Raw genomic sequence first — 552,022 nt, forward strand, 5'->3', positions numbered from 1 at the left:
TCCTTCCCTGCTGCGCATTTTACAAAAGGAGATCCCGACTGAAGAAGGGAAGGAACAGGCCCAAGGTCACGGTGTAGTCAGGAGTCGAGCCAGGACCGAAACCAGGGTCCTGCCTTGCAGCTACGGGACTCTGGGTACTCTTCTCTTCTCCACCGCATCTCCCCTGTTCTGCCCGGCATCCCTCCTCACACTCCTGTGTCCTCCAGAAGGCTCCGGTCCCGCAGACTTGGAGAGTGCTCCCTCGGCTACTGCTGAGCCCTGGGGAAGAATGCTGGACTGCGGTCCGGCTGCGGGTCCAGCTGCCTTGAGCAGTAGCTGAGCCGGCAGTTGGCGGAGTACCGGACAGGTGGTAGGATTGGGGGAGAAGGAGGACCGAACAAAGTGGAGACGCCGCGAGGGCAGGCTGGGGTGGCAGTCCTGGATCGGCTAACTCAGGGAGTCCCCGAGCGCTCAAGCGCAAAGACAATGGGGCTTTGTCTGGGCGGTGCCGCCTCAGCCAATGGAAGCGCGGCTCAAGCCGAGCCTCCGCGGCTCGCGACTGGGCTGGCCCGGAAAGAAAGCGACCCCAAGAATGGCTGCGCTGTTGACTTGGGGCGCGCGCCTACGCGTCTCCCGCGTCCCCGGCTTCGCTTTGCTTTCGTGCTGGAGGAGAGGGCCTGAGGTGGCCAGGGCCGGTCATTCTGCGCGTCTAGATTGCGCGGCCGACCGGTGTCTCCTCACGGGCCTCCCCCTGCTGGGGTGAGGGGTGTTTGTCACTGAGCGAGATGTTGAGCTCCGCGCGTTTTTTTTCCATCCATTCAGCCAAAATCTGAACATAGCTGATGCAGAGTCACGGTCTAATCCTGCGAGGGGATGCAGAGGCACATATATCATTATGGAGGGCTGCCTGTAAGTTCGCTGCCGGGATCTTTTATGACAGCAAATGTCTTATTTTCAACTAGTGCTTTGGAGCCTGGCCCTGCTCAGGGCCTAGACCCTTGGTGGGAGAGGAAGCTCACTTTTGAAATGTGTGTGGCTTTCATATTCTCTCTCAATACACTTTTAAGGAGTGTCTGCTTCCTGTCGGGCACCAGAATAGATATTTTGGAGGAGCCAGAAGTCAATGACACACACGTGGTTCCTATCTGTGGGGCACTCACAGTCCAGGTGGGGATTGGTGGTTATATAGGGGCTATGAATGGCTGTAAACAGACATTTCTCTAATACTGCCTTCCCTAGGTTAGTGCTATTATAAAGGCACAGAAGGAAAGGAGTGAAATGCTAATATGAAGAGAGATTGATTTTTAAAATTAATTTTATTGTTAAAAAATTTTCAGTTGCAGCTGATATTCAATATTATTTTATTTTAGTTTCAGGTGTACAGCATAGTGATTAAACCTTTATAATTTACAAAGTGATCCCCCAAATTAGCCTAGCACCCAGCCGGCTCTACATATAGTTATTACAATATTATTGACTATATTATCAATGCGGTACTTTACATCCCTGTGACTATTTCGTAACTACCAATTTGTACTTCTTAATTCCTTCACCTTTTTTTGCATCAGCCCTCTAACCCCCTCCCATCTGACGACCATCTGTTTGTTTCTGTATCTATCTATGCATTTGTTTTGTTTATTCACTCTATTCTTTTGATTCCACATACAAGTAAGATCATATGACATTTGTCTTTGTCTGACTTATTTCACTTAGCATAATACCCTCTAGGTCCATCCATGGTAAGATTTCACTCTTTTTTATGGCTGAATGATATTCCATTTTATATATGTACCACCTCTTCTTTATCCAATTTTCTGTCAATGGACACTTAGGTTGCTTTCATATCTTGGCTATTGTAGATAATGCCGCAATGAACATAGGGGTGCATATATCTTTCTGAATTCATGTTTTGGATTCTTTGGATAAATAACCAGAAGTGTAATTGCAGAGTCATAAGGTAGTTCTATTTTTAATTTTTTGAGAAATCTCCAAACTGTTTTCCATAGTGACTGTACCAATTCGCAATCCCTTTTCTCTGCCTCCTTGCCAATACTTGTTATTTGTTGATTTATCGATGATAGTCATTCCGACAGGTATGAAGTAATATCTCATTGTAATTTTAATTTGCATTCCTCTGATGATTAGTGATGTTGAACATCTTTTCATATTTCTATTAGCCATCTGTATGTCCTCTTTGGAGCAATGTCTGTTCAGGTTTAATGCCCATTTCTTAATTGGAATGTTTATTTTTCTGGCATTGGGTTATATGAGTTCTTTATAATTTTAGATATTAACTCCTTATCAGATGTATCATTGGCAAATATTTTCTCCCATTCTCAAGACTGCTGTGGCTATTTGGGGTCTTTTGTGGTTCCACATAAATTTTAGGATTATTTGTTCTAGTTCTATGAAAAATGCCATTGGTATTTTGATAGAGATTGCATTGAATCTATAGATTGCTTTGGGCAGTATGACCATTTTAATGCTGTTAATTCTTCCTATCCATGAGCACTGTATAGATATCCATTTATTTGTATCTTTTTCAATTTCTTTCTTTAATGTCTTAAAACTTTCCAAGTACAGGTCTTTTACCTCCTTGGTTAAATTTATTCCTAGGTATTTTATTTTGTTTTGTTGATGCAATTGTAAATGGTATTGTTTTCCTAATTTCTTTTTCTGATAGTTCATTAGTGGTGTATAAAAATGCAACCAATTTCTAAATATTAATTTCGTATCCTGCTAGTAGTAGAATTACTGAATTCCTTTATCAGTTCTAGTAGGTTTTTTTTTTTCTTTTCCCAGTGGACTCTTTAGGATTCTTTATGTATAGTATTATTTCTTTGTTGATTTTATGTCTGGAAGATCTATCCATTGATGTCAATGGGGTGTTAAAGTCTCCTACTATGACTCTATTATTGTTGCTCTCTCCTTTTACGTTCGTGAGTTTTGCTTTATATATGTGGGTACTCCTATATGGGGTGCAAAAATGTTTATAAGGGTTATATCTTGTTGGATTGGTCACTCTATCATTATGAAATGTCTTTCTTTGTCTCTTATTACAGAGTCTATTTCATCTGATATAAGTATTGCTTCCCCAGCTTTTTTTTTTTTTATTTGCATTTGCATGAAGTATCTTTTTCTATCCCTTTACTTACAGTCTGTGTGTGTCATTCGATCTGAAGTGGGTCTAATGTATGGGTCTTGTTTTCTTATCCATTCAGCTTCCTTATCCTATCCTTTAATTGGAACATTTAATCCATTTACATTTAAAGTAATTGTTGTTAGGTATGTAGTTATCACCATTTTATTATTCATATCTATGCCCCCCTTTGCACACATACTTCTTAAAGAATTCTCTTTAACATTTCTTGTACTACTGGTTTGGTGGTGATGAACTACTTTACCTTCTTCTTGTCTAGGAGAAAAATTTAGGGGATCTGGAAAGGCATCGTGGAAGAGGTGTTTGTTATTGATCAGTTAGGACTTAGTCAGATGAAAAAGTCAAATTTAGTATAGGCTGAACAAGACACAGAAATTGAAAAGTATAAGGCTTGTTGAGAAATGTAGCAAATGGTATAATGAGTAGATGTGAAAAGAAAGTTGTAGATTGGATTTGGAGGAGCCAGATGAGGACCACGATGCCCAGCTTGTATGCTGTGATTTGAAATACAGGAAGTACTTATGAAGAGAATGACTCCTTAATCTGTCAGTTGGATTAATGTCATTTTTAAAATGCCTGCACCAAAATCTTGAAAATAGCTTTGTTTCTTTCTTCTTTCATTCACATACATCTAATTTGTTGGTAAATCATAGTGGGCTCTACCTTTAAAACATAGCTAGATTCTGACCACTCCTAATCACCTATGTGACTTCCACCAGGGCTGGTAGCCCTTTTACGTATCTCCAGGGAGCACATTTTCACAATTCACAAGAGTCGTGCAGGTCATAACCTGAATGGCTGTACATTACAGCCCTGGATTACTGCCGTAGCTTCTAAATGGTCTCCTTGCTTCCGCCCTTGTCCATCCTCAGTCTATTCTTAACCCATGAGAGTTATCGAAGTAAAACATAAGTCTGATCATAGTATTCCTCTGATGAAAACTCTCTTAGTTCATTCAAATGGTATGCACCTACTGAGTACAGGGCCCATAAGTATTGGGGATACAATAGTGAAGAAAAAACAAAAATCCCTGCACTTAGAGTTTACATTCTAATGGGACTGAAAGATGACAAATAAGATAAATAAGAACAATACGTATAATGCTATAATGAAAGTTGCCAAGGGGGGAAAAATAGAACTAGGGAAGGGGGATAGAAAACGTCAGGGTAAGATCGATGGGGTGGCCAGGGGAAGTCACACTAAGTAAACAGTTGAGTAAAACACTGAAGTGAGAGGAATAGCTCACACTGTGGATAGTGAGGGAAAGAACATTCTAGTTAGAGAAGAAAGTAAGAGCAAAGACCCTGAAGCAGGAGCTTGCCTGTCATGTTCCACAAACAGCAAGAAGGCCACTGTCATCGAGGTACCATGAACGAGGGGATGAGGTCAGAGAGGCCATGGGGACTCAGATAACGGAGGGCCTTATAGGCAATCTATAGTGATTTTGGATTTTACTCTGAGAGTTTGGTGCTGGAGTGACATAATCCAATTTGTATTTCAGAGGATTACACAGGCAGTACTGAGTAGTGTCCGAAGTGGGCTAGGGTGGGAAGCAGGGAGCCTAGTTGGGAGACTACTGCAATAATCCAGGTGAGGAGAAATGAAGACTCACGAAAATGGTAGCAGAAGATCCTAGAGACATTGTGAAGGTAGAGTCGGGGTTTTCTGACAACTTGGCTGTAGATTGCAAGAAAGAGAAGAGTTAAGAATGAGGAAGACTTAGATACACACACAGCACAAGTTCAGTTCGGGACAGGTTACATTCGAGAATGCTATTCAGCATTCAAGTGGAGATGTTGGATGGACAATTGGATGTGTAAGTCTGAAGTTCAGAGGAGAAGTCTGGTTGGAAATAAACATTTGGGAGTTACCAGCACATTAATCATATTAAACGCTATGAGAGCTCACCATGGTGATGAGAAGAGACCAAGAACAGAGCCCTAAGTCTCCATCATTTAGTGGTTTGACTTGAATTTGGTAGACAGGCCCTGTTCTCCCGGGCGTGGAATGCCTTCTTAATCCAGCAGCTGTAATTATGGTTATTTTGATAGCTCTGGTAACACTTTCTCTTGGGGAGGGACAGAGAGGGTCAGAGAGGGGGAGGCCCACATTCTTGTTGTCATTACAAGATCTACAGTGTGGCGTTCTCAGAATATGGGGCAAACTTAAGCATGAATGATAATCTGCAGAAAGAAGCTGCTTTCAGTATGTTTTAGCCAATATTGTTTTGGCTGCAAATAACAAACTTTAAGCTTGCTTAAACTGTATAGAAAATAAAGACATTTCATGCTGTACAGAGCTGGAGGGCAGGAGGGCAGCAGGGGCTCAAAAACGGATCTGCCCGAGAAGGCTCTGTGGTTGTATTTTTCTCTCCCTCCACCTCCATCTCTGCTTCTTTCTGTACGTGTGCCTGACTCTTTTTTCTCTCTCTGCAGATTGGTTTTTCCCCTCTCTTTCTTGCTTCAGGCACAATGCGATTTAGCACCTCACTCCCCACTCCAGCAGCCAGATCACGCCCTTACCCCCACAGAGGCTGATTTGCATTCTTTCTCAGCGACCAGTGTGATGGATCTAGTGTCTCTCCCTGACTCAGTCCTCTATGATGGGGAGAAGGGGGCAGGTCTCACTGTCTAACTTTAGCTGCAGGGGTCAAAATGTGTGGATGAGAGACAGGTCTGAGAGGATAGAGATTAGATGAGTAGGACAGACGCCTACCTGAAAGATGACCACTGCAGAGAGTGTGGCCATCAACTAAATCTAATCTAGTGACTAGAGTGTTTCTCAGAATAATACAAGTGTCTGACTTAGGTTTGCCTTTCTGAACTGGGTTTTTATTGAAGGTCTCTGTTAAATACAGCTACATGAGAGTCACCTCTGCATTTATGATCAAGTGGTAGTGAGAACATTGCCTATATATCATTTGATGTTCTTATATAATGCTTTCAGACTTTTTTGTTCCAGAAGTTATTTCTCTAAGGAACAACAGGCATGAATGAGAGCTTTAAAACTTGTCAGTTTACCCTTTTGCATGGCCTCAAGTAAGCCCCCATTAACTGTGCAGTTAGCATGCATAGGTGAGCTGAGCTAGACCTTTTAGGCAAAATTATACTTAAGCAATCCAAATGAAAATAGCCAAAGGATAATCTACATCTATCTGGTGAGGGATCTCAACTCAAATGCCAGTAGTGTCCAGGCAGTTAATCAAGGTGGTCTGGGTAGGCTAAAAATAGTAAGCATAAACTGCATTGAGTTCACACATAACTTAACTGCCTAATAACATTGCCATTTAAAACACTAGGCTGGCCAAACAAAATAGCCAAGTACAATCCAGGTTGCCCGTTGTCAGACCCTGGAGCCTTACTCGGCTCACTGGTCTTCAGCTCCTCAGTGTGGGGGTCCCTACTTAGGATGGTTTCCCACCTAAAACCAGCTTGTCCTCTCCAGCAGGACAGGGCCTTCCCCCCTCAGTTGGTAGGGCCAAGGCCCATCCCATCCAGGCTTCATGTCCAGAAACATATGACTTCTCTTTCCTGCCTAAGGCCTGCCTCCTGTGTTCCTGTTTCTTGCTGATGCCTTACGTCTTCTGAGGACTGTCTGCTCCTTGCAGGGGATACCTTGACCCTGACCCACAGGAATGCAACCAGCTATATCCTCTGCAAGAGAGTCCTGTCAGGATGCAACAAGGGAGCCCAGCATCAGGACAAGGATACACACAAACACAGTTGTTTTGGGAGGGGGTGCTTTCTATAGGTCACGCATGTGCTATGCATTGAAAATAGAAAGGAGGTGCCCTTGAGAGCAGACCCAAGCATTCTCATTGTTATCTCCAGATCATCTTGATTTTGCAACAGTAACATATAAATTTGGTTGCTGGGAGTGAAGCCCTCTGTGCCAAGTCCCTCTGGGGCAGCTAATTGAATTCAAGGCTAAGGAGACAATCCCCAACCCCCACAGGCACTGTGCCTTTCTCCTTCAGCACTCAGCTCCCACAACCATTTGTTTCTAAACCAAAAGGCAAGTGAGTGGCCTTTCAAGTTTGAGAACTTTGTATTTAAAGAGAATAAAATCCAGCACAAGGCACTAAGACGGCAAAAATCCTAAAGAGAGTGTGGAAATCTCACTGCTAATAGCATTGTATTTGAAGTGAAAATAGCAACATGTTTAAGAAAATTAAAAAAAGAGAAGAAAAAAAGATTTACAATTCTACCATTCCTCATAAGGGACTACTTTGTGAATAGTGCGTTAATCAAGGGGCAGAGTTTTTGTGCACTTTAAACTGTTTTGACTCCAGCACTTCTGGACATTGCTGATTCTAAGGAAAATAAAATCGAAAGCAGCCTTCTATTTGGAGATACTACTGAAGCATTCTTTGCCACAGGCATTGAGGAAAAGGGATAGTAAGGGCTTTAATTATAGACAACTGGATTTTAAATCACCCAGTGGTGGTGACCTTAGACTTCAGTCCTGGCGAGAGGAGGTGGAGGTGTGTGTCCTTAGCCAGCTGGCCAGTGCTTGGGTGGGGGGCACCAAGGTTGTGCTGGCTGGAGAATTACTGCTTGGCTATCGCCCATGGGAACATAGGTTATCACCCATGGGAACATAACATTCTAATGATAAGCTTTCTGCTTCTATACCCCTGCTTGCACAACCGACCTGTGGGTTGACAGTAAATAGAAGAAAAACAGACTTTTGTGTTCAGACAGAATGAAGAATGGGGTTTAGGGCTTAAAAACCCTGTACCTCTACATTTCAGGGCTGCTTGATTTGGGGTCTGCGTATCCCTCGCAGACCCAGCTGGCTGAAAAAAGAGTGTGTTTCCTATAACTCACTGATTTCTGGTGTTCTGTGTGTCTTTTGGGGGCTGGCAGCTACAGCAAGGTGAAGAATCTGAGTCTGGCATGGACCTGTGCCTTCCATGAAGGGCCATTGTGGGGTTGGGGGCTGTGAGCACACAGCTCATCCCCACTCAGCAGAGACGCACTGAGTGTCTCGTTTGTGTCAGATTTCTTCTAGGCACGAGGGATTCAGGGGTGAACAAGGCACCTGGCCTTACCAATCTTACCATCTAGAAGGGGAAGATAAAGTAATGAAACAAGATAATTTTGGATGGAGGAGTTATGGAGAGCAACCTCTGTGTGCTGCGTGGGGGCTTAGGGACAGCCTCTGTGATGTCTGGAGGGTCAGAAGGACTCGGCCATCTGGAGTGAGGAAGAGCAAGGGCCAGTACCCTGAGGCAGGATAGAGCATGAGAAACTTTCAAAAGGTCAGTGGTTATAGTGCAGTGAGTACAGGGGAGGACCATGCCAGACAAGCTTGGGGAGAGAGGCAGGGGCTACACCAACAGGCATGGAAAAGAAGCTTTTGGGCAATAGAATCACATAACCTGACTGGTGTTATAAAGATCTTTCTAGCTGTTGTGCTATGAATAGAGTATAGTGAGTAGGGGCAGGAGCCTGCTGCACAGTCCAGGAAAGATTAAGGGAGCCAAGAGATCCCTATTTGTTTTCTTTTTCTGAGGGTAAAACAGGTTAAACCTCTACCTGCTTACTGCAGTGAGCATTGCAGTGGTTGGCCAGTTAATGAACTTATTACTGACCTATTGGCCCTGGTTGGTGTCTGATTATCAGTTAGGTCTGGGCGATAACAAAAGGGCAGGGGAGGAGCTCCCTCCCAGGCAGAATCTCGTGCTAATAAGAGCAGTATAAGCAACCACAGCAGGTGTGCAAAGGAGAGGCTGGGACTGCTCACTAGGAAAAGAACAACATCTCCCCCACCTGTGGTTGCCTTGCTCAACTTCCCAGCCTCCCCTTCCTTCCCTTAGGAATCATTGCAGCAGAGTTAAGCAGAACAAGTAGGCAACAGATGCACACACTGATCGACAGTTAATAATCACAAGTAGTCAAGGTGCTGCGTAGCCTTGAGGTGAAACCAAGTGATACGTGGCCTGTTGCAATAAGATTGATTTAATCTCGAAAGGGGGTGGGAGGGTGGTAGGAGAGATTGTGTGTGTTTTCGTTTAGGTTGATTAAAGCTGGTCTGATTTTGTAGCTCCAGTCTCTATCCTATAATGAGTTACTGATGAATTCAGCCTTAGAGCCAGACCCTGTGCTTGGTGGGATGGGAGAAAGAGGTGTAGAGCTGAGTCAAATAATACCTAGTACAGGGCCGGAAAAGCTGCCCGCGGAAGCATATGGGCAAATTAAGAATGATGGCTGATGTCCTAGGTAACCGCAGATTGATGATTTTCTGAATATGAGGAACATAGACAAGAGAATGAGGCTCATGGAGTAGGAATCCCGGAGGATCACTCCTCTAGCCCAACCTCTTCATGCTACAGATGGGTGATAACTCATTCTGGATTACCCAATGAGTTGGCGGCACAGCCAGAACCAGAACCCAGGTTTCTAGATGTCCTAGCCTCCTGACTCTTTCCATCAGACTGCAGTTTGAGAGAAAGGTGCAAGAGGGGACTGCCTCCTGCCATGACTGGACCTGGGTTAAACAGACAGAGCCCAGTTCGACTTTCACAACCTGGAAGAGAAATGGCCACTCTTGCCTAAACCCCTGAAGACAATGAGGCAATGCTGAGGGTGCATTTTGTGTTTCAGGACCCGCCAGGAGGAGGCCTACTTTCTACCTCTTGTAGCCACGATCCTGACCACCCGCTTTTCCAGACCCCTGTAATAGCTCCTAGGGAAAACCCTGAGTTTCTCTGACAGAGAAAATGAAACAAGGTAAGAAGCTGAAGGGTGGAGGTGGCCTTGAGGGTCACGCCATCTGGGCGAAGCAGAGCTCCTTACACATGGATGATCATGAAAGTGGCAATAGGCCTGACTTTCAAAGATGTTTCTCAATACCTGCTGTCTACCAGCAAAGGAAACTCAAAGGTGTCCCCAGGCGACTGAGACCTCCCAGCGCACACAGGGCATGGAAGGATATCTTTCATCAGATAGTTTTTAAACTTTTTATTTTGAAATAACTACACTTGAATGAAAGTTGCAAAAATAGTACATAGGGTTCTTCTATCCTCTTCACCTAACTTCCCCGAATGTAACAAAACCACAGTGCAATCATGAAAGCCAGGAAATTATCACTGATGTATACTGTTAACTAACCTACATACCTGATTCAAATTTTGCCAAATAACCCATTAATGGACCTTTTCCTGGCCTAGGAGACAAACCAGGGTCCCACAGTGTGTTTAGTTGTCATGTCTCCTTACTCTCTTCCTGTTGGGGGCAGTTTCTGAATCTTTGTTGTTCTTGACCTTGACATTTGGGAGAACATCTCTCAATTTGGGTTTATGTGATATCTTCGTGTTTAGATTCAAGTATGATTGTTTGGAAGAATGCCAGAGTGAGGTGGTGCCTTCTTAGTGCATCACATCTGGAGGCACAAGATAGGATGTTAATGTCTCTCATTACTTTAATCACCTGGATAACTGCTCTTTTCAAATCTTACACATGAAGCCAGTTAACTAAAATGTCCGGAGACTTCAGTGAACTGCTTTGTGTGATTTAGAGAAAGCATTAAGCAAGTACAAATTAAACAAGCTCTCTCTCTTTGAGAGCTTCTAGGATTGCCTTTTTCAAGGAGATTCAGTGTGCTCTGCCACCTCATTTTCCTCTTTCACAGCCAGAGCAAGGAAAAATAATACCTTTGCCTTGTATATTTGAGAAGAGTGAAATTAACTGTCAGGTTAAATTCAAAGTCCCAGTAGCTAGAAAATAGGTGGGTATTTTCTATGCCAATAAATATGTTTAGAAGAACATGAATTTAGGCTTTTAGCAGCATTTGCATAAAAGCATTTCCACTGAATATAGCAGTTTGATAGGAGATGGGCCTTTAACTACCAGAGGACATCATATAAGAAGCATTAAAATAGCCCTTCCAGCAGAGGGGCCAATCTCATCGAAGAGGGAACAGAGCCTGGCTTTTGAGAAAGGTGATTTACAGCAATTTTTTTTTTCAGTGAGTGATTCATAGAAATGACAAAATCTGTCTGAAATGTGGTTTTTAGAGGTTTCTGGAGAATATTTTTTTATAGAAGAGAAAATAACCTCAAAGCAAGTTAAATATTTTTACAAAGATTTCATCCTCAAAGAGAAGTGGGGAGTTAGTCAAGCTTCTGGCTCATTCGAGGGGAAAGAAAGTCTGTCAAGGGGAGATTCTGAATCTTCTGGAAGGACTGTAGAAATAATCTGGTTAGGTGGAGGGCCTGGGGGCAGCGTGGTCAGCGGCACAGCTGCATCAGCATGCTTTAGCTGTCCTCAGGACAAGGGCGCCAGCAGAGGTCTGGGAGGGAGACCCAGACCTCTGAGAGGAGGATGGAAGGGGGTTGATCACTGTGCCTCGGTCAGACAGGAGGTCTTCAGGTAGGGAAAAACTTTGGCCTGATTATTTTCCTTGAATCTCAGTTGGAAAGAGCCTAATACTCCTGTCCCCATCTGTGGGCAGATCCTGTGATAGTGTCTGTAAAAGTGTCCTTACAGCCTTTACTTGACCATCTCCAGCCATGAGGCACTCAGTACCTTTGCAGTAGGCCTCCTGTCTTAGGACAGTGCTATTGGAAAGTCCTTCTTCATATAGAGCAGAAATCTTTTCTCCTGTAAATGCCACCCCCTTATTCCTGGGTCTACCCTTTGTATTCACACTGAAAAAGTTAATGTTATCCCCGGGGACTTCATGCTACCCCACCCAATACCCTCCACCCTGACTTCTCATTACATCTGCATGTTTTTCATTGCGCATCTCCTCTGGTTTCCCATTCAGCATTCAGGTCTCCCATCTGAATATTGTCCATTTGTTCTGTGCTCTGAACAGAGCACCACACTCCATATACACCCCCAGTCCCATGTGTACCCGCTCAGAGCAGTAGTCACCCAGTACACACTATCCAGATGAAAACCTCCCCCAAGAGCGGCTGGATGTGGTCCCCGCCCTGACACCTGACAACCTGCTCTGCTTACCAGCTCTGCACAGCCTCAACTTTTGGATAACTTAGCTATATAAAGGAACTAATTATTGCTACATGTAACATATCTGGATGAATCGCCAGAGAATGATGTTGCATGAAAAAAGCAATCTCAGAAGTTTGCGTACTGCAAAATTCTATTTATATATCATTCTGGAAATGTCAAAATTATAGAGATGGAGGACAGATTAGTAGATAAAGAGGATATGCGGTGGGAGTGAAGTAGATATGGCTATAAAAGGGTGACATTTGAGGGATCCTTGTGGTGATGGAAATTTATTTTCACTGTGTGGAGGTCAACATCTGGGTTGTTATATTGTCCTCTAGTTTTGCAAGATACTAACATTAGGGGAAATCGGGTAAAAGGTATGGGGCATCTCTCTGTATTCTTTCTTAACTGTACATGAATCAACGATTATTTCAAAATAAAAAGTTTAATTAAAATAACTGTCAGGAAGCAGCATAAAACCTAAGGGTTACTAAGACATGGAATTTGCAGAAGGCTTTGTAAACAAAGCTGTATCACTGAAAAGTCCTCCCTACACAGTGGCAGTAATGGTCACTGCAACTGCCGGCCCACTGTCTCCTAGTCTAGCAACCCTAAAGGAAGGAGAAGCTCTTCCTCAGTAGTGCCAGCAGGTTGTCCTTGGGAGCTGGGGCAGGGAGACAGCAAGTGCTGCTCGCTGGTGGCTATGGGTACTCTGAGTTGCTTCTGCCCCAGGAACAAGGTCTGGGTGTGACTGCAGCCAGTTCTCATGGCTTCCTTTTCTCTTGCAGGTGCACATGGCTGTTTTACTCTGCCTCCTTTGTCCCTGAGGGCTGTCGCACTTATGCCAACGCAGTGAACCCGGTGAGTGGCATCCTAGGTACTTAGGAACAAGCCAGGTGGTTAGAGCCTTTTCCTCTGCACCCCCAGGTCCTGAGCCACCCTCAGAGCAGGGCCTTGGAGCTTCCAAAACACTCAAGCCACTTTCTCACTTAACCCCTCACCCCCAAACCTCTCATCAGATGAGTTACAGGTTAAGAGTTTAGACTCTGGAGTCTCTCAGGCTTGGTTTCAATTTCAGTTGTTTCACTTCTATCACCAAGTTTCCTCATTTGTAATATGGGAGAGTAATCATAATTATTATAAGGAGTTATTAGAGTTAAATAAGAATAATGTATGCACAGTGCTTTGCACATGGTAAGTAATGATGAAGATGACACTGGACATAATGATGGTGATAATGGTGATAGCTGATAAGGAAACAGGTTCAGAAAGGAGAAATAACTTCCCAAGCAACATTAGTAGTTGATGGCAGAGTCTAGGTTAGAACCCAGTTTCCCAATTCAGAGTCTAAGCTTTGGTGCTATACTATGGTGCTTCTCCAGACAGAAAGAGCCAGGTGGGGAGGGTCAGGCCTGGCCCACTCAGTGAGTACTAGTTGTGCCTGACCAAAGGAGGCCTGATTACTCTGCTTTCAAGACCCTGGTTCCTAACGTGGGGTCTAACCTTCTAAAACAGGTTGGCAGCAAAGCTGTCCTGGTCACAGACTGTGACTCTGAATTTGGGTTCTCCTTGGCCAAGCATCTGCATTCAAAAGGCTTCCTTGTGTTCAATGGATGCTTGATGAAGGTAAGAGACAGGTCATCTTTGTTAGCATTTCCTTCACATATGGTCACTGTTTTGTAAGGTGTTTTTCTTTTTTATTGCAGTAAAATACACGTAATATAAAATTTACCATCTTAACCATTTTTAAGTGTAGTGTTCAGTGATATTAAATATATTCACATTGTCTAAGTACCTCATGTAAGTAGAACCACATAGTATTTATCTTTTTGTGACTGGCTTATTTCACTTAGCGTATGTCTATAAGGTTTGTCCATATTAAGTCTGAATTATATTATATCATATTATATTACATTTTACTTCTCCATTCATCGGTTAATAGACACTTGGATAGCTTCCATGTTTTAGCTACAGTGAGTAATGCTGCTGTAAACATGGGTATACAACTATTTCTTTGAGACCCTGCTTTTAATTCTTTTGGGTGTATACCCAGAAGTAAAATTGCTGGGTCATATGGTAATTCTATTTTGAATTTTTTGAGGTATAATCAAACTGTTTTCTACAGTAGTTGTACCATTTTACCTTCCCACCAACAGTGTACAAGGATTCCAGTTTCTCCACATTCTTGCCAATACTTTTTGTTTTCTCTTTTTGATAGTAGCCATCCCATGGATATGAAGTGGTATCTCACTGTAGTCTTGATTTGCATTTCTCTAGTGCTAGTGATGTTGAACATCTTTTCACGTGCTCATTGGTCATTAGTACGTCTTCTTTGGGAAAATGTTTAAGTCTTTTGGCCATTTTTGAATTGGGTAAGTTTTTTGTTGTTGTTGAGTTTTAGGAGTTCTCTATATATTCTGGATATTAATCCCTCATCAGATATATGATTTGCAAATATTTTGTCCCATTCTGGGGTTCTCTTTTTACTCTGTATCTTTTGATGTACAAAATTTCAAAATTTTTAAGAACTCCAATTTGCCTATTTTTCTTTTGTTACCTGTGCTTTTGGTGTCATGTCCAAGAAACCATTGCCAAATCCAGTGTTTTGAAGCTTTTGTCCTATGTTTTCTTCTAAGTTTTATTGTTTTAGATCTTACATTTAGATCCTTGATTAATTTTGACTTAATTTCCATATATAGTGTTAGGTAAGGGTTCAACTTCATTCTTTTGCATGTGGATATCCAGTTTTCCCAGCACCATTTTCTGAAACAACTGTTCTGTCCCCCATTAAACAGTAAAAAACCATCTGACTATATATGTGGGGGTTTATTTCTGGGCTCTTTTGGAACTCATCCAGTGGAATTCAGGGCATGTGAAGGGAAAGACTGGGACATGAGGCCACAAAAGTAATTAGGGGACAGTTTCCCCAACTTAGAGACTTGTGAAACCATCACCACAGTTCACTTTTATAACATGTCCATTTCTCCGAAGTTTCTCGCTTGACCATTTGCACACCTACCACACCTACCTCTAGTCCTAGACAGCCTCTTCTTTCTGATTTGTCTGTTCCGGACTATTTGTATGAATGCCATCATACTGTACACAGGCTTTTGTGTCAAGCTTCTTTCACTTAGCATAATGTTTTTGAGATTCATCTATGTTATAGAACTTATCAATAGTTCATTCCCTTTTATTATTTGATAGTACTCTATTGTATGAGTATACTACATTTAAAAATTCATTCACTTTTTAATGGATATTTGGGTTAAAAAGTTTGAATTTTAGTTATTATGAACAATGCTGCTATGAACATTCACATACATTTCTGTTTCTACCTTTTTTAAAAAATAGAATTTAGAAACCAATATCTGGCCATTAAGTGTGCTACATGCTAATGTGGCATTGCCGCTTTTTGTCCTTCTCAGTGGACAAAGCTAGAAGATGTATAAATAACTAACACACACACACATACATATGCACACACTATATCTGTATCTATTTATCTCTTATCTATATTTCCTATAAATATCACCCACACCATTTCAAAACAAGAGCATCCTTTCTTGTTTTCCTCATTTTGTTTTTGTTTCTTTCTTCTCCTGCAGTTAGAATTCTGATCCTTATTTGGTTAATCCTACAGTATACACACAATAGCTTCAGAATTGCTGCATTCACACCATTACAAACAGCAAAGCTACCAACTAGTTGTCTTAGCTTAGATCCTCCAAGAAGCAGAGACCACAATAGGATTAAATATCCAAGAGACTGATTTGGGACATGTCTGTAGTGGCTACTGAGGAACAGGGCAGGGAAGTGCAGGGAAATCCTTTAAATTGCAGTGCAGGTCTGTGGGAAAAAAAATTGGAAGGAAGGAGGATTAGGCAGGCAGAGCTTCTGACTGCAGTGCAGTCTAACTCTTGGCGAGGATAATGGGGAGTCTCCAAGCCAAGGTTACCTGTTACAGGAGGCCTGACTCAAGCAGGAATGATACAGTGTACCTACCATGCTTGGCCAGTGGCTGAGAGTAGCCTAGGCAAGCGTAGCTGTGGCCATGGCATTCATGCCACAGTGGATCATCTGAAAGCCTAGCAGCTGGAAACCTTCTGTTAACTGCTCCCAACGCAGGCTGTTCTTAAAAGAGGTCTGCTGTGGTCGCCACAGTGGAGCTTAAGATTTTTTAAAAGTGTTTTTTATCTATTAACCATAGGTATAAAAAGTACTGTATTTAAAAGCTACTTGAATTAACTATTTTTCTATCTTTATCATTATATTAGTGATTTGAAGCATAGTTTGATTCATTTATTTGTTTGTATTTTGTTCCCTTCATTCTTATTGATTTAATTTAATTTTAGAATATGTAAAACTTAACAAGGCTCTAGAGTCAAAATTATTTTAAAAGGTACACTCAAAGTAGTGTTACTCTCTCACCTCCTATCTTTCCATGCCATTCACCCCTTCCTACACAAATGTTTGTACACTACATACACCCTTTTATAATGATAAAAAAAAAAACCTCAATATATCTCGGATATCACCCCATACAAGTTCATAGAGATCTTCGCTTTTTTTTTTTAAACAACATCGAGGTGCCCCACTGTATGAGTGGGCCATGGTTTACTCCACCAGCCTTCTACATGTGAGCATTTAGGCAAGTTTTCAATATTTTGCAATTAGAAATAATGCCACAAGGAATAACCCTCTGTATATGTATTTTTGTATTATTGAGAGGTTTATCTTTAAGGTAAATTCCTAGCAGTGATATTCCTCTTAGGTCGGAGGGTTAAAAGAATATATCCTCATTTAAAAAGACATTCCCAAATTTCCTATCATAGGGATTGTGTAATTTTACATTCCCACAAGTAATGTATGAACATACCTGTTTGTGCACAATTTTACCAACAGAGTGTTCATCAAGCTTCTGATTTTTGCCAATCTGATAGGTGAAAAGTGTATCTCAGTGTAGCTTTAAATCGTATTTCTCTTATTGTGAGTGCATACCCGTGTTCTTTAAATCTGTGACCCAAAAGTAGCACATATATCACCTATGCTCTCACTTTATTGGCCAGAACTTAGTCACGTGGCATAGCCTTACCTGGCTGCTAGGGAGGCTGAGAATCGTAGTTGGGATTCTGAGACCATATGTACCCTGCTTAAAGTCAAGGGTTTAGTGCTATAGAAGAAGGAAAGAATGGGTATTTGGGACAACCTGCTGTCTCTGCTCAGTAGCAGAGACATTTTTCTTTATTTTGAAGTCAGTAGGAACCCAGGGAAGGAATTTATTAATACTAGATTTCATGTCTGTAAAAACAATATCTGTTTAATATAAAAAATTTTAATAATATAAACCAGTACAAATAATAAAGTAATTTGCATTGCCATGGTCTGAACATATTTCCAAATCAGAGAAGAATTTGTTCTTTTTAATTTTTACTTCTTTTGAAGTGTGAAAGTAATATATATTCATAATAGAGTGAAACAATACAGAAGTGAATGATGTTAAAAAGTGAAGTCTTTTCACTTGTCTCCTGCCCCAAAGTAACTAAAATTCCAGTATGCACATTATTTATGACTTTTGCTATTATAAACAAAGCCGCAGTAGATAGTCTTGCACATATCTTTGTATTCTTTCATTAGCAATTCTTAGGAAAAATTTCTAGTTGTGAAATGTGCCAGGTGAAAAGATGTGTAGACTTTAGATTTTATTACAATCTGCCAAATTGCTCCTCTAAAAGGCTGTATTCATGCCTACTCCCTCTGATAGTGCATGTGAGAACCTGTTTCAGGAGGGATTTGGGGGTGATGGGTGTGGCATGCTCGCAGTTCGGTTCTCTGTGTAACACGAACCTGCCAGCAAGCCTGGCAGGGGCTGTGATGCCACAAAACATTTTGTGCTTTTAAAGTCCCTTTTCAGGATGTTCAGCACCTGTACCATTGTGCTGGCTTGTCCAATGACACAGGGAGCCTCACCTGGCTCCAGAGTGCTAGGCAGAGCCCACTCAGTCTATAGAGGAACCTTTGAGAGGGAGCCAGGGCCTTGGGTTCTAGTTCTAGATCAGCCACTTAACCCAGTGACTGGCGAACACTTCTCTTCCTTGAGCCTCAGTCTGCCCTTATATAAGATGGCTGAATTGGGTGAACTTAGGTCCTTGCACTCATACAGTAGTGATTCTATGATTTAGTGACTGAAATTTTGAAGAAAATACCAGACAAGATCACTACCAGGTTATGTCTGTTAGTGTCTATATCTTGACTTTTTTGGTGTCATGATCTGTCTTTTCTGGTCAAAGCTAGAGAGGGCAGAAGTCTCTAGGGGTTTCAAAAAAATGTGTATTTACTTTTGCCTAGTATCTTGTATGAGTTATGCAAATCAGAAAGTCATCGGAACCACCAGAGACTATGGATAAAGTGCTGTAGCAATTGAAGAGGGAAGATTAGTCTACAGCCTGGTTCTGAGATGTTAAGCCACATGATGGATTCGGGTTACATCTGTACCCAGACACTCTGCTGGTCTGACTTAGAGTTACCCCTCTTCTTGTGCTTCAGACCTCAGTGCCTCTGGACCTGACTTCCAGCAGATGTCTCCACCCTCTTATATCACTAACTCCTCACTCACTACTCTCTGTGGGTCGGTAAAAGCTATGGAGAAAAGTAAAGCAGGAAAAGAAGATGGAGGGTGAATGTGGTAAAGGGGGTGTTCAGTTTTAAAGAGGAAAGAAAAGAGCTCGCTGTGAAGGTAACCTTGGTAGTAGGTGAAGGAGCAAGTCTTGCAGATATCTGGGGAACAGGGGACAGCCGAACCAAAGCCCCAAGGATGGTGTGTGGCTGGTGTGTTGGAGGAAAAGCAGGCCTCTGTGGCTGCAGCCCAGCTAGTGAGAGAGAAGTAGTGTGAGGTGAGGATGGCAAGGAGTGGGAGGGAGAATGATGTGTCTCTGAGAAGAAACAGATTGCCTGTCTCTGCTGCCATCTGGAAAGATGAACAGGAGTTCCCTGTGGTGGGTGGAGGTAACATATCCAGACACTGCCAAAGTCCGATGTAGCTGAAGCCCAGTGCCCCTGTGGAGGAGGAGAAGATGAGCTGGGAAAGGAAGGCAGGACGGGGCCAGGAGGGGCCCTGAATGCTTCTGACATGGCTTTTATCGAGGATGCCAACAGACCCCATTTTGCCAGATCCATTGGCCCCTTCTCAGACTGTGTTATGCTCAACTCATTGGCAGATCTGACCATACGATCCACTCTTGCTTGTAACACATTATTTCTTGACTTCATGAACACCCTGCTCTCTCATTTTCTCTCCATCTCCTCGGCTAGCGCTTCCTGCTCCTCCTTCTATTACAATGTTTCAGCCTCGCTTCTCTTGTCAGAGTGTTCCTAATACGTGTGACAAGATGCTCACATTTAACACGTGCCGAGTGTCCTCTCACCATGCCTTGAGGTGCTAGACCACCTAACAATAAATACTGAGAGACCGTAGAAACTTTCCGCAGGATTAGCCCATTACCTGCCTCACTATTGTACTAAATTGAGGTGGAGGGGGTTGAGAGTTTAGAAAGAGTTGTTGGTGTGCTATCATATTTTCCCTTTAATCTCAAGTTAAATAAAATGGCTTTCAAGAGAACTCCTTGGAGAGCTTACCATTTGTGCCCTAGACTGTCTGAGGCCAGAGAATGGAGCGATTAATATTTGCCAAAAGAAGTCTAAAGGCCCACGAATGAGGCTGCAGTGGCTTGTCTGGAGTGGCTTGTGTGGAAGGGCTGTCCTCTTACCTAGGCAGGACGCCATTGCCTGAACCTGATGTGGATAATGACAGAAGCTCCTGTAATCATTTTAATGGGACCTGCCCAGTGAAACTCCTAGGAGGGTCCATGTGACCCAGCCAGAGGGGTGCCCCACTGAAGCCTGAGCTGAGGGAGAAGATGCCCAGTTGCAGAAGGGGATGGCATGGGAGGTCTCCATTGGACGGATCTTTGCGGAACCCACAAAAGCACCACAGGGAGGGTGGGCCAGCCATCATGCATCTGCCATCCCAGGACACCAACAGCAGAAAACGGGTTCACCACCCTCAGAAGACTACAGTCTTGCCTGCTCATTTGCCAGCGCCTAGATCCACCTCGTGGAGTGTCAGAGATTAAGGAATCGGAGAGGAGGAGGAGATAGAAAATAGAAAGACAACTTCCACCCCTGCTACCTGGTGTCCCAAACTAGCTTCCCATGCTCCATCAGGCCTGGGTCAGGGCAGGCTCTAAATGAGATACAAGTTTGAAAGTTTAGGCATTCAAACCAGGCTGGGCTGGAGTTATTTCATTAGTAGACTGAACTGGACTCTTTATGCCAAAACAAGAGGCTCTCTATTATCTGAGAATGAGGGTGAAAGCTATAAGACTTGCCTGAAATTTCATTCAAGGATGGGAAAAATAGCTTACAGATGAAGTTTAAAGGGGCAGTGAAAGAAGTGTAAACTGGTTACACAGATGTAGCAGGACTGAAAGCTTGTCCCTGAGCAGCAAGACAGATGTGGACCAAGACAGAAACCCTGGAGCCACCGTGGCCCTGGCAATGCAGCCTTGGCCTGAGGACAGGTGGATCTGGAAGAGGACAGACCGCCATAGTCTGCAGCCTGTGGGCTGATGTCGGTTGGAAAAGGTTTCCTTTGAAAGCCTAGGGGCAAACTGACAGTATCTTTCCCTGTTGAGGTGGCTGTTAGGAGCAGGATGCGGAGGCTGCTCAGAGGTAGATGAGGACTCCTGGGGATGTCTGTCAGGTGAAGGTAGAGGGTACGGTTTCTTTCCTGGGGGCCTGAATGCTGAGACCGAAATTGTGGTCAATGAGATGAAGCCCCAGATGAAGCCTCCTCTGGGAGAAGGCTCCAAGCTGCCAAACGATGTTATGTGGACACTCTGACCTGGGGTGAGTGGCTTCCCCTGGGGACTTCAGGGGCATTGGCTTGATGCTGGCTAGAGGCACATGGAAAGGTCTGGTGTGGTGTCCAAGAGTTGCTGAGAAATGGCAGCAGGGTTAACAAAGTCTGAGAAGAGCAAAGGGCGCTCAGGTACCTCTCGTGCGTGTCAGCTGGAACTACGCTGTTGGAGGCAGATGTCAGCCCCTTGGAGACTTAGCTTACTTGGGCTCAGCTCTGAGGGGTGTTTGAGGAGCCATAATATGAAGACTGCATTGAAACAAAGCAGGTGTTTTCCTGGTGCCTGTGTGCTGTCTGTGGAAAAGAGAGGTGTCTGTGGCACCAGCCCCTCTGACCTTTGGACTTGAAGATGGCATCATGGGGAGTTCTTTTCTTGGGGAGTCCTCTGCAAGAATGGCAGGAGAAGCTCTACACTTGTCTGCTCCCCTGTAGCTGGAACACTGCCATGTCATTTGGGAAGGTTGGCACATCCAGGGCATTTCAGAGCCAAGCTTTGGATCAGTCAAGGCTTTGACCTGGCTGCTCTGTGCAAAGGTGATTGTGAGTGTAGCTGCCATTCTTGGTGCCAGGCTGGACAGAGGCTCAAGGGGCCACACATGTTGCTGCTTGAGCATGGCCACTGTGGCAGGAGAGAGGAGGGCTCCCAGGAAAGGATGATACTTTAGGGGTGAAAGAGATATTAGAGGAGGGGGATCAGCCTGACCTCCTGTCTGATGCCTGGGTGTTCTCTGCAACATGTTCCCTACCCGGTCCCAACCCCCACCTCCACCCTCATCTTTTGAACATCTCTCAAGCAGTCCATGTTATCTGCAGACAGTGAACATCACTTCTCAGTTTGAATTGAAGCTGACTTCCTGGCCCTGGTTCTGTTTTTTGGGCTGCATAAGACAGATTGGCTCCATTATCATCATGTTCTCCCTGAGTCTTCTCTCCAGAGTGACTGTCTCCAGTACCTTTGGCCCCATTTGACATGATTCCTTTACTGTTCTCTCCTGTCCATCTGACATTGCATGATGTGGGTCCCCCAGTCCTGGGGTTCGGGTCTTCCTGGTTAAAACTTCTGTGAGACCTGGCCTAACCTGTAGAGAACTTTCCACTGCTGACATATGCTGATTATTCTCAGACCTCCTGCTCTGGTCCTTGCTTCATTACTGGTCATAGGTGCCTCAGGCAAGCCCTGGGCTAAGAGTAGACATTCCTCTATTACTTCATCCTCCGACAGCTACTCCTGTCCTATTGTAAGATGCATCACTATTCCCAGTACCACTGAGAAAGTCATTACCAATTAAATTATGGCTGACAGTGTTTAATTTTCACATCACTTGTAGCTCATTCCTATTGTGAAAAACATGTGTGTCATAGAATAGGTAAAATATGATAACACAACGTGCCTCATGATGTGAGGGACTTGCGAGATAATGCACGTCAAGTGCTTAGTGTGAAGCGGGGTAAATACTCGATAAGTGACATCTACTTTTATTCAGATCTTCCAGCAGCTCGCTGCTGCCTCCACGCAGACGCCTGCCCACCTCTCCAGCCTCATTTTCCACAACTTCCTCAGGCCTCTGCTTTGCCTGCAGTGGTTTCTGGCAGGACCTCTTACCTCTGCCTGAAGTGCTCCTCCCCAGCCGTCCTTCTGGTCCACGTTCTCAGCTGTCACTGCTTTTGGAAAGCCTTCCCTATCTGCCCCACCTTCTGTGCAGCCCCCGGCCTCCCACCATCCTCCTGTATTGTTTGCTTACTCATCTGCCTCCTTCCCTAAAATGTGGAAAACTTTGAGAGCAGGGGCTGAGTTATTTATTTTCGTGTCTCCAGTTCTTAGCACAGTGCTAGAACATGATAGAGGCCCAAGAAATGTTTCCTGAGTGAGTGATACTTTTCTCGTGTGTAATAGTACCTGAATTTGCATAGTGTTTTATCATTTGACACGTTTTTAAAAAAACAATCTCCTCATTCCATTAACTTGAGGAGGTCAGGACAGGTGCACTGTCCTTATGTCCAACTATAGATAGAAAAACTGGACACCTGTTAAGGGGTGCACCTGAGTGCATGGAGCCTGGTTAGTGGCCAGACTGGATCCAGAGGCCAGCCCTGGGCTCTTACCAACTTGAGAGTGACAGGACCTTGGCTTAGAACAGAGGTGGCAAACTATAGCCTGCTGGTCACATGAGGCCTGTGGGTATGCTTTGGCTCACACATTGTTGTTGTTGTTGTTGTTGTTGTTTTAATGCAACTAGGTTACCAACACTTATAAAATTAGGTGATTTCATACAGAAATCCCAATTATAAGCTTAAAAATTTAGTTCCTGGCACCCCTGGTCTTGCATACCATGTGGGCAACAGCGGGCAGGGGGCGAGAGGCCAGGATGTGCTTCACTCCCGAGTGTCCCCCTCTCATGCTATACCCACATGTCAGGCCCCAGTAGGTACTGAGTTTGCAACCTCTGCTCAGGGAAAGGATCCTGCCGGTGAGGCCTTGGGGGCTCGAGGTCGTGTCTGTGGCTCTAAGTTTTGTGCTTGGTATGTCACCAGTGCTCAGGGGTTGAGCAGAACCCCCTGCTGGTGGAGCAGGTCTGGGTACTTCCAGAGACAACTGCCTGCAGTTGTTAGTAGCCCCAGGCTTAGGCAGGGACTTGGAGCCACCTCCCTGCTTGGTCCTGGTCCTCAGCCTGGAGGCAGGGTGGGAAGGAGGGGTGAAGTAATTCCTCTCTCCTCCCAGGACAAAGGGGATGATAGAGTCAAGGAACTGGACAGCTTGAAGAGTGATCAATTGAGAACCATCCAGCTCAATGTCTGCAAGAGTAAGGAGGTGGAGGAAGCGGTGGAGATCGTCCGCTCAAGCCTGGAGGACCCTGAGAAAGGTAAGAGATATCTGGGGGCAGGTGTGTAACGCACAAGCCTTCTTAAATGCTACCCTCTGTATTATTCAAGTGCTTTCTCTAGCACGGAAAGAGGAAGTGGGTTAAATTAAACACACCCATACAATAGGCAGTATGAAATAAAGCTGGAGGTATTTCAGAATCTGCAAGAGTGATGAATGGATGTGCTCCGGTTCAGGTCAGTTCAGCCAGTGCCCATTGAATGTCTATTCTAGGCCAGGTGCTGGGCCAAGTGCTGAGGATATAGAGATGGCCAAGACTCAGTCCCTGTGTCCGAAGACCTCTCAGTTCATCAAGGGGCTGACCCGGATGATTTCCACATCCCCTCTCAGGGAGTAGCACAGGACAGAGGAACATAGCCCAGTCTTGGGATGGGGAAGGGAATGGAACAGTTAGGGCAGATTATGGCAGAACAAGGGGATGGGCATTCAAGGAGGAAGGCAGGGCATGTATAATTGAGGGAAGCACACAGCGTGTGCTGGGAATGACGAGTCAGGGGTCAAGTCTAGTGGAGGTGGTAGCAGCAAACGAGGTTGGGAGGGAGCTTGTTCAGGGTCTGCGGTTCCAGACGAGGGAAGTGACCACTTTCTTGAGGGCAGTGGAAGCCACTGAAGGGGCTTTCCTGAGGGAAATGACCTGGTCAGATTTGTGAAAGCTTGCTCTAGAGATCACGGTGGCAGTGGGGAGTGGATTTAAAGGGGGAATGTAGGTATGAATGTCCCGAACCAGGGCAGTGAGCATTGGGAAAGAGGAAGATCCGATTCAAGGGGTATTGAGAAAATCCCAGTTGGCTGGACTTGGTGACTGATACATGTGGAGATGAGAGAGAGGTAAGAGGTTTCTATCCTGGACACCTGGTACTCGTCACTAGAAGAGCAGTTTGAAAGATGGGGAGATGCTGAAGTACCTAAGGGATGCCCTGGGGGAGTGTCTGGACTGGAGATCAAGTGTCCAAGACTGGAGGTGAGACTAGGAGTGGGAGAGTTGGCAAGGAGAGTCTACTGCGAAAGATGAGCAGTTAGGGGCCAGAGAAGAGGAAGAGACAGCTGTCAGAGAGGCTGGCTACAGAGCTTGGCCCCAGAATCTAAAGGGACAGAAAGTTTGGGGGACAGTAGCCAACAGGGTCACATGCTATAGATTCAAATGTTCTCCCAGTGCAGCCCTTGGAGGACCTTGGTGGGAGGGCTCTGTTGCACAATAGATGGGAGGGGATGCCGTCTGTGTAGAGCACAGTAATGACGGTCCCACCTGGCGAAGCCAGCTGGCTACTCACTTCATCGCTGACATTTACCTTGGAGCTTCCTGACAGCCCAGGCAGAAAGGGTATGCCTCCTTCAACCCTGCTTTTTCACAGAACAGGGTGGGTGCAGATCTTTGGAGTGGTGATTTCGCTTGCTAGTAGGGAAGAGGGAGGTGGGTGGGGTGACCGGAGCCTGTGCTGGGCACTCTGCTGAGCATATATCAGTCAGGCGGAGATGCTGTCATCCCCAGCAGCCACCTCAGAAGTGCTTATGCTGTGTGGCTATCAAAGAAGCTGTTGCTCCGGTTGCTGGCCTGTCACTGATGCGTCACTTTGTCAGCCCGGGGCCACCCCCATCCCCACAGCAGGCCATTCTCAAGCCCTTCTGCTCTCTGAGGAGAGGCTCGTGGGTTTCCGAACATCTGTTTAATAATTAACAGGCAGACCAGGGCTTCTGTTCTGCCAGGATGGGTCCCACCGGGATGACTACCAGCTCAGAGGTGCAGCCTGCTTCGCCCCCTCGCTGGCGGTAAATCGTCTTCCTCTTGGCCTTTCTTGGCAGCTGGGATGTTGCCTTCACAAACTACCAGGCAGGAAAACAGCTACAGTCAGCACCGTAAGGCCACTGCATTACCGCTTGTGGGTTTGTGGTGACTTCAATGCCCGTGGAAGGGAGTCATCACTATAGATATAGCACAGAATGGGGCTGCACCAAGGCTGGTGGCTGCTCAGGACCCTGGTCCTTGTACCCTGCCACCAGGGCAGAACCATTCCCTGGACTGGTCTGACCAGTTAGCATAACCGGCAAGGCAGAGCCACAGGCGGAGGTGCTCAACCGCCCTTCCTCTGGATGGTGTTCAAACCCCAGCACCAGCCCTGATGCATAAGCCTTTTCCTGATGCTTTTTCCTCATGCTGCATTCTGGCAAGGGTTAATAAACCACTTACCGTGAACTTACTCAACCAATACTTCATTTTTTTGGAAAAAATTTTTTGAAGATTTTTGCGTTGAAAAAGAAAATCTGTTAGATATGTGTTTGTACATGTCTCCCCTCCCCCATCCCTCGCCCTCGCCATCTCTCCCTTTGGTCCTCCACCCGCCATCATGGGCTGTCTTCCCGGTAAAGCCACTGGAATTCTCGCCGTCTTTGGCAATGCTGCCTTTGAACTCCAGGTGGCGCCCTCCCTGAGCTTTCAGACCAGTGTGCCATTTCTAAGCTGCGGGCAGGTTCTAACTCACTTCCCAGGCAGGGAGCTCCCAAGAGACAAGTGGAGGGCATATTTTGATGGCAAGATTGGTGGCCTTCACGCTGGCCCTGTGGAACAGTAGCTGCCAAAGCCAGGGGAGCCAGCCACAGGAGGTGAGATCAAGGGGATTTTCTGACTAGAGCAGGTGAGCCATCTGCCACAAGCCCCTTTGCTTTCCAGCAGGATTCTGAGGGACTGGACATCTGGAATCTGAGCAGCACTCCCTGCTTCCAACCCAGGGAAAGGCCATGTGAGTGGGCCAACTGACAGATAGTAGGGCTGGTCCGACCTTGAAACCACTTCCCTCACTGTCAGTAAACATTTGTTGAGTACTTGCTGGGTAGTTGGTAGTGTATTGAGCACCAGAAGGGATGTGCCCTGGCAGGAGAAGTTTGCTTTGGGACACCAGCCCAGTGGAAGTCGGTAGCTTCATGGCAGGACCTGTGAGGAATGGTTATAGTACTGTGGACATTATGCTGTGGTCAGGGAAGACTCTACTGTCTGGGACACCCTCAGTCTGGGAGTAAGAAGACTAGATTTACTCTGAGCTTCACCTCTTATTAGAAGTGTGACATTGGGACCCTACTTTTGCCTATGTGAAGCGGGGAAAGTGCTTTGAGAGCCACCTAGTGCTCAACTAGATCTGACTGCTGCAGGAGCATGGGTAGAATTTCAACAAAGAGCTGCTCTTGGGCTGAGGGGCTGGGGAGCTGAGTAGAGCGAGCAAGTAGGAGAGGCCATGATATTAGGGGGGCGGCAGGCTGTTTAGGCTTCAAGAAGGCAGAATACATGAAGGGAAGTGGGTCAGAAGCCTGGAAAAGGAGTCTTCACATACCCACTATGGAAAGGAACCGTCGAGCAGGAAGTGACTGAGGAGACTCTGGTTAAGGGGGCTGGGTCAGGATGGAGGTGGAGAAGAGAAACTGAGCCTGGGAGACCAGGGAGAAGCTTCTCCAGGAATCCAGGAGGGAGGTAACAAGGACCCAAACTAATGCTGTGGAAACAGGAAAGAAGACACCGATTCTACGATACCAGAAAGAAAGCCATCAACAGCACAGGGATAGGCATGAGGGCCATGTCCTCACACAGACGTGGGTCCAAATTCTGTCCTGTCTGCTTTTTAGCTGGGTGACATTGAGCAAGGCACTTAACCTCTCTGAGCCTCAGTTGCCTCATCCAGATGTGGGACAATTTAATATCTACTTTATAGGTTTGTTGTGAGGATCGGGTGAATTAATAGATGCAAAGTTTTTAGTTTAGGGCCTGGCAGCTGTTCTGTGGATCTTTATCAGTAATATTAGAAGTTCTCATTAGATAGGCGAGAAGTGAAAGAGCTGGAGGAGCCAAAAATGAAAAGTGAAAAACGAAAAATGAAAGTGACACTATGACCAAGGAGGAAGGACAGAGCTGGGCAGCTGGGCGCTCACTGGATGTGTTGGTGTGGTTGGGGAGACCTGTGGGACATGCAGGTAAAAGTGAGCATCAGGAAGGGGAGGCTGCGGCTAGGAGAGAGCCACGACTGCCGAGGGGTCCAAGGGAACCCTCGAAGCAGAGGTGGCAGTGGGGCTGCTTCAGGAACACAGCCGTCACCCAGACCAGCAGGAATGCTGCGCGTTTACTGAGAATCTTGGCCGAGGAATCCAGAAAGCTCCTGGGTCTGCAGACTTATCAAGTCAGCAGAGCTATCGCTCAGAATCATTGTGCTTTCATGGGCCAAGTTCGATTAATCTTTTTTGGATATCAGTGCCAGATGTAATTCATTTTTAGATGGAAAAAAAGATTATGTATTTTAGGTTATGTGATACTGCTCCATATGAATCAAACGCAAAGCAGCTGAAAAATTCCATGAACATAAAGAGAAACTGCCTAAACACTGAGTATAATTTGAGAGAAGGTGCCGAGTACAGGGCATTAGGGGACACCTGTGTCTGGTGGGGCAGGTAGAAAAAAGGGGCAGAAGGTTGGAGGAGATTGGGTATTCTTAATGCCAAGAGAGGAGTGAGCATCAAGAGCTATGAGTAGTGTGCATACTGTGGAGAAGCTGGGGAGAGTGAAGACAGGGCAGAGTCTTTAGCATGTGGCACCCTGGACAACCTGCAGCAGCAGTAGGGCTGGGACCCAGAATGGCAGGGGATTGGGGAAGTGGAGAGCTGTGTTCTCAGAAGCCTGACCACAGAGCGAAGGGGAGCCAACAGTAGCGTGAGAGGGTAGCATGGTTAAACGAACGTTTTTAGGATATGAAGACATGATATTCGTATTCACCCGACAAACTTTTATTAAGCACCTCATGTGTACAATGTCGAAGGGAAAGAGACAGGGCCAATGGAAGAATTGAAGTTGCATAAAAGAGAGAGGATTGATGGCTTCCGTTTAGAGGTGGAGGATGAAATGTCAGCCTTGGCAAGTGGTGAGAGGCCTCCAGGGGCGAAGATACGGGGAATGACTTTGGGAAGGCTTCAGGCTGGAGAAGGGGAGGACGTGGCGGCTGTGGGAGATTATAGTGGCTGCGTCACTCAAGGTCACCAGCGAGACCTAAGAGCAGAGGCTTCAGCTCTGCCACGGTGAGGAGTGGGAGTGAGAACTTCATGAGTACTTTGTTGCCAGCAAAGTACTCATGTTCTTAATTTTTCATAATTGAAGGAGAAGGCACTAGAGGTCAGTTGATGATGAAGCTTTAATTTGGGTAACAAGTCAGGGAAGCAACTAGAAACCAATTACTGTGTAATTTACACAAACTCCATGATTAACTCAGAAGACAAGCAGGGCTGGAGTTCCCACAGGCCGGGGACAGCTCCCAAAAGGGCAGCACTGCCCTGAGGCTGCTTCTTGGAAAGGAACACAGGGCTTTCATGGCCACAGGAGACTGAACCCCAAGGGTTTCTGCAATGAAGTGGCATGGCCCTGCTCTGTCCTGAGGCACCAGCCTGACCAGTCCTTGATCCCCAAAAAACAGAACTCAACGTGGGCCCTGCAAAACGTAGCTGCCTCCTCATTGCTGCTTCTCCCAAGCCAGCTTTGCCTGACTCCGGGCTCTCTGAAGATAGTTTTTACCCCTCAGGGCCTCTATATCTCCAAGTGTAAGATTAGTTAACAGACTAAGTGAACTTCAAGGAACCTTCCAACACCAATGTTCTGTGTCTATAAAAGCCAGCTATCCCTTCTCTGGTCTTGCTGGAAATGGTCAACCCAATATACTTGGAGAGTGTACATTTGCTTTGACCTTGCACTCAGCCCTGTGGAAACACACAAGGCTGTGGGGTGTTTGCTAGCTGTAGAGGCCAGGTGTATACACATGAGATATTGATGAACAGGTTACTGGGTCTTGGGGTTTTACAACAGTGCATGGTTCAGAGAAGGAAGTTGAAAGAGACTAGAGTCATTGTTAGGGGGTGGGTCTCAGGGTGGAGCAGGATGGGGGTCCCAACCCACGATCAAGGCTTGGCTGAACCTCTGACTTACTGTGTTGCTTTGGACACTGGGTCCCTGTCTCTGGTCCTCCAGAGAGGGCTGGGTTTGAAAGACTCCTGAGGTTCCCCTGGCTTCTGGTAAGACGGAAAATGCCAGTGAAGGTTCAGAGACAGGGATGAATACTCCGGCGCGTGGGTGCGGAGTATGGTGATGACACTGGCTGGAAAAGAGTGGAAGTGAGTGAGGTGAGGCGAGACTCCAGGCTGGAGGAACCAGCCCGGCTGGGTCATGATTGGCCCAGACACTTGATTGAGGCATAAGAAATATAAGGATTGGATAGTCTAGACTTACGGGAGGATCACCACCGGCACTTTAGGCCTCTCTATTGCCTGTTATTCTCGGTGACTCTAGAAAGTCTCCTGAGAGCCTTGTGTAAGAAGCCGGAAAATCATGGGGGAAAGAGATGAAAGTAGGGAGGAAAATGGGCTACAGGGCGATCGATGCGTGATAGAGCCATGTGGTGACCTCTGTTCTGTCTCCTCCCGTCCAGGCATGTGGGGCCTAGTGAATGATGCGGGTGTCTTCATGTTCAGGGATGTGGAGCTCGCCAGCATGGAGACCTACAAGGAGGTAGCAGATGTAAACCTCTAGGGCACAGTGCGGACAACAAAAGCCTTCCTCCCCTTATCCGAAGGGCCAAAGGTGAATTGGAAAGGGACCTTCCTCCCACCCCCTGTTCTGCCTTACCTTTTCATCTTTGCTCAGAATGGAAATAGGTCTCAGCAGATCCAGCATTCACAGCGAGGCTGAGCCATGCGGGGCCCGTGGGTGGTGGTGAGCCACGATGCTGTGGCCCGGTGAGCAAAGCAGAAAGGGATGTATGATTTTCAGAAGGTAAAGTAGTAGGTAAGAGGTCAGCCATCTATGCAGCAAAGGCCAAAAGATTACAGTATAATCTCAATCTGGGAACCTAATGTAGAGAAATAACCACCCTTGTGCCCAAAGCTGTGTGTACACATCATGGTATCAATAGGAATGTGGTTAAGTAAATTCGGCATATCCATTTTTCAGATTACTATGCCATAGTTTAAAAATAAGACAATTGTGGTAGTAAGTAAAAAAAATAAGAATGATTAAGATTAGAAATTTGGAAAACAGACAAAACATCTAAACCACTGTAGGTAGTCAAATGTAAGCCAAAGCAAACCACCTAAGAAGTCACTGACTCACATTTTCTCCTTGGAAGAGCAAACAATTATGACAAAATGGACAAGATCCATATGATCTATCCAAAGGTCCCAGCAATGACAGGATAAACCCAGGGAGTTCTCTAGGATTTTAGAAGAAAACCCCAACCCTTCAGTGACTTCCAACTTAGAGGTTTCCGAAAGGTGCCCACAGTGCCCGGGATGTGGCTGTGCCTTCACTCTGGGTGCACGACCAGCGTTAAGTGAATCTCTGGTCTGCCTGGGCTGTAAGATGGGCTCCACCTCCACTCCCGTCACTGCCCCGAGGGCTGGAAGAAGCTGTGGTCTGCTCCTAGCACCCCCAGGCTGGGCCTGTGGGAGAGTCTCTCAAGGTCACTACTCTCTCCCAGTGCCCGAGACTGCCCATGTGTCCTAGTCCTGAAGTCAGGTTCACAACCCTGCCCCTGCCCCTCCCCCTACCTACTTGGAGACAGAGCGATGCTAGGTGATAACAATTTAGGATAAAAATGAAATGGGAGAATGTGGGAGGCAAGACACAGCTTAGTTGCGTGTTGTGCATTATACTGTTCTCTCCTGGTACGAAGACCTGCTTCTCACTCATTTCTCCTCCCCTGTCCTGCCTGGCACACCTGGCTATCTAGGAAATATAGCGGGTGCTAAAGCTGGGCTTGACTACCAATGAGAAAGCCCCCTGACCCTGGGTGGTTCAGAAGGCCAGGCCTCACTCAGCCTGGCAGGCAGCAAAGCAGGTATCAGGGGCCAGGGTTCTTGTAGCCAGGCTTCTGGAAACATGCCCAGCCCTAGAACCTCTGCCCCACCAGGCAGTGCCTCCTGAGCAGGTGCTTGTTGTCTTCCTCTGTAGGCCGTATTGTCAACATCAGTAGCTTGCTGGGCCGTGTGGTCTACGCAGCCCACTCCTCATACTGCAGCTCCAAGTTTGGGGTGGAGGCTTTCTCTGATTGCCTGCGCTACGAGATACACCTTCTGGGTGTGAAGGTCAGTGTGGCAGAACCTAGCAATTACATCGCTGCCACCAGCATCTGCAGCCCCAAGCGCGCTCAGGTCATTGCCAATAAGATGTGGGATGAGCTGCCAGAGGTGGTGCGTAAGGACTACGGCAAGAAGTGCTTTGATGAGAAGATTGCTGTTGTGGAGACCAACCTCATCGCAGGCTCCACAGACACATCCCCCGTCATCAATGCTGTTATCCATGCCCTGACTGCTGCCAACCCCTCCATCCGCTACTACTCCATGGATTACTACTCGTGGCTGCAAATGCAGATCATACCCCACTTGCCTGGGGCAATCTCTGACAGGCTCTACAGACACTATAGTGTTTTGGGGACCTGACCTCTCTTGGGAGCCCTGGTGGGCAGGAAGGGGGAGAGGGAGAATGTAGGGGAGGGAGGGAGGGAAGAATTTGTATAGTTACCTCTTGATAATCCACTTGTGGATTATCCACCTTCCCACTGCCAGTTTTAGCATTAAGCAGAGGGGCTAACCCAGCCTAGCTTGTATGCACAGTGAGTGTTGGGGTGTGGCATGGTGGGCAGGGCCCCTAAACCTCAGGGCAAATATGATGTATCTGTCTTTCTGGAATTGATTTCCTATAAAGATTTGGAGGAAATATCTTTATATTAAAAACAGATTTATTATAAAATAGAATTCAAGTTCTTTATCTTTTTAAACTAAAACATCAGTTCAAAAAAATTTCTCATTTGATTCTTAAGCCAGCCTCATGAGGAAAAAACAAGTATTTTTTTTCTTTTGTTCACAAAGAATCTATAACCTAAAGAGGATACATAAATACTTCTTTTATTGCTTATAAATGGTCCAAGTCATGTGCTCCTACCACAGCTGTAAAAACACTTCACATCTTGTGTCCTAGGGCTGCCCTCCTCTGAGAGCTGTGACATCACCTGAGCCTGTATACCATGTGCCCACTGTACACCTCTTTGCATGTCCATTGTGCTGGTATGTGTGGCCTCAACCAGCAATTCAGAACTGTGTGGAGTGGGTGGGGACATTCTGGAGATTTCCATTTGAGATTTCCCAACTTCTCTTGAGACTGAGGACAAATCTTTGGAGTTGATGTCATACAAAGATGTTTTATATAAGAAACATCTCTTTGCTCTTTGGCTAAAAGGGCGATTTGCCTCTGGTTTGGGTCTGCTTGGTTTTTTCTGAGGCGGGACCCCTGTTAATGGGGCATCCTTGGCAAGATCTGTGGTGCAAAGGCCTGGCACCACGCCCAGGGCCTGGATGTTTGGATCAAAACCAGGCACCACCCTCCTCCAGGTGGCTGCAGGCCTAGGGCAGGATTCTGAGTGCCAGCCGGCACAAATCAAACTAGCTCTCCGTCTCTCCCAGAAAGGGCCAGGCTGCCCGCTAGAGGGCGCCCTGCCTCCGCAGCCGGAGCGGCCTGTGCTTCCGACTGGGAGCTTCCATCCAGGCCTGAGGTCTCTCACAGGGTACTGTGATCCTCACTTTGGAAACAGCCCGGGCACTAAGACGCAAGGCCGTTTAGAAACAGCGTTCCTGCTACTCTAGTAGCTGCCTGGCTTCCTTAAACGTGGATCCTGGCACTAGAAGGCCATGGAACCTGGGCAGCTGGAACTGACCGTGTGGTTCAGGCAGTGACAAGGAGAAGGGGGTCTCACAAGGAACAAATTCACCCTGCTGTTTGGGCCTTTGTCCCCTCTGTCTTAAGGAAGGAGTACCCTGTACCAGCTCGCTCCTGTAGGACGTGCTGAGAGGGCCTGCGTGGACAACTGGTAGGCAGGCAGGGCTGAAACCTTCTGGATCCCAGAGAGGGGCATCTGATGGCAATCATGTGTGCCTAAAATAAGATCCTTTTGTATCACAGAGTTTATCTTTCAAAGTTGCATTGGTACATGTTGGGAGATTTTTGTTTTCATGCTTAAATTTTATTAAAGGAAAATGACTGGAATACTGTTTACACTCGTGCGTGTATAGCTGGGAACTAGCAGGAAGGGGAGATGGTTACATACTCTGGGCCAGGACCAGTAGTAAATTAAACATTAGAGAAGCTGCAATCTGCTGGTGTCATTAGGAGTATGACAGGATTGCTAGCCTGGCCTGCAGGATGCCCTGATTTTTAATTTTTATCCCCATGATTAAGGAGCCCAGAGTATCTCCCCTCCAGATAATCTCAATGCTAACTAAATAAAACCTCACATTTACCATTTACTTTCTGGCACCTTAGAGCCTACTGGGAGTTTTGATCCTTACAAGAGCCAGCTGAAGTGGGCAGAACAGAGGTTGTTGTTCCCATTTTACAGATGACATAACTGAGACCCGAGAGGGAAAGTCACCCATCTAGCATCACAGTGGACCTGGGCAGATTCAGCACCAGCACAAAAGTCACTTGAGTGGTGCTGTTCACCATCATCTCACCTTGTGGCCCCAACAAGCCCCGGGAAATAGGTGGGTCAGGGTCAACAAGCACTATGCTTTGGGCAGAGAGCTGTCCCTTCTTGTGGGAGTTAGGGGAGAGAAGGGGCCTTCCAGAGGCTGCTACCCGGCTGTCACTGTCCAGGCATGCTGAGGGCAAATGGCATCCATGGGTACTGACTTGGATAGGAACACTGTCTCCAGCATCCGCCCCCTTGGAAGGATTTGCTGGATCATTGAGGCTCCTGTCGTCTCAGGCCTGCAGTGCTGGCCTGGGCCCCTTGAGTGTGCTCCTACCTCCCAAGCAGCAGGTACCAGTCAGCATGGCTCTGGGCCGGGAACCAAACTTTCATGATCTCACTTTATCTTCCCCAGGGCCTGTGAAGTGGGGAGAGAGTCCAGCACCTGCTGCCAATCCCGCTCTGTCATACCTGTGTGTGACCTTCGGCCCGTGGCTCTTAGTTCAGGGCCTCAGGTGGGGTGGCTCAGGTGAGAGTAGAGAAAGCATGCAGACCAAGCCTAGGACTGGGAGGGGCGTCAGGTGAGGCTCAGCTTGCACCTGGGACTTCCCCCGGTGGTAGTACTTTTGTCTATGGGATCTATGGTCTGCTGCCTTCAGCTAGCACAAACCCTCTCTTAATGGCTGGAGTCTCAGCAAGGGCTTTTTTGCAGGATGCTTCTGAGAGTACCTTGTTAGGGAGCACATGCTGTGTTTAACATTCCACCAGGGCCAAGAGGCACTGGGAGCAGGTGACGGGCCAGCCTGGCCCTGCCTGCTGCAAGCTGCTCAGGCTGCGCCTCTAATGCCCACAACAGGGGGTCTTCCAAAGACTCCCCACTTGCGAGGCCTGTTCATTTTCTATATTTCAAATAGGGCTGAGCTCTGCAAAGTTGTGCAGACCTGTTCTGGTGCAGGTGTAGATATGAGCAAGCAGAGGCTTCCCTGGCTTGGGTGGTGCCAGGCTCAGGCTGCTAGGTAACAACTGTACACTCTGGGCACATTAAACAGCCAGTTCACCCCCTTCCTCTCCCCTGATTCTCACAGTAGCCGCTTGATAGGCAGGATGGGGTTAGTATCTCATTTTACGCATAAGGAAACACTACCCCAAGACTCGCCAAGTGAGGGATTGAGCCAGGCAGCCAAGCCAGATCTAACCTTCAGCCTGGAGCTAGTGATGCATGAAAAGCAGGACAGATGGTACCAGGATCTAAAATAAGGAGGGAAAAAAAAACACCTCAATTACGTAACAGTAAGTAAAACCTGTAAGCACGTGCACAGTAACAACCACAAAGTGCTGCTGCATGAGGCAGCTCCTGCTTCCCTCAGGAAATCTGCCTTGACTGGGCTAACATGAACTCCTGTCAGGGGCATTTCTGAGGGCATGTTCTAGAACGGGGGTCCCCAACCCTCAGGCCGCAGATGAGTACTGGTCTGTGGCCTGTTAGGAACTGGGTCACGCAGCAGGAGGTGAGCGGTAAGCGAGGGAGTGAAGCTTCATCTGTATTTGCAGCCGCTCCCCAGCACTAGCATCACCACCTCAGCTCCACCTCAGATCATCGGGCATTAGGTTTTTATAGGGGCACTGGTCCCTGGTGCCAAAGAATTAAGGACCGCTGCTCTGGAACACCAAAACCCAAACCTTGGACAGAGATTCTGGAGCTGTCCTCAAAGGGCTTGAGGGATATATGAGCACAGGGCTTGAGAACCCTCAGGTGAAGAGACAGGACAAGGAGGGCTGTGGCACTCTGTGCTCTTGTGGGGCCAAACAAACCCAGAGCATCATAAGGCCTTCTTGGTTCGTGTAGGCTCTGAAGAAGGTGGCTTCAGAGGTATAGGATAAGTATCTGCTGGGCCAGGAACCAGGGACTAGGGCTGGAAGAGGATGCCAGAACCCCCAGAACCTCAGAGAAGGAAAGGAGACTCAGCTATCTTCGAGCCTGAGACTCAGCCTCTTGGGAGCTGATGAAGCCTTGAAGCCCTCTACTGACAGAGAACCCATTACTTTCTAAGAGAGCATTTCGTCAGTTAGGGAAAATTTATCCAAAGACTCAGCTGAAATCTGAAATCGACTACCTCTAACTTAACTCTTTTGGTGCTTGGTGTGACTCAGAACCACATAGAACAGTTTAGATCTTCTCAACTAGCCCACTGGGTTTTTGGAAATGGCCATGTCAGATTCAAGAGTCCAGGTCCCTCATTTGACAGGTTTCCATACTCCTCACATCTGAAAGAAAGTTTCAACTGTGGTTATTCCAGCCTTCATCTTTGATAATACGCACCAGGCTGAATGACCGCCTGAGTCCCCTCAAGCCGCCAAGAGCTTTGAGACAGGTTTTAATACTTTTGGGGAGATGCTCACCACTTCTCAAATGCATGTGCCCCCTCACAACTAAGTGTGCACACAACTTTCTTCTCATCTGATTCTCGTGAACAGCTTATGAGTTAGGCAGGCCCATAGTCCCGTTTTAGAGATAAGGCAACTGAGCCTCAGAGAGATGAAGCAATTTGCCTGAGGTCACAGAGCCAGAAAGTAGGATAGCCAAGACAGAAACCTAGGTCTGGCTTCCATATCTGGGGCTTCATCCTTTACCCCCATGCTGCCTCAGTCTTCCCATTAGGGACCTTAAGCTGGGCTGGACACACTGCTCAGTCAGAGGCTGACATGTAGCCTATGAAGGAGTGAATGATGGGTGAGGAACATTAAACTCCACTTTCTCCTAGCCCACAATTTTGCAGAGAAAAACACTGAAGGGAGGTTGAGCTTTTCCTGGGTCTCACTGCAGGTGTCTCTGAGGTGTCTGTGGGATCTCCTAGTGGCCTGGGCACTGTTGGAGAACCTGAGGTGGAGAGAGCGGGGCCAGGAAGTATTCCCAGGGCTGTGGCCAAGGACCAACCTGGCCTCAACATATGTTAGAGGGGAGTAAATGAGGACCAACCTCAGCAGATTCTGGGGCCCGGAAACACCTTGTACTGCTCTCTCAGTGAGACTTAATTGCTCTATAAAATGTGAAGCTGCTTCCACTTATCAAATTATAGATGAGCTTAATTACAGCTCCCTGAGTAACCACACTGGGCTCCTTCAGAAATAGCAGTGGGCTGGCTGCTCTTCTCAGCTTCAGCTGCAGCGTCCCCCCCCCCCCGCCTCCACCCCCCATTTCAGGAGGAGCTGGCCACTTTTCCACTCTCATCTGGAAGCTAAACTCTGCTTCCAGATGAGAGTGGACTTGCGGGCCCACACTGGGCACTCTCTACTGGCCACCGCCTGGCTGGGACAGCTCGCAGCCAGTGAGCGTCTGCTGGGCCATTGGCCTTGTGTTCTATCACTGGGCTGTTTACCCTGCTGGTGCCTCTCTCTCTCTCTCTCCTACTTACATTGTGTTCTGGCCAAAGGTTTTGACTCATACTGTCTGACCCAAGATGTACAAAGTGGTGCGTGACCTGCCTTAAGAAGCAAAGAGCATGGTGCTGGCTGAGAAAACACATGCTTTATGGTACTCGAGGGCACCTTTGAGGAAACAGGGTAAAAAGCAGCAGCCACAAGGACCGGTGAAAGTTCTGTGACATTATGAAGGGCATCGTAAACTGCTCTGCATGCCGGCAGGATGGACGGACTTGTTCCAGTGGAAGAAACTGGTGGAAGGTACGGTGTGATTTCAGGAAGCTTCGATAGGAACGGAGGAACAGCTGTGGATGGTAATCCAAGTGCCCTGAGTGTCCCCATGTTTAGGTGTGCGGTCCCTTGCTTTACACCATCTACTCCCTCTTTTTCTGCCCCCTTTATTATTTGAGTCTCTTCTTTGTACCATGCCCTGCACTGGGCACGGGGTGTCCAATGACAGGCAGCCCACTGTCCTCCAAGAGCTCACTATCTAGCCCAGGGCGACAGTGGGCTGCCACGATTTGGGGGAGGAAGTAAAAAGCCTTATTCTACCATAAATGACTAAAAGTACAGCCATTTTCAATCTACACACAACCTAATTTTCCTTTTTCCCTGTCCAGCCTTGGATCCCCAGGCTGTCCCCCCAGATGTGGGGGGACGTGAATGGGCAGGGATCTTGCCCTACTGGAGGAACCCCCTGACTTTCTCAGAGGAAAAACACAAAGCGGCTGCTCCTGGAAAAGCACTGCCAGGCCTTGCCCAGATGCCCACGCCATGTGGGCAGCACATGGTGCTAGGACCACTTGCAGAATGACCAGGCAGGGGGCTCTGTGACACGAGGGGCTGGGCACGTGGTCTGCAGGCTGAAGGCGGAATCTGACCAGGTGCTCGGGCTGAGCGCAGACCTGGAAAAGTAGACACCACCTTGAGGAATGTGACAAATTAGAATTTTCAGCTTTGGGGTTTATTTTCTGTGGGGTTAAGTGAACAACAAAAGAATATAATAGAACATGAAAGATGCTCTTGGGGAAGCTCTTGTTTTCCTGCAGCAGAGAAATAAGGGGCAAACCTGGGGAGTCCCTGAGTAGGCAATCCCCCCTGTCAGAAGGGAGCCCACTGGGGATGCCCTGTTAGAAATGGAGGGACCTGTGAGACCCTGTGCCTGAAGGGATGGCAAAGAAACAGCCCTTGCTGGAAATTTGTTTCTGGCTTGTGTAGAAAGAACACAAGTTTGTTTGGGAGGCAGAGAGACCTGACTTTGAATCTGATTGTATAGTGCTGTCAAGTAATCTAGTCTCTCCCAGCCTCAATTTCTTAATGTCTGAAAACAGGTAACAATGGGTACCTTGCAGCGTTATTATGTAGATTAGGTGAGTGTGTAAGCGCCCTAACATAGCACCTGGCACAGGGAGGGGGACTTAGGAGGCACCCTGGCCAGTCAGCATAACAGGGTCCTCCCCCATCCCCACCCCACCTGATCTTTCTGAGACATTTAAGTTGAAGGGTGTTCTAGAGCAGAGGCAGAGACATAAATCGAAAAACACTTAAGGTTCAACCACAGCAGCCATAGCCCGTCTTCCTACTCACGCTGCTCTTTCCAGGACTGAAGCGGAGGAGGTAATTTCCTCTTCCCATAGCCCCTTTCCGACTGTTAAATGCAGAGCAAACTCTACAGCCCTTCCTCACTTCCTTGCCGGGAATCCCTGAAGGGATGCTAGGTGGATTAAGGAGTTAATGACCAGAAGGGCTTAAGCCTGAAAGCCGAAATAAGAAGTGCATCTCGGACCATGAAGTCAAGGCCATGTATGGTATTACAAGATAGCGTCTGGATCCCAGACACTGGGGAACTACTTTCCACCCTTGACCACCCATCCAGATTTTATGTGAGAAGAAAGAAAGTTCTGTCTTTTCTGTATTACCACTACTTGGGGATTATTTCTTTTTAGGCAAACCAAATCCTAGCTAATGTGGGCCCCAGCTGGACAGAAGATGGGAAAGCACACACATGGGGGCAGGAAGCCACACTTGATAATAATAGTCATAAGCATTTATGGAGTACTTCCTACGTGCCAGTATGTACATTATTCCATTTGATCCTTCCAGTAATACTATGAGGCAAGATTCATAATCCCAATTTTATAGATGATTAAACTTAGGCTTTGGTTTAAATACCTTGCCCAGTCAGTCAGAAAGTGACAGGATTCAGAACCAGGCTCTTTTTAACTGCTGAGCGCAAGCACTGACTATTCCTCAGGCAATGAGGAAGGTCTCTGCCAAGCTGGCCACAGCCTCCCTGACTTTCCCTGGGCCATCAAGGCCGCGGCTCAGCTTAGATTGAGAGGAGAAATTTACTAAGCTGTGACTGCACTGAAATTGACTACAAATCAGGCTGAGACCCTAGGCAGCCCAAACTGTAGTCCTTATCCCTCAGACAAGATTCTTAGACTTAAAATATTTTCAAGGCCTATTTCCTCTACCTAATGAGGATGTCTTCTCAGAGGCATTCCCAATGAGATCATCTGCTATGGTCTGAATGTTTATGTTCCCCAAAATTCATAGGCTGAAATCCTAGGAGGTGGGACCTGTGGGAGGTGTTAGGTCGGTGGGGGAGGGCCAGCCAGGTGCCAACCTGGAGACTTCCGAGCTTGATATCAGAATCCAGACCTCCCAGCCTGACATCGAAATCCTGACACCCAACTGATAAGGGCCCACCCTAAAGCCCTGGCGCCACTACCCCAACCCAGATGCTCAACTGACACTCCCCATTCTATACCCTACCCCCACATAACCCTATAAAAACTACGCCCTCCCGTCCCAGGGCATGTCTTCCCTGGACCCTCTCTTCTCGGGACCAGTAAACCTCGCCCGGGAGCCCTCTCTCAATAAAGGCTTGCTTTTAAAACTTCTCTTGGTGCATCACGCGTTTACCTTACATGAGGTACTTAAGTCATGAGGGCGTAGTTGTCAGGAATGGGATCAGTGCTGCAGAGGGATTCCCTAGGCCCTCCCACCATGTGAAGATACAATGAAAGGCACCAGTTGAGAACCAGGAAGAGGGCCCCTACCTGACCACGCTGGCTCTTGATCTTGGACTTCCAGCTTTCAGAACTATGAGAAGCGGAACATTCTGAGAGTCTCTCACAGCCATGAGTCACTGGGCTTGAGAGGCCCTGAACAGAGAGGATGTGGTGCCTCGCCACATGACCACTGAGACTGGGATTAGGGCTTGATCAGAACCTATACAGCTGCAGGTTTCCCGCAACGATAATTAACCCTCCAAAATGGACTGTTTTCTAGGTGAGCAAATATCTACCTAGAGAGCTGGGGCCCCGGGGCCTTTTGCTTGACCTCAGCTACTTTCAGAAAGCAACTCTGCTTTAAACTAGTGGCAACACCTACTCCCTAGAACACAGGAATGGAGATGGCAACGGCTGTCCTTTGGGCAGGCCCACAGTAGCCACTTCGCTGTCCCGGGCAGGCGGTGCAGGTGTGCATAGCCAAAGGGCTCCCCGGCCCGCCCCGGGGGCGCCAGTGCTCCACCAGGTCTTCCGCTGGCTCAACTCCGTGTAGCTCCAGAATGGTCAGCATTGCTTGCCCCTCCCCACCTCTGCCCTGTGCCAGGGGGCAAGCGTCCTGATGGCCTGGGGAGCCCTGCCAGCTCCAAAGGTCAATTCATGACCTTTCCCAATCCCGCCTCTTCCCCGCCTCCTGGCTGAGCAACTGAAGTGCGTTCCCCTCTTCTTTGCGCCTTAGCTGAGGGGCTGGGATAGACAGATCAGAGTGTGACCCCTCCCCCAGCTCTGTACTAGCAAAGTGGGACCTTGGTCAAGTCTCTAAATCTTAGCTAGAGCTCCGTGTTTTGGGCCTTCAGTGACTGTCTGTCCTCTCCATTCAAGCACCTCTCCCATATTAACATGATGGTGACCACGAGCCATCTACCTACTCTCCACCATGGCAGGCTGTCAGTTTCCCATGGCAGGAAGCCAACCTAAGAAGCCCACTGAAAGTCACTCTGTGGCTCATGGCTCATACAGGTACCTTGTGACAGTTAATGGAAGACAGCTGGGGCCCTTCCGCAGTTACGTCAGTTTTATGCCGGCCGCCAGCAAAGCCTGGCCAGCAGCTCTCTGAGGAGCAACGGAGAAGGCAGGACCAAAGCAGCTGGGAATTTCCTTCCCTCCAGTTTTGCTGGGTTCGCTTCTATTTTATTTCAGGAAGGGACTCAGACCTCAGAAACATCCTGCCAAACATTCTTGTTTTCGAAGGAGACTAGGAGCCCCTGCTCTCCAGTAAGATTTGTTTATCACAACTGTGTCAAAACATTGTCCCCATTTACCACTCCATGCCTCCTTTCTGAGCTTTCTTCTTCAGGGTGTGTAAACAGCCTAGAAATGAAGGAAACTGCATTTTTCTTTGATGCCGTGCTATGCTGGAGACACCTGTGCTGAGGGTTAGAGACCTGCATTGTAGGTGGTTTTTAAAAATTTGTTTGTTTTAACCACTGGTTTATTGTGTGGCTTTGGTCACATTCCACTCCTTCTTCGAGCTTTATTTTCCCCATCTGCCCAGTAAATTAGTGGTGTTTCCTGAAGTCTCAGCAATTCTTTAGAAGTAGCTGATAAAGAGTTTGCTTTACGATCTCCTGAAGAAGTTCTACTAAAAAAAAAAAAAAAAAAAAAGATTAAAAACCACTGGCCTAGATGACCTCACACCTATGTCAAGGAATTGTCTGTTTAGGTCTCTGAAATTTTTTCTTTAGGCTTAATCACAAGTTCCCTGAGTCTGATATGTCTTCTCTCAGAGTTGCTGGAGTGAGACCAGTGCCAGGGATGGATGAGCAAAGTAAGGCAAAGGACCCGCTGTCCTGGGACATTCCCTAGTAGGGACAGGAATTAAATGATTCAGCAGAGCTTTTTTGCCTCCTGGGATTGAAGGTCTTTCTATGCTCACCCTTCTCCCTCCTGGTTCAGGTCTGTCTTCTTCTCTTACAAGGTAATGATCACAGCAAAGCCCTCCCTCGGCATGCCCTCATTAGACACAGCAAACCTATAATGGAGGGAAGAACGATTTCCTCAACTTTACAAATGAGAAAACAGGCTTAAAGAGCTAAAGGGATTAAGCAAGGTGACGAAACAAGTTTTTGGCAGAATGGTATAAGAATTCTGAAATCCCGATAACTTCAGGTAAACCAGACTCCTGCCAGGTAGGGGAATGGTTCTGACAGGTGTGATGCAATAAGAAGGAAAAATATACTCTTGAACCTGCTCTGACCACCAAAACAGGCTGAGGCAGAAAAACATGGGGTGTGACTTTTCTTGGTCCTCTGGGCTCCTCTGAACACTTTCCAAGGCTCCTGAGCCAGGACACTCTAAGAAAGGGGTCCCCAAACTCCAGGCTGTGGACCAGTACCTGTCAGTGGCCTGTTAGGAACTGGGCCGCATAGGAGGAGGTGGGCTGCACAGGAGGAGGTGAGCAGCAGGAGTGAGTAAAGCTTCATCTGTATTTGCAGCTGCTCCCCAGCGCTAGCATCACTGCCTCAGCTCCACCTCAGATTCTCAGGCATTAGATTCTTACAGGGGCACCAGTCCCTGGTGCAAAAAAGGTTGGGGACCATTGTTTTAAGAGATGGTCAGAGGGTCCTGGCAGGACTGGGCCAGAGGCAAGAGGCTCTGATACCATTACTCTCCAAACCCCCAACACACATGCACCTGGCAATGAGAGGAGTTCTCGTCCATGGCATATTCCTTGACACAGGAGTGCTTTGTGAGCAGAAGGTCTCTCCCTGCCAGCCAACACATAAGGTTCCGAGAATCTCCCCCAAACATCATTGGCAGATTCTAAGCTTCCTCAGCTTTTCCCAAGACAGGCCCAGCACATTCTCAAGGGGCCTTGAGTGGAAATCAGTATTCTAGTTACAGCTCTGGTGTCTGTAATCCCTCCCACTTGGGCAGCACTTGGGGTTTACAACACATATTCACACCAGAGGCCTGGAAAGTAGGCAAGGTAAATAGCAGATTTATCTCTGCTTTATAAACCAGACAATAGAGACTCAGGGAAGGGTGTGACTTGTGCAAAGTCATGCATAGCGTCGGAAGAGCCAGAACTGGAAATTAGGTTGCTGCTGTGTCAGGCTGAGGACTTGGCTCTATCAGCCCTAGCTTTGTTATGAGGTTTTCTACTCAGCTAAGGCTACAACAGATGAGGAGGCCTGTGAGATTCAGGTGGTAGATAACAGTATTTTGAGCTACTGAGTAGTGGCCATAGAATGGAAAAGAGGGTGGATTCAAGATATAATTAGTAAGCAAAATTGACAGGACTTGGTGATGAGCTGAAAGAGAATGGGTGGAGGGGATGAGGGAAATCACGTGTCTAAGATGACTCTGAGGTTTGTGACTTGTGCAACTAGATGGATGGTGTTAGGGTACACTTGTTGCTCACTCCTTATGTTTCCAAGTGGAGGGACTCATATGAGAGTAACACTCCTGAGCTCTATCCCACCTTGCTCCTTAAAAGATTGATGCATTAGGGAAGCAGAGTAGGGCTAGTGTGGCTCAGAGCCTTTGGGCTTTCTAGTCAGCTCTCCCTGCCGCAGTTAGGTATGATCTGGTTTGTTCTTTAGCCATGCAGTGAGCTTAGTGGGGCAGCTCTGCCCCCGTGGTAAAGCCTGCAGCCTGGGAGGCACGTTCAGTTCAGGGTGGTGTAACCAGTTTAGCCAGCCCCAAACCCTGGTTCTGACCTGGAAATAGAAGAGGGGTGTCATTTTCTTGACAGCCAGAACACTTAAAAGTATATTTATTCAGATAGGGAACATGGATAAAGGAGTAGATTTTGGGGGGAAAGATCATGTATTCAACTTTGGATCTCTTTCCTGGCCACTTTGATTTCTTGACTTTGGCTAAAATATCCCGCTAAATCAGTACCTTAGCCCATGTGCCTGCTTCTTTGTGTTATCTTGGGGGCATTAACTACACGAAGGTAAGTATTTCTAAATTTTTACTTTGCTTTGGTAGATGAGCCTGGACTTTAAGTCTGAACTAATTCTCAGAGAAGTGGTGACTTGCACTCCATCCTGTGGGGATAAGAATTATAACAGTAACAACCGCCACGACTGAGCACTTAACACACATGTTCTATACTGTGCCAAGAGTGTCATATTTCACCTTCACTGTACCCTCTGGGAAAAGCACTTTTAGTATTCCCACTTTACAGATGGAGAAACTGAGACTCAGAGAGGTTAAGTGGCCAGAGGCAAGATCATCCGACTAATGAGAGGTGAATCCAAGATTCCAAAATTTCTGCTTTTAAACACTATGCTGAACTGGAGGATGTGCCAGAAGATTTTTAACTACCACATGACAAGCAAGAACCACAGTTGTTTTTATGCTCTCAGCTGAGGGATTCCTATGACCTATTAGTCTCTGCTTTCCTCTCCCCTCCATGTTGGTCTTGCAAGCCTTTGAACTCAGAGGTTCTCTCCTTTCCTCTCCAGGCGTTTTCCGGATATCCCTCCCCTCTGCATTAGTAAAGCCTCGCAAATCCAGCCAGAATCATCTGGAAGAGTTTAGCAGCAGGCAAGAAGGCCAGCCTGAAACTGAGTTAGCTGGAATTCTGCCTGAGGCCCTCAAATCAACTATGCAACTTAACCACTGCCAGATGCAGAAAACAGGCCACTCTGGAGCTGGTAATGAAATCACCTCACTGTCTGCTGTCACTGGCTTGTCCTCATTTACATTGAGAAGAAATGCTGTTGTGAAATCCAGCCTCCTGTGGTAATGCAGTAAAAGGTGAGGGAGGATACAGGGACTTTGCCTCACCCCAGTGGGTGGTCTCAAACCCCCTGCACCACAGCCTCTAGCCAGGTGCTTTCACAGCTGCATGGGGAGCTGGGCTTCAGGGTCTGAGAATCTAGGTATAGTCCTCTACCCTGTGCCTTTCAGGGTCTCCCCAGGCCTCTGTGTGAAATGAGTATGATAACTGTACAGACCCTCTGGAGCTGTCATGAACATAAATGATTTAATATTTGTAAAGGCTTTGGCACATAGTGAGTGTTATAAAACAGGTTTCTGTCATCATCCTCATCACCACCAGTACTTGGTTTTTACTTCATGTTTCTTTTTAAATCAAAACCAAGTACCACACATAATATTATTTAATATTTTATTTAAACGAATGTTAAATAAACTCACTTTTGAAACATAGCCTCTTATGCGACTATTCTGAAATCACATGTTTGATGGTTTGGGTGGTATTTTTAAAGACTCACTGCAACAGATTTGTGCCTTTGAAGTAAATATGTTTACCCTATAGCACTAAGTTATCTTGTGCACCGACCAGTGGTCCCCCTTGGAGGAATGCCGCTATAGGCCAGTGTTAGCACACCTCTCAGTTTTCTCTTCTGTAAGGTCGGTGTGTTGTGATGATGACATATCTTCCCAAGGTTGCTGTCCTATTCTGCGGCACGTTGTTTGAGACCATGCTTTGTAAAGTGCAATTCATTAGCCAACTTGACATCATGTAGTCCTCCTCTCTCCATCCCATTCCAGGTTAGCAGCTCACCCCGAGTTTGCAAAACTGCTTAGCATAAGCTTCGCTGACTCCTATCCCACCTCTCCTTGGATTTGTTGGGCTGTCTCTCAGATGTATTTTTTTCAGCTCAGGCCCCTCCAGCTAGCCTGGAGCATGCCCCAGGGGGCCAGAAGAAGAACTTCCAGGTTATCTCCACTGGTTATGGGCTCTTCTCTTGCTTGCTGTCCACCTAACTCACGAATTTAGGAACACCTTCACTCTAGACCTGATCAGCAAAAGCAACTGCTCAAATTCTGCTTTTTCCTTCTGCATGATGACTCGTTAGGCATTCCCTCCAACCCAAGCCTCTTCTCCTCTCTCCACATGTGCCAGTAGAGTAAATTTCCACTAGTAATCTTGGGCTACCTCAGCTCCAAGTGGAAAAAGCTGAGGCCTGAGGGTGTGCGCTGTGAGCAGAGGAAGGCTGGGAGTAAATTCCCAGGCTGATGCCTGGGATGCTGGGCATTTCTCTGCCCCTGTCTGCCCAGCCAGAACCCAGGACTTCACAAAGATCCATTTAGAAAGTTCCACCCCGCCTATGTGGTGAGTCTCTAAAACTGGCTGGCCCCCATCAGACACAGGAAAACTGGAGAAAATTGGATGCCAACTTTAAAAAACTGATGGCAATATGATTCCTTTTATTTTAGGGGAGAAAGGAAAAAATTGCATATGAAACAAATCCAAAGCTTCTCCCTAAAGAGTGAAAAAAAAAACACACAGTTTTCAGTTTCTCATACAACTTCGTCCTTAGCCTATCTGTGTACCATGGAGTCCAGAAGAATGTACAAAGCAGCTGTTCTAGTATGAGTTGTATCTTCCAAACCAGTCAGAAGCTATGAGGTTGGGGGTTGGAAGTAGCTCCTGTACTCTAATGGCAGAGTCCCTGGGCCTTCCCCAGCCTTCGGTCCTTCAAACTAGGCTGGAGGGCCCCCTCAGATTTGGTCCTCTCTCCTTTCAGCACTTCCTATCCCAATTCCTGCCCCTTCAGATTTTCTCACCCCACTTTCCCACTCCCAGATTCTGCCTCACATCCTCAGCCTCCAAGACAGGATAGGCATTTGGCCATCTGGGGTTCTGCTCTGCCTGGGCTAAGAGAAACAGTCGTTAAGTTCTTTAGGGTGACCCGAGCTTGTTCCCAGCCAAGCTGTCCTTTTTAACCTGTTTCCTGAGTATTGATGTGCTTATGGAATCTCTGTTCTCCCTCCTCCTTGAGTTGGCCTAGCTTTGGTTTGTTAGGACCCAGGAAAAGGCAGGGGTAGGGGTCTGTTATGGTCCAAATGTTTGTTTCCCCCTTAAATTCATATATTGAAATCCTAACCCTCGAAAGTTATACATTAGTAGGTGGGGCCTTTGGGAGTGATTAGATCATGAGGGTGAAGCCATCACAAATGGATGAGTGCTCTTGTAAGAAAGATGGTGCAGCCCCCTAGCTCCTTCTGCTATGTGTGGGTCACCAGACCATGCTACCACCCTGATCTTGGACTTTCAGCCTCCAGAACTGTGAGCAATACGTTTCTGCAGTTTATAAGCTACCTAGGCTGTGGTTTTCTGTTTTAGCAACCCAAATGGACAAAGTGAGGGTTAAAGGGATATAAAATCCCATTCTGCCCTGTAATATATTTAATTATTTAATCAGAACTCTAAACTTCATTTTTCCATGGTATCTATTTCATTGTACTGGCAATCGTTATGTCTTAACAAATGGGGTTTGTAAATAGTTGTTCCAGCTTCTAGAATTCTGAGGAAAAGAGCTTCCAGAACAGTGATATGGCATATTTCCCATAAAATTAAGCAAGTTGAAGATGTCTGTGAGCATCACTTCTCATTACGACAGCCTCGTCTGGTGGGATGGTTAGTAGGTGACATAGGAACTTTCACAACAGAGACCATAATAACAATAAAATAATAGTTCTTATAATCAAACTGCAGGCTAAGCGCTGGGCCCTGTGTTGGACAGTAAGAATTCAAACATAGAGAAGACATGGTCTCTGTCCTCAAGAACTCTGAGTCTGGGTCATTTTGTCTCAGAAGAGTTTGAAATGACCCTTCAAATACACTCATCTTTTCCCACCATCCCAACCGACGGTCTGACTGAGAATTAGGCTCCCTCCCTTTTATTCCTTCATGGCCTAGCTCAGATTTTGTGGGCATGGTGCATGTCTGCATGTCTTTTTACATTTTCCGTTTACATTTCCACACCAGTTTTGTTTTCTGTTTGTCAGCTAACTTCGCAAAGATGAGAAGGGTGTTTATTCCTTTAAATTGCTTTGTGCAAGGATCTGCTCAGCTGAACACCTGGATCGTATTTTGATAATGATGATGTTGATGTTGACAAAAGCTTGATAATTTAATAACTATGTAATATGACCTATTTTTAAAAAGAAAGCTGGGCTACAGCCTAACAAGAACCACAGACAGAATTCAGAAGAGGTTTCTTTTAAAAAACGGCAAAAAAAAAAAAAAAAGGATTTATAAACCCACCAGATGAGAAAGCAGTGCTCCTCTTGACAGTTTTGTCTGCCTTTGTCACTGTCCGGGTCACCCACAGAATGACAAAACATCCCTGTGGACCTCATCCCATCTGCTTCTCTCTGTCATGGCCCAGGACCCATCAGTCTCTAAATGCTCTCCTTCCCGTGTCCCAGGTAGGCCTGGGCTGCTTCTGTGAGTCACTATCACAGCAGCTGTGCCCCATGAAACATCTCAGAAGTGTCTTGGCACAACACTTCATTAATAGCCTCGGTGTTCATTCAGAATTTTCAGGATGAAACTGCAAGATATTGTTCTATGCCTAATCAAAAGCTGTCCTGCAAAACAATAGGGAAGTTGAAGATGAGAGTAACTTCCAAAGCTAAAAGTAAAGCCAAACAAATACAATCCTGAAACCTTCCATTGGTCAAGCTGGATGCTTGGATATCATCAGGTGCAGCAGTGACAAGGAAGCCTCCTGGAGACTTCTTTGACTCCTCGTGACCAGGGCTGATGTTCAGCTGGTGTGCAGGATAGAGGCAACTCTGTTTCACCACCACCCATGTGCCCTCTCATCACTGGAAGCTCCTGCGAAGAAGCCAGTGTGGCTCTGTCTTAGACGGAATGGGCAGCAGCCACAGTGCACATTTAGTGATGAAAGTCTCTGGATCCATTTGTTATCACAAGACTTTCAATAGCTCCATAACTACCCCTGAAGTTTGCTTGATCATGTCCCTGTCTCTGGCCTAATACTCTGCGGAACAACACAATGTGAAGTGCTCTGGCAGCCCCTGCATATCTGTGTACCTGAAAGGTATGCCCTCCTTGGCCAGGGGACTAGAGCTGGCAGCTCATGGGAGCTGGTACTGGCTAGGACAAATTTCTCTGCAAATATTGCAAATGTAAGGCAAAGACTTTGAAAACCAAATTCTAGAAGATATCAAGAAGAGACAAGTGGGGAAAAAGAAAAGTGGCCAAGACTGATGCATAAATATAGAATTGGTTGAATGACACTTGCTCCCAAGAGGAACTCATTATTCCACTGGTGATCACCCCAGGCCGAAGTCTCTCTATTGGTTTGTGAAGATGTCTTGGGTGTGTCCAATAACCTGAGTATCTTTTTTGCCCTCCCTTAGTTTTCAACTTGAGAAACTAAGAAGAGGGAGGATGGTTGGTGTGGGGTCTGTGTATGAGAGAAAGCTGTGGATGTGAAAGTAAAGAATTCTCCAACTAACATCTGAGGTTTGCCACTAGCCAGAAAACCATTAGTTAAGCACAACCCTGGGCCTCCTAATGCATGGTCCTCAGAAATCTTGTGGAACAGTCTCAACCTTACAGTTTCTTTTTCACTCAGACACGTATTTCATATTCCTTAGTCCCTAGCCAAGGAAAGGAAGAATGTGGATCTGATAGGCTTGCAGCTAGCCTGGACCAACAATCAGAGGGAGCTCAAGTTCGATGCTGGCTCAGACACCAATAGTAATTTGTCTTTCATAGCATCTCCCTTGGACTCCCTGGACATGCTGAAAATAATCTTTGGCAGTTTTAAGGTGGTTTGTTGGCTGAAGTAGCTGAGAGAATGGAAATTTGGAGAGTAAGAGTCGGACCACAACAATCTGTTGGTTGCAGCAAGCCACACTGGGGACTGTGCCCTCAGTGCAATTTAAGTCACCATTTATTACTAACTCTTGCCTGTGGATTACCTGATGACTGTTGCCTACCACCTCACAAAACTGGTGGAAACAGATGGTCTAATGTGATGAGAGCATCACAGAGTAGCATTTAGATTGAGAGGATCACTGACTGTCAGGGCTGGGATGCCTTCATTTTACAGGAAACAGAGTTATTGGTTCACGTTTCTGCCTTGCAATTAGATTACAAGATTCTCGAGTGTCAGGACTATGTTTTTGAAACCTCAACGTCTATCAGCAGGCTTGGCCCATAAAAAAATTCTCAATAAATGTTTGTAACAGGGAGAAAGAGAGGGAGGAAGAGGGGACTTGAACGAAGTTACACAGGTAGCAGAGCTGGACCTCCTCCAACAGGCCCCTCTCTGGGAGGACTGCTGGCCACCTGGGAGCTGCTCATCAGCTTCTCAGCATTGTTAGCTTTAGGCAATTCCTTCAGCAGGTCAGACAGACTATCACTGTTGCCCAGAAAGTGTCGCTGATACCTTCAGACCCAAAGGCATCTGCTGTTCCGCAGCCCTGGTGGCGGGGGTGGGAGTCCCCTAGTCTGTTATGTGAACAACAAAAGAAGAGCCAAGACTGCCTTCATCCCAACTTCCCTGCTGGAGGCGCTAAGTCTTGGGTATCAAATTAGGCTATTACCTGTGGTTGGCAGGAGCCAGGGCTGGAGCTAAAGGAAAGTCTGGAGTGAGGTCCCCAGGGCACAGGTAGGACAGAACCTAGCAAGGCATCTGTGCAAAGGGGTGGCTACATTCTGGAAAAGTCAGTAAAGCAGGACCTAGGAAACTGAGATCCAGAAAGCAGAAAAGATCTGCTCAGGCTCACCCACTGTCAGGAGCAGACACGGATTAGAGGCAGGGTCGGTCTTTTATAGGAAGGAAAGATAGACTCAGAATGGAGAGGAGAGGGGCCTGAAGTAAGTCACTGAGGAAATGTAATGCAGCTGCAGAGTCTGTTTATGGAGCAGCAGCCTCACCCAAGGCATGTCGGGAGTACGGGTGGGGAGTAGGAAGCTATTAAAGGAGTGAGCCAGTCTTGATGGCTCTACACTGTTTCAGACTTGCTCCACTTTCTGCCAGCCCTGGGAATCCACCTTGTGGCCTCTGTCCTTTTCACTACCCCCACTTTAGGAGTAGGGAGGGACCCAGAATTGGGAGTGACTCTCTTCTAAGCAGCCTCCAACCTTGGGGCCCTGTCAGTGATGTCACTTTCTGCAACACCTGCAGATACTTGCTGCATGTCCCTTGTGTCCCAGGGTTGATACTGGACCAGGAGCTTGGTCCCTGTCCAGGAGTCTGAAGGTCTTCCTGGGGAAGTGAGGCACATTGAGACACCCAGCATGGCTCCACGTACACCTAGAAGACTGTTCAGAAGAAACAGAGAGGCTTGCAGGCAAGTTCGCTTCTTGGAGGAGGTGAGGCTGGAATCAGAGCCCAAGCATTCCACATTGGGATGGGGTTCTTGAGTAAAGTCACTGCAGCAAAAATACATAGGTTTTCTTGCAGGGGCAAAGGGAAGGAAAGTTGTTGGGACAGCCTGAGAGTCATGGGGGTAAGCCAGTGTTTTTCAAGCCTTTTTTTTTTTTTTTTTTTTTTTATAGCAGTAGAATCCTTCTCAAAGGAAGACTACTAGGTCATCCCAACTCTAGTTCTGCTAAAAGTAAAACCGCTCTTTCTTCTCAGTTTCCCTTTTACCCCAGTGTTAGCACCCTCTTCTGGAGAATTTATGGAGCTTCACACCTGGACTAGTTCAACCTTCTTCTTGGACCAGTGAGGAAACTGAGGCACAAAGATCAGAAGGGACATGCTTAAAGCTCATTTTCTATCAGAAGCAGAGGGAAACAAGAATTGAGGTCTGTCTCCTAGCCCCAGCTTTGGACTTTTGCCAGTAGACCTTACTACATCCAGAATGAGGCCAGACTAGAGAAACCTTCAGCCAGGCCAAGAAATGTAGGTTCCACAAGTTGGGGAGCCTTGGAATGTGTCTGGGTGAAGGCAATTTTTCTGGCCTTCCAGTTTAACAGCCCAGGTAGGACGGCAATCTTTTCATGTTTTGTTCCCTTAGTTGAGAAGACTAGCATATATTAATCATCTGAGAAATAACTCCAACAATTCAAGGTCAAAGAAACTTGTGGGGATGGTGGTTTGGGCTAAAGGGGGACAGATGTCATTGGCGAATTTTGGTAAACAGATGAATTGTCAGTGAAGAAGTTCATTGGAAGAATCAGTGCTTCCTTAAACTGACACAGAAATTGTGCCCATTCATTCATTTGCCTAATGATGTGACTTTAATTAGGAACTGAAAAATAACTTAAAAACCCCACCTTGACCTCAGAAATAATTCAAAGAACTGGTAAATATCTTGAAAGCCAGACAAGACCTTCTGCTTCTGTCTTCCTCAGGGTTTGTCTTGGCCAAGACTCCTTCCTCTGGGCCTCTACTAGTTTTCCTGACAAGTTTTGGTTTCAGTTACTTTGCAGCTGAGAAGCGTAGCTGGGACTTGGAGTGAGGATAAACAACTAAAATGGGCAGCACATGTATTTATTTTTTAAATTATTTTTATTTATTCTTTCATACAACCAAACTGAGAAAGGCTTGTCAGAGAAAATCAGTTACTTCCTGAGGGCCCAGAGTCAAACCACCCCTCCACAGTCACCCAGGAGAGCTGCTTTCTCAAGCCCTGACTCCCTCAGCACCATCTGGTACATTTTACTTGTGGAACACTTTACAGTTTGTAGAAAACTTTTCAGCGTATTCTTTCATCTGATCTTCATGAAAGTGCTCTGAGGCAGACCAGGCAAGCATTTAGGGATGGTAAAAGCAAGCATGAGAGAGGCAAGACTTGCTCAAGATGGTACTGCTAGTTAGCATTTATTCAACAAATATTCGTGCTTTTGCTTATACTTACTTATGAATGATATTTGTTATTACAGCACGGAGCCAGCCAGATCTGCTGACTTGCTTTCTAAGACTCTTTTAGCCTCACCAGGCTCTTTCTCCTAAGGATATAAATAAAAATGGATTTTACCCTAGAAACAGGTCAAATGACTTAATAAAGCTATAAACAATTCAGAGGGACCTGGTAAATACTAAATGAGTCAAGCTTCATTTGAATAACAAAACAGAGGAACTCTCAAGCCCGCAGCACAAAGAAATAAAATTATACAGTTGGACAGAACTCATTTACAGAGACTAGTGGCTTTTAAATGTGTATAAAGCAAAAAGCCATTCTTAAAGTCTCTCCAGGCAGCTCAATATAAAAGCCTATCAAAGCAGCATCTTTGTAGAATTTGAAGCCTTGCTCAGCATCTTTGGAAAACACTCTTATTTATAGAATAAGAAACAGGCCGACAGGCCCAGGAAGAGGTCCCTCAGGGAGTTGGTACCTGAGCTGAGGCCGAAACGTTAAGCCAGTGGTATTCCCATTGAAGGGTCCTTGTGAAGAATGAGCTGATTGTCCCAACTCACTTTTTGGCCATGTTGCCCACTTTTCCCTGTGTTACTAACATACTGTCCTTTCTAGTCTCCTTTGCTCAAGCTCTTCCCTCTTCTCAAAATGCATTTCTGCCTGTGAAACGTGAATTTTCTTTTTTTTTCCAGACCTAGGTCAAAAGGATCTCCCCTTCCCCATGAAACTTTCCTTAAGGGTCATATCTAGAGAGACTCCAAGTCTCACTTCTAGAAACTTTTGTGACACTCTTAGGACATTCTGCTTTGTCTTAGGGCCATTTGAGGCTTAATCCCACCTCCAAGATATTATCCTTCTTGAGGACAAGGGCTCTTTCCCAAACCTAATGCAGTTCTTCCACCTCTAAAATATTATGCAGCTCTGATCTAAAAAGATATCACTCAAAAATAGTCTTTTTTTTTTTTAATGGAATTGATGTACAGAATCAGTCTCATATCTGAATACCCAAGTCCTGAATAACAAAGTTCCTACCATCTTGTCCTCATCTTTATTCTCAAATGTTTATCATGCGGCTCCACATAAACATTGGGTCCGATGGATCTTGACCAGGACCTGTGAAACCAACACAGTTGCTGCCTTCAGGGGTACTGGCCAAGGAGTCACACTGGCCCGGGCCTCCATCCCGGCGCTGCCATTTCCTGGGCAAGTCACGTCCTTTCTTGGAGCTTCTGCCCATTCAGCCATTACCATGCCCACTCCTCTGTGAGGAGCCTAAGACAGGATATGTGTAGAGGCATTTATCAACTGCAAACTGCCTTCTTGGACAACTTGCTGAAATCAGTGGGAAAAAATTTTTTTAATCAGTTTAAAGATTTTTAAAAATTGTGTAATATCAAATAACTGCTTTATCTGAATGTTCTCTTTTCAACGAGTCGCTTTGGCCTAAGATAGTTACTGGCTTCCTTCTACTTGCAGGTTCAGGCCCGAGGGCCTTGATTTGCTGCTGTTAGTTGGCTCACTGCAGTCTACTGACTCCAGTTGAAAATCTTCATTCATTTCAAAATATTTTTTGAGCATCTCCTATGTCAGCATGTTTTAAGTTGAATTGTGCACCCCTCCCCCCCCAAATAAAAGGTATGCCAAAGTCTAACCCTCAGCATCTGTGAATGTGATCTTATTTGGAAATGAGTCTTTGCAAATATAATCAAGTTAAGATGAGATCATATTGGTGAGCACTGTGATACTCCATATTGGAGTAGGCTTGCCTTACTCCAACATGACTTGTGTCTTTATAAGAAAAGGAAATCCAGACACACATGTGGAGTGAAGACTACCCTGAGAAAATGGAGAGAGGTTGGAGTTATGCTGTCACAGCTGAGGAAGGCCTGGGGCTACTGAAAGCTGGAAGAGACAAGGAAGGATCATCCCCTAGATGCTTTGGAGAAAGCTTGGCCTTACGTAGACCTTGATTTTGGATGTCCAGCCTCCAGAACCGCAAGATAAATTTCTGTTGTTTTAAGCCATGTACTTTGTGGTATTTTGTTATGGCAGCCCCAGGAAACAAACACATTGGCATAATGGTGATCTAGCAGAGAGTAAGACAGTCTGCCCTCATGGAACTTATATTTTGATGAAGGAGGCATGACAACAAATATGGATGAAAAAATATGAAAATAAAAGATTTAGGTACTGAAGGGATTACACAGGGTCATGTGACATTTCAGGTCTTACTTGAAGGGAGGTGGGCTGGAACCTGATCATGTAGGGCCTTGGGATGGTGTATGGCAAAAGGGATTGATTCCCATGGAGCCAAGGTAGCTGTGGACAGGCCTAAATGGGTTGTTCAAATAATAGTGGTGTCTTGGAAGAGAATGGTGGCAACGGAAGCGAAACGAAATGGACAGGTTCAAAATATCTTGTGGTAATAGAACAGAAGTATTCTGCTGTGGATGTGAGAAAGAAAGGAATTGAAAATGAATCTAGATCTTTAGGACAAAACCATTTATTTTGGGGTAGATGGTAAAGTCTATTGAAATGGGAAAGATTAGGGGAGGCACATATTGAAGATGAGTTTGAGATGCCAGTTAAATATCTTTGTGGAGATGCAGGCAAGCCATTAGCTATGTGAATTCAGTGACAAGAGGGCTCCCAAATGCAGGGTTCTGCTTCCTATCCTGAGGCCTCCAATGAGATTGGAGGAATTTTTTTTCTTATTATTGGAAGCCTTCTCTTTCTTCAGGGTTACAGCTGGGATTACGTACCCCAGGTGGCCCTGAATAACTACTAATGCTAAGAAACTTGCTAAGTAGCACGGAAGTTTTCAAACTCTTTCACACAGCATTTAGTGCTTCAAAAGAGTCCTGCAGCATCTTCAGAGCTGTATCTAGCTTTATCGGCAGAATTGGGTCTCTTGGGGCTTCCGAGATAAACTGAGCAGAAGGATGGAGGAAAGCTGTAGGTGACCTTGGACAGTATTCCCAGGATGCCAGGCTCCAAGCCGCTTGGTTAATTAAGAAAGCAGAAGAAACCTTTTACTTTGCACAGAGAGCTTGTGGGAGCGGGGAAGGGGTGTGGGGGTTGCGTGTGGGAGGTGAGAGGCAGTCAGAAATGCCTATACTCTGGGCAGGCCAAGTCTTACCAGAGGATGCTGACTCAGAAATAGCAGCTGCTTGCCCTGGGAGCTGGCAGTTATTGGCACAATCAAAGATCAATTAAAACATGCCATTCTGGTTTGCTCTCCCCACACCAGTCCCCCCAGGGCACTTCCTCTCACTTTCAGCTTCCTCCAAAGACTTCTTTGGTGCCTAATTAACTTGGAGCCCAGTGGCCTGAGAAGGAGGCTGGGCCGCATAGGAGGGAGGAGCATTGCATCAGAAACCTAGGACTTATTTGGGCTCTCCTAGCACTGTTCCCAGGACTGTCAAAAAAGCCATCCAACTTCCTGGGCCTCAGGTTTCTCAACTATGAAACAGACAGTGATTGTCCGCTTCCTGTCCTATGCTTGGGTGGGAGTGGGGAGTATTTTATATTTAATCCAACAACTTTACAGGATGCCTAGACCACATCAAGCAGAGGATTCAGAAGGTCGAGAAAGCCACTTGGATCCCCAGTGCGCCTCACTCATGTCTCCTTATTTTTCAAGCAATTTGAATTAAGATAGCGGACCATCTTTACTAACTTAGTACATATGTTTGAGTGTTCCCTATCTGCAAAAGGGCATTGTCTAAACATACAAGAGAATAGATTTAGTTCCCCTGGACTTAAACCTCCGAGAGAGTTACAGGAAAGAGAGGAGACCAGACTCAGAGGGGACAACAAGGTAAAAAGTTAGGAGAGTGTTAGCTGGGGAGGACCAAAGAGAGAGGAAGGTTCAGGGTCTTCCCTTCCTCCAGCACAGCCTCTTTCCCCACCAACTGGGTGCTTGGGATCTAGTCAGAGCATCTGTCACGTCCTTATGCGACTCTTCTCTGCAAAATCCACATGCTGGGATCAGTAATGGGCTTTGGATACACACAGGCTTTTCAGCAAGGTGAAGGGAAGCAGGGAGAGAGAATTACCTCAGGCAACGCCTCACCTGAGAGCAGCAAATTTGAGATTCTCTCCTGCCACTCATCATTAGCAACACCAGAAGTGCACAAAAAAGAGAAAGCAAAAAAAAATTAGCTGCTGACCTTGCATAGCACAGACTTAGGAGACATAGAGGAGAATCAGCCAGAGTCCTGAAAATAGGATGCTTATAATCAGAGGTAAAAAAGTTAAGAAGGTAAATAATTGAAGACTGAGAGATCAAGTCCAACTGAGGAATCCAGGAAGACTTTCTGGAGGAGATAGTATTTTGTTCCGAGTACTGAAGAACACTTAGAATTTGAACATGTAGAGATGTGAAAGCAGAGGGAAAAGGGTGAGGCAAGGAACAGAGGTGAAGTGCAGAGAACATGGAGAAAGTGATGGTCAAGATGACTGCAGATCATGCTGAGGATTTCAGGATTCGAACCAGGGGCCCAAGGGAAAGTGAAGTTTGCATCATCCTGAGATGCTCAGAGGAACATTTTGATCCACTTGTTTACCTGTTTTTCTCTTTCCCCTTTTTTGAGCACATCTTTCTCTGTTGGAGGCTCATTTATAATTCAGGCAACCTCCTTCAGAGGGAGCAGGTGTTTCTCTGGGATGAAACATCTTGGGAAGCAGAATGTTCAAGTGGAAAAGAAAGCATGTCATGGCACAAGCAGGAAGCGGGAAGCTTGGGTCGAAGCAAGGGCAGAAGGAAGAGGAGACTAGTTGGCATGAGGTGACACAGCGGCAAAAGAGAGCATTTTTCCCTTTTGTGACATTGTGATTTATTATAAGAAATACATATTTGGTCTCAGTCCCTGTTTCTGGCACAGAGCTCCCCAAATCCTTGAAATTTCCTGAGTCGAGAATGATCAAAATGTCTTTGTTATGTAAATGAGGCAACTTTTGCCACCCACCCCCTACCCCTCAGGGTGGGGGCTGGTTGCCAGGAGAACTAACCATGTGATTGTAAGTTTGGAACCTTTGGTCTCACCCCCGACCTCCAGGGAGGGAAGAGGGGCTGGAGATTTCGTGAATGGCCAATGACCTAGTCAATCATGACTATGTGATGAAGCCTCCTTAAAATCCCAGGAGGATATCAAGATGGTCCTTTCTTTCAGAGAGCTTCCATGTTGCAGGACAAGAATGTTTCGTTCCCCAAGCTCCAAGAGGACAGAAGCCCCTTTGTTCAGGACCTTGCCCTATATAGCCCTTCATCTGGCTTTTGATTTGTATCTTTTAATATCCTTTGTTATAAACTGGTAATCTAGTGAGTGAACAGGTTTCCTGAATTCTGCGAACCATTTTAGCAAATTAATCAAACCGGTGATTGGGGGGGGGGGCGGGGGAAAGGTCATGGGAACCTCTGATTTATAGCTAGCTGGTCAGAAGCACAGATAACAACCTGGGCTTGAGACTGGCCTCTGGTAGTAGCAGGGGCAGTCTTGTAGGATTGAACCCTTGACCTGTGGAAGCTGATGCTATCTCTGTGCAGACAGTGTCAGAGTTGAGTTGAAGTCTCAGACACCTTGCTGGTGTTTGAGAATTGCTTGTGGGTGTGGGGGAGCTTCCACACACATGTTAGAATTGGGTCCGGGAACACTTTTCAACTTCCCACCCAACACATATTCTCTCTTTGAAAACCCGAATTGACATTATCCTCCCTAACCACACTGTGCATGAGTTCCTCATTAGAATGCCTTTCTTTGAGTCTTAATAGTTCTTCCTTTCAAGATAACCCTTTTAAAATGCTCACGTCCTTATGAAGGGCTATCTATCCTGGGTTCGTCGGGAAGCAAAGCCTGAGGTAAATGCTTCAGTATATCTGCTTTATTAGTAGTGTAATCCCAAAGAGCAGGAGTAAGGGAAAAGGAGAGGGTGGCCAAAGGAGAGCCAAGAGAAGGGCGTGTTTTCAAGCTGGCCACAACTTGTATATTTTATGAGGCCATCTTCTGAGAGGCTATATAACAACTGTATTCAACATTCCTTCTCAGTCTAGAGGAGGAAGAGAGAAGAATATATCTGCGGGCTCCCGTATCTCCTATTGGAGACATTGGGACCACAGGGTATTTATTACTTTCTCCGCTCCTCCATGTTGCACATGCATGAATGCCAGGCAGGCCACGAGGCAATTCTTGTGTCAAGGTCAACAGGGAAGCCCCATGACTAAAGGTAAACGCTGTGTACTAGAGGCGAGGCACTGTGCAGGGTCAGGCCTGGGTGAAGGTTGTTGGGGCTCCCACATAATTGGTCACTGCAGTGAAGACTGGGGCTGAAACAAGTGGCCTTTGGAGAGGTCAAATGTTTCTGGAGATGCCTAAGTGGTTCGGGGACGGTCCTTCATTTCTTTTTTTAAAAATTAAGATTAATGGGGTGACATTGGTTAGTAAAATCAAATAGATTTCAAGTGTACAATTCAATAATATGTCATGTGTGTATTGCATTGTGTGTTGGTCCTTTATTTTATTAGCAGGTCTCGCCCTAGTTACCAGTTAGCATTATAGCAGGTGCCTGCCTGCTGGCAAAGTGCTAAGAGCAGGAGCCTGACTCGGGGTGGAAATGCTGGGGGCAGGGTGGGCTTCAGCCAAGCTCACCTCCCCACCCTCTTAGCCAAGCTGGGGTATGGCTATGATGTGAATTACCCTGAAATCCCAATTTGGGCTACTCACCTTCATCTGGGAGGCAGGCTCCCACGGGGTCTCAGCAAGCGAATATAACCCCAAACAAAGACAGGCAATAAGGGGCTCCTGAGAACCCAGTGTTATTTATGGCCTATTCAAGCTTGGGAAAATCAATAGCTGTTTAGAGAGGGCTTTAGGGAAGAAACTAGTTTCCATTAAGAAAAAAAAAAATAACTTGCTCTCAGGGAGAATGAGAGATTGAGGCAGGATTTCCCCTAGGTTGACGGTGTTTCTATAAACTTTTGATTGACACCGCCAAGAAAGAGGGTCTGGGTATGAGTAGAAATTAATGACTAGATTGATCTCTTAATCTGATTTGCCCTCACCTATTGAAAGATTCCAAATTCAAAAGAGAAAACACATAGTTTTCTAAAACATATTAGTACCTCCTTTCTCAACTGTACTCAGGAAATAAGAAAGGCTTTTAAATCTCCACAGGACACATTTGAAATGCTGCATACTTTTAGTTTGGCAGGGAAAATAAAAACAAGCCTAGATTCCATTTGAAGGTACGGAGTGTTTATCTAATACTTTTCTCCAGGAGCTCCAAGCTCTGCTGGATGTAAACACTTTCTGTTTTCCCCTTCGGGGAAATAGGTGGTCAGCATTACTGGCCCAGTTTGGCGGCCAGAGAAGCAAAGCATGTGATGCGGGGAACGATTGGTCTAAGAGAACACCATGACTGTGTTAGGTATAACTGTTCTTCATTTTCTGTCTTCTTGATTAAATTGCTGTTTCAGGTACCAACACTGTAAAGGGGGAGGAAGAGGAGCACCATAGATCACAGTGGGTCATTCCTTCAGGGTCTGGATATCTACATTTTTTGTTTCCTTTGTCCCTCACCCTGCGAGACTAAAGTTTAGCACTTAATCTGTGACTGACAAGCCAACACTCCACTAACCCAGCAAAGGCTCTCTTAGGCCTTCCACTAAATTGTTCAGAATCAGTGTACTGGCATTCGTCCCAGTGACCTAGTGTGGCTTCTGTCCTGACCTAATGATACTTGGGTTCAATACCCCTTTGTTAAGGACCTTCTATGTACTTCCTAAGCAGAGGCCTGAGTGGCCACATGAGGCTACACTTGGCAAAGATGAAAAGGAGGACCATTCGGTGCTGACTCCAGGGACCATCCCCCTGGGGTGTGGCAGGCCTTCAGGGCCTGTGGCATTCTGTTACCAGCAGCCTGTGCAGAGGGGAAAGCAGCATAGTACTGTGAATAGCTGTTCCCACTTTGGTTCAAACCCCAGCGCTCTTGAAGAAGTAAATTGTTTAACCTTGCTGGACTCGGGCCTCTTCCTCTATAAAATGAAGGTAAAGATCTCTACCTCAGAGTGAGGGGATTAAATTATATCATCTATGTATATGCCTGGCATACAGGAGACATTCAATAATTCTGGTCATTGTTCTGACTGGTTTAGTTCCAAGTGTCTCTAGGTGAACTTATTTCATCAGATTGGAAGCTGTACTTCCCTGATTCCCTTTGTCACTCCTGTTTAGGCTTGTATCTGTCCAGGAGGTCCACAGGTGGAAAATTACAGACATCCTGGAGCATGCCTTAAAGCACACTCACTGTTCCCACAGGGAAATCAGGAAGCTTCTGGACTGGGGGCCCAGGCTCCCTGTCTGCAGGGTGGGGTGGAATGGTGTTTGAACACACTTGTTTTTCTTTGCGGATTTCTTTGGAAATCTGAAAGGGCAGAGCCTGTCACTAATGAGACAGTGTTTTCCATTTCTGTCTTCCCCATCAGATGGTGGTATTTGTCTATTAGGCTTGTGGGTAAGGGAAGAGGATCAGATCTCCAGGGACTCAGGATTTGCTCCCTGATTTCCTAACTGGCTAGGAAAAATTCCTTTATGAAAAAAAAAAAATTGTCAGGAGAAGGAGAACCAACATGGTTCCTGGAAAAGTTGCATGGCTTCCCTCCCTCCGGTTTCCATTCCTTCCCACTGCTCCTGCAGCTGCTGTTCGGATGCTAGCACAGCTGACCTTAACACTGACAGACAAGCTCCACCTCCTCTCCCACAGCTGATTCCCATGGGGTTGCTATAACTGAAAGGTACTGCATTATGCCACTTGTGTCCTTGCATGGGTCACACTTAGCTCTATGGGTGGGCAAAACACATACTATAAATGCATGTAATTTGTGCAGGAGAAGGTGTCTTCCACTGGCATTATGGAGGTTATCTATGGGCTTTTTGTTTCTTCAGAGGCTATGTGATATACTGAGTGCCTTCTTCTTATAAGATAGATCATGTCCCCGCCCTCAAATTCATATTTTGAAGTCCTAACCCCCAGTACTTCTAAATGTGACTATATTTGGAGATAAGATCTTTAAAGAGGTTATTAAGGTAAAAAAGGTCATATGGATGGGTCCTAATCCAATATGACTGATATCTTTATAAGAAGATGAAATTTGGACACAGAATGACCACGTGAAGATACAGGGAGAAGATGGCCATCTACAAGCCAAGAAGAGAGGTCTCGGCATTAAACCAAACTTGCTGACACTTTCATCTTGGATTTCTAGCTTCCAGAACTGTGAGAAAATAAATTTCTGTTGTTCAAGCCCCCACCTCTCATCCCCCCGACCCCCCAGTCTGTGGGACTTTGTTATAATAGCACTAGCAAACTAAAGTACTTCCTATTTATGTACTGTCAAGTTTTGTGATCTGTCGTTTTTAATTTGGAATCTCTCTTTTTTTCTTCATTTTGAGATATATATTCACAGGATGCTTGTTTTGTTGATGAGTGAAGTTTACAAGAAGCCATATCATGAAGTTCTTGACAGGTTTAGAAAAAGACAAAATGCAAGCCCATGCTCCCCAGTGTTGGTACATTTGCACTGCAGATCCTAAACTGTAGAGATGATCGGAGAAGATGAATCTATTTGTTTCAACATGATAGTTGTGAGTTTGAGATTTGTCCTGCCAAGCAGTGCCAGGAAAAATGAGCTATTATGATAGAAAGTTCTTTATTTTAAAAATTGATTTATAAACATCATTTGAAGACTTGATATTTGCCTCACAGAAAAGTCTTTCTTTTTATTCAATAAGAAATATGTTTCTGCCAGTTATAATTCTAGTTAACCTAATACAGTATGTTCTGGGCTTCAATTTTCCTTCAGTTGTTAATAATTCAATAAACCTTTATTACATCAGCAGTTTTTTCTGGAGCCAGGAGATTCTAGATTTTTTTTTAATAATAACTTTCTTTTGAATAGCATCTTCAAAGAAGTCTCATAACAACCCCATAAGGCCTTACATGTATCATTTCTAATAACCAACACTTGTGTAGTATTTTATTTTCTACAAAACACTTCATATACAATGTCTTATTTAATTGCCAGTGAAGTTAAATGAAGAGAAGGTGAATGAATTAGTCGAAGTTACATAGCAATTTTTAACACCAAGCTAGGATTAAAACCCAAGTCAAAGCTTTTTTTTATGACATCATCTTTTTTCTTCACAAATAGGCTTAGAGTTTTGGCCTCTGATGATCTAAAAGTCCTGTAACTAATTTCTCCCATTCTTTCAAGCTCGGTTCAGATGCCACTTTTGCGTAGACTCCCTCAGATACCACACGGAACTAATTGCTCCTTCATTTGTAGCTCCAAGCTTGGGCCCTTCCTCAGAGCTCTCACCTCCTCTCACCTATATTTTGGCTATCCACGTACCCATCTTATCCCAATAGATTGAGCTCTGTGAAGCTGAGAGGAGGATTTAGTCCACCCATCCCAATGCTCAAACAACAGTGCTAGATGTATGTTTAGGGTGTGAAGCTGAATTGAATTCAAGTGACCCAAATGTCAGGTTCAGAGTTATTCCTTGGCCAAATGGGAGTTCGTTGCTTCTGGGAGTTAATGGGAACATAGGAGCCTCATTGACAGAATTGGGTTCAATTTTCCTGATATTAGGGTGCCTAATTTAAACCACCCCACACCTAAACTAATGCTATCTTTCTGCTGCTCCCCAGCTGCATCTTTACTTTGGTTTCTCAGTTCTTTTGTTTTTTCCTTGTGTAGATTTCAATGGTTCTAACTACCCATCCATGAACCTGGCGTGTACTCCCGAATCAAAATGCCCTTCAAGCTGTAGACCCATTGACATTCAAATTCCAACCTGGGGCCATTGAGGAGCCAGAGGCAGCGAATGTTTGACTGGGCTGGGGCCTGTCAGTGAAGCTTACTACTCTATTACTATCTCAGAAGTGTTACTACTGATAGGATGCTCTGTAGAAAATTTTCAGTGCATAATTTTTCAGTATGGTGGAAACTCACAATTATCAATTTCAGCTGCTAAATATTGTTCATCCATATGAGTGTTTTCCATTACTGGGTTTTCTGTAGTCTCTGGGTTCTCTAAAGGTGTTAGATAAACAGTGATAACAGAACATGCTCTAAAATCCAGAATATTGCCTCTCCCAGGATCCAGTCCCCAACCCAGAACTGACTCTCTGAATCCCTCTCCTCACCCACACTCCAGACTCTCAATAGCTTCTTTGTTTGAGGGAAGGTTTTCTTTAAAATTGCAAGTTGAGCTGCTAGTTCCTAACACACAGGCAGATATAAGGCTGCACACAATTCTTCCTGGGCAATTCGCTCAGAGCAAAGAGTGATCTTTTTTGAGGCTCAAGAATATCAATATGCAGCTGCTTTGCTAAAATGCTTCCCGTCTCTCACAGTCAGAGAAATCTGCTTGCCTTGAGCTAGCCTCCAGTTTCTTGTTAAGAGCTAATTTTAGAGCTAATTTGGGTTCTATTAGTATATGGTTCTGTTGCAAATCTGACATTAACATTGGCAGCTTGATGAGAAAAAAAGGGAGGAAAAGCCTTTTACCCTAACTGCAGCAATGCAGGCACATATGGTGTCACTTTTTAAGGAACAGATTTTTGTCTTTCATGCCATTTCAGAGCTGTTTCCCTCTGAAATTTCCAGCTTTAATTTAATGCAGAACATGCCTGGATGTCACTGCAGAGAGCTGGCAGATCTCACAAATTTGCAAAAACAGTGTTCGTTTGCACAGTATAATGCCCCCAAGTCCACGTTCATGGCCAGGGACTCAGTCATCAGCAAGTGCGGGGCTCTTTGCGCGAGGGTCACAGAGCCTCCTACTCTGTGAGTCGGTGCTACCCGGAGTCCCAGACTGGGGTGGCTAAGGAGGGAGAGTTCCAAAATCTTCCTATCGCTCTGCCTCTGCCCTTAGAATGAGAGCCACTTAATGATTCTGTTTCTAAGGTTGGAGCTCTGCTTCCACAAACCTTAGTGAGAGGAGATGAAAGCATTGCCATTTCATCCCATGGCCAGTTGACACTTCCTCTGCTACCCAAGTGTTTGGACCTATATGGCTTTAACTGAGATCCCTGAGTCCAACTGCGGCAGTGGCAGAGAGGACATGAGACCTGCTCGCTAATATGAACAATGCTCATAGGTGGCTGGATGACCTTGTTCTCTGAGCCTCTATTGTCTCATTTGTAAAATGAGGGAAATCTAAGATTCTCTGATATTGAAGCTCAATAACCTGTAATAGTGACTTGCGTTCATCTAAATTTTTACATTTTTCTGAGAACTTTTGTGTGTGTTATTCCCATGATTATCACAACATCCTGTGGGGCAGGTGTTCCTGTCTTATACTTGGGAAATTGTGACTCAGAGAGGTGAGGATATTTTCCCAAGGTCACACAGCTGGAAGAGGGAGAGCTGGGACTTGATCCCAGTTGGCCTCACTCCCAGATCAGGACTCTCAGAAGTCAACAGACTGAATCGTAAACTAAGGTTTGAACACTGCATCACATCACCAAGGGCCATCTTAGAAATAGTCATGCCCAACGGACCTACACTGTTCAAATTTTCCAATGTGAGCATAGGAGTTTATATTCTTGCTTTGGGACATGCAGTATCATAAATGAGCACCCAGAAGGGGTTGAAATGTAGTGGGAAAAGAACTGGAACTGGTTCTAGTTTTGGCTCTGTCTTAAGTTTCTGTGTGACCTTGAATGAGTACCATGGGCCTCTCTGAGCCTCAGTTCCTAAATAAGGCAGGAGGATAAACTGCTTTCCAAAATTACTTCCCTTTGGATGGGTCTATGGTTCTATGGCAATAGGTCCAATGCCAAAACCAAAGAACCTTTGGTCAGGGGGCACCCTTCATGTTCAAGACATTTAAACTGAAAAAACAAAATGCTCCAGGAAGTTAAAAAGTGCAGCTGAGATAAAGACCAACGAAAGCAGTTTACTTCTGTAAGTGACTAGGCAAATGCTAAAACAGGGGTCACACTTATACCCTACAGGAGCCAGGCAAGTTAATAACTAGAGAGACAGGCACAATATGGGACAATAGGGAGTGGTGGGGACTACAGTAATTTGGCAAGCACTGCCTGACTGTAGGAGAGAGTGACCACTACTTCAGTTAAATGTTGCCAGGCAAAAGTGCACAATTTTCCAACTTTTGAAAAGGATTGGAAATCTGAATATTCATGTGAAATATCCTAATTTTTACACATTAGAAACAAATCAAAAGACTTAAAAGCCCTTTCATGCTAAATAAAATGTGTCTGTTAGCCATCGGCTGCCCAAGAGCCCCAGTTTGCAAATTCCATGCTAAGTTAATGCTGAATTGGCTTGTGTCTGTCTTCACCTAGAACAATTCCAGAGGGCCTGTTTCCTGGCCTTACTTGGGAGCATGCTGCAGTAGTGACCTCCCTGTATCATTTCAAGTCAACAATGCTTTGCATGACACAAATCCCATTTTCCTGTCCATGGCCTTTGACATGGGACCTCTGACAGGCATCGGCCTACACACCTGGTTCCCACTCTGCCTGCCTGAAAATAACATTCTCCAGAGAGACAAACAGTGGGAGGGGAAAAAGTGATTTAGCCTTGCTAGTAGGGTAAAACAGAGGAGATTATTTTTTATCTTTATTACTACTTTATTAGATCATGTAATCATTTTTATTGTTAATTTAGGTACAAATTAATTGCCATACAAATGAACGAAAACACAGATGAATGCTCTCACCATTACTTGAAACTTAAATGGCAATTACTCGGTTTGTAATCCAATATAGCAAATATTACCGCAGCTGTACTGCGTTTTCTGGCCCAATTCACTGCTAATGGGAAAAGTGGATGTCCCTGGAGATTCCTTAACACCTGCGCGAACCTGGGAGGAAGGTGTTGTCGACCACAGTCTCCGAGTCTGCCTGTCTCCTCTTTCCAAGTGTAACTAAGTAAAGATTTTAGAGGATTTGACAGTATTTTCATGTCCTGTATTTTTCTTCTAAAGGATTTCTTATCACATCTTGTGATTCTTTGCTTATTTTTCTTTTCAGAGCCACATGTAAAATGGCAGTCCTGGAAAGCACGTTAGAAAGACTCCTGTCTGGGCAGCACCCACAATCTCTACCCTGGGTGTGAGAGTCCTGCGACACACACTCGCAGTCCCAGTACTGGCCCCATGAAGGTCCTGATCACACTGGGCTAGAACTGTGCAGTTATTTGGCCGAGTCTCCCCCGAATGGACTTAAAGTATCTTGAAAGCAGGGACAGCATTTTATCCATTGTAGTGCCTCTGCCAGGGCATGGCACCGAGTGTTGGCATGGGCAGCGATGCTCAGAAACAAACAAAAAGGCTCACTGAACCTCTCACTTTATCTGTCTGTAGCACCTCCTCAGCGTACTCAGTGTATCCTCTCTACACGGATACCACACAAATAATTTCCTCCTTTGCGACATAGACTTTTATAATTTCCTGCCTAATTTTGTCATCTTCCATGTAACAGTGAAAGTAAAAATATCCATCTAGATATATCTCCATGATTTCCATTTGCCAAATCAATCCCATCTCCCCCAAAACGTAGTTACTTTTTGATCAACTAAAAAGATATTATATAAATAATGGAATTTCACTGTATAAAACAATTTTTTTTTTAATGACAGAAAGTCCCTTAGTGGATAGCAGACAATATCAGACTCTAGATTAAATATAACAAATATTCTTTCTTGCCCTTGAGATAGTTACACTGGAAACTGCTTTGAAGTTCTTATGATTTTAGATTTTCATCATAAAGAACTGAAGGTAAAGAGTTCCATTACTAGTTTTCTCTAAACACTAGCCATTTGAGTGCCTGTAAAGAATTCAGAGAATTTTTGAGTCGCTTGCAGGAAAGTTTCTTGGTCTGCATATTTTACATTCCAATAGAAGAGCTCTTAACTTTTCCTCAAAAGTGGTTTAAAGCATCAATTGTAAGCCAATTATAATGACTTTTTGTACTTGTTCTTGATTTTCTTATAGAGGTTAGTTGCATGAGTTTGTATTCAATGGATTTTTTTCTGTTTTCAAGTCTATACTCTGTACAGAGCCTAGTACAGTGCCTTACAGTTGATCGATGTTTGTTGAATAACTACATGAATGGATGAATAAATAGATGGATGTCTCTTGAACAAAAATAACAAAACAGTCATTTCTCCTAGAGAGTTCTTTGAGTGATGCTGACAGAACTCATAGATTTAGACTAATAGAATGTCAAAGATAAAATTACATAGAAATATCTAATCTGGTTCAGCTTTTTTTTTTTTTTTTTTTTTTTTACTTTTCAGATTTATAAGGTGTCAGAGATCCCCAAGATCACTTGGAATCCTCAAGGGGAATTTCAGGAAGTTGTACCAAATATGAACCCTATAAGCATGGATAACCATGGCAACAGAATGTGATTTTCTTCATTACTTTCTGTTTTCTTTACTTTTGTGCACCTTTGTGCAATCCTCATAAACTAACTAGAATTTAAAAGTATGTGAAATGACTAGTTTGTCGAAGTTCTTAAATGCTTTTTGGATCTCTTTCTCCACTAGTTATATGGAGTGAATTTGATATTTGATGGGTCAGAGACCTCCAGAAGGGTCAGCTACCAAAAGCAGGGAGAGTAGAAAGAGCTATGGGCCCCAAGTCAGAGGACAGCTAGGGCCTAGGCCTCAGCTCTGGGACTGTAGATCCTGAGATGAATCAGGTCCTCACACCCTGCCCTCCTTCATCAAATAGATGTGATTGCCTGTGTTCTACCTTCCTCACTGTGGTTGGAAGAACCAATGAGATAATGGATGTGAAAACATTTTAGAAATTGTAAAGCATGCAAATTCAATGAGTTAAGACTGTTCCCCACAGTCTGTTCCTAGAGACAGAGCAAGCAAGCAGATTTCATGGCACTGGGGAGAAGGGGGGGAGGTTAAAGGGCAACCTGGGGTTCTGTGTGTCTCCCTACTCAAGAACTAAGAAATATGGAAAATTAATCTTCTGAGAGTCAAACCATAGTTTCCAAATTTTTTTCAGTATAAGTCCTTCTTTCTATCATCAAAATATTTCCAGACTCACTCCCATATGATAATATTTATACTTTTAGTATTCATCGATTGCGAAAATGACTATTGACAAAGCTATTATGAATTATGATCACTTTTTAAATTGTACATATTTTATTAATTGCTACATCATAGGAATACTTTTGACAAATACTTATTCAACCTCCAGGCACTCACAGATTAGCTGGCTTCTCAAATAATTCCTTCTTTGTTCAGGGAGATCCTTCATTAAACTGTAAAACATAAACATAATAAATAGGTCACAGCCAAGTAATGCAATCATCTTAAGTGGACTCTGGCCCCAGGTTGAAGTCAGACTCTACTGATGTCATCAACACATCCAAAGAAACAAGGTACTGGTCACAAGAACACTTTGTTGCCAGTGGAAGCCAGAAGAGGTAGCCCTACCAGGTGAGCAATGGCAGCGCCTACCCAGTCCTGCTCAAGGAAGATGTGGACTGACCAACGGACTCAGTCTCTAGTCCTCATGGAACAACTAACCTTTTATGTTCCACTCTAGGCTAAACTGAGTATCCTTGTTGTCAGCAGAGAGTGGCCAGACATCCTGATCATTGTATTTCATTGCAGATGGATGTTCTGGCTTTAGATTATATTGTTGTAGTCGCCAGCCCCCAAAAGACACACGGACCACCAGAACTCAGTGAGTTATAGGAAACACACTCTTTATTCAGCCAGCTGGGTCTGCCAGGGGTACACAGACCCCAAATTAAGCAGCCCCAAAATGTAGAGGTACCAAGTTTTTAAGCCCAAAATCCCACTTCTCATTCTATCTAAACACAAAGGTCTATTTTTCTTTTGTTCACAACCCATAGGTCGGTTGTGCAAGTAAAAGTACAGAAGCAGAAAGCTTATTGTTAGAATGTTATGTTCCTATGGGTAACAGCCTATGTTCCCATGGCGATAGCCATGTCCCCATGGGCGATAGCCAAGCAGTAATTTCCTGTAAGTAATAAATTTCTAGCAGTCATTTTTCAGCCACCATAATATAACCATCCTAAGAGCCTGGGCAACACGAGACCAGCCCCAAGTGATAGCTGACAGTGCGGACCTCAGATCTTGTCCCTGAGGCCTGTGAGTAGCTTGGGGCAGCCACCCTAGTGTCCCTTACTAGGAGAATATCTTCTTTTTCTATCACCAGGAGCTGTGATTTCTCATCCTCAGTATTATTGACATTTTGGGTCTGATACTTTGTCACCGAGGGCTGTTTTGTGCTTGGCTTCTTCCTTCTAGATGTCATTAGTACCCAACCCCACCCTCACCCCCCAGTTATGACAACTAAAGATGTCTGCAGCTATTATCGAATATTCTCTGGGGAAATGTCCTCCTTTCCCCAATTGAGAACCAGTAGCATGAATCGTTTGAGTCAAATGTCTGCAGAATGCAACCATATGAGGTTCTCAAAGACCAACTCCTTCCTGAACGCACAAGACATTCAATTTATATACAGTGTTTACTTTTTCAAAGAGATGCTAGAACTCTTGAGAAATCAATTTCAAGGAGCTTGTAGTTAATTTAGAAATACAGTTGGCCTCTATTTCACTATAATGCAAAGGAAATAGGGATTCTGGCAGCTGAGTAAACCAAAACTTTCCTTTGATGACCTGGTGATTCAAGGGTCATCCTTCTGAACACCAACTGTTCCTACTGTAAAAAATGTAATAGGATGGGTTGCTCTGGCCGAGGGGAGTGTGTGTGTGTTGGGGGCGGGGGGTCCCCGGAAGCTCTTGATGTTTTGTTGTTTTAAAAAGTTAAGCCTCAATTTGTTTTTGATTATTATTTACCTCTTCTTCCTAAAATTAGTACAAAAAGATTTTCTAGTTACCTGAGAAATTCAATTAGTTTTGTGTTGATAAATTGAGGATTTTTGTTAAAATGGTCACTGCTTTTTGTAATTAATTCTTCCACTGGAAATCCCTTCATTTGAAGAGAACATTCCCAGCACAGTCAAAGCCCTCAGCAGTGTAGAGTTCATCAGAGCTCTTACTTCCAGGGAAATTTCCACTCCTGGTTCTGTTCAGGAGTGAGGTTTTCCCTCTTGGCCTCATCCCTGCTCCTGGTTCCCAAAGACACCATTCGCTGTTCCAGGCCTTTGGGGGTCCACACTGAGCCTCATACACAGTGCCCTCCCATCCGCTCCCTTCTTACTGCGCCTGCTCCCCTTCACTTCAAGGACTAAGGTGCTTTCACCCCTCTTGTCCGGGCCCAGCTGCCTCTGTCTGCTTCCCCAAGCCCAGTTTTTTCTCGTCTTTGGGAGGGGAAAATCTGGTTTTGCGAGCACACTCTGAGCCTGTGTGTCTGAGCCCTCTGCGGTTTCTGTGGATATGTGTTTCTGGTCAGTGTGGACTGGGGTGCCCTTGGGTACCAGTGAGATGGCAGAGTGAAGGGGAAACACATAGATTAACTCTTGCAGATGTTACTCTGTGTCTTACCAACTATATGAGACAGAAATGAAGACAGAAAGGGATATTAAAGAGAGCCTCTTTTGGGGCCAGCTAAGCAGAGAAGTGGTTGTCAGGCCCCAAAAGCAGGCAGGCTGGCCCCTACTCAAGGAGACCCCTCTGAAGAGAAAAGGGGAACTCAGTGTAATGGCAGCTCCTCTCTTCCTCACCAAGGCTTCCATGGAGAGGAGGGGGAACTGAGTCTTACTGTGGGGAAGAAGGCGATATAAAAGCCTGACTTTGAAGTGCCGTTCCTTTTTTTCCCAGCAGGGTGGGCTGGGTGCTGACACAGACACCCAGCAGCTGCCGCTTGCTCTTAGGGTGATGCAGGAGAGGCACGGCCTTTGTGCAGAATAGCCCCGTCCGGTCCGGAGCACCTGACACTGCAAGTGAAGCACCCATGGTATTCCAGTCTCCACCCAGCTGCTCTGCTGGGTGCCTTTGGAAGGGCACAGACTGCACAGCCTTTCCTGCTGCGGCCCTTCCTTCAACGGTACTGCTTTCTCTCAATGAGAGGTAAGGGGACCTAACTGATTAAGCCTACCGGGTACCAGATGCTTTAATACTTTATTAATCTCATTGAATCACCTCAACAGTCACGTGAAGTAGGTATTTTTATCTCCATGTTACAGATGAGGCAACCAAGGTTAAGCAACTTACCCAGAGTCAGCTACCCAGGAAAACTTTGTGAGCCTTTACAAGAGGGACTGATCTGGAGGCTTGGAATGGTTCCCCTCCTGGTTCACACTGATGCTGTCCCTGAAAAGTTGTGGATGAGCAGTGGCCCAAGCAATGAAAGAATTAGAATCACTGCTGAGGACAGGAGGGATTTCACCAGCCTCTTCAGGCAGGAATGAAGGAAAGGGCTTTGTCTGGGGAGGTCTGCTACAGTGATTATCAAAGTGAGAAAGGACAAGCCACATAGTGTCGCCTGAGTAAAATCACCATTCCCTTCAGAAATGCAATTTTTTTGAGATTAAAAAAATCATGTCTGCTTTCTCATCTATAATTTAATTACTTACTACCTTGTCTATTTCCCAGCTGGCATTTGCGGCAATAAAATAGCTTGACGGCCAGTCAGGGGCGTGGTCAGGGGTATGGTAGAGGTTGGAGAGAAACTGGAGAATTCAGTGTCCTCCTCTGAATCTAATCTGGGGTCGAAAGAAACCCCAAGGTGGCAGCAGCTGGAAAGAAAAGACTATGCTCCCTGGGGCCGTAGGAAGAAAGTGGTAGGGACCTACAGAGGGTCCGTGCAGGGAGCCAGTTAACTTCGAGAAGCCGTGTGCGCTCCTCCGGCCACAGGCCTGCAGTGCTGAGTGTGAAGAGCTGTGCTGAGCCCCACATCCGGTCGGAAGTACAAGTCTGGAGCTCCTGGCTGGGGATGCTGCAGCTGTTCTGGAGATCTGCACAATTAGAATTCTCCTAGCGCTCAGTGCCCACAGGAATCCAGTCACATGGTAGACGTGGTGCCTGGAGCTGAGGTCAATGAGAGCTCAGTCTGAGAGAAAAAGCGTTCCTTCCCTCTGAGGCATATCCTGCTTCAGTTTTGCGCTGCTGGGCTTTGTTCACAGTAAACCTAACCACTTGCAGGAGAAGGATCCTGCAAATGACCTAGGCTGTGGACAAAGGAAGCTCTATTGATACCTCCTCCTCCCTCGATTCATTTTCCTCTCTACCACAATGCTGATTTCTCTCCATGCGCGCTAGGGTCTGGTTCCTGGATTACTTCAGGGCGACAGCTTTAGAGAGATCATGTCTTTCCTATCCTGCTCCCCTTGCCAAAATATGTCAATAATTAAAAAGGCAAAACCTTTCATTAGAATTTCCTGAATCAAAACCAGGGCTTTATTATTTCTGAGTTTGGGAGGTTGAAGAATTACCAGATTTTCCTCTTTTCTACTTCCTCCGAGTTGCTTGATGGGAATGCATTTCCTTGTCACTTATGCTCACATCCGTGATATAAATCTAGATACTCTTCCTCCAACCCACTCAAGCTATTCTGCGGAATGAGGATCTTGCCCAACCGAGCCTCCCATCATCCACCTTGTCCTTATAACTGATAACCTCCCTCCACACCCAGGACTGACACCTCTTTCCAGAGGGAACCTGATTCTCCCCCTTTGTTTTCTAGTTTCTTCTGTGCTGCTGCTTTTTGTCCTTCCAAATAGAAACCCTTATTCCTGTCAAAAACCTCCTGTCAGAAGTTACTACTCTCCTATGTAACGGGTGCTAACGTTCTGACAGAAATCCATGCTCTTGTATCAGCAATTATTGTTCTCCTGTCAGAAATCACTGTTGTGTCAGAAATAACCACTCTTCTTTTAAAAATCTCTGTCTTGAGAAAAATCACCACTCTTTTCAGAAATTCTCATTCTCTTGTCAGAAATCCACTCATATGCTGTCAGAAGTCAACATTTTCTGCCAGAAATCCCTGTTTTCCTGTCATAAACCATCGCTCTCCTGTTGAAAATCCCTGTTCTCCTGTCAGAGATCCCTGTTTCTTGTCAGAATTCATTCTTTTCCTCTGGGAAATCACTGCTTCTGGCTCATCCTTCTCTCTACAGGTTCTTCAGAATTGTTTGTCACACGTTGACATCGGTAGCTTTCCTGTGACGTCCTTACTGCTGGCTGTTTGCGCCTGTTTGCTGCATCTCTTTAAGCTTAGCGCTGGGGTCAGAAGCAGCCTGGGGCAGTGGGCACAGCACTGGGGAACCCACAGTCTCATGTGCCTCCTGGGTGATTACAGACAAGCTGTTTCTTGCTTGCTGGACTTTTTCCTTATCTCTTTGTTAGGGATGATAATATCATCACTCTGCCGGCTTCACAAGATTATTTCATTTAGGTACATGACAGCTCAGACTTTCAAAAGCTGCTACCTTGTCTGAGCCAACATTTCTCTTCCTATAATTTTCACTCACAGTTGTTCCATAAAGCAAGTCTAATACTTCTATGCCACAGCATTTCAACCCTGTCCCTAAATCTTCTCTTACCCAGCAGAAATGCACCCCCCCCACTCCCCCACTCCCCCGTGCGCGCGCGCGCACACACACACACACACACACACACACTTCTCTAATGTCCGGATTAACCTGCTCGGTTAGTTCCTTGTATGACATGGTTTCCAGACCTGTTGCTAGCCTGGCCACAAACACTCAGAACAGGTGCCAACACCCTCTTCAGCAGGAGTCTTGTTGTCTATAACTAAAAGAGGACATCAGAGTACAAGAAAATGAGGATGACCTCATTCGAGGGGTAATCTTTAATTAATTCTGATTTCTATCTTTTAAAGCAAGTTGTTTAATAATTTTGGTAATTCAACCACTAACAGCAACAAATTGCTTACCACACACTTTGCAACTGGGCATCGATGACACCAATGCTGAAAACATCTAGACTGATGGTTAAAATAGGCTTTTCACTTTTAAAATGGTGAATTCTACACTTTTAAGATGGTAAATTTTAAGGTATGTGACTTATCTTCCCATCCCCCCCCCCCAAAAAAAAAACAAGAAAAATTAAAAAGCATAGATTTTGGAGGCAAATATTTTGAGTTTATGTCCCAGCTCTGCCTCTACTAGGCTTCATGGCCTTGGGCAATTACTTGATTTCTCTGTGGCTAGTATGGAATTAAGAATTGCCCCTTCTCCATTTCACTGATAGAAGAAGCTCTCTTCTCCCACCCTATGGAGATATAGAGCTGCCAAGTATCCCACTTTCCTAAACATAGTGATTGATGCAGACATATGACCCAAAGAGGATGAGTCAAAGTCTTGGGCAGGCTGATGTGGATGTTGAGTCAGAACAGGACTCTCTCCTTCTGGAATTATATGCTGTAAGGCTCCTGGGAACCAGGGATACTGGGAGGTCATCTTTTAAATCATAGGGAAAGAAATACTGGAAAATAAAGCTAACACAGAGGAGATGGAAGATTCTGACATCATTGTTTGACAACATTGTCTGAGGACATGGATCCAGCCTAAGCAGAAGCTAGACAACTGGTATTTTCATTTATGTATGCAAATAATTCTCCCCTACCTTTTTTTTTCTTTTAAAGCTTATTTGAGTTGGGTTCCTGTCATGAGCAATCCAAAAAAGCCTAACATTAACATCTATTTTATAAGACACTTGTGAGAATTATCTGTGGTAATACATGTAAAGCACCCAATGGTTGTACATAACAGGTACTCAAAAATTGAAGCTTATTATTACAATGATGATGATCATCATCATTGTGCACAAAAAAAAAATGGGTTCTACATAAGGTAACCCCACAGGGTGATCTGATCATAAACTTCTAACTGGGCAGGTCACAGTAGGTGGTCATGCCCTGGACCTATAACTTCTTTAGTAAAAGTTTATCTTTGCCTTAAACAAGCCCTGTCCATTGTTTCTGTGCATCTGGACGCCTTTGAAATGCCTCTTCAGAAGCAAACCACCCTCAGTAGAACACATGATCTTGTTAACTATCCTGTAATCCAATCTTTATTCTCTCCTACCTTCATGTAATCTTCCTTACTTTCCTTCCTTAATTCAAAATGCTGAAAATAGGCTGCAAATCACCATTCTGAGAAACATTTTCCTCAGTCTTTTGAGATCTTGTTCCCAGGTGTATCCTCTGTTTTGGGTCAATGAAACACTAATAAAATTTTATAAAAATTTTCTGCAGGTTTGGACAGTCTTATGTTAACATCACTGTGTACCATTCTGTGTTTGCTTTATACCTTGCAGTAGCTAAGTCAATACTAAGTAAATATAAAGTAAGACCTCAATAAACATCCTTATAGACAAATTGACATCTTTCCCTTAATATAGAATTTAAATATGAATTAATCGAAATTTTTTTCCTGCTTTCTACTCTTAGGAGATAGACAAATCTGGAAACAGTGTTGAACTGGGGGTCAAGAGATCAAGGTTCCAGTTCTGACGATGCTCTTCACATACTGAGTGCCCTCAGGAAGCTCCTTCCTCATTTTCAGCCTTGGTTTCTTCATTTGTCACATTACGCTATTGGGGCTTGATGATCTTAGTTCTTTGTAAGCCCTAACCCTGAGATTCAAGGGAAAAGACATCAGGGAATTCTTTCAACGTCCCATGATTTCTTGGGGTTGAAAAAATTCAATCTCATACCCTTTTTGCATCCCTCCCCACAGCCTCCTACAATGACATGAGTCAGAGAGAGAGGGGATACTTGCTCTTTATCATTTGCAAGATTCTCTATTCCCATAGGAAGATATGAGGAAGTTCTTTTCCTGCTAATGTAGAAATGTTCCTGAATAGATTTTAGAATGATTTTCAACCAGAAGGCCTGAAATATAATATAACATCTAGAAAAATCAATGGAAACAATACTTTATTTTTCATTCATCAAGTATTCATTTAGGACCTTCGAGGCATATACTATGCCAAGGATTGGAAAAACAAAGAGACTAAAGATCCTGTTCCTGAGGTCAAGGAATCTGTCAAGCACTATTCTCTGAATGTCTTGTTCATAAAGATTTCACTGAAGTTCAGATGCAAATAAAAAATTTTCTAACCTTATTGGGCACCCGCTGTGTGCCAAGACTAGACAGACAAGTTTGTACATTGTCTTGTCACTTGGTTATAACTGAACTTCCACCTCCCAGAAAATCTGATGTGGCTGAGACAGAGACTTAAGCCTTCATAAACTGATTTTTCCCTTTGCAAAGAGGTCCTGACCTTCACAGTCCCATCCTCTCATCTTGGCTGTCTGATCATAAGTGAAGCTCCACTCTGTGGTGGATCCTGGAGCTGTGGTTTGTGCAGGCATCTGATGCCCCAGCTCTGTGGAAGACATGAGACATCAATTTTTACTCAAGCATTTGAAATCATTTTTACATTAAAAATAAATATTTAGAGATTATAGAGTAAATTTTAAGATTTGAACAAATTTAAGATTTATTCATTCTTTAAATAAATATTTATTGAATAACTACTATGTGCCAGACATTGTCCTAGGCCCTGAGAATTGAGCAGTAAATAATACAGTAAAAAAAAATCCTTGCCTTCATGGAGTTCACATTCTAGCAGAAGGAAACACATAAAAACATAATATTTCATCTGCTGACATGTGCTATGCAGGAAAATAGAGTAGGGAAGGGAACTTCAAAGACATGTCCAGCTTACCAAGATTGCTTCAGGCTTCACTGTCAGATTCCTTGGGGTACCTCATTGCCTCTGCCACAAGGGTAGCTTGTGCTAGGAATGGGGGGTTGATGGGGGTGGGGTATAACCAGGAGATGAACTGGCTTAAGAGATGTATCTTGAGCATATTGACCCAAAGAGAAAAGATTCTGAGGGAAGGGAGGAGGTAAGCTCACCCATCCTGTGGTGCCTCATGGCCCAGAACCCACACGTTATATGGTCCCAGTCACGACTTGAAATCTCTCACACTTCTGTGTCTGTATTTCTACCTCCTCACTCAACACAATTCCTGCTTGAGTTTCTCGGATGCCCAGAAGGCTGCCCCAAGAACTTCCTTCAGTTGATCACTAACTTTCATTCATCAAACTTCATCAGCAGTTTTCCAGCTCCACCCCAAGTCCTTTGACCTTCTGGCCAAAGGCAGCCCTACTCTCTGTCACCATTCCACCTCTTATGTCTACGGAGCTTTAAAGCATGCCAAACCCTCTTCTAGCCACACACACGGTGGTGGTTTCTCATGCCCCATTCTTGCAGGGCAGAGGAGAAGAAGGCAAATCAGAAAAGGGAGCTTAATGAGCAGTAGGATGGGGGCTAATCTGGTCGCATAGGACAGAGACTGGTTGTCAAACTTGACAATACATCAGAGTCACATAAAGATTTGTTAAAACAGAGACTTCTGGGATCCGCCCCTAGAGTTTCTGATTTGGCAGGTCTGCGATGGAGCCCTAGAATCTGCTTGTTTGATTCTGGATCCAGGTGAAGCTGTTGCTGCTGCCGCTGGGCCCACACTGAGGTCCACAGCTCTAGGACGACTGTGCCCCAGCCTCCTCTTGGGCCCTTCCCTTCCTTCTAATTTGTGGGCCCTTTTCTCCCTCAACCTTCTTTTCTTCTTTAGCCATCTGGTTTCTTCTCTTGCTCTAAAAAATGCTTTTGGAGTGTGCTCTAAAAAATTATACTAAGTTGCATATGGCTAGTCATAGCTATCATCCCTTCCAGAAAAATATGAATTTCAACTATCCAGTAAACTCCAAAGCTAAGGGAATAAAAGTCTGATGGTGGACTTGAGGTGTCAGCTAGTGCATGGTGGTTGCATTTGGGGGTTCAGAGCCTCTGAAATTGTGTAGGTAGCCATTTATCTTACTTCCTGCTGTGCCTCTTTGTGGGAATGTTTCCTGCCCAGCCTGAATAAGAATTGGAATTCTATGTCCTTCTTCTCTAGAAGCAGTGAGGCAAAGGTGCCCTACTGAAGAGAGCAACTAATGGCAATAATTAAATCCCCTTAAGAGAAAGAATCTCAGTGTCTTTTGTGTTCTGGGAGTGTCTCTTGCTTTGGTGTAAAGAAAGAAAATGTGCTGTGACAGGCTCCAATTCTCCCGCTGAGGGAGGCCCCACTGTGGTTGCATCAGGGCCTGGGTCTTTCTCTGAAAAATAAACTAACCAGAATTTTGAAAAATTAAAGCCATGGCCCTTCACCCCAGTTTTAAAAAGAAAGAGTGGGTGAGTTTAGAAGGGTTGGGGAGGGATGCAAGGATGTAAGGAAGAGGCTGGAAAAGAAGGTATATGGAGAAAGGTCAGCTATGGCCAAACTGTTCATCTGTTCAGAATTTCACCCCTGACCACTTGCCCTCCAATTTCAAGAGGCATCCTTTGGCCTCCCTGCCTCTCACTCTTCCTGAGAAGCAGTCATCTCTCCAGAAAGAATGAAAATGCTTGTTGGAGAAGTTGCAGAGGGGAAGGAGCAGGGTCCATGGGTGGGCCAGAGGGAGCTGTCCCTCCAAGCTGACTTGAGAACGACAGAGATGTGGCACAGGTAGGCAAGCACTGACCAGGGAGCCAGAGGCCTAGATTCTCATCCTTGTGTGGTACAAGTCACTGTTGCTGTTCTCTCCAGCACCCACCGGACTGAGATGACCGCTAAATATCACTTCACACTGAAATTTTATCACCCCTTCCACCATCCTCATCTGCCATGAGAGGTGCCTCAGGTAAGATTAGGGCACCAAAACTGCTTAGATGACATTCATTTTTTTCCATCTCTTATCTCGGCATCAGATAAAATCGCACACAAGGACACGTCTGCTGCAATGCATTTCTCCAATTTGTCCTCAATGACTATTTCTGAAGCCACATTACACACTGGGAAAATTGGCCCATTTTCTCCGCACAAGTGCAAGAGGCACACTATGCTCTTATGTTAGTCATTCCTTCCCTTTTTCCTGCATACACCCTCCCATTCTCCTTATCTGTAGGCAATCACGGATTTAATGTGTATCTTTTTGTGTATTTCATGTGATGTGTTCTTATTTTATGTAGATGGTACTCTTTCATAGAGTGCATTCTGTTTCTCCCTTCTTCTTCCCGATACTCTGCCTTTAAGATCCATGGGTGTTGCTGTGTGCACTTCCAGCCTGCTTTCCCTCCTCATCTCCCCACAACATACTCTGGGTGACCCTCAACTTCCCTGCTACAATGCTATAGTGAGCTTCCTGACAGTTCATCCTCCCTCCCTTAACCTGATTCACCTGCTTTCAGATTTGTAGGCACAATCTTTGAGTTTAAAAATTCATAAATAACTCTCTCTCTCCCGGATCCTTCTTGGGTCTCAAAGACCCTGGCACAACACCCTGGTGGCAGAGAAAGGAGCATTGATGTTTGTGCCATCCTGTCTTATGGCCCTAAGGGATGGGGCTCTAGACCCATGGCCCTAGACAATAGGATCCTCATGTGAATTTTCGTAACAAGCCTAATTCTTTCTTTAATTGGTTGACTGATTAAAGAAAGCATATCTTCCAAAAGCAAACAATTTTCCCCCCTCAGAAACAGTGCAGTCTAAAAAATGAATGTATCCTTCATTAGCAACACATTTATCCTGCCCTTGGGGTCATGTTGAGGAGATTTTGGTGGCACTGGATTTTCATTGCTGCTCTGGGCTCCTTTGAAGAGGATTTGGCCTCAACTAAATTCTTACATCAGTAATTCCCTTCTAGTCAAGAAGAGTTAAGTGGCTTGCTGGTTCCTCCCAAAGCTTTAACAAGATTATATAGTGTTTACTAAATGCTATCTATTATTATTGGGCAATATTTCATGGAAGATTTTCTGACTTCTTTTATCCTCCTTGTCCTTCTTGTCCCTCTGGCTACTTTTTGAGTCAAACTACTTCTTCTTGGAGTACAGAAGTGCTGCACAAGACTCAAGGAGCACTACACAGGGAGCCAGTGGGCCTGGCCTGCTCTTACCCCACCCCTGCCACCATATCCCTGGGCTATTGGCTTAGGACCTGATCTACTAGCTTGATCTCTGAAGGCCTCGGGGTTTTTTTTTTTAAAAAAAGGTGGGAGGTATTGGAGAGTTGGGACCTCTGACTCTTGATGTCTATGATTTTAGTAAGGTTTCAGTATTCCATGAAATTTCCAAGATTTAGCACCTTCTGCCTGCTCCCTCCCCTCATCAGCTATGACTCCCAACCCTCAAACAGCTGATTGTTGTAGCCGCCAGCCCCCAAAAGACACACGGACCACTAGAACTCAATGAATTATAGGAAACACACTCTTTATTCAGCCAGCTGGGTCTGCCAGGGGTACGCAGACCCCAAATTAAGCAGCCCCAAAATGTAGAGGTACAGGGGTTTTAAGCCCAAAACTCTATTCTTTATTCTGCCTGAACACAAAGGGCTATCTTTCTTCTATTCACTACCTTCTATTCACTCACAGGTCAGGTGCGTAAGCAGCGTTACAAAGGCAGAAAGCTTGTTTAGAATGTTATGTTCCTATGATCAATGGCCTACGTTCCCATAGAAATAGTCAAACAGTAATTTCCAGTAAGAGTCATTTTTTTCAGCCACCACATGATCCCAACTCTCCACCATTCCCTCCTGCCTCTCCAGCCACCAGCCCTTTTTTAGGAACCTCTTCATTTCTCACCTCTTTCCCCTTGGTCTTCTCAGATATCTTTCTTCAAGGAAATTTCCATCCGCATCTAGTCTCCTTATTAAAATGATGATTTTAAATATGCAGGGTCTCTCTCTCTCCTCTCCCAACCCTCCCTACTGTCCCACAATCCTCCTGGGGCTCTTGTTAGGTAACTGGAAGCTGAGTATGCTTTGATGGTACTTACTTTGTTCTAGAATTACCCCAGATCCTCAAGGCTCCTCTTGATCAGGAGTAACTTGGGCCACCCTGCCATTTTTACTATCAAGCCAGAATCCCAGGCTACCCCAGGATCCTCTACAGCAGCAGTGCCCAACCTTTTTGGCACCAGGAACCAGTGCTTCTATGAGAACCCAATGCCTGATCATCAGAGGTGGAGCTGAGGCAGTGGCTGCAAATTCATATGAAGCTTTACTCACTTGCTCACTGTGCACCTCCTGTTGTACAGCCTGGACCAGTACCCATCCACAGCCCCAAAGGTTGGGGACGCTTGCTCTATAGCTTCCCCAAACCTGCTTCTTAAGTGAAGAGAAGACAAGGATCAACAAATCTCCTCTGTGGTAGACTAATATGCTTTTTGACCTTTTCCCAGTTAAATCAAGCCCACAGAGATTTAGTATCTTCTAAGTGCTTTGAGCTATCATTCAGCCTCAATTATGCATTCTTTCAGGCATCACTCATTCCTCAAACATAGGGGAAAATAGCTCAAGAATGCCAAGATGGATACACAGCAGAGCCCTGGCTTTCCAGAGGTCACAGTAAAAGGGGGCACACAGATAATAATGGATGGAGATCTGCAGACGGGTCCCATCTCCTTCTGCCACACTCAGTGCTCTCTCCTGAACGCTGGGGCCTGGAGGACAGGTTAGTGGAGGGAAGGGTGTGGCCAAAGCTCTTTACCTAAGCTATTATCACTCAGTTACAAGATTGCTCACAAGCACACTTGTTCCCCTGGACAGAGTGGCATACACAGCAGAGCACAAGCATCAAGAGGATGATAAAGACAGAGGATTGTACAGTGATAAATAGACATGTTTATCAACATGCCCTTCTGTCAGAGCTTTCTCCTTTTCTAATCCACCTTGCCTTCCTTTTCTCTCAAAAACCCATCTCAGTGCCACTCACAGGGGAGGGTGGGAGGCTGGAAGTCATCCCTGAGGGGACTTATCTTAGTACACACGAGGACCCTGTTATGGCTTTGGACAAGCCAAGCAAGGAGATGTCCTGTGTTCTTAACATAATGATACAGATGAAAGAACTCTTTCTAACTTGGAGTTATCTTAAATCCACATCCATTTGCTAGATATCAATTTTTAAAAGAGTTCTAAAGTTTTTGGTGTCACTGGTAGTCATAACACTAGATCATATTTTTAATGAAGCTTTAGTAAAGACAGAGCAAGTACTTAATAAAATGCATAATACACTCGCAAATCTATACACAACTATTCAGAAGCAAAGAGAAAATGTGGGCTTTTTTTCTCTGACTGACCTACCCTTTCTCATGCATCTTATCCCTGTTGTGTAATGGGAAGAAAGATAATGGTGACTTGCCAATGAACAGTAGCCCAGTCTATTTCAGTTTTGAGATGATCTTTGAGATGAATGCTTACACGTTCTATTTTTCCTCTCCCCGCATCCTACCCCATGGTAGCGGCAGGGTATATGGGGAGTGGCCTTGGAGCTCTTGTCTGTCCAGTGCTGGCCTTTGGGCCCTTGTGGGCTCCTACTGCCAGCAAGGTATCTGAATAATTTCTGGCTTCCACAGGGGACCATGTGCTTCATTCAGGGCCTGGCGTATCTCCCTCAATGGCTCAAACCCTCTGAATCTTAGCTACTACCTCCATCTAACCTAAGGCCTCTGATGTGGGCTCACTCTGCCCCTCACCACAGAGCCACCTGTCATGCCCACTGGCTTATACCTCATTTCTATTTCCCGAGGGACACATGGGGACTTACAGGCCCTGCCATGGCACATGACTTGAGTAAGGCCTGAGAGCCATGATGCAGGCAATTTTCTGAAGAGGCCATTTTTAGCTCTTACTGTAGCCACCTCCTGTTAGTAATGGGGTGCTGCAAGCCAATTTCCTTATAGAATGCCATCATAGAATGGAAGGCTCATAAAATACTTTTGCTTTTGGCATTCCCCCAAAACTATCTAGCATCCTCACCCTTCTGGATTTCAAACTTGGGGGTGGAGTAAACTACAAACTCTGACCTCGTTATTTCTTTCCCCAATTTTTATTTCTTTTACTTCTCCCAGTGCCATTTGGAGTGGATCCCCACTTCTCATATTATATTCTTTATCTTCTCCATCTTCCATAGGGTAGCCCTCACAGCCTCATCACCATGCGTAAAATAGGGCCCCTCTCTACAGTGTAGAAGGAATTACAAGTGACGCTCCCAGGCTTGGCTTTTGATATGGGAGTAGCCAGACAACCAGGAACTAACAACAAAGACACACTGCTTTATCATCCTTAAATATTGCCATTACATTTAATCTTTATGTATGAATCCCACTTCTTAGATTAGATTGTTATGTAGGAATACATGAAGGTTAGGCAGGTAATATATATTTTTTAATCACTACTACATGAAAGTCATCATGCTGAGAAAGGGGAAGACAAATGACCAGACACAGTCTCTGGCCACACGGAACTAATATTCTATGAATGGCGATGAACATAAATGATGAACAACTGACCTGCAACATAAAGTCGTCAGTGCTTGAGAGTTACAGAGCAATGGCTAAACCAGGAGGATTTTGCAGAGGACGTGGATGTGCTTTGGCTGAGATACAAGTAGGAAGGGAGTTGAAGTCACAGATGACTCATATTTCAAGATCGAATTCAGGAATATGGAGGTTTTTGAGGAGTCTAGTTCCATTTTGCTGCAAGAATTACAGTTTTAATCGCTCTTCACACATTTGGCCTAGTTTCTGGGTGTTTCCTGGAGTTCAAATTCACCTTGTGAGCTGCTGCATGGATTTGCATTCTACATACCTGACTGATATCTAATGAGAAACTAAATCTAGAGCAAAACTTGATTCTTTCAGACTTTGCGCAAAGGGGGAAAGAAAAGGCTTTTGAAAATAAAGTTAGCCTATGAAATGCCTCCAAATATTCTCTCTCCTTTTCTCCAGCAAACTGATCACTTAGCCACCCTCATCATTGCCAGCAAGAGCTATAGCTACAGTTATAGCTATATATTATGGAGAGCTGAGAAGGTTCCACAGCAATGAGGATCCGGGAAGGTAGACGATACACTCTTTAGAAGCTGGTTTAAGTCTGGGAAACCCTGGGCACTTGCAGATGCATTGATGTGACAAATATTTATTATGTGCCCACTATATATTAGGCTTTGTTCTAGGCATTGAGAATACAGTAGTGAGAAAGAGACAGAAAGGGCTCTGCCCTTCCTACCTTCTAGCAGAATGTGTAAACTATAAATAAGTAAAAAACAAATGAAACAAGGACTACAAACATATCAGAGAGTGGCAAGTGCTATACAAAATAGTTAAAATAAAGTGATGGGCTAAAGAGAAGCTGGTCAGGGAAGTTCAGCAAAAAACATAATACTTCCTGTAGGCTTCTGAATTGAGCATAAATGACTCTGTAATTGTTATTGGAGTAAATTGTGTTAATTGCCTCCTGCATTCTCTGGAGCATTTACATGTATATTTTTGACACCTATAGTTTATTAAGTATTTAGCAATAATTTAATAATAAGCACACTTACCTTGTTTCTAAGCTTCTATTAGATTGGACTAGAATAGTTCTGTCTACTCTTATTTAAAGTGGATGGAGTAAAAGAGATTGCTTTTGGGCTCAAACTGCAAATAAATCTGATAACCTTGCCTAGAGAGTAATTTCCATGAAGATAAAATGAGGAAAGCAATTCATTCATTAAATGATGACTCAGAGGAGAGGAAATGAGGGCATTGGATATAGGGAATATGGACCATGAGATGTGAGCAATCTTCTCATTTATAGTTGATGGGAACATTATATCTCCTTTTAAGTCGGTCATTTAACAGAACCAATAATCAACCATGGGTCATTTCCACCTACAATAACCTCTTGTTTTATCTGAAAGGATCCTCTTAAGGATGCACAATGCTCAGACACAAAGGAAGAAAGTCTTATTGTAACATCCTAAAACAATAGAATATCAGCCGTTGAAACCTCAGGTTTCTGAGACTTTACAGAAAAAATCACCCATAGGAAAACAAGCGCGCTCTGGGAAAAGGTCAGCTCTTGCCAGTTTGGAGGCTGGCTTGGCACCGAGTGGGCAGATGCAGCCGTCCCCTCTCCCAGGGAGGACAGCTAATGAGCTCTGCTTGAGGATTTAAAGTATTATCGATTTGTCCATGACATTCAAGTATTTCTGAAGATTAGAGTTTGAAATATGTATTTTCAGAACATTTTACCCCAAATGATCAAATCTAATGGAGATTAGAATGATATATAGAAATGAAAGGATACTTGAGCGGTTATTTCTTTAAATCTCATTATCCTTTTGATAAACCAATTAGCTTTCTGTCCAACATTGTTTAATTTTATTTTTCTTTATGGTGAGATCAAAAATTTTAAGTATCGTTTCTCAAAGTTTCCATTACTGGCAGGACTCTAAGCAAGCAGTCACCACATGCTGAATAGCTTAAAGTCACAATACCAGATGGGAAGGATCTAAAGTGATTCTTCCTTTTTGTCGTCTCTATGAGAAGGAAAATTTGCTATGACCTCAGAGGAAAACATCTAGGTGAGGTGAGAATTTATAAAAGCCATGAAGAGATACTTGTATTTCGGCATCACAGGAGACTAGAACCAAGCATAAGCAGAAGAGCTAGTTACGTGGGAGAAAGAGGAGTGCCTTCCGGCTGAGGGGAGCCACCTTCTCTATGCCCTTTGGCTTGTTCAATAATATGAACAGTCCCTGCTGAGCAGGGAAGTAGAGCTGACACTCAAAGTGCAAGAACTGCCATATTGGAAATGTAGGTGGTTACGTATACGGGAGTACTGGAATGCAAGCCCTCTTCTGAGAACCGGCCCATGTTCTCTTCTCAAAAAATCCACTCTCCCATCCCTGCAAAGATCTGCCATCACCCACACCTTCACCTTCTGCCCAGCTGCTCTGACCATGAGTAGACATGCACCCCCAGCTGAATTAATCAGACGCTCTCTCTTGAAAGTGTGCAACTGGGTCTCAGAAACATAATAGATTTCTGCTAGGCATACGAACTATGAATTGGATATGAAGTTGGGATTGGGGCACATGTTTGGATGTGGTTAAGTGAGCAGAGAAATGTAATAATGAAAGCAATCTTGCAAAGTGCAGGACACTGTTCAAAGAATTTTGCATATATTGATTCCCTCAATCTCCCAGAAATCCTATGAGGTAAATATCATTATTATCTTCATCTCCACTTTATAAATGAGAAAACTAAAGAACAGAAGCTGAAGGAACTTGCCCAAGATCACGAGCAACTAGGTGGTTGAACTAACATTCAAATCTAGGCATTTTGACTTCAGAGATTGCCCTTAAATGTATGCTAAACTGCTTTCTGGGGGGAGAGAGGAAGAGGAGAGGAGAGAAATAAATGAGGCATGTGCCTTAAAGAGTCAGAAATAAGAGACAATATAGCTCTAGAAAGAGAGAGAGAGAGAGAGATCTGAAGGGACAAGCCAGCCTGGCTCTCATCAGTTCTGTAGTTTCTGGCATTGGTTCCTATGAAGTCTGGCCTTGTTTCCTGCCTTTGTTTTCCACCAGGTTCCTCTGTTTCTCATGAATTTTCTTTTTTGCTTAAGCCAGCTTGAATGGGTTCTGTTCATTGCAGCCAAATGATCTCTGACTCAATAAATTGTAATGAGAGGGAACATTTTCCAGCAGGGGGTCTGAAACAAGATAGAATTGTGTTATGTTAATCAGCTACATGAGTATGTGAAAGATGTTTTAATTTTGCTCTTTCTTAAATCCACACAGGATGCTAAGTAGGGATGATCTAATTGTTTTAATAACCAAGATTAAATGTCATACAAAAGCATGGTTTAGAAAAGGGAGCAAAATCTATGCTCAGTTAGCTGGGGACTATATACCATCATAGCTTCACTTCCACCTGGTGGAGTTGAACCTAAATTACAGGGATAGCTTTCTAAGATAGGAGCAAACCAAGGACTGATCAGCTAGAAGAAGGGAATAGATAATGAATTCTTAATTAGTCTTCACTTCTGTTTCTTAATTAATGTATTTCTAATTATTACATGAGTTCTCCACTGCTGCATTACAAATTATCCCCCAAAACTCAGTGCCTTAAAACAATCATTATATTCTCTCTCATGGTTTCTGTGGATCAGAAATTCAGAGAGGACAAAACAGACATGAATTGTCTTTGCTCCGCAATGTCTGGGACCTCAATTAGGAAGAGGTGAAGTCTGAGGGGCTCTAATCTGATTTGGCAGGCATCATCACTCATTTGTCTGGCTATTGTTGCTGGTTATTGGCTGGGACCTCACTCAAGCTTGTCTTTCAGAATACCTACATGAAGCTTCTCTCTGTGGTTTCTCCACATGACCTAGTCCTCCTCACAGCATGGCAGCTGGGTCCCAAGAGTGAGCATCCCCAGAGAGAACCAAGTAGAAGTTGTATGACATTTTATGATCTAGACTCCAAAGTCACATAGCATCCCTTCTGCCACCATCACAAGCCTGCCCAATTTAAGAGATGGGGACACAATCCCACCTCTCAAGGGAAGAAATATCAAAGTCACAAATAGAAGATTAAATTGAATGGGATATATTACAAACATTTTAAAAAAAAAACTACCACAGAGACAAAATATAACAAATGTTAATGTTTTTAAACATTCACAGAAGTCTATTAGTGTCCCACTTTTTAAAAAAGCAGAGCATTTAGTGAATTCTTAAGTGGTCTGATTGAAAATTTCATCATTTGAAAATAACAGGTTACAGCAAGGGGAACTCATACTCCAGACTTGGTTCCGCCAAAAAGAACTGTTAGTGACGTGAAACTCATGAGAGCTTGGGAGAGAGTGTCCATCCCATTAAAGCAGGGCAAGTCAGAGGCATGTCTTCAGACTTACAGACTTAAGGAAAGCCAACTTCGGAAAATTCAAATAGGTGAGAACCTCTGAAAAGGAGTATAGCTCAAAAAGGATGGCTCTAAAAGTAAAATTCAGAACCTAAAATTGTGAATGACCTTGATGAGGAAAAAAAAAAAAAAGAGGAGTTATCCAATGAGCTGCTAATGAGCTCTGATTGTAAGAGGACACACACAAAGATAGAAGGAGAGGCACAAAAATCAAGGCGGTGTATAGAAGAATGTCACAAACTTTTACGAATGTCAGAGGAAAGCAAAGCACGTTCAGTGTTGAGGTTCCAAAGGTTGGGGGAAGCTAAAGATAAATGACCAAGAAGATCCTTCTGACTACGTGCAGAAAAACAAGGGAAGAATAGGCACAATCCATTTCCAACCCCGTGATATAGTCTGTTAAAACAACTAGTTAACAAAACACACGCTTAAGAAAATTTTCATAACAAATACAATTTTGCAAAATTTCTTACCATTGATATAAAGAAAGCAGAATGCTTTTATTCTTTTATTATTTTCTTCTTCATCATTATGGACTTTCAAAGTTAGGATGACCATATGTCCTAGGCTACTAGGATAGGCTCAGTTTATATCTGTGGACCAGGTGTAATTATTAATAGTGTTCCATGTCATTCTCAGTTTGTGTCCCAGTTTGAATACTGGACAAAATAGGACAGAAATGGCTGCAAAATAACCTGGAACCAGTGCAAAATTCAAATCAGAGGCCCTTGTTCAAAAAGTAGGAAAGCAATACTGTTAAAAGTACTAAAATATAAAACTTTTTCCTTTCTTCTGCAGTTTCTCTTGACCTGTCATGGTGGTTTTTATTTGCTATTGTGTGATATTCTAAGTAAGGAAAAAAAATTTAACTGTTAACATAAATTTTACCTTTCATCTTTATATTGTATAATGCCAGTTTTAAGTGCAATATGAGAGCACTTAACTTATATGTAGAAATACTAAAATTATATAATTCATATCTTATACTTTGTACATCTATATGTATTTTATTCTTATCAGAACAGTGAAAATGCTGCAGTTTAGACTTAACCTTTGGATATGTGCACATTCTACCAACACTCATTACCTTTGGCTTATTAATAGAAAGAAAGGACCAAAAAGAAAAGCAACTATGGGTTTGTGGGTCCCAGGCCTGGCTGGTCCCGGGTCTGACTGCGATGCAGGCTCGCAGCTAGGAATAGGACCCTGGATTTAGAATGTTACACTAGTATAGTAGAGCTCCTGCGCCTAAAATATGTAAGCATAATTCAGCTTATTGTATCACGCATGTGTGGCTGAATGCCACTATTGTACTCTGCTATGTGTGGAGCCATGTGGTCCCCTGGGGAGAAGAAGGGGAGCACAAGAAGGGGAGCAGAAGAAGAGCAGAGCAGAAGTGTGCTCCCCGCAATAGAACTGCATTCCCTGCAGCAGAAGCACACTTCCCACAAAAGCTGGAGCCTGCTGTTTTATTCTCATGTCGGGCCCCTCGTGCATTCTTCCAACTAAGTGTCTCACCACCTAAACCTTCCTTCTCGATCCGCTTGGTGCTGACAGGGTTGTCTTATCTTCCTCTTTTCTTCCATGTCATAACATTCAGCATAAGTGATTAGCTAATCCAGAGAAGTGACATGAGTAAGAAAGGGTATGACAGAGTTCCTTGGTCATTGGTGTTTCTTAAAATACCACTGCCTCCTGTATAGAGTAAGTTCTGGTTCTAAGGGAGAACGTGGCTTCTCAAATCTGTCCTCACCCACTCACTTAGTCATAGATATAACACACTTTCCTTGTACTCACTTCAAGTCTGGCCTAACTCCCTATAGGATCCCTCGGAATTTTGTACTAATGGGATTTGTGAAGGCTATATACAAATGGAGGGACAAGGAATGATGTGTACATGTTGTACACATCTCCTCTGTCCATATATGTGCTCCAGTGTCTCATCAGACTTCACTTGCAAAGCACAAGTTCAGAGGTAAAATCAAGAATTGCAAGATAGAGCAATAATAGTTATTAAACCATGGTCATATATATGGCTAGGAAGCCCTTGAGTAAGATAAAGATTATATACAGTTTCTTGAACTCGAGTGTGCATCAGAATCATGTGGAAGGCTTGTCAAAGCACAGATTATTGAGTACCACCCCCAGAGTTCTGATTCAGTAGGCCAGGGGTAGAGCTCAAGAATTTGCATTTCTAACAAATTCTCAGGTGATACTGATGATCTGGTCCTGGGACCACTCTTTGAGCTCTGCTGGGTAAGAGCAGTGCATCTTGCACTTGATTGTGCTTACAAATCCCCAGGGTATCTTACCAAAATGCAAAATCTGCTTAAGTAGTTTTGGGGTGGGGCTGATCTTTCTGGTTTGCAGCCACACTTTGAGTAAGGGGCTAGAGTAGATAATGAGTACTAGAGGAGGAAGAGGGAGTGGGATTTGAAACAAGCTTTAAAGCATGGCTAAGAATAGGATTGCTTTAAGTGAGGATGAAGGTAGAATGCCTCCCAGGTGGGGCAAAGGAGAATGTGCAAAGAGAGGAAGCAGCAAGAACAGTAAGTAGATGGATTTGATCAGAGCAGAGGCTGTTCTTGGGGAGTAGGGAACTGAGGGTGGAGAGACAGGCAGGGCCAGAATGCAGAATGACTGTCTCCCTAGAATTGACAACTTTGGGGAGTATGCCCGAGATGTAGATCTCCCAAAGAAATTATATCCATTGTCATTAAACCCTGATCATCCAGTCAAACTGGCAGTCCCTGACGGACCAAACAGTCCAGGAGTTTAACTTTCTTTGGAGGAGGGATCCTGTGTTGATTTCCAAGGCAGCACAGCAGGGTAGGAGAGGCCTGTCTGTGTTAGGAGATCTGGCTTTAGGACCTGGCTCGGATGGGTGACTCTAAGTGAACTAGGCTTGTCCTTCTTTTCTGTAGGATTCTTTTATATTATATTGAATAATGCCAGTTTTAAGTGCAGTATAAGAGCATTTAACAACTTGTATGTAGAATCACCAAAATTACATAATTCATATTTCGTAGTTTGTACAAGTATACGTATTTTATTCTTATCACAACAGTTAAAATACTACATGGTTTCTCAGATGATCTCCCAAGTCCCTTCAAACAAAAAGATTCCACAGTTTTGGGAACCTGCATGCTCCACCCATGTCAACACTGCTGCCATGAGTGTCAGCACTAACCAAACCCCCCGGTGTGCTGGGTCAGGACTGAACAGGAGCAGGCGAAACAGACCTGGTGGTTCCCAGAGCAAGAGGAACTTATGGCACTCCTGCTCCTGCTTCTTAGTGTCTCCTTACAGTGTTAGGGGCTGAGCCCCCAGGGACCAAAGCGGTGCCAACCCTCAACGAAACATTCCCAGGAAATTTACCTTGACCACTATGATCTATAGCATATCCAAGGGCACCCAGAAAGGGTAGAGGGTGGTACTGTAAACAAATTACTGAACAGCCTAAATTGCACACCTTGCATCTCTTCCTCCCTCTCTTCTTACTGAATGAAGCCACAGTCTCAGGTTTTAGGGGCAGCTTTCGGTGCCCTGGGTGGGGACTGTTGCTTGAGTTTATCCTGGGTGGGAGGGAAGGGAAGGTCATTCTAGCAAGTTGTAGATATTAACTAAAACTGTGTACAACAGATCAGAGAGTTTCTCTTTGAGGGCTGGAAGACAGAAAGTGTATCTACTCTGCGGTAAAAATAGAGAGAGCATCCTGAGTTTATCTGCTTTTGTTTGTCCAGCTCTTATCTTGGTTGAGAAAAGACTCCTGGCCTCACCCCTACTCCCCAGGGAGGTGGGTAAGCCCTGTTCATTGAGGTTTTTAATTCCTGGGATAATCCCTTCCTTCCGTGCCAGGTGGGAGGTGGGGAAACCCCCTGTATCCAAATCTTTGATCTGTGTTGAAGCAAAAGAGAAAGACTTCTATAAAACTGTCAGGGAGATTGGAAGGGGCCTTGAAAGAGGTTGTAAATGGACAGTTCACCTTTGATCATTTGCCCTAGATCCTTTTTATAGCCTAGGATTATGGGTTTAGAAGTGCCCTTAGTGTGTCCCCACTGGAGCCATGTGACTTAAGAACAATTAGATTATTCTAAAAGTTTAGAGAGATTGTGCACAAAGGACTTTCATTTTCACTAAAGAAAAAAGAAAAAAGAATAGAAAAGAAAAGAAAAAAAGAAAAAACATCAATCCAAACCATGAAGTTGATCCCTGAGTTAGTAATAAACTGGAAACCCAGTCCGTCTCTTTCCATGTAATAGGATACACTCTGGCCTGGCAATTCCACTAAAATCTATTAACCGGCAAGAGTATGTGATGTATTTTTATTCTCCACACTCCCACACCCCAGAAAAAGGAAACAAAGCATTTGCTGTCTCTCACTGTTGGATTTTTATTTTATGCTATTAAAATGTCAGAAAAACAGAAACTTTAACAGTCTGACTTTTTTCACTTGGGCATAAACAGATATTGGAAATGACTGCTGATTTCCAATTAATGTGTGTGGTCAAATACTTCATAGAAAGTAATTTATCTTGGCTCTGTGTGTGTTTCTCTAAATGTCTCTATTCCAATACCACTTGAAGAGAAAAAGTCTATATCTGTTCATCTTCAAATCTAGTCGGTGAAAGATTTCATCTTTTGCTAGGAAATACTACAGTTTCCTGTCAGTGTTTAGGGAACATTTGTGATTTAAGGAAAGGGAGAGACTTTTCAAATGTGACCTATGCTAACGCCATTAGCCACAGCCCTCCTGCTTGCTTTCTGAGCTCTCCTCTCCTAGGAAGCATGACCTTGAGTTCCCCTGCAACCATACTGGTAGCCACACCCCAGGAGCATCCCATTTCCTGTGGTAGCCCTGGCTTCCCATGCCTGCACATCAGTTGGGAGGCAGAAGTTAGAACCATGAGAAGCTAGCAGGTTGGCCTGGCACTCAGCACATCTCACTGCTTCCCAGACCTGTTCTGAGCCCATTGGAACAATTTCTTCCTTTGTTTTGGCTCTAGATGCCTCCCTCCTTCTCAGTACCTTTGGTCCCCCATTAAGACAGAAGTTGAATTAACTACTCCATTGGCCAATACTGAGCCCTGAGGCTCAGACAGGGCTTCCACCTTTTTCTGCAGCAGGTCTAGCCCCAATTATAAAATTACCTAGTACATCATTATCCCTAGGAGGGGACAGCAAGCACTTCGTGTACAGTTAGGACATTCTTCCTCGCAATGAGAGAGCCATGGAATTGAATGCAGTCATTGTTCCCGAATAAGAGCCTGACATCTGCATGGGAGGGCCCCAGAGCTGGGAAAGTGGACACCAACCTTTTGTAGCTGGACACCATCTACAAACTCAGAGCAGACTCCTAACGACTGATGAGTAATGTGAACAGCAAGGGTCGGGATCCTCTTCAAGGAGCTGATCAGGGGAGTCCTCATAAAGAAAAACATTTAAAATGTAAGATTTTCCATTTTTGAATAATTTTTCCTGTCTTCGGCTACTCCTCCCCGCCCCGCCCCCATCTCTCTTTCTCTCCCTCACACACGTGCACACACACACGCCCCACAATTTCACAATTTCCTCTTTCCTTCATGATTATCAACAAGTACTGGAGATTTTTTCCCCCTGCCTTTGCCCAATAGTGCATAGTTTCCTAGCGTGCAAATAACAAGAAAATTCGTGAACTCCAGATGCTTACATCTGTAATACAGATGTATTTAAATATTCGATGCTTGGGACTTTATGGTCCCCACATATCCAGTCAGAGTAGTCAAAACCTCAGGCAGTTTGAGAAAAATCAGTCTAAGTATTCACATATTCATTTGTTCATCCAACAAATAAATCCTGAATGTCTTTCATGTGCCAGGAACTATCCAGGGAACACAGAGGAGAACAAGACAGAGAATTGTTTGGTGATACAGATATGCCCTTGGTGGATTAGTCAGACTTCTCACATTTTTGCTGTTGCTTTGGCTCTTTAAAAAGCCTCTTTTAGTGTCCTCCATTCTGTCACAGCTATCTCAGGCTGTCGGCTCATATCTGGTATGCACGCAGTTTGGACTGCTTGCAAATGGGGCATCATTTCCACTCATTCTCATTGTGACAGGATCTATGTGCATATTGTAATTTAAAATTCTCTCTGTTAGAGGTTACTGGTTATCTTAAGTCTGTGCCTGGAACAGTGAGTTACAGAATGGTAGACTTTCAAGAGGCCCAGTAGTGATTGACAGACAGTGCAGAGGGGCCAATCTTCTGGGGGAAAGAATGGTAGGGTAAATTAGAAAAAGTGAGTGCTTTTTAGACCTTATTATTTCTGATGTGTCCAGACTCACCTAGGCTTAATAGAAGAAGAAGCTGGAGCCCTACTAGGTCTGCCATAGGAGAAGGTACTTTGCCAGAAACCTGGGAAGTGGTCACAACAGGATGGAGGGGTCAGGCCAGGGGGAGCAGACTTCCAAGTGCAGGAGACAAAGCTGAGTGTAAACAAAGGATGAGGCTGGACAAGGGAGACAGCAGCAGAGGTTTCTCATCCAAGAGGTCCCTCAGTGGCTCAATGGATCATTTTCTCAGCTACTTACCCCGGAATGTCTTAAAGGCCCTGAGCCACAATTGGCAGGTTCTCAGGACCCCTGGCTTGTAAACTTGGAATTCTCACCCAGTGATCTTTTCACAGCTTTCCACAGTTGATGATTCCTCACGTCTGTATGTTCTTCAGCAGCTGTCCAAAGACCAGCCCCTGGAGGAGTTGGGAACTCAAAAGGGTACTAGGCTCTCACATTTTTATCCGTGAAAAACCTAACAGGTAAATTCTGCCTTACTAGGTAAATCCAAGAGAAAACCTCTGTGACAAGATTTACAGGACAGATGAGCAAATCTTTGTGATGTATGCATTCCATTTTTATTGGGAGAAGGTCAAGAAATAGTTTCTGCAATCCTGCCTAATCAGCTCTTTCTCATTCTCCGTCTCCTTCTCTTGGTCCTTGACCTTTTCCTGGCCCTCCACTTCTTAGTGAAGTCTTCCTCGAGTCCTCTCTAACCCTTACACAGTCAGACTTTGTGCTTCCCCATCACACCCCTGATTGAATTGGGAACTTGGGAATGTGTTCCTCAGTTTGCTCCACCACATTTTCAGCCCCCTGGTGGTGAAGACCCTGACTTGTTTTTCTGTCATCTCTCGCATAATGCTCAGCACAGAGTAAAGGTGCTCCATTAAGTATTTGTTAGATAGGTGAATGATGAAGGGAATGAATAAAGGAGTATTAAGGGGCATCTGATATGGACGTCAGGTAACCGGGTAGACACCAATAACCAGTTTGTCATCAGTGTGCCAGGGGCCCACTTCGTGCCAGGCCCAGTGATAGAAGGACAACATTGCTGCCTGCTCATCTTCCTCCCAGCCAGAAAGCCTTCTCTACCCCTGGGGCTTGCCCTGATAGGAAATAAATCTGTCTGCATTTTCAGGACCAGAATGAATGCTCCTTCAGATGGTTTCCTCATTAGTTTCCATTCAAATTGCTTTCTCCTCCCAAAATGAAATTATTACCTCCAAAGGTATAATAATTTCTACAATAGATTGTTCTATAAAATGACTCCCTTCTGCTCACCACATCCCTGCCCACCCCCCGCCCCCAACCTTGCCATAGCATTACCTTCTTTCAGTGTTTTCTACAGCTCTCCGTTGGGCTCCTTTTTCCTTCTCAGATAAGCTTCATTGTCCCCAACCTGAGCACAGCTTCCCCAGCTGACCTTGGAACCCATTGCCAGGCATCTGGTAGGTCTCAGCCTCAACTCAGCATCCCTTGGCTTTGTAGATAGATGATAAAAGAACAAGATCGGCCCTGTCTTCTTAAGTGCAGTCCTCACCCTGCTGCCTTCCCAGGCCCTTAGCTCCAGGATTGTTTAGTCTGGGCAGTTTCTGTACCTGATGTCTCAGCAAACTTGGATTAGACAATTGAAGATTCATTTAGAGAGTGGGGAGTTCTGCATGTTGTCTCAGTGGGATTCACCTAGTTCTGAATATCTTAGCCTAGGAAGATTCCCCTCACCTTTCCCAGACTCCTCTCTTAGTGAACTACTGATATCTACGAGGGCACCAGCCACTTGTGGTGGACCAGCAAGGAGAAAGAGTACTTGAGTGGGGTGAGGTGGGTGGGAGGTATAGAGCAAGGTAAAAAAAAAAGAAGAGGCTGGGGTGAGTGGGAACCAGAGCAGGATTCAAAGGAACCAGGCCAGCGGCACTGTAGGTCACCTCTGGAAAATCAGAGGAACAGAGGTGCTGGGGGCTTATACCCAGGGCTGCTAGTGAAGAAAGCATGTTTTTGGAGGGACTGAGAGTATAACACACGCACACACACATACACACAGAGTATCAAACGGTACTCTCTCAATCTACCCCAGGCTAGAAATCCAGACAAGAAAGACGTATTGGGGTCAGGTATCCTGTAGGTGGTGCCCACTCAGTCGCTGCAAGGACTAATACTGGTTACATTAGGAAGGAAATAGCGTTATTTGGCTATGACTTAGGGCAAAGTTACATGAGAAAAATGCCAGACAGCTATTTGCCTCTCTAGATTCACTCTCCCCTTCTCCACTCTGCTTTCAGCACTGAGAGAGGACATGGGGTTCATGTCCTCTGGCTTGTGATTGGTTTCGGCCAATGAAGAGCCTCCGAATTATAGGGAAGGAAGAGAGCGATGTCAGGTATTTATTTCCCCGGCTCCACCCCTGTGACGTGGCTTTGGTCTGGTTGTTTCCTTTCATCAAGGCATCCCAACTCTGCACAGCTCTCTCTTTCCTGATTCTAAAAACCCATCCCTCCCCTGGGCCCATTGGACTCAGGGATAGTAACAGCTCTGCTGCTGCTGGCCTTGGGTTTCTGAACTCTCCTGCGTGGTTGTCCCCCACTGTAACCATGTCTTTGTTATTAATTGGCTTCTTCATAAATGAAACCTCCTTGAATTATTCTAATTTGACAGTGCTGTTTGTCCTGTGTTGGGACCCTGACTTACAAAGATAGAAAATTGTTTTTCAGTAAGATTCCCATTTCTTTTTGAAAAATCCTGTCATGATCTCAGCTAAGAGAGGGAGCTGATCTGTCAGGTGTCAGAATAGCTGCTTAAAGCAACAATGAGCCAAAATGAAAGTAATGAGGTCTTTAATCACTTACTGTGATGGTGTAAGCAAGAGGCTAAGGGCTGGGAATCAACTGTGAAGGACATGACCGGGCAAGGGGCTGGAGACCTAGGCAGCAACTCCCTCCAGAGACTGGAATGTACACACAGGCTGGGAGTCAGATCTGGTGGAACGGCAGCTTTCCCAGTGAGGCCTGCCAGGTGAAGCCTTTGTAATCACCTTGGGGCAGGCCTGAAAAGTCGCACATAGGTTCTTTTAACCAGGAGCCGGGCTCCTCAAATACATACACACACGAAATGGGGGTATGTACTAAAATGTTAACAGTGCTTTCTCCAGATCAGAGCTGTCAAATAGAAATGTAATATCAGTCACATATGTAATTTTATGGTTTTTAGTAGCTACATTAAACAAGAAACAGGTGAAATTAATTTTAATAATATTTAATCTAATGGGTCCACAATATAATTTCAAGCACATGTTTTTTAAAGTTATAAATGATATATTTTAGATTCCTTTTTTAGTACTAAATCTTCAAAATTCAGTGTGTATTTTTTACTTACAGCATGTCTCAATTCAGATTTTCACATTTCAAGTGCCTGAGGGCAATACATGGCTAGTGCTACCAGATTAGACAGTGCAGCACTAGATGAGGGGATTGTGGATTCTGAAAAGTATTTTTCAAGTTTTCCGCCACCAGCATGTGTTTAAAATTTTATTTTATAAGTCTGTAAATATGATCATATCTAAGTTTTGTTTATTTTGGTTTAGTAAAATTTTATTTTAGTAAAAACTTCCTCTTAGAAATTCTAGCGTTGTCTGTGATGGCCTAAGAAGGAAAGGGGCTATTTCCACCTTGAGTGAGTGAGCCAGCTTGGAAAATATTGACTGGTTAAAAGCTGCACTTGGTCTGGCCTTGGAACCTCAGCTAGAGGAGGCATGGCTGCGGTAGGCAGAGGGCTGCACTGGGGTGAGCACCTGGGCTGGCTAAGGGCCTCTTCTCTGCCTGGTGGTGCACCCTGCATGGTCTGAGCACCATCTGGACCAAAAAAACTGGGATACAGCCTAAAGGAAAATAGGCAGCTTTTCCCAAATAACTCGTTGTTTTTCAAGGAATAGTGGAACACTAAGTTTCAGTTCTAGAGGTCGAAGGAAGATTCGAAGATGCAGGCCAGCTCTGCTCTGCCCTAAAAGGTGTTTGCTGTTGCACTTTGCGACAGTAAAATCATAATAATTATTTGCAGCAGAGTACACAGTCCTAGCCTTGTAGGAAGCACTTGCAGGTTGGTTAGCTGGTTGGTTGATTTAGAAACAGGTGCAGCGAGAAGGTAGAAGAGATCTTACCCTGTGGCTAGAGGCAATGTGGAAATAGAAAGAACGCCAAAGGGGGCATAGGGCCCCCCTCCCTCTGACCTCTCTAGTGACCTTGAGCAAGGCACTTCCCTACCTGGGACATGTCTACTTCTCCACAGACAAGGAATTAAATTAGGATCACAAAATAATCTCTAAGACCCATTCTAATGGAAGCATTTTGTGATTTTTGCCTCTGCAGAAAGCATTTAAAAGTCAGGCAGCCTAACGATGAATTTGAAAATGACTTCCAAGTCTGACTCCTGGGACAGCTGGAGCCAGAAGACGAGAGAGCCTGCAGTTATCATTAGGACCAATATCGTGTGGGAAAGAACTGCCCCAGAGCCAAGGGCCTGAGCAGGCAGAATTTAGTGAGAACTGCCTGGGCAGACAGCATTAGCAGACACAATACTGCTGATTTTTTTTTTTTTTTTCCACTAGAAAAGTCCTTTTTGTCCGAGGAAATACTTTCCACAGCTCCAGGGGGCACTGGTCATTTCCTAACAAGATTTTTCCTATGTTGCACAGCTGTGGTCTGGCATTTGAGACACTAAATATTTTTAAGCTGAGCCTCACGTGGGTACTCCAGAGCTGAGGACTGGTGGGTAAATGTGCCCAGTGCATTTTGTGCTGTGTCCTCTGGCTCTCAAACCATGATTACTGCCTTTTTCCCCAGTACCTTAGAGTCAAAAGGTTAAAAAAAATTTAAATGAAATTTTAAAAAAGAAGTTATGATATGTTTGTATATCATGGAATATTATTTAGCCATAAAATTACCCTGGGATTATGGTGTTAAATGCATAGAGTTACAAAATGATAGAGGTATAAGGACCTTAAGAGGTCATCTAGTATAAGCTTGTCATTCCATAAGAGGGGAAACTGAGGCCCAGAAAAGGAAAGTGACTTTCCCAAGGCCACAAGTCATTAAACAGAAGACAGCTCTCCTAACTCTTGATCCAGGTTCCTAGGTGCTCAGCCAATACGAGGCCGCTGCAATTCCTCTTCTGCAGATGGGGGCAGTGAAGTGACATGGGGAAAGAGAGAGAATGATTGCTGTGAACAATTTATAATATCTTTCAAACCTGCACATACTTCTACTTTATTATCACCTGATACCTCATGCTCTGTTCCCTGTCCTTTGGCTTTTAATGTTTATTAGAGACATAGATGGAAGACATGGGCACACAGTTTCATTTAATAGATGCTTGCCAAGAGCCTTCTACAGCTGAGGATGCAGGATGAGTAAGACACTGGTCAATTGTATCCTGGGAACTTTGCTTTCTCAGCCAATTACAGTCCAAGGTAACAAGCTCAGTAACACCCATGCAAGGCTCTGCTGAGGGATCATGGAGGAGAGGTGGTTTGCCCTGTCTGGGGCAGGTCAGGGATTGCAGAAGGTAGCTTGCCAGACAGAGATCTACCCGTATATAACAGATACTGATGTTTTGCTTACTTGGTAAAGGAGTTAAATACAGCCCCCAGTGTGCATAGGTTTTTATATTTAATCCACAACCATCAAACAACAGCCATGAGAAATAAGACCTGTCCAGGATTCAGTCTCATAAAGTTCTGCCTCAGTCCACAATTACGCAGCCCCTTTCTCACTTTATCTTTTCAGTGTTCAGTTTACACTGTCAATTAGATGTTCTTGGCTTATTCTCAGCTTAAATGCCTCTGCCAAAGTCTTTGTCATCCCACTGATGACACAGACCTTGGAAAGGGAGAGCAGGCTAAGCCATGGGCCTGACTGAGTGTCATTCAGGAACAATAGCGGGTCTGGGGATTCCTTTTCCATTAAGAGGCTAGGTGAGAACTTGATGGGAATGAAAGTTAATCTGGGTCTCATTGAATAGAAAGTTACTTTGAAAATGTCAAGCACCTGGCTTGGTCCTTTCTCCAGATTGCCATTTACTTGTAAAAGAAACACTATTCAAGCCTTAAATGTAAGCTTCTTGCCTCTGAAAATGTGGGATCAGGTAATCCTCTGAGTACTACTTCAGCCTATACTCTTACACTGAGGCCTGAGCTCCCCAACATTTGTGGAAGGCACTCAGACACCTTGTTCTAGAATCAGCCCCAGGGAAATGGCCCTAGCTACTGAAGGTTTTGGGTTTTAGTCCCCTCTGAATTTAATGCATCTTTCTCCTGCAGGCAGTTCCTAACTTTTTCCTTTGTGTATTCAAAAGATGACAGCTCTTTAAAAACACAATTAGACCTAAACTTTAATTCCCAAGTTTGGGTTTCTTCCTGGCAGTTCTTCCTGTATCTAATCCAACTTCTCTTAACCACATTCTTTTCTATGAGCTAATCTTTCTCTGTGCTCTTGTCTGTTAATGGCCCTCCCCATCCCCCTGAGGCACCATATGCTTAATGATATCCTATAAAGAGGACGAATCTCCCTTAGTTGTCCTCTAACTTTTGGAATGTACTATCCCCTCCATAGTGTTGGGAGGGGAAAAAAAGCTCTAAGGCAGTAGAGCTAAGGGACCTGCCTTTCCCTGAGAAGGGAAAACAAAAGTTCTAACCATTTGCAGCTTCTGAAAATCCCACTGAGAGATGATTACTCCCAGACCGCCAACCAGCTCAAATTTGCTCAGATTCGCCTATTCTGTGGTTGTTCGTTGTTCATTTCTCCTCTGTTACCTAAACTGTCTTCCCTACTTTGAACCAGAAGTTCATCTCCAGGACAAGAGTTGCCGATCTGAGCCCCTAGTCATTTAAATCACTAGAGTGATTTCTAGAAATTTGAGGTCATATAAAAAGGTCATTTGGCTTATATTATGAGCTGATACTAACAAACATTTCCAGTGCAGATGATTTTAAATGTGAGAGTTCTTTTTTATTGTCTCCTGGCTCTTCAGATTATAGAGTGATTATTATTGAATACTAACGGGCTCTAATTATATTCACAAAATATGAGGTACCTCCCCAATATATCCAAAGTATTGCTCTAAAAGAAGTACACATACAGTAATGAGTCAGTTTTAGGAGATGTGGCTTACCCTCCAAACCTTACATAACTGCACAGTAATCTTGGCTTTGTTCCTATCCAGATACTGGCCTGAACACTGACTAAACAAGCCAGCCAATTCAAAAACTAAGATCTCATTTGACTGCTTCACCCCCACTAAATTAGCATATTTCTCAGGCATCATTCAGAACAATGGTTCTCAATCCTGGCTGCAATTAGAATCATCTGGGGAGCTTCAAAAAAATCAATGCCCAGGCCCCACTCCAAATTAATTAAAATAGATTTTCTGGGGGTAGACCTCAGGCATGGGAATTTTTATAAAGCTTCCCTGGTTATACTAATGTGCAGCCATGGATACGAATCACTGTTTTAAGCATGACCAAAATGAATAGGTTTTGCAAAACATAATTTGCATTATCAATCTTGCATAATAACTGTTAATCTAATATTTGTATAAAACGTAACATAGTCACACTTCGAGTCAAATAAAAGCAACAGGAATCTATATCTATATAGTGAAAAGTAGAGATACTGTTCAAATGCTACCCAGATTTGACAGATCTTTGGAGGTCATAAAACAATAATATAGACAAACAAATTTGGCCAGATAAGTTTTAGTAACTGGTTTCCTGTTTGGTGTGTTTCTAGTAGAGCCACGGCTGTATGACTGTGGGAGGTAGTCATGATTTACTCTTCATTCTTTCTATTGAGAGGTCTTGAATGAAAGGCAATGATTTAACTGTAGTACCAGGGGAGGTAACAACTGAGATTAGACCCAGGACACAACCTCCTCACACCGCCATTGAGACTACAGAAGACCATGGCATCTTCTTCTTGATAGTTCTATGACAACCTGACGCATCCACCTCAGGATGTTTTCCTACTACACCACTTCTTCCGCCCATCCCCAAACATATACCCTGAGCCAATCCTGAAGGAAACTCTGTTTATAGGGCACAACTACGTTCCAGAAAAGACATCCTGGCTGCTGCAGGCCTACAGCTCCCCTGCTGAGGCAGAGCCTGCTTTTCTGAATTTGTTTGCCAAATTCATATGTGCTCAAATGGGCCTTCTCACAGAGAGGTCTGATCTGCAAGCCTTACAACATCTTCATTGCTTTAAAAGAAAGGAAGAAATGTTTGCTTCTAATTACCATATTTACAGCTTTTTTTTCTCTCCTGTAGAAAACAGACCCAGCTCGGTTTTGAAAACTCACAATTATTTCACATTTGTTTGGAAACCAGATTTCCTTCTAGGTTTTTGGAAGCTGAAGTCACTGACACATGGCTGCTGGGTGATATAGTTGCTGAGAGCAAACATTACTTGCTTCTCACACAGCCAAACCTGCCTTTTAGGCTATGCTGAGGGCAGGGAGGGGTGAGCTTGTTGTGGAACAATCCCAGAGGCTGCTGGGAGTGATACTTCTCTGCCTGCAGAGCCCTAGAAAAGAAGAACTGAATGAAGTGTGTGATGGTCTGTCCCAAACCCTGTCCTTAACCCCCTAGACCCTGTCCCAATCACCAGTTCTAGTTCAGACTTCTATTTAGCATGGGACTGTAGGAACACCTGGAATCCATTTGGGGAATAAAAATGGAATTGCGTAGATCTTGGGATACCAGGCCTCTGGTCTGATTTGTGTCCATTCTGAGTCTGGTCCCAGTTATCATTGGGCTCCCATTATCTGTTAGATCCTATTTTATAAAGGGCACTGGTACACCAAGACCTAAATCTAGTCTGCTGTGACCAGGCTCTTTGGGATCCTGCTCATTATTGTGATCTCCTTGGTCCCCAGGTCAAGTCTTCCTCTGTGCATATTCATGATGATTAAGTGTCATGGGGATTGTAAGACTAATATAAACAAGAATGTTAGCACTAGGAGGAAACTCTTACATTACAGAGGAGACTGTAAGGCTCAGCCAAGAGAAGTGACCTTCTCAAGGTCGTACACTAGTTAATGCCAGAGGTAGGATGAGAACTAAGAAATCCCACCTCTCAAACAATGTTCTTTCTACCACATTTCATTTTCGAATTTTAATGAGAACTGAAATATGTGTATAAGTCAGTCAACACATTCTTTTCCCAGAAGAGAAGGTTACTTGGGGATATCATTATGACTAGAATGTTATTTGGAGTATACAGAGGGCCAGTCCAGGGTGTGTACTGGAGAGGAAGGGGTGAACCCAAGAGTCAGGGGTGCAAGAAGCTATGCTGAGAAATTCATACAGGGGGCAACTCATTCATCATGGTGGGTGCAGGGAAGACCAATCAGTACAGCTGAGAAACTTTCTATAGCTCTCTGGGCAGTCATTAAAGAACCAGAAAAGCAGCAGGGCTCCCAGAGGAACCTAAATCTCTAAATTTGAAATGGACTTATTCTGAGAAAGAGGAGAGAAGCCAACCGAGGGAAAAGTTAATCCCTTCTTAAATACTCTTTGTTCCTGCACACAAGCTGAAGCAAGTAGGAGGAATTTCCAGAACCCCCAGTGAGAAAAGTCTGGTCAGTTGATTCATTTAACCTATAGCCAGTCCAAGAGAGGGACTTAAAGGGACACTTCCATTTTATGGAGAAAATAACCTGGCTGCTGGAATGCAGCTGCAGTTGTGTCCATTCGCAGCTCGGTTGAGTGCCACAGCCAGGAGGTAAAAATGTCCCCTTGATGTTAAGCATGGGGCACAGAGTTCTAAGGGGCTGCTGGCGGGATATAAATGCTCCATCCCCAACTCTCTGGAAAAATACAAGCAAGGAAATTTGAGCTTGGCTCTTGAATAGGCTCATTTTGTTTATCAGTGTATCCTGAGCACCTAGCAATCTCCAGAGCTTGGTTTCTGGTGACTTGCCCCTTCTGAGGCTCTGAAGACTGCCAAAAAGGGCTGGCCCCTCATAGCCCAAGCCTGGTTGTCCTCAAATTCCAATCAAAGAAAAAATTGAAAATGATGAGAACATGTCCGATGGGCTAGAAGGCAGTCCTAGGGTATGCCCTTCGCTCCAAACCAGAACTAGAGTTATGTTTGATGGGGTTCCCTAAAGCCATCCTGGTTGCAAAGAAAATGAGCTAAGAAGTATTATTTCTAGGAAAATGGTGATGTTTACATCAAACCAAGAGTAAGCTAGAGGTCACTAAAGTGGAGCCCCAGGGTTCTGCTCAGAGACAAAACGGTGGATTCACACAGGCCCGCAGTCTGGGCAGACACTTGCTCCCACTCCACCCTCCACTGAGGTTCCTTCCTCCTCCTCATGGGGCAGGCATCAGGCCTGATAGCTGCATCCCAGAGGCTAAGAATGGAAAACCCAATCTCTATTCATGTCCTCAGTTCCGGCCACTGTGCTGTAGAAAGCTCTTCCCCCAACGCTCTCTGTTCATTTCCAGATTTGAAAAACAGAGCTGCAGAGTTAAGTGTTTATCATGAAAGGACATAGTTACCCACTCTAGTACTTTGTCTAATGCAGGACAGGTACAGTTCTAAAGACCTAAGAAAGGAGGAATACCGAGTGAAAGGATAGTTCTACCTCAGGGCGAACACCTCAGATAAGCACTGACACTGCCCTCCCCCCCCCCCACCACCCCTCTCGACCCCATTGCCTAGGAAGCAGCAGGAGGTACTAGTTGTACTCCAAGAAAATCCTGGATTGGAGAGCACTGGTTAGGGGCCTCAAAGCTATAAAGTTCCACCCAAGGATCTCCCAAGGCCTTTTGGTGAGCTCGTTAGTCAGCACAGTTGTGTCATGCAACCACTCTGTGTCTAGCTCTGGACTGGCACAGGGAAGCCTCCAGGAGGAAGACAGACAAAGCCCCACACTCATGGAATTGACATTCTAGACAGGAAAATAGACAAAAAGCCAAAAACTACAGGTATAACAAGGGTTGTAGCCTGGAGGGCCAAGAAAGGCCTCCTCCATGAGCGACATAAATCTGAGATCTGGGGACAAAAGGAGTAAGAAAAACAAAGGGAGTTATCCAGAACTGAGAATTATTGTCCCTCAATACATATCTCCTCTTCTTCCATAATTGTAGAATTTGAGTACAGGGCTTCCAGAAAACAAGGACATTTCCCAGTCTCTCCTACAGCTGGATGTGACTATGTGACCACATTCTAGCCAATGGGAAATGAGAAGTGGTGTATACATTTCTGGATTGTGGGGTAGGTCTTGGCCTCCCTTTGCCTCTGTTACCTCTTCTACTAGCTGCAATGCAGCAGTAGCCGGAGCCTTCTTGGAGCATGCAAAGGAAGGTGACACCCACGGCAATGAGCTAGAAGGAGCCTGGGCCTCCGATGACTTCTCAGACTAGAGCTGCCATGCCAGCTTGGGGCTTTATATGAGAAAGAAATAAACTTTATATGAGAGAGAAATAAATCTATCTTGTTTAAGGTATAGTTATTTTGGTCTCTGTTACAGCATCCAAAGTAATGTTCTAACACATGGTCTAAGGGGACGGCATAGGGCCTCTGCATATCTTAACTTCATTTGATCTTCCGAAGAACCTGGTAAGTAGGGAATTATTATCCACATTTTAGTGTCGAGACATAATGGTCTTGTCCAAGGTCACACAGTGGTGGAACCAGAGACTGAAAACGCAGATCTTCATCCTCCCAACTCTAGGGAGCATACACCGTGCCCACGCTGTCTCCCTCTCTTTGGAATGGGTTTTGGTGCTTCCTCCATTCGTGAAGTGAGTGTTCACCAAACCATCCACACTCCAACTTCACCCCTTCTGCCCCATTCCAGGCTAGCCATCGACTCAAGGTCTTGAGAGCTCATGCCCTGACCAGCCTCAACAATAGGTTCAAGTGCCTAATTTCAGGTCAGGGATATAAGACCATTGTCATTTTTCTCATGGAAGCTCTTATATTTTAGTCTAAAAGGGAGTAGTTGGGATAATATCCTCCTCCCCAGCTTAACCTGCCTTCCCTTGTGCAAAGGGCCCAAAAGCTCTTGAAGACCCCAGCACTTGAGAGCCCAGGGGACCCTCAGCTTTTTCATCAGGACAAGTAGCTTCTCTCATTATGACAGTCTTGGCTTCTTACCAGGAACTACACAGCTCCTCTGGGTTCCCCTCAGGACCCTGCATGAGAACAATTCTGTTATTTTATCTTTTGTCAGCCCTCTGACTGATTACAGGGGAGAATGTGGGCTGAGCCATGTTCACGCATATCCTCAGTCGCTGTCCTCTTACTGAGGCGCTCCTCAGGTTATGAATCACCTCCGGGTACTGCATCTGAGTAATTCAGATTTTATTCCTCACAGCCAGGAGACAGTGTTAAACATGCATTTACCTTGATCAGGCCATTCTGTGCCTCAGGTGTCTGTAACTTGCACAGATTTAATAGGGCCTCAGCCTGCAGAAGACTGAAGCAGCCAGGAAGGGAAGAATGCAGGCTCGAGTGGACACCCCTGGGAAGCCTATGACTTAGTGTGGAGCCTAGGGGTGTGGTGGGGGTACAGGTCATGCCACAGGCATGTCTCAAATAAGCAAGTAGCTCAAGCAGGCCTTATCTGGATGCTTTTCTCTTTTCTTTCATGAAGCTCCCTTTATGCTCCCTTTCTTGCTACCCACAAAGGGACACTTGAAAATCAGACTCCTCTCTCAGTACTGCTGTTTTTCTCTAATTGCTTTTCTCGTGAATTGCCATATTTGCTTTGGAAAGAGCTGCTCCTGACTGGTTGTAATTCTGAGGCACCCAAAGGATTTAAAAAAATATTTTGGAAATTTTCACAAAAGATTATTGAGAGTCTCAGATAACTCTTTCCTCTTCCTACCTCACCTACTCTCCGTGGGTGATTCGCATACTCTCACAATTTCACCCTCTGCCTATGTCCCCTGGAGGCTCCTGGAACTACCAAGGCCAGTTCCCTCCCTTGAGCTCCTGACCACATGCCCATCCTCCTGGTGAATCTGCCTTGATGTCCCCTAAGCTCCTCAAACTCTCCATGCCCCAGAAGGAACTCATTGTCTTCAATCCCAAACCAGCTCATCTTTCTTTCCCTGGATGATAGTATCTCTACACATCCAGCCACCCAAGTCTGAAGCCTGAGAGTCAGTACAGCCATCTGGTCACTAAATTCTGGCAGCTGGTCTTTAATGTCTTTTATGTCTATTCTTCTCTCCATCTCCTTTTCAAGTATGTTTCAAAGAGTCTCCTAACTGATCCTTCTTACAACGTTCTTGTTCCTCCAATCCATTTTCTACACTACTGTAAGAGTAATCTTCTACAATGAAAATCTAATCATTGTGGGATTTTAGGACTCTTTCAGTGGCTCCCTCATGCTCTAAAAGCAAAATTTAAATTTCTTTCCAGGGCCATATGAGGCCCTTCCTAATCTGGCCCTATCTACAGCTCTATTTCTCTCTCCCGCTCCCCAGACACAATACTCCCAAACCACTGTTTTGTCACACCTCTGGACTTCTGTATTGTCCCTATGTCTAGAATGGCCTTCTCCCAACTCTTTATCTGGACAGTTTTCTCAGCACTCAGTTCAGGCATCTTCTCTTTCAGGAATCCTTCCTCATCCCCCCAGCCTCTGCCCTCTGTCAGAGCACTCATCCATCACCAGCTAGTCTGGGAGCTCCTTTAAGGCAGCAACTGTGTCTTGGTTTATCTTGTCTGAGAGTATGTCAGTGTACCTAGCACAGAGTAGGTGCTCATTAAATGTTTGTTGCAACAGTGAAGCTACAGGGAACCCTAGGATGATGGGTCACTTTTTCCCAAGATTTCTGTCACTTCTACTTCTCCGATTTTATGTATTGAAGTTTACAATGTGCCTAACATAGTGCTTACATACACAATAGTCTCTGAAAGAATATTTGTTAAATGAATAAAAGGTAAACTTAGGGAATATGAGCATTGTCATCAGGCTCTGGAGAGCAGCCATGGGAAGAGAAACGCTCTTGTTCAAGGGTATTTCAAAGGGTGCGGCCAGGACCAATGCAGGTACATTGTGTGGGAGCTGGTTTGGGAAAATAAGGAAGGGTTTTGTTAGTAAAAGCTGTTCCATGGCATGGTATAATGATAGCAAATCAGTGACAATACAGAAGCTTGTAGAAAGAATTCTTCCAGTGGATTCAAGGAGATTAAGCCAAATGACCTTTAGGTCCTTTCCAAATCTGAAATCTCGTTATTGAAAACACTGAAGTTTGTCCAAAATATTCAGCCATCAACATATGTGGCCATTTTCTTCAGAAAGGGAAACAAGCAAACATGTCACTATGGCAGTTTCACAGCAACTTTACCCTGAATATTTGGGTATATGGGGACTTCTCTGTCTCACTTGGCACCCGAAACACAGCTCCTGGCCAACTCTGACCCTTGGGAGGAAATCAAGAAACGAAAGGCTGAGGTGCTGTTCACAAAAAGAGAGAAATCACAATCCTCCTGGACTCAGTTATAAGTTCGTTTGATGAAATAATATTTAGCTGTTGTAAAGAATAAAATAGATTAATATACATGTAAGATATATTAAGTTAAAAGAGAGCAAATTAGATAATGTCATCTATGGTATGATCATTTCTGTGTACTTTTTAGAAATAATATATGTGAGTAAATAGGCATAATTTTTCTGGACAGAATTGTAAGAAACTGTTAATAGCAACTATTTACTATGGGGGAGTAGTTATTAACTATGAACAGTGGAGATGAGAGAAGGTGACTTTTACTTTTCATTGTGCATGATTCTATATTGCTTTGTTTTCTAAGACCCTGTCTTTTTAATGCAACAGAATTTACTTGGACTGTGAAATTAGGCTACTTTTTACTTCTTCCTTATAGTTTCCTATTTAAAAAATTAAAATCCAATAATATTTTTTTTTATTTCTTAGATGTTAGAGAAAAGGTGGCAGAGTCTAACCAGGCTAGCACCAAGATCAGTTCTAAACATGAGAAATGAGAATCAGGGAAACAGAGGGCTGGGAGGAGGGAGAGCCTCTTGCTTGAGCTTATCCTGTAAAAAAGACGTCTGAGCTGGGAACAGAGGGCAGATCTCTGGGGTTCCAGCATAACTCTCAACTACACCAATGAGGGAGAAGGAAAAGGGTGGTGGGGGAACTTTTGCAGAAGGTGTTAACTTTTGCAGAAAGTTCACTGCGCACAGGCATTTTATACATTCACCAGCCAACTTCTGCCCTTAGAAAGTCTTTAAACAGCAAGATCCATCTCATCTTGAGCTTTCCAGAATTCAAAGTCTTCAAGCTGACACAGAAGTTTTTGGATCCAGGAGGAAACATGATAAAAAAGGTATTCATACAAACTCCCTTACCATGTACCCTGGAATTCTCATTTTTCCTAGGGTCCCATTTAATACAGAGATGTATTTGTGGAACACAATGCTGTTGTCTAGAAAAGACCTTTTATATAGTGATAACTAAGGAAGGTATGGTCTGGGCAAGTAAGAGTTAATCTGGAAGTCAGGGCCCGATGCCAGCCAGGAGGTTCAAGAGCAGTATTTAGGCCACTTTGGCATGCTGGCTTTACCTCGTAAGCCTGAAAGGAAGGGCTTCTCTCAGTCTTCCCAGCTCAGCTCTCCTCTGCATCTCTGGATCTTTGTGTTCCTCACTTTGAACTGGTAACCTGACCTTGGTTCTCAGTTGCTTATGGGACTTTGGGGACAGCAGTTAAGGTTTGGAATAGCCACCATGTGGACTGAGACCCAAGACCAACTGATAAGCCTCATTGTTCTTCTGGCTCTCTCAGGATCTCCAGTTTTTCTGCAGCTGATGTGTCATCCAAGATGGATTTCACAAGAGGAGCTACACCTCATCCATTCCCCAGGAACAGAAAGGGCTTGCCAGACCAGTGGGCCAAAGTATGCCCATTTCCCAGTGGGATGGCATCTCTCCCAGGTGAGCAAGATCTAAGACATTGCTCCGAGTTGGTTGTGTTTCCTCTATCTTTCATACCAGCCCTGATCTAAGGAAGGCATTGGCAGTTATGCCTATTGCATTTCAGTTAACATGATGACTTTGATTGAAATCAAAGATGGGAAAGTTCATGGGATAGTAAATGAAAAGGCATCCTGTGAGCAAAGTCATTCTGCCTGAGAGATGCATGAATTTTTATCCAGATGCCAACCTTTTCATCCCACTGAAGTTTGGAGGTGGATGTCATTTCATTCCCAGGTAAGAGCAGGGAGTGGTATGTAGCAGGGCCCTGAGGTTTTCCAGTGACATAGCCTGTGACCTTTGAGGAGAGATCTCAGAGATGGAGAAGGTGAATAATACGGGCTTGTTTACCCAGGACTCTAGTGGTGGTTGTCACTGCTGTTTTAGAAGTCATGTATAGGGAGTTGAGTTAATCCGACTCTTTGGTTCATGAATATGAGTATTATTGATCCCTGTGAGACCCCTCGCTTGGATTTATTTACTTCCTCACTCCTTTTCTCCCCATCCCAAACCTCCATTTTCCTCTCACCTACAATAATTTTTATGTGTTTAGTGTGTAGCCTTTTGTTTGCATATTTTCATACAAACAGTATTGTTTGATGTATGTAAATGTTTTATCCCATTAAGTTTCTTATGTTTTATCAGTGTTTTTTCCCTTGTTCTTTTCACCATCCTCAAGATCCATCCATTCTGCCATATGTACATCTGATCATTCGCTTCAATCCTGCTGCATGATACTCCCTGGTGTACACTCACTGTATGTTTTTTTTTTTTAATTTTTAATTAAGTTTATTGGGGTAACATTGGTTAATACAATTATGTAATTTTCAGGTGTACATTATCATTTGACATCTGTATATTCTATTACGTGTTTACCATCCAAAGTCCAGTTTCCCTCAGCTACCATATATTTGCTCCCCTTTTCTTACTTCACCCTCCCCCTAAACCCTATTGTTATCCATAGTGGCTGTACCAATTTTCAGTCCCACCACCAGTGTGTGAGGATTCCTTTTTCTCTGCATTCTCTCCAACTTTTGTTACTACTTATCCTGTTGATTATAGCTATTCTAAAAACTGTGAGATGGTATCTCATTGTGGTTTTGATTTGCATTTCCCTAACAGCTAATAGATGTTGAGCATCTTTTCATATATTTGTTGGCCATTAGTACGTCCTCTAGGGAGAAGTGTCTGTTCAGGTCCTCTGCCCATTTTGTTTTTTTGTTGTTATTGAGTTGTATGAGTTCTTTGTATATTTTGGATATTAGGCCCTTATTGGAGGTGTTGCTTGCAAATATATTTTCCTATTCGGATGGTTCTCTCTTTACCTTGTTGATGATTTCTTTTGCTGAGCAGAAGCTTTTTAGTTTGATGCAGTCCCATTCATTTATTTTAGCTTTTACTTCTCTTGCTTTTGAGGTCAAATTCATAAAATCCTCTTTAAGCCCAAGGTCCTTGAGTTCAGTTCCTATGTTTTCTTCTATGCATTTTATTGTTTCAGGTCTTATATTTAGGTCCTTAATCCATTTTGAGTTAATTTTATTTTTCAGTCTCGGTGATAGAAACTCAGGTAGCCTCCCACTCCCATCATAAGTGTGCAGGGAACACTTGTAAACATGTCTCCTTATGGAGTTATGTAAGGATTTCTTGGGGTGTACCTCTAGCAGAGGAATTGCTGTGTGCTACGCTGAATTTTACTCATAATGCCTGAATGTTCTCCAGAATGTTTGTTGATGCACTTTTCTGATCTCCATCTTCTCACTGGCAGAGTGTAAGAGTGGTCAGGTCCAATATTTGGCATCACCCTCTCTCTATATTTTGCTGCTATAAAAGTCATACAGTGATATATCTCCTTGTTGTTTTAATTTGCATTTTTCATATTACTAATCCATTTGAGTCTCCCTTCATATCTACCACGGTGGATGCATGGTGTACTTCTCAGATCCCTGCTCCAAGACCGGGACCCTTGTTATCCCAGCTGCCAGGAGTGCTGGCTGCTGATACAGTGCAACCCTCCTCAGCAATTTCCCTCAGTCAAAGGAAGCTGCTTCACCCAAGGTTATGAACCCTCCTTGGGGGCAGCAGCCATTCAATGATTAGTCAGCACAGGAAGATAAAGCTAACCAATCCCCTTGCCTAAATTCAGGACAGCTCTATAGAGACATCCCAGCTTTTTCACCCTCTCATGGGATCAGTCAAGGCTGCAAATGCATCAAAGTTCAGATTCCTTCTCTACCCAACCCTGTTTCCCTCAGTTCCTCAAGGCTTTGTTACCAAAACCATACCTCAGTAATCCTCCTGCTCATCACTCCCTATCTCAGGATCTGCTTCCCAGGAAAACTGACTCACACCATCTCGTTAGTTTTTTGGAGTTTTATCTTCTGTATAATGCTTATTTACATTCTTTCCCCATTTTTTCTATTGCAGTCATAAATGTTCAAGATTCTTGCATATTCTTCACATCAATCTCTCGTTGGTTTTATTTATTACTTTTTAAATGTATTTTTCAATTACAATTGACATAGAATGTTATATTAGTTTCAGGTGTATGACATAGTGATTAGACATTTAGATCACTTATGAGGTGATCACTTTGGGAGGTCTAGTACCCATATGACAGCATACACAGTTATGACACTATTATTGACTATATTCCTTATACTGTACTTTACATTCCCATGACTATTTTGTAGCTGCCCATCTGTATTTCTTAATCTCTCACCTTTTTCATTCATCCCTCCAACCTCCCTCCTATTTGGCAACCATCAAAATGTTCTCTGTATCTATGACTTTGATTCTGTTTTGTTTTTTCATTTATTTTTTAGACTCTACATATAACTGAAATCATATGGTATTTGTTTTTCTCTGTCTGATTTATTTCACTTACCATAATACCCTCTAAGGTCATCCATGTCATTGCAAATGGCAAGGTTTCATTCTTTTTTTATGATTGAGTAGTAGTCCATTGTTATAGATGTAATCCTTCATTGGTTTTAGATGTTACAGATGCCCTCTTCTATTTTTTCCCCTATTTTAATTCCCCACCCCCCACTTCCACCCCTGACCCATGGATGTTGCCATTTCCCCTTAAGAACTGGATCTCCGAAGGCAGGTTGTCCCCTCCCACATGCTCGCAGTGTGCACCTGGGGCCTGGTGCATCCAGGGTATGGTCCCTGGCTCTACCTGGGGTGCAAACCCAGGACCTTCATCACTACACTATGGAGCCACCCTTACCCTCTTCTATTTTGTAATCAGTCTGTTAACTTTGCCCATGAGGTCTTTTGTTGATTAAAAAATCTTTAATTTTGATGTAATCAAATTCATAAAATTTTGCCTTGGAATTTCATTTTAAAAGAGCTTCTCTGAATCACAAAGATATTTTCCTGAATGAATTCTATTAATTTTATTTCCACTATTGTTCTTTAACTTTTTACACTTAGGTCTTTAAACCACTTCTTTTGTGTGTGGTATTAAATAGGGATCCAGTTTTATTTTTGTCCATATAGTAAACCAGTTTCCCAAATGCTATTAGCTAAATAATCTATCCTTCCCTCATCAATTTATGGTATCACCTCCTTACTATATACTAAGCTCTGACATAAGCATGAGTCTATGTCTGAGCTCTCTATTCTGTTCTCTTGGTCTATTTGTATGTTTTTCAAATTACTGCTTTTATCATTATTACTTTGTAATACGTTTTAACATCACAGAAGGTAAGAGCCCCCCTTTACTCTCCTGTTTAAAAGTTGGCTTAGCTGTGGTTCTCTATATCTAATTTGATTGTCTTTCTCTGTCTTTTACCTCCATAGTTTTTAGAGTAAGTTTAGTTCAAGTGTTTTCGACTTTATCTGTTGGCTTTGTCAGAAGTCCTTGGGTCAGCTGGCAGCAGTGGGTCTGCTAGCTAGCATGCCTGAATGATGACTTGCGTCATCAGTAGTGCACACACACAAGCACAAGGGAAGAAATGTTAGGAAGCAGTCAAGCCAAGAGATGATATCTGTCCTGCATCGAACGCTAGAAAGCCCTAACAATTGTCTGCAGAGTGGAATTCAATTTGATTCAAGGGAAACAGTCAAAGACACTAGATCTTAATGAGTCTGGAAACTTAATCAGAGGCAGTAATGAATGATAACAGTACAGTTCTGCCAAGGAGAAAACCCTATCTGGATTCTTGGTTGATTGGCTTGTGGTCCTGAGGATTGCAAAGGCCTGTCAAAAGGTAGCTCATTGCCTCCTTTTCTCTCTGTTGCTTCTGCAGCTCTTCAAAACCAATGTTCACAAAGCTCAGCTTTCAAGCATCTAGCATTTTTGTTTTGTGATAATTAGGAGACTGTGAGAAGGCCATGGTTAGTCATCCGTGATGTCAAGATGATGGGTGTTCCAGCTCATAGCTTATGGGTTCAAACACATCAGGGTTACAGTTAAAAGCAGAAACTGGTGAGAGGGAATTGAAGTCACTCATTGCTGAAATCTTGAAAACTGAGTTCAGGGAGAGGGCCAAGGCTTTTAAGATGCAGAATCTGCTCTTTGATGGTGTTGAGGATCTGCCCAAGCACAGGTTATGCTGTTCACTTCCATTTTCTCATTACCAAAGACTATAAGTCACAGATATCAACTCTGTTTGGATCAGTCTTAACAGCTGTCCTAGTATCGGCCCAGTTCTGCTAATCCTCTTCTGTTTATGTCTTATTCTTCTCCCTCATGCTGTTCTTATCCTCTGCTGCTGTATGATGCTCATGCCCCTTCTTTTTTGCAGAGTTCTAAGTTCTAAGTTTATAGACTTTGAGAACAGACATTTTCATTAATTTGTGTAAATGGTGTTTTTTTCCCATAAGTGGCTCCACAGAATGCTATCGCTGGCTTCACATGTTTACCTTGAGGGTGGTCGACAAGTCTGATTTCTTGGCTCTGTGGCTCTCTCTGCCCAACCAAAATGTGTGTCCCTTTTTTGTGACCATGCTGTATCCCACATTCTGGTAGGGGGAGGCCTACATTATCTGTTCCCTTTGGAGAAGAGTCACATTCTGATTGGAGTATAAGAGGGCCTGGACAGTACTCTCATTTGACCTGTGTGGCTCTAGTGAACCCTTGAAGGCTGTGGAGTTCAACGGCCTTACTGCTTTGCCTCTTCATACCTGGGGAACAGGGCCACATAGGACCACTTCAATTTCTACTCTTCTTATCAAATTAAATCATCCATTCTCCACCTCTACCATCAATTCTAGACTTTCAAGAGGAAAGGAGGATTACAGTCCAGCTCTTGCTCAGGCCATTGGATAATATGCTGAGCTGAGAAAATGGCTCACACAGTCTTCTCTGGTGCCAGTCAGATCCAGATCTAGTGGGATGACAATGACCTTGTTTAGGGCTGTCAAGGATCTTGTTCTTTTACCTCTTAAAGCCCCTGCTTGTCCACATGTCTAATTGAGATTAGAGAACCCAAAGTCCAAGCCTAGGGGGCTGAGAGTTCACCAAACACTTAGGCAGAGATGCCTCTTACAAAAAAAAAAAAAAAAAAGCAGTTGCACCCCACAAATTGGCTTTCTTATATTTGGTTTCTTCCCAGGGAGATTAAATATAACTTTTCAGATGTTGTGGACTTTAGTGCAGACCAGGTAGCCAACAGACTTCTTGACGTGGGCTTTAAATTTGGCCTACCAATCCCTCAAGGGACCTCTGAAAGTTAGGCTGTACCTAAACCACTCTAGAAAAAAGTTGTATGTTGGTTGAAAAAAGCTAGGCAAAGGCAGAGATGAGTCCAAGAACCTGGATCTCAGGGTTCTTTTTCTGGTCCACCATATCTGCTCCCTGAGCCATCACTTTCTCCCTGGAGCTTTGGAGGAGCTCAGTTCAATTATCATCAACTCGACCAAACCAAACACAACCAGGAAGAGCTGTTCTTCTGAGAATGACACTTGGGAGCCACTCTGCTATGCCTTCTTGTGAGCCATGGGGACCCAGGCATGAGGAAAAGCTAGGAAGAAAGGTACTTGTGCTCTTTTATGCTTCAAGAGCTCTGATTATTGCTTGCAAAAGCAGGGAAAAGAGACCTCAGGACAAGAAATCAAAAGTAATGCACAAAAGTATTGCAGACAGTAAACTATCCACAGAAAGATGCACAGCCTGGCTAAAAAATAAAAAATAAAAATGCAAAGCTAGAGACCTGTCTCAGGTCCCACTACACATTTGTTAAAATAGTGTCCACTCTGACTAGGAATTTTCAACCCAGGCCACCACACCACCTACCCAGGGACAAATAGCCATAAAAAAAATGGACCTCATTCATTTTTTTCCCATTTGGAACATTTGCTTAGCTTCTGCTCAGTTCTACTTCTTGGCTTCATCCTTCAGATTCTCTCCCTCAATTCATATACTATATTCCTGACTGTTTCAGCTTCTCCAATTTTAAGTGGTAAAAATAAACATAAATGATAACACTCAATGATAGCACAGTTCTGTGCTGGAGGAAATGGCACAATTAAATGGAATGGAGATCTTATAAATTGGTTGCCTCTTTCTGGAGAGTAATATGGTAATAGCAAGAGCTGATTCTTAGCTGTGATTCATTCATTCCATTTAGATATCACATCCTGAACAAATAAACTCAAAAAGAACAAAATTAACCATATCGATGTTATTACTATTAATGAACTAGAAATGATACAGATATTCAACCTGAGGGAAATTGGAAAGCAAATTATGATGCACCCACATAATGGACACAGTATTACATTTCAAATGAACAAATATGAGAACTCTATTGACACACAAAAAAATCTGAATATGAATTTTAGAGAAAAAACACACTGAGAAGTATGTTCTCATATTGATTGCACAATGCGAAAACTTGATAAGCATCAGAAGAGAATTAACAGATACATAGACATTTAATATGCAATGGTTATTTTTCTCTAGAAAAGTTGTATAAGTCCATAAGAAAAGTGTTTCCTAAATAAAATAGAAATATGGAACCACATGGCATTTTTCTTCTAGTAGGTATTCCCATGCCAGTGTGGATAAAGGGCCTGGATCCTTTTCTTCCAAGTTTTATTTATGTTTTGATGTTCTCAGCTCAAGGAGAGGACAGGAAGCATCCTTCTAAGATCTCTTGGCTCTGCCCTCCACCTTCTACTTCTGCCACCCAACAACTGGGTCTGCAAGAAATTCTTAGCTTCTTTTCACTGCTCTTAACTCATTTCCAAAAATCAATCGAAGCCAATAGCCACTGGAAAATACCTGGAAGATACTTGTCAGCAGCAATACTTAGTTTAGACGGCACCAAACTAAGGGTCAGAGGGTCATGGTTCTAGCCCTGGCTTTGCCACCAAGTTTCTGGGTAGCCTAGGGCAAGTGTGGATCTCAGTTTTGTTACCTGTAAAATGGCAGTGTTGGACCAGTTGTTTTTTCTAAAGTCTGAAGTTCTGACATTCCTGTGGCTCTATCTTTACTGACCCAGGGCTAGGGAAAGGATCCTACAATCTCATCATTCTGAGGCTGAGAATCAACTCTGCCATCCAAAACCAGCTGCCTAGAAACCCTGGAGGCCAAGGTACCAGATCCTTTTTGCTGCAGATGCAAGGGATCATCAAGGATCAGACAGAAGGTGAAAAAACAACAACAAAAAAACCTTTCTTCATGTTTTGGGCCTTTATCCTCAGACCATAACAGTTCATTGTTTTTTGAAAGGGTTAAGAGCCAGGAATTTTCAGCAAGAAGCAGTTCTCCTTTATAAGAAGACAGGAGTCCTGCTTGACCTCAAGTTCCCAGGATGAGACATTCTGAACAGCTCTGAAACAGATATCAGGACCGCAATGATCAGAGTCTGGTGTCAAAACAATTCCTTTCATTGCCACTGCCCAGTAAACCAAACAAGCTAATCAGGAGTAGTCCACAGAAGCTTCAGCCAACTGGAGAAAGAGCACTTGAAGCAAGCCAGAATTCTTATAGGTATGCTGTCAAGAAGAAAAAGATTGGGGAGGAAAAATAGAAACTGTAAGAGAACGTGTCTGTTTGTGTTACACAGAGAGGGCCCTTGCAGCCACTTCAGTCTCTAAATCTAAGGCATACATCCCTCTCGGTACAGTGAAAAGTGATGATGAGGGAAAGACAAAGGGGTGGGAAGAGGCGAAATCTTTTGTCTGCTTTTGACTGAGAGAATGAATGGCCTCTTGCCTGTTTCAGTGGCTAGGCTGCAATAAAAGAGTAAGTAAAACTTTTCTTGCTAAGAATAGGGGCACTGGGGCACAGGAGTGTCCTGTCTGCAGCAAAGATCTTACAGGAATAATGGATATAGCATATTTTATGTGGCTTAAAACAACAACTGTTTATTTAGATCACAGTTCTGTGGGCTGGCTGGGTAGCTCTGGTCTTGGCTGAGCTCTGCTGAGCTCTCATGCTTCTGTGGTCAGCTGGCAAATCGGGTGGCAGTTGGTGATTGAGGATGGCTTCACTCACATGTCTGGCGGCTAGCAGGCTGTTAGCAAGAGTTATGAGGCAACAAGGCCACATGCCTCTCATCAACCAGCAGGCCAATGCTGTTTTGTTTATGTGGCAGCAAATTTCTAAGAGCAGCAAGACAGGAAGCTGCAAAGCCCCTCGAGGCCCAGGCTTGAAATCTGTATATTGTCATTTTCAAAGCATTCTAGTGATCAAAGCAAGACACAAGGCCAGTTGGAGTAACCAACTGCCCCAGGGTGCCCTAGACTGAAGGGTTTCCCAGGACACGAGACTTGCAATACAAAAACCTGGAAAATTCTAGACAAACTGGGACAGTTCATCACTCTAATGGCCAGCCTATATTCAAAGAATGGGAAATTTGACTAGCATTTCTCCAAAGAAAGGTATACAAGTGGCTAATAAACTCACAAAAAGATGTGCAACATCATTAGTCATCAGGGAACAGCAAATCAAAACCACAGAGATACCTCTTCACACCTGGTAGGATGCTGTTATCCAAAAACAGAGTAACAAGCATTGGCGAGGATGTGGACAAATTATAATCTTCGTGCATTCCTGGTGGGACTGTCAAATGGTGTAGCCACTGTGGAAAATTGTATGATGATTCCTCAAAAAAGTAAACATGAAATTACCACATGACCAGCAATTCCAGTCCTAGATGGAAGCCCCCAAAAATTGAAAGCAGAGACTCAAACAGATATTTGTAGATCTACGTAGATAAGCAGCATTATTCACAATAGACAGAAGGTGAAAGCCACCCACATGTCTAATTAGTAACCCAAGTACAAATGAATAGACAAAACGTAGTATATGCACACAATAGAATATCATTCAGCCATAAAAAAGATGGGAGATGGGGAGTTAGTGTTTAATGAGTATAGTGTTACAGTTGGGAAAAATAAAATACTTCTGGAAATAGATGGTGGTGATGGTTGCACAACAATGTGAATGTATTCAATGTTATAGAACTGTACATTTTGAAATAATTAAAACTATAAATTTTACATATGTATATCTTACCACAATACGAAAGTTGGGGAAATGGGCTTCCCTATTAATGAGAGGCGCTACACATGATTATGACCATTTTTCCATCTGCTGCACGGGTTTATAGGAATTTAATTAAATAAGGCCAAGCTGTTGCAGTAGAGCACAGTTTTTGAGGAAGTATTTTGGGAGACAGCACGCAGGGTCCAAATATTGACTATTTTTGTACTCTTTCCTTTGGGAGCCAGTTTGCAGCTGATGATTATTCATTTGAGTAGAGAAAAAGAGGGAATAAAAGAAGGTACATGTTGATGAATAAATGAGGTGGCAAGGATGTGTGGTAAGACTTTGGAACCAGCCGGAAAAGTAAAAGAAAACAAAACTAAGTCAGAGCCCTAGAGAAATTACTAACATGTATGGAGGAGTCCAAGCCACTATTTCCTGTTCCCTTCATAACCCTGGCTGCACACAGTGCAGGCAGTCGCTAAGTAAACTCATAGGGCCTGTTTCGTGCACTGCCTTCTCCTCCTAGTCCCTCTCTGTTCGGTGTTCATGGGAGTCTGTGTTTATGGGAAACTCTGATTGTACCTGACTGTCTAGACTAATGTTGGGAAGAACAGACAAGTTTAATGGCAGGGAGGAGTAAGGAAAGGTATCAGCGTTTCTGGGTGGCCAAGTGGGGTGGAGGCGAAGAGGAGGCAGAGAGGGGTTGAAGGAAGCTGTGAAGCAGATAACCATGAGAAACAGCCAGACTCCAAGAATGCTGTGTCTGGAAAGGACTTGGAGAGCATCTCATCCACTCTTTCAACCAGAGAAAGAGGAAAATGAGTCCAGAAAGATTTGGGAACCTGTCCAGGGACCACTGTCCCAGGGAAGCAAGAAATGGCAGAGCTGATGCTCAGGACACAATTTTCTCATTTCTAAGCCAGAGTTTCATCTTCCACATCCAATGGCTTTTAATTTCCCACCAAACCTTCTCTGCACTAGTTACTGGAAGGAGGTGTGGTAAAGTTTCACCATAATGTGCCTCTTTGCCCCCAGATTTGATCTATTATGCCCTCTAGTACATAGACACAAGTCTTTCAGCTCTCTCAGATCTATAAAATCTGGTACAGAGAGTATATCTGTCTTATCGGTTACTTAATTAAGGTGTTATACTGTATTTTCCATTTTCTCCACTCAGGTACAGGGAGAGAAGTTATTTTTAGGTGTTACAAGAAGTACAGTGCAGACCAACTCTTCCTTCTCAGCTCAGTGACTAAGATTTAGCCTGCTCTAGGTTTGTTGCTTAATACTTAAAGGTCAACAGTGGGTGGGCATATCTTGTCTCAGGAGGCTGAAGTGCTAGGGGATTGAGTACAGCTGAATGCCATAAGCCTCTCCTTTTTTTTCTTTCTTTCTTTCTTTTCCTTTCTTTTCTTTCTTTCTTTTTTTCTTTTTCTTTTTTTTTTTTTTTTTATGGAGAGGAAAAAGTCTTGGAAGAACCCCAATTGAGAAGCATCTGGTGTATTGATTTATTGATCCAATTGCCTTTTCCAGCTGAGAAGGCTTCAATAACTGGAAAAGGCTAGTACTTTTCCCATGGTACTCTGCACGGTCTAAGACTCATTGTGGTGCTCTAAAAATCCCAAATTCGAATCTACATATGTTGACTAAGGGCCAGCTATGGACAAGTTACTGGGAGAACTTTTAAGATACAATGCTCATCCTCAGAGACCTCACAGTCTGGTCACAAGGAAATAAAGCAAAGACTCAGCTCAAAGACAGGTAGACAAGAGAAGGGCTGAGGAGGCTCTACATGCTTGATGTCTGACATTCAAGTAGTGGAGATTGGAACCAGGTAGCAGACAGAATCTGGAAATGCCAGCTTGGCCACCACTACCCTTTTCCCTATGCTTCACTGTCAGGGCAGTGCCAGAGAAAGGATCCAAGGCTGCCTTGAGAGGTTAAGTTTGACCAAGTGGGGAGAGAAAAGCCAAGAAGCTGGGAATGAAGCAGTGGGCTGAAAGAGAGTCAGGGGGAGGGTAGAAGCAGAACAGGAAACCCAGAATTAAGTGCAGTGAGACACTATATTAGTTAGGACACAGGTTTAGCTATGCGAGACAGAGACCCAGAGTAGCTGGGGTGTCAACAAGATAGAAGTGTTTTTCTCAAGTAACATCTGAGCTGGTTAAAGGGTTCTGCTCGGTGAATCACCAGAGGCATAGGCTTCTTTCCTTTCTTGCTCCATTGGCTCTAGCTTGTTGTCTTCATTTGCATGGTTTAACATGGCTCACCACCACATCCACATTCCAACCAATGGAAAATGGGAAAAGGGTCACAGGAGGAAAGACTCTTTCTCTTTAAATGCGCAAACATTGCTCTCACTATTTCTACCCATATCCCATTGACCAGAACTTGGTCATATGGCAATGCCTAGCTACAAAGGAGAATGGAGATTGTCATGTTTATTCTGGGCAATCATGTGCTCTGCTAATATTTCTATTGCCATAAGGAAGAGATAGATAGGTACTGGGGGACACCAACGAGACTTTGCCACAGGCATTGACTAGATGGAAACAAGACAAAGCAGGGTCCACATAAGGCAAGTCCCAATACCAAGCACAGCAGCTCCTCTGTGAATTTTGCCAGGACTGTGTCCCCCTGGTCATTGAAAAGAGAGCAACACAGAGAAGAGTGAGATTACAATTATTGAAAGAACTAAGGAAGGCTTCCTATAAGCATGAATTTGAGCTGAGTCACAAAAGAATGGGTGGGGCTTTGACAATAAAGGGGGAAGAAGGCCACACCAAGAAGACGAGTCAGCCTGTGAAGAGAGTGGCAAGAGGGCAATCCATGAGAACGAGAGCCAATGATGGTGTTTAAACAGGGGGCGGAAAGGACTGTGCTTCCCCTGGCCTCTCATGGGCCAATGCAACAGTGCTTTGATGCCAAGAGAAGTAAAGGAAGAGAACACAGGATAAGATGAAGCTTTTGGACACTGGGCTCTAGACTGAGTTTATTCCTCCGTAAAGAGAATTGGACTGATTTTACATAAGCAGGTGCTCTGTGCCACTCTGCTCTAAATAGCCTGAAAGCCTTGCCTTCTCTTCTATTTTAGTTGGGAGTGAGACGGCTCTGCCCTCTAATGTCTCACAGAGGCATCCGCCCTGCCTCCCTGAGCCCCAGGCACAGATCTTTGGCACTGAGCCTTAACCTGATGCTCTGGTTCCCAGTCAGTGTCTCTTTGGGGATGGAGAATGAGGATGGCAGCCAGGCTGGCATCATTTCGCGTATGTAACCAAGCTGGAAGAGTTGTGAAACCCAGGAAGTTCTGCTGGGCTGTTCTGCAGTAAATGCTTATTATAAAAATAAACCTATCTTGCTATTAAACAACAATGAGCAATGCCCTAAGGTTGCCAGCACTGGAAGTACTCACACATCTCTGGGCACACTGCTGGGTATTGGCCAACACACAGCAGTGTGCATGAGGGCACAGCTCTCACTCATGGTCTTCTACATCTCACTACAGACTCAGACCTTCAAGTCGCCAACAGATGAAAGGTTGGGTCAGCAGCTGGGTATAGAGAACTGTAAAGTCCTGCTTGTGACTCAAAAACAAAACAAAACAATAATTGCCAATGTGGGGGGATGGGGAGCTTGCTTGCAGCTGGTGTTAACAAAAAGATCGAAGGGTTTTTGTAGACTCTGTATTTAAAATGAGCCAATGGTATGGAGTTAGCACAAAGGTACTAATGTGGTCTTTAACTGCATTTGAACCAGTGGAGAGTCCAGAACTAAGGAAGTCATTAATCCTTTTTCAGATCAGAGTAACATATGAGGTACATTCTAAGAAAAGTCTCTACAATGGTGTGAGAACACAAAGCTATGGAGATAAGTTAAGAGAACTGAAACTATGCATCCTGGAGGAGACCCAGATGGACATAATAACCATCTTCAAATACCTGGGTGGTTGTCATGGGGATGAGGGAACAACTTGTTCTGTGTGGGCTCCAAGGGGAAGTGATAGCCTGGCAATTTTCTTTCAGAATAGAATTTTAATTGTCTGAAAATGATGTGCTCTCTCTCATGAGATAGTGAATTCCCCACTGCTGGAGTTTGAAAAAAACTGGATAAATCTGTATGTGAGATGCTGTGGTAGAGATTTATACATTGGGTAAAGACAAGACTAGGGGACCTCTTGAATTTCTTTCTACTTTGAAGCCTTATGATCCATGTATTTTATTCTTTAATTTGACTTTTTATTTGGAGACAATTGTAGACATATTTACAGTCATGAGATGCCATACAGAGAGCTCTTGTGTATACTTTACCCAATTTCTTTCAATGGCAAGACTTAGAAAACTACAATATGATCTCATAACCAGATATTGGGCACCCCAATAAGTTTGTCCTTCCTGTTCCTCAATCATCCCTGCCCTTGAGAAGCTACCAGTCCCAAAGAGAATAAGGCACATACAGAGTCAAAAAGAGTGCAAGTTTGGACATAAAATAACCAATAGAGTGGGACCAACAAATGCCATGAGTGACCAGAAGACAAAGAGACTGTATCTGCCCAGGGATATCAGGAGAGGCTTCCCAGGGAGTGGCATGGAATTGGGCCTTCAAAACAGAATAGGAACTCAACAGACAGAGGGGGGCATGTTAAAGACCTGTGGCCATTCAGGTTCACAAGAAGATAAATCTCCTTGTGAGTTATTTTGTCTTTTTACAAATCTACAGAAAAAGTACCAAAGAAGTGAACATAGACACTCAGTTTCTTTGGCAGCCCTGAGCTATGCTTCATTCAGTTCCTACTTTCTCCTTAGGGGCCCATGTATTATAAATACTTAGCATCTGCTGAAAGAATGCCTAGGTGAAGAAATGAATGAATAGATCTTTGCCCCTGTGGCCCCAGTTCTGCTTTTTTCCTCCAGAGAAGAAGGGCATGCAATAGTGTGGAAGGCAATAGCATTGGTTAATGTGGGCGAGTGCCTAAAACCTGTGTGCTTTTCTAGTGTTATAGGAGAGCATGTGATACTGATTGAGACTGAGGTCACAGGTGCCCCACAAAATTCACAGAGGCCAGTTAAATTTTTTCTCCTCTGTGGCTATGGGTTCTACACTGCATCCACGGTGTGCCACTGTTCAAAGGAATCTCAAAATCCACAACTGGTCATCTTTTCCTTAAATATTTTGATAAGCCTGCAGATCAAGCAGATATTCCTAGTTACCTTTGTCCCTGCCTAACCTGCCTCACTTCTGGGTTTACAGCGTGGGAAAAGAATGTGTTTCCTAGAAGCAATAAGTGGCAGGGCTTGCAGAGGGGGAACCTTGAAATGCAGAAATCATCTGGCCCTACCTCCTTGTTTTAAATGGAGGTCAGGAGGGGACATGTCCTGTCCAGTGTCATCTCGTAACCCACTGGGGAGCAGGGACCAGAGCTCCAGCCTCTTGGCTTCTGTCTTGATGTTCACTCTAGGAGCATCCAGCTATTTCCTTCTGACAAAGCCAGCCCCTCTCAAACCTCCTAGCTGTGGCCATGTGCCAAGAGTTTCTAATGCTTATGACGACACAGTATAAGAATTAGGTGTACTTGGTTTTCTTTATGTACAAAAGCAAAAAAGATCAAAGCATTTACAATTTGATGATGTTCCCAAATGCAAGCTCAAATTGCTGAGTTAAAGAGCCAGTAAGTTTTTTAGAGGGCTTTCCAGAGTAATTACTCAAGATGGAATTAAACTGTGTTTGCTTTCTCATTCCCTCCCACTGCCTGGAAAAGGGTGGGGGTGGGGGCAACAAAGAAAATCATGAGAGACAATTGTTAATTACAGATTTTTGCCTGCTTGATGTTCTTTTGCTGCGCACATTAATTAAATCAAGACCAGGTGTCTTGCAGATGGGTTAGCTGCTGGCTATCGGAAGTGATTAATAGATCCCAGCAAATGGGTAAAGGAAACAGCTCTTGAGTTTTATGGATCATTGATGCCGTTTTTCTCAGCAGAAAGCAAGGCTGAGAGAGAAAGAACTTGAGCTGAAGTGGCTTACTTCATTAGAGAGCCTCAATAGCTGCTCACGTGTTAACTGTCTCCAGAGCTCCCAAGAGCAGGCAGATTCCCTCTGCCAGTAGATGTGGCCAAACCATTAGATCTGAAGGAAGTCAAACCTCAAATTCTTTTTCTAAAGGTAATTGGTTCAGAAACTGGAGGTTTGTGACCTGGGACCAGAGGCTGCTACAGGGCCCAGAGCATCTGCTGAAAGAATGCCTGAGTGTCAGTGATATGATTGGGAGCTAAGTCTCCTGCCTACCAACTCTTCTTCTACTGACCAAAAACTTTTCCCACTGCTGTCAAAGCTGAGGTGACAGGAAATTATAGAAACAGAACCAGACTTTAAAAGGTGCTCTGACACCATTCAAAACCTAGCTCTGCTGCTAAAGGGCAGGGCCCTTGTCCCTAACCCTGTTATAAAGACTTGGGGTTAAAACACAGAATGGCACCCCCATCCCAGATGTATTATGCCTGATTCCTTCGGCAGTGCCAGGTCAGGTTTCCTTCTGGAGGACTCAGGATATGTGCTAAGGCCAGGATGAAGCAGGGAGGGGGAGGAGGCCAGGCAGAGAGAAACAAAGGGCACTTATTATTGACAAAGAAAGCATTTGTCCTAGCGTGTGAAACCCTGTGCTTTTGCACAGTGTTGGGCCATTCACTGGAGCCCTGAGCTCACACTAACAATCTAATTGGTTCCAAATACTTCTCAAAAAACTGCCTTCTGTGGTGCTAATTTCTGATTCACTGAGACTGATTTCTAGATGAGACAAATGATGAGCAACCAAGAGCTGTGCAAGGCCCCCTGAGTCTCGCCCACATGCTATTAGGAGACAGGCACACACACACACACTCTTTGTCTTTGTGACTGTAACAGAACATGAATGCACATTGGTTTGTGTAACTTGAATCCCTTTCTGAAGAACCCTAGACCTCGTCCACCCTCCCCCATAGTGAGTTAAACTAAAATATCCTGACTTCAGAAGGCTGGTAGGAATGATTAAGCTGTATTTCGCAGCCAATAGTCATATCATGTCATTCTCATCCAGGAAACCTTAAAGCATTCTTTGGTTTTCTGCCTACTCCCTTTCCGAGCCCAATTCCCAACAGGTCTTTTAGCCCCATGACACTTTCATCTGCAAACTTCTGGGACTCATGGGCCAGGGGAGGTGTCTGTCTGGAGAGGAGGTGGACAGGGCTGGAGTGAGGCAAGGCTGGCACCTGGGACACACGTGGAAGGAGGCGTTCTCAGGCGCCCACCCTGTGCTTTTGTGACTTTGATAGTGAGTGCCTCCCTCCATTTCGCAGCCAAGGTGACTCACTTGCCTCACTATAGTCCTGGCCTTGGTGTGGAGAATAACTCTAATCCTAAAGGAAGCAATTAACTTCCCTGGTTCACAAGAAGAAGTTTTTCAAAAAGATACCAAATGCCACAGCTTCACCCCAGACCAATGATATCAGAATCTTTGAGTATGGAGCCTGGGCTCACTCATGCTAGGTGAATCTGTTGTGCAGGGATGATTGAGAGTGGCTAGTCCGAGGGCTCACATCAAGCCACAGGTAATGGATGGATTTTCTGCTGATGTCTGCTGCAATGTTGCTAAGGCTCAGTTGTCTTTCTGCTGACTTGGCCTATCCAGAATTTTCTGTGGGTTCCATGAGGCCTCAGGTCTGGCTGACCTTCTAGGCTGACTTACCCAGGAGGGCTGATCTTGACTACAGTGCCAGGCATCCCCCTTTCCCAGCTCCCCAGTCACTTTTAGTTAAGTTCCTTATCAGGCTCTAGGAGCCTGGAGATTCTCATGCTAGCTGTATTTCTTTTGATGTAGCCACTGACCCTCCACCCCCACCCCAAGCTGGTAAAGGGAGTGTGCGAGCTGGTCCTTGCAGACTTTGAGCACAGAATATTTTCCTTGACTTATTGAACACATCCTCCCTTCCCCTAGAATGGGGTGGGAAGATGGAGACACATGCCTATCTGACTGCTCAACTCTTCCTCTCTGCTTTCCTTTTCCCATGATCTGTAGGAAATATGGAGATGGGCTTCTCCCCTTCCTCTTCCTGCCAGGTAGGGACCTCCCACTGATAAAATCCTATGATTTGATACTCCAGCCCTTTAGAAAATCCTCTCTTTAGCATTTGACTTTCAAGTCTATTGTCATTTGGGAGACTCACAAAAATATAATTTGACAGTGAAATCTTAACAATGGCAGAGATGTGCTTTTCCCCGTGAAGCCCTGACACTCCCTGCTACAGTGAATGGGAAGCCCCAGAGCGAAAAGATTTATAGGTTATAGAAACACTTCTGAAAATACTTCAAAACAGCATTATCTCCACTCTATACATTTTGTTCCAAGATTCAGCATTTTACACAGAGCCTGGGGATGCACTAGCCTCTTTCTGGGTCTCCACTCATCATTCTCTCAGCATTTGAAGAGGAAGGTAAAGGGGGGTTATTTTTATTCCCATCTCATGTTTATACAATGAGGCAGAGTAGAGAATTAGGGAATACTGGGGTCCTCAGAGGGCAGGGGGTGGAGTAGAGGGGACAGAAAGAGAGAAACAAGAGTTCTTAACTGGGTTTCTGTTAATGTACTTAACTTATTCGGCTCTTTAAACCTCTGAGCAGATTGAGTATATTTATTGAGAAAATTGAAGTCTTTGATTCAGCTATGAAAACTAAAAAATGTATAATTCATCTCTTACTAAACCTGGGTGTACAGTCTAGACTGACTTCATGGGTGTAGGTTTCCATGACTCTCCCCCACTTCCACCCACCACCCCCACATTCTGTCTGTCAGTCCCTTCTGCAAACATTCCTGTCTCAGGTTGGTGCAGTCTCACTTCTCTGTCTCCAAGGACTCATTCTGTCTCTCACTGCTCTCTCTCACTGCGCCCTGCTCCCCTTGCCTCCTGTCCATAGCCAGGTAGGGCTCCACGCCAGCCCATAGGCCTCACTTCTGTAGCTGCGCAAACACCACTAAGCCCTCTAGGCTTCCAGGAGCTGGGCCTGTCCTCCACAGGAGATTAAGAGCCCACAATGAGTCAGCAGCCCTGCTGGGCCCAAAGCCCAAGACTCTTGGCTGGGCCTCTATAGCTGGGGCATTCCCTATCCCCTCCTTCTCCTCTCTTTCCTGTGGACCCCTTTTTCTCATTCCCGCAGTGCATAGGTAGATATCTGCTTTGCCCCCACACTGGAGTGTCAGAGTCTCAGTGTGTCCCCTTCCCTACCCTTTCCCAGCTTTGAAGCTGTCCTGTTGAATGCCCTTGTCCTTGATGGTTGGCCAGGTCTATAAGGCAGAGAGAAGCCTGGTGGTGACACTGGCATTCTGGAAGACTAGGGCTGTGAATTGTACTATGTACTGCCTCTCCTTGGTTGTGCCTCTCTGGGTTCTAGGAGGGTGAGCGGAACAGCTGCCAAGACTCACCCACAGGCCTTTGGAGCCTACCCACTCTGTGAATCACAGCTACTGTACAGTGTGCGGAGTCACTGTCAAGAATCTGGGGAGACAATGTAGGTCTATTTTTAAAAGATTTGCTCACGTACCCAGGCGCTTACAAATTCTTGATAATTATTGCCAAAAATAGATATTAGTTCAGGGTCACCAGTGCTGTAGCAGGCAGCTACTTTGATGAGGGCTCTGGACACCACATATGCAGTCTAAACCTCACCACTGGTGGGGACCTGGATTTTAGTGAGTAAGGCACCACTAGCCACCACAGGGGAAATGTCATAGACCCTCCTTTGCTTCTTGAGGGGAGGAAAGGGAACTGCAGGAGAAGCTCTTAGCACCAGCTTCAAAGAACAGAGATTGAGTCTTTGTGCCAACTGTTTTTGGACTCAATGTCATTCCCATTCATTGGAAGAGAGAAATCTGATTCATAAGATTTGAATTTTCAATTTCTTGGCCATCCACGGATGTTTAGGTTTCCATAAACAAGTTCCCCCAAACACTACATCTTCTGGTGGGGGACGTCCTCTTCATAACCTTCTAGTCATTCAATGAGCCTCTAATGGGCTATAGTCCATAGGCCTTTGGACTATACCATGCTCCTTAGAGATCATCTCATCTAACCCCTCACTGATGAGCAAACTGAGACTCAGAACTGAGATGGGACTTGTCCAAGTCTAAGAGCTAAATGCCAGGTGCCTAGACTGGAGTGAGCCCTTCAGAGAAGATGGATAGGATACAGCTGCTGCTCTCAACGAGTCCCTGATTATCAAGGGAAGCAATGATACAAGGTAGAATGTCATTAGATCCATAAAAAATGAAGTATTGTAGGAGGGTAAAGATGCAAGATCTCTCTTGCACAAGAGCTCAGAAAAGCTATCATGGGGGAAGATATTAGGGTTAACCTTCCAAAGATGGGTTGGATTAGTTACTCCGGGATAGGAGAAGGGGAGGAAACAGCTTGAGATAAGTCATGGAGATGGGATGCCCAAGGAATGTTGGCCACTTTGGCTGTTGTATAGAATACTGAAACTTGAAAGGAGACGTGGGGAGGGGAGAAGGTTCAGGGGTCAGATGACAGAAAGGCTAGAATGCCAGTCTAAGGAATTTGAATTTTATCATCATTGCTATTATCTAAAAGCTCCAGGTGGCAATGTGCCAGGCATTTTACTGAGCAATGTTAATCATGTAATTCAGAGTCTGTACTTTCAAGGAGCTTGGAAATCAAGACAGAATGGAATTACGGACAGATACCAAAGGCATGCGTTAAACATACACATAAATCAAAAAACTATTTAACATATAAGTCTTTCAGCGCAAGTAAAGGAATAAGTGCATTTCACTGACTAGTGAGGGAAGAAGGCATCTGGGAATTTGTTCCTGGAAGGTGTCCCTTTGTCCTCAGCCTCCCTTGTGCTCTGCAGCTCTGGGTAAGGTCCAGAAGAGCCAAGACATCAGTCTTAATATTAAACACTGGCGTAGGGTGGCTTTGTCTTCCAAGTGGCTGATTTCTGATATGGAACTATTCCTTGAGCCTCCTATTCATTCTCATTATTGATCCATTTCTCTTCTATGTCTAGTCCTGAGCTCACAGCACACATAAGACATAGCTGAGCAGGGCAGAGGGATCAGGGGCACTGAGTACCATGGTGTATGTTACCCACTGCACAAGAGGGAGAAAGTGAGAGCTAAAATCCAGACCTCTTCCTCTCACCAAGTCAGAAGACTATGGGGGCTGTGTCCCCCTGGTGCAGAGGGTGCCTTTTTCTAATCCACACAAATGCATTTTATGGATTTGTGGCTTTGACAGGGATATGGCCAAACAACTTCTCTAGATAGCATTTTAAATTCTTTCTAGCTTTATACTTCTTACCCTACCTTCCACCATGGGACATGGGAAACACTTCCAGCCTGATGCTCTGGGCCCGATGCCAGCATGCAGATGACTCTCAGCCACCCAGCTCTGCACACTGGACCCCTAGCTCATCATATGCTCTATTAGGCTGGAGATCTGAGAAAAGGCAGAAGAAAATTTTTGCTCAAATATTTCAGAGACCAAGAAGAATCTAAACACGTGCTCTAAGCACCTACAGGGGCAGGCTCTGTCCTCAAGCTATTAAACAGACCTCTGAGTATTCTGGTGTGTTATGGCAACACAGCACTCAACACTTCAACACGAAGTAAAAGTTGGAAGCACCTCAGAGCTCCTAGTCAGCAAAATCAGTCCCCACCCCCACCCTGGACCCCCACACACACCATCTCTGACAGCTCCCACCCAGCTCTCTCGGTCTGAGCATTTTAAATGACTTAGAGCTCACCAGCCCCCAGACACTCTCTTTCATTGTGAGTGAGTTCTGGCTGTGTTAGAGTCTCCTCCTTTTGCTTGGCTGCAAGTTGACCTCTGTATCTTTAACTGTCAATTCTGGTTCTCTCCCCTATTGCCATACAGATTTATAGGTAAAAGGAAAAGAAAAAAAAAATTATTCTCCTTCCCAACCAAATTATTTTTTTTATCCCTCACTCATTTGTCCCTGCACCAGGAAGTCAAACCTCATTAGAAGCAGTCCTACATACTCCCAGCCCAACCTTTGCCCATTGCCTTGCCATGTTCCTACTCTTGGCTCCTGTCTCCTGGGCTGGTTTCCTGATTATAGGCTGGCAAGATTCCCTTGGACCGGACCTCCCTTAAACATTGATTCCTGACTTTCCTTCTCAATGCCTCCTACCTCTTTGATTCTGCTCTTCCAGGAAGCTCATGGTAAATGCCTTACCTAGATCAGCACCGGAGCTTCCACGAACAGTTGTAGAGATTGTGTATTTCTTTGCTACACATCAGCCTCTAGACCATATCTTTATTCCTTCAAGTCCCTACTGTAGCAGTCAGTGTCCCTGCTGAGTTGATTAGGCCCCTTTTGAGGGGACAAGATATAGGCAGAAGAAAGTGAGGCATACTTCTTTGTGGTCCCCTGGTCCTCCAACTACCCACTTCCTTTTCCCAAGGGGATTGTGAGTTCTCAGAGTGTACAGTATACTTCTTATTTGTCTCTGGGTCCTGAACGGCAAAATCCAACTCAGGGCCCTAGGTAGGGTGGAGACTTAGGGAAGTTTTATTTGAATGAATGCATGAATAAATGAATGAATGAATGAATGAATAATGGAAGAGTAGGATTTGATTGCTAGGGTGAGCAGCAGGAAGGAATAAGAGGGTCACTGATGAATATGTGCATTGCCTCACTGCTCTGTGCTTTAAGAATCTTAGGGGCTTCACTTTCCCCCTGGCAGCTGCTCAGAGAACTTGCCATCAGAAGTGAACATTGTTTTGACTTATTTGTTCCCTGAATCACTCTTCTGTATCTGATTTCTTTCCAGATTCCCTATTTCTGCTCCTATATGACCAGTCTGCCCTCCTTTCCAAGCTCCATTCTTGCTTTTCCACTGGATCTTTAACACAACAAGACACCTGTCCGTCCACTCATGCAACAGTGATGTTGAGGGCCCAAAATAGGGTATCGGCAGTAGAAATGCAGAGAATGAAACAGGAACAGTTTGGATGGTGAATCAAGAGAACTTGTCCTGGGATGATGGTCAGTAGAGACCCAAGGCAGCCAAGTGTGAAGGGAATCAAAGAGGAGTTCTCCCAGGGAGGGCGGAAGTGCCATAGATGAAACGTGGACATCGAGAGGGCACTGACCAGAGCACATAATGAATGTGAGTTTGGTTTTCTGCATTTTTGAGGTGCCATCTGAACAAGTTGGAATTGTATAACTGGTTGTTGAGGATACAGGACTCAATCATTGATAAGACAATTGTATCAGAAACATAGAAATCTGAAATGATGGCAAGCAGTAATGGTGGGAAAACTCTTCCTAAGATCAGTTTCAGCATCTCTTAGCTGTTTATGTCAGGACAAATGTCTAGCTGTACCTGCCTCAGAGCTGTGAGGAGGCAGAAAGAAAGAAAAAATCATATATTCTAGGAATTGTGCTGACTACTCAATACCAGCCACATCTTCGTCTTTATTAGACACCTAAACCAGTGCTGTCCAATAGAACTTCCTGTGATGATGAAACTGTCCTCTCTATGCTAATATTGTGGGTATGAACTCCACAGTATTGGGCACTTGAAGTGTGGCTAGTACATCTAGGAAACAATATTTAATTTTATCGAAATTTAATTAATTTAAATATAAATGTAAATAGTTACATGTGGCCAGTACATTTTGGACAGAGCAGGTCCATTCCAATCCCCTCAATTCATATGTGAGGAAACCAACAATGTGACTTTCTTGGCAAGATTATTTTCTGTAAAATATAAATTAACTTACAAAATGCCATTTTCATGTAACTCTTCTTGTATAATTGAGGCCAGGTATGCTTAATAGAAATCCTGACATGGTTAGAATTTAGAGCCCAAATAACAAGAAAGATCTTTTGAAGAATAAAGTTTTGCCAAACTTTTACATTGATTTTCAATGTTAGGGTCAACTGGATTATTTTTTAGTTATGTAGATGCTTATTAATATTAATACTGATAAAATAGATAACTTTAATTGTGCACTTACTATATGCTAGGTACTTGCATTAGTTATGTACTGCTTTGTGACAAAATACCTCCAAACTCAGTAGCTTAAAACAATAAATATTTATTATGTCCCATAGTTTCAAAGGTCAGAAAGCAAGAAGTGACTTGGCCATGTGGTTCTGGCTCAGGCAGGGTCTCTGAGGTTGCAGTTTATGTGTTAGCTGGGACTGCAGTCTCTGATGACTTGACTGGGGCTAGGGGATCCACACACAGAGTTGGCAGCAAGCTTCAGTTCCTTAACAGGTGGACCTCTCCACGGGGCCACTAACAACATGGCAGCTGTTTTTCCCAAACAATCCAGAAAGAGTGAGCAAACAGGAAGCCTCAATGCCCTTTCATGACCCCACCCCACCTTAGAAATGACACACCATCACATCTGCTGTATACTATTGGGCACATAGGCCAATCCTTATGCCATATAAGAGGAGATTACATAAAGTGTAAGTATCAGGAGGCAGGGACCATCTTGGAGATGGGCTATCGCAGTCGCTCGCACATACCACCTCACTTCATCCTCATAAAACTAGTAGGTTGAGGCCATTATGATCCCCTTTTATGAATGAAGTGATTAAGGCTCAGAGAGGTTAAGTGACTTCCCAAGGTCCCAGGTGACAAGTAGCAGAGCTATATCGCGTGTCATCCCCCATTCTCTACCCCGTCTTTCCAGCAAAGGCTGCCAGACTTACTAGACCACTCCGATAGGCATTCTGCTTGATCCATTCCCTTGACTCAAGACATTTTGCAGCTACTAAATCTTTATCAGAAAATTTAACACTCATTCCTGACTTATTAAAAAAATATTTTAAAGACATTTCCTTAACATAATCAAATGCAATTCGTGACAATAGCAAACATACTAAATACTTAATTGCAAAACATTAGACATAATCTCATTAAAATAAGGAACAAAAATCTCTGCAATTACTACTTTTGTTAATACTGGGAAAAATCTGATTTGAGCAATAAAATATACATAAGAAGTAATATTATTGGAAAGGAGAGAAAATTATGACTAGAAAATTACAGAACATTGGCTGAAAACACTAGTAAGCAAAGAGCTAGATCTAAGATACACAGGCACGAGAGCAGTAGCTTTCCTGAAGATCAGCAATACCAGCGACAAGATACCATAAATTCCCCTAGTCATCTGACTCCATTGTGCCTCCCTGGAGCCTGTGACCTGTGCTCATTCTATAGCTAAGAATTTGTGCCTCTTTCTGGCTCACGTGCAGGACAGGGCGGCTTGAATGTATTCAAGGGAAAGACTGGGAGGCTTGACTGCTGCAAAGGAAAATTCTGGCCCCATCCTGAGCCAGAAGATTTCTGCATGATCCTAGGACTGTCTTGCTCCCTGAGGAATAACAGGCAAGGCCTGTCCTGCCACTTTGGCTTTTCATCTTGAATGGAAAATGAAGGACAGGAGATAAGATGCTGACAGGGGCTGGACAGTGTCTGAGTATAAAAGCGCCTGAACAGAGTGGAAAGGGCCTCTGGTTTTTGAATCCAGAGGTTGAGCTATGGCTCTGGCACTATGCATCTCTCCCACCCCTACTTTCTTTACTAAAAGGGAGGATTGCCTACCTCCTAAGGATCGTGTGAAGAATACAGTACGATAATGAGTGGGAAAGTGCTTAGGGAAGTAAAGTACAGTGGAAACAGAAAGCAAGACTGCTAGCATTGATGAGGGCTCTGAGCCAGCCTGCTGACAAAGCCACGTGCTGTGCCAACAATCTAACCATCCCCAGGGGGCATTTGACCCCACCGTAACACTACACCAAAATCCCATCCTGCACAGGACTTACCTTTGGTAAACTGACCATTCTGAGCGGCTTCGAACTCCGTGTTGACTCATGTGGGAAGTTGAAAGCAGGCACAGGAATGCAATTATCTTGCAATTCCACCCTCACGCCCCCAACCCCCATCCCCCATACTCAGTTTCCTAATCCATAGGTGGGCTTGGATCTCTCTGATGGGTTTGTTTATATTGCCAGGGTCAAAAGGGGAAGGTCCCAGGGTCAAAGGGGCAGCATTTTTTAGGTATCACCTGCCTTTCCAACAGGGAGATGGTAATACATCTCCTGGAGCCTCAGGGCAATACCTCTTGCCCTGAGTTTGGCCAGTAGGAGAGCTGACCACCAGCAGGAGGGTCCCAGGAACAGAGATAAGCTCCAGAAGAGTCTGAGCCAGTAAGAGTGGGCAAACACTGTGAGGGAAGGAGAGAAGGGCCGAAAAAGGGAAGCCTCGGCAGTCCTTGAAGCATGAAAGGGAACTAGCAGGAATTAGGGAAACACTGGACAAGTTAGGGAGTGAGGATGAAATAGGAGTGAGGGAGAGGCTTTGGGAACAGGGCCCCAGAATGAGCTCAGCGTCTTAGGTGTTTGAGGATACCATGCTGATACTAGCTAGGATTTCCTATATGAAGCATTTTTCCACTGCCCCACTGTGTTGGGAAACATGGAAATTCTGTGATGGCTGACTTTAAATACCTAGTTCTCTTTGCTTAAGAGAAGCCATCCCACCCCCCTACCCCGGCCAACTGGAAAGCACACGCATGCGCGCGCGCACGCACACACACACAGACACACACACACACATTAGCATGTGCATGCCTGAGGGGGAGGGGTTGGCTTAGGAAATAGGCTGGCTGTTCCCCACATTCAGGAGATGACAGCAGAGGTCTGCACCCACAGCCAGGGCCAGACCAGCAGCTGTGGGGTGCAGGCCCCAGTTCCCCTGCAGACTCCTGACTAAGCAATGCCTAAATGTACATGAGGACACTCCTGTTCCTCAGCTCAATCAGCCCACAGGGTCCTTGCCATGGTCCTGTGGGGAACTTTGGGGAGAGCCTGCTCTGAGTCCCCAGCCCTTGCCTGCAGCCCTAGCACATGCATTAAAGGATTGGCTGCTATTAACCACAGCCAAAGCCCAGCTGTCCCTGTAAGTCTGCCCAGTCCACTTTTTGAAGCATATCATCAGAACATGACATTCAGCTGGCTACTGAGAGCTAAGAAACCACTTCTGCGTGAAGGCTGCCGGGTGCAAACTATGCAAGTCCCCAGCAGAGCTACTGCTTGTCCCGTCTGCCCCTAAGTCTGGCTTCTCTCTTTAGCCTCACCTCCCTCTAAACTGTGTTTCTCTCCCTCTCTGATTGTCTCTTGTCTTTCTGTCTATAGCTCTCCCTCACTGTAGTTCTGTCTTTCAGTCTCTCTACAAGCCTCTCTCTGTGTCAGTCTGCCTATTTGTCCCCCCTCTACCATCTCTCCTATGTGTGTTTCTGTTTCTTTCTGTTTTACTATGTTTTTCTCTGTCCATCTCTTTCTCTACTTCTCAGTCTCTGTCTCTCGGTTTCCTGTTTCTATCTCTCTTAGTGTCTCCTCTAGGTCTGCTTGCTCTCCCCCACCCCAATATCTCTTTATCTCTCTGTCTCTCTATGTTACTCTTAATCTTTGTCTCTTTGATTCTCTGTCTCTCTCAGCCTCTCTCTGATTGGCTCTCATTGTCTCTGTTCCTCTCTTATCTTTGAATAAAGGTGCCCCGACAAAAAGTCCAGCAAGACCAAGGCCCTCCCAGGAGATCCTCGGAACAGAGGAAGGTGGGCTGCCGGGCTAGGTCCATGTGTTAGGTTGGCACAACAGGTTTTCTGGAAAACTACCCCATAACAGGTTTGCTGGAAAACTACCCCCACTGGCCACTTGGAGCCAGTGTCAAGGAGAGAGTGCATGGAGCGGTGGGCATTCTGGGCATGTGAGACAGGCTTCATTTGTGCTCACTTCCGGGCAACAGTAACGCCATCTCCTCTCACCGCAGGGAACAGCATAAAGGCCACCATATGCTGTGTCAGCAAATTCGTGAAGCCTTGCGTCTCCCTCTGAGGAATCAGCATTCTGGTTTCTTGTATTCTTTTGTTCTTCCAAGTGGCAGGAAAGGCTTTTAGAAACCAGTGTCTGAACAAAATGCCAGCAGGAAAACCACAGGTTTTTGCTTTCTCTAAGTAAGTGGGAGGGAGTGGAGCTGGGGCTGAGGGATGGATAAAGAATTAATGAGGATATATTAGGTAAAACAATGCAGGGCCCCATAACCTGAAAGCTTTTGAAAGGAATGCTGGATCCACTTTTTCTGACTGTACATACCTGTGGCCAAGTTATCCCATTCCCCCAAAATAGCACCCATAAACAATATATGAATCAGAGTAATAATAAGGGCCATTTCTCTTGGATCAGGAGTATTCATCAATCACTCTGTATATTATCTTAGTCAATCCTACCAAAAATCTAAGGTAAGCAGTTATCTCTCCATTTCACTGATGGAGAAACTGAGGCTCAGAGAGGTCAAATAACTTGCCCAAAATTGTACAACTAGTGAGTAGAAGAGCTAAGATTAGAACATAGGACGGTCCGACTTTAAGCCACATGCCTCCCCCATTGTCACACCAAAGAAAAATTTTCAGTCAGGTGGAAATGGTTCTTTTTCTACCTGTCCTTTCTGCGAGTAGATTAGAATGTAGAAACATCCGCACACAATTAAGCATCGGTCGAGCTGACCTCCCCTCCCTGCCTTCCGGGCAGCAGGCGGCTCCTGAGCAGCTCCGGGAGTAGTGCTGTTCCCATTAGGCCAGGTAGCAAATGCCCTCAGTGATGTCTGCAGAGTTTTGGGAAAATATTCTACCTGCTGCACCTTCACCTCATCAGTGGTCTAAACAAACACACACATACACAAAAACCAGACATTAAAAGCTAAGAAAAATTTATGATTGATAAAACCCCATTATTTTTTCTTTCCTTTAAATTGGGATAAAACTGACATTATTTTCATTATTGTAGCAGAAGACTTTTTTCCCACTAGATTTGACCTCAAGATCTATGAAGAGGAGGAAGAACCCTTTGGAGACCTCTTCCCAAATGTAGCTCCTCCTCTGGTCAGCAGTGAATAGCAGGTCTGCCTGTGTCTTACAGTTCTCAGGTTAGAGAGAACTTTAGAAACAAGAAGGTAAAAAAAAAGAAAAAGGAAAAAAAAAGGCATTTGGTCCACCTACCTGTAGCCTCAGATTACTTCCTTCAGTGGAGAGGAGAGTCCCATTCACAGTTATTGCTTCTGCAAATTCAAGGGGGGAAAGGGCTGCTTCAAAGCAAGCCAGGCTCTGTGCTGTGCTGTGCTGCACATACTCCAGGATATTTAAACCTGCCAAGGCTAATCTTTCCCTGTAGTGACCTCGTGGGGACAAGATGTGTACATTTGATGCCAGGGTGAGACTGGCTTCATGTAAAAAAGTTTATGAGGTTTAAAAGAATTCTTTACTCTCATTACACAACAATGACCCAGAGAAAACACATCTAACATGGATTTTGGCCCGATTGTCAATTTGGTACTTTTTATTGATGACATTATCTCAATTTCATTCCATTCGCAAATATTTCCTGAGTTCCTACTGTGTGCCAGTGCTGAGCTAGACACTGAAGATACAGCTATAAATCAGGCATGCCCTCTGACCTAAAATAGCTTACAGTTCTAGGAAGGGAGATCAACAAGTTACTCAAAAAGAGAGAGTCATTCAATGGTCAACACATGTTTTCTGAGAACCTGCATGAGACTTTAAGCATGTGGCTTAAAGTCTGACCGTCCTCTTTTTTGATCAAATAAGCCAAAATCAATTTAATTTCATGGACCAATTTCTATCGTTTAGGGATTATTAAAATTATTTTAAATGCCTTTTCATTTTAATTTTTAATGTTTTTCCTGCTAGACTGTAAGCCTCATGGAGTCTGGACTATAGATATATCTTGTGCACAGTGTATCTCGAATGCTGAGATAGTGTCTAGTCTAGTAAGCAGTCAAGAAAATCATGAACCCGGGGAAGCTCCTAAGCTGAAGGAGTGGGCATGAAATGGAGAAAAGATGAAGGGGAAAAGCTGTGCTCAAATTATCCCACATGACAGAGAGACAAAAGTTTCCTAAGAGAAATAGCAATCCCCACCCCCATACACACACATGTACACACAGTCAATTAAGGACATAGTATGAATTGTGGGCCTCTAACATCCATGGCTAACTGAACTTGCCATGGTTTTCAAACTTTGAACCATCAAATGGCAGATACCTTGGTTGGCTCTCTCAATACTCACTTCACCCTCCTTTCTCTTGTCATCTCTACCATAGAGTCTAGAAAGCTAAAAACTTAACTTCCCAGACTCCTCAGCAGCTAGGGATGGCCACATGAAATGGCCATTCTTAGCTGGACGAGATGGGGCCAATGAAATGTTGGTGGAAGTCCCTGGGGAGGACTTCTCTTTAAGAATACAAAAGCAAATATCACGAGGAGCGAGTTTTGGCATTTTTGTCCTTCAGGCTTTCCCTCCTTCCTGTCTAGAATGAGGTGCTGAAGGTGGGAAAGGGCTCTGCTGCTGGCTCTGCCGTTCACCACACCCCCATGAAATCTCCTCCTAATCTCTTCAATGAAATATTTTTCAAGGGATGAACCCTGGACCTTCACTATCAGCATCTCCTGGGAACTCGTTAGAAATACAAATTATCAATCACCACCCCAGACCTACTGAAGCAGAGACTCTAGGGGTGGGGCCAGAACTGTTTTAATAAGCCCTAAAGAGGATTCTGACGTGTGTTAAGGCCTGAGAATCACTGCTTCAAAATATGTGGTGAGTCTCCATTGTTCTTTTCTGTATGCTCCTCGTTGCAACTTCTGTCCAACTCCTCCTTGGGTTTTCAATCTTGGAGCCATTTCTTGATCCTGGGTTGCAGCTGCCTTTCTGCATGAAGAAAATGGAGTCTTTGCTATTGTGGCCCCAAGTCCATGTTGGGCCTCAGATTTGCAGCCATCTAAACTCAGTGGTGTCCCAAGATCCCATCCATGCAATGTCGGGAACAAGTCTTTCTAACTGAGGTAGCACAGCCCATCCCTAATCCAAGTGGAATTAGCTCATTTACTATTCCAGGCTCTCCAGTCTCTTTTCATATATGTCAAAGCACCTTCCAGATTCCACCTGGGAAGCCCCACCTGAAGTTCCCACTTCCCTCCTAACTCCATTCTTCGGCCCAGGTAGCCTCTAAGAGTCTCTGAATTAGGGCTTGGAGCCACACAGGTGCTTCTAATTTACAGGTTTTGTGACTTTTTTTTTTTCACGGACTTTGAACTGGAAGGAGTCTTCAGGACCATCTGGGTCAATCCCTCTGATTTTACTGGAAAACTGAGGCAAAAGAGTAGGAGTGCTAGGTGTATGTTCCTCAGAGACTTGGTGGAAGAATGGGGTAGAGCAGAGTCTTCAGAGCAGGACGCTGCCTCTCTGACTCCCAAGACAACATCATGTCACGAGCTCAAGACACATACCTACTGATTGTTCAGGGGCAGAGGGCAAACAGGCCACAGATGCTTCAACTTTTTTTGGACAATGTTCAAGATGAAATCCGAGACTCATCCATACTTACTGATGCTCTTCATGAGGGTGGAGAGAAATCTCAGACCAGCGAAATGGAAAAGAGAGATGACAGGGCTACTGGCTTGGTTGGAAAGAGACCAAGAGATTTTCTACAGCGACAAGCATTTCCTTTGGATGTAAACCAGCTCAGGTTTGAGCTGTCCATAAGGGAATGTTAAGTGGCTATTTATGATGTTGATGGGCTTAGAAAGAGAAAACTGGGGACCATAAGTAAAGGGAACTTTAAGGGAGAGCAAGAGTGATGGTTTTTTCCTAAGTCCATCGGGAGGACAAATGCAGGCCCTTTCAGAATGGCTACTGCCATGTTCCCTTAGTAAAAGGTCTCATTTTTCAAGGTAATAATGGCAAAGGGACAGCACTCCTCTAAAGTAAATCCCAGCAGAGAGCCTCTCTCTGCTCTAGAGGGTGGCTCAACAGAGGCCAAGTTAATTTACTTAAATTGTGTCATATCCAGATGCTCAGCATAATTTTTAAGTGATGTGAACCTCAGAACCCTTGTTTCTGGGTAGGTTATCTAGTGGCGCCTCCTGGCATTCAAAGACAGCCAATTTCTTCCTAAGGAATTTCCACTAATCTCTTCTCCGGGAATAGCCCTTGGCTCCCAAGGCAGTGTCAGCATGTTCAAGGCATAGCTTTACTCCAGCCCTAGCATTGCCAAAGCAAGACGCCCCAGCCGTAGGCAAGCGGACTAAGATTTGCAGTCCCTTTTCTGAGGTCCCCACACCAGATGGTTGCAGTGAGTGGTCTGTGAACTTTGGAGTCCTACTTACTTCAGGTACCTGGGGATAAGAGATTTGAGGGAGAAGGAGGTGACAGTAAAGAGAAAGCTCATGTACATGTGATAAGCCTCAGCCACTCTCTGACATACTTTTTCCTTATTCACTCATTCTGTGGCAGCTTTTTGTTGTTGTTGTTGTTACCTCATCTGCCCTTCATTTTTATGCCAAATAAATTTAAATTATTTGAAGTGAAATAGTTTTTATTTCTGATTTTCCCTGAGAATGGTCTTCAGCCAAATAAAAAATATAATTTGTGTCTACGGCCATGCTACTCTAAACGTGCCTGATCTTGTCTGATCTCAGAAGCTAAGCAGGGTTGGGCCTGGTTAGTACTTGGATGGGAGACCACTTAGGAATATTAGGTGCTGTAGATGTTTAAATACACACACACACACACACACACACACACACACACGTATATGTATATGTATATATGTATATGTATGTACGTATAAAATTTGTAAAATACTCCATTCAGAATTGCTTCAAAATAATATAGAAGGGAAAAATGTTAGGATTATAGATGACACAGGACTGCCTCTGAGTTGATAACTGTTAAAGCTGAGTGATGGTATTTTCACAATAGCCAAAATGTGGAAGCAATCCAGTGTCTATCAATAGTTGAATAGACAAACAAAATGTGGTCTATACATACAGTGAAATATTATTTAGCCTTAAAAAGGAAGAAAATCCTAACACGTGTTACAACATGGATGAAACTTGAGGAAATTAGGTGAAATAAGAATCACAAAAAGACACTGTGTGATTACACTAACAAGAACCACTTAGAGTAGTCAAATTCACCAAGACAGAAAGTAGAATGGTGGTTACTATGGGCTTGGAAGAGGGAGGAATGGGGAGTTTTTATTTAATGGGTAATGAGTTTCAGTTTTGCAAGATGGAAGAGTTCTTGAGATTGGTCATAGAACAATGGGAATGTACTTAACACTAACAAACTGTACACTTAAAATGGTTAATTTAATGTTATGTATATTTTGCCACAATTAAAAATTTTAATGAAAAAGTTTTTAAGCTCTGTAATGGTTACATGAGTGTTCATCATACTATTCTGTCTACTTTTGAATACATTTGGAATGTTCTATAATAAAAAGCTAAACATGTTCCAAATATAAAACTATAAAAATATTTAATAATAAAATTAGAAAAAAATGTCCACAGTCCAGATTAAAAATACCATAAAACTTTACTAAAAGATATAAAAGAGGTCTTGAATAAATGGTTATTTTGTTTCTGGATAGGAAGGTGCAATCTTGGAGTGATGGCCATCCTCTCTATATTTATTATAAATTCAGTTCAATCCTTTCCAAGAAGTCAATAAGGAGCTGTTCTGAGGAACAACAGGCTGATTCCAATATTAATCAGGAAGAGGAAATGCATAGGAAGAGCCAAGGTAAATTTGAAAAAGAGAAACAAAGAAGGAAGACATGCCTTACAAGGAAGCAAATTTCACTTTAATTTTACAGTAATTAAAACTCTGCGTTAGTGGCACAATAACACACAAAGAGATCAGAATAAATGAATGGAGAATGAAGAAATGGATTCTGGACAGCAGCAGCTTATAGCGTCTACTTTCCCTCCACATAAAACACCACCCACCAATTTTGAGCCACTCACCAATTCTGAGCCAAGGAGCTGCTAAGGCCAACAGGAGGCAGGGCCTTGGAAGAAATAGGCCGGACAGTTAAAGTGCGGTTTTCTCCCCCTAAGAGAGCTGGGGTGAGGTTCTGACTCACAACTCCTGCCACACATACACACTCAAGTCTCTCTGGTCCCTGAAAAGCTAAGGAGGAATTAACAGGTGAGCAGAGCGTGCTACACCTTTGGGGCCGTGAGACCCAGGATCATAGAGTTCCTCCTGCTGTTTCAAAAGGAGGTTGCCTACCTGTCTGCCTGCTCTGACTGAGCCTCTTCCCAATCAAGTCAGTTTCTTAGCCACAGGGATTAGGCAAAGGATGGAAACAACAAACCTAAGAGGCTGAAAGCAACAAAGGGAGGAACATATCTAATATCCACATCAGGCCGCTAAAGGGTTACCAGAGGAGACAAATGACAACAAGAGCCTAATGCAAATATCCTGAAACTAAAACACATGCTTTTTTAACCAAAAAAATGAAATGGATGATTTAAGGAAAAAGATAAGGATGAGACCTGAATTAGTGTCTTAGAAGATAAAGTACGAGAAATATCACAAACCACAGAGAAAAATACAAAGAGATTGAAATCATGAGAGAATATGTGAGATTTTGAAGGCAGATCTGGGAGACCTAATATGGGACTAGTTAAGTTTCAGAAAACAAAAACAGTCCCCCCACCCCAAAAAAGAGTAGAATAACATCTACAGATGTCTGGGGGCAAGACTTATACCAAGACTTGCATGTATGTAAAGTAAACTTATTACTTTACATATATGCAAGGATCCAAAATGTACAATCCTTACAAATATGCAAGAATTCAAAAATTATAGCACTATCTTAAGAAAATAGTTTTTAAAAGACTCCAACCAAAATCAAATGAATTATAACAAAGAAGAGAGGAAATAGGGATGAATAATAAATCATATTTATATATACATATACACACATATATCTATACATTTACCTATATATGCATGTATATATATGTATTATTGTGCATAAATTTATATACATTTTTGTTCAATAGAAATAATGATAGACTATCTAGAAATGTGTAATACTGAACAAGGATTCTTAAAATAAAGGTGAAATACTGCAAAGGAAATTCTAATAAGATCTAGAAATAAAAGTACTATGTAATTTTAGCAAAACCTAGGAGTTGGGGGGGTAGGGCATGAAGAGTGAAAACATCCCAAAGGTTCTTGGGGTAAGAAGAAGAAAACAGGGAAAGCAAAAGTATTCTACATATCTTACTGGCAGAGGAAAGTAGCACCCAAATTGGAGAAATAATAAGAGAATAGAGTATCCAAATGGGAGAGATAATATCTCATTTTTCTGTAATAGAAAAAAAAAAAAGAGTTTGATTGTGAGCACCAGAAAAGGAAAGGGGAGATAACTATCAATGGGATGGAAAAAGTTCAGGGGAATTCCCACATTAACAAGGGTGGGAATTAATAGCAATTTGAGCAAGCCGGCCAAATTAAGGACAAAGAAGAAAAAATTATAATGTAAGTCAAGCCAGAGGAATCAAAGCAAGTAGTTGTATGCTAAATGCGAATGAACTGAATTCTCTTTAAAAAACAGAATCTGTAAATTGGACTAAAAAGCCCCCAAAATCTTTCATAATGTTGTATAAATAAATATATCTTAAAGAAAGTATTAAGAAAAGTTAAAAGTCCAGGAACATACCTATGTAGGTAGGAAGTTTTACTATCTGGTAAAAATGACATTTCACATTAGGAAATGGATGGATATTTCATAAAGAGTATTGGGACAATTAGATATATATATTTGGAAAAATTCAAATTTGGATCAAAAAGAACATATCTATAGCAAACTAGGCACCCTCGATATAATTTTCTTTTAAAGACAGGCAACAAATTCAGAGAAAATATTTACAACATATATGTTATTCATAATAGACAAAGAATATCCAGAATTTGTAAAGATATCCTACAAATCAGTAGGAAAAAGGCAAACTACCTGGTGCAGCAACCATCAATGGATAAGTATGTTTCACAGAAGAAGAGAGCCAAATTGTCAATAAACCCATAAAATGATGTTAAATCTTACTTAAACAGGGAAATGCATATTAATACAACACGATGCCATTTTTCTCTCACCAGACTGACCAAAGTGTTAAAAATTTGTAACATCAAGCAATGGCAAGGGTTTGGGGGAGTATAAATATAGTCTCTTTGGAAGTCAATCTGATAATACCTAATACAATTTTTTCTTATGTGAGTCTAACAGAATTTAAAATATATATTTCTTTTGACTCAGAAATTCTACTTCATCATTATTTGAGAAGTCACATGTGTGCAAGGAGGCATGTACGTAGCAAATCATTGGGAATAATGCAAATGTCAATAAGTAAGGGAGTTTAAGCTGTAGCACATCAAACTGTGGTCTCTTGCAGCTGTTAGAAAAAATGAAGTACCATATATCCAATGTATAGAAAAATTAAAAGATATCTCGGACACATTGTAGAGCGAAAGAAGCAAGCTGCAGAATAATTTACATAGTATATCACATTTGTAAAAAAAAAAAAAAAATCACACAGAACTGTTATACCTTCATTGTATAGGTATGTAAGTGGGGAAGGGACTGAGATTGGGGATAAGCAATAGCAATTTTAGTTTTATCTGTATTCTTTGAGTGTTTTACAAAAAGAATATAATCACACATTATGTATGTGGAATTAAAATACATGTTTAACCCATGACAAGAGGACCCTTAATGCTTCACAGGGCAGATGTTTCTGTTAATACATTCATAAATGCCTACTGTAGGCCAGTTGCTCTTGGGAGAAAAAAATGAATCATACACAGAGTTCTGGAGGCATCCTTTCTCTGGTAGAGGAGATAAGACTTATAAACCTGTAAGTGAAATGTATCAGCAAAATGTGATCCAAGCTCTAGGAGGCATAGAAACAAATGCTGAGGGAGTTCTGAGAGGAGATTAGTTCTTGCGGAGAGCGGAGGGGATGAGAAAGAAGCAAGAAAGAATTCATGGAGAAAGCTGTGTGTGTGTGTGTGTGTGTGTGTGTGTGTGTGTGTGTGTGTGTGTCTGTCCATGCCCAAATATATGCATTTTGCTCTAGAAAGGAAGACCATCCCACATTGGGGAATCTATATGTAAAAGTGTAGATGAGAGGGGAATTAGGGTAGGAGGGAGAATTTGAGTTTAAGCGGCGGGGGGTGCAGTGTGAGTAGGGGAGAGTGGTGAGTGATGAATCTAGAAAAGGAAACCGAGGCAAAAGTGTTCATTTGTTAAATGTAAGTGCCAAAAAATTCTACTGTCCAGTGGGGGGGGGGGGAGGTTTCCAAGATAAACAACACTAAGTACATGATTATCTATTTTAAAAATAACTGTAATACCACATGCATGCTTGATTACAAAATAAAGGCTAAGAGAGAGATTTGGATTTAATTTATAAAGTGATGGGGAGCCACAGAAGGTTTTTGAGGAGAAGAGTGATACAATCGGCTTTTGGAATCTCACCATGACGCTGTGTGCATGTGGATTATAATAAGTGGTTACAATGGTCGGGGCCAGACGCAATTCAGGCCAACATAAGGGAGTGACAAGGAGAAAGAAGAACAGATTTGAGCAATAAATTGAAGGAAGAATTGTTAGGATTTAGTGAGTCTGTTTCTCAGTATATTGCCTAGGAAGTATTTGGTGGCGCTCAAGCAGAGGTGTATCAGATAAAAAAGAAAGTTGGATCACAGGAGCTCAGGAAAACCAGCTGGAATCCTTGTTTCTGGGTGGAGGACAAAGTGTGGGAGAGATCCTGCAAAGAGAGCAATTTAAATTTTAAAAAGCTTATAATACCACAAAATACAGAAAAACAAAAATATCTTAATTAATTGCTTGAAAATCTCTATAATACTTTTTTCCCTATATGTTTTAGCTGCATGCTCTGCCTCTTCATATAACAAGTTTATAAAGTAATTTTCTAAGAAAGAAGAGAAATACATAGAATCCAGTCTTTCCTCTAGTAGAGTTCATCGAAATCTTGTAATATAGAATTGGTAATGTAGAATTATTTCAGTTTCGCAACTCATTATTTGTATTATCATGTATAATTTTGAGATTGTTGTCCAATTTGAGAAGACTTGTATCTTTTTCTTCCATAAGTAACTAAGATTTAGGGTATATCAAATTTTCTTGGGCAAGAACTAATCTTAAATACTCTTTGAATTGCTAACACTGAGAAACCAACTTGTCTTTGATGTGCCCATATAGTGGCATTATCGTGAGTTTCTGTTATCTTCATAGAGGGTGCTATGAGGCTGCCTTGATCCCCTCTTGGGGCCAGCACAGCCATCCTTCAGCTAAGGGAATATCAGATCTGCTGAGCCACATGCAAGCCTGCTTCTCCTGTTCCTGCCAGCCTCATTTCCTTACAAATGAGTCTCTTGAGAACTCTCCACAGTAAGCCATCTGCATGCAACTTTCCATTTCACAGTCAGTTTCCAGGGAACCTGATCTAAGACATCTTCATAGATGTCATGATTTTGTATCAAAGCAGCAGCAAAAAATGTAAATTTTTTCCCCAATGAGCTCATATACTTTATTCCTCTTCATCAATAAGATTATCAAATAATCTAAGGTCCTTCTATTTGCATTTTCTTTCTTCCTCATAATAAATTACTAATTTTGGTATGACCTGATGTTTTTATGCTATCATGAACATAGGAATCTAAAAACCAACTTGTGAAATTCCATTTAAAAAGCAAATAGTATGGGGTGTTTATAGTCACATTTGCTGCATTTTATTTCTGACAACAAGAATGAATTCCCCTTTTACAAATTTACAAGTCTGATGATGGGCCACAGACCAGCGTCTGGTTTCACACATTACAAACCTCTGTTCTCCTTATTACACACATCCTTCAGCTGGGCACCAAAGGCCATATTCATAGCACAATATGACCTCTCTGTACCTTCCAGTCATGACATCAGTGAGTTGGAGGTAAAAATATTCCTGGCAAGCTGTTCCCATGACACGACAGCTACCGATGAATTAAACATGTGCAGAAGTGACTGTGAGTAACTTAAATATATCCCACCAAACCCAAACTCATCTCCTCCTTAACCAGATCCCTAAAATGCCCCCTAACAACTCTCTAAAGCCACTAACATGGTGTGTGTGTGTGTGGCAGAGGGAAACTAGGATCAAAAATATCTTACTTTCACAAAATTTACCAAAAAATTTACAAGAACATGTGACATATGAGTACATTGCGAGGGCTTTTCCCCAAGCCTGGGTAGGAGTCTCTGCATGTGTGGGGCCATACAGCCTAAACTTCACCAGCTATATTGTAAATCTACCTCCACCTGGCTCTCTCCTTGCAAGGTTGCCTTGACTTAGAGCTGCCTCTGTTTCCTCTAAGGCAGCCCCTCTACTTGACTCACTGTTCTGGTCATTGTCTCTGTGCTTAGGGGTGAAACCGCCTTGGCTCTTACTGCACTATTTTTGAGCCAGTTTACTGTACTATTCTTTGTTATTCCTCTATGTCCACACCTTTGCAAATATACTCTCCTCGAATTATCCCATGTGGGCTATGCCCTCTGTTTCCTATTGGGACCCTGACTAGCTATCACTCCCTTTTCCCCCAGCAAGCACTTCTGTTTCCCACCCCGAGGTCACCCATTCTCTGGGTCTCCGCTTACACCATCCCCCCCCCCACCGCCCCCTGCCCCCCGCCCCCCGCCTGATTTTCCTAAGCAAATACTACCCATTCTTCCAGGCCCAGCCCCATCCCACCCTCTCTACCTTAGTCAGAGTGGTGCTCCAGAAGCACCATGCGGTGAATGCATGCTGGAATAGTATTTGAGCAGTGTCTGCTCTGAGGAAGCTCCAGGGAAGGGGGAGGGTCTCCTAAAGATCTCAATTTCATAATCCACCCTCTGAGAAGGAGGCTCTTTACAGCATCTTCCCTGGAGAGTAAACTCACCATTCACCCTCCCACTTAGGGAGACCCTGTCAAACTGAAAGAGGTTCCTTCCATCCCCTAGGTGAATGGGGGCAGGATTCCCTGTGTCTGAGTATGTGAGTGATTAAAAGGGAGGCTGGCAAAGTTCCCTGCACAAATCATTTCCAGCCACGATGCCCAAAGGACTCTGCAGGAATGCAGTGCAAGAACATAAATGGACCCTCGCCGGGCCTATCTTAGAGGTGAAAGTCATGTCAGACCTAGAGAAAAGGGTTTCTGGGAGAACAGAGGGAAGAATAGCACTAATCCCACAGGCAGCAAACAAAGACTTGGTTTCCTTCTCTCAGTCCCCATGAAATACTTCATTGCAGGAAGTGATGGGAAATAGCCTCTGCCTGGGTAAATGGGAGCAAGTCATGGTCCCCTCCTAGAAAAAGGAGACTGGGAAAGAGATGGGCTACAGGCCTTTGTTCCAGAGAGCAAAACAGCCTGGGAGGCTTGCTGGCTGCCCATGCAGGAGATAGGGAGAGATGCATATGGGGTTATGCATTTTTCTGAGGTGAAAAAATGGGGCAGGATTTTGGCCTGAGAGGAGGTTCTTATTACTGAGAGTATAGGAAATCTGCTTAGCATTTGAAGAGCTTCATGAAAAAAATAAGATGGAGCATGGGAGCCAACTCTCTAATTTGACTTTCTGAGACTTATGCGGAAAATATGTAGGGGCTTTCAAACCAGAAAAGTACCAGATGTCTTGGGAATTGCTTTCACCACTTGATTTGAAATTTGGACACATTTTTATCTCCTTCATAAAACTCGAAAGGTATGTCTGTCTAAATGTAGGACATGATTGATTACCTCTTTACTCTCCATATGTAAGTGTGTGAGAAGGGGTCTGGGGGGCGGTAGTTAATAGTGAAACATAATGTTAAACATTAATGGAAAGAGCACTGACCACAGACAGTGGACTTATGACCTAGACCAAACTCCACCACTAAAATTGTTGCGACCTTAGGCAAGTCAATTTCCTATTCTGAGCTGCAGTATTCTCATTTAAAAAATAAGTTAATTGGAACAGATGATCTTTAATGCCTCCTCCAGTTGTAAAAATTCTGATTCTCAAAAACAAATCACAGGCCACTGAGTGTGTAAACCTCCAATTAGGTGAGTTTATTCTCTTTTGAGCAGTGCAGTAACGAAGCCAGGATCACAGTACTTGGCCTCTTATCTTGACTCTGCCTCTTCCCAGCTGTGTAAGCTTGGATAAGGCAGCATATCTCTCTGAGCCTCAGTCACTTTCCCAGGCCTCACAAGGTCAGATCTGGTCTCTCATTCCCCAGAGGGAAGCTTTGTGGTACAAAATCCAAAATGTCTTGGATCACATTGGGTCCGTTTCAGTTGAGAAGACAGGCTTTCTTTCCTGGACACCCTATCACAAATAAACATTAGTCTATCATACGTCTTGACTTAAGATCCTCCTCCAAATGTAATCCCATAGGATTTACATGGAGCATAAATGCACAGCAGATGGAATTATCTTGGGGTTTCCTACATTTAGGTTCCCATTACCTTCTAAAGATGGGTCTCAATCCCTGTCTTTGGTCTCCCTGGGTGGCTCGAGATTTCTAGAACACTCATGAGCCATTTGGAGGAAGAGAAGACCTATTTCCTTCTGGTGGTTTTCCGTAATTCTGAATCTTGGAACCAAAACTTTTCCCATTGGGTCTCAAGTCCTCAGACTGCTTCCAGCCTACCCATTCTGCTAATTTATTGGTAACAGAACTTCCTTAAACACAAGAGCTGAAAAAAGTAATGTTTTCACAAGGAAACAGGTAGAACAGGTAGGGCTTTTCTCATAGCACTAGTTTTGGATCAGGCAAACCCAGGCTTGATTCTTGGTGGATTACTTTCTAGCTGTGTGACCTTGTGTAAGTTACTTAACCTCTCTGAAACTCAGTTTCCTCCTCTGTAAATATCTACCTTCTAGAATGGCTGTAGGTTTAGAGATGCTATATGTAGAACAATGGTTTCAGTGCAGTGGCTTACATGTGTCTGGAGACAATTTAGTTCCTTCTTCTCTTTCCTTTCATGAAATGTTACGAGAAAGTAATATGTCATCATCATGTATCAACAGAACACGTTATTGATTAAATTAGGTGAACAGAGATATATTTATTTGAGATAGGATAAGATAAACAGTAGCTCTTCAGAAAAGGAAACAGAAGGGAAAGAAAAATAAACACTATTTGCATATATACCTATTATGTGATAGGGATGTTGAAATTCCCAATTTACGAAGGTAACAAAAAATGAAGCTGGTGAAAGTTACTAAGTGATAATGTTATATAACAATTAATGGGCATGGCTATATGCTGGGCACTGTTCCTAGTGCTTCTCATGCATCATTTCATCTAATGCTCACAATAACCCTTATGAAGCAGAATTATCCCCATTTCGTAGATGAGGAAACTGAGGCTCAAGAAGTTATGTAGATAACCCAAGCTCATCTGAGGGTGGGGACTGTAAATTTATACATTGTATCTCAAGTGTACATAATTGCTGCATCCTTTATTTTCAATAACTGCCCATTTTGTCCTCCGGAGCTGCAAATCTCCCTGAGGAGCAGGGGAAAAACAAAAACAAAAACTTGTCAAGTCAAAGATCTCGGAGGTTGTTTGTTTGTTTGTTTGTTTGTTTGTTTGTTTTTGAGGGAGGATGGCAGTGAAAGAGTTGTTTTGGGTTTTTTTTTTTCCCAATTATCTCAGTTTCCTTTGAACAAGTGTGTGAATAATCCAAGGCTTAAACTCCCTACCAGGTTGTTTCTCTCTCTCTAAGCTTTGCCTCTCCCCCACCTGACCTTGATGCCGGGCCTTGTTCTCCCCTCTAGGTTCTCACTGCCCTAAGTGGAGAAGTTCCTGTATGGGGGCCCTGTTCACCCCTGGACCTACAGTTCAAGACACAGAAGCTTGTGGTCTCTTCTCTTGGCCTAATTGGGCTCACCTGTGGTCCAGGTCGGACCTGGCGTCCCTTCCTTCTCTCCTTCGTGCTGCTGGCTCAGTAGCACCCCAGCTCTCGCTAGAACAGCAGACCTGGGTCTCAGCCTCTATCTCGTGGCGTGGTCAGTGTTCTTCACAGTCTCAGCTTTGAGGCACTTTTCCTTTGCCATAGAGGCTCATGGCGGTCTGCTGGTCTCAACTCAGTAATTTTCTGCATTCTCCATGGAGGGCCCTCAGGAGCTTCTGACTCAGGCTGGGGAACATCAAACTGAAAAGTAGTCCCACCTCAGGCCCACTCTCTGCTTCATGAGTCCACCTAGGTCACTGTGAACTTTCACAGGGCTGTCTCCTCCCAGAGTCTCTTAAGCAGGAAGAGGGGTGCAGACTACCACTCTGGGATCCCCTTCAACTTGACTTCTTCTAATCCTTCCCTTCTGGCCACTTGCCTCTCTCCTTCCCCTTTCTCTTCACCTGCCCCTCATTTCCCATGTTGAAAAGGCTTTCTTTCCCTCCCAATGTTTGACAGAAATATTCCCTCCATCCTGGGGAGCTGTTCATCTTTTCTTCTTTTTTTTTTTTTCCTTTCTTAGAGCCACAGTGGCAGAATAGCTGCAAGAAGAATATATAAGGAAAGTATTTTGAAAAATATTATCCTGGTTCCACTTGTGCTAAGAATTAAATCCAAATGTGTCCAACTAGGGGCGGTCTGGGACCTGAGCCCAAGTCTAATCCAACCTCAAAATCCAAGGTTTTCTATTAAACCACTTTTCTCCTTTTGTCCTTTTACTAACAGAAAGCATCCTCAGACCCTGATCCCTCCAGATATATCCGGGGGCCTCTATTCTATAGCCAAGGCGCTAACTTCAGCACAACTCCTCCTTCCTCCCTCCTGGTCAAGTGGAGTCTGCAGTACCTCCAGGGTTGACTCAGGAGTGCATTAGGAAACGAAAAGCAGAAGACTTGTCTTTGAAAGCACCTGCACATGTGCTTGCTGGCTTTGGATCACATAAGGCAGGCTTGAGTGGCCTTTTAATAGGTTTGTTTTGTGGTCGATTTATTCCTTGGGTGAGTGAATTTCACTTAGCTGTGTAAAGGAGGAAAGACAGTTTGTGAGCCAAGTGGAGCAGCAAACATCAGGTCAGCCTGGAGAATGCTGAAGTTTCCCACCAGCTTCAAAAACCCTCTTGAGCAACTTACTCTGCTTGTTTGGTGCAAGCTTTGTTTTATTGTTTCCCACTAAGCCAGATATTCAGAAGCTGTTTCACTCACCTGAAAAGTTGCATAGTTTTGGCAAGCACAAGGCAGTTAAGAGGATCCTAGCTACTGCTGCTGCTACATATGAACAAGGAGGAAAGAAAAGGTGTTTGACCTCTCAGATGTACCTTCACTGGAAAATAGAAATGGAGAGCTACGGCAATATTTCAGATCGTTCTGAAAAATATAAACTATTTTTGCCCAAAATATGTTGGGTCATTGTTTTCAGATAGAGGCAAAGGTAATGCATCTCCTTGTTTACCTCAGTTCTTTCCTACAGGCTTGGAGAAATCCAGTGAAAGAATTTAATTTAGCAACCATTTATTGAGTTCCTAATACACAAGAGAAAAAGTCTGGGAAGATCAGCATTTTGATTACAAAGACAAATAAGACATGGTCTTGAACCTCACGTGGTTTTCTGGCTGAGGGGGCATATGGAGTAGACGATATAGCATGTAGTACCTGTTCCCATCGATAAAACCCTCCTTGTTTTAACCTTGCCCCTACCCTATTACCTCACAGCCTGATTTCTAGCACTGTCTCCCAGTCCCCTCCTGTGTCTGCACCCCGTGGTCCTGTGATCCTGCTTTAACTACTATGTGCATCTACATGTGCATTTTAGTCATTACCTTACTAGAGTTATCATATTTAGCAAATGAAAATAGGGGACATACTTATACTAAAAAACATTCTGTCTGAAATGAAAGTTAACTAGGTATTCTATATTTTATCTGGCAATGCGATGTCTTAAGTGATTTGGCTGCCAGCTCTAATTTAGTGAGTGCTCCTGAATTCTTGAAATGATCTCCTCCTTTAGCAGATGTGACATGACTGACATCACTCTCTTCTCCCCGTTGCACCACTCCTCAGTCTCTTAAACATTGAGCTTCCTCAGAGCTCCAGCTTCTGTTCTCTCGTGCTCACTCTTCCCAGGACGCCTTCAGCACACTCATGGCCTCAGCCCTGGGGGCGTTCACATCATGAGTTTACTTCTAGCCTGGAAAGTGAACGTGCTATACTCACTCCAGATCACTACACCGTATGGTCTCTTGGACAGCTCCAAGATGCATCATGGTTTCCTCAAACTCAGCATATTACAAATTTACTTTTCTGTCCCTCTTCATTCCTGCTCTTCTCAATCTCAGTGAATTTACACCACTATCAAACCCACTGCCCAAATCAGAAACCCAGCAATCACCCTCTGCAATCTCTCTCCTCACCACATCCTATTTTTCTCCATGCAGAATGGATTCTATCCTCCAAAGAGCTCCAACCTCTCCCTCCTCCCTCTCTGCAATTGCCCTATTACAAGCTATCATCATCTCTAACCCAGATCATTGCCGTAGTCACCTAATTGGCCTTTCTGCCTTCCTCCATTCATCTTCTACACTGTCCGCTGAAGAATGTTGCCAACACAAATGTTACACTATGCCCTTCACTTCTTCTATTGCATACTCATCAACCATTGGGTAGCTTGTTGTATGGGACTCTTCACCCTGGTAAATGTCCACTTCTCTAAACTCATCTACTGACACAGAGCAATCCTAGCCATACTGAACACATACTCTTGTCTCCAAGCACATGGAATGGTCTTGGAGTCTGATTTCACATATGTTATGGCTTTTGCTGCAGTATACCTTTACTCACACTTGAAACCATGAAAAACTACTCCTCTTCTCAGCCTCAAGTCAAACTTTGCCTCCTTGCAGAAGCCTTCCTATATTCTTTAAGAAGGCATCATGGGGAAGGGATGGGGGGTACTCTTTGCTCTGTGTTACTCTAGCTGCTAGAGTCTAGCATCATGTGACAGAAGTTATTCTGTCAAATAGCTCTCTAGAGCAATAATCTGTCTGAAAGTCTTAAATGTACCATAATTGTTTATGTATTACACCAGACTCTGAGTCCTTGAAGACAAGGATGGTATCTTTTGTTTTGTTAATATTTAGAACTTTCAAAATATCTGTAAAAATAGAAATAAAAACTACCAACAAGTGTTCAAATTGCCCAGAGTTAACTACTATTAATATTTTGTTGTATTTACTTCTAATCTTATCCTTTGATCCTACTCTTACTCCTCAGAACAGCAAAACTGGAAGAAAAAGAACCAGATAAAGGGATCCCAGAGTAGGTGCTTAAGAAGAGCTGGGGTAGGCTAGCAATGAATGGGGAGGAACAGGAAATGGGTGAAATATAATCATTCAAGGCATTCCTGTAATGGTCATCGAAACAGCAGAAAATCCACCTTTTTCTTAAAAATGTTCATTTTTCCAAAGACCAATGGCCCATTTGAGCTATATACTGGTGGCTAACTAAAAACATTAAATGAAAGAAAATCTTACTTTATGTGGTTTGGCTTTAAAAATTTTTTTGACGTGCATGACAACACTTTAAAGCCCTGACGAAGCTCACTATTTTATTTTGGTGCTTGTTAAAAGAACTCTCTTAAATAGCTGAGAAGACTGCACCAAAATATTAATTGTGATCATTTTTGGATAGGAGAATTGGAGGCAGTTTTATTTTTTTTTCCTGTTTGCCAATGTACATTATTTTTAAAACAATAAAGAAGAGGGACGATGCTTTTCAAACTACACTTTAAATAACAATCAAGGAAAACTAAAAGAAAGTTTTTCATGAGAGACAGAAGATTTGAAGAGAGGGAGACTATATGTTAATAGCTTAGAATTTAAGGCTTGAATTTTACTGAGATTTCTCCCTGTCAGGATTATGGATTGATTGTACCACCCAGGGAACAAACAGCTGACCTCAAATCACATGCCAATATATTCACAATCAGACAATCACTCAAGAAGCTATAAAGTACATAAAATGCATAGTGGCTAAAAATAATAAACAAATGAAGCTTCTGTGTTTTCTTGACTGAGAACAAGGGGCCTGTTCTTTCAGTCTTTGTAGTGAAATAGTGAGACTCTATGGAAAAAAATACAGCACTTGGTAAATGTTCTAAGTGAAGCATTACAACCATGTCATAGAATCCGAGTGCTTCTGGCTTCACCTGTGATTAGCTAGGAACGAAGGACAGGTTATGAGTAGGTGGACAGTGGGCCACTGGATTATCAGTTCAACATAGAAAATGACTGTTCTAAAATCTCTATTTTTTTCTTTAAAAATTTTTTTTTCTGAACTTTAAAATGGGGATTTTACGAGAATGATTTTATTTAGAGTTTTTCATTACTAAAACAAGGTCATGCTTTTCCTCCTAAAGGTAACATCTTGTTCCAGGACAAGTTATAATTGATGAAACCATTTAGAAAGCTTGCAAAATTTTGAAGCATTTTGAAAGCGAAACACTTTTCTCCATTTATTTAGTTCTGTGCATTTGTCACAGAGAGAGCAACAAAGCAAAATGCCCAGTTTTGTTTCTTTTAAATAGATGCTCACTTGGGTTTAGTTGTTTTTAGTTCCCCTTGCTTCTCGGGGGAGGATTGTTGTGCTAATGCTGCTATTTGCACATCCAAATGATGGAGATAGTTTTGGGCAACATTTGCACTCACCAGTCCTGAAATACCTTTTTAACACTGGGGTCAGACATTCACATTTTCCTGAGAACACTTACCTAGACAGCTGCCAGGACTCCACAGGGTACAACCAAATTCTATAGTGTGAAGTGGAAGAATCAATGATAGCGCTGATGTTTGATAGGCAGTGAACTAAGGATGGCGATTTTGCCTGCTATGCTCTATTCCAACAAATCCCCTTTAGAGAATTGACCTTCTGTTTGCTGGGCCTCCCTCTTCTAGATACCACATGGAATTCTGGTGATAAGAGGAGATAATTGAAGGTACTTATTCAGTCAGTTAACAAATCTTTATTGGGCATCTATGATGTGTTAGGCACTAATAGATGCAGATAATTTTATAAGAATAGAAACTTAGACCTGTAAAGATATCTCATAGCTTACACTGAGCTTTCATCTGTTTTATTTCAAAGAAGATAAAACAGATATGGTTCTTGCACTTAAAAAGTTTACAATCCAGAAGGGGAAACGAAGCATGTAGGTAGATTACTGCATCACAGACTAAAATATGGGACATGTCATAAGAAAAAAGACAAATTCCTGACCTGGGAATGGACAGCTATCCTGGAGTTACATGCCAGTACTTTTACAGTTCGGAGAATTCGATAAGGGAAGAAACCACATCCAGCTTTGGATCAAGACTGTATCTGGGCAGCGCCTACATCGTGAAATTTGGACATGCAAATATAGAGGATAGAGTGACTGTACTTTTGTCACCTTCAAGTTATTTAATTAGAGCTCTGCTTTCTTGGTTTCGAGTCTCAATATCTTCTTTAGGAGGATATGCATACCAACAATTTGGTTGTACCTTGAAATTTGGGAACATTTCTTGAGCCTAAAAAAGATGATCAAATTGTGACCAATAATTTGTGTAGAATTAACCTACTGATAGCAGCTCTAAGTCTCACACTCGGGCATTTTCTAAAACCACACAATTTAAGGGCTAATGTACTTTTTTCCTCTTCAAAATGTGGGAGAATAACTTGCAGATCTCCATGGCTTAAATCATTAACTTAGTCCTAAAATTTATGTCTTTAATACAATCTCAATAAGATTCTTCATGTTGCCTGGGGAATGAGGCCTCTCCTGACTAAAGATAGTTATTCAGTAAATATTTTTTTTGTTTCAATTCTATATTCTGATAATTGTTCTAATATAGCATAGAAAGACTTTCTGCTTTGGTAATAAATTTTTTTTCTTTGGTTATTAAATATCTTGGTGTCCCAAATGTCTTATTCTGAATACCAATTGCCACTGAACAAGATTGTACATAAGAAAGATATAGATGAATGTGTACTGACACTAGAAAATTCCTTTAAAAAAGTTACTAAATCCCCTTTGATTTAAGTGTGTGTGCATGCGTGTTGATCTTCTTGCTTCTAAAAAGAGAATAAATTAAGGGAATTTTTTGAATAATAACTCATTAGTCTGATATTTTGGATTTCTGACTTTACTTGTAATATACAGCATTCATCTGGTTTTGATGACTTTAATGTCTTGATTGTCTTTGTCTAAGAAGCTAAAGACCTGCCCTAGAAAGTCTTCCATATTTCTACACCAAGAGAAATTAGGGAATATGCCAAGTTCTGAGCTCAACAGAGCCTTCTTTTCACAACTGATTGAAACAAACAAAAACATACTTCTTAAGAACACATAATGTGAAGTCTTTGTTTAAATAAAAAAACATAAACTAGTCATATTTATCTCCAGATAATTTTCTTAAGTGTTTACAGTGCCCAAATCAACCATTACCACATGAAGTCAAAAAGCCATACAGAGTGAATTCTGTTTCAATGGGCTGAAACATTTTTGTTAATCTCTAATACCACTCACTCTATGATGAGGCAGAAATGAAGATGAGAAGCAAACTTAGATCTACTGACAAATATAGAAAATGTTTTGCGTACCAAATGACTGTGTCCATGTTTTTCTGTTTCCATCTGGATCCTTTTCAGTGCGATTACTTATTTTTAGGTTGGCATTTTAGACGGAAGATGAAATGGCTTCAGGAAATAATGTGAAAGGTTGAGAAGATGGATGAGAAGTGTAGGTCAGGGCTGTCATGAAGAAAAGGGTAGCCTCACAGTTTTATGTTCAACGCATTTCTTATAAAAACTAGATATCCATATTTCTGCTAAATCTATATCCTTAAACTCTGTAGACTTAAGTGGTTATGCCATAGTGTAAAGGACTGTAAGAAAAAATGTGGAATTTGAAGTCACATAAGTATAGGAGGAGGCAGTATAATCAAATGAGGAAATGGGAAGAGGCCCCTAAAAAAGCTGACACTATTTAAAACACAAGTCTTGGAGTCCCAGGTGGGGGAAGGAGGTATGAACTAGGACAAGGGAAAATTTGGTCATGTTATTGACTTTGAACCAGACAACTTACCAAAGCGGAATTACACACTCTTCGAAATAGCGCTAAGAAAAGAAACCTTAAGTATCTGAGTAAATATCAACTATTTTCCTAAAATTTTGAGGAGCCCAAGCATATTTTAGAAAATTTCATATTCTTGTAACTTCTTTATGAAACAAGTAACAACGAAGTAGTCAGTTCTTACTGCATCCGTAAGCCATCCATCAGGTGGGTACCAAGACAGATGAGAGCAAGGAGCACTACCACCACTGTTTAGATGTTCCATATTTTCTTTGACCATGCCAGTTCTGTCCCCTTCCGACTCCTGATTCTAGGTTCCCCCTGGGTTCCACTCCAAATATTGAACTGTGGTTGGTATTTGTTCATCTTTGGCTGAATCTGGGCTCTCTGTCACGACATTGGCTCGTGTTCATCCTTTAAAATCTTCCACTGAAGACTGCTTCAGTGACTCTCTCAGTCCCTCCCACTCCCAGCCTGGCTCTAGCCTCTATAGATGCAGCCTCAGCTGACACCTTTGCCCCTGGAGAAAGAGAAGTCCAGGAGTTATGATTTTCATTTTCTAAGGATGCAGCGATTTACATAGTGGACCTTTTCCTTCTTTTCTCAAAATCTCCTCATCACATGGAATTGGTCCTGTACACTGGATCTATCATTAACTAAAGATAACCTTTCTGCACTGACATGGAAAGCTGTCTAAAGTCTATCGAAGTCTCTTTCTTTACCTTTTTTTCCCCCTCCCTTTCTATCTTCTTTACTACCAAAGTCTTTACTGAGCTCCTCCTATGAGCAAAGCCCTTTGTTAGGTGCTAGAATTATAAGGATACTGTCTCTGCTCTTTAAATTCACATTCTGGTGTCTTCTGCCTTGAAGAAATAAGACCAGTCAAAAAAAACTACATTTTCATAGATTCATTCAACACTTTCAGTTTTTGCCTTTGTTTAATATGGGGAGAAATATGAAGTTCATTTGTTTTTTATCTCACACTGGCACCTTAATTAAAGACATTTAGGAAGAGCTTGTAAGAAAAAGTATGTCTTAGAGAGTTTTAACTTCAGCAGCCCAACCAGAGGTCTCCAGAAATTTTTTTTTATCTTCATTATGCATGTTTGTAAACTTTTTATTTTGAAATTGTTACAGATTATAGGACATTGCGAAAATAGCTTGCAGAGTCCCTTGAACCCAGTTTCTCCCAATGGCGACATCTTATATGACTGTGGTAACATGTCAAAACCAGGAAATTGGTAGCTATTAGGTAGCATATAGACTCCATTCAGTTTTCACCAGTTTTTACATACACCCATGTGTGTGTGTGTGTGTGTGTGTGTATGTGTATATGTGTGTATGTGTGTGTGTGTGTATAGTTCTTTGCAATTTGATTCCTCATACATATTGTGTAACCACCACAACAATCAAGATATGGAACTGTTACATCATGACAAAGAAACTCTCTTCTTAGGGTCATACCTTCCTGACCTATCCCTGGCCCTTGGCAACTAATCTGCCCTGCATTGCTATAGTTTTGTCATTTGAGGATGATTACAAATGAAATCATATAGAATGTAACTCTTTCAGATTGTCCTTTATCACTAAACATAATACCCTCAAGATCTTCCAAGTCGTTGCATATATCAATAACTTGTTCCTTTTTATTGCTAAATAGTATGCCACTGTATGAATATACCAGTTTGTTCAATCATTCACCCATAAAGGGTGTTTGTGTTGTTTTCAGGGTTTTCATTTGTTTGTTTGTTTGTTTGTTTGTTGCTAATAGTAATAAAGCTGCTGTGAACAATTGTGTAGAGATTTTCGTGTAAACTTAAGTTTTCATTTTTCTGGGATAAATGTCCAAGAGTGCAATTGCTGAGTATGGTAAGCGCATGTTAAGTTGTAAAAAAAATTACCTGTTTATTCGCTTTTGAAAAAAACTTTTTCAAGGTATAATTGACATACAATAAATTGCATGTATTGAAAATGTACAATTTTATGTTTCAACAAAACATATATTCTGATACCGTCACCACAATAAAGATAATAAACACATCGTTTACCCTCAAATTTTCCTTATGGCTCTCTTGATAATCCCTTCCTCCTACCCCCACCTGTTCCCCAACCCATCCCAAGGTTATGCTTTCTGTTATAATAGATTAGTTTTCATTTTCTAGAATTTTATGTGTATGAAAGTATGCTCTTTTGGGGGGATGTTTGTCTTCTTTCACTCACCATAATTATTTTGATACTCATCCATGTTGTTGTGTATATGAATAATTAATTCCTTTTTATTGCCAAGCAGTATTTCATTCTATGGGTATACCTCAAAATTTTTAATCCATTCTTATGTTGATGAACATGAGTGGTTTGGAGTTTTGAGCTTTTACAACTAACTAAAGCGGTTATGAACATTGATGTGCGAAGTCTGCATATGGACATCTACTTTTATTTCTCTATGGTAAATGCCTAGGAATGGGATGGTTGGGTTTTGTGTAGATGTGTATTTAACTTTTTAAAAAACTGCCAAACTGTTTTCCAAAGTCATTTTATCATTTTTACTTGCCACCAGAAGCAGATGGATGAATGGATGTTTAAATTTTATTATACAGGTCAGCGTTTTCCCAACTGTTTTGGAGCTCCAGGTCCAATAGAAGGGCCTTGTGGGATCTAAGGGGTTTTCCAAGTAGGTGGGACCCTGGCAGTTCCACCTGTCCCATCCCCACCCCTCTTTAACCAGATTAGTTCCACTTTTATCTGTGTTCTGTAGTTGGACTCCACATAAAATTTTATTTTTTTAAAAAAAGATACTCTTCTGCTACAAATAAAAAATTTTAAAACTATTGATGTAGATACTGATTTGCTGGTAATTCCTTAAAAAGGGAAACAAAAACAATGAATAAGGTACAGTGATGCAAGGGCTAATTAATGACTGGAGATGAGGCAGATATCTCAGGATTATCATAAGACATCAGTGAACTCCCTGCTAATAAATGTCAGTATGTTTATGAGAAAAAGCACTACTGAATCCTCCCAGACAACTACACAATGTCTTTTATATTCTGGGAGAAACTAACAAGTTGGTAGTGGTAGCAAATATTCTTTAGTCTCCATAAAAAAATTAACAAAGGAATGGAGGCAGGTTAAAAAACTCTGAGTGTCTATCAGGTTAGTGTGTGCATCAACATTTCTTGAGGCAGAGAACCTAAACTTTTTTTCCAAACACCTGAATGAAAGAGGTTACAGTTAAATAAGAGTGTTAGCAAGGGCCTTTAGACTTCTGAGTATATATGACTCTGGCCAAGTCACATAAATATATCTGAGTGTTAGTTTTCTCATCAGTAAAACAGTGATGGTAATATCTGTCTCTGTTACCAGGAACAAGTGTTGTATGCGTTATAGCAGATGATGAAGGTGATAGTGCTTTGTGAACCTCAAGGTGCCATACAAATGAAAGGTGCTATTGCTGTCACTTCTGCTCTGGCAGGATCTTCTTGTTCTGGACCTTCCTCTGACTGAAACCAGTGTTGCTTCTCCTCATTTGCTCTCCTCCTTTCTCATTTTTCCTCAAATTCCAAGGAGTCAGTCTACTCTTGAGCAGATCCACCTGACAGGTGTAGAAGCAGGAAAATACAGCCTGTAACAAGGAGAAAAACCAGTAAATAAAAAGAGACCCATAAATAACAGAGGATGGAATTAGCAGACAAGACTTTAAAATAGCTAATATAAATATGCTCAAAGATTTCATGGAAAATTACTATCATGAAGAAAGAAATGAAAGATACAGTACAAAACCAAATGGAACTTTGTGGAGTTGAAAAATACAGTATCTGAAATGAAATTATTATTTCATGTGATTAATAGCATATTAGACATTGCAAAATAAAGGGTAAGTAAACTTAAATGCATAGTAATACAAACTTTCCAAACTGAAGAACAGAGAAAAAAAAATTGGGGGAAAAATTGAACCAAGTCTTAGTGATCTTTCAGACAATATCAAGCTGTTTAACATACTTGTAATTAAAGTCCCATAAGGGAAATCAGAAAAACACATTGAAAAATTTGATGAAAACCATAAACCCACAGATACAAGATCAACAAACCACAAGCTAGAATAAACACAAAGTAAACTACACTGGATCATATCTTAATCAAATTTCCAAAAACCAGTGATAGTCTACTAGAGAAGACTTTCAATTATCTTTTTAAACCAGTATCAGAGAAGGCTATTTTCACTCTTACCTTATTTTGACCAGCCCCTTTCACATACCTCTTTCCCAGGATGAAACAGAAGAACAGTATTATCTAGGTCCTCAATACTAGGAATAAGAGTTGTTATATACCAGGCAGTTAGCATTATCTCATTTATTCTTCACAGTAGTCCAGTGAGACAGGAGCTAATATTATCCATGTTATAGGTGAAAAAAAAAGAAACATAGAGAGGTTAATTTGTTCAAATTGTATAATTTGTGCTGTGGAGCCAAGGTTCAAATTCAAGGAAGTGACCCCAGAGCCCATCATGCTTGAAACTACACTGGATCAGCTCTATGAAGGGTAACCCACAATTCTTGGGCAAAGGAAAAATACTCTTTGTATTTCTTTTCTACATATCAGCCACAAAATGTCTTCATATTAAGTCACAGCTTTTAGCTACTTTCCCCAAACCATTACCACCTCTTCACAGCTTGGGGAAAAAAAAGTCTTCAGAAAGTCTGTACTATGCTTAGTCATTATGATTAGATCTCAAGGACTGGTAAATGAGTCATCTGTAATTTTAAAAGCAATGAACTTGGAAACAGAAGACACCGATTATCAGCTCTGTGATCTCAGATAAGTCACTTCTTTGGGCCTCAATTTCTTCATGTGTAAACTAGGGAAAATAATAACTAACTATAAGGAATATATAAGCAAACATAAATAGAAGTGATTTGTAAATGGAAAAGTAATATACAAACTAGAGGGGACTTCTCATGTTTATTTAAGGAGGACCCTTTTAAAATGGAGTTAATATCACATATTAATTGAAAATTTAGGCAGCAAAATCTTATCATTTTATTTTTTGTGACTGATGACTTACACAATACCTTTCACTTCTGGATAATAATTTTGGTATAAAGATTTACTTTCTTTGGGAGTAAAGTTTAAGAGACCACATAGCAGTATTATTCACAATACCCAAAAGGTGGAATATATCCACGCATCTATCAGCAGATAAATAGGTAAGCAAAATGTGATATATACATACAATGGAATATCATTCCGCCTTCAAAAGGAAATAAATCCTGACCCACGCTACAATATGAATGAGCCTTGAGAACATAGTACTAAAGAAAATAAGGCAGTCACAAAGAGATAAGTATTGTATGATTCAAGTTACAGGAGGCATCTAGAGAGTTGAATTCTTAGAGACAGAAAGTAGAATGATGGTTGCCAGAGGCTGCAGGGAGGAGGGAATGGAGAGTTGTTCGACAGGTATAGAGTTTCAGTTTTGCAAAACGGAAAGAGTTCTGGAGACTGGTTGCGCAACAGTGTGAATGTATTTAACGCTGATGAACTGTATATTAAAAATGGCTAAGATAGGAGAAATTGTGTTCTGTATTTCACCACAATTAAATATTTTAAAAATGCAAGGAGGAGTTAATAAGTTATCTGGGGAAGCTAGAGGGAAATCATGTTTAAACAACATGCAAGCACAGGAGAGCATGATACATTCTAGGAATTGCATGCGATTCCATATGAATGGACTGACCAGACAATATAGGACCCCATACACCATGTTTAAGAATTTGGACTTTATCTAGAAAGGTAATATTGAGTTAATTTTCTTAAGATTGCTTATTGAGTCGAAAGCAGAATATTGACAGAATTATTCAGATCTTCAGATGCCCAGGTTAGAGAATATATGTTTGTGTAGACATATGACATATGTTTAATAATCACCTTAAATAGGTGAACACCTATATGAAATACCAATACTGCAACATTTAACATTTAACCCATTCATTGAATTGTAGCACACATTTTCCAAGAAATAACTATCACTCAGACAGATCCTTAAATTCCTGTCGTTATCACTTGTTAAGACCCTTTGAAGCTGAAAAATAAATGTAAATTCCCTTTTTAAAAAAGGAAGCTACAAAATAACATGCATGATACTATTTTTGTAAGAAAAATATATATGCATGTAAAATACTAGAAATATCTACAGCAAATGTTGGAAGTTATCTTTGGGTTGTGCAATTTTAGTTAATTTTTTTTCTAGTACTTTTCTGTTTTCTAATGCTTCTTCACTGAGCACATAAACTAGAAGAAAATGTAAGTGAAGAAAAAGTAATTCTTGGGTTCACTGCATCAAATGGCAAATTTTTCAAGAATACTATGCTAACTGTGTTAATATAATCTTTGAGCCCAAGAGCTAATAATTCCCTTTGGATCTGCAGAAGGAGCTCGGAATGTCAGAGCAGCTGCTAACACAGGGAGATCCCGGCCCTCACTGCCCCTTTCTTCTCTCCCTACCCCCTTTCTTCCCCATGCTATCTATCCCTCTCAGTGTCCTGCTCAATTAGGCTGTCTTTCTAGAACTAACATCTGCTTGATGGGATTAGTCCCTAAATAGCCTAGTATCAGGGTACTTAAATACCCTGAAAGCAAAGTATGCTGGGAATTCCAAGGTCTCTCACAAATGGGGCCATAATAGAGACCTAAATGCAGCTCAAAATTAACCTGTTTTATGAAATGAAGTCATTTTGGTGCAGCTAAAGTGGGAAGCAAAGAAGAGAGAGGGAAATAAGATTGACAGAGAAATGTCAAAAGACATGAGAAAGCTCATGAGGGAGAAAAGAAGGACGGAAGCGTGAAGGCCAAATCCCATCCCTCAGTGCAGCACATAGTACACACTTCAGCAGGGACTTCAATGAGATGCTGAGTATGGCTTCTGATTGTGAGGGTCACCATGACGTCACATGTAACTAAAAAGACTCCAACTTCCCTTCTCAAAAAACAAAGAAATTTAGAATTCCAAAATCTGTAATAACAGGAAGGCCCCTCGGTATGCTTAGCTTGCCTCTGAATTTCCCAGACCTCATTGCTGCCTTTCATTTACCTCTTTCCACCCTAGAAACTTGTTCCACCTTTCTTCCTTTGGCTAACTTACCCTTCAGGCCTCAGCCCAGGATTTCCTTTCTTATCGTATATCACATTATACTTAAGTATCTGTATGGACTTCCTTCATTTAACCATAGCTCCTTGAGGGCGTGAACTGGGTTGTATTCATCTTTGTAGTCACAGTGCCTGGAACATAATAGGTGATATTAAATATTGCTTGAACTAAATTGACCTGATTGAAGAATTAAAGCATCCTTGTTGCCAATACTTTCACATTTCCTACTTGTAGGGGAGCAACCTTTTCCTCGATAGCTGAGCTTTGAGCATTGACCAATCTCTAGAGCCTCTAGAGACCTAACCTCCTTCTATCCATTGGCACCATCCCCAAGAGAATCCTGTACAGAAGGCCTTTCCTTGGGGCAAAAGGACTAATGCAGTTCTCCTGCTGCCAACATTAGCTCTGGATTGGCTAAAATCTTTGTTAGCCTATTATACAAACCCCTGAGGCTAATCACTTCTCTAGAAAGCTATCTTTTACATTAAGAAGACCATAGAAGAATTTTAAAGTTAAGAATTTTGAAGTAGTTTCTTCCTTTAATATGGAGGATTCCAGGGGTCAGAACTTTCTCTGAATAACAGTCTCCCTTGCCCACTCCTGCACGATCTTCTCTCCATGACCAAATTTATAAGGCACTAAGAGAGATCCTGTGCACAAAGTCCAGATCCAACACACAGTACAGTTTTGTAGACCAGCCAATGGGATTTGGCTTTGGAAAATAGCTCTTCTGACCAGTAGCCTTGTTCCTCAAGTGATTCCATCTTTAAAAAAGACGTGCGAATAGGCTGACCTCAGAGTCAGCCAGGCTTAAGCTTGACTTTGACCTAATCTGAACTTCCTGGCACTTTGGCCAGAACAGCACTAGTCACGCCCAAGTTTACAGTATAAGGTCACAATGCAAAGAAGGGAATCAAAAGCACTGGTCCAAGATCTTCCTAAATGCTACATTATGTTTGAGTTTTTATTCTCTCCTGATTTGTTAACAATTAACTTGCAAAGCTAACTGTGAAAAGACAGCTTCATGAACAGAGGTAATGAAGTCTAGAGACCAGTTATAAGAACTGTATAATCTTGCAGCATTTCCTTGGAAGTCTTCATCTTAAGCCACTAGCTAGCTGTATTCCTTTCTGGCTTAGTGTAGAGTCACCAAACTGTAGAATAAGAATGTTTTGCCAAACAAATTTTGCTTTTCTTTTTCTGATGCTTCATTTAACTGGTTTATGCTTCAGAGTAAAGCTATTATAATGACATTATCCTTTAATGAGCAATGGTACAATGCCTTCCTGATGGCAATACCTAGAATTATGCAGTGTTTAAAAACCACCATGACTTCAGGGAATACTCAGTAATTTTTTTATTGCAAATATCCGAGTCATGTTCAAAATGAAAGTGTGATTCTTTTGGAGTTTTTTTAAAAACTTTTAATTCTTTCAATAAATTGTGGCTTCCCAAAGAAATAAGCATAGTTCATTAGCAGTGCTAATTAAAATGTCATATTCAGTAAAACTTACCAGAATATCATTCCCTGAAGCAAAAAACTTTGCAGATGCTTTGTTTGCCAATTAATGAAAAACTTTGTGGTCTAGATTAGTAAATTGAACATAATTGGAGGGGCAATCATCTTTAGACAAGTAATTATATAATTTTTTAAAAAACAACTCTAACAATAATGTTATAGACCTTCAGGGGTACTAAGAGATTTTTTTTTTAAATAAGAAAACTAGCAGGAAAGATATTAGTAGTAGTAATTCTTTTTCTGCTATTACATTAATTGCTGAGGCTTTCTCTTCATTCATGTTTAACCAAGGAACTTTGAGACATTTGAAGTAAATAGTTTGCCTGCTACAGGCCATAAACAATGACACAAGATTGACTTTCCAACTCCCAAAGCTTCAGCTATGTGGTTTCCTTCTTAGACAAATTTATTTTTGTTCCTGGATCACTCTAGCATAATACATATTAGCTGAACTTAACGAGTGAAGCTTTTATTAATGTAGCAGACGAAACAGTTATTCTGATATTATTTTTGCTCCTGTAAAGAACTTCTTGCCATTGTGGAAATGAATGATGGCCATCTGAATGAGAACAGTGGCTATTTATTCAGAGCTTGCTATAGCTTGGGAGGCAGCTGTCATCACTTGTGTTTGGTAGGAACTCGAAGGCAAGCAAGGAAGGAGGAAAGCCTTCTAGTTGACATAGCAAAGTTGAAGGCAGGATAACTAAAAGCTGGACATTATATATGATTGATTTGGGAAGCATATCTGGTTTTCTCTGGTTAGTCCCAAGTTAATAGCAAAGGCAAAAACAAAAACAAAAACAAAAACAAAAACAAAACCTGGCAGCCACTGACCGAGCCCTCATCATTCTAGACCAATTGCTACAGAGACTGTGTTTTGGATCCCTAAGCTGGTTGCTGCAGAGGTGGTAGATCAGAAATCTATTGTCATTTACAGTCTAGCCAATATCTGTCTATATATCCAGTCTCTCAACATATATAGCAGTCAATTTCTTAAATTGCTTTCTCATTTCCATCCCCCTCAAAATCTCAAAACATAGTGGCATGCAATATGATTTACCAAACCATTAAAATCCATCCTTAAAGTGTGTGAGTCAGAGAGGAGGGGCAAAACTGGGAATGGAGAACAAATTTTACTTATAAATAAAGGTGTTTCTAAACTATTTACAGTTTTTTTTATCCATAAACAAATATCGGCTAAATTTAAAAATTGTATATTTGTTCTAAAATACACCCTTAAAGAAAGATAAAAACATAAACTAAGGCATACTAATATTTTAATACTGGATGCTAATAAAGAGTGATTTTTTTTTGGAGTTTTTTATGATGAGGGTGGTGAGAAACTTGACATTCTCACTCTCAGGCGATCTCCTATTTGTTTTTAGGAATTTTAGGGATTCACATTCATATTAAATTGGAAAGGTTCTGAGAAGGAATTTTAAAATTGTCTACAAGCAGAACCACATTAAAACTTTCCTAGAAAGAACATCAGAGACCCTTAGAAAAGGAGATTCTGCACTCCTGTCATTCTCGTCGTGTGATGACCACTTCCACCAGCTGTCTCATTCTTCAGGAGTGATGGCTGCCGCAGCAGCAAAAACAACAGACGGCAGCAGCAACTGGAGTTATCAAGATTCTTTACATCTACATTTAGCAATAGAATTCTTCTTAAGGATTCAATATGGCATGAAAGTAAACGAGTATCACCTACATTCTACTTATACAAATTTAAAAATAATCTTTATCTTCAAAGTATTGTATATAAATAGTTTTTAAAGGTCCAAAAGTGCTAAAAGTCTTATAGTAATGATAAAATGTAGTTCCTTGACCTTTCCTCCCCTCCCCACTGCTCCCACTCTGGAGAGAAATCTTCAATTCTTTTAGCTGTTTCTTCTGGAATTTACTTCTATATTACTAAATAATATAGAACAGGGGTCCCCAACCCCCAGGATGTGGACTACTACTGGTCCATGGTCTGTTAGGAACTGGGCCACACAGCAGGAGGTGAGTGGCAGCAAGCAAGAAGCTTCATCTGAATTTGCAGCCACTCCCCAACTCTATCATCACTGCCTCAGCTCCACCTCAGATCATCAGGCATTAGATTCTCCTTGAAGCACTGGTCCCTGGTGCCAAAAAGGTTGGGGACAGCTGATATAGAAGATTGATACTCCTGTTCAGCAGTTGATATAATCAATTGATTTTCTATTATGATAGCTAAAACTTTTAGTTGCTGATTCTCATTCTCCTATTACAATTCTCTCTCTCTTTTTTGGGTTCGATCAGTTTCTATAACTATATTATGTTTTCAAAAATACTACACTTTTCTGCCAACTAGTGTATAGTGGATATATATTCTTTCTTATGCAATTTATTTTCCTGGAGTTAATAATTAGATATTTTTCATTTGTTTAGTTTTCTTCCAACATATCCTTAAGTTTTCCCACCCCCATTAGCACCTCTGAAAAACTGTTCTTGATACATTTTTCCATGTAATCAAAATTATCAACTAGTTTACCAATTCCATGTCTGTCTTAGATACATTGCACCTGAAATCCTCCAACCTTTCAATCTGTACGGCTTGCTTCCTCTCAAATTCCGGCTACACAGCCCTAGTCCTGAAGTTGTCTTAAACCAGAATCCTGGGAATTTCCTTCACCTACTCCATGTTGAATTCTGTTTCTTGGATTTCACATCTCCTTTTTTGGCTTACAGCCTTGTTTTTCCAAAGCACATCCACATAGAAGCCTCCTTTTAGAAGATAAATTTTTTGAAACACTGAAAAAAAATTTATTTTTAAATTTTACCCATATTGATAATCTAGTTAGACATAATCCTGAGGGGAAGTAATTTTTCCTTAGAATTTTAAATGCATTGTTTAACTGTCTTTATCTTCCAATGTTATTGAGAATTCTGATTCCTTTCTGATTTTCAATTCTTTGTATGTAGGCTGTCCCATCCCAACCCCTTCAGAAGCATTTAGGATCTACATTGCATTTTTAGTGTTCTAAAATATCACAATAATGTGTTTTTGTATGGGTCTTTTACATTCATTATTGCCGATGCTAAGTCAGCTTTTTTTTTTTTTTTTAAATTTGTAGTCTCTTTTGGTTCTGATAAATTTCTCGTATTATTTACTTGTTAACTTCATCTCCTTTTGTTAATTTCTTATATTATTTACTTGTTAATTTCCTCTCCATCTCACTTCTGGAATACCTATTATTTGATGTCCCTTGTTTACCAAACCTCTCACTTTACTATATTTTCTTTCTCATTGTTTGCTTTTTCTTCTCCTTCCTTTTGAAGAATTCTTTTCTTCCTTTTTGTTTATAGTCTTCTTGGATTCAATATCTTCTCTGAGTATATTTATTATAATTTCTTGGTTTTTAAAATATTTCTTGCATTGACTCTGAACTCCTGTTTTCTTTGAGGTTTTTTTCTTCCTGTCTGTCCATTTTTGGTCTTTCATGATGGAGGTATTCCCCAAATGTCTGGTGATCCTTGGTTGCCTCTTCCTGTTGAAAGCTAAGCTGATTGGAAGTTCTGTGTGCATGGGAGGAGCTTGTTGACCAGTCAACATTCTTGAAGAGTAATAACGTCACTAACCAGACTTTTTAAAAAACAGCTTTATTGATATATAATTCACACACCATACAATTCAGCCATCCAAAGCATACGATTCAATGCAGAGTTGTGCCTCCAACACCACAATCAATTTAGAACATTTTCTTTAACCTGAAAAAAACAACAACAATAACACCTCACCCCTTAGTCTTCCACCACCACCATCTCACCTCTCCATGTACCTCAGTTCTAGGCAACCACTAATCTACTCTATGTCTCTGGAGATTTGCCTATTCTGGACATTTCATGTAAATGGAAACATAATATGTGGTCCTTTGTAACAGGCTTTTTTCATTTAATATATGTTTTTCAAAGATCATGTGGTAGCATATATCGGTATCTCATTTCTTTTTATTGCTGAATAATAATTCGTTGTATTGATATTTCACATTTTATTAATCTATTCATCAGTTTGTGGACTTTTAGGTTATTTTCACTTTGGGCTATTATGGCTACTGCTGCTACGAACATTTGTGTACAAGTTTTTGTGTGGACATATGTTTTTAATCCTCTTTGGTGTATACACAGGAATAGAATTGTTGATAAACTGCCAGACTGCTTTCCAAAGTGGCTCTGTCATTTTACATTCCCATCAGCAATATATGAGGGTTCTCGTTGTTCTACATCCTAGGCAGCACTTGTTATTAATAGATACATCTTAACAGATGATTTCTTTTTGATTATAGCCATCCTAGTGGGTGTAATGTTGTATCTCATTGTGGTTTTGATTTGCATTTTTTTGATGGCTTAGCCTGTTACTGTGAACCTCCTAACTGTGTTTCTACTGGTCTTTTTTTCTCAGGCAGTTCAGTTTTTCTGCCTAGAGGATATATGCCCAGCTATAACTTCTGGATCTAGGAGGATGAAGGAGGCTGGTGAGGGAGAATTTGTGTTGAATGTGCAGATTTTTTCCTCATTCTTTTGTTTTGAGTAGTGTAACTCACCACCATCTTCTGTGTTCCATGTCCCAACTCTAAAGCCTCTCTTTTTTTTCCCAGTAATAACACTCTTGTCTTTTGGAAGAGTAGGGAAAGGTAGTTGCCTATCTGAGTACGTGGAAACCTAGCATCTAATTGCTCCCTATACTTGTATTGGTATTTAAGTTCTCTTGTTTTCTGCTCCCACCATATCTAGTTGTACCTCGTCTTTAGTGGTATCTGGAACCTCTATTTCTTTAGCTCTTTTAGAGTTCTTCCAAACAAGTGTACCTTTTGCTTTTTAGATTTAAAATTTTAATTAAGAAATATATCAAATATTCACAAAAGCACAGAGGTTATATAGAACAGACAATCTTGTATTTACCAGGCACAATTAACATTTAACATCACACACACACACACACACAGACACACACACACACACACACATTTTACCCTACTTGGGGGTTTTTCAGTACTTTTTTTTTTTTTTTGTATTTTCTATTCCCCCAATTAAATATTTGTTCCTTCCTTATTCTTACCTAACTTTATTCATCTTCCTTAGCGATTAATAATCCCTGTCCTTTTATCATTGTTTTCATAATATTATTTTGTTGTCCTCTACCTGCTTTGGGCTCGGCTTTATTTATTCATATGGTAATTTGCGATTTCAAATAGTTTTTGACTTGGAAATTTTTGCAAGGTTTTTAAATAGTATATTTGGAAATGTCCTCAACTGTAGCCCACTTTATTTGTAAAAGGTAGAGGATGTTTACATTACAAATAGTTAATTTCAGTTGGTCAAATTATCTTCTGGAAGATATTAATCTAATTTAAAGAAATTTAAATAGAAAATAAGATTTAAATGATTATTTGCCTTTATCATTCTTCTTATGAGCTTAAAATAAAAGGGAATAATAAAGAAACTCAGATTATACAACATGAGGAACAGGAAAATTATAGCTCTAGAGAGTGTCATTTCTCTAAAATAAAAGATTGGCACTGAAAGCTTTTGGACGACTGTGGCAGTTTTTGTGCTAAAGGAGATTGGTCACTGTACCTAATCCACATTCAATTATGAAGAATCTTTTGCCTTCTTTTGCTTATCAGAATTCATTAGCCAAGCTACATCTCAGAAATGGAATACAAATGACCTCCTAAAATTCTAATAGCCTTTCTTCAAATCCCAATTAAGCTTCTAAGTTTGTATTCTTCACCTATGAAAGGATAATTTGACCAAGGGGACCTATCCAGAGCCTTCTTTGAATAGACCCCGGTAATCCTCTTGGCAGGGAGTGGGGTGAGGAGGCTGTCTCATGTAAAGAGATTTGAGTATAATCCTAAGGATTTCAATATGGGATTCTAAATTTCTGTCAATACCCCAGGTTCTTTAAAAGAAGAAACTCCCTCTCCCCACCAAGAGGCATTCTGTTATCAGGGAAAAGTCCTTTGATTAACTGTGTGCTGATACTATCTGGGAGCTCTTCTGGAGCTTACTTCACATGTCTGTCTAATGAGATGATGGCACTAGATGGTGCCTGAGGGTCAGGTGAGATATTCCATATATCTGTGAAATGCCTCATTCATACTCAAAGGTATTTATCAAGGTATGGGGAGCAGAGAAGGAAGCTACAGAGTTTTAAGAAAACTAAACACCTTTGCATCAAAAAAAAAAATTCATTTAGTCATAACATACATATATAATTAAAGTGTGGAAATTTACTACTTTGTGGTCAGAGGTGACTTACCTGTTCCCATCAAATTATCTCCACTGTTAAATGCATTCAAATATATAATAAATAGGTAGCAGACTAGGCTATTATACATTATTTTATCAGAATTTCTCAGTATCTCTCTTCTTTTTCTCTTAGTATCTGGCTCTGTCTCCATCTCTCTCTCTCTCTCTGTCTCTGTCTCTGTCTCTCTCTCTCTCTCTCTCTCTCTCTCTCTCTCTCTCTCTCACACACACACACACACACACACACACACAGAGTGAGAGAGAGAGAGAGAGAGAGAGAGACAGAGACAGAGAGAGAGACAGAGAGAGAGACAGAGAGGGAGGGAGGGAGGGTGGGGGGGAGAGAGAGAGAGGGAGGGAGGGAGAGAGGGAGAGTTTTTGTTTGTTTGCTTGCTTGCTTTTTTAAATTTAGAAAGGAGTCAAGTAGAGAAAAAACAATGTAGTCTAATGGAAAAAACAATGAACTAATTAATGTTCAGTCCCTGCTCTATTACCAGCTTACCTGTGGTGTCCTGACTGGGTTATGTTGTTCTTCCTCGGTGTCCTCCCCTGCCAAGTGGGAAATCACAACCAGGAAGTTTATCTTATATGCCCTTGAATACTATATGAAGGGATATTCCATTTGAACTGGTACAAATGGGAGGCAGTTATTAGTCCTACATCTATTTAGGAACCCATAATATAAAAATCTGAGGGTGGATCATCCATTAAAGAGAATGAGTTAGGTGTCAATTATCATGGAAATAGACAATTATTCACATTTTTAAAAGAATTGATTTTGATGTGTACATTTTGTTCTGATAAGAATTATCTCTGTAGAAGAAAGTCAGTCCCAGTACCACTTAAACTGGATAGGATGGATTCTTATGTAGTTAACATGGTACCAATACTAAAGAAGGAACTGAAGTTTCAAGTGCTTAGAACTTTGGTTTCCGAGGTCACTTAGTCCAATCTTTTGTCCTGGGTATCTACTCCCTCTGACAAGGAAGCCTTGCTGGATTCTTTCAGCCTCTGCTTGATGGGAAACTCCTACCACCTTGGAGAAGCTCTTTAGAATATCGAACAATTCTGACAAATCATATTAAAGAAAAACTTCCTGTGTCTCTGTAATTTTCATCCATTAGTTTTAGTCCTGTCCCCTGAATACCAGAATAAGACTGTCGAAGAATCAAATCAAGCTCCCTGGAGCCCTCTCCTTTCTCAAAGAAATGATCTTAGATTCTGCAATTTCTCCCCTTAGAGTATGGTTCCATATTCCTTCTTTCCAGATGCTTGTTTATCTAGATCTCTCTTAAAGTATGCTGCCAGGTAATGACCTCTGAGCAGTTTGTGGAGATTTGACCAACATAATCACTTCTGTCATTCTTGACATTATTCCTCTTCATGCAGCCTAAGCTGGCTGGCATTAGCATTTTTGACAGCATCGAGTCCTTTCTTTTTAGTGATTGCCTTGGCACAGATAGCTCACTAACACTATGCTAGAGTAAGAGCAAAAGACACAATAGAGTCTGACAGGACCTTGGGACCTTTACAAAGGATAGGCTGGGACAATGGACGGGGATAATAGACAGGGAAAGGATAAAAACAGAGATGTGGAGCTACAGTTAGGGTGGTTAAAAAGGAAAGGTTTAGAACTGAGAGATTAAATAAAGTTAAATTGTGGCTGAAAAAAAATGGTTTTTAATTAGGATGTTGGAATAGTAATCAGTTCCTGTAATGGATCTTACTCAGTGGTAGCTACCATCTGCATAAAGCAAGGAAGGCTTCAAGGAAACAAGTTGTTTGGAAAAATCCAGATGTCATTGCTTTATATGTTTTGATGATGTGGTATTGAACTTCCAAATGGCCCCTAATGATTCTTATCTCCTGGTATTCATACTCTTCAGGCTCTCCTAAGTAACCAGTAATATATTGTGGAAGTGATAGAGTGTTACTTCTGAGATTAGACCATGAAAGATGTGAGTGCTGCCTTCTCTCTTAGATTACTGTCCTGGAGGATGTCAACCACCACGTCATGAAGACACTCAAGCAGTCCTACAGAAAGATCTTCATGGTGAGAAACTGAGGCTTTCTGCCAACAGCCAGCACTAGCCATGTGAGTGAGCCAGGTTGGAAGATCCTCCCTTAATTCCAGTTAAGCCTTCAGATAACTGCAGCCCTGATAGACATCTTGACTGCAATCTTTTTGAGACCCTGAGCAGAACATCCAGGTAAGGTCCCCTGAATTCCTGACCCACAGAAACTGTGAGATAATGTTTATTGCTATTCGAGTTACTAAGCTACTAAGCTTTGAGAAATTTGTTATACAGCTATGAATAACTAATACAAATGAATAAAAAGGAGAAATAAGAATGAAAGGCCCCTCATACTAAGCCTGGACTTGTCTTGGCCCCTAAGGATAGAACAAGTGCTAGCTACATTTCTACTTTTAGACACTGCTGATAGCCCCATAGGGCTAGAGGATGACAAAAAGGGAAGGCGTCATGTCCTCTTGTCCCTCTTCTTCCCACCGACCCACCACTCTTTGTTTTTAGGGGAGGACTGTGATGATATTGAGAACTCACACAAATTTTGTTTTTGGCTTTTCAGTGGCTCCTGGGAAAAGATGCACTGCCTTTATCTATTTTCTAGGCTATGGTTCCTTCAGAGCATGGCTTGGATCTTATTTATTTCTGTCCCTATTGCCTAGCAAGTGAACGTTTATGAACAATGAATGATATTAAGGGGTAAGGCAAAATCCCGTCCTTTTCCTGAATTCTGAAGAGTCCATTCTTAGAATAGAATCACAGTTCATCATTGAAATCTTGATAAAATAATAATAATATAATAATAGTAGTAATAAGCACGCCATCAGCCACTTTCACTATTTAAAAAACCCCTCTATTTCACAATTTGAAAAATTCCTCTATTTAAGCTCCTTCCTTTAAGGAGCTTCCCTTCACTTTTTCATCCCATTTCTTCTATGAAATGTTGCTTCAATCGTTGCTCAAGCTCCCAAGATGCTTAATCCATAGACATCTGCTGCCAATATACCAACAACATTTGCCCAAAAGTCACAGTGGAAAGAGCCTTGGAATGGAACAAGGAGGCCTACTTCTGGGCTATTGTCACTGGTTAGCCTATATGTCCTTGGGCAAGTTGTTTTTCCCCTCTCTAGACCTCAGTTTCTTTATCTTAAACTGAGGGAGTGGGTCTAGTGGGTTCTCATAAGTTAGAGTTTCAAGGTGCAATCCCAAAGTGAGACCAGTGGTCAGTATACTCTGAATAACTGTTCCAGTTACAGTGCTAGGTTCCCTGGACTTCCCTTTTTATTCCAAGGATATGGCCTCGGTTTACTGTTGTCAGGTTTACTGTTGTCAGGTTTACTGCGAAGAGTCTTTCGGTTTTGAAAAACACGATCTCCGTATTTCCAGTTTTGTCACTAACTCTGGGTGACCTTGGGCAGATTCTTCTCTCTGGGCCTCAGAGCAGGAAGGTCCCTCGTATCCAGAAGAGGCTCAAGACCTGGGCAGTGACAGCTTTCCGCGAGGTTCTTTCATCAATCTGGGTAGCTCAGCCCCTGAGCCGGGTGCTGCCTAGCCCGCAGTCTTGCTCCGAGGTGCAGTCGAAACTTAAATCAGCTGTGCGAGCTAAGGGCGGCTCGTATTCGGTGGAGGTGGCTACAGGTGAGTTCTTAAAGGGGCCGCCTGCGTTTGGGTAACGTAAGATTGATGACTGCGCAAGTGACACAGGCAAGAGGGGATAAAAGAATGAAGGAGTGAAAGAAAGAACGAATTTTCTCCTCCCACCCTTAAGTGTATTCATGCTTGGTATTAATCACTTAGACATAAAAATCTTTTAGTAAGACCCTCAAACTCTTATCAAGTAACCAATCTCCCTATTTTACATGCTCTTTAATTCAACATCCCCACAACTTTTACTGAGGGGCGAATAGCAACTTTTAAAGAAATCAGTACAAAGTGGAAGACAATGCAGAGATGGCCTTCCCCCAACCAAACTCTCCCCCTTTCCCCCTTCCCAAGCACCGCCCTCTCCCGCCCCTTAACGTGGGTGGTGCAGTCAACTCCTCCCCAAGACCGCTTTTCTGGGTTGGGGATCCATTCCCAGGGGCATCAGGCACTTTTTCCTGACGTGGAGTTGAAAACAGCTCCTGTTTAGTGAGGTTAAAAGGTGTCTTGCAATCTGTGTTTTGGATCTGGTGTAGCTCAAGTCACGTCTTTCTTCAGACACTCCAACCTTTCCGGGCTTGGCGCGCTACTCGCTCAGAACCGCGGGACACACCGGTGGGCTAGGGCGAGGTAAAAGCGGGCTCATCCAGGGCCACCCCGGACCACCTGTAGAGTCTGTCAACTTCTTTGTCCCTAGAGCCCCTGCGGTGGCCTCCCCTTTTAGCGGCGAGGTTCACTTGGGATACTCCCCGGGTCCCCTTCGCCGTTCCCCAGGCCTCTCTTGGTCCTCCTCCCCCCTCCAACCCAAAGGTAGCAGCGCTGAGAGCCCGGGGCTCGGCGCGAGACGCCTCCTCACTTCCAATTGGCTGACAGCGGGAAAGCGGTCACGTGGGGGGCCGCGGCAGTCCAGCTCCAGGGCCGCCATCTTGGCGGAAAGTTTGGGGGCAGAGCGGTTGGGGGCGCGGAAAGAGGCGAGGTTCCGGGGGTGGGGCGGCTAGGAGCGGAGAGGGCGAGCGGGCTAGCGGACCGAAGCGAGTGAGGAGGCGGCGGCGGCCGTGGAGAAGGAAGAGGCTTCGGGGGTGCGGCCGCCGAGGGGAGCTCCTCCCCCGTTCCTTCACCCCCTCAGCTCAGCTCCTCGAGCCCCGGGCGGGGCGGGGGGACGTGGAGCGAAGCCGGGCGGGGGAACCGCCCCGAGCTGGTCCCGGGCGCACCCCAGCTCCGAACGTACGCGGCTCGCTAGAACTTTGTGGTGGCGCCGCAGGTGTGGGGGCCCGCGGAGGTGTGCATGTGGGGCGCGAGGGCGTCGCGGAGAGCGGCCGCTGCCCTGTCCGGCCCCCGCTGGAGTAGCCCGGAGGAAGCAAGTGAGGAGAAAGGCAAGCGAGAGGAAGGGGCCCGGGCAGGGCAGGGCGGGGTGATCTGCCTAGCTGGTCCTCGGAGCGCTTTACAGCCGCTGCTGGCTTAAGGGATAAGGATCGGAGCGCCTCTTGACCCCCAAGTAATAGGTTCGGGGTATGCTTACTTATCCCAGGAAAGGGGTGGCATCGCGTCTAGGCATTTAGTGCTTTTTGGAGAGGGGCAGTTTTCAAGCAGAATTTCGAAGCCAACTTCTTTCTGCTCTTAATTTGCAGAGGTGCCCACCCCCTTGGTAAAAGCTTTCTAGTTTGACCGACACTACTGGGTTTGGGGGTTCTTCTTTTCACTTGGGAAAACTTTGCCAGGTGTGCTTTTCAAATTGGGCTGGGAGTTTTTCGATTTGAGATTTGGGGGGAAATGCAAGTTTAACCACGATTTCTATTCTTTCGTTCTTTTTTCCTTTCTGCTTTATGGTTTTAAAGGTGTGTGCCCTCTTCCTGATTCTGGAGGAAAATGCCGGTCCGGAAGCAAGGTGAGAATTTATTTCGGAATGCTCTTGTGGATGTCACTTGGCTTTCTGTGTGTCTGTTTTCTCATTACTGAGTTTTAAAAATGTGTAGCTGGTGAGAGCACAGTCTTAGCCTTACTACTTAGGGAATCTAAGCTTCACATCATTCAGAAGATGGAAACACCTATATGTTTGTCAAACTTTCTTCCTTAATGTCTGTCTCTCTAGTGAGGCAGTTAATTTTTCGCTCTGAAACGTCTTTAAAAACTCTGAATTGCTGTTTTAATATTTCACTTTATCATTCTTATTAAACACTGTTTTGTGAGCAAATGTGGGATACTAGCTAAGAGCTGGTATTTTGAGACACTTAAGATGTGGACTATGATGACAAATTGTAGATAATCTGCTTTTACATATCAAATCAGCTAAAACTGTGTTACTAATACTTTGATCAAGTGATCTTTTATTGTGGTAGACTACCAGTACACATTTATTAAAACTACTCACTTTCCTTCTTTTTCTACTGTGAAACATGTTTAAATTTTTTGGATCGTTCTAGGGAATATGTGTACATGTACATAGTAGCATCCATTGACCAGGAGGATTTTGGGAACTCTTTATGTCTTAGAGAATCATTTGCTGCATAGCTAGTGTGTAGTACTTTCTTGTAAATATAAAATTTCAGTCACACTGTTTTTCTTTTCAGATACCCAGAGAGCATTGCACCTTTTGGAAGAATATCGCTCGAAACTAAGCCAAACTGAAGACAAACAGCTCAGAAGTTCTATAGAACGGGTTATTAACATATTTCAGAGCAACCTCTTTCAGGCTTTAATAGGTGGGAATTAAAACTTTATTTGTGATCATTATGTGTCATTTAGGCTTAATGCTCCTTTGAATTCATTTATTTTAAATTTAAGAGAGTGGTGTACTTTGTTCTCTGTGAGATATTCAGCAACTTGAATATCCACTGAGTTATGTATTTTGAATACTCTTTCCAAAAATATCTAAGAACCAAAACTTTTAGTATCTTTCAGTGGTCTTCAAAAACACTGTTTCATATCCTAGCATTAAGTAGTAAAGAAAGAGAGTAGTTGTAAAAATGTTACCCCCAAAGGGTAACAACTTTGTAACTGTTACTTTGTTTCTATGTTTGATTTATATTTCTCAGAAGTCCCTCAGAATGTTTGAAGAGTTCTGCTATGTTTAAGAACATTTATTACCTTAATATAGATCTTTATTTACATTTGGAGCCCGAATTTTAGACCTAGAAAATGGTCTTGGAGATGATTTTGTCTAATTTTATTTTATAGGCATAATTTTATTCTTAACCATAACAGAAATTTGAAGTGGTGCATTGTTTCAAAGGAGAACTGGACAAATGATTGTGTCCTATTATATTAGCTGTCGAATGTGGGTGCTATGGAACAGTGATTTTTAAGCTTTTTTTTTTGAAGTAACTAGATTCTTTTTTAAAACAAAATCTCTTGTAAACAATCCCTAATATATAAAAGAACATGATCTGTCTTTAGCCCTCTCCTTCAGTTGCCTTAAAGTGTGCAAACGACTGAACTAGAAAATTTGGTCCTTACAATTCTGAGAATGAAGTTTTTTAAATTAGTCGTTGATTAGATAGCATATTAAGATATATATATTTTTTGCGCTATAAAAATTTCCTCAATAACTTCCAAGTACATAGGCTTACATTTATGTTGATAGAGTAACTTTTGATGTGATTTGAGGATTCCGTTTTACTTAGTGTACCTTGTCGAATAAGTTATTGGTAAATTGATGCTTTCTACTAAATTTGTTTTAGAATTGAAGATTTTAAAGAAGACTATTCAATACACCTGAGTAAAATTTTGCCTTACTATAAACTTTTAAAAAATGCAAGAATAAGTACAGTATAATGAACTGCTATATACCTAACACTCATCTCAGAAATTATCAGCATTTTGCCTTTTTTGTATAGACTGATGGACATTTTTGACATTTGAATTTCTAAGCTCTAATGTTAAGGTCCAAACAGATGTCAAATTGGATTCTTCTGGGAGAGAAAAAGCAAAAAATGAAGGGAAAGTTATTTTTAGATATTTGGTTTTCTAAGTCAACATTAAACCTAGAAATGTTTTATACAGTAGGATCACTGTTTAGAAAAAAGTAGTATAACTTTTATGTCCTAGATGTAGGCATAGATGGGTAAATAGATGCAGTCCTCCTTTGTGTGTAGTCTGCAATTTAAAATTAAATGGTTGGTGAAGTAACCAAACAAACTATGCTTCTTAAATTGGAGGTAGATTTGCTATGTTTGGAAGAATTTTTTTTTTTTTTCATATTCTGCTTTGTTTTGAATGTGTTTGGTACATAATTGAATTCTGATGGAGTTAGTTTTTTCTAATTATTTTTATATTTGTGAATCTTCTTTGTTCTATGTAATTTCATTGGTTGTGAATTTACTTTGATATTAAATTAGTTATATTTTAATGTCCTATAGGATGTAGTATCAGATTTTGGTATAAGGAAAGTAATAGATTTTGGGAATTTTGAAACAGATAAATTTAGTAGAGGTGGTTATATGTTTACATCCTAGAATTGAGTTGTTGACACTACTAAATTAATAAATGCATTATTTTGTGTTAGCTGAAATTGGGCCAATTTATTAGCCTTTATTACTTTTTTTCAGTCTTTGAAAATTTTTAGGTAGATTTTCTTTTCCTTTGCCCCTGCACCATTGTTTTAGAAACAGTGTAGTTGTGTCCTTTAGGCTTGTAAATCACCCTAAGCTAAACCAGAATTCATGGTTTTCATAGTATGTACTGAAAAATCCTAGATTAACTGTTTTCCTTTTAATAGGTGGCACTCTGTGCTCAGAGCTGGTACCTGTGGACCATTGGCTTAAAGGAGACATGGGTTTTGACCACTTGAGTTTTTCAGAAATTATTTGGTGCTTAGGTTCTTGACTTCCTTAGTTTGGAAATCATTTACTTAGGCTATAGTGAATTATACAGTTACTTCTTTAGACTTGCAGTGCGTATCAATTACTGATTTGAACTGATAGTTTGTATTGACTATTTCATGTACTTAAAAAAGTTCATGTGAGACTTGGAGTTTTGGTGTTAAAGAAATGTTGATTCCCCTCCCCCCTCCTCTGTAGTCGATATAGAGATTAGGTTTCTGGTACCTTGAGGAGAAGGAAGCATGTATATATTGTAGTACATTAGTTCTAAGATGACAATTTTTAAGTATTTGAATATCTCTGAATTTAGGATGCATGATACATGTTCGCAGCGGTTTTACATTCTTAGTGGCACATGAAACAATAGTGCATCTTCTAAGTTATATCCTCAATACCAGTATCCTTACTTAGTTCAGTGAAACATAGCAATCATTGTTCTAGCTCTTATGCTTAGTAATATCCTTGAGGAATAGTTTAAAGATTTAAACATTATTGAAAGCAGAGTTTCAACTGATAGATTATTTCTTTAGAGCTTAATATTTAAAGTTACATTTAAAAAAAGAATGCTCAAGCTAAACATTCGTTTAAAGTTTATTCCAAAAATATGTGACTGTTTTTGTATAAATGTGAGATAAAGTCTCCCTAATTTTAGTCCCTGATTTTGGTGATAATGAATTAAAAACTTAATATATTTGATTTTGTATTCTTATTTTTATACTTTATTTTAAAATTTTGTGAGTAGAGTGAGTATGGTTTGATTATAGTCAGGGTCCAGGTGTTAAAGTCCATAGTGGTTTGAGGTCATTTCTGATTATTAGATTTGTCTGGGAGTCCAGAGAACCTTGGTAGTTCTCAGAGATTTCATGCCAGTCTAGACCCGTGGGGTTAGTTATGGGGTCAGAGAACTCATCTGCTTTTCTTGTGCATAGGAGAAAAACATGGGCTCAATATCAGGCTGGCTTTAGAGACTTGAATTCAAGTTGAGTCATGTTATTTGTATATTTTGTTTACAATATTTAGCAAACTTATTTTAATGCAGTATTTAAGTTCTGAAGATATTTTAAAATGAAGATGGATTATGTAATGTGTCAATTTCCGAGATTTTTTTTAGCTCAGAGTTACTTGTTGCTATTTTGTTAATAGTTTCACTAGCCCTTGTAAACAGGGCTTTTAAGTTGTTATACTTAGTTTCAAGGTATGACTTTTTTTTTAAAATTGTTAAACCATAAAATTTACCAACTTAACCATTTTTAAATGTATGGTTCAATAGTGTTAAGCTTATTCACATTATCGTGAAACGGTTCAGAACTTTTTGATCTTGCAAAACTAAAACACTGTGCCTGTTAAATAACAATTCTTTTCCTCCTCCTCCTCTCAGCCCCTGGTAAAATCACTATTTTGCTTTCTGATTTTGATTACTGTAAATACCTTGTATAAGAAGAATCATACAGTGTTTGTTCTTTTGTGCCTTTATTTTACGTAACATAATGTCCTCAGGGGTTCATCCACGTCATAATTTGTGACAGGATTGATTTCCTTCCTTTTTAAGACCGAATAATTTTGTTGTATGTATATACCACATTTCTGTTTATTTGTTTTCCATTGATGGACATTTTGGTTGTTTCCACCTCTTGGCTATCGTGACTATTGCTGCTATGAACGTGGATGTGCATATCTCTTTGAGACTTCTCTTTCAGTTCTTTTGGGTACATACCTAGAAGTGGGATTGTGGAATCATATGGTAGTTACATTTTGAGGAACCACCATACTGTTTTCCATAGCAATTGCATCATTTTGCAATTCCACCAACTGTGAAGAAAGGTTCCAGTTTCTTTGCCAATGCTTGTTATTTTAGTTTTCTTGATAGTATTCATCTTAATGGATGTTAAAGTATGACTCTTTAAATGTGTGTAAAAAAGTAATAACGGCTAACATTGAGCACTTGCTATGTGCTAATAATACAAGTATCTCATTTAGTTATAGTCCTATGAAGTTTTTATTCATCTATGAGGTGATCATACCATTTTGTGTAGAAAACCGAGGCACTGAAAGATGATGTCTCTTGTCCAAGGACCCTCTAATGTTCAGTTGTGAAGCCAGAAATTGAACTCAGCTAATCTGAACCCAGTGTCTCTCCTCACTATCAACCATTAGGATGTTTTTTATCATAAGTTGAATATTTTAATGTGATGAGGAACACTGATAACAGGCACATTTAAAATAGGTGTTGATCTGTAGGGTCAGTGGTATTTTTTTAAAACAATTTTTACTTTAAAGAAGAATGTTTATAATGAAGGAATTTACATATTTTGGAAGTATATTTAAATAGTAATCAAAGTTCGTGAGCTTCCAGCTAAAATGGTAAAATGTCAAAATTTCTTAGATTTTTTTTGATTTATTATCGATCCCAGTGATGTTATATTTTAGTCTTTTGCTAGCTTTACGTGTGCGTGTGTCTGTGTGTGTGTGTAACTTTGTAGGCTAGGTTCGAGAAAGGAACATTTATAATGGGATATAGATCAGACTATTGACTAAGATTTTATGGAATTGGAAAGTAATTTTTTAGTTGATGGTTTCGATTGAATTAGAATATTTATTTGCTAATAGTTTTGCTTACTACTATGAAGTAGTGCTTTATGTTGAATCTGCTTGAATTCACTTTAGAGCCTTGTAATGACAGATCTGTAAAAGCATCTATAAATATTTCTTCTAGTTTAAGCTATTTCATCTATGTAGAGTCAAGTTTTCTCTACTAAATTTTTCCTTTTCTTATTATTTTCCCAGTATACCTGTCTAGGACCAGGTACAGCATTTAGTTGTCATGTCTGTTTAGTCTTTAATCTGGGCACATCTCCACAGCCTTCCTTTGTCTTTTATGACATTGATGTTTTTGAAGAATACAGTTCCCTACTGCTCTTATATTTTATACATTGTTTCTAATTTTGAGTTTGTCTTGTTTACTTGTGACTATATTCAGGTTATGTATTCTGTAGGTTTATGTACATCCAGAAGTACATGATGTCTTCTGCCCTTCATTGGTGATGCTAATTTTGATCACTCAATTAAGGTGTTATCTGATTACTCTGTAGTAGTTACTGTTTTTGCCTTGCATATTACAAGCATTGTGTGCAGGAGACACTTTAACACCATGCATGTATCCTGCTTTTAAGCAAAATTTCCACCTAGAATTTAGCATCTATTATGATGCTTGCCTGAATCAGTTTTTACTGTGTTGAAAATGACAGTTGAAAATGAGTTTTATAACAACAGCAGTTCTCTACGTTTTCCAATTAACACATGGCATTTTACTGTAATTAAGAGCCCTCCTTCCTCATGTATCTATCCATTTTTTTTCTTCAGTGGTTGATAATTTATTACTGTTCTTAATAATTTTGGTGTTCACATCGTCTCAGATTTATCTAGTGGGAGCCCTCTCAAGCTTGTTCTTTGTCCTTATGACATGCTCCATCTTTTCTTTTCTTTTTTTAACATTTTCTTACTTTTGGCATGACAGGATGTTCCAGGTTTATCTTGTACATATCTTGCTTCAGCCTTGGAGTCAGCCATTTCTGAGAAGCTATAGTATCTTTTGAAACACACCTAGTTTAAAGAATATGCATGTGAATACTCTGTGACTCTTAGATAGTATTAAAAGTGTTGAAATAACTTATTTTTAAACACGAGCTTGACACTTTTCCTCTTCCTAGTGTGTGAAACACAAATTACAATACCTGCTTTTAAATTTCATATGCTTTTTTCTTTTTTGAGATCAAATGGCTATTTAAATGTACATTGGCTTAGAAGAAAGCAGTGTATCTGTGTTTGAGTAGATTTGACTTGGTATATTTTAGTTAATAAAAACATTGTACTTTTAGTCAATTAACTGATATAATTTTTTCTCTCTGAAATGGCTTATTATTCTTCTTCCATAGGGTAAATAAATATCCTTTTAGAATATTATTATTTGTATGTGTAGAACAAATTACCTATACAAATAAAACAGAATTGTTTCCTAAGTGGGAATTGATATTTAAAATCAGCATATAAGGTGAAAAATCATATCAGATTAAAATTATCTGTGAAAATCCTTTAGGAATTTAACGTTGTCTCTCATTAGCTACAATACAATTGGTTTTACCTCTAGTGGAAAGAAATCATTGTTTCTCCAGTTGAACAACAGATGAAGTAGTTGGCTTGTGTTTAAGTGATCTCTTGTACTAAGAGCACATAATTCTAGAATCACACTCAGCACAGTTAAGATATAGAGAGATTCTCATATTGTGAGAGGCACATGAAAATGGGCACTACCTAAGGGAACAGTCTTCTCCCTTCCATTTTTTATTCATGACATTCACTTATTGGGTGGACTGATAGGTAGAATTGCCCCATTTTTTGGCAGAGGGAGATACTATAGTTGAATTTACTTATGTGCCTATAGTATGACTTCTCTGTACTATACGTATTAACTATTTTTATACCACAAAATTTATTATTGAGTGTCTTCATTTTAATAGATTTGTACCACTTTCGATGACTATGTTTACATTGTATAGATTTACTGTAGTTTAATGGTTTCTTAGGGTCATTTAGGCATATAATTTTTCTGAGTTATAAACAACATTGCATTTGTATATACCTCACTATATCTTTTATTATATCTTTGGATAAATTCCTAGAAATGAATTGCTTGGTAAAGGGTTGTATATTTTAAAAAGGCTTTTGACGTAATTTGTTAAATTATTCTTAGAAATGTTATATCAATTTAATTTTTTAGGCAGTATGTAGAAGAATGACTAATTCACTATACCTTACACAATACAGAGTATTATCCGTCTTTTTAATATTTTCTACTCTGATATGTGGAATATACCTTTAGTCATTTCGATGTTTTCTTGTGTAGTTCTTTGAGTGAAGAAACAACCAGTGATGTAAGACTTTTCTAATGTTTATTTAAAAATCTTTCGTAAGTTATTTGTTTCTGTCATTTGCCCCTTCCACTACCTTTTCTTCCTTTTTTCCTAGAGTTGTAAAATCTGTGTTAGAGATATCAATTCTGTCTGCCATGTAAGTTGCAACTAACTTCTGTTGTTTGTCGTTTGTTTATAAACTTGATTTTTTTTAAAAAAAGATATATTTATATATAGTTAGATTTACCAGTTATTTTGTGTATATACTTTCTTCCCTTGGTATCACAGCCCTAAAAATCTCTGTGCTCTACCTGTTCATTTTTCCCTCCCTCCCTCAGAACCCCTGGCAACCACTCATCTTTTTATCATCTCCATAGTTTTGCCTTTTCAAGAATGTCATGTAGTTAGAATCACAGGTATATAACCTTTTCAGATTGGCTTCTTTGACTTAGCAACATGCATTGAAGGTTTCTCAATGTCTTTTCGTGGCTTGGTAGCTCATCTTTTTTTTTTAAAGAGTTTATTTTTAAGAGCAGTTTTAGGTTCACAGCAAAATTGAGAGAGAGGTACAGAGATTTCCTATATCTCTTATCTTCACACATACACAGCCTCCCCCATTATCAATATCCCCCACCAGAATGATACATTTGTGACAGTTGATGAACCTCCATGGGCACATCATTTTTATCCAAAGTCTGTAGTTTACCTCAGTGTTGACTATTGGTGCTATACATTTTATAGATTTGGACAAATGTATAATGACATGTATCCACCATTATAATATCATACAAAGTAATATCACTGCCTTAAAAATCCTTTGTGCTCTGCCCGTTCTTTCTTCTCCTACCTCCAACCTCTGGCAATCACTGATCTTTTTACTGTCTCCATAGTTCTGCCTTTTCCAGAATGTCATATAGTTGGAATCACACAGCATGTAGCCTTTCAGATTGTCTTCATATTACTAAGCATCATATTACTAAGATGTACTTAGTAATATGCATTTAAGGTTCCTTCATGTCGATTTATGGTTTGATAGCTCTTTTTGTATGTGTGCTGAATAATACTTCATTATCTGGATGTACCACAATTTGTTTATTTACCTATCGAAGGGTACCTGGATTGCTTCCAAGTTTTGGCAGTTATGAATAAAGATGCTACAAACATCTTTGTAAAGATTTTTGTGTAAACATTTTAGTTTTCAACTCATTTGGGTAAATACCAAATAGTGCAATTGCTGGATTATATGGTAAGAGTATATTTAGCTTTGTAAGAAACCACCGAACTGTGTTCCAAAGTGGCTTTGCCATTTTGCATTCCTACCAGCAATGAATGAGAGTTGCTGTTGTTCCATATCCTTGCCACCATTTAGCATTGTCAGTATTCTGTATTTTGGCCATTCTAGTATGTGTACAGTGGTATCCCATTGTTTTAATGTCATTTGCCTGATCGCATCTTTTCATGTGCTCATTTGCCATCTATATATCTTCTTTGCTGAGGTGTCCGTTAAGGTCTTTTCTACATATTTTTTCCATTGAATAAAGTATTTTCTCATAGATAAGAGATATTGCCTATATTATGTTAAATTATTCCACATTCATGAGTATGTATTTAGACTTCATACTCTGATCCTGAGTTAGTACTGCCTTATATCTTTAGTTTCATGGTTTGTGAGTTTAGGGTGATGTCAGTTGTCACTAAAAGCTAGAAAACTTTTTACTCGGCCTCCTTAGTGAATATTGGTAAAATTCTGTATTTCCCTAACTCCCAGTGTTTACAAACTTTGCATTCTAGCAAGAAAATAACAAAAGTAAATGAAACCTTTTACTTAAAAAAAAATTTTACTTAGATTTGGAGACTTCTGAAATATGTAGTCTTAGAGATGTAAAAAAAATTTTTTGGTAATAGGAACGATTCTCCTTTGTTCCATTGGACTAATTGCTTGTGTTCATGTTTAATTTGGGGGAATTTTTAAAATATTGTATGTGTTGTAGCTTTGTGACCTTGTAATTTAGATCTTTGTTCAGGAACTGCACTTGTGGAAATAATGAAGAATAGAGTGTAATAAAACTGATTCAGTAGGCTTAACAAAATTAATGTTTTCAATTGTGAGTCAACTAAAGGGTAGTTTAATACATGTTTTAGCATTGCTGATTTTTTGTTTTCTTCCATGCTTTAATGCATCATTATTTTTAAAGGAAATAATTTTTTTCAGGGTAGTAAATAAAAATGCAGTCATTTTAATTATATATCCGATACATATCTGGGTAAACTATATGAGTTTTTAGGTGGGTATGAAATCACTCTTGTCTATTAAATGGTGATCATTTTGACTACTCTTGTGTTCTTCCATTTTCTTTACATTTTCATAGTAAAGATTTAAGTTCAGAGTTGAACTCATTAAATGTTAGCATAGGTTTATTGAAGAACTACCATTTTACACTGGTTAATAATTTTGGCAATTCCTGATAAAATAGTATTGAGAGATGTACTATTGAAGCATTTTGCTGTGGTTATGTTTTCTTTTCACAGTATATAATTTTGATATAAGTAGCTCTTATTGACATTGAATTTTGAAAGATATAGAATGACATATATAAATGAGAATTGAGAAATTTTCATTGTCTATCAAAGAGGTAGTTAATTTAATTTTCATCTTTTTGAATACGTGTTTAGTAATAGAAATTTAAATGTGTGCTTAAGTTCCTATAGTACCTTAAAATATAACCATTAAATATTAAATCTATCTTTTTAGATGTTTTAAATTGGAAAACTTTAGCTCTTACATAATTTTTTTCCTTCAGTTTTCTCTATCTCTCAAAGACATTATTGTGTTATCATATCTCATTGTTTAATTCGTTTATTCCTCTTCCATAACATCTTCACTCCATTAATATTCATTGACTGTCTTAATTGTTCAAAGTAAAACTTATTCTTTATTTTCACGTAGTTGATCTTTTGAGAATAGTTTGGATTTTAAGACTTTGGCATGTTAAATAGATTTCCAGGAAATAGAGATTGGAATTATATTGGGATTTACCATGTTTGTTTTTGTCTTCTCTTTGATTTACATTTGTATGCTAATTTCTGTGTTATTATAGGTTGGCTGTCTTAGGAAACTCAATGTTATACTTTTAAGTTTAGAAAAATCTAAATTATTTTGAATACTAGAAGGTTATTTTGTGGAAACACGTCACAATGATACACACACACACATAGCTAAATCTTTAGTTACGATCATTGAGAGAATTCTCTTTTGACATATAAAATGTAGATTAACTATAAATAACAAGGACTGCTGATAGCGCTTGAAATATAAAATATAAACACTTTGGACTCATAAGAAAAGTTCAGCCTGTGAGTGCAATTTTTCTAAGAGGCGCCCTTTTTGATTAGGTGCACTTTGAAAAATCTTTACTGATGCAACCGAAGAAATTGTAATGGAGAAATAGTTTCTGAAGAAGTATTATGTTGCTCATTTCTATAGTCTTGGGTCACCCTAAATCTGGAAAAGTATGGTAGACAAATGAAGTAAAATGTATAAACTATGGAATGTTAGTCAAGATGGGATATTGGTCAAGATTAAAGATTGTGTGTGTGTGTGTGTGTGTGTGTGTGTGTGTATTTTTCTCTTTAAAGGAAAGTGATAACTGACAGTCATATCAAAAATGTCACCACTCTCTACATGTATTAACAGACATAATTTTGGTACTTCTACAAATGGTTTTAGTGTTTTTAGTAGTTAAAAAATGCTGATTTTTTTTTAAAGTTTTGTATTATTTGGCAATATTAGTTATCCTGACCCCAGTATGAAACAAAAATATCTAAATGGCTGGAATAGGTATTATAAAACCCACATATTTAATCCAATGCACTTTATTCATTTAAGTTACCCTAGACTCTCTCAGCTAATTTTTTATAATGTGATAAAATATACAAGTAACATAAAATTTACCATTTTTAAGTGTACAGTTCAGTGGCATTATGTGCATTCACATTACGTAACTATTACCACTCTCCATCTCTCCACTTTTTTCATTGTCTCAAACTGAAACTCTGTATCCATTAAACAGTAACTCCCCATTCCTTCCTTACCCTAGTCCTTGGTAACAACTGTTCTATCTATCTATGAATTTGATTATTTTAAATGCCTCATAAAAGTGGAATCATACAATATTTGTCCATTTATGGCAAGCCCACTTAGCATAATGTTTTCGGGACTCATCCATACATGTTGTAGAAAGTATCAGAATTTAAATTTTTTAAAGGCTGAATAATACAACGTTTTTGTATATGTCACATTTTGATGAACATTTTAGTTGTTTTCACCTTTTGGATATCGTGAATAAAGCTGTTAGCATTGATGTACAGATACAGGCATACCTTGTTTTATTGCACTTTGCTTTATTGCACTTAACAGATAACTGCATTTTCATCAACATTAAGGCAAGACCCTCCAGCCAGCAAAAGGATTACAACTTGCCGAAGGCTCAGATGATAGCATTTTTTAGCAATAAATTAGTTTTTAATGAAGGTATTTACATTGTTTTTAAAACATAGTGCTATTACACACTTAATAGACTACAGTGTAGTTGAAATCTTTACTTTTATATCCACTGGGAAACCAAAAAATTCCTGTCATTCACTTTATTGCCATATTTGCTTTCTTGAGATAATTGCTTTCCTGCGGTGGTGGGAAACCAAACCTGCAGTATCTTCGATGTATGTCTGTATTTGTTTGAGTCACTACTTTCAGTTCTTTTGGGTATGTAACCAGAAATGGAATTGCTGGATCAAATTGTCATTCTGTGTTTAGTATTTTGAGAAACCACCATACCATTTCCCACAGTAGTTGCATAATTTCATATTCTTACCTGCAATGCTGAAGGGTTTAATTTCTCTACAGTCTCATCAACACCTTTTATTTTCTGTTTTGTTGATGATAGCCATCCAGATGGTGTTTCACTCAGTTTATTTTGTCTCAAGTCTGACATAGCGAAAATAATAGAGAGATTTGATTCTCTAGTCCATAGGAGCTCAGATACAATAAATTAGAAAGGACTGTTTGATAGATAAATATCATACCTAAAATTAAAGCATTTCAGTTGATAGTAGGAAAATGGGAGTGAACTTTTGAAAACTTTACTTTAGTCCTTGAGCATACAAGATAGTAAAATGTTACTCAGAATCATTAGATTTCCGTTGCTTTATGTGGTAGCCACTAGCCACACATAGCTATTTAAATTAATTAAACTTAGATAAAATTATAAATTCAGTTTCTTAGTCACATTTAAGTGCTCAGTAGTCATATATAGCTAGTGGCTACCATACTGAACAGTGCAGCTGAAGAACATTATTGGATAATGTTCTTCTGGATAGCATTGGTCCAGATTTTCATTAGAGATGTTGTTGAAGGGTAATACAGCAGTGTTTCTGCCAGTTATAGAATAAAAGGTCACATGGAAATTTGAGATTTGAAATTTGACAGTAATGAAAAATGATAATTTTGTCTTGAGATATTGGTAACCATTTATTCATTACTCTAATTATTTAGCGTTCTCGGTGGCATAATATTATACCCAGAGCTCTGGGCTTTTTGTTGTTTTGTAGGAGATAACTTGTGTGGCTCTCTCTATAATATAGGTAGATCTATAACTATATCTCATATATGTAAATATATATCTCTTACATATATAGAAGTATATGTCCTACATAAAAATACACATACTCTCACATATCTTCTACAAAAAAAATTTCTTAGTATCTGGAAAATAGTCCATACTTTAATTTCCCTAACTGGTACAATGTCTTCTCTTTCATGACATTGACTTTCTAAAGAAACCAGGCCAGTTGTCTTGTACAATGTCCCTTCTGGATATGTTTCATTGCTTTGCTCCTGGTGTCATTTAACTTGTTCCTCTATCCCCTGTATTTCCATGAACTAGAAGTTGATTCCGAAGACTTGATTCAGGTTCAAGTTAAACAGTTTTTATTGAGAACACTTTGTAGCAGATACTCTGAATTTGATTTTTTAATTTTTTTCCATGATGGTTATGTGAACAGTTTTATGTAGTGATTCTTGTTTATAAATGCTTTCGGATATAATTTTTTTCTAGTAATATCGACATCGTTTGCAGTAGGTTGATATCATCCTCACTGTGCAGATCTTAGTTTTTATTGGCCCTTTATTTAGAAAGTTCTACATTTCCACTGGCTATTAAAACTGAAAAGGGAGTTATTTTGTTTCTACTGTCTTAGTATATTTAAGGGAGATGCTAATATTTTCATTATACTGAGAAACAACGAAAAGTTATTGCATCTATGTTATTTATGGTTATCATGCATGATTCTCTACAGGATAATGCCCACCTTTGCTGATGAATATTTTCCTTTTGGTAAAAATCAACTCCAAATTATACCAGTAGGTTAACAAAGAACTAACAGTGGTAAACTTAAACATTATATAACTACTGTTCAGAGCTGTTGAGCAGCATGAGTAACCAGTGTTAATATACCAAGTTCATATAATTCCAGCTGATGGCAAAGTAACTTGATCTTCTAAATTATTTATGATTTCTTTTAGAATTTCCTCATATTATTAGCAAATTGTTTCTAAAATAATATAAAAATGTTTAACTTATTATTTCTAAATAGTCAGATTAGACATACTTAAAAATACCAGTTCTTTGATTTTATTTTAATATTTAACTTATTATTTGTAAATATTCAGACTAGAGATATCTAAAAATACTACCAGTTCTTCAGTTTTGTTTTAGTTTATTGTTTTTTGTTTTGTTAGACTCTGTTTAGAAGCACAGTTAAAACAACTTGAGGGATTTATGTTCTCAGCATGGATATTGGTGGTACAAAGATATAAAGTATCAATAATGACTCATGCCTGCAGAATTTACAATAATAATACTAGCTGCTCTCTGATAGGAGCCTATTATGGGCATTGTGTACTTGACATGTATTACACTCAATCCTTGTAACAGTTCACAATGATAAGAGGCTTCATCAGAGGTTAAGTAACTTGCCTAAACATGTAGCTAATTGGTGAAGGAGTAGGGATTTGAACTCAGCTCTACTTTGAACTGTAAAAAGCCTATGACTTTTATACTGTGCCCTGTGGGTTCTGATATGCTTGTGACAAAATAAAATGAGAAAATATTTACTGTTTAAAGTTTAAGATTGAATTTATTTCACTAATCTAGAGTAAAAATTTTGCTTTTGGGTTATGTTGTTTTTAAGCAATGTATAACTTAATTAGAATATATAAATACTTTTTAATTGTTCTTTTTTTTCCCCCTTCACCTCTAGATATTCAAGAATTTTATGAAGTGACCTTACTGGATAATCCAAGATGTATAGATCGTTCAAAGCAGTCTAAATCAATACAGCATGTGAATACTTGGGAAATTTCCAGCCTTCCGAGTACTACTGTGACTTCAGAAACACTGCCAAGCAGCCTTAGCCCTAGTGTAGAGGTAAGATTAAAAAAAAAAAAAGTTTTTCTTAAGCTGTTTTCTTAGTGATTAAGTTACTAGGGCTACTATGTTTTTTCATTTTATTAAAGTGGATATTTTGTGAAACTATCATTTACAATGGAATAATGAGGATAAGGTTAAAAATATTTTTAGAAGAAAATCTCAGGATCTCTGGTGCCCTTGTTTTAAAATGTGAATGGTTTGAGGTCTGAAGTACTTGCTTTAGACTATTGAAAAATACTTTGTAAGATAGACCTCAATGAGGCTCCATTTGTGTGATAATTAGAAACTGTACTTTGAAAAGATGATTTTGCTCTGGTATTCTTCCTTAGAAATTGAATATAGTTTTGTAGTCCTGGGCAGTTTAGTTGCTACATTTATCCTAAGGATTCTATTTATTGGCCTGAAGGATTGTGTTATTAAAACTCACTAGAAGACTGATTGATAAATCTAAAGGTCAGCATTAGTTTCTATATTTTTCTGTAATTAAAACTATTTCTTTGAGTTTTTATTCATAACTATTTTAGTAATGTTCTTTTTCGTTGTTATATATTGCTGCTGATAGTTAGAGAACACATAATGTATATGAGACATTTGTAATGAGGATTCTGTTTGAGAAACATTAGTCATTTGAAGGTGATTGACTGAATTTGATTCTAGTCCCTTCTAGTTAGTACTAGAGAACTGCCTGGAAAATTGAATCAGCTTCAGTTTGGTGAGTAATAAAATCAGGGAAAGGTAGTGGTAAGCAGTAACCAACCACACAGCCCTTTGATAATGTAGGAGACAGTTTCTCAGTGTTCTTTTATATTAAGTAACAGAATTATTGAATTTTAGAGCAGGAAAAATCAGAGAACATCTGATCCCTCTCTTTCATTTTAAAGATGAGGAAACTGAGATCCAGAAAAAACTGAATGATTTGACCCACTTTATTTAGCTCGTATGGGCAAGTCTGTCTTTGAATTTCAGACCTCTTAACACCCAGTTCAAAGTTCTCTTTACTGACCTGATATACACTTATGTTTTTCTTTGATTATAGATTCTAGTGTAGTATTGTCTATGTATCCCTATTTTCCTCATTTGTTATTTTTTAAATCATTTTTCTCTTGGATAATTTCAATTTCTGTTCCCTTTAGTTGATTTCTGCTTACGATACAGCCCATTTCAAATAGATTTTTAAAATGTTAATCGGTACTACAGTTTCTATTTCATATTTATTGTGGTCCTAGGATAAAAAAATTGTTATGTAAAAAACGTTGAATTTTAAGAGAATTGACTTTCTTATTTAATTACTGACGTTTTCAATTTTCTGATTTATGATTTGAGCTGTAATTTACAGTATAGAGTTCTTATTGTCAATTTGCCTATTTTTAGGTAATGGTTGGCTCACTGTAACCAGTAAAAGTAAATTTTTATTAAGGTTAAATAAGTAGACAGTTCTGCAAGCAATTAGTAGATTTTTGTCCTGTCTAAACTACCCTAGAGACATTTGGTCTACATGTAACTTTGCTTGTCCTGTTTCTTCTGATGTGGTAAAATTAATACTACTTATTTTTAAAGTTATATTTATAGAATTTTTGTTTGTTTGTTTTTGGTATATCTGTTTTTTGAATATATGCCTATTGGAGATGTTTGGAATAATGTTTGTTTAATATTAATTATTGTTTCTGGGCAATGGGGTTTTTTTTTTGTATTTATACTCTAACTTTTTAAAAATAATGTGTCATTTTTATAAAAACAAACCTAATTCTTTTGTAGATTGTATGGAAGAGTATTTGAAAGGAAGCAAGATGCAAATAGGAATAGGAGAAATTGTCTGATTTAATGTGTCCTCACATTGAATAAGGGGTGAGGGAGCATGCTGAGGTCTCTATTATAAGGGCACTAAGCCTAATCATGAAAGCTCCAACCTCATGACCTAATTACCTTCCAAAGACCTCAGCTTCTAATACCATCACATTGGGGGTTAGAATTTCAACATATGAATTTTATTTCTGATGGTACAATACACTTCAAGTGGATCAGAGATTCAAAGGTTAAAAATAATAACATTATAATAATAAACTTTTTAATGATTTTTCGATAGGGAAAGCTTTTCAAAGCATGACAACACAGAAAGCCTAGAAATATTAAAAGGTTAATAGTGAAATCTGACTTTGTCAAATTTCTTTGTGGGTTTCACAAAGTTTGATTGTTCAGACTTTGATTATATGACATCTGTATCTTGAAAGATACAGTAAATGAATGAGAAATGATGAACTGGGGGAAAAATTTGTCACATTTATGAAAAAGGAATAATTGCTAACCTTCTCAACTCAAGAGACCTCTTATAGCTCAATATGAAAAGAGCCAACATACAATAGGAAAGTGACCCAAGGAAGCGAATGGGCTATTTAGAGAAAAATGAACACAAATTGGCCAATAAGCCTATGAAGAGATGCTCAACCCTGCTTTAAAAATAATGCAAATTAAATTACAATATTTAATTTGATTGTCAAAGATTAATTAAATGTGAAGAACTCTTACCTACTCTCATGGTAGGAGGAGAGTACAGTGGTCCAAACTTTTCGAAAGACAGCTTGACAGTATATGTTCACATCCTTTGATCTAGCATGTTACAAATGTACTCACACAAATTATTGATATATATTAAAAGATACTTCTATATGCATGTTCATTGCAATTAACAAGCACCTTTTCATATGTTTGTTGTTCATTTTGCTATGTTTTGTGAGGTGTCTTCATTTCTTGTCCATTTTTTTTATCTTATTGATTTGTGGATCTCTATCTGGATGTGATTCTTTTTTTGGATAATATGTATAAGAAATATTTTCTTGCCCTCTGAGACTTACTCTTCTTAATATCTTTTAATGATCTGGATTTCTTAAATTTGGTATAGTCCATTATATGGTTAATGTACTTTGTGTCAACTGAAGTGTTTTCCAACTCTGTTATTTGTCAGAAACATTTATTTTGAATTTTGTATTTATGTCTATAATCTATACTGCAATTTGCAAAATCACATGAATCAGCATTTCAGTCTATCTCTATTCTTGTCACTGTTGCCTAAACCATGCTCATTTTTTTGGCGTAGTTATTGCAATAGTCCATTTAATTAGCCTATCTGTATTCACACTTGCCCCTTCTGAATTTATGACCACTTTGCCTCCAGGATCATTTTTATAAAATGCAAATCATGTCATTACCCTTTATTGGCTTTCTGTTCCTCAGAATGAAGGTATTCACAAATCCTAAATAACTTGACCACTGCTTGTTTCTCCACTCATCTTTTAGAACTTTCCTTTTTGGCTACTAGTTTCTCCTAGCTTAGGGTACCCACAGAATGTTCCCTCTGTCTAGAAGGTTTTCTCTTTTTTTTTTTTTTTTACCAACTTCTACGTACTTTTAGCATTTCATTTTATTTTATTTTTATTTTTTGGCCTTTCATTTTTTAAAATTAACTAATTTTTTTATGGTGACATCGGTTAATGAAATCCAATAAATTTCAGCTGTACATTTTAACAGTAAGGTATATGTATGTATGTGTGTGTGTGTGTGTGTGTGTGTGTGTGTGTGTATGTAGGTATTTACATTGTGTCTTCACCTCTCATAGTTAGATTTCTTCTTGTCACTACATATTTGACCCTTTTTACCACGTCTACCCTCTGGTAACCACTAGTCTATGTATCCATGAGCATTTTATTTTAAATGTCATTTCATTCATTCATTCAGCAAATATTAAGCATCGATTATGTATCATGCATTGAACAAGGTGCTTGAACAAAGCAAAGATACTTGTCCTCATGGAGCTTACATTGTAATGGGAAAGCAGGTAATACACAATAAATTAATAAATTATCTAGTATGTTAGAAGGTGATGAGTGATATAGGAGGAAAAAAGGTAGAACAGATTAAGGGGATCAGAAATGCCAGGTGCGGGGGGGATGTGTTTTGCAATGTGAAATAGAGTATTCACGATAGGTCTCATTGAAAAGGTGGTATTTGTACAGAGAGTTGGAAATAGTTGCAGTTGTTTAGGGGAGTAATCAGTGCAAAAACTTTAAGGCAGAAGAAAGGCTGGAATATATGAGAAATGGCAAAATGCCAGTATGGTTAAAGCAGAGTGAGTCAGGGAAAGAGCAGTGGGAGATGAGGTCAAAGGGTAAGGCAGGGGCCGATCATGTAACGCTTTTGCAGAGTTTTGGAGCAGAGGAATGACGTTATTTAACCTAGCCTTTATAAAAGGATCACTCGGGCTATTTTGTTGAAAATACATTATAGTAAAGGTAGAAGCAGGAAACCTGTTAGGAGTCTGTTTCAGTAATACAGTTAAGGATGGATGTAGGCTTGAACCAGAGTCACCACTTTGGTAGTGGAGGTGCTAAGTAGCTAAATTATGGATATTTAGAATGTAGAGCACAAGGATTTGAGGACAGATAGGAAGCAGGTTGTGAGAGTAAGAGTCAGGTGTCACTACAAGAGAGTCAAGGATCTCTACAAGGCTGCTACTTCCTGATAGAAGTCTTCCTTCTCATTATCAGAGCCTCTATTATAGCACTTTCTACTTCTGTTTTATAATATTCATCACTGTTGTAATTAAAAGCTCAAACGTACGTTATTTTGTGTATATTTTGTCTCTACTAAACTGTAAGTCCTGCAGTTAGGGACCTACTAACTGAAATATATGTGGTACTTGCACATATATTTGTGGTAGTTGTTCAGTAAATATTTTTCAAATAAAGTGAGAAATGTGGTTCTTTCCATATTGTAATTAGGCAGTAGGCTAAAGATGATTATATTTTTTTCTAACTTTCTATCATAAAAAATTTCTAAGAACAGTAAAATTGAAGGAATAGTATAGCAGGTCCTCAAATAACATCATTTGGTTCAATATCATTTTGTTATGATGTTGATCAGATGCCTTAGGAACTTAAATTCTTGTTCGTGTTAATTAGCCTATGGTAAAATTGGTTCTGTTATACATCATTTTGCTTAAAGTCTCAGCAACTATTAATGATGTTAATTGAGGACTTACTATACAACAAACATCCATATAGAGTGAATGATTACTTAACACTTTTTCATATTTGCTTTTTCTGTATATGTATATTTTTGGGAAACTGAAAATCAGTTGCAGGCATTATGCACTTAAACTATAAAAACAACATATCTCTTATGAGTAAGAATAGTCAAACATCCTCCTATATAACCTTATTATTAGTTTATACCTAAGAAAACTAACAATAATTATTTAATTTTCCTTTCAATTCACATTTGCAGTTGTGTCCAAACTATTTTTTAGGACTTACAAAAATTAGAATCCAGTGAAGATTCATATGTTGCATTTGATTATTAGGTCTCTGATTATATCTGGGATTTCCTGATAGCAGAATGTAAGGTAGAGGGCTTATGTGTTGTTGCTTTATTTAGGAAGTTTATTTCTAGAGAGCACAAAGTAAGGGAAAAGGTGAATAAGCTGAGAAGGAAAACTAATACAAGGCTCTTGTGCCACTAAATGTGACTGATGGCTGGATCCTGGGTATTTTACCCCTGAGAAACCATATATCTAAGGAAAGAAAGGGAAAGAATTTATCAGCTGGCTTCTAGTGTGCAGTAGTTCCCCTGCACTTTAGGGTTGTGGATTTGTGGGTGCAGGAGATGTGGTTTCTGTTTTGTGGTTAACAGGAAAGTCCCAAGTGAGGAGATGAGAAGATGAGATGTGGACAAGAGGCCAGAGGTGTTGCTAAGGCTCTTCAGGGTGAAAGGCAAATGTGAAGATTTACGGGCAAACATTGGAGTGAGTTGAGAGGGTACATAATAAATCTAGTACAGTGTGTTTACTTTCTTATAATCTGGTGGAATAGTCCTCCCCACCTTTTTTCCCTCTTAAAATGACATTAACTTATTGAAGAGACCATGCCAGTTGTTGAATAGAATACTACACATTCTGCATTTGTTTAGTTTGTTTCCTTATGTTGTTTAAGTCTTTCCACTAAGTCTTGTGTTTTTGGTACCAAGAAGTTAGATATAAAAGTTGATTAGACTCAATTTTGGTAAACAGACTTAGTAATGATATATTGTATTTCATATTGCATCATACCAGGAAGCACACAATATCAAGTTATTGCACTTGTTTGATTACTGAAAGGTGGTGATTTCCAGATCCTCCATTAGTATAGGTACATTTTTCTGTTTGTAGTTATTAAGTATCTTTGGGGTAGTACTTTAGCACTTTTTATTGAATAAATTTTTACCCAATTCACCCATTAATGATCCTTGCCTGAATCATGTATTTTATTAGATGTTTCAAAATGTTGCTTTCTCTCCCAAATTCCCCCCGCCCATATCATTTTACTTCTATTTATCAGATGGTATCTTCTGTAAAAAGTACTTTTCCCCATCAACTAGAGATGAATGTTTGTTCCTTCTAAAAAGATGGGGTAAAGCTTGTATTTTCTTTTAAAGACTAGTTTTTAGAGTAAAGTTTGTGTAATAATCTACTTCAGTGGTGGCTAATAAGTCTGACCCCCTCCTTCCTTTGCTCTCTCCTTTTAAAAAACTATCAGAGTAGACTGAGAGATTTTCGTTTATCTCTCATATCTTTCGTTTATGCTTTATTTAGTACTTTTTATTTTTCTTAATGGGACTTTTACTGTTATTGAGTATTTTTTCAATCTCAAAAAATTTATTTTCAAAAAATGAAAATAATAGTAAAACTGCCATTTTTGTCATATTTTTGCTCTGTACACACACACACACTTTATTTTTGCTTACCCATTTGAGAGCAAATTGCAGGAATCATGATCTTTTACCCTTATACATTTCAGCATGTATGTACTGTGAACAAGGATGTTTTCTTTAAATTTTAAAATTTTCTTTATATGAACATTTCTAAAAACATCTAGTAAGTATATAATTATCAGGCTGAGGAAATTGAAAATTGATACAGTGGTATTATTTATACAGTGTTATTAGTCCATGTTCAAATTTAGTACATTTCTTATCTTTGGTATCGTCTAGCCTATGATTCTATTACCCCTGGAGCAGACCTCTACTGCAGTTCTTACTATTGACTTTGGAAGACAGCTGACAAAATTTTACAGAACAACTTCAAGAATCATCACAATTTTGAATTCCCACCTTCAGAATTATTGACAACCTTATATATTGGTGGTCAGCTCCCTTTCCTATTTCCTTAATCAGTGCCCTCAAAGGTCTTATTCTTCTTTATGATGCTTTATTTCTCTAGCATAATGTGTCTGTCTCTGAAAGACAATACATCAGAGACACTAGTCTGAACTCCTTCTCCCACCACCAAATTTACAGTGTTGTCTCATTTAATTCCAGTTTTTAAGCAGTGTTATGAAAAAATAAATGTACAGATTTGAAATAAGGCACAACCCCTATGCAAAGCCCCCGTAATTTAAAAATTTCATTAAGACCAAAACTGATAGGCGTACTAAGTGAATTGTACATGAGATGTCTGCAAGTAGATTTTAACGGCCACTATACTGTTATTTTACATTCACTATTATATAACTTTTTATATTTTTGTGTTTACATCTTATGACAGTCTTACCCCAGTGTTTAAATAAGTACTAGTTTTAGAACCGAAAGAGATAACCCCAAATCAATAACTTCAACATGGAAGTGAAATAAAATGAAATGCTATGAGAGAAGTGAGACAGCTGCCATATTATGCCAAGCTTTTAATCTAGGAGAAAATTTGGCAAAATATTGTACAGTTACTAAGAAAATAAAAGTCTGTGTTAAAGCCTAAGTATGCCACAGTGGTTGTAGATTTATGTGCTACAAGAAGGCATCGTCGATTAGTCTTGAATTATGAGTTTTGATTATATGATTTCGGTAACTCATTTAGATAATTTTGTTCTAAATCTGTATCTGCATCTATTACTACCTTCATTATTAGAGTAGTTATATTTCCTTATGTGTTCTTAAAAAAAAAAACCTCTGTTTTAGGAGGATCGACAAAATGATACATGCTTATTACAAAAATTTGTAACTTAATAGAAATATATTTCAGTTATGTGGAAGTCACCTCAAATAATACTAACAGCTTCTATTACACTCTTAGCCTTTTTATCTTTTAGAATCTCATTTTCTCCTCATGTAATATCTATAACCTCTTTCTTAGGCCTTTGTTCCCCTCTTTTCCTTTATCCTATAAATAATGTTCAGAGATTTCAGTAAAAGAAAAAGACAGAAGAAAGTGCTTCTTAGTAGGATGCTATAGCTTTCCTTCTTTTCTTAGCTAAGCTCCTTGAAAACATAGTTTACCTTTTTTATTTCTTTCCTTCTGATTCCCAATATATTATAACCTGGCTTCTAACACTTCTTTCCACAGTAATTGCTCTCTCTCATTTTAAGTTATTTACTTTAAAAAAAATTACAAAGATAACTCAGGCATATATTTTTAAAAAAACATACATGCACAGAGAAATGCATATTGTTGAAAGTCTTTTGTAATATTCATTCCTAAGATAACCTCTTCTAATCATTTGGTATATATTCAGCTAATCCTATATGTTGATTAATATATTATCTAGCATATATATGTTTAAAATGAGAGGTAAATATGTATCATTCTGTAATTTGCTTTCCATGTCTGTGCATTTATATCTGATGCATTGCCTCGTATAATGTAGGACAGATTGCTTAATTTCTCTCCCTTAGTTTCATCATCTGTAAAGTGGAGATGATACAGAACTCACATCATATGGTGCTTGTAAATATGAAATGGGATAATATATGTAAAACTTATTAGATCAGAGTGTAACACATGTTAAGTGCTTAATAAATGGTAGATTTTTAAAATGAAGAATCTTTTTATGTTAAAATATTGCATATTCATTAGGAGTTATTTATCTGTGTAGCAAAGGATAAAGAACATAAATTCCTCTTTAATGTCATTTTAGATCTTTAACTTTCCCTGTGGGGTTTTTGTTTTGTGGCATTTGCTATAATCCACTCTCTGCTTTTGAAAAATTTTTTCTCTTCATGGCAGCTGTTTGCCCCATTGGATAGTCTTCTGTGTGTTTACTTTTTTTTTTTTTAAGATTTTATTCACATAGAAATTATAGAATATATCATGACTATGTACCTTTTTCCTAGCTTAAAAAAATAACTGTCATAAACATAGTTGAAGACCCTTTGTTTCCACCCTATTTACATTCTCTGCTTCATCCCCTAGAATTAGCCAGTCTTGAATTTGGTGCTCATCATTTCCACCATTCTATACTTGCCATTGTTGTAGTTTTCTTCGTGTGTTTTGTGCTTAGCAGTCCTAATTAATTTCTTGGATCTACGGGTTTATAGATTTTACCAAATTTGGAAATTTTTTCTCCATTATTTCTAAAATATTTTTTTCTCTAATTTTCTCTAGGGGCTCTAATTACATGATATAGGGTTGATTGAATTCGCCCCATAGCTCATTGATATGATTCATTTTATCAGTCTTTTTTCTTAATAGTGCTGTGTTTTAGACGTTTTCTATTGCTTTGTCTTTAAGTTTATTAGTTTTCTGAAGTGTCTAATGAGGTGTCTTTCTTCTGAAGACAGCAATAGATTAATAAATTCATCTCATTCAGTCATTTTTTTTTCAGACATTATAATTTGTATCTATAGAAGTTTGATTTGTTTCCTTTTTTATTTTCCATGTCTCATTAACATACTCATGCTTTCCTCTATATTCATGAACATATGGAATAGATTTATAATAATTTTTTTAAATGTCCTTCTATACTAATTTTATCATCTGTCATTTTTGGGTCTGTTTCTGTTGATTGATTTTTCTCTTTGGGTTGTATTTTCCTGCTTTATCATATACCTGGTAATTTTTAAAATTGGATTTGGCAGACATGAATTTTGCCTTTTGGAGGGGCCTAGGTATATTTGTATTCCTTTAAATATTCTTGGGCTTTGTTTTGGAATGCAGTTGTATTACTTGGAAAAATCTTGATCCTTTTGAAGCTTGCTTTTGTGCTTTTTTAGTGGGACAAAATATCCTTTACTATAGGGTTAATTTTGTCCCAGTACTGTGGCAATACTTTTCTGAGTGGTATACCCAAGGCCCTATATATTATGAGTTTTTCAATTATTCTTGACCCTGTGTGAGCTCTGAGTATTGTGTCACCTGCTTCTTTCCAGGATACTTTCCCCAGCCTCAAATTTCCTTATATGTATGACTAATCAGAAGACTTGGGAAAACTGCAGATCTATGGAGCTGTTTCTGTATAGCTCTTTCCTCTCTGGTATCTTACCTGTGGATTTTAGACACCTTGGCCTTTCTGAATTCTCACTTCTGTTCTCCGGGGCTTTGTTTAGTTTCTCCCTCCCTTTGCTGCAACCTAGAACTATTTCTAGGCAGTTACATGGGGCATTTATGGTATCATCATTTGATTTTCTCTCACAGGGTCACTGTTTTGTACTGCCTTCATTCAGTATCTAAAAATCATTGTATCTTATTTGTCCACTTTTTTAATTCTGTTATTCTGTATGGTTGGAAACAATTGTCTGTATATAGAAAGCCACTGGTATTATATAATATTAAGTATTTTATGTGCCTGAATATTAGGTAAGGTGTTGCCATCTCAAAAGACTTATATTCAGAACCTTCTAAAGTTGTTCATATTACAGGGTAGTTTCTAAATTATTTTGTGCAGTGAATGACTGTTTGAGAAGAACACATTGGCTTGAAATGTCCTTAGTTCCAGTTTGGATGTACATAGACGATGCAATGAGTATAGAACTTAATGCAGATTGAATAATCATTTCTGATTATTTAATAACCTTAAAACCTGCAAGTATTATATGCTTTTTTGAAAGGTTAAAAAGTATGTTAAATAGTAATATAGTAAGCAATTATATTATAGAGATTATAATATATACCTACAAAATACGAAAGGAAAAATTGTCTTCCTGTTATGTGAATAGTAACTAGAAATGATTTGGGATAAAATGTCAGGTGATATTTTAACACATGGATTCAAAAAGTGCAGCATCTAAACAACTTAAGATGGAAGTAAAATTTATGTGTAAATTTAAAATGATTAGGTGATTCAAAAAGTGGCTTTGGTTATAATGATGACCCTAAAGTTCAGGGTGAATGCGAATAGTATGACTAAAATTGTTGTCTGCATATGAATGGAATAAAATAGTATTTTAGACATTATTTCAGTAATACATGTTAAATATTTATATGTTAATAGAGTCAATTTAAAGTTGATATTTGATTATTTCCTTTATATTATTAGCTTATATTTGAGTTTAGATACTAGAAAGGCTATACATTAAGTTGGCAAATACTTATTGAGCACCTGTTACAATCTAGTCACCCAACACCCAACACCCTCAGGTGAGGAAACAAAGTGATAAATACATTAGATGTTCTTGAGTCTTGCCCTGTTGGAGCTTTGAATCCAATGAATTTAGAAATTGAAACATATGAATGTTGTAAGAGGAAGGACTCTTAGAAGCCATTGAGTTTTTTTATTTTATAAAAGTGGAAATTGAGATCCCTCAAAAGAAAATGACTACTTATAGTTAGTTACACAGCCTGTTAATGGGCTGAAACACTATTTTAGACTCTTGGTAGAGTGCTATTTCAACCTCCACTGTTATGAGGTCTGCCAAACTTAGGAAAGCCTTCTCTCTCTAGGCTAGGTTATTTTCGATATGTAATAGAAATTTCACATAAAGACATTTCAGAACACTAAGCGAGAAACCAGCTAAAGAGTTTCACATACCCTTTTATTTTTCCTCAGAGAAAGTAGTACTTAGATGTTACCTACATTGTTTTCAGTGTTTTTCCTAAAAATGATAAACTTTATTTAAGGAGTTAAGAGCCTTGGTGGGCTTTATTCTTTCACATGGGGAGCAAATGCTTCTTGGGATGTGTGGAAAGAAGGGGGTACTCTCAGTCTCCAACAAAGCATATAATTTCCAGGCTGCCTGTTCTGTATCGGTGAAGAGATATCTTGGCCCATGATGAAATTTACTTTTGTCTAACCCCCAAGTCTTTTAGCTATAGATGGATGGTTGGGTAGATGGATGGATAAATAGATGGCAGTAACTGTCATTTATTGAGCAGGTAACAAGGTTAGCATTATTATTTAATCCTAACAACAGTCCCAGTAGACTGTTAAGGAAAATTCCATTGCATCTGTCTCAGGTATATCCTATTCGGCTTGAAACAAAAGGCTTATCACTTGATAGCAGTAATAATAATAAAAATAATGATGATGCTTATGTGATAGGTACTGTCTCAGTGATATACATGCATTAACTCTTTTCAATAACCCTTATAGTGAAACTTGGTTTAATATGAAAGTTACTTATATAGCCTATGATATTTGAAATTTTAGGAGTTAGGGTGAGATATAAGAAGCAAATGGGACAGTTCACTTGTTTGAATTCAAGGTCATTTGTAGTATCTGTAGGTTATGAAAGAACCTTGTGGATGAAAATTGCAGGCAGTACTCTTCCTTACTAAACATTTTTACAAGGGAGTGTGGCTATAAGCTCATGAGACCGAAAGCCAGTTGCATCCCTATGCCTTGTCAGCCTATCTAGGTCTGTTTCCAGTGATGATGAAAACAGTACATGAATTCACAAAGTTAGACTACTTCTGGGTTAGAAATGAAGTCTTATTGTGGAGTTTGAAATGGTACATAGTTATAATTATATTTTTTTATGTGTGTGTGTCTGTGTGTGTTTTTGGTAAGAGATTAGGTGAAATGGATTTTAGTAAGGCACTTGTTAAAATCGGGCTCACTGGTAAAATGTGATTTTTTTTTTTTTATAAAGAGAGAAGAGGTAAATATTAGAGATAATATTTTAAATTATTGCATTTTGTTCTTCCTTCACCCCTTCTCAAAAATACCACATGGAATATTCCATTCATTACTGCCTTAGAAAGTCATTACTTTGCAGACTGCAGTTGCTGAAATGGTATAGTGAAGAAATGTTTGCTTGCATTTATTTTTAGTGATTCTTTTTTTTTTTTGAATTGTTTTTTGGATGTCCAAACTATAGCAAACAAGGAGAAGCAGATTTAAATTTATATTGTGGGAACCTCTTTGTGGAGCATTTCATCAGATGACTCCCTGTCAACCTTATATCTTGAAAAGAGGGATTAATGAAACAGCATCTAAAGCAGCAGTGAACTCTTATGGAATAAACTCTGACATCTTCCACAGTATTTTGTGGGATAATTTCAATTTCTTCAGATACAGATTACATAAAGAAGATTGTAGAGCACGTGACACATTCTGTTTCTTGTATTTCAGATAGTAGAAAAATTGCTACTTCTCAGAATGGATCCTGGAGAGATCTTGTCAGAGTTATAACTTCCATCTATGGCTTTATCTCACAACTTCATTTTAATTATTTTTAATTTTTTATTCATATAGGCAGTTTAAAATAGTTTGCAATAACCTGCTTTATGTGTAAAATATGGTAATGGTAGAGTAATGGATTGCCTGTGCATTGTAACCACAAAGGTAAGATACAGTATGTTTTCTACATTTCATTGTTAGTGACAGAATGTAAGAAACATTTTTGTTCATAATGTATTTTAAAAATGAAAAGTGTAATCATTGTTATATTTTTGAAAATAGATACTTTAATCCATGTGCTTTATATCCTTTAAGGAAGGTAGTGTTTTGAAATGTATTTCAGATAGCTAAAAATAGTATATTGAACAGATATTTTTTTTCCCTTGAGATTTACAGGAAGCTTTTCTTCCAACAGCAAAGGTTTATAAGGCCTTGCTTATATTTAAGTCCTCTAAATATATTCTCATAGTTCTCCCCCTCTATTTTCTGTCCCAACATGTCATACTGGTTGAAAGTATAACTCATTTTGAGAACGTTTTCTGGACTCTTCTGTCTATTGCAAATATAGTTTTTTGTTTGTTTTTTGAGAAGAAGAAAATAGGTTCTGATTGTGTTGTCTTTGGTAAGATACTGATTTGGACTTAAAATTATTAAACTTGTACAAGTACTCCTTAAAGTACTCATTTTAAAGTCTGTTTTTCTCATTGTCCTCAAAGTGCAGTATACTTCACTTAATCTCTAAGTTTGGTTTCTTTTCTTTCCGAGAACCAGTTTGTGGACATTGTGTGATTGTTTAAGATTGAGGATGCTTACATTTTAAATTTATACATTGGTTTTCAAAATATGGAAAATTTATGTTTTTGATTTTTTTATTTCTATACACTTAGGACACAGTGATTGTTAGTTGGAATTGTTGAGATTTTAAAGTTATGCTCAGTAATAATAGAATAAGTAAATTTCTAGGTTTTCCTATATAGTGAATTATTTCTCAGAAGAGGAAAAGTGAGAAAATTGATGGAAATAACTTTTCTTTGCTTGTTGCTCACAGAGTTATAGTTCAAATATTAGGAGTTTTGATCAGATACAAACATGTCGATTATCTGGTCCCATCCTATTTGTAAGGGGATCTCTTCTACGTTCCTATAGGTAAACTGCCTTTTTTGAAATATTCTTAAAGAATGGTTAAAGGGCAATAAACCCGGAAAATGTTTTTTTTTCCTCTGAGTTCTTTTTATGGTTGTCTGTGGTAGATTCTCCCTGTAATTTACTATTTATCACTTCATTCATTTTAATTCTTATTTCTGATGTTATAGGATGATATCTATCTCTTCTCTCTGTTCTGTTCTTGATAGATTTAAAAAATTGCATTTGACCCTTTTTAAGCAAAAAAGAACGACTGTTGTTAAAACATTATATGGAATGAATATCCTAAAGTTTTAATAAATTTTTGTTAAGTAACTTAAAAAATGGAAAAAGATATGTTAGAAGTTAGGAAATCTAAAACATTATTTGTAGTTACTTTTGAAAGAGCTAAATTAAAATAACATTCTGTTATTAGCTATAAAACCCTTCAAATGTATTTAACCAATAAGTATAGCAGAAAAGGCAAAATTCTTAAATTTCTTTCCAGCTAAAGTGCTGCAGTGTTTTCTCCCCTTGAGTCTTTTCTGATCTTTAGAGAGCTTTATGGTTTTATATGTTTTTAAAGTCTTAACAATGTAGTTGATGTAATTCTATCCTGTTAATACTGAGACACTTTTCCAAGTGAAATTTTTTTCATCATCCGCCTCCCCTCTCTCCCACTTGTGTAGGAAAGGCAAGCTAGGTAGGCATGTTGCATCATTGCTACCATGGATACCCTTAAGAACAGGCATGTGGGTTGAGCTAAAGCAGTGATGATTAGTTTTCTGGGTGGTTCCTCCCCCCACCCCTTAGCTATATATTCTTCACAATGAAGACTTATTTTAAAATGTTTGCAAATGACTAGGTTGTGAGATGTGATGACTAAATCAGTACTGCTACTGAACTGCCAAACCTTGGCCTCCATTTACAGTAGATTTCATGCCATTTACTAATTTAAAATGATCAAATAGCTCTATTTTTTTTCCGGTTAATACATTTTTAAATGCAAATGTAATGTTTGCATTGCCTCTTAGTGAAAATGAAAATGCATTTCCTCTTCAAATTTTTAAAATATTGTTCTGAGTTTAGATATTTTTCAGGGGAAAAGATCCTAGTGAGCATTTCTATTGTGCCAGTATTTCTGATGATTGTTAGTTATTCATATATAGATTTTTTAATGTAGTTTAATCAGCTTGGATACAGTAGTTAGTTTGTGCTTTTCCACATAATGTCTTTCTAAGAGATGTTTATTTTTGTGTTTGTAAATCCTGTGTTCTTAGCTAGCTCCTTTGTAAATATATGTCTGTTGGGGTGGAGTTAATATTGTTAGGGGGCCAGGCAGAAAAGTATAGTTTTGTCAGGCTTGTTATCACTATAGGAAAATTAATTTGGAGCATACAAGGTCCAACAAGAGTGATTTGGGAGTATAGTTATATACTATATGTTTTCTTTTATTAACAATAAAGCCCTGTGTATAAACGGCAACTAAGGGCATTCATATTTCATAGCTGTCTATTAACTTCTGAGAGGGGGAATTACATAACTTTAGTACCAGAATTTCTTGCAGTGGAATCATGTCTTTTTACATCTTTTGTTGTACCGCTGTTGATCAAGTACAAAAGGGGTGTTCTCTATCTCTATTCATTTTACAGTCATTTAGCAGAAGTTTAGGTGGTAGGAGAAAAACCTGAGAAGAAAAAAAATTTTCCTGTTATGTTCTTGATTAAGCAGAAAGGAGAAAAGGAACTTTTATATTTCAGGAGATTTTCTTATAATCAGTACCAGTTATTATTTTTATTATTTAAAAGTTTTTATTTGTCAAAACTTTGAAGTAATATGCAGTCTTGGGGGTCTCTTAAGGAATTGCCAATACATGTTTTAAGAGTCGCAGAACAGGTTTTCATTATTTTTATTAATAGGTTTTTTTTCTTCAAGTTTTGACTAATTTGTTGACTGTATAAAGTGATTTTTTTTTCTAGTTTATACTTAATTTGGGAGAGACAGATCCTTTTTCATTTGAAAGGGCTTCCTTCCATCTTTATGCTCTAAAATGTTAGCTAATAACTTCAGCAATGTCCAATAGAATTTTATGCAATAATAGAAGTGTTGTATATTTGTGATGTCCTATCCACTAGCACATGAAATGTGACCAGTTTGAAAGAGGAATTAAATTTTAATTAATTTAAATAGACTTAGATTATTGAAATGTAACAGCCATTCCCATACATCAGCCAACTCTTCACTTTTTTACTCCTGAATTTTTTAAAACATGTTTTGAGTAGTTTATAAGTTCACATTTTACTCAAAATTAACTCAAGAATCAAAACTATTTTTAAAAACTTTGTACAGCTATGTCTCGCTTCTATCCTTTTTCTCCCTGGTCCCCATAGGAAACTTTTTATTTATTTCTCTTTATCTTTCCAGTATTTATACATTTACAAGAATTAAGAATGTTTTTATTTCTCCTTTCCTTATATAATAGGTAGTGTGTTTGGTATTGCTGGTTTTATAATATCCTGAAGGTCTCTCCATTTTAGTACACAGAACTTTCTTCATTCATTTTTACAGAAATATATTATTTCATTGTGTAAAATAGTTTTTTAACCAAAAATGGACTTTTAAATAAATGACTTGTAACAACTTGTTCTAATTAGAGAAAGATGAAAGTTGGATCTACACCTAATACTGTATTATCAGCGGTCCCCAACCTTTTTGGCACCAGGGACCAGTGCTCCTATGAGAATCTAAAGCATGATGATCTGAGGTGGAGCTGAGGTGGTGATGCTAGCGCTGGGGAGTGGCTGCAAATACAGATGAAGCTTTACTTGCTCCCCTGCCACTCACCTCCTGCTGTGTGGCCCGGTTCCTAACAGGCCACGGACGTACTGATTCAAGGCTTGGGTGTTGGGGGGACCCCTGCTGTATATCATGAAATATTCCAAATTTTCAAAAGATATAAATGTATTTTTACTGTTTACTAAAGTTCTTTTCTAACCTTTTACTATTATAAATAGTGCTTCAGTAAACAACTTCGTGTGTCATATTTCTGTAGGTGTATCTGTATGATATGGGATTGATTTAGAGAATATATGCGTTTTTAATTTTGGTACCTATTGCCAGATTCTCTTCTATTGGAATTGTGCCATTATGCATTCTCACCAGCAATGTATGAGAGTGACTGTTTCCCTGCGACAGAAGAGTGTATTTTCAAATTTTTGTATTTTTGCCAATTTGTTAAGTGTAGTTTTAATTTGCATTTCTTACATAGTTAAGTAAGGCTTATCATATTTTATACTATTTTCTGTTGGATTGTGGTTATTTTCTTCTCAATTTCTAGGAGCTCTTTAAATAATGGGGAGATTAGTAGGTTTTTTCCCCACACTTTGTCATAATGCTGTTAGTAGGCCCTCACCTCCCCTTTCGTCCTCATGCTTCTGAATTTTAAGTCATAGTAAGACCTTCCACTTTCTAGAGTTACAAAGAATTCACCCAAGTGTTCCTTTGGTACTTCATATAGGATTTCATTTTTTAATCTTTGGACCATTTGAAGATTATCTTGATGTGTAGTATTAGTTGTGGAACAGTATAATGTTTTTCCACATGGCCACCCATTTGTTCCAATATCATTTATTGAAGAGTACATATTTACCCCCACTGAATCAACATACCACTTTTCGACAAATTCCCATATGTATTTGGATCTGTTTTTGGACATTCAGTTCTGTTTCATTGGTGTATCCATTCATGAACCAACTCAACAGTGTTTTACTTACTGAAACTTTTTAGTATGCCTTAACATCTAATGCCATTATCCCCTCTCATTGCTTCTCTGTTTTTGAGCTTTTTCTTTAAGAAAAAAAAAAATCTATTTTTTTCCTGTTTGTTTTTCCATTTAAACTTTAGACTCAACTTAGTCCAAGAAAAAGTGTTTTGGTATTGGAAACACCCTCTAAATAAGTGGTACACCTTAAGGAATGTTTCCTACCCAATAGCGAGGCAGGAGAGCTGGGTAAGTTTTTGTCTTACATACCCTCCCAACCACTAGTACAATCTACCAACAAAGCTAGGCAAGTTTTCTTGATTCCCTAGCCTGGGGAGCAGGATTCTAAATTCATTGTTTAGGGTGTTACTAGTTGGTTTTTGTTTAATCAGAGATATATTTTACCTGTTTCATAAGTTTTGCCTTGCCCTTTGCTCCATGACTGTACCAGTTGGTTAAAGTTAACCTGCCCCTGAGTAGATGAAATAGGATTACTTCTCCTGCCAACTCTGTAGTGTTGGATACCAGAGGGGTGTGTTGAGAGTTCTAACAGGTTGTCTTTGCTGTGGCTGAGGGACTGGAGAAGAGTGGAGAACTTAGCAGAACAATGGAATCATTGTTGTACTTAATGTATTTTGAAAATCTTTACACATTATTTGATGATTACCTATAGCAATTTAAAATAACTCCATTGTCTGAATATTTTATAATTTAATCAGTCAACATTTGAGTTTCTATTTTCTCTTAATCGATATACTTAATGTTTAATTTCTGACTATAACCATTATTCCTATCATAAAAGGTATGAACATTTTTAATGTTTTGATAAATATTGCTGTAATTCCTAAACATAAATCACTTTTATAGCATTTTCTCATTTAAAATATTCTATATTATATTAAATGTATTTTCACTAAATTATTTCTGCATTCGCATTTGGAAAGGCTCATTTAGCTTGAATCTTATCCATAATGATTGAGTTTCTTTGAACTTTCCAGACTGTATTGTCTTGCTTCTTAACTATTTCACCTCTTTGTTAATTTTAATATCTAATCAATGTTCACCTTGGGTTCATCTTACTTGAGACCTGCTGAATTGTAATAATAGAGGTTGCTTTTAAGTACTACCCTCTTTCTGGTCTTCTTTTTGCAGTTTAACTTTCAAATGAATGAGTATAACCAAAGCTTCTATTTTTCTTGTTTTGTTTTTCTTTCACTTTTTAAATTCCTTATAGTCTGCCTTTTGTAGCAGTCACTCAGCTGAAGTTGTGCAACTTAGTCTGGGCAGAGAGTAAAGGATAATAATTAAGAGCTTAGGCTTTGGAGACCTTTGAGATTCTAGTCCCAAAACTTGATTCCTGGTCAAGTCACTTCTGTGTTTCAATGTTCTTATCTCTGAAATGGAGAAAATAGTGGAACCTACTTTGTACAGTTGTTAAAGATTAACTGAGCTAATACCTATCAAGTGTGTGAAATGATGACTGCTACATAGTAAGACTTTACTATTTGTTAGCAGATTTTTATTGTAATAAAATGTCTTTTGATTGGACAGAACAGTCTTTTCTGAGTCATTGTTTCTGTCTTTGACACTTGGTTTTCCCTCTTATAATTATTGTTCCTTGCCTTTTATGACTAATGTGCTGATTCTCTTTATTTGGGGTGGTAGATAGTTTAGGTCTAGGTCTGTCATTAAGGGAAGATGGAAATCAATAAAGAGAAAGTGATAAAGGATGGGATTTAAAGATACTTCTACTCATGCCTGTTTATGCTTTATCTGTCTCCTCTTTTGCTGCTTATATTTTGGATTTTAGAGTTAATACTAATGCCTGGTCTTTGGGGATAGCGCTCTGAATCTTTGGTTATCAACAGTTCATGACTATAATAACTATGATGCTTACTGGTGATTTAGTGTATAAGCATCACATAAGGATAAAAAAAAAAAAAGGATTGTCCATATGTGGAAATAGATACTTATTTGTGATTCCAATGAGTACTCAACGACTATTTGTTTTAACTAGAAAACTAATAGAATGGTAGGTAGTAAGTCACCAGAGAAATGTTGACTTATTTTTGCCTTACCATTTAGGAATTAAGAATAGAAAATTTGACTCCTTTAGGTAAAATAGCTGTCTTTTATTTAAATGTTTATTTTTATGTGTCAGGGCACTTTTACTTGTGCTAGTTGTATTAAAATTGTATGTTAGCCAGCAGTTTTGAAAGGGGATCTTAAACAAACCTTTTAAAAGAAACTCTCAGTACAAAGATTTCAGATTTTTTAGATTTTGAAAGTTAAATTTTAGTAGCGAATAGAATTGCTGCCCTCTACTGTTGACTAATTGTTTTACTGCCATGTTAAAATGTTCAGTTGCTTGTACTAGGATAATTTTAAGTAGATTTACTATTCAACTGGAGTATAACTCTATAAAACATTCTGATGACTTAGTCGTTAAGTTATATTTATTACCCAACGCTTATACCCATTAAATATGTTCATTGCCATCATTTTGGCTTTTAGAAAAACTTGGAGCCTAGAACAAACTTAAGGGTAGTTTTAGCTTCTCATTTTACATGGTGAGCTTTAAGAAGTTGTTAATTGATTCTTTTTGGTTATGTCATTCATAACTTGTATTGATAGTTTATAAGCAAACTAAAAAATTTGTAGGTAAAGAGAATTTTTCTAAAATGATGATTTTTTTATTCTTATTTAATGCATTTGAAATTTTAATCAATATTAGATGGGGATGTAAGACCTTTGCATGTTTACTAAAAAGAGGCACTACCTAAACAATGGTAATATTGAGCAAATTTTAACCCCTGGATTTCATGGTTTTGCTTAAAAATGAAGGGATCAGAAGAAATGATTATAAAGATTCTCTTTAGCTTTGTTTTGCTCAGTACCTACTGTATATGCAGTACTGCACTATATATAAGAGAGACATGGAAAAAAAGATAATTAGTATAATTCTTCTTCAACCAGGGGTTAGCTACTGGTCCAAATCAGGCCATGCTCATTAATTTACGTACTGTCATGGCTGCTTTTATACTGTAACAGCAGAGTTTAGTAGTAGTTGCAACAGAGACCATATGATCTACACAGTTGAAAATATTTACTATTTGGCCCAGTACAGAAAATGTTAGTGACCCTTGTCCCAGATGGACCTCTGGTCTAGTGAGGAAGATGAATGTCTAAAAAGATAATTTTAAATGGATGTTTATAAAGGACACACAGACAAAGTGCCAGGAGTAGTTTAAATAAAACTAGTACTCAATAAAATACACTTTCATCATTAGCACCATTCTCCCAGTTCAGTAGTCTATACTAACAGCTTACAATAATTCCCAGAGATTCTTATTTATCAGCCATTAGCAGATATCCTGCTTCACAGCCTCATTATTATGATCATCAGCATTATGACTTTTTTTTTTTTTTCGTAAAATGCTCAAATCTAAGTGTTCAGCTCAGTGCCTTTTTATAACTTTGGTCACTACCCACATAAAAATATAACACATTTTCAGTACCCCAGATGACTCCCTTTTGCCCTTTCCAAAACAGTATGCCCTCCCCAGAGATAATCATTTTCCTGATTTACGTTACCATAGATTAGTTTTTAACTTCCTATAATTGTAATAATACATTGTATACAATTATTTATGGTTTCTTTTATTCAGCATCTATGCCACTGTGTTTGTTCCTTTTTATTGCTGTGTGGTATTTCGTTGTATAAATATAGTACAACTTGTTCATTTTGTTGTTGTAGGAACTGGGGTTATTTCCAGTGTGAGGCTGTTAACAATAGAGCTTCTTTTAACATTTTTGTACAAGTTGTGTGTGTGTGTGTGTGTGTGTGTGTGTGTGTGTGAACCTATGTACTTATTTTCCTTAGATATGTATACCTGGGAGATAGAATTTTAAATTCATCTTGTACAGCCCTTACCAGAAAGTTTTTGTTTAATAGGACAAGGTGGGAGGGAGGAATCAGAAACATTTTCACCTACTTTATAAGTTTGACTAGTCCCGTGTTCCATGACAAAGTAGTAATTTTACATTTCTTCATAAATCCTGTCACTGAGGCAACCTACCTTTTGACTAACTCAAATAGGTTTAATTTCTGATGCCATCTTTGGTTGATGTTGGCTGTTTAGAAGTCTTTGCTGAAAATTCTGATAGTAGGGAAAAGGAGTATATACTGTCATCAATTTAGTAGTCTTTGCCCTGGCTTAGGGATTGGAGAAGAGTAGGAGACTTGACAAAACAGTGGGATCATTTGTATTTAACATATTTTGATTGTCCTTACTTGTCATTGAATACTGTTCTATAGCATTAAAATTTCTTCATTGTTTAGATATGTCTAAGACTTCTTAATTCTGTTTATTGTATTTTTCACTTTTAGAATGTCTGTTTGCTCTCTTTTAGAGATTCCATTTTTCTATTAAATTCATTATTGCATCTACTTTGTATATCTTTTCCTCTGTGTTATTTTATATCTTTAAAATTGCCATTTTAAAGTTATTTTCTCCTAGTTCTAACATTTTTGTCATTTGATTGTTCTTATTGTTCATATTTTTCTGATTGTTCCCATATCTTGATATCTTGAAGTTTTTTGTAGTGTGCTTTACATAATGTGTAAAAAAATCATTGAGACTGAACCAATGTTCTTTCCCTTTCAAGAAGATGGAATAAAACTACTGTAGTTCCCCCCACCCATCTCCAGGAGATACTTTGTAAGACTCTCCAATTAATGCCTAAAACTTCAGATAGTAACAAACTCAACATATACATATACACTGTTTTTTTTTTCTTAAAAATACCTATTATTAATTTATAAATTAGGTACAGTAAGAGATGGGTGATCAAGAAAGAACATTCTTAAGTAGAGAAAAAGTGGAATATGTTTATATGCTAATATGGAAATTATAGTAGGATGGAAAAGTGAATAATAAAAAACAAGAAACTGAACAAAAAAAGATAATCAGTAGATCCCAACACCTAGATGCAAGATGTTAGAATTATCTGACAAAGATTTTAAAGCAGCAAACATAAAAATTCTTCAGGAGCAATTACAAATATGCTCGAAATAAATGAAATAATAGAAAGCCACAGTGAAAAAAATTGAATATATAAAGAACTAAATGAAATGGTAAAACTGAAAGTACAGTTACCAAAATGGAAAAGTTCTCTAAACAGAAAGGAAACAATAAAAGAAGGAACCTTGGAATATTAGGAATGAAGAAAGAAAAAGGTACACAAAACTATGAGTAAATGCAATCAACTTTCTTGAGCTTTCTGAATCATGTTTGCCAACTGAAACAAAAATCGTAACACTGATTTATGTAGTTCTACATGTATGTAGAATAAATAGCTAATTATACATATAAGGAGGGTAAAACCAGGAAGTGAGGTTTCTATATTTCACTTCAACTGGTAAAATGATGACACCAGTAGACTGTGATGTTATGTATATATAATGTAATACCTACAGTAACGATTACAAAGGGTTTGCAAAGATATACACTCAAAACCACTACAGATAAAATATAATTCATTGAAAATGTTCAGGTAACCCGTAGGAAGGCAGGAAAAATGAAACAAATGAAAAACAGAAAACAAATAAAATGGCAGGCATAAGCTCTAAAACATCAATAATTACATTAAATGTAAATTCCCTGTTACACAAATTAAAATACAGAGATTAGCAGAGTAGATTAAAAATCACAACCCAACTATATGCTGTTTATGAGAAACTTCAAATATAATGATATAGGCAGGCTGAAACTAAAGGGTGGAAAAATACATAGCATGCAAATGTTAATCAGAGAAAAGTAGGAGCAAGTACAGTAATAATCAAATAACTAGACTTCAGAGCAAAGAAAATTACCAGAGACAGGAACAGTACATAATGATAAAAGTGTCAGTCCACCAAGAAGATATAGCCATTGGAAATGTGCATCTACCGAACAACAGAAGTGCAAAATGTGTAAAGCAAAAACTGACAGAACTGTAAGGAGAGGTTGACAAATCCACAATTATAGTTGGAGAGTTCAACAGCCGCATCTCAACAATTGATAGAACTACACAAAAAATCAGCAAGGATACAGAAAAACTCAACACCGTCAGCAATTAGGATATAATAGACATTTACTAAACACAGTAGAATAAACATTCTTTTCAGGTGCCCACAGAACATATACCAAGACAGCCTGTATTTTGGTCATAAGGTAAACCTCAACAAATTTAAAAGAACTGATATGAGAGTATATTCTCTGACCCCAATCAAACTAGAAATTAACAGTAGAAAGGTAATGTACTTGGAAACACTTGGAAACCAAACACACTTCTTAATCATGGGTGAAAGGGGCGATTTTGAAAAAATATATTGAACTAAATGAAAATGAAAATACAACATGTCAAAATACATTAGAAACTTAAAACAGTACTGACAGGAAAATCTATAGCATTAACTAGTGTACCTGAGAAAAGGGAATGTCTCAATAATCTATGCTCCCACCTAAAGAATATAGGAAAAAAGAAACAAAATAAACCCAAAGCACTATATTTTATTTGACAGAGCAGCAATTTAGTATTCTTAATTACAGCAAAATGTATTTAATAGTTTATGGTACCATTGCTATATCAACTTTTTAAGTATACTTAACAGACATTGTCCACATTACCTTAGACTTCTCTTCTCCAGAGAAATTGATAGCAAATTCATAGGTATATGATGTTATAGCTATATTCCTACTGTTTAAAAAGAAAGCAAGTAAGCAAAACCCCAGCATTAATTCTTCTTTCATGTGATTTAAGAAAAATAGTGTTTCTGTAACTCCATTAACCATTTGAATCCCCAATGGCCCTCTTTACTGCATTGTAATCTAATTATACTTTCTTCACTCTAAGAATTATTAGGATCTTCTTTGGAGAATAGTTTCTGATGTTGAGTTATCAGTGAATGTTCATAAATTCTTCATGTATGAGCCATTTCCATGGAAACTCAAACATTACATTAATTAATTATCATCTATTACTTATTTACTCAGCGTTAAGATAATTAAGTAAATTGCTTTGTATAAAGCTATTGGAAGTGTCCTGGCATATAGTACCATATCTTAGCAGGTGTTACCATTGTTTTGTTGTCATTGTTTGGCAAGTATGAAAATTAAGTTCAGATATTCTTTAAGATTTAAAGTTCTGGTCTTTAGATGTAACATCTCTTTGTAGGAATTATGATTGTTTATTTAAAAAAATAGAGGCCAGTGTTGTTCTTAGTACAGAACTAAAATATTTATTGACAGATTGATCTGTACTAATATTTTCAAAGTGAATGGGATGGGAGACAGGGACATTCAAAATCATCTAGGAGTCTGAAAAAAGTTCACAACCCTGCTTATTTTAAGGGCTGCCGGTCTACAAGTTTAGCCTCTTCTTTGGACTTAATAAGAAAAATTTGTTAGGTCATGCTAATTATATAATATTAACTTAATAAGTCAGCATTTTTTAGTAACTGGAATTTATATATGAAAGTTGTCATGACTAAATCTAGTATTTCCACAGTATTAAATTCTGATTTCTTGTTAATGCGGTAAGCAGAAGAGTTGGCTTGCATATTGCTCTTCATATTGCTCTTGTGTTTAACTCCTCTTCCCTTTTTATAAGATTTTAAGCAAAAGTGAAATCTTAAACATAGAACTGTAATATGTAATACAAATACTATTTTATTACCATATATTTACTTATAAGTTCAGATTTATAATATTCGCTTATTATAGATGTAAATAGTAAGGCAGTTTTAAGTAATGCAAACATTTCAATATTTTTAGACAGCATTTTTTTTCTAATTTTATTGTACAGTATCGAGAAAACCCCAACTTAAACAATTGATAACAGTGTTTTAAAGCTTGCCTTACAGTTTCTTTTTTGGCCTTACGGTCTTAAATTGTCATTCTAGCAGGTGGAGTAGTAAGGACTTTGAATTTCAGAGTTGACTCATTAATGTCTAACTATTACTTGGATTTACTAATGGTTAAAAATGAGCTTTAGAGTCAGCTGTGATTCTCTTTTCTGCTGGATTTGATACCTTGGAAAAATTATTTAACCTGTCTAGGCCTTGAGTTTCTCATTTACCAAATGGAGAGTGTAATATTTTTTACATTGTGAGGTATTTGGATTAAATAAGATTAAATACATGTGTGAAGATATGATTTTTAAGAAAGGAAATGCATTACTCTTAGGCAAATATAGATTGAACATCTGTCACAAATTTTATTCCGTTCATTTATTAATAAGGGAACTAGTAAGGTGTTAAACTAGCCCAGAGTGCATTTGTGAGTCTAGGTATTTATAGGCTATGTTAACATAGGATTCCTGAGTTAGGTAAGAAACTGGTTAATGTCTAACGAGCCCATGAACTTAATCTTTGTGGTTACCTTTTTAACTGGGCAAAAATTATTTACTTATCCACTGGATAAAAATTTACAACTTGGGTTGGCTCCATAGTGTAGTGGTTAGTATGTCTGCTTTACACACAGAAGGTCCTGGGTTCATGCCCCAGGTGGAGACACGGACCATACCCCAGGGGCGCCAGGCCCCGGATGCACACTACGAGCGTGTAGGAGGAGACACCCTGCCTTCAGAGATCTAGTTTTTAAGGGGAAATGGCAACATCCATAGGTCTGGGGTGGAAGTGGGTGCAGGACACAAATTAAAGAGGGGGGAAAAATTTACAACTTAACATAAAACTTCTCTAAATCTGAGATTTTTAATCCAAAGCTAATGTTGACTTAAAGTGCATTTCCCTAAATCAGGATTTCTTAACTTCAGCACTATTGACATTTTGGGTTAGATAATTCTTTGTCATGGGGTGCCGTCCTGTGTATTGTAGGACTTTTAGTAGTATTCCTAGGCTTCCACCCAATAGGTAACATTAAATCCTACCTTCTCTAGTTGTGGCAACAAAAAAAAAATGTCTTCAGACATTGTCAAATGTTCCCTATAGGGCACAGTTGTCCCAATTGAGAACCATTGCCCTAGATAATCTAAGTGACCTTTGTCTCCATATATGCTACCCAGTTTTCCCCCTTTTTCCAAATCTTGATAATTTTTCCCACACATGTAAAGCATTTCATAGAATGCCTGAGAAGTAGTAGATAATAATTAAATGATATATGCTATTAATAACAATGATGACACTATTATTTGTTGTTACTAATTTCATGTTCCTTGGGCAGTTTGAAAGTAGAATGTACTTCTGATTGATTTATTTAACAGTGGCATTAAAAAGCAAACCAAAAATCCCAGGGTACTTCATTGTTACTTGTTAGATTTACTCAGTTGAAGAATAGTTAAAATAAGGTTTTGCATGTTAAGATCCAAATTCCCATTTCTCACATTCTCTCTGCAATTTTAAGTATCGTAAATTTTGACCCAGAATAAATAGGGATCATTCATTTTGTTTAAAAATCAGACAATAACCATTTATAAGTTCCTAATAATCATTTTGAAAACAATCAATAGAATATATTACATGTTTGCATTTATTGTGCAACCAACCAGCACTTTAAAAGCCAAACCATATTAAGAGCATAGGCTAATAGATGTATTTGAACTTCGCCTGGCATCACATACCAAAATAATGTACTCGATTACATAATTTTACACGAACGGTTGTTCACAGGACTGAATTTTTATGAAAGCCTGATGCAAAACTACAAATAAATACATGACCAATGAGACAAATCCCACATGTAAACAAGAATTGGAGAAGTTGTACTTAAAGATATACCAAATTTGATAGTATAAGTAAATAGTTTTAGATAAATAACAGTTTTGAAACTCTATACATTTGTGCTTGTGGATTTTTAAAATTAAAATTTCTAAAACAGTGAAAACGAAAGTTTTAAAATAAGAGAACTCTGATGGGGCCACTGAAGCACTGCAGTGAAATCTCATGAGAACTGTATATATCTTGAAAATATACATCTGATTTAGTAAATGTATTTTTTAAATATGTTGTCTTCTAAGGAACACAGTTTACTTTTTCTTGCCCTAGTTACATTTGACACTTGAACTTTCATTTACGTTTCACAAAGTTTAAGTTATTTGCAACTGTTTACCTATCAGGGTAATTAGACTAGGGAGCCAACCGTTTTCTATACTGTTTTAGAAATTTAACCTAGTTTTATCTCTTTTCCCCTCCCCTTATAAAATTGTTCAAGTAGGAATGGGACAAAATAGGAATAGTTTGGGAAATTAGAATTAAAAGTATTCTTGAGTAGATATAGAATCAAAGTAGCATTTGGTGACAATGGAGTTCTTGTCTTTTGGCCCACTGTCTTTGGGCTATAGCAAAATATACCTTTCCACAAAAAGCTTTATTTATTAAGTTAGAGAAGTAAAGTCTTTGAGTACAAGTATATGAATTGATAACTTTGGTTTTGTAAAATTCAGTAGTCTTTATTAGCAATTATTCTGGTCATTTCCTAACTGCTATGTACATATAGTGCTTAGAAAGCCCTAAATATAATGGGAGAAAGAAAAGATAATTACATTGATAAAACAATAAGTATTCCTTTCACTGTTACCCATCCATTTGCTGTTATTGGTTAATACAACTTTTAAATTTAAATAAATATACCCATTTTAATTATAGCAAAGCTGTGACATAAAATGCAATACTTCTGTGTGAAATTTTAAGTACGAAATACTCTAAGAATGACATTTTCAGTTTTATTTGTTGCTTTGGATGTAATTAGGTAATGATACTTTTCTGCTAATGGGTTGATTAAAAAGCCGAAGCACAGAAAATGATCTTTGGAAGAGTAATCTATCAGGGAATTAAGTTGTTTGACTTTTTGCCTTTGAACTTTCTACATGGTATTGCTATATGTCAAAATTGATTCAGCAGCATGTCCCCAAACTTTATTTTAATGTATTAAAGAATAGTTTTACTTCACTGAACATTTTTACTGTCCTAGTATAATTGTTATTATTTTTAATTTTGCCAGATAATTTTTTTGTTGCTTGAATGGTTTAGAGGGAGTAATCAAACCATAAAATATAAATGATCAAGGCACTCTTTTTACCATTAAATTATATTGTAAATTAGAATGTTTACTGTTGTTGTAAGAAAGCATCATGTACATAAGCTCTGGGCTCATCTCTTATGGAACTAACTATGTAATGAGTCCCTTGCTGTAACATCTTGCCCCTTCCTAAAGGCATCCAGCACATATTTGAGCATAGTCCGCTGCTCATGTTGTGTCTTATTCCCATGAAGGAGATAGCAATGTTTACACTGCAGCAGGTGGAGCTCCTATGATAAATTCAATCTTGGATTAAATTTTAAGGATATTTGCAAGGTTTTTGGCCCTGACAGAGTGGTACTGAATGAGAACTTTTATTCTGGGAATTTTATTATAATTGTATTAAAAGTTTTATTATATAGGGAAATGAAACAACATCCTAATTCCATTCATAATGTGCTGACCTGATCTCTGCTGTGGGGGTGGAAACAGCCAAAGAATGCAACATTTCAATATAAATCTTTTAACAAGAATGCTTTGGATCTAGATGAAATGCTCAAGCCAGTCAGCAAACAATATTTACCAAGGCATTTTTCTGAAATACCAGTCTTGGATTGATTGAAGTGTTCAAGGTCTGAAAAAATGTCTCCCAGCATCAAAAAACTTGGATTGCTTTTCTCCAATATTATGCCATTGTATAGTAGCATGCACCAACAGCACAATATCCTTAATGTTTGGATGTAAGGTGGGTTTGAATAATACTTCTAAAAAAGTTTAGTTTTAAAATCCAATAGTTTTTGAGCAAAGAATAATTAAGATAGATTAGATGGTTTGATTGACTTTAATTCATGGCATGTAATTTCCTGTCCTTTGTGTGTCTGACACAAGTAAAGAATTGATTTGTATATAGTGAAAGTAATGGAAAAGGATCTGATTTTTATGAAAGCTGTGTGTAAAATGTCATTCTCCATTAATGAAGATTAATTATTGACTTGGTTTTTAAGTTTTGCTATTGTAGAGAATTAAGTATACAGGAAATGCAGCACTGGAAATGCCTCTGATATGGAAGAAATTGTTGGTGACAGGTTTTATGTTTAATGCCATAGGCTTTGTAATTTCCGTACTAAATCAAGAGTTGATATGTAGATTGTGTAGAGGGAAAAAAACCTTTTAAACAAAAAAAACATGAAACATGAGCCTACTCACCTCTTATAAGTGGAACAATGGTTATGTTAATTTAGTGATGAGATCTAGAAAATAAATGTAAAGTTTGCTTTGAAGATAAATGATTTTTTTATATAAAATGTTAAGTGACATAAAGAAATTATTTATTTTTACCCGATATCTACAATCAAAACAACATAGGGTTTAAAACCAAGTTGAAAGCAGGAATAGCTTCCTAAATGAATATAATAGTGGGGGGAATAATAATTCAAAGTACTGCTTTGATGAAAGCTTTTCCTTAGTTTTTGTAGAACTGGAACTTCCCAGTTCATCAATTGTGAAGGGGGTCTCAAGATTCATAGTTGACTAAAAAAATTATACTGAAAGATTTTACCCCTTTATTAGAGAATATATTGCTTTTATGGTCCCTTAGGAGTCCTCCTCCCGCATCCCCCTCTTTAAAGTCCTTGCAGTGTCAGAGAATTCTTATTTTTCTAATGATATTTCTGAAATATAACACGGAAATGATTGTGCACACACAAAAATATGCTGCTTATAGAAACAGACTTTTTATGACTTTAACAGTCATATTGGTCATTAAACTGTGAGCTGGTGTAAAATTCATATGCATGGTTTTAAGTAGCTCAAGCAACAATTTGTTTTCCCTTGAGTGTTAAGCCTGCTTTTTCATGTGGTATGCACAACCATATATGTTAGGGAAAGGGGTTTTAATTTTTTAAGTATTATTTTTGTAAAGGTAACCATAGTAAAAATTTCCCTCTTTTTCTATTTAGGCAAGTTAAACACCTTATGAAGTATTATAAGATGTTTTAAGAATGCTATTCTTATCACAGAATCAGTTTCTTAAGAAAGAAGCATACCATTGCTCATAATTAGTCTAATAATGTACATGAACTTTGAATCTCTACCATCACCAACCCTTTAAACTACTTTAGATCCTGTGATATTCAAAATACCACAAAATACCTCTTGAGGTTCTTTGTTGCCCTCTGGTGGGAAATTGAGAATATTTTATAGGAAATCATTAGGTAATTTAATTTGAGTAGTAAAATAATATTTTTTCTTTACTTAAACTTTCATAGATAAAATTTTTTAAGGCTTTCCCAAAACTGTTTGAATTTTACAGCAGGTATCATTGACAAAAAAAAAAAAAAACTATAGTTTCTAAGATTACAAATGTCCTAGTTGCATTTTTCATTAATGTATTTTTATATATTCATAATTGATTACTTATAGCTGTGTATTTAAGTACAACAATTTTTAATATGAAATCAAAGCAGGACACTTTTGGGGGCGACAGGGAAAAATATTAACAAAAGGGAGATTATCCCACAACTTTTGGTTAATACAGAAGTAGCTTGAAACAGTAAGGGTAAACAAATCTATCTTTCTAGTGCAGAAACTAGAAAGATAATTCTGGTACTATACATGTGTAGGAGGTTTATTTTTTAATACTACTGGTACTTTTTATAAGTTATTGTTTGCCTTCTTATAAGTAAACAGCAAGTAATCTACCCATGTAAATTCCAAATTATTTAAAAATAAACTTAGTGTTTTTATTGGTGGCTGTGAACTTTTGAGACGTAATGAAAAAGTACCACCTTGTTTATTAGAAATGAAATATCTTTTTAAATTCTTATTTCTTTGTGACTGGAGCTCACTTCTAAGTGTACTATTACTTATGAGAATACATTAGCATAAGGAAGCAATTATCTGTTTACTATTTAATCTTAAAGTTTGGGGGGGGGGGGGTGTGTATTCAGTATAAGTAAGTAGATAGGTAGTAGGTAGAGCAGTATCACCAAGAGGTGAGTTAATTTCTAGTGCCAGTCTCTAAAGTGAGGCTTGTTTATCTCTCATCTCTAGTTTTAGAACTCAGAGAAAAGACCCTGGGAATTGCAGGGAGAATGCAGAGGATACTCTAATTCTTAATCTTTAGATTACAAAGCTGTATAGTATGCAGTTCCTTGGGGGTGGATGTTAACAAAAATGAGCAAATTTGTAGTGCCTCTCAGGGTGTGCCAATTCCTTAGGTTAGAATTAGCAATTTCAGAATAGTAGTAGGTGCTTACGACCAGAGCCTCAGGTTACCTGGGAGGAAATTAGCTGTGTTAAGGTCAGAAACTTGTATTTTGTAAAGAAGGTGACATTTTTTGTTCTTTAATATATTTTTAAGAGTTGAAATTCTTGTTATAAGTTCTTGTTGTTTTTAATAACTATCCCTAAGGGAAACCATTATAAAATTTCTTGTAATAGAACATTAATGGAGCATTAAAATGAATTTGGTTTCAGCAGTTATTAAAGTGAGAGAATCCCAGAAAGAAGACAACACACCCAGCAAAAAGTCAGGAATGTTTTTGTGAATGTCTTCTCTCCACAGGGAGACAATCCAAGGTGATAAACCTCGATGATTGTATTTTATTAAAAGAGGTGGAATTCCCCTTACAGCTATGATTCTTAGCCTGGGATACAGTTAGCTTCAGGAACAAACACGGTGTGTTGGTGGGTACCAAAAAGTCATTCTACAATACCAGTTTCTCGCAAACATATTTTTAAATAAGAAAAAGAGACTTTAAAATCTTACTTTTATACTGAAACTTGTGATACATCATTTGAGTAGATTAATGTTTAATTTGTATAAATAATTTGTATAAGTGCAATTATATATGTAAAATTTGTAGGTTTTCAAAAAATACTGTACATGTAGCTTATGACTCCTTGCTGTGTCTCCTCATATCCTTAAAGTAGTAGTTTTTTGCTATTAGATGACATTTGGTGGAAAAGTTTGAGAAAATACTCTCTTATAGTTATATAATTCCACCCCAATTCCCCCAAAAGTCTTATAACATAGATTTGAACAATATGGCCCATTTACTTAGTTCACACATGCATAAGATTGTGTTGCAAATAAATACTAACCTAACAATGGCTTTAAACAAGTGGGCCTTTATTTTTTTCTGTTCAGAGGTTAATAGCTGCTACAGCAGTTGACATCTCTGCCTTTCTCTTGGCCTTTGCCTCATCGAAAGATGACTGTTGGAACTGTAGCCCTAAAAACAGGAAGAGGAGATCTATAAGCCAGAAGGCATCTGCATGTATTTCATTCATAAGAACTGTGTTACATGTAGTAGCAAGGGAGAATAGGAAACATAGTATTTGTCTTTCATAGCCTCTGTATTGGAGAAAAGTAACGAAAACTGATGATGGTGTTGGGTGAAGCAACCTACAGTTTCTGACTTAGTGCATAAGAGCAATATTTTTTACTGAAGTCATTAATCTCAGAGATGCTAATAGATATTGCTAATTAAGTGATACATCTATTTAGCTGAAATAAAGCAGTAAAATCCAATTGAGGCTCTCTTTTACTTCTTGCACATTGCTCCAGCCTTCAGAAACAGAAGTAAACACTGCAAAAAGCTACCTTTGGATTAGTTCTGTATACACCGAAGTGTAAGGAACATGTTCTTTAGCCTTAGGTTATGTTATATAGTATCTAAGGCTTCCATCAAACCAATTTACTAAGCATTAATAGATGACTTAAAATATTTTAATTTAAGAATACAGTTTCCACATAGATTTCAGACTGAGAAGTACAGTGTAATAAAAAATGATCAGTAGCAAACTGCTTGTTCTAATTGGATTAGAATAATTTTAACAGTAATTAAAGTTAAATGTCTTTTTATGTTAAAGCAAACATTCTCTTAATATCTTCTTCCATGTTCTAAGATTAAATGTACTTTCTGTTGTCTGTGTTGCCAGACTTTGACAGTAAACTGATACCTTTAGTGTATCTGTTGTATTTTGGAATCCTTTTTTTTTTTTTTTTTTTTTTTTTAACTTCACTGTTTCTCCAAAGGGAAAAACTATTCTTAAGTGACTCTGGGACTCCAGCTAATTCCTGTCTTTCAGGATGTTGTATTACGCTCCGTTCTTAAAGTGAATGAATTAAAGTAAATAATTCTTTCATGTATTGGTATTTCAGGTAGCACTGGTCTGGAGGCCGGAATTCTAAATTGCTTGCAGAGTTGATTTTCTCTCAGGTTTTTCTCCTTGGTTTGCAAATGGCCATTCTCATGCTATTTCTTCTGTGCACAGGCACCCCCTAATGTGTGTCTCAGGGTATCCACATTTCCTCTTATAAGCACATAAGTCAGATTGGATTATCATACCCAGATGGCCTCATTTTGACCTAATCCCATCTTTAAAGGTCCTATGTCCACATACAGTGCAATACAAACTGAGGTACTGGGACTTAGGGCCTCAATGTATGAATTTTGGGAGACACTATTCAGCCCCAAACAAGGTTCTTATTAGTTAAGGAAGAATTAGGATTTCAAAGTTCCACGGCATGTGAGGGAAGTTTTGAATGTAAAACTTTTATGGTATATAACATTGTTGGAAAACTATTTTATTGTAAAGTTTGCTAAACATTCATAAACATGCTTTGAACATATTCTGTCAGTGGATACTGCCAAATAATTAAGGGTGTTCTGAATTAAGAATATTTGATTTAAAAATTACTTAAATTTTCAGTTTAAGAAAGGCAGTGCAGCCTCTGCTTCTTAATTTGTCCACCCTATGCCTGTTTGCTACTACCAAAGAAAAAGAAATATCTTGAGCACGTATTAGGGGATGGAAGGTAGGGAAGACAGAGAATGTTTTGTTAATCTGAATTTTAATTTCAAACAGTATTATCTATAATAAACATGCATGTGTGTATATGTGTGTTTGATGGCTACCTGTGTTTGAACTAATATATATCTCAGGTACATTGTATTAAGTGGATTTTTGGGGGGTTGGCTTTAAGAACCTAATCATAATTTATATTGTTATGTCAAGTTGTTTTGAATAATCAAAAGTACCGATTTTTTAAAAATACAGCCTATTCATTAATTATCGATTGGGAATTGTATAATAACATATTAGCAGCAGAAGTTGTAGTTTCTGATTACTTATTATCTAAAAGTAGAAAATAATGGTAGCTTTTATTTGACAGTATGTTTTGAGGTTAAAGCAAATTGGCTATTTTTTTCTGGACTGAAGGTTCAAGTGTGGGTTTGTTCCAACAGTACAGCTGTGTTTTTTAAAAAATAACAAATCTATTTTAAGCTACCTGTGGCATTTGTTGGAGTTTAAATACATGTAAAAGAAATCTTCCCTTGAATTTCATAGCCATTAAGAGGTGTGATAGACCACTGGGAGCTCCTGGCAGAATTACTTTTAAGGGATCCTCAGTTTGAGTTAGAGAGAGAGAAAGAAAAAAAAAAAGCAGGGGAAGTTGGACAGATTTCATAAGTTTGAAATATAAAGTAAGTTATGATTATTATACATTCTGTTATGTTCTTTTCATTATTTTTGTAAAAGTTCGATGTACCAACTGCTGTACCGACTACCTTCTTCATTTCTCTTAGCTAACAATCACTTAACCCTGAGTGTATCTGGAAAATTATTCATTACTTTCTCATCCTTTAATTGTATATTGCCATTTTTATTTTTTAATATTTAAGTCATTTTACAAATGTGCAGTGAAATAAAGGAATATGAGAAAACTTCATTAGAAATTTTAATTAGAACCTAAACATAGCAAACTCAGTTTTTAAAATCAGCTTTATTGAGATAAAATTGACATACAATAAACTACATATTAAAAGGATACAATTTTATAAATTTTGGTATATGTATACACCTGTGAAACCATTGCTACAATCAAGATGGTTAACATACCCATATTTCCTCAAACTTCTAAATCCCTCCCATCCTTCTTGATTCCCTCTTCTACCAGGTTACTACTGGCTTGATTTCTGTCATATGGATTAGTTTGAATTTTATAGATTTTTATATAAATGAAATAATAAAGTGTGTTCCTTTTTTTAACCTGGCGTCTTTCAGATTATTATTTTGAGATTTCATGTTATTGCTTGGTATTAGTACTTCATTTCTTTTAGTTGCTTAATATTATTTCATTATATGTTTTGAAAACCTTTGGTTTTTAAAAATATTTATATCCGAATTGTTCAGTATCCTTTGAATGTTTCTAACCACTCGTTAGCTAACATACATAAATATGCAATATTTTTGCATTTGGTACATACTGATTCCAGGTATCAAATAGATTCTGGTCTTCCATTTAACATCAAAGCACAATACTTTTATAAACTTTGATGACTCATGATTTTGTAGTAGAGAGGACATTCATTTGACTTTGATCAATAATTACAAAGCATTTTGTTTTTATTAACACTAATTAGAATGATCAATTTAGTGAATTTTTTTTCACTTCTGTGTCATGCATCTTACATGAAGGTATACATAGCTACCTTCAACAATTGACTACTTACAAACTTCACAAAACAAATCATGGTGCATAAATATAAAATTAGCATACTGTCACACTTCCTTTTAGGATTCTGAGATGGTCCAAATTTTTGTCACAAAATATTGCATGATAACATCCTTGACTAAGTGGGCGAAAATGCCTTACTCCCTTTTTTGACCTTAGTGTTTCACTCATCAATTCTTGAATTTGTGAAAATTCATTTAGAATTTGTAGTCTGAAGACTTGTAGTCTCAGACTTCACTTAGTCATATTCACCTTAATCATTAATCTACATTGCTCCTCCTCTTATTCATCTTCTAATAGACTAGTAATTGTAAAATGTCTTTGTCAGTTTGTTTCTTTTCCATCATTGGTGGTATGCAGAAAAGAGTTAACATAACCTGTCCTTGAAAAGATCTATTTGCAAGATTGGTCCTTGGCTGGTGTCTGGGAACTTAGATTTTAAAAGGATGTCCACCAGTAACTGATAAGAGTAGTTCACTGTGCCTAAACTGTTTATGTGAACAATATGGTTTATGCTGAACACTTTCTTCTGGGAGTCTGGAATTTTGGCCTCTGATGGATAGAGGTCTAGCCAACATGACCAGCCCCTACTGGAAACTCTGGATTCTGAGTCTCCTAATCTTTATTGATTGGCAACATTTCACATGTGTTATCACAATTGTAGCTGGGAAAATTAAGGACATCCTGTGTAACTCTACTGGGAGAGGACCCTAGAAGTTTGCTCCTAGTTTCTCCCAGACTTCTCCACATGCACATTTCCTCTTTATTGATCTTTTTGCTTTGTATCACTTCACCATAATAAATGATAGCTCCGAATATGACTATATAATCAGTCTCATAAATCCTCACAAATCTTTGGACCTGGGGTGATCAACCCAGACAAAAAGTTTAAAATTATGAGTTCCCAAAAACTTAAAAAATAAAAAAAAAAAATAAAAACTACAAAGGTGATATCCGAAGGATGATATGATATTAAAAACTTATTTCAAAATAGAATGAATTTTATTCTATATATTAAAACGTAAACTTCCTGTTATTTGGAGGACCTTAAGAAAAAACAAAAACTATGGAGAAGCAATCCTTGTAAATAATTAAAAATGCTGAAACACACACAAAAACTAGAATTGAGTTCATTAAACCCTAATGGTGTGCCAGGGTTTAAAAAGTATAGTTTCTTAGTCATTTGCATGCTATATAAAATTTGTATTAAATATTAAGTAAATACAAATTAATGTATATGAAATATATGTTAGATGTAAAGAATCTCTGCATAGCATTAAGAATAATTAAAGAACATTACCTAGTACTTTAGAAGACCCCTGATTGCCCCTGGCAGAACCCACCCATTTATACTCGATTTAGTAATCATAATTCTGAATTCTGTATTTGGAATTTCTTGCATTTATTTATAAATTCTAATATGGTTTTGCACAGTTTTGAACCACTAGGTAAAGATATGATAATTCTTTTGCGTACTTTTCAGTTGATTTTTCTTTTCTTTACTAATTTGTAGGAAATCCTTAAGGTACAAATTTTGTTGGTTATAAAGGTTAGGAATACCTTCTCCCATTCTATGACTTGAGGCGATTTTGGATATCTTTTGATAATTGGAATCACGTGATTTTGATGTCAAACTATCAGTCTTTCCTGTTTTGAATGTCTTGTTTTGAATATTTTTCCGTAGCTCTTGGAATGATAATCTCCTATACTATGTTCTGAAAGCTTTATAGTTTTGACATTCATATTTAAGTCTTTAATCTGCTTGAAATTAAGTTTTTGTTTTGATGAGATCTAGGAGGTCAATTTCAGTTTCTTCTAATGGCTTACCCAATTGTTGCAGTCCCGTTTATTGACAAATTCTTTCCATTCTCCCAGTGATTTGTACTGTCATTAATTCTCATATGTGAGTCTGTTTGTGGATTTTTTTTTTGCTGCTCTTGTTTCACTTATCAGTATGTCTAACCACATGCCAATACACACCTTAATCCACTACAGTTTTAAAATAATACCAGTTCTAATTGATTTATATATTATTTTATATTTTCTATACAAATAGTAAGATTTGTGAATAATGACAACTTTTACATTTCGATCAACAGTGTTAAAATTGCTAGCAAGAAAAAGCTGTTCTTATTTATATTCCCATTCATGTTAGAGTTTCTGTTTCTGCATACTCTCATCAATACTAGGTATTATCAGGCTTTTACGTTTTTGTTGGTCTGCCTAGATATTAAGTGTATTTCTTTATGAATGGAAGGGTGAACATTTTTTCATATCGTTTATTAGTTCATAATTCTTTTTAAAATTAATTGCTAGTTCATGGCTCTTACTCATTTAAAAATTGATATGTAAGACTTTATAGTACATTAAAAAAAAACTAGCCCTTTTCTAATATAATCAGGCTTCCCCTCCTCCAACCAGAGTTTTCTTTTTAAATTATTGACATAGAAGTTTTAAACTTTATATATTCAAATTTATTAGGATGTTTTTTTGTTTCTAAGTATAGTGTCTAAATTAGACTTCGCCTTTCCAAGAGTGTGAACAAACTTACTCGTTTGTTTGGCTCAGTTCTTTGTATTTAAGTCTGTGATCTAACATCTAATTTTTTTCTTTTTAAGTTATATTGTAGGAATCCTGAATTTTTTTCCTAAGGTCCATTTACCAACATTATTCATTCAATAATCTATTATTACCCCACTGAGTTAAAACATTCTTATCAAAAAAAGGGGGGGAGGACATTCTTATCACATTATTTACTTCCTGTATTTATTTACTTCAGTTATTGGACTCTGTGCCGTTCAGTTGATTTGTTTATTTATGTCTGTGCTGTTATCCAGCTTTTAATTATTAAAGCCTATTAACACTTTAGAACCAGTTGCCTTTCACGACTTTAATTCAGAATTTTCTTCGCTTCTCACATGCTAGTTTTTTCAAATGATGATTACTAATAGCCTGTCAAGCATCCTCACCCATATGGATATTTTGATTGCAAACATTTCAATTTTGGAATTTATTTTTGGAAAATGCAAACTATTAAAATATTGGACTTTTTTCCCAAGAACAACTGTGTTTGTTTATTCAGTGTTCCTTTATTCCCTTCAAATAAAATTCTGAAGTTTTCTTCATATAGATTTGCGACCTTTAATTCAAGTTCTTTTTACTGTTGTTGTTGCTCTTGGGAATAGGATCTTTTCCAACAGATAAACAGAATTTTACCATTTTTATTGAGTTATTTTTGTTCAATCAACTATATCCATGTAAAGTGTAAAATCTGATTCATTTTTATAGCTGTAAACCCCCATGAAACTACTGCACAATCAAGTTACAGAATGTTTTCTTGACTTGCAAAAGAGTTTGTGCTCTTTTGCATTATTCAACCTTCCATTTCCCATCAGATGCAATACTCATCTGCCTTTTGTCGCTATAAGTAATTTCACATTTTCAAAAACTTTATATAGTCTTTTATGTCTGACTTCTTTAACTCAGCATAATTCTTTTAGGAGTCATCCAGGTTGCTGTTTGTGTCAGTGGTTGGCTTTTTATTGCAAAAGTATATTCTCCTATTTGCATATATTACGTTTTGTTTATATCTGTTGATGGACATTTGGATTTCTGACAGGTTTTGGATATTGTGGGTAAAGATGCTATGAACCTTCACATACAAGTTTTTATGTAGAAATGTGTTTATTTCTCTTGGCTAAGTGTTTTCATGTCCTAGAAGTGAGCGTCTCAGTTGTTCCACATTCTTACATTTGCCTTTTTTTAAAAATAAAAAATTTAAGCAATTTTGTGAGTATGCTGTAGTATCTCATTGTGGATTTATTTTTTATTTCCTTGATGACTGGTGATGTTGAACATCTATTTGTGTTTGACATAGTATCTCTTCTTTTGGGGGAATTGTTACAGGTTTTCTTGTGTTTCCTCACAAAAGAGATGTTGGAGTCCCAATCTCTAGTACCTCAGAATGTGACCTTATTTGGAAATATGGTCTCTATAGAGTTAATCAAGATGAAACAAGGTTATTAGTGGGGAGTTAATCCAATGTGATCGGTGTACTTATAACAAGAGGAAATTTGGACAAAGAAACAAGAAGATAGCAAGAACGCCATATGAAGATGAATGCAGAGATCTGGTTGATGCTTCCACAAGCCAAGGAATACCAGATACTGCCAGCACTCCACCAGAATCAGGACAGGAGCATGGAATAGATTCTTCCTTACAGACCTCAGAAGGAACCAGCTCTGCTGACACTTTCATCTTAGACTTTTAGTCTTCAGAATTGTGAGATAATAAATTTCTGTTGTTTGTGTGCTTTATTACAGTAGTCTTAGCAAAATAAACCACCAGTTTGTGTGCTTTATTAGAGTAGTCTTAGCAAAAGAGTACATGAAGTATTATATAAATTTGTTACCTGTTTTAAAAAAAACTGTATTGTTTGTCTTCCTGTTATTGAGTTGTAAAAATCTTTATATATGTAGATGTGAGTCCTTTGTCAGATTTCTTTATTACAAATACTTTCTCTCATTCTGTAGTTAGCCTTTTGTTTTTCTTGTGATTTTGAAAGCAAATGTTTTAATAAAGTCCAGTTTGTCAAAATTTTTCATCATTGTACTTTTTGTATTCTATATAATCTTTCCTACCCAAAGTTTGAATTTTTTTCTTATATTTTCTTAAAGAAGTTTTATAGTTTTAAATTCTGCATTGAAGTCTGTGATCCATTTTGAATTAATTTTCTGTATGATTTGAGGTAAGAGTTAGTGTTAATGTTTTTCTCTATGAATATCCAGTTGTTCCATCATCATTTGTTCAGAAGCCTTTTCCTTCTCTCATTGAATTGCTATTGCACTTTGTCAAAATCAGTTGACCATATATGTGCGAATTTATTTTTGAAAACTTTATTCTGTTCCACTGATAAGTCTATCCACTTTTTGGTCAATACCACACTGTCTTGACATCGGGTAATGTAGGTCTTCCAATTTTGTTCTTTATAAACTTTGGTCTGGCTATTCCAAGTCACTTGCATTTCAGCATTTAAAATCAGTGTATCAATTTCTATGAAAATTGCTACTGGAATCATTATTGGATTACACGGAATCTGTAGATGATTTGAAGAAAATGGACACCTTAACCTTAACAATATTGAGTCTTCCAATCCAGAAACATATTATGTCTCTTTCTGTAGGTCTCAATTTCTTTTAGCAGTGTTCTGTGATTTGCAGTGAAGACACCTTGCACATCTTATTAAAATTTATTCCTAATTTAAAAATTTTTTTTGGAGTCGGTGTAAGTGGAATTTTTATAAAGTTTGCCGATTAGTTGCTGTTGGTATAAAATTTTAGTCTGATTGATTAACATTTTATATCCCACAATCTTGCTAAATTCAACTTAGTTTTAGTACTTTTGTAAATTTCTTGGAATTTTTAGTGTAAACAGTTATCTCACTTGCAGATAGAGAAATTTTTACATCTTCCTTATTCGCTTTCATGCTTTTTATTTCCTTTACTTGCCTTTAGCCATAATATTAAATAGAAATGAGAAGAATGAAAATCCTTTGCCTTGTTTCCCATCTTAATGGGACGATGTTCAACATTTCACCATTAGATGTGTTAGCTGTAGGGATTTTATAGATGCCCTTTATCAGATTGAAATTGTGGATGTTAAGTCTGCTGAGAATTTTTCATGAATTGGTATTAAGTAGACCATATGTCTTACATGTCGATCATATGATTTCTCTCCTTTATTCTATTAATATGAAGAATTACACTGATTTATTTTAAATGCTTAACCTTGCCTTTCTATAGTAAATTATGTAGTCATGATATATTATCCTTTTCATATTCATTTTGTTTATTGTCAAAAAGGATTCTTGCATATGTTCATGAGGGATGTTAGCCCATCATTTTCTTTTTTTGTACTGTCTTTGTCAGGGTTTAATATTATCGTTATGCTGGTCTCATAGCTGGAAAGTGTTCTGTTTTCTGAAAGAATTTGTGTAAAAAATGTTTCTTAAGTGTTTGGTAGCATTTACCTCTGGGCCTGGAGTCTTCTCTATGGGAAGAATTTTGATAAAAACTTCAATTTCTTTAATAAATATGGGGCCACTCTGAGTAATTACAATTTTCATATTGTATCAGAATATTTTATGTGTTAAGAAGTGTTTTTTAAGGAACTTCTTGATTTCATCTAACCTGTTGAATTACGTAGCCTAAAATTGATTATAGTTATTTTCTTACTGTCTTTTTAAGGCCTGTAGGATTTTTTTCTTTTTAGTGATAATTTCTTTCATTCTTGATATTGGCGATTGTGTAGTTTTTCCTTGATTAGTCTAAAAAAAGAGTTTATTCATTTTGTTGATTATTTGACTTTACTAATATTCTCAGTTGTGTTCCGTTTCATTGATCTGCTCTTTATTATTTCTTTCTCTTCTCTTGGGGTTTAATTTAGTCCTTTCGTAGCCTCTTAAGGCCAATTCCTAGGTTACTATTTTTAAACTTTCTTTTCTAATTTAAATATTTAGAGCTACTAATTCATTCTAAGTACTTCTAAAGTTAAGGAATAATCCACATGATGACTCTTCTGACACTAGTTGCAACTTCAGGGGTTCCCAAGACCACTCTTAGATTCAATAATTCTATAGAACTCACAGAATTCATTGAAAGCTGTTATGCCCTTGGTTATGGTTTATTACAGTGAAGGATACAGATTAAAATAAACTAAGGGAGAGACACATGGAGCAAAGTCTAAGAAAGTTCCAAACAAGAAGCTTCCAGTTGTCCTGTCTGTGTGGAATTATGTACAACTTTACTGGCAATGATGTGTGATAATAAACTCTGAATATTTCCAACCAGAGAAACTCACTAAGCCTTGGTATCCAGTGTTTTTATGGGGCTCAATCATGTCTATGTGGTTGGCAGTTCATAATGCTGACCTGTCCCCATCCACTCCTAACAATTGAGCTAATACTGTGTGACCCAAACCCTCCATAAATTACATTGTTATACTATCTGGTGTGTCCTAACACCCTTCAGGTAGACAGATACACTCATATCAGCAGGATATTCTAAGGGCTTAGGGATTACCTTTCAGGAGCTGAGGACAAGGGCCAGACCTCTTCTTTTGGCAAAGTTAAGTTCTTTCCTACATAGTACTGCTTTGGCTTCATCCACCAAATTTTAATCTGTTTAATTTTCATTATCATTCAGTTCTGAAATGTTTCTAATTTTCTTCTTGAGATCTTTTTTGAACCATGACATTTTTGGAAGTGTTGTTGTTGTTGTTGTTGTTGTTGTTTTAATTTTCAAATATTTAGGGTTTTACTAGCTATCTTCTTGTTTGTTTTCAAGATAATTCTATTGTGGTCAGAGAATATATTCTTTATGATTTTAATCTAAAGTTTATGACTTGTTTTATGGCCTAACATACAGTCTGTCTTGGCAGACATGTGCACCAAAAAGAATGTGTTTTTCTTCAGTTGTTGAGTATAGTGTACTATAAATATCAATTAGGTCAAGGTGATCAATAGTTTGTTCAAATTGTCTACTAATATTTGTATAGTTCTGTCACTTCTGATCAAGGAGTTTCAATCTCTTACTAAGATTATGAAATTGTCTATTTCTCCCTTTAATTATTTTTGTTTGTCTGTTTCTACCTTTAATTACTTTTAATTTTGCTTGTATATTTTAAGGCTCTGTTATTAGATGCACATATTTATGGTTATTATATCTTCCTGGTGAATTGAAGTTTCATCATTTTAAATCTTTTTCTTTAGGTACTACTCCTTGCCTTGAAGTCTGTTTAATCAGGTATTACTATAGCTACTCCAGCTTTTTTATGTTTACAGTTTACAGGTTATATTTTTTTATTTATATACTTTCAGCCTCTCTCTGTCTTTCTATGTAAAGTGTGTTTCTTGTTTTTTTTGTTCATTCTGATAATCTCTTCCTTTTAATTGTAGCATTTATACATTCAATACAGTTATCAGTATGATTAAATTAAGGTCTTTTTTTTTCTTTTCACCTTGTCCCTTTCTCTTTGGTTCCTTTGTTCTCCCTTTCTTGCCTTCCTTTGGATTATTTGAATATTATTGAGTATTCTCTTTTAACTGTTGGCTTCTTAATTGTATAACTTTTTACGTTTTTTATTAATTGCTATAAAGATTACAATATATATCCTTAACTTTTCAGTCTCGATATTAAAATTGTACTTCATATGAAATGCAGAAACATTGCAATTATATGCGTCTGTTTTTACCAAAACCATCTCCCAACCCCACCTCCTTTATGCTGTAGCTGTCATGTGTATTACATCTATGTGTAATAATTTATATGCATATTATAAATTCTGCAAGACTTGTAATTTTTGTTTTAAATGATATGTAGAGTTTTTTAAATAAAGAATTTTACCTATATTTGCTTTGCAGATTCAACTAGAGATAACACATTTAATAAATATCAGAAGTTACAGAACAATCCTGAAGCCAGAATTGGCTGCTGACACACACAACTGGTTAAAAGGTTTAGTTTCTGCATGAGTAATGGCCTGGGTGCTAGCCTGGGCAATAGGGTATGCCAGAGTTACAGTAGTGTAAAGACCTCTTGGTGCTCTGTTGGGCCTGTCGCAGTGACAGTGATGGAAGCCAGAGTCAGTGACTCAGAGATCCAGATTCAGCTGGGGGATGAAGTAAGGGATTCAGTCAGATTCTCATCATCATTTCAGTTTTGACTCATCATATCTGTTTTATCGGTTCAATATGGAAAATCAGATTTCTACTAATTATTAATTAAAAATCAGTTAATATACTAAATTGCTTCTATTAATTTTTTAACTGGATTTTCTTGGATTTACTAGTATCTTCTGTAAGTACTGATCATTTTGTCAACTCATTTAAATTTAAAAAAAAGTTTTAAAAGTAATTTTGTGAGTGAATAATTATATGGTTCAAAACTCAAAATGTACATAAAAATAAAATGTCTCTTTCCCACCCCTTACCCCTACGTACAGATTTCTTCCCATCAAGTAACTAAAATTATGTTTCATGTGCATCGTAGTTTCTCCATATATAAGCTAATATATGTATTTTCCTCCACTTCTCTTACATACACATGAGAGCACAGTCTACCCTGTTTTGAACTTGGTTTAGCCGCTAAACAACTAAACATTATATTCTGGAGCTTTTCCTATTTCCATACATAAAGACCATTGTGATCTTTTTATGCTTTATGATATTCTCTTATTTGATTAGAGATTATTTGACGAGTCCGTCATTGATGAATCTATTGATGGATGCTTATAATTATTTGCTTTACAACTAGTACTACAATGAATAACTGTACATATGTCAGTTATACACATGGGAGTATATAGGGCAAATTTCAAAAAGTGAAATTATTGGGTCAGAAGATATGTGTATTTGTAATTTTGATACTATGTTGTGGAATTGACCTTCATAGAGGTAGTGCCAATGTAGACTTCACAGATATGTATTAAAGTGCCTCTTTTTCCCATGCCCTCATTAATATAGTGAGTTACTAAACTTGGATGTTAGACAGTCTAATAATGTGAGAAATGGTATGTAGCTGTAAATTTATCTTAACATGATTAAGGTGACATTTAAAATATTTAAGATTTATTTTTTGCCTGTTCTTCAAACTGTTTACTTATGATATTCTTTTTTTTCCATGCATAAGAGAGAGAGTTAGAAGGTTTTAAAACTTTTTAAAAAGGATTTGTAATCATAATACATATTTGTGGAATTAGTCTTTTGGATTAAAGTTATAAATATTCCTAATTTTTAACTTTTTGACTTCTGGTCAATTTAAGTCATTTTTAAATGACTTCTTAGTTTTATGTTATATAGATCTTTGAACGTTAGTTATAAAAGATTTAAGTAGAAAAAAACTTCAGTTTATATAGTTTCATTTAAAAAGTCTTTAATTCATTTTGAAATTTTTCTATGATATATACCTATTTTTCCCATTGCTATTTATTGAATAATTCGTCTTTTATCCAATGACATTAGTTGGAAATATCGTCTTTATCAAATAGTACTAAATTTCTAATGTAAAGTATTGATTTTCTTTTTTCACCGATCTTTCTGCTCATGCACCACTAACACCATGTTTTAATCATCAAGTTTTATAATGTTTTAAAATCTATTGTAAATAGTTCACATACTCATACTCATTATTTGTACATTTTTTCTGTTCTTGCTGGTTATTTTCACGAATTTAAGTTACCTCTTCTGTTCTTACATAAACAAACACTTAAATAAGTGAAGAAATTTTTCCTCTTGGCCTTTTTGTTAGGATAAAATATTGATAAACTTAGAGAGTGAGATGATATGTTAAAGTTGACTCTTTCTTCCTGGTCTTGTGGTATATCTTCTTTCCAGTTAGTAAAGTTGGATATTTGGATAGTTCAGATTTATTAATCCTGAGCATTTTATCTTTTTTGTTTCTGTTGCAAATACAGTCTTTTATTTTATCACCTGACTGATTGATATTAGTTTAAATTAGCTAGTCAGCAAAGTTTTCTGTAAAGGACCAGGTAGTAAATATTTTAGGCTTCTTAGCATCATCAACTTCTCAGCATCATCTTTGTATTGAGAAAGCAGCCCTAAAGTGACCATGAACAATACATAAGTTATGAATGAGTATAGTCAGTACAACTTTATTTACAAAACAGGCAGCGGGCTTTTTCTGACAGTAGGCCAACAGAGTTTGAGGACCCCTGGCTTCAATGAAAATTATCAATTTTCTATATATTCATTTTCTGATTGGATAACTAACTGAATTCTTGTTTATAGTTTTTCAACATTTCTCTGGGATTTTCTCAGTTTACCATTAGATCATCTGTAAATTGTGATCTTCTCATTGTCTTCTAATTTTTATATATCTTAGGTTTTGTTTGTTTGTTTGTTTTTTTGGAATTCGCAGACAATGTTAGCAATAGTTAAGATGGTGATATTTTGGCCTTTTTACTGACTTTAGTGTGAACAACTTTAGTGTTTCCCCATTAATCAAATATTGACTTTTGGGTGGATAGAAGGATAGAAATCAAGGAAGTATTTTTTCTTGTGCAATTAAGATTTTTTTTTTAAATCAATAGTAAATACTGATTTTTTTTAAAAAACGTCTTTTTAGACGAGTCTGTGGAAATGATTTGGCTTTTTACATTGTAGATTTATTTGTTTCCCAAAGTGTGCTGTGTGGTAGGCAGAATAATGCGCTCTCCCCCAAATATATCTGTGTCCTAGTCTCTGGAATCTATGAATATGTTAGATTATATGGCAAAAGGAAATTAAGTTCACAAATGGAAATAAGGTTTCTAATTAGCTGACATTAAGATTAAGATAGGGACATTATCCACATGCGCCCAGTATGATCACAGAGTTCCTTGAAAGTGGAAGAAGGAATTGAAAAACAGAACCAGAGAGATGACATTGTTGGCTTTTAATATGGAGGAAGTAGTCTAATAGCCAAGGAATATGGACAGCCATCAGAAATTGGAAAAGGCAAGGAAACAAATTCTCCTCTGGAGCCTCTAAAAAGAAACACAGCCTTACCGACACCTAGGTTTTAAATTTAGCCCAAATCTATTTTGGACTTCTCAGCTACAGAACTGCAAGATAATAAATTTGTGTTGTTTTAAGTCGCTAAATTCGTGGTAACTTGTTACAGCAGCCATAGAGAAGCATACCATTGGTTTTGTTCCTGATTTATTGGGTTGATAATTTTACCATTGTGGTGTGGGTTTTGGTTTGATTTATAGCAGGAGACTATCCATCTGTTCTTATTTCACTCTAAGAGGTGGTGATGGTTGGTTTTAGTCAGTAATGGATGTTTTTGTTGACTGGCATTTATTAATCTAATTTTTTTCCTTTTGACTTTTTAATGAGGTCAGTTATATTAAATGACTGTTCATATTTAACTATTCTGATATTTTTGGTGTGTGTTCTACTTGTAATATTGTTTTGATGTTTTCCAAGTTTTATTTTCTAATGTCTTATTTTGGAATTTGGCATTTATATTCATAAGTGAGATTGGTTTCTAGTTTTTTTTTGTCTTTTCTGAGGAATTAATTTTTGAGGGTATTCTTTTTCCTTCATGGTTATTGTTTCAGGATTTTATCTCAACTGTGACCAGTTTGGGAAATTTATTTATTCCTATAAAATCATAACAGTGCAATTTTATTTGTATATCATTCTAGTCTTCCCTTTCTTCCCCTGAATTTTGTTTTCTAGGGGGTGGTGAAGGTGGTAAATGGCCAATATTGGTAAGGCAAACCTTATCTCACACACATGGCTTTATCGTATGAAGATCAGACACATTCTTATCTGCAAGCTCAAGATGATTTGATATGTGGAAATCTTTTACTTGGCTTGTCATAGTTTACTCCTTTAAAAAAGCTTGAGTTAGTAATTCTTTTCTTCTTAGACCTTAACCTGAGCAGTTGTTGTCAGTGGCTCCAGGGATTTTTAATTCATTTTTATTCCAAGCAAGTGTATAGTTGGAAGGATAGAGATATTTATCAGTTCTTCTACAGGTAGATTGATTCCTAGTCATTTTGGTTGGTTTAACCACAGGCAGTAGTTTAATTGTATGTAAAATCTTCATTCCAGCTCCCAGTTAATGCATACATTCGTTAATTTTATTAATGAACTAGTGAAGTAGGGAAAATCATATTGCAGTTTATATTCCAAACTAGCAGATGTTTTACCAAGAATATAGTTAACCCATTTTAAAGCAATTTGTCTGGAGGTGGCTTCAAGATAGTCTTGAAACAGCTTTTGTCATATAGACAGGAAAAAGTTCTGAATCAATCTGATATCAGTTATGTTTATTTGATTCTTTTATTTCTGTTTCAGCAGTTCCACTGTTAAGAGCAATAACAGTACAGGATTTTGTATTCATTTTTCTATTGCAATTATCTCATTAGATATTAATAAGTAGGAGATTGATGTCAGCGGATTGAGGAAATCACATTGGTTCATAATTTTTCCCAAACAAGGTCTTAAACAGAGGAACTAGATTATAATCTTTAACTGTAAAATTACTTGGCTATTTGCTATTCTAAAAGCAAAGAGTTCTTTGGACTGTATTTAAGAAAATGAAACAGGTATCTGCACCAGAACCTCCCACCTAGAGAGATTTATTCTTAACCCAGCATGATTCTTTGCAGGTGTTGAATTCCATTGGTTTCTCTGCCCATCTTAAACATAGCCTCACTACACTTGAGACTTTGATCTGCAGTTTATCGGCACCTTTCAGCCCAATTTAATCACAGTGTTGCCAGCATTTTCAGTCTGTTGTGCTGTTGCTTTAGCCTGAGTGATAAAATTTAATCCCTATTTCTTTGTCCTTGACTGAGGCTATTTATTTTGATTGCAATTAAGAGTATGTTTTAGCTCTTGAAAAAGAATAATTTTTAGTTGTTAAAGATCTCAAAAAAATGAAAAAAAGAAAATAATACTTTTGAGGGAAAAAACCTAGACATTTTCTGTGGTCTTAAATTAATGTATTTCACTGATTTTATGATGCACTTTTTTCTAATTTTAACCTAAATTTTGCAGTATTTGAAACTGATGCACTTCACAATTTGTCAGAGGGATAACACTCCACAGACAGAGCTGGTCTCCACTCAGAGTCAGAGAGTGAGAGATGAGGACAGTGAGAGAGAGAGTAAAGAGTACTGAGAAAAAGACAGTGAGAGGGACCCGAGTATTTGGGGAATTCAGTTTATATATCATTCTTTAGTTCCTGTGAGTTTCAATTTAAAGACTTTGTTTACCGATTCCCTTTGATGTGAACATACAGTGAGGAAGGGGAAAGGAAAGAGTATATAGCATTAAAAGGTAAGAATATGTAGTGTGAAAGGCCCTCTGACAGTTTCCAGCGTTTATCCATAGGGAATGAACCATTTTATTTTGTGTAGAGCAGCCACTCAAAGACTTCCTGTTTCCTCTTTCATGGGTGTAGGAAATGAGTTGTTAGCAATCCCAGCAGAAATCTTCCTTTGTTCTACAGGTGTCCTCCTGGCCTGGCTGCAGAACTGATTAGCATATTGCAGTCTCTGAATGTAGCTTGATTTAACATTTTGATTCTCTTGCCTCCTCCCTACATTACAATCCTATAAAAATTTACTGTTTCTGTACTTTATAGTCATAACTTACTATTTAAAGCAAAGTGGAAGTTGTGACAAGAATTGTGATTATCATTGGATTTCATCCTTTTTCCATTTACAGTAACTTGTATCATTACATAAGAAGTAACTAATTTGCACACTGCATTTTAAAAATAAAATTCTTGTATACGGTATTCATACACATATTTCCCCTTCTCAACCCTACAGTCACTCCACCACTTCTACAGCATATCTAAAAGTGGTCATGCTGAGCCATTCTCTGAAAGGCAAAAAAGAAGAGGAGGAGGAAAAAAATCAAAACACAAATGAGAGAATATTGCAAAGAAAAATTCTAAGTCAAACACATAATAAAAGCAGTGGATTAACCAACACTAAAGCCAGTACAAAGGTTAAAAGGCAAAAGTAGCAAGATCATGTTTAATTACAACAGTGAATCAAGGGATACACACAAACACACACAAGTAAAAAAAATATGGACTAAAACAGACACATGGAGGAGGTGAGTACAACTGGTAGTGATTACAGAATGTTTTCTAATTTAAGCGACCATCAATTTAAAATATTGACAACCGTAAACCTAGCTTGTTGTATACGAAGCACATGGCAACAACAACCAAAAACGTTCAAGAGATATACAAGAAATAAAGAGAAAGGAACCCAAACACAATATGACAGAAGGTAATTAATATAAAAGAAAGAGAGCAAGAGAATATAAAAACAAAGAACTACACAATCAGAAAACAATTGCTAAAATGGCAATAACTACATACCTACCAATAACTTTAAATGTAAATGGATTAAATGCTCTAATCAGATGACGAATGGATAAAGAAGTGGTACATATATACAATATTACTTAGCTGTAAAAAAGAATGAAATGTTAACGATTTGTGACAACATGGATGGACCTAGAGGATATTGTGGTAACTAAAATCAATCAGACAGAGAAAGACAAATACAATTTCATTTATATGTGGAATCTTAAAAACAAACAAGCAAGACAGATGCAGACTCATAGATACAGAGAACAAATTGATGGTTGCCAGATAAGAGGAATTAGGGGACTGGGTGAAAAAGGTGAAGGGATTAAGGAGTACAAATTGGCGGTTACAAAATAGTCATAGGATTGAAAAGTACAGTTTAGGGAATATAGTCAATAATTTTGTAATAACTATATATGACATTAGATGGATGCAAGACTTATCAGGGGAATCACTTTGTAAGTTATATATTTGTCTAAGCACTAATCTGTACACTTGAAACTAATATAATATTGAATGTTAACTAATTTAAAATTTTTTTAATTAAAAAAATAATAAAAGTCACGCTGGGTTATTCTCTGACAGGAACAGTGGTTATTGGTCCTATCCTCTGTCCTCCCCTCCCTACTCCCCCTCGCCCCCTTTTAAAGTCATTGTCCCAAATCCCTTTGAGAAACTGGTGAAACTTGTGAACATCTTGGAAAAAAATGCTCACACTCTTTTATAATTTTTTTTTTTTTTTTTTTTTTTTTTTTACAATTTTGGGGGCATTTTTTAGGCAGTTATGCCTCTTATCCCTCTCTGTCTGTCTCTCTTTTTTTCTTTTAACATATTGGATAGAAATGCTAGAAAAATGTTACTATAATGCTGGTAAAAACTTTATTACTATAATGCTGGTAAAAACCAGAAATGGATTTAAAATTTTGGCAGATACTTAGGTTGTTCTTTAAGTATGAATTGAGATGATCATATGAACTTTGTTCCTTGGGCAGTTTACATGGTAAAATACATGAATGAATACATGAACCATCAATAGTAGACTTCTTGTGTTCTTGGGATATGTTTTACTTCATGGTGCTAGAATTAATTTGCTGTTTTTTCCTTTCAAAACATTTTTGTATTCATAATCAAAGTAAGATTTGTTAGTTGTTTTTTTAAAGTTCTGTAATCAGATTGTCTAATGAATTTGGAAGCTTTTTTATCTTCAAGAATGCAGGAATTAACTATTCCTTGATAGAATTTAAATTACTTATAATACATTTAATTGATCATGATTGCTCATTTCAAAATTCCACCCATTTTATTTCATATTTATCATATGATTTTCATCCTTTTATTTTAACTCTCACCTCTCATTTTCTAACTTTTTCTAATTTTAAGTTTTAAAAAAGTTCTTTTTTTCCAATGATTTATGGGTTCTTTCTCATTTCTATATTGTATTTACCATTGAATTTTAACAAACATTTAAAATATTTATATCAACATCTAAATTTTATTTATTCCCATACATACAAGCACCCATACTACACACACAGCATGTAAGTTTTCATTGAAATTTGAAAATAGGATTCCAAATTGATGATGATTCTGTCTCCCCATTCTTCAACATATAGTAATCCTTATCTGTTTTTAGAAATTCATATTAAACCCACCATTGCTTTAATGTTAATAAAGTATTGTTTTTGTTACAAATAAGTACGTTGGGGGAACATAGAAAAATGCTAGTAAAAGGTGCGGTACAAAATATTTCTTTTTATTACTGATAGGATAGGTATAGGTTGAGAGTTGGGAGTTATTAACAAAGTAATAATTATGTTTGTTTAACTGTTTGATGTTGGTTTAAGAACCATGTACTAATAAAATACTGAGTAAGTTTTTGGTTTTAATTTCAGCCATTTGAAATTTTCTAATGGATTCAAGAATTGTCATGCTTTCCATTATCAGTAAACTAATTATTTCTAAAGAAAGGTTACTGAAAATTATATAATAGCAGTGAAGCAGTAACATAGTTATATTCCAAATTAAAGTAGCTTTCAAATGCTGAAAAAGCAGCTGACAAATCCAGCACACATTCGTGATAAAAACTCACAGCAAAGTGGGAATAGAGGGAACATACTTCAATATAATAAAGGTTATATATGACAGACCTACAGTTAACATCACACTCAATGGGAAAAAGCCAAAAGCATCTTTCTTAAGGTTAGGAATGTGACAAGAATGTCCACTTTCACCACTATTATTCAACATAGTATTGCAAGTCCTAGCCATAGCATTCAGACAAGGGAAAAAAAGTAGAATTCAAATTGGAAAGGAAGAAGTAAAACTCATTATTTGCACACAGTATGATTCTATATATAAAGAACCCTGAAGATTTCTCACACACACACACACACACACACACACACACACACACACACAACTGTTAGAACTGATAAATGAATTCAGTAAAGCAGCAGAATACAAAATTAATATTCAGAAGTTGGTTTCTTTTTTATATACCAATAATGAACTATCCAAGAGAAATTAAGAAAATAGTCCCCTTTACAATTGCATCCAAAACAATAAAATACCTAGGAATAAATTTAGGAGGTAAAAGACCTGTACTCAGAGAATTATAAGTTATTGAAGAAAGAAATTGAAGAAGATACAAATAATGGAATCACATACTGTACTCACAGATAGGAAGAATTAACATCATTAAAATGTCTATACTACCCAAAGTAATCTATGAATTTGCTGTAATTTGTATCAGAATACCAGTCATTTTTCACAGAACTCGAACAAATAATTCAGAAATTTATATGGAACCATAAAAGACCTTGAATAGCCACAGCAATCTTGAGAAAGAAGAACCTGATATTGTACTATACTATAAGGCTATAGTATTCAAAACAGCATGGTACTGGCACAAAAACAGGCACATAGATCAATGGAACAGAATAGAGAGCCCAGAAATATATCCATGCCTATATGGTCCTTTAAGATAAAGGAGGCAAGAACATACAGTGAGGTAAAGATATTCTATTAAATAAATAGTGTTAGGAAATCTGCACAGATACATGCAACAAAGTGAAACTGGACCACCTGCTTACACGAATAAACTATACAAGAATAAACTCAAAATGAATTAAAGACTTAAATATTAAGACCTAAAACTGAAAAATTACTAGAAGAAAACATAGGCAGTAAATTCTCAGATGTTCTTAGTGATGTTTTTTTTTTCTTAGTGATGTATCTCCTCAGGTAAGGGAAACAAAAGAAAAAATAAATAGGACTGCATAAAACTAAAAAGTTTTGCATGACGAGGAAAACCATCAACAAAACAAAAAGACAGCCTACTGAATAGGAGAAGATTTTTGCCAGTGATACATCTGATAAGGGGTTAATATCCAAAAATTTATAAAGAACTTATACAACTGAACACCAAAAACCAATCCAATTAAAAAATGAGCAAAGGACCTAAATTGACATTTCCACAGAGAGGACATATTGATACTCAACTTCACTAATGATCAGAAAAATGCAAATTAAAACCACAATGAGCTATCACCTCACACCTGTTTGAATGGCTATCAATAAGTGTTGGCAAGGATGTGGAGAAAAGGGAACCCTCTGCACTGTTCATGGGATTGCAAATTGGTGCTGCCACTATGGAGAACAGTTTGGAGATGCCTCAAAAAATTAAAAATAAAACTACCTTATGACCGAGCAATTGCACTACTGGTTATTTATCCAAAGAAAACTAAAACACTAATTCAAAAAGATATTTGCACCCCTATGTTCACTGCAGTGCTATTTACAATCGCCAAAACATGGAAGCAACCCAAGTGCTTATCAGTGGACAGTTGGATAAAGAAAAGGTGGACCATATATATAGTGGATTATAACTCAGCTATAAAAAAAATGAAATCTTACTATTTGCAATGACATGGATGGACCTATGCTAAGTGAAATAAGTCAGAGAAAGACAAATACCATATGATTTCAGTTATATGTAGAATCAAAAACGAATAAGCAAATGACAACAGACATAGATAGAAAACAAACTGGTGATTGCCAGATGGGAGGGCAATTGAAGGGCTGGATGAGAAAGGAGACAAGATTAAGAAGTATACATTGGTAGTTACAAAATAGTCAGGAGGATGTAAAGTACAGCATAGGGAATGTAGTCAGTAATATTGTAATAACTATGTATGGTGCCAAGCCGGTACTAATGGGAGAGGGTGGAGAGAATCACTTAGTAAATTATATAAATGTGTAGCTGCTATGCTGTACACCTGAAGCTAATATAAAACAATACTGAATGTCAATTCTGATTGAAAAATTAAAAATAAAAGACAAAAAAAATTAAAATGGCATTCAAATCACAGCAGTAAGTAAAATAATGTCCGTATTGTTAACTAAGATTAAAGACAATGGAAGGTTTCATACTGAAGATACCAGCCTTAAAAACAAAAAAAAAAAAGATGGGGAAATGTATTTACAATGTAAGCATTACAGTCATTTTTAAATCTTTATTTATTTCCGTCTTCTTATTCCCATTTTGTAATTTTTTTCTGGTATAAGTGTTAACTAAGTTAGAGTTGGACCATTGTTATGAGAAGCTTAATTTTATGCATTCCACCGTAATAGCAAATTGGTTGTATATAAAGTTTTCAATGCTAATTTTTTTTTTTTAAATAGGTTGAGATCAACCTTTACCTAATAAATATAGATGAATATTGCTGTGCATTGTAATGGTGGGCCTAGGAAGCTACTTGGAATACTTAAGTAATTATTATAACCCAAGGAACCCCTTTTTGAATTATTAAGAAATACCATTTTCCTTTTGGTAACTGTGTTTTGTTGTCATAGGCTTTCTTAAAGGTGCAAAGTACAAGGAATCTCAAAGTGAGATTCCTACTGGCTAGAGATAAGACAGTTTGAACTTCAAATAGGATATTTGCAGTGTACTTAAACCAATCAAATATGTGCAAGCTGTTAATTTATAATGACATTTTAATAATAATTTTAAATTAAGATATTTACATATCATATCATTTACCCTTTTAATGTGTTCAGTTCTATGCACGAGGTTATACAATCATCTCTTACTAATTCCAGAACATTTTTGTCACTCCCTCCCCCGGCCCCCCCAAAACGCCATACCCACTAGCAATTGATTCCCATTTGTTCCTCTCCCCAGTCTTTGGCAACCAATAATCTACTTCTTGGTTCTATGAATTTGCCTATTCTGAATACTTCATATAAATGAAACTATACAAAATGTGGCCTTTGTATCTGGCTTCTTTCTCTTAGCAAAATATTTTCAAAGTTCTCGGTTGTAGATATATAAGTGCTTAATTCTTTTTTATAGCTAAATATAATATTCCATTATATGGCTACATCACATTTTGTTTAGCCATTCAAACTGATATTTGAATTGTTTCCATTTTGAGGCTATAAACTTTTGTCTGGATGCGTATTTTCAGTTCTCTTGGATATGTACCTAGGGGTGGAATTGTTTGATTATATGGTAACTCTTTTTACCTTTTGAGGAACTGCCAAACTGTTTTTCATTCCCTCCAGCACTATTTGTGGGTTCCCATTTCTCCACATCTTTGCCAACACGCATTACTGTCAGTCTTTTGATTATAGCCATCCTGGTGGGTGTGAAGTTATATTTCATTGTGATTTTGATTTGCATTTCTGTAATGACTAATGCCCACTTATAAATCTTCTTTGGAGAATTGTCTATTTAAATCCTTTGCCCCTTTTAAAATTGGGTCGTCTTTATTGTTGTAAGAGTTCTTATGTAGTCTGCGTACTTACTAGATACTTACCCTGTGTATTCTTGATGCCCTTATCAAATATATGATTTTACAAATATTTTCTCCCATTTTGTAGGTTACCTTTTCACTTTCATGATAGTGTCCTTTGATGAACAAAAGTTGTTTGTATATATGAAGTCAAATTTTTTTTCTTTCGGTTTCTTGTGCTTTAAATGTCGAATCTAAGATACCATTGCCTAATACAAGGTCAGAAAGATTTACACTTATGTTTTCTTCTAAGAGTATTATAGCTTTAGTTCTTATATTTAGCTCTTGATTCATTTTGAAGTAATTTTTATATATGACATCAGAAAGAGATCTAATTTATTTTGCATCCAGTTATCTCAGTTTCAATTGTAAATTAAGACCATTCTTTTCTCATTAAATTGCCTTAGCACCCCTAGTGAAAATCAATTGATCATAAATATAAGGGTATATTACATTCTGGACTTTTAATTCTATTCCACTGATATATATCTATCCTTATGACAGTATCACAATCGATTAATTTCATTTTATAGAGTTTTAAAATTGGAAAGTATGAGTTCTCCATTTTGCTCTTCTATTTCAATATTATGTTTTTATATTCTGAGTCTTTTGCAACTCCATATGAAAATTAGGATCACCTTGTCGTTTTTTGAAAAAATGTTAGATGGGATTTTGATTTGGAATGTATTGAATGATATATAAAAACCACCTAATTGTTTTAGGAGGGATAAGGAACCAATTTTTTTATCTGTCTTGAAAACAAGCACAAACTCAAGTATTTTTCCTATTATGTGTGAACCATACCAATAGGCAACCAAATGGTAGGTTGAAGAGAAATGTTTCTTTATATATGTATGCCATTTAATAAATGTAAAAGAACTAATGGAATTAGACCATCACCATTTTGCAACCTTAGTGAGTGAATTGATTTAGTCATTAAGTATCAAGAACTGCTACTGTCACAAAAAGAAATAACCAGACACTATGTCCTTCTTGATAAAAGAACATAGCACCATCTATAGTCTTGCCAAAAGAATTGAACATGAGTCTGATCAAACTATTGCATTCAGCTCCCAATTTGCAGGAAATACAGAAGCCAAAGGACCACATCAAATGGTCCTATGAGTATGGAATGATTTTACTTGGAAATTCATAGGGCAAATGTCTTGAGTTTTTCAATAGTTATAAGGAATAAAAAGGGATCAAAGGGTAACATATATTAAAAGATAATTAAAAGGCAATTTTAAAAATGATTTCTATTCAGAATGAACCATTTTTTGTTTTAAATCCTTTCAGAGCCTTCCAAATTATATGTAAGTACGTTCATGATATGGATATATATATTCACACATATTGAGTATGTTTATACATACATACACATACATAAATACACTGTTTCTTTGCTTTAAAATGTTGAAATTGTGTATTAGCTTTGAAACATGCTTTTCTCATTCTATAATCTATGTCTTCATATTTTCCTCTTAGAAGTAGATTTTTACCCGCTTTAACTTCTACATATTTCTTAGGATGACTATACCATAATTTAGCCCCCTTTTTTTGGATGTAGGGTCTATTGATAGGCATCTTGTTTCCAATTTTTCTTTATTCCAAACTATACTACAGTGAATATTCTTCTGCATGTACCTCTCCCTAAAAGTATATACTAAGTTGTAGAGTACCTGTAAAGTTTGAAAAAGTGTTTTCTTATATCTACTACTAAGGTCTATGTGAGTACTTAGATTTTGTTTATGCTCAATTGAATGTATATACTGCTAAGTTTTGTAATTATATTTATGTTAACTTTAGGCTTACTCAGGATATAGTTAGAGAATTCATTGTTTTTGAAAATAAAGTACATGTAAGGTACATGTAAGAACAGATTTCTTTAAGCTAGCTAATGATGTGGGCTTCATTGTTTTTCACATAATTGTGAAATTCAACAGAAGGATGTTATTTTGAAATTAATGCTGCAGGTTGCAGTTAAACTCATAGTTAAGATTTTAAAAAATATTTCATAATGTACATGTTTGCCTCTGTACAACAAACATTTATGCTCTTCACTCATGCTACCTCTAAGATTACTTCCTAAAAGTAGAATTACCAGATCAAGGAGGAGAAACATTTTTAGGGCTTTTGAAACATATTGCCAAACTGTCCATCAGAAAAAAACTCTGCAAGGAATGTGATGATTAAATGCCCATTTCTCTGAATGCTGCACTGTAATTTTTACTTACTAAAGAAGTTGAGCATGTTCTTCCTGTAACTTTACTGACCTACTTGTATGCCTTTTGTGAAATTCCCTTTATTTTTATGTTTGCTGACCATTTTGTTTTTAAAAATAATTCATAAATGCAGCTTGTAGTGGTTAATCTTTGTTATAAATTCTTTTTTTAATTGTGCTTTGTATATTTATAAGTGTGCTTATTGCTGGGGGGAGGGAGAATATTTTTGTTTTGTTTTTGTGTTTATGCATATGCATTACCAGTCTGATTGATAAATATCGCACTTCTATTTTCTATATTTATATATATATATTTTTTACTTTCATGTATGGTGTGAGGTAGATTTGGTTTTCTTAAAGTTATAATCTTTTAAAAATAGATTGCATAGAATTATACGCATGTATGAGAGAATGAGTGAGAAAAAGATTCTCATATAGGTAAAATAAAAATACTGCTATCTAAAGAGGTTAATATCCAGAATTTATAAAAAAGTTGTACAACTCAACAACAATAAAAAAAAGACAATCTAATTAAAAAAATGGGCAGAAGACCTGAACAGAGAATTCTCCAAAGAGGAAATACAGATGGCTAACAGACATATGAAAAGATGCTCAAGGTCACTAATCATCAGAGAAAATGCAATGAGATTTCACCTCACACCTGTCAGAATAGCTATCATCAATACATCAAAAAACAGCAAGTGTTGGTGAGGGTGTGGAGAAAAGGGAACCCACATACATTGTTGGTGGGATTGCAAATTAATACAGCTGCTATGGAAAACAGTATGGAGGTTTCTCAAAAACTTAAAAATGAATATGTCTTTTGACCCAGCAATTGCCCTTCTGGGTATTTATCCAAAGAAAACCAAAACAATAATTTGTAAAGATCTATGCACTCCAATATTCATGGCAGCACAATTTACAATCGCCAAGATATAGAAGCAACCTAAATGCCCATCAACAGACAATTTGATAAAGAAATTATTGTTCATATATACAATGGAATATTACTCAGCTATTAAAAAAAAATGAAATCCTGCCATTTGCAACGACATGAATGGACCTAGAGGTTATTATGCTGAGTGAAATAAGTAAGAGAAAGATAAATACCATATGATTTCACTTATATGTGGAATCTAAGGAACAAAAAGAACAAACTAATCAAAAACAGACTCACAAATATAGTGGACAATTTGGTGACAGAGGGGAGGGGGTTTAGGGGCTGGGAGAATCGGGCGAAGGATTAAAGAAGTACAAATTAGTAGTCGATAGTTGGACATGAGGATTGGGAGCACACCACAGGGAATGCAGTTAGCATTAATATGATGGCTAAATGGAGGGCCAGGGGAGGGAGGGAGCAATTGGAGGGATCGTTTTATGAACAATATAGATGTCTAACCAATGTACTGTATACTTGAAACTAATTTAAATAAATTAATTTTAAAAAATACTATCTAATAGACTGATTTTCAGTTAGAATTTGAAAAGGCTACTTTTTTTGCATTTTTATACAAATTAACTAAATAAGAAAACCAGACTCATTTAGCTGAACAACTTTAGCTTTTCATGTTGACTTCACTTAAACAACTGTATCTTTAGAGATACAGTGTTCAGCTAACATTGGGTAATAAATGGACAAATCAGTATTCAGGGTTTGAAATATTCTTTTTTAAATTTATTTGTTTATTGTGGTAAAATACACATAACAAAATTTACCAGCTCAACAATTTTTGAGTGTACAGTTCAGTGGTATTGAATACCTTCACATTGTTATGCAGCCATCCCCATCTGTTTTCATCTTGTAAAACTGAAACTCTGTGCCTTTAAACAATAACTCACAGTTCTATCCTCCTCCCACCATCTGGCAACTATCATTACACTTCCTGTCTTTATGATTTTGACTGCCGCATATAAGTAGAATTATACAGTATTTGCCTTTTTATGACTGGCTCATTTTATTTAGCATAGTGTTCTCAAGGTTCATCCATGTTGTAACATACCTGCATATTTCCTTCCTTAAGGCTGAGCAATATTCCATTGCATGTATATACCATGTTTTGCTTATCCATTCATCTGTTGATGGGTACTTAGATTTCTTCAATGTTTTAGCTATTGTGGATAATGCTGCTGTGAACACAAGTGTACAAATCTCTCTTCAAGACCCTGTTTAAAATTATTTTTGGTGTATACCCAGAAATAGAATTGTTGGATAATGTGGCAATTATATTTTAATTTTTTGAGGAACCACCATACTATTTTCCACAGTGGTTGTGCCATTTTATATTTCCACCAGCAATGCAACAAAGGTTTCAGTTTCTCTACATCCTCACCAATTCTTGTTTTCTGTTTTTTGTTTTTTGTTTTTTTGTTTTTTGTTTTAAAGTAGCCATCCTAAGGAATGTGGATGGTATCTCGTTGCAGTTTCAATTTGTGTTTCCCAAATGATTAGTGAGGTCATTGGCCATTCGTATATCTTCTTTAGAGAAATGGTTATTCGAGCCCCTTGTCCATTTTGGTTTTTTCCTTGTTTTAGTTCTCTACATAATAATCTTTTATCAGGTAATATGATTTGCAAGTATTTTCTCCCATTCCGTGGGTTGCCTTTTTAATTTGGGGATAGTGACTTTTGAGGTACACATTTTCTAAATTTTTATGAAGTGAAATTTTTCTTTTTGTTATTGTTTTTACCTGTGCCTTCTATGTCATAGCCAAGCAGTCATGGCCAAATGCAATTTTCTTCTAAGACTTTTATTGTTTTAGGTTATGTTTAGGTCCTTGATCCATTTTGAGTTAAGTTTTGTATGTGGTGTTAAGTAAGGATCCAGCTTCATTCTTTTGCATATGTATGTCCAGTTTTTCCAGCACCATTTGTTGAAAAAATTGCCTTTTTCCAATTGAATGGCTTGGCACCCTTGTCAAAAATAATTTGACCATATATATGAGGATTTATTTTGGACTTTCTATTCTAGTCCATTGGTCTTTATAGTCTGTTTTTATGCCAGTACCAAATGGTTTTGATTATTTCAGCTTTCTATTAAGTTTTGACAGGAGGAGGTGAGAGTTCTCCAGCTTTGTTCTTTTTCATGATTATTTTGGCTATTAAGATCTCTTGAGATTCCACATGACTTTTCAGATGAATTTTTCTATTTTTACAAAAAAAAATCATTGTGATTTTGATAGGGATTGTATTGAATATATAAATTTCTTTGAGTAGTATTGACATCTTAACAATATTAAGTCTTCTAATCAATGAGCATGGTATATGTTCCATTTATTTCTGTCATCTTTAATTTCTTTCTGCAGTTTTATAGTTTTCATTGTACAAGCTTTCACCTTGTTGGTTAAGTTCAATCCTAATTTTATTTTTATGCTATTAGCATTGTTTTTGTAATATTCTTTTCAGATTCTGTATAGAAATACAACTGATTTTTATGTGTCGACTTTGTATCCTACTACTTTGCTGAATTCATTAGTTCTAACAGCTTTTTCGCTGAGTCTAGGATTTTCTACATAGTTTGATATAATCTACAAACAGTTAATTTTACTTTTTCCTATCTATTTTGGATGCCTTTTATTTCTTTTTCTTGCCTTATTGTTCTGGCTGTGACTTCCATTACTAGGTTAAATTGAAGTGGTGAAATTGACCAAAATTAACCTCAATTTATCATCCAAATTTTCCCTGGAAGTTACAAACCTTTTTAACAGACTCCAGAGATCTAAAATAGTCACATCAGACAGATTCTGTTTGTGCAATTGTTGTGTAGATGGGCAGACAGATTCCTAATGCTTCCTGTTTGCCCACTTTCCAGAATCTGAACTAATTTTAATAATCTAATAATTTAATTAAAATATATTGGCATGACTTTAAAATAGAGATCTATTTCCCTCAAACTTTGTGTTAAACCATAAAATACACTTCACTTAATTAAATATTATTGAGTATTTGGCTAGTTATGAAAACCATGATTTGAATTGAACTCATTTCGCTTTTCAGGGCTTCTTCATATTTAACAGTTTTCTTTGCTTTACAGAAATATCGGTATCAGGATGAAGATACATCTCCCCAAGAGCACATTTCCCCACAAATCACTAATGAGATGATAGGTCCAGAACTGGTTCATGTCTCAGAGAAGAACCTGTCAGAAATTGAGAATGTCCATGGATTTGTTTCTCATTCTCACATTTCACCAGTAAAGGTGAGGTAATAACTTACTATTATTGCTATGAATTATATATTACTTTTGTTACTAGTATAGCTTCTACTCAACTGTTCTTTCATGTAGGATTTTTCACCCTTGATTGTTTCTGGTTTCATAGTTGTAGGGAATTTTATAATATCAGCATTCTAAAAACATCTTTAAAGATATATTTTATAAATGAATTTTAATCAGTGGTACTGCGTTTGAGCCTAAAAATTCCTATGAAGGAGGTAACTATTATATTTCACATACTACACCTAGAAATATTTTTAAACACTTGTTTTAAGTATTAATAGGTACAGAGAAAAAGCATTACTATCTTTGTAGTCCAATATGTGGCTTTACCTGATCTCATTACCTTGTCTCTCACCTCAGAAATAACCATAATCTTGGTTTCTTATTAAGTTCTACCACATATTTAGACCTCTAACCAATATATTGTTTATTTTGTCTATCCTGAGCTTTATATAAATGGAATTATAATACATATAATCTCAACTTGCATTTTTTGCTCAACATTGCATAAATTCCTGAGATTTGTTATTTTCACTGCTGTGGAGTTTTCATTTTATGAATGTACTATAATTTATCTTACTTTTGATGAAAATTGAGATATTTACAGATTATTAGTATAAAAAGTACTGTTAAAAACAAAGGTATGTATACACATCTTTATGGGTAACAACAAATTATTTTCCAAGTGGTTGTATGGTTTACATGTTTAGCAGTAATTTATAGCAGTTTTAATTGGTCCATGTTCTCATCAATACTTGGTATTCTTATTTGTGCTATTGTTTGGGAGTTTATAATAGTGTCTCGTGATTTTAATGTGCAATTCCCTGTTTGATATTGAGGTTAAATATATTTACTGCTCATCAGGTTTCCTATTCTGTGACATGCTTTTTCAAGGTTTTTGCTTTTTATATTAGGTTGTCCTTTTTACTTACTGATTTGTACAAGTTCTTTATATATTCTGGATGCTTTGTTGGTTGTATGTATTCTGACTAAGGATCATTTCTTACTAGTAAAACTTAACCTGGGTTTTGTAATTTTCTTTGAGAGGTGATTTCATGTTACTTGTTAAAAATTTTGATGGTTATAGTACCATTCAGATTTTCTATTAACAGCTAGTTTTGATAGTCCATCTTTTTCTAGGAATTTGTCTGTTTCATATTTATTTCAAAATATTCTTAATATTATGTTATTTTTTTGATGTCTATAATTAGGTGTGGATGCTTTTCATTCCTAATATTGTTTATTTGTACATTCTTTTCCAACAGATGGTCAATTTCATAGGTGTTTTCAAAAAACCATCTTTTAAAAATTTTCTCTTGTATCTCTCCCTCTGTGCTGCCACCTCCACCCCCTTGTTTTCAAACTCACATACACATACATATGTACACGTTTATGTACATATATAAATATAAATGTGTGGATAGCCCACATACCATTAAAGATTGTATTTGGTAGAAGTAATCTGATCTTCCCTTGAGAGACCACCTGAGAGATACACAAGAGGAAAAAAAATCAGTTGGCTATTGGTAACAGAGTCACTTGTCCTTTTATCTTTTCCTCTTTCTCCTTTTATTATTATTTTTTTTTATCTCTTATGCCTTCTTTGAGTTTATTCTGTTTGTTTTTTTGTTCTAGTTTCTCAAGTTGGTTTATTATTGCATTATCAGTCTTTTCTAATAGTATTTAAGTTTATAAATTTCTTTTTACATAGCATGTTAGCCATATTCATCCAAGTTTTAATGTGTAATTTTTTTTAGCATTCTAGCATTTTATTTTATTTTTATTATGATTTTTTTCTTTGCCCCATGAGTTATTTTGAAGTATGTCTTCTTTTAGATTATATTTTCTCATCTCATTTTTCCTTTTGATTAGCTTGGAAGTTATTTACCCTATTTCTGTCTTTTAATGGTTATCCTAGAAATTTTAATATACATATTTAACTTTAAAAAAACTTAAGTCAATAAATATCTTTTACCTTTATTCTGAACAACATAAGAACCTTAGAACACTTGAATTCTAAGCACTCCCTCTTGCTTAAACCCTGTTCTTATCAGCCTATGAATATTTTCTCTTGACTGAAATTATGTAATTTCTTACTTTAGTAGGGAAAACCCTGCCAGGTTTGTATAACTTTTGTTTCTGATGTTTGGAATTTCTGTTTCATTCTGATTATTACAAACTATCCAAAACCAATTTGATCACACCCTACTCTTTAGTCTTTTTGTAGGTGTTTTGGTAACTACCTTCATGTAACTAACAATTTCTGACACAACCAAACATTTAAACAGTGAGCCAGTATGCATAAAGTATTTTATGTAGTCTTTTATTTAAATATGATAGAGCCTTGGCTCTCTGCTTTTGCATAAAATGTTCACTCTAGGCAATAAAATAGTATTCCAGAGACAAGATTTTGTAACCCAGAATTTCCAGACATTTTAGCGATTGAACCTAAAGTACCATGTGTAAGGGTATAGGTCTTTTCAGAGTTTTCTCTTTCCCTTGTGTAAGGGGCGGGGAAAGGGGTGGATTGTGTTTCTAAATAAATTTAGCCAATCTATATAACTGGAATACAGTGGATTTCACCAATGAATGCCTACTTTGTTCATTATGATAAAAGAAAAAAATCTTTGGTGTTGATCAAAGATTAATATACCAGAAAACTTTTAGCAGCAATCTCCAGATGTGTCTAGTTAAATGCTAGCTAATCAGTCTAGGAATGTAAATCCTTAATTAGGACAAAGATTGCCCATAAATGGTTCTCAACTATGGCTGGACATTAGAATCACCTAAGGAGATTTAAGAATTGATATCTGAGTGGCATATCAGAGATTCTGATTTCATTGGTCTGGAGTAAGTCTGGTCTTGTGGATTTTTATAACTTCTCCATGTATTTCTAGTATATAGCCACCATCTAGAAGCTCTGCAGTAGAACCTAGCTTCTTTAAGCCAAACATACAAATACTACTCTGAATTTGTTGTAAATTTCTGACATTATCTCTTTATTTGATCCTCATTCTACCAACAACATTTAAATACTTCCAGATTTTGAGAAAGAAAGCAATGAAAAGGTAATAATTTTTTAAAGATTCTCACTTGCTTTCTTCTGACTCATTTTCCTGATTTGTTCACCATAAGAATATAAAGTCAATTTTGCCTAATTTTTTTTGATCTGCTTTAAAATTATTTTTATCCTTTGTATACAGTTGCTTGTCTTTTGTATACAGTTACTATGTAATAAAGGATTATGACCCTCACAGAGCTTTAGAAAGACAAATTTGACAGAGGCTCATGTAAAGGAGTAAGATATTGAGATTAAAATCTCTTATCAGTTATTAAAAACAACTTTTTCACATTTTATCTTTTCTGAAATTGGTGTGCATCTTACAGTTGCTGACATTTTGCTATTGCCTTAGTGAAATGGCAGTTTTGAGTATGCAAATCTTTGTTGACTCATTTTAGTAAGATCAAGAAAGTACTGTATAGCATCAAAGCATCTTAGTGTACTATGGTAATAATTGAGCTAGTCTTACTGAAAAACAACTGAAAACCTGTTCATCCTTGAAGACCATCCTTTTGCTCTTTTTCAGTTTATGTGTTTTTTGTTCCCGTTGAGTATTAAACAGCCTCAGTCTCTGAAAGTTATTAATCAGTTATTAAACAGTTATTAATGCTGCTATTAGGTAGAATAGCCCACTCCCCTGACCCCTCGCCCCTATGCCTTTGTCTTGATAGCTCTCTAATTTATATCTGGACAGAATAGATAAAGATTTTCATTTCCAGTAGAAGAAATAATCTAACTTCTCTTTCATCTGTTTCTAAATCACACTTTATAACTTACTTTTTTAAATGTGAGCTTTTATTTCCTGTCATAAACTTATTCACATTTCCCATGTTAAATTTTAAAAATTTCAGATATAATATTATGTAGTATATTTGTACCATAATTTGATGAACACTTCTGGTCTTTGCTATTTGTTATTTCCATTTTTAGTAGATTTTGTAAAGAAGCCTGCAGTGAATAATCTTTGGACATGAAAAGTGTTTGGTTGATTTTATTAGGATGGATTTTCTGAAGTCCAATTACTGGGTTAGAAGCATATGAACTTTGTGAAAGTTTATGATATTTTTTGACAACCTATATCCTGATACAGTTGCGCTTTAAGAATTAAAGCAGCCCTGTTTAGGGAATTTCTTCCTTCCTCTATCTCATGCATAGGTTACTGTGGCAAGTGCCTCATAGGATACATTTTTGAGGCATGAGATAGATTAGGAGTGGGGGAGTAATAGCAAAATAGTTAGGGTTCCTTTAACTTTATTAGAAAACCAAAAAATTTCAAGACATCATTTTGACATAGGTAAGTTTTAATGTTTTAAATTTTTTACAAACCAGGATAAATGTTTTAGGAAGCTCTACAGTGAGGTATATTTTATTTAAAATTTAAATAAAATTTATTTAAAGAGACTGCTAATCTGATAACTGACAGTATATTTTATTTAAAATATAAATAAAATATAAAATATACTGTCAGTTATCAGATTAGCAGTCTCTTTAAATAAAAAAAAGCTAATATAGGGAGCTTTTTTACTTTTGTAGTTTTATGGTTACTACTATACTATACATAGAACTCAGTATATGAATTATTTTTGTAATTTGAAAAATTATCTTTGACTTTTAGTGATCAACTGAGGACAATGTAAATTAGGCACTACTTTATTTTTATTTTTGATTGTTTTTATTCTCAGTTACAGTTGGCATACAATATTATATTAGTTTCAGGTGTACAATATAGCAAATAGATATTTATATAACATATGAAGTGATCACCCTGATAAATCTAGTACCCATCTGACACCATACATAATTATTACAGAATTATTGACTGTATGCCCATGTTGTAACTATTTTGTAACTACCTATTTGTATATCTTTATCCTTTCCCCACTCATAACCCACCACCTCTAACCCCTCCCATCTGGCACCATCAAAATGTTCTCCGTATCTATAAATTTGTTTTGTTTGTTTATTTTTTAGATTCCACATATAAGTGAAATTGTGTGGGATTTGTCTGACGTGTTTCACTTAGCATAGTACCTTCTGGTTCCATTTGTTGCAGATGGCAAGATTTCATTCTTTTTTATGGCTGAATAATATTCCGTGTGTGTGTGTGTGTGTGTGTGTGTGTGTGTGTGTGTGTGTGTGTGTACACACACCACTTCTTTATTCGTTCATCTAAATTCATTCATCTATTGATGGACACTTAGGTTGCTTCCATATCTTGGCTATAGTAAATAATGCTATGTGAACATAAGGATGCCCCTTTAAAATAGCGTTTTGGGTTTCTTCATATAAATACCAGAAATAGAATTACAGGATCCTTCGTTTCTTGTGATAGCCTTTATTTTATTTATTTGTTTGTTTGTTTGTTGTTTGTTTGTTTTTAGGCGAAGCAACCCTTAGTTGACCTCATAGATTGCAAGGACCTTGTCAGCTTACAGTCTCTTATTTTTATTTATTTTTTATGCCTATAGCACCTTGTCTTCCTAGGTAGTCTCTCATCCAAGTACTAACTCAGCCCAACCCTGCTTAGTTTCCAAGATCAGACTGGATCAGGCTTGTTTGGGGTAACATGACCATAGGCTAGCCTTTGCTTTAAAGTCTGTTTTGTCTGGTATAAGTATTGCTACCCCAGATTTTATTTTTGTTTCCATTTTCATAAAATATCTTTTTCCATCCCTTTACTTTCAGTCTTTGTGTTTCTTTCAATCTGAAATGAGTCTCTTGTAGGCAGGGTCTTGTTTTCTTATCCATTCAGTCACCTTATGTCACCTTATGGTTAAAGCATTTAATCCATTTACATTTAAAATAAATGTTGATAGTTGTGTAGTTATTTCCATTTTATTATTCATAGTTTTGGTCTTTTTTTTTTTCATAAAGAAGTCCCTTTAACATTTCTTGTAATACTGGTTTGGTGGTGATGAACTCCTTTAGCTTTTTCTTGTCTGGGAAGCACTTTATCTGTCCTTCAGTTCTAAATGATAGCCTTGCTGGGCAAAGTAATCTTGATTGTAGATTTTTACTTTTCATCACTTTGATTATTTTGTACCAATCCCTTCTGGCCTGCAAAATTTGTTGAGAAATCAGTGACAGTTTTATGGGAGCTCCTTCTTAGGTAACTGACTGCCTTTTTCTTGCTGCTTTTAGGATTTTCTCTTTGTCTTTAACCTTTGGTATTTTAATTATTAAGTGTCTTGGTGTGGGCCTCTTGTGTTCACCTTGTTTCAGAGTCTGTGCTTTCTGGGCTTGTAGTCCTCTAATATCATCTTCATTTCAGTCATTGTATTCTTCAGTTCTGGCTTTCTTATGTTTTCTATTTCCATTTTTACGTTTCCTGTGTCCTTGTTGAAGTTCTCACTGAGATCATTAAGCATCTGTATAACCAGTGTTTTGAACTCTGCATCTAGTAAATTGCTTGTCTTCATTTTGTTTAGTTCTTTTTTTGCAGCTTTGTTCTGCTTTTTCATTTGGGATTTGCTTCTTTGTCTCCTCACTCTGGCTGCCTCACTGTGTTTGTTTCTGTGTATTAGGTAGAGCTGCTGTGTCTCCCAGTCTTCATAGAGTGGCCTTACGTAGTAGCTGGTGTGTGAGGCCCAGTGGCACAGTCTCCCTTATTACCTAGGCCAGGTGCTCCACATGTGTCCCTCGTGTTGGTTATGTGCCCTCCTGTTGTAGTTGAGCCTTGATTGCTGTTGGCACATCAGTAGGAAGTATTGGCTCTCAGGCTGAATAGTTGTGAGGACTGGCCAGTGACTACAGTGGAAGGACCATTGTGTAGGGGCTGAGCCTGCAGAGTACGATTTGCCTTAACGGGGCTCTTATGCCTGCCCAGTCTGCCCTTTGGGTGTGTAATTTGTGGAGGTGATTGGGTGGTGCTCTAGTGACGTGGCCACTGAGTGTGTTGGTTCTGGGGCCTCTTGGGAGGGGCTCTGGTGTAGGCTAATGTCAACTGCTGCTTGTGCCATGCTCAGGGCCACTTTGTATGAGCTACAAAGTTGTCTATAAATGTTTGCCACTTTTACTTGCCTTGGAGGTACTTGGGAGAGGCTCAGTTCCAAACTGAGGCTAGCTGTCACTAGTGCATGGCTTGGGGCTGCTTAGCAAGAGGTCCTAGGCATGTCAAGGCCAGATACTGCTTGTATGGGGTTTGTGAACCTTTGAGAGATTTTAGGAAAGTTCACAGCATGTGCCAGGACAGGCTGTTTATATGGAAAAGCCACGAGAAACAGCTGGGTGGGATCTCAGGGAATCACCAGGATGGTGCAAATGGTGTTAGTTAGGTTGATGGAGACCCAAATATGGTACTTGCCTGCACCTTCAGGCTAGGTGAGGGGAGGACTTAACAAAGGAACAATGGCTTTTGCCAATACTTTTGTCTGAGAGAAAGCTGCCCCTCCTGCCCTTACCCTGAAACCATATCCTTCACTTCCTTCCTGTATGCTCCTGGCACCTTTCTTGCTGTTGCCTCAGTGCTGAAGCTCAGAGGGAGTGAGTCTCTCAGTGAGTAAATTCGTGCACCAGGCCATTTAAGAGAAACTCCTGGGACTCCAGCACCTAGCCACAATTTCCACTGGTTTTCATAGCCAAAAGTTATGGAGACTTCTCTTCCTGCGCTAAAACCCTAGGCTAAGGAACTTGGTGTGAGGCTGAGTCCCCTCGCTCCTCTGGGGGGACCTTCACAGCTAAGATATCTCTTTCAATTTTTAACTACCACCCATTGGTGTGAGACTAGCCCATTCTGCATCTTCACCCCTTTTTACCAGTCTAAAGTGGCTTCTTCTGTATATCCTTAGTTATAGGGCTTCTTTTCAGCTAGACTTCATGCTATTCTCAGTGATGATTGTTTTGTAGTTTACTTGTTCATTTTGATGTAGTCGTGGGAGATGGTGAGCAGGGTGTTTACATACTCTGCCATCTTGACTTGAATCACCAATTAGGCCCTACTTTATTCTTTACAATTCTTAAAAGGCTAATAAAAATAATAAAATAGATTAATTTAATAGATACTTGCTTTAAAAATCAACTGCTAGAATATTAGTTTGGTTTATCAAACAACAAATGCGTTTAGCAAACATTAAACATCTATGCTAATAACTTTGTTAGACTTAGTGATTAGTATTTTTCATGCAGAGATATTATAACAGTATAATGTAACATGAAAGACTAGAGAAATTAAATTCTTTGAGTATTCTGAAAAAAAGTTGATATTTGGACAAGGCATTGAGGGATATGTACAAGATATCAATTCAGAGTAGGAGGCAATTATTAGGGAAAATAGGTGCAGTAGGAGAGTGATAACCAGAGGAAACAGTAAAAATGCACAGAAGTTCATGATATTTTAGCTGATGTTTAGGGTACTTAGGAAATGAGAGCAAGGTGTGAAGGATCTTGATCCTGAGCCCTGTGAAGAAGTGTTTACCGCATAGAGTGGGCTGTAAAATAATCTGTCAAGTTTTTATGGGTGCTGGTGCTGATTTCTTTACTGAAATAATGAATGAAATAAGATAGAAAGTTACTTTATTCGGGCCTTAACCAAAAGTAATTATGATTTATGACTCTTAAAAGGAAAGCTCCTTGCCAGTGCTAGGCAGTTTCATGAAAAATTGTCAGTGTTATGGTGAAAAATCCTACTGTGGAAGAAAAGGACAGTAATTGTATTTAACAAAATTATAGTACTATGATACTAATAAGAACAGTGTAAAGATCCCTAAAACTGAAAATGAGCTGGTAATTAGGTAAAATGGTCAAAGCAGTAAGTCAAAAAACAAACAAACAAAAGCCTTTTTCAAAATAGATTTTAGTCTAGATCAAGTGACAAGGAGGGCAGTAGGTGAATTGCTTAGTATTGAGTGTTGCAATGATTACTGAGAAAAAAAAAGAATTTCTATTCTGCTTTTGTCTCCAATGACAAGAAAAATTATGTTCACACTAATATGTGCAAAGTCAAGTGAAGAAGAACATAAAATCAAAGCTAGAACAAGGTATGTGAGCTGTCAGTTATTTAAGTAAGTATATTTCCCAGCCTGGGAACAGTTCAAACAGTAGTATTGAGAATATTATCATATGAAATCACCAGCAGCAGTTGATAGTTTTTCAAATACTGTGAGAAATGAGGGTAGCACAGGAATGAACATGAGCAAATATCTGCCTATTGAACTAAATGATACAGGAATAGAATCTTTTCCATTTTGAGTACATAATGGGCACTTTTTGAAATCAACTTTGTTTTCACATTTCTGGAATATATTAAAATATTGAAAGTTGTTTTACTTGTTTGGGGGTGTCCCTGTTGTACTAAGGTAATTATATAGTCAGCATGCAATATGACCACTAGATGGTGCTCATACAGAAAGGATTCGTATTTACTGTGCGATCAGTTTTTATAGATAAATAACAAATCTCTGTTATCAGTCTTCTTAGTTCAGCCTTATCTTAGTACAGTTGTATGTTTTGAAATTTAATAGGCCACGTTATAATGATAAAAAGGTAAGGAAAATTTCATTTACAGCACATTAGCTTTCAGTTTCGATATTGTTTTTCCTCTCATTCTTCAACTTTTAAAATTTTTTCACCAAGACTATTTAATCTTCGCCTCTGTTACTATACCTGAAGTTTCTGGATTTATCTGTGAGTTTGGAAAAGTATACAAATAATTGAGGGCCTATCCTATAAATTTTTGTTATAAAATAAACATCCTCAAAGTCATACATTTTTCATAATCATATTTTAGGTTACATAATCACTAAATGGATATACTTAGTTTATTTAAGCTTTCTCCTAGAGTTCTAGTATAGATAATATTATTAATATTATGTGAAGAATTAAACTGTATAGAAAAAAGAATGTTTATTCTCTATATATCATATTAAAATAGTAATAGTAATTTTTTTGGTGACTTAGACATTGTGTATTATTATTTTTTATTTTATTAAATAGACAATCCAGGTTTTATAATGAACTTAAATTTTGTTTTAACAGAGTAGAGTAACTTTCAGCTCTGCTACACGAGTAGGACTATTCTAAAGTAGAGATCAATGAGGAGTTGGTTGCCTTCTGCGTCTCCATTGAATCACATGAAACCAATTGTGATTTAGGTGCATACATGATTTTATGTGCATGTATTGACTACTGGGCAGTAGTTGAGATGATCATAGATTTTCATATCTGTCATAAAGGGACATTTTCATAAGGAAGCCTTTCTCAAAATTCAAAGTTGCTTTCTTGATGTCAGTGGTTTTGAATAGGGAATCTATACATTGAGAAGTATTTCTTCTTTGTACTCAGGGGATATATGGTATGGTGTGACCTGTCAACTTTAGATTGTTCCCAAGTTCTTTGACTCTTTAGGATAAGGAGACTGTGTAATAAATGGCTTACTGTTCTGTGTTTCTTGGTACTCTGTGCAACCTGAGTAAGAAATATGTCTTCAATATCCTCATCCACGCCAATCCAGAATAACAGAATCTGCCTTCCCCAGGTTTTCATCAGACATGGATCAAGCCACATATTCTGGGACCAAACCAATCACTATAGCATTTGTATAAACCACAGTAATCAGTTCTTTTTATAAGTACCTGGTCCATTGTAAAACTTTAATTTCCATTTTTCAAGAGTTTTATTTTTCCTTTGAGAGAGGATTCTCAGTTCTCTACTGGTCCTTCGTGTTTGCTCTATTCCCTTACACTCTAATGGAAAGGACCTGTCAGCCTAAGCCACAAAATTGCCAGCTACTGTCAGCAGTCTTTGAGAAGCACCAAACTTTCTGCCATAATCTCTGTTACAAAGCATCTCGTGCCAAAGAGTCTCACATTATTCTTAACCTTTGTTGGGCATGTGCCTGTTTCGTAGGAATGGAATCATAGAGACAGCATTAGCAACTTGTCTTGGTGAACCAGGATTTGCAGTGGATGCGGAGGTTGTTTGCCAATCCTGCTTTCCAGTTAGCTGCATTTAGTTGGCGCTGGTAAGCACGTAGCACATAAGCAAGGTTTTGTTAGTCCACATGTGAAAAAATATCCATGGCTGAAGTTGAAACTTATGTTTTGTACTTATATCAACTTAAAAAATGAATTGCTTAACCATTAGTAAATTATCAAGTAGCATTTTTATTCATATATTGTTTTAAAATGACCATATATTGTATCGTATACTAATGTGGCATAATGTTGAGAGAACAGACTTAGGAGTCTGTGATTCTCAAACTTGAGTTTACTTAAGAGTCATTTAGGGAACATGTTAAAAATGAAAATTTCTACATCTCTCTTACTCCTAAAAATTCTGATGTGGAGGGAGTATCAATCTACATTTTTAACCAGCAACCTAGGTGATTCTGAGGTGGACTACAATGTGGAGAAACACAGACCTAGGTATTAGATGTTAGAAAGTGTCTATTTAGCAATCAAACAATATTATTTTGTGAACCAGAGTATTATTTATATAGTGTTCAATAAAACTTGTTCCACTAGTTATAAAAAAATTTACTTTTAATTTTTTGCATTTTTACAAATTCATAACTTCATAACCTTAATGTTTATAATATATGAGAGATGATACTGATAACAGTTCTTTTTTTGTCACAAAAGTTACAGAAGCCAAATATTTATTTTGCTAATTAATCTGTTTCTGCTTTCAGACTCAATTATCAAAGCATTAAAAACCAATATATTACATAAAATGATCATGCTACTTTACAAATGGATTTCTATCATTAGATCTTCAGAGTTTAATGTAGATTGTACCTTTAAAAAACTTAGAACTAGTGCTAATTAATGTAAGGTCATTCCTGATGTAGAAATGTATATGTCAATGGCAAAAACTCTTTTATTAAAATTATTTTCAACAGTCAGGACTGTTGACAGAGAATCTGCTTGTATTTTTAAATTCAGTTCATATTTATAATTTAAGCAGTGAAGATGCCATTGGATTTTACTATAGACTGTGATTGTGACTGGGTAATCCAGGATTTCTCCACCCAGTACATTAAATCAGACAGCCTCAAAGGGTCTTGGTAGTCCAGTGTTTATAACATCCTTTACCTGCTAATCGACCTCACTTCCTGGATTTCAGTCCATCTAGTTATCAGCTAACAAAAAGAACAGCTTTTGGTTCCTGCAGACGCTGGTGAAAAAACAATCGTGAGAAAGAAATCCACCTTATGCCATCTTTTTTGTCTGCAAATAAAAACTCAGCCATCATGCAGCTAACAGGTACAGAGGGAAGATACAAGCTCTTTCGTAAGAAGAAATTACAGAGAAAATGAGCATCATTTCTCAAGGTCTTTATTTTCCCTGATTTACAAGTCATGCTGCTGTAATTCTAGCTGCAGTTTTTACCGATCATTCACCACAAGGCAGCTGGTAGAGAAGTAAGACTGCTTGGCAACCACCTGCAGGGCTGCAGAGATGAATTACATTTTCGGGAACAACACACTTCTGTACTCTCGTGCCAGTCGAGGAGGCAATACTAGCTCTAGCCATGGCTCAGTAGGCCCAAAGCAGAAACACTGGGCAAAAAAGGGCTCATCAGATGAACTGCAAGCTGAGCCAGAACCTTCACGCTGGCAGCAGATAGTTGCATTTTTCACTCGAAGACACAGCTTTATTGATTGCATCTCCGTAGCCGCCAGCTCCACCCAGGTAACATACCACTTGTTGAAATTATTTTCAATATATTTCAGTTTGTGCTTGTTTTGCGTAAAGATATTAGTGTAGATATTTTATTGTAAAAAATTATGCACTGAAACCTTGGATGTGCAGAACTGTATGTTTTTAGTTCATCTATGTAGGTACAAAAGAGAAACAAAAAATATTTTCTCTTTTGATCTTATTATGTAATGCCAAACAAAACAGTCTCAGGTTCTGTTGAATGACGTCTATACAATATAAAGCCATTGATACATAAAATGTAGATTAATAATGCTCGTCTCATTTTTAGACTGAGTTAAATGCTATAAAAGTGTGATGTCTGACCAAAGAAAATACCTGTTTCCTTAGCTTTTGTATGTCATTAGATAATCTTTGGGAGATCGTTACAATAATAAGATAAAAGAAGATAGGTTGAAATATTTTTATTTTCTAATGTTTTGAAAATAGCTTAAATTAAATACAGTAAATAGAATTGAAATTGTGAAAAACTATCATTCTGGATTCTTCAAGTTATATTAAATTATGTTGGTTTATTCAAGGAATTCAGTGAAACCTTTCATTTCTATAAATATATTATCTGGAGTTAATTTGAAAGCAGTAAACTTGTATAATTACACAATTAGAGGAAAAATTTTTTCAATAATCAATTGACAGTTTAGAGAGATGAGCAAACACTAAAAGTCTCCCAAATTAAAAAAAGAATTACTTCTTTTTGAGGAAATGAGTATTGAAAATAGGAGGAGAATATAAAGTTAAAAATAATTTGAATAAAATACCTATTACTATTAAAGGAGAGTTGGAGTAATATTCATATTTTAAAACACTAATAAATATTCACTCAACTTTAGTCAAAATAAAAAAATAAGATATAATCTAATTTAAAAACAAAGTGAATGCCTTTATTCTTTGACATCAGTAATATTTAAATTAACAAAATAGATACACATGCCTTAGGGCCTTTTTAAAATAAATCCTTTTAAAACCATTTTTTAAAAATAATTAGAAGCAGTATGATAAGTATAAACTGTCAATAGCTTATTATTTTTGGTCAACAGCTTATTTCTTATTTTCAGTTACTTATTTTCAGTAGTTTTGATTTTAAAATGTCAAATTTCTTAAGACATTCTATTTATTTTTTTTTTACATATTTGAGAGAAATGGAATTACTAGACTAGAGGGAGTCATTAATTGTTTTTATGTAGGCACTTTTAATGACACTTATTCAGAGGTAAAAATTTATTTAACTCTTTGGTCGAACACTACCTCAAGAATTTAACAACTTGGATTATGACTACAATTACATATACCAAAAAGGGATGCAAAGATTAAAGCTTGGCATTGTTATTCATTATAGATTTATTTATATTAAAAAATATTTTCTTTTGTCAAAAAGAAAGGGAGAGGGATAGGGGGAGACGGAGAAAAATAAGAGTAAAGGGGGTCAAATATATGGTCATGGAAGGAGATTTGACTTTGGGTGATGAACCAACACAATGCAGTATATGTATGATGTATTATTGAATTGTGCATTTAATACCTATATAATTTTATTAACTAATATCACCCCAATAAATTTAATAAAAAAGATGTTAAAAACTTTTAAAAACTTTATAGTGTATGTAAATATATAGTACTATATAAACACATACTACTATATATGTATACATACATACACTATCATTGACATATAATTCATCTTATGAAGGTCACACAAATGAAAAGACAAATAAAATAGTTCACACATAAAACCGTTGAAATCACAGAATTACACTATAGTTACTTAGGAGTTAAAGCAAAAAGTTGCTATTGTATTGCACTAAAATAGAATCAGAATTTTGATAAAAACTGTTTGCAATTGAGCCTACAAAGCCATTTAAAATTTTGTTTTTTTTCCCCATTTGGTTCATATCATTAGTATATATTGATAAATGACTTAGTTTATCTTTCTTTCAAACCTCTTTACATTACTTGTCTTTTTCATTACTTTTGTATTTTATCTCTAGAAGTATAGGCATAAGGCCAGAAGTTTTGGCTTTTATTTCTGGTGGCAAATGTTGGCTTTTATTTTTCATTACACACATTTTTCTATCTGAAGAGTTGGATATTTTACATATCCAAGTGTTATATTTTAACTCACTGGAAGGATAATACAACTGAGAGAGAACATTAGACATATTTGGATCTTAGTTGATACCAGAATACATTTTTCTGTTTCATCTACTAACTCTTGACTGATACTTTTATTTTATAGCACTAGATGGATTTATATATAAAAACAAAGATCATTGAAATTTTTTAATTGAGTATATACTATATACCTATGATTATGGTAGTATAATATTGATATTGTTTTGTTATGTGATTGATAAAAAATAACCACAGCGATTACCAGGTCACCTATTTCACTGTTGTCAGAAATATTCTTTTCTAAGATTTGATAGCTAGATTAACTTTGAATCTAATTTCTTATATCTATGCTGCATGGTACTTGTAGCGGTTTGGAAAATTGTTATTAAATCAAGTTTTATTAAATTGAAAGTAATTACTCTGATTTATTATTCTCTACAAATAAAAAAGAAAATTTACTTTTTTTACAAATTTATTTAAGTTGCTTGTATGTTGGAGGTATTCATGTTCATTACTAAGATTATGTGTCTGGTTCTACTGTAATATCTGGAACTTAGTAAGAAGTCATTAATGTTTTTTTTAAATGATAAGGAAGCCATGTGGTTATAAACATAAGACTCCTAGCTTCTAGGAAAGGGGTTGGCCTTTGGTTGGTGCTCAATAAATGTTTGTGGAATTGATCGATTAATTTCCATTTCAGTTACCTGGAACTTTATTAGCTTATGGCCTTCTAAAATATAGCACCTAATCTGTAACCACTTGGGTACTTATATTTATTAAATCTACTCTTTTCCCTCGTAAGTGCCGTTAGTTCTTACAGAAGCCCATCTCTCTCTCCACTTCCTTTTTCTTCCCCTCCATTCTTCACATTTTCAAGCCACAGAAATCTCCCATGCACCTGCTTTCCTCACCCTTTTGAATCTCCAACCAATGATGTAATCATGCAGCTTGCAAACTATCTAAATTTTTGTCATTTGGTATGTCCCAGAAGCTTTCATCATGGTTTTTTTTTTCTTCATGTGTGTCTGTTTTGTTTTGTTTTGTTAATATTAAATTGAGTTTCACGTAAATTATTTTAGTTTCGTGTAAGTTTTTTTCCTTTGGGCTTCATACTACTTATGTCTTAATTTCGAATAGTTATTATAATATAGAAAAAGTAAACTTTGCATCGTCAACCCTTCCTCAGTTTCTCACCTCAGTATTCCTTCTATTCTTGTATTTAGGATCACTTAATGCCAGTCCACCCCATCCTACTTAGCCTGTACTTCTGGAAATAAAATACAAAGGTAATGAAAAAGACAAGTAAGGTAAAGAGGTTTGAAAAAAAGATAAACTAAGTCATTTATCAATATATACTAATGATATGAACCAAATGGGGAAAAAAAACAAAATTTTAAATGGCTTTGTAGTATCAATTGCAAATAGTTTTTATCAAAATTCTGATTCTATTTTAGTGTAATACAATAGCGACTTTTTGCTTTAACTCCTAAGTAACTATAATGTAATTCTGTGATTTCAATGGTTTTATGTGTGAACTATTTTATTTGCCTTTTCATTTGTGTGACCTTCATAAGATGAATTACATGCCAGTGGTAATGTATATATAGCATTAGCTATACTGTCCAAAAAAAGAAGACAGTAGTATCAACCTCATTGAGTTAATTGTATTAAATCATTTAATTTATGTAACATACTTAAAACAGTGCCTGCCATCTATTATTTTATTATATTATTATTGTTTTATTTCTATATTGCTTATCTTTGATAGTATGTGGACAAATTCAAATATAGATAATTAGGAATTACAGCACCTAGAGTAGTGCAGTTTATTCAGTAAATAGTGTTGGTGGAACAAGTTAACTGTTAAGTGCAAGCCGTACACTTTAAGAACCACAGATCTCAGGGCCTTTAGTTGTAAAATTTAAAGGAGGGGCCCAAAGGAACACCTCAGATTCTTGGTGTCACCACCAGTTCCCTGACCTTACCACTTCTCCCAACACTCCCTTCTGCAAATTACTAAACTAGCCACAAGTAGACAATGAAATTTGATTATCTGCCTTTTATCAAGAACCCCCAAGCACAACAACATAACTAATTTTATATGCTACATCTATTTTAACCATAATCACCATAACCTGGCAATGTTCTGAGAATACAACCCTCACAAAAAGTGAGACTCTTATATGTCACACCCCATGCACTATGGGACCAACAAGTGGAGTTGTCTTCCTTGCTTATCATTCACATTTTATGGATGATTGTACCTCCTCTCTTAAAAAATGTAGATGTCATCAGTGTTTTCTACTTCCCTTCCTTTTCTAGTCATCTGCTTTTCTCCCAATCACTCCTACTCATTGATGAGTTGAACACCTGGTTTACCATCTTTTGTCTACCTCCTGTTCCTGAATTATTCTTAGCAATTTTCAATATCCTTGTGTAATCTATCCATAATCACATTTTTCAATTGTTTGATGTGTATAACTCCAGGAACTTGTTTTTCAGTGACCTGATTAAATGGTTATATTCAGGACCTCATTACTATTGTTTGTACCACTTACAAAATCTTACTTGCACACATTTTAAACAATCTGACTTGCATTTTCTTTCTTTTCAACTCACTTCGCTGCCTACAATGATTTTTTTAATCCTCTCTGAAGACTTCCAGCCCAACCTGTTATTATCTGTCACTTCTTTTGTGCTTTCACTTCCCTCTTGGCCTTGCTCAGATTCCTTGATCCTTGACTATACACACCATTTTTCACAGTCTCAACTCTCTTGCCCCTCTGTCACTTCATTGGTAAGATCCAACCTTGATTAGTTGATGCTCTGCCTCCTGCACACAGCCTGAGCTGCACATTAAACTTCAAATACTTGTTTTCTGGCCCTCATTCTCAGTTGATGGTTTTACTCTGTATTCTAGCCTGTTGAAATAAACAATCCATCTGTGTTCCTAAAATCTCCCCTTTCACTACTGTATTAGGTCTTAGTCCCTTTGACTATTCCTGGACTTCTGAAATTATCTTTTCATTGCATTATCTATCTTTCTCTCTGTATTGGATTATTCCTATCAGCATACCTATCTGCTATAATACTTCTCATTAATAACCAACCAAAAAAACCCTCTTTTGGAGTATAGATTCTCAAATCCATTAATTCTCAGTCTTTGTTTTACTTGACCCCATAACAGCTTCTTACACAATTAACTACTCCCTCCTTTAAATTCTTTGCTCCTTTGACTTTTAAACATTGCTCTTCTGATACCCAGTCTCAGTTTTCTTTGCAGTATCTTCCTTCTTTCCCTACTGCTAATATTAAAGTGCCTCAGGGCTCAGTCCTTAAAATTCTCTCTTTTTATACTCACATTTCAGGTGATCTCATCTAGTCCTGTGCCTTTAAATAAGAACAATATTTATATCTTTATCTTGGAACTAATTCCTGTACAATAGATGTGTATATCTGGCTTTCTACTCATTATCTCCATTTGGATAAGTATCTGATACTGTTCTCCTCATCTTCATTGAGTGTACCATTTACTGAGATGCCCAAGACTAAAACCCTTGAGATCATCTTCTGTTCCTTTTTCCTTTGCTCTACATTCAGTCTAATAGCAAATCCATTCGGGTGTATTTCAGGATATATTTATGATTTAACCACTTTCACCACTTCTACAACTACTAAAGTTGACCCTTGAACAACATAAGGGTTAGGGATACCAAACCCCTGACACACTTGAATTTCCACATATTAACTTTTGACTCCCTAAAAACTTAACTACTAATAACGTTTGTTGACTGGAAGCCTTACTAATAACATAAACAGTTAACATATATTTTGTCTGCTATATATATTATATACTGGTTCTTAAAATAAAGTAAGCCAGAGGAAAAATATTATTAAGAAAATCATAAGGAAGAGAAATACATTTACAGTATTATACTGTATTTATCAATACTGTTTACATCATCTATTTTCAAGATAAATCATCTGTATTATATGATACAAAGCACTGTAGATGTTATATGTATTACTAACACTTGACATCAAAAAGGAAAAGATAATTTGAAAAAAATTTATATTTACAACTCATAATAACACTTCATGAATTGATAACAAAGAAGCAACAATATGATTGCTTTATGGTAGCCTAGTGTAATAGATACAATTGCTTCAAGATAGTCTAGCCTATACACTAATAAATGAATCATTATAAAATTTTTATGGCATACAGTATTAAAATCATATTCATAATACAGTATTGGAAACACATTTTTTTAATAAAATACTTACCTATGATGATAGGCTGATATGCAGTTTTCTCCAATTACAAAAGAGTCATACTGGATAGTAATGTAATTATTTGAAAGCAAAGCTATAAAACAGAAAACTGACACATCATTTTATATTAAATATCACCTTATGCCTATGTAAGGATAGGCTATCTACTTCCATACAAGTCTTGCACCCAGTGTTCAACATAATGAAAACTTAGTGTATGATGATGATTAAGATGATGATGACGATGACACAGAAACATCCCCAAAAGTTCTGGCTGTTCAGTTATTAGATTTTCACACAAAGACACACACAAGCAAGTTTATTAACTAGATGGCATGATGATTACTATTTATTAAGTGGAAGTGGATCATTATAAAGGTCTTCTTCCTTGTCATCTTCACACTAAGTAGGCTGTGGAGAAGGAAGAGAAGGGGTTGGTATTGCTGTCTTAGACATCAGAAGCAGAAGAGGTAGAGGAGGTAGAGGGGGAGGCAAGAGAAGCAGGTATGTTTGGTATAACTTTATGGAAATACGTTGTAATTTCTGTATAACATTTTTGCTTTTTCATTTCTCCAAAAATTTGCTACATAATACTAATCCTCCTTCCACCATTTGTTTCAGTTTCAGTGCCCACATCATAGACAGATCTATATTGTAAAAGAAGTCAAAAGCAGTCTTGAATAATCAAAACTTTCTGCCAGATTGTCTAATATCAGTTTGTTCTAGCACTTCTTCTTCTACCTCTTTCTCGTCTGGCACTGGTTCCGAAGCATTCATCTGCATCAAATTGTCTTCTGTTAATTCCTTCTATGTAGTGTCTATTAGCTCTTGAATTTCTCTAAGATAAATACCTTGAAACCCTTCACACACACTCATCCATACCCTCGCCTCCTCCCCTACCCAAACCCCAACTCCATATCCACAATCTCTTTCTTGATTTCCTTTATTGGCTCTGTTGTAATTCCTGTGAAGTCATGTACAACATCTGGACACAGTGTTCTCCAGAAATTGTTTTGGGTTTGATGACTTTCATGTCCTTTTCTATAGCAGCGATGGCGTCTTCAGTGGTATAATCCTTCTAGACTCTCATGATGTTCTTTCTGTGTTGGTTCTCTTCCATATCATTGACAATCATTTTTATAGAGTACTGTGTATAATGAGCCATATGGTCCTTTATGACCCCTGATTTAGATGCGGAATTAGAGAGACATTGTTTTGGGGGGCAGGTAGACCTTTTCAACACCTTTGATGTTGAACACGGTGTTCTAGGTGTCCAGGGGTATTGTCCAATATCAAAAGAACTTTAAGAAGCAGTCCCTTACTAGCAAGGTACTTCCTGATTCCAGGAACAGAGCATCAATGGAGCCAATCCAGACAAAGGATTCTCCGTTGTTTAAGCTTTCTTGTTGTACAACCAAAAGACTGGCAGCTGGTGTTTATCTTTTTCCTTCAAGGCTCAGGGGGTTAACAGCTTTATAGATAAGGGCAATCCTGATTATAAACCCTACTGCATTTGCATAAAACAGTAGAGTTAGCCTATCCCTTCCTTCCTTAACTCTTAGTGTTTGCTTTCCTTCCTTACTAATAAATACCTTGTGGCATTTCTTTTTTTTCCAGAATAGGGCCCTTGTCTGTATTAAAAACCTTTTAGACACATATCCTTTCTCTTCAGTGATTTTCTTAATGTCGTCTAGAAACCTAATCTGCTACCACTTGGTCAACAAAACTGCTTCTCCTGTTATCTTGACCTTTTTAAAGTTCAAACTCTTTCTACAATTATAAAACTTTTTCTGGCATTAAATTCTCCAGCTTTAGATCCTTCACCTTCCTTTTGCTTTAAGTTGTCATATAATGACTTAGCTTTTTCTTGAATCATGAAGAGCCTATAGGTATGCCTGTCTTATAACAGTCCTGCACCACATAAAAGCTGCATTTTCAGTACAAGATTAAAAGATGTTCTGCAAAAAAATGAAAGGTTTTCACACCTGTTGGTGTAGCTGCAGTGATGGCTTCACAAATTTCCTTTACTTTCTTTACAATGGTCTTTACGCTGGATTCATTTATCTTGAAATTGTGGCAAGCACGCGTACAGAGCTTAATCTATGGTACATATGAAGCAATTCAACTTTTTCTTGGAACATCATGACTTTTTTCTGCTACTTGGGAGCACTTTCCAGCATTACTAGCAGCACTAGTATGGATCCCATGTTGTAATTCAGGGTTTATGGTATTTCAGTAAATATGATGAAAAATATGTGAAAACGCCAAGAGATCACTTTTTACTGCAATACATATTTTACTGGAAAAATGAACTGCTCACGTGGAAATGATTAACGTCACGTGATATTTTAAGCGGCTACTCGAAACACTTAAGTTTACCACAATAGCAGCAAGAGGTGGCTACGAAATTATTACAGTAGTACAGAATGTACTGCAGTTAATTATACGCAGTTAGGATTTGATACTGGATCTTGACATTTCCGTGTTTAAATTTTGATAAATTTTAACTTTATATAATAGATTTCTATACATTTTATGGTGGTAAATGATAAAACAGACTAGAATCTATATGTATTTTATGCATTCTTGTTATACCTTTTCCCAAACTTTTTTGGTATTGTAGGCTACGTGGTTTGTCTTTGATTTTTTTCAAATTGTTGAAGATCTCCAAAAAATTTTCTAATACAGTTATTGAAAAAAAAAAAATCCTCATATAAGTGGACCCGAGCAGTTTAAACTCATGTTTTTCAAGGGTCAACACAATTTAACTTGTTGCCTGAACTGTAGCAGTAGACATCTAACTGGTCTCCCTGGCTCTATTTTTCTCCATCTACCAATCTGTTCTTCACTTTGCAGCCAGAGTCATCCTTACAGAATGGCAGTTCATATCAGTACCTTAGTTTTAACCCTTCCATAGCTTCCAATTTGATTTATAATAAGATTCTTATTTACCATAGCCCAAAAGGCTCTGATCCAGCTCCTGGCAGTATTTCCAGTTCCATTTCCTACTGTTCCCTCATTTATTGTACTCCAGCTACACTGGCCTTGTTCCTGGAGCATTTTTTCTGCAGATATTCTCATAGTTCATTCCCTCACTTCCTTTAGATTTCTACTCTTCTGTTGCCTCTCAGAGGGCCTTCCCAGATTTGTGCCTAACGTAGCAGGCATTCCTTTACTCCAAACATCTGTCTCTCTTACCTTTAAAAGAATTTTTTTCCTCATAGCACTTAACACTACTTGATTATTATTGTAAATTTTTTATCTATCTGAATTCTCCCTGAGACTTTCTGTGAAGCCTATATCACACTTTATTTAGTGTTATGCTGATCCTCTGAGTGATGATTATCTTCATATTTAACATCGTGGGAAGAAATAACACACAAGGAAGTGAGACAAGGAGAGAAGAGGAGAAAAAAAAACGTTCAATTTTCTTATAACTAGGTTGACTGTATAGCTCCTCAAAGTGGAGTACTTTTGATGGAAAGAGGGAACTATTAATAATTAAAATTAATAACTAAACAATAGGCATAAATACAGACTTTCCAAGCAGACAGAAGCAGATGGAACATTATTTATAACCGTTTATCTTCTGCCTATTCTCACTAAGCAGCAGATCTAAGTTTCCACACCAAGACATCTCCACTTTGGACCATCCCGAATTGACCCAACCTTCTTATCTTTTCATGTTTCATAGCATCATGCTTAATGATAGCTGTGTTTTGAAGTGGTAGGTCAAATTTTTTCCTTTCTAAGGAATGAAATTGCTTATATTTAAGAGTATAATGACTGTATTAAACTAGAATATATACACAGTAGGTAGACAGTCTTAAATTACTTTGGAAATGCTGACTCTGATAGTAGGATTGTTTCCAGGAGAATAGGTATAAATAGTCTCCTTTAGGTATTGACTAACCAAGCAATCAGAGTTAGGATTAAAAACTCTGTTATGCTGGTTATGAAGTGGTGCCTCTTGGTGGAGTTCAATTTTCTACTCAAAAGGCCACTAATTTTGTAAGATTAACACCATAACTCAGACAGGGAAATTAATTACTTCTCTTTTCACCTGAAAAGTATTGTGGAATTTTTTACAGGAAACCTATATGTACCTAATCGAAAATATGTTTAATGATGTTTAAGACCCAGTCACTTGAACAGTAGGACACTTCAGAAAATCAGAGATGAAGATTAAATAAATAATTGTCATGTAAGCTTTTTTAAAATACCAAATTGACCATACAATCCAGCAGTCATACTCCTCGATATTTACCCAAATGAGTTGAAAATTTATGTCTACTCAACCTGTACACAGATGTTTATAGCAGCTTTATTCATAATTGCCAAAACTTGGAAGCAACCACGATATCTTTCAATAGGTGACTAGATAAACTATGGTACATTCAGACAGTAGAACGTTATACAGTGCTAAGAAGGAATGAGGAAATATGAAGGAACCTTAACAGCATATTACCAAGTGAAAGATGCATATCTGAAAAGGCTATATACTGTATATTTCCAGTTATATGACATTCTGAAAAAGGCAACTATGGAGACAGTAAAAGATAAGTTGCCAAGTTGGAGAAATGAATACAGCACAGGATTTTTAAGGCAGTGAAGCTATTCTGTATGATACTATAATGATGGAAACATGTTTTTTTTTTTTAATTTGTTTAAAGCCCATAGACTATGCAACACCAAGAATGTACCCTAATATAAACCAGTGAATTTTGGATAATTATGTATCAATATAGGTTCTTCAGTTGTACAATGGTAAATTCTGGTGGCAAATGTTGATAATGGGAGGCTGTGTATGTCTGTAGGCAGAGGTTATATGGGAACTGTAATTTCTGCTCAGTTTTACTGTGAACCTGAAACTGCTTTAAAAATCGTCTATTAAAAAAGCATAATTTTTATCTTAATATAGATTAATTAGCTGTAGTTTGAAAAATTAAGTGAAATTTGTTATAGAATCTGTATAAATAGGAAGTATGTTGCATTTAACTTTGTAACTCTTTTGTAATGTCATAATTGATAGATAGCCCTTTGGTTAAGGACAAATAGGTAAAAAGAAAGAAATTTTACAAGCTGCAATTTATATATTTTAATATATTCAAACAAGTTTTAAAGTTAACCTTTAAAATAAAGTGTTAATGAAAGTGCTGAAAAATGACTGACCTACATGCTAATGGGGTCAAGATAGGTAATGTAACCTGTGCGATATTTTTGCCCTTTGTTTTCAAATAGTGTTTGTTTTCATGAGAAATGAATCTCATACCTCTTGTCACAACTGGATTTCAGTAAACAATTGAATAATGATTTGTTTAATGTCAGCTGCTAAACTGTAAGCTTCCCAAGAGCTGGTAGCACAAGATGTATGTTTTCTTCTCTTGCATCCCCAGAGCCTAGCATAGTGAATGCCCTTGATAAATATATGTTGAATGAATAAACAAATGTGATATATGTGTTTATTTTCATTTAATCTGATGATGGCTGCAAGGAAGTTTGGAAGCTCTAAATATGGTTTGGCCACTTTAAATTTCTCAAGCCATTTTTATATAGAACTATGGCTTAAAAATTATCAAGTCTACATTATGCAGGATTTTATAAAATCATGTATATTTCAAAAGTAATTCAAAGCCCTCTTGAGGTATGTATAGTCTTACACTTAGGAATAACTTAAATTCTTATTGTTAAAATTCGACTATCATTTTCTCTAAAGATCTTTTACTGTGTTATTCTTTGTACTTCCTGGCACTATTATTTATAAAAGTTTCAGCCTCCATTTTTATATCAACATTTAGAATTTTGATAAAAGTAAAAAATAATTTTTCAGACCCCGTGGAAAATGCTAGCCTACAATTGTCACCTTATTTAACAAGCTTTAAGTAAACCAACTGATGTGATAATTTTACAAGCATATGCAGATCAATCAACTAAGAGTGCACCTTTTTTGTGCCAGTGTAAAATGATATGAGAAACCTAAACACAACTTCTTCTGCCCCTAGATAAATTTATTTAAAAGACTTTTTTTCCCCCTCACTCTTTAAAAGGAGCCCTGCCTCTTCATTTTTTATCCTTTTGTAAACTCCAATTCGATCCTTTCTGAAGAGTATTTACAGTATTTGTGAAATCTAAACTATGACTATTGACTCAGCCAGCCTTGGAATATGAAGAAGTTGTTGTTATGACAGAATGGAACCAATAGATTGCCTTACAAATTTTTTGTTGGTCCTGTGAAAAATGAAATTATAATCTTAAGATTTGAATCAAACAGACCTCAGCCTCATTTTTCTGTATTTAACTCTGACTAATCTTCATAGAACTATTGAATGTATCAAAGTATTATAAATTCAATAAAGAAATTGGTTTGAAAATATTTTGAAAGATAGAGAAAAAACAAACAAGAATACCAATCTTTGGAATTAATTTTTTCATCTATACTAAATACTATAACAGGATTTGGTGGAGAGAGAACAGAGCAAAAATTCATCATTTTAATCACTTTTTAGAGGCTATATACTGTATAGAACCTAATTCTTTCAGTTACAAGAACACAGCTTTATTATATAGGCCTTTTTTTGTAAAAATATTTTTAAAAACTCAAGATGAAACTTGGAATCTCCATATGTATTTCGTATTTTTCTTAATTCTCACTTTCATTTTTTATTTTTTTTGAGGAGGAGTTGCTCATTTTGATCATAGATTAAACATTGCAACATAATTAAAACAACTGTGGTTATCAAAAACCAGCTTGAGTGTCTTGAAGTCATTTTCTATTTTCTTCATTGACCTAATCAGCCTTTTTTTCTTTTTTAAAATCACCTAAAGCAGGAGTCAGCACACTACAGCCTGTAGGCCAATGTCAGCCTGCCACCTGCTTTTTAAATAAAGTTTTATTGGAACATAGCAGTGCCTGTTTAAGTATTGCCTATGGCTGCTTTCAAGCTATTGCAGCACAGTCGGGTAGTTGCAACAGAAACTGCATGGCCCATAAAGTCTACAATACTTATTACCTGGACCTTTTCATAAAAAGTTTGCTAACCCTTGACCTGATGATTTTTGAAGTCTTCTTTTCTGTGATATTATATATTGTCTTTGTAATAAAATATACTAGTAACAATGAAAACAAAATGAAACTATTTTTGAACTATTTTAAAGAGACAGTGTAGTATGCTGTTGAGCATACTCTCTTTAAAGGATGATGGCCTGGCTTAAAATCTCTGGCCATTTACTAGCTTTGGTACCTTGGACAAATCGCCTAAATTCTCTGTGTCTCTTTTCTTCATCCATAGAAAATAGAGATGAAAATGTTATCTGCATCAAGATTTAGTGAGAATTAAATGAGACAATGCATGTGAAGCTCTTATTGTAATACCTGACATCAAAAAGATGCTTAATCATTATAATAATTTTTATCACCACTCCCACGACCACCACCACCATTGTCGCTGGTTCTACAAAATATATTGGCCTTTTAAGTGATAATCTAGAGATATGGAGAGGAAACCTAAGTACAGAATGAGAAATGATTATATTTTAGCCAAAGGATTGGTAAACGGAGTCCACCAGGAAAACAAAAATTACAGCAATTATTTTAATGAGAGAGAATGTGACATGGTTGGTTTTTTACGAAGTAATTGGAAAATTAAAAAGGATAAATGGGAACACCAAAGTAAAAACAGGTAATAACGACAGGAAACAGCTACCATCATGGTAGGGACCTAGGGACCAAGTTGAAGTTAGTAGAACCTAGAAGTTTAAAGAAAGGGTACCACATGTTTTAAATATGAGTTGTCAATGAGATTTACTTCCTAATACAGTTTAAAAAGGAAAGAGATGAAAATTCTTTGAGGAAATGTACTTGAGCAAGACATGTTTATTTTCAAATAGGACATCATTAGAGAATTAGCGATTGCTAGAGAGAACACACATGAAACTGGCAATGTTTTGGTATTTTTATAGTTTGAAGCTTCTAAGGTTGTCAAATGGCAGAACATCCTGGACACCTTCTGATTGGTAGTACCTGCCCAAGCACACAGAAAGAATCTTTTTAGCAATATCTGCTATCTGTGCAGCACGAAAGTGGTTTGGGGAAGGGCTGTATATACACAATATTTACCTTGAGCCATCATTTTAGAGTGCTGATGAAATTGATCTCTTTGGGCAATCACTAGGTTTCATTTATTCAATAAATATGTAGTAAATACTTTGTGTTATGTACTATTCTAGGCACTGGGCATCTAGGAGTGAATAGAACAAGAATCCCTACTTTAAACTGTGTAGCGTGCTGGAGAGAGAGTAAAAAGTGATAGCAAATGTTTGTATTTGTAAGTGTGTGATGGGGAGATTGATAGGATAACCCAGAGAGGCTTCAACTGGAAGATGATATTTGAATAAAGGTATGAAAGAAGATATGGAATTAAGCCATGCGGATATCGGGGATACTAGCATTTTAGGCAGAGGAATAGTAAATAAAATCTGTGGCCAGAACATGTTTATAACATTTGAGGAACAGCAGGGAGTTCAGTATGGGTGCAACACTTAGAGGGAGGAGGGTGCGAATGAGAACGAAAGAAGATAACTTTAAAAATGTAGTAGTCCTGAATCATTAGGGACTATGTAGAAGAATGAATAGAATAGGGTTGAATGTATGATTACTAGAAGCATTAAGGTAATTCGTAATTTCATACCTATTCGTTAATTATGTAACCATATTTTAAAATCCAACTTTTAGGTCTCTGTTTACTTTAAATTTTGAGCAGTTGTTGGCTCATTCTTCTACCAATACAAAATGACCAGCTGAATGCTGATAGAATGCCATCTTTCCATAATAAGGGAATGATAAACCTTAACCAAATATTATGAATATTGCAAGCAGCAATACATTCATGAACTGGATGATCTGTTTGTGTAAACTAACAAATCTGTTCCTGTGTTTATATAATAGGATTGTTAATCACTACATCTGTTTTCCTGTCTCCCCTTTGTTATTTTAAAATAAAAATCTATATTTTAACACCCTGATTTGTTTTAAAATACATCTAATTGTATTAATGTTTGGTTTTGAGGTAATTATGACATGGATGTCATATGCAGCTGATTCAAAAAACATGTTTTTGGGTTTTTCCACACTGCACCAGTATATATTGAAGATACTTGCATGCAGCAACTGTGGCAAAAGGGCATTTGAGGCAAATAAACAGATTTAAGCATTGAAAAACACCTTTATTCTGAAGGTACCAGACCCTTGTTGAGGACAGTGATTTCCAAGCAGAATTTTGCTGTATCTACTGTGCTGTATTTTAGCCTTCTGTTAACAGGCAAACAGCTCACAGGTTTTTTACTGGTTAATTACCCCCCACACCAGATAGCTTCTTTGACAGGTAGTCAGAGAAACATATTTCATTAAAGTACAGTAGGTTTTTAACCAAAGGAATTTGGATTAAGATTATTAACTATCCCATACAAAAACAGTTAAGATCCATGTTGACCTACAGTGACACAAGGATAATTAATTTTCCTTGTTATCTAAGATACTGATAAAAAAATTTTAACTTATGTATTTCATTTTCTATAAATATTGTATGAATTTATTTAAACCTTATTGAATTTTTGTGTGTATCCTAAGCTCAGTTTACTTCATTCATGTAACATTAATGTAAGATACAATTATTAATTACCTGGTAGTTTGATTTCAGTTATCTTTCTTTAGAGTTTCATTTTATGCTGAAAAATCATTTCAGTAAATAATTTAGTGAGAAAAAATTTAAAAATCCTATTTTAGGTAGCCTTGCAGGTCTTTTCTGCTTGGTTTAACTATGATGTAAAAGATAATTTTTAGTGGCCATTGTGGGTGTTAATAGTCCTTCCTCACTCCCAATTTCCCATGAGTCACCAGATAACACAAATTATATATTCAGATCTGTCTTAATTTGTCCATGTCCATTTTTACCACCATAACCATTTGATTTAAGCCACTGATCACCTTTCTGCTGGATTATCACAGCAGCCTCCTAATTGTTCCTTCTGTCTTTTTCTGTGTCAGTCAAGATTCATATGCATATATAAAAACCACTTTAGCTGTTTTAAACAGATTTAATAAAGGTAGGCACACACAGTATACATTTTTTCATTTATTGTTGAATGAATAGAGGAGAAAGAGGGTGACACACAGTCATAAATGCAAATGTGCAGTATACATTTTGCATGTCGCTATACCTATTGAGGCTTCAGACCATTTTTATGCAAATCTATTACATTTTAAAAACTGATTTCATAATTTTAAGATCTCACATTAAAATGTAAAGCTATGAAGAAAAGAAGAATCTAAAAATGAATCAGTTTAAACATTGTTCAAAAAGCTGTCAATTTGAATACTGATATAAAAAAGTACTTTGAAAAATATGTACAATCCAGTTGCTTTACAGGAATTTATAATTTTCTGCAGTGTTCTTTGAGATGGTGTTAATATTATAGCCTCTGTTGTCATGGAAACAGGTCTCCGAAGGCAGCCTCAGAGGCTAATGATTTCATAGTGTTGCTATGGATAGAAACAACTGAGACTTGTTAGTCACATGGTCAAGATTTAAAAAAATAAAATTCTTTGGAGCTGATCTTATTGAGTGATACAAATAGAGCAGGGAAAAGACGATGACATAATAGTCTCTATTGTCTAATAAAGTATGTATATAAGATTTTTCAAGTTTAAAATGTTTATGCTGAATTCCTTCTTTTATGTAATAACCCAAATAAAATGGTTGCTGTATATTGCTGCTTCATTATTTATTTTAGAATCTTGAGTTTGACATTTTCCAATTTAGAATCGTCTTATGCAACTCCCCAGAATTGTACCATACTCTCAATCCTGCACTCAAAATAGTCTCTTATTTCTTCATTATATTGTATTATTGGATCTATCACCCAGCTCTTCCTCATCACTCACCCTTTATTATTATTTAAGGCTGTATTCTTGTTTTAAATGAAAATTATTTTGTTGTTCTGTAATTCTTTGTTACCTGAATTGGTTGTCAGCTGTGGCTAGAAAGTTCTGTGTTGATATGTCAATTGTTTTTGAAGACTTTCTCAGCAGTATTTATCTTTCTTAAGGAAGAGATAGAGGCATATGTTCTTTTTCAGTGTCCTATATAGACTGAACAAGATGAAGATCGTGTACATTTTAGGATTTTTAAAAGGTGATATTTAGATCCTTCTATCTAAAGGAGATAGATTTTAGAAGAAGCTCAGAGCCAAGTTACAGTGAGGTTTAAATGTAATAGTAAAGGACTTACAGTTTTTCATAAAGAGTTTTGGAGAGCAACCTCCCAATGGAGAAAATTTTTGCACTTGGCCTTGAAATTTGACATAAGCATATAGCTTTGCCTTACTTTTGTGCTAAAATGTATTATTAATCACCTAATATCTGACCTTATTAAAGAGGCATAAGGAAACTTTTAGAGGTGGTAGGTATGTCTTTTACCTTGATTGCAGTGAAGCTTTCATGGGTTTATGCATATGTCTAAACTTATCAGATGGTATACATTAAATATGTGAAGTTTTTATATATCAGTTATACTTTAATAAAACTGTTTTAAAATGTAAAATAAAACTGAAGATACAAAATAATGATAAACTTTAGACTTTTTGACACTTTCAATGATTACAGTCATTTTGTAGTATATCACTCAATTTGGATTTGTCTGATATTTAATGACTAGATTCAAGTTATGCATCTTTGACAGGAATATCGCAGAAATAATGCATTCTTATTACATCCTACCAGGTAGCATATGATTTTGATTTGTTCCATCTCTAGTAATGATAACTTTGATTAATAGTATCTGCTAGATTTCTTCACTGTAATTAATGTTTACCGTGTGTGTGTGTGTGTGTCCGTCTCATTTGAACTTTCATACACTGGAATGAAATGGAAGGTTCATTCAGCAGCAGTTGGGGTTTTAACATCCATTGATGTTTCTTAAATGAGTTATTACTATGGTAGTTGTTGCCAAGTGGTCATTTTGTAATTCAGTAATTTCTTCTACATTTTTTAATTGGCATTCTGCTATAAGGAAATGCTTTTTCTTCTCTCTATTCATTTATTCTTGTTAATTCTTAATATCAGCATGGACTCTTGGAATTTTGTTTTATTTGGTGGATTTTATGCCATCGTTAATCATTCATTATTTTGAGTTTCACATTGTTCCCAATCTGGCCTATGAGAACCCTGAAAGCTGACTTCTCTGTCCTTTGTCATCTCCTCATTATTCTTTGAGCACTTCCTTATTTTCTGGCATAGCAGGATGTTCTGGGTTCACACTGTACTTGCTACGCTCTAGCACTGGAATCAGCCATTTCTCCAAAGACTCCTGTTTTTGTTTTTTATTAGAGAATGGATACTTAGAAACCGCAATCTGAGTGCTAAGTATGTTCATGCTGTTGGGGTGTCCTGCTCCCAGGTCTTCTCTGTGGGTAGAGCTAGGGAATATATGTACATAAATACATGCACACATTTATGTCTATAATATATAGATACAGAAAACAATGCATCCGCACCAGCACCGCCAATTTTAGTAGGCTTTGTGCTAATTTTCTTTTTGCATATTTGTAACTCCCTCCTCTGACATGAAGAACCTGGCTCTCATTCTTCTTTGTGTATTTATTTGATCAAAATTCCTTGTATATAAAGCAATCTCCTATCACTGCTAGATGGACACCATCTCACTCCACTCAATCTCCAATAGGGGCCTTTTCTCCACTAAGGCCCCTACTACTCTTTATGCCAGACTACTGCTACTACCATATAGATACTCTTTTTGTCACACTTGGATTCTAACAAAACACATCAGGCTGCTGCCACTGCTCTGCCCATATGGACACCCTCATCCTGCTCAGGCTCCAGCACTTGTTCCAGGCTGCTGCCACGCCTCCTCTTCCTGTGTACAGACGCTTTCCTCACTGTGCCTGTCTTCAACAGTTGTACTTTCCTGTTCAAGTCTTTGCCTATACTAAAGTCATAATATTCTGTTATCTCCTAGAAACCTAAATTTTATACTTTTCTCAATTCAGACCATCTGGAATTAATTTTAAGTATGGTATAAGGTAGAGATGAGGGTCGATTTCATTTTCCTTATGTATATCCAGTTGACCCACCTGCAGCTTTCTTTTAAAAATGCCTTTTTCTCACATTTTGTCAAAAATTAAGAGTCAGAACCTCTGAATTTTAAACATTTTTAATAAGTCATGTAAGTAGTCTACTGAAAATTGGTTTGCATTTAAGTTCATAATATGGAAATAAACTTTTTTTGTCTATGAGAACAATATATAAATTGTGGCTGGAGTCCAAGTCAGACCCACAGAGGCTTTATTCATGATGTCCCTTTTTTTTTATTGTGGTATAATATACGTAACATATAATTTACTATCTTAATCATTTTTAAGTAAACAATTCATTGCCATTAATTATATCTATACTGTTGCGCAACCAACACCACTGTCCATCTCTAGAACTTTTTCATCATTGCAAATTGAGAACTGGTTTAGACTGGGAACATTAAAAAGGGAGGAAGGAAAGAAAGGAGGGATGGAGGGAGGAAAAGAGGAAGGAAGAAAGGAATCAAGGAATCTAATGGCTTAAAGTCTCTTTCTATAGGAAATAAAAAATCCAGTAACAAGAGTCCAGCAATTCTTTTCCTAATTCCTCACAGCTTACCTTTTGTGAGCTCAGCTGTAAAACAGAGGGTCGAACTTGACCCGTAGCTTCTTCAACTCTAATCATATAAATCATTAAAATTTGTTAGCATCTTTTAGAACAATTAATATGCAATGTATTTTCAGTTTATTTTTCTAGAAAATGAGATGGTAAGTGATCATAACAGTTGTTTTTCTCTTGATGTGAACAGTAGAGCTCCCTGTATAATAGTATTACTACTATTCATTGTTGACAAATAGAAAAGTAGAATTTGATATAAAGAGGCAGGAGCAAAGCAGCTTGCAAGCCTGCCCAAGAGGTTAACTTTTTCAAACATTTCTTTTCATTTTTTTACACAAGTTTCATCTTTCCTTTTTTACTTAATGTCATGTCATAGGCACTGTCCCATGAGACATGCAGACTTTTCTTATAGATGGTTTATAATTGTTGCCTAATATTTAATCTTATATAATTATTATTATTGACTTAATTCCAACACTTTGGGATATTTAGGATATTTCACATTTCCCCAAGTATAAAGAATTCTCAAAAGGATATATTAAGAATATTAAAACATTTGCTTTTTAAATTATTACCTTAGGGTAGATTTTCAGAATTTCTAAGTCAAAGAGTTTAGAAAATTTTATGCTGTAGATAATTGCTGCTAAATTGCTTTTTGTAAAGGTTGTATGAATTTTTATATCCAAGAGCAGTATTAAAGTGCCTGTTTCCGTGCATTAAAAAGTATTTTTCTTTCATTTAAATAATTTTTTATTTTTCAGTTACAGTTAACATATAATTAACTTCAGAAGTACACCATAGTGATTAGACATTTTCATAACTTAAGAAGTGATCACCCCTATAAATCTAGTACCCATCTGACACCATACATAATTATTACGATATTATTGACTATATTCCCTATGCTGCATTTTACATACCCATAACTGTTTTTATAACTGGAAATTTACATATCTTAATCCTTTCCCCTTTTTGACCCTTTTGCTCCATTCCCCTCCCATCTGGAAACCATCAAAATGTTCTCAGTATCTGTTTGTTTATTTGTTTCTTAGATTACACATATAAGTGAAATTATATTTGTCTTTCTCTGTCTGACTTATTTCACTTGGCATAATACCCTAGAGGTCAATCCATATTATCTCAAATAGCAAGATTTAAATTTTTTAATGGCTGAATAATTTGCTATTATTATATATATACACCACATCATCCTTATTCATTTGTCCATCAGTGGGCACTTAGGTTGCTTCCATTTCTTGGCTATCGTAAATAGTGCTGCACTGAACATAAGGATGCATGTGTCTTTTCGAATTAGTGTTTTAGATTTCTTCAGATAAATATCCAGAAGTAGAATTACTGGATTAATCCTTCTTTGTCTCTTGTTGTAGCCTTTGTTTTAGTGTCTAATTTTGTCTGGTATAAATATTGCTACTCAGCTTTTTTTTTTTTTTTCATTCCCATCTGCATGATGTATCTTTTTCCATATCTTTCAGTCTGTGTTTCAGTCTGAAGTAGGCGTCTTGTAGCAGCACCATGTGTATGGGTTTTGTTCTCTATTCAGCCACCCTATGTCTTTTGATTGGAGCATTTAATCCAGTTACATTTAGTAAATGTTGTTAGATATGTAGTTATTGCCATTTTATTATTCATATTTTTTATCGTTTTACCCCCTTCTTCTTAAAGAAGTCCCTTTAACATTTCTTGTAATATTGGTTTGGTGGTGATGAACTCCTTTATCTTTTTCTTGTCTGGGAAGCACTTTATCTGTCCTTCAGTTCTAAATGATAGCCCTGCTGGGTAATCTTGGTTGTATGTCTTTACTTTTCATCACTTTGAATATTTTATGCCAATCCTCTCTGGCCTACAAAGTTTCTTTGTGAAATCAACTGACAGTTTTATGGGTGCTCCTTTGTAGATAACTGACTGCTTTTCTCTTGCTGCTTTTAAGATTCTTTCTTTGTATTTAAGCTTTGGCATTTTAGTTATGATGTGTTTAGGGAATCTCTGCTCTTCCTGGGCTTGTATGTCTGTTTCCTTCACCAGGTTAGAGAAATTTTCAGTCATTATTTCTTAAAATAAGTTTGCAATTCCTTGCTCTCCTTCCTCTCCTTCAGGTACCCCTATGATGCAAATGTTGGTACACTTGATGTTGTCCCAGAGGCCCCTTAAACTATCCTCATTTTTTAAAATTCTTTTTTCCTCTCATGGTTACAACTGGGTGTTTTCTGCTACCCTCTCTTCCAAATCACTGATTCAGTCATCTGCTTCACCTAATCTACTATTGATTCTCTTTAATGTATTCTTCATTGTAGTCTTCATTTCTGACTGGTTCTTTTTAATGTTTTCTGTTTTTGTCTTTATCTGTCCTATCTCTTTGTTAACGTTCTCACTGATTTCATCTACTCTTCCCCTAAGTTTATTGAACATCCTTATAGCCAGTGTTTTGAACTCTGCCTCTGGTAGATTCCTCATCTCTTTTTCTGGAGTTTTGTTCTGTTCTTTCATTTGGGATATGTTTCTTTGTTTCCTCATTTTGTTTGTCTGCCTGTGTTTGTTTATATATATTAGGCAGATCTACTATATCGCCGGGTGTTGGTAGAAGGGAGTTATGTAGTAGGTGTCCTGTGAAGACCAGTGGCACAGTCCCCTTGGTCACCTGAACTGGGGGCTCCAAGTATGTCCTTTGTATGGGTTGCATGTGCCCTCTGTTGAGACTTGATTCCTGTTGGCACATCAGTGGGAGAGGCTGACCCTCAGGTTGACTGGCTATGAGGAATGCCCGTAATTACATTGGAGGTATACTTAGGCAGGGGCTGACCATATGGAACAGGATTTATTTTACCAGGATTTGCTGCCTCCTGAGTCCACCCTCTGGGCATGTCATTTGTGGAGGTTGTTGGGTTGTCCTCTGGTTGACTTGAAGCTGACCACCAGATGCCTTGGTTCCAGGATCTCTTTGAGAGGGGCTCTGGTGCAGGCCAAGGTCAACTGCTGCTTGTGCCCAGCCTGGGTCCGCTTGGTCTGAGCTACAAAGTGATCTTCTAATGGTTGACACTAGTGATGGGCTTGGGGCCACTTAGCAAGGGGTACAGGGAATGCCAAGGCCAGATGCTGCTTATTAAGGGTTTGTGAACCTTTGATAGGTTTTAGGAAAGTCTCCAACACGAACCATTTGTATGGAAAAGCCAATAGAAGTGGATTGGGTGAACCTACAAGTTGGGTGGGGCAGGGTCTCAGAGAATCACCAGGTGGGAAGAATGGCGTTAGCTGGTTAATGGAAACTCAGGTATTGCAGCCACCTGAGCCTGCAAGCAGGGTAGGGAGAGGACTCAATAAAAGAACAGTGGCCTCTACCAGCGCTTCTGTCTAGGGGAACCTCTCCCTCCAACCTTCTCTCTGAAGCCAAACAATTCAGTTTCTCCCCGTATGTTCCTGGTTCTTTCTGAGCTGCTGCCCTAGTGCTGAACTCAAGGCAGGTGAGTCTGTCAGCAAGTAAGTTTGTGTGTGGGCCTTTTAAGAGGATGCCTGGGACTCCAGCAGCCCTCTGTCTCACTCAGGCACAGTCCCACTAGTTTTCACAGCCAGAAGTTATGGGGACTTCTCTTCCTGCACTAGAATCCTGGGCTGGGACCCCTCACTCCTCAGAGGGACCTCCAAAGTCGAGATATGTCTCCAGTTTTTTAACCACCACTCTGCGGGTATGGCCCCTGCCCATTCCCCATTTCTGCCCCTCATACCAGTCTCCAAGTGGCTCTTTCTGTATATCCTTAGTTATAGAACTTCTGTATAGCTGGTAAGTATTCAGGTGGTTCTTAATGATGGTTTTCTTTAGTTAGTTTAGTTTAGTTTAGTTTAGTTTAGTTGTAGTTTTTGGTGAGCACAGTGTTTACCTACTTTACCATCTTAACTGGAAGTTTTTGCATTAAAATTTTTGGAGTTTGTTTACTGTGGTAAGAAATATGTGTATATGTGTAACGATGTGCCATTTTTACGAGTTTTAACTGTAGAATTCTGTGGCATTAATTACATTCTCAGTGTTGTGTAGTCATCACCACTATATTTCCAAATCCGTTTCATCACCTCAAACAAACTCTGTAACCATTGAACAATAATTCTCCATGTTTCTCTCTCCTAGCCTGCAGTAACTTCTACTTTCTATCTCTAAGAATTAATTTATTCTAAATATTTTATGTAAGTGGAGACACACAACAGTGTGTCCTTTGTGTCTGGTTAATTTCATCTGGTGTGATGTTTTTGAGATTCTTCCATGCTGTAGCATGCATCAGAATTACATTCTTTTTTATGGCTGAATAATATACATTATATGTATATACCGCATTTTGTTTTTCCATTCATCTGTTGATGGTCACTTGACTTGGTTCCACCTTTTGACTCTTGTGAATAATGCATCACTGAACATTAGTGTAAAGTATCTAATACCCCATCTTCAGGTTTTTTAGTACGTACATAGAATTAGAATTGCTGAGTTATATAGTAAATCTCTTGTTCCTTTCTGAGGCGCCACAAAACTGTTTTCCACAGAGGCTGCACCATTTTCCATTCCCATTAGCAGTTTTTCAGGGTTCTAGTTTTGCACATTCTCATCAATACTTCTTACTTTCTGTTTTTGTTTTCCCTTTTTTATTACAGCCTTTTAGTAGGTGTGAAGTGGTACATTATTGTCACTTTGATTTGCATTTCTCTAATGAATAATGCTGTTGATATTTTCATATGCTTATAGGTCATTTGTCTATATTTTTTGGAGAAATGTCTATTCAGTTTCTTTGCCCATTTTTTAATTGTCTTTTGTTGTTTAGTTGGAGTTCTTTATTCTAGATATTAAACTCTCATCACATGTGCGATTTATAAATGTTTTCTCTCATTCTATAGGTTGTCTTTTTACTTTCTTGATAATGCCTTTTAGCGTTCAAGAGGTTTTCATTCTGATGAAATCCAATTTTATGTATGTATGTATGTCACTTAAGGTTTAATGATCATATTTAAGAATTCATTTGTCAAATCCAAGGTCAGAAAGATTTATCCCTATGTTTTCTTCAAAGAGTTTTATGGTTTTAGTACTTATATTTAGGTCATTGATTAATTTCCAGGCAGTTTTTGTATATGATGTGAGATAGTGATTTAACTTCAGTCTTTTGCATGTGGAAATCCAGTTGTCCCAGCACCATTGTTGAAGAAACTTAATGCATTTTTGATAAATTTTGATTGACTGATATTATAAATGAAAAAGATTAACATTGTAATTTTATTTTGTACATTTTTATCAGTAAGGAAAAGCATAATTTCAAGTTTAGCAATTTTTTTTTCTGTTTTAAGTCTCTTGTAACGCACAGTTCTCTTATTGATTTTAATGTTTGTTTGTTTGTTTGTTTTAATACATGTAGGAGATGTCCTTGATAATAGCAAATATTTCTGCATTAATCCAGTTTATAGAGATTGAGACTTATTACAAAACTCCTTTTCTGTGTTCCAGTTACATCTTTTTTAAAATACTTGAATCAAGTCAGAGTAATTGAATTTAAATATCAAGTTTAAATTATGTCACTATAGTTCCTATTCATTTTTTCCATAGTATGTCTGACACATAATAGATATTGAATGAGTGTTAGTTCAGTTAATATAAGCAGGTTTAAGACAGGTTATTACAGTTCTTGATAGTAGAGGTTAATAGCAAAGATTATTTTAAATGATACAGATTGAATTTTGAAGTCTTCTGAATCTTTTGTCTGTGGATTTGTAAGCCCCAATTTACTACCAATGGGCTAATAAAGTTGCTTTTGATTCTTTGAGTATGAGGAGGAAAGTAGTCAAATATATTTTGAATACTAGAAAAATATTTTGTAGTCTGTCTGAAGTGAGTGTCTTATCTCTTAGGAGTATCGTAAGACTTTTTTCTTTTCTTTTTTTTCATTTAAACAACTAAGGAGTAGTCACTCATTTTAACTACAGAGTAGTTAAAATTATTGGTGATATAATTACATCTGAATTTCTGGAGATCATTTTTTCATTTAAATTGAAGTAATATATTAATAGTTCACCTATTTCCCAATTATTTCTGGAAACTAGAGTTTATGACAAAACTTTCTGTTATATGTGTTTCTTTTTATTTTGGTATTTTTCCTGATTTTTTGTCGTTGATGATTTTTAGCCAACAGAAGCTGTACCTCTCTCTTCTCCCACTGTCCCTGTGATCCCTGTCCTGCCAGTCCCTGCTGAGAATACTGTCATCCTACCCACCATACCACAGGTTTTTATTGGTTTCTTTTTTCTATGTAAAAATTTAATTTGCTTTTAATATTTTATTTGTATTTTGTCAAAATGTTTTAATTATTTCTTTGTTAGATTTGCTAATTCATTTCGGTCTTCAATTGGTATTTTTAGGAAATTAAATATTTGGGATTTAATAAAAGTAGCTTTAATATTTGCCATATTATTAGGTTGTCTGAAATAGGACACATTCTAAACTTCATAATATTGAAACTCTTTAGATTTTTATCATGCCTATTGTACTTGTAAATCTGAAACAGTTTTAAAATATTTTCGCTTTTGGAAACTTTGTTTATCTTCTAAAGATAATAAAAATCATTGTTCACCTGATCTGGTATTGGATGTGTCATTTATGTAGCATTTGGTTTCCCAGTATATAGTTATCTTCTTTGGAAATCGACATCTTTCTGTCATTTGGTTCGATAACATACTTTACATTTATAGTTAAAAATAAAGCCGATATATATAAAATATATAGGAATTCTTTGTGCTATCTTTGCAACTTTTCTGTAAATCTAAAAGTACTCTAAAATAAAAAGTTTATTTTAAAAAGTTAACATGTAACAGTTAAAAAGTAAAATGAAATAATAACCAAATGTCAGAGATTTTGAACCTTTTTGTTTTCAGCACATTAGTAGTTCCAAGTAATGGCTTATTAAGACACTAACTGCCTTACCAACAGAGTCATCCAAAGTTGAAATAGTGGTAGCATTATTGAGTATAATAATGATGGTCTTTGGTGTGAAAAATCTCAGTCTCATTTAAAGTGAAACAAAATACATTGTTAGGCATTTTTACAATTATTGGTCTGCACCATAAAATCTAGGTAAAAATAATATGTTTCCTGTGTAAATGCAGTTTCAAATAAGTCTCTCTGAGGGAAAAAATGGGATATCAGCTGTGGTTACTCACATCTCAGTGCCTTTCTCCTCTCCTAAAAAATGAAAATCAATGGGAACATCCTACAAAATAGGATTCCAGGGGAAATTACAGGTACTACACTAACACTTTTTCTAAGTAAGCTATCTAAGAGTTATTGTAGTACTGTAATAATGTAACATCTTTCCCAGTATCTAGGATTTAGAAATACAGTATTTTTTTAAGTAAGAGATTTGAAAGTTTATTTTATTCTTGTCACTTCAGTTAATCTGTTGATGTTAAAATAGTATTCTAGAATCTTTTGAAATTCTGTAGTAGTTTCTCTTATATTCAGTAGTGAAACTGCCCTTTCCTATTCAGAATACTCTGATTTACTCACTCCAAGTCTCTCCAACATAGCATCACACTACACTTGGAAATTAAGACATTGCATAGCATTGTAGTTATAAAGGTCTTAGAGTCACTTTAATCTAGTCACGAATTCCAGTCCTATCACTTACTAGCTATGTGACTGAGCAGTTTACTTAACCACTCTGAGCTTCTTTTTATTCATCTGTAACACTGAAGATGAAAGTAGTACTAACTTGAGATGTTTTACAATAATCGAAAGACTAATAATGCATGTGCAGCTGGCACATGATCTTGGCTATTCATATTATTAGTTGTTTCATACTTCTTTAAGACAGTAAACCAAGGAGCAAGTTTTAAAAAACAAATGAGTATATCTGCACAAGAGAGATACTTTATTTATTCTACCTAGTCCCATTTTAGGTTTTAAATACACTACAGATTTCATTGTAGGGTAGTTTAGTAATTCATGTTGTACTGTGTAAGAAGCCTATAATTGTCCCTTGTTTTCCAGAATAATTGTTTTCCTGATTAACCAAGTATAACATGTACATCATAAAATTAATACAACTGATTAAAATGTTTGTCCCCAAGTAAATATTGAAGTCTATACTTAATATATAATCTAATGTTAACATTTTAAATGGATATAATTTTTCTTCTAAGGATCTTCTACTTCACATTTCAGCTGCATCAGGATGTAATAGAAATAGAAGCAGAAGATGCAAGATTCAGAGCTTAGTCCTGCCTTTGTAACTCAAACAGGTTACATAACATCTTTGAGTTTAATGCTCTGTCTATTAAAATGGGGGAGAACACCTCTCTGACTACCTCAGATGAGTTTGAGGATCCGGCAAATTGGACAGATTGCTAGACAGATCTTAATTTTTGTCTTTTATTACTTATAAAACATTTATACTTTTCAGAGTAACTTATTGATAATTCCACTTAAATTTTATGAAAGCTCACTACAGTGGGAATTATCGTGCTCATTTTACAGAGTGGTACAGAGAAAGAGATATTTAATGGCTGCTTGAAGTTGCAGAAAGAGCATGCATGGCCTTTATATTGAGACCTACTATTCCTTAGACTCACTTAACATTGTCTGGCCTCACCTCTTTCTGGCCACGTGATTATGGGGAAATTAACTCAGCTTCTCAGAGCCTCAGTTTCTCTACATAGAAGCAGAGCATATAGTAGGTGAATAACAGAAGCTAGTTCTTCCTATAGAAGATATAATCTCTATGATACTGGCCTATTAAATATACAGGCTTCTTTACACCCCAGAATTAAATATTTCGATTTAAAACCAAATGTTTTAGACCTCTATTTCTACCAGTTGTGAAGAGCTACCATGTGATAAAGGTATTGTTGAAAATGCTTTATAGCTAATGTTTTTTTGTCTGTGAAACCCTTTGTTCATACTCTAATATGTACTTTGGAGGGATTGATTTTTGTTCAAATTTTTGTTATATTCCTAATCACATATATACTAAGATGTATATAACATTCTTCTTGTCTTCTAGGAACCTACTATGTGTTTGGGCAAGAGTCAAGTTAACAAATAATTCTCACATGACATGAGAATAGTTTCATTAGAAGTATATCAAGTGCAGAGCATCCTATTGCCTCTGGACCTTTTAAGTTTTACAAAACATCTTAGTGTTGGTGTCTCAAATGATTTGATCATTGTATAGTCTAAAGCATTACTTGATATGTTTTTATTTTACTGATAATCTTAAAAAGAATAGCATACCTTGGATTACCTTGGTGAACCTTTTTTAATGATATACTAATATGTGACAGCAGTGCCCTTATTCTGTTTGCTTTGTGGGAGTGTTTTTGCTTTTGTGTTTGTTGTTGTATTGTTTTCAAATCATTTCAGACTTAGAGCAGATTGCAAGGATAGTACCATAAATCCATATACCCTTACTTAGATTCTCCAATTGTTCATATTTTTATTTACTATGTTTTATTTCTCTTCCATTATAATTGAGTACAAACGATATTATTTTTTGTGAACCATTGAAAAAGGATGTTTCACTCATGCCTCTTTTACTCTAAATACAAAGATTTTATAAGCCTTCATGTTTTTTCGTGAGAACAAAAATATCACCATAGTACAATGAGCTAAATCAGAAAATTAACATCAGTATAATACAATTATCTAATCTATAGACTTTAATTACATTGTGTCAGTTGTCCTAATAATGTTCTTTACAGGAAAAACAAAAACGGGTCCTTTTAGCCAGTCCTACACATTGCAGTTAATTTTCATGACATTTAATTCTCCTTTAATCTAGAGTTGTCTTTTATGAATGTGGCATTCTACAAGAACAGGCTGGTTATTTTGTAGAATATCCATCAGTTTGTGTTTGTTTGATGCATTTTTATATTTAGATTGAGGTCATATATTTTTCCAATTTTATTATTGTGGTAAAATACACATAATGTGAAATTTACTACCTTAACCATTTTTAAGTTTACAATTTAGTGGTATAACATATTCATATTGTTGTACAACCATCACCATCATCCATCTGCAGAACTCTTTTCATCTTGCAAAACTGAAACTCTATACCCATTAAATAAAAATTTCCCATTTCTACCTCTCCCTAGGTCCTGGCAATCATTGTTCTGCTTTCTATTTCCATTTACTCCTCTAAATACCTCATATAAGTTAAATCATATAGTGTTTGTCTTTTTGTGGAAAGCTTATTTACTTGGCATTATGTTCTCAAAGTTAACCCATGTTGAAGCATATGTAGCATTGAATTTTCTTTCTTTTGAAGGCTAAACGATATCCCATTTTATGTATATCCTGTATTTTGTTTATCCATTCTTCTGTTGATGGACTCAGGTTGCTTCCAATTTTAGCTATTGTGAGTAATGCTGCTATGAACATGGTTGTACAAATACCTCTTTAAGATCCTGCTTTCAATTCTTTTGAGCACATGCCCAAAAGTGGAATTACTGGATCATATAGTAATTTTATTTTTAATTTGGGAGTAATCTCCATACTGTATTCTACAGCATCTATATTATTGTATATTCCCAACAGCAGTGCACAGTGGTTCCAATTTATCCACATCCTTAGCAACACTTGATATATCCTTTTTTCATGACAGTAGCCAGCCTAATCGTGGTGAGGTGTGCTATCTCATTTCTCTAAAGATTAGTTGGGTTGAGTATCTTATTGACAATTTGTACATCTTCTGTAGAGAAACGTCTGTTAGAGTACTTTACTCATTTTTGAATCAGATTTTTTTTGTTATTGAGTTTTAGGAATTCTCTATGTATTCTGCATATTTCTTAACAAATATATAATTTGGAAATGTTTTCCCATTGTGTTGGTTGTCTTTTACTCTATAGATAGTGTCTTTGATGCACAAAATTTTTAATTTCAGGGTATTCAATTTGTCTATATTTTCTTTTATGGCCTGTGCCTTTGGCGTTATATGCAGTGAATTATTGCCAAATCCATGATCATGAAGCTTTTGTGCTATGTTTTCTTCTAAGAGTTTTATTCTTTTAGGTCTTACATTTAGGTACTTTGTCCATTTTGAGTTAATTTTCGTATATGGCATTAGATAAGTCTAACTTCATTCTTTTGCATGTTGATGTCCCAGCATAATGTGTTGAAAAAACTGTCTCTTCACCATTGAATGGTGCTGGCACCCTTTTCAAAAATGATATATTTTTTAGAGCATATTAGCTATATATGTGAGAGTTTATTTTGGACTATTTCATTGGTCTTTATGTCTGTCTGTATGCTGGTACCAAACTGTTTTGATTATTATAGCTTTGTAGTAAGTTTTGAAATGAGGAAGTGTGACTCTTCCAGGCTTGTTCTCCATTTCAGGATTAGTTTGGCTATCAGATCCCTGAGATTCCATGTGAATTTTCAGATGGATTTTTCTATTTCTATAAAAAAAGAATCACTGGGATTTTGATAGGGATCAGATTAAATCTGTAAATTGCTTTGAGTAGTAATGACATTTTAACAATACTGTCTTTTAATCCATGAATACAGAATATGTTTTCATTTGTCATATTTAATTTTTAGCAATGTTTTCATCGCATAAGCCTGTCCCCCATATTATATTAATTCATTTCTCATTATTTTATTCTTTTAGATGCTATTATAAATGGAATTATTTTTGTAATTTTCTTTTTAGATTTTACATGGGATTGCAACTTATTTTTGTGTGTTGCCTATATCCTACTTTTAAATTTGTTTGCTAATTCTAACAGTTGTTTTTTTTTTTTTTTTTGGTGGTACCTTCAGACTTTCCTATTTATACAGTCATACCATCTGCAAAGAGATTATTCTCCTTCTTCATTTTGAATCTAAATGTTTTTAATTCTTTTTCTTACCTAATTTTCCGGCTGTGATTTCCAGTACTGTGTTGAGTGGAAGTGGCAAAAGCAGCATCTTTAGCCCTGTTCTGATCTTAGAGGAAAAACTTTCAGTCTTTTATCATTCAATGTGATATTTGTTAGGGGCTTTTCATATGTGGCTTTTATTCTGCTGAGGTGGTTTCCTTGTGTTCTTAGTTTGTTGAATGTTTTCATGAAAGGATGTTGAATATTGTCAGATACTTTTTCTGCATTAATTGAGATGAGCATGTCATTTTTTTCCTGCATTTTGTTGATGTGGTGTATTACATTCATCAACATTCAAATGTTGATAACTTATTTTAGTTAGCATAATGTCCTCAAAGTTAACTCATGTTGTAGCATATATAGCATTGACTTTCCTTTCTTTTGAAGACATTCCAGGAATAAATTTCACTTGGTCATGGTTTATAATCTTATTATGCTGCTGAATTTGTTTTGCTAGTGTTAAGGATTTTTTGCATCAATATCCATAAGAGATCTTGGTCTATAATTTTCTTTTAGCATCCTTGTCTGATTTTTGGTATCAAACTAATGCTAGCCTTATAGAATGAGTTCTCTTCTCTTCAGTTCTTTGACAGAGTAGAGTTTGAGAAGAATTTGTGTTAGTTTTTCAAATGCTTGGTAGGATTCACCACTTAGTTTATCAGATCAAGGACTTTTCTTTTCCTGGAGAGTTTTGATCACCAACTCAATCTTAGTAGTTATAAGTCTTCGACTTTTTGATTTCTTCATAATTAGTCTCAGTAGGAGTTTGTCTGTTTTGTGTAGATTATCCAATTTGTTGGTGCTCAGTCGCTTGTAATACTCTAGTAATCTTTGTTATTTCTGTAGAATTGGTAGTAATGCCCACACATTGATTTCTGATGTTAGTAATTTGAGTGTTCTCTCTTTTTTTTCTTAATTTATCTAGCTAAAAGTTTATCAGTTTGTTATCTTTTCAAATAAACAACTTTTGATCTCATTGATTTTCTCTTTTTTCTATTCTCTATTTATTCCTGTTCTACTTTTCTTATTTTCTTCCTTCTGCTAATTAGGGTTTAGTTTGTTCTGTTACTGGGTTCTTAAGTTGTAAAGTTAGGTGTTGATTTGAAAGATTTTGTTTTTTAAGGAAAGCATCTGTAGCTATTAATTTCCTCTTTATCACTGCTTTTGCTGTATCCCATAAGTTTTGGTATGTTGTGTTTTTATTTTCATTTATCTCTAAGTATTTTCTATTTCCTTTGTGACTTCTTTCATCCATTGATTATTTAAGAGTGTGTTTAATTTCTACAGTTAGGTGAATGTTCGTTTTCTTTCTGTTTTGCATACTATCTTCTCATTTTGCTTAAAGAAGATAACTATATGCTATCTATCTTTCTAAATCTATTGAGACTAAATCTGTGGCCTCAAAATTTGGTCTATTTTGAAAAATGACTCATGTGCACCTGAGAAGAATGTGTGTGCTATTATTGTTAGGTAGAGTGTTCTGCATGTGTCTGTTAGGTCTACTTCATTTATTGTGTTAAGTTCTTCATTTTCTTATCCTTTGTCTGGTTGTTCTGCACATTATTTTGAATGAGGCACTGAAATCTCCAACTGTTATTGAAGAACTGTCTGCTTCTCCCTTTCTTTCATTTTTTTACTTCATATACTTTGATGTTCTGTCATTAGGTACATAAATGTTTATAATTGTTATATCTTCTTCCTGTATTGAACCTTTTCTTAACGTGTAACATCATTTTACCTCCTGTAACTTTTTTTAGTTAAATTCTATTTTGTCAAGTATTAGTATAGCCACTTCTATTTTATGGTTACTATTTGCATGGAATGTCTTTTTGCCATTCTGTTACTTTTAACCTGTATATGTCTTTGGACCTCAAGTGAGTTTTATAGACATAATATATGTTTTCATCTATTCGGCCAATCTTTTTTTGATTGGAGAGTTTATCCATTTACATTTAAAGGAATTACTGATGAGGAATTTTTGTCATTTTGCTCTTTGTTTTCTATATTCCATTTCTTATAGCTTTTTTGTCCCTTATTTCCTACATTACGGTCTTATTTTTCCTTTGGTTGACTTTTTTTTTTTGTAGTGAAATGGATAAATTCCTTTCCCATTTTAATTTGCACTATTTTTTAGCCATTTTCTTTATGTTTACCATAGGAATTAAATTTAACATGCCAAAGTTATAACACTCGCATGTAAATTTATACCAGCTTAACTTCAATAATGTACAAAGTCTCTGCCTCTTTAACAGTTCCACCTCGACTCCTTTCAATCATTGTTACAAAATTACAGATTTAAACATTGTATGCCCAAAAACATATAAGGTAACAATTTTTAAATGTATTCATCTTTTAAATTATATAGAAAACAAATGTGGAGTTACAAAGTAAAGTTACTATAATATTAGCTATTAGATTATTAATTGATTTTAGTTAGTAATATTGACTTGAATTCTTTACTAATCGCTTTTAGACTAATAATAGCTTTCAGAATCAGTTTAAAATATAATTTTACTAATATTAATCTCAATCATGTAGAAAACAAAAAGTGGTATTAAAAACTACTTTACAATAATACTAGTTTTTATAATTGCCTTGTATTATTTTACTGAGATCTTTATTTCTTCAAACAACTCGAGTTACTGTCTTGTGTCTTTTCATTTCATCCTGAAGTACTCCCTTTAGCATTTCTTTCAGGTCCAGTCTACTGGTAATGAACTCCCTTAGCTTTTTTTTTTTTTTTTTTTTTTTTTTTAATCCGGGAATATCTTAATTCCTTCCTCACATTGAAGGACAGTTTTACCAGATATAGGGTTCTTGGTTAACATTTTTTTTTCTTTTAGTACTTTTAATTTAGCGGCCCACTCACTACCTTCTGACCTCCAGAGTTTGTGATGATAAATCTGTTGATAATCTTATTAAGGATCTTTTGTATCTAACAAGCTACTTCTTGCTGTTTTTACCATTTCTTCTTCATCTTTAAGTAGTTTGACTGTAATGGGTCTGTCTCAATGTGAATCTCTTTGAGTTCATCCTACCTTGAGTTTGTTGAGATTCTTAGATGTTTATATTCATGTCTATCATCGAATTTAGAAATATTTTGTCCATTATTTCTTAAGATATTTTCTTCTTCTTGGAGTTGCAAGAGTCCATGTTGATCTGTGTATGTTGTTCTGCTTAATGGGGGCTTACAGGTCTGTTGTTAGACTCTGGTTGCTTTTCTTCAATCTTTTCTATCTGTTCTCTGATTACTCATTTTCATTCTTTGTCTTCAAGTCCACTGATTTTTTCTTCTGCCTAATCAAATCTATCTTTGAATTGATCTAGTGAGTTTTTCAGTTCAATTATTGTACTTTTCACAGCTCTAGAATGTCCTTTTAGTTTCTCTTTAAGATTTCTTTTATTGATTTTTTTTCTATTTTGCTCATACATCACTTTCTTGACTTTGTTTATCATATCTTTTCGTTCTTTGAACATCTTTAAGATGATTATTTTAAAGTTTTTATCTAGTTGATCTGCCCCCAGGTCTTTTTCAAAGACATTCTGTTCATTTTTTTCTTCTTTGAATGGATTATACCTTTCTGTTTCTTTGCATGCTTGCTTCGTGATTTTTGTTGTCATTGTTAAAAACTAGATATTTGAATCTTATGATGTGGTAACTTTGGAAATTGTATTCTCCCCCTTCCCTACGGTTTGCTGTTTTTGTATTGGGGTTTTTCTGTTTGTTTGGTTTGATTTGGGTGGTTTTTCATTTGTTTGTTTTTGTTGTTGTTTTGTTTTTTTATTACCATAGGCTGTCTTTCTACTAACAGTAAGTTTGCACTATAAACCTAAGGTCTACTCAGATTTTCTCTTTATTTATATCTTCCCTGGGCATACACAGTGACTTTCTAATGCCCTTGTATATGTGGTGGTTTTTGAACATCCTAGTTTTTAGTGTCAGGTTCTCAAAAGGGAAAAAGAAAAAATGAAATGGTATTAGGAGATACTTGCCATTTAAGTCACTTCAGCCAGATCGGGAGGAAGTTGCACTAATTGGGAGAGGTTTGGCGACAACGGTCACTGCTGCTTTGTCTGCGCCTGTGTCATGAGAAGCAGCATTCAGCAATCAGATCACTGATCCACAGGATTTGAAGGACAGGCCCTTTTTTATTGCCCACCCTGGCTTTTGCAGGTTTTGTGCCACCTATGCCAAGAACACTTGTGCAGCTGTCCTGTTACAGGTAGGAGTTGCGTAGCTGCTACTGTGCTAAGAGCTGAAATTGAATTTACCAGTTTACCATCCACTACTTCCCTTGGAAGTTGCAAGTCTTTGATAGACTACATGATTTTAAAATAGTTATATCAGATATATTCTACCAGCGCAGTTATTATCTAGGTGGGGTGATGAATTTGAGGTGCTTTCTATTTAGCTATCTTCCCAGAATCTGCTGTATTTGTTTTTACAGTCACTTCAATTTACAGTGATCACCTAAGCGGCGATGGCATTTAAATTCTAATGCAGTGTGTCTTAAATTATAATTCAGGGTGTATTCTCTGGGTTTGTGAGTTCTCCATTTAAAAAACACTTGTTTATAATTTAGTAGGGGAGAAAGAGACATTAAACAAATACAATAATGAAACTATGATAAATGCTAAGAAAGAAAAAACATAAGCATTTTCTAAACTCCTGTTTTGGACCTGTTTTTAAATAAGTGGATCTTAGAATTCTTTTTCACACAATTTTTCAGAGTGTAATATTGCCCTCTGAAATTGTGTAAGGATACTGCAATGTGTTAATAGTAGCAATCCCCATAAGGGCTTTTGTTAATGATATAGAATAGTAAAAGTTGGATGAGCAAAATTCTGTTTCTTAAGTATTTTTATTGATGCTTGGGTCAAATTATTTAGAGATTAGTTATTCTTGCCAGATTATGCCTGCCCCTTTATTACACACACACACCCATCTCTAAGTGCATTGTAGGACTTCATTATCCAAGTTGAAACATACACAATGGTATGTATTGTTAGTAAATAATAATAGAGTAGCAATTGGTTTCTATGGTTTACAGTATATTTTATATTACTTCACTAGATCTTTATACAGTTCTCTTGGGTAAAGGCACAGTTGTTGTCTCTTCATAGATGGAGAAAATTAGTTTCACTAACATTTGGAATTTACCTATGTAGTCAAAGTCACTGAATGGTAGAATGAGGTAGAAGGAGGCATAGAACCAGGTCTTTTGATAAGTGCCACCTGAAGCAAAATGTGGGGAAGGGTTTTTCTTGATTTGAAATAACTTTCACACAGATTCTTTTCAAGTCTTGTTGTCTTTCGATTTCCTCCCAAGTAAAGCTGATTATTCCATGTTACCTGTTCAGCTACCCACTGTCCTGGTTATGGATCCTAGGGTCTTAAACTAGCCAAAGTTGCTACTGTTTTTATTTTAGTGCTCTTTAGTTTAGTTATCTGAAAGTATGTACTTGTCTATGGCTGAATTTTTCTATAATTCTTCATTCAGAAGTAGCGTGTCCTTTAGCTTTGGTACTAGGGCATTGTGTCTTAGTTGTGTATCATACCCTTCAAGCTGATTCAAATTGTGCTCCCCTATTCACTTCCTTTCCCACCTCCCCTAAATTGGAGAGCTGTGGAGTACTGCTTTGTCCAATACCATTTCAAAATGTATTTTATAATACAAGAATTTAGAAAATCTCAGTAAGGATATAATTTATTCCAAGATAAATGTTTTAATTCTGTACCTGCTAACATAGTCTTTAATATTTTTATCATTATTTTAGGTGGCTAAACTTAAAACAATCACATCATGCCTCTTGAGCTTTATTTATATAGGTTCTGTTTTGTGATATGTCTTTTTCAAATTGTTAGGTTTTCTTGATATTAGTTTTGATTGAAATTTTTGCTTAATCCTTACTGTAAACATTCATGGTTTTTGTCCAGTTTCAAATTCTTGATTCTTATGATTTCCTTCAAGTATGATCATTCACTCATGTTAATTATAAGATACACTTACAAATAAACTTATTGTACATATATTATTTATCTCTTCATATTCTTTAAATCAAAGTTCCAAATTACTTTTAATAATCTATATTATTTATTCTGAACTGAACTTTAAAATTGAAATCAATTTCATGGTGCAAATGTTAATATTTTAGTAGCAACTCTAACCTGTAGTTTTTCACAACTGCCTTAGTTATTAACTTTTTACAAACTAGTGCTTGATTCAGTCTAGGTCTTTTTGTCTGTTTGCTTTACTTTCCATTATAAAAAATTTCTAAAATACTCAAATATAGAGCAAGTAGTATAGTGAACTTCCTTGTATACTCATCACTCAACTACAACAATCATCAGCTTATGTATACTCACCCTTATATGTGATCTATAGCCCCTCCCACTCTCTACCTTCTATTGTTTTATTTTAAAGTAAATTTAACACTTTTAGTATCTTGTTTATATGTATTTCAATATCAGATATACTTCATATGACTAGAATCAAAAGTGAACTTGTATACAATGATGATACATTGATTTTGATAAAACCTAAATTTTCTCACTGTACATTTGGTAATGGGCAGAGGGAATCAACTGGCTTTCTAGCTATAATTTTTGAAGAATGTAACTTCTTTTTTAACTTTAAATAGCTTTGTTCTTTCTTGCCCTCTTTAAGTGTTGAAGCAAAATAAGGTGAGGTATCATTAATTTTTTTAATGAAATGAAATATCAAATTGAGAAATTTCAATAGGTCATTGGGAAATGAGTAATTTCAAATATTCATAAAATCTCAGATGTCTAAATTGACTTGCTTTGCTTAAATCTTGCAAATAGTCTTTTTATCTACTAGATTTTGTTTTCACTGAATCATTCAAAGATAACCTATTATAGTCAAAGATAGGTCTGCACATAAAAGTTAATGTCATGCTTATATATAGTGAAATAATACTTACTCATTTTAACTTATTTCATGTAGCCCAGTGCATACTGTATAATTATTTAACTGTGAAACTGTTGTCTTTGAGCATTTTATTATACGATCATCCATATCTTGTACTTTGCTGAAAATAATATGAAATGTGAATTCTGAATATTTACTCTTTAGAAAAGGCTATACACTTGGAAGAAAATGGTTATTTTGTATGTAATGTTTCATACAACTTCCATGGGTAATTCTTTATTAATTGGAGAACTATTAACGTATATAAACATACCTTCTAAAATTTGTTTGAAGGTTGGTTATTGTTTTTATATTTTGAAAAATGTCATTTGATTGGTACTTTTATATTTTTAAATATGCATAAGAAAGATATTTTATTCTTTAAATTTTATTTCACCTACATAAATAATCACTTTCCAACTTAACCAGAAAGCCAGGCTTTTTTCCAATCCAAACTTAAATATGTATGTGTTTCTATTGGGCTTTTTGGGGGATTTTTTTGGGTTTTTTTGGTTTTGGTTTTATTTTTGTAACCATTATTATTCTGCGATAGGTCTAGAATAACAGTTGGAAAGCAATAACTGCAATTGAAAATAATTGGGTGCTTTTACATTAACTGTGTTTCCAATATTCCAAAAGTCTGCAATCTGTTCTTTATGTGGCAGACTTTTTTTCATGTTCAAACACAATACAGTGTAGGGAAGAATTTTTTTTTCTTGAGTAATAAAATGATTGGAATTTTCATGGGACCCTTGAGAACAGAAAAGCTAATGATTTCTAAGCAATTTGTGAAGAGTTGTTATACTAAAGAATATTTGGATTTTTGAGAAGGCTGGTGAACTTTTTTGTAAATCTTAAAATTACCTGTTTTAGCAGAAATAATAACTTATTTCTCAAAACAAATCTAATTGCTCTTACCTAATTCTTTCCATTTGTTTCTGTAAACTGGGTAACATGCACGGCTAATGTAAAATTATAATTTAAGAAATAGCAAATCCTTCATGAGCTTTAACATTTGTAAACATTAATATGGAATATGTCAATTTTGCTGTTAAACTAACACACTTAAAATTTCTTCTTTAAGGCAAATCCTCCTCCAGTACTGGTCAACACAGATAGCTTGGAAACACCGACTTATGTAAGTGTCATTTCATTCCCACATTTAAATAATTCTGGTTTTCCTGTTTAGTTTTTGATACAGATATAAAGATCACAGCATTATTTCTCTTATATATTGTACTTATGATATTCTGTCACTAAACTGCAGTTGTTAAAAGTAAATGAAGCAGTACTCTCTTTTTTTAGTTGTTTCTTTTCCCCATACTTATGTGAAGCAGAAATGTTAAAATAGAAATATATGATTTTATTCTTTAATTAAAGTGATTAACTTTCACTACAGGCTATTTCTGACCAATGATCACTAACACAATGCTTTTTATTCAAAGAGTCATTTTAGAAGTCTAATTGAGTAACCAATTATAACTTTAAATTGATTAGTGCTTCCCTCTGAACTCACTTTGTTAGAAAGTCTTCTTTCCCTTAAAAATAAATAGCCAGAACAGCAGAATCTGACCTAACATTTTTCACCCCAAAGGAAAATGTCTTTGGAGATGTGGTGCTTAAGTAGGGCTGTGAGGTTTTCTTTTTTGATTAAATGTTATATAATTTCATAGGCTATAAATATCCATTCTTCCCATTTTTGAACTGTAGTTGATTTCAGGCTATATTATAAAGTGTTTTATTTGTCTTTACATTCTTTTTGTATTTATATGAGTATAGATGTATCAGATATTTGGGAATTTTGGAAAACTTCAAAAAATGCTTAAAACAAACCAAAAATACTCTTCTATACTTTTTTCAGATTCTTTTCTGTCAGTGTTACCTTTCACACTGATGTAGAATTCTTAAGCAGAATTTTATTTGTACATTTGTCAATATTTTTTTCACATTTCTTTCTCCTTTATTAGTTCTCTTTGTTAACTTATATTTTGCTTAGGGGCAGTCAGTGATTAAATACAGCTGTTACCTTAAAACACATTTTTTTTTCCCCTGTCTGTAGTCATCACACTTTCCAAAATTAAATAATTAGTTGAACAGGTAATGCATACACATTGTACAAAATTCTAAAGTAACAAAAGGCTATCCAGTGAAATTTTTTTCACCTTTGCGTCTAGTCTTCCAGTTACCCTTGCCTAAGACACACAGTGTTAGTAGTGTCATACATAAACATTTGGGGGCACGTGCATGCATATATGTTTCTAAACTTTTATTAGTAAAATCAGTGCTCTACTGGTAATTTTTGTGTACATATCATATATATATACAAGTATATAAGCAAAACATACTCATAAATTGTTTAGTGTGTCAATTTATAGATTTGTTCATTATTGAGTTTTACCCATTTATGTTTCAACAAAAAGTATTTATGTTTTTACCCCATATTGTCACTAGCACAGCGTGTTAATAAACTTTTTGATCTTTTGTTAACATGTTAAAATGTATTAACTCATTTTAGTTTGCATTTATATTTACATATTTCCCTTTTCTATATTTTTACCTTAAAAATTTGTTGAGATATTCACATACCACAAAATCTACCTTTTTAAAATACACAATTCAGTGGTTTTTAGTTTATTTACAATATTGTGCCATCACCACAACTTTCTATTCCAGAACATTTTATCACCCTAAAAAAGAAACCTGGTACCAATAAGCAATTACTCCACATTCTGCTCTTCCCTCAGCCTCTGACAACCACTAATCTACTTTCTGTCACTATGGATTTGTCTATTCTGGACCATTCAAATAAATAGAATAATACAATATGTGGCCTTTTGTGTCTAGCTTCTTTAACTTAGCATATTTTCAAGGTTCATCCATGTTGCAAAATGTATCAGAACTTCGTTCATTTTTATGGCTAAATAATATTTTATTCCATTATGAGTACACACAGTACACACCACATTCTGTTTATTCATCCTTCTGTTGAATTTTTGTTCTTGCTTTCAATTACTAGCAGTGGAATTGCTGTGTAATATGGTAATTCTATATTTAGGGTTTTGAGGAACCACCTGTTTTCAATAGCGGCTACACCATTTACATTCCCACCAGCAAAGTAAGAGGGTTCCAATTTCTCTACATCTTCACCAGCGTTACTTGTCCTTATCAACAATGTTTTGGGGGTTTTTTTGTTGTTGTTATTATAGCTATTCTAGTGGATATGAAGTGATACTTCATTGTAGCTTTGATTTGCCTTTACTTAGTGACTAATGATGTTGACTGAGCATCTTTTTATGTGCTTATTGGACATTTGTATATATTTGGAGGAATATCTATTCAGATCCATTGTCCATTTTGTAAGAGTTCTCCATAGAAGTTCAGAAGTCCAGTTTTATACACACACACACACACACACACACACACACACATATATTTGTCACTTATGCTTTTGATGTCATATCTAAGAAACTATTGCTTAATCCAAGGTCACAAGGACTTACACTTATGTTTTCTACTAAGTTTTAGCTTTTATATTTAGGTCTTTGATCCATTTTCAGTTAATTTTGTATTTTATGGAAAGTTAAGGTCCAATTTCATTCTTTTACATGTGGGATATCCAGCTGTCCTATCACCATTTGTTGGAGACTGTTCTTTCTTTGTTGAATAGTCTCGACACCCTTGCAGAAAATCAGTTAATTACAAACATATGGATCTATTTCTGGATTTTGAGTTCTCTTCTATTGATATGTATGTGTAAATTTATGCCAGCACCATTACCGTAACTTTATAATAAGTTTTGAAATCAGAAAGTATAAGTCTTCGAACCTTCAAAGTTTTTTGGGGGAGAGGAGCTATTTTGAGTTCTTTACTTTCCATATGAATTTGAATATGATCAGCTTGTCAATTTCTGCACATAACAAAAAGGCAGCTGGGATTTTGCTCAGGATTGAGTTGACTCTATAGGTAATTTTGGGGAGTATTGCCATCTTATCAATATGATGACTTCAAATCCATAAATATAGAATGTCTTTCTGTTTGTTTACATCTTTCATTTTGTTCAATAATATTTTGTAATATTTCAGTATACAAGTCTTACACTGCTTTTGTTAAATTTATTCCTGAGTATCTTCTTTTAATGCTGTTATAAATGGAATTTTTTAAAATTTTATTTATGGATTTTTCTGTTGCTCGTATATGACAATATAATGGATTTTTAGATATTAATCTATCTTTCAACCATACTGAACTCATTTATTAGCTCTGATAGTTTTTTTGTGTGGATTCCTTTCAGTTTTCAGCATAAAGTCATGTCATCTGCAAATAGAGGTAGTTTTACTTCTTCTTTTTCAGTCAAGATGCCTTTAATTATTTTTCTTGCCTAATTTCCCTAGCTAGAACCTCCATTGCAATGTTTAATAAAAGCGGCAAGAGCAAACAAACATTCTTGTTTTATTTCTGATCCTTTGGGGAAAGCTTTCAGTCTTTTACCATCAAGTATAACATATTATACTCAATTTTAACTATTAATTGATATACTTTCATTGGCATTAGGGTTGATTCTCTCTTCATGCACTCCTATTTCTTTAAATAGTAAAAATGTTAAGGGCAGGGAAAATTAAAGACAAATTCTAAAGTTCTTGGTTCCAATAATGAGATAGAAATGAAGTAATCTTGTTGAAATAATTCACATCTGTTCCTCTGTCTTTATTTTCTTTAGACAGACTGTGAACAATGATGGTTAGGAAAATTTATTCAACTTGACTTTGGTAGTTTTCTTATATACTAAAAGCTTCATATGTAGCATAATTGGTAAATACCGTATTTTTAAGTCAACCTAAATGGCTATTCATTATTTAGAAAATACTTTTAAGTAAATTCTTTTGGAGTTTCCACTCTGTATGTAGTTGTCTTAATTTTGCATTAGGAAGAACATTTTCTTCCTAATACATTTTTTTTTAGATTCTTACCTTGTGATGCTATAGACTTTGATGAGATTATGTATTAATATGAGCCATGAGACATACAAACGTTAACAGATAAAATCTTGAATGTCAATATATTACTGAATTGAACCTAAATAACAGGGCTTTAATAAATTAGGTTTTTAAAAAAACTTTCTGTGGACAAGCCTTATACCTATTATGTAATAAGATTTGTCTGTTCTGTTTGGTTATATTAGTGTAGCCGATTAGAAAATTAAAATCTTTGAGCTAGCAAGTGACTGAGGATATTTGTGTTATAAATTGTCCTCTTGTGCTCCCTTGGGCAGCACATATACTAAATTGTCCTTTATGGCATTTGTGTACCCATAATTAAAGCCAATTGTATTAAAAAAAAGAAAAAAAATTATACAACTTAAAAGTTAAACACTAAATGCTATTCCAGTATTACTAGCAACAAGTTGGAAGTATAAGTCCATTAACTATCAATTAAAGTATGAAAACAGCAATGAGCTTAACAAGAAATGTATAGAATTTTTAGTAAGAAAACTATAAAACTTTACTGGTGGCATAAAGCAATACATGAGGAAGAGAGCAAATCTCATTGCTGAGTAGGAACATAATGTAGAGATCATCATTTTCCTGAGTTAATCTGCTTTTGGAATTTTTTCCTTTTACTCAGACTAGTTTCATAATTTCTTTACCAGTTTACTTTTCTCCAGTTTCTCTCCATTTCTGTTCCAAACTGCCACTGTTCTTTTTTGCGGATATCTATTAAACCTACATGATGCTCAAGAACTTTCAAGACTATTTCTTCTTCCTTCTGAAAGCATTCAAGACCTTTCACAATCAGGCCCCAATGTACTATCTAGTTTCTGCTCCAGCTTTCACCCCCATATACAATCCTATTTTGTTGATAAGACTGAATTCAAAACCTAGAAAATGCTAGCAATGACAGGTCTCGAGAAGTATTCTTAAGTTTATTCTCTCATATTTTTAGAGGAAAAAAATAAATATTTTGTCAGTAATATATTCATTTTGTCTAAATATTGATCTAATTTTGTTCCCACCTTACCCCTTACTGTATTTATTGAGAGTAATAAACACATTAGCCAAGCATTTCTTTCCTATTAGAAGCCACATTTTGTAAAGATGTTATAAAAAGAAAACTAAGCAAACAAACTACTTTATAGTTTTGCTCAAAACCATACTGCTTTTTAAATATTACACCACCATTGTTATTTTCACATTTACTGTTAAGTAAGTAGTACTTGTAATTTGTGTTTTGGATAAAGTACTCTTTGCATTTAGAAGCCCAGTTTGAAAGTGTTTAATGTTGTAATCAAATTGTCTCTATATTTAAAATTATCAGACAGCTTCAAGTTATTGAGAATTTGGGAATAAGTCATTTGAAGTCTATATGGCCTTCTCAGTTGTTCATCTTTTTTAAAATCACTCCACACTCTATGCTACCTAGAATCCTCACCAGATAATCAGTACATCATGATGTGGCTTTTAATAAGTACCAAGGACATTTACTAAGTACCTACCTTTTTAGAAGGCTTAATGGTGAAAATCTCATTCCTTAAAGCAGAAATCATAAGGTCACAGTACAAAAATTTACATTTTAACACCAAAAGGACCATATAAGTATTCTTATTTGGAAATGTTTCCAGAATAAAATGTCAGACTATTGTATTTTGAAATGAACAAATGAACTAAAATAGAGCCCAGTGTAGCAATTTTAGAATTTGGTCAAAGCCATAAGCTGAAGAAAATTTATTAAATTTAATGAATGTTTTTTAAAATAGAAGAGAAATAAGCACAAATGAATTGGGTGTTCAATCAGCTTTTTAAAAAGTCTTAAGAAAGAATAAAGAACTACTTAAAAACAAAAGCAGAAAGTAATAGCATAGAATGTAATAAATTAATCAATAATATTAAAACTACTTTTTTTGATAAAGACTGACAGACTTTTATAACAAGTCGGAGCAAGAAAAAATAAAGACGATACAAATAACCTTTTGAATAAGAAAAATGGTATAGCTGCAGATATGGATTTTATTTTTATTCATAAAAAGAACTTCCAGTCAAGTTGGCAGGGTATGCATGCATATATATATATATATATATATATATATATATATATATATATCCCTCCTGTACTCCAGATGCATGGAAATCATAGATTTAAATATATATGCATTAATATTCATTTACAACATATTATCTTAAGAAAAAAAAAAACCTATGTGAGAAGAAGAAAGAAAGTAGCATTGGGTTTGTATCTATTACAACCATAGGAATTAAGAACCCCCAAAATTAATGAAGGTGAGTTTCAAAACTCCTCAAGAAAAAAACTTTTAGTCCCTGAATTAGACTTGAATTAAGGATTGATTTCTTATAGGACAGTGAAGAAAGCAAAGTAGCTTACATAATTTTATTATTCTGTCATTGCATTACTCTGTTGCTGTATAACAAGCTACCCTGAAACTTAGTAGCTTAAAAACAACAGTTCATTATTTCTCATGATTTTCTGGGTTAACTGGATGATTCTGCTTCATATGGTATTGGCTGAGGCATTAGAGAAGGCTGGAAGACCCAAAATAGCCTTATTCACATGGCCAGCAGTTGGTGCTGGTTACCGATAGGAGTGCAGCTTGGGGTTTTTGGCCAAGGGCCTTGGTTCTCCTTAATTTGAATCTTCTCTTAGGCTGTCTGAGCTTCCTCACATTATAGCTGTTGGGTTCTAAGGCAGTATATTCTAAAACAAACGTGAAAACTACAGGGCTTCACATGACCTAACTTCAGAAACCTAGCATCATTTATACTACATTCTTTCTTAACAAAACTCATCTAGGACCTGCCTAGATCCAAGGGGAGGAGACATTGACAACATCTCTTGATGTTAAGATGGTTTAGTCATATTACAAAACATGTAGGATGAAAGATGGGAGGCATCTAGAGAAATGCAGTTTATCACAATATTTATTTGACTTATTAGATTGAGTGTTTGGCCCAGCTTCATGTCACTGGACTCGTTAAAGCAATGATTTGAACCCAAGTTAATCTGATAGAGAGGATTACTCACTCATCACCCTTGGCCCTCACTGTGGGAATTACTTCTTCCAGGAGGGAACAGGGAAATTAATTGGAAGGAATAAAAGAAAGTGCTTATTCTGTAAGATGTGAGTAAGAACTTGAATGGTGAATCAAATTTCAACATGAAATATGTAAATGGAATGTGTGACAGAGGAAGCACTAAAGTAGCAGATGCAGAGTTGGGAACTTGCAGGAAATGTAAAGGAAAGCAAATCATTCAAATTTTATGGTGTGTAAGGCTGATGAATAGGTAAAATATATAAGGAATGAAGCTGAATGATAGATTGGGGTCAGTTCATATAGAGCCTTGTATGAGAGTTTCTTAAAGTATATTTTGAAAAAGTATATTATTAGACATGAACTCCAAAAAGATGTATATGTGTGAAACATTAGAATGAGTTGGGCAGTGGAAAATACTTATCTAAGAGATTGGGTAACTTACATTGGCAGTAGTCCACAGGAGATTAACAAAGCCTCGAACCAAAGAAATAGAAATGAGAATGAAGAAATGATGGTTTTCAGAAAAGTTGAAGTATTCAAATCAGTAAGAATTGCCAACTGATTTAAGATATGTGGATCAAGGCAGAGAAAAGGATCAGAGTTCAAAAATATGAAAAACTGAATGTACCCTTTCTATATTTGAAAGTTGTAATACCATAAATGTACTCTTCCACTCCTTGAAAATTTTCCCTAAATTATTTTAAAGGAAGCTATATTATTTGATTGCTATCACATTTAACAGGTTTTCATTAATAAATTATGCAAAAATTATGTCTTGCCATTTTAGATTTTACACTTTAAATTTCTATGCTTTTTTCTCTCCATTAGGTTAATGGCACTGATGCAGATTATGAATATGAAGAAATCACACTTGAAAGGGTAAAAACTAATAATTATCTTAAGTTTTTTAATGCATAAATCTGTTGCTTTAAAGAATTCCTTAAATATACAGTATCATTCTTTCCTATAGAATCCAAGGGAATAATAGATCGTTCAAGAACAGAACCATGTAATATTCATTTCTTTTATGAGTTCACATATCATAAAATTAGCCATGGTATTTTCAGAACATGATGCTTTTCTTTAATAACCTTTTTAAATTTTTTTAATCAAGTTTATTGGGGTAACATTGGTTAATATAATTATATAATTTCCAGGTGTACATTATAATTTGACATCTATATATTCTATTGTGTGTTTACCACCCAAAGTCCAGTTTCCTTCAGCTACCGTATATTTGATCCCCTTTACTCCATCCTCCTCCTATGCCCCTATATTTGACCCCCTAATAACCTTTTTTTAAAAGACTTTTTATTTAAAGTAGTTTTAGATTTATAGAAGTTATACAGAGTTCCCATTTACCCTGGACTCAATTTCACCGATTATTAACATCTAACGTTACTACAATACATTCATTTCAACAAATGAATCAATATTAATACATTATTATTAACTAAAGTCCACACTCTATTTAGATTTCCTTAGTTTTAATGTTTTTCTCTTCCAGGATCCCATCCAGGATATCTTATTATATTTAGTTATCATGTCTCCTTAGGCTCCTCTAGACTGACAATTTCTTAGATATTTCTCAGTTTTTAATTTAATTTTTATGTTTTAATTCATTTTTCATATAACAAAATGTTACTTATTTTAAACAAGTATTTAGTATTCTAGTAACCTGATCATTGTATCATTGTTCTTTCCTAGCAAAATAATAACCACATTTCTAATTGACAAAACCCTATCAAAAAACTTATTCATTCCTCCAGTCAAAAAAATAATTTAAAGGTTCATTTCAGATGTGTAACTTTTCTTGTTATATTTTCCCCTTAAGAATATCTACTTTCAGTTGATGCTGTTTTTGTAAAACCATCTTATCTGACCAGCATTTGTGGGAAATGAAGTGTTCCTCACAAGTAAATTTCCTGAGTAACTGAATATTCGTATATTTAAGACTAAAATCTTAGATACTTAGATTTGCTTATGTTTGCAGCCAGTACAGATTGAGCAAAAATAGACTTTAGAGAGTCTTTTACATATATAATAGATATTTAGTGTCTACTACCTGAATTTGAATCACCTGTTCACATGAGGTAGAAACTGAGTAACTTTCTAGTATTAATGCATTTTACATATTTCAGTATGGTATTTTGTTGTTTGAATTTTTTCAGCCTTATTGAGATAATTGACATATAATTCTAACTTTTTATTTTTTATCTTCCCTTTTCATCCTTTCCCAGCGCCTTATAAATTCCTTTATTTAGTCAGGACTGTACATTGTGTTTTCACTGATTAAACTTGATACCGGAAATTGGGGAAATGTTAAAGAATATAAATTTGCAACTGGAAGACTAAGTTCCTGAGATCTAATGCACAAAGAGTGATTACAGTTGACAGTACTGTATTATATACTTCAAAATTGCCAAGAGACTAGATCGTAAATGCTAATCACCACAAAAAAAGAAATGAGATAGAGGTGTTAGCTAAAGCAACAAATTGCACACCCTAAACTGATACATTGTTATATGCAAATTATATCTTACATTTTTTTAAGCAAAAAAAAAAAAAAAAGCTTGAGTAACTTGGTAACCTTACACAACCTATTATCAATACTATTATTGAGACTCTAGTAACTCTTGAAGAGTTTATACTAAAAAATATTTTTTGTTAAAATAGAATCTTTGGACATATCATAGTAGAGTGAATATATAAGCTATTTAATACTAACAGTTAAGTAGTAGGTCAAGATAGATTCACTTATTTGAGTTGCCTGAAAGCCAGAATTAGATTACAAAATAAACATTTTTAAGAACATTGTTTAGAATAATTGTCCTTAAAGACTTTTTGTAGCAGTAGAACCCTTTCTTCAAAGAAAATATTCAGAAATCCTTATATGTAACAAAGCAAAAAGTAGCACTTCTTTGGCAAATTGACTTTGCTATCCAGAAGCTCACCGATGTTAAGTTCTCAGATTGGGCTTTCAGTATTAAAAATAGCTTTTGCTAGTTTGGTGTGTCTTGGTTAAATAAGTCAAAGACGATGGCAACTGTTACTTAGATAAAATTCGGTCATTTTCATATAAGCCAATGGCAAAGTTAGCAGAAGAAAAGCACCACTCCCTCCCTACCCTTTTTTAAAAGAATAAAATTACATTGGTTTTATTTGCTCGAAAATAATAGCAACAGAAAAATCACTGTTTTTGTCTCAGGAGAGATTTGCCTTACCAAACAAATGAGATCTAGTGTAATAGAAAGAGATCTGGTAACAACTCTACAGAAGTCTAACTATAATCCAAGAACAGATTGCACATACTTTTAAAGAAAAAACATAGACTAGACTCCAGAAATATCCTCCTTGTTCATCAACCTCACCTACTCTGAATTCTTCACAGAGGAAAATGAGCTTTCTTTATATTTCTTAATTTAGAATATTATATTCCCTACACATAAACCTTCATGTGTTTGTTCTTGTGTTAGTATAGTTTCTAGGTCTTATAATGACAGGAACCTATCAATAAAGATAATTCTTCTTCAGTCTTCCAATTTTTCCCCTCTCTGTGTCTAGGGAAATTCAGGGCTTGGTTTCAGCATTGCAGGAGGTACAGACAACCCACATATTGGAGATGACTCAAGTATTTTCATTACCAAAATTATTGCAGGGGGAGCAGCTGCCCAAGATGGAAGATTGCGGTATGTTTTTCACTTCGTTATGATACCGAATCCACTTTGTATATTTTTCTTGAGGCAAATTGAACGAGGCATAAATACAAATAAGAACCACTATCATAATAACTAACATAAAGTAGATGCTCAAATAATGAAAGAAAATTACACTCTAAGCATTAGTTCTATCTTTCATTGAGAAATTTAATTTTATATTTGTGTTTTCAAATACATTCAGAAAATGTTTTACATTTAATTTCTGGGCGGGAAACATACATACATACATATGTACATACATGCATATATATATATAAACTTAAGATACAAGGGATCAGATATATCTGAGTTTGTATTATATGCAACAAAGTAAAGATTATGCAGACTTTAAGTAAATATATTTTCTTAATTGAATAGATGAAAATAACATTGCCATCTTGTTTAAATTTAATGTTCCACTTCAGAAGACATCTTTAGCATTTTATTGTTTCCTTAGGCCATAGATTATGGCACTTCTATTATTCCCTAGTTTGTTATTTTTTAATATATCTAATTCAATACATTCACTAGTCTGAAGTTTTAGGTCTAAGGATTTTATATGGTCTGTTAAAAACATCTTATTTTAAGGCTCCACACAGCTCTTTACTTTCTAAACTTCTCACTGGATATGACAGGTGGTATATTAATAAAATTAAATATCAATATTTTAACCATTCATGTAAATGTAGACATTTATTTCCTGTTTCTGTGCTTCTTTTTGTGCTTATGTGAAAATTAATATGTTTCATTTGTTTCACTGAGGAACACACCTATTGGACTAACTCTAAGGTATTACTGTCTTTGGAATTTCTTTTCTCTAAAGAAAGTTAATTGGATATAGAAACTTACCAGTATCAATTTTAATATTTTGATTGTTTTATTCCCCTTCCCTGCCCAATTTGAGATGACCATCTACCCCCTCAAAAAAAAAAAAAACAAAAAAAACAGATCATAGCTAGGGGGAAAACTTAGGACTAGGAACAAATCAATCTTTAAAGATATATTACTGTCAAATTAAGATAAATTATTTACATGAGAAAATTTTTAATTAAATGATGTCATTTTTAACGTCATATAAATTTTAAGAAATAACTTCATTTTTTAAAAATCTAGTATATCTAAGTTGGAAAAACCAACCAAAAATTTATTTTTGTATAAATCAATTACTTAATCTCAATTCTGCCACTTAAAATCTCTGTGACCTTACACTAGTCATTCAGTCTGAACCTCCATTTTCTTACCTGTAAATCACAACTCTGTCAGTCATTATCTAGGTGGCTTTGGGAAAGTTATTTAAACTCTTTGTGCCTGTATCTCCATTGTAATAAAGGAATATAAATATCTTTCTCCCTTATAGGTTGTTGTGAGGGTTAAGCACTAAAAGAAGTACTAGGCATGTGGTTAGTGCTAAATAAATATTTTCTATTTTTGTAAAGTATCTTAAGGCCTACACATGATAAGCATACAAATTTCAGCTGTCATTATTATTTAATATTTTTGTATTATCTATTTGTACTTTTTCTTTTGCTAGCCATTGGGAAATCTTTATATAAGTATTCAATACATTGGAATTTAACATGCAGTTTCTTCATTTATATTTTCTCTAGTAATAATTCTCTTTACCTTAAAAATGAAAAGGACAAGAAAAATTGGCAAAGTGAAAAATTGATTTTTTAATTTTTAATTTTTTTCTTCAGGGTCAATGACTGTATATTGCGAGTAAATGAAGTAGATGTTCGTGATGTAACACATAGCAAAGCAGTTGAAGCATTGAAAGAAGCAGGGTCTATTGTACGCTTGTACGTAAAAAGACGGAAACCTGTATCAGAAAAAATAATGGAAATAAAGCTCATTAAAGGCCCTAAAGGTATAAAATAAATCAAACTAAGACAAATTAAGAAATCTCTTAGTTAAATATATCTTTGAAGTTATTTATGACACATTCTAGATTAATAATATTGGTAATCTACAGAGCTTACGTGAATTTTTAGAATTTCTGCTATTTCTACTGATTTTTGACTTAAATAGAATTCTATTTAAATACTTTGACGTTATATATAATTTGATATTAATTTGTAATCATTAATCCATAAAGCATGTTAAATGCAGGTACATAGACTAAGTTAAAAGAAGAAAATGTGAGTGTGTCATTAGCAGTGACATTTACAATGAGGACTTTTAAGGTGTGGTTTCTGAATTTTGTAAACATTGATGGGATTGAGGATAAATAGACATTGATTCTAATATGCGGCTTCATGGAAGAGGTGGTACTCCAACAAACGAAAAAAAAAGAGAGAGCTACAAATTTGGTACTGAAGCTATGAGATTTGTGAATTAACAGAAATGCCTTATTTAAATTAATTTATAGAATATTCGAAAAATAAGCTATTGGCGTTTCTAAAACCTATTCTACCCACTACCACAATTTTATTTTTTTTTCTCAATTGTTTTAATCTTGTGAAGGTATTAAAATTGTTAGTAAGAAGCACAGTTATGATGGAAACAAAAATGAAACAATTTTATTATGTCTCTTTGAACTAACAAATGTATTTACAAAGAGACTTTAAGATGTAACCTGGGAGGAAAAAGGAAACTTACTTGTAACTGTAGGAGACACCTATATTTATAATTGTCCCCTTACTGCAGAACAAAGGCTTACAAATTTAAAAGTAGGTAGGTAGAGTCTTTTCTATTTTAAAAACATTAGCGTGATGAAATGATCACCTTCAAGTTTTCAGCCATTTCTTTCTGCTCATAAGTTCATATTTATTGATGAGATTCTAAAACTCGTGTTTTCCAAACAGGTCTTGGGTTCAGCATTGCTGGAGGTGTTGGAAATCAACATATTCCTGGAGATAATAGCATCTATGTAACCAAAATAATTGAAGGAGGTGCAGCACATAAAGATGGTAAACTTCAGATTGGAGATAAACTTTTAGCAGTAAGTATAAGAAATCTATTGTTTTAAAAATCATTTTAATGATCTTTTTTCTTTTTCTGACAGACTCTGGAATTTCTGCATGCCAAAAATGTTTAAATGATATTTAAATGAGTGAATACTAGCCTTGCTTTAGCCAAAACCTGAAAAATGATCCTTGGAATTATCTTTATTTTCCATTTTCATTTCCTCTATGAGTCTCCCTCTCACCTCTTTTTCATCTTTGTTTTTTTTCTCCTCCTATTTTTTGTTAAAGTTTAAAGGACTAGGGGCTAGTCCTTAATTCTTAAGTTCATGACACAGTGTCATCCTTTGTTCTTTTTTGACCTTTTTTCCTTCTTATTTTTACACTTAAAGTATCTTATTAATATAATGAAAGCTGCTAAAGTCATTACCCAACCCAAGAACTAGAAGATCCAACAATTTGTGTTTCTCATTCCTTTACTTTTTAAAAATTGTTTAATTACATATATATGCCTAAATGTTTTATTCAGTATCATTTGTTTTAAATTTTTTTAAAAGGCTTTTGTGTTACATGTAGTCTTTTAATACTTTTTTCACTAAATATTGTATCCATATTGTTGTCTAGACCTGAAGTTTAGTCATTCCACCTTTATACAGTATTCTAGGACTATACCACAGTTTATCCAGTCTTCATCAACAACTGTGTCTTAGCCCATGTTTCTTAGAAAAAACAAAACCTGAAAAAAAGCTACTTTGCTAAATAGATATAAACGGAAGGTGGAATCTCAGTGAAGCTAAAGTGAAAATGAAAAGTGAGGCAGAGAATGAGACAAAGCCAATACCAGGTATTATGTTTCTGAGCTGGCTATAATTTCATCAAAAAATGTAGCTGACTGTTGTGTAGGACAGTCCTCAAGGCAGGTAATGTGGAACCACACTAAACCTTAGATCCAGCCATCCAGGAAAAACAAAGGATTTATCTGCTGGCCCTTTTAGTTCTCTGACTCTCGTTAGAGTCTACCCCATGGGGTTAACTGTCCCAAGTTTCTGGACTGTGTTGCCCTGCTCCCTCCCTCCATGGCACAGCACTTCCCTTGAACTCAGAAGTGATGAAAAGAGCTAGAGCCTTAGTAATCTAGACAGACCAGACAGAGGCTTCTGATGTGTGATAGCTGTCACTATGTGGAACATATCAGTTATGCCCAACCCCAGCTCTTACTCCAGAAAAGGTTGAAAGAGCTGGTAATAGTAGGAGACAAGCTGAGAGGAGCATTAGCCAGGAGTTTTCAATAAGTAAGTAGCCAAGGCCTTTTGGGGCAAATAGGCTCAAATGAATCTGAAAATGCACATAAATTAGGTCTGGTATAATGGTGAGATGGGTTATTTCTTCTTTTCCCCCTTTTTTTTAAAGTGTGGATATTATGAATAATTCTGCTAGGAGGACCTGCTGTGTGTTCTGGTGAACACGTACAGGGTACAAAAGTTTCACTTAACTACCTAAGATGTAATGGATCATGGGTTATCAATAACATTATAACAAAAAACATCATATTTTCTAAATTGCTTGTAAAAATTTATACTTCCATCACCAATGTAGAAATGATTTCTTTGTTCTACGTGCTGTCCAGTACTGCTTATTGTTGCAGCAAGGAGATAGACTGATTATTTTTGAGTTAATGATTGGGAGGAGGAAGGATCTGACCATGAAATACTTTTCTGTAACCTATCCTCTCAAAGCTATGACTTGCCATTCTTTTCCCCAAGCTACAGCCAGTACCCCAGCATAATCACACTCACACACACTCATCATCCCCTACACACATAAATACATACAACACACACAGTTATGTATACCAATTGAAAACAACCTTCTTATTACACTGGACTTCTCACTTTTATTTTTTGAATTTCTTGGGTACTGTGGTTTTCTTGATGGATTCCCCAGAATCAACTTTAGTAGTAGAGAGCTAGCAATTTATGCTGACTTACCATTTAGTGAGGCTTTTGTTGTCATAATTCCACTGAAATTATTCAGTTCTTTGTTCTCACCTTGACATATCAAGTATTTGACATATCTTCCTTCACTTTTTCAATTTTGCTGAATAGTCACCTTCTATCTTGGTATTTCTCTTTACCTCACTAAACATTGAAGTGATTCAGAACTCAGCCCTTGTATATTTTCTCTTCTCACGTTGATAGGTGGTCAGATAATTTACTAGGTCTCATTTGCACATGATAAGGATAAGTATTGTCTTCTGAACTTTGGTTTCATTTTAAACACACATACACACACACCCCTTTTGTGCTTGGTTGAAATATAAAAATTTTTAACAATGGATCTTATCAAAACTTTTGAAACACCCTAAGAGATTTCATCTAGTCTCCTTTTGTATGTTTCAAGAATCAGTTCAAACTTAATATATCTAAAAATGAACTTCTGAGTCCCTGCTCTCCTTGCTTCCAAATCCTGCTCCTTGCACAGTCTTACATCTCATTGTATGGGAACTTTATCTTTCTGTTTACCCAGGTTTAAAACTTTAAGATAATTTCTTTCTTTCACACTCCACATTGAATTCCTTAGCAAATCTTGCCAGCTCATTTATCAGTTACCTGATGCTACCTTAAATAAAAACACAAAAATTAGTGGCTAAAATGACAACAATCATTTATTTGCTTACAATTCTGCAATTTAGGGAGAGTTTGAGCAGGACAGTCTGTCTCTACTCCACATAATGTCAACTAGAATGGCTCAACTAGGGCCAGGTATCTACTTCCAATTTGGCTCACATATGGCAGACAAGTTGTTGTTGGCTGTCAGCTGGTAGCTCAGCTGGGGCTATTAGATAGGTATCCTGTGACCACTCTACATGGATAAGTTGGGCTTCTCACAGAATAGTGGCCAGGTAGGTTCAAAGAGGGACATACCAAGAGTGAGCTTTCCAAGAAGAAAAGCTCCAATGTGTGGTTTATCTATCCTTTTTTTGCATCACAGTAACTAATGTGTCATAGGCTAAAGCTAAATACACGGCCAAGCAATATTCAATTTAGGAAGGGATTTCATAAGGATATGAATACCAAGATGCATGGCTTATTGCAGGCCACAAAGAAACAGTATCCACATCTGTATTTTCAAAATACAGGCAGTTCTCACTATACACAGTAGTTTGGGACCATGAAAATGACCATGCAGCTGAAACCCTGCAAAGCAATATTAATAATCAATGGGGAAAGGCAGAGTTGTTCTGTGGCCTTTAGAAATTTTTGTGAAAACATTAAAAACTCTCCCAGTGATTATAAAGGTAAAAATTAAGGCAATGAAAAATATACAATGAAATATTGTATATTTCAATGAATATACAATGTATATACAATGAAAAATTGATGTTTAATACATTGTAATATAAAACCTTAGAAACAGTTATGGTGTTTTATTTAATTGCCAAAAAAATTTTACCAAAAAAAATAAAGTGTAATCTAAACCTAAAGCTAGCAGAAGGAATTAATAAAAATTAGAGCAGAAATTTATGAAATAGAGAATAGGAAAACCATAAAGAAGATCGACAAAACCAAAATTTGGTTCTTTGAAAGGTCAACAAAATTGACAAACCTATAGTTAAACTGACCAAGAAAAAAAGAAGACTCAAATTTCTAAAAGCAGAAATGAAAGAGGGGATATAAGAGAATACTTTTATTTATGAACAACTGCATCAGAACTTAAATGAAATGGATAAATTTCTAGAAAGACACAAACTACCACTTCTATTCAATGTTATACCGATAGGGCAATAAGAAAAGAAAAAGACATCCAGACTAGGAAGAAAGAAGTAAAACTATATTTGCAGATTACACAACATTGCATATAAAAAATCCAAAGGAACCTACTAATAGAACTAATAAACAGGGTTACCAAGGTTGTAGGACATACCATCATACCTAAAAATCAATTCTGTTTTTATACAGAAGATAGATGAATGACCAAAATAATTGGAAAAAATATCAACCTGACTGTTAACAATGGAAATGTCAATTTAAATATAATGTATAAATTAAAATATGGATCATTTGGCAGGCTTTTTTATAAATTGATAATAATCAGTATTTGTAAAGGTCTGAGTTGATGAGAACTCACATTCTGTGGTAGTGGGTATAAATTTACTTAAGCTGTTTATTTCGAAGAACAGTTTAAATATCTGTTAGGATTAGAATGCCTTTATAATCTATGATACAACTACACAATGGGGTACTGTGCAACAGTTTTTTAAATTTGATGATTCTATATGTCCCAACATTGAATGATCTGTAAGATACCTTATGTTAAAAATCGAGAAAAGAACTACAGTATTCCCATATATTCCTAAATGCCTACGAGTGGAAGGAGGCTCAGGCTTAGGGACTGGGAGGAATAGGGGCTGGAGTCAAAATTGACTATTTCAGTAACATACATAAACAACTTCACTTATCACCATAAACAACTTCCTAATGTCATAGATAGTAAAAGTAGGTATATTCTTCCCACACACTTTTATATTCCTTAAATCACTCCTGCATTTCCCCTATCTTTAGGTATAATTGTTTATAACCAAAAAAAGAAAGTAAGTGAAAATGTCTTAAATGTTGTGGCGATTTTCTTTTAGGTAAATAGTGTGTGTTTAGAAGAAGTTACTCATGAAGAAGCAGTAACTGCCTTAAAGAACACATCTGATTTTGTTTATTTGAAAGTGGCAAAACCCACAAGTATGTATATGAATGATGGCTACACACCACCTGATATCACCAACTGTAAGTCTGTTTACTTTAATCTATGTTGTTATGTCCTTAGATGTTATGTATTTTAATAAAAGTTTCACAGTATAAAGTCTAAACATTATACAAATACTTTTAAAGGAACTATTAAGCATTTTAACCTAATAGTTTTTAAAATTCAATTTTAGTTCAGAATTTTCATAATGGAGGGGGGCTTTTTCACCTTCACGATTTTATAGCAGCAATCATTTTTAACATTTAAGGCATCAGTTCTCAAACTTTTATGTAAATAGCTGTCACCAAAGGCATTTTCGAATAATGCAGATTCTTGTTTTCATAGTTTCTGGATGAAGTACAGAAATTTACTTTAACAAGGAATTAATTCTTTTAAGCAAAGTAATTCTTTCTAGTGCTTCTGGCACCACTGGTTCATGGACCGCACTTTGAGAAACACTAATTTAAAATAAAATATTTCTAAAACTTAGGCTTTTCTATACTCTGAAGTATGTGCACACAAATACTATCTTTATATTTCAAGCTCCTAGTGTATTGCCTGACTATATTTGCATGCAATACAATTGCATTGCCTAGAATTGAATTGTTAATAAAAGTACTTATATAATTTTGTTTCCTATTTGATTTCCAGTTTTTTTTAATGTACAAGCTGAGATGAGGTTTAAATATATTTTTAATGTGTTAGCGTTGGTTGAAAATGAAAGTTTTATTTGGTACATTGAGTTGATACTAGAATATTCATGTGTAATAAAGATCTTAAATGTACTCTTTGTCATCTGCTTTGCCAAGTTTTCCTTTTTTAGATTGTTGGAATTCTAGAGATACTTGTGATTTTGTAAGTGTCAGTGTTTCTAATTTTAAACTTGTCAAAGTTCATTACCATCATTAATCAAGTTAAATACAAATTATTTTTTGAAATATATATAGTGTCCAGTGAGTGATGCATCTTCATTATCTGCTTATTGAGTCATTAGGTACTTATGTATAACTAAATTATTTTATTAACAGTGTTTAGTCTCTTTAATGGACAGGAATGATGTCTCATATTTCATTTGTGTCAGAAGAGAACTTCGTGACTTGTTTAAAATTCTTACAGTTGATCTTGCACACAAACTTTATAAAGGGTTTCATGCATTTTTTATTTGTGCTTAGAGAAGCAAATTCAATAATAAGCTACTTTTTATTCATTAATTTAAGTATCAGTCTTAATTATTGTGCTGCTTTTCCTGTTCGAGACAACCTTGTGCATTTCTCAGTAATAAAAAAAAAAAGAGTGAAATCTTGCCATTTACAACATGGGTGACTCTAAGGGGTATTATGCTGTGCGAAATAAGTCAGATAGAGAAAGACAAATACCATATGATTTCACTTATATGTGGAATCCTAAAAAAAAAACAAATTTGGAAACTATGATGACTATAGTCAGAAAAAAAATGTGTTCTAAGGCAACAACTATATTTAATCACTGATTCTGTCCCTCAGCAAAACAAATTAACAAAGAGAATGAATGAAAGAAAAAGAAATGTGAAGAAAATATTGACAAACGGACAAATAAAATTCTATCTTGGCTCCATTGTATTGCCTTTGCTCCTTTGTCAAAGATGAGTTGCCTGTATTCATATGGGTCTGTTTCTGGATTCTCCGTTTTGTTCCATCGATCAGATTTTTCTATTCCTTTGCCAGTCCCCTACTACCTTGATTACTGTAGCTTTGTAGGAAGTCTTGAACACAGCGTGAGTCCTTCAACTTTGTTCTTCTTTAGTATTGTGGCAGCTGTTCTGGATCTTTTGCCTCTCCATATAAACTTTAGAACCATTTTCACAATACCCACAAAATAACTTGCTGGTATTTTGATTGGGTTCACCTCAAATCTGTAGATCAAGTCAGGAAGAACTAATATCTTGACAACATTGAGTCTCCCTATCTGTAAATATGGAATATCTCTCCATTTATTGAGTTCTTCTTTGATATCTTTCATCAGCTTTTTTTAGGTTTTCTCACAGATCTTATATATATATTGTTAGATTTACACCTAACTATGTCATTTTGGGGGGTACTAATGTAAATGATTGTTTTTAATTTCAAATTCTACTTGTTCATTGCTGGTATATAGGAAAGCTGTTGACTTTTATATATTAACTTGTATCTTGCAACCTTGCCGTGGTTGCTTATTAGTTCCAGGAGTTTTTTGGTCAGTTCTTTCAGATTTTCTGTATAGATGATCATGACATCTGCAAACAAAAACAGTTTCTTCTTAATCTATGTAGCTTTTACTTTTCTTGCCTTATTGTATTAGCTAGGACATCCTTTACTTGTTACTATCTTAATGGTAAAGGTTCGAGCTTCTTACCTTTAAGTATGATATTAGCTGTAGGATTTTTGTGGATTTTTTTTTTAAATCAAATTGACAGCACTCCTCTCTATTTCTAGTGAAAGTTTTATCATAAATTGATAATTGAGTTTTTTTAAATGCTTTTTCTATTTCTGTTGATATGATCATGTGACTTTTTTTTTTTTAACCTGTTTATGTGATTGATCATATTAATTGATTTTAAAAGATTTAACCAGCCTTTCATACCTGGGATAAATCCCAGATGCTTACAGTGTTGAATTTGATTTACTGATATTTTGTTGAATTTGATTTACTAATATTTTGTCGAGGATTTTTTCAAAAATCTGTGTTCATGAGGGATATTCTGTAGGGATTTTTTTCCTTGTAATTCCTTTGTCCGGTTTTGTAAATAGGGTAATGTTGACCTTACAAAATGATTTAGGAAATACTCCCTTTACTTCTATCTGCTGGAAGAAACTATAGAGAATTGGTATAATTTCTGCCTTAAATGTTTGTTAAAACTCAACAGTGAATCTTCCTGAACCTGGTGCTGTTTTGGAAGGTTGTCAGTCGTTGATTCAATACCTTTTAATAAATATAATCTTGTTCAGATTTATTTCTGAACAAGTTTTGGCAAATTGTATCTTTCAAGGAATTGGTCCATTTCATCTAGGTTATAAAATTTGTGGCCATAAGTGTTATAGTATTTTTTTTTTATCATTTTAATGTCTATGGGATCTATAGTGATGTTCCTTTTTTTTATTTCTGATATTAATGATTTCTGCCTTCTCACTTGAAAGCCTGTCTAGAAGCTCATCGATCTTTTCAAAGAACCAGTATTTGGTTTGGCTGCTGTTTCTCTGTTGATTTCTTACTTTCAATTTCATTGATTTCGGCCCCATTTTTTATTATTTATTTTTGTCTGCTTTCAATTTAGTTTGCTCTTCATTTTCTAGTTTTATAAGATGGAAGCTAAGGTGATTCATTTTAGATCTTTCTCCTTTTCAAATATATGCATTCAGTACTATCAATTTCCCTCTAAGCATTGCTTTTGCTGCATCTCACAAATTTTGATAAGTTGTGTTTTCATTTTCATTTAGTTCAAAACGTTTTTAAATTTCTCTGGAGGTTTTTTCTTTGATCCTTGTGTTGTTGAGTGTTATTTAATCTCTACATAGTTGGTGATTTTCAGCTCGCATTTTGTTATTGATTTCTAGTTTTCATTCCATTGTGGCCTGAGAGCAGACATTGTGTGATTTATATTTTTTAAATTTGTTAAGATGTGTTTTATGGCCCAGCATGTCGTCTGTGTTGGTGAATGTTGAATGTTTCATGAGAGCTTAAGAAGAATGTGTATTCTGCTCTTGTTTGATGAAGTAGTCTTTAGGTATTCATTATATCCTATTGATTAATGATGCCGTTTAGTTCAACTGTGTCTTTACTGATTTTCTGCCTACTCTGTCAGCCCATTTGTGATAAAAGAGTGTGGAATCATTTATTTCTTTTTGCACTTCTATCTGTTTTAGCCTCATGTAGTTTGACACTGTTGTTATATGCATACATGTAAAGGATTGATATGTCTTCTTGGAGAATTGTCCCCTTCATCATTATGTAATACCCTTCATTATCCCTGATTACTTACTTTAAAGGCTTCAATGTCCAAAATTAATATAGCTACTCCTGCTTTCCTTTGATTAGTTTTAGCATGGTAAATAATTTTCCATTAATTTACTTTTAATCTATATGCATTTTTATATTTAAAATAGGTTTTTTATAAACAATTGGGTCTTATTTTTGATCCACTCTGACAATCTCTGTTTTTTAATTGGTGCACTTAGACCATTGATGTTCAAAGTGATTATTGACATAGGTGGATTAATATCGGTTGTATTTGTTAATTTTCGATTTGTTCCCCTTGTTTTTTGTTTCTATATTTTCTGCCTTTTATGGTTTTAATTAAGCATTCCTTTTGATTGCATTTTCTTTACTTTCTTAGCATATGACATATTCTTTTTATTCTTTTAGAAGTTGCCCTAGAGTTTGCAATATACATGTACAAGTATTCGTAGTCCGCTTTTAAATAACACTATACAGTTGCACAGATAGTATGAGTACCTTATAAAAACAAAATAATCATAAGTTCTCTCTTCTTTCACTTATATCATTTCACTTACACATAAGATACACACAGACGCACACATGTGCACACATGCAAATATACTCATAGTGTTGTTATTATTTTAAACAAAGTTTATCTGTCAGATCAAGAATAAGAAAAATAAGTAGGTTTTTTTTAATCTTTACTTATTCCTTCTTCGATGATCTTTATGTAGAACTGAGTTTCTGACCTATTAACTTTACTTCTCTCTAAAGAATGTCTTCAAATACTAGCACAGATTGCCTCGATATTTGTATAAGAAAGTATTTCTTCTTTACTTTTGAAGGATAATTTCACAAGGTACAGGGTGTGTTTTTTCTCTCTGTTTTAAGAGGTTTAAATATATATTTTTTATTATGGTAACATTGGTTAATGAAATCCAGTAAGTTTCAAGTGTACAATTTAGCAGTAAGGTTGGGTGTGTGTGTGTGTGTGTGTGCGTGCGTGTGTGTGTCTTGCATTGTGTGTTCACTACCCATAGTTAGATTTCTTTCCGTCAAAACATATTTGATTCCTTTTACTCCTTCTACCTCCCCCATTACCTTCTATCCTCTGGTAACCACTAGTCTATTGTCCACGTCCATGAGTCTCTGTTTGTTTGTCTTGTTCGTTTATTACTTTTAGGTTTATACCCCACATATAAGTGATATCATGTAATTTTCAACTTTTTCGGTCTGCTTTATTTCGCTTAGCATGATTATCTCGAGGTCCATCCATGTTGCCATAAATGGCAGTATTTCATCTCTTCTCATGGCTGAGTAATATGTACAACAGCTTCTTTAGCCCATCACCTATCGTAGGACACTTCGGTTGCTTCCATGTCCTGGCCACTGCTATGAACACTGGTGTGCGAATATCTTTTCAGATATGGGTTTTGAAGCCTTTGGGGTAAATACCCAGCAGAGGGATTGCTGGATCATATGGTAGATCGATTATTAGTTTTTGAGGAACCACTATACTGTTTTCCATAGTTGCTGTAGCAATTTACAGTCCCACCAGCAGTGTATGAGGGTTCCTATTTCTCCACATCCTCTCCAGCATTTGTTATTACTTATCCTGTTGATTATAGCTATTGATTACATCTCTAACAAGTGTGAGATGGTCTCTCATTTGGTTTTGATTTGAATTTCCCTAAGAGCTAGTGATGTTGAGCATCTTTTCAAGTATTTGTTGGCCATTTGTATGTCCTCTAGGGAGAAGTGTCAGTTCAGGTCCTCTGCCCATTTTTTGATTGGATCATTTGTTTTTTTGTTGTTATTGAGCTGTATGAGTTGTTTGCATATTGTGGTTATTAGGCCCTTATCAGAGGCATTGCTTGCAAATATATTTTTCCATTCAGATGGTTGTCTCTTTACCTTGTCGGTGGTTTCTTTTGCTGAGCAGAAGCTTTTTCGTTTGATGCAGTCCCATTCATTTATTTTTGCTCTTCCTTCCCTTGCCTTTGGGGGTCAAATTCATAAAATCCTCTTTAAGTCCAAAGTCCTTGAGTTCAGTTCCTATGTTTTCTTCTATGCATTTTATTGTGTCAGGTCTTATATTCAGGTCCTTAATCCAGTTTGAGTTAATTTTGATGTGTAGTGATAGACAACAGTCTAGTTTCATTCTTTTGCAGGTGGCTTTTCAGTTTTCCCAGTGCTATTTACTAAAGAGGCTTTCCTTTCTGCATGGTATGTTTTGGCTTTCATTATCAAAAATTACTTATTTATATAAATATGGGTTTACTTCTGGACTCTCGATTCTGTTCCACTGGTCTGTGTGTCTGGTTTGCTGCCAATACCATGTTGTTTTGATTACCATCGCTTCATAGCATAATTTGAACTTAGGCAGAGTGATGCCTCCAGCCTTGTTGTTTTTTCTCAGGATGGCGTTGACAATTTGGGGTCTTTTGTGCTTCCATACAAATCTGATGATTTTTTGTTCTATTTCTTTAAAAAAATGCTGATGGGATTGTGATGGGGATTGCATTAAATTTGTATAATGCTTTAGGTAATACGGTCATTTTAACTATGTTGATTCTTCCAGTCCAAGGACATGGAGTATCTTTCCATTTCTTTGTATCTTCTTCAATTTCCTTTAATAGGGTCTTGTAGTTTTCATTACATAGGTCCTTCACATGTTTTGTTAAATTTATTTCTAGGTATTTTATTCTTTTTGTTGCAATTGCAAAAGGAATTATTTAATACACTTCTTTTTCTGACACTTATTAGAGTATTGAAATGCTACGGATTTTTGAATGTTGATTTTGTATCTAGAAACTTTACTGTATTTGCTTATTGTTTCTAGTAGTGTTCTTGTGGAGTCTTTAGGGTTTTCTATATAGAGAATCATGTCATCCGCAAATAGTGACAGTTTGACTTCTTTGTTTCCTATTTGGATGCCTTTTATATCTTTCTCTTGCCTGATTGTACTCGCTAGGACCTCCAATGTTATATTAAATAAGCGGTGCTAGTAGACAGCCTTGCCTTATTCTTGGTCTTAGAGGGAAGGTTTTTAGTTTTTCACCATTAAGTATAATGTTGGCTGAGTGCTTGTCATATGTGGCCTTTATTATGTACTTTCCTTCTATACCGATTTTGTTAAGTGTTTTTTTGATCATAAATGGGTGCTATATCTTGTCGAAGGCTTTTTCTGCATCTATTAATATGATCATATGATTCTTATTTTTTAATTTATGTAGTGTATCACATTAATCAATTTGCGTATGCTGAACCATCCCTGTGCATTTGGAATGAAGCCCACTTGATCGTGGTATATAATCTCCTTAATATGTTGCTGCATTTGGTTCACTAGTATCTTATTTAGGATTTTTGCATCTGTGTTCATGAGAGATATTGGTCTGTAGTTTTCTTTTTTAGTGTTATCTTTACAAGGTTTTGGTATCAAGGTAAAAAATATTGGCCTCATAAAATGAGTTGGGAAATACTACTTCCTCTTCAATTTTTTGGAAGAGTTTAAGGAGAATGGGTATTAAATCTTCTTTGAATGTTTTGTAGAATTCACTGGTAAAGCCATCTAGTCCTGGCCTTTTACTTTTTCGTAGGTTTTTGATGATTGTTTCAATTTCCATGCTGCCGATCGGTCTATTTAGATTTTCTACTTCTTCTTGATTCAGTCTAGGAAGATTGTGTTTTTCTAGTTTCCTTTTTGCAGGTCAGGAAGACTCCACTAAATCCCCAGCAGGTCAGTCTCTGGTTAATAGTTTCTCCTGTGCAAACTTTGTTGAGAAGACAAAGATATACTTGTGTATTCCAAAATGGTTCCTTTTCCTTTTCTCCTGCCAGAAGCACAAGGGGATCCCCTACCCCCACCCCATCCCCAGTATTCACTGTGAGACTCAATAGAGATCCAAGTTGTAAAACTTAAAAAACTTACAGAGTACCCCTAGAATTTTTGACTCTCAAGAGTTATCCACAGTGAGCCATCAGAAATTTGTCAGTTATGATTCCGGTTTCTCTACCTCAGTAATAGTTCCCACAGAGGTTTCTGTTCTGTTTAAGTTGTGATTCTCTGTATTTGCCTGTCAGTCTCTCTAATTTGGGGGACAGAAGTTTGCACTGTCACCTCCCTTATCTTATCTTAAGAACCAAAGAAGAGTTGTTGATTTTTTAGTTTGCTCAGCTTTTTAGTCATTGTTAGGACAGAGTGATGACTCTAGGCTTCCTATAAGCTGAATTGAAAACCTGTTAAACATTTAGTTTTATAAGTTTGTTCTACTGATTTGAATATCTAAACTCATTTTTACCTAGAAACTTGAACTTGTCTAATTGTTTTTTACCTGATAAATATTCTCTATATAACTCTATTATAAAAATAAGTAAATATGAATTATACATTAACCTTTAAATTGATAATTCACAAATGTGGTACTAAATGACTTGTTTCATTTTTCAAGTGTTTTTTACTTTCTTTACTTTGAAGCTGCTTCTCAGCCTGTTGATAACCATGTTAGTCCATCTTCTTACTTGGGCCAGACACCAGCATCACCAGCCAGATACTCACCTGTTTCAAAAGTAATGATTGGAGATGATGAAATTACACGGTAAGGAGCTGAACATTCATCCTTCTTACATAAAGCCAACTATTAGATGGAGATATAATTGGCCAAGTAAGATAGCCACAATTTCAGGACTAAAAAATTTTATTGATAGATGATGAATATAAACCTAATTTTTTTTCATTAGCACATTCATGGAAGAGCCTAATGTGTAAAAATATTTTATACTCCAAATAAATCGCTATTCTTTTTTTTAATATTGCTATTTTGTAATGATTGGTAAATTATCCTTACAGATTAGTTTAGGTAAAAGTTAAGAATATACTTTTGCATATTTAAACTAACTTTTCTTATATTTTTATTTAATATACGCCATATAATATTATGGTATTTATTTTAAGAATTATATTCATGTTCAGAATTCAACAAGTGATATTTCCTGTTTGTTATATATCCTTGATATCCTGACACCTACAACTTTTAGCTAACATTACTAACTGCCTAAAGTTTGTAGATTATCTGTCTTTTCATTCCCAAAGAACTCTTAACTAGGTGTAAATAAATAAGTGAAAAAATATTTTAGATGTTTTTCACATTATTCAGTATATTGATAAGCCATTATGTTTATACAGTTTGCTTTATAATTTGTACAAGTATGTCATATTAATTATGGCATTTAACATGAAACATGCTAATTAATGTCTTTTTATGTTTTTATTACATTATTGTTAGAATTATTATTTTTGAACCTTCATAATTATAATTATTCTTTACTTGTCCTTACTTCAGGCAGTGATTTCTTTAAAGTCATATAAGAATGTTTGTCTTTGTTTTCTTCTTCGAGAGTTAGCCATGTTGAGAGCTTAATCTAATAAGTGTACAGTAATTATGTTTAGAATGAAAATTAGCAGATAGAATAGTATTTATGATTGTGGTACGAATTTTCAAGGCTGTTAGTCTTTAGGTTGTGCTCCTGTAATGATCTCTTATGGCCGTTTTGTTGTTGTTTTCTAATAGTGCCTATTTATAGAAGCAAAGAGAAAAAATAGTCAGTAGCTTCTCTAGTCTTTAATTTCTAATTAAATTTTTTCTAACTAAAAAATATATGAGCATATCGATTGCTGTTCTCCATTTTTTTTTCATTATATATTTCTTGCCTATATAGTGTTAGACTTTGTAGTATTACACAATAGGTCTACCTGTTTTCTGTAGTTTTCTGTGAAAATCAGGTAGTTAGTTACTAGATATGGCTTCCTAAACTGATGTTTATTTTATCATTCCTTTTTGATAATTACACTACCTCGCCCAGGTATCGAAGTATAAAAACCTTTACCTTCCCATTAGAATTACTCTCCACAGTTCGAGTCTAAGTAGTTTTTCAGAGTTTATCTCACATTACCAATTAAAAAAAGAAAAGAAAGAAAAATCCCAACAAACAGTTGATGATTCTAAAGTTCATTTATCTAACAGCTTTATTGAGATATGATCCATATACCATACAGTGCACCCATTTAAAGTATACAACTCAGTGATATTTTATATAGTACATTACTAATTTCTTTAATTATAATAAAATAAATATAATGCGGAATTGACTATTTTAACCACTTTTAAATGTACTGTTCAGTGGCATTAATTACATTCATAATATTATGCACACATCATCCATCACCACTATTTCCAAAACTTTTTATTACCTCAGACAAACTGTGAGCAATAACACACCATATTCCTATCCTCCCAGTTTCTGGTAACCTGTAGTCTGTTTTCTGTCTCTATGCATTTACCTAGATTGTTCATATAAGTGGAATCATAAAATACTTATCTTTTTGTGTCTGGCTTCTTTCACTTAGCATGTTTTTCAAAGTTCATCCATATTGTAGCATGTATCAGAACTTCATTCCTTTTTATGGATAAATAATTGTCCATCATGTGTATATACCCCATTTTGTTTATCCATTCATCTGTTGATGGACACCTGGGTTATTTCCACCTTTTGGGTATTGTGAATAATGCTGTGATAAACATTGGCATACAAGTATCTACTTGTGTCCCTGCTTTCAATTCTATTAGCTATGAGTAGAATTGCTGGGTCACATAGTAGCTGTGTTTAAGTTTATAAGGAGTCCCCTGTTTTCTGTAGTGGCCACACCATTTTACATTACCACCATCAATATGTGAGGGTTCCAGTTTTTCCACATCCTCACCACCACTTATTTTTGTTTTGTTTTGTTTTGTTTTGTTTTATAGCTATTATAGTAGGTGAGTCATATCTTTGTGATTTTAATGCATTTCCCTAATGACTCAGGATGTTGAACATCTTTTCATGGGCATTTGTTATTTGAAAAGTCAGAACTTATTTCACTCTAGAAATATTGTTCAATTTCCCCTAGATATTTTTAAATTAAGTATTATTTACTAATGTAAAATTGTGATTCATTCATTGTTTAAAGCATAATGGGAACCCTAAACCATGAATCCTCCATCTAACAAAGAAATGAAACACTACCAATATAGTGAAAACTATCCTGTACCTCTACTTCTCTTACATCCCCCACCATATTAACTGCTTTCCTGAAGTTTGGACTTATCATTTCCTTTTTTTGTTTTATGTATATTTGTATATACAGTATTTCCTAAGTAGCATATGATTTAGTTTTGCTATTTTTGACAAGAAAATATAATTTTATTAACCCCGTAAGTAACTGGCAAAACCAATACCTATGTATGACTAGAAAACACCATTTTAAGTTTTGAGTAAACAAATATTTAAGATTAATTCCACATTATATGGAAGGATCCCTAAAATTCATTTGTAAAAGTTATTTACTTCTATCAAACCTTTTGTTACCAATAGTTTTCTCTGATATTTTAGAAAAATCAGATAAAATTTTAAAAATATTCATCAAATATGATACATTCTAATCTCAAATGATGTTCTCTGTTTCATTACCTAAAATAATCTGATGGAATTTTTATGGTCTTACCAGAGGATGTGAATAATTTTCACACAACTATGTATAACTGATAGCAAATGTGAAACATTAGTGGTAAGACATATTCTCTTTTCGGAGATTTTAAATTGGGAAGGAGGCAGAAAAGATGCATTTTAGAATGGAAGAAAAGCAGAGGTAGGTAAGTAGATAGATGGATGTGACTTTTGAAATACAAATATTTCATTATTTCATATAAAAAGTCTGGAGATGGGCAATTCCAGTGTTTGTGTAGCAACCCTAGGTCCATGGTGTCTCTGCTTGGTCTTACCTTCATGATTGTAATATGTTCAAACCAGTATTGGAATTTTATTGTTCATTCTTTTTTGTGGGAGTTAGTTTGGATAGAGAGAGGAACAAATGTACTTTGTCTTTGTTAGGGTCTTTCTTGGAAAGTGACAATAACATTTCCTTTCATTTCTCAGAGGCCAGAATAGGGTCATAGCTTCACCTTAGCAAAGAGAAAAGGGATTGCAATGACTGGCTTAGGTTAGTCATGATTCATCCTTTTTGGACTGGAAAAAGGACCTACTTTCTCTAACACAAAGAAATCTATCTACCTTTTACACTATCTAAGAAGTAGGGGCAGTGACTGCTTCATAGGCAATAAAATGTGTAACATCAACTTTTCATAAGTATATGTATATGTTTTCTGAGTAGGCTCTTTAACTCATTTTTCTAATTTCCATGTTTTCTTCCTTTTAGTTTCATGTTTGTTTGCTTTTTAACATGGGTTTTAACTTTTATATAAAGTTAGGATTTTTCCTTTTAATTTCTAAGCCTAATTTCTTGGCTTAGAAAGAATTTCTTTGCTTCACAGTTTTGAAAACCTTTTATATTTCATCTAGCTGTCTTTATAGTTTGATAGATAACAGAAGAGTTATCAAAAGGAAATTCTCATTGATAGAATGTCAAGTTCTAGATAAAATTTCTAAGTTATTCAATTTTTTTTTAATTTTTAGGGAACCTAGAAAAGTTGTTCTTCATCGTGGCTCAACAGGCCTTGGTTTCAACATTGTAGGAGGTGAAGATGGAGAAGGAATATTTATTTCCTTTATTTTGGCTGGAGGACCTGCCGATCTTAGTGGAGAGCTCAGAAAAGGAGATCGTATTATATCGGTAGGATATGTTAATCAAAATATTGTTTTTATTATTTTTTATTTCTATTATTGTTTTTTACATCCTAAAGTTATGGGAAATGTTTTAGTTATCATTTTACAGCTTAATTATAGAATTACAGTGTTGTCAGAGTACATATTCTGTATGATAGATCTCAATATTTGACTTATTTATTTAGGGATCAATTTTTGTAAAAGTGCTTGAAGAAAGTATGTATTCTCTATTTGTTGACTGCAAAGTTCTCTAGGTGTCTATTAACTCAGTCTTGTTACTTGTTTAGTTCAGATCTTTATATATTTTAATCTATTGTCTATTTAAGCTATTTTAAAAGTTTTTTAAGCTGTGTCAGTATGATGGTGAGTTTAGAGTTTGTCCTTGCAGCAGTTTTTTTATCACTGTATGTTTGAAATCATGTTATTAGATGTATCTAAGTTTAGAATCATCATTTCTTCCTGGTGAATTGAACTTTTTTTAACACATAAGTATCAATGAATAATTATAAAGTGAAGTCTATTAAGTGCTCTTCTCAACAAAACCATTCCTCCTTTTGACAGGCAGCTTTTACCAATCATTTCTATTTTGACTTTTCATTAGTTTACAACTTAAGTAGGCATCCCTATAGAATAATTTGTACTATTTTTGAAATTTATATAAATGGAATTATACTATATTATTTTGGGGATGTGTCTGTCTTCTTTCAATCAACATGGGTTTTAAATGCATCCTCGTTATACTTGTGGCTATAGAGGGTGCATTTCCAGTGCTATGCAGTAGTAAATTTTATATCTACGCTACAATTTCTTTACTCATTCTAATATTGGTGGACATCTCTATATTTTCTATATAGCCACTATATTTTCCAATTTTTCTACAATGAACATATCATTCCAAGTGGAGTGCCTGGAAAATAGTAGGTGTTCAATGAAAAATTTTGAACAACTGCATGAAAAGTGATGTCTTTTTTTATTAAAGTTTTAGTGATACTGGAAGCAGTGAGGCTATGAACAAAGATAGATCAAAGGAAGAATTTTCCATATTGGCAGATTTTCCTTGGCTCTCAGAGGAGACACATCAGGTCACAGAAGAAGATTGGTGGATATCATCTCCTTTACCTAGAAAAGCCTCAGGCATATTTGGGCATCCCACTTAAAATAAGAGTAGAAACCTCAACAAGGTAAAGAGACAACCATCTGAATGGGAAAATATATTTACAAGTAATGCCTCCAATAAGGGCCTAATAACCAAAATATGCAAACGACTCATACAACTCAATAACAACAACAACAACAAAAACAAATTATCCAATCAAAAAATGGGCAGAGGACCTGAACTGACACTTCTCCCTAGAGGACATACAAATGGCCAACAAATACTTGAAAAGATGCTCAACATCCCTAGCTCTTAGGGAAATGCAAATCAAAACCACAATGAGATACCATCTCACACCCGTTAGAATAAGAATAGCTATTATCAACAGGGCATGTAATAACAAGTGTCAGAGAGAATGTGAAGAAATAGGAATCCTCATACACTTCTGGTTGGACTGCAAATTGGTACAGCAACTATGGAAAACAGTATGGAGGTTCCTCAAAAAACTAAGAATTGATCCACCATATGACCCAGCAATTCCTCTCTCTACTGGATATTAACCCCAAAGACTTGAAAACCCATATCTGAAAAGATACTTGCACACCAGTGTTCATAGCAGCATTATTCACAGTGGCCAGGACATGGAAGCAACCGAAGTGTCCTACGATAGGTGATGGGCTAAAGAAGCTGTTGTACATATTACTCAGCTATGAGAAGAGATGAAATACTGCCATTTATGGCAACATGGATGGACCTGGAGATAATCATGCTAAGCGAAATAAGGCAGACCAAAAATGTTGAAAATTACATGATATCACTTATATGTGGGGTATAAACCTAAAAGCAACAAAGGAACAAGATAAACAGAGACTCATGGACATGGACTATATAGACTAGTGGTTACTAGAGGGTAGGAGGTGGGGGATGAGATGGGAGGTAGACAAGGTAAAGGGGGGTCAAATATAGAGGGGTTAAGGGGAGGGTGAAGTGGGTAAAGGAGATCAAATACATGGTAGCTGAAGGAAACTAGACTTTGAGTGTTAAACACAATAGAATATACAGATGTCATAATATACACCTGAAAATTATGTAATTGTATAAACTAACCAATGTTACCCCAATGAACTTAATTTAAAATCATATATATATAATCTCCTTCAAATATCCAAATTCACCTTAATTTTTAGCAATGATTTCTTTTTGATACTACATTTACAGTATTTATGAAAGTATCTTGTTTTTACCCTCACTTGTAAATACAATTCAATATGGAATTCTAGGTTGATAGCTATTGTTTCTAATACTTTGAAGATAGTGCTTATACAATCTGGCTTCTTTTGTTGCTATTTAACAAAAAGATCTATACTCTGTCTTGTTTGTAGGTAATTTTTTTCACTGATTACTTTTGAGTCTCAGTCTTTAGTGTACTGCGATTTCACTAAAGTCTCTGTATAGCATTTTATTTCTTTTAGGGGTGGATTCATTATGCTTTCTGAATCAGAGGAGTCCTGTCTTTCACCAATTCTGGAATCTTCTTAGCCTTTGCTTTTCAGATTTTACCTTTCCCACGTTATGTGTATTCTGTCCTTGAACTCCTATGAGAGGACATTATTATTTTGTTCTCCATGTCTTTTAACTCTAATTTTATACTTACGAACTGTCTCCTTGAACTTGATTTCAGATCTATTTTTCAGTTCATAAATTCTTTTCATCTTTATCTAATCTTATCTTTAAATCAAAACTAACATTTTATTTTTAAAGTATCATTTTCTTTTTATAAGTTCTTTTGGATTCTTTTTCTATCCTGTGTTGGTGGGTTTTGTGGGGTTTAGTTTCTTCCATTCTTGTAGGTTTTTCTTTTAAACCTATTTATTTTATATTCGACAAATACTAGTTCTATTTTCTGCAGTTTATAAGTATCTATTATGTGCTATTTTATGATGACTTATAGTAAATACTTTTCTGATGTTCTAAGTTGTGTATTGTGAGCTTTTTTTCAATAACACTTTTTTTAGTTTATATGTGGAAATCCAGTGCTGCCTGAATTGGGGAGTGGCATTCTTCCAAAAATACTTTCCATCTCTTGTTGTAAATAGAAATATGTCATTCTTATCATTTTCCAATGAGGAAATTAAAGTTTAGAGGTTATTTTGCTTGTAATAACTAATAATATCTAATAAATGGGATAGCCAGGATTCACCTTAATCGCTATATTATGCTATGCTATTTTGTTTTTACTTTAAATGTTTAGGTAATACTTGGAAACTTTAATATAGAAACAAACTTACATGTGGGTCAACAATGCTATTCAATATTGATAACTATTTTAAATCATTTCTTAAATATAAATCAAATGATACCTTTTTAACTGCAAAATGTAAATAAAATCAAAAAATATTCCTCAAACTCAAGATATATATTACTGGAACATGATAGGAAAAGCATTACATCTTATATGCAGTTTTCAGATCATTTCCTCTTGCCATTTAATTCTTCCCTGCACATACATAGATGTATCAACATATTATTGCATCCCGTCCTTTTGGGGATCCTTTAAAATTCAAGAATGAATCCACAGCAGAAAGAAGATGACTGATTATTTATAAAAGAAGGAACTCTTTTTGTTTTGATAGATTTCATAATGATAAAGCATAATTTTATTAAGAGGACTTGACATTCTTTAGTGTTCATGTACCTAATAATCCTTTCAAAATATATGAATCAAAAATTACCAGAACTAAGGATAAAAATAGATAGATCTACAGTCACAGTTGAGGATTTAAACTTCCTCCTCTGTAATTGATAAAATAAGTAGATAAAAGAAGGAACAGAACTTTGGTTCTTAACACTTATTGTCTACAAAAATTAACTTGAAATGGATCATAGGACTAAACTTCTAGAAGATATTTTAAAAAGTCTTAATTAACTTGGATTAGGCAAAGGTTTCTTAAATAGACCAAGGGGCCAAGTCATTTCCATGATGAAAACAAAATGTTTTTAATAAACGATGTTGAAACAATTGGATATCTATATGGAAAAACTTGAACTTCAACCCAGTCTTATTGCAGACATAAAAATTAATTCTAAATGGACTGTATATCTAAATATAACAACCAAACCATAATTCTCATAGAAGAAAACATGGGAGGATATCTTTGCATTACTGGGGTAGACAACAATTTCTTTGACAAGATAATTAAAACACTAGCCATAAAAATGGTATCATTAAGAAACCAAATAGGCAAGCCACACAGTGGAAAAAATATTCTCAGCACATATATTTAACAAAATACTCTCCAAAATATATAAACATCTCTCATTAATCAACAATAAAAAATGAGTAGCCCAATTTAAAAATGTGCAAAAGACATAAATAGATATTTCAGAAAACAAGATAAATGAATGGTTTATAAGTACATGAAAAGGTGCTTAACATTAGACATCAGGGTAATGCATAAAACACAGTGATTGAAGGGGTTCAGAGGAATTTCTGTGGGAGTGATGTAACTTTTCTCTTAATTGAAAAAATACAACATACAAAATTGTAAAAATTCTTAACCATAAGCTAAAAAAAAAATCAGTAGAAACTGTCTCTAAGGAAGCCCAACAATGATCTTACTAGATAAAAAATTTAAACCAGATATTTTAAATATGTTCAAATAATTAAAAGAACCCATAACTGAAGAATGAAAGGAAAGCATAGGAACAATATCTCACCAAGGTGAGAATATCACTAAAGAGATTTCTATTATGTAAAAGAACTAAATAGAAATTTTGGAGTTGAAAAGTATAATTGAAATGAAAGAATCTGGACAAGCTCAATAGCAGATTTGAACAGAAGAAAGAATCATCCAGGCTGAAGAACAGAAAGAAAAAAGAATGAAGAAAAATTAACAAAGACTCAAAGACCTATGAGATACCATCAGATATACCAACATATGCATAATGAAGTCTCAGAATGAGAAGAAGTATGCATAATGAAGTCTCAGAACGAGAGGAAAGGGGTGGAAAGAATATTTATATAAATAATGACCACAAACTTTCCAAATTTGATTTTTAAAAAATTTACACATCTGAGAAACTCAGTGAATTCCGAGTAGAATAAACTTGAAGAGATCCACACCATAGACACTTCCTAATCAAACTGTTAAAAGACAAAAGTGTATGGCTTAAAAGCAGAGAGAAATGACTTATGTATAGGGGATCTTCAGTAAGATTAACAGATGCTTTCTTATCAAAATCCATGGAGGCCAAAAGGCAGTGGGATGACACATTCAAAATTCTGAAAGGTAAAGGCTATTTACCATGAATTTTATATCCAGCCAGACTGTCCTTAAGAAATGAAGGAAAAAAGATATTCTAAGGTAAATGAAGTTTGGAAAGTTTCTCTCTAGTAAACCTTCCCTATAAGAAGTACTGAAGGGAATCCTTCAGACTAAAATAAAAGGATATAAGAGAGCAACCCAAATCCATATAAAGAAGTAAAGAGCATCTTTAAAGGTAACTACGTAGGTAAATATAAGACACCATAAGTGTATTTTTTATTTGTGACTCCTTTTTCCTTCTGTCTGACTTAAAAGATAACTGAATAAAACAATTTTAAATGTGTTGATGGGCACACATTGTATAAAGATGTCATTTATATGACAATAGTATCACAAGGGGGATAGAGGACAGAGTTATATAGGAGCAGAGTTTATATACTATTGAAATTAAGTTAGTATTAATTCAAAATAGAGTGTCATAAGATGTTAATTATAATCCAGAGAAATCACTAAGAAAATAAATCAATAAATTTTTTAAAAAATTATTCACAGATGCTGTGATCTTATATATAGAAAATTTTAGCAAATCCAGCAACAACAAAACTTTTAGAGTTGATAAACAACTTCAGCAAGTTTGCAGGACAGAGAATCACAAGAAATAGTTGTATTTCTAAATAACAGCATTGAACAACCTAAAAGGGAAATTAAGAAAACAATTTTATTTACAGTAATATCAAAAAGAATAAAATACTTAGAAATTTAAAGTAGATAAAATGTGTAATAGTCATACAATGGCATATTATTCAGCCATAAAAAGTAATGAAGAACTAATAAATGCTACAACAAGGATGAACCATGAAAACATGCTAAATGAAAGACGCCAAACACAAATGATCACATATTATAGTATCCCACTTATTTAAAATATACAGAATAGACAAATCCACTGAGTCAGAAAGTAGATTAGTGGTTTCCAAAGGGAGAGAAAGGGGAGGAATGACTGATAATGAGTAGTAAGTTTCTTTTTGAGGGATGAAAATGTTTTGGAATTAGGTCATGGTGATTGTTGTACATCTTTGTAAATGTACTAAAAACCACTAAGTTGTAAACTTTAAATGCATGGATTTTATGTAAATTTTATCTCCCTTTTTTAAGTATCAGTGTAAAAAAAGAAACCCCAAGGCAATTTACACAAATATGTCTCAGTGCAAGCATTTCTTCTCAAATATTTTTGATAATGTATCTTTCATTAAAATATTCAATGATATTTAAGAAAGTTTTTAATTTGTAGTCTTGTTAACAAAGTGTTCTCTTTAAACTTTATATAGCTTGTCTTCAAACCTTTCATGTAGCAAAAGTATTTCATGCTCAGTTTCACTAAGAATTATAATCTTCTCTACAATAATCAGTGAAATTCTATCTTCCTTTATATTTCTTCCCTAATTTGTTCTCCTGGGATTTAGGAGGATTTTCTTTATGCTCGGAGTAGAACTATTAATATATTGTGTTGAGTCTATTATAACCTTCAACTAGATGTTCACTAATAAAACTACATTATGTTACATTTGTGTAGATTAAGCTTTTGAATCCTGGTTTTTATTTGAGAGGTGTTCCTGTTCTAACTTAGTTGCATAATGATATTCTTCATAGATAATATAAAATACTAGGTCTTTACATGGTTAAAATGTTCTTTTGTGTAAATTTTATGATCCCAAGAATTTCTGGACTTTTATACAGTCAGATTTTCCAAAATTGGTATGTGATCTTTAATAGGTTTTATATTAGATGCCAATAAAACAGGTTTTCATATAGAAATTGCATGACAGTTCTTTCTTTCCAAAAATTATTCAGTGAAGAACATCGCCGTATTCTATTAATTGCTGGTTTCTTGGGGGAAAGTCTGCTTAAATATTTAAAGTTTATTACATTCAAATACAATGCTTCATGAATGTTATGTTGTTTTTCTTATAGTGGAAAAGGTATAGTCTTTTTAGATAGTATACCATGTAGTATATACTAGGTATTGCTGGCCTTTCAGAAATAAGAATTAAGTTGCTTATTCTTCTGGAGTGGAATTTATCACCTCAGTAATTATTTTACCTGTGGAAGAGCCCTTTATTCAAAAAATGAAACCTTGAAATCTTAGTTAAGGCTCCTCGCAAGATGGCATTAAAGATAGAGACTGTGCATGCCTCCTTAGTGACTGCACCAAAATTATAACAAAACTACAGAGCAGCCAGTACGCAGAGTCACCTGAGGTCTGGCTGAACAGAAGCCTTACAACTAATAACAGGTCACTTCAAAATGGTGGAAGGATCAGAGACCCGAAACAGGCAATCCAGAACCAGGAGGGCTATCATGGCTGTAGAGCCACCTCCTCCACCTGAGGAGCAAGGAGCCCTGGGTGCAACTAGCCTCCCTATCCCAGAGTTCCAGTGCCAGGAAGAGAAGTTCCCAGTGGAGGTTGCAACTGAGTGAGACGGAGGGCCACAAAAAGCGGAAAAACGCTTCTTAGAGGGCCCGCACCAAGCCTTACTTGCTGATGGACTCGATCACTCTGAGCTCCAATGCTGGGCCAGCTGCTCCAGGAGTGCCAGGGACATACAGGGAGGCACTATCGTTGAGCTTCAGGGTGAGGGCCGGAGGGGTGGCTTGCTCCTAGACAGAGGTGCAGACAGAAGCCATTGTTCCTTTATTGAGCCCTTTCCCATCCCAGGCTGAAGATCAACCTGGATAACACTGGTTGCTCAGACCAGGAGATTCCCTGAGACTCCTCCTCTCCCAACTTGTGGACCCCTCCCCCCAAGCCTCTTCCAATGATTTATGCCATACAAATGGGCTGTCTTGGCTCCTGCTGTGAACTTTCATAAAATCTCTCAAAGGCTCACAAAACTCAAAGAAGTGACATTTGACCTCAGTGTGCCTTGTACTTCTTGCCTAGCAGCCCCAACCCCCATACTAGTGGCAGCCAGCCTTGGTTTCTGACTTGGCCTCTCAAGGCACCTTTAAGCCCAGCACAGATGGCAGCCATATGTGGACTGCTGGATGACTCTTACCAGGTGGCCCTGGAGGTACACAGGCTGTGACTGAACTTGGCCTGCAACTTAATCCCTCCCAGGACTGTGCCAATGGGCCTCATAGCACACCTACTATATAAAACCACTCTACTAAGACTGGGAGACTTGGGAGCCCTACCTAATACATAGAAACAGACACAGGGGAGCAGCCAAAATGGGGAAACAAAGAATCATGTCCCACATGAAAGAAAAGAACAAAGCTCCAGAAAAAGAATTCACCAAAATGGAGACAAGCAATGTACCAGATGCAAAGTTCAAAACACTGGCTATAAGGATGCTGGAGGAACTTAGGGGAAGAGTAGACGAACTCAATGAGAACTTTAACAAAGAGATAAAAAAAAAAAAAAAACATAAAAATGGAGATGGGAAAATAATAGAGAACCAGTCAGAAATGAAGACTACAATATCCGAAATGAAGAGTACTTTAGAGAAAATCAACAGAGTGGATGAAACGGAGGATCAAATCAGCGACATAGAGTATGGGGTAGCAGAGGACATCCAATAAAACAGCAACAAGAAAAAAAATCCAAAAAATAAAAATGAAGATAGTTTACGAAGCCTCTGGAACGTTAAACATAACATCCACATCATAGGGGTACCAGAAGAAGAAGAGAGAGCACAAGGAATTGAAAACCTATTTGAAGAAATAACAATGAAAAATTTTCCTTATCTGGTGAAGGAAATAGACATACAACCTCAGGAAGTTCAGAGAGTCCCAAACAAGATGAACCCAAAGAGGCCCACACGAAAACCCATCATAATTAAAATACCTAAAGTTAAATTCATAGAATCTTTAAAGCAGCAAGAGAAAAGCAATTAGTTAAATAAAAGGGAACACCCATAAGACTGTCAGCCAGTTTCTCAACAGAAACTTTACAGACCAGATGAGCTTGGCACAAAATATTCTAAGTGATGGAAACCCAGGACCTACAACGAGGATTATTTTACTCAGCAAAGCTATCATTTAGAATTGAAGGACAGGTAAAGACAGAACTTCCCAGACAAGAAAAAGCTAGAGTTCATCACCACAAGCATTACAGGAAATGTTGGAGGAACTTCTTTAAGAAAAAGAAAAAAATGTGTATCAAAAGTCTAAATAAAGAATGCCAATAACTACATATCTGTCAACAAGTACTTTAAATGACAATTAAGTGCTTCAATCAAAAGATGGTGTGGCTGAATGGATAAGAAAACAAGATCTGTACATATGCTGCCTATAGGAGACTCACTTCAGATGAAGAGACACATATAAACTAAAAGTAAAGGGATGGAGAAAGATATATCTTGATGGACTTAGAGAGTAGTATGCTGAGTGGAGTAAATCAAATAGAGGAAGACAGATGCCATACAATTGCACATGTATAGACAATCTAAAGAACAAAATAAACAAACAAAAACAAACTCATAGAGAACATTTTCAGAGTTACCAGATGGGAGGGAGTTTGAGGGATTGGTGAAAAGAGAGAAAGGATTAAGAAGTTACAAATTGGTATTTACAAAATAGTCATGGAGATAGAAAGTGTAACATAAGGAATATAGCCAATAGTATTGTAATAACTGTACAATATCAGAGGGGCACTAGACATATTGGGGTGATTACTTCGTGAGTTATATAGATGTCTAATCACTATATTATACACCTGAAGCTAATATAATATTGTATGCCAACTATAACTGAAAGATAAATTATTTTTAAAAAATGAAATCTTGCTCACTTAATAACATTTACTCAATTTAAATGTTAGTCGTTGAAATCTGAGCTATTTTAATACTTTAAAATAAGTGTTTTTCTGTTAACTCTAAACAAGTGGAAGCTTTAATTTGGAAAAGGAAGGAAAAGAATTGGAACTGACATGAGTAATAGGAGTGAAAATATAGCAGGAATTGAAGATGCTACAAAATGAATTTCCCTCCGGTTGTTGGAGATACTGGTGAAATGAAATGTACAAAATAACACTTGTTGATTTTTCAGATTGTCAGAGTAAGGTACATTTTTCAAGAGATTGATAGACAACCTTATGGAAAACCTGGGGTGGGGGGATATTTTGGTTTTACACACTTGATATTAAGCAAAGTATTTTTAATGAATAAAATTGCTTCAATTAATGATAATGTTTTACTGTACAATTTTTAGTAAAACAAGAAAATATTTTAGTGATAAAGTAATTACCAGTAAATTTTTTTTTTATTCGCGCTACTCAAAGAACAGGCTATTGTAATTTCTAATCAGTGTGATAATTTTCTTTCAAATTTAAGATTTGGTTTGATTTACAGGTAAACAGTGTTGACCTCAGAACTGCCAGCCATGAGCAAGCAGCAGCTGCTTTGAAAAATGCTGGCCAAGCTGTCACAATTGTTGCACAATATCGACCTGAAGGTAATGAAGTTCTTGCTGTCTGTATTTATTGTTTATTTCAGTTTTTAGACATTCCTCTTAATAATTTTCAGCTTTCTAAACTTTCTTTTTTATGTTTCATTCTGATATATTAATCCTAGTATATGTTCTCACTTTTGAACTAGATTATATTTCTTAATATCAGGTTTTAAGATATATTTCCAGTAGCCTCTATTGCTTTTTAAAATAAAGAGAAAGAACATAAGTTTGAGTTGCAATGTGTTTCTAGATAGCAAAGTATCATGGACATGACCTTATTAAGTTCCTAGGGGGATGAAGATGGTAATGGAAAATTTGAGTTCATGCCATTTAAACATATATAAGACTCTAGTGTACATCAACATATCCACTTCAATAAAACCTCAGCGGAATTTAAAAAGCTTAAACACCCAAAGGAATACATAGCATCCTGGTTTATGTTCATAAACAGCACATTGAAGAAGGAAAGAATGATGTGAGTAAAGGAACCAAGAAGAATGATATAAGTAAAGGAACCAAGTGAAACATTCTATAATTTAGCAATTGTTACATTTATTATTATTTTCTTAGCATGTAATTTATTTTCGTAACAGAACCTAATATGTGTTTTAGTTGATCAAAGTAGTGTGTTGGGCATTGCTTGCTATTTCATAATATGTACAGTCTTATAAACCTCAGCAGTTTGTGTTTAGTAACTGAACAAGGATAAATTCATTTATGTAAGACGTAAATGCCAAATAAATTCACATTACCAAATAAATAGGGACTAATATATGAAGTCAGAATGCCAATTTATTAATTTTTGTAAGAAATAAAACTGACAATGGGACTACACATACTTTTATCTTCTGGCCAACACATTCTTGCCCTATAGGTATACTATATGGAAGCCTAGTTATAATCACTGGTTGTTTAGTATTATAGCAAGCTTCCCATTTGTATGTTAATAAGGAATTTAGGTATGACTAAGGGTAAGTCAGTATCTGCTCCCTGATCTCTCCCAGAAAACTCACAAAAGCAGCAAGGAAAATAAAGCATACACTACACATACTTCTACTATTCATGCAACTCCATCTAACATTAAGCAAACTAAGAAGACAGACAATACCTGGACAAAATATAGGCAAAGGTTACTTAAGCAGCTTGAGATCTGACAGAAGCCACAAGGAAAGAGAAAAAGAATAAAAACACATGAGAGGCTGAAAATATTCAGTGGTGGCAGAACTTAGAATATAACAGAAAATCGAACTTCCTAAAGGTAAGGGGCTTGTTTTTGAGGTATAAAAACATTATCCCTGTTTATGGCAAGCCTAATGAGAATTGGAGTGAATAGGCTGGAGCACAGCCCATTCTTGACATGGTTTGGTGTAAAGAAGTGGAGAACGCATGTTTGGATAAAGCAATCTGTCTTCATAGCATCAGATAATATGACAGTCTTTTGGTTTTAAAGACTGTAAAGAACCTAAGCTTCCATCACTCTGGATTCCAAAACTTTCTGGTCCAGACTAAAACTTGTCCAGCAAAATCTAACTCATAAATAATAATAAGTAATTTGGAAGTAACTGGCCTGGTATTTATACAAAGATATTAACAAGAAAATGTAAAAACAGACAGCAAAGCTTAGTAACAGGTAAAGGTTAGTCACACACATGCGCGCACACACACACACAAATTGACACAAATTTGATGAAAATTTGATCTTAATGTTTTTAACAATTTGTACATTCACATCTTTGAAAGAAGACTACAAAGTAGAAATGTAAGAATAGATGTAGGCAAAGACGACTTAACAACTGGAAGAGATTAATTTTGAATTACCAGAGCCCAGGAAAGAAGAAGGCAAACAAGTGTTTTAAATTGGACCACAAAGGCAAAGAGACACTGTAGAAAAATCAATAGGAAACATAAAGGAAACAGTAGTAAAATTAAATGAGATGAAACAAATAAGAGGGTTTTAAAAGATGAAAGAGATAATATTAGCAATGGAAGACAGGCAATTATATATATGCAACATATACATAATTTTAGACTTCATGAAAAAAAATTTTAAAAGAAGTAAATGTTTAAAATCATAATACATTCAAGAAAACACCCCTAAATTAAAAATAAGTGAATCTTTGTATTGAAAGAACACAACATGATAGAAAATGTACTCAGAGCAGTCAAAATTCAGACATTCTAGTTAATGTTTATTAAGAAAGAATCTTCTGAGATCCAGGTAAAAATACTGATATTAATAAGGGGGTAAAAGTTGATCGATGGAAGTAAGAACTGCTCTCTAATGCTTGGTGAACACAGACCAGAACAAGGATAGTTATGTAATTTTACCAATTTAATATTGAGTAGCTCCTGACAAACCGAAGGTACTCATTTATGCACTAGATATACTTGCCACTGATTGTTGGCAAGAGTGGGCTACCCTTTTCCCAGGATAGTTATTGAATGGGCCCAGGAATTTACCTTTCAGATTACCTTTCTCTGTGCTTGTACTCTTTTTTTTTATTTCATTCGTTCTTTTTTGTGATTTCTATGTTTCTAATGAACTTTTCTGATTGTTTTTCTCTAATTTATCCAAACCTTTAAACTATTCTAGACTTGACGGAGGCATTTTTATGTCAAGGAGAATTTGCATTATGTTTTAAGCTTAAACCTTTATGTTGATTACTTTTATATTTTCTTTCTGAACACCAGATTTAATGTCCTATTTGATTTCTCCAGCTATATTTCTCCCTAGTGTTTGAAATTGAACATATCTGAAACAGTTCTTTTACTGTCTTTGTAAATGGTGCTTAAGCCACAGCCTGAAAGTCATCTTTCACCTCCCACTCCATTCGCAACCTCTGTGTTACGGCCACTACCCTAACCAAAGCCACTACGTTCTCTTTCCTGAACTAGTCTAATAGCCTCGAACAAGTTCTCCTCATTTCTTTCTTGATATTCTCTAATCTGTTCTCTATTCCTTACCCAAAATGATATTTCTTAAATACAAAGATTGTATTGTATAATTTTCTGTTTAAAATATTTCCCATCATACTGTGGATAAAATCCAAACCCTGTAAATAGAGCCTGCAAGGCTCTGTGTGATTGAGCATAGCATGATACCTGTACTTTGCTTGGTTCTGCTCCTTAAGTCTAACCGTACAGGACTCCTTTCAGACCCTTGATTGCACTAAATATTTTCCTAATTCTCTGCTCATTCTTTTCTTTCTTAAAATTTCTTTTTCCCTATTCTTTATATGACTGGCTCCTTCTCCATTTCTCATAGCACTGTGATATTTTCCCTTTATAACACGAAACAGGGTTAATAATTACATGTTTATTTCGGTGCCTATTTGTTTATTATTTATTTAAGCCTTGCTTTTGGGCCTTATCAAATAATGTAACTATATTCCTACATACAGATGACGAAGAAAACCGAGATAACAAAGCTAGTAATAGCTAGGAGTCAGTCCTAAGTCTCTTGACTTCAAAATCTAGATTCTTCCACCGGGAATATTTTGTTGAGTGCTTAGTCTGGCAATGTTGTTGTATACTTTAATCTTTTTACAACAGCTGTGGTACCATTGCATAACACAAGGGTTTAAGTACCAATAGAGCACAGAAGACAAACATTGCCTTAGGAATTCAAGAAGAGGTAAATTATATTGCCTAGCAAGAGAAAAGATGCCATAAAGTAGGATTTAGGCTTTACTGGCAACCTAAAGAATAGATAAGATATAGATAGGCAGAGAGAAGAAATGACATTCTAGGTAAAGAATAATGGAATTACAAGGATAAGAGAGTTAAAATTTAAAAGCATGTTTTGAGTACTTTGAAAACTCACCTGTCCTCCTTGCTATATTGCTGCTTATGTAATGTTTATTTATTAGACAGTGACACTATAGCTTTATGTTATATTTTAATGTTAATTAGGTGTTCTCAATTAACAAATATATTTTTGTTGTACAACACTTTTTTACAAAACATATTCCACATCATTAGTATGTAACTACTCTAAGGGCCAAGGATATAAGTTGAAGATAAGATTCAGATTTTCTTTCTCAGTGAGCTGGCCATTTTAAGAAATACAAAAGAAGTTGCTTGACACTCTGATAATGAATCATCTTCTTGCATTTAGTATTCACTTTACTAATGATGAATCCCTTGGGATTCTCTGCTTCACTGATAATCTGACATACAGAAAAAGAGCAAAGATGTAAGCTTTTGCTAGGAGTAAGTTTTTATCTTTTAGGATCTGTAACTTGCCTATTAGTCTTACGTAAAATACTCTTAAGGGTTTTTCAGCTTGTATACTTTGAACTTTTATTACTTAGACTCTAAGTATGAAAAAATAATCTCTGTGAAACATTTAAAGAGACTTTACCTTCTAACTCCCCTCAGTTTTGGTAACTCGAGCAACAAGAAACAATTTATTTTTTAGAGTTTACTGCTAATTATTTTGGGGGAAATTATAATCAGTAATAAACATGGGCACTGGAATTATAAAGCTACTTTTTTATTCCATATCCAGAAGTTACAAAATTTTAGCAAATAGTTCCTGGTCTAAAGTTCAAGAGTCTCTTATGAGTTGGGTAATAGAATATAAATATAATAGAAAAAATTGTGTGCCAGGCATGGTACTAACCATGTTAACATTTATTACCTCTTAATTCCCATAAAACCCTATAAAGTAGACACTGTTATCCCCCATTTTACATGACAGTTGAGTAAGGCATCAAAAGCTTAAGTAGCTTGCTAGCTAAACTGCTATTAAGTGGTTAAGATTTCTTCTAGCCCCTTACAGAGGGAAAACTTTACCTTTTTATTTAATGGCTGTGGCCTGCGAATTAAACAAAAAACAGATTAACAGGAGAAATGGGTTTATTTTGTATGCATGCAAGGAGCCAACAAAAGAAGTCACTGGCTCATTAAATGGTTAACATTTAATGCTTATATATCTAATTTTGTATGGAAAACGGAGTGGAGAGAAAAACGTTCTGTGGGAAAAATAAATAGATTTCTTTAGGTGAGACCAGTGGATTTTTAGAAGGAAGATTGTGATAATGTTTGTCTATGTAAGTATGTGTGGTCTCTCCATCTACTTAAGGACTATAAAACTCCCCAAGAGAGGGGATTTATGATAGCCCCATTTCCTAGAGATAGCTGCTTTTAGTCAAATAAGGGAAGCTCTGAGAAGGCTTTTTTCCCTTGCATTTGTTGAATCTTCAATGTTTTTAGCTTAAAATAATCTTTACGACAGCTCTGAGGTTCCAAGTGTTTCTCCACACCCTAAACTCACTCTCTTAACCATACACTAAAGCTGACTCCCTTTATAAAAATCCCTAACCTCAGATATTTTCTTTCATTGTTCCTCAGGTATACTATACCAACTTTCAGACCTTAGATCTCTGTTTTGGGTTCAGGGAATTATATTGCAATGATATTATAAAAGAAAGATAAAAGAGAAAGAATTAAACATATATTAAACTTATTTTCTCTTTCCCATTATATCTTAAATTGGTGAGAAACCTTGTTTTCAAAGAAAAAAAGTCTTTGAGATTGGTATTGTTATCTCTAATTTTCAAATAACTAAACTGTAGTCTAGAGAAGTTGAGAGATTTGGCCAGAGCCACTTGACTTTTCTGAGTTCCAGGGCTTTAATTTAAATCTCAGTTGCAGAGGTAGAATTTTAATCCCAGTCTCCTCATTTTATTTCCATTATTATTTCTAGTTAACAACCAAAAGAGGTGAGAGGTGGAGACGGAATGGAGAGGTTGTATCGGCCTAGTGATATTTCTTTGCAAGCATTTGTCAACTCTTATAGTGATTTTCTGTAGCAGTTTCCTAATAAAAAAATTTTTAGTCTCTTTTCTTCCCATAGCTTTCCACATTTTTCTACTACTTAAAACAACCAGCCTGCCTTCTTACTCAAAAAATTTTCCCTTTTCTTCTCTAGACTAGTTTTAAAATTCATTCTCTGAGAGTTGTTGCTCTCACATGTTGGCTTTGCGTTTAATTAATATATTTCATTATAGAGTATAAATTAGTTTTATTCTTCATAGTTGAGATTGGAAGTTTAAAAGAGATCGGAGGAGGTATAGTTTCTCCTCACTTTCCTCTCCAACTTTCTTCTATCTTTTCACTTCTAGTGTGGGAGTGGAAACAAAGAAGTTGAAAAGGGGAATAAAATGCAGGAAATCAGCTATTAAACATTGTCTCTCCTTCTAAGCATGCACATGTTACCTACACCCAGCAGTTCAGAGACTTCCAGTATATTTCACAACAAGAAATATAGTTTGGTTCAAGAATTTCTAAAATGCTGAATGAAGAAACTCTCCTATGTAACATTTAGATCTCTCCCAAAGATAGCTTTCCTGAAATGGGTTGTGATGTGATTTCTAGGAGAGTGTTGCAAAAGACTTAACTGAAAAAAGAAATGAAACTCTTCCCCCACAGTAAAATATAAGAAAACATATACAGGATGGGCATAAGATGGAAATTGAGACAGCTAAAAAGTATGAATTGATTAAAACAAAAGGAAAAGATTGGAAACATAGCTAGGTAAATGAAATGGGAAGTTTAAAGGAAAAGTAACTTTGAGGAAATTGTCGAAGTACGTTCTAAATAGACAAGACAAATGGTTTTGAGGAATTGTTAATAGTAAAAAACAAATACAAAAATCTTATTAAAGTGAACAAATTAAGTAAGGCATAAATTAAGTAATTATCAGGAATCAACCTAGCTCTCCAATATCTTAAATGTTGAATATCTGAGACTAAAACTGGAGGGCAGCTGAGTCCAGGGCTCGTGCTGCCTGTGCCACTCAGCCAACAGAGCAACACAGGAGTTGGGTTGTTTAGAATAAGCATTTATTGTCAGAGCTCTGGTGATCTGAGAAGGTAGCAGGTTAACACCCTTGAAAACTGCCTTGTCTTCTCAGTCAGGCTTATGGTATTTAAGGGAAAATCTGGGCATTTTTCTAGGGGCTACATGACAGTTCCAGGGTGTCTGTTGTGCTTCACAGAGCCGTTCCTCTGGCAGTGTGGTCCTCCAGTGACGTGGCTACCCAGGAACAAAGATGAGAGTAGTCTGGAAAGAATGCTAGACCAAAAGGAGAGTGATACAGTGATCAGTGAGCGTAAGTTTCAGGACAACTTTCTATGCCAGGGGATGTTCCAAGCTCTGGGTCAAGCAACTGAGGACAATCTATTGTTAAGCTATAGGGCAAGGAAAAGCGAAGCCAGGGACGACACTGTGAGGCTTCTACTGCAGGGGTCTCAACAGGGCCCTTCTTAAAGACTTTTTAACAGCTTTGTAATGACCTAGTTACTTCTTAGGAAAGAATATTTTTCTGCCTCACTCTGAAAAGTCATGTCTTCTTTTTATAGAAAGTTGTAAGTTTCTAAAAATGTAGACTATTTTAAATCAGTAGATTTTGTTATCAAAATAGCAAAATCGCTGGAAACAGCTAATAATGCTACATAAAATATAATGAACATCTTCTTAAAAGCATCACAGATCTGTGATACTAATGTCTCCACAGACAAGGAACGTATGCCAGGAAAACCTGCCCATAAAACAAATGAAAAGTATAACCTAATATTTCAAAACAAGTTCTAGAAAAATGATGGAATATATGAAAGAACAACATAAATGAGTTGATTATTATTCAAAATTATTACAAATGAAAATCTTAACATAAAAAATTAAATTTAACTAGAAGGAGCATGGTATTTCCACAAAGCAAGTAAGTGAAAAAGAAGAAATTTTTAAAAATCAAAAATAAAGAGCTCTTTCCCTTCCACATCCTGATCAGTTCAGTCCTAAGGTGGAGCACAGCAAGGTAGTTATCTTGCATTGCAAGGCCAGGGAGGTTAGAGACAGCTGTGGTGACACATTTGGATTTAATCATGAAAAGGGCTTCCACACAGGGCGCTTTCCTGGTGTGAAGAGTCAAAGCCTGGGCTGAGTGAGGAGATTGTACATGAGACTGGTCAGAACTCAATCAGGGAAGTGAATGGTAGTAGAAACAGATACATACAAAGAGATTGATCAAAGGAATATGTATGCTAAGAGTAATGTTATCCATAATTTTCACTGTTGGAGAAGATAATTACAAATATGGAAAGGATAAAACTATAAATTCCATAATACTAGAATTGGAGAAATTGGTATGAACATATGATTTTCAGTTGATATAAACAGTTATAAATGTGTCTAATATATATAATAAAATTTATGTATTAATAAATAAAATTTATTTACATATATATAAATAAAATTCCCTAACTCTATCCACTTAGAGGGCCTGGACTCAGTGCCAGTCCAATAGCAATGAGGACACCTAACACTCAGATCTTGGCTTATAATTATACTATTTTCTACCAAAATTACAAAGCCTGTTTGGATAAATGGCTGGTTCCTGGAGTGGGGTAGAGAATATACCAAATTATTCTGTAATATTTTGTGCCAGGAAGCAAGGAAGTAATGATAGAGACATGTCAGAAGGACACAGAATCCAGTTTGAAGGAGTTTTCGCTGACCAAATCAGGAATGATTTGTGCACCAAATTGATGATAATAATACCAATAGTAATTATGATAATTATAATCCACTGAATAAATTAGGATATCATGAGTCTTTGCTAACATAAATAAACGAATTAATTGAAAGTTTGATGAGAGTAGAGAAGTGTACATGGTTTCAGTAACATTATTTACAAAGGGGAAAAGTGGAATTTTACTGTAGAGAAACTTGGCAGACACAAACTTCATCAAGTACCGAAAGTTAATAACATTAGTAATAGGAGATATCAAAATTATATATCACCTGAAAGAGTGCACTGGAAAGAACATATCTTCTGTAACATTCCTGTCATAGTTGCATAATCTGGACGTAATGTGGAAACATCAGGTAAATGTAAAGTGAGAGACATTCTACAAAACAAGTGACCTGTAATCTTCAGTAGTACCGAGATGACCAAGTCAAAGAAAGACTAAAGAACTGCCTTGATTAAAGGAGATATGACAGCTCACATGCACAGATAAGATAACTCATGATTTCAAACTAGATCCTTTTGTTATAAAGAACATTATTGGGGAAATTTCAGTGGAATGTGAGCATTAGAAAATAGTTATGAATTAACGTTATTTTCTTGATTTTGATGTGTTTGTGGTTATATGAGAAAATATCTTTATTTGTAGGAAATATACACTAAAATATTGAAAGATGTTGAGACATCAAGGTAGAAGTTACTCTCAAATAGTTTAGGAAAAAGGTTTGTGATTTCTTCAGTCTTTTAGAAAAAGAAATTAAGAATTAAAAAGGACTTGAGAGTGACAGATGTAGAAAGTAGGCAAAGAATATTCAAGATACATATAATAGGAGTTTCATAGAAAAACAACCAAAACAATGTAACAGAACAAATACTAAAATAAGAAAATTTCTCTAAAATTAAAAAAATTGTTATTTTCAAACTACATAGGACATTCCATCTGCCTAAGGTGATAACTAGAACTGAGAAACATTCCAATAAAATTACCGGAATTAAAAAGAAAAAAAAGAAGTGGAATTTCATGCCCCCAAGAAGTGCCCTTTAAAGGAAAGAAAATGATGTGGTCATCGAAACTTCATCAGCAGCAGTTTAAAGGAGACAATGGAGTCAACATACTCAAAAAAATCAAAGAAAGAAACTGAATCAGACTTTCACAAATCAAGGCTGTGATCAAATGTATCAGAAAAGAATTAGGGTGATATTATTCATATAAACTCTTCTTGAAGAGAGAGAACAAACTTCAGACACCCAAAATGATGGGATACTAAATAAGAGAGTCATTAGGAAGAGAGTATATAATATGAAAAGACTGTATGCTCTGACAACTTGGATAAAATACTTTAAATTTTCTATTATATTTTAAAGGACAAGTTTTCAGGAAATGGGAGAATATAAAGATAATATGAAAATAGAATGAGCTATCCAATTGCTTTAAAGTTTTTAAAGAATAATATTTCAAATCAGATCTGGGGAGATTGTTCATAGTAGGGGGCCAAAACCCAAACAAACGGTTATTATCAGAACAAAAGAACAAACCTTAATTTTATATTTCTGTATTTATCTTTATAAATATAGAAACTTTATTATACATAAATATAGTTATAAAAATACAAATTTCATTTTATGTATAAGTATGTCCTATATAATATCTATATATTATATATTTATATAATTTCTTATTTAGGAATTTTATATACTTAATATTTTATATATAAATTTAGGAATTCTTGTCCTTTTGTGTGTATCTATATGTACATACATGTATTCGTGTGTGTCTATGAAGAAATAAAGTAGACTCCACAGTGAGACCGTGTTCCAGTTACTATTATGTCATAATTGCCCCAGAGATTAATAGGTCAAAACAATACGCTTTTATGGATTCTGTAGGTTAGGAATTCAGGCTGGATTTTGGCTGGTGGTCCTTGTGGCAAAGACTGAGGTCACTTAATAGGATTCAGCTGGTGGGTGAGCTGCTTTAGATGGTCCAAAATAATTTCACCCCACCTCAATTGTGCATTGGTGGTCCTGGCTGGAAGTTTGGGCTCGGGGCCCATTATGTGACTTCTGAAACGTGGTGCTTTGAGGGTAGTCAGTCTTCTTACATGTTATCTGGCGTCCCGTAGAACAAGCATCCCAAAAGAACCAGGCAAAAGTTTCACGGCCTCTTTTAACATTGAAAGTCACATATGATCGTTTCTATGTTCACTTGCTTATAAGTAAATGATAAGACCAGCCCAAATACAAGGAGAGGGATTAGACTTGCCTCTTGATGGGGAATTCGTAAAGTTACACAGTACAAGAACATACGGAGTGCAGGTATCTTTGGAAAATATAATCTGCCACAGACTATTTATACAACAGTCTTGAATATATATAAACATAAAACAGTATGAGTAGAACTAAGATCAAACAACTTCAGTTGTATCAAAAGTTTACTCACCTACATTGTTAAAACAATTTTCATATTTGCTAATAAAGCAAAGTTTAACCCTAAACAGTATTTTGTTTTAAGAAAGAGATAAAGGTTAAAAATAAAAGAACTATATAGTTATTTAAAAAAAAAGAATGAAGAACATCTGTATATCCAACTATAGAGTGTCCTATTACTACAGTAAGACTATTATTACTATACTTATTATTAAGTAAAATAACTTGGAAAATGTATATGTTATTGTTTATTTAAGAAAGAGAAGCAATACATATATGTTTGTGTATATATATGCACACAATTGTATATACATAATTATATACATATATCAAAATAGTATTGAATCCATAAAATATATTTTCATGTACATATTTATCTGCTTATATTTCTAAAGTGGAAGAATAAATCTTTCTTTAAATGTTTACATATAATGACCAGGACAGAGTAAGTAGGAAAAAGGAATAGAAGCTAGACATCTTTTTCAATATCTATATCTTACAGATTTGACTTTGAAGCTATTTAACTACCTATAAAAACAATGAAAAATTTAAAAAGCAACTTCTAAAAGTTGAAGTTGGAAATAAGAAAGAACAAGTGAACATAAATGTATATCGGATATATCTAGTTGTCGACCGCATGAACACTTATGCAGTACTCTAATTCTGTTATCCCCAGTGTCTTGATAACCAGGATTCTTCATATGCATGAAAGTACATACAGACATGAAAAAAGGGATTGAAAACCTAATGGTCCTAATTTTTAGTTAGAAGAACCAGTATAAACTCGTGATCCACTTTATATTTTTATCTATATTCATCCATCAGTCTGTCTGTACCTTAGCTGTGTCTACACAAACTAAAGATTTGACATGAGTTGATAATTGTTAAATTGTAGTGGATCTGTTATAATAACTAATCAGTCTACTAATGTTTATACTTTAAATTTTCTATTGTATTTTAAAGGACAGTAAAAGAATATTACATGTTAATGTGAACTTTGAAATGTTTGAGTTTTTTTTGATGAATCAAAATCAATTAATTTCAGTATTTATAAAACAAATCAGGTTATTGTAGTGAAAGGAAGAGTAACTCAACAATAATCATGCTTACTTTTAACTCCATCTTCTTCAACTATAGAAACTCTCAGACAAGTTATTTGCCCTTGCTGCAAGACTGGTTTTATGAGAAAATCTGATAGGATCTGACCTAATTGTAAAATAATTTATTTCTTATAAATAGAGATAGTGATGTGTGTATAACCATGTAATTGCAATGTTATTGAAAAAGTGCTTAAGGTTTTTGTTATTAATAGATTTAGTATTTTTTTAATATGGTATAGTTTAAAATAGTCCATCTTCAAAATCATGCTTTTTCATATAAGAGTATCTTAAATAAAATGTTACCTCAGACTGTTTTTGTGTCTTATTTGGGCATTTTGAAAATCTATAAATTATAAAATGTGTTGAAGTGAATTTAATTTCATTTATTAGTTTTTTAAGGCATATTTCCCCAGACGTTATTGACCCTGCACAAATTCTGATTTAAGAATATAAGATTGACTGATAGCCTCACAAGGAAAAAGTAAACAAAGCATCTATTTTAAATTATTATAGGTGTCTTTTTTTAAGTATAAAAATCACAATCGTGATTTTTAATTTTTTAACTGTACAGTTAAATTAATAATATTAGATACTGCTATTCGATGCATGGAAATTGTCTTAATTGATTAAATGTGATATGAACTTTAAAATAGCATGTGAGAAAATTCTAATTCAGTCAATACTAATTTATGGTACATTTAGAGGATTGTTAATTTTTTTTAATTTGCATATTGGGCAAAATCTAATACAGATTACTCTCTTAAGGTTCTAACCACATTTAATCAATTATACTATAGAACAGCTTACATATTTAATACTTCAAGTAACTTTTTAGAATATAAAATATAAATTCATTTCTCTTCTTCTTCCATCAGAATACAGTCGTTTTGAAGCCAAAATACATGACTTACGGGAGCAGATGATGAATAGTAGCATTAGTTCAGGATCAGGTTCTCTTCGAACTAGCCAAAAACGATCCCTCTATGTAAGGTAAATTTTTTTACTTTTAATTATGACAGTCCTTATTTATGCATTCAATTCTTTCAGGTTTTTCACTATGACCGACTTAGTTTTAATGTAGAAAAACATATTGCAAATCAAGAAAATGTTTTTTTTTATAATTGATTTCCTAAAATACGTCTTTCAGGAGTTGGAAATTATTATTATTATAATTGGATTAATGAAAGTTACACAACCCCTTGAAAAATAATGGTATGAAAAAGAAAGACTATATGTGGACTAGAAATTTATCAAGTTGATATTTTACTGAATCACTGTTGCAGCTTGGTGTGTCATATCATTCAACACTTATATTTACCTGTATTCTTTTATAATAAAATAATTCTCCATTTGTGTAACATTTAATTACCATGTCAGTTTTCAAAATAGCAAAGAGAGCATATGTAAATAATAACTTAAAATGTGAATTGCCTGAGCAAAGAGTAGAGATTCATGAAATTTCTACATGCATTTTAAACAATTGGGAGAATACAAACGTATTATTTTTCTATAACGTAAGATTAATGTAACAGCATAAACCCAATAATATTAGATACCATTAGTATATAAATTGTTCTTTTCCATTTCATTGGCTAATAAGACAATACAGATATTCTATTTATTTGTATACTTATTCTATATACTTTTTTTAGTAGAGCTTTTACTCAGTGCTTTACTATTATTTTAACTTGAGATGTTTCTTACAAGTAATCTATGTCATTCTTCATAAATATTCTCTCATTTCTTTTGATTCTCTTAGGAAGCCTATTGCTAACATGTTTTATTCTTCTGGTGAAAGGTGATATATGTTACCTAAAATAGATGTGTATCTCATATATGTTTGTATATGTATAAATACATCTGTACACATAAACATGTAATCTGTAGTTTACATATGATATGACTTATTGTCTCAAAGCATTTATTTTATGAGACATAATAAAAGGAAACTTTTCTCACTTTTTTCTCTTATTGTATTTCTACCGCTTTCGTTCTGCCCTACCTATGCTCTGAGAATCCTAAATGTATAAAATTTTCTTCTCCTTTCACTAATCCTTGCAATATTTATTAAACTCCCAACAGTCTATCAAATTTCACTTGCTAGAAACAGTCATTCTACATTTTCCTAGCAATCTCCCATGCCTTTACCTCCAAATTTATAAATAATATGCATATACTGCTGTTTTCTAATTTACCAACTTTGAACATTATAGACTGACTGCCTTGATAGATGAAAACTTTCTCATACCAAACCACTCATTCTGCCTCTTCCCCTGTAACTCAAACATAGTTCTGTCACCATAAATAAAGTTAATAGTATTTAGAGTCATGTGACTAAGTAATATCTGTCATTACTCAAACAGTATGTTATGACCACGTTTATTTTCTTCTGCAATGCTTCATTTTTCCTTTACTTAAAAATTGTCTAATTTTCATTTTGCTTAATTTTCCATGTACTTAGAGTACTACATGTTTTCCTTTATCTTCCAGTAACCTCTCTATAGAGTTTTTCATATGATGACACATAAGCTCATACATATGGTCTTATCAATTCAGGCGTTTTTTGTTTTTTGGGTTATATTCCATCTTTCTGCTCCAATCTGGACTAGTTGCTCTCTAGACTTGTTGTATAGTTCTCACATGGGACTTGCCTTTGCCATTATCCTAATCCTTTTAGTTCTGTACTGTGTCAGTCTATTTCTTAGATTTCACATTTTCTTCTTTCTCAATTTACTTTTATTTTGCCAGAGCATATCCTCAAGTATTTTCCTGAGAAAAGCTGTGTAGGAGGTACTCTTTGAGTATTAGCATGTATAAAAATGACTTTATTTTGCCTTCTTCTTAATAGAGAACTTGGGAATTGTAGAAGGTTATGATATTTTATTTTCCAAGGACCCATTCTTGTTATTTGATTGGGATTTTTTTTTTTTTTTTGGTACTCTTTATTTTTGTGGACATAATATCTCATATTTCTCTAATGTTTTCTTCCGTTCTTAAATTCTCTGCTTTCTCTGTATTCTTTTTTTCAAGTCTGCTTGTTTTCTTGGGTTTTATTTCCTTTAGTTTTTTATGTGTGAGGATATCTTTAAATGTTTAGTGACTTTTCTAGTCTTATGAATAGAGAATGAAGCTGGTGAATTTAACTGGAAGATAATTGACTTTTTCATTGCCCTCTTGCTCCCCATGTCATTCTTTTCTTTGAGGTCATTAAATATCTCTAGAGAAGAATCCTTGATCTCTTGCCTGCAGTATAAACCAGGTTACCAGTTTTTAGTTTCAGTGTTGCAGATTTATTAATCCATCTGTTTTCAGCCCAGCATCTTCCACTTCCCTACCGCATTCCAGAGTAAAGAACTTTTTAAATTTAATTTCTCTAGAAACTCAGTCTCTTGTCTTCTATAGAACTGGGAACAATTATCCTGTTGTCATTTCTCCTTTGTTTTTGTCTCTCTTTTTTTGTCACTTTGAGTTTCTGGGTGGAGAGGAAATAGATACATGTAACCAGTCTTGCCAGAAATCTAATGGTTCTTTTTAGTAAATATATTTAAATCAAAAGTAAAAAATAAAAAAATCAAGGCTACAAATGGCAACATACAGTATGATACTATTTATAAAGCTCTGAAACAAGTAAAAACATACATTATTAGTCATTCACATATGTGCGATAAAACCAGACTAACAACAAAAAGGGTAAGGGACAAGGAAATAATAAACACTATATTCAGAATGGTGGTTACCTTCTAGTAATACTTTACTCTTATTCTGAGGGAATCAGGATCAAGAGAAAAAAATATATAAGTAAACATGAGTTACTGATAAAAGTTTTATATATAATCTTTCGTTGAATAGTAGATTAATAGTGTTCATTATACTCTGATGATCAGTAACTCACATATGTATTTTATGAGTCCCTTTTTTTATGATATTAAAAGACAAAGCCTAAATGCTAGCATAGGGAGTAGAGGTTGGCGTGATTTCTTTTCTCCATTGCTCATCAATTATATAGTTATATTACTTTTGTAATTCAAAAGATTAATTTATGATAAAAAGTGTTACAATATAGTATTTTCTCTTTTCTGAATCTTTTGGCATTTGTTCTACTTAACGTACTTTATTTTCTATTTTATGTTATGTTTATTTGTATCCTCATCATCTTTGTCATCTTTATGTTTGTCATATCTACTTTATTACCTTTTTAAATAAATAATAAATGACTGACTATGTCAAAGCTTTGTATTATTAGAAGTTAGCTGTATTTTTTCAGTAGAAAACACTGCCTTAGAGTTCAGAATATATTGATTGAAGTAATGACTTGGCATTTATATTATTTGTAATCTTTATTTTTCTGCTGTACAGTTCTTCCTTTGGATGAAACCCAATATGTTATGTACATTTTAATATATGTTTAAGCCTTCCCACTTTTAGTCCCACCTGTTTCCCTGAAAAAACCTTAAAAGAACACATTTGAAAACAAAACTAGAAAACAAAAGTGACTAAACATTTAAAGATATCCTCACATTAATTAGTTTATTCATACAGCCATCAAATAATTCAACCCTTCTTCAGTTTTATTTCAAGAGAAAAGTTCTTAAAAATTGGGTAGCATGAAAAAGAATATGATTTGTATCCTAATTTCCAGTTGCCAAATTAGAACAAAAGAATAAATAAATTGTGTTATAAATGTAATTGTTAGACTCCTTTTCAAAGAGAGCTTCTTTGAATATAAGAATTTAATTTGTTAAGTATTATACGTTAGTCAAATAGGAAACAATATTTTATTTTTATCCAATTTAAAAATATTTTTAACATTTGCAATTACTATATTAATACAGTATTTTTTCCAAAATATTTAACAGCTATTAAAGTCATCTGTAGTTAGTTTTCGTCATTGTTACCCTATTAACTCTAGTTTTGTGAACAAATGAAAGGAATAATTAACTGGCAAAGTAATCACTGTTGATCTCTGGTTTTTCCAAGTGTGTCTAGTCAAAGTAAGGAGAAGAGAAGAGAATCTCTTAATATTTACTTTTGTTTATTTAGAGCAACTCTCTAGATTTGTCTTCATTTTGGAATTCAATATAGGTTGCTACTGGATTGTACTAAAAGCATTTTTAGAATTCCTTATACAATACTGAGAGAAATAAGGTAGTATACCTAATAAACTATTAACAAAGTTAATTTTCTATTTATTTTTTTGTCTCATTGTCTTCTTATTTATAGTACAAAGTTGAGCTTGGCATTATTTTGCCTACTGTGGTATACTATTTAATTATCTACCCAAATTATAAACACTTTCAGAATCCTGTGTTTATCTAATATTGATAACATCATTATAATTAATAATGGACTTTTTCTTCTATCTAGGGCTCTTTTTGACTATGACAAGACTAAGGACAGTGGCCTTCCCAGTCAGGGATTGAACTTCAAGTTTGGAGATATCCTCCATGTTATTAATGCTTCTGATGATGAATGGTGGCAAGCCAGGCAGGTTACACCAGATGGTGAGAGTGATGAAGTTGGGGTGATTCCCAGTAAACGCAGGTAAATATAAATCTATTACAGCCTTACCACTTGAAAGTCGAGCTTTATAAACAAGTAAATACTCTTCCTTTAAATTTCTTTTATTGAGGTGATGATTTTACACTTGGTTTTTCATATCATGTTCCATAACCATTTAATTTTATTCAATTTATACTGTAACCTATAACATAACTAGAGTATACAGTGCTCCCAGACAGAAATTTCTCTAAAGCTCAACTACTAGTTGCTAAAAACAAAGTAAGTGTATTTTAAGTCACTGCCATATATCTCTTGTCAGGTGAGGGAGAGGGAAATAAATGCCTCTGTAGTTTTCCCATGTAGGTGCTGATAAAACCTAAATTTTCAGGGCTTTTGATTACATGAATTACCTCGTTTAGAGCTAGAAAAAAAATGAAAGTATTATAAATAAATGCAGAATATTTAGAAATATCTGGTAATATGCTTCACGTCTCTCTTTTCTTGCTTAACTTAGAAGTATTAATACATTCACTGTCTTTCCTCTGCTTTTAACCATTTATTGTAGTGATTCATTGGTGCATACTTACCACCTAGTGGCAAAAGTCTTTAAGTGCAGATTGTCTTTAAAAAGAATGATTCCAGCCTAGCAAACCCCCTCTAAAATCTATGAAATGCAGTTAAATGTCTCTACTTTTGTGGAAAAGGTATTAAAATATCATTATTCCCCCAAAGTAGCTTATTAATGAGATCTGCTTCATCCAAATCTTTTTCTAAGTTTTAAGATAGCCAACAAAAATTATTAATGAGACATTAATGTTTATTATAGCTGGTTAATTCACTTTAAGTCAAGCTTATGATGTTATAAACTTGTCTTTTTTTCTTATGAGTTGGATTTATACTTGTTTTGTAAAGCCTCTAAAATTCATAATTATGCCGAATCATATACCTATTTTAGACCTCTACTTATATACACTTATATATGTGTTTGTAGAAGTTAAAGGGTAGAAATGTTAAAGTATTACAAAGATTTGTAGTTGTGGTTTTGGGATTTATGACTGTTGTCTATTTATATTTAGCAAGATCCAGCTATTTGATTAGATCTTATATTTGGTGGCAACTCCTCTTTTAGTAATGCAGCCCTCAGCATTACTTTTTTCATGGAATGTAATATAGTCTCCTGCAAATTCAGAAATGTTTTCTCAGTGTCTTGTTCAGTCAGTAAAAACCTCACATCTTAAATATCAAGATCAGAGTTTATAAAAATCGTCTTATCCTTTGGAGCCTCCTAATCTTGCAAAGGTTTTTTTTTTTTTTTTTTTTTTTTTTTTTTTTTTTTTTTTTTTTAAATGTGCCTGCAACAAATGAGAAATACAGCTGACTTAGGTGGAAAGAGATGTTTTTCGTTTTCTATAAAAATTTTATAAGGTTGGTTTTCAAAGCCATAAGTGATATAAGAGCTATATCTTGAGATCACTCCAAATCCCCAAATTCATGAGTAACATTATAGAATATGATTTTTCTCCCATAAAATACAATATGAAATCACAACTAATTATGCTATTTCATTCTTGAATGTATTTAAAACGTATAATTTCTTAAATAGAACTCTTTCTTCAACCTCTTCTAATAATAGCACAAGGAATTGTAGTACCTACAATGTTTAGCTTTCTTTCAGGAACAGTATTTACAAATAAACACAATTTAAGTCACTCAGCTATTGAGTGATAGGATAATGATTAGAAAACAAAGCCATTTTGAGTTGTAAATGTTCACTCACTAAATGTTAGTTTTGCAGTGCCCTCAAGTCTAAGCAAAATTGTAAATTATTATTCATGTTACGCATCTTCAGGATTGCTCTGGAATAATAAAAAACATAAGTTCTAAATCTATGACTGTTAAAAATTTTTTGGGTTTTTTTACTATCCCATAGTAAACCTATATAGCTACATAATAAATTTAAAAAATTAAGAAAATACATTAATTCATAGGCATCTTTGGTAGGCATTTCTGCTGTGTACTATAATTGCTTTGTTGAAATAAAGAGTTTATAAATGCTTAATTTACATGAAATTTTACAAGATGCATATTGGTGTTACAATCTTTGTGAAACATTTGTTGTGATTTTGTTTGCTTGCTTATTTTGAATAGGTAACACTTTAACAAGGTTCAAAATTCAGAAGATCTGAAAGCTATACAAACTCTTTGTTCCCCAGGCAACCATTTCACCTTCATAGGGATAACTAAGGTTACTAGTTCTTGTATATGCTTCCAAAAATACTTTAAAACTATGTTGTACACTATAAATGGTAACTTTATATATTTACACAAATATATTATTGGAGTTAAACTTAATTTTTTGCACCTTTTTATTTTTTAATATTTTAGAGATACAGAAAAATAAGTACAAGAGAAATGCAAGAATAATACAAGGCACACCCACATATCCTTCACCTACTTTCACCAATTGCTGACGTTTTGCCCCATTTGCTTTCTCTCTCTCATGTTTACTTTTTAGCATATGTGTTCCATGCCAAGCTAATAAACAACAAAAAGATAAAACCTGGAAAATTACTAAATTCAGAAGTAGTGCCTTATAATAATTCGAGAATAATTATGGAGTTGAGTGCATATATAAATATACATATATGTACTATATTTTCATACTTCACAAATAGGTTTTTTTCATAATAAAATGAGCCTTATATTTCATTTTTCAGAAGTTTTAATTATTTTGGGATGCAAACCTAGATTACTTTCATAGGTTTTAGAATATAAAAATGACCCATATCAAAGTATCAGTACTAATGATTCGTAGTTAGACCCTTAGATGTTTTTGGTATACCTAAAATACAATATTGTGTACTTTGACAGGGTTGAGAAGAAAGAACGAGCCCGATTAAAAACAGTGAAATTCAATTCTAAAACAAGAGGCGATAAAGGGGTGAGTGTATGAAATCTATTATTTCTAGAAATTATTAAGTATAATTGGCATTTTCATAATTCTTATTGAGCTACATTATTAAAATGAGAAAGATTTTGCCATAAGAATTACTATGAACAGCTCTCACTATGGTACTTTACAATAGAAAATATTAAAGTAAGCAATTTATTGACGCGCCCATTTCACAGACCTTGCCAAATTATCAAACTGTCATTTGATAGATTCTTAACAACATACTTTTGGTCAGTTGAAACGAAGTCAGCTTTTATGCAGATGTTCAATTAGAAATTCGTATCTCCAAATATTAGTCATGATAGCTAACTTAATGAATCTTCTGAGAAAATAGGCTCCCCCAAAATGATTAACTAAGTTGTAATGTCAGTTGATGGGTTTTTTTCAAGTGAATTTGTGGAAATTTCCTTGTTCATTTTCCCTTTATCTCTAATTTAATCAATAGAATTCCTGTTTTAAATGTTTGAATGAATATGAATTTTTATTTTGAGGGAATAAAGGAAAGGACAGTCAGGAGGAAGATTTAGTAGATGGTCAAAAAATATATTGAAATTCTTTCATATATATTTTAGATGTGTTTTTGTTTTCACTTACTTTTAAGTCCTGCTTAAAATAGATGTCAGTAGATGAAAGAGATCTTATAGCCTTTGTCTTGTACTATGTTTGTAATTCTTGCAATGGAATATTTTAGCAAAAAGCCTGAAGAAAGAGCTGAACACATGTTATGTTGAAATACTATTGCTAACAATGTTTTGTGTTTTGCTGGGTTTTTTAATCTAAAGCAAAACTTTTACACATCTTTTGATCTTATTTCAAATGAATAGAGAATGTTAACTCTGCAAATAAATTAACCCTATTTTAGTGCATCTCTATTATCACTAAGCATTCAGACTTAAAGCTTTAAAATTTTAAAAATAGGAAATATCCTCGATCAAAGAAATTAAATATCTGAGTAAATTATGTAATGCATTCGGTTACTTTAGAAATAATAAAGTCTTTAAAATTAACTTGTAGCTTTCAGAAAATACAAAATTATGTAGTGTGTTCTGAAGTAATATTTAAAATAAAAAATTGGGGGAGGAAAAAAATCCCAAGTAAATGCTCAGGATTTGAAATATATACAATGCTTTATGTGCTTATTTTATATACTTTTTTTAAATAATTTAGTAAAATACACAGTAAAATACACTGTCAATGTATTGAAAAAGAGATTGCATGTTGTAACTTTCCTTTCATACTGTAAGAAGTTAACTGAATTAACGACATATTTAAATCTTAGTCTTGTCAGTTGACTGTAACCAACTTTACAAACAGTCACTGTGTTCTAACACAGCACCAAAAGTATGCATGATACTGAGTGGGGTAAAAATACGCTTGCCATTGATACAGAACTGCATTTCTTCCTGTAACACCATTTCCCATTCTAAGTTCTTCTTTTCCTTTCTTTACATGGTGGTTGGTGGTTTATGGACTTTAATTCCACTACAGACTTGTAACATTTCAGTTTCTGATTAACATTTATAACATCCATTTAACTATATTAAAATACTACATATGGAAATGATATATTCAGATATTTAATATATATCATGAATGTGTGATATTTTATCAGTTCTTATATTTATTACACTGTCTCTTGCAATATAGCATTAATAACAATAAGTAATTAAACAGTGTATTTTGTACTGGAAATGTAGAAAAACTGGGGTAATTTGTATCTCCAGTTTTGTGTTTTCCCTACACATTTTTGTCTTGTTTGCTTCTGCTATTTTACTTTTAATAAATTCTTCACCTGGATGGTGTTAAATGTAATACAATTAATATAGTACTAACAGGCATTTCTTTCTGTCCCACATTATGATATCTTTATGATATCTCATTCTGGCTAACTGCAAAGATATCAGAAATCAAACATTTTAAATTTCATGTTTCTTTCGGTTGTTTGCTGTGAAACTGACTCTGACCACTATATATGCAGTAGAAAGGGTAAATAATCTTTTATTTAAAATATTAATTTTATCAGATATAAAAATTACTAAATTCAAAAGCAGCGATTATCATGAACAAAAAATTTAGTCCTTCCCTAAATTAGATTACCATAAAATTTTCTCTATTGAAACTTAGGTTTTCCTCTTTTTCTCTTTTCTAAAATTTGGATTCAAGCAAAGATTTTTATTTAAATAATGCTACTTGACAGTTTATAAAATAATTATAAGCCCAGAGTTCTCCACTTTTTTTTTTTTTTTTTTTTTTTTTTACTAATCAACTTAATTTTTAACTTCTACTTAGAGGTATTTGAACTTTCAAATTTTAAGATTGAAATCAAGACAGTATGCTTGACTATTAACTTTAATCTGGAATTATTGATGTGAAAGGGTAAAAATGAAAGTTTAACCTTGTTTTTATAAAAGTATTAGAATTTGGGGTAAGAGTCACTTTAATCTACTTTGGCACCTTAATCACCTCGCCTTACATGCTTAAAAATACAGGCATGCTAAAAACATACTGCCTGGTGTCAGTATACTTCAGAATAATGATAGCATCTTATAACATGAAAACTCAGGAAAAATCAGAACAAAATTTCTATTCTTTGTATTGTTCCTGCCTCAAAAAATCAATAATAATAATATTAATTTCTAGTGTCATTGATAGATAAGACCATTTCCTTCAAGACATGGGTGCCTATGACAGAAATTACAAAAGCTGCTCTCTAATTGCCTTATCTTTGTTCTCCATGCTTTAAAATCTGTGAATGCACAAATGAGACATTCAGGAATGGAAAAATTTTGTTTCCAACATCTGTGCAATAAGGGACATCGAATCAGTTGTGCAGCTCCCTCATAGCAATTACATATAATCTATTCAACTCTTAATTGCCTTTGTGGCTCTTATGGGCACCAAATGTTTTATTCCCTATCCAATTATCCTAGAGCTTAAAGACAAATACATAGTATTCAAGTTGTCCAGAAGAGTTCTCTCTTCTTCCTTGGTTAAAGAGCATTGATAATCGTTTACTGGAATCTAGGCTTAATGGATCCCTCTTAGTTTTCTTCCAATTTTTTGATGCATGCCATAAGCATTTAGTTATCTTTTTTCTCTTCAAAAATGGATGGATGGATGGATGGATGGATGGATGGATGGATGGATGGATGGACGGACGGATAGGAAGGAAGGATTGTTTTTAAATATTCAGAACTTGTAACTTTCACAGTTGTTTTGGCTTTCTTTTTTAATAGTGGTTTTTGTTAGTTTGTTGGAACCACACCAAAAAAATAAAAAATAAAGGGGTAGGGAATGGGCTCAAGCAAAAGGAAAATGAAGGTTATTACCTAATTCAAACAAATATTTAAACAGCTAAAGTAAACATTTGAAACAACTTTTGCTATAGAGCAGCACCTAACTTCTGGAAATCTAGACAAATATCAATTGAATGAATGTTAACTTGGTTTGTACTATAGTAGTAGCTAATCTGATTTACTCTTCTATTTTATATCAAGTAGCACTTATTCTTTATTTTTAGGTATTACTGAATTAACACTAAATTTTTCAGTATTTTCCATTGTAAAACAATTAGAGAAGTTAATACAAAATTAGAAATTCAATTTATATGTGATTAAGTAAAATTTATATACAAACTGCACACTGTGGTCACAAGAGTCAGCTTCCACAGAGCTACTAGGCTGGGCCTTTGTACACACAGACAGTAGACATCCCTTTGTTTTGCCCCTCCTTCTCTTCTTCAGCAGTCATTCAATGACAAGCGTAAAAAGAACCTCTTTTCCCGAAAATTCCCCTTCTACAAGAACAAGGACCAGAGTGAGCAGGAAACAAGTGATGCTGACCGTAAGTATGTGGATCCAGCGGTCAACTGTGAAAATAAATGTAGAGGGACCTACTGCCCTGCAGTTGGTTGTTACCATGGAGACAGTTTCAAGAGCTGCAACAGGTTACTAATTGTCTTAACCAGGAGCAACATAATAGGCATAAATTAATTTGTATACCAATCTTAACTTTTTCTGGCACCTTAAGAATTCTTAATTTAAAGTAAACAATATTTTCAAGCTATGTGTTTAAAATAGAATTATTTGGTGTAAGGGTTCTTATAATAAATATTTAATATTCTCTCAAAGAATATTTTAGAGGAAAAATATGGATACCTAGGAAGCTACTTAGTGATTTCTAGGTATAATATTGGCAGTCTTTGATAAATAGAACACCCGGAATCATTCCATTTTATCCTTTTTCTTCCCTATCTGTACATAGTCTGAATTTTACTTTTATAATATAAGTAATCTCAAATTTTGCTGCTCTACCTTAATCAGCCTCTAAGATAGAACTTTCATCCTTTTAGATTACATTTAGCTGCTAGCTTATTTTAGACTTTCAGAAATCTACAAAAATGCTCTGAAAGATATGTGTACCTGTAATGGTCTTGGAACTGTCTCTTACTGTAGCACCAATTTTATGCATTACTGACAACTATTTTCTTTGATTATCTTTTTATTGCTTGCTCTCTGGGAACTACTCTCTACAGGAGATCCCTGACGACATGGGATCAAAAGGCCTGAGTAAGTGATCAAAATACTCCCAAGTTATTTTTTAACCTCCATCTACAGACCTACCTTTTTCAGATACATTTTGAGAATCATGGTAGTGCCCTTCTGGCATGAGGAGGTATATGATTTAGATTGCTTTTAGACTTTTCATGTTAATAATATGCTTGGGATTTTTATTTCTGTAATATACACCTTTTGTTTTTCTAATGCTCCATTTTTCACATCATTTGAAAAACTCTTCTGCTTATACTTACATTTTTCTTTTTATAATTTTTATGGCAATTACTTTCATCAGGGATTTTTTAAATATGAAGACTTTTTTAAAAGTTTTTTTAAAATAGTATTACCTGCCCTCATCATTAGAATGTACAAAATCCGTCTTTTTTTGTTAAAACAAGATCACTTTGATTCTGTGTTAGGAAAGCATTGCTATAATGTGAAACTATAAAACACAACAGATCTTAAATTTTAGAGATTTGTTGACCTCAAGTTTAAGTAGCAGTCTGTGTAGGGGAAAAAATATACACCTATTCTTTAAGGAGGCTGCAATTTATGAAAAGAATTATTAGAAATATTATTCCTGTTTTTTCATTTAACCAAGATGTTGTCTGTGTTTTTCGTTTTTGTTGTGTTGTTTAATTTTCTAGCTAATACTTAATCTTCATATAAAGCTTTATACAGAGTCTGATATAAAGGATGGTGGAATGAATGAATGAAACAAGAAGTCATTTAAGCAAACAAAATTTTTAATTTGAATATTTTAAAATTGATTAATTGTGAAATTTTGCCAAATATTACTAAATTATTTCAGGTGACAGTAACTCATAAAAGTAATTTTTTGAGCTAAAGTTTTTTTCTAGGTAATTCTTTTCCTTTGGATTATTAAGCATTTTTGAAAACATTTCTTTATAATTCATTGATCATTAAGGATAGAACCAATATCTTAACTTTCTAAGGTCTACTTTAATAAACATTAAATTTCATAGTTTTTCCTGATTTGTCTTAACTCTATGTTAGAATTTTAATCTAAGCTATAGGTACTTTTATTTCAACCTCAACAATTAAAGCTTATATTAAATTAAAGAGGTATGCTTTATATATATATTTATTTTTATTAGACACACTTTATTATTTTTGTATGTGCCTTTCTAGGATTTGGCAAGAGTCAGTTTTTACTACCACTGATAGTACCCTTTTTAAATCGCTTACCTTTGGGAAAAATAAGTGAAAATCTTAAAACTGGAAAATATTTCCACAGATTCTTAATGCTGTATAATTTACTTTTAGAATAACATTTTAGAGGTGATATGGATCAGCAAATGTACCCACAGATTTTTATTATCTGTTCAGTCATCAGAGATCTATGGAAAACTCATTGGAAAAGAAACTAAATGAGGAATTTAGTTCCTATTTTGTTATGATGGATGATATTTTCATCTGTCATTTTAATTGAGGGATGAGACTTGGTAAGAGAAACGACTGAAAAATGGTAGGCTGATTACCGGACAATGTCATTTAGAAAAGGATTTAATTTTCTGAACTGTGACTTAAGCTACTTTGAATGATAGGTTTCTGTGCCTCACCTCCCAGGAACTTAAATCTAAGACCCACGCAGCCAATTGAGATAAATTACGAGCCTTTATTAGCTGGCCAGCAACTGATTCTCCCCACTAGAGAATCAGCCGTAATTCGCCAGCTGGCGACTGACCCTCCCTACTAAAGAGTCAGCCCCGAGCCTCCGCCTCCAGAGGAAGCAGTTTATAAAGCCCGAAACTACCTCCTGGGTGGCCTTGATCAAGCAAGCAAACAGATTACAAAAGCCAAAGTTAGCTGTTAGAGTCTAGCACAAAGAAATATGGTTTCTAGTGGACAGCTAGGTTATCTGTACTTCAGTGGCAATATTGTTTTATTTTTCTTCTTGGGAGCCTTGGAGCTATTTACTCCTAGGCAGCTGGCACCTGGAGATATCACTCCCTGCCCTGTTGTTGGGGCTGACTCACTGAGGAATTGATACTAATAACTATAACAACATATTTTCCAAAGTAGTAACTGCCGGAGTAAAGAGGGGAGATGTGAACAAGGAAGATGTTATTGAAATGCATTTTTTTACACTGTTACAAGATCAAGAAGATTTTATTTGGAAAATATTGAGGGAGGGAGACAGAAAAATATCTGTAAAATTCTAATACTGGATATGATGGAGGTTATTTCATAGAACAATGACCAGCAGTTGACAAGGTACCTGTGCAGCTTTTGTGCTTTAAGAAGGCAATTTTGAACAAGTTGATGAGGGTAAAAATGGATAAGATTCTTTTAATGGCGACTAAAAGAAATGTAGTTCAGGAGGAGCCATAAAAGATGCTCAGAAGTGAAGTTATGGATATAGTTTCAGATAGGGTTTGTACCTATCTTTTGTATGCAGTTCAATTTTTATTGCTTTTCATTTTATAGAATTCTTTAAAACTTCCTGTTAGGCACACAGGTTTCCTGTAACCTCTTTCCTTTCTTCTCATTTAAAGATTTATTTAAGCAGATTTGTTCTGAGATACCAAAACTAGACCTATTTTCATTTGTGTTAAGAATAACCATAAAAGTAGTATAGTATTGCTTGAAAATGATGATGTGTAGTATTTAGAGATCACAAAAAGACTTGATGCATTCTCAGAAAGAAAAATTTGATTAGAAAGGCAAGACTTGTTTAGAGAGATTTGAAATGATCGTGATCATCAAACATCATAAAATAAAAACAAATATATTTATACCATATATGTCAAAGGGATAATATCCTTACACTATAAATTTCTGACAGATCAATAAGAAGCAGACAAACTCTCCATTAGAAAACTAGACAAAAGATATGTATGAGTAGTGCTCAAAAGATAAGCAAATGAAATAAGCATTGCAAATGTTTAATGTCCCTAGTAATCAATAAACAAAATGTTTTACCCATAACCTTGGTAGACTTTTCTTATAAAGGATAACCCAGTGATGGAAAGGGTTCTGTGGAGTGACTACTTTTAACATTGTACTGTTGGGAGTATAAATTGGTACAGCCTTTCTGGAAAAGCATGTCTTTTGACCTTCTAATAATTCCTCTTCGGGGAATTTATCCTAAGGATATAATTAGAGATGAAGATAAAAAGTTTATGTATCAGGATGTTTTTTTTAATATTATTTAGAAATTATGGCTCCCCCCCCAAAAAAAAAAATTGAAATCATCCTAAAATGTCTTACATTTCAGAAGTAGTTAAGGAAGTATGATTTATCCATACTTTGTAATACTATAATCATTGAAAACCATTAAAACATGACTTGGGAAAACGCTCACAGATGAAAAAAGTAAAATATGAAACTATATTGTCTCAAATTTGTAAATCAACATATTTAGGGCTATTTTGAATATTATTGCTTTGAATATTCTTGTACATATCTTTTGGTGAACATATATATGTCTTTTTGTTCGGGAAATAGGAAAGGAATTTCTGGGTCATACATACATATATATGTCTAGCTTTTAGGTGCTGCCAAGTCGTTTTCCAAAATGGTTGTACCAATTTGGATTCCAGTTGCTACATTTCCTTTTCTACACTTGGCAAATCCTTTTTTTTTTTTTCATTTTAACCATTCTAGGGGATTGTAAAGATATGTTATGCCTTTAATTTTTACTTACGTAAGTAAAACTTGATAAGTAAAAACTTGAACACATCTATATGTGTTATTAGATATTTGAACATCTTTTATGAACTATCTTGAAAAAGATTAGTTTTAATTATCAGGGAAAAAGCATTTTACCTTTCAAATAATCTCCCAAGCTATAATGATGATGATGCTCTTCAAAGGGCCATACTTTGAATAGCAAGATTTTATTGTAGAGGAGTTATGTAAAAGAACTTGAAGAATTTGATTGTGTAAGAGCTATTGGTAATCTTAGAATACTCAAGGTGAGTAGGAGAAATCCCTAGAAAAGGTAGAAAGGAGATTGTAGTATGTTTAACTTTTTATTATATAATATGTCAGACATATTCAATGGTAGAAGAGTAGTAAAATAAGCCCCACCAGATATTCTTTTACCCAGCTTCTGTTGTCATCTCATGGTTAATATTATTTCTTCTGCGCCCCCACTTAGCTCTCCCCCTCCTTTCACTCCATTGCAATAACGAGTTTCTTTATTTCACATGTTAAAGATTGCCAAGGGTAGTATCAATCCTAATATAAATTTAAGATCTTGGAGTGGGGGTATTCCAACTTCTGGGAACGAATTTCAAGGAAAATAGGACAAAGGGTCAAAAGGTATATAATGGAGGCATTCATAGTAATTTGTTGATGTTTGTGGAAAACGATTTAAAGCAAACTAAAATGTCTAAATAAGGTGAATCTTGACTTAGTCCAATAGAATATTATATAAGAATTTAGAATGATTGTTTTAAAGTTCTTGTAACATGGGAAGAAATTTTTAAATATAAACTTAAAAACCACCATTTTACATGTGCTTGTCATATATTATAATTTTTAATGTTTCTGCTTTATTTAAAATATACATAATCATGATTAAGAAAGTTGTATCTTCTCTTTGCAGGTTAGAATATACACTTTTTACTATGATAACAATTCAAGAACTGTTAACTTTATTTGAAATCTTTAATTCTACCATTCTCTGAAGTTTTCAGTAGTGCAACTTGATTTTAGGAGATTCTGTGGGTGGTATGATACAGCAGATAATTTCTCCTCGGATTTTTTCCTTATCCTTTAAAAATATTTTTTCTGTTTGCCTGACATGAGAAATTTAGATTTTCTTCTCTGGGGGGATTTTGGTTTTTTTAATTTTTATAGTTTGGTTTTTTTTTTTTTTTTTTTAATTTAAGGATGACATTTATTGACAGAATACCTGAGATTACATTTACATGAGAAGAGTCCTTGTTTACTGAACGATCAAGTTATGAAATGCAGTCACTTTTAAGGAGGGGCCAGGCAATTTGCAACTGGGTGTATTTGCTTTATCTTTTGTATTTTATAAAGCAGCCATTGTTGATTTTATTAAAGCAGAGTTTCTCAGAAATATTAATCTATTTTATAAGACCATCCCACCTTTTAGAATTCCCTTCCATTTGACTTTTATTGAGTCATCTCAATCTATGACATCCAAATGCTTTATCTGTATGATCTTAGGAACATAGATTTTTATTTCTTTTTAGGAATAAGAAGCTTCACTAAAAGCAAGATCATTTATTTTTTAAGACATCCATCATTAAAATGGGCATCTGTTTGCTCAGATATAACTTGTCTCCTTTGTCAGTCACTATTTTATAAACTAAATTAAATGATGCCAACTACATTTTCTCTTTTTGATTTTTAAGTCTATGGTTGGAATAACTTAGGATCGATTTGCCCTTTTTGTTATATTCTACTTGCTATTTGTAATAAAGATTTTGTTATGAACTGTGTTGTACAAAAATGAGGATTTGTCCTTAATCATGGGTGTTTTTCTTGCTAATTCACATAAACTTTTCAAAGGAAATCAAAAATGCTTTTTAAAATTTCTTTGGGTATGTGTGGTTTATAACTCAACATTTTGTAGTGTCACCTTATATTTATTTTGATAATTTGCTTTTTTAAACTCATAACACTGTGATTTCTTTATTTTTTCCATTGTCCTGCAATTTCAGAGCATGTAACTTCTAATGCCAGCGATAGTGAAAGTAGTTACCGTAAGTGTTTTAAGTTACTTGTTTTTTGTAATCTCAAGTGATATATATACTTTGGGGTTTTCTTTTTACCTTAGTGATATGTTCTAAAACCTGAAAATTGAATACTTAATCTTTTAAAATCAGAGAGAGCCAAGTAAAATTCTGAACTTGAAAAGTAAAATCATACTATATGTACAGAAGTTAATTTCCAATATTTTAATAAAATACTAAAATCCTTTCTACAGACAGTGCTATTTGTGAACATAGTACATATCTGTACATTTACTTCTGAAAAGAAGTAAATATCTAGTTAAATGAGAAGTAAATTTGTATTTGCCATTTTCCTTAATAATTCTGGTTTTAACATGAGCATTAAAGTATTTTCAGTAATGCCAAGTTATAATTGGCTTTATTTCCTTTTTTATTCTGTGTCACCAATACTGTTGATCGCCAGACTTTGGCGAATATAAGAAATGATGAAGGAAAAATTGTCAACACTTGTTCCGGAAAAAAATGGGATATTGATTTCTTTTTTGGTGTCTTGTATTACATTCTTGGTATTATAGTTTACTCTTGAACAACATACGTTTGAACTGTGCAGATTCACTTATACGCAGATTTTTTTTAATAAGTACTATAAATGTATTTTCACTTTCTTATGATTTTCTTAACATTTTCTTTTCTCTAGCTTTACTGTAAGAATACAGTATGTAATAGATATAAATACAAAATATGTGTTCATTGTTTTATGTTATTGGTAAGGCTTTTGGTCAACAGTAGGCTATTAAGTTTTGAGAGAGTCAAAAGTTAGATGCAGAGTTTTGACTGCACAGGGGCTCAGCACTCCTAACCTCTGAGTTGTTCAAGGGTCAGCTGTATATTATTAAGTGAACTATATACAAGCATGTGAATTTTCAAACAGATTTGGGCATGGGAGGAGGGAGAGTACATGAATATTATCAGTTCTAGCACCTTAAAAATTAAAATTGCTTTTCTAACTTTTTTTTTTGCTGCTGTCTAATATGAAAGTAATCTTGATTACAGATGAGTATGGCTGCTCAAAAGGTCCATCCTGTTAATATCAGTCTCTTCTATTTCTCATGTTGACAATATATACTTTTAACCCTCATTCATTTGATTGGTTATTTTTTCTCCATAGTAGTTACGTAATAATTTTTTTTGATAATGAAATGTGATTTTTTATATTTTGGAATTTTTTTAACTTAGAACTCACCATAGAGTAGTTGAGTGGCTTTCTAGGCTAAAAAGAGGTAATGAAAGTATATACTGTCTGTCTCATCATTTGCATGAATTATTAGGTGTGGAATATACAAGTTGCATGTTTCTCCTAATATATAAATCATGTTTTACACACAGTATTTTAAAAAGCAGCTTATAAATATACATTTTACATATTATTATTAAAAACCTAAAAACAATGAAATACATTTTTAAAGTAGGAAAAATATTTATTCCAATATATAAATTTAAAAGATTTACAGCTGCATACATATAATATAAACCAATGACAAATTTAATGAAAAGATTGTTATAGAATCTTGCTAATCGAGGAAAAAAATCTTCAAATATATTATCCAATATTGATTGCTTTCATTGAACCACTTTAATTAACAATTCTTCCTATTCGTTTTCTGTGTGCGTGTGTATATATGTTAAGAACTTCTAAAATTAACTCTTTTTAGTTCTTTTCATTGAGTCAAGATATGATTTGTAAACTTTTTTATTTGGGATAGGTTGGGCTGTAAACCTTTAGTCTTAGAGGATTTAATTTAACTTCTAAAGTGCTTTTAAGATCAAAGCAAAATATATTTTATCTTTTGTCTACGTGATTCGTTTTGTTGGAAGGGAAGAATTTAGTTTTATGTGATTCATTTTGTTGGAAAGGAAGGATTAAGTTTTATCTAGAGCTTTTTTTCACTTACTTTAAATGTTTTTTTAATTGAATAAATGAATTATTAGAATAAGTTAATTTTTTCATCAGTGAAATAGTGAGTTTTACCTTTGCATTAAAATTTTTTATTGTAAAATAGTTGTAATTATAAAAATATATATGTATTCAGTTAAATATTATACCCAGTGGAACCAAAAAGTAGCATAGTCTTAATAGCAGTAAATTACCTAATACGCCCATATGTAAAACTGCTCATTAAGTATTAGTCTTTAAAAGATTTAATAGTTCTTAGATTCTAAATAAAAAATTAATGGCACATACTTGACATCACAAATGAAGATTTTAAAAAGATCTAATGATCTATAAAACAGAATAACAGAAAGGTAGTTATTAAATAAATAGCACATTTATATTTTGTTTTTACATTTATTCACCTTGTCTTATGACTTTGTAATTTGCCATCTTTTATTACTAAGTCTCGCCAGAAATGATTTATAAAGTATATATTTTTACATCTTTGCTATTTTCTCAGGAAATTTCTAGTAATTCATATGTTATGTATGAAGAATTGAATTAGCATTTGTTACCTTTATAAGTGTTCTTATCTATATTTTAACTTTCTGATAGGTGGTCAAGAAGAATATGTCTTATCTTATGAACCAGTGAATCAGCAAGAAGGTATGTGAAGTCTATTGATGTTTTACAGTCTTCTAGAAAAATACACTTCTTAATTTGGAAAAAAAGTCTAACTCATACTTCAGAAAAAGATGTTATAATTGTACTATTTTTTTTTTTACTATATGTATCAATGTAGACATTTACTATATGTATTTTATTAAACATCGTTTAGCCCACAGTATATTAGAGTCTAGTCATTTTGCATTGGCACTTTATTTCAAAGGCCACTTCTTTCCAGTGTTCATGATAATATCACTGTACTTCCAATGCCTCTTATTCAGAATCTTAGAAGCATCTTCAGTCTTTCTGTTTTTTATCTACCTTGTTCAATCAGTTTCTAGGCCTTATTTACTCTCCTGTCATATCTTTCTTACTTATCACCTCCTTTTCATACTGTCTACCACATTGTTAATTATAACTCTCACTACTAGATTCCCTTCTTTCTAAATCTCTACTATGATTATATCACTTCTTAATACCCAGAGGAATTTTTTTTGCCTTTTGATCTGCATCCTTACAATTCGTACCTCAGAAATGATCAGTAGAACACAGTACTGTGTTTTCTTATTTGTAATGAGATGATGTTAACATGTACAGAAACTTATCTGCTAAAATGCTGAATTTAAACTTGTTTGAATTTATCAAGTCTATAACTCCCAACAGGAGATTGACTTTGGTTTAAGATCTTAGTGAAGGTTTATAAACTAGCAAGTTAGGCATCATTGATAGAGAAAGAAACAAATTCTTCATAACAGTTAAGGATATTTTGTTCTCCAAAGGATATTTTGTTCTCCAGTGAAATCAATACATTGTTTGTTTAGTGTTTATTACTTTTAACATGCTATTTATCTTTATAGTTAATTATACTCGACCAGTGATTATATTGGGACCTATGAAAGATAGGATAAATGATGACTTGATCTCGGAATTTCCTGACAAATTTGGATCGTGTGTTCCTCGTGAGTAACCCACATAAAATTCTTAATTATTGCTCTTAACATTTTGTCATTGTGTATGGTAAAACATTTTTTAGTGTTTATAGTTAGTTATTTTATCAGTTATTTCTCCACTCCATATTATTGTCCCTTTTCAATTTTAAATTAATCTCTGTTGTGTTGAACTTTATATAACAATTATTTAAGTAGAAAATGGATTTGTTGTATTTTTTAATACTAAACACTTCCTCAAGTTCTTTTCTATTAAAGATACAACTAGACCAAAAAGAGATTATGAGGTAGATGGAAGAGATTATCATTTTGTGACTTCAAGAGAGCAGATGGAAAAAGATATTCAGGAACATAAATTCATTGAAGCTGGCCAATATAACAACCATCTGTATGGAACAAGTGTTCAGTCTGTGAGAGAAGTAGCAGAAAAGGTAAGCATTATGGTGAACTCAGAATATAATTTCTAATTAGATATGCCTTTGACAGTATGAAAGAATAATGGGATCGAAACTTTTAATTAATATTTTTTCAAAAAATATAGGTGTTGGAGCATTGATTAATTAATGTTATAAATTCAACTAAATATTCTATTTCAGGTGGCTTAGGAAAATATATACAAGATAAAGTTGACAAAATGAAAATAGAAATGGTAACATGAATCTCTCTACAAAGGGAAGCTATTTTAAAGTCCTATGCATTTGCTAAAGGTAGACCTTGTGTTTTCAACATTTAGCATAATTAAAGAGCTAGAATAAGCAATGTCCATCAATAAAAATGAACCATATCTTCAAGATAAGTGTAATTGTTACTGGTACTGAGACTAGACAGAAATTTCTCCTGAATGGTCATTTAGTAAAAGATAGTGTAAAAAATACACAACACTATATAACATAAACAGATTATCTGAAAGCATCCTTTGGAGCACTTTTATGGTGAAGCCAAAACAGTGTGTCTCAGACATGCTGCTATGCTTACATCACTCCTTGGGCATAGCAAGTAAATATCAGCAAGTTGTTTTGTATCTTCAAAGCTATTAGTTTAAGACTCAGTCATAAAATACCCTACAAAACATAAAGCAGTAGTTCAGCACCTCAATTTTCAATCCAAAAATGTTACTTTTTCAATAAGCGGGTTGGTTAATTCTGATTAGTTTTAGAAGTTGAAGAAAGGGGGATGTCAGTGATGGCAAGAGTTTGGTAAAATAGAAATCTTATATATTTTTAGTGGGGGTATAAATTAATAGAATTTCTGAGAACAGTTTGGCAATACCTAGTAAATGCACGTATCCTATGACCTCAGAAATTCTATTTCTTGGTATTTAAGTAGAGATTAATACATGAGGATCCTGTATATAAGGGTGTCTGTAGTAGCACTTTATAATAGTGGAAAATTGGAGTCAACAAAAGGGAATGAATAATAAACTGTTATTTATTCATGCAGTGGGATTCAGCAGTTAGAATGAATAAAATATATCTACTGGTTAGGTATATCTTCATTAATGTCAGAATTATATTGAGTGAAATTATAAAGGGTATATACGGTAGGATACTATTTACATGAACTTTAAATAACATAAAACAGCCTATATAGTTTATGGATACATATTTAGTAAACATAAAAACATGCATGGGAATGATACAGCTACTTCAGGAGTATATATAGCCAATATCCAGTGGTTTTCCTTCAGGAGGAGAGGGAAGGATATTGTAGCTTTAGCTTTATTTATAATGTATTTCTTTTAAATTTATTAAAAATTTAAAAATCACACCCTCAGCCTAACTAAAAGACAGATGATATCCAAACTTCAAATTACTGGTAAATAGAGAAATAAACAATCACAGCAAGCTATTTCTTGTGCAGACCTTGTGGGGAAGAAAATATCAGGAAGTTCCACAGATGGAACTATTACAAATAATACTCTGATCACAAGGCAATAGAACTATAAATTATCAGAAAGTCAAAAACAAAAAGGCCTTAACTAGAATTTTGAAACTACCTCTTAACTGTTATGTGAAAGAGAAAAACACAAAGCGAAATTACAGAATTTCTTTAAAACAATAATGAAAATAGTACATATGTGAATTCATGGGATACATGGTATATGTAAAACAGATATCAAAGGAAAATTTACAGTCTTAAATTTTTCCAAAACAAAATGAGAATAAACTAAATCTCAAGTCACATAATATAAATAAAATCAGAAATTATGTGGTAAGCAGAAAGAGGGAAATATTAAAGATCAGAGAGGAAACTAATGAAAAAGAAAACAGAAAAATAATAGATAAAATCAATGAAACCAAAAACTGGTTCTTTGAGAAGATCAAAGTCATGGGTAAATCTTTTACCAGACTGATAAGAAAAAAGAGAAGACACAAATTACCAATATCAGGAATGAGAGCAGTAACAGAATCTATAAATATTAAAAAGAAAAATCAGAGGATACTAGGAACAACTTTTTACCACTAACTAAACAATTTAGATGAAATTGATAAATTCCCAGGAAGAAATAAACTACTTAAGCTCACTCAAATAGAAATAGATCATTTGAATAGCCCTATATCTATTAAAGAAATTAATTTGTATTTAAAAACCTTCCCACAAAGAAAACTCCAGGCCCAGATGGCTTTACCAATAAATTCCACCAAACATTTAAGGAAGAAATACTACCATTTTCTACTATAAAATTAAAAAGGAGGGAATACTTTTTCCAGCTCATCCTGAGTCCAGCATTATTTATATTACAAAACCTGACAACACATTACAAAAAACTACAAACTGATATCCCTCATGAACATAGATGCAAGAAATTCTAAACAAAACTTTAGCAACTTGAATCTAACAAGGTATTTTTAAAAAATAATATCTCATGACCAAGTAGAGTTTATCCAATGAATGCAAGGTAAATTTAAATATTAGAAAATCAGCCAGTATAATTCACCATATTAAACTTTAAAAAAACATATGATCACTTCCATATTTCAGTAAAAGTACTTAACAAAATCCGAATCCATTCTTGATTAAAACTCTCCACAAACTAGGAATAGAAGAGAGAGCTTCCTCAAACTGATAAGATTCCAAAAACCTACAGCTATTATCATACTTAATGACTTAAAAAAAGGTAAGGCTTTCCCCCTATGATCAAAAATATGTACAAGATATCCACTCTTACCACTTGGTTTCAGTCCTGGCCAGTGCAATAAGGCCAGAGAAAGAAATAAAAGTCATCTAGATTGTGAAGGTAGAAGGAAAATTTTATCTTTGTTTGCAAATGACATAGAATCTAGGTCAAAAATCTGATACAATCTACAAAAAAACAATAGCTACTTAAACTAGTAAGTTTAGCAAGATTGAAGGACACAGTATAGATAATTATGCAAAAATCAGTTTTATTTCTATATACTAGACCAATCAAATTGGAATTTTGAAAATATTATTTATAGTGGCATCAAAAAATACTAAATACTTAGAGATAAATCTGACAAAAGATTTGCAGACCAATACACTTAAGAACTACAAAGCATTGCTGAGAGAATTAATGACCTAAATAAATAGAGCAATACGCCATGTTCATAGTTTGAGGACACAATATTGTTTAGATGTCACATCTCTCCAAATTGAGCTTTAGATTCAATACAACCCCAAAATCCCAACAGACCTTTTTGTAGAAATTGACAAGCTAAAGTTCGTACAGAAATGCAAAAGATCTAGAATAGTAAAAACAACTTCGAAAAAAATCAAAGCTTTAAAGACTCAAACTGCTTAATTTTAAAGCTTATTAAAAATACAGTAATCAAGACTATGTGGTATTGGCAGGCAGACAGATAAATTGATCAGTAGAACATACTGAAGAATCCTTAAATAGACCCAAAAAGGACAACCATAGACAAAGGTGCAAAGGCAATTCAGTGGAGAAAGGGATAGATAGTCTTTCAACAAATAATGCTGGAACAATTAACTAGCTACACCTCATACTATATAAAAAACCTCAAAATAAGTCATAAATGACAAGCTAAAACTATAATCTTCTAGCAGAAAACATAGAAAATCTTCATGACTTTGGATTTGGCAAGGATTTCTATGATAATATAGCAAAATATAATCCATAAAAGAAAAATAATGATAAATTGGACTTCATCAAAATTAAAACTTCTGCTCTTGGCAAAACAGTTAAGAGAATAAGAAGACAAGCCATATTACCAGGAGAAAATATTTTGAAATCATGTATCTTATAAAGGACATGTTTCCAGAATATGTAAAGAACTCTTACAACATAATAATAAAGACAAATAACCCAATTTAAAAGTGGACAAAGGATTTGAAAAGACATTTCTCTTAAAAAGATATACAAATGGCCAATAGCACATGAAAAGACACTCAACATAATAGACATTAGGGAGATGCAAATTGAAACCCTAACCGAGGTCCCACTACCCATTAGAATGGCTAACTTTTTAAACTGACCATTACCAAATTGTGACAAATACGGAGGAGTTGAAACTGTCATACTTTGCTAGGTGGGACTATGAAATGATACAACCACTTTGAAAAACAGTTTAAAAATACACCTAACATATGATCCACTTCTAGGTATTTACCCAGGAGAAAAGCATATATTTATACAAAGACTGTACATGAATGTTCATAGTGGTAGTGGACAAAAACTGGAAACAATCCAAATGCTTCTCAACTGGTAAATGGATAAATAAAGTGTGGTATAGGCATGTTATGAAGTACTACTCAGCAGTAAAAAAGAGATACACTATTGACATACTCAACATGGATGAATCTCAAAATAGTTATATGCTGAGCAAAAGATGTGAAGTACATACTGAATAATTCTACTATAAAATTCAAAGAATTTCACACTAACCCGTAGTAACAGAAAGCAGCAGATTAGTTAGTGATTGCTTAAGGAGGGGTGGGAGAGAGGTTACAAAGAGGCATCAGGAAACTTTTGGTGGTAATCTATATGTTGATTGTCTTGACTGAGTTGATGATTTCAGGATGTTTACACATGTCAAAACTTATCAAATTGTACATAGGCCTACCTCAGAGATATTGCAGGTTTCCTTCAAGACCACCTCCTTAAAGTAAATATCACAATAAAGCAAGTCACACAAATTGTTTTTCCAGTGCATATAAGAATTGTGTTTGTTATACTGTAGTCTATTAAGTGTGCAATAGCATTATGTCTAAAAAAAGAGTACATACATTAATTTAAAATTCTTTATTGCTGAAAAGTGTTAATCATCTGAGCCTACAGTAAATTGTAATTTTTTTGCTGGTGGAGGATTTTGCCTCAGTATCGATGAAAATGTTTACATTATCTGCAAAGCACAGTAAAATATAGGCACAATAAAACAGGATATGTCTGTAGTTAAATACATGCAGTTTATTGTATGTTAGTTATGCCTTAATCAAGCTATTTAAAAAACTGATAGTCCTGCTGGTGCTTTTGGGGAAAAGAGAACTTATATCTTTAACTTTATATTCTTTCTGAACTACTAGAATTTTTTGTCACTCACATATATTCCTTTCGTAATAAAAATAGTTAAAGGAAAAATCACAAATAATAGAAATAGGAAAAGACAAGGAACACAACCACTGAAATATTAGAAAATATTAGGAAAAATCATAAAAGACTACTTTGGATATCTTTATATACATAAACCTTAAAACTTAGTTGAGATGGATAATTTCCTAGAAGGATACAGTTTACCAAAATGACCTAGAAGAGATAGAAAGATTTCTTTAAAAGAAATAGAGTAAGTTATCAAGCAACTACCCCAAAAAAGCACCAGGTCTTGATGACTTCACAGGGGAATCCTTCCAAATCTTCAAAGGTTAGTTGTCTTAAAGCTCCATAAACTCTTCAAGAGCATTCTTTTCACAAAGAAAGTATAATAATGATATCTAAATCTGTTGAAGACAGGAAAAATCATAGACCAATATCACTTATAAATATTAATGCAAAAGTGTTAAATATTTTTATAAACAAAATCTGATTATAAAATTAATTATAATTTTAATTATAAAAATAATATACTGTGACCAAATAGGATTAAAGGAATTTAAAGTCAGTTCAATGTTGTGAAATCCATTAATGTAATTGACCACATTAAGAGATTTAAAGAGTAAAATTATATATCCATAGATGCAAAAAAAGCTTTTGGGACTTAATACCTTCCCTGTTGGGGGAGGGGGGAGACTCAAAAATTTAGAGATCAGTGTTTTGGGGGGGGGGGGTTCCAAAAAAAAAAAAACAAAGCGAGATGGGTCATGGGTAGATGGATATTCTTAGTTTTAAATCCTTTATGGGAGAAACATGAGTTAGTTTCATTAAGATATAGAACAAGGCAAGGATGTCCCTTATCTCTGCTACTATTCAACATCATACTGGACATATTCATTGTACTTAAGGTATTAGTGCTTTAGATAAGAAAAACCAATTAGAAACACAAGAATTGGAAAAGAAGTAAAACTATATTTTTAGATAATTAGTATGCCTGGGAAACTGTACAAAATCTATTATAAATTTATTATAAAATTAAATGCTATGATAAAATGAAAGACAAAATAAACTTAAGTAGCAGTTTATAAAATTAAAATAGAGAAGTTAATGGTATTTATCTACATAAACAAAATAACCCATTAGAAGGTAACAATAGGGAAAAAACAAATGTATAATATTAGAAATAAAATATAAAATACTTAGTAAACTTAATAAGAGATATACAGACTTATATGAAGAAATCTGGAAAACACTCCTGAAAGATAGAATATTAAATTTGGACAACTGAAAAGATATTTCTTGACCTTGGCCAAGATGACTTAATATTGTAAAGCTGTCAGTTCTTTCTAAGCTAATTCGTATATGGACACGATCTCAATAAAAATATCTACCAGCTTTTTTATAGGGCTTGACAAATCAAATTTAAGTTCATAGGAGAAGCCAAAACAATACAACAAGAAAGGCTAAAAGGGATTTTAAGCTTACCATATATTAAAGCATACTATAAAGCCTTTTTAATTAAAACAGTATGATACACATGGATAGACAGACCTGTAGAATAGAAAAGAAAATCCAGGAAAAATCCAGACACATATGAAAATATACTATATGATAAAGATGCGATCTTAAATCACTGGGACTTTTAATAAAGGGCTTTTTTATATTACTGGGACAAGTGGAAAAAAAATAAATTAGAACCATATTTCACACCATATACTAAAATTGTCTCCAATACAATTGATAGAAGAAAATATGGCCTAGGCATAGTGAAGGGTTTTTTAACTATGAATTAAAATTTAAATATAATAAAAGACTGATAAAGTTGACCACATATTTTTTTAAAGACTTTTACTTGGCCAAAAAAACCTTTTCCAAAAGCTATTGGAAAACACTATTACTAAAGTCAAAACACAACTGACAGAAAAACTATGCAAGCAAAGGGCTGATATTCCCAATATATAAAAGAACTTTTAAAAATTGAAGGAATAGAGACCAAGAATCTAATAGAAAAAATATACAAAAGATATGAATACGCAATTCACACAAAAATATGATATAAAAATAATAAATCAGAAACTAATGATTTACCTACAGAGGGAGGGGTGGAAAGGATGGGAAATTGGGAATAAGGTAGATAGGATGAAGGTGTAACATTTCTCCAAGTATACCTTTTTATGTAATTTTGACTTTTAGAACTATGTTAACATTTTATATATTCAGAAAATATCAACAAGGAAAGATGAGAGAAAAATGATATACAAACAAAAACTAAATTAACTATATTTAAAATCACTACATTGAAGAGAGGAAGAAAGAGGAGAGTCTTAATCCCAATTATCCGGAACACAGGCTAAAGACAAAAAGATCTATAAATAAATATTAAACTCTAATTAGTAAGTTCGTTTTTCAGAGTGGCATGGGTTAACAGTTCTGACACTACTTTAACGTATATACTAGAGTTAAGCTAATTAACATATTGACAAATAATGAGAGCCAGATTTCTCACTGTCAGAAGAGTTTAGAAATATGGAAAGAAGAAAGAATAGAATGAACCCTGTAAGAATTGGGTTGGAATTCGAAATTTGCAGAAATATAGATGTGTGTATATATATACATACCTTTATGTTTCCTTGCTCTGTCCTCAAAAAGGCTTAAAAATGATTATACCTCAGTAATTCATTTAACTAATGCCTAGATTTTGGCTTCTAAATGTCATTCTCCATGAAAAAGATACAGAACTCCTTGAAGAAATGGCTGATTCCAGAGCTGGGACTACAAAAGTATAAGATGAGGCTAGGACATTTTTCTGTGCAGAAAGATAAGGAAGTGCTTAAAGAATGTTGAGGGTATGTCAAAAAGACACAGAAGCCAACCTGTAGAGTGCCCCAGAGGCCACATCTGGATAATTTGAATATTAAAATAAATGATGATGATATCTGATTAAAACATAAAGAATAAAATAGGAATCTAAGAGTTCATAATGGTATAAATAAATATATGATTAAATAAATAAATGAATAGAAAGGAAAGCTTTGCCTTACATTAGAACGTCTACTTACAAAGATAGAAGGAATGATGAATCATTGGTGCATGCTAAAATTAATGAGCAAATTAACATCATGAGAAACAGGATATTTCCATAGTTTCAACATATACTTCCCCAAAATCAGTTACAAAGGGAAAAATAGTAGTCTGACAATGGAGAAATCTGGCAGACAACTTAAATAAGTGATCCAAATTAACATTCCTAATACTGGGACAGATAGATACCATATGCCACCTAAAATGATGGACTTAAGACACAGTGTCACTTCTGTGGTATTCCTGTGAAAAATGTGTATCCTGCCATCTGATGGGAAAATCAGGCAAACCCAAGTTGAGATATATTCTATGAAAAAAAATTCTGTAATTCTTCAAAAATTGCAAGATCACAAAAGACAAAGACTAAAAAACTGCACCAGATTAACAGAAACTAAAGAGACATTACAACTAAATGCAATATGTGACCCTGGATTAGATTCTGGACTGAGAAAAAAATTTTTTTCTTTTATAGTAAAAGACATTATTGAGCAACTGAAATTATATTGTGGTTACATAAGAGGTGTCATTGTTTTTAGGAACTAGGAAGTAAAGATGTATGTCTGCAATTTGTTCTCAAACTTTATGTACCTATAGAGAGGGACAAAATAAAGCAAACATGCTAGAATGTTAATGTTTTAGTATATTTTTAAATTTCTGAGCAATTGGGTAAAATGTTAGTATATGATAAAAATAGGTGATGGGTACATGTGTATATTATTTTCTATATGTTTGAAGTATTTAATATTAAATTTTTTATTTTAAATATCCTACTTAAGTGAAATTATCATTCACTGAAGTAGATCCAAGCTCTTAGATTACAAGATGTATTATAGAGGAGTACCTGATTTAAAATACGTTATTTTAAAAATCTGTTTCATAAATTATAAGTACTACTTTATTTAACATGGAAACATTCATCTTAATTAAACACTTAAATTCACCTTTGTCAGTGAATTTAAGCATGTCAGAAAAATGTCTTAGATCTGGAACTGAGGTTCCCAAATGCCAGTTTGTGATAAAATTTTTGCTAGTCCCCAATAAAATGAAAAAGGATAGAGAATGGTAGTGAGGTTTTATAAATTTAAATTTATTCTGTTTTTAAAAAAAAGATTCTCTTTTATTTTAGGCTTTTTACCTTCTTGTCAGTTGTATATTCATTTATGAAATGATGGTTTATGAAATGCCCTTTCTCAGAAACAAAAGACAAGAAAACCATACTAGTTGCTTTTTGAAAGAGTACTGGTCTATAAAAGCTAGGAGTGAGGGAACTATAAAGGTATAGGAACTATAAACTATAAACTATAGGAACTATAAAGGTATAAAGGTATAGAAACTAAACCTTTGATATAATTGAAAATACTTGGTTCACTTTTTTTCTTCTTTATTCCCTCTATTTTAGGGCAAGCACTGTATCCTTGATGTGTCTGGAAATGCCATAAAGAGATTACAGATTGCACAACTTTACCCAGTCTCCATTTTTATTAAACCCAAATCCATGGAAAATATCATGTAAGTATAAATGACTAAGGCATAGCCTCTTAAGTACAGATCCAGTCTCTAATCACTTATTAGATTAGGTAATTTACTTAACTTCCTTACATCTCAGTTCCTTTATTTGTAAAATGGAGAAATTAATAATATATCCACCTCTTAGGGTTGTTTTGAAGGTTAGTCACTGTGATATTAATAATGAATATTAATATACTAAACTATAAGGTAACATGTACTAGAATTTTAACTAGTCACATGTAGCTAGTACCTACTGAATTGGGCAGTACAGCTCTGAGTAACCATTAAGAGAATAAAATAATGTGTAACTATTTACCTAATAGAGAGCAAAAAAATAGAATTTAAATAAAAACTAAAAAGGAAAGAACAAATAGAAACATAGAACAGGTGGGGCAAGAAACATAGAACAGGTGGGGCAAAAAACATACAGATAGTAGGATGGTATAAGTGAACCCAGATACTTCATTAATTAAATGGTAGACTAAATTGTCTAATTAAAAAACAAAGATTGCCAGAATGGAAGAATTAAAAATAAGCAATTATATGTTGCTTTTGTAGAAGAGAAAAAAATTTTTTTCCTTCTACTCTTCCTGTTCTCAGTTGGACCTCTATAACAAAAGACAGATTACAAGAGGAAAGCATATAAATTTATTTAAGTTTTACATGGCTTGGAAACCTTCATAAGGAAATTAAGACCCAAAGAAATGATTAAACCTGAGCATTTTTATACTAAGTTTGATGAAGAGTAAAAAATCTTGGGAAAGTGGAATAGGATCATAGGATATGAACTAAGAGTAGTAAACTAGGGGAAACTTAGCCAGCCCTATTCATAGAAATTCCTCTCAGCATTCCTCCATCTTCAGAGATAAGATGCTTCTTTCCCCTAGGTATAGAGAGGCCACCTCTCACATGAGGATCTTAGGACCTACTTCAGAGGGAGATCAGAGTTCTTCCTATACCTGCCAATTTTCAAATTTTTTCTGCTTAAAATATTTAGTATGCTAAAGTGCCATATTTTGGGATTGTGTCTTATAAAACCCCTCAACTACATGTTGTTTTCATAAGACACACCTTAAATATTAGGCTTTAGAAAAGCTGAAAGTAAAAAACACAGAAAAAAAATAAACCATGCAAACATTAATCAAAAGTACGCTGGTTTACATTACTATCAAAGTAATACTTAAAGGCAAGAAGTAGTAATAGAGATATAAAAGAGAGCCATTTCATAAAAATAAAAGTTTCACTGTATCAGAAAGATACATTTATAAATTGTTTGTATTTAATAGCAAAATCTCAAAATATATAAAGGACAAATTTACAACTGTACAGGAAAAAAATAATTCCACAATCATAGTGGGCGTACTTATTACATCACAACACAAAAAAAATCAGTAAGGATATAGAACAACACGAACTAAAACTTTACCTAACTGGCATGTAGAACACTACACTTAACATCTATAAAATTAACACATTGATTTCAGGTGCACAGAAAACAATTACCAAAACTAATCATATGCTAAGCCACAAATTTTGATTAAAAACATATTCTCTGACCATGATGAAGTTAAAATAGAAATCAATAGTAAAAAGATCACTGGAAAATCCCCATGTATTTTAAAGTTAAGCATTATACTTCAGAATAGGTCAAAGAAGAAGTCACTAAAATTAATAAATGTTTCGATCTAAATAGTAATGAAATTTTGAAGTAAAAAATTTAGAGGATGTAGTAGCCTTCCAAAGAATTTTGGAAGTCAGATATTAGGAAATAAATGTTGAAATTCTAAGATCTTGAGAAGTTAGAAGACCAGTCAGTAAACTCAACAAAGGTAGAAATTAATGAAATAGGAAAAAAACCTATGGTAAAGATTATCAACAAAACCAAAACTGTTTTCTTTGAAAATACTATGATACATTAGTAAGAAAGATTATGAAAAGAAAATAAAGAAGGCATAAATAATATTAGGAATACAATGAAAATGAGATTATCACTGCACATTCAGTAGACATTAAAAAAGTTAGCATAGGCAACTCAGTAGAAAAACAAGCAGAGGATTTGGATACTTTACAAAAGAAGTTATCCAAATAGTCAGTAAACATGTGACGGTGCTTAATTAATTATGGAAATGCAAGTTATAACCACAGTGTCATATACTATCACCCACACTCCGAAAGCCTAAAATGAAAAAATATCAAATGCGAGCAAGGATGTGGAGTAACTGAAACCCATAACACTAATAGGAGTGTAAGTTGGTACATCCACATTGGTAAACTGTTTACCATATCTCCTAAAGCTAGTCTCATTCCTAGACGTATACTCAACAGAAATGTTTCTGTGTTTATCGAAAACATGTATTAGATTGTTGACAGAAGTACTATTCAGAATAACCAGAACCTTGAAACTATCCAAATGCCCATCAGTGCGTACATAAATTGACATATTCACACAACGAAGTATTCTACAGTAATGAAAATGAGGAATCTCTGACTACACACAAAAGTACAGGCATACCTCGGGGATATTGCAAGTTCAATTCCAAACCACAGCAATAAAGCAAATATTGCAATAAAGCAAATCACACACATTTTTCGGTTTCCCAGTACGTACAGAAGTTATGTTTACACTATATTATAGTCTGTTAAGTGTGCAGTAGCATTATGTATAAAAATATATATATATGCATGCCTTAATTGAAAATACTTCATTGCAAAAAAATGCTAACTATCATATAAAGCTTCAGCAAGTCATGGTCTCCTTGACAGTGGAGGGTCTTACTTTGATGTATTGGCTGCTGACTGATCAGGGTGCTGGTTGTGAAAGGTTGGGATGGCTACGGCAATTCTTAAAATCAGAAACAACTCTTCCTTTCATAAACGATTTCTCTATAGCATGCAATGCTATTTAATAGCATTTTACCCACGGTATAACTTCTTTCGAAGTTGGAATATAATTGCTGCTTAATCAACTAGGTTTATGTATATTCTAAATTCTTTGATGTCATTTCAACAATCTTCACAGCATCTTTACCAGGAGTAGATTCCATCTCAAGAAACCATTTTCTTTGCTTATCCATAAGAAGTAACTCCTCATCCAGTCAAGTTTTATCACGAGATTGCAGCAATTTAGTCTTATCTTCAGAGTCTGTTTTTAATTCTAGTTATCTTGCTATTTCCACATTTACAGTTACTTCCTCCACTGAAGTCTTGAACCCCCTCAGAGTCATCCATGAGAGTTGAAATCAACTTCCAAACTCTTGTTAATGTTGACATTTTGACCTCATCTTGTGAATCACGAATGTTCTTAATGGCACCTAGAATGGTGAATCCTTTCCAGAAGGTTATGATTTACATTGCCCAGATCCACCAGAGGAACCACTATCAATGACAGCTATAGCCTTAAAAAATATGTCTTAAATAATAAGACTTAAAAGTCAAAATTCTTTATCCATGAGCAGAATGGATCTTGTGTTAGCAGACATGAAAACAACATTAATCCCATTGTATATCTCCATTGGAGCTCTTGGGTGCCCAGGTGCATTGTCAATGAGCAGCGATATTTTAAAGGGAATCTTTTTTTTCTGAGCAGTAGATACCAACAGCAGGATTAAAATATTCAGTGAACATATTGTAAACAAATGTGCTGTCATCCAGACATCTTTGTTCCATTGACAGAGCATCTCAATCAATGCAGGAAAACTCATTTGACAATATTCGACACCCTTTCTTGATTTAAAAAAAAAAAAGGAAGAGAAGGAAGCTACCTCAACATAAAAGCCATGTTTGAAAAACCCACAGCAAACATCATACTCAGTGGTAAAAGATTGAAAGCTTTTCCTTTAAGATCAGGAACAAAGCAAGAATGCCTGCTTTCACCATGTCTATTCAACATAGTACTGGAAGTTTTAGCCCGAGGACTTAGGCAAGAAAAAAATTAAAAGATATCCTGATTGAAAAGAAAGAAGTAAAATTATCTGTTCGCAGATGATATGATATTATCTGTAGAAACCCCTAAAGATATCACATAAAAGCATTAGAACTAATAAATTCAGCAAAGTAGCAGCATACAAAGTCACACACAGAAATCAGCTGCATTTCTAGATAAAGACAATGAACAATCTGAAAAGGAAATTACAAAATTCTGATTACAGTAGCATCAAAAAGAATAAAATGCTTAGGAATGAACCAAGGAAGTCAAAGATGTGTACCATGAAAACTACGAAGTATTGCTAAAAGAAAGTAAAGAATAAATAAATAATGGAAACAAATATGTGGATAGATTTGAAAACTTAATTATTGTTAAAATGCCAAAAGTATTGTAAAAATACTTTTACAATACAATGCAATGCAATCCCTATCAAAATCCCAATGGCTGCTGTAGCGAAATAGAAAAACCCATACTAAAATTCATGTGGAATCTCAAGAGACCCCCAAATAGCCAGAATAGTCTTTAAAAAGAAGAGAAAAACTTGAAGACTCACTTTCTGATAAGAAAGTTCACTACAAAGCTACAGTTATTAACAGTGTGGTATTGGCCTAGAAACAGACATATAGACCAGAAGAGTAGAATAGAATTCAGAAGTAAACCCTCAATTGATTTTTGACAAGGGTGCAAGACCAGAGGAGGAAAGGACAGTCTTTTCAGTAAATGGTGCTGGGAAAACTAGCTATCCACATGCAAAAGTATGAAGTTGGACCCTTACAAAAACTTAACAAAATAGATCAAGAACCTAAATGTAAGGCAATAAAACTCTAAAAAAAAAAAAAAAAAAGACAAAAGCTAACAAAAGAATAAAGATTAGACTTCATGAATATTTTTAGATTTTTGTATATCAAAAGATACTATCCACAGAGTAAAAAGGCAACCCATAGGATGGGCAAAAATATTTTCAAATTATATGTGTGATAAAGGATTAATATCCAGAATATATAGAGAATTCCTAGAACTAAACAGGAAAGCAGCCCAATTCAAAAATATGCAAAGTATGTGAATAGACATTTCTCCAGAGAAAATATACAAATGACCAATAGCAAATGAAAAGATACTTAACATCACTGTTCATTAGGGAAACGCCAATCAAAACTACAATGAGATACCACATCACACCCATTAGGATGGCTACTTTAAAAAGAAAAAAAAAAAAGAACAAGTGCTGGCAAGAATGTGAAAAAAATTAGAACTCCTGTGCACTGTTTGTGGACCATGAAATGACACAGTCAGTATGGATAAATAGTATGTTAGTTCCTCAAAAAATTAAAAATAGAATTACCATATGATTCAGTAATTCCACTTCCGGGTATATACCCACGAGAATTGAAAGAAGGTCTTAACGAGATATTTGTACACCCATGTTCATGGTAGCTTTATTAACAATAGCTAAAACATGGAAGAAACCCAAGTTTTCATTGACAAAAGAATGGATAAGGAAATGTGGCATATACGTACAAAAGAAGGAAATTCTGCAATATGGTATACAATGTGGATGAACCTTGCAGATATTACGCTAAGTGAAATAAGCCAGTCACAAAAAGACAAATACTGTATGATTCCACCTATATGAGGCACTTAGAGTATTCAGAATCATAAAGACAAAGTATGATGGTGGTTGCCAGGGCCTGAGGGGAGGCAGGAATAGAGAATCATTTGTAATAGGTTTTGTGTTTTGGTTTTACAAGATGAAAAGGGTTATGGGCAGGGGATGTAGATGTGGTAAAGGGGATCAAATATATGGTAGCTGAAGGAAACTGGACTTTGGGTGGTAAACACAATATAATGTACAGATGTCAAATTATAATGTACACCTGAAAATTATATGATTGTCTTAGCCAGTGTTACCCCAATAAACTTAATTTTTAAAAAGTTAAAAGAAAAAAAAGGTTATAGGAATGGATGGTGGTGATGGTTACACAACAGTATGAAGATACTAAAGCTACTGAACTGTACGTGTAGAATGATTAAAATGGTAGCATGTATATTTTATCACAACTTTTAAATTAATTTTTAAAAATCAGTGTAGTGTACCACATTAACAGATTTTAGGAATAAAAGCATATGATCATTTTAATAAATACAGAAAAAGTATTCAGTAAAAATAAAAATAACATCCATTTTTGACAAAAACATTTTGAAAACTGAATGGAATGGAATTTTCTTAATTTGATGAAGGTCATCTACAAAATATAAAAGCAAACATCATATTTAATGGTGAAATATTGAAAGTTTTCCCTCTTAAGTTAGGAACAAACTTACATGTACCCATCATCCAACTGCAACAATTATTGTTAGTCTTCTATCTTCTATCTCCCACCTCCTTACCCTTCCAGTCCTGATTATTTTGAAACAAATCCCAGACATTACATGATTTCACCTATATATTTCAATGTATATTTGAAAAATAAGAATTTCTTATTTAGGGAACTGAGCAAAATGATATAGATGATAGACACTTCATTCATCCCCTCTTGCAACCACATCAAAATTGAGATGGAAACACGGAGCAAACAGCAAGCAGAGCTGCCTGGGGGTCTAGATGAACAGAAGCCTTACAATTAGGGAGAGAAATAAGAAATCACCCTGCAACAGTTGGAGGTAGGAAGGGGTGAAGATGTGAGGCTGCCCAGTGGAACAGAGGCTTTGGCAGCTACACTCAACAGCTGTAGATACCTCTTAAAGGGGCCATGTACGCAACCGGACTTTCTCTATGACAGACGTCCTCACTCTGAGCACCAGCACCGGGTAAGCTGTGCAGGGGCCACCAGGGACTTATTGGGGAACACTGAATTGTCGGAGCGAGGGCTGGAGGCGAGGCTTTCTTCCAAGCAGAAGTGCTGACAGTATCAATTGTTTCTATGTTGAGCCCTCCCCCTTCCCAGCATGTGGATGCAGTGCTGCCATAGCTGAGACTTCATCTAACTGGATAAGAGATCGATCCACCCAGAATATTCCCTAAAACCCTACCTCCCCCAACTCGCGGCCCCACCCAAGCAACATTCAGGTATATCCTCAGCGAGTCAGATGTGCCTTGCTGAGCAGCACCGAGACTCACACTGCAGGCAGCTGGCCTTGGTTTCTGGTTTCTTGGTTTGAGGCAACTGTAAGCACAGCGGATTGCTTGCTGAATCTTAACAGATAGCCCGGAGGGGTAGAGGTTTGAGCTAAACTTAGCCTGCAGCTGAACCCCTCTCAGGACTGTACCACTAGACACCTACTTCACAAAGCCACAATAAGACCAGGAGACTTAGGAGCTTTGCTTAATACGTAGAAACAAACACAGAAAGACAACCAAAATGGGAAGACAAAGAAGCAGAAACCATTTGAGAGAACAGAACAGAGATCCAGATATAATGGAGTTAAGCAGTCTAACAGATGCAGAGTTCAAAACACTGGTTATAAAGATGCTCAATGAACTGAGAAAGTGTAGATAAATTCAGTGAGAATTTCAATAAAGAGATAAAAAACAATGGAAATTACAAAAGGGAACCAGTCTGAAATGAAGAACACGTTATCTGAGATGAGAAGTATATTAAATGGAATAAACAAAGTGAATAAAGAAAAGGATCATATTCCCTATCTAGAGGATGGGAAAGACAAGGACACACAATCAGAATGGCAAGAGATGAGATACCAAGACTACAAAAATAATTTAAGGAGAATATGGGACACTATTAAGGGTCAAAATATCTATGTCATTAGGGTAACCGAAGAAGAAGAAGTTGAATATATATTTTAAAGAATAATGATGTAAAACTTCCCTAACCTGGTGAAGGAAATAGACATACAACCCCAAGAAGCTCAGAGAGTGACAAAGAAAATGAACTCAAAGAGACCCACACCAAGACACGCTATGATTAAAACACCAAAAGTTAAATACAAAGAATCTTAAAAGCAGGAAGAGAAGAGCAATTAGTTACCTACAATGGAGTTTTCATAAGACTGGCAGCCGATTTCTCAAAAGAAACTTTGCAGGACAGAAGGATTTGGCACAAAATATTCAAAGTGTTGAAAACCAAGGATCTATAACCAAGAATACTTTATCCAGTACAGCTATCATTTAGAGTCGAAGGGCAGACAAAATAAGCTAAAGGAATTTCTCAACACCAAGCCAGTATTACAGGAAATGTTGGAGGGACTTTTCTAAGAAGAAAAAACATGTATCAAAACCAGGAATAAATAATAGTAATAACTACATTCCTATCAATAAGTACCTCAAGTGGAAAATAATTAAGTGCTCCAACCAAAAGATAGAATGGCTGAATGGATAAGAAAACAAGACCCCTACATATGCTACCTACAAGAGACTCACTTCAGATTAAAAGACACACAGGCTAAAAGGAAGGGTATGGAAAAAGATATTGCCCTGATGGATCTAGAGGGTATTGCACTGAATAAATAAGTCAGAGACAAATATCGCATGTCACATACATGTGGAATCTAAAGAACAAAATAACACAACAAAAATGGAAATAAACTCATAGATACTGGGAATATTTTGAGGACGAGTAGTTTGGAGAGGGGTTGCGGGGACAGCAAAAAAGGGCAAAGGGGTTAAGAAGTATAAATGGATAGTTAGAAATTAGACATGGAGATATAAAGTGTAGCATAAGGAAAATAGTTAATGTAATATGTAAGGGGAAAGATGGGTACTAGATTTAGTGGAGTGATCATTTTGTGAGTTATATAGATCTTTAATCACTAGGCTGTACAATTAAAATAATACATTATTGTATGCCACCTATAATTGAAAAAAATTGTAAAATTTTCTTATTTAAAAACATCACTAGGCTATCATGCTTAATAATTCTTTAATATCATTAGATAGTTCATATTTTCCTGATTGTTTCATAAGTTTTGTGTATGTTTTCAATTTATTTGTTTGAATCAAGTTCCACATTATCAAACAGCTTATTCAGAATTTGATTCAAACATATTTCTTTTAATTCCTATTTATTTAATGAAGAAACTAAGTCATTTCTTCTGCAGTTTTCCCCAGACTATATTTTGCTGATTGCCTTCTCATATGGTGTTGTTTACTATGTTAATGTACCCCCTTTGTTACCTATAAATTGGTAAATAGATCTGTAAGTCATTTTGATAAGAAATGTTCATCAAAGTCAAAACTGTCAAATTAATCTTAGTTTTTTGGCTACTTTAGAACAATACAAAGATGTATTGAAACCATTCTGTCATTTCAAATAAAAAGCTACATATTCAGTGACAATTTTGATTTAACGACATTTATAATCTCAACAGAGCTCAACTTCTCATGCTTTTGTTTTATGTCTTCTCTCTTTTGTCATCTTTCCTTAAAAAGTATTAATTAGTAATTACCAATTTCTAAATTTATTTGCGCAGGGAAATGAATAAGCGTCTAACAGAAGAACAAGCCAGAAAGACATTTGAGAGAGCCATGAAACTGGAACAAGAATTTACTGAGCATTTCACAGGTTGGCATCATGCGTGGCAGTGTCCTTTATGATAGAATTTTGCTTTGGAGGCATGTGAACTGACCCATTGAAATGGATTTTGAATTATGCCCATATCTACCAGTAGTAATTACTGCTATCATTTTCAGAATAAGTTATCTAAGCTAGGCACACTGGTAATGAGGAATCTTGAAAGTTTGTGTTTCTTGGATTGTTAGTTAGGACAGCATGCACAAGAATAATTCATAATTGACTGGAGAAAAATAGACTCAAGTTCTTCTATAAAACCGACATTTCTCTTAACTTTTATTAATTGCGATCCATTTTAAGATATTATTTGTTTACGAAGAAAAGAGTGAGTAGCAATTTCCATCTCTCATTCATTTTGTCCTAAATTGTTCTGTAGGTATCTTTGAACAGGTTTTTGTCATTATTGTTATTTGTTTGAAATAATAATAAGCTTATGTTTGGTGCTCACGCTAAGTATCATGCTATTGTAACCCATGTGCTTTTTCATGTATGTATTATAATTTCAGATGTACAGAAAAACCACAATAGTACCAGCAATTCTTATATATTCTTAACCCATATTCCCCAGACGTTAATATTTTACATTTATAATTTTTTTTCTGAAACATTTAAGAGTTAGTTGCAAAAAATAATAAAATAATAAAATAAAGAGTAGGTTTTAGACAGATGCTCTTTTGGCTCTAAATACTTCATTGTGTATTTCCCAAATACATGAAACAAAATAAAAATCACCAAATCTTACTTTGTTATCAGTTTTTAAAATAAAAACTTTTATATTTTACAAATAGGAAAAATAATGAAATGAGCAGTTTTTACTGAGCCAACAGTACATAAATGGTGTCTCTTCCTGGATAAATAACTATTTCTAAGATTTAACTTCTGCTATTTCACCAGTAATTAAAATAATGAAGATACACAATTAATGGAGGTCTTTGGTTTTGTTTCTATCATTACAGCTATTGTACAGGGAGATACGCTGGAAGACATTTACAACCAAGTAAAGCAGATCATAGAAGAACAGTCTGGTCCTTACATCTGGGTTCCAGCAAAAGAAAAATTATGAGGACTGATGTTTTTCTGTTCTCTTTTCCACAGTCTCATTTTCTTTGACATTTCTTTGCCCTTTCCTTCTGGAGTCTGCCTTCAGTACTCCTTCCACGTTGAATCATATCCCACGTATCATGGTCTGCAGTTGTACTTATTTTTGACATCTAGTATCTCCTTCAAGTTGTAGCATCTGTATTATTTTGTCACTATTGGTTTTGGCCATTTTTCAGAAGATAAAATGACCTGACCAGCTATTAAGGATTTGGGGAGATGGGGAAATTGTGGTAAAATTCCTTAATGTTTAAGGGAAAGTAACTTTAAGAGATTTCAGAAAAGCTTTATATACATTCTTTTCAAATTTCAATATAAATGAAAGAAATTGGTTTTAATCAGTGATTTAGTAAACTTTGAGCAACAATGCACGCTTAACTTTAATAGCATGGTTTGGCCAATATATTAGCTCTCAAGTCCTTTTCTCAATTGGTCTCTGTTATGAAAACAAATCTTTCATTATAGAAAAAATTAAGGAAAATATGTGTATTTTAATTTCAAAATTAATGTCTGGGTTAACTTTCATAATGTCATAAGGGATATTCATTTTTCATAAGAGCTCTTCTTAAAGTCTTTTATTGTTTGAGGGTATTTTTTTCCAATACATTTGCTAGAAATAACAATGTTCAAATGTTTTTAATGTACTTGTGCAGCACTATCTATAGTGTCTTACAGAAGTTATTAATGCATAATGATCATCACATTTTCTGAAATGAGTCCATGTTTAGGTGCTAGGGGAGCTCACCTTTTACACATAAAGTTGAGAAAATTTCATAGACATAAATACAGACAAAACAAACATTACAACGGTGATGTAGTAATCATGGCAATGGAAAAAGGAGTCCAGTTCATAGCCTAAAACTTTAAATGTATTCTTAGGAGTCAGATTTTAATGAATATTTTACCCACAATAACTGCCTATTTTGTTATAATAAAAATATATATATAAATATATATAAAACTTTCTTTAACTAAACTCTGTAACTATGGGAATTATTTTCTTTACATAGTTGCACACACACAAACATATATATTTAAAATATATTTTTTCTTTTGCCACCTACTCTTTTTGTTTGGTTTTTAAATTAAATATTACTTGATTAGACTTTTATCTTCCTTAATTATGTGAACTGAAAATGGGGATATGATGGTTATGGAAAGAAACCTTTAGGGAAATTAGATTGCAAGTAAAAGTATGGGCGTGTTCTCCTCTTTTCTACAAAAGTTTTCAAATGGTTCCTAGTTGGTTTATTTTTGTTTCATTTTCGTTTTTGTTACTGTTATTCTTGTCATTGGGTTTGAATTTGGTCCTTTGCCTCGCTTTCCAGTTCTCCTCCTTTCATAATAGTCAAACAAGCAAAAGCCTTGTGTGTGTGAGTGTTTTTCCCTCAGACCGCACTGCTTTCATCTTTCATGGCTGCTCCGCACTAGAGTTGTGCAGATCTTCGTGGTGATCAATTTTAAGAAATGTTAGTGAAGGGTAGATATGATTTCAGAAATCAATTTCTCTGGTCTTTTATATTAATATTGTTTACCTTCCCATTGCTTTTTTTGGAGTTGTTTATTAAATATGTGTTTTGACAACCTCCTCATTACATTTCTTAAATGAATACTGGTTTGTAAAGAATTACCAACATTATCCATTCCATTTATGAGAAAGAGGAGAACAGCTAATAAACTTTATTGCAAAATCCATGTGATAATTGTGTCTTGAATTCTGAAAAAAAAAATTATAAGATAAGGTTTTCCTGGAACAATTAGGGCATCACATAATTTGTAAACTGAATTCAAGAGCCATTAGGCAACCCAATCAAAATTTCTTCTGTAGGTTTTGGAATCGAGTATGTTAACACATTGGAGTATATACTATAGGTGTTACACTAAATATAGTAGGTTGCTACCAAATATAAACATACTAGAAGAACATTATTGTAAAATGATTCAAGAGCCCCAGAAATCACCCTACAGCAAAACCCCAGCATAAGTTATTTTGACGTATTTCTTGGTCACATATTGTAAAATATCAAGTTATAAAATGATGCCATTTATGAGTTCAAAATATATATTACATTGTTTTATGGATGTCCTTGTTAAGTGGTTTTTTTTTTTTATTTAGTAAAATATAGTTGACCTTCGAACATGGGTTTGAACTGCACAGGTCCACTTATATGTGGATTTTTTTTCGATAAATATACAGTCAGCCTTTGTCTCCACAAGTTCCCACCCTCAGATTCAACCAAACTTGGATCAAAAACAGTATTTTTAATCCGCAATTGGGAATCCACAAATCTACAAATGCAGAGGGCCAACTGTGCAGTGTGCTACACCATTTTATATAAGGGACTTGAGCATACCTAGATTTTGGAACTTGGGTGGGGGGTGGGGGTAGGGTTCCTGGAACCAATGCTCCACAGATACCAAGGGACGATTGTACTTAAGTTTTAGGGGAGTTAATATGCAGATTTTCAATTGCACAGGGATCAGCACCCCTAATCCTCCATGTCCTCCAAAAGCAACCATACTGTTTTGCGAAGTTTTCTAGATTATATAGGATTTATTAATAAAAGTACTAATTGCTCAGTACTACTATGCAACAGCCACTTTCATATATTCTCATACAATTAATAAAAAATAAGGGTTCTAGCCCTACTATCAGGCTTAAGCGAAATGACTCGCCCAAGATGATAGCTAATAAGTAGCAGTGCTTAGTATTTGTATCCAAGTCTCTCTGCCCCAAATACCTTCTAATGTGCTATGCTGCCTCCTTTTTCAGCACCTACGATGAATGCACTATGACTTATTTTAGCCCTGCTTTACAGATAAAGATGAAGGTCTTTGCCCAGTCACACAGTAGTAAGGACAGACCTATAGAATAAATCATTCCCATCACAGCTGTAATTAATTCTGGGAAACAAAGTCAGCCTAGCACTGTCACAATGACAAAGAAAAAAACTTCTTTAGAACCAAAATGGAACAGTATTCATTTTAAACTTCACTATTCTAATACACAAAGAATAATTCTATTTTGAATGTTTTATAAAACATTCCTTATTGCTAATATCCTTAATATCCTTAAGTTGGTAAGAAATAAAAATGCATCTTAAACATGACTATACATTTCTGGTTGTTTTCCTATTACACATCTGCCCAGGTCTCTTCAAAAAATGATGCAAGCAGAACTCATTCCAGCAAAATACACTCTAGTTAACAACCTGTTACATCACTACATACTATTTAAACTCCAAAGATGGCAATTTGAGGACTCTACTAATGAGGAAAATTTGTTCTCTGGAATACTAAAGTTACCTTCCAAGAGTCTATTCCTTGAATACTCTCAAAACGTGGTGAAACAGAAGACCAGAGATCCTAGAGTCTTAACCAAAGCTACAATGCAAATAAGGAACAGAGCCAGAATTACCTCCTGGCTCCTGGAACAGTGGTTTTTCTACCAAACCAGTTTCTTTCATTTCCATACTCTGAGCCAAATTTAGTGGGTTATTCAGTCCCTAAATGTTTGAATTACTGATCAAAAGAAAGTAAATGTCAGTAAATTTTGAGATTTTATTGAAGTGTTTGAAAGGTAGCTAGGAAAAACACAGTCACTTTCCTGACATGTTTAGATTACCTAGTGTTTCGTCCATTGTTGAAGATTCTATTTGTCTCCCTGCAGAATTGTACAGTATAGCTGTTGTTGGCTTTGGCAGCTGAGTGCTATAATGTGAAGAATATGGGTTATGGAGTCAGAGCCTGATCTGAATGCCAGTCCTGCCATTTACTGGTTATGTAACTAACCTTTGTCAAGTCATGTCATTCTTTCTTTTAATCTCTCTGTAAAACGGAAATAGTTTGAGAATAAGATTATGAATAAAGAGAGCTAGCACATAGTACTCTCTAAAAGTTAATTCCCTTTTCCTTTGAAATCAGAAGTCTGGAATTGTTTGAACTTGCCTTGTACAAATTAACGTGAGCCTTCATTTTGCCGTATTTTAAATGGGATTCGAATGACTACCTTGCAGGATTGTTTTAAGAGTTAAATAAACCAGTGTGTACAAAACATCAATCACTGCATCCAATACTTGACTGTCAGCACTTCCTGTTCTTCTCTTGCTCTAGTATGTTTATGGCTGGTAGCAAAAAATGGAGAGAATATGGTCCACCATTCTTCATCACCAATAAAGAAATCTTTGACAGACTCTGAGTTAAGAAATTATTGACATTTCAGTTCCTATAATCATGTTTACTCATCTCTTCTATGACATTGACCTCTGACTCAACCTTAATCATGGAACTGGAAGACAGGGTGATTTCATAAGCCATACCTACCTCTCTGCCTATGCTAGATTCAATAGCCCTTAACAATTCTCCAGAACATAAATTATTGAGTCTAGAAACAGGCCTGGAAAAGATCACTTAAATCACCCAGATAAGATACATTTTTTTCACTCAGTTTGACTAAGAATAGAATAGTCTTTATTTAATCATTGACTATTTTCTTACTAACTTTCCACTACCAGCTCTTACTTCCATTCCACCCCGAATACGATCATCTAAAAGCTGGCAGAATAAATCCTGGTCTGCTAAATAGTATTGTGAACAAAATTGGTATCAGGTAACCTGGTATTATTTAAGACTTTTAAGGACAGGTACCAAATCTGACCAGGGAGAGTTTCACATGATGATTTTCTAGAGGTTTTTATTACCTATAAAAGTAATAAATATGGGAAGAATTAAGGGAAGGAGACCAGAGGATAGTGAAGTTTGGGATTCTCTCCTACTTTTATTGTTTTCTTTTTATTAGAAATTAACATATAATATCATAAGAATACATACACCTCAATGAATAAACCCTTATAACAACCAGCATGAAACTCAAAAAACAACGTGACTAGCACTCGGGGTGCACCTCCCCCGCCTTCCCGGTTCCCTCCCAGTCAGTACTGCTACTCCAAGGGAAGCCACTATCCTAACTTTCTTAATACACTTTGATCTTTGATCTTTTTTTCACAGTGCCTTATTGTTTTGCCTTTCCCAAAATGTCATATAAATGGAATAACATAGGCAGCATTTGGAGTATGGCTTCTTTCACTTAGCAAAATGCCGGATCCATTCATGTTGCTGCATATATCAATTGTTTGTTACTTCTCATTGCTGAATAATATTCCAGTTATGAATATGCTACAATTTTTTTATTTATTTACTAGTCGAACTACTTTTGAATTGTTTCCAGTTTACCCACTATATTTTTGTACTTTTTTGCAACTCCAGGCCTACAGGAACAAGAGGCAGAACCAGATATGAGTTTCTGATCTGACGGCCACGACAGGCCCTCCCTCACTCCGCCTCCATCTCTGCTATGAACATCCACACCTTGTAGCAGTTGCATAGGACCCTGTAATCCTAAAACAAACTTTAAATGCACAATAATAGATCCTAAGAGCCTATTGACAGAACAAATTTGTTTCTAAAGTTGGAGACTGTAAGAATAAGCAATTTAGGATTTTTAGAATTTCAAATACCGTGGAATAATGCTCAGATGATCCAATAGCTGGATATGCCAGTGACAGGTGCCAGATTCTTATTGCTGGTGTCCTAAGGGAAAGAAAAGTAGTCAGTTTAGGACATTAGCAAATGAGAAGAAAATAGTCTAAGCAACAAATGAAAACAGCCATTTATTAAATGTGAGATTGTCTAATAGACTTACAATTTAGAAAACAGCCCATGGGGACAGTCTTAATCTTTTTTAAAAATCTAGTCTGTTGAACGCCTAAGATTGGAGTTTGTTTCATTTTTCAATTACAGTTGACATTCAATATTATGTTAGTTTCAGATATACAGCATAGTGGATAGACATATAATTTATGAAGTGAGCCCCCAATAGGTGTAGTACCCACCTGGCACCATACATAGTCATTACAAGATTATCGACTATATTCCCTATGCTGTACTTTACATTCCTGTGACTTTATTAACTGCCAATTTGTACTTAATCCCTTCAGTTTTTCCACGCAGGCCTGCAAACCTCTCCTATCTGACAATCATCATGTAGGGTTTTTTTTTTATTATTAACTATCAATTTTCTTGAGTTGGTAACCTCTCTGCATTTTAACTATGACTAATATTACATGATTAACAGAAATCTGATTCTAGTGCAACACTTAGGGAATCCTTGAACCAGAGCTGTCCCTGGCCCCTGGTTGGTTAGTTTGACACTCGACCTTTTTGCATGCAGCCAGCATTCTCAATCTTGTCAGTCTTTTGCATTCTTAACACATTATAACTTGATTTCTCACGTGTGTGTTTTCAAAAAAATATTGGGTCAGTTTAAACTGGCTCTAGACTACACCTTAGGATACTGGTGTTTACACTACGTAGGAATAAACTATTCGGGTTGGGCATATATTCACCCATATTTCTGCTAATCGAGTGTTAATGACCAATTTCATTTGGACGGTTTCTAACTACATAGACTGATTTTTTTAACTATATAGAAATCAGTGTACAAAACAATTAGCAGGTGAAACGAGATGTAGTGAATTTTCTAATGGAAGAAAAGAATAGAGCGAGTGATGTAATCTTTCTTTAGAATGTCCAAAATTAGGTTCATTTGCCTCACAGATGGGAGAGCTAAAGACAAGACGAAAGTCCCATATGTTCCACACTATAAATCTCTACAAAAAGGTTTTCTAAATCTTGTGAGCTATTTGATCAAAAATATCTACTTCCTTCGTGGTATTTAAGACTAGAAAAGATCTCTTGATGATAGATCCCTTTCTTTCTCTGAAAGTTCAGTGTCTGGTTCAGATCTAGTTTATCTGACATTTTTCACTTACCTTTAATAGGAAAAAGCTTTACTAATCTTTTAACAATTTTTCTACTTGTGTCTTATACTATTGATTCTTCCCTAACATTTTTTTTTATGTCATTTCCACTGTCATCACTCTAATCCAGGTCCCTAACCCACCCTCACTCCCAGGCCTGGATTATTGCAGTGATCTCTTAAAATCATTTCCCAGCCTCTATTTTGTTCCCTTGCCCGTCCACCAGGTGACTTTTGGATTCCGCTCTCCATGTCCCCAATACATATGGAGAACTGCAATTCTGGCCTTCCTAAAACAGTGGTTCTCAAACTCTGCTGTGCACCAGAATCAAAACCACAAATTGTTGGCCACACCCCTAGAATTTCTGATTCAGTGGGTCAGAGGTGGGCTGAGAATCTGCATATCAAACACGTTCCCAGGTTGTACTGCTGCTGCTAGTCTGGAGACCACATTTTGAGAACCACCAGCCTAGAAAAAGAGACTACTCATCCCTTCCTCCCTCACTTTCTTCATTCTCTTCCTCCTCTCATCTCCTGTTTTGTCCTTTTCTGCTTCCTCCTGCTGCCCAGTCTCTCTCTGGTCTTCTCTCCGTCTTCCAAAGCATGATGGAAAGAGCCAAGCTCTGCCAGGGACCCAGGTTCCAGTTCCAGCTTCATCACTGACTAAATGTGCAACCTGGAGCAAGTCACTTCCTTCCCCTCTTTAGTCCCTAGAAGAGACCCACTACTACCAGTTCTTCGCCAGCCAGGACCGTATCTACCAGGGTCCATCTCTTATCCCCAGATCGTTGGTACGGTGTGCTTAAGGAGCAGCTGGTGAATTAATTCGATGGCCTTCAAGCTTCTTTCCAGACTCTGGGATTCTGACCTCTTTTTCCTTCCAGATACAAGCTTTTCCAACTCTCCAGTTGGATATGGTATTTGAGGTCTTTCTAGGACAAGAAGAAGGGAGGGTGCTGGCAAACAGACGATTGTTGAGGGGAAAGAGCCCTGGAACAGCCCGTAAGCTGAGGGAATCAGGCGCCAGAGAGCAGATACCTGACTCTCAGGGACAGCTGAGTGTGCGTGCCTCGGGCTAGGCTCTCACCCGGGATCCAGAGAGCCCGGGAAGTTAGACTCAGCCCTCAGCCAGCCGAGGCTCCAGCAAGGGGCGCCAGAGAGAAGGGCAGGCCAGTCTGGTCAACCCAGGTGTCCAGTCTGAGGTGGGACGGTGCGTTCCGGGGGCGTGGACACCACCAAGGCACGCCCCGACCGCACTTAAGTAACTGTGAGCCCGTGCTGGGAGGAAGGAGGGAGAAAGACCCGGCTGCTGCTAACCCACTCGCACCCAGATCTCGACCCGACCGGCCCCCAGCCCGGCCCCAGCTAGCTCTAGATCGCGCCATGCGGGGCTCGAGTGCGGCTCTGTGGTTCTGCCTGGCTCTGCGCACAGGTGAGGCCCCGCCGCCCAGCCGTGGGAGCAGGAGCCGGGGCGGGGATCCTAGAGCTCCCCAGAGCCCCCTGAGGAGAGTCCCGGGGACTGAGAAGTGTGCCCTGAACCCGTGTCTCGCGGACGAGGATGATAGCGGGAACTAGCACTGACCGGGGCAGACTGGGAAGTCTGGAGGGCTTCTTGGAGGAAGTGGCATTGAGCTGGGCCTTGAAAAAGTGTCCCCTCTGACATGCCAAGGAGAAGCGCGGGCAGAGGCGTGGATGGGAGAGCCTCGGAGGGTCGGCAGGGTGAACGCTCTCGATGGCCGTGGAAGCCGGAGGAGGGTTTGGAGACCAGAGTGACTCTACTTCTCTGGAACCCCCGCGGGGAGGAAGCCGGGGGGAAATTAGGAGGGATGGAAGGGGGGAAGGCGCCAGGTGACCTCTCCAGAGAGACCTGCCTGACGCAGGGACGGAGGAGGGGCGCAGACGCCTGCTCCTCACGGTCGCACCGCTCCCCTCCCGGGGAAGTCGGGGCCGGGACTGTGAGACGTGAGGCGAGACCTCCGCGAGCTGCTCGCAGGGATCGCAGGAGATTGCTGGAAGGACAGGTTCACGTCATCGCTCTTACCTGCGATAAAAAGTATGGACGGGCCACCCCGGTCCGACCTTTGCAGTTGCCCACAACCAGGGTGCAGTCTGGAGCACTAGAGAGGGGAGAGCGGCTCCACATTCCAGGGTGCCGCGGGAGTTGGGGAGGCTGAGGGAGATGCAAGGGAGACTGTGCAAATCCTCAGCCCTGACCCTGGGTGGGAATGAGAAGCATAAGCTGCCAAGAGAGGGTGACCCGGTGGTCCCTGGGGGCGGAAGGGACGCGCATTCCCCACGAGCACAGGCCTCCCCAGCAATCCTGGCTGGTCAGGGTGAGTGGCGGAGGAGCTCCTCAAAGGCATCAATCTCAGGGAACTCTGGCACTGCTCTGCTGGGTCACCAGGCGGGGAGTTCTCTGGGACTCTGACTTGATCAGGTCATGGGACTCAATAGGGTCCCCACTGGAAGGAGAGGACTAAGTGGAAGTTCACTTAGGACCTGCGTGTCCTGGTTCTCAACATAGGTTTATTTATAACACCGGAAGTGGGTTTTCTCATCTGCTTTCTCAGATGATGAAACAGGCTCAGAGAGTTCACATCAGCTGCCTTAAGTCACTAGCTAGAGGAGCAGGAACTTGAAGCCAGCCTGCTGCATCCTCAGCCTCCCCTTGGCAGGGGCCTAGCACCGTGTCCCCTGAGGGTGGGTTTGCAGCGGGCATAATCGCAGATGCTCCAAGAAGGGCATCATTGGGCAGCCACAACCATTTCCCTGTCTCATGTCTCCGTTCATGAAGAGGGCCCAGGGACACTGCTTAGTGAGGAACCCTGTCCAGCACCCTCTTGGAGGACACAGAGGCCCAAAGAGAGGCAGGAACTTGCCTACTTACAGAGCCAGCAGGACTCCCCAGCCCATGCTCCTTCTACCGCCCCCGCCCCGAGGCTGTGAGGGCAGGGAGGGTAAGGGGAACCGAAATGGTACCTGCACTCCCTTGCCTCTGTTAAGCACCAGGCTCTGAGCTGTCCATCTACCCTGAGCACAGGGCCATGCATGGCCTCACGCACAACTCTGCTAGTGAGCCAGCCTTTTCCAGTCTGTGACACCTCTTTGTGCCTAGTGCTTCCCAGTGGGAGGGCCGTGCTGCTGCAGAGGACTGGGTCATACAGAGTTGCCGAAGCCACCCTCTGCAGGTGGGAGCTGGAGGCTGGAGGCTCATAGGGAGCTGGGCCTCACTGTTCCCCATCCCCAGCGCTCAGCAGGATGGAGGTGCGGTGGTGCACCACCTCAGACCCCGAGCAGCAGAAATGCAGCAACATGAGCAAGTCCTTCCAGGAAGCCGGGATCCAGCCCTCCCTCCTGTGCGTTCAGGGCACCTCGGCCGACCACTGTGTCCAGCTCATCACCGTGAGTCCTCTCCCTTCCTCTCTGCCACCACAGCCTGCCAGACAAGAGGGCTCTGACTCAGGAGGGAGCACACAACAGCTTCATTCACTGGGAAAATCACCTATGCCCACCCTCCTACTCCCCCCCTCCCCTGCCCCACCAGGATTGGGCGATAGGATCTCCTGAGTTTCCCAGGCAACAAGGGCCAGCTTGTTTCCTGCCCAGGCCAGGCTTTCGGGTGTTGGGAGGCCTCGGAAAGGGCCCCTGCTCAGATGGACGCCAGTTGGGAAAGGTGTCTGAGAGGCAGAGATTTTCTTCTACAAGGCCTCGGCCAGCATGGGGATACTACCCGTCCCGTCAAGGGGAGCCCAGATAGCAGACTCCTAGTGGCCGTGGTTGTTATTCACTCTGCCATGGAGTTTTCCAAAACCGGGCTTGTGTGGTTTCTGGGGAAGGAGGAACAGGGGCCAGCAGTCCCGGCGATGTGAGTAGAGGGTGGGAACCCAGTTCTGAGTGGCAGAACATCTGATAACCCAGCACTGACAATATTCAGGGGCAGGAATTTAGTGGCAGGACATGATAAGGCTGGAAGCCACAGGGGCAAACTCATTTCAGCTCAGCTTGTGATATGTCCCAAGACCTAATCCAGTCGGTCGCAGGTGGACCAAGGGCTTGGGTCAGGCTCCACTGTGAGGGTGGAAGTATAATTCTATTCATGGACTCCACAACACACTGACAGTACACTGTCATTTGTTTTTTAAAATAAAAAGGAAGAAATTGAAGAGGGCATTTATAAGATTCAGTCTGCAGCTTAGAGAGAAAACCCAAGAAACAGGTTAATAGGAGGCAGGGGGCTGAGAAACAAGAGAGTGAGGGAGACTCACTTTTTACTGCATACTATTTTGTACTACCTGACCTGATTTTTTTACTATGTACCTTTATTATAAGTCCTATAAAATTAATAATATTTTTCAAATAACATAACTAGGAAAGCAAGGTGAGCCCTTGGTCTAGGAGAGCTGTCACCTTGGGCCTGGTAACGTGGGAGAGCCCAAGGTCCTGGTGGAGGAGGGACCTGCTAGGCTGAGCCAGGACAAGGCTCCTGGGCCAGACTAAGAGGACCAGTGTGGACCTCTGGGGCTTTTCAGTGGGCCCTAGGCGGACTGGTGGGTGTCCCTGAGCTTCTCTCTGAGTGGGCCAGGGGGCTGGGTGGGGCTGACACACATGTTCCCAGCAGGCCCTGGAGGCTGATGCCATTACTCTGGATGGAGGCGCCATTTATGAGGCGGGAAAAGAGCATGGCCTGAAGCCCGTGGTGGGTGAAGTGTATGATCAAGGTCAGAGGGCCAAGCGGGAGGAGGGTGGAAGGAAAGAGGACATCATTCAGCAGTGTGTCCTTTTGGGCCTGGCCCGACCCTGTAGCCCAGAGCTGGTCAGTAGCCCTGCCCCCAGAGCAGCCCTGGATGCCCGGCCACACAAACCTCAGAGTCCCCACTAAATCTCTCTTGACCACCACCTGCTTTGGGGGGTGCCAGAGACACAGAAGGCTGACTGGTGTCTGCTCTTCCTCATGAGGAGCCTAGCAGCCCCCCTAACTTTTACTCGCATGCCCTTACCAAGGGGCTGCCCCATGTCTGGTGTAGTGTTGGACATGATTGGAGTGAACGAGGCACCAGTTACTTCACACTTGACTGACCCTCTGTCAGAAGCAGCAGGAGTAGGAATGGAGCCAGCCAAGTGGTGGTCACCAGGAGTTGCTAACCTGGACAGAATTAAGAAGGAAGCTCACCCTTCCCATGACTTTCTGTGACCTTGGACAGCCTCCACTTCCTTGACTATAAAATAGAGATAGTGATCCCTGTCCCGTCACACAGATGGAATGAGCCAGTGTGTGCACAGCCGATACGTGTTATGTGGTCAGAGACATGAGTTCCTTTGCCCCTGTCACTGTACCTCACACCAAACATGCCTCAGGCTTAGCCTGCTCTTTGTACCCCACCACCTCTACTTGTCTAGCGCCTAGCCTCTGTCACAGCCCAGGTCAGTTATCACCTCTAAGGAGCTCCCCTGAGCCTTCCCACCCCTGCAAAGAGCCTTTCCTTCCCACTTCCTAGAGTACTGACTCACTCAGCTGAGGTCCTGTCCCCTTCTGTCTGGTTTTCTTTGTCCTCACCACACTGAGGCCCTGGTCCTCATCTTTGGTACCTAGCACAAGGTCTTGCTTGGTTACTTGTTGACTTAATAACTGTCAGATGACATGGGACACAGTCCAGCCCTGCAAACCAGGCAGCCTCTCCACTCAGAGGCCCGAAACAGCCCTGCTTCATGAGCCCCACACACACCTCTTCCTTTTTAATTAATTCAACACATTTATTGAGCACCTATTGCGGTCCAGTCATGAGTCTAGAGTAGTAAGCAAAAAGACGATTCCTGCCCTCAAAGAGTGGGAGTCAGACAATTAACAAATAAACACCAAAAACATGTTACAAATGTGGTGAGTGCTGTGAAGAAAGTGGAGTTCATTTGGGAGAAAAGGGGCATGAGGGGACCTCTTGAAATAGAGCAGACAGGAGGGCTTCTCTGGGCAGGTGACATTTAAATCAGACCAGGCAAGGGTCCCAGGTAGGAGAGTTGGATGTGCTCAAGGAACTAAAAAGAAAGACACAGTGGGCAAGTCAGAGGGTGAGACCAGACGAGGCCACTTAGGTTGGCAGAAAACAAACTCAGGTGTGAAAAAAATAACACTGGCTTTGTTTTCTAGAAATCAACTATTCTGATCATGGGCACCCACCACCACAGGTTGTGTGTGATGTGTGTGTGTGTGTGTGTGTGTGTGTGGTGATGAGATACCCTCTGGTCATCAGTCCCCATAGATGAGTCATCCCTATCTTCTCTGAAAGGCCCCTTCTGGGCCTCATTTGGCCCAGGGGAATCTTCTATGAGGCTGCAGACTCCTGCCCACCTGTGTGCACCCTATTCAGGGTCTTGAGGAACGTGGGACCACCCCGTTAGCACCCTTTCTCTCCTCGCCCCCCTTCCCCTTAGCACTAGGTAATCACTTCTAGTCTGGGGGAGGCCCTGCCCTGGCCGCCCTGCCCCTCCCAACCACTCTTATCCCCACAGCCAGGATACCATTCCCTCAACCCTTCCAGGTTCTCCAAAGCGCCTTCACTTTTGGAAAACGAAACCCTCAGGCCGCTTCTGCTTTTGGTCCAGCTACAGAGCTCTCCTGACATGCACAAATGTAGACCCAGCTAAGTGCCAGCTGACTTGGGAAAGAAAAGGGGAAAACTAACTAATGAGGCTGGAGGAGGGTGAGGTCTGTGATAAGACATGTGGATTGCACTCACTTGCTGTCTAAAACACCATGCACACATACACCTGTACATCCATACACAAGCGTGTGCACATGTGTGTCCATGTACAGGTTCACATGTGGGCGTGCACACGCCCTTCTCCCACAGCCTTCCCAGGCAGGGTCCAGCCTCTTTCATGGCTTCTCCTTGCTGCCCTCACTCATCTCCTCTCCTCCTTCTAGAGGTTGGTACTTCTTATTATGCTGTAGCTGTGGTCAAGAGGAGCTCCAATGTGACCATCAACACCCTGAAAGGTGTGAGGTCCTGCCACACGGGCATCAACAGGACCGTGGGCTGGAACGTGCCCGTGGGCTACCTGGTGGACAGCGGCCGCCTCTCGGTGATGGGCTGCGACGTGCTCAAAGGTGAGGGTTTCGGGCGTGCAGCGGCTTCTCCTGCAGGGGCTGCAGGGTTTCCCTCTGCTTGCCGCTACTCCTTCCTGCTCTCCCCCTCCCGCCCCCTGGATAACCTTCATCTTGCACCTCATTTAAGGAGCAGCACAGTCCCACCTCCCCCATGGCCCTCCCTGTCCTCATTTGTGGTATCGCTCCCTTCTGTCTTCCATGCTGGCCAGCCTGGTGTGGCCACCACTTAATTTCTGCTTGACGGTCTCTCCAGAGCATTCGATTCTCACTCAGTCATCACGGTGTCCCACTGCACAGCCAAGCACTGGCATGTGGTGAATGGCGGAAGCTGTAGACCTGGTATAGGTCACTATTTCCAGAAACGTATCCTCAACTTTACAGAGTCAGAAACTCTATTTCTTCAGGACCCAAACTGGCTGCTGACTTGTACCCAGAAAGCTCACGAGAGGCTAATCAGAGACTGGCAGTTCCCCAGTTGATTCATTTGTAGTGAGAATAGGGCTGTCGTGCTCACAGAATGGGAGTTGAGTGATCCGAACAGTTTGTGAGAGGGGTGAGGCTAAGCCCCGAGAGTCCCGGCCTAGGCTTAGAGACCTCGTCCTGGCCGCCTGGGCAGAAGCCCTGTTTCTCACGCTTTGGGCTTCTTTTCTTGGCCTCCTGCTGGCCACCCAGCTGTGTCAGTCTTTCCAGAGAGGACACAATACAGCGACGAGGTAGTCCCTGACATATTCTCACACCACCCTCCTAGGATCACACCACCCCCAAGTAGAGTTTGGGGTGTCTCCAAATCCCCTGTCCACAAGTGTGCTGCCTCCTGTCTGCGCCGCAGGTGACCAGTGCTTCTGGGGGTGGGTGCGGGGCGCGGAAGCGTGCAGGAGAAACAATGGTCTTTTAAAGCCCTGACTTTGCTGTCCAATAGATGTGGGCTTAAACCGGGGCTCAGCGTGATCTGCCCTCTGAGAGGTACTCTACCTCCATGAACTTCAGCTTTCTCATCTTGTAAAATGGGAAAATTAACTACAGTGCTGTGTGAGGTTGGGAGGAGGTTGAGATCATTCACACCACATCCTTGCACAACGCATGGACAGGGTATGTGCTCACCACAGGGAGCCGTAATTATGAGCTCAACTTCCACACCTCCCAGTGGGCTCCTCACTGTTGTGCACACACGTGCATGCATGTACACATGTGCACAAACCAAGATGCACATATACACACATGTGTGCATGCACGCACATGCATACACATGTGTACACTGCCCCTATACCGCCCCAAACACTGTGTAAGCCAGTGCAACCCACAAGAGCCCAGAAGCCGTGTCCTCTCAGATGGTGGCCCAAGTTTGGGTGGTTAATCAGTCATTTGGCACATGTATTAAATATCTTCTCCCCTGGGGGGATGCGAAAAGAAGACCAAGAATGAGAACTTGGAAGAGCTTGGCTTAGCTGGATGATGAGCACGATGTGACTGGTTCGGTGAAGAGCTGGCCTCCCGCTCATCCTGTGTGGCTCTGGGGCTTCCTCAGCACAGGATAAATATTTGCCAAGAGGGCGGACACCGGGCTGGGAAACCATGCAGATCCCACCTCTTCACACAGGACACCTCCCTCTCCTATTTCCTTCCACTCCCTGTGCTTTGAGAAGTGTTGCCTATCAAATTAATTATACTTATTAAATAATAATTTATTTCTTTCCCCACTGTTATTAATTACTCATACTGATTTTGAAATGAAATCCTCAATGAGAACAGTATCTAGTTGATAGTTGACCTACGTGGCTGTTTTGGAGTAAACATTTTATTTCCCTGAGCCATTTTTGAATAACAGTCACTCCTTAATGTCCATACTTTTGCGGCCCCAGTTTGGGACCAACAGATGAGACCCAGTTCCCCAGTTTTGCTCAGACTGAAGGCCGACAGGTCCAGCCACGTCCCCTCCAGCCTGAGTGGCCTGAGCCCTCGCCAGCGGACAGGGCAGGGAGTCTGGCGCTGTGTGGCTGACTGGCCTCCCTCTGCCTCCTTCCCACAGCTGTCAGCGACTACTTTGGGGGCAGCTGCGTCCCTGGGGCAGGAGAGACCAGATACTCCGAGTCCCTCTGTCGTCTCTGCCGGGGCAACACCGCTGGGGAGGGCGTGTGTGACAAGAGCCCCCTGGAGAGATACTACGACTACAGCGGGGCCTTCCGGTGAGAGGAGGGTGAGAGGAGGTCGGGCGGGGCTGGCGCGCAGGCGGAGCCCAGTCAGGGGAGAGAGGCCACAAGAACTAGGGAAAAACAACACCTCGGCAGAAAGGGCCCTGAGGGAGTGGCAACGTCCACTCCATCTCATCAAAGCACCCTTTATATAGTCCATGTGCCCTGGCCGGTTTAAAAATATCGAAGCAGAATTTGCCAGACTGGATTTGCTCATACGTCAACATGTTTGGTATGTTTAGAGAAGTGAGGGCTTAGAGCAAAGAAAATGACACAACAGCCTTTCGCCACTCCCAAGTCCCCATTCTGGTGTCTCAGAGCAGCAGGGAGGATGGTGGGGGTGAGGGCCCATGGCAGGGACCCCTTGGTTCAGGCTGCCACTTTAGATGAGCCCATCATGGATCTAACTGCTGTGGTACACGTGCATCTGCCCACAAATGAGGAAACATGCTTCGTGGGGGATGGAACGGAAGCCGCTGAGTCCTTCCAATCACTCTGGCCTCCGTGCTTCCAAATGAAAGGAGGAAGCCTGCTAATGCCCAAGCTCTAGGATGTGATCTGAGAAAATGCCCGTTTGGGGCACAGAGAGAGAAATAGTCCTCAGTCCTCCAAGCCAGAGACTGTTGCCCACCTCACCTTTCCTGGTATCGTCTGTCTAGTCTCTGCTTATTTGCTATCTGTGGGGACCTGGGCAGCCCCTTTGCCCAGTAAGCCCTGACCTGCCTCCCTCACTGGGCAGTGACATATAGAAGACATAGAAAAGTCCTGGTCCCTTCCACTCAGGGTTTTGGGTATGGGCCAATCCCCTGCCTCAGGACAGAGTCATCTTCAAAAACCCCCTAGCGTTAAGGCTGCTGACCCTTTCAGGCCGAGGCTGCACAGGCGCTATACAAACTGTAAAGGACCTCACCCTATGGGAGCTACTTTCTCATTCCCACTTCATAGATGATAAGGCTAGGAAGGTTCCACAAATTGGAAAAGCCATACAGCCAACAAACCAGAGAACTGGAACCTGGGACTGCATGACTATGAAACACATGCCCACCATGACCACCCCACAGTCCAAGCCAGACCTTAGAGGTGGAGAATGGGTGGTGACCAAGGGGTTTGGGGAGCTCAGCCCCACCCAGGCTCGTGGATATTTCCTCCTCAGGTGCCTGGCGGAAGGGGCAGGGGACGTGGCCTTCGTGAAGCACAGCACAGTGCTGGAGAACACTGACGGTGAGTGGGAGGGACTGGCCTCAGCAGCAGGGAAAGGAAGCTAAGCGGGGTCTCTGCAGTAAAGGTCAAACTGCTCTGCAGGCAAGCGGGCCAGGCGAGCTGCTCTGACTCACCTGGATTTGTACATGGCGCTGGGTTTCCAACCTTTAGCATTCATCACATTGATTTATTGTTCTTTCTATACTTATGTGTTCTTTCCAAACCATTTGAGAGTACATTTGTCTGCATCAAAGTTCTTTAATACTTCAGTATGTATCTCCTAAGAACTAGGAGATGTGGATCAAGCCACAGTACAGTTATCAAATTTGGGAAATGTAACATTAACAAAATAGTATTATCTAATCTACAGTCTATATTCAAAATTTACTAATTGTCCCAATTCTGTTCTTTGCAGCAATTTTCCCAGACCAGGACCTAATAATGTAAGGACATATGTGGTATTTAGTTGTTAGGTCTCTTTAGCCCTTTAACTTTGAACAGTTTCTCAATCTTTTTTTTGTTTTTTTGTGATATCGACATTTTTGAAATGTTATTTTATAGACGGTTCCCTAATTTGGATTTGCCTAAAGATCCTTTTTTTTTTTTTAAACTGAGATACAATTTACATACAGCAAAGGGCATTCTTTTTGAAATATAGCTCTATGAGTTTTGCCCAAAACATACGGCTGTATAACCACCACCACAAATAGTGATTATAACAGACCCTTCACCTCGAAATTTTCTTCTAGTCACCCCTACCCCTGCCCCACCATGACAATCACCAAATCGGACATTTGTCTCTATAGTTTTGGCTATTCCAGAATACCTAATTGTTGTCCATTTTTAAAAAAGCATTCTCTCTCTTTTTTTAATCTTTGCCTTTCAAATTAGAAAGTCCACCATGTAGTGTGACATTCATGAAGGCAAACAACATGAGCCAGATTTGAGAGAGAAGAAAAGTGATCTAAAAATGGAGGAAGAAAAAAAATGTTAGGAAACTATCATTGATCAAAAAGAAAAAATAAAAAAGGAGGAAGGACAGGGTTGTATCCAGAGCAGGATGATCCTATGAAAATGCGCAGCAGGGCCCTGGGCCCGAGATGAGTCAAACAAAGGAGCATTAGTAAACTGGAGAAAGAATGAGGATGTACTGAGCTAAAATGGGCTCCTTGAAAATTTTGATGGAAATCTGAGTAATTTTTTAAAGAGTATGTATCTTCATGCAAAAAGATTGGTAAGAGCAAAAGAGTGGAATTGACATAAATGTCTAAAGTAGTGAAGCAACGTGGCTTTAATTGTCCCTAGCCAGCAGAAAACGAGTGGCAGATCAAAACACCTACGCGACGCATTTGTTTCATGGGAAGGCGGAATGATTCCCCCGGATTCCTACACAAGGGTTCTGCAGCAGTTTAAAAATAGAGAAAAGGGGAGTGGGGAGAGAATGACACTCCGTAAGTGTTCAGAGTGCTGTAAATTATCGTGCAGTCATTAAAAATGACCTTTACGGCGTTTTCCAAACTACTACTCTTTTGGTTCGGGAGTTTCGTTTTTAAATAGGTTTGGCGTGAACAGAGTTTTCATGATCCCAACAAATTATCTGTTCCCCTCCTATTTCCTGGCAGAGATTTATCTTCCTCATTTTAAAATTAGTCTTCTTAATTTTCCTTTTTGGTGTCAATATTCACTCTTTCAAATAACTCTTATTTTCTATTATAAACGAGCTTTATGGAATGTTTCCAATAATGTGGGAAAATACTTTAAAATGGCAAGTGAACAAAAAAGAGGATGCAACATTGCCGAGTAAGTATGTCCTTAACCATATTAAAAATGTTTAAAAACTAGAATGGAAATAAGAGGACTTAGAGGATATATGCCAAAATATTAATCGTTGGATTAATATTGTATTAATATGTAGATGAAGCTTTGAGGAGTTACACTTTTCCCTCTGGAACACAGTTCTGGGTGGATTCTGTCAGAGTTTTCTTCCATCACGGCCCCCTCCCGCTGCCCAATGCTCTCTGCTCAGAGCCAAATTTAGTGCCTGATGGTAGAAATGAACTCCTGGTGTAGTTCTCTCTCTCGTCCCAAGCTTCTCTTAATCTCTTATTCTTTTTATCTTTAATAAACAGTTCTGTTGACATATGTTGTATTATTGTCAGATACTTCAAATTCATTTTATTAGTAGAAATTGGTGTGAGGTAGAAAATTTAAGAAAATAGACAGTCTGTTGAGACACATGGTCTTGAAGGGTGTAGCCACTGAGCTCCTCTTCATTCTGAGTTTTGGGCTATTACCTCCTGCTGTAACTATGGGTCTCAACTCCTGGAAGAGTTTTTTCACTATGGGTCTGCGGCCCTCCTCCCCCAGGCTCCTTCTCATGAGCCCCCCCTGAGGCCCTCCCAAGCACCTCCCTGGAACAGGATTAGGCTCACCACAGGCTTCCCATCTTCCCAGGAAAAACCCTGCCTTCCTGGGGCCAGGCGCTGCTGTCGCAGGACTTCGAATTGCTGTGCCGGGATGGGAGCCGGGCCGATATCACCGAGTGGAGGCAGTGCCACCTGGCCAGGGTGCCTGCTCACGCTGTGGTGGTCCGGGCCAACACAGACGGGGGCCTCATCTTCCGACTGCTCAACGAAGGCCAGGTGAGTTCAGGGCACATGCACAACTTCTCGAGTGGTGCTGGACCTTCTTGTCTGTCACCAGGGTGGGAGCCCTGAGCTAGAACCATCCTGGGGCTGGGCCAGCCAGACCAGGGTGGGCAGCAACCAGAGACTCTCCCCTGGGGCGGACCCCAGCTGGGGACCCAGGTCTCTGTGGTGTCCAGCCTCAGCCCAGGTCAGCGTAAGGACGGACTGACGGTGCTAGCTGGCAGTGAGGACAGCGGGCCAGGGAGGGGAGACCAGGGGACTCAGCACCGCTCAGAGAAAGCCCCCGGTACTTGTGGGTCTTAAAACCAAAATTAGAACATGGGAGCAAATAAACAAAATGACAAAACAAATAAATGTGAAAATACACTATTAATTAAATGTGGTGAATAACGTTTTGCTGGAACCAAAGCTTCTGGCCTCTGGGCACACCAGCTTGAGTTTGCCACGTTCGTGCCACCACTGCCCTGCCTCCCTGCTCGTCTTCAGCAGCATCCCACACCTGGGCCACGAGTCATGGGACCAGTCAGCTGAGTGGGACAAGGCAGAATGCGCTGGGGGAGCACAGAGAAGGAGGGAGGTGGTCCTCACCTGGCCTTCAGAGTGGGCGCTTGGCCTGGGGCACGGGAAGGAGGTGGTGGCTGAAGGGGGAGGGAGGGATAAGGGGCGTGGCCTCAGCCGCACCTCGGCAGCCCCCACCCATCCCCACCCCTCGACACACAGCGCCTGTTCAGCCACGAGGACAGCAGCTTCCAGATGTTCAGCTCTGAGGCCTATGGCCAGAAGAACCTGCTATTCAAAGATGCCACCTCTGAGCTGGTGCCCATTGCCACACAGACCTACGAGGCATGGCTGGGCCCTGAGTACCTGCATGCCATGAAGGGTCTCCTCTGTGATCCCAACCGTAAGTCCACCCATCTCTTCTCCTGCTGTCCCCAGCCCACCCTAACCACAAGAATGGCAGGGCTTTCTGGAGAGGTGGCCAGGGGAGGACGCCCGCCCTGGTAGGTGTACCCCTTGGTCTTGACTAGAACCTGTCTCTTCCATCACCTGCCTCTGGGGGTTTGGGGAGGAAATACCTCTGGAGTCCAACAGCCGTTCCCTGGGAGCCCCGCCTCTCCAGGGGGTGGCATCCAGGCCACCAGGGCCTGTCATGGGAAGGGTCTCCTCGCCCCTTCACACCGAAGTCATCAAGTCCTGTCATTTTCCCTCCACAATGCCTCACTCCTCCTCCTCCCTGGCTCAGCCACTACCTCTCACCTCAACCTCTGCAGCAGTCTACAAATGGGCTTCCTTCCTCCAGCCTCCTCCCCCATGTATCCTCCACCTACAAACAAGGACATGGTGTGCCACTGAGTTAGGTACACAGCAGCCGGGCTGTGCCTCACACCCCCAAGAAAGAGGTATGGCTATCCCCTTTCTATATGAGGACATAGGATCAGATGGTTAAATAACTTTCCCCTTACAGCTAATGAGGAAAAGAGACAGAATTCCCCTCAAATTTGACTCCAAGCTCTTTCTACTGGGGCGCCAGCCCCCAAGGCTCTCTCTGCAGCCCCTAAAGCAGGCAGTGTGCAGTGACCACATGCCCACACTCAACAGGGATGCCCCACTACCTGCGCTGGTGTGTGCTGTCCACTCCCGAGATCCAGAAGTGTGGAGACATGGCTGTGGCCTTCAGCCGGCAGAGGCTCAAGCCAGAGATCCAGTGTGTGTCAGCCGAGTCCCCCCAGGACTGCATGGAACGGATCCAGGTGGGGTCTGCACCTGGAGGGGCACCAAGGCCAGGTGGGCGGGCGATGGCAGTGCCCAGGATGGTCCTTACCCACCCTCTCCCTGCCCTACCCTGGTCCGGAGGTTATAGGGCAGCCTGGAGAGGAGAAGAAGATCTCCTGTGACAACCCACAGAGAAAGGGAAGGAGGAAGGGACCATGGGAACAGCCCCAGCCCAGGGAATAGGGCAGAAGGGGGCTGTTTCTCCAGAGGAGGCCAGGACTCCTCGCTGAGCCAGTGGCCAGGAGCAGAAGGAGCGTGAGCTTGGCCCAGCTCGGCACTGGCTGACCCCGTGGCCTTGGGGAAGCCCCTTCCCGTTTTGCATCTCAGCATCTCAGTTTCCCTTGTGCATAATGGGGGTGGACTTGGATCATTGTTAAAGATTTTGACATCAACCCTCAGTCAGAAATACGTTTTACATCAATCAAAGTCTAGTACACAAAAACTTTACTTTCAGGTATAAATATGTAAAAAAAAAGTTCTGAATAGAGAGAGCTATGAAACAAAACAGTACTTCCCCTTACTAAGTGCAATGCATACTGATAGTTTCTGTTCTAGTCTTTTTTTTTTTTTTAGCATGTCATGGCCCAGCAAATTGATTTGGCACCCTCTAACATGCCTGCCACCTACAGTTAGAGGCCTGGGGCACTGTACCATATCCCCAGCACCTGGCCAAGGCCTGGCGCACAGCACGAGCGCAAGACGTATTTGGCAAATGTGTGTGCAAATGGATGAATGAGGCCCGTTCAGCTCTGTCCTGCTTCTCTAACGGGAGACCGAGACAGCCCCAAGGCCCTGCAGTCAGAGATGCGGCCCTACCTTGGCCACAGGTGTCCCGGCAGCACCTGGGTTCCTGGACTCCTCCCCTCCTGTTTTTCAGGAGCAAGTAGAGGGGACCAGATGGTGAGGAGCTCTTTTCAGTGTGGTCCCCAAGCACAGGCCAGACCACAGCCTCTCAGGAGTGCCCAGGCTGCCTCAGCTTTATCCCCCGGAGCCTCCTCCACAGGCCCTAAGGCTGCTTCCTTTTAAGATCCGGCTCATTCATCCATTTGCACACACATTTGACAAATACGTCTTGCGCTCATGCTGTATGCCAGGCCTTGGCCAGGTGCTGGGGCTACGGTACAGTGCCCCAGGCCTCTAAGGACTGGCAATCCACGGGGAGACCCCATACAAAGCATCAGGGGACGGGTCGTTCTAGGTTCTGCTCAAGAGTCCCTCAGAACCAGGAGACCCTCTCCTGACGACAGGAGACTCTCAGAAAACATTTTCTAAAAGAATGAAACATACCCATGAACAGGAGTGCTGGTGGGGGTTGATTTCAGGCCTCTGGCCCTCCAGGTACCCCTCTTCCCCACGCATCTGGCAGTGGGGAGGGGCCCAATGGGCAAGATAGGGTCCCCAGGGGAAGTGAGCCTGAGGCCAGAGTCCCAGAGAGACCAGCCCTGGTTCCTCCGTCAGATCCCAAAGCCCAGATCCATCCTGAAGCCCATGCCAGCCTGGCTGTTCTTTCTGTCCCCATGCAGGCTGGACAAATCGATGCTGTGACCCTGAGCGGTGAAGACATTTACGCAGCGGGGAAGACATATAGCCTGGTTCCTGCAGCAGGGGAGCGCTATGCCCGTGAGTGCTGGGTCCAGTGGCCCTGGCAGGGAGGTGTTGACATTTATATATACGTGTACAATGCCCCCTTGGACATTTTCTAAAGCTCTAGCTCTCCCTCAGTGCCTCTGTCTCTGGGCTGGCTGCCATCTGTCACAGGCAAGCCCCTCCTGGCCCAGGCCTCAGTGTTTCCATCCAGTCCTTGGAAGTCTGGCAGGAGTCAAAAAACTTTCGGTGAAGGGTCAGAATGGAAGCACCTGGGGCTTTGCAGGCCACAGACAGACTCTGCTGCCTAGTCTTCTTTTTTAACAATTCTTTAAAAATATAAAACCGTTCTTAGCTTTCAACTCAACCCATACAAAAACACACCACTGGGTAGTTTGCTGACCCTGGGCATTGGCCTCCTAGGCCTCTTCCAGCCTGACCATGTGGCTCACTGAAGGTGGCCCTGCTTCCTGTCAGCTCATGCACGCCTTTGCAGGGACCTGGGTTAGGGCCTTGGTGCTCTGTCCTCTTTAGTGGTGACCTCAGGTCCCTTCCACTTGGACGTGAAAAATCTCTGCAGCCTCAGCTGTGCCTCCATCTTTTTCTGGGGAGGTGATAGAAATACCACCTGGGTGTAAGGAAAGAAAGAACTCCCGCTGGGTGAGGACTGCCAGCGGGTGAGGGGGTGGGAGACAGAACTCGGAAAGCAGAGCCTCCATCTGCTTCTCAGCAATGGGGAGACAGGCAGGAGTCCCACTGCCAGATGTGCTTGCTGCACACCAGCCCGGCCCTCGGGCCTGGGCACACCCAAGTTGGTCCAGCAGAGGCCCAGACACTGGGAGAGGCAGGGGCAGGGCCGCAGAACTGTTGCAGAGAGCACGGGGGAGGGAAGGGTTGAGGGAGGAAGGGCCCGGGATGTTCCCTGCCCTAGCCCAGCTGAGGCCAGGAGAGCACAGAGAGGGGCTTCACTGGTGTCCCCCACCCCCAGCGGAGGACAGGAGCAACTCGTACTTCGTGGTGGCTCTGGTGAGGCGGAACAGCTCGTACGCCTTCACGCTGGACGAGCTGCGGGGCAAGCGCTCCTGCCACTCGGCCTTCGGCAGCCCGGCCGGCTGGGACGTGCCCGTGGGAGCCCTGGTGCAGAGGGGCTTCATCCGGCCCAAGAACTGCGACGTCCTCACAGGTGCGACTCCTCTTTGGGGTTAGGTAGGGTTGGGAACCCTCTCCTAGCAGGACCCCACAGGAGGCAGCCGTGGAGAGGTTTCCTCTTGCTTCTTGATCTATCCCTCACTGTTAGGAAGGTTGAGAACTACTCTTGGGGCCATATCTTGACGGTCAGGGGTGTCTGTCTGGCGGTTCTATGGGGACTGCCATGGTGCCCCTACTACTTACTCACCCAGAGTGGAACAGGCTCCAGTGGGCATGGGGAGTGAGGTGTGCATGGGCCTGGCTGTGTCACCGTTTAGTCATGGGGCTGTTCCCATCCCCTAGCAGCCCTGGGCATCTGGGGACCTACTGGAAAGTGGCCAGCCATCTGTATAAGTGCTGAAGAAGACACTTCTACCAGGCAACCACCATATGTCATCCGTGGGGCCCTTCCCACATGTTAAATCATGCACATTCGTGGTGAAAGGGAGGCAGGAGGAAGCTGGCAGGATCCTTGGGTTGACTGCGCGCACACCTCTGCGCTGGCTGGCATCTGAGGAGAAAAAACACCCACACAAGCACATGGAGGGTGTTAGGATCAGCTGCTCTCACTCCCACACAGCTGGGCGGGCGCGCTGACTGGAACAGAATAGCTTATCAGGTAGTGAGTTCCCTGTCCCTGACGGTGTTCAAAGGAAGGTTAGGTGACCATTTACCAGAGGTTATCTGTGGAGTTCCTGTAGCTACACAACCTCTGTATCTCCCCATATCCGCGATTCTCACAGGAGGAGGGTGCCACTCTGGACCAGGTGGGCAGTGGAGCAGATGGGTGGCCTTGAACCGTGGGCCCGGGCAGAGTGGGCGGATCTGTGGGGGAGCGGCCCTCCCATCTCCTCCCTGGCCGCCCTTTCTGCGCTGGCCCCTTGACACTGCCCGTCCCCTCCTCCACAGCGGTAAGCGAGTTCTTCAGTGCCAGCTGCGTGCCCGTGAACAACCCCAAGCACTACCCCTCCTCGCTGTGCACGCTCTGCGTGGGGGACGAGCAGGGCCGCAACAAGTGTGTGGGCAACAGCCAGGAGAGGTACTTCGGCTACAGCGGTGCCTTCAGGTACTCAGGCGCGCCTGGCGGGTGGGCCTGGGGCCAGCTCAGATGCCGGGACCCTCCCGCCAACAACCGCCTTGGCCTCTTGCGTGGCAGGTGCCTGGTCGAGAACGCGGGGGACGTCGCCTTTGTCAAGCACACGACTGTCTTCGACAATACGAATGGTACACGAGGGGGGCTGGGGCCAGAGCAGGGCCAGATGCGGGTGGGGGTGCTGTTCCCCAACGTGATCCAGGCACTGGATGTTGCCAGGACTGGGGTCAAAGAACAATGGGAAAGGCTGAATCTTAGAAGGCTCTGCCCCTTGGGGACCCTAGGAGCCCCAGGGGCCTCTTGGTAGGAACAGACCTCTGGCCACACATCCAGGTGCACAGGACACACGACAGTCTTTCCTGGTCTAGAGTCCCCATTCCACCGAAGGGTAGCAACTCAGTCTCCATCGATGTGGAGTGGCCCTTCTAGAGTATTTGCGCGGTACTAAGGGGTGTGGGTGGGGATGGCAGGGGCCTCTCTCCACAGGGTCATTGGTTTCACATCAGTATCTGGTCTTCGGTCCTGAGCGGGTCCATGGCACATGCGGAGAAATCACTCTGCAGCCCCCTCGCCCCAGAGGCAGGGCACACCCGTGCTCTCGCGGGTGGTTTTTCTCTGGAGTCACGTTCCTGGACTCCATGTGGGAAAAAGAGCTCAGAGCTCTGTGCTCCAGGACCTCCTACGCCCACGCCTGGGTTCCCGTCCGGGGCGGGGCCTTCTACCATGCGTCACTGCGCTCCCGCTCCTGTTCTCCCTCTGCCGGTGAATCCACCCTTTCCGAAAACTGGAGGCCGTTTCCCTCGAACACTTGTTGTTTTGTACTTTCTGTATATCCTATGTAAACCCAGGCTTTGAAAACCCAAATGCTGGAGGCACAGCCTTCTCCACTGTGTCCTAACACGTCTCTGCCCAGAAACTCGGTGCAGAAAGGCATAATGGGGCCCACAGGGGAGGTGGAGATTGGTGAAAGGGAAGCAAGATGTGCAGGAGAAAAACACCAGTGAGCATTTCAAAACTCAGATCCCGTCCTGCCTATGAAGGTCACCAAGGCTGCAGACCAGTTGCCCCAAGCCCTTTCCCCTGCCACCCTCCCATCAAGAACACTGGGGATCATCTCCAAGCAGGAGGAAGCTGACTGCTCCTATAGGAGCCGGTGAGCCCTGCCTGGCCCCAGCCCCGTGGCCTCTGTGGTCAGGGGAGCCTTGCGAGAATCACTTGCAATGAGACGCCCACCTTCCAGGGTTGCTGGTTTCCCTAATAGAGACTCGTAGGCCCACGTGGAGTTTCTTCTGGAAATGGGAAGAGGGTGGATCCTAAGTGAATACATGAGACATAAAAATAATGCGACTCCCAAGGGTGGTGTTTCTCAGGAAGCCCTTGGACAAACTACCTGTTTTGGAATCACTGAGATGCCAGTTCAAAATGCAGGGTCCTGGGTCTCCCCCTAGACCTACTGAATGACATTCTTTATAAATAAGGGTCTTGGAACTGCCTCTTACGGGTCTACACATAATATTATACCCCATCCAATTCGAGAACTTGAGCCGTTAGGGGAGGAGGTCAACCGCCACCTTCAGGAACCCATCCCACCCTCAGGCCCGAGACCTGTACCACACAGATGGCATTCTTTGCCCGGGAGTGATTAAGAACCTCAGTTTCCTCATCTGTAAAATGAGGATGATCGTACCTGCTTTGCGTTACTGTCATGAGGATGGAGCAGTGCTTATAAAATGCCTGTCGCTTAGTAGGTACTCCCTTATTCCCTACAAACAGTAGTTCCTGCCAACACTACGAGCCTAGAAGGTAATAGAGCAGAGCGACTGAAAAATGGAGAGTGCTGGGGGGCTGGCTGGACGTTGGCATCTCTCCCAAGTCAAAGGCAAAAGACATTGCCTTTCCTCCCCAGATGCAGGAGGAAGGAAGCCTCTCTCTATTCCCTGCTCCCTCTCCCTCTGCTCCACCCCCTCAGGCCACAATTCTGAGCCTTGGGCTGCTGAGCTCAGGTCAGAGGACTATGAGTTGCTGTGTCCCAATGGGGCCCGGGCCGAGGTGTCCCAGTTCGCAGACTGCAACCTGGCACAGATACCATCCCATGCCGTCATGGTCCGGCCAGACACCAACATCTTCACTGTGTATGGACTACTGGACAAGGCCCAGGTGAGTCAGGGTGGGGACTACATCCTTGGGGGGCAGGGGGAGGTTGGCGACAGAGGTGAGCGAAGCTCTTGGGATACCTCCATCTACCTGGAGCAGACCTCAGGAGAAACTAAGGATGGCCGGGGGGGAAATTCTGTGATTTTTCATCTAGCCAAGGACATTCCTTCATCCACTCTCCCCTCTGTCTCCTGCATTATTAATTCCCCTTCTCAGCTGGACCATTCTCATGCTGTTATTTTTACCATCAAAACAAAACAAAACACTCTCTTGGTCTCACATCCTCTTATATTCATAATCCCACTCTCCTTTACAGCAAAACTCCTTCCAAAAATCACCTCTGCTCTGGGGCCTCGTTCTGGTCTCTCTCGACCAGCCCCCACCAGAGCCCTGAAACTGCCCTGGCCAAGAGCACAGTGAGCCATGTTGCGAAGTCCAGTGGCTGTTTTTCAGTCCGCATCTACCTGACCTCTCAGCAGCTCTGGCCACAGCTCCCTCTTTCAGCTCTTTCCTTCTGAAAGCACTTTTCCCCTTGGCTCAGGGCCCACACCTGCCTGGCTGTCTGCCCTCCCTCTCCGGACACCCCTTCCAGTCTCCTGTGTTGGTTCCTCCTCATTTCCAGCCTCTAACCACTAGAATGCCCCAGTGTTCAATCCTAACCCTCCTCTCTGCCACGCCGACCCCGCTGTGGGTCTCATCCAGTCCCATTCATGTCATTAACACCCATCTATACACTGATGGCTCCTAACTGGACATCTTGAGCCCTGCTGCCATCCACCCTTCAGCCTCAAACTCACATCTTTACCGACTGCCTACTTGACATTTCAGCCAGTTTTTCTAACAGGCATCTCACACCAAACAAGTCCAAGGTTAGATGCTCTTCTTCCCTCAGTCTCCCCACTTCAGCCTTTCCCTTTCTTGGACTCCAGTCTTCCTCTCATGTCCTACATCCAATCCATCAGCAAATCCTGTTGGCTGCACTTTCAAAATGCAGCTAGAATTGGAACCCAGGCTGACAAGGGGGTCCTCGGTTCCTAACCCACCCTCTCTCCTCTCCTCCCACCTTCTCCCTAAACCTTCTGATGTGACGTGGGGGAAGGACCCCGTGTAGATGTGCATTTTTCTGGGGAGAAGGCCGATACCGTCATCAGATCCTCAAGAGTATCCTTGAATCCCCCTCAAATGATTGGCCGCCTCTTCACTCCTTCTTACTGTGGTAGCGTTATCATATCTTATTCCAAGTCCCCTTTGATGACAGAGGTCAATGAGTTGTCAAGCTTCCAATTTCAATTCCAAGTCTTGGCACCCTGAAATTCCCCGATCTTTGATTCGTCATGTGTAAAGCAATGAATAGCAGATGGCGCCTGAGTGACCATTTGTGAGCCCGGATGAAAAGCAGGTCTGCTTGTGGTGCTTCCAGGACCTGTTTGGAGACGACCACAATAAGAATGGTTTCAAAATGTTTGACTCCTCCGACTATCATGGCCAAGACCTGCTTTTCAAGGACGCCACGATCCGGGTGGTGCCCGTGGGGGAGAAAACCACATACCATGACTGGCTGGGTCTCGACTACGTGGCGGCTCTGGAAGGGATGCTGTCTCAGCATTGCTCGGGTGCAGGTAGGGCTGTGGTACCCCTGGACGGGCTCGTTCACACCCATTCCCAGAGGAGGAGCGGGTGTCCTGCCATATTCCCCTGCATCATTGTGGGCCTTTCACCCCAAACCCTTGGGTGAACTGAAGGGTGCTCTGAGGTGAACCGAAGGGTGCTCTGAGTCGAACCGAAGGGTGCTCTGAGTCGTTACAAACAATCAAGGTGAAGTGTCTCGGAAGGGACTGAACGGGAAGGCTACAGTTACAGCAGAAACACTGGCTGTATAACCCAGACAGACCGGGATAATGAATATAAATGCTAAAAATAATCTTCCAGAAGGGATGAGGTAACTACATAAATATACATGTAGTATAATTTTGAAAGGAATGAATATGTAAAGAAACCAAGGGAAAGAGAAATTGTGACAGGGTAGAAAGAGGGAGCCTGGGTGAGTTTAGTGCACAGAAATGCATGCACTCCGTCAAGCCCTGCACATGAGTGCCAGCCTCGGTGCCTCCTGGCCTTACCGCCTGTATTTCATCCCTCAGCAGTCACTGCCCCCAGGGCCTCCCTGCTCCTGCTGCTGCTCCCACTGGCCCTCACAGTCGGCCTCCTCCAGCCCTCCCTCTGAAGCAGCTCTGGGCAAGCTTCACCCTCCCTCGGAATGGAAACCTACTTGGAAATCTCTATAAATAAGGCTGTTCTCCTCAGTAAATCCAGCTAACACTGCTCAGAGAGAAACATGTGATGGGAGAGGAAATGTGAGAAACCATGGGGCTCCTCAGAGCTGCGATTCCAACACAGAAGTTTCTGTGATCGCTTCAAAGTGGAATAAAGAGGAATCTTAAAGGAAAGACCCCCAACCTCGAGTTGGACGTGAGCAGGTCTCTCATGCTGGAACCCAGCCTCTGCCTCCCAGGCACCACCTGTCGCTCAGCTACCTGAGGCGTGCTGGCCAGCCTCCCAGTCACGGCCCACCCACAGGCTGCCACTGCTTCCCTGCAAATCTGCGGGCTCCCACCACACGGGGCCTCGCCAGGCTTGGGTTTAGAAAAGGCCAGTTACCAAGGAAACAGGCTGAGTCCAGGCTTCCCACACGGCCCTCCCTGTCCTGGAGCCACTCAGGGGGGCCTGACGAGATGGCATGCCCTACCACCGTCACCTCGCCTGGCTGTTCCCACGTCCCCCTGTGGAGAATAGACATTGCACCTCCCATCAGCCTCTGCTCCATCTGTCCTCCAAGCTCTCCATTCCAGCCTCCCTCCTGAGGACATTGTGTCTGTCCACTGACATCCACCAGATGAGATCACAGCCAGGCCCTCCAAGATAGAGAAGCTTCTGAGCACAGGCAGCCCCTTGTCCTTGTCTTCCAGGGCTTGGCTTAGCCCGACCATTGGACCCCTGATTGCATTGGGCTGGCGAGGACAGGCAGTCTAGAGCTGGACCATAGGAATGAAACCCTCGAGGGGCCTTCAGACAAAGGAAATGCTTCTTAATTGGAATTTTTACTAAGTGTGAGAGTTGATGCAGGGTTGCGTCTCCAAAGTCCTGCCTGAACCCCTGTCCGCTGTAAGGAGGGCAGGCCGCAGAGCGGGACGTGCTGTGTGCCCTGCCTTTCAGTGACTTCAGCTGCACCAGCCTATGTCCCAGGGTTAAGCCCCCTCCTGTTTCCTCCTCTTAGGCTCCAGCTCAAATCATCCCCTTCTACCCCTAGTGTAACACCCACCATTCCCCAGCCACCCCTGTACATCCTGCAGCAGCATTTGCCTCCAGACTGAGGGGCTCAGCCTGGGGGATTTCCTGGGGAGCTCCAGGCCCTAGAGCAGGAGGCAGCCCAGACCTCGGCGACAGCATGAGGCCCTCTGAAGAGCTAGTAATGAAGAGATGCCAGTCTCTTTGTCGGAGGAGCCACAGGCCTGGGTTACACACTGATGAGAGCTTTGTCTCCTCACAGTGTAAGCAGGGGGTCTCTTCACCCAGCCCTGCACCAAGTGGGCCCGAGGACCACTCACTCCAGAGGAAGAGTCCGTCCTTCCTGTCCCCTACGAGAGTCCCTCCTTCCTGTCCCTTGTGAGAGTCCCTCCTTTCTGTCCCCTGTGAGAGTCCCTCCTTCTTGTCCCCTGTGAGAGTCAGCAGAAAGAGCTTGAAGAAGATCCTCTCTACTCCATTATGGCCACGGATGTCTGAGGAGCCAGGAAAAGTTTCCAGAACTGCCAGCTCTTACTCTGAATTTTGCTCCCAGAAAAAAAAAAAAAGAGAGAGAGAGAGAGAGAGAAGAAACAGGAGCAAGCCACCCTCGTCAGCAGACTGGGAGCTGCGTGGGCCTAGAGCTATTTGCATCCCAGTCTGCCGGTGCTTCGGGGACACTGATGATGAGCTGGGTTCCCAGGGCTGCGCCCCCACCTGTGGGTGTCGGGATGGATCCCTTCCATCTCTCAGCAGCAAAGAAGGCCTCGGGCAGCATCCTGGCCTTAGTCACACCATCCTTCAGGGTCCTGGTCACAACGCGGGGGCAGAGGAGCCAGCTTCTACTACCAAGCTCTGTACCTTCTTTACTGGGGGTACTGAGTGATTCTTCTCTGACCTGATGATTGTTTGATTTTTTTAAGGGAGGTTTGTCTAGTGAGAAGTATATTTCTGTGTGGCTACCGTGGGCTAGTGTGCCACCCAGGCATGTGACACCATAGCATGAGCCACCGAAGGTATGACCTGAGTGAATGCCGTGTGACGTTTGATTGTCAGGTGACAGCAGGGGCCACTGCTGTGTTAGTGCTAATAAAAGATGTTGGTTTGTTCTTTTCAATAAAGCCAAATAACCCTGCAGCTGCTGAGGCTTGGATTCTTAATAGAAACTCTGCTGCTGATCGGTTTTGTCTTCTTAGGAAGGCAGAGGCTGACCTGCCACTCCCCTGCCCACTTATAACGGCAGTTTCCACTCAGAGCCCTATTCCCTGTTTCCTGAGAGCCAGAGTCAGGCACCAGTCTGGGCCTCCAGCCAGTGAGGCCACCAACTCTCCCCTCCAATCTGAACTGATCCCCAGCACATTCTAGCTGCCTCCACCCCCTCAGCCCTTTGGGTGTCTGCTAATCTGGGGACTGGATACAGAGGAGGATGCAAACTCCTCCAACACCCCCCTGCCTTGTGTCTCTAAAATAAGCCATCTTTATCTTTTCTTTAGCAAGTTACATTGTTGTAGGGATAAGGGGGTGGTCAGATCTCTGACAGTCCTCACAGGCTCTCCAGCCTGTCCTAAAGTGACAGCAGGACTGGTCTTAGCTCTGATTTTGCTCAGAGAGTAAAGGTTTTCTATATTCCCCTCTCCCACAGCTCCTGCCCTTCACTCTGCCCCCAGGCCATTCTCTCTCCCTCACTGCAGCCATATCATAGAGCTGGGTCTCACTCCCCGCTACACACAGGCCATTCCCAGGTAGTTGACCTGGGGATCTGGCGGCAGAAGTTCATGACAGTGTCTCTACACCACATGGAAATTTCAGGACTTGGTTCTCCTGGTGCTGTCCATGCCCACCCCCACCTCTACCCCCTGCCCCTGCCCTACGCCCTTGAGGTTTGGGGAGAGTTATGTAACATCTGAACCCCAGCTCCTCGTCTGAAAAAATAAGCTGAATTGTAATATCCACCTGGTGAGGTTGCCGTGAATACTGGATTACACTACACATAAAACAGCACCATGCTTGGCGCATCACAGGTGCAAGAAAGACATTCACTATGACTATTGCCATTACTCCAAGAGCATTTTGTTGGGGCTTAAGTTTCAAATTCCTGAGAGAGATTATCTGATTGGCCCAATGTGGGTCAGGTGTCTCCTACTGGACCAATCAGCTCAGGCTGGCAGCAGAATGCCTAGCTGAAACTTGACCACTGAGACCCCGGAGAAAGAGGAAATTAAAGCTTTGTGAGCCAGGCAGCCACCCCAACAGGTGGCTACCAGGCCTGATTTAGGTGATATTTGGTATTCCTTGAGAAATATTTATTGGTACCTATTCTTGGTACCCCTAGATTTGGGCAAGAAAGACCCTGGGCCTGGGTTTTGTGCTTTAGAGCAGTGCTTTCCAAACCTTGATGCGCACATGAATCTTTAGGACCTTGTCAACATGCCAATTCTGATTCAGTAGGTCTGGAGCACATGGCTAAGAGTCTGCAACTCTAATCAGCTCCCAGGTGCTGCTCATGCTGCTGGTGCAGGAGCCACATTTTGAGAAGGAGCCCTTCTTTAACCACTCAGCGGGAGGATCATAGGAGAAGGGATGTGTTCACCCAGAACCCATACCCCATCTTGAACACCATGCTCCTGAAATTCTTATCCCAAGTAGTCCTAAGCCAGCTTCCAGGGTTGGGACAGGCCTCTCCTCCAGGTCCTGTCTCCCAAAGGTGGTAAAAGGTGGCTCTTTGCAGGAGGTATAGATGGAGCTTGATGGTAAACAGGCCACGGTGTCCACTTGCACATGCACAAGCCCCTCATAATATGGGATGGAGCCTGCATGGAAAGAGAAGGGTTAGACTGCGGGCTAGGATCCTGTTCTCTCTGCACTTCATACTTCCAGTCTGCCAAGTCTTCATAAGGTTTATTTGTCAATGTAGGAAAACAGGATACATATTTAAGTTTGTGAGCTTGATTTGCAACTTCTAAATTTGTAGCCACATGAAGGTGGGCCTCAATTGGTACTCTTGTCCTGGGCCCCACAAATGGTCAGGGTGGGCTGGCCTGCTGTGTGCACAGCTATCCAGCTCTGACAATCCTGTTCTCAGGGCTCCGAGGATGCAAAGAAGTAAGTTTAAGGCCCACTGCCCCTGCACTTGTTGTCATTTGGAGAGGCCTCTGGGCTGGTGGGCTGGAAGAAGGGATAGTGAAGATGAGTGACACCCTAGCAAGGACAGGCAGGTCTCTTTGGCCCACACAGCACATTACAGACAAAGTGTCATCCCCACCTTTAGACTCTGCCGCAGGGCTTTCTTCACACGAGGATGAATTCCTTAGAAGCACATTCTTGTAAAAGAATCACACAATAGATATAAATGCTACATTTTTTTTAGAAAATATTTCACTTTGGAAACATAATTAAATCATTCACCTAGGATTCTAGTTTCAGTTTACTCTTCGATTTGGGCAAATACTTTCTTCTGTCTCAATCTCAGTTCTCAAATCTATGAAATGGAAACTTTGATGGTCCCTAGCTCTAAAAATCATTCTTAGATTCAAAATTCTCAGTCTTCACAGGATTACTGCCTGGTCTGTGCTGAAGCACAGAGGGGCCAGGTGGGCTCTTTTTGATTTCTGTCTTTCCCACTTGCTTTTGGGTTGGCACTAACAGCCCAGAAGCTGTTTCACAGCCTGCGAGTCATTATATGTCACTGGTCGGAATCACCTGGAGGGCTCATTAAAACACAGAGTACTGGGCCCCACACGCAGAGTCTCTAATTCCATGGGGCTCAGGTGGAGCCCGAGAATGCATTTCTGGCAAATTCTCAGGTGAGGCTGATGCTGCTGATCAGGCCACCTCACTTTTGAATACCACTGTGAAGGACAGTGTGAGCTCACATCCCATGAGAACATGACCCCGTGAGGTGCCTGCCCCAGCAGGGTGGAGGGCTCGGGTGGGAAGAGTGTTACAAGGTCCTCATGGAGGAAGCTGGGCCCAGCCTGGAAGAAGGGGCAGACCTGTGACCATGGCTTTGGTGCACCCCATGGGGACAAGTGGGATGTGCAAGGCAATGCCAAAGCACCCTGCCCAGGTGTCCTGGCAGGGAGCTGGGGATCTGGGGTACCATTCTGGCATCATGCCCCTTGCCCCAGGACAGGAGCTCTCTCATCCTCCTGATCCCATCCTCTTGTACCCACCACCTAGAATTTTTAAGTAGAGCTTTCAGGAAGAAAGGAGGACTCAAAGATTAGCATGAGGAAGATGTGTGGTCAGAATACCCTCTCTTCCTTTTCCTAGCTTCTGATATCCTCAGAAACCTCCAGAAAATCTACTTTACATTCTCTACTGTGGCCAACCTTTGGGACATTGGCAGATGAAGACAAGGGCCTGATGACTTACTGAGCAGGGCATTCTTAGCTTATCCCAATTCAGGCAACTTCATAGCAGACCCTACCTGGGACCATCCAATATCCTTCTGTCTTTTTTTCTTTTTTTGCAGACTCCAATTTGGTTCAGGATGGCAATGAACCCAGTTAAAAATATTCACTATTACACACACACAAATATTCACTATGAGCAACGAGGCAGCCCAGTTCTGGCCAATGAATCATAAGTGGAAGTTCGGGGGTATGGATTTCAGGTAGGTGTTTCAAAGGACAAGTTGAGCTAGCATAGCCTTTCCCCCTTCTCCTGCCCAGAAAGCAGATACAATAGCTGGGAAACGGAGCATCCACCTTGCTATGTGAAGCAATAGCACACAGAAAAGGACCTGGTGAGCAGAGCCAAAAATGGAAGCATGGGGGTCGAGTGGCAGTCAGTCCCCAGGCCTGGACTAGTCTGATCCGATTCCCTGACAGCTAACCTGGTGTTCTGTTGTTTCTGCTGAATATATGTCTAACTGATACAAGTGATAACAGAGGAAAGGGGACGAGATGGGCCCTTGGAACCTGTCCTGGCTTTGTAACAGGCCGTGTGACTCAGGGAAAGCCATGGCTCTGTCTAGGCCCCTGTTTCTTCATCTGACGAACTAGCAGGTCTCCTTCTGTGGTTCAGAATCAAGAACCAGAGCTGCTCCCAGCTGAAAGCTCCAGGGCTGGATCTAAGGGAGGATTTCAGTGATGGGGTAAGAAGTCACATTGGAAATAAGTGACATCTGGGTCAGTATCTTATCAGTGTTGAGCCGAAGAGAGATCCTAAAGCACAGAATTAGAGGTGTCAGCAATAATTCAGTCCAATTGTTGTAAGTCTTTGAACATCCCCAAAGGGGTTCACATTTGTCCCTGGGAGCTCTATAGACCTGTGCCCTGCCCCACAGCCCTCATAGTCAGGGGGATGGTCAGTTAGAGCTCTCACTGCTCCTGGGAAGGACAGAGCCTGGTGCCGCCACAGGAGGGAAGGTTGAGATCCTTCTGATTGGTGTCAGCCAGGTCATGAGCTGACATTTGAGATGTGTGGATTGGCTTAGGCCTCGGTCACATGTTATGACCACGGTTCTGTGGACTGAGTATCCACTGTCGCAGTACAAGGCCTAAGGTTAGGGAAGGGAATGGAAAAGAAGGTTCCTGGGATTAAGGGGTGGGAAGTGCACACAGGCTGCCCCAAACCACACCATCCTTCACTTGGCCCAGCCATTGCCCTGTCCTGAGATGAATTCATCACGGCGCCAACCAATCCTATGAGCCCTCTGAGGGTGGGGCCCTACTATCTCAGCAAGAGAAAAAAAGGCAGCAAAAATACCTTTCAAAGTCCATCTCCTGAGCAGAGGCACTAATGGGTGGCTATGACAGCCAAGTTTGCAATCAGGCTGATGGGAGTCAGCTCAGAATGCTCGCCTTACAGAGATGACCTGGGAACCTCAGTAAACAGGATCCCACCACCAAGACTCAGGGACTCTCCTGTACTCTTCCTCTTTCCCTACCCAGTAAACTGACCTGTGACTTCAGGTCACACTGCAGAGGTGGAGAGGAAACTTTGCCTTTGAAAATGGTAAAATAGGTTTACCTATGTCTCTTCCTTTGGCAAAAAAGTTGTGTATGTGGCATAGGGAATGCAGTTAACATTAATGTAATGGCTAGGTGGAGAGCCAGAGGAGAGAAAGAGCAATCAGGGGAATCATTTATAAACTATATAAATGTCTAACCAATGCACTGTATACTTGAAACTGATAATAAAATTAAATTTTAAAAGAAAGCTCTGTGTGTGTGTATGAGTGTATAGCAGGAGAGGTAGCTGTAATTGTGATGATGAAAGTTAACCTCACTTTGTGTTTTTAAAAAGGTCTCGCAGTCTACTGCCATGCCACCCTGAACAAGCCCAATCCTGTCTGATCTCAGAAGCTAAGCAGGGTCGAGCCTGGTTAGCACTTGGATGGGAGACCACCTAGGAAGACCAGGTGCTTGTAAGTGTAAAAAATAAGAGATTGTAAACTGACAGGTCCTTGCAATCTGTGAGGTCAACTAAGGGTTGCCTCGCCTAAAAAAAAAAAAAAAAAAAAAAAAGTCTTGCCTGGCTAAGATATAGACTAGAAGTCTGATAATTAAGTGACTACCCACCAGAACCCCCACAAGCCCCACCAAGTGCATGAGAATTGTCTGTTGCCTTATATTACCTGACTCTGGCCTCTCCCCTACCAACTGTTAGCCTTGTCTTCTTCAAATCCACATACCTAGCCCCTATCACAAACCTGGCTAGCTGAATGAATGAATGAACGAATTCAAAGAATGAATAAAAGCACGAGTCAGTGGAGCACCAAGCCCAGGTTTCCTCCTTGGCAGGGTCCCCCGCTGGCCCACTGGCAGCCTTCAGCCCAAGTTATTTTAGCTCCTGTTGGCCCATTGGCCTCCTGGAGGGCAAAGCCCAGCCCCTCACAGAGCTTCAGGCCATCGACGGCCCCACCAGACTCCAGCAGGACTGATTTCTGTGGACTGGTCATGTCTTTGGACTTGGAAATTTCATAGCTTGTGAGTAAAGACTCTTCCCTGCCCCTAACCCAGACCTGCACAAGGAGAAAGCTGCATTCCTGAGTATGTGTCTCTGCTGACCTACTGTGAAAGCACCTGGGATGGAGGCCACCAACCCCTCAGGAAAACCAGAATCAGTGACTGGAATGAGGCAGTTTAGAAAGGTCATGGCTACAGAAATTTTTCTTTAAATCGGCCTGCTAAAATGTACCCTAAGACAGTAGGTGGACAAATGGCCAAAACAGAGATGTAATAAAGTTTACCCTAGAGTTTTTGTGATAGTGAAATACTGGAAACAATCTAAGGGCCCAGCAGTATTGGGTTTGATGGTGCATACTATCATTTGCGATGGAATATAATGGAAAATAAGCAGCCATTAAATGAAGGATAGAACTATATTTACCAAGTGGAAAGATTTCCATGACATATTGAGTAAAAAGAGCAGGTTGTGAAACAGAATATGATCCCATTATCATAAATTATCACACACACACACACACACACACACACACACACACACACACACATGGAGCTGTCTGGAAATCTGCTCACCAAACCATCAATAGTATCTCCAGCTGGTGGAATTTAAGTATAATTTTTACTTTGTTCTTTTAATTCTATATTTTTAATTATAAAGCATTCTAAATTACTAATCATTTTCCCTTAGGATTGAAAAAGTAAACAAGCAAACAAAAAATAAAACTGGTAGAGCAGGGCTGCGGAAGGAGCCAGACTTGGAGCTACTCAGTCCTGGAGTTGTGGGACCTTCAGAAGCCACTTAACCCTTCAGAACCTCCATTTCTTCCCTGAGCGTCTGCCACGTGGGCTGGTTGGGAGGCGGTCATCTGGAGGGGGAGGAGTGAGGCCCCTGCCTGTCCAGGCCAATCTAGGAGCTCCAGCTCAAGGCCTCATGGACCAGAAACCCGTGCCTATGATCTCTGACTTTTGCAACTGCCTGTGATCCTGAACCCACAACTTCCTGCTAGGCTGCGAGTAGACGTGGGAGAAAGAAAAGGAAATCTATGAGGCCAAGGCGATCCTGAGGGAAGTGGACAAAAATCCAAGCTCAGCAGAGTCAACTGCAGGTGCCCAATCGTTACCAAACAAGGGGTCACTGACCGTCATGCATAGAAGCCAATACTATGGCATCGGCTTTTAAGACAAGAAAGGAGCCTTATTTGTGGGTCTACTGGCAGGAAGACAGGAGGCAAGACTCAAATCCTTCTTTCTGGTCTGGGGTTCAGGACGGGGTTATAAGGGGTAGCAGTTTAAGGGTTCACAAGTGTTACTCGTGAGCGGTGTATTCAAGGTTTAAACTTTGGTTTCAAGTCTTGTTAAATAGGATGAGACCAGTTTGGGTTGGTCTGTGGTTACACTAGCATCAGAACCCAGCAAGGGGAGGAGGGCTGGGGAGAGAAAGCTAAGAGCCCAAGCAAGCCAGGGGACCTGAGCCCAGCAGCAAAGCCCTGCGTGCGTCAGGCAAGTCGGAAACACAGAAAATCTCCTCCAAGCGCCTCCGCCCCAGGGCACTCCCATCCCACCCGAACTTTCATGCTACTTTATGGACTCTTGTAAGATACAAGAGCTAGAAGGGGCCTCAGTGAATTAGCTTGTTTAATCTGTTTGTCCTACACCATCGTCTTTCAGGAAACAAAGGACTTTCTGCTGATGGCGACTTAACTCTAGGCTCAGACTAGCACAATGAGCACACAATACAGCATACAGTGACCACTACAAACCAGTGCAATCCCTTCCACCAGTATCCCAACCCAGTTCACCACCTGGGAAAATTTTTACAATTATGCCACAACTATGTGCCTGAGGTTCTCATTGCTGGCTGGCCCGCAGGTGATCAGAGCCAAAATTTCATCTTATTCCTAAGGTCTTTCCTGTCTCCATTGTCATAAGATAGGTTCCCCGGAAAACACACGCTGAGACAGAGGTTTGTGTGCAGATTTATTGAGGAGCACTCTCAGGAACAAGACCTGCAAGGGGTAAGGACTCCTGAAATGGACAGAGAGAGGAGTTGAAATGTAATGCCGAGATGATCCTACAGGGAACTCTGATGTCCCTCCAAAGTTACCCTGCCTTGAGGCATGCAGGCCTGGCCTTTACACCTCTGCCTCAACCCTCCAGCAGATGCAGGTTGGGGCAGGCTTGACCTTGAGCACTGCGGCTTTCTTCAGCTGAAGGCAAAGCCGGGAGAGAAACCCAGCTAGGACCCATCACTCACCAACACTCCCAAGAGACAGGGCAGCAGACCACAGCATCTACTACAGAGAGGCGAAGCAACCTAACCGAGATCATACAGCCAGTAAATGATGTGTTCAATTCACATCTGGATGGCCAAAGCCCACACCTTAATCCCAGCAATCATACGCATGTCTAATGCTTAAAGGCATGCTTACTCTGCTGGGCTTCGTACTGGACACTTTCTGTAAATCATATCATTTACTTCTCAGAGAACAACCCTCAGAAGAAGGTATTAGTATTATAGCCACATTTTACTGGTGGAAGAGCCTGAGGCTTGGAGATGATAAGTAACTTGCCTGAGGCTGCTCAACTAATAAACCAGGATTTAAGCCAGGCAATTTGACCCTAAAGCCATTACATGATAAGACCACACTGACAAATTAGAACCTTGCCCAGTAGCTTGTGCATAACGTGCATTTTTTAAAACGTGTTTTGGAATAATAGGAGAGCATGGTGAACCTTGACCTCTGTGAGCTACCCACTGGTATACAGGAGATGGGGCCTGCCTGGGGACTATGCTGTCAAAAGGCTCCCTGCTCTAAGCCCTCACTCAGAGCCACCCCATACTCAGGGAGTGCGGCTGGCTGGGGGAGTCCCATACTTCACCCGTGCCCACAGCCGAGTCTGCATGGAGCAGCTGGTGCCAGCACCAACCAGGTGGCCTGGGGTTTGGCCCCACAATCCCTGCAGTGACCTGCCCCTTAGGACTCTGGCAGCCTGGTTTTACAGGGCTGTAAACAAGGGGTCATCCCTGTTATCACCAACATATCACTCCCCAAGACCTCTTTGAGGGCTGCTAATGAAAATGCTTATAACACGCATTGCAAAACCCAGGTGCTGGCTGTGTTCTGCAATGTCACCAACCCCGACAGAAGCTGACCTTTGACAGCCAGCCATCCCACATTCCTCAGAAGTGGTATGTTTCCTCCCTTTGGGTGGAGTGGGCCCTCTCCACCTGTGACAGGCTGTCCCAGGTGGAGTTCCTGTGACAAGAACCTAAATCCTTTTGCCCCAAATCCCAGCAGCTGCATGGGGAAGGCCGACATGACCATAGGTCCCCTTGTCATGCTCTCCCTGGGCCCGTCTCTGTCCCACTTGATTAAGGGTCTCTGTTTGGGAAGGCTCTGCCTCCCTCACCGCTCTCTAAGGTCAGAGACTGAGCCTGCCCTCTGCCCACTGTATTGCCAGGGCCGAGCTTCACTTGGAGCACAGGTGGGACTGAATAAGGTGTTTGCTGAATGAACGAATGAATGAATGAATGAATGAGATAAGATGTTAGTTTTGCATTCTGGAAGCTGGACTGCTCCCAGGGAAGTTCCAAGAGCACTGAGTGGCCTGCTCCTCCCTGGCAACTTTCAGACTGAGGAGCTGATAAAGAAAGGGTTGCTCTCGGCATCAGAGCTGGCCACTGTCTATCCCCAGAGCCAGGATAACCCCTTTTTCAGGGAATATGTGTTAGTTTGCTGGGGCAGCCATAACAAAGTACCACAATCCGGGTGGCCTACACAACAGAAATTTATTGTCTCGCGGTGTTGGAGACTAAAAGTCCAAGATCTAGATGTCAGCAGAGTGGTTCCTGGGCTTCTAGATCACCCCAATGTCTGCCCGTATCTTCACGTGGCATTTCCCATGTATGCATGTGTCTGTGCCCAAATCTCTCCTTTTTCTGAGGACACCAGTCATACTGGATTAGGGCCCACCCTAATGACCTCATCTTAACTAATGGCAACTGCAACAACCCTATGTCCAAATAAGGTAATGGGAGTTAGGACTTCAACATATGAGTTTTGGGGAACACAAGTTTGCGCTTACTCTGTTGGTTAGGGTGGAGCACAGAACACCTCACAGTGTCTCTGCCCCCCACCCCGCCCCCCAATACTAAACTATCAAGACAGATGATGTTTGGGTGACAGGCTGACCCAGAGAGAAGATCGGACCATCTGGGCAGCGCACCTCCAGCCCCAGTATGTGTTTTGACCCTCCGCTTATATTCCCTCCCTCAACAGGCAAAGGAGAAAGTACAGAAGGGCCTGCCCTATAGACAGGCGGGCTCGGAGGAGTTCTCTCTGGCTCCATAGCTTCAGCACAGCTGAGAGAGAAGCAGCTGGTGCTCTGCACACCAGACTTAGTGCCACTGGGTGAGCTCAAACCCCAGCCCCAGTTTCCTTACCCTTCCTTTTTCTCCTTCACCTCCTTTGGTCCCTCTCACCTGCAGCCATCCTAGGGTATCAGACATGGTGAGCTGGGAAGGAAGCAAATTGGCAATGGCACTGTCCAGGTTGTTGTGTTTGTACTGTCAATTGCCAACACTGATATCTCATTTCTCACTCCTGACACCTCCACAGGGGAGCTATTAGCATAACCGTCATTCAATGGGACAGGCGAATGAGGCTATGAGAATCAAGGGACTCCCTGGGATGTGAACACATCCAGCCCCAGAGCACGGTGGTGGCAAGTCTGCCCCAGGCTACACTCAGAAGTGGATTCTGTCACATTGCTGGCTAGGTTGCTTGCCTGCAGCCCCCAGGAGGGACACCCTGACCAAAGTCCAGGGGCAATTGCCCTTATCTCCCATGCTCCAAATCTTCACAATCATCTCAAGGCCCTGGTCAGGTGGGCCCTTGACCCAGAGCAAGAGGCCTGCATCAGAGTTTGTTGAAGGCTGGGCTCCTCGCTGATAACAGAAATGCTAGCCCTACCAGTGTCAGAGACAGGCTGAGGACTGAGCTTACCTCAGAAAGGCTGGAATTCTTCCACAAAGCTTTTCAGCTCACTAGCTGCTCAGTTGTGCCTGGGTCAGGGCGTGAAGTCCCTTCCTCCTTTCACAGGGGCTACCAAGAGCTGAGAGGGGTTTCTGCCTGCAGATCTGCTCTGCCATCAGCCCCCCTTGCTGAGCGGTTTCTGGCCCCACAACAGAGAGTACGGCTGGGGAGGAAGGACATGCAGGCTAACAAGGGCCTCGTGCCCCAGCTACTAGGGCACAGGAGATGGTTTGATTAACCTATTTCTTTCAGTAAAAGAAGCCAGCCCTGGGAGAATGCATATGTGCATACCCATGTGTACGTGATGGATGTGTGTATACAACTGTAAGCATGAGAAACTGTTTCCAAACCTCTCCTCCTGCAAAAGGATGGAGGAGCCGGCTCCTGCTCAGCAGAGGCTGACAGGAGATGTCCTTGCCCGAGGTGTCTTAGAACTCAGACTTTTGAAGCCCTTGTTCTCTCCTTCCCGTTTTCATTTCCATTTCCATCAGAAGCTAGAGAATTTCTCAAAAGCCAGGCTTCTTCCTTCTCAAGACAACCTTGGGTTTCTCGTGAGATTGAGAAGGACCCTCAAGGGGCAGAGTGGAGGTCACATTGAAATGCATCTGCTTTGCAGAGTCTCCTCTTAAGCAACTTTATTTTTTTTTTCTTATAGTAAAATATAAATAACATAAAAACTTACCATTTTAACCATTTTTAAATGTACAGTTCTTTGGCAATAAGTACATTCGAATTGTTCTGCAACCATTACCGCCATCCATCTCCAGAACTTTCGCAACTGACACTCTGTACTCATTAAACACTAATTCCCCTTCCCCCTCCCCCAGCTCCTGCCAGCCAACCTTCTACTTTCTATCTACGATTTGGACTATTATAGGTACTTCATAAAAGTGGAATCATACAGTATTTGTCCTTTCGTGACTGGCTTATTTCACTCAGCGTATCTTCAAGTTTCATCCGTACTGTAGCATGTTGTAGATCTTTCTTCCACTTTAAGGCTGAGAACCGCACCATACTTTGCCTATCCATTCATTACTCAGTAGGTACTTGAGTTGTTTCCACATTTTAGCATTATGGGTAATGCCAGCATGAACATGGGCATAGAAGTATCTCTTTGAGACCCTGCTTTCAATTCTTTTGTGTATATACCCAGAAATGAAATGCTGGATTATATGGTAATTCATTTAATTCTTTGAGGAACTGCCATACTGTTTTCCACAATGGCTACACCATTTTACATTCCCGCCAGCAGGGCACAAGGGTTTCAATTTCTACACATCCTCACCAACACTTGGTATTTTCTTCTTGTTTGTAGTAGCCATCCTAATGGGTGTAAAGTGGCATCTCACTGCAGTTTTGATCTGCACTTCCCCAGTGATTAGTAATGTTGAGCATCTTTTCGTATTTGTATATCTTCTTTGGAGAAATATCTATTCAAGTCCTTCGGCTACTTTACATTTTTAAAAAACTCCTCTTCTTGATACTTTGATGGTTGTCACCTAGAACCATTTCTCTCTGAGTTTTCTTGTGGCCCATCTCAGGGCTGGACCTGCTCCCAACCCAGACATTCCTGTGGGAACAGCAAGTAAGGAGGGGGGGGTGCCACAAAGAGAAGTCTCGCCTACTTGGGAACCTGGCCCAGAGAACTTTGCTCTCAGGATTTCAAACCTATTGCTTGAACAATCCAGGAGAATTGAGCTAGAGCCAGTTTCTGGATAGCTCCAGCTCAGTACACGTGGCTTCCCCAAAACAGGAGATGCCAGTTTTGAGGCGACTTTGCCTGGGCTGGGAGAGCAGCTGGCCCAGCGCCTGGTGCAGGGAATGGGCAGTGCCACCTCCAGAACTGCCTTTGGGTCCCCAGTCACTTGGATTTTCCAGGAGAATTTGCTGTCCACAGGCCACATGACAGCTAGAATCATTTAGCACACACACAAACCTTTCTGCTGATAGGAAAGACTGTAATCAGGTTTGTATTCAGAAGGTACAGGGCTGAGTTTACCATCCACCTCAGTTTAAAGTGTATCATCATCACCAGTTCACAAAGCCCTTCTCTTGTTTCATTTATTTATCATCCTCCTTCAGCCCTGGGCCCAATTCCTGTCCCCACCTCCCCTGTCCACCCTACCACGGGCATCCGTTCTAATGCATTTAATGTGTATCCTTGAATTTTTGTAAAGCATGCATGTTTTCATGCGTCTTTTTAGCAAATATAGATTGTCTTGTGCTAATAAATCTCCTTCTCGCTTTCTCTTTCACTTCAGACTATGTTTTAAAAACCAAATCATATTCCATCTTGAGTTTCTAATTCATAGAGGATTCCATCTGTCTTTCACCTCTGGGAAATGAACAACCAGGGGTCTTCATTGCTTAATACATTTTAACTCTTAAGATTATTAACCGAGTCAATTATTCTTTGCTTTATTTATTTATTTTTTGGAACGATCTCTTCCTGAGGAAGTGGCTTCGTTAAAACCTCTAACTACAAATTGTTGAGCTGTTTCTTCCTGCAATTATGTCAGTTGCTGCTTTATATATTTTAAGACTATTGTCTGATGAATATGTTTGCGACCATTTTACCATATGTTCTATCCCTCTTTGACAATATGATGGTTTTTACCTTGAATTTTATTTTGTTAGATATTAATAAACTACTCTGACTTTCTTTAGTTTGTACTTACCAGATATATCGTGTTTTTTCTGTTTCTTTTCGATCTTTATCATTTTGTTTTAAATGTATCCCTTGCAGTCTAGGTATTAACACCGAGGGTTTCTGTCTGGATGTCTACTGCCTTTATGTATAATTAGTAATGTTTTATTTATAATTATTATTTATACTGTTATATTAGGACTTATTTCTACCTTATTTTATATATTCTGTTTACCATACATTTTACTGTTTTTGTTGTTGTTGTTCTTTTCCTGTCTTCAATTAAACAGTCCAATTTTCTTTTGCTGGTTTGAAAGTATTTTTATGACCATGTAAAGTACACATTTGTGAATGATTGAATAAATAAATGGAAGGAAAAAACACATTTCCTTACAGAAGAATTTCAAATGATAAATGTAGAAGGAATGAGTGAAATAGAAAATAACCATTAAAATACTATTAGTATAATTCCAGCAGATCCATAAATAATGCTAAAATTAGTGAGCGAAACTCTAAGAAACAGGATATTTGCATAGATTCAAAGTATTTCCTCCAAAATATTGTTAATTACTGCACTTGCTTTAACATATATCCACAAATTCTTTGCTACTCTTCTTCTTTCCAGGATGAGAAACTGACTCCTCTCCTTTTGAGGATAGGCTGGACTCAGTGACTGGCTTCTCATGAACAGAAAATTGAAAGGGAAAAATAGTAACTTTACAGTGTAGAAACCTTACAGACACCACCTTAACCAAATGAACAATATTAATGTTGCCAGGAATAAATCATGTTGATATTACTGATATGATTAGGTGATACAACTATGATGTGATGAGGAGGGCTCTCCATCTCTGTGGCATTTTCCCCCCAAACCCATAACCCCAGTCAAATCATGAGAAGATCTCAGACAAACCCAAATTGAGAGCTATGCTAGGAAATAACTGACCAGTATTCTTCAAAAGTCATTCCTGAAAAAAGGAAAGACTGAGATATAATTACAGGTTATAGGAACTTAACAAATCATAAGTGAGTACACCACAGTACCTTGATGAAACCCTGGAACAGAAAGTGGATATTAGTGGAAAAACTGGTAAAAGCTGAATAAAGTCTGTATTTTAGCTAATAGTGTTATACCAAATATAATTTCTTAGTTTTGGTAAATATACCACAGTTATATAAGATGTTAACATGAAAGAAAGCTGTGAGACTTGTACTATCTTTACAATTCTTCTGCAAATCTAAAATTATTCCCAAATAAAAGTTTAAAAAGCACATCTCCATATGAAGTTTAAAAAATAATAAAAGACTCACAGAGATGAAATAAGAAAGCAATCAGAGATGCATGAAAAGTTTCAAGAAATCATAAAGCAATCATAGAGATGAGAAATAATAAAGAATAAAAGACTATCAGGAATGAACAGATTAAAATTTTTTTGAAATAAAAAATACGTACCTAAAATAAAATATCAATTAGGCACAAAGAGAGAATTAAGAAATAGGGATTTAACAAACTACCAAAGGTGCAACACTGAGAGACAAGCGGAAGGAAACATAAAGGAAGTACTAATTAAGAGATATGAAGGCTAAAATAAAAAGTTCTAACAGAAATATATTCGTAAATATATGCAGATCCTCAAAAATGAATATATAATGAATTAAGGGGAAAAAGTATTTAAAGAGATAATAGTTATAAAATTTTTAGGACTAGTGTAAAACATAATATCAAAGGTCTAGAAATAAAAATGCATACTTAGAAGAAAAAATAAAAATAAATTCATACCTAAACACAGTTGAGTAAAACTGAATATGAAAAAAGACAAAGATGAGATCTCAAAGGCAGCCAAAGAGGAAAGACATAGGTCACTTACAAAGAATTCACAATTAGAAAGACAGTGAACTTCTCCACAACAACAGAAGTCAGAAGTTAGTGAATACAGTCTTGCAAATGTTTATAGAAAAAAACTGTCAACCTAGAATTATGAATCCTATGAAACTATCTTCCAAGATTAAGGGTGATCAAATTGAGAATTTACCATCAAGAAACCTGCACTATAGGGGGTATATGATCTCAGAAGAGCAGTCTAAGATACAAAAGAGGGAATGCTGAGTAAGTAAATGGAAATAATGTATATAAACCAAACAAACATTGTCTTTAAAATAACAGTAATAGTAAGTTCTACTATTAAAACAATAAAATAGTAATTTTATAGGTACTATCGACTTGTACCCCTCAGAGGTTTTACCAGTTTACATAGCCATCGGCAACATAAGAAAATACCAATTTCCTATTTCCCCATTTCCCTGATAATCTATTATGAGACTTTTGATTTTTACTAAATAAACAGGTTAAAATGGTATCTCAATGAGCTTTAATTTACATTTCTCTTAGTATAAAATCTGTTTATATGTTATAGTTATTCTTTACTAATTTTTTTGGCTTTGCCTCTGATTATGGTGCCTTTTGCAGTTGTGAATTTACTTTTATGTAGTACTGTTAAGGGTAGAAAATTTTCAAATGACCAACTTCTGCTTCCATTGTTTAATGTTAAACAAGGTGTAGTTCTAGGAGATATTCTGTGCAAAGATATGCTAATGTTAAGGGTGTCTTATCCTGTGTTAAGATATGTTAATGGCAAGCCTCTGCTTCTATAAACCTGCTTGCTTGCTAGAGGGGGTTTTGGGGCTTTTTAAGCTATTCCTTCTAGAGGTTCTGGGCTGATTCTCTTGTGGGGAGAGTCAGTTGCTGGCCAGCTAATAAAGGCTCATAATTAATCTCAATTGGCTCCCTGGGTCTTAAATTTGATCGCACCACAACAGTACCATTTTCTCCTTTTCTTTTAAAGCTTCTCGGTATTGTGCTATAGTTAGAAGTGTTTTCTCACCTCCAAAATTAATTTTTAATTCTTCCATTGCTTCTTTAGTATTTTGTCATTTTATTTTTTAACATTTACATAGTTGATCCATCTCAGAATTATTTCGCTGGAAGTATAAGGTATTTATACAACTCTTTTTTCTTTTCTTTTTTTTTTTTTTTTCAGAAGACTACTCTGTTTGCCTAGCAATTTTATATTGAATAGTTTTCCTCCACTGACATGAAATTTCAACTTTATCATATCCTAAGTTCCCTTCTATTTGAACCTATTCCTGTGGTTTCTATTGTTCCATCGATCTGTCTGTTCCTGTGCCAGTACTACACTAGTTTAATTATTATAGCTGTTTCATTAGACACTTGAATCTCTGATAAGTCTGGTTCCTTTTCATTTGTCCTGAATATTATTACTTAATTTGTTGCCAAAAAAAAAAATCCTGTGGTATTTTTTATTGGACTCTTGTTAAATTTATACAATGTAGAGTAAATGGAGTTTCTAAAAATGTGATATGTCTTTACGTTTGTTCAGATCATCTTTTGTATCCCCTAGTAGAATTTTAAAGTTTTACTCATAAATATATTATGTGAATATCATTAAATTTATTCCAATTTGTTTCATTCCCTGGTTATTATTAGGGTTTTTTGTTGTCGTTTTGTTATTATAAACAGATCGTTTTCTTTCATTAGTTTTTCTAACTAGTTATTGTTTATAAATATGAAATCCACAGTTTCAGAATATTAATTTTAAATGAGACATCTTATTGAATTATTTTGCTGTTTGTAATATTTTGTTAAGTAATAGTTTTTAGGGTAGTTTTAGGTTCACAACAAAATTAAATGGAAAGTATAAAGAATACCCACATACCTTCTGCTCCTCCCCTCCCTGCACCACACACACAGCCTCCCCCACTATCAATATCGTACATCAGAGTGGTACATTTCTTACAATCGATGAACCAACATTGACATGGTATCAATCAAGGTTCATAGTTTACATTAGGGTTCACACTTCATGTTGCACATTCTCTGGGTTTCGACAAATGTGTAATGGCATCTATCTATCTATCATTATAGTATTATACAAATAATTTTCTTGCCTTAAAAATTCCATACATCCCTCCTTTCCTGTGAACCCTGATCTTTTTATTGTCTCTATAATTCCATCTTTTTCAGAATGCTATACATGTGGAATCATACAGTATATAGCCTTTTCAGATTGGCTTTTTTCACTCAACAATGCACATTTAAGGTCCCTGCACATCTTATGGTTTGATAGCTCATTTCTTCTTAGCACTCAACAATATTCCATTGTCTGGATGTACCACAGTTTATCCATTCACCTACTGAAGGCCATCGTGGTTGCTATCAAATTTTGACCATTATGAATAAAGCTGCTATAAACATTTTGGTAAATACCAAAGAGCACAATTGCTGGATTGTATGGTAAGAGTATGTTTAGTTTTGTAAGAAAGCCCCAAGCTTTCTTCCAAGGTGGCTGGCTGTACCATTTTGCATTCCCACCAACTCTGAATTTACTTCATTGCCTTCATTTAGTGCTTAACATATTTTGAGTCAAATCTTTTGGATTTTTCATGTAGAAAATTATGTCATCTGGAAATAATTTTTCATCTTTCTGATTTCTATACCTCTATGTTGTGCTCTTGGCAAATCACATTGACAATTATATGCAAAAAAGTGTTAAATAATAGCCATGAAAATGGACAAATTTCTCGTTTCTTACTTCGAGCTGGGGAAATCTTATTCCCATTAAGCGCAACGCTGCCTTTAATATTGAGATTAATGTATTTTATCATATTAAGGAAGTATATACCTATTCCTATTTTATTAAGAGTGTTTACCAAGATTAAATGATTAAATTTTTCAGCCATTATAGAGTAATCAAATAATTTTTCTCTTTTGATCTATTAATATGGTAAATTATATATATTGATAAATTTCTTAATATTAAAACATTTTTATATTTCTGAAAGTTAGTCATTTTTTAAAATCTCCTTGAATTTGTCATTCATACGTGAAAAAACTTTTTTATCTGAACCCCTATCTCTAAAAAAAATGTTAAACACAGAAATATGAAAAAGCAACTCATAAGTGCTCCTGTTACTTCAACAGATCCAGGTTCATCTGTATATGAAAAACCCTGGGCCCCTTTGGCTAGAGAGGCACAGACAGATGGCCCAAAGGCATGGTCCTCTTCACACGCAGACTATCAATTATGAATATGGAGCTTTGTTTAGCTATGATCAAGCAAAGTGGGTTTTTTGCCTGAAGACCTGCCCTGGGCCCAGGGAGCTATGGCACCTGGAACCTCCTCTAGCTTTGAGGTGAGTCACTCTTCCCTCTTAGAGTCACCAGTTAATTCTGTTAATGATCTGAGATCTTTCTGTTTCTCAACTTCTTTCACAATCCTGGGGGCCCAAGGCCAATACCCCTCGTGAGGGCATAAGGGACTGGGAAGCCAGGAACACAGGTCAGAGTCACCTGGGCATGATGTGTTCTTTGAGTTTCTTTAGAAATGGTTTCCTGGGCTCAGCAAGAAAATTTGTACTCAGGCGAAACAGGAGAGCCCTGGTTCTACAAATCAGATTCCTGTGATCACCAATCTACTGCTTTGTTATGTCTCTGGATCTGTCCTTAACTTTGATGCTGTCTTCCTAGTTCTCTTTTCCTGGCTTGGCTGGGCCCTTGACCCTAAGTCTCTGGCAGCACACCCTGGCTGGCTAGTGCCTGTACTCCAGCAGGCTCCAGCCATTCGCGTCACAGACACAGGCTTCCTAAAGACTCCAGCTGGTGAGTCCCTGGAATGGGTCAGGGTTTAGCTGAGACAAAGCCAAAGGAAACAGCACACGGCAGGTGGCATCGAAAAATTGGGGGTAGAATCATATAAAACTGCCAATAATCTATTGGTTTTGACCTACAAAAAACAGCACTAATATATGGTTCAAACACAAAAGCTGCTTCTGAGACCAAAATATGTAGTCACAGAAGCAAATCTGTGGTGCCACCCAGTGGTCAGAGTAAGTAAACAGAGCTTGTTTCATTAATCTTGATAACAACAGTAACACAATAACATTTCTGGAGCTCCCCACTGCCTACTGGGTTAGGAGCTTTACATAAGTGATAATTTAATGCTATTGTGGTTTATGGTAATAATTACTTATTTGATGTACTACAAACCGCTCTTCTGAGGTATTATTATCTTCATTTTAGAGGGGAGAAAAATGAGACTCGGGATTTAAGGGAGTGATGCAAGATCGCACAGTTAAAAGAGGCAGACCTTGATTTGCTCTTCACATTCAATGGTTTCGCTTCTGGCTTTTGGGAGAAGATGAGCTCTCAAGCTGGAGGCCCAAACCCTCGGAGGTGCCAGCCAAGGTCAATGCAGGCACACTTACCTGAAGGTCTGAGCACTTCATGTCATACAGGAACATATGTTAGTAGAACCATAAAGGCAAGTCATTAAGTTAATATTTTTAACTGTATTAAAAGAAATTTATTAAAATATAAAAGAAAATCGTATATTAAAAAGACAAATATTAATTAATTGTCAGCTTAGTGAAGTTCATTCTGGAAAATTCTCTGTCCAAAACTTAATCAGCATTTGTGTAACTCAGATCAAATGTTTTAATTCAAATCTTCCTTGGGGGTAAATTGTCCTTTGAATCAAATGGCATATCCAAGTGGCGAGGTCCAAACACTCCTCCTGCAATGCCACAGCTGCTTCTTCCCATCCTGTGAGATATAGGCCAAAATAAGAAGCTGCCTTGTTAGGCAGGCTGAGGAAATGGCAAAGCAGGCAAGATGCTCCCTACAACCAAAGGGACCCAGGAAGGCATTGCAATGGCCAGTCCATGGGACACCATCAGAGCCTTCTTGGCCTGAAAGGGCTAGGGCTATCTCAGGTGACTTACTTCCAGGACACTAGAGCTGTGTGGCTTTTTAGAGCTCACAGTGTCATTTTACAGTTGGGGAAGCTAGAGCACAGAGAGAGAGGAATCGGCCTGCTCAGGGTCACACATCTAGTTGGTGGCAGAGCCAGGCCATTCCCTGGGCTCTGACCCCCCATCCCAGCTCCTTCCAACTCCTCGGGAAGATGAGAAACCCTGTTGCTACAACTGACACATAACTTACGAGTTTGGAAAATCATGGGAGCATCTGAGCCAGCACTTCTACTGTTCATGAATCTGTATGACCTGAGAACTTTGTCCTGTTCCATGTGGGCCAAGAGCAGAGAAAGGAAGAAATGAAGATAGTTCCAGCAGATAACTCTGCACCTGTCTCCCATTTTCCTACAGAGTCTGGTCCTGATTACAGACAGTGACATCGAAGAAGAGGAAGATGGAAGAGGAGGGGGACTCGGGGACAGGAAGAAAGGAGACTGGGCCCCGACCCAGAGAAGGCCTCAGGGTTACTTGACTACATCTCAGGCTTAGGAAAGGCTCTCATACTAGGCTACTGTTTCTCATGTAAGCTTTGGGTGTCTATCTGAACTTTTAAAGTTGCGTACATATATTTCTCTGATTAAAATGTAAATTAAAGCAAGAAAGACTTCAATTAGACATAAGGAAACTGAAGGATGGCAAAGCACTGCCCTGGCAATTAGCGAGGTGAAGATCCCCAGAGGGCAGGGGGCCTGAGGGAGGGGCCAGAGTGCAGGAATGAACCCCACCCCCTCTCATGCTCGCAGTGTTCCTAGTCCATATCATACATAAAAAATTCATTTGAATGTGTCACATACCCAAACAAAAAGCCAAAAATATACAATTTTAGGAGACAATCTTTGTGACCTCACCTTAAGGTAGGCAAAAATTTCTTAGGACAAAAAGCATAAACCATTAAGAAAATTTTTTGATAAATTGGATGAGTTCATAATTAGAAACTTTGTCTCTTCACCATTAAGGAAAAAAAAAAAAAAAAAAAAGAGAGACAAACCACAGACTGCAATGGACTCTCATGCATTGATGGTGGTAATGTAAAATAGTATAACCACTTTGAAAAACAATTTGATAGCTTCCTAGAAAGTTAAAAACACCATACAACCAAGCCATCCTATTCACTTGTAGGTTTTTTACCCAAGAGAAATGGAAACATATGCCCCCCAAAAAAACTTTATAGAAATGTTCAAGGCAGTTTTATTCACATCTCAAAAACAACCCAAATATCCAAGAGCAACCCAAATGTTATCCTTTGGGGTTCTGAGAGGATATCTCCCAGTAGCCAAGCTAGGCCTCCCCTAGCCCCCAGTAATGTCCAAATGGAGAAACAGTTTGGGATATATACATACAATGGAGCACTACGCGCCAGTGAGAATGATACACACAACCACATGGATAACTCTCAAAAGCATTGTACCTCAGCAATGGCACAATGAAAGAAGAAGAAAGTCGCCAGGTATAAAAAGACTATGTCCTGTGTGGCTCTGTTTATATGAAATTTTAGGGAAGACAAAAAAGAGTGATTGAAATCAGATGAGTGGTTGCCTGCGTCCAGGAAAGAAGGAGGATAAAGGGTTGACTTCAAAGGGGCAGAAGGGAACTCTGCAACATCAGCCTCATCGGGAGGCTTAGTAAAATATTTCCCCGCCAGGGGCAGTGTCGTAGCCGGCTGGCCACCAGGTTCTGACCGTTAGCCCCCTGGGGCGTGAGCAAGGGACCCAGAGAGATCCGAGAGGCGACAAGCCTCACTCACATACACATGCCGTGGGGCTTCGAACCCCGCCCTCTAGCCCGTGAGTGAGGGACCATCACCCCGCGTAGGGGACAAGGACCGTGAGAAATGGTTCCAGCGCCGTGTCCTGCACCCCTCGCCAAGCCCTTCTGCTGGCGTCGCCCCGCCGCCTTCGAGGGCATGGCATCGGAGAAGGGAGCCTGGGCTCTCCCGCATGCAGCCCCCGCTGTCGGGCAACCTTGGGCCAGTCCCCTGTCCCCCGCGTGCGAGATGCAGAAAGGAAATTGTGCCCGCTGCAGGACTGTTTCCAGCACGAAATGCGCTGCGGCCGGCGCCTGCAGGCGGGGAGCAGAACCTGCCTCTCTGGCTCCGCTCCTCAAACAAGGCCCGCAGAAAGACTTGCCGGCAACCCCATCCTCCCTGACCTTCTTCCACTGAATAAAGCAGGTTATCTGAGCTGTAACGAATCTCCACCCATATAGAACTTTAAAGTTTTATGTTGAATGACAAAAGAAGTATGGCCTAGATTGTTAGGCTGTCCCTCGTGCTAAAAAGGCATTTTTCCAGCTATGGCTCACCAAGGACGGAGCCGTTAGGGGAATGAGCAGGAGAGGGGAGAGATCAGTCACTTCCCGGAGTGCCACGACCCCAGGGACATCGGGACCCTCCGTAACCTCCCTGAGCGTGGCCGCAGCCGGCCCCCGGACGGCGGGAGACATTTGGTCAGCCCTGCCTGCCCGCTGGCGCGCTCGTCTCCAGCCCGCCGCGCCACACCTACTCCCGGCCAGGCGCACCGCGTGGTTTGCCCAGTTTCCGGGATCCCGCAGAGAGACCGCAGTGTTCAGGGCACGTCGCCTTCTCCTCCCGCCCTCTGGTCCGGGGGAGCCCTGGCCCACCACCCCCCAGTGCAGGGTCTCGCCCGGCCGGACGCCGCCAGTGCCGCAGGTGCAGCCCAGAGGCAACGCGCGGGTGAGTCGGACCAAGCAGCTCCCGAATAGTTGATGGAGGTCAAGGGAGGAGTGGGAAGGCAGAGGGGACGGCAATCATTTCCGATCCTGCCTTCGCTAGCTGCCGAGAGACCAGCAGATGCTACAGACCGTGGAGGCAGGTAGGGGACCTATGGATCCTCACATTCTCTCAGGTAGCTTCCCCCACACTGGGTCCGCGGGCTTAGGGGAGACAAGAGGCTTGCGTGACGTTTTCTCGGGAAAGGAGGCTGTGGGTATACTTCACTTTAGAGCGCTAGCTTTGGACTCAGACAGAAGCCTAGACTTAAATCCTCTCTTACTACCAGCTGGCGTTCTTGGGTGATTTCGTAGCTTTAGTGGAAGACTTCCTGGACCTCACTTTCTCCATCTATAAAATGGGAATATAATGCTACCTCCCAGGGTCCCTGTGAAGATGAAACCAAAAGACGCTACAAAGTGCTGAGCAGGAAGCCCGTGAGAACGGCTAGACCCTCGTTATTTTACCAGAGAAAAATCTCCACTTCCGGCCTTGCAGGGTGCACTTTGCTCCTGGCCTGCCGTCACTCTTTATGAGACGTCGCATGAGGGATATGGCCAGGAGTCGCATGGGGAACATGGAAAAGGGCAAAAGCTCTGTCTCCAGGGATGCTCTAGCCGACCCTGTGGGCGAGCAACTACTCTGTTCTGATTGGTGGTTCTTTGGGCCTTTGAGTGTGACACAGGATATGGCAAGGACAGTTGCAGCTTTCCTTAAAGAGGACATCCCTCACGTTCGCTTCTCATAAGTCATTCTTCGCCCTAGACATCTTCACCTCAGGAAACTTGGAACCACTCTCAAAATTATTAACACCATGAAACTCCTCCCTAGAGAGCAGAGTTCTCATTTTGCAATTGGGAACCACGAGGTCACGGATAGTTAAATGATGTAGGCGAGTTAATGGAAATACCTTGCTCTCTTCCACTCTCTCGTATGTGTTAATGCTGTGTTGCATTCTACGTTAAACAAAAGACGAACGTGGGTCCATTTCTGCAACCAGAAAAAGGAAGCAGCCAGGGTCAGACTTTCCAACGCTTCAGGGTGGGGCTCCCTGCAGGGTTTACTGTGGCCCGCAGAGTAGAATTGAGAAATACGACCTCAATCAGGAAAGTAGATTCGGAGAGCCACTCTCACCCTCTGCCCCTGGGATGGACCCTGGAGCCTGCAACAGGGCCTTGGCGTTGAGGAACTTGGTCCTTGAGCGTTTCGAGCAGAAGACGCCTGTGGCGGTTACGCAGGGATCCTCCTTCTATTCCAATATTCCTGACCCCCCTCCCTCCCGTTCCCGCCCCACGGTCTTTAAAACCTGCTCTAAATGCCAGAACCCGAGAAGGGGCTGAACCTTGGCCCTGCCGCCCTCTCCCGTAAGCAGAGAACCACCAGCTTTGTCATGAAGTTTTAAGATAGGGCTATTCCTTGGAACGAGCCAGGCGATGGCTGCCATTCTGGATTACACTCTGTGAGCCCAGATTGTGTCGCCAGAGCTGACACGGCGCTGCACATCCAGTGGGCGCAGGAGAAAGGTGGGTCACCTACGTCTGCTGGGGGCCCTCTGACTCAGCGAGAAAGACAACTACCTCGGCTCACCCGCGGCAGGGCGGAGCGGTCTCCCTTCCATCTTCTCGCCGCATTGATGTGATCTCTTCCCTAGCCTCCCCCCGCGCCCGGAGCAGTGGTTTCCTCTTCGCTGTACCCCTGCCACCGAGATGGTCTCTGCCTGCTGCCTGCTCTGACACATCCCGCGCACACGCGTGCGGAATGCCCCTGTCTGTGGTTAGCAGAACCCGCTCCCCGACCCCACAGTCGAATCTCCGCGGTCCTACGCGCTTTCCCATTATTCTAATACCCTCCGCTCCCCTGCGCTCTGGGAGACCGAACCCCACCTGTCCGCAACGCTCGCTGGATTTGGACCCCGCCCGTGCTCATATGCATAAATGAGCAGGCTTGCATCCTGATTGGGTTTAGGTAAGTAGTTGCCACCCCCAATTGTGTTTGCCCCGCCCTCTAGGACACATGGCGACCCCCACCCAGAGATTTTACTAGGAGAGTAATGCGCTCTCTCTGGCTGCAGTTAGGAGGGTGGGTGCAGGGGGAGGAGAGGTAAAGAAGCAAGATGGGTGCAGTCTACTCTAGATCTTCTTGATTATTTTTTTCATCATGCACGTGTATAAAATGATTCCTTGTGTTGACACACTGGGGTAATAAATAAGCAAGGCAGCTGTTTGCCGCTAGAAGCAACCAACCCAGGGGCTCCAGCCATCAGAAGTCCCTACACAGCCACCCCGAAGGCTGAGGAATCTCAGGCAACTCGTACCCCAGTCACAGTGGGCGTGGACTCAGTAACAGAGGAGGATGAAGAACAAGAGCTGGATTTAAGGAATGATTAAGAAGCAATGTTAGTATCACACAGTGAAGGGGTGAAAAAGGAAGATGACTCCTCGGTTTCTGCACTGAGTAATTGGATAAATGGTAGTTCCTTTACTGCTGCAGGGAACAGGAGAGCAGGGCTGGTTCATGGAGAAATGATGAGTTCTATTTGGCTGCCTGTGTTAGAGGCAGGCGCAGAAGCCAGACAGGCAGTGGATTAGCACTCTGGAATCAAATAGACTGGGTTCAACTCCTACTTTCATCAACTTGGTAGTTCTGTTACTTTGGGCAAAAAACTTAATCTCTCAAAGCCTGTTCATTTGTCTGTAAGATAGGGGTAATAATAGGATTATAAATTTGTTAGAAGAATAAAATAAGAGTGCATAATGCCTGGAATATAATTAGTATCTTATAATGGCAATGCTATTATTATTGATATGTATTATTATTATTATTATTATCAGTAAATCTGAAGCTCAGAAAAGAAGCAGCCTCAGAAGTCATTAAATGGAAATTGAAATCATGAGAATAAATGAAAAGACCCACAAAGTATGTAGATGGTGAGAAGGGAGGAAATTGAAGACCACAAGGACTTACATTTCAGGAGTGGAAAAAGGAAGAGGAGCCTAAGGATAAATAGAGGAGGAGGAGGAAAGCCATGAAAGCATGACATGGAAGCCACATGCAGCAGCCACACAGTTGATCCTCTGTCTCACTTTGTCCTTCCTAACGACCTGATGTTGTCAGGGTAAGCACCCACCTCTGGAGGGCTGTGTGCCTCAGAGGAGGCAGCCACAGCCACAGCTCCAAAGGAAGAGGTGAGTCCTCACTGGTAATGCCATTTCCTTTGCCAGTGGTTGGTTTAGGAAGGTATATTTAATGCCATTCTGGCCAATGGGACTTGATGGAAAGTCTGTGGGGGGACTCCTGAAAAAGATTTCTTTGATCTTAAAAAGAGATGCACATGCATATCAAAATCACAATGAGATACTACTTTATATCTGCTACGATGGGTAAAATGAAAAAGCCAGATAACAACAAATGTTGATCAAGATTTGGAGAATTCAGAACCCTCATATACTGCTGATAGAAATGTAAAAAATGTACAGCCACTTGGAAAACAGTCTGATAACTCCTCAAATCATTAAACATAGTGTTTAATGTTTAACCATATGACCCAGTAATTCCATTTCTAGGTATATACCAAGGGAAATGAAAACGTTTCTCACACGTCCCTGCGAAACTGTACACCAATGTTTATAGCATCATTATTCATAATAGCCAAAAAGTGGAAACAGCTCAAATTCATCAACAGATAAATGGATCCACAAAATACCACCCCTCCATACAATGCAATAGTATGTGGCCATAAAAAGGAATAAAGTACTGATGCATGCTATGACATGCTAAGTGAGAGAAGCCAGCCACAAAATACCACATACTGTATGATTCTATTTATATGAAAGCCACAATAGGGAAATCTATAGAGCAAGAAAGATTAGTGGTTGCCTACGGCATGGGTGGCAGGGAAATGATGATAACTAAAGGACATGAAGTTTCTTCTTGAGGTAATGAAAATGTTCTAAAATTGACTCTAATGGTAATAGTTACACATATCTCTGAATATACTAATAGCCATTGAATTGTACACTTAAAATGAGTGAATTGTATGATATGTTAATTATATCTCAATAAAACTGTTTAAAAAGAAGCAACAAAAAAAAAGAGATACATACACACACACACACAAAAATACAAACTCTTCTTCTCAATGTTGTCATGTCGAGATGGGATGGCAGCATGAGGGTGATTCCACACACAGAGAAAGGCAAAACCACGAGGATCACAGAAACAGCAACGGAGTTTTGGCAGCACCAAGCCCTGGTTGTCTTGTGATGTGACATGATAAGTTGTATAAGCCAGTCTGAGTCAAAGTTTTGTTCTTAATGTTGTTTGTGGACAATTTAAGTACTTTAATCACAAAGAAGTTTAATACAGGGAAGTAGCTGCTTATGAAAACTTAAGAATGAGTCCTGGAACACGTAAAGCTGACCCCTGTCTGAAGAGTGGAGACTCAGGAGACCACTAGGAGAAGTAATGACTCCAAGAACACAGTACTTTATTTGCAATCCAAGGCTCAGAAAGCCATAACCAAACCACCACAGCTGCCTGTCAGTACTCACAAAGCTGATGAATTAACATGGAACACTAGTTCAGAAAGCTGACACATCTCCTTGACCTTACTTGCCAGAAGAAAACAAAGCAGCAGAAGGATGACCTTCACTTATTTCCACTTTCCAGATAGCTCCCATCTAATGACCAGCTTTTTTGCTCTTTATTCCAACTTTCATCTCAGATCATCTATCTAGAATCATTTTTCCTTTAGAATTTTCTGAGGGTCTTCTTGTGATTTTTCAGATTTGGTTTGCCTGGAAATATCTCTGTATTGCCCTCATTCTTGAAAAAAAAAAATTCTGAACGTAGAAGATAGACTAGTAGTTATTTTCTTTTTTTCTTCTTTTCTTCCTATTTATTTAGTTATTCATTTATTTATTTTAGTTCTTGTGGGAGGGAGTGGCAGCTGGTGTCTGGGCCCTTTGACGGGTTCAAAGGGTGACCAGATTGTGGGCTGGGGCCCCAATACCACAAGGTCCAGAGAAGGGCGGCAAGGGGCCCTCCAACAAGGAGTCAGTGGATGAAATCAGTGTGATGGAATGTGTGGTTAAGGTGTAAAAACAGTGAGTGTGGGATGGGTTTTTGCTGGTGTGGCACAGCTGGTCGTTGACGGACTGGGAAGCTCTGGAAGGCAGTGGGGACAAGCGCAAGGAGAAGGTGTTCTTCTCAGAGTCTGCCCACGTGTTTCCTGCCTGGCCAACTGATAGTAACGTTCTTTCAGCACATGAATATTCTAATCCATGACATCCTATGTTGCCTACAGCCACTTCTGACACCAAAAGGCCAGAGTTCAGTACAGGAGACAGAAGTCAGCAAGAACATTCCAGACAAGCAAAAGTAAAAGGAGTTCATCACTACCAAACCAATATTATAAGAAATGTTAAAGGGACTTCTTTAAGAAGAAGAAAAAAATTATGACTAATAAAATGGCAGTAACTACATATTTATTAGTAATTACTTTAAATGTAAATGGATTAAATGCTCTAATCAAAAGACTGAATGGAGAAGAAAAGCAAAACCTATACATATTCTGCCTACAAGAAACTCACTTTGGATCAAAAGACACACAGACTGAAAGTAAAGGGATGGAAAAAGATATGTCATGCAAATGGAAATTTTAAAAAACCTAGGGTAGCAATATTTATATCAGACAAAATAGACTTTAAAGCAAAGGCTTTAACAAGAGACAAGGAAAGACATTTCATGTATAGTAGCCAAGATAGGGAAGCAACCTAAGTGTCCATTGATGTACGATTGAATATATACAATAGAATATTACTCAGCGATGAGAAAGAGTGAAATCTCTTCATTTGTGACATCACAGATGGACCTGGTGGGGGCTGGTTATTATGTTGAGTGGAATGGGTCAGATAGAGAAAGACAAATGCCAAGTGATTTTACTTATATGTGGAATCTAAAATAAATAAATAAAAATAAGTGAACAATCCAAATAAAAACAGGCTCATGACTACAGAGAACAAACTGATCGGTGCCAGATGGGAAGGGATTAGGGGAATGGTTGAATAAAGTAAAGAATTAAGAAGTACAAATTATAAAATAGTCACGAGGATGTAAAGTACAGTCTAGGGAATATAGTCAGTAATATTGTAATGAATATGTATGGTGCCAGGTGGGTACTAGAGTTGTCAGAGGATCACTTCATAAGTTACACAGATGTCCAGCCACTATACTACACACCTGAAACTAATATAATATTGAATGACAACTGTACTTGAAAAAAATTTTTAACTAAAAAAAATGTCAGCAGAAGAAAAATCCTTATACAGGGAATTAGGTACTAAGAATTATTAGGTGTACTGGAAGAATGGGCTGTAGTTTAGGCCTCAAGGAAAGACTCTCTAAACACCCAGAAGTAACTCACTGGAGGAGATGCCGTTTGTGTGACAATCAGGCAACTGTAAAGGCCACCTTGGAACTCAGTCAAATTTGGAACACAGCACTGTTGTTGAGAATCAGGACACCACCATAACCAGAGTTGTGCCTTGATACCCACAAAGATGGCACTGGACACTGGAAAGCTGCTGCAGGAAAACCCTAGGTCTTCGTAATCTAGTTTGCCAGGGCGGGGAAAAACAACAATGAAAACTGCAAAAGTATGGCTGTGTCATGTCTTCTTTCTAAATTTTTAAAACCTAATTTACATAAACCAACTTCTAGGGAAATGACAAAGTGGAGGCTTTTAAAAGGGCTGTGCCAGTGCAGTGGTGGTGAGAAAAGCCAGATTGTATTGGGTAGAACAGTTAACAAGACATGAGGAGTGAATTCAGTAAATGTGGCTGGTTTGAGGTCTCCTGTGAATGAAAGAGGAGAGAGAGGTAGTAGATAGAGGGCGCATCCAGTTTCAAGCAGAGTTTTGGTTGTTTTTTTTTTTTTCTAAGAACGATGGAGAGTCCAATATGTTTATCGATGGAAGGGAAGGTGCCAACAGAAGAGAACAGAGAGAGTAAGTGGATACATGGTAGATGGAGAGCTTGCGCCTGGTGGGAGGAGGTGGTCATGATGTAGAGAAAGATGCTCATGATATTTTGCTAAGTGATAAAAGCATATTATAAAGCAAACATTGCATGATTCATTTCCTGTTTTAAAAACATTAAGTATACCAAAAATGCAGACTTGTCAAACAGCCCTCGTAGAGACACAATTCAATTCCACTGTTGCGGACTGCACCCCTCAGATGGAAAAGCCCCAGCAAATGGCACAGGTTTGGGCAGTGTGTGTTGTAACGAGAGGGGCAGGAGAAGAGTAGGAGAGGGTGGGATGGAGGACAGCAGACCTATACTCTTGCCAGGCCATATGGCCACAGGCTAGCCTGCTCCATAAAACTCATGCTCAAGTCATGATCCCAATTCCCCCACTCTCCCATATGCTGAGGGACAGACTGCCAGCAGTTCTTCCAGAAGCAGCTAGAGGAGGCGTAGACATAGCACCTCCATATCCCATCTGGCCACGTTGTGAAAAATCATTGATGTGATTGTGACGCAGTCTCTTCAAATCATGTTTCCCCCCCAAATCATGACCACGAAGATCCTCTGACAAAGGCAGACTCTTAAGTACATGACTTCCTTGAAAATAACTTGACATGGCTAAAACTAATTTAGCTTTCTCAACTCCCATCTTCTCTCTCAATATGGTTATTTCTTATGCCAACCATGTATATGAATATATTTATATGAATAAATAAAACTATAAGCCTATATGTTACATGAAATGCCAGGAAAATCACATATTGAAATGTTAATGATGTTTTTCTGAGTGATAGGAATTGAGTGTAATTTCTATTTTCTTTTTTGCTTATTGTACTTTCTATTTTTTCTATAATAACCTTGTATTGCTTTTATAAATAGAGAAAACAATGAGGTTGCTAAAAATCACAAGTGGAGGGTTGTCATTGAACTATAAAGTAAATAAATTGCTAAAAATAACTAAAGTGTTGGATAAAATAATATGTAAGCTGAACAAAAGGCAAGGAATACTCAGGCATAAAAGCAGGGTCCTAGAGAAGTATGCAAAGCACTAAAACCAGATTTGGATTCAGAGATCAGATGCATTTGAGTATCAGTTTTTGTAGTGTTTCAGAACTGACAAGACAGAAGATATAGCCTAGCACCCACCCTGAAGTCTAACAGGAGACCCCTCAAAGCTGAGATGCTGTGGGACTGCATTCTCAACATGTAGGTGACCTAGAAATAAACTTTTCCATCCCCAGAGGACTGCCAGGAAAACTGCTCTTCTTCTATCTTGATGCCAATCAACTTGGTGTAGAAGTTCTTCCTTGAGAATTTGCATTTATAACTCTGTCTCATATAAGTTTTCAGCCTGAATTCACATGATTAGACACCATTCCCACCAGAGGAAAAAAAAACCTGGAGTCAATAATATGACTAAAAATGGTCCCAGACTTTTAATGCCCCCAGGTACCTGACAAAAGCAAATGTAAATCTTTTTCAGTGGAACTCAAAAATTGCCTTCATTTCTGTCCTCAAAGAATTCTCACAGTAACATTCCAAAGAAAATGAGCAGCCCTCAAATAAAATACTTCTTGAAATATACAAATAAACAAGGTGCTATGAGTAAGAACTGGCCAAAACAAAACATTAGATTTGGATCCAAAAAACTTTAGATGCTGGAATTATCAGATCTACTATATCAACTAAGTATGCTTAATATAATATAAGGGAGCTTTACAAAAATGACAAAAGAGCAGGCAGATGTGAGAAAAAATCAACAAATTCTAGAAATAAAAAATATATAAAATTGAAATTGAAATCTCTGTATCTGTGAGTCTTTTTGTTTCATTTGTTTGTTTCTTTTGTTCTTTAGATTCCATATATAAGTGAAATCATATGGTATTTATCTTTCTCGGACCTTTCACTCAGCATAGTACCCTCTAAGTCCATCGTGTCATTGCAAATGGTAAGATTTCTCTTTTTTTTAAATAGTTGATTAATATTCCACTGTATATAGGTACCATAACTTCTTTATCCAATAGTCTATTGAAAGGCATTTAAGTTACTTTCATATCTTGGCTATTGTAAATAGTGCTGCCATGAACATAGGGGTGCATAGATCTTTACAAACTAGTGTTTTAGTTTTATTTGGATAAATGCCCAGAAGTACAATTGCTGAGTCAAAAGATAGTTCTATTTTTAACTTTTTGAGGAACCTCCAAACTGTTTTCCAGAGTGGCTATACCAATTTGCAATCCCACTAACAGTGTACAAGGGTTCCCTTTTCTCCACATCCTCATCAACATTTGTTGTATTTGATTTACTGATTATACCCATTTTGACAGGTGTAAGGTGATATCTCATGATAGTTTTAATTTGCATTTCTCTGATCATTAGTGATCTTGAGCATTTTTCATGTCTATTGGCCATCTATATGACCTTTTTGGAGAAATACCTATTCAGGTCTTCTGCCCATTTTTTAATTGGATTGTTTATTTTTTCGTTGTTGAGCTGTATGAGCTCTTTATAAATTTTGGATATTAATCCCTCATCATATGTATCATTGGCAAATATCTTCTCATTCAGTAGGTTGTCTTTTCTTTTTGCTGATGGTTTCCTTTGCTGTGCAAAAACTTTTAGTTCGATGTAGTCCTATTTGTTGATTTTTTCTTGTTTCCCTGGTCTGAGGAGATATATCAGGAAAAAAATTACTAATAGCAAGATCAGAGAGTTTACTATCTATGTTTTTTTCTAGAAGTTTTACGGTTTCAGGTCTTACATTTAAATTATTACTCCATTTTGAGTTTATTCTTATATGTGGTATAAGAAGGTGGTCCAGTTTCGTGTTTTTGCATGTATCTATCCAATTTTCCCAACACCATTTGTTGAAGAGATTGTCTTTACCCCCATTGAATATTCTTGTCTCCTTTGTCATAGTTTAATGACCATATAGGTGTGGATATATATTGGGCTCTCTTTTCTGTTTCATTTATCTATGTATCTGTTTTTACGCCAGCACCATGCTGTCTTGAATACTATAGCATTGTAGTATAGTTTGATATCAAGTAGCATAATACCTCCAACTTTGTTTTTCTTTCTCAAGATTGTCATGACTATTTGAGATTATACATTTTTGGATTATTTGTTCTAGTTCTCTGAAAAATTTTATTGGTATTTTGATAGGAATTGAACCGAATCTATAAATTTCTTTGAGTAGTATGGCCATTTTAATGATGTTGCTTCTTTCTACCCATGAGCATTGTATATGCTTCCCTTTATTTTCTTTAATTTCTTTTTTCAATGACATAATGTTCTGAGAACAAGTATTTTACCTCCTTGGTTAATTTGATTCCTATGTATCTTATTGTTTTGATCCAATCATCATTGGTGTATGAAAATGCAACCAGCTTCTGAGTATTAATCTTGTATCCTGAGATTTTCTTTGATCTTGTTGACCCATTCATTATTTAGCAGCATATTATACTGCCTCCATGTGTTTGTACATTTTCCAGGTTTTTTTTTTTCTTGTAGTTGATTTCTAGTTTCATACCATTGTGGTCAGAGAAGAGACTTGATACAGTTTCAATATTCTAAAATTTATTGAGACTTGTTTTGTAGTCTAACATGTGGTCTGTCTTGGAAAATGTTCCATGTGCTCTTGAGAAGAATGTATATTCTGCTGCTTTGGGGTGAAACACTGAAAATATCAATTAAATTCATCTGGTCTAGTGTGTCATTTAAAGCTGCTGTTTCTTTATTGATTTTCTGTCTGGAAGATCTGTCCATTGATGTCAATGGAGTGTTAAAGTCTCCTACTGTGAGAATACTACTGTCAATCTCTCCCTTTATGTCAGCCAATAATTGCTTTATATATATATAGGGTTTCTTATGTTGGGAGCATATATGTTTGCTAGGGTTATGTCCTTTTGTTATTGATCCCTTTCTCATTATGTAATGCTCTCTTTGTCTCTTATTGTAGCCTTTGTTTTAAAGTCTATTTTATCTGATGTAAGTATTACTACCCTAGATTTTTTTTTTTCATTTTCATTTGCATGAAATGTCGTTTTCTATCCCTTTACTTTTGGTCTGTATGTATCATTTGATCTGAGGTGGGCTCTTGTAGGCCTTGTTTTCTTATCCATTCAGCTACCCTATGTCTTTGGATTAGAGCATTTAATTTATTTACATTTAAAGTGATATATATAGGTGCATAGTTACTGCCATTTTATTATTTGTATTTATAGTCCCTCCCTTATTTCTACAGAAGCCTCCTTAACATTTCTTGTAATTCTATCTTGTGCTGATGCATTCTTTTAGCTTTTTCCTGTCTAGGAAGCTCCTTATCTCACATTCAGTTTTAATCGATAGCCTTGCTGGGTAGATTAGTCTTGGTTGTAGGTTCTTTTTTGTTCATCACTTTGAATATTTCTTGCCAATTCCTTCATGCCTGCAAAGTTTCTGTTGAAAAGTCAGCTGACATTCTTATGGGAGAATCCTCATAAATAACTAGCTGCATTTTTCTTGCTGTTTTTAGGATTGTCTCTGATCTTTGACATTTAATGATGATGTGTCTTGATATGGGTCTGTTTGGGTTCCTCTTTTTTGTGACTCTGCACTTCCTGGACTTGTATGTCTATTTCCTTTACTAAATTACAGACGTTTTCTGTCATTATTTTCTCAAATCGGTTCTCAATCCCTTGATCTCTCTCTTCTTCTTTTGGTATCCCTATGATGTAGGTGTTGGTATGTTTGATGTTGTCCCAGGGATCTCTTAAACTTTCCTCTTTTTTTTTTTTTTAGAATCTTTTTTCTTTTTGTTGATCTGATTAGGTGTTTTCTGCTACCTTGTCTTTGAACTTGCTGATTCAGTCTTCTGCTTCATCTAATCTGTTGATTCCTTCTAGTGTATTCTTCATTCTGGTTATTGTATTATTTATTTCTGACAGGTTTCTATGTCCTTTTTAAATACTTACTGTCTCTCTGTTAAAGTTCTCACTGAGATCATCCATTCTACCCCTAAGTCCATTGACCATTTTTGTAACCAGTGTTTTGAACTCTGTATTGGGTAGGTTGCTTTTTTCCATTTCATTTAGTTTTATTTTCTGGAGTTTTCTCTTGTTTCGTCTGTGGCATGTTTCTTTGTTTTCTCATTTTAGTTGCCTCTCTGTGTTTGTTTCTATATATTAGGAAGATGTTTTATGTCTGCCAGCCTTGACCAGATGTCCTGTGTGGCCCAATGGCACAGTCTCCCTGGTCACCTGCACTGGGGGCTCTGGCCATGTTCCTTGTGTAGTTGTGTGTGTTCTCCTATTGTAGCTAAGCCTTGATTGCTGTTAGCACATCAGTGGACAGGATTGACTCTCAGGTTGACAAGTTATGGGGATTGGCCATGCCCACAGGGTATGAGTTGCTGTGTGGGGGCTGATACTGTTGTAGCCACCAGCCCCTGAAAGACACACGGACCACCAGAAATCAGTGAGTTATAGGAAACACACTCTTTATTCAGCCAGCTGGGTCTGCCAGGGGTACGCAGACCCCAAATTAAGCAGCCCCAAAATGTAGAGAGTACAGGGTTTTAAAGCCCCAAATCCTGTTCTTCATTCTGTCTAAACACAAAGATCTATTTTTCTTCTATTCATTGCCTGTTGATCCACAGGTCAGGTATGCAAGCGAGGGTACAGAGAAGCAGAAAGCTTATCGTTAGAATGTTATGTTCCCATAGGTAATAGTCTATGTTCCCATGGTGACAGTCAAGCAATAATTTCCCAGCCAGTACAATACCATGGAGTGGGATCTGCCCCAGCAGTCTCATGTACCTATTGAGACCACCCTTTGCGTGTGCCTCTTAAAGGGCTAGTCAGGTGGTGCTCTGTTGTGGTCTGCTGCCAGCCTTTGGATGTGTTGGTTCCGTGTCCCCTTGGGAGAGGCTCCCATGTAGGCCAAGTTAGCCACTGCCTTTGATTGCTCAGGGTTACCCGGTAGGAGATATAAAGCAATCCATAGATGGTTGCTGTCTATGCTGGATCTAGAGGCAAGTGGGAGAGCTCACTCTGTGAGGCAAGGTAGGTTACCCCCAGTATCCGGCCTGAGGCGGCTTAGCAAAAGGATCAATGCACTTCAAGGCCCGGGGCTACCTTCCAGCTGCCCATATAACTCCAAAGCTGGAAGAGCCTTTGAGTGGTATGTGAGTTGGGTGGCACAGGGACCTAGGGAGTCACTGTGATAAAGTGAACAAATTTCACTCTACCAAAGCAGAGTCAGGTTTCATTCCAGTGCTGAATCTGTGGCTTCCCGTAAAAGCAAGGCCAGTCACTTCCCTCCTCAGGCTCTTAGGCCCACATGATCCACCCAAAAGATATTGTAGCTTGGGCTGGCACTAGTGGCTCACCACCAAAAGTCTCCCCTGAAATGTGTCAGCTGCACACGGGCCAAGTAAGCTGAGGACTGCTGCCTGCCAATAACTGTCCGGCCCAGGAAAGCAACAGGGTGGGGCTGTCTGCCCAGCAATGAGGCTGCCACAGGCAATTTGTGGAGTGAGTGGGGCAAGGCCCCAGGGAAACATGGGCTGCTCTCACCAGGCCAATGCAGCATCAGAACTGGCCCCACAGGGGGAAGGTTCAACACAGGCAAGATGCTGCCCATCTATAGATTGCCCTGAGGCCTAACAAAGGAGCCCTGGCACCTTTGCAACTCAGTTTTTCCCTGTATGTTTCCTGAGCCTCCCAAGCCACTGACTCTCCACCAGAGCTCAGAGTGCGTGTCAACAAGCAAGTGATTCTGTGCACGGGCCCTTTAACAGGACATCTGGGTTTTCAGGTATTTTCAGTCTCACCCAGATGGCCAGAGTCCCCACTGACTTTTATGTTCAGATTTTGTGGGGACTCCTCTTTCCAGAACTGGAACCCTGGGCTGGGGAGCCCCTGCGTGGGCTGGGACCCCTCATTCCTTCAGTAAGGGGGAACTCTGTAGCCTCACTTCCCCTCCCAGTGCTTAACCACCACATGCAGTAGCAGACCCAGACTGCTTCACATCTTTGCCTCTCTTACCAAACTCAATGTGGCTTTTTCTTTATATCCTCAGATGTATGTGTTATGATCAGCTAGACTTCAGGTGGTTCTCCAAGTTGTTTGTTTTATAATTTGTTTGTAATTTTAATGTGGTCATGAAAGGAGGCAAACCTTGCTTTTACCTAGCCCACCATCTTGACCAGAAACTCCCTCCTGAAGATTCATTCTTAAGTGAGTTCAACACCGACCAGAACCTAATATTCTAAGGGCTTAATGATTAAAAGAAGTGGATATGCAGGAGGATCCGGGGGAAAGAGAAGGAAAGTGAGATATGGTTCTATCAGGCTAAACAAAGCCAGCTTGGATTAAAGAAAAACCCACTACAGCCATGCCACCCTGAACATGCCTGATCTCATCTGATCTCAGAAGCTAAGCAGGGTCAGAACTGGTTAGTATTTGGATGGGAGACCACCTAGGAATACCGGGTGCTGTAGGCATAACAAACAAACAAACAAAGCAAAATCCATGCTAAGGAAATGAAGTTCATGTGCAGTTACAACGTCAATTAGGTATTCTGTTATCAAAAGGATTTATTCAAGGAAAAAAGAAAGAATTACAATGCAGTACATGCAGACATAGCCAGCCAGACGGGCGTGAAGCATATGTACTGCTGTATTGTTGTAGCCGCCAGCCCCCGAAAGACACATGGACCACCGGAACTCAGTGAGTTATAGGAAACACTCTTTATTCAGCCAGCTAGGTCTGCCAGGGGTACACAGACCCCAAATTAAGCAGCCCCGAAATGTAGAGATACAGGGGTTTTAAGCCCAAAATCCCATTCTTCATTCTATCTAAACTCAAAGGGCTATCTTTCTTCTATTCACTACCTGTCAACTCACAGGTCAGGTGCGTAGGCGGGGGTACAGAAGCAGAAAGCTTGTTTAGAATGTTATGTTCCTATGGGTGACAGCCTATGTTCCCATGGACATAGCCAAGCAGTAATTTTCCAGCCAGCACAATATAAGTACCACATACTAACCAGCCATGACACGTACACCACTGGAGGGCTTATCCTATAGGCTCTTCTAATTTCTGTGCAGGTTGATGTCTCTTTCATAAATTAAACACTGAAGATTGGAGGTAGGAGGTTAGGGGTGCGGCTCTTGGTGGGAATTCTGAGTAATGTAGCTGTGAGAAACATCTAAACCTATAGAGAACTTTTATAAGAATTTATCTCAGCCAAACTAACGACATGTGCCGGGGAACAAGATCTACTGTGCTCCAGAAAATAACAGTTTTGAAGTTTTTTTTTTTATGCATTTGAAATTAAGGAGGGAACATAAGGAAGATTACATGGAGGTGAGAAAAAGTAAGGCGAAGATTGGTTTACAAGATGGTTAACAAGATTATGTGCTCTCCAGGGTGGTTAGGGATTATTTCAAAGGTGTGTCAACCTAGATGCACAGAAGAAAAATGAGATTACTTAAGGCAAAGATAAATCTTTTGCTAAAGAAGTTATGTGCCTGAGATGTGACTACCTGCCATGATGTGTCCAGTTACGAATTTATGATCAGATCACCCTGTGAGGTTACTTTCCACAGAACTCCTTTTTCTTATTCACAGTACTGTTTCCTGGGAAGAGGAACAGATGGTGGGCACCAAAAATACGTCCCCTTGCTGAATTTCTTCTGTTGCTGCAGAAGGAAAACAGCGCAGACTCAGGCCCAGGCTTGTTCTGAACTCCTCACATCAGTGCGGAGCGGGCAGGGTTTCTGTGTTCCAAATCAGTGCAATGGGTTTGGCATTTTATTCTAATCATGGAGTAAAATTCCTGTACTTAAAGGAAAGCTTGAAACACATGCATAAATGTGTCTAGGCAATCGGACTAAACCAAATCCTGTTCATTTTCATGGCCATCGGGAGTGCTGATTTTGGGCGTTTCCTAGAGTATCTGAAGCAGCTTGGATTTGTGCCTCAACTAAAAATAGTAATAGTAACTGTCAGCACCGAGCTGATCAAGAAGGGAAGGTTTCAGTGGTGAGACGCCCAGTTGGAAGAATGCATGAGGGGCCGACATGAGAATGATACGACAAGCACCAACTTTATTGTGGGGAGTACGCTTCAATTGCAGGGAGCACACGTCTATTGCGGAGAACATGCTTCTGTTCTGGCCCCCCCCCCAGGGGATCTCATGGGCTCCACGTATATCCAAGTACAATAGTGGCATTCTGCCACACATGTATGATACAATAAGCTAAATTATGTTTACATATGTTAGGCACAGGCACCCTCCTACACTAATGTAACGTTCTAAATCCAGGGTCCTATTCCAAGCCGCAAGCCTGGATCACAGCCAGACCTGGGACCTGCCAGGCCTGGGACCCACAGCACTCTCACATTGATCACTTATATGCAAGCTCTGTGTATTAAGTGCCCTTCAAGCACCAGCTCTTTAACTCTTCCTCAACCCCATGAGGTTGATATTGTCATCTGACTTCCCTGATGACGGACCCAAGGTTTAGTGACATAAGCAGCTAGCTCAAAGTAACATAATGGCAATAATGGCAGAGTTGGTATTTGAACCAGGCCTGCAGAACCCCAAAGTTTGTGTCTCTATGATGAAAACTATGCTTTCACCTTTTCCCTATCCCCACCCATCCCTCCTGCCATATCCTGCAGTATCATACTGGCTTCCTATGAGGAAAAGTATTATGAATCTATCTTTGCATCCCACATGTAAGTTTGGCCTCATCTTCTATCTGAAAACTCTACTCTAAAAGTCAAAATGTTGGAGCCGCCATCCCCCGATTGACACATGGACCACCAGAACTCAGTGAGTTATAGGAAACACACTCTTTATTCAGCCAGCTGGGTCTGCCAGGGGTACGCAGACCCCAAATTAAGCTGCCCGAAATGTAGAGGTACAGGGTTTTTAAGCCCTAAACCCCATTCTTCATTCTGTCTGAACATAAAAGTCTATTTTTCTTCTGTTTATTGTCAACTCACAGGTTGGTTGTGCAAGCAGGGGTACAGAAGCAGAAAGCCTATTGTTAGAATGTTATGTTCCTATGGGTGATAGCCTATGTTCCCATGGGCGATAGCCAAGCAGTAATTTTCCAGCCAGCACAAGGATATTCACTGACTCTGGAAAAATAGTCTGTACAATTCAGTTGGAAAGTTTGAGCAAAAGCTGCAGAACTTACCTTTCAAGTTCTATGAGGTTTTAGTATTATCAATGTAAAAAATGTCCAAATCTGTAAAGAATTTTTATAAGATTTTATTTGAGCCAAACTAATGATAATTGCCAGAAATCAAGAACTAAAATGCTCCAGAGAAATGACAGCAGTGTCTTTTATGCATTTGGAGTTAAGGAGGGAATTTAAAGAAGAGTACATGAAGGTGGAAGAAAGCAAGGCAGGATGGTTACACCTTGAATCGATATTCTGTCATTTCAAAGGTGTTTTAACCTAGATGCGTAAGAACAGTGGACAGGGCTTGCTTAAAAACCTTTCACCAAAGAAGTTATAGGCCTGGATACCCACCATGACCTGCCCAGTTAGGAATTTATGATTTATTACAGCCCCCTCGCTTTTTTTTGTCTACAGTATTAAGAGGCTCCTTATCAACATCTGCCAGATTCCTGTTCCGTTGCTTCTGCCTTCTCTTTTTTGTTATAACATGATAGCACACCTGAGAACAATTGTTGTTTAAGGTCAGGCTTTAAAATATCAAAGTCAAGAAGTCAGAAAACATGGAAAATGATGATTCGATAAATGGTTTGAGATAAATAACTAATCATAATTTTTAAAAAAGAAGTCTGGAAACAGTCACCATATGTATTTTTGGAAGAATGACAGACTCATTGTCAAACATGCTTTTCTGTTCACCAGAGATGCTATTTAGGTGCTGACATATAGGCCCATTATGCAATGGGCCCAGGTTCCCCCTGATCTTTGGAGGAAGTACAGATCCCTATCAAGAGGAGTTGTGTGTCTTAGTTTGTTTGGGCCGGTCGCTTATAAAGAATAGAAATTTATTTCTCACAGTTCTAGAGGCTGGGAAGTCCAAGATCAAAGTGCCAGCATGAAGAGGGCTCTCTTCCTGGTTCATAGCCAGTGCCTTCTCGCTGTATCCTCACGTGGTAGAAGAGGTGAGGGAGCACTCTGGAGCCTCTTTTATAAAAACACTATTCTATTCATGAGGGCTCCACCCTCATGACCTAAGCACCTCCCAAAAGGCCCCCACCACCTGTTACCATCACATCAGGCATTAGGATTTCAACATATGAATGTGTAGAGGGAGACACAAACATTCAGACCCTAGCAGTAAGTCCCCTCAGCTTCCAAAAGGTAGGTTCCGGGGTATGTGAAAGTTGGAGGGAGTGACTGGAGACAAAGGGGTCGAACGTAGTTCATTTTTGCAGGGAAATGGAAGGAGTCCATTAAGGTTCCCAAATTTTCAGTCTGAGATCAGGTTGCTATGCTTGCCTATGGATAGGAACTGTAAACAGGATAGGCACTGTGAGACCCAGATTTGGAGGGTACCCTAATGCCACTCGCAAATGTCATACTTATGCATTTAGCAAAATGTCATGCTAGAAAACATCATATTTAGCAAATGTTATATTTAGACACTTAGCAAATGTGATTAGCAAGTAACCATGTTCCTCAACAGAGGCCTCGGCTTCCCCATCTGTAAAATGGAGATAATGAGACCCATTGTCCCAGACTGTAGAAAAGATTAAATGAGATTTGCATGTAAACTTCCTGACACTTTAGCAGGCACTTAGTAAATAGCAGCTGCTGTTATCATTTTAATTGTACATAGACACATTTTGAGTTTGTTTAGATGATTGAACATGTTATAATTTACGAACAAACGAATGTTAAATAACGAATGTTATCCTCAGCAGATTCAGATCTGTGGATCCTGAATAGCAACGGTAGCAGCTGAGAAGTCATTCTAGGCTCTTGGCCCAGTGTCTTGGCAGCAATTGATCTGAAGATGACATCCAGGGTGCTGTGGGGCTGCCTTGGCCTGCTCCGCCTGGTGTGGTGTCTCCTTCCACAGACTGGCTATGTGCACCCAGATGAGTTCTTTCAGTCACCTGAGGTCATGGCAGGTAAAGTTCCCCATGTGTAGCTAAAGACAAGTTGCAGCAAAGTCTGGATTGGACCTGATTGGATAGTTACTGAGGAGGGAGAAACATATCCGTGCAGATGAACAATAAATCCATGACCTCTCTGGAATAAGAACTTGGGTGTGGGGACTTCACATCTCCTCCCTCAGTGGTGACATTGACCTTCTGGATGATATTAATGAAATGCCAGCCTCTTTGATGTTTTCCTGCTTGGATCAGCAGTACAGGTTATTCGGAACAAAAGCTGTTTTCTACTTCTCAGTGGGAAAATTTTAGAGTTTGGCTTCACCAGTGGCTGGGAAAACTTACAAAGGGTTGTGATCTGAGATAATGAAACTTTTCTTCTGTAGATTCGTATGAGGGCTGAGGGAATCTAGACCCAGAACTTATTAGAAGTTGTCTCGTTAGAACTTATTGGCTAGGTGGTGTAGGACATATTATGAAGATGGTTGCCAGGGACATTGAGACTTTTCATATGCCATGGGCACATGGCCTCTTCCTCATGGTTCAATATGGCAGCTTGAGTGCCAGCCATCAAGTCTAAAACCAGTCACCAAAGAAGAAATGGGCATGCTGCTCTCTTCAAGAGCATATCTTGAAAGTCATACCTTTTGCTCATTTCAATCTCATTGGTCAGAATGTATCACATGACGACATCTACCTATCCAGGAAGATAGTTTTTATACCTGACCAAATGCTCAGCTAAAGAGAGTGGGGAAGAAAGAAGAAATGGGTTACTAGGGAGATATCCAGCTATTTCTGGCACAGGGCTCTACAGGTGCTATCTGTTTTTTAAGTTGAAAGGTCCAGTCTTATTTTCCACGCATTTTTTTAACCTGACCCAGCAAAAAGCAACCAGATCAGTCTGATCCTAGATTTTGTTTCCCTTTCACCTTCTGACATAGAGAGAAAATGGCCAAAAGTCTGGAGGAATAAGTAGGAGAAGCAAAGAGCCCTAAACAACCAGCAAAGTTATCAAGCAAGAGATGTAGGCTCGGAGCTGAGATGCAGAAATTGATTTTGTTTCCCTCTCCCAGGCCCCTCAGAGCTCTGGGACACTGGAGCGCAGGATCACAGACCAGCCCCAGGCAACAAGTACTTTTTAATTACATAAGTACTGCTTGAATATATTCTTCTTATAAAAAAAATTAAGCATCACAGGCAAAACTAAAGTCACTTTTGACCATAGCCACAATTGTTTATTCCCTTCCCCCTTCTCACACTGCCTATTCTGGATAACAATCGTAATTTCAGAGATGAATTTTTGACTTTGACTTTGGAGACTTTAAATTTCCCCTGTTTCTCCCCATATTCCCTGTCCAGGGCACAATGTCACCTCACGTCCCAGGCATGGTTCCTCCTGCCCCCTTCACAGTTGAGGCCTCAGAAGGGCTGAACTCCTCTATATTAGTTTCCATTGCTGCATAAAAAACCATCACGAACCTAGCTTTAAAACTGTTAGTTCACAGTTCTGTAAATCAGAAGTCCAGCATGGGCTCTTTGCTCAGGGCACGAGGTTGAAATCAAGGTATGGGCTGGGCTGAGTTGTTGTCTGGGAGCTCTGGGGGAAAATCTGTTTCCAACCTCGTTCTTGTTGTTGGATGAACTTGTTTTATTGCCACTATAGAACTAAAGTTTTGTTTCCTAGCTGGCTCTCAGCTCCTAAAGACCACCCACATGTCTTGCCAATGGTTCCATCTATCTTTAATCCAGAAGTGGTGTATCAAAATCCTTCTCATGGTTTGAATCTCTGATGTTCTCTTCTGCTACCAGCTAGAGAAAACTCTGTTTTTAATGGGCTCATGTGATTATGTCAGCCCCACTCTGGTTATCTCCCTATCTTACAGTCAGCTATCCCCTGAGACATAACCTAATCACAGGGGTAAAATCCATCATCACAGTCTCAGGGATTATGTGGGGCATGTACATTAGGGGGGCTGGAGAATCCTGGGGCCATCCTAGAATTTTGTCGGCCATATTCTCTTAGCTTGGAACTGGTTCATCTCTGCTTCTCTCTCCACAGAGGACATCCTGGGCATAGCGGCCGCACGGCCCTGGGAGTTTCACCCCAGCAGCTCCTGCCGCACAGTGGTTTTCCCACTGCTGACTTCTGGCTCTGCCTTCTGGCTGCTCAGGCTCTGGGAAGAGTGGGGACCACAGCCTGGCCCAGTGAGTGGTTATGTGCTGCTGGTGGGGCCCCGGCTCCTCCTCACCGCTCTTTCCTTTGGCCTGGACGCGGCCGTGTACTACCTGGCCCCTCTGTGGAGGGCAGATCGCTGGAATGCCCTGGTCCTGTTGTCTGGTTCCTATGTCACCCTGGTCTTCTACACAAGGACCTTCTCTAATGCCATCGAGGGACTGCTCTTTGCGTGGCTGCTGGCACTGGTATCTCCCCGTGTGGTTTGGAGCCGTACGGCCAAGAAGCCTGCTCCGGGCCCGTGGTGGCATGGCTCGCTTCTCGGGAGCATCGTGGCTGCCGGCTTCTTCAACCGGCCCACCTTTTTGGCCTTTGCTCTGGTCCCCCTCTTCCTCTGGAGCATTTACGGAGCCACAAACCCTGGCTTCAAGTCACTGACCAAAGACACCCTGGGGCTGCTTCCAGGGGCGACTCTAACAGCAGCAGTGTTTGTGGCTGTGGACAGCTGGTATTTCTCCAGTCCATCTAGATCCACTACTCTTGTCCTTACACCTGCCAACTTCTTGTACTACAACCTGGATCCTCAAAACCTGGCGAGTCACGGTACACATTTGCGACTCACTCATCTGGCAGTGAATGGCTTACTGCTCTTCGGGATGCTGCATGCCCAGGCCCTGCAGGCTGCGTGGCAACAGCTGCAAGTCTGCCTCCAGGCCTTTGCACAAATGGGCTTCCAAAGGGTACTGGATGCCTGGAGCCTGCTATCCAGCCCCAGGCCTCACCTCTTGCTCCTCTACTTCACACCCCTGGCCCTGCTGTCTGCCTTTAGCCACCAGGAGGCTCGGTTTCTGATCCCCCTTCTGGTCCCCCTGGTCCTGCTTTGTAGTCCACAGACCCAACCTATACCCTGCAAGAGCACCCTGGTCCTCTTCAATGCCTTGGGTGCCCTCTTCTTCGGCTGCCTGCACCAGGGGGGCCTAGTGCCTGGCCTAGAGCACCTGGAACGGGTGGTTCATGCACCTGTGCTCCCAAGTGTACGCACCCACTATACACTCCTCTTCACCCACACCTACATGCCCCCTCGGCACCTCCTACACCTTTCAGGCTTGGAGTCACCCGTGGAGGTAGTGGACATGGGTGGGACCAAAGACCAGGTTCTGTGCCAAGCCCTGAACAACTTCACCAGACAACCAGCTTGCCAGGTGGCTGGCGGGTCATGGCTCTGCCGCCTTTTTGTGGTGATCCCTGGCACCACCAGGCCTGCCATGGAGAAGTGCAGCGTCCCCCTCAAGACTGAGAAACTCGTGTTTCCCCACTTGACTCTGGAGGACCCACCAGCTCTGTCCTCCCTGTTGAGTGAAGCCTGGAGGGACCATCTCAGCCTTCACATCCTGGAGCTGGGGGAGAAGCCTGACAATATTACAGAAAAGCCACCACCATAGGTGAAGCCACTCTACATTATATGGGGGTAGCTAGACTGGGACAGAGCCCTGATTCTCTTCATTTCCCTTCCAGAATTCCCATCACTGCTTCTCCTGTGCACAGCCTTGCTCTACTCTCTGGATAATCTGGCACCTTTTTCCCCTCAAAGACCAAAGATCTGACCAATCATGGACCTGATTCCAAGGTCCCCAAAGAACCCGGTGTAACCAATGGGACCTAATGTCTGTTCCTGTGTTAGACCTTCCAGCCACTGTGATGTTTTAAATATAGAATAGCACCTGGTTGTGAAAAGAGACGATTTACTGATGACATTCCTGAATGACCTCCTCCACATCTTCCAGATGCCTTACCTCTTGTTGTCAGGACAACCCTTTGGCTTCCTAGATACCTAGAAGGAGGCAGCATGGTGATGCAGACATGAGGTAGTTTCAGGGTACCTGAGTTCTAGTCCCTGGTCCGCCTCTCACTGGCTGTGTGATCTTAGGAAAGCCCTTTCTCTCCCCCAGCCTGTTCCCCAGCCTGTACGATGGATGAGAGGATCTCTGAGGCGTCTGCCAACTAACACTGTGTCGTTCCTGCACAGTGTCCGCATAGTCTGCAGCATGTGTCCCCTGGCTAGACAGGCATGTCTCTCTCAAATCTCTTTAAACACAGAAGTGGGAGTGGTCGTGTATTTAATTGTACTTTGGTGCCTAACTAGTATTCAGTTATTACCAAAACAAGTAGTTCTGCCATTTTTCTCCCCGCTCCTTTCTACTCCTGTCCCAGAGAGAGGAGGTGGCACATTTCAGCATCTCATCCTTTAAGGATTATTCTCCCAGATTAGGGGACCTAAATGTTTTCCCTCTCAGCCTCCCCCCATGGGAGTAGAGAACATACAATGTTCAGTCAGTATCTGGCAGCACTTGAGGATGACCTGGTGCTCCCACAGGCCTTCCTTCTTAAATGTGGTCTGGTCGCTTTCCATGCTCAAAGCCTCTGTCTGAAACCTCTCTTCACAGGATGGAGAGAAAATCCCACTCCAGACCTACTGCTTTGGTGGAAGCTATCACAGCCCCACGACAGAGTGAACCCTGACCCTGTCCACTGATAACATGAGGAACTGTGGAACTACACCTGTGCTCGTTCTCCCTCCTCGCACTACTGCCATCTCATGAGAACAAGAGGCACCCGGGCCACAGAGACCAGTGGGATAGAGGGCAGCACAGAGCAGGAGACCAAACCTATATAAATGACCAAACCTGAGTCCTTTTCTAGTCCTGCCTTCTGTTGACTAAAGCCTTGGGTCAGCTGAAAGCTATGCCCTTTGGATGCAGTTCCATAGTGCAGCGGTTAGCACATCTGCTTTACATACAGGAGGTCCTGGGTTCGTGCCCCAGTGGAGCCACAGTCCATGGTGTACGGCCATGCCACCCTGAAAAAGCTCAATGTCTGATCTCGGAAGCTAAGCAGGGTCGGACCTGGTTAGTACTTGGATGGGAGACCACCTAGGAAGACCAGGTGCTGTAGGCATTAAAAAAAAAAAGTCTTAAAAGCTATGCCCTTTACAGGCATGCCGCTCTGTGACTGCTGCTAGGGTCTTATGCCATACCTTCCGCATGACTCCAACCTGAGGAAAAGCTAGTGGTAATGCTGGTAAATGTTTAGCAACTCGTTCTCTGAGATTAAAAAAAAAAAAAAAAAAAGCCCCAATTTGTAGCACTTGCTAATTTCCATGGTATAGATACTCCCACATGGCTGATTCCAAATCTACTAAGATGTTAGTGAGCTCTGAGTTGGCAGATGCCAAGGAAGGATCTATTCATGAGACAGTATAAGCTGGCTCTAGCACACTATCGGACATTTCCCTCCTATAAACTCTAGACCCATTTGTGACAACTCATTGTTCTTGTTGTGGTTTCTGTTTCTGCTATGGACCTCTGAATTCCCTTCCTACCCCTAGTCCTTAGCATCATCTCTGGTGCTAAGCACTTACTTTGCGGCTAAAGATGACATTTTGCCCACAGATTAGAAACCAAGTGCCACCTTGGAGAACCCAAGACTCTAGGATCTCAAACTCCTTGGAGCTTCTTGGGACTTGTGCTTCTTCCCTTCCCTAGTTGCGTCCACAACTTAGAATTCCCTGGAGAAACTATTGGTGTAGCAGTCCTTGTAGATTGTGGTGGTCTGAGTTCTAATAAATTTGTCTGTAAAGTGTTGGTATCTGTGTAGTGTCAAAAGATGAGTTGGAATTACCCTACAGGATGATAAAGCAGGTGAATTGCTTCCCTGCTTCACTTTCTGGCAGATCTTAGAAGAGCTTGAACGGCATGCTGGGAAACTGTTGCCACAGCGGGTGGTGGGAAGAATTTTGTTTCTTTAGTAATAGGGTAACTGGTGAGATGGCAAGCCACTGACTTAAAAACACTGGAGGCTTTTCCAGTGAAGTGGTGAGCATCCCAATCACCTGTGCTGGAGCAGAAAGGACCTGGTCTTCTCTCTGCTTTGACTCCTTTTACAGAAACAGAGGGAATTTAGTTCCTGTACACTCCTTCCACAAAAAATAAGCAATGGCCCCCATCTCTTGCTCTACTTTTCTTACTAAATGGACAGTTTGTCTAGAAATTTCATTGCTTCCTGTACTACTCCCCTTTTTCTCTTCTAGAAAAAGACCAAACAGTGAGTGTACCTGTTTATGTTGAGTGTAGGGGCTTGGGCTGCAGACTGCTAATATTCTGCTGCTCTGATATCCAGAGACCAGTGTGTGGGACTGAGACCAAGGAGGCAGACAAGGCACTAAGAGTGGACAAACTCTTCAGGCTCCTCACCACCAGGCTCCAAGGAGAATCCAGTAAGTTGCCTCCGGTTTGGGAGGGTTTCATCTCTGATGAGAGGAGAGGAGGGTAGGATGCCAAACCAGGACTTTAGTCATTAAGAGAATGGGATTTCTGGCCTCAGAGGATAAAACAGCAGCAACTCTGATAGGAAAACTGGACATTGGGATGTCGAATCAGAAGTCTGACCATGAGGAACGCGAAGGACAAGCTACTTTAGCTTTTCCATACCCAGGAAAGGTCTCTGGCCTTATCCAGCTCCCTATGACTAACAGAAAAGCCAGAATATACATTGTTTGGTCACCAGCCAGCCTAAAAGCTTTTCCTGTAGCTTCAAGCTTTCTAGATTGCATTATTACCTCAGTAGCCAAATTAGAGGTATTCAGAAACTCAGTCAGAAGCCTCAAATGACAGGACATTTCTGTATACAACAGATTTCCTAATCGCAGGCCCATCAGCTGGACCAGTCTTTAGCTTGTATCCTAGACCCTATAAAATGGGGAATAGGAATTCAGATAGTTTGTTCCATGGTGGGCAGTACTCCTAACACCCAGTGGTGATAGTAATGGGGGTGGGGAGGCAGGCATTGAAGGTCATGGGTTAACGATGCACTGATTATGGACTTAGGCCCTGGAGTTAAATGCCTGTATTTAATCCTGCTCTGTAAGGCCATGGCAACATAAGAAGTAGCTTACACTTCCTCATATGAAAATGGTTGTAAGCATGAGATAACCAACAGAGAGTGCAATTGGCAAGTGCCAACAGAGAGAGTAAGTACTCAATGTGTGTTAACTAGTACTACCATGGGCTTACAGTCCCCAGGAATCCCAATCCATCTTGCCAGATAAATATCACACTCATACTCATTACTCAGCTCACATATTTAATCAGAGAATTTTGGCAGCTGTAAGGTTGTCCTTCCATCCATGATCTTCTCTGAAGTAATGCCCTATTACATCAGTGCAGAGACATTACCTATATCATGCGTTTTAGTCCCATTCGCAGAAGGCAGACTCTTGTTCGGACTGTGATATGGTCCATGGCTCTGTACGCGGTGTATCAAGGCCTACCCTATCCTCGATTCTGTTAGGTTCCGGGAGCGTTCGTCACACACTGTGCCATGTCCGATCTCAGGGCTACAACGGGAATGTCGGTTTGGCCAGGGCTTTCTGATGGCTGGGACCTCTGTTGGCTGACAATCTGAGTCAAGATTTGAAGGCGCGCGCAGTGCGAGGGATGACTCCTTAGCGCGGAGTACTGTGTCGAGCCCAGAAGGGAAATCGGGCGATTTGGGGTAGGCCCAACCTGGATTTACGAGTTTGCACCTGGGCCCCTCTGGCTACCTGGTGGTGGCCCTGGGCGTTCCCGCAGGCCGCGACGTAGCTCCTGAGTGAAGATGTCTTTGAAACGCGCAGCGCGGCGGCCCAGGGAGCCCGCGGGCCCAGCCGCGAGGCCTCGCAGGCGCCGGGCCGCGTCCTGGCCGCGCAGCTGGGCCTGCAGCAGTGCGAAGGCGGTGAGCTGCGCTGCACGACGGATGGGCCGCGACTCGGAGAGGCGCTCCACCAGCTGCGGGCTGTGCAGCAAGAGCGCCAGCAGCCGCCGAAGAACCATCCTCAGCGTGACCCGGAACCCGGAGCGCGCAGCTTTGGATTCTGATCGGCGGCGCCCGACAACGGACCACATCTGCGCCGGCGCCGCCCGTTGACGACACTGTAGCTCTGGGATTGGTCGGCAACATTCCGACTTTCTGCAGTCGCCCCGCGCGTTTCCGGTTCCGCCACAGCCGAGACGGCTCGGTGTTCCCGGAGTGGCGGCGTCTTTGTCCACCTCTCTGCACTATGTCCGGTGGCCTCCTGAAGGCGCTGCGCAGCGACTCCTACGTGGAATTGAGCCAGTACCGGGACCAGCACTTCCGGGTAAGAAAAGGCGGACAGCGAGAAAGGAAGGCCCTGGGCAAGAACGCTGATAATCGGTTTACTCTAGTATCATTATGTTGTCTCCGGTTCTCTGGTTTCTCCAAACCCGAAGTGAGGCCCGGTGCCTTCTGGGGAATGGTTGCTGCAAGGGCGTTTAGATATCGCTGAATCTCATCTCATGGAAAGGGAATTTGAGGCTTGCTTTCATATTACTCTGCGGTGGTTCCCATGCCAATGCAGAGGGGTTTGAGCGGCAGTAGTGGTGGCTCACGTTTTCGCAGGCTGTGTCCCGGGAAAGATGACTTTGTGATAAAGGGAAGGGATGTCACTTTGACACCTGGAGTATGTGGAGGTACCTTCCTGACTCAGATACCGGGGGCTTTTTAAAATTTTCAATTAACCAAAGAGCCCTTTGGCGTTTCGAGTCCTTTCTTTGGTCTGGTAGAACGGTCCTATAAAGTTCTACGCGGTGGGTGAGAGATACAGAGTTGAGCCCTGTTTCCATTTTTAGGGAGCCCTCGGAATAGGGAGGTGGACCAGCCAAGCTAAGGACGTTAAGAGTTTGCATGTCAAGATCAGAGAATGGTTGGGTTTCAGACAAGGAAAATTTTAGTTTGGCGTACGTCATGGTAGTTTTTGTGGAGAAAGGAAAGGCTACAGATATTCAAGGTGGACTATTCGGTATCAGCAACGACGCTCATTAATCACTGGTTTAGTATTTTTATGAGTGCCGTTGCTAAGCCCTGGAGGGAGAGGGAAGACAGTTTCTGCACTTTGAGTTCACAGTCATCTAGTAGGGATTGTAAATGGAGGCAAGTAATCATAACCTAGAGCACAGATGATGAATGGAAAGGGAGGGGCTGTGAAAATTCAGAAAAAGGAGAACCCTTGTAATGGAGAAAGGAGGGGAGGACATATTATAGAAGAGGGTGGAGAATGTGTAGAAGTGTTAGTAGAATAGGGAAAAGAAATTTCGTTTGAGGCCAAATCAAGGAAGATCTTAAATTCATTCACTCGGCCTTTTTTAAAATGTTCGCTATATGCCAAGCATGATTTTCTCTTCTAACATTTACTGTTCTCATTACTTTATAATAAAGTTCCACATCATAACCATCTTGAATTTTAAGCATTCTGCAAGATTGAAACTGAAAAGATTCAACTTGCTATTCATCTCTGCAGTTTAAAGCCTGTGGCTTTACTTAGTTAGTAGTAAGATACTGTAGTGAGAAATTTCTACTGTTCCCTGAATGGAATCCACGTTAATATCATACCTCAAGTAAGTACTTACACCACAGTTGTCTTAAGTCATAAGCTGCTTGTTTGGACATTACTTACATGTGTGAGAAAGTAGAAAGCAAAAACCAAATGCCTCCTGACCATATTTTAAGAAAGAAAAAACAATTTATGTTAAAGCAGTAATACGAATAAAGTGAATCTGCTTTATCTAATGTCTCGTCCTAAAGTTCTGAAAACCTATTTTTAATGTAGAATGTCCTGTAAACGTTTTAAGGAAGTATGGGATTGGGAAATTAAGAGAGACCCTATACGTGAAGTCTCTGATTGGTAGTCTTTGATTCTTCATAGAGGCAGATGGACTTACCTTTTTCTTGTGTGTAGTATCAATGTGTAGTCATACTTTCAAAAAATATAACTTGAAGCATTCCCTTCCCATTGTTCTATACTTTCTTTTTGAACTTCGCTCACCATCTTGGAGATGTTCCATATCACTGAATGTGGGTGTACATTTTTCTTGGGGCCGCATAGTTTTATATTTATTGATGTACCATTATTTATTTCATTATTTTCCTTTTGATGTAGTTTAGATGGTTTTTCTGTTTTTCTGTTCTACCATTGAAGGTGAGCACACATAAGCCCCATTACTCTGAGCACTGTGCTACAAAGCATTCAGAGATGAATAATGCAAAGTCTTATTCTCAGAGTGAAGAAACTGGATCAGAATTATATATGGAGTAGTAAATGAAGAAGGGAGGACTCTTGGAAAAATGCTCTAGGGGCCTGAACATGGTTCCACTCAGCTACTTTCCAAGCTGGAATATCACTGTGTAGCTGATGTTAGAGCCCTAACATGAGTCTGAAGGGCCTGAGAGCAATTCAGCTGGCAGGTCTTCTGTTTAATCAGCATTTGTTTTCCCTAGTATGGAGGCTAAAAGGGAAGGTGCAATGGCCACATTGGTTTCTTTGAAGACATCTACAAATATCATGTCTGGCCCATGATGAGTCATCTTGTCCTCAGGGGTTGTCAGATGTGTTGATTGAAGCCCAGTTACATACCTGTCTCTGGCTTCATCCTATCTTCCAAATTAGGAAGACTGTCAAGAAAATGAGATCTCTTGTTTTAAGTGATCACATTTTCTCCTAAACTCAGCAAAATATATAACTATCTAAGCAGTTGTTACTTTGAACATTCTCTCTGGGAATATTACAAGCGGTACCCTGTCTCTGCAGATCCATTTATTTTTCTACAAAGGATAAAAGCTCTTTCTAATATATTGGTTCAGAGTCTGGAAATTAAACTTGGGGCATTAGAGGACGATTCAGTACTGAGGGTATGGAGTGTGCAGGGGAAAGGCATGGTACTTGTGTGGCAGTATGGTGCAGGAGAAGGAGGGCTATGTGCATAACTTTCAAGTCATGGCGCTCTACTAAAAGCAGTCTGGACCTTGCATAAGTGCTTCATAGATTGTGAATAACACCTTTGGGCAGGGGGAGGGCAAGGGATTTATCATGGATTGGGATGATGAAAGAAGCTGATTTCCAAATCAGAATTAATGAAAACTTTCCCTCATACTTAGAATACTATTTAAGCAGGGCTTTTTTTAGGTTGTGCTGCTTAACTTTTTATTTTAAATTATAGGGTGATAATGAAGAACAGGAAAAATTACTGAAGAAAAGCTGTACGTTATATGTTGGAAATCTTTCCTTTTATACAACTGAAGAACAAATTTATGAACTCTTCAGCAAAAGTGGTGACATAAAGAAAATCATTATGGGCCTGGATAAAATGAAGAAAACAGCATGTGGTTTCTGCTTTGTGGAGTATCCTTCCTATGTATCTGATGTAACTGCTAGATGAGGATGGGGCTTATAGAGTGGTTAGTCACCTGTTTAAAAAAAATGGATGAGAATATTTGCTAATTAACATTTTATCTACCTTTTCTTCCTTCATCAACTTCCTGTCTCTGTCCAGTGTGTCTACACTCTTACATTATCAAAGCTGGCAACATTAACATTCTGTTCTGAAATCCGTGCTTTGTTTATAGTTGTTCTTTAAGAAAAACAATCTTCCAAGAATATATGCTCATGGAGTTTTAAAAAGTGAAGGGTGTCATGAATAAAATCTCTGTACCATTCTAAGCCCAGTTACCAGTCTCGTGGGTGTCTTTCCAGAAGCAATCCTGTGGATGTGTGGCAGTGTACTGCATGCACTACTTTTTATCACCTCTTAGAGATTGTTCCCTATTGGTAACATGTAGGTCTACCTCTCTTTAAAATGGCTGTATAGCATGTATTTCATTATATTAAATTTATATAGCTTAATTTTATAGGTCAAAACCAAAACTGGATTTACTTGTGATCATTTATTGCCTCCCTAGAAGCTATAAATACTGGACCTCCTGGATTTATCCTTCAGTTTTTTCCACTAGTATTTTTCTTTTTTGGTCATTTTGTTTTATATTGAGAAGTCTCTCAAACCAGATCTAACATGTCGATTTTTTTTTTTCTTTGCCCTGAATTATTTGTTTCTTTTGGTTATATTTATGCTGTAAATTTCCCATAAATGTCTGGTGATCCCCAGGTTTCCAGTCATGATGAGGGAAAAGGCTGACGTTGTGGACCTTGGCAGAACTTCTCTCTGAAGTTGCTTTTTACTTTTGGGAAATGTGGCTTCCAAATGCCAGACTCAAGGGGATTATATTTTGGCCTGCTAATATCAAAGACACTGTCTCAGTTCCTCCAAACAGTTCCTCCTGTCATCTTATTTGTATTTGCCTGGGATTAGATGCCTTCCTGTTAGCAAGTTGTCTTCCCACACAGAGACCATTAACAAAACCCTATTTGCAGCCTCACTTCTTATTCAACTTTGAATTAAGAGCCTTCTGGGTTTGCTGTCTCCTTTAAGCCACTTTGGAATATTTCAGAGTTTTACCCATTTGCACTCTCCCACCAGTTTTTGTTGAATCGCTAGTCTGCTGATGGGCTCTTCTGTAGGTTTCTTTTTTTGTCATTTTAATTAGGTTCTTAAGAATGACCCCAATTAAAGGAGAGAAATGTGCTATCATCTTGAACCAAAAGCTGCCCCACTATTGATTTCGGTTTCATTTCTGCAAGCTTCTTCATTTTTCCTTCAGATTCAAGATCCCAGAGTGCCCAGGTTTTGTTTTTGCCTCTGGTAGCAACAGCATGCAATAGTTCACAGGGAACAGAGAGAACAATGAAAACACAAAAGGCCAAAAAAAAAAAAAAAAAAAAAAAAATTCCACCTTGTGGATCATAGTCAGACTCTGAGAACTATAGTATTTTTGTATTTGTCTTGTAGGTCAAAGATAACAATCAGTGGCAAATACCCAAAAGAGAGGCTGCCATTACCAGTGTTTGTTTGCCCTTTTAGCATTCATTTCATTCATGCAACAAAAATTATTGAATGTGCACTATGTACTAGGCAGTATTGTAGGTGCTCAACATTGGAATTTCAGCAGGTGTTTCCTTATGTGTAAAGGAAAAAAGTCTATCAGCATTTTCTAAACCCAGCTAATAATCATAATTGCTTGGAGAAATTTTTTTTATATATATATCAGCCCAAAGATTTAGTAGATCTGATTAAATAGGTTTGGGAACTACTCATCTGAGTGATTGACTTTTGAGTCTTTCCTTATAACACAATGCAATAGCAATTCCATATGCACTGTGACCTCTTTTATTAAAGTTATTTTTGAATATACAGCTCCAAATTTGGATGCTATTGTTTTCTTAGAACTGTGCATTTTGTGGTCTAAACCTGCAGTGAGGTCTACAGCCGTTGCCACCCTGAACGTGCCTGATCTCGTCTGATCTCGGAAGCTAAGCAGGGTCAGGCCTGGTTAGTACTTGGATGGGAGACCACCTAGGAAGACCAAGTGCTGTAGGTACTAAAAAGTGAATGAAATAAAATAAACCTGCATTGAACATAATTTGTTTTGCAAATCAAAATAAGGGAACAGTGGCACAAAAATAATTAACAGGATTATCCAGGAAACCATAACCAATGTAGCCATGGATAAATGCTGTATTTGATTCTCTTAAGTGCTCCTGGACTAACCTCAAACAGGCTGTGCAGGCCAAACTATTGTCTTTAAACTCTATGTGGTTGGATTTGTTTTTGTACTTAATAAATTGGTTTCATTTAGATATTACTTGTATTTCCAAAAACATGCCATATAGTGTTCCTTAATAATTATACTAAGATACTATTCAAGAGCAGATGCAGAAAATGCCATGCGGTACATAAATGGAACTCGTCTGGATGACCGGCTCATTCGCACAGACTGGGATGCAGGCTTTAAGGAGGGCAGGCAGTATGGCCGTGGACGGTCAGGTGGCCAGGTATGCAAGAATGTTTTGTGGCTCAGCCTTTGTCTAGGCTTCCAGAGTCCTAATGTCAAGTGTTTTGTCAGTTTGTAGTTGCTCTTTTGAAAAAATTTTGTGCTTATAACCTTGGCTTGAAGTATATCTGAAATGATCTATTGGGATTGGTAAATTATTTTCTTAAACTGTGAATGTATATGCTATACATTTCCACAAGCAACTCTTATTGGACTTTTGCTAGGGGCTAGATATTTTCCACCTGCACAGGTATCTAGAACAAAAGCAAAATACACTGAAATTAGTTTTAAGTTTTTATTTTAATAACCTAATTTAAGTGCTTATTCTTTGGAATGTGCTATTTTTTTTTAAATGTTGGTGAATGAGTATGCATCTCATGTTTGGTAAGGAAAAAAACTATTAAGTAGTCTTAAATAATTTTGCAAGGCAATTAAGTTTTTTATATTGGTTGCTTAAACATTTATGTCCTGCTTGAGTGTATACTTTATGACACCTGAAAAAGCTTAGCTGTATATTTGATGTACTTTATTTGTGAGTAACATATATACACATGTCTCCTCTATATTGTAACTTGTGTTCTTTTCAATTAAGGTACGAGATGAGTATCGGCAGGACTATGATGCTGGGAGAGGGGGCTATGGAAAACTTGCCCAAAACCAGTAAGTGGAGAGAAACCCATCATGAAAAACTCACTCCTTTGGCCTGCTATATTTGACAAACATTACTCAAGGTCTGCAAACCCACCCGTTTTTACCAAGCTTTGATCACTGTCTCTGAGCCGGGAGCCTCTTCATGGTTTTCCTCTGAAAATTATTAAAGGACAGAATCTAAAAGAATGCCTGTAATGTCTTAGAATATTGGCCATGTGTCAAGTTACCAGAATGATTTTACCAGGTCAAAAACTGTTCCTTGGCAACAGATTTGATTTATAATGTTGATCAGCCCAAAACACCATACTTCTTTTAGGAAGACTGAAAAAATTTGTTTACCATGTTTGTATCTAAGTAGGCTCATGGTTCATGTTGGGGCCTGGAATTATTTTTTAAATTCTAAATTTTCATGAGATAAAGTTTAATGAACAGAGTTTTGCTATGGTGTAAAGCTTTGCTCTACGTTAGGAACATATTTCACAACTGAATTTGTTTCTATGTTGAATTCTAATCTCTAAAGGCAAATTTAGGAGTCAAGAGAATGTCCTGAATAGTTGGTGCAAAAGCAAGCCTCGTACCAGGGTATACAGCCTGCTTACATGTTATCAGGAAATTAGGTACAGAACTTAAAGGAGATTTACCAAACACATTTTTCAGAAGAAGTGTTTTTCCTAAAGCTAAAAAAAATAAGCAAGGGCTTATATTGCCGGGAACCCCAAAGAATCTAAGGGAAATGGGATAAATATCAGAGGTCACAAGTTAAAATATTGTTGTCAGGGCCATCACATGTATTTTCATTTTTAGTGATCTTGGGAATGGAGTGGGTTTAAGAAGAGCTCAAAAATAGCGAGAATGCCTAACAAAAAATGATCAGAAATATCTCCCTCAGGAAATGTGTTTTGGCTGATTCTCATGTGGAAGTCTGTCTGGTTTTTTCCCTAATTGTGCTGAGTCTCAGAGCCTTGATAGTGAGTGAGTTGATGGTCTGTAGGGAGAGGCAAGTCTAGAGTATTTTGCATCTGTAAGGAAAGAGGTGATTATTATATATGAACAATTGCTTATTTAAAACTGCTAAACTATATAATTTTCCCCGATATAAGTGAATTTTTTTAGTCTAGCAACAGAGTATCTCCAGACTTCCCGTAGTTTATGTACCTTGTGGCTAAAGCATATCAAGTGTGAACATCTTTGACACTACAGTAAGTTGTAGGTTTTCTCATTAAACTGAAACTGGTTATTTGAATTTTTTAAAAAAGAGCTACAACTACTAAGTTCTTAGGAAAGAAACCATTTGCAAATATTTAATTTCATGAGGACATACTATTCATTTTTTAAATTTCTTTTTACACTATAGTTTGAATTAATGTATTTTATATTCTTTTGTAGTAAAATAACTCAGATTTCTACAGGCCTTAAAACCACAAACTGTGGTTCTGTTTGAATTTTGTCTTCTGTAACAAATTTCAATAAAGATGGACCAACTTTACCATTGTCTGTGTCCATTTCCTCACCTATAAAAAGGGACAGTGGAACCTTCTTAATCTGGAATATTTATGAATGTGTTTTGGGGGAATCTATGAATAACATGAGGAATTTACATATCCATTTTTAATTTCTTTGACAGTTACCTAGTGTGGTAGTCAATAGTCACTTGTAGCTAGCTAACTAAATTAAAACAGTCAGTTCCTCATTCACACTAGCCACATTTGCTCAGCAGTCACATGTAACTACTGTAGTGGAAGCAAATAAGAACATTTCCATCACTGCAGAAAATTCTATTGGACAATGCTGTTTAAGGGTCGGCTGCTAGGAGCCTACACTGGTCACTGTTCATAAATGAGCCTTGTCAAGACTGGAAATGTCACTAGGAAAAATAACTACTCACCAAACAGTACACAAGAGGATACACATTTATAAAGGCATTTAGTTTATTTTTCAAAAAAATATTTTTGCTAGAAGGTTTGAGTAGTTTTACATGATCACAATCTTTAAGTTCTGTTTCTAACCAAAAGGTACCACTTAAGTGAACAGCTGGTCTAGGGCTGCTTTTGTAATATGCACATACAATTAGCACTTCTCTGATGGTATTCCCTAGGTCTTCTTAATTGTCTACAGGCCAGGAGGCAGAGCCCAGCACATAAAGTAGGTGCTTTGTAACTGCTGATTAGTTCAATTTTTAACATAAGTAGAGCAGGTAGTCAATATATTTAATTTGCACTATTAATACACTTTCTTGCCTGAAAGGTCTGATCCACCCAGAGCTCCCAGTTATCCCCTTAAGCCCAGGAAAGCAGTGAACCACAACTGCAGAGAAAAGGGCAACTCAACTTGGGCTAATGTTGGCTGTGTCCCAGTTATGTCTGTTACTGTTTTATTCCAACTATGAATTCAAGATGAATAGTGTTATTTGTATTCAATGATAAATAGAAAATACAATGCAAAGCCAAAAGAGAGATTTGGGGATTATTGGTAGCAAGTGTTTCTTTTTCTTCAAGCAATTTCCTTTTTTAAGAGAAGGTTGGTTCTCTACGATTCTTGAGAGATCTTAACTAAAAGTTGAATTAAATCTACATTCACTGCTATAAATTTAACAAATGGGGGGAAAAATCACTGAAGAAGCAACTACAGACTGGTAAGTTTGCTGATGGAGAGGGCTGGGCAACTTGAAGGCACATCATAAGTAGCTTTTAGTTTGTACAAGGCCTGTGCTCAGCAGTGAAAGCCTAAGGTCTGTTCACCTTGTGGGCAACAATTCAGTGTCAAGCTAGTGATGGGTACACAATGCCTGTCTCTTCCATCAAAAATCCAGACTATTTGAAAAATGTTTCTGTTGCAAGGAAGCAATTATTGCAAACACCAAGATAAACATCATTCTAATGTAAGACTTGGTCTAAACAGAGGTTCATACCTAATCACAAGAGGGGGAAAAGTGACTATGTGTACTCAACCAAGTTTCATGAATGTAGAGGCTTAAAATATTTGACATTTAGGCTAAAGCATGCTGAACAGTGCACCTCAAGGTGTCCCATAAAGCTAGAAGTGAAACTAGAGTTGGACGGCTCATGTTCTCTATGCACATCCTGCATGCCTCAGTGCTGAGACCAATGCTGAGACTCCGGCTTTGGGCACTGGGGATTGAGTCTTGTCAGAACAGAGTTCTTGTCTCCTCTGCATGCCTGATTCTGTCAGTAAGAAAGTAAAATATGGAGCTCTAAAGTATAAGACATTTTGAATCAATAGCCTAGTTACTACTTTGTGTAGCTACAAAAAGATGTTAGGCAAATGTGTACAGATTTGAAAAATCTTTTTCCATACTTACATCTGAAAACCAAGAAGACGCCCTCTCCACTTTAAATTGTCATCTTTCCTAATGCTGACACAACCCTACTTGTAGCAGCATAAAGTGCCTCTAATCTCAGTCTTTTAATTGATGAAGCACAATAAGAAATACTGACCTGGTTTTATACTACGGAGTTTGAGTCTGGGGGACTTAGGAAAGTGCTGGAGCTGTTTGCAATGTAAACACTGGTGTTGGTGCTTGGAATGTCTGGGGACAGGAACCGTGCATGTAAACATGTCCGACTCCACCTTTAACTGCTGGCAGTCAGCCTTACCTTATGGCCAAGTTAAACTGCACATTTTAGCTTTTTATTTACAAAACCTAACTAGAGATAAATCCAGGTATCTTCTGCCATTTATTTGGTATTTTTTTTGTACAGACTTCTGAGTTTCTTATATACATATCTGTTGCTTTTCCTGCCCCAGTTCAGAAAAGATAACTGGATAGTTGACATGTTATCTTCTTTCCTTTCAAAAATCACAAAAGGCTATATTAAAGATGCGAGATCCATTACTTTAATGCAGCTAAGTTTAAGAATAGGACGACTTCTGTCTTACCCCTGAATATGAAGTCCAGAAAATGGGGGATTCGGGGGGCGGGGGGTGGAGGGGGTGGTAAAGAGACTCTTCTTGTACTAGAGTCTCAGGGTTAGTCAAGCAGAAACTAAATGAGGAGCCCTGCACATTGCTGAGATCACTAGAGAGAGAGGAGGGGAAAAAAACTAATAACATTTGCTATACTCCTGAGGAATCAAATCTTCTCTATTACCTTTCCTTTTCTTCCCACCCACCTGCAAAAGACCTAAAGCCAGTCTTCGGCTTTGAAAGTTTATATTTTAAATACCCTTGAAATGCAGAGGTATTTTGCAAACCTTAATTTCTTACGGGAGACAACACAAGGGAAGTGTCAACTTATAAATTACTCTTAGGCTGAATTCTAATTTGACCACTTGTTTGATAGTTTTTTAATGGGTCAAAAACAAAAATCCAGGGAATTTAATGTTCCAGCAAAAGCTAACACCTATAAATTATTTAGGTGTTATAATTCTTAAAAGCCAAGATTGAAATCTTATGTGTTAAGATAACTGGATCCCCAAGGTCATTATCTTTTTCTCATACTTTAATCAATTCTTCCCAAAGCAGGCACTGTGCTTACAAGTGTGCCTCCATAAAGAGAATACCCAGTTTATGGCCACGTCCTTTTCCTTCTTCAAAAGGAATGCAACTTACGACTCAGGAGAGGGAAGTCAGTGAAAGGTGCTGCTGATAAAAGTAAAATAGGACTGGCTTTGTCAAAACCACTCCTAGCTACCTTTTATGCCCAGGGAACACCTACAATTCTGTTACGTTGTATCAAAAACATTCCACATTTTTAGGTTCTGGGATTAAATTTTAAACCTGTATTCAGTTCACATCTAACTAAGTTTCAAAAGCGGCACCAAATCTACTAGGCTTTTTTTTTTTTTTTTTTTTTTTAATACTCCGCACTGCATGCTCTGTCTATATGCATGCATTGGATAATAAATATTAAATATGGGAGGGCACACAGAATCCATAAAATTAAAAATGAAACCAAACAGAACATTAAAAAATAGCACATGGTAGCTAGAGAAATTAATAAGGGCTAAAAATAAATTTGAGGTAACAATAGTGGCCCAACACCACTGATCTGAAATATCTGTAAAATTCAAATAAGTGTTTGGAGATTCAAGTAACAAACCATCTGCTCCAACTTGGTCAGACTTCCCAGCCTTGCTGAGTTTTCAGTCCATGAGCCGGCACTCACACAGCTCCTTGTAAATCCTCTTCCGTACTCGGGGCATGTCCTCCTGGGAAAACTGGAAAGGCTGCTCTAAGGCGAGGCACTTGCAGTACTGCAAAGGTCCCAGAAATACTTAAATGTCATATGGAGTTACATACCAGCCCAATATATTTAACCAGGTGCAGAATAGAATAGCGCCTAAGGCATTTTAAAATGTGTTTAAACTTGTTATAGAACATTTACCTCCAAATTATAGTCAATTTTCCAGGCAAGTATATAGCCTGGGATTTCCCCTCTATCCCCACTTAATACTGTGAAAAGCAGAAAATGATGAAGAGGCTCCAATTCTTCTCAAGGTGCAACCGGATGAGAATGCAGCCAGACCTAGCATGGCCTTTAAGTGAGAACTTGAATTTGTTTACAAACCTCAGATAGTCATGAGTCATATGAGTGAGCAGCCTATGTTCCAAGATCTTTGCAATTCTCTAAATTCATGGACTATATACTACAATCTCCTTCATAAATATAATGTGTAATGAATTTTTCAGTAGTCTTTTAGACCACGAAGGGAGCCTATAGCATGAAAAAGCAGAGTTTTGAACGTGGCTATAATTTAAAACCTAGTTTTTACTTTATGTCTAAAGACCATTTGCCAACGGTTAAAAATATATAGTAAATTGTGCAAATGCCAAGGGTCCGTGATACGAACAAATTCAGATCAGTCTCCAATGTGGCTTACTAATAACCTCTGATAAGACATGTATGATATCAATTCATTCTTGACCATAAAGGTCATTCTTCCCTAATGGTAACATCTGAAAATGCAGAAACTACTGCTTCTCAACAATAAAGGAAGGGAGGGAGGAAAAGTACTTTAATAACTGTACCTAGTATTATGTACCCATCACAGGGACTCTCATCTCTCTCTAAACCCAACCAATTTAATTCACATTTTTCAAAATTAAATTCTGAAAAAACAATACTTCTTTACCTGGAGCACAAAGACTCCACAGTCACTGTCATTTTTCTGTTGTGGAATACACTAAAGGGGAAAACAAAATGACCATTAAAATAATAACAAGTACTCCTCTTCAGATAAGAAAAGTTGTTTTTACGGAAAATAAGAGACAGGAAACTTGTCTCTACTCAGTACAGATGATATATACCTCTGGTATTTAAAGAGTTTGATTTTATGGAGGCATCTGGCCACAAGAAAAGTGCTATCAATCTACCACAATTTATACAACATTTTGCCTAAACACGAGAAATGGAAAAATCAAATAAAATCCTATTTTAAAACTTCTATTTGGATAATTAATTTTGCTGTAAATTCACTGACACTGGAATCAAAATGGAATTGTGAATCAGAACAAATGCCTGGACTCTGAATATTCATATAGTAACGATCCCACTTAGCAGTGTTTTCATCTCATATTACACAACTCTGTCCTATTCTTTGAAAGAAATCATAAACAGTATGTTTTCAAAAGAACTGGTTACTGTATTCTGCCGAAAGTGGGACTATGATACATCTTGACTAAATTTAGGGAGAATACATGGATATTTTAGTTGAGTAAATTCATAAAATTCACCAAGTTCAAATCTAGTTACTAGCTAGGCCATTTAAAACATAAAACTTAAGCTTAAATTTAAAATTTAGCATTTGGTTCAAGGATGAACAAATAAATCTTGTCCCTTAACCTTTAGGTTAAGGTTTATTTTAAGATCCTGCCTCTTTAACATTGTGTCAATGCTCCAAACAGACCTGAGTTCAAGGATCTGATCCTACCAATAGCTTTAATGGCCTTTGGGGAAGTTCACACCTGGGCTTCAGTTTTCTCATCTATAGAATAAAGATGATACTTCTCCCTAAATGACACGCCTACTTCACAGGCTGTAAGGATCAAATGAGATCATGCAAGCAAAAACAGTGAAAACAAGAAAATAGTGATCATAAAACATTAAGATATTTGTATTTATAACAGAATTGAGAGCCTATGTGTGGGGATTCTGCCCCACACACAGCTTTCAATGTCTATGGGCCAAACACAGTGCTGCTTCAAGATAGTGTTCATACTGAAGCACTGAGGCCATTGTCTTCCCCAAAATGCCTGGAGAGTAGCCCAGTGCACATGCTCCTTCGTAAATTCAAATAGTCATTTCACTATTTCTCTGGGTCTATATGGGTCATCTGGAAATAAGAACAATGAGACAAAAGGCAGGTGCCACTCCCAAAATTTTATTTATATATAATATATCCCCCCCTCTCCAATCGAGCAACCAAATTGTTAGCAGGTGCCCTGAGGATAAAATGACTGAATTTACTTGTTCCCAGCAAGCACTGGGGAACTGAGATGATAAATACTAAGGTCCAGGCACTCCATTGGTATCTTCGTCACCAGTCTAAAAGTGCTTTTAAAGATACCTACCCCTAAGATAATTCCATCCCCTTGACATCTCTAGGATTTCATTTTTATGACATACTTACCTTTCTAACAGCAGTCTGCCAACCCTGAAGAAATTCAGGTCTATTTTTTTCTCTGGCTTCAGTCAGCAAATACTTTCTTATATTCTGGTTAAAAAGAAACCAAAACACAGATGCTGTGTTCCATCAGTTGGTGAAAAATGGAACCTGCCCATAGCAGATAGAAGCAAAAAAGGAGGCTGTGGCCCCACCACTATTCCTTTGTCTTTTGCATAAACAAGTTTAAAGCTGGCACTTTATTTCAGACCTTTGACTTCATAATGTTAAGAAGGACTCAGACACTCTGTACTTAGGTATGCACTTAAGACTGTGGACACTGATATATATTTTAATAAAAACTTTTCATGAGATGGTCAGTTGTTTTCAGCAGTTAAGTCAACTTGCTGAATTTGAAAATTAAAAATTACTGGCAATGCTCAATAAAGAGAAGGAACCCATGGCAAAAATCATTAATGACGAACTAAACAAAAACAAACATTCCAGCTTTAGATATACTCCGTATTTTTAAGAGCTGCAGCTAAAAGTATCATTCAGCTTCTAAAGTTATACTGCTGAAATCTCTACGGAGATGAAGCCTACTGGAGTTCAAATTTTTCCTTACACCCTCAACTTCTTTGTGTATATCTCTTCTAAGAAGTCAGAGGTTACATGAATGAAATAAACCCCCTGAAAGGTGGAGAAGTATGAGTAGGAGTATATATGTGTATACATACAACTCTGTGTTTGTATATACATACATATATACATGTGTGCATATATGTATTTCAATACACACATTATACAGTTCCACTCTGTGACTTGATTTTTAAACTCAATATGTTTTGGAGATCTTTCCATGTTAGGACAGGGAGATCTAATATATTCTTTTTAACCGCTATAGTCAGTTTAATAGTATGACTATACTATGGTGTAGTATTTAGCTAGTCTGTCGGTAAAGCTAAATTTAGGTTGTTTTGATTTTCAATATAATCAATAATGCTACAATGAATATACTGGTGCATGCCCCATCCTGTGTGTATAAATGCATTTTAATGGAGTAGATATCAATAAATAGAACTAATATGCAGTAAGATCTTTTTAATTTATAAGGTACTTAAAACTGATTAGAATTGCAATTGTCCAGGTGGCTATATCAATTTATACATTCCACCAGAAAATATGAGAATGTCTGTTTCCTAACACCCACATAAACACCTAAATAACATCAAACTTTTCCTAATAGGCAAAAAAGGGAACAATATTTGCATTTCTCAAATTTCTGGTAAGGCTGAGCATCTCTCCATGTGTTTAATGGTTATCTGCATTTTTTCTAAAAATTACTTATTTTATCCTTTTTCCATTTCTATTAGACCCTTCTTTTTCTTAGTCATTTGTAGGAGTTCTTTATATTTTCTGGATAGTGATTATTACATATGTCACAAATGTTTTCTCCAAGTCTGTCCCTCGTCTTTTACCATTATGGCACACAGAGGTTTTAAATTATGACATGGTCAAATTTGTCAATCTGTTCCTTTATGTCTTTTGCTTTTTTGGTTTTGTGCAAGAATGGCTTCCCTACTCTAAGAACATAACATCTTCTATATTTTATTCTAACTTTTACGGTTTTGTGTTTTATATTTGGGTCATTATTCCTTCTGGAATTTGTTTTAATAAACAGTATAAAGTAAGGATCTATATTTTACTTTTTCGAATAGACAGCTACTTTTCCCAATGGCATATATTGCATAGCCTGTCCTTTCAAAACTTTATCATGTACTGAGTTCCCACATATAAATGAGTTATTTCTAGATTGTCTATGCTGTACCACCAATATACTTGTCTATTTCAAAGTAAATATATAGTTTTAATTACTAAAACTTTGTGATATGGTTTGACATCTAGTAAACCAAATATTCCTTCCTTCACTATCCTATTTTAAACCTGTTTTAGCTGTTCATGCACATGAATTCTACAAAATGACTTCTAGAATGAGCTTATCAGGTTTCATTCAAACTCCTATTGGGAAACTGATTAGGACAGAAACTGGTATATATTAATTTGGGAAGAACTGATTTCTTTCCAATATTGAGTCTGCCTTCTTTCCATCTATTCAGATTTCCTTTAAATATATTTTAGAGTTTTCTATCTTTAAAATCTTCCACATTTTTTTGCTAGGGTACATTCCTGGGTAATTTATGTCTTTGTTGCTTTTGAAAATGAAATCTTCCTGTTTTCAGTTAAATTTTCTAACATGATTTTGCTAGTGCAGGACTAACGTAAGAAACCAACTGGTTTTTCTTGCTTTGTACCCTACCATCTTGTTGAACTCTCCTATTTTGCCAGCTGATTCCCTGGGTTATAATTCATTCTACAGAAGTTATTTTGAAGATAAAAGCAAATTCCAGCTCTAACAGAAACCAAGGAAAACTAATTCTATCCACATTAAAAATGAAGTTTTAAGGGAAAGGCAGAATAAAATCTGATGAAATCCAAAAAGGCATATATCTCCAAGAGGGATTCAGATGACAGGCAGCTACCTCTTCCCACCTGGAAATTCCTCTTGTAGTCTTTTTCGCTGCCAATATTTCACAGTGGTTTTATAACAGAAATTGAACCTCTATGGTATTGGCTTTTGCTGTTATATCTAGAGCTAACATACTATTTGGTCAATCATAAGATAAATGAAAAAACAGGCAGTATGTTAACTTACCTCTACACAAAACTTAAAATGAATGCCTTGGGAATCATAAAATGAAATAATCCGATTAGAGAGTGTCACAGTAATGAGAGACCAGTGAACTTCCAGGTGAATAGGAATTAACAGAAGACTCTTTTTAAACAAATCCACCTGATCAAAAAAGAAAAGAAAAGAAAAGAAAAGAAAAAGAAATGCTGCTATCACCACAGGCTATCCAAATCAACAACAACAAACAGCAGCTTCCATTTCCTGACCTCTGACTTGCTCAAGGTCATAAAACTAGGAAGTAGTGAAGCCAGAATTTGAACCCAGGACTTATAAAGCTCATGCTTGTAACTACTAAGCTAATATACACAATAGTAAAAAAAAATGAAGATGCAGAAAGTAGTATTTTCCATTTAACCTGCTAAACCTGTCCTTATCAACTGCTTAATATGACTTGGCCCCTTCTTTTTATGCTTAATTTCTTGTGTACATATTTGACCTAGACTCAACTCTTATTTAGGAAGGAATCGTGGTATTGGAAAACAGCATAGGCTATAAGGCTTCTATCTTTCTACAGACTCTCTAGATCACAGGCTCTAAACTAAGTCAGGTCAAGTTCAAATCTTGTTGCTTCTACTTATTGGCCAGATGATTTTCATAGCTTCTTTGTGCTTTGATTTCCTCAATACAAAATATAGGTAACAATAGTACCCACCTTATGAAGTTGAGAGTGATAATCTAAAATGCATAAAAGTGCTTAGCACATTATATGTAATAAATCTTAGCTATTATTATTACTACCTGGGATCTCCCAGATGTAAATTTGAGAAAAATATCCCTGATAAGTCTTTACATATTCTTTATATCCTGATTTTCCCTTTATAATCTAGAAATATTTGCTATTCCACTCAAATTCCCAGTTGTGGATGACAAAGTAGTAGGTGCTCAATAAACACTTTGTAAAAGAGTGAATGAATTTATTTTTTCAGGGTTTCTAAAGAGTATTTTAGTGATTCCTAGGTTAAAACAATTACAAGGATATTTTAAACTACATCTGATTCTTAGAAATGTTCTCAAACCTTCCCTATTTTCTGATATTCAGATAATGTCCTACTCCAGATTAATCTTCTACTAGTCTACATGACCTTGGAGCAAAGCACATTAGCACTTCTGCTCTTCAGTGTCTGCATCCATACATCTGGGAGGTAGATAGAAGGAAATATTAGACAGGATTGACAATTGGTCCTTTCCAGTTCAAAATTCTGAGTATCTAAAACAAGGAATCATATTTAAAATGGAATATTACATAAAACAAAATTTATATTCTTCTCAAGAAGGAACTTTTTTCTTAATTATACATATTAGTGTGTATCTTTGCAGAGCTTTTTCTTATTTTTAATATATTATTTTTCACACAAACACATGAGCACACACACAACTTTATATATATAAGAAATATGTGAGACCCATATCTATGTTGCCTACAGGACACTCACTTCCGAACTAAAGACACACACAGTAAAGGGATGGAAAAAGAGACTGGAAATGAAATTCACAGTAGCAAGACAAAATAGACTTTAAAACAAAGACTGAAAGCAGAGACAAAGAAGGGCATTATATAACGATAACGGGATCAATCCAACAAGGGAATATAACACTTATAAGCCTCTATGTGCCCAACATAGAAGCACCAAAGTATATAAGGCAAATATTAACTGACATAAAGGGAGAGACTGACAGTATTACGATAATAGTAGGGGACTTTAACACCCCACATACAACAATAGATAGATTATCCAGACAGAAAATCAAGAAGAAAACACTGGCCTTAAATGATACATTATACCAAGAGTATATATTCATTTCAAGTGCAAATGGAACACTTCCAGGATAGATCATATAGCAGGTCACAGAAGTCTCAATAAATTTAAGAAGACTGAAATCATATTGAACATAGTGTAGTGGTTAGCACGTCTGCTGTACATGCATAAGGTCCTGGGTTCGCGCCCCAAGTGGAGCAACAGATCATACCCTGGGTGTGCAGGCCTCCCAAGTGCACCAGTGCACCAGGGGTGCCAGGCCCCGGGTGTGCCAGGCCCTGAGTACGCCAGGCCCGGGTGCACGCCGTGAGCATGTGGGAGGAGATGCCCCACCTTCAGAGATCCAGTTCTTAAGGGAAAACAACAACATCCATAAGTCAGGGGTGAAAATGGGTGTGTGTTGGGGGCAGGGATGGGAATTAAATGTAGGGAGATCATATCAAGCATAGTTTCTGACCATACAATATGAAACCAGAAATCAATTATGAGACAAAAATGGGAAAACACACACACACACACGGAGGCGAAAAAGCATGTTACTAAATAGCCAATGGGTAAAAGAAGAAATATAAATATTTCTCAAATATATTGTCTCAAAAAATATCTTGACACAAATGAAATAGAAACACGACATTCCAAAATCTAAAGGACACAGCAAAGGCAATTCTAAGAGGGCAATTTATACGAGCCTACCTCAAGAACAAGAAGTGATACCATAAAACATAGATCTGATAGAAGACATATCCAGAAGAACCCAATGATAAGCTTTCTTTACTATAAATCTTTCATTCATATTCATCCATTTTTCTATTGAGTTGGTGGGGTCTTTCTCTTATTGATTTGTAGAAGCCTTTTACACATTAAGAAAATTAGTCTGTGATATGAATTGCAAATATTTTTCCCAGTTTACTATTTGTCTTTTTACATGGCTATTTTTAAATGCAAAATTATTTTACTTTTCATGTAATTAAATTAAGTTTTCTTCATAGCATCTAAGTTTTAACTTGTACACAGAATGGACTTCACTATTTTGAGATTATTTTTTAAAAATTCTCTTACAGATTCTCTCAGCACTTGTTTCATTTTTGTTGCATTCAAATCCTTATTCTATGATGTTGGTGGCATAGTAGTGAGCATAGCTGCCTTCCAAATCCATATTCTATAATTTATCTTAATGTAATCTAATTTAGTAAGTGCTTAATACTATTTTTCATTTTTTCTTTAATGGATAAAGGCATTTGTGGCCATTAACTTTCTCCTTAAAACAGCTTCGCTATGTTCCATTGTGGTTGGTTAAAATGTATTCTCTTTTCCATACCTTTCTATACAGTTGGTGTATAATTTCTTTTATTTCTTTTAGATGCAAAGGTTATATCCAGTAACATGTGTATCTGTTAAATCTTCAAATTAAGATTTAGTCATCTTTATTAAATTATGATCAAGAAATAATATATGTAATAATTTTGTGTCCAAGTATATGATTAAATTTTTACAAATGTTCCTCAGACACAGGAATAAATGTATCTTTTCTTTTTCAGGGGTATAAAGATCTAGTATATATCTATTAAACCAAATACATTGGTTGTATTTTTAAATTTTTATTTATGATTTTTTTTTGTCTACTAGATTTGTCCAACTATGATAGAGGTCTCTCCTATTTCTATTTTATCAAGCTCCTCACGCTTCTGTAATCACTGTTGTATCTTCTATAAATTGAAATGATCACAGTTTATTTTTGACCTTAAATTCTACCTCATCTACTATTAATATTGCTATTCCTTTTTTTAAATTTCCTACTCCTTTCCTCTGGTTTGCATTTGCCTAGTACCTCTTTAACTGTTACTTTATTTTCAACCCTTCTTTTTCATATTATTTTATTTCTTAAGATACAGCATATAGATGAATTTTGTGACTTAATCCAATCGTAATCCAATGGATTATTTCATTCTATTTAATGAAATGACTCACGTACTTGATTTTCGTCCTTTTCTCTCATGCTATTTATTATTCAGATATTTTTCTATGACTGTACAGGCATACTTCATTTTATTGCACTTCACTTTCCCGTGCTTTGCAGACACTACGTTTTTTCAAACTGAATGTTTGTGGCATCCTTGCATTGACCAAGTTTATCAGTGCCATTTTTCCAACAGGCTCATATGATTAGCATTTTTTGGCAATAAAGTATTATTTAATTAAGGTATGTATATTCATTTTTAGACACGATACTATTGCACACTTAATCTACAGCATAGTGTAAATATAACTTTTATATGCACTGGGAAAGCAAAAAATTCATGTGACTAGCTTTATCATGATATTCACTTTATTGAAATGGTCCGGAACCAAACTGACAATATCTCCAAGGGATGTCTATATTTTTCCATGCTATTTATAACTTTTCTCCACTCCACACTATATATGGTGATCTTCCATCATCTACATAACTTTTCCTGGTTAAGGAGCTTCCTATTAAATGGACATATATTTTTAATTCAACCAATCTCCTACTAATTAGTTGTCCTCAATTTTTCTAATATAACCACCACCACAGTCCATCCAGTGGTACAAGCAACATATTTATAAGTCATTTTTCATACTTTCTTCTCCCTCATCCCCAAAATTAACCCATCACCAAATCCGGTTAATTTTACTTCCTAGATCACACTCATATTTGTTTGCATCTCCCATTTCTACAGCTACCATTCTAATCCAAAATAACATCAGTCCACATTGGCCTGCTGCTCTACCCATATCAACTTTGCTCCCACCACTCATTCATCTTCTTCAGTGCTGCTAGAGTAAAGACTAAAAATTGGATGATGTCACCTAAAACCCTTCAATAGATTCCTATACATTTAGGATAAAAGTTTTTTCATTAAATTTATTGGGGTGACATTGGTTAAAAAAATTACATAGGTTTCAATTGTAAAATTATATAATACATCATCTGCATATTGCATTATGTGTGCACCACCCAAAGTCAAATCTCCTTCCATCACCATACATTTGGCCCCCTTAACCCTTTTCTATCCACCCCCCTTCCCCTCTGCTAATGAGTTTTTGTTTGTTTGTTTGTGGCTTTCAGTTTTAGGATAAAATTTAAAACACAGATCTTGAGGCCCTACATCTCTGGATTAGGCCCACTTCATGCCAACCTCTTCTTTGTTATCTGCATTCCAGCTACACTAGCCTTCTCCCATGCTTCTACCACCATAATATAATAATGATTATCAGTTGCTATGTGTTTACTGTGTACTTAGTGGTTTACATGCATTGTTTAATACTCACAACAAACTACGTACTACTGACATTCCTATTTTATAGATGAGGAAACTGAAGCTTAGAAAAATTACATAATTTGCTCAAGGTCTTACAACTAGTTAAGTGGCTGAACTAAAATCTGAACCCAGGTCTGATTCTTGAGTTCATTATATTTGTTTCTTCAGACTTGCACTCTTTAACCACATTTCATTTATCTTGGCACTACTGATGATGCCTTGCACATATTACCTATAGAGCAATGTTCAATCAGGTATTTTTGTATTTTCTAAAAAGTTATTTCCATCCATAACTACTTAAGACAAAACTTATATTTGTTTTGTTCTCTAGTCTTTTATTCCTTCTCATATATTTCAGATATGGCATTCTTAAATTTCTCTAACCTATCCACTATAAAAAATAAAAAATTACATTTACTCTAGACCTATGACTGTGGAATTTGAACTTGTTGGTAATTTTGTCAAAATATCAAAACTTGAAATGGGCTTTAAATTTTTTTTTTTTTTTTTTTTTTTTTTAAGGAAAGGCAACCCTTGGTTGACCACACAGATTGCACGAACCTTGTCAGTTTACAATCTCTTATTTTTTCATTTTTTACGCCTACAGTACCTGGTCTTCCTAGGTGGTCTCCCATCCAAGTACTAACCAGGCCCAATCCTGCTTAGCTTCTGAGATTAGATGGAAGCTTGTTCAAGGTAGCATGGCTGTAGACTTAGAAATGGGCATTTAAAATAATGTTTTTGGCATAGTCAATGAATATATAGAGAAATTAAGGTTAGAAGGGGCTTTAGGGATTATTCTGATTTATAATTTTGTTTTATAAATAAACAATCTAAAAGCCCAGACAAAAGAAGTGTCCTGTCCAAGTTGTGCATTACGCTAATAGTAATGTAGGAATCGTTAACTTTCTGCCCAGTGCTCTGTTACAGCATATTCCAAACAAGTGGACAGACTCATTTTACTAGTGTCTTGTCCTTCAAACAAGATTTAAAACAAATGATAACAAACAACTGTCACATAAGGACTCTGTTTCTAATTAAAATCATATTGATATTAAAGTTCTTATCCTTCCAAAGTGGTTATCATTTGCATTTCAAATTTAGGACACAAAGCAATAAAGAGAATACCTTTTTCGTCCATCTTTTTACTCCATTATATCCTTTGGTTACCAGCTGTCTATGAAAAAAGCTGTTGAAAAAGTGAACCTAGAAGAAACATCAAATATGAGCACCCACATTATATTAGGCTTTACCCAGATTTAACTTCAAAAGAAAATGGAAAGTAAAAATCTTTGAATACAGACAAAAAAGTGAGGGAAAAAATTTTTTTTAAATAATAACCAAAATATAGAAAATACATTAATTGGTTCATAAAATATTTTGTTCCAAATTTTCATTAGAACGACCTTACAGCTGTGGTCTATAATTAGAACTGGAATGGGCAGTAAATAGATTACCTGAATCCAATCAAGTAGAGAAGCGACCTGACAAATCTCTCCAAATAAGGTGATAAAGTTGAAAGAGACTATGAAAGAATGAGGTAATGATTACCTTGAATTCAAGGGATGTTGACTACAAAACTCCATTTGAAGGATGTAAATTTGGAGACTCTTGCTGTCATAACAACTATGAAAAGACCTTAGCGTGATCACTTCTAGCACTGAAAAAATGACTCTGGTCATATGGAGAATCATGTCCTGAATCTTTGGCTTCACATTTCTGGCTTATAAAGTAGTATTGGCTCATCTGAGATAGTAAATTATTGTGGTCTTAACTCAGTAACTTTGACTCAGTTGAAATAATAAAATTGTTCTCTTAGTGCTGAGGTTTTCAGGATGTGGTCACCAGATCGCAGCATCAGTAGGAACATGCTAAAATGTAAATTCTGAGGCTCCACCCCAGACCTACTAAAACGGAAACTCTGAGGGCAGGACTCAGTAATGTGGTTTTATAAATCTTCCAGAGGATTCTGATGCGCCTTTGTTTTGAGAATCATGTAGCTTAAGATATCAATAAAAAAGGGCTTATAGTAGCTACATCTAGAGCTGTAATTCTCAAACTTTGTATGCATCAGAATCTGGAATGCTATGTTAAAACACAAATTGCTGGGTCCCACCTCCTGTTTCTGGTTCAGTGGGTGTGGGTTGGAGTCTAAAAATTGACATTTTTATTAAATTCCCAGGTGATGGCTGATGCTGTTGGTCTGGGAACTGCCTTAGTAAAGTGCCATTTCAATCCAATGAAGGTTTAGAATTAAATAAAAAAGGTAAAGACAGTAAACTATACCCCTGAAAATACTTTTATGTTAAAGATCATGTGTTTAAACTTTCTCATGATTAAGAGAACTTGACATAATAGAAAATCTGACAAATGAGCCTCAGGATTCCAATTTAAAATGCATAACAGATGTGTGATTTTAAGTGCAAAGTTATGACATTTTGTCTATACTGGAATCTGAGATTGGAATCTGAGATTTATTATATTTGCCTGTTTAAATTATTAGACTTATAAAAGTTTATAAAGTACTTGGAAAGGTTTTGCTTGTTGAAATCAAAGGCTGCCCGTCAGGCAATTTGAGCGCCCGAAAATAAAAATTAATATATTAAAAATTTTTAAAGAATTTCAGTATGTAACTACACTTTTAACCCATTTACCATTTAGGAAAAAAAATGTGCAGCTCACTGCTAACATTAATTTAATTTTACATAAACACACTCTTTGAAGCTGAAGCAAATCTGACTGGTTTTCAATGTGAAAACAAAATGTAAAAAACTGTTCTTAAAGTTATTTCTAAACAGAACTCATCCCTAATTCTAAGGTAACAGAAATGTATGCATAAATCAGATTCATCAAACGAATCTTCAGCTAACAACTGTTTAAGAACGATGTTAACATCACACACAGGAAAGCTACTTTTTCTAGGATTTAACATTTCAGCGATCGAAAATTACTATACTTTGTAAATAGAAATACTACTTCTAAAAACAGAATGCAATAAATAGAATGATGTCATTTGTTTCCAAAACTATCGATATACTAGAGTGATGTGAAAATAATAAAAGTGAGATATTTCATGGCAAACTTTGGGAGTAAGGTTAGGACTATAATGTGTGAGTTATCTCAGGGTGAAAACTACAGCTGCAAATGGCAAATGTGTTAAGGGAACTTTATAGTTTAAGAGAGGTTAGTTTGTATTTGAACTGAGTATCATACTAATCCATGATAAATTGATAATAAATACCATTTTACCACCTTTTTAAAGAGAGTAAGACTTAAATTTAAAAGCTTAAAGCAAATAGTCCCTTTTGGTATCTCCCACTAAAACAAAAAGCTTCCTCAAGAAATCAACCAACATTCCCACTCTGAAATAAATAAGCAGGAAACACTGGCATCATGATCTTCTTATGCAGAAGTGATAATTATAGAACATATGCCCAATCTTAACACATGATCGAGAAAAATCTACCCTTTAAAAAAATCTAAGGAATATCAAATAATTGCACAAAGTTTTAAAAAACAAAAACTTCCTTCAATACACAAGGACTCTCTCCTAAAGAAGAGTAAGTTTTCACTTACTTTGTCTGGGACTGCATCCATTATCAGCTCACCATACATATTAATGACCTATAAAAAGTTAACATAAAACCAGCTTACTAACCCTATACAATTCAGAACATCCCACATTCAGAATGATTAACATATTGAAACTGCTAATAGTAATCAAACTTTTTGGATAGTGGAGTTAGTGAATGAGTCACTTGAGTAAGAAATAAAGAATCACTGATTCTAAAAGATACTGACTGTGAAGCCAACTGGAGGTTATTAATTATATTTTACTGTCCAACATCCTCTGCAACTTTTCCATGATGAGAACCTACAATACACTAACCTGGTCATTCAGCCAATTCTGACCATCCAGTGTTGCCAAGTCATCCATATCTAGCATGTGCTTATTGTAGAAGATACGAAAGTTACATTTTTGATGTCTGGCCCGATAGTTTGTTATTTCTCTATTGATAAATGGCTTTCTGAAACAAAGATTTTGAAATAAAAGGTAAAATACATGAGTGCTACTCAATTTATAGCTAAGTATCTATTTTTTAATAGAGAAAAGTTATATATGACGATTCTATTTCGAGGGCTTAACTTAAGCATCATTGACAAACCTATTAGAAAAGTCTTCATTAAAGACATCTTTTAATCTTCCAAGGACATCTTTTTCACTAAGTGGGACCAAACTGCCATACTTCTTCATAACCTCATCTAGGAATCCTTAAATAAAGAAAGAAAAATTAAGATGGAAAAAACATTTTCGGCAAAGTCACTCTCTCAATACTTAACCTATACATAATACCTAACACACATTTAACCTATATTATACATTATACTATAAAGAAAACTTTTAAAATTTATGTAAAATAATAAATGAATCAGGCTCTCACCATTCCAATCTAGAAATGCTTCCTCTAAGGTATCATTTCACATCGGATTTCTAAGTTGATGATGCATTGTTAGAGGGAGAACAGCTACCTAAAACTAAAGACTGACATCTTTCAGTAGCTTAACCTTGGAGAAGAATCCTATCTCCTAAAGAGTGAAATCTAAAGGGCTTAATCACCTGATTAAATGTGTCTATCACATTTAATTTGGTAACTGAAGGAATTCTTTTGAAAATCACAATTTGAGGGAATTGTTGAGATCGCTGTCTAAGTATTATTTGATAAAGGTGTGTAATTTCATGTCTCGCAACAAGGGACAAATTCTAAGGCATTTTTAATGTACAACTTGATAGTTATTATACTGCAAATAATGCTGAAGTTTAACTGTAAAACAGCTGGTGAGATATTTTAAAAGGGGAAATAATTAAAGGATGACTTCTTGGCTAGAATATAGAAGTCTTCAGGTCAATTTAGGTAATATATATATATATTCATTTTAATGGCTTCCAAGAGGATCCACTGAAGAAACATACATACAAAAGCCCTAGGGAATAAGACCAGGACATTATTTCTAAGTAAATACAAAGAAGCCCAGGGAACACTTAGAAGTTCGCAAAAGTGCAGGCATGACTTGCACTATTCAGTGATGCTGAATATGGACAGCAACAGTCTGGCTAACCATCAGTCCGACAGTTAAGTCTACTAGGTTTTGTTGGGAAAAATGAGGACTGTAGCATCTATTTTATCCAGCTCCCTAATTTCAAGAATTGCCTCTGCTACACATTAATACAAAACAGACAGAAAGGACCACAATAAAGTGACTATCCTGAGAATGGACAGTTTTGTACAGGGGAAGGGCAAATAAAGGTGTGAAAACCCTATTTTTCCTCTTGTTAGTCTCCTACCAGAGTGGCTCCCAAATGGAATGGCTTATTACAAGAGCAATGGTTAAAGCATAGTAAATAGGAAAGAGTTGTTTGCTTATGACTGGTTCTAGTCTAGGCTTTAGGTAGAAGAAAGGGAGTCCCATGTTCCAGCTTAATTAGAATAGGAGATAAAGATTTAAGGTTTCAAAACTAGGAATAGGACGTGGTTCCATACTGTAGTGGTTAGTACATCTGCTTTACACACAGAAGGTCCTGGGTTTGCGCCCCACTGGAGCCATGGTCCATAGTCTATGGCCATGCCACCCTGAACAAGCCCGATGTCTGATCTCAGAACTAAACAGGGTTGGGCCTAGTTAGACCACCTAGGAAGACCAGAAGCTGTAGGCATAAATAATAATAACAAATTTTTAAAAATAAAAAAACTAGGAATAAAGCATATATTTGCCTATAGTGTTTAGTATATCATATCTTAATAGTTATCTAAGCATAGCCTTGTATCCACATGAGAGAATGAACCCAAACAGAAGGAATCCCAACATTTAAGGAACAAATTGTATATACTGTTCCTAATAACAAAAGATTATACTTTATACCCAGCAATCTTGATACTTTTCAAATAAGAAAGCAGTCTCATCACCGTGGGAACATGGACTCCAAACCCAAATGATTATCATGGGAAAGAGGTGTCCCTGTTAATATTGTTATTGCTCAATGCTAGTATTATCAGGATTTTAAGTTGTTATAGTTTCTCCCTCTTACCTGTACTTTTTTCATTTTCAGATGATAACCACGGATTCCTAATGCAGTAGAAAGGCCCTACCTGGATCTTCAAGAACCCTAGATAACAACATCTCACTGATACACACCATTAACTCACTGGAACCAGAAGGAAAATGACAGTTAAAGAGCACTGACCATAAGCCAAGCATTAGCACACATCATTTCAACCTTGTAACTACCCTATGTGTTAGACAGTAATGCTAAATTACAGAAGGAGACAGGACGCTTAGGGAGGTTAACTTACACCAGGACCTTTAATTCGCATATGGCAAAACTAAGACTCTGATTGTAGGTCATGTGACCAGAAACTGAGCTGGTTACCTCCAAAGCAAAAAATACCTATTATCTTTTCTCTACAAAAACAACCTGATTGTTCATTTCACCTTTCACTTTTAATACTTGTGAGCAAAGAATTACCCAGAAAACAGACTTAAAAAGAGTTAAATCCATTATTGTTTACCTACTGCTTTCACCAAACTAATGAACCAAAAAGGAAAAGTGCATTTGGAATACAATTTCACTTTAAAAATACTAAAATTTCAATGTGACCAAGAAACAGGATAAAATGTTAGGGGAAAAAAAATAACGAAAAACTATAGAGTTCAAATCATAGTCCATCCTGCAAGGACAAAAGGTAATAATATAAAAAAATAAAGTCTGAGGTGTTATTTAAGAAGTTAAATGACTCATGTTAAATCAACTGTGTTAGTGTTTTCTTGAGACAACATCCCACCCTGACTATGGAATGGGCTTCACTATGTTGTGCACATAAGAAATGCAAATGCTTGGTTTTCCAACAACTTATAATACACGTTAGAAATCACAAATAAGAAAGACATGAAATATCTAAGAACAAACTTAAGTAATGTGCAAATCCTAAGTAAAAAGCACTATAAAATTCTAGTAAGGGGCATAAATGGAGTAATTATTTTTAGACAAGAAAATGCAAATATCATAAATGCAATATTCCTGAAATTAAGCTAGAAATATACTGCAACACCAATCAAAACCCATGGTTTGTTTGCTTTTTTAATTGAAAAAACAAATTCGATATTCATCTCGGGACAAAAATGTGAGAAATCCCTAGAAATTTTTGAAAAGGATTAAAAGGGAAGAGGTGAACAAGGGGCAAGAGAGGAAAAGGAGGGCCTAGTCCTATCAATCTATAAAAGTTACTATAGTAATTAAAGCAGAATTCTGCTAGCATAGAAATAGAAAAACCAAGTCTAAAAAAAGACCCAGTGGCAGGCAGGTGGCATCTCATAACCACAGGGAAAAGATGAATCAATCAACAAATAACTTTAGAACTGACTAAATCTTTTATTCACAATTGGAATTCATTCTGGTATAAAAAATGAAGTACGGATCCATCTCTACTTTTTTTCAAATGGCTACATGTAAAAATAACACATTAATAGTCTAGAAGAAAATAGGGTTGAACATTTTTATATAATTGAAACAGGAACGATCTTTAAGTTTTTTTCCCAGTTCATGACCACAAACATTTTTAAATAAAATGGCAGTCACCTCATAATTCCTTTGGAACTTTTATGCCTTTATAAACATGTATTTCTTAAAGATAGAAGTAGCACACCACACTTATTCTTGAAACTGCTTTTTTCCATTCAATACACCATGCTGCATTTTTTTCCCTAAGTGAGTTCAAAACAATCTAGCAGTCCATTAAATGGGTATGTCATATTTTAACCAATTCCCCATTGATGACCATTTGGGAATTTTAGCTCCATAAATAATGTCCCAACTAAAACTTTTGATATAGTATGGTTGTATTGCTTTCTCAAAACAACTGCTAATTTCTGGGTCTAAGTAAATTTTTACTTTGATTTTTGTTATATATGTGTATGAAATTTTAATATTTATGGAGACAAATTGGTATATTCTGAGTTTCCTATTAAACATTAAGATGTCTTATCAATGAGATCATAAAAATGGTCTCCTGTATTTGTTTTACAACTTTATTGAACTTATTCATATATCACAAAATTCAACCTCTTAAAAGTATACAATTCAGTGATTTTATATATTCAGAGATGTGCAAATATCACTACTACCTAATTCCATAAGTTTGCATTGCCCCTCAAAGAAACTTTGTACCTGTTAGCAGTCACTCCTCATTCTCCTCCCCCGCAGTTCCCGGCAACCATTGACCTACTTATTATCTCTATGTATTTACCTACCCTGGACATTTCAAATCAACAGAATCATAAGGTATATGGCCTTTTTAAAATCTGGCTTCCTTCACTTAACAAGTTTCAAGATTCCCCCACAATGAAACATGTATCAGTAGTCTACCTTTTTATGGAACAATAATAGTCTATTGTATAGATATACCAAATACTATTTATCTGTTCATCAGTTCCTGGACATTTAGGTTGTTTCCACTTTTTGACTATTATAAATAATGATGCTATGAACAAATTGTGTACAAAAGTTTTTGTGCCTGTACTTGTTTCTAATTAAATTTTTAATCCATCTGGAATATACTGTGACATAGGAATCTCTTTCCTTCCAAAACAAATAGCTAATCTAAGTACAGAATTCTAGACTTTCATATCCTCCGAGTTTTTCAGCAACTGTCATCACAAAGCATCCAACTTGATTTTGAAGAGAGTGACTTTCCTTTTAAGGTCATATTTCATCAGTTTATGCAATATTTAATAAAATTATGAAAGTAAACTGGAATAAGTACGACCAGCTCTTGATAAATATATAAATCTGCTGTAATGAGCATTATGTGCAGTTATATTAGAGAAAGCCAAAATTCAGCATTACCATGGAATTTAATACTGGCTAATGTTATAAAAGTCAATGAAGGAAGCATCTACTACACTGTCCTATATTGACTCCTATTCTGATTGCTTTATTAATCCTGATTACTCAAGTTTAGTTCCTTTGTTGAATTTGTCTCTTTGTGTTGACTTTCCTTGTATGTTTGGTGACAGATTCTGGGTTCATCTCTATTTGGGTAACTTGATGGGCTAGGGAAGGGCTAGCCCATGAGCAGTAGCTGTTGCTATGTCTTGAACTATTTTCAGTGGGATTACGGATGCTAAGAACCCAAATGGATGTTCCTAATTCTTCCCAGGTGTTACAAGTAATGGAGCAGGGGGAAAAGGAAATTTCTGTCCCTTCCCACCAATCTTCGGTTCTTAGAATTTCAGTCCTGTATGTCAATTACATCTCAATAAAACTCGGCAGGGGGAGAGGATTTCAGATATATTCGTTGCCGATACATGGCATAGGCAGGGAGAGGTGCTTTTGTTGAGATTCTCCAACTATTCAGTCTTTTACCATGGGTCTTCCCTTGCGTCCCCATCTCCACCATCTCCAGAAATAGGACTCACTCAGTGTTGCACCATTTTCCTGCACCCATCTTTTCTTTTGCCACTGGGCCTACCCTCTGGATTCTTCCCTCTACTTTCTGCCTTTGAGGAGTTTCTCAGTTTCTGGTTCACCGAAACACTGCTATTTGTTTTTGAGTATAGAGACAAATACGTGTTTACTTCATCCTCTTAAACCTGGAACTGCTATTGGTTTCTGACAGCTATTTTTTACTAAGTGAAAAAAGCTTTCTTTATTCTTAGTTTTGAGATTTACACACAAGGAAAGCCGAGTTTTATAAACAGATTTTTCAGTAACTGCTCAGATACCATGATTTTTCTCCTTTAGTCTATTAAAATAATGAATTACATGGCAGATTACAAATGTCAATTCTGTAAAACTTTCTTCTTCCTCACATTATGCTACAGTTTTACTGTATGCCATGTTCAATTGATCATTTTTGGAAATACTACATATATAAGTTAATTGGTATTTGTGGGTAAAGGCTAACTTTTTCAGGTTTATGTATCATGGTCCTGCTAACCCCATAGTAGGGGAATTGGTCTGTACCTATTTTAGGACAGTACAAACAACAGAAATAGTTGTTTTTTAATATTTGCCAGAACTCTACGCTGTGACTTTTTGTGAGGGAAAAACTTTTTATACATGCTTAATGGTTGGGAAAACAAAATATTCAGAATTGTTTAAACCACCAAAAAGTAACTCTCCTAACTCCCCAGAAAAAGCCATTTGTAACAATTTGATATATCTGTCCAGATATGTGCTACACAAATATATGTGCACACATACATACACATATACTCATCCTAAATATGTACATGTGTCTTTTAATAAAATGGCATCATTCTGCTTTGCAACTTGCTTTTTTCACTTTATAGATAGCTTTCGGTATCAAAATATAGATCGAATTTATTCCTTAACAGTTTCATAGTATATTATTACCTGGATGTGCAATAATTTATACTTCCATAAAACATCTATTTTGTTGTTTTTAATTTTTATTTTTTATTTTTTTTTTATGCCTACAGCATCTGGTCTTCCTAGGTGGTCATCCATCCACGTACTAACCAGGCCCAACCTTGTTTGGCTTCTGAGATCAGACACTCGGCTTGTTCAGGACCACGGATCATGGCTCATGGCTCCACTGGGACACGAACCCAGGACCTTCTACATGTAAAGCAGACGTACTAACCGCTACACCATGGAACCACATCTGTCTTTAGTTTTTATGACCAGGCAGTAAGTAATGTCCCTGTAAAATATACTTGTACTCTTCTATGTCTTGGACAAATTGTAAGAAGGGAAATGGGTCACAGACTGATACTACCATAGTCTTCCAAAAACGTTTATGCCAACCTACTTCATTGGGTAGATTTTGACAATTAGATTTTTCAAAGCATGATATAAAGACTTGAAGCCATAAAGACAGATAAATTTTACTACGTAAAAATTGAAAATTTCTGTTAAGCAAAAAAGAACATAAAGTCAGGGTAGTGAGGCTTTTACCTTTTGGGGGAGAAAAATTCTTTTAACATTTATAATTAAAATTTAACATCTTTAAAATTAGAATAATGCTAACTAAGGTACATGAAGGTAGAAATCAGTGTATCCTGTTTGATGCTATATTCACAGACTAGGACAGTCATACATTAAATAAAATATAAATAATCCAGTAGAAAAACAGGTAAAAGAAAATTATATAAACAAAAAATGGCCAACAAACATAGAAAAATAATGTTCAAACTTTAAACTTAAAAATCCAAATTAAAACAATTCATGTCTGTAAGACTGGCAAAGTTTAACAAGTATGAATTGGTTCAACCTTTTAGAGGGTAATTTCACAATTCTCTTAAAATTTGAAGTGAGTATTCTTCTACCATTAAATTACTAAGAATTTAACTTACAGAAACAATTGTGTAAGTAAAAAGAAGTAATTTCATTGCACCGATGTTTATAGAAGGAAACAGCTGGAAGTAACACAAGTTCATCAATCAAGAATTAAATAAATTATGGGACATCTATATAATGCAGCAATATAAAAGGCTTTAAAAAGAATGTCTAATTGCTTAAAGAGAAATCCATGTGTGGGAGGACATAACAGGACTCTCTCTCCTAGGAAGGATAATAGACAGCAAGTGTGGGCTGGAGGTTGGGGGAGAATAAAGGAAGAGTGCATACCAGAAAGGCAGATTGACAGCTGTTCATCATCCACTGGAGATGCTTTTTGACTGTTCTTCCCACCTCCCACTTGATTTTCTAGTTTGAGTCCACTGTACGTCAGAGGAGCCTCCAGTGGACTTTTACAGTAAGGATGGTCCAGCAACTTAGAACTAAGAATGTTCTGCTTCAGAGATCCATCCTCATCCATCTGGCATAGGCTCTCTTTCTGAATAATCTCTTCAGACACAGGCCCATCTACACGACTTACAGATTGATCTGCCCCAGATACTGACAGTTTTACCCTGTCATCATTGACAGTACTTGTACAATTTTCCTGACCCAGAGTCACAGCTTCTCTTTCAGTTTCCGAGATAAACGTGTTACTAGAATGTTGTTCTGGTAAGGGGATGTCATGAATCATCTCCGTACACTCCCACTTAGGAGAGGAACAGGGTGACTGGTCCCAGGTGTATGTGGCACTGCCATTCTGTTGGTCAGAGAATGCTTCATCTAAATTGAGCTCCTTGCCCAAGAAAAGGCTTCCTTTAGTACAGCCATCAGGCATATGAGAGTTCTTTCCCTTCAGCACAGCACTGCTGTCCATATCTGGGAAGTACGGTTGATGCCGATAAGAAGGGTCTTTAAGTTCTGGGGAAGGGAATGGGCTGCAACTGCCACCCTCACCGTTCTTCCTACGGGTCTCTTGATGGTCCCCAGTGACCTGCACCCAGCTTTGCTGAGCTTTTTTTAGCTTGCAAACTTTGCTTTTTGTTCTGAAGTGCTGGGATCTGAGAATCCTGTACCGAAATCTAATCATGGATAATTTCTCATACATCATAAGGGGAGATACTTTTATTCTTCTATGTTGGTTAAGTTGGAACTTTTTTGGAGTCAGGGGTCCCCCATTCCTGTGGCGCTCCAGCCCTTGGTAGCAGCCATAACAAAAGCGCTTTCTCTTATGGTTGCTCAAGGTGACCACAATCGTGCCACTCTCACCTGGACTCTGGCTCTCCCCATTGAACGTCATGGGAAAGTCAGAAGCTTGCAGCTCCGTCCTAGGTCTGTGACCAATGGCCTGGCCTAAAACACTATTTGTTGGCAAGTCAGCAACTGCTTTTGAGAGACTTTTCCCTCTGCAATATTCATGGTCAGAGTTCTTTGCTGATGACAGCAACTTCTCCGCTTGGAGTTTCAGGAGGGTCCTTGAAGAGGAAATTAAGTGTTTAGTGCCTTTTCTTTTCACTTTAGAGGTTATATTACTAACATTTTCAACAGCCAAACTGGACTTTGTTTTAGCAAAAAAGGGTTCATCTTGGATCCATGTTTTCTGGATTTGAAAGGTGTTCTTTCTGAACTGGAAATGCCTCAACTGCCTGCTCCAGGTAATTGGCCTTCCCAACTTTGTTTTCAGAATGCACAAGTGCTGGTGAAAGTAGAACTTCTTAAAGCCTCCAAATCCAGTGTTCCATTTTTCAGAAAAGGCTAAATGGATTCCTTTCCTCCAGAGAATTTTCCTCTGTTTTTTCATTTTTCTGATGCATAATGAGATCTGGATGTAGCTATAAAGAGAAAGAAAAGTTATATTTCTACCTTAAAAATAGTCATAAAGATATATTCACAGAAATGTTAGAAAATTGAAAAAAAGAAAGCATATGAAGTTCATGAAGTTTACACTATCAGACATAATGTAATCCTACCTGATCAAGGTTTTCCTCACAATGAGACCCCAAAAACCTCCCAAACTCCACACAGCAGATTAATTCCCCTACCTTATCCAAGATTGGAAGTTTATCATTCAGATAGGTTAAAGTAGGAGCTATGCTGATGGGGATCCCAGACACAGTTGGAAGATGGAATTACATATTGAATATAGACTCCCGGAACTTTCCCACTCATCTCCCAGAGCCCTGTGCAGTTTGTCTTATCCAGGATGGAGAATGGAAGATTATTTATTCTCTAGAGAATATGATTAGTTCACAAGAAAATACATATAAACAGAAATTCTCCCCAAGATGGCCTAAGATAGCCCACAGTACATCCTTGAAGTTGACAAGTCCCATTGGATGCCCAGAACTTCCAAGTAAGTTCTTAGTGGTCATTCTTTAAAGTGACAGGATAACCAAGAATCACCAGTCTTCTAGGGATGAAAAGTAGATCAAAACAAACAGATAAAAGCAAAAACTTTATATAGAAGTCAGCTTTAAAAAACCAAGGTAGGGGTATGGAAGGGGAGTTATTATAGTTTAATGGGTAGAGTTTCAGATTAGGAATATGAAAAAGGTTCTAAAGATGAATTGTGCTAATGGTTGCACACCAATGTGAATGTATATAATGCCATTACTATATACCTAAAAATGATTAAATTGGTAATTTTATGTTATGTATTTTACCATAATGAAAAAAAAGGAAAGAAAAAAACAACATAATCCTCCAAGAAGTAAAAGAAAATTCACTAGGAAAAAAACAAGAATGTTATTTTTTACAAAACAGGAATAACCAAAAATAAAGGGGCCTGGGGAATTAAAAATAATAGCAGTGGGGGTGGCTTGATAGTGTAGTGGTTAGCACGTCTGTTTTACATGCAGAAGGTCCTGGGTTTGCGCCCCAGGTGGAGCCACAGACCACACACACCCAGGTGCACCAGGTCCCAGGTACACACCACGAGCGTGTGGGAGAGGACGCCACACCTTCAGAGATCCAGTTCTTAAGGGGAAACAGCAACATTCATAGGTCAGGGGTGGAAAGTGGGATGAAAATTACAGAGGGGAAAAAAAATAATAGCAGAAATGAAAAACTCAAGAGAAAGTATAGGGCTACTATGGCCATGCCTCCCTGAACGAACCCGATCCTGTCTAATCTCAAAAGCTAAGGAGGGTCGAGTCTGGTTAGTATTTGGATGGCAGACCACCTAGGAAGACCAGGTGCTGTAGGAAAGAAAGCGAAGGGCTAATCTCTCTAATATAAAGGACTCTAAAATGAGGAATGAAGAACAAAATGCCTGATGAAAAATGGAAAAAAGACAGGAGCCATAAAGATGTTTTGTTTTTTGTTTGTTTGTTTGTTTTTAGGGGGTGACTGCTTTATTTTTTAAATAACTTTTTAATTTTTAAATTCCAATGGGCATACGCTACTAGTTTTGGGTGTACATCATAATGATTAGACATTTATAAAACTTACAAAGTGATCAATCCGATAAATATAGTACCCATGCTTAGAGTAAATCTTAAAAGCCCTCATCACACACAAAAAAATAACTATGTATGGTGATGGATGTTAACTAGACTTATATTGAATTGTTATGTTTTATACCTGAAACTAATATGCCAATTTTGCCTAACCAAATAAAGTTGGCAAAAATTATGACAACACACTCTATTGGTGGGAATAAAGAAACTTTCATACTTCGCTGGTGGGAATATAAATTGACAAAATCCTTTTGGAGAAAAGTTTGGTAATATTTAATGAAAGTATTTACCTTTTAATCCAGCAACCCCACTTTTAGGAATTTACCCTAAAGATATACCACCTATAATAATGAAAATACATAGTATGAAGTTATTCACGGCAACATTGTTTGCAAGCACAAAATACTGGAAACAACCTAATGTCCATACATAGAAGAAAAAATAAGTAAATATGCATGTATCTGTCCTTTTGTGCCCTCCCCCCAAAACAAAATGCAATAAAAAACATAGAAAGGATAACCAGAAACTAATGAGAACGGTTACCTACAAGGGTATAGTAGATGGGAATGGGGTGAAAAGAATGAAGAACAAGAAAATAGTAGAAGGGATGAAAGGGGAGTGGCACTTCTCTGAATCTCTTTTTGAAAAGTTCTGACTTTTAGAACTATGTTAGTGCTTCGTATACTTTAAAAATATACAAAATCAGCCAAAAATTTCCAATAAAGACGGCAGAGTAGGTAAACACTGTACTCGTTTCCTACCATAAATACATCAAAATTACAACTACAGAACAGCCATCATTGAGAATCGCCTTAAGTCTAGCTGAAAAGAAATCTTATAACTTACAAGGATATACAGAACCTACTTCAAGACTAGTAAGAGGCTGCTCCCACAGTCACATGTGGCAGTTAAAAATTGGGAGGGATATCTCAGCTGCAGAAGTCTCCCTGAGAAGCGAGGGGTCCTGGACCTAAACCAAGCTCCCCAGCCCCAGGGAGAGAAGTCCCCACAACTTCTAGCTGTGAATACCAGCAGATACCCTGGCTGAGCGAAATGGAGAACTGCTAGAATCCCATGCATTCATCTTAAAAGGGCCCACTCATGGACTTACATGCTCTAAGCTCCAGTGTGGGGGCAGCAGCTCGAAAGGCACCAGGGACAGATGGGGAGGAACTAAATTGTGTTGCTTCAGGGCAAGGACTGAAGGGGCAGCTTTCACTCAGACAGAAGGACTGGCAAAAACCATTACTGCTTTGTTGAGCCCTTCCTCAACCCAGCCTGCACAATCAGGCGGGCTCCATCAACCAAGCTAACACCATTTACCCTGCCCGGGTGATTCTGAGACCCAGCCCCACCCAATCTGCAGGCCCACCTGAGCTTCCTTCTGGTGACTTTTCCCAAAAAAAACCCAGCCTGTTGTGGCTAATACTGCGGATTTTCCTAAAATCTCTCAAAGGTTCACAAACACCAAACAAGCAGCATCTAGCCTTGGCACGCCCAGTGCCTCTTGCGAAGCAGCCCCAAGCCAGGCACTAGTGGCAACTAGCCTCAGTTCACAGTTTAGCCTCTTCTAGGCACCTCAAAAATCCAGCACAGGTGGCAAATATTTGCAGATAACTTTGTAGCCACTTTGTAACCAATTGGCTCCGGGCATGACAAAGGGGGCAGCCAACTTTGGCCTGCACCAGAGCTTCTCCCAAGAGGCCCCAGAACCAACATATCCAGTGGCCAGCTTCAGACCACACCAGAGCACCACCCAACCACCTCCACAAACAACATACCCAAAATGGAGACTCAACAAGCACCAGAGTCCTGCTAAAGCAAATCCTGCTCCACAGGGTCACCCTCTGCATAAAAGCTCTTCCATGGTAGTCATGGCCAGTTCTCACAACCAATCAAACCGAGGGTCAATCCTTCCTATTGATGTGCAGACAGCAACCAAGGCTCAACTACAACAGGAAGGCAAAGAACCCACACAAGGGACACACCAGGAGCACCCAGCTCAGGTGACCAGGGAGACTACTCAACTGAGTCCCACAAGACACCTACTACATAAGGCCTTCTATCAAGACCAGAAGACATGGCAGCTCTACCTAATACACAGAAATAAACAGTGAGGCAGCCAAAATTAGGAGGCAAAGAAACATGTTCCAAATAAAAAACATGGCACAAAACTCCAGAAAAAGAACTAAACGAAATGGAGACAAGCAATCTACCAGATGCGAAGTTTAAAACATTGGTTATAAGCATGCTCAATGATCTCAGTGAGAACTTCAACAAAGACATAGGGAAACATAAAAATTGAGGTAGAAAATATAAAAAAGAACCAGTCAGGAATGAAGAATACAATAACTGAAGACTACATTAGAGGGACTACGAGTCCAGGAAGCATAGAAAAGTCCCAAACACAATGAACTCAAAGAGGCCCACGTCAAAACATATCATAATTAAAATACCAAAGGTTAAAGACAAAGAGAATCTTAAAAGCATCAAGAGAAGAGGAGTTAGTTACCTACAAAAGATCTCCCATAAGACTGTCAGCTGATTTCTCAACAGAAACTTTGCAAGCCAAAGGGGACCGCCACAAAATATTCAAAGTGGTAAAAAGCAACGACCTATAACCAAGATTACTCTATCAGGCAAGGCTATCATTTAGAATTGAAGGACAGATAAAGAGTTTTCCAGATAAGAAAAAGCTGAAGGAGTTAATTGCCACCAAACCTGTATGACAAGAAATGTTAAAGGAGTGGGGGAAAAAAATAAAGAAAATGCTATTTTAAAAAATAATTTAATTAAAACAATTTTTGAAGAAAAAGTTAAACTTCTTTAAGAACAATCAAAAATATAACTAATAAAATGGCAATACCTATCAATAATTACTTTGAATGTAAATGAAGTAAATGGTCCAATCAAAAGACATACAGGTAGCCAAATGGATAAGAAAATAAAACCCAAGATATGCTGTCTATAAGAGACTCATTTCAGATCAAAAGATACATAGACTGAAAAAAGATATACCATAAAAATAGAAATGGAAAAAAAAAAAAAAAAAAGCTGGGGTGGCTATAGTTATACCAGACGAAGTTAGACACTAAAACAAAGGCTATAACAAGAGACAAAGAGGGATCCAGTAACCCCACTCCTGGGTATTTATCTGAAGAAATCCAAACACTAATTCAAAAAGACATAAACATCAGTATGTTCACTGCATCATTATTTACAACAGCCAAGATATAGAAGCAACCAAGTGTCCATCAATATATGAATGGATGAAGAAGTGGTACATATATACAATGGAATATTACTCAGCCCCAAAAAAGAGTGAAATCTTGCCATCTGCAACAACATATATGGACTTGGAGGGTATTATGCTTAGTGAAATGAGTCAGACAAAGACAAATACTATATGACTTCACTTACATGTGGACTCTAAAAAACTAAAAGAACAAACAAAACAGAAACAAACTCATAGAGAATATTTTGATGGTTGCCAAATGGAATGGGGGTTAGAGGGATGGGTGAAGGGAAGGGATTAAGAGGTACAAATTGGTAATTACAAAACAGTCATGGGGATGTAAAGAACAACATGAGGAATATAGTCGATAATACTGTAATAACTCTATACGGTATCAGATGGGTACTAGATTTATTTGGGTTAATATCTTATAAGTTGTATAAATGTCTAATCATTTTGTACACCTGAAACTAATATAATATTGTATGTCGACTGTAACTGAAAAATAAAATATTTTTTTAAAAAATCAACCAGAATGCAGGAGGAATCCAAAATGAAATATAAACAGTAACAAAACTAACTGTATTATAAGTATATAACAATCACATTGAAAGAAGTAAAGCAGAGAAGAATTAGCCAAAGTAACTTTGGAAAATATTATTTTGACTGTATAAGACGAGAAACAAAAGGACTGTATATAAATACTGTACTATAGTTAGCTAATTTGTTTTTCACAGACGAATGAGTTAATTCCAAAACCATTTTGTAAGTATTCTAAAATTGAGCAAATAAGTAAATGTGTTATGGATAATTAGAACCAGGTTTCTTGCTCTTGGTGAAAGACGTTACAAATAATGAAACAGACAAAGTGAGATAGCTTTGACTCTATAGTGATAGTTTGAAATCAGAGGTATTTGTATGAACTTGTGGTGCTTAATAGATAGATACAGATCTAGAAATGTGCACACACACATATTTATTTTCTAACTCTGTCTACTTCAAGGGCCTAGAAGCAATAACATCCCAGTACCAATGGGCACCCCTATCACCCAGATCTTGGTTTCTAATTATTATTTGCCACTTAAAGAAACACCTGATTCCAGAGCTGGGGCAGAGGAAGAAGATGAACCTGGAATATTATTGTAGTGTCAGAAACTAAACAAATGCTCAAAAAATGATGGCATGTCAAAAAGACACAGGAGCCAACTTGTAGGGGCTCACAATGGCCAAAAAACCTGAGCAAATGAATATAAAATGATAGTAATGGATTATAGCTTAAAAATAAATATCCTGAGTCTACAGTGGTATAAATATCTGAGTAAATAAACAAACAGGGAGAAGGGATTTACATATAATTTCAAATTAATATAGAAAGAATGATGGAAATAGAAGTTATAATTTGCAACTCCTAAGAAATAACTGACTCATGCAAGAATCATCAATGGATGCTAAAATTAGAGGGCAAAAGTACAAGGAGAAACAAGACAGTTACATAGTCTCAAAGTGTCTCCCACAAGATAGGAAAAACTGTGCCTTTCAATGGAAAAACGTGGCACACATCACCTTAATCAGGTGATCAGTAATGAGACATACGGACGTCATATGCCTCTTGATGTGGTACAACATCACCTGTGTGGTATTCTTGTGGAAAATTTATAACCCGAATTTGATCATATAGGAAAAAACAGACAAACCACACTGAGGGTCACTTAATAGGATATCTGGCCAATAAAATTCAAATGTGTCAATCAATGTCATGAAAGAAATAAAACACTGAGGAACTGTCCCAAATTAAAGGATTAAGACTAAAGAGACAGGACAACTAATATAATATGTAATCCTGGACTGTGCAAAAGTCAGCGTGGAAAAGGAAATGTGGGTGGCAGTGTGTAATAATTTCAAGGTTTGCGAAGTTTTATGGTGCCCAACAAGTGCCTATAGTAACTGTGGTTATTTAAGAATAAAATAAAAATACTATTTCGTCTTTCAACTTATTTGATATTTTTGAAAAACTATCCAGTCGCTAGAGCATAATACTTAATAAGTTGTTTGACCTAATTATTTGAACTGTTAGGCCTAAGGACCCTATGAGATAAGATAATATGGGGGCTAGGAAAAGAAAGTTGAGGAACCTCTGGATGATGGTATTTTACCTTTTTTATCAATAGAAAAAGCACTTTAAAATAAACTTCTAAATATGAAATTCAAATATGCTCTCACTGTGTACTACTAATATAAAAGGAGATTTGGAATTTATTCTTCATAATACTCAAAGGTAATATAATTGCTGAGAAATCTTAAGATGTTTATTCTATTAAGAATATCATACAAAGCTGTCTAATTATAAGTCCATAACAAATTTCAACTGAAGAACGGGGAAAAGCACACAATTAATTTCTTGAAAATTCTCCCCAAATTAGAGAAGACTATCTGGACTGTGTCTTAAAAAGTAAAAATAATATAACATATTTCTGGTGATTATATATCAATAACAATGCTGAAATTATAAAAATATACAAACATCTATTAAATTTCCATTCAATAAATATTTGAGTTTCTACAAATATGACAGCACTGAACTTTCAAAAAATATATAGTCTAGTAGGAGGGTTATTTGAAAAAATGTTACTAACAGGTGTGATGCATATAAGAAAGGTAAAATTCAGAGCATTATGGGAATATCTGGCAAGAGGGTCAGGGAAGACCTCTGTGAAGAAATTATTTTTAACCTGAGACAAAGGATGAGAAAGAGCTACCAGGCAAAGGGAACAGATAAACAAAAGCCCAAGAGAGGAGGAAATGTAGTATTCCAAGGAACTAAAAAAACTGCCGTTAAAGGAGGAGCTGGAGGGGTAGGCAAGGAACAGAAAAGCTAAATCAATGATGCTGGCATTTCATATCAAGGTAGTTATGAAGCCACTGAAAGACAACAAGGGGCACAAGACCTGATTTGTACACTTAAAAAAATCATTCTACCTGCAGTGTGCAGAATGGCTGGGAGAAGGTGATAGCAAAGGAAACTTATTAGGAGGCTATTACAGGTAAATGTAGGCAAGGAGCAATAACCGCCTAGATTAAGGGGAAAATTGGGAGAATTAGCAAAGTCAATTGACCTTGAGACTTTTTTAAGGACAGAAATGATAGAACTGGATGGAAAGCCAGTCTGTATTTGGGTGGTGTTTTGGTACGAGCTACTGGACAGTGGTATAATTTATATGAAACTAATGGAGAGAGAGTGGAGGAAGGTTATACTGGCTAATTTTAGACATGTTAGATTTGAGATAATTATAAAAAATCCAAGTAGATGTATACTGTTGGATGCACAGGTCAAGAACTCTGAAAGGATGCCACGGGAATTCCAATTTAAGCCATCAGCTTATAGTAACCTCACCTAGAGAAAAAGTTGTAAAAGGGACTAGAGAATGTACCCTATAGCAGTATCCTGAGAACTCTAAGATGTAACGGTGAGGTAAAAGAAGACTACCAAGCAAAAGAAAGAAGGAATGATTAGGAAAATAAGGTGGAAAATCAGGTAAGTGTGGTGTCAGGAAAGCTAGCAAAGGGTTCCTAGGAGGGAAAGGGTCTGCCAAAGGCTGTTGAGAGATCAAGCAAGATAAGAATTTAAAAGTGTCCATTTGATTCTCATAACATTTACAAGAAAAATTGTAGAAGAATGGAGAAGATAAAAACCGAAGAGTAAAGAATACAATATTATATAAAACTGCTAAGAAGCCTGAGTAAATATGAGAGGGACATGGCAGACTTTTTTTTAAGGAAGAGATTTGTAAATATTTAAATGCATATGGAGTACTTTACTTATGGATGAAGATGGCAGACTGAACAGACACATCTTACTTTCACTTCCTCCTAAAACCCCAGTAAGATGAGAATAAAGAATTTCTTAAACTGCTTTTTAAAGATATTATTTACATACAGTAAAATGCACAGACCTTAAGGGTTTGTTTTTTAAAACATATGCACACACATAGAAGAGCGGGCAATAACAAAAACTTGGAATCTGGAATGCAAACTGACCTAAAGACCTAAGAAAGTTAAATCTCAAGCTTGCAAAGAGGAAAGCAATGCAATTTATACAACAGTGTCTCAAAACAGGTCAGGAAATAGCAGCAGCAGGTTCAGGGGTAAATACTGCGCTAAAAACGAGATGACTGCTAAAATCATTTAGATATCCCCATGCTCTCCACAAAATCAACAAACTGTCCCTCCCTCATCTTTACGGAGGTCTGGAGCATTATTCACGAAACCAGAGCAACACTGTCCAATAAAACTACTTAATGATAGAAATATTCTACATCTGCCCTGTACAATATGGTAGCCTCTAGACATGTGTGGTTACTGACCACTTGAAATGTACGTAGTGCAACTGAAGAACTAAATCTTTAATTTTATTTAATTTCAATTATTTAAATTTAAGTTGCTAGTGGCTACCATATTGGATAGTGCAACACTGAGGGTAAAACAAAGGATTCCTGGACTGGAAAACATCTGGTACAGCTGAGAAGGAGGATACCATACTAAAAATAGTTGAATTAAATGAATATAAGTGAATGTTTACATAATGAACACTAAGATTTCTACCCCTTCTTCTAATTTAGCTACAATTTCACTGGCAGCCTAGCTTATAAGCTCTAACCAGATCTGACGATTCTTCAAATCTAACTAGCTCAAAGACAAAAGACAAAAAATACTGCAAGTTCTCCAATAAAAGTATCTATCCAATGCACCCTAAAACTGACAAATTCCAAGCATGCACTAAGAGCACATGTAATCAAAATTAAAAGCAATATCCCCATGAAGTCTGTCTACATTTCTGCACCTGTATTCTCGGCCATGCTGTTTGCAAGCTCATGTTCACCAAATACCGACATTCCTTTAAAGATAAAACACACACACAAGGGAAGCAGAAGTGAGCTTTCAACTCCTGTTAGGTACTCAATGACCCTAGGACAACCCAAATTTTGAACAGTGCAGCCACTAGACAGGTTAACTCAAGCATCACTATGAAAAAGTTCTTTCTCCTAGAGGTGAAAAGACAGTGATGAGACTAGCTGTTGTGTAGTAATAAACAGAAAAATGAGACAGAATGGTTTACAGTTGGAAACAAGATTAAAAAAAAATTCCCCACGGGCATAAGAGAGCATGGATGACCATACAAAAAGATCAAGACTGAGAACTGGAGACGACTTGTACATTTACTTACTTGTATCTACTGACGATACTTTCATCACATTCAGCCACCAGAGATAAAGTAGATTTAAGTACTCAATTTTGGTCTCAAGTCCTTACAGAAAGAGAAGACTGTCTCAAGAACCAACAAGTGACTTCTCAACTCCACTTTTCACTGGGTCGTCAAATTGTTACACCACCACTCCTGCCTTTGTTTCTTTGTTAAATCTGTATTATCAGTTTAGATTAAAATTGTGACTTTGGGTTCATATTTATCCTTTCTTAATACCACTACTTGAAAATACCTCTACTTTGCTCTGTTAAGAATCTGAAATTCAGTAATTGTTAAAACTTCAGAATTAAGGAATTTTAAAGACAAAAATAAAAAAAATTTAGAATCTTATACACCTACAACTAACAATACTGTATGTCAACTATAATTTAAAAAATAAAAATATAAAAATGTAAATAGAAAAAAAATTTAGAGACTCAGTGACTTGGTTTTTCATCTGGGATATATATGTCTCTCTGGACGCTAAATTCATAGACCACCTATCTGTTAACATGATTTTTAATCAGTGACTTTAGAATATCCTTATCATCTGGTGGTAGGAAGTTAACATGTTACAAACTGGGTCATTTTTAGAAAGAAAATAATTCGGCACCTTTCTTTAAAGGATTTATGATGTAGGGTCCATTTCTGACTCTACATAGAATAGGAATTACTAGAGCAATGAGAAGCCTATCAAAGAATAACTTTCATGGTCAATATATCTCTCTAAAAGAGAATGTTCAACTCTGCCTAATGGCCTATTACCTTAATAATTTTGAAAATACTACCTCTCCACAAAGTCATCAAGTTTTCACTATAACAGGTCGAAAAAATACACACAAGGCACTGTTACCACCTTATCAGTTCATCCTTTCTAGGCTTCTACCAAATTCTTTAAACCAGTGGCACAGTACAATTTAACCAAGAAAAAGAGACTAAAATTTCAAGGACAAGCTTAAAGCAAATACTGAAAGCCTTTAGTTACATCTGGTGTTTATAAAGCAATCTACAGCCCAGTTCTCAAACATAGAAGGCTGGCTAGTGATACAAAGTTAAGTGATCGTGCATACCAAGACTGAGGAGGGGGAGAAAGCACTGGGTTTATGATAAGCCAGTACAAAAGCAAAATATTCTTAAATTGGAATTTTTCCATGGTATGGCACAAAAGCCTACTAAAAAACTAATTTATAAAGTGATAATAATCTTTATATTATTCTGCCAACAAACAGAGCTAAGCAACATTTAGTATGAAATTTTACTTGAGGAGTCTAATTACATAGGAAACGATAAAAACAGAACTACAGAGCTACTGACTTAACGGACTTTTTTCTAACTTCTGGGCTCAAATACCGCAAAACCTGAAATAGTACTATTAATTCAAGTATGGTTATTTGTTAAGGAAAGGACAAGAAAGAGAAAAAAATTAAGGCATGGAAGGCAACAAATTAGTTGGGCATGACACTCATCTCTCTGGGCCTATTTATAAACTAAAATGTGAAACCTGATCTATATGTGTTTTGAAATCATGAGTATTACCTGAGAAGCCTTTTAAAAACCAAATACCCAGGTCTCACTTCAGGGCCACTGAGGTAGTGTCCAGGCATCTAAGATTTGGTTTTCATTCCTCAAATGCTTCTAATGACCAGTCAGGTTTTTAAGTTACAAGATGAGACAGATGACCTCAAGGTCCCTTCTTTATCCATGACATACTTAAAGTTCCAAATTGAAAATTCCGTGGCAAAGGAACTGAAGATTGTACTTGGCTACATACTGCACAGCAGCCATCATCATGCTCCACTGAGGAAAGGAAAGCATCCTTCATTTGTGTAAGCAGGCAATTTTAAGAACAGGGGCTACTCACCCAAGTCACAGACTGCATCTCCCATCCCTCCTCCGCAAACACTTCTCTAACTTAGGGTCTATTAAACTTCAGTGGCGAATGATGTTCTCTGTCCTACATAGAGAAAGGCATCTTTTCATACTTAGAACTGTAATGTCCAACCACTCAAAGGGTTCAAGTTCCTGTATTTACTCCCTGCACATTTTCAATTAACATGAAATATTTTAAAGGCAGAGTAAGGTGTCCTCAGAAATATTTGCAAAGAATTCCTTGTAAAGTGGCCAAGGTATAAATGAAGTCCCTCCCAGCTTTTCTCCTAGAAAGGGCCCACTGGACAAAGTTATCTTGAGTGAGGAGCAAAACTGATTTGCGTCAACCTCCTTCATATACCAATAATGTTTTATCAATAAGCATGAGACATCTCCCTAACCAGAAGATTCTGATTTCTTCCTAATGCTGGTTCTAACCATACAAGATCCTACTATCTCTTCCGGCACCTTTCTCTCCATACCAAGCCTAGCTATTATAGATAAGCAAACAAACGTAACTAGGATCCTACCATTAAGCATCCTGGATATCCTTAAAACAAGGGTAACTAGATTCCCAAAACATTTCAAGATTAGCGTTCTACTGTCTTCATTTCGTTTAAATTCGCCCTACTAATTTATAAAGGTATAAGAAAGCTCCACTTTATAGGCGGTCAAAAATGTCTAAGTGTCAAGCACGAGATTAAAACCACTACTAAATGGCAAGCTAGGATTTCAACTCAGCTCTTCTGACTCTTAAGTCCAAAACGCTTCCCACATCCTCTCCATCCCTCTTCCCCCAATAAAGCGGCCCTACAGTCGAACTGGGGTTGATACTTCCCTAGCACAGAGAGAATAGAAATATCAGGCTTCGCATCACCCTAAAGTCCAACTGTGCCATAAGCGTTCACTAAAATAGGGTCCCAGGAGTGTGAGGTAAGGAATCGAAGGCAGGCAGGAAGAACTGGGAGAATAAGAACCCTTGATTTCCACGACGGCAGGAGCTGGAGGACCTGTAACAGCAGCTCTCTCTCTCTCTCTAAGCTTTCTCAGGCTTCGGGAGAAGCGGCCGGGGGCGCTACTTTTCTCCGCTTCTGCGTCGTACATCTCGAACTGGAGAGAAAGAGGGGAGGACAGCGGTCCCTCGGGACGAGCTCCCTCCCCGCCCCCAGGAAGGTACAGTGGCGACCAGGGAGAAATCTGCTGCCTCGGGTTCGAGCGTAGGAGGAGGGCAGCGCTTGAGGCCTCCAGGCCAGAGTGCTGAGCTGGCGCGCAGCGGCGCGGGAACGGCCAGGCAGCCGGGTCTGTAAGCCATTCGGCCGATGTGACACCTGGGCTCCCGCTTACCTCCGTCCCTCGCTGCCCTCACCTGCCCCGACGCGAGCCCAGACAATGCGGCAGCTCCGACTGCGGCCCTGCCTTCCCCAGCTCTCGAGGAAGCCCGTCAGCGACAGGGTGTCCGGCCTGCTCACAGCGACCACGGCGGCCGAGCTTCCTTTGGAGCCGCTGCCGCGATACCGGCGCTCACTTACATCGTCACCTCCTTCCCTGCCCTTCCGCCTCAGCCCCGCCCGCGCAGCGTGCGTCGTGGGAGGGCCAGCGACTGCCCGGCACTGGGGCCGTGGCTCCGCCTCCCCGCCGCTTCCGGCGACGTGCGCTCTTCCGCTTCCCCCGGGACGTCAGGCTGTTGCCCTGGTCTTCGCTGTCTCGGCTCGCTCTACGTCCCTCGCCCGGCGCCTCGTTCCAAACGCGTGAGGTCTTGCAGAAACTGATTTAAAAATTACAGAGGCTCTGCAAAGCGAGTTTCAGACATCCGTTCAGCCCCTCATAAATTTTTACCCTAAAGAGGCTCGGGCAGACCGCGGCTCCCTTCACTAAACGCTTTTCCCTTGTGCGAAAAGCGAAAGACGTTCCTGCTCTGGATGCTGCGGCCCAGGCATTTCTTCTCCGGTACTCCCATGATGACCTTACCCAACGGTATTGTAATGTGCTTCGCTAGCTGTGCCCTGCTCTCCACTGAAAACACTTCCACTGGAGGGCGGAACCCGATTTTAGTCACCGTAGTAGCCCGACACCAAATAGTGACTGGCCTACAAGTGCTTAGTAAGTCGGTATGGTAAATTTGTTATTCTCTTTATAATGAGAGAGGAAAGCGACTTCAGCCTGATATGTTAAAGCACAATTCACTGAACATTTTTTTTTTAATGTGAACATGAAATCTCTTGCAAGCCTTGAGTCTAATTGTGGGGAAAGAGACATAAATATAATACAATATCCTGACAGGTAGAAAACATATAATAGATGTATGGTGGAAGATAAATTCAATTTTGGAGATACTTGATTCTGAGTAGAGTGGAGACGGGATTCTGAGTAGAGTGGAGACGGATACAATGGAGTGCCAGGAGCTGGGTGCTAGGCGTCTTGTGCCCCAGGTGCAAGCAATAAGGGTGTGCCTTTACTGTAAAGAAGATGAAAACAATAGTAAAACCGACTATAATGTGGTTTGCTTTTAATTATCACGTGTCAGCAAATTCTCAACAGTATTGAAAATTAAGTTTTCCTTTCCAAACAAAAGCTTTTCTCAGTCTTTTAAACAGTTGCTATAGTTACTACTGAGTTTTACAACAGTCATGTGCCACTTCACAGGGATACATGCTGTGATTTCAACATTGTGCGAACATCAGTGTACTCAGATAAACCTACATGGTATAGCCTACTACACACCTAGGCTAGATGGTATAATTTATTTTTATACAAAGGAGAAAAAATAATTTTCTCTGCCTTCTGAGTTCTTGACTGAGACATCCCTGTAGTAAAAGATAGTTTAAAAAGAGAAAAAAAAAGTTTAACAATATGTCTACCTGGTGTTAAAAAACAATTCAACTGAATAAACTTGAAGACCTAATTGGCTTTAATTAAGGGATTCATGAATGAGGCAGCATCCCATCTAGCAGCTAGAAGGGTACTCTGATTAAGACATACAAAATGGAAGGTTTTTATTGGCAAAAAGAGGGTGGACTAAAGTTAAAAGTGGATTAGGATGGAACTAAGAAATTAAAAGAATGGATTATTTCAAGCAAGGACAGATTACCTCACTAACGTTTATCAGGAAATTATATATTGATTAAATCTAAGTTTGGTATCAAGGGTGTTCAGCTCAGGTGAAGCCATTCTAGGCCTGTGGTTTGTTTTTTTATTTTTTTGTTTTTTTAACACTCGGAAGGACTCAGGAAAACTAAATAACTTGCCAAAATGGCTGAAGCTACCACCTAAAATACTGTCTTCAACTGAAGACAAAAGAAGAAGTTGTGGCTAGGAGGAGTCCTTATGGGAGGTTACCAGGAAAAACACAATAAACAAGGGTAAGCTTGTTATGCAGATTTAAGTCATTTTCTGCATTCATATGGGTTTCTGGAAGGTCATCCTCCTTTTCCTGGTATAGCTAGGGAGGCACTCTTACATCTGGAGATTTCCCTTACAAATGTATTTTACAAAGGATAACTCTTACTTGATTTCCAGAGTTTCTTCCATGTCTACTGTTTCTTAAAATTAACCAGCCTAAAATAATCCTAATGCCAAAGACACATATTTTAGGGTGACAAATTCTGTTCCTCTACAGCTCATAGGCTACAAACCTGTACAGCATAGCATGTTGTAGGCAATTGTAACACAACGGTATTTGTGTAATGTGTTGCTCTCAGATGCATTAATATACATGGTCTGTTAAGGGGGGAAATTTTTCAAATGGCCAACTTCTGCTTGCTTGTTTAATGTTTAACCAGGGCGTAGTTCTAGGAGATATTATGTGCAAAGATATGCTAATGTTAAGGGTGTAGTTATCCTGTGCAAAATATGCTAATATAAGGGCGTAGTTATCCTGTGCAAAGATATGCTAATGGCTAACTTCTGCTTCTGTAAACCTGCTTGCTTGTTTAATGAAGTTTTGGGCTTTATAAGCTGCCTCCTCAGGAAGTTCGAAGCTGATTCTCTAGTGGGGAGAGTCAGTCGCTGGCTGGCTTAATAAAGGCTCATAATTAACCTCAGTTGGTTCCGTGGGGGGCCTCAGATTTAAACGCACCACAACATGTCCTTGACTGAAAGGTCACTGTGTGGTGCGTGACTGTATGTAAGCTTCAGTTGACCTGGTTCCTCAGTTCTAATGTAAATCTTTTGAGATTTCCACTTCCAGCAAAGATGGAATAACATCAGATTTACCTTTCCAACGGAAACAACCCAAAAGCCAGACGGAAAATATGAAACATCACTTTTCAAGACATTTGATATAAGGCAGAGAATGGTGATCCCTGAGAGATGGACAATAAATAGAGTAAGCCCCTGTCCCAGTATACTGCCTGGTGAGAGTCTCTAGGATATGTACAGGTAGAGGAAACCAGGAAAAGCCTGGTGGTTTTCCTGAGTTGAGAGGAAGACATTGGGAGATTGGGGAGGCCAAAGCAACTAGAGTTCACAAGGAAGACTCCCTAGTAAAGAGAAAAAATAAGAGAGTCACTCAAAGAGAAAGCTCTAGCTGCTTATTAGTTTCTTGTTAATTTTCAGCCATTTGACTATTTTGTGTCCTAATGTGGTTTGCTTTATATTTATCTGGCTTGGGTTTCACTGAGCTCTTAATTTGTGGGTTGGTGTTTTTCAGCAATTTCGGAAACTTTTTAGCCAGTGTCTTTTCAATTATTGTTTTTGCTCCATTCTCTATCTCTGCTCCTCTGGGATTCCAATTACATATGTAAGATTATTTGACCTTATTCACCATGTGTTTTACACTTTGTGCCATCTTTTTTTTTTTTTTATCTTGATGCTACAGTTTAAATATGTTCTATTGACCTGTTTTTGAGTTTACAAATTCTCTCTTATATGGTCTCCGGTCTGATATCAAATCTATGCATAGAGTTCTTAATTTTTAATATTGTATTTTCAGTTTTATAATTTAATATTTTTGTTTTTTATCGATTCTATTTATCCATTTGAAGTCTCCGTCTTGTAATCCATTTTTCATCTTTTTCTCCATTTTCTTTATCTTATTTATCATAGTTTTTTATTCAGTCCTTGTCTATCTTTAACATTTTGATAATTTGTTAGCCTAGTTCAATGGTGCATTTTTCTCTCTTGATTATCAGTCATATTGTTTTGCCTTTTCACATGCTTGGTAATGTTTTCTTGTGTGCCTCACAACGTATATAAAAGAATTGTAGAGCCCCCACACGATATCTCCCAGTGAGAATTCCCCCTTCCCCCTATTAGGTTGATAGAGTGAAGGGCTGATCATCATAATATAACCAAGAATTTAGCCGGATTTTGGTAAGGTTGCCCTTTAATTTAGATTCATTCCACTGCTGGGTCATCTCTTTCCTCAGAGGTAGCCCAAGCTTTTGATAGAAAACCTCTGTTTCCTCAACCCTGAAAGACTACAGGACATTCAGTTTATTCCTTTAGAGATATTGAGCTTAGTTCTTTTGCCTCAAACCTATATATGTCTTGAGGGAGAGATTAGCCATGTGTTAGAAGAGGCCATGTCTCTCCAATGGGGCAGTTTCCTAAGCACCATGACTTTTCAAAAGTTTTGGCCCAGCCCCACAGCCTTCCTAACAGGTCTTGAACCCAGCAAATGCCCACACAGAAACCAGCCAAGCACTGGGACTCTTCTGATTTCCAATCTGTCCTAGTAGTCTCACGTGACCACCATAAATTCCTCTAGGTTTTCTCTTCCTAGGTTAAGACTGATTCTCAGCCTACACCTAGAATCCAGCAAACGTTTCCAGAAAAGAAAACAGCTAGTAATTATCAAGTCACCTTAGAATGGCTCTCCCCACTCTTGGAATTTTAGTTTACCTAAAATTAGGTATTCTTTCCCTGTTACTTCACAGTTCTCCAATATATTTTAGAATATGGTATTTTTAACTTATTCTGTACTTTCAAAAGCTGTTATAGCAGGAACATTATCCTGCTGCAATCTACTACATCTTACTTGGAAACAAAAGTCACTTGTAAAACTCAGTTATATCATGTTTACAATGCCTAAGGGTATAAATGATACCTTGTTTATAACCATAGTTATAACATTTCCCTAGACTTAGACATTTATATAGCCTATGTAGAAATTTATATAGGTTTATCGCTCACTGAAAAACATTTTTTTTCCATTTTTCTAGCTATTATTTGTTTGCCCTAAGTTTGTCCTCTAGAAGATTTTTTTTTTTTTTAATAATAATTTAGCTCTTACTGCACACTCAATATTCTATGGGCATCGTAACATTTAAATTTCGCAACAAACCCCTGAGGTGAGAATTTTCCTGTTTTTGTAAATGAGAAGACAGAAACTAGATTTAGTCAAATGCCTGAAGTCATAGAGTTAAATCTGATTTTAAAGATACACTATTTTGACTTCCTTTCACTATTCTAAAACTGTGTTACAAAAACTAATAGCCATTAGCAATATGTAGCTATTTTAATAAAATTAAAAATGCAGTTCCCCAGTTGCCCTAGCCACATTTCATATGCCCATTAGCTACATGTGGTTGAAGGCTGCCATAATGGAGGTAGCCTTTATGATCTATGTATAGATCATTTCTATCATTACAGAAAGTTCTACTGAAAGGCATTGCTCTTAGAAGATTTTTAAAGAAAGATCCATGAGAATAATATATTCTGAGTTCTTGAGTATATTTTAAATGTTTGTGGCCTGCCCGCCTTTGGATTTGAACAATGACTTTCCTGAGTATAGAATTCTAGGGTGATATTTTCTTTCATCGAGGACTTCAAAGCATTCACGAAAACTTCTTGTGTTCAATATTGCTAGGAAGAGGTCTGAAATAAATTCTATTTTTTAAAAAAATAAATACAGCTTTATCGAAATATATATTCTGGATATAAATACCATATCAGATATATGAATTGCAACTATTTTTTTTCCCATTTTGTGGGTTGTCTTATCACTTTTATAATATTGAGTATAAGTTTTTAATTTTGTATAATCAAATTTATTTTATTTTGTCCCTTTTGCTGTCATATCTAAGAAACCATTGCCTCACTGAAGGGCATAGAGATTTCTTCCTATAATTTTTTCTAAGAGTTTTGTAGTTTTACATGTACATCTATGACCCAGTTGGAATTAATATTTGTATATGGTGTAAGAAAGAGAGTCGTAGTTCATTTTTTTGCATGTGAATATTCAGTTGTACCAGCACCATATGTTGAAAAGACAATTTTTCCCCTATTGAATCTGTTGACACCCTTGTCAAAATCAATTGACCATAAATGTGAAGGTTTTTTTCTGGCTTCTAAATTTTATCCTATTTATCTATTTTTAAGGTATTACTACACTTCATTTTTAAGGTGTTACTACACTCTATTTTTTTTTCATATATTGATCTTATATCCTGAAAATTTGCTGAACTCATTTATTACTTCTAATATTTTTTTATGTGTGTGGATTCTTTAGGATTTTTTTTTACAAAATCATGTCATCTTTGAATAGACAGTTTTACTTCTTCCTCTTCGAAATGGGTGCTTTTTTTTCTTGCATAATAACCCTTGCTAGAACATCTAGTACTGTGTTGAACAGAAGTGGCAAGAATTGACATCCTTGCCTTGTTCCTGATCTTGGAGAGAAAACAGTCTTTCACCATTAAGTATTATGTTAGTTGTGGGGTTTTGTAAATGATTTTTATCCGCCTAACAAAATTCTGTTCTATTTCTAGTTTGTTGAGTGTTTTTGTCATGAAGGGATATTGAATTTTGTCAGAAGCTTTTTCTGCCTATATTGCAATGATCATGTGGTTGTGTTACTTTATTAAGATTTATTCTATAGATTATATTGATTGATTTTTATATGTTAAACCAACTCTGCCTTTTCAGGAATTTATCCACTTTGTCCAGGTTAATTCGTTGGCATACAATTGTTCATACAAATTTGTTTGTTTTCCAAATTTCATCGTTATTAATTTCCAATTGTATTCCACTGTGCTCTGAGAACATGCCTTGTATGATTTGTTTTTAAAAATTTATTAAGATTGGCTTTATGGTCCATCCTAGAGAATGTTTTATATGTAGTTGAGAATAATATGTATTCTGCTGTTATTCAATAAAGTGTTCTGTAGATGCCCGTTAGGCATAGTTGGTTTAAAGTGTTGTTTAAGTTTTCTATATCTTTGTTGATCTTCTGCTTCATTGTTCTATCCACTACTGAAAGTGAGATTTTGAAGTCTCCAATTGTTATTGAAGTGTCTATTTCTCCCTTCAATTCTATCATTTTGTGCTTCATGCATTTTGAGTTTCCTGAGATATGGACTATTTAGATTTAGCCACTGAACTGGAATTTCAGACAGTGGAAAAGACACCTGATTTGACTTCTGAGACTAAGACTGGAGACATAGTCTGCCACAGACACAAGTATATAGCATATAGCACAGTAAATCTCTGACATTCTGATCCCATCATAAATTCCTAAACAGTATTATGCAACTTAGTGTCACTAAAAAAAAAAAAAGGCAATAAAGTACAACTAAAAAACTTATATATTTATTATTATTATTTATGCCTACAGCACCTGGTCTTCCTAGGTGGTCTCCCATCCAAGTACTAACCAAGCCCAATCCTGCTTAGCTTCCGAGATCAGACATTACGAGATCAGACATTAGGCTTGTTCAAGGTGGCATGGCCGTAGACCATGGACCTTGGCGCAAACCCAGGACCTTCTGCATGTAAAGCAGATGTGCTAACCACTATGCTATGGAACCACACAACTAAAAATTTAGATGGCCCATTTAGCTATTAGTGAGAGTTGGTGCTTACATGCCAAAAATAAAATTTTAATAAAAAGTGACCAGTTTAAATTCATTTACTAGCCAAGTGACCCTCTATCCTATACATTAGTTTTCTAGGTCAATTTATCTTAGTAAAATGATAAGCAGCTACAGGTTATTAACAGCAGTTAAAACCACAAATACTAAACTGTAAATGTCAAAGACTACCTTCATCTGTATTATGTCTGTAATTTAAAATGTTTTTGCAAGGACAGTGTATGTTATTCTAATAGAAAATTCACACACTACAAGTGGTTAGTTCCTAGTCAGAAAGGTCATACTCTAGGCAGCTACTATAAGCACTTCTGTTATCCATATTTCCATCAACACCTCAGATTCTGCCAGCAAGCAAAGTGAGGAGCAGAAATAGGTGTATATGAAATCAGTCATTTGTTCGTTAGCAATAGGCTCTTATCGGTGAAATGAAAGGTGGTCAAGGCATTTGGACTGGCTAAAGTAATTTGAGACACTGCAGCCTCGCATGAATGAGGTATAAGAATCTAGTGAGGCCTGCAACTTCATCCTTTAAAGGATGGCTTTCAAGGCTCTAGCCCTAAATGAACACTGGTTAGGAGGATGTCTGGTTCCATGATACTATCTTTAAAGGTAACAGAATCCTGGCCTCTGGAATGGTTCCTTCTCCTCAGATGAACCTTTCATGCAAGGTTATAGACAGAGCACTTAGGGGAGAGAGCTGAGATTATGAGGAACTGTAGAACAGGCTGAATGAATGTTTTGCAAATAAATGTTTGCTTAATTGACTTCTAGATGTGTGGCAGTTTAGTATGAGACTTGCTTATAATTTGGTAATGAGGTTATCAGAGGTTAATTAACCCTCACCACTTCAAACTTCTTGGGTAGCTAGCTTTTACCAAAAGAACCTAAAAGTAATACATAACAAATTGGCTTAGGTCAACTTGAAACAATCTGCAAATCAAGATTTTCTTTATCCTTTTCTACCTTTTCTTCCACCAAAAGTCCAGAGCTTATTCAATCATAAAAGTTCCTCATTATGAAAGTCCATACATAGTACTCTGCAGTTCTGAACAGAGCCAGTCTTCAAATTTGCACTATCTTTCCCTAACCCATTAATCCAGATTAATCCAATATTCACTAGAGGATTGTAACAATCCCTCAATCCATTTAAGAGTTGTAGATGAAAAGGAGGCTATAATAAATCTAACCAAAAATAATCTTATAGAGTGATCTGATTATAAATTCCTAACCGGACAGGTCATGGTGGGACAGGTCACTTTTGAAATATGAGGAGTAATCATTTTTCAGACTCCTGGGAGGCAATAACCAGCCTCAAGGGTGCACATAATCTTTATCCTGTAATCCAATCATAGATTTCCCATCTTTCTCTCACCTTCCTGTAATCTTACCTTCCCTTATTCCAAATGTAAAAAAGGGATCTGCAAAACTGTCATTCTCAGGAGCATTTGAGATCTTGCTCCCCCATATGTCATCAGCTTGGCTCAAATAAACTTTTTTCTTCAAATAAACTCATAAAAATTATCTACAGATTCAAATGTTTCTTACTTCGATACACCTTCTCAAGAACTGCTTGGTCTACATAACTGTCAACATGCATAGAAAAAAGGTCTAAAAAGACAGACACTAAGTTTTCCTTTGGGATTGGGGAGCCTTTAAAAATCGAATGTTTCTAAACAGATTGTTTCATCTAAATTCTTCCAGAATGGTGGTGTAAACCTGAGTATAGCAGGGCAGTGACAAGAATTAGGTTTTTCACCTTTCATCTTGTGCAGAATCTTTGAAACTGTCAGTGGCAGCTGCGTCCCTGAAGGCTAAGAAAAAGCTATGAAAGACCATTTGCTCAGGGCAAGTGGGTCACCTACGCTCTAGCTCTGGGTAGCTGCCTTGCCTCAGTTAAACTAAATCAATCCCTCCATCAAGTATTTATAGCAGATAATTGTGTTTTTTTCCCACTGATGGATTACTAAGCATGCAACACTACAACCCTATGTAAATTGCATGTTTTGATAAACTGTGTAAATAATTCCATTCCTTCAAAATCCGCTATATAGCTAAGGTGAGGCCTAGAGGTGAAAGTTGTTTCCAGTTAACTCAGAAGAGTTGATGAGTAATAGGTTGAAAAACTAGCTGGGTAATATTGATCATATTATTTAACTTCTCTGACCCTTTCCTTCCCATCTAAAAATGAGCATATTAATCTCTATCAGCTATGCAGGATCAAAGGAAATTAGATATGAAAGTGACTTGTAGAAATATTAGGAGGTACCATAGATGTTTTTTGTGTCCCCAACATTCCTATATATTGAGACCTAACTCCCAAATGTGATGGTACAAAGAGGTGGGGCCTTTGGGAAATGATTAGGTCATGAGGTTGTTCCTATAAAAGAGATGCCAGAGAGCTCCTTTGCCCCTTTCACCATGTGAAGACAATGAGAAGACAGCTATCTATGAACCAGGAAGTGGGCCCTCACCAGACACCAAATCTTGCCAGTTCCCTGATCTTGGCCTTCCTAGCCTCAACACTGAAGAATAAATTTGTTGTTTACAAGCCATCCATTGTATGGCATTGATACAGCAGCCTGAATGGGCTAAGACAGCAAAAGCTATAAAAAATTAAAATTACAGTTTTCACTTGCAAGCAAGCTATGGTGGCCACTGCTACATACTATACCCATTCCCCCTTCTTTACTAACAAGTCTGATTTTTATCTGGGGAGGCAATGTGCCCAGTTTAGTTCCTCCAGAATCTCTTGCAGCTTTGAGGTGCCAAATGACAGTTCTAGCCAATGAGGCTGAGGGTTTCTGGGAAAACTTGTACATTCTTGATGTAGGTACTACTCTTTCCTTCTTTCCTCTTTGCCTTTTGATCATCTTCTGTTCTTCCTGTCTGACACCTGGACATGAGGCTGGAGGTGAAGCAGCCATCTTGCATCTGTGTAGCAATAAGCATAAAGATATAGGCCTACATGCTAAGAATGATGGAGCGAAAATATGCGTAGAGCCCATGACAACCCTTGATTGACCACCACTGGAGTTTTTTGTGTGACCTTTAAATGAAAGTCCTATTTGATTACAGTCATTCTTCAGTACCTATTACTTATAGTAAAACTTACTCTTAATAGAGATATAAACCAATACCCAAAAGTATATTTCTTTCTTTTTAAATCCCCTTCAGGAAAATGACTATCCAAATTATAATGCAGTGTCTCAAATTCTGAGTTATGCATGACATCTAATACTGTAAAATATGCAATTTCATAGTATGTTACCAACAAGAATATATTGGGGCCTTCTTGGTATTGTACTTGCAATATAATTCCTTAAGATATGTTATACATACATTTTTAAAGATGAGATGTGGGGGAAAGGGCAAATAGTTCTGTGCAGCTTTCTCAGTTCATTAGTCCTTCTGCTACTGCATTACCATAAAGGACTGTCCAATGGATACAGTAAAAAAAAAAAAAAAAGAAAAAAAAAGTAATGATAGGTCACATTTATCAAATGCTTACTATGTGCTAGGCACCATTCTAATGTTTTATGTGAAATTAACTCATTTAACCCTAAAAAAACGTCTATGATGTACGTCCTTTTATCATCCAAAACAAAACTCATCAATTCACGGTAACAATTTTCAGTGCATTCTATTAGAAGAGTACTGTTACTAAAAGCATAACTGGTCCTCCCACTGGCAGCAAAATTTTAAATTATACACTCTGTTTTTATTTAGAAAAAAATCCCAAC

At 38.4% G+C, this 552,022-nt stretch overlaps 6 protein-coding genes, 1 non-coding gene and 6 pseudogenes across 42 annotated transcripts; 9 read left to right on the forward strand and 4 right to left on the reverse strand.

Moving 5' to 3' along the window:
- Nucleotides 1–261: 261 nt before the first annotated feature.
- On the forward strand, nucleotides 262–32,375 carry BDH1 (3-hydroxybutyrate dehydrogenase 1). The gene is given in 7 exon segments (XM_036219874.1): nucleotides 262–888; nucleotides 12,891–12,963; nucleotides 13,618–13,728; nucleotides 23,736–23,877; nucleotides 30,341–30,466; nucleotides 30,469–30,492; nucleotides 31,861–32,375. Coding segments are annotated over 7 exon segments (978 nt in total). The 5' UTR covers nucleotides 262–874; the 3' UTR covers nucleotides 32,349–32,375.
- A 111,078-nt stretch (nucleotides 32,376–143,453) lies between these two features.
- Nucleotides 143,454–143,572, forward strand: LOC118602427 (annotated as a pseudogene).
- Nucleotides 143,573–179,998: 36,426 nt separating this feature from the next.
- Nucleotides 179,999–411,763, forward strand: DLG1 (discs large MAGUK scaffold protein 1). 27 transcript variants are annotated; one of them, XM_036219402.1, is made up of 27 exons: nucleotides 179,999–180,196; nucleotides 181,402–181,451; nucleotides 182,134–182,265; nucleotides 196,608–196,774; nucleotides 260,508–260,672; nucleotides 299,663–299,761; nucleotides 313,411–313,464; nucleotides 321,197–321,247; nucleotides 323,933–324,057; nucleotides 325,764–325,933; nucleotides 326,871–327,007; nucleotides 331,603–331,747; nucleotides 340,135–340,255; nucleotides 344,166–344,322; nucleotides 355,028–355,130; nucleotides 368,063–368,177; nucleotides 372,552–372,728; nucleotides 375,558–375,627; nucleotides 379,383–379,482; nucleotides 385,859–385,900; nucleotides 386,909–386,944; nucleotides 388,419–388,469; nucleotides 389,327–389,428; nucleotides 389,675–389,847; nucleotides 399,409–399,518; nucleotides 408,868–408,959; nucleotides 409,925–410,807. In XM_036219402.1, the coding sequence occupies exons 2-27, from the start codon at nucleotides 181,433–181,435 to the stop codon at nucleotides 410,029–410,031; spliced, it is 2,820 nt and encodes a 939-aa protein (XP_036075295.1). In that variant the 5' UTR covers nucleotides 179,999–180,196; nucleotides 181,402–181,432; the 3' UTR covers nucleotides 410,032–410,807. The 27 variants fall into 27 exon arrangements, with proteins under 27 accessions (XP_036075295.1, XP_036075304.1, XP_036075299.1 ...); XM_036219408.1 differs by lacking the exons at nucleotides 179,999–180,196; nucleotides 379,383–379,482 and adding exons at nucleotides 180,515–180,939; nucleotides 380,174–380,207 and having other exon boundaries at nucleotides 409,925–411,763; XM_016135294.2 differs by lacking the exon at nucleotides 179,999–180,196 and adding an exon at nucleotides 180,515–180,939.
- A 5,949-nt stretch (nucleotides 411,764–417,712) lies between these two features.
- MELTF (melanotransferrin) lies at nucleotides 417,713–442,219 on the forward strand. Of its 4 annotated transcripts, none has more exons than XM_016135293.2 (16): nucleotides 417,714–418,315; nucleotides 420,131–420,285; nucleotides 421,502–421,601; nucleotides 423,803–423,985; nucleotides 426,012–426,168; nucleotides 427,328–427,395; nucleotides 429,829–430,016; nucleotides 430,743–430,923; nucleotides 431,622–431,773; nucleotides 433,319–433,415; nucleotides 434,368–434,562; nucleotides 435,477–435,633; nucleotides 435,724–435,791; nucleotides 437,630–437,817; nucleotides 439,235–439,433; nucleotides 439,956–442,219. In XM_016135293.2, the coding sequence occupies exons 1-16, from the start codon at nucleotides 418,267–418,269 to the stop codon at nucleotides 440,036–440,038; spliced, it is 2,220 nt and encodes a 739-aa protein (XP_015990779.2). In that variant the 5' UTR covers nucleotides 417,714–418,266; the 3' UTR covers nucleotides 440,039–442,219. The 4 variants fall into 4 exon arrangements, with proteins under 4 accessions (XP_036075622.1, XP_015990779.2, XP_036075619.1 ...); XM_036219726.1 differs by having other exon boundaries at nucleotides 439,959–442,219; XM_036219728.1 differs by lacking the exon at nucleotides 434,368–434,562 and having other exon boundaries at nucleotides 417,715–418,315.
- A 21,604-nt stretch (nucleotides 442,220–463,823) lies between these two features.
- LOC107505279 lies at nucleotides 463,824–474,169 on the forward strand. Its single transcript, XR_004950516.1, has 3 exons — nucleotides 463,824–467,214; nucleotides 468,081–468,434; nucleotides 474,133–474,169. It is a non-coding gene; the product is annotated as an uncharacterized LOC107505279 (transcript).
- A 5,475-nt stretch (nucleotides 474,170–479,644) lies between these two features.
- LOC118602583 lies at nucleotides 479,645–479,763 on the forward strand (annotated as a pseudogene).
- Nucleotides 479,764–489,382: 9,619 nt separating this feature from the next.
- LOC118601944 lies at nucleotides 489,383–489,498 on the forward strand (annotated as a pseudogene).
- A 2,171-nt stretch (nucleotides 489,499–491,669) lies between these two features.
- On the reverse strand, nucleotides 491,670–492,504 carry NCBP2AS2 (NCBP2 antisense 2 (head to head)). The gene has a single exon (XM_036219100.1). The coding sequence runs from the start codon at nucleotides 492,480–492,482 to the stop codon at nucleotides 492,111–492,113; it is 372 nt and encodes a 123-aa protein (XP_036074993.1). The 5' UTR covers nucleotides 492,483–492,504; the 3' UTR covers nucleotides 491,670–492,110.
- A 54-nt stretch (nucleotides 492,505–492,558) lies between these two features.
- On the forward strand, nucleotides 492,559–500,452 carry NCBP2 (nuclear cap binding protein subunit 2). Of its 2 annotated transcripts, none has more exons than XM_016135283.2 (4): nucleotides 492,559–492,715; nucleotides 495,591–495,772; nucleotides 498,178–498,316; nucleotides 498,908–500,452. In XM_016135283.2, exons 1-4 carry the CDS (start codon nucleotides 492,638–492,640, stop codon nucleotides 498,977–498,979), a joined length of 471 nt encoding a protein of 156 aa, XP_015990769.1. In that variant the 5' UTR covers nucleotides 492,559–492,637; the 3' UTR covers nucleotides 498,980–500,452. The 2 variants fall into 2 exon arrangements, with proteins under 2 accessions (XP_015990769.1, XP_036074992.1); XM_036219099.1 differs by lacking the exon at nucleotides 498,908–500,452 and adding an exon at nucleotides 498,399–498,562 and having other exon boundaries at nucleotides 498,178–498,364.
- LOC118602560 lies at nucleotides 497,743–497,862 on the forward strand (annotated as a pseudogene).
- A 418-nt stretch (nucleotides 500,453–500,870) lies between the features above and the next one.
- On the reverse strand, nucleotides 500,871–541,024 carry SENP5 (SUMO specific peptidase 5). Of its 6 annotated transcripts, XM_036219097.1 has the most exons (12): nucleotides 540,839–541,023; nucleotides 540,450–540,582; nucleotides 539,465–539,557; nucleotides 525,963–527,503; nucleotides 518,482–518,587; nucleotides 518,205–518,343; nucleotides 517,892–517,939; nucleotides 515,444–515,521; nucleotides 509,242–509,379; nucleotides 506,556–506,639; nucleotides 505,059–505,109; nucleotides 503,873–504,179 (listed from the first exon to the last, which is right to left on the reverse strand). In XM_036219097.1, the coding sequence occupies exons 4-12, from the start codon at nucleotides 527,470–527,472 to the stop codon at nucleotides 504,069–504,071; spliced, it is 2,265 nt and encodes a 754-aa protein (XP_036074990.1). In that variant the 5' UTR covers nucleotides 527,473–527,503; nucleotides 539,465–539,557; nucleotides 540,450–540,582; nucleotides 540,839–541,023; the 3' UTR covers nucleotides 503,873–504,068. The 6 variants fall into 6 exon arrangements, with proteins under 6 accessions (XP_015990767.2, XP_036074990.1, XP_015990764.2 ...); XM_016135278.2 differs by lacking the exon at nucleotides 540,450–540,582; XM_016135277.2 differs by lacking the exon at nucleotides 540,450–540,582 and having other exon boundaries at nucleotides 540,817–541,023.
- On the reverse strand, nucleotides 514,914–515,028 carry LOC118602096 (annotated as a pseudogene).
- A 6,993-nt stretch (nucleotides 541,025–548,017) lies between the features above and the next one.
- Nucleotides 548,018–548,148, reverse strand: LOC118601924 (annotated as a pseudogene).
- Between the last annotated feature and the right edge of the window lie 3,874 nt (nucleotides 548,149–552,022).

This window comes from Rousettus aegyptiacus, unplaced genomic scaffold, assembly GCF_014176215.1.
Source record: "Rousettus aegyptiacus isolate mRouAeg1 unplaced genomic scaffold, mRouAeg1.p scaffold_m13_p_4, whole genome shotgun sequence".
NCBI lineage: Eukaryota > Metazoa > Chordata > Mammalia > Chiroptera > Pteropodidae > Rousettus > Rousettus aegyptiacus.

Excerpts from the sequence above, each read along its gene's own strand:
- DLG1 (XM_036219402.1), top strand. Across the intron at positions 324,058-325,763 it reads GCCCAAGATGGAAGATTGCG|GGTCAATGACTGTATATTGC; the intron begins GTATGTTTTTCA and ends TTTTTTCTTCAG. Across the intron at positions 327,008-331,602 it reads TTGGAGATAAACTTTTAGCA|GTAAATAGTGTGTGTTTAGA; the intron begins GTAAGTATAAGA and ends ATTTTCTTTTAG.
- MELTF (XM_016135293.2), top strand. The coding sequence starts at position 418,267 with ATGCGGGGCTCGAGTGCGGCTCTGTGGTTCTGCCTGGCTCTGCGCACA. Across the intron at positions 427,396-429,828 it reads AGTGCTGGAGAACACTGACG|GAAAAACCCTGCCTTCCTGG; the intron begins GTGAGTGGGAGG and ends CCATCTTCCCAG. Across the intron at positions 439,434-439,955 it reads TCAGCATTGCTCGGGTGCAG|CAGTCACTGCCCCCAGGGCC; the intron begins GTAGGGCTGTGG and ends TTCATCCCTCAG.
- NCBP2AS2 (XM_036219100.1), bottom strand. The coding sequence starts at position 492,482 with ATGTGGTCCGTTGTCGGGCGCCGCCGATCAGAATCCAAAGCTGCGCGC.
- NCBP2 (XM_036219099.1), top strand. The coding sequence starts at position 492,638 with ATGTCCGGTGGCCTCCTGAAGGCGCTGCGCAGCGACTCCTACGTGGAA. Across the intron at positions 492,716-495,590 it reads ACCGGGACCAGCACTTCCGG|GGTGATAATGAAGAACAGGA; the intron begins GTAAGAAAAGGC and ends TTTAAATTATAG. Across the intron at positions 498,365-498,398 it reads TTTGTCTAGGCTTCCAGAGT|TCTTTTGAAAAAATTTTGTG; the intron begins CCTAATGTCAAG and ends GTTTGTAGTTGC.
- SENP5 (XM_016135279.2), bottom strand. The coding sequence starts at position 527,472 with ATGAAAAAACAGAGGAAAATTCTCTGGAGGAAAGGAATCCATTTAGCC. Across the intron at positions 518,344-518,481 it reads AATGAAGACTTTTCTAATAG|AAAGCCATTTATCAATAGAG; the intron begins GTTTGTCAATGA and ends TCTTTGTTTCAG. Across the intron at positions 504,180-505,058 it reads GTGGAGTCTTTGTGCTCCAG|TACTGCAAGTGCCTCGCCTT; the intron begins GTAAAGAAGTAT and ends GGACCTTTGCAG.